The sequence below is a fragment of the Balaenoptera borealis genome (genome assembly GCF_965194805.1).
Source record: "Balaenoptera borealis genome assembly, chromosome: X".
Taxonomy (NCBI): domain Eukaryota; kingdom Metazoa; phylum Chordata; class Mammalia; order Artiodactyla; family Balaenopteridae; genus Balaenoptera; species Balaenoptera borealis.
The window spans coordinates 86,932,401-87,425,511 of NC_138881.1; the positions used below are offsets into that span (position 1 = coordinate 86,932,401).

Below are 493,111 nucleotides of genomic sequence, written 5' to 3' on the forward strand. Positions count from 1 at the left end.
CTCTCCAACTGTTTGTGTCATCTTTGATTTCTCTTATCAGTGTCTTATAGTTTTCTGAGTACAGGTCTTTTGCCTCCTTAGGTAGGTTTATTCCTAGGTATTTTATTCTTTTTCTTGCAATGGTAAATGGGAGTGTTTCCTTAATTTCTCTTTCAGATCTTTCGTTGTTAGTGTATAGGAATGCAAGAGATTTCTGTGCATTAATTTTGTATCCTGCAACTTTACCAAATTCATTGATTAACTCTAGTAGTTTTCTGGTGGCATCTTTAGGAATCTCTATGTATAGTATCATGTCATCTGCAAACAGTGACACTTTTACTTCTTCTTTTCCAATTTGTATTCCTTTTATTTCTTTTTCTTCTCTGATTGCCGTGGCTAGGACTTCCAAAACTATGTTGAATAATAATGGTGAGAGTGGACATCCTTGTCTTGTTCCTGATCTTAGAGGAAATGCTTTCAGTTTTTCACCATTGAGAATAATGTTTGCTGTGGGTTTGTCATATATGACCTTTATTATGTTGAGGTAGGTTCCCTCTATGCCCACTTTCTGGAGAGTTTTTATCATACATGGATGTTGAATTTTGTCAAAAGCTTTTTGTGCATCTATTGAGATGATCATATGGTTTTTCTTCTTCAGTTTGTTAATATGGTGTATCACATTGATTGATTTGCATATGTTGAAGAATCCTTCCACCCCTGGGATAAATCCCACTTGATCATGGTGTATGATCCTTTTAATGTGTTGTTGGATTCTGTTTGCTAGTATTTTGTTGAGGATTTTTGCATCTATATTCATCAGTAATATTGATCTGTAATTTTCTTTTTTTGTAGTATCTTTGGTTTTGGTGTCAGGGTGATGGTGGCCTCATAGAATGAGCTTGGGAGTGTTCCTTCCACTGCAATTTTTTGGAAGAGTTTGAGAAGGATAGGTGTTAGCTCTTCTCTAAATGTTTGATAGAATTCACCTGTGAATCCATCTGGTCCTGGACTTTTGTTTCTTGGAAGATTTTTTTTTTTTAATTTTTTTTTATAGCTACTTTTATTTTTATTTATTTATTTATTTTTGGCTGTGCTGGGTCCTCGGTTCGTGCGAGGGCTTTCTCTAGTTGCGGCAAGTGGGGGCCACTCTTCATCGCGGTGCGTGGGCCTTTCACTATCGCGGCCCCTCCCGTTGTGGGGCACAGGCTCCAGACGCGCAGGCTCAGTAGTTGTGGCTCACGGGCCCAGCTGCTCCGTGGCATGTGGGATCTTCCCAGACCAGGGCTCGAACCCGCGTCCCCTGCATTAGCAGGCAGATTCTCAACCACTGCGCCACCAGGGAAGCCCTCTTGGAAGATTTTTAATTGCAGTTTCAATTTCAGTGCTTGTGATTGGTCTGTTTATATATATATTTAAAAATTTATTTATTTTATTTATTTATTTTTGGCTGCATTGGGGCTTCATTGCAGTGCATGGGCTTCTCATTGTGGTGGCTTGTCTTATTGTGGAGGACAGGCTCTAGGCGCGCAGGCTTCAGTAGTTGTGGCACGTGGGCTCAGTAGTTGTGGCTTGCGGGCTCTGGAGCACAGGCTCAGTAGTTGTAGCACACGGGCTTAGTTGCTCCATGTCATGTGGGATCTTCCCAGACCAGGGCTCGAACCTGTGTCCCCTGCATTGGCTGGCGGATTCTTAACCACTGTGCCACCAGGGAAGCCCCTGGTCTGTTTAAATTTTCCATTTCTTCCTGGTTCACTCTCGGAAGGTTGTGCTTTTCTAAGAATTTGTCCATTTCTTTCAGGTTGCCCATTCTATTGGCATATAGTTGCTTGTAGTAATCTCTCATGGTCTTTTTTATTTCTGTGGTGTCTGTTGTAACTTCTCCTTTTTCATTTCTAATTTTATTGATTTGGATCTTCTCCCTTTTTTTCTTGATAAGTCTGGCTAAAGGTTTTTCAATTTTGTTTATCTTGTCAAAGAACCAGCTTTTAGTTTTATTGATCTTTGCTGTTGTTGTCTTTGTTTCTATTTCATTTGTTTCTGATCTGATCTTTATGATTTCTTTCCTTCTACTAACTTTGGGTTTTTTTGTTCTTCTTTCTCTAGTTCCCTTAGGTGTAAGGTTAGTTTGTTTATTAGAGATTTTTCTTGTTTCTTGAGGTAGGCTTGTATTGCCATAAACTTCCCTCTTAGAACTGCTTTTCCTGCATCCCATAGGTTTTGAATCATCGTGTTTTCGTTGTCATTTGTCTCTAGGTACTTTTTGATTTCCTCTTTGATTTCTTCAGTGATCTCTTGGTTATTTAGCAACGTATTGTTTAGCTTCCATGTGTTTGTGTTTTTTACGTTTTTTTCCCTGTAATTCATTTCTAATCTCATAGCATTGTGGTCGGAAAAGATGCTTGATATGATTTCAATTTTCTTAAATTTACTGAGGCTTGATTTGTGACTCAAGATGTGATCTATCCTGGAGAATGTTCCGTATGTACTTGAGAAGAAAGTGTAATCTGTTGTTTTTGTATGGAATGTCCTGTAAATATCAATTAAATCTATCTGGTCTATTGTGTCATTTAAAGCTTGTGTTTCCTTATTAATTTCCTGTCTGGATGATCTGTCCATTGGTGTAAGTGAGGTGTTAAAGTCCCCCACTATTATTGTGTTACTGTCGATTTCCTCTTATAGCTGTTAGCAGTTGCCTTACGTATTGAGGTGCTCCTATGTTGGGTGCATATATATTTATAATTGTTATATCTTCTTCTTGGATTGATCCCTTGATCATTATGTAGTGTCCTTCCTTGTCTCTTGTAAATTTCTTCATTTTAAAGTCTATTTAATCTGATATGAATATTGCTACTCCAGCTTTCTTTTGACTTCCATTTGCATGGAATATCTTTTTCCATCCCTCACTTTCAGTCTGTATGTGTCCCTAGGTCTGAAGTGGGTCTCTTGTAGACAGCATATATATGGGTCTTCTTTTTGTAAACATTCAGCAAGCCTGTGTCTTTTGGCTGAAGCATTTAATCCATTCATGTTTAAGGTAATTATCAATATGTATGTTCCTATTACCATTTTCTTAATTGTTATGGTTTTGTTTTTGTAGGTCCTTTTCTTCTCTTATATTTCCCACTTAGAGAAGTTCCTTTAACATTTGTTGTACAGCTGGTTTGGTGGTGCTGAATTCTCTTAGCTTTTGCTTGTCTGTAAAGCTTTTGATTTCTCCATCAAATCTGAATGAGAGCCTTGCCGGGTAGAGTAATCTTGGTTGTAGGTTCTTCCCTTTCATCACTTTAAATATATCATGCCACTCCCTTCTGGCTTGTAGAGTTTCTGCTGAGAAATCAGCTGTTAACCTTTTGGGAGTTCCCTTGTATGTTATTTGTCATTTTTCCCTTGTTGCTTTCCATAATTTTTCTTTGTCTTTAATTTTTGTCAATTTGATTACTATGTGTCTTGGCATGTTTCTCCTTGGTTTTATCCTGCCTGGTACTCTCTGTGCTTCCTGGACTTGGGTGGCTATTTCCTTTCCCATCTTAGGGAAGTTTTTGACTATAATCTCTTCCAATATTTTCTCTGGTCCTTTCTCTCTCTCTTCTCCTTCTTGGACCCCTATAACGCGAATGCTGTTGCGTTTAATGTTTTCCCAGAAGTCTCTTAGGCTGTCTTCATTTCTTTTCATTCTTTTTTCTTTATTCTGTTCTGCGGCAATGAATTCCACCATTCTGTCTTCCAGGTCACTTATCCATTCTTCTGCCTCAGTTATTCTGCTATTGATTCCTTCTAGTGTATTTTTCATGTCAGTTATTGTATTGTTCATGTCTGTTCTTTAATTCTTCTAGGTGTTTGTTCTTTAATTCTTCTAGGTCTTTGTTAAACATTTCTTACATCTTCTCGATCTTTGCCTCCATTCTTTTTCCGAGGTCCTGGATCATCTTCACTATCATTATTCTGAATTCTTTTTCTGGAAGGTTGCCTATCTCCACTTCATTTAGTTGTTTTTCTGGGGTTTTAGCTTGTTTCTTCGTCTGGTACAAAGTCCTCTGCCTTTTTGTTTTGTTTATCTTTCTGTGAACGTGCTTTTCCTTCCACAAGCTGCAGAACTGTAGTTCTTCTTACTTCTGCTGTCTCAGGGGGGCGTTTTCTATGGTCCAATAATTTTTTGAAAATGCTTCATAACTGAATTCTCCTCTTGAAGAGTCATAATATATATAAACGTATTAAAGGCTCTGAGAAGTACTGCTGTAAAGAAATCTGTTTAATTCTGTTTAACCCAGTATATCCCAAACAGATTTGACCAGGGAACTCTTTTCTACATGGAAAAAATGTTTGTATCTTGCACACACAGTTTTAGAAATTGCTGCTCAAAAAAAAAAAATCCTGGAAGAAATTGACATATGGAAAAAACTTTAAAATAATCTAATCCAGCACCACATTTTTAAGTGTGAAAAAATGAGAGGTTAATGAAATTGTTCTTTCTGAGTATTTGAGAGAATGGAACCCTTATCTCCTAATTCTTAGTCCCCCTGTTCCCATTTGCTGCTCCTCTAGCAGGTTCCCTCCTGTTGAACTAGTCCCAGGAAAATGAAGCAGGTTGAAGGAATAATCCTGTCATTTTGAGTGAGATGTTTGTATCTTATACATTTCTTTAGTTATTTTGTTATATCCGAAAATTCTGAATTTCCCTTTCAGCCTGGGATTTGTTGCATTCTTTTAAACAATGTGCTATGAAAAGTTTTAGACATTCAAAGAGGTATAAAGAATAATATAATGAAAATCAGGATATCCACCACCCAGCTTAAGAAAAAACATCTCCAGTAGCCTTGAAACCCTCTATCCTTCTGTGATCAAAGCTTCCTCCTTTCCTCCCTCCAAAGTAACCACTCTCTGGATTTGGCATTTATTATTCTCATGCATCTATTTATACTTTTACTATATATGTATGGGTCTTTAAGCAGCATATGCCACTGCTTTATGTGTTTTTAAAATGTATATCAATGGTATGTATTCTTTTCCAATTTGTTTTTTTCTATTCAATGTTATATTTGTGAAATTCATCCACGTTGTGATATGTGACTCTAGTTCATTCATTTTTCACTATTGTATAGTATTCCATTTAATGAATATGCCATGATTTATTTATCCATTCTGTAGTTGATGGACATTTAGGCTGTTTCCAGTTTCTGGCTCACAGTTAGGGCTACTGTGATCATTCCTGTGTAGATATTCTTATGTGACTATTGCTATTGGGTATATATCTAAGAGGGAATTGTCCCGTTGCAGGGTATGAGAATTTTCACTTTTGGGAGATATTGTCAGATTGCTCTCCAAAATGGTTTACTAACTTATACCCCCACCAGCAGTGTATAAAGGTTTTAGATGTATTGCATTAATTGGTTCTTTCTTTTTCCCTTTCCAATTCCTATATCTTTTATTTCATTTGGTTTTCTTTTTTCTTTTTTTTTTATTGGAGTATAGTTGATTGACAATGTTGTGTTAGTTTCAGGTGTACAGCATAGTGATTCTGTTATAAACACACACACACACACACACACACACACACACACACACACACATATTCTTTTTCATATTCTTTTCCATTATGGTTTATTACAAGATGTTGACTATAGTTCCCTATGCTATACAGTAGGTCCTTGTTGTTTATCTATTTTATATATAGTAGTGTGTATATGTTAATCTCAAACTCCTAATTTATCCCTCCTCCCCCCCTTTCCCCTTTGGTAACCATAAGTTTGTTTATTAATTGGTTCTTATAATACAATTCTCATGAGGATACATCTCTGATCTTTCTTGCCACTGGAAAAGAAATTTTATTTCTCAAAATTACTTGACATCTACCTTCTCAGGAACACATTTCATTGTTTCCATTTGTAAATGAAGGGGTTGGCCTAAATAACCTCTAAGGTCCCTACCAGCTTGACAATCTGTGTTCCCATGAGTTATTCATTAGTGAGAGCATCTGAAGCAGAACCTTGGTTTTTGGTTACATTACAGGAATTATTTTAGGAACACATAACAAGGTTTGGTACAAATGAAATGTGTGTCTTGTCTCTTAGTGCCATACTGTCAGGTAGAAAGGCAGTGCTGTGAGAGGGAGGACCATCATGCAATGTCACCTTGGACTGGAGAGAGGAATCTGTAGCTCACAGGAAGGGGTCTTCTTTTCACTTCCCTGTTCTTTCCTGAGCCTCTCATGATTTAGAAGTCTTCCTTATTTATTTTCTTCCAAGAATAATAAATGATTGTTGTAAAAATTATATATATATATATATATATATAAAATATGTACACACACACGAAGTGTATAAAGTCAAAATGAGGGTCCCCTTCATACAACTCTCCAGAAGCAATGTCGCTAAACAGTTTTGTATATCCTTGTAGGCTTTCTTTCTGTGCACACACAGAAAAAAGGTTTTTTACAAAACTGGAGTTATACCAGACATGTTCATTCTGACACTTTTTTTTAACCTAAAATATATATCTTCAGCATCTGTTCAAATCAGTGAGCACATATCTACCTCTTTCTTTTTAACAGCTACATAATATTCCATAGCATGAGTGGCTGCAATAATAGAAAAGATTTGAGTACTTACTAGATGTCAGAAACTATGAATTAGCTCCTTACAACAAGGCTATGAAGTATGTATTTTCGTTATCCCCTTTTTTACAGATGCAGGGACTGAAGCATGAAGTCAGGGAGCTTGTCCAAACCTGTGCTGTTAGGTCTTGGAGTCAGGATGCAAAACCTAGTGTGCTGGCTCAGAGCCCACACTCTTCACTGTTATGCGGTGCCGCCTCTCCGACACAATCCACTTAACCAGTCCCTTGTTGATGGACGTTTGAGTCGATTGCAGTTTTGCTATTGCAAACAATACTGTAGCAGACACCCTCATCCACTTCTGCAAGTAGGATAGGTTCCTAAACTTCTCCAGTTTATAGGTGGAAAGAGCTTATTCATTTGTTCAAAAAACATTTACTGAGCTCTAAGGCACTGGGAAAGCTCTGAGGTCAGACTGGGAGAGTTGACTAGCATTTTACTTTCCAGATGTCCTTGGAAGGTCATTTAAATGCTCTGTAGGATTTGCCAGCTGGGTGATACCCCAGACCCACTGCATTCTGTCCATTCTTAATTGCTTGTGTCTTTGCCTGGGTAGTGGCATATCTGAGTCAGCCCTTGGGCTCCCACCTGGTGGCCCATAGCCAAGAGTCTTCCCTACTTACTAAGTGTCAGTGACCACAGTGCCTCAGAGCCTGGGTTCTAGAATTTACAGAGGCAGAATAGTGTAGCAGTGAAGAACTTGTATTCTGAGACACACCAGCCTGGATGTAAATCCCAGTTCCTCACCTCATAGTCACAATATCACTTTGAACAAGTTACTTACTGCCTATGTGCCTCCGTGTTCTTACCTGCACAATGCAGACAACAGTAGTAACTACTTCATAGGACTGTCCTGAGGAGTCAATGCTTGATGTATGTAGACTGATTAGTTAATATACGTAAAACATGGAACACAGTAAATTTTAACTGTTATTATTTATTTGACTGTGGAAAAGCTGCTACACCTTCCTTTCCATAAAACAGTTGAAGATGTCCATGGCACTTTGGTGAGGAGTGGGGAGGGAGGGAGAGAATAGCCGTTAAATAGCTAATATACTCACACAGCTCCAAATTCAAAAGGTACAAAATGATATTCAGTAAAAACTATATCTCCTATTGGTGACATGGGGCTTTTGTGGGTGTGAGTAATTATTCTATTTCTCAACCCAAGCCATGATTATATGGGGATTTACTTTGTAATAATTCAATATATTTTACACATATGTTTTATGCACTTTTTTGTAAGTTATATTTCTCAGTTTTAGAAAGAGAGAAAATAAGGGAAAATCCCAAAGGAATGGAAGGAATTCTCCCATCTCTGTCTAGTAGCCACTTGACGCCATTCTCCAAAGGCAATCAATGTTAACGGGTTCTTTTCTCTACTTCCAAAGATATTTTATTGCATATATAAGCGCATATTTTCCTTTTTTTAACACTAATGTAAACTAACCACTTTATTTTTTTTCTTCTTTCCTTTTTACTTAAAAATATATCTTAAGAGATCATTCTATATTGGCACATAAATAGTTCTTAATTCTGTTTTTAACAGCTGTATAGAATTCCATTGTATGGATACACCATTATTTATTTAACAAGTCCCTTAGTAATGGACAGTTGGGTTGTTTGCAGTTTTTTTGCCATTTCAAGCCTTGCTTCAAATGCTAATGTTCTGTACACATCATTTCACACAAATGCAAGAAACTTGTATATCCAAAGTCCTTCTCTTCATGCCCCTTGGAATTTGTACCTACAAAGTTGAGGACCTGTACACTCACCTGTTTGGAGTTCAATTCAATAGATCAAGTTAGTTTTTGTCTCTTAATCCCATACACCTATCTCACCTCTTCCTGATTCCCTCTCCCCACTGGTAGCCACTAGTTTGTTCTCTATAACTGTGAGTCTGTTTTCTTCTTGTTATATACACTTGTTTGTTTTATTTTTTAGATTCCACATATAAGTGATAACAGAGTATTTGTCTACACATAAAATAATTAAGCTACAAGGATATATATTGTACAGCACAGGGAATACAGCCATTAGTTTATAATAACTTTAAATGGAGTATAATCTATAAAAATACTAAATCACTATGTTGTACACCTGAAACTAATATAATGTTGTAAATCAACTATACTTTAATTAAGAAAATCAAGTCAGAAAACATTCACCGAGTGCCTGCTCTGTGCCTGGCTCTGTGTTAAAAATATGTGAGGTAGAAATAAATATTGGGCATGAATCTTGTCCTCTACCAGCCAACAAACTTGCTTTCATGCTGAAATCCTGGTATTCCACATATATTTAAAGCTTTTATCTCTGCCTAAGTTAAACAATGTCTCCTCCCTGAATCCTCCCAGAAAGGCCTGTATATGGCTTTGAGAACTAGGAAAAGAGTATTCCTATTGGGAAAAAGCCACAGCTTGGTATCTAGCAGGATCCCTAGGGGAGAGCACAGATGAGTTGGTTCCACGGCAAAAGCATCCTCCATACTACTTCATGCATCCAAAGCTTCTCTCTCACCTTAGCTCAAAAACATTCATAAATATATCCTACATCCCTCCAGCTTGAAGTGAACAATTCCTACTCTGTGACCTCTCAGAGTATGATTTCTGTGCCCCACATAAGGTATGAATCATTTCTCCCCTGTGATACTTGTCTATATGTCTTATTTCCCACACTCGACCGTTTGGGTACCAAGCCAGATTCATCTCCAATTCCTCACATACTCTGCAAGTTAAAAGGAGGAATAGGAAGAGAACAATCAGTATGTACAGGTAGTAATTGGGACAGGATGGAAATAAATAAAGAGTCAGCAAGAAGAATCTTTATGTAGACCAAAGAGCGCTGGCCAAGAGTCAGGAGGTCCAGGTTCACTTGTGTCTCAGCATCTTCATCTGTCAGATGGGATCATAATTCTGGCTGGGCCAACCTTACCAGGTCCATTGAGGATCAAGAAAGACAGTACAGCAGGCTACAAAGGCATGCCCTACAAATACAGCAAATGCTAGCATTTTGATGTGTGGCAACTGTTAAACATTAACATTTTAGCAAACCAAGGTCTAGAGAGGTGAAATGACTTGTCACAATCAGTGGCAAAGTCTGAACATAACAGAAGGTAGTCATGCTAGTACTAGAAACAGTTTATTCCTTTTTGGCCTGTGTTGGGATTAGAAGATCTGAATTCCCTGATTCCTGGATTTGTTTTATTTTTATTTTGTGAAGCATCAAACTAACATCAGGTCAGTAGAGGAGAATAGGAAGGAAGGAATTTAATCTGTAGAGAGGTGAACCTCAAAAGAGAAAAAGGGATAGTTTATGAAAGAAAAACTACAACTGGCCACTAAAAATGTAAGGAAAAAGTTAAGCATTTCTAGTAATTAAGGATACAAAGTAATCCTCAAGATGCCATCTTCACTTACAAAATTGGCAAAGATATTTTAAAAATAAGAATACTAACTGCCGGCAAGTGTGCTGGGAAACTGGCTCTCTCATACATTGGGGGTAGTACAAAGTGATCTAACTTTTTTCTAGGGCAATTTAGAAGTATGTATTACAAGTCTGGGACTTCCCTGGTGGCGCAGTGTTTAAGAATCTGCCTGCCAACGCAGGGGACACAGGTTCTATCCCTGGTCCGGGAAGATCCCACATGCCGCGGAGCAACTAAGCCCGTGCGCCACAACTGCAGAGCCTGTGCTCTAGAGCCCATGTGCCACAGCTACTGAAGCCCGCGTGCCTAGAGCCTGTGCCCCACAACAAGAGAAGCCACCACAATGAGAAGCTGGCGCACTGTAACAAAGAGTAGCCCCCGCTCGCCACAACTAGAGAAAGCCCTCATGCAGCAACGAAGACCCAACACAGCCAATAATAAACAAAGTAAATAAATTTAAAAAAAAGAAGTATGTATTACAAGTCTGAAAGTGGTTCATGCCCTTTGATCCAGGAATTTTCCCTTCTAGGAAATTATCCTACGGAAAGAATCACAAATATGCACAAGGCTGTTCATTGCAGTGTGACATGTTTAATTGTTAAAATAAATTTTGGTATATCCATTCAGTGGGATAGTATACAACAATGATTACAGCTAACATTTATTGAACAGTGTGCCATTGCCAGACACTGTGCTAAGTTATTTAAATACATTATTAATTTTAATCGTTAGAAGTAGTCTACGAGGGCAGTCATCCCCATCTTACAGATGAGGACACTGAAGCTCAGAGAGGTTAACTTGTCCCAGGCCACACTGATATTAGGTTGAAGAGTGTGGGTTTGACCCTAGGTCTGTCTGATGCCAAAACCCATGGCCTCAACCATAGCACTCTAACAGCTTTGCAGCCATTAGAAATCATCTTTTAGAGGAATAGTTAGTGAAATTCTAAACTGATCATGATATAAAAGGCAAATAAAAAAAGAATGATACAAAATTATAAATATATAATAAATATATAAATAATATGATGACAATTTTATTTCCAAAGTGTAAGTATATATTTTTCACAGAAAAACTACCATAAGGATTCACACCTGTTAGTAATGGTTATCTCTGGATACTAGTATTATAGGTTATTTTTAGTTTCAGTTATGGTTTTCTATATTTTCCAGTTTTTCTATAAAGAACATGCATTACTTGTATAAAAAATATTAATGTAAAAAGAGGTCTGAAAGCAAGACTTTTGTAGCCATCATACTTACAATATGTCCATAGCAGTACTTCATTTTTGATCTGAATGATTAATTCTTTTATGTTGGTGTTGGATCAGAGGGGAGCCACCTTTTCAACCATTCTTTAGGGCAATCTCTTTGGGGATGAGGAACGATGTAGCTGTGTGATCTCTAGGGACTTTGACTACAATAAAGTGTCCTTCAGACAATAAATTCTTGCACCTTCATGATCTGTAATAGTCCCAATCTTTGGACCATAGACCCATGAGGAGGAGGGAAGGGTACTTAATGTGAGGAGTCCACAGATCTTTAAATGTATAAGTGTTTTTCTCACTCTGCAAGTGCTAAAAGTACAGCTACTATGTAGGTGTGAGTGGGTGAAGTGAGATTTTTTTATTTTAAGAAGAGGCCCTTATACCTAAAATGTTGGGAACCACTGAAATAGAGACTAAAAATGGTGGCTATTTAATCATCAGGATCAGGAATCAAAGATGTTCACTTCCTGCCCATTGGATCAAAGTTGGCACATCTTTGCCCAGCACTAAAAGATATCACTTTTATCATCTGTAAGCATTGTTTTAGCCACCCATCCTCATCACACTTGTGTACATTCACTAAACTGTCAGTTGGTCTGTACATTTAACTTTTTCATTCATGTCTTTTCTAAGCTTAGCTCTTGACATCAAAAGCTGAACATGTCTAAAGAATAGCTTATTACGGAATACTGCTCTCACCCGCCCCCGCCACACCAAATTTGCTTCTTCTCTTGTCTTTCCTTTCCTGCTGTTGGCAACATTATCCACCCAGCTCCCAAAATTAAAAACCTTTGACTCCTTCACCTCTCTCACCCTTCACCTCCAAGTGATCACCAAGCCCAGTGTGTTTTACCTCTTCAATGTAACTCAAAGCCATGTTCTCTGCTCCCTCTTCACTGCAACTGCCTTCCTATTTTGACAGCTCCTCAATGGGTTTTTGCCCAAGAGAATCTCTCCACAAGGTAGCCAGAGGCCTCTTTCTAAAATGCAAATCTAGTCATGTCACTCCCCTGCTTAAAGTCTTCAGTGCTTCCCTATTGTCTACAAGATGAAGCCTTAGAATCCTCTGCTTATCATTCAAGGCATGACCCAATCTGGCCACAGCCTCACCTGCTACTCCCCACAAGGCACCTACCTTGTACTCTGGTCACACCATACATTCTATTTTTGTGCTGTTTGGAATGTTCTTTTTTGTTTTATCTTGACTAATGGCAATCTGATTTCTCTTTTATGACTCACTTCAAGTATATTTCCTCTAAGGAGACTTTTCCTGACATGACCAGGTAGAACTCACCTCATCCATCCCTTCACTCCAACCCATAAATACTTCTACAATGAATGCAAGTAACACTTTATGGCTTGATTTTCCCCATGTCTGTTCTCTCTGTATGTGAACTCCTCAGGGACAGGCACCATGTCTTTTTCATCTCTGTGCCTCCCAAACTCCAGCCATACTGAACTTACTGTTCTCTGAACATGCTGTGCTTTTTTTGTGACATCCGCCTTTGCACAGGTGCGTCCCTCTGCTGGGAATGCATTTCTCCCTTTCTTCTCTTCTCTGCACAGGCAAACATCTACTTGTCCTTCAAGACTCATCTCAAATGCAGTCTCTCTGAAATCTCAGATAGAGTTAGTTGTTCTCCACTCTGTGCTCCCCTAGCCTTCTGGTCAAACCCGATTATAGCATTTGCCACATAAGTGTTTTATTATCATTATCAGCTTATATGACTGCCTCCCTCCTTCTCCCACACCCCATCCCCAGGCAGTGAAATCTCAGCATATCATCTTTGTGTCTCTAGCACAAAGCACAATAGAGAAACAATAAATACTTCCTTGATCAATAATTAAATCAAATTTTTATGGTACATGATAACCTGGGAAAAACTATTGGATAGGTCAGTAAGCTTTGAATACTTATTTACATAACTGGTCAAGGCACCTCTAGGGAAGTGGTGGATTTGCAGTCCTTTTCTAGATCTTGACTCTAAATTTCTCCTTGTTACTCTTCCAGGTGCTTATGCTCAACAGTTGGTGCACTGCCTATCCTCACTCCCCCATGAGCCTCGGTTCTGATGCAACCTATGGTCATGCAGGGATGCCCTTACACCCTCCCACGATGTCATGAGTGGCGGGCAGCTGACCACTTCCATCACAGCAGCAGCCTCCGAAGCACCTGCGCCCAGCCTCAGGTAAGAGGTCGAGAGCAAAAGAAAGACCTGTAGAGACAGGGTGGACACAGGATCTGTGTGTGATCTTGTGGGTATCCATGCTTCCTAAGGCTCAGGGGTACTGTCCATATACATGAAACCTCTTGGACAGCACGGGGCCTCCTTTGGCCCATCCTTGTCACTCATGAGGCCTTTTATGGGGGGCATGGGGCAAAGGAAGTGTGTTGAGCTGGACAAGCCAAAGGGCCCACAATGGCTGAGGGGGCTGGTTTTATGTTAACAGCCCAAGGGAGGTCCTAGAAAAGCATGATCCTTCAGGATATAGCCAAGGACAAGACAGGACCTTCCTTTGTCTTGACTTCTCTGTGGCTTACCTCATATTCTGCACCTGCAGAATATTCCCTCTCATTCTATTGGCTCTTCTTCTCAAGTCCCTAGTCTTACTCGCAGTGGGTTAACCCCACTAAGGCTCCCCTGAGTTTCATACTGGCCTCTCCTGTCTCTCTCCTCCCCTAGAAGTGGAGTGGTGGTGCTGCGTGTGCCCACCTGCATACGTTCTAGGTGGTCAGAGTATGTGTGAGAGGCAGTAATCCCAAGAGGGCAGCCCCCTTTCCTGACAATGAGGGAGGTCCAAGGGAAAGCTGACTAGACAAGAGAGAAGTATCAGCATACTTTGGCTTGCCCTACAATGCATTGGGGTCCAGAGGCCATGGGAGTGTGTGAAAGTACTATGTTTCTTAGTATCTCACAGATGGGCTGTGGCGCTGAGTCACTATTCAGCTGCAAACAGCAGCTGAATATACAGGGAGGAGGAAGAGAGAGACACGGATGGAGAGCTGGCATGGATGGAGAATGTAGGTGCTGGGGAGCCCATTTGGGGGAGAATAATGGGAGAAAGTCAAGGTCCAGAGAGGCATAAGACCCAGGTCCTCCCAAGCTGTTTTCACATGTCTAGCCAGAGACAATTTGCTGCTTGTAACATATTCTCAAAGTCAGTGTCAACTTAGAGTCCCCCTGTGCACCTACCCCTTCCCCAGACTGGGACTTTCAGAGGATTGAGGGATTGAGAAGCATGGGTCCTCCCATAAGGCTTGCCCTGCTCATTGCCCACCCCCTCCAAACTTCTCCACCTGGCAACGGGACCTGAGGGCTTCATTTTGTGACAGAGAATGGTGAGACCAAGCCCTCTCCTCGGTCACTGTCTAGTTTCTTCTCTTCCTTCTCTATGGCTCTGACTTTGTCTTAAAGTTTCAAGAGGTAAGGAGAGAGCCCTATGGGGAGTGGGGAGTGATAAGCAAACATCTTGGCCACAAAAGCCAGAAGTAGAAGGCTATTGATAGGGAAAGAAAACTATGATTATTCATTATTTGCCTATTGTGTGCCTGGTTCTGCCCCAGGGGACTTGAGATTATTAGGGGGAACTCGGAGGGGAGAACAGGGTGATGGAGCATAGTAAAGGAGCCAAATGGGGGCATAGGAAACTGAGAGGAAGGCTGGAGGGAATGAAAGGCTAGCATGGGTGGAGCCCAGCTCATCGTGGGCGCTTCCATCAGAACCAGACAACTAGGTTGTGGCTGGATCACAAGAGGCCATTTCTAACTCTGGGGCATTCCCAGTCTGGGGGACTCTGTGAGACTGGCTTGGGACCAATTATCCCAGCATAAGCCAAGCTGCGACCCAGAGCTAGAGCCACTCCCTGCTCTTGGCCTGCTATCCCCTGCCATCCCCCATCCACCCCGCAAGGCTCTACCCCGTAGCCCCAGAAAGGGTCAGGCAGCTGCTCTAACTATTCCTGTAGGTGGGCCTCAGCATGGAAACAATGTGGAACTGTGGAAAGCCCAGAAGACTCTGTGGGAGATAAATGAGGATTGGAACAGAACCCTTTTTGGTCAAAATGAAGTGTTTTTCCTCAGTGCTTAGGGGTGGGGGCCCAGCTCGGGAATGTTAACCTTTCTCCAGCCAAGTCTGCTGGCAAAGGAGAAGAGTGGCCACCTCCAGAAGGGGCCCTGCCCCTCAGGCCAGGGACCTAGGACAGCACAGGCAGGGCACAGGAGCCTCCCTGGCACTGGATCCCTGCATGGAGTTTCTGGGTTCCCTCTTGCCCTCTCCCCACCCTGCAAAAGTCCAGGGGGGGGATGCCCATTGACCATCCATCTCCCCCTGGCCTTAGAGTGCAGGGGGAGGTCTGTGGGGACAAGTCTCTCCCTCTTCTCTCAGTTTCACTGCGGGCTTGGGTCAGTCTTCTGCTGCCCACCTGCCCAACCACAGCTCTGTCCCCAGGTGTGCCACACACATCTCTCACTGCCTCTGAGGACGCTTACTTAGTCAACGACAAGGTTTATCACCAAGCTCATCATCCTTCCAGACCTTGGGGAAATTGCTTACCAGAGGTTTGTCACCAAAGCAGTCTGATCCTTTCCTTCACCTCAGGGGGTGGGGGTGGAGGCAGAGTGAGTCTTTTGTGTCTTCCAGGGAAAGGGAACATAAATCAACAGAAGCTCCCCTCTTCGTGCCCCTCCTCAGCACCATGGAATGCTCAGTCCCACTCTCACCATCCTTGCCAGTCTGGGAGGGCCCTCCTGGCCCCGGTGTGGCGGGCCCAGTTGGGAGTGAGCCGGAATTCCCCAGGGACAAAGCCCTGATTCACCGTCTGGAGTCCTGACATAGCCGCCCCCTCTGGATTCCTGGGGGGTCAGTAAACAAACAGGGTGACAGATCCCGCCTCCTGGCCTGGCTCAGCTTTGCCCACCCTCCCTGAGGGAGCCTGCTCAGAGCCTGTCGGGACTCTGCCTTTAGCTCACCAGGCGCTGGGTCCTGATTTGTGTGGAGGGATCATCATGGAGCTGTCCAATCCTGCAACTGGGTCCCCAGGCGGCACAGGTAGGGTCCGCTCCCGGGGACGCGAGGCAACTGAACTCAGAGCTTTGCCCCAGAGCCTGGCTGCTCTCCCGCTTCTCCTTCCGTGTGTGGCTGCGAGCTGTGGGTTCTGTTTTAAATCTTGAATATTTTTTTATTCTATAGATTGGGCATCATTAATTTTATCAACAGATATTTATTAAGCACCTACTATGTGTTAAGCACTTCGAGCTGTGGTTTGAACGGGATGATTGGTTTCCCAACTTCCAGAGAGTCTTGTGTGGGGAGGAAGTATGGTTTGGGGGCAAGGGGAGACCAAAGGAGGTTCACCCACCAGGACCGTGTGCTTTCCACAGAAGGTGAGGAGGTAGACAGGCAGGAAGGCAGGTGGGTTTCCCGAGGCTGAGATTTCCTCTCCACACTCCCCTGCCCTCCACCCACTTCTGCCCCTGGCTGCGCAGGTCTGGCACTGCGTTGAAGGTAGCTAACTCCTGAAGGGCTACTTGGCACAACCCACACTCTCCCAAACCCCATAATACCCTACAGGGTGAGCAAGTGACGGGCTCTGAACTTGACGGCCCAAGGCGAGACTTTGGCAGGCTCCACAGCTGGTCCTCTTAGCTGTCGACTCTGGTCAGAGTCCTTTGGCGATCAGGACCCAGAATGCTGCTTTAGCCCTTTCGCAACCCATGGAAGATGAACAGTGCTCTTTAGGACTCTTTCCAGCCTTCCTGACTGTGGCGGGAAATGCGAGCGGGGAAGAGGAAGAGGGGGCACCAAGGCCTAGATTCACTTGGAAGTAGGACATCTACCACTGATGGCTCTCTCTGGCTGGTCTCTCTCTCTCTTTCTCTCTCTCTGGAACTTTGTGGGACAGCCCTTCAGCTTTCTTTTCCAGAAGGTTGGCTAAACTGTGGAACACTGAAGTAAGAGCTGCAGCTCACATTGATTGCCATGGTTGCCTGTGTTTGTTTGGGCAATTCGGAGCAGCTCTTACCTAACACAAATACTTCCAGGGTCCCATCTGGGCAGTAGTCCTGGCAAAATTTGCAATAATAAGAGTGATAATGATAGGAGTCAGCAGTTAAAAGTGACCGACCTGTACCAACAGAGGACCTTGCCATGAACAGAGCCACGGAGTCATCCTTTCTCTCACCCCCCTACCCCTGAACACACCCCAGAACCAGCCCTTCTCTCCCTCTGTTCACACTTGTCCCACGCTTGGCTTGGTGCAGACCAGGGTGTGGCATACTCCAGGGATCACAGAGGTGTCTGTGTTTCTGTCCAGGTTAGAGCTGCTGCCACCACCCCTGCGCCTCCTCACGATGGTGCTGGGGTGCCCTACCTAAGCCCAAAGCTATTCAACGGGTCTGTTGGTGCCGCTGGACCCCTGGAACCACCAGCCATGAACCTGTGTTGGAATGAAATCAAAAAGAAGTCGCACAGCCTCCGGTAAGGCCTGGCCCCTCGAAACAGGGGCTTTAGGGAGTTGTCTGGGACGGTGTTGTTGGGTTCCTCTTGCTGCTGTAGCTCACCATCCTCTTCTCAGCCTTCTCGTCAGCCTCACCCTCTGTTTCTCCTCCTTTTCCTTCTCTGGCACTGGGGGAAGAACACTGGGTCAGAAGTCAGGAGACTTGGATTTGAACCTCAGTCTTGAATAGCTGTTGTCACCTTGCATAATTGGTTTGAGTACTCTCTGAATTTTAGCTTCCACTTGTTTGGATTTTTTTAAAGGAAAAAAACTGAGTAGAAGAATAATAGTTGTCCTAACTATCTCCCAGTGTTGTTGTGAGGACTCAAATAAGATAGGAAAATGCTTTCTGAACTTAAGAGCGCTGATGTATAAATGGAGGATATGATTACTGCCTCCCCCTCTTCCTCTCATAACTGTCCTCCATCTTGGTAGATCTCATCTGCTCTCTTTCCCATCTTTTTATCCCTCTATTCCCATCTATTGCTTATCACCCACCCATGCCTCCCCAAACTAAGGGCGAATCAGTAAGAGCCTGAAGGCAACTTCTGTATCAGTTGTTCCTCTTTCCTCTACCCTTCTCTATAACCCCTGACGCCTCCACCCGCCACACACACTTTTCCTCTCTACTCCCTATCATCAAAGACCAAGCTCCTGGCTTCTGGTGGGTTCTGGTGGGGATGAAGAGTGTGGAGAAGTTGAAAGAATGCAGGCTCTGGAGTCAGACAAAGCTGAGTTCAAATCATCACTGTACCAGTGACTTAACTGTGTGACCTTGGACAAATTACTTAACCTCTCTGGGCAATAGCAGTGCCTACCTCACGAGGTTGCTCGGAGAATTAGTGGAAGCAAAAATGTAGGTAAAGGGCTTGGCCCAGGTGGTAGGGACACAATGACTAGTTAGCACTGTCGGCTGAGGGGAATGGGCTCGATGGCTGCACACAGCCTGGGCTGGCCTCTGGCTTCCTACCACTTGGACCTCAGCTCATGGCTCATTTGCGGGGGAAGGCAAGCAGAGGTGATTATGCGGTACCCATTTTCCTCCTTCCATATGTCAAACTTCTAGCTTATGCTGTCCTCATCCTTTGGGACCCCTGGGCTGCTTGTATTTGTATGCAGCCTCGCACACGTGCGTGCCCAAACTCAGCCACCTGACGCGCCCTTTCCACCTACTGCATCCGCTTCTGCTCAGAAGGCAGCCTCCAAGAAGCCTCTGAGGATGAGCAGTTTGGCATGACTTGAGGTCCTCTAGGACAAGAGGGCAACGAGACAGCTGTCACCTCTAATGGCCTTGCCCAGTTCGCTACCCTTCCCAGCGTGATGCTGGGCACTCAGCTGAATTAACTGACGTCTGCCAAGTGTTTTGGTACCGTACTCCCTCTGGAGGTGCCTTGAGAGCCTTTGTGGGTGGGTCAGAGGGAGGGCTCCGGGCCTCCTCCCACTTCGACCAGAGCAGCACCTCTTTCATCTGTTTATATATTAAGGTTCCACATATGTCTTTGTTGGGGGAAAATGTTTTGCAACTTAACAAGAGGATTGAAAATCACTGGTCTTACCATTGTGTGCAGCGCCCGCCTAGAGGCCTTCTCAGATCACAGTGGAAAGCTTCAGCTCCCTCTCCAAGAGATTATTGACTGGCTCAGCCAAAAGGATGAGGAATTGTCAGCTCAGCTGCCCCTACAAGGGGATGTGGCCCTGGTGCAACAGGAGAAGGAGACGCACGCGGTAGGTTAGAGTTACAGAGGCCGTGGTGTGTAGCCTCTCCATCGGGAAGGGATCTCTTCTGCAACACCCTGACTGATGGATGCCCAGTCTCTGCTTAGATGCTTAAAGTCACAGGAAGCTGTGTACAGTCCTACTGGTCTGTGGATAGTACTCCAGAGAATAAGTCAAATCTTTCCCCTCTATTCTTCCCATCAAATATGGACCTCCCTTAAAATTCTGCCCTGATTTGTAATGGGGACATGGGAAAATGAACATAATATAATATTAAGTGAAAAAACACAGGATACAAAACTATATACAGGTGGATCTCAACTGTATAAAAATCGATATAGATGTGTATGTATGTATACACGTGCATACAAACAGAAGAAGGAACTGTATCAAAATCTTCACAATGGTTAAATCCAAGTGATGAAATCAGAGTTCTTTTTAATTTTCTCCTTCATACTTTTCTGAGATTTCTAAGGTTTCTGTGACATATATTACCTCTATAATCAGAAAATAACAACATGCTTCTTAAAATGAATCCATAATGCACCAGAAGGAATGATAATTATGTGATGTGACAGAGGTGTTAGCTAATGGCAATCATATTACATAAATGTTTGAAATCAGTATATTGTGCACCTTAAACTTATGCAATGTTATATATCATTTATATCTCAATTTAAAAGATGAATACAGAATGGAATACCATACAACAAGAAAATAAACTATAAATGTGTGCCACAGCATGGATGCATCTTAAAGACAATAGGCTGAGTGAAAAAAGAGCCAAATACAAACAAGAGCACACACTGTATGATTCCATTTATATAAAGTTCAAAAATGGGCAAAATTAATCGGTGGTGTTACAAGTCAGGATAGTGGTTACCTTGGGGGAGGGGGGAATGAGAGAGTGACCAGAAGGGGTCATGAGGGAGCCTTCCAGGATGCTGGTGGAGTTCTGTTTCTTTATCTCAGTACTGGTTACAGAGATTGAATCACTTTATGGAAATTCACTGAGCTGTACACTTTTGATTTGTATACTCTTATTAGTGTATATTTCAACAAAAAAACTAATTAAAATTTTAATATAAATCTTGCCCATCCTGGCTTTGATTTCTCTAAGCCCCTCACAGAGGACTTTCTGAGTCTTCCAGAGAACCAAGATTCCCAGCACCAAATCCCCACATTTCACTCTACCTTGTGGCGTAGACAGACCCATTTCAGAGTAAATAGACCTTCCAGTGTCAGAGTTATTCTTCTGCCTAAGGAGAAGACTGCTCCTCTTTAGTCTGAGTAGCCCAAAGATACACGATAACGCCAAAGGATCAAGCTGCACTGAGGAGAAGATTGTCGATTGCAGGATGGATTTCAAAGCAATTGAAAGACTTTCCTTCCCTATTGACCACGTTGCTAACTTCACAGGCCTTTATGGAAGATGTCAAGTCTCGGGGCCCCTATATCTACTCTGTGTTGGAGTCAGCTCAGGCCTTCCTCTCCCAGCACCCATTTGATGAATTAGAGGAGCCTCGCTCTGAGAGCAAAGGTGGGTGATCTTCCTCTCTTTCATCTTCTTCTTTAGCTGTGAACCATTAAACACCTTCCTGCCCTCCCCAAACTCATTTTCTCAGCTGTTACCTAGGAGGATAATTTTCTCCTAGCAGTCCAAAGTTGGGAAGAAGCCAGATTCACACTATAAGAGAAAGCAAAGAGAACAGAGCCTGGAGCAGGGGAGATGAGCGTGTGGCCTAAAGCTGTATGTGGCTCTCTGGAGTATCATGTGTGGCCATTTAATAAGGCATGAAAAAGAAAAAAAAAAGACTCAAATGCATTAAACTAACTCAGTAAGTAAAAGTAGTAGTATGTCCTTTAAAAGCATACTGCTTTATTACAACATAGAGAGGCATGTGGCACTGCTGTAATCAACCAGAAAATAAAAAACCTTTCAAAAACATCTAAAAACTTTGGTGATTGCATTTGAAAAGAAAACTGATCGTGGCTCTTTAATTCTGACCCTGGTGAGTTCTTGCCCCCTTTCATCAATAGAGCGGGTCACTGTAGGTCTAGGTTTAAATAAGGCAGCAGGGTGGGATCCGTGGTGCTCAGGTCTGAGTGGTGGCCCAGCATGCCCTCTTCTCCAGAAAGAGGCTTCAACCCTCTGAGATTGGTTATGTACAGCCTGAAAGGACCCTTTGTTAATGCAGCCCTTTGTCAATGCTGTTGACCCTCTCAGTTTACCTCGAGCCCCTCCTACTGAGTACTAACTAGTACTCAATTTACTGTCCAATGGGCCTCAGATAGAACGAGCTAAAGAGAGCAGGACAGTTCCAATTAGTCTGGAGTTTGGGGGCTCTGAATCTACTTCTGAGGGGAGGTCTGAGGGAGGAATTTAGGAGCCTAGGTGGAAAGGCTGGGCAAATTATACTAACCTCTCCTTTGTTGGGTCTTCATAAAATACCTCCCTTTTTTGGAAGGAAGTGGGCAGCAGACACTAATGCAAAATCGCATTCCAAGGTCATGTGAATAGGACTCAATGATTTGCCTCACTACACGTCTTAAATATTTTACTCACTCTTTACCTTGCCCATTTTTTAAGAATATGAGGAAATCCTCATGATATAATAAGTGGAAAACACCAGTATGGTCTCTTGACTGTGGTGGTGGGTCCACGAACCTACACATGTGATAAAATCGCATAGAACAAAACACACACACACACACACAGAAATGAGTACAAGTAAAATTGGGGAACTCTGAACAAAATCGGTGGATTATGTCAATGTCAATATCCTGGTTGTGATATTATACTATAGTTTTGCAAGATGTTACTATTTGGGGAAACTTGCTAAAGGGTAAATGAGATCTCTGTATTATTTCTTTCTTTCTTTCTTTTTTTTTTTTAAAGAATTTAGGCAGGAGCTGGAAGTGATGTGAGACCACAGGAAAGCTTTATTTATTTATTTAGTTAAATTTATTTTTGGCTGCGTTGGGTCTTTGTTGCTGTGTGCAGGCTTTCTCTAGCTGCGGCGAGTGGGGGCTACTCTTCGTTGCGGTGCATGGGTTCTAGGCATGTGGGCTTCAGTAGTTGTGTAGCGAGGGCTCTAGAGCACAGGCTCAGTAGTTATGGTGCATGGGCTTAGTTGCTCCACGGCATGTGGGATCTTCCTGCACCAGGGATCAAACCCACGTCCCCTGCATTGGCAGGCGGATTCTTAACCACTGTGCAACCAAGGAAGTCCCTCTGTATTATTTCTTATAATTGCATGTGAATCTACAACAAACTCAAAATAAAAATTTTAATTTTTTAAAAAGCTGAAACTTCAAAAGGAGCTCAACTATGAAGAAAATGTATTTGTATGTGTATGAATATATATACACACGTACACGCACACACACACACACACACACACGTTTTACAAAGGGCTATCTGTCTCTGTCTTTCCATGGGCTATCCTTGCCTGGCTGGCCTGACCTGACTTCGTGCCTGCCCTTGCAGATACCTCTCCCAGACAGCGGATCCAGAATCTTAGCCGCTTTGTGTGGAAGCAGGCAACGGTGGCCAGTGAACTATGGGAGAAGCTGACAGCCCGCTGCGTGGACCAGCACCGCCACATTGAGCGCACTCTGGAGCAGCTGTTGGAGATCCAAGGGGCAATGGAGGAATTAAGCGCGACTCTGACTCAGGCCGAGGGAGTCCGAGCCACTTGGGAGCCCATTGGGGATCTCTTCATTGATTCACTTCCTGAGCACATCCAGGCTCTTAAGGTATGCAGGCCCCCTCCCCTGGCTACAGTCCACCCCGGGACCAGACGTTCCTCCCAGACCCTGACAGTGTTCCTGCTGCTGAGGCTCCATTGTTGCCTTGGACTTCAATAGGGTCTCTCCCAGTTTCCGTGCTAGATTTGGGGGCTGGTTTAGCTGAAGTCTCCTCTGTCCTTCTACTGTCTTCTCTTTCCCTGGTGTCTTCTGAGAGTAGAAAAGGAAGAGGATAAGGACAATCCCCCCCCCCACACACACACACCTTAGTCTGCTTGCCCTAAAAGGCAAGCACTGAGGTTGAGCTATTAAAACAAAATGACTAATGGTTCCTCTTTCCTATTTTCTACCTACTGTGGCACTTGGGTTTTGGTTCTATAGCTATTCAAAGAAGAATTCTTCCCCATGAAAGATGGAGTGAAGTTGGTGAATGATCTGGCCCATCAACTTGCCATTTCTGATGTGCACTTGTCAATGGAGAACTCCCGGGCCCTGGAGCACATCAACAGCCGGTGGAAACAGCTACAGGTAAAAGAGAAGCCTGGAGTGAGGCATGAGGAAAAGGCTTGGTATAACTAGGCTTGGGGGGAACTTACCCAGGCCCAAAGGAAGTGAAGGGGCATTGAAATGGGATCTATGTGGGAAAAGAGTTGTAGAGAATTTGGGGCCAGGAAACAGGCTTCTCAACCTCTAAACTGCAGGAAGTGATTAAAATGGTCTGAGAGGGGCCTGTCTGCCCCTCAGGGTAGACAGGGGCAGATGAACGGTGACTGTGGCCTGGAATTAGGGATGCTCTTCTCCGACTCCTGGGAGTGCCATGGGAAGGCTAGGATTTCGGCGAATGGTGGGAGGATCTGGAACTGGAGAAGAGGCAGCCTCTGAGGAAATTCACAAAGATTGCCAGAGGCACGTGGAAATCCTACCCTGTATATCTGGAATGAGTCCACTGACTTCTTGCGTCTTCTTTCCATAGGTGTCAGTTGGTGAGAGACTTAAGCAGCTCCAGGATGCCCACCGGGACTTTGGGCCTGGGTCACAGCACTTCCTCTCCTGTATGTGAGACAAACTGGGCTTCACTTGGTAGAAACTCAGCCACCTTCCAAGAGGGTCTACTCTTGTCCCTTGGGGGCCTGGTGGGAGCGCAGTGTACCTTGGCATCTAAGAAGCAGTAGGATAAAACAGTGTAGTGTAGTGGTTAAAAGGACAGGCTCTTGAGTCAGAGAGACCTGGATCTGAGTCACAGCTGCTCGACTTTATATCTGTGCAAGCTTGAAAAAAATGGCTTAACCTTTTTGAACCTCAATTTTCCCATATGTAAAAAGAGGGAAAATATTACATAGCTGATAGAGTTATGGGAATTAAATGACTTTATTGTTCCAACAATATTTCTTGATGGCCTACTGTGGGCCAGGTACTGTTCTAGGTACTGGGGCTACATCAGTGAACAAAACAGACAAAAATCCTTGGACGTGGAGAGCTTACATTCTACAGGAGGAAGCCAGACCATAAACAAATAAGTAAAATATATATAAAGTCAATCGGTGACAAGTGCTATGGAAAAAATGTAAAGCAGGGAAGACGTGAATTAGGGAGTGCTGGACTTAATGAGGGAGGCAACTGAGTGGAAACCTCAAGGAGGTGAAGGAATGAGCCATGTGGGTATCTTAGGGAAGAACAGAGGGAACAACAACTTCCAGGACCTTAAGGCAGGGGCATACCTGAGGGACAGCAAGGAGGCCAGTGTAGAAGTGAGTGACGAGGGAAGAGAGCAAGAAGTCAGAATGGGGGCAGGAGGCCAGAGCACGGAGGGCCTGGAGGGCTATGGTAAGAACTTGGGATTTTATTCTGAATGGAATGGAGAACGATTGCAGGGATTTGAGCAGAGGGATGACATGATCCGACTTATGTTTTAACAGAGTGTGGGGGCGGCAAGAGTGGGAGGAAGGAGACCTATTAGGATGCATATTGCAACAATCTAGATGAGGGATGACGGTGACTCAGATCAGGGTGGCAGCAGTGGAGATAGTGGGAATGTACAGATATGAAAATTAGATAGGCACACAGAGCATTCAGCAGAGTATCTGGCACATAGTAGGAACTCAATCAATGTTAATGGTGATTAGAACTATTGAATTATAATCACTGGCATGCAGATATACCTGCAGAGGGCTCTTGTACCCAGGGAAACTGCAATGAGGAGGTTGGCCAGGTGACTGAGCCTCTCCTGGAGCATCCGGATGTTAAAGACACAGAGCAGAGAGAGACATCCTTTTCCAGAGTTCCTCACTAGAGAGGAGTGAGCAGTCCCATTCCCCATTGTCCCACAGGACTGAGAAGCTTGACCTTCTGAGGGAAGGGCTTTGAGCCCCATGAGGAAAGTAGGGTCCACTTCATATCCACAGCAGCACACCAGCTGCCTTCTGCTGAATGGATAAAATGGCGGACAGCTCAGGGAGAAGATAGGGTGGCCAAGGCCACCTGTTCATGCCCTTGTCATGTCTCTGGCACATGAGGGTATCAGTGACAACCTCTTCTCCTTCCCTCACCCAAACGTCAGGGAGAGAAGTGTGTTCATTAAAAGTGTTTACCCCATGCTCAGGGGCTGTTAAGAGCTGGCAATGAGAGTCAGGCATCCCCTTTTGGGCTTAACTACTTCTTTGAGAGGATAGAGCAGGGGAGTAACCAGGGGCCTGAAGAGCATTAGTGGTCAGCTTCTTTCTCTTTCTCTTCTCCCTCACCAGCCTCTGTTCAGGTTCCTTGGGAAAGAGCAATTTCACCCAATAAAGTTCCCTACTATATCAAGTGAGTGACCGTCTGAATCGGAAATGGGTCAGTCACGTGCCCACCCCCTCCTTTTCCTGTCTTTTTTTCTATCTATCCCTCTCACCCCTTACCTGTTGGGATTCCTCCATCCACTCCAGTTTTTCCTCCTACTCATCTCAAGAGCTCAAGATTCTACCTGGTAAAGGTGAACCCTTGTGCTTTGGGATCCTCCGGGTTCACCCTCAGATCCTGCTGCTCCTTGCATCCAACCTATCGCTGAGGGGTGCGTGCATGTGTGTTTGAGGGGTTGGGGGGTGGTATAGACCCTGGCACTATTGATGCTTTTGTTTGTAGCCACCAGGCTCAGACCACATGCTGGGACCATCCCAAGATGACTGAGTTATACCAAACCCTAGGTAAGAATTCAAGGTTCCTGTATAGTGTGGAGATCTATACAGTTGCCTTTGTCCTATAAGAATATAAGGGAGTAGTATTCCATTGTGTGTGTGTGTGTGTGTGTGTGTATATATATATATATATATATATATATATATACATATATATATATACTATATCCTATTTATTCATTCATCTGTCTACAGGTACTTAGGTTGTTTTCATGTCTTGGCTATTGTAAATAGTGCTGTGATGAACATAGGAGTGCATATATCCTTTTGAATTAGTGTTTTTATATTCTTTGAATAAATACCCAGAAGTGGGATAGCTGGATCACACACACACACACACACACGCACTCAGCCATAAGAAAGATGAAATCTTGCCACATGTGACAATACGGATGGACCTTGAGGATATTATGCTGAGTGACATGAGTAGAAAGACAAATACCATATGATTCCATTTATATGTGGAATATAAAAAGAGACAATCAAAATAAATGAACAAAACAAAAACAAACACATAAATACTGAGAACAGAGTAGTGGTTACCAGAGAGGAAAGGGTAGGGGGAAGGTGAAATGGGTAAAGGGGTTCAACTGTATGGTGACAGATGGAAATTAAATTTTGGTGGTGAGCACTTTGTAGGGTATACAGCAGTAGAAATAAAATGTTGTTCACATGAAAGTTACAAAATGTTATAAACCAATGTTACCTCAATAAAAAATAAATTTAAAAAAAATAGAAGGGAATCCTATTCAACAAGCAGGTGAGGGTGGAAGTGAGTCCTTGTCCTTTTTCCAGTAGCCTTCTTTCCTTTCCCCTCTGCACCTCCCTCAACTGGAAGCTCTATACTCTCCCTGAACGATTTTATCATCACATTAGGTAATTATGCTTATAGATGTGTACTAGATCTTCTTTGAAAGATACTATCCAGGCTACGAATATGACTCTCATGTGCCTTATCTTTGACTGCCAAGAGAGACTCCTATTATGTTGTAAATTTCACCCATGTTGATGCATGTGACTATAGTTCATTCATTTTCCCTGCCGTGGAGTGTTCCATTGTATATACCACAGTTTCCTCAACCATTCTACTGTTGATGGACATTTCGGTCATTTCTAGTTTGGAGCTAACAAGAACTGTGCCGCTTGGTCAAACAAACAAACAAAACACGTGAAAATCACTGCTCTAGGATATATAGCTGGCTGGGTCGTAGAATATATGAATGTTCAATTTTACTAGGTAATACCAAGTTGTTTTCCAATGTGGTTGTATCAATTTACACTTCCACCAGCAATTCTCATTCATCCACATCTTTGCTGACACTTCCTATTGTCAGGCTTTTATTTTTTGCCAATCTGGCAGGTGTAACATGGTATCTTGTTGTGGTTTTAATTTGCATTTCCCTGATCTGAGTGGGTCTCTTTCCATTCTCTGCAGCTGATCTGAACAACATTAAGTTCTCAGCTTACCGCACTGCCATGAAGCTACGCAGAGTCCAGAAGGCACTGCGTCGTAAGTCTCCCATTACACTTCCCTCATAGCCTTCATCCCACTCCTACCCTTCCTCATCTGTTGACTGTTTCCCACTTTCATCCCACCTGTCCAGTGTTGTTGATTGGCTTTGTGGGGATTCTCCAAAGGCTGGGATATGCTGGCTGTGGACACCTGATTTTTCCAGGGCCCTTCTATTTTCCCCAACCCCCAGGCTTGTTTCCAAATTAACCCACAGCTATCCTCTTCCTTGTCCCTTCTTCCCTGCCCAAAACGGATAATCAAGCAAGTGTTTTATGGCGAGAATTATCCCAGCAAATGGTTTGGAACCACTGGAGGCTTGTGTTCTTTCACCATCTTGGGGTTATTGGATGTAGCAGCAGAACTGTTGAAGCGAATGCCAGTGGTTAGGGGACAACATGGCTGCAGATATAATGTGCCTTCTGTCTTTTCTCTGAGACACTGTCCATTCTGTCTTCCTGGACCAGGTTATCTGGCTAGGCTGATTCCAGCATTGGGTGTAGTTAAAAAATCCTCCTGAGTTATGTCACATTTACCCAGGCATACCTGAGCCTTCATAACCAGTGTCTAGGTTTTCAGAACGAGGTTCACAGACCAACTTACTTGCAGTTGAAATGCATGTAAAGACAAAGAAAGTTAAAAAAAATGGTATTCAACCCCTGGGAGTTTACCCAAATCCCACCATCTTCTTGAAACTGATGTCAAGAAACATTTGGGTATAGAAACATTTGGGGTTAATTTAGGGGGCCTTCTGCTGCCTTCTCCTCACTTGGGTTGAGGGTCTTGGTAAAGGGCAAGCTTGTTTCATACTTACCAATGGTTAGTCTGGAGATTGAGTCAGATTTGGTGATGCTGGTGGCCGTATCTTCCTGCCTAGTCCCTGGGGTTCTACTTTTGGCTATACTTTCTCCTTCTCTCCTTTCCTTCCCAGTGGACCTGGTAACTTTAACCACAGCCCTGGAGATCTTCAATGAGCATGATCTGCAGGCCAGTGAGCATGTAATGGATGTGGTGGAGGTCATTCACTGCCTGACTGCCTTATATGAACGGCTGGAGGAGGAAAGAGGCATCCTGGTCAACGTGCCACTCTGTGTGGACATGAGCCTCAACTGGCTCCTCAATGTTTTTGATAGGTAAGGGCTTGCAGCCCTGACAGCCTCCATGGTGAAATTCAGTGGGACATATGGAGTGGGCATGGTGGGAAGGAATTGCTCCCCTGGTGCACTTGGACTCAGCTCAGCTTGGGGCATGACTGGCACAGAGCCCTGCTGGGATCAACCCTGTGAGGGACATGACTGCCAAGATGTTAACCCTTTACAGATATTCATATTCTCAGTCTCTTCTTTTAAACCTAGTGGTCGCAGTGGAAAGATGCGGGCATTGTCCTTTAAGACTGGCATTGCATGCCTGTGTGGCACAGAAGTGAAGGAAAAACTGCAGTGTGAGTACAACTCCAAAGTTTGGAGTAGAGGTGTGTGGAGGGAGAGGTGTGGTGGGAGGAAGAAAAGTCTAAGATAAGCAGAAGATCAGTCTTATGACTCAGCAGAGGGCTACTCAGGCTACCTTGTAACGCTTCCCGGTCCAAGCTATTGCAAAGAATCCACAACAGCCAAAGGCCAAGATGGGTCTAAGGCCTGTTATTATCCCCACTGTTACTCCAAGGGCATTGGTTTCTTCTGATCTGGTGTAATTACTTGATGGGGATCTGAGTTGGGATCCTGGGATACCCAGGACCTGGACTTTCTAGTTCCATTTCCCTGTGGCCTATCAGGCTTAGCCCTCTCCCAATCTGAAGCTCAAACCACGTCACACAAATGTGGAAGAGGACAGTTTTATTGTTTACTAGGCAGGTGTGTGCTGGTTTTTATAAATGGAATGGTTTTTACTATATAATACATCACTGAGAATTGTTCAATTTACCCTGACTGTCAAAAACTTTGAAAGGCATTTATGGTTTTGGGGGTTTCCTGAGAACCTGCATCATCAACACAGGCATCTGAAATAAAATAAAAAGCTATACGTTAATAATAATAAAAAAAAACCACGTCACACATTCTGTTGGAGACTTCCCATGTGATAACATGGGTGGTGTGCAATAATCCCCATTATCTGGGAGGTGGACAACATGTAATTCTGTAGGTTTGAACCTCTCTGGTGTACAGTACCTTTGCTTTCCCCTCCATCCTCCATCATTTGTACAGCATTTTGCATTTTTCTGCAACAGCATCACTAGTGTCAAGTGTTTAATGTGCGTTGACCACTGTGCTACATGTGGTGAGTATCAGGTCCAGTTAGACATGGTCCCTGCCTCAAGTGGTTTACAGTCCAGAAGAGGAGACAGAAGTACACAGAAAGCATTTTTTAGAGTGCTAATTAGAATAATCTGAATGGCAAAGGATATGTGCTATATCAGATCACAGAAGAGTGAGGACAGCCGTCTAGGAAAGATTTACAGGGAAGAAGACTTTTCAAAGTATGTTTATAACTATGATATAATTTCTTTCTCCCAATGTTCCTTTGAGATGGGATGGACAGTGATGATTTAGTCTCCATTTATAAGTAAGGAAACTGCAGCATAGAGAGGTTCATGACTTACCCAAGGTTTTACAAGCTAGTCAGTAATGGATCCAGAAATAAACCCCAGGCCCTCTGCCTTTTGGTTTTGTTCCTTTTCTGGGCCTTAGGTGAGGTATGAAACGGACAGACAAGAACCTCTGGAGGAGGTTTTCGAAAGTTGGGGTGGGACGGGGGAGTTCCCACAAGGGCAGATATAGACCATGCTCAAATATATAAGTACCATAGTCTGTTCCACAATGACTGAGAGTGAATTCTTAGACGATCAAGTGTGTTGAATTATCCCCTTTTTTTGAATTATCCATGCCAGTGTGTCTTTTCATTTGTGTGGATAACTGAGAGATTACTGCAGTATCAGACTACATGGGCTACATGAACAGGAGGGGATAGGGCAGACTGACTGCAACTCATATTCAGGCACCCTTGAACCCCACACCCCTTCATCTTGCTTCTTGAGACTTTGTTTTCCCAGCAGTGTCATATCTGTGTCTGGCACCACTCTCACACACAGCTTGCTCTCTGTCTTCACCCCTCTCTCCCCTGCTCTTTCTGACGCTCTCCGTCTTTGTGTCTGACTCACTTTTTTCTCTCTGAACCCAGAGGAATGCTGCTTTTAGAACTCCTGGACTTCTAGAAGGTCAGGGATGGACCTTTAGGTATTCCAGTTTCAAAAGTCATTAGCTAAGTCAGTGTGCTCTTTCCCTGTCTTCTTTTTCCGTTCTTTCTCCTCATACCATTCTCTGGCCATTCCTGTATCGGGCTTGGCCATGACTTACGGTGGGGCCAGCAGACCTCTTCAGCCAAGTGGCCAACTCAGGCAGCCAGTGTGACCAACGCCACCTTGGTGTCCTGCTTCATGAGGCCATTCAGGTGCCCCGTCAGCTGGGGGAAGTGGCGGCCTTTGGGGGCAGCAACGTGGAGCCCAGCGTCCGTAGTTGCTTCCGTTTTGTGAGTATGGAACTGGGGAGGGAGGAAAGGAGGAGTGATGGGACAGAGGGTGGGAAGAAGGGAGGGAGGACTGAGAGCTGGGCTTTTGATCTGAAGTACTCAGATGCAAGGGAGTTTGTTGGGCTGGAGCAACAGGGCAGAGGGTTCTCTGGGCTTTTAGGGTCAGAGTCCTGAGGGGAGGGCACCAGGTCAACTAGGGCAGGGTAGAAGGTGGACACCTCTGGAGAACAGTCTAACCCAGAGTCCAACCAGGTCTTGCTGTTTCTCCTCCTCTCCTGAGGGCTGCCATTCTAGGCACAAGACACTGGGCCTCAGACATCACTACTGGGCTTCTTGTTTCCCTAGAGCACTGGGAAGCCAGTCATTGAAGCTTCACAGTTCCTGGAATGGGTCAACTTGGAGCCCCAGTCCATGGTGTGGCTGGCTGTTCTGCATCGGGTCACCATTGCTGAACAAGTGAAGCATCAGACCAAGTGCTCTATCTGTAGGCAGTGCCCCATCAAAGGCTTCAGGTAGGGAAAGCAATACCTGCTGGAGTGATACTAATAATAATAATAGGCCATGTTACATATAAATCATATATTGCAAAACAGGGCATTACATAATTATATAATTACAACTAATCTATTGTATGTTGTTATATACTGTTATAATCCTTTCTACTGCAGAATGTTTAACTTTTAAAAAACTCAAAAACGATGAAATTTTTTTCTGTTAGTTGTGTTGTGAAGTATTCAGACCTATAAAAATGTATAGAGAAGCAAAAGGGGGTGGGGTGGGAGAACAGCACAGAAAGGGAAGTAATTTGTTCATTGTTTCCCAGGGAGCATTAAGTAGAACCCAGAAACCCCAGCATCCTGACATATGAGAACACCTACGCACCAAAAGGTGTGCTGGCAAATGTGCTACTCTCTAGAAAGCAAAAGAGAAACGTGATATAGCATTGGCTAATTTCCATGATGTAAATACTCCCACTGTGGCCAGTGTCAGGCTACCCATAGGAGGTCAGGAAGAGACGCGCAGTTGCACCCCATTTATAGTATTTCCACCACCAGGTATAACAGATGTAGACAACCTCGAGAGCATAGATAATGGTGAAATAGTTAGGAAGTGATGAGTTTAATTATTTATTACCTTTGTTTTTAATACCATTTGCTTAATTGTGTGTTTATACAATTTAATTTTTAAATAATGGCTATATTTAACAACTGGCTTGGAAAATTCCTGAAATTTTAACAACCAGCTCTCGTGAGCTTACATGAGCAGGCTCCAGCGCCCCACGGTGGGCACCCACCACCAAGCTGAAGAAACAAACAATAGTTTACAATATATTTATATATGTTATATAATATATTTATATATCTACAAATTTATATATGCTATACATATTTTATATAATATATAAAACAATATATTTGAAGTTTCCTTGATTACATTTCCCTCCTGTCCCCACAAAGGTAGCCGCTATCCTGAATTTGGCTTTCATCATAAAATGCTTGTTTTTACCACTTTAAAGCACTAGCGCATACTCTCTTTACAACCACCCTGCTTTTTATAAGCAAATGAGGCACAGAGGTGGAGTTCACACTGCTGGCTAGTGTAGCTCCAGGACAAGATGTCGGATCCTCTGACTGTTCTAAGTCTAGACATTTCACCATGCTATGCTATTAGGTCTGGGCAGTCCAATCAGGCTTTGGAATTGGATCTGAAGGGCTAGTCTATATTCAGTCATAATAGAGTTACTATTATAAATAACTTTGGGGAATAATTTTTAGCCAACTTGCTCACGGCTGATAGAATCAGTTGTCTTCGTATTGAAAGTGTGCCTTCTCCAAGGAAGGTGGTCATACCTGTGAAACTGGACCCTTTCAGGCCACCTTTGTTTAGAAGGCTATTTGATATAATGAGCTCTTTACCCCGTCCCACCCTCCCTTTTATTTTTTATTTTTTTCATTGAAGTATAGTTGATTTACAATGTTGTGTTAATTTCTGCTGTACAGAAAATTGATTCAGTTATACATATATATAGATTTTTTATATTCTTTTCCATTATGGTTTATCATAGGATATCGAATATAGTTCTCTCTGCTATACAGTAGGACCTTGTTGTTTATCTCACCCTTCCTTTTAAAAAAAGATGGTGAGACAGGGCTACTTCCTGAACTTCCTGGGATTCTGAGCATGTGATTTCATGGAGATTTGTGGTCTCTGGAGTAACCCTTTTAATGTATGTGCATATTTGGATGTTTGGGGGAGGGGGAGGTCACTATAGTATATTGCATCCTCTTTCCTACCACCTCTCCTTTCCCCAAGGTACCGGAGTCTGAAACAATTTAACGTGGACATCTGCCAGACCTGCTTCCTGACAGGCAGGGCCAGCAAGGGCAACAAGCTTCATTATCCCATCATGGAGTATTACACCCCGGTATGGAGCCTCTGGGCCGGGCGGGAGGGGCAGGCAGCTCTCAGCTTCTGGGTGCTTGATCCATTTTGTCCAGCATTAGCTCACTGTATTCTGCGCTCCGTTGGGGAGCATCCTCCAAACAGGCCTGGTGATTGACCAATTTGGGGGATCCAGGGCTGTCCTTCTAGCAGAGCTTCTCCCTCACCCTCACCAGGGCGGTAGCTGGCTGGAGCAGCCCAGGACATTCTTGGCCATCTAAAAGGCACTCACTATTCTCCTGCAGAGAGAAGTCTCAGGAAAAAATAGAGACAGCAAGGCAGTTACAGGTGACTAGCCTTTGATCGCTCAATTTAGTTTTTCCTGCTTAGCTTCCTGGATTGTTTCTGTCCCCTGGTCTTCACCTGCTACCTTGTCATTGCTTCCATCCCTTCTAGTCAATACCAAAGTTTGTGCTCAAATTCATTACTCAATCTCTTGCGTGAAAAGGGGGTATGCTCTTTACCTGGGTCCCCAAAATCCACTGGGCTTTCATTGGAAACTGTGCCCTTCATAGTCTCCTGAGCCCAGCATCCCTGAACTCCAGCCACAGAATTTCTCCTCTGCTATGTTCAGGACTCAGACCTCCAGGCTTAGCTTCCTGAGCTGACTCTGCTCCCTAAACTCCTTTATTCCTCTCTCCCCACACGTACTCCCAAAGTCCCAAGCATATCCCCAGCTCCCCCCACTGCTCTCTCCCATCTTACCTCCCCATCTCCACAATCCATCTCCCTGAGCTGTCATCTCTTCTCCAAATTCTGTTGACACAGAAACATGTGTGACCCAATGGAAGCAGTGACCTTGACCTTTATTTTTCTTTTATTATCATTTTAAAATAAACATTATTAAAGTCATACATGGGAAACTGGCTAGAGATGGTAGACTGATAATTGTGTAGCTCCTGCTCATCTTCTACACCCCGAGAATTTATGTAAAAGATATTTAAAAGTTAACAAATATACGATCATTGTAAAAGATTCAAATTATATAGAGGTGTTTAAAGTATAAAACCAAGTCCCCTTTTCCTCCTCAGTGCGTTCCCCACCCCTCAAGTCTAACTTCCCTGAGGCAAGCCGTGTTCACAGTTTGGCATGTATCCTTCTAGATCTTTTTCTAGGAGCGAGGTGTGGTAAATATGAACAAGAGTAGACTACCAGTCATGGTCCCTGCTCCGGGGGAGTGGCCACACCTCCCTAGAATAGCCCATTAGGGTGAGTCCCTCTGTCTTGTCTCCTCCCAGACCACATCCAGTGAGAACATGAGGGACTTTGCCACTACCTTAAAGAACAAATTCCGCTCAAAGCATTATTTCAGCAAACACCCTCAGCGAGGTTATCTGCCTGTGCAGTCAGTGCTGGAGGCCGACTACAGTGAGACGTGAGTACCGGTAGCTGAACGGGGGCTGCAGGCATCCTCATTGAGCCTAGGGATGTGCTGTGAAGGGGCTGAGTCCCACATGGGCTAGGACAGTCTTCCAGGGCAAACCCAACTAGTGACAGGGCAGTTCAGCTGGGGCCTGACCAGGAATCTGACCTGAGAAACAGACTAGAATCCAGTCTCTGTATCTTGTTCCCATCAGCTCTTGGGAGCTCCCTAATTTGGTGGTGGTGTTGCGGGGTGTGGAAGGGTGGTGGTGAGGAGACAGGCTGCCCAGCTACCCAGTCTTTGGTCTTCTGAGTCTTTGCTGCTTTCTTCTAGGCCTGCTTCTTCCCCGATGTTGCCACACGCTGACACACACTCCCGCATTGAGCATTTTGCCAGCAGGTACCACCAGATTTGGGGGAGGGGAGTTGTAAGGAGTCCAAGGGGGAAGGGGTTTTCAGTTGGGGCAAAGAGAATGAAGTCAGGGCCAGGGGGACATGCACAGCGGGGTTTGCAGCAGCCAGCGAGGCCTAACGTTTGGGGCGGGGGAGGGGGAATTGGGACAGCCTCCCAAACCTGATTATCCTATTGTGGGATTACAGTCCTTGAGATGAAAGCCGTCTTCACATACTGTTTTCCCTTCTGTTCCTGCTCTTTCTTCCTAGGCTTGCTGAGATGGAAAGTCAAAATTGCTCCTTCTTTAATGACAGCCTGTCCCCAGACGACAGCATGTGAGTTTTCACAGCTGCATATTTGCCAGGAATAGCTCTCCTTTGGGATCCTTCTACCACCACTTGGGGAGGGTATATCCTCAGTGGGAGGTGGGGGGTGTGTGGATAGGGTCCCTGACACCCTAAGGAAGGAAGTCGGCTTTCTGGGCACAGTATTTAATGAGAGAAGCAGTCTGCCCTCTATCAACTGAGCAGGGTAATGAAGGATGAACTACCTCCCTGCCATCTGCCAAGGTCCCTTTCTGTTGCAAGATCCCATCCTTCTATTCCTAACTCTGAAGGAAGAAGAATATGCCCTCAACTAAAGTTGCAGAAATGAGCCATTATCTTATGCTCAAAATGCCAATGCCCCATCTAGTGCCACATCAACCCTGGGGAGATACCACGGACTTGACTGAAGTGTGGCCAGAGAGATTCCTTGGTGCTATAGCCCAGAGAAGGGGCCCTTCATCTCTAGGGAGGTCCCCAGCCTCCTCAGAGGACCTAGGAACTGTTGGCTACACGGATAAATCCAGCCCTGGGACTGGGACTCAGGCAGGCCACAATTCCCCTGGGGATGGGAAAGCGAAGGGGGGTGGGGTGGGGGAACATCACAGAAAGGGAAGTGATTTGCTCATTGTTTCCCAGGTCACTATAAGTAGAACCCAGGAGCCTCGGCATCCTGAAAACACTCTCTCCTACTACCCCCAACAATGACCCCTACCACCTTTGAACACTTCCATCCCTCTTAAACCTGAATACATGGCCTTTTCCCTCTCTATGTATCTTACAGAGGGAATCCTCCAGCATGTGTCTCCTGGGGCTTGAGGTGGGAGCTGAGAACTCACACCCTGAGCTGTTTCTCAGTTCAATGCCTGGGCCCCTCTTTCCTCTCCCCACCCCCACACAGAGATGAGGACCAGTACTTGCTGCGGCACTCCAGCCCCATTACAGACCGGGAGCCAGCCTTTGGACAGCAGGCTACGTGCAGCATGGCCACTGAAAGCAAAGGGGAGCTCGAAAAGATCCTGGCCCACTTAGAGGATGAGAACCGGTAGGTGTGGCAATGGCACAGATCTTGCATGGGTTCTAGAGTCAGACGGCTTAATTCAAGTCCTGAATTTCCACATCCTAGCTATGTGGCCTTGAACAAGTTACTTATATTCTGTGATCTTCCATTTCCTCATCTGTAAAATGGGGATGATGATAAGAGTACCTACCTCTTAAGGTCACTTGTGAAGATCAAATGATCAGGCATATAATGTGTTAGCCAGTGTCTGTCTTATTGGAAGTGTTCAATAAAAGCTAGCTATCCTAATAATTATTTGAATCCTTTTAACTCAACCCAAATATCTCCAAGTACCCAATAGATACAGGCAGAGAGAATGCAAACACAGAGAATACAGAAGAGATGATGCCTCTGCCCTCAAGGAACTTCCAGTTGTTGGAAACGGAAAGAGGTCCTTATCACTTAGTGAAAGTAATAAGAGGAGGATGATATGCATAGAGCAGTTGAGGACTGGAAGAGGGAAGGTGAAGAAGATTATGGGGATGGCATTGATCTCTGTAAAGCATGGAGGGCAGCACGAGTCTGAGGAACATCCAAGACACTTTGGGGGTGTGTAGTGGAATCAATAACAACCCCCAGAAAAGTAATTCTCAAACATCAGTGTGCATACAAGTCACTTGGGAAGCTTGGTGAAATGCAGATTCTGATTTGAAGGTCTGGGGTGGGGCCTTAGTTCCTGTACTTCTAACCAGCTGCTAAAGGATGCCCATGCCTCAGGCCTACAGACTGTATTTGGATTAGCAAGTCCTTAGAACAGGGCCTATCTGCAAAGTATTTGTTACTGGTTCAAGACAAGATAAATACATAAATAGAGAGTAAACTTTTAGAAATTTTCATAGCAATTTGACATTGCCACAATATCCACGCACGTAATTAGTGGACTTGTCTTCATTGAATTGGGTATAGGCCAGGTTGAGTGCTGTTGAATTTGGGCAGCAAGTCATGTGTGGTGTGAGCTGTGTACTAGCTATGCACATTCAGACCATGTATTGATCCATGATGGATTGAAAAATCCCCCTGTTTTTTTGCTATGGATAGTTTGAGAAGCACTGCACTAGAGCAGTGGTGGTGGGGGGGGGGTGCCCTGGGAAACACTAGGGAGAGAGTGATTCTGTTGCAAAAAAGAAAAAAAAGTAATGTCCTCCAAAGGAGACCATCTCTTTGGAATCTGTTTCCTTGATGACTCAACATGGGTGTTTAAAGTGGGTCAAAGAGGAGTGTAGTAGAGAGAAGAGGAAAGATGGGTGATCCTTTGTTTATGTTATGTCTTCCCCTGGAATCTAAAAATCTAAAAATGGAGTAGGTGAGTCAGTGGCCCTAATGCCTCATTTATTTGCAGACTGTGTTTCTGCCCGATTTTAAGGTCAGAATTAATCCCCGAAGCAGCACATCAAAGTCCTGAGACATTTGTTATATGAAATGTCAGCTCTCTCTGCTCTGTGGCCTAAGGATGGCAAAGTAAATGACATATGTGTTGGAGAGGAAGTGGATATGGCCATTCAAGCAAGAGCATGGCTGGGATGGACTTCCCTGGCCGTCCAGTGGTTGGGACTCCACGATTCCACTGCAGCACTACAGGGGGCGCGGGTTCGATCCCTGGTTGGGGAACTAGGATCCCACATGCTGAGACCAAAAAAAAAAAAGCACGGCTTGGGGGCTGGGGTGGGAGTGGGGATGGGAGAGCAAAGGGATTGCTCACACCTAGGTATGAGGGGACACTGAGCCCTGGACAGTCAGTACCCTGTGAAGGTCATTGGCCTTGGCTTCTCCATCCTTGGCAGGATTCTCCAGGGGGAGCTGAGGCGCCTGAAGTGGCAGCATGAGGAGGCTGCTGAGGCACCCACCCTGGCTGAGGGCTCTGCCGAGGTGGCACAGGACCACCGCAATGAGGAGCTGCTGGCTGAGGCCCGGATCCTTCGACAGCACAAGAGCCGCCTGGAGACACGCATGCAGATTCTTGAAGACCACAACAAGCAACTCGAGTCCCAGCTGCAGCGCTTAAGGGAGCTGCTCCTGCAAGTGAGTCTGGGGCCAGGGGAAGAATCAGAGCAGCCTCCGAGCACAGGCGGGCCGGGGAGAGGTGCTCCTTGCTCCTGGGAGGTGTCTGTTAGAAGACTTTCTGAAGAGAACTGGGCTGGCAATCAGGAAAGTTGGGGGGAGGAATGGGCTGCTATATCACATCGCTTGGCCAATTCTCTTGTACCTAGTTTCCACTCCATCCTTGTGTGTTTACTCTCAAGCCACCGTGGGGCCTAGGGCAGAGGGAGGACTTTTGAGGGCTCACTTCCCCACAACCCATTTGAATCTGGTATTGAAAGAACAAAGTTCAAAGAATCATCCAAAACGTTGACTTTGCTACTTTGATGTTTGCTGGAAAGAAGCGAGTTTGGACATGCTTGGCAAGAGGAAGATTTTCGCTGTGAAGGGATCACTTATTACTTTTTGTCCCTTTCCTCTTTGAGAGGCAGTGTATAGGATGTAGTGTGGTTCTGGAGTTAGACAGCCCTGAGTTTGAGTGTAGTGCTGCCGATTAGTGGCCGTGGGACGTTAGGAAAGTTACTTAGCCTCACTAAGCCCCAGTTCCCTCATCTGTAAAACAGGGATAAAAATATACCAACTTCATGGAATTGTGGTGAACGTCAAATGAGATAATGCATTTAAACAATTTGGCATGATGCGAGGACTATAATAAACATTTCATAAATAAATAATTTATGAATAATTATTGTCATTATCCATACCAGGTAATACCACACTGTGCCTCTTCCCCAGATCCTCCAAAGGATGGCCTCTAGATGAATTCCTGGAGGTCTTAACATATGATATTATGTCATGAACCAAGGATCAGGTGTGCAACTCTACATTTCCAGAGGAAATTGAGTTCTAGATAGCTTAATTATAGCTGAAATGACAGCAAGAGATATTTAGGGGCAATGGCATCCTTAGAAGAACTGGGAGCCTTTGATACATGTTGTTGAAGGAAGAGGGTATCCAGTAATTAAATATTCTAAGAAGTTTCCTGAAAGGGGAAACCACTGTTTGGGGCATCACCAAAAGCTTCTTAAAGTCCAAGGGCAAAGGGATGGGCATGATGTCTCTAAGGACCTTTCTAAGCTCAGGAGGCTGTCAAAGTAAGGTCAGGAAGGCAAAGCCACTTAAGTCATGCCTTACCTCTTGCTAGCCACATACTGAATCGGATGGCAATGGCTCTGCAGGCTCGTCCCTGGCTTCCTCTCCGCAGCAGTCAGAAGGCAGTCACCCCCAGGAGAAGGGACAGACTACTCCAGACACTCAAGCTGCAGGTGAGTTCCCCCAGCCCCTCCCAACCCCTTCCTCCATGGCTTTGTCTTGCCCCAGGTCTCCTGCCTAGGGTTCTGCTAGGGCTGGGACTGGTTTCTCCTCATGGCTTTGAGCTTAGGGTCAGGGATGATTGGCTTATTGACTGATTCATTCATTTCTTTATTCCACAAATGTATGTTGAGTACCTCATATGTACCTAGGCATCGTGCCGGGAAGATACAAATGCTATAGGTTCACCCTTCAGCCGGCAGCATCCTACCTCGGCCCCTTGGCCTCATAAGGGAATTTCGAGTTCTCTTCCCACATCTTTCTTCTCCAACTCAGATGATGTGGGGTCAAAGAGCCAAGATGTCAGCCTGTGCTTGGAAGACATTATGGAGAAGCTCCGCCATGCCTTCCCCAGTGTGCGAAGTTCTGATGTGACTACCAACACTCTGCTGGCCTCCTGATGGAACCAGATCCCCATCCTATAGTCCACGGTCCTCTCCCAGTTCTGGTCAAAGCCTTCCCTCAGCCTTCACCCAACCTTTCCAGTCCCCACTGGCCCCACATTCCTCAGCCGGAGTTATCTGGGCTCCAGGCAGCAGCAGGGATTCGATGGTATGCGAGGTGGGTGTGTGAGGGTCGGGGGAGGGAGAGGCATGATTCCTCTGACTCTAGAAATGTGCCCTTTAATCTTCAAGTTTGAGATCAGTCCCTTAAGTACAATTCTGTTGCAGCCCAGGCTAAGGGCACTTGGAGGCCATTCAGATGGGGAGCAGAGAAGCTGCCTTGCAGAGTGAAGCAGTGCCCATTGGCCCCTTTCCATTCTCCATGGAATGATGGATTTGGGGGAGCCTAATGACCCGAGGGCTCCAGCACTGTGAACACACGGGACTTAGCCCTACTCTCTGGCCCAACACAGGGAAGTGACACTGAAGACACTCCCGCCACCCCACCCAAAGTGCCCCTGAAAAAGTCTGGGCAACGTGTCATATAACTTCAGCTCAAAGGCATAGATCTAGTCATCCCGATGCTACCTAGATGCTGTTTCCTCCTTGAATATCTTCAGTTCCTTCTGCCTCAGTCCCTGGCAGACCTTTCTCAAGGCGGGAAACAGTTCATTCAGGTTCCTATTTTCACCTTATATTGGGAAACATTAAAGAAATACTTATGGGCTTAGATATTTTCCCCAGATCCTCCTCTTTCCTGAAAACCTCGGCATCCCGAGAGACCAGCTGAGTTGCTCTGGGAACCCAGCTGAAGCCACCCTTGGCTCTTCTGAGTTGGCCTTCACAGCCCTGGGGGAGGGCTGGCAGCTGCTCAGCAAGGGGGTCTTCTCCTTGGGTGAGGAAGGGGAAGCCACCCTCTAGACTGGAGGAGCATGACCACCCAACACCCTTTCAGGCTGTGACCCTTCTTTCTCTTAGGCTGAATCAGATGAGGTGGCTGATATCCCCCAGCTAGTCAGAAGGCAGATGCAACAGGCCATCCTGAATAGTGGCCCTTTTCTAGTATCCAGGGGCTACAGATCAGGAAGTTGGCCACTCTCCACAGAGACAACAGCAAGGCCTTCCTTTGCATAAAACCATTCTTTCTAACTCTGGAAGGTGAACCCAGTCCTCAAACTGAGCTAACTCTTCCTAGGCAACATATACCATGATCCCTTTATCCAGAAACTGTTCAGAGTAGATAGTGGGGGTGGGGGTGGTGGGGGGTGGGCTTGGGGACTTTGAACAGAGTCAGAACCCACTTAGGCAGCTTTCTACCAAAAGGAGCTTTATAACTTAGAACCCTGCAATTGACTTAATTTGCCTAAGTTTATATACATACATACCTATCCTACATATCTACTGTACATCAGTACTCCCCTGGCCTCACTCACACATTAAATTCTAATACCTCTTGAAGTATTAATGTTCTGCCTTGCTCTTTGTTAGTCCCAGCCTCTGGTTGGACAGACAGATGCCTCCTGGCTGCTCCCCTAGGATGTCTCTCCATTCATGTTTGAGGTGAGCTGCCCTCAAGACCAAAGCAACAGAAGCCTGTGGCCACAGAGGAATCTAACAGGAAGAGTCACTCTGCTCTCTTCATTCATTCCACACCTTGTTCCCTGGAGACGTGGGCCTTGGGTGAATCTTCCTGGGCTCCTCTAAACAATGGTTCAGAGGCCAAAATAGAACAAATCCAAGCTCTACTCACCCCATGCAGAAAGGGAGGAACAAATAGCCAGGCTAAGACACAGAGTACATCCTCTTGCCCCTTCCAGTTTCTAAGTCTGGCTCAGGGCCTTAAAGAAAGTAGCAGTTGCTACCAAGGTCAGGAGGGTGTGAGATGGTTGGGGTGCTCTCTTATAATCAAGCAGTAGGCCAGTGGGTAGAACTGCTGGGGATTTATCTACTGCTGGGCAGGGAAGGCAGTGGCTTGGGTCCAGAAGCCAAGGATTGCCTCCTTCTAGAATCACCAGGGGGCACTAAGCCACAGGTTCAGGGTGTCAGATTTCATCATGACATCTGCCTTAGAGCTCATGAGGTCTCTGGGCAGGAGCACTGGTGATGCATGGCGAGCAGGTGGCAGGTGGGTATCAAACACAGAGCCTGGACATCAGTTACTGGGGTTGGGCGCGGGGGAGCTATATTTGTAGGAGCCTAGATTGTAGGTAGGAATAGTATAGAAAAAATTTGCTCTAGGACACAGAGTTCAGGGTCTTTGAGGCATACGCCTGCCTAAGAGAAAGTGGGGGCCCTGCCCTAGGGCTGTGGAGACTTACCTGCTCAGCTGGTAAAGAGGGCAGAAGTTATGAAACAATCTTACCAGGAAAGTCTTGGAAAATCCTTTTCGTAACTAACTGCTACTCCACCCGAGAGATCTTGGGCTGTTGAGGACCTGTGGCAACCGCAGTGGGCCATGGTAGAGAAGACGTAGATCTCGTTATGTAGGATTTGTGCTATAGGTAGACTGAAGCAGCAAGTCAAGAGTTGAATTCTCAGTAATGGGGTCAATGACACTTAGTGGTCCTGGGTTTACCTTGATGCCCGAGGTGAGTATATCGCTTGAGGGTCCAGTGATAGTCACTGCAGCATGTGTGGGCAGTTTTCCCGCAGTGAGGTAAACGGGTCTTTGGGCACTGTGAATTCAAATTAAGGTGGGATTTACTGAGATGTGTTGCATGTTGTTAAGCATCTGTCGTGTATCTTGTCTCCTAGAGGTATTGTGTGTGATGCTGCGTAGTTTTTGGCCCCGTACTGGAAGGGTGGTGAAGGGAGTTGCTGGGTAGGCAACCTAATGAAAACCCCTGGCTTGTGGGATTAGCATCAGTGATAAGGAATGTGTTTGCTGCGGTTGTTGTCAAATAGTATCGGGGAACAGTTAGGATTGATAGGTAATGTATTCTCGACAGAATCTGGTAGAGGCCAAAAAACCATTATGAAGGTGCCTCTGCTTCTAGTGAGAGCAGAGTGGAGTCAGGTTGCGACGGTCCAGCCACCGCAGGGGGTCTTCCAGGTCCCGACAGAGAGGGGTAAGGGACTGAAAAGCACCATGAGTATGGGGTCAGAAGGACCAAGACAACTGATGGTTGCAAGGCACTTTATTTAGAATTTACTGAATCATAGATAGACAGAAGAGGAACTCATTATTAGACAATGAACCCATAGAATTGCTTATCGTCTCAGTTCAGTCACCACCATGGACGTCAACAAGTTTACAACAACTATCCTTGAACATTATCTTCCCTTAACAGGACACACACACAGCCCCCAGCCATAAGGAACAACCAGGACTCTCAGTTCCCTGAGGTCTCCTGGCTTGAGATAGCTTTGCTAATCTCTTTTACATTCCTCAGGCCTGGGAAAAAGAGTGCATTCCAAGTCAAGGGTAAGGGCTTTGCTTTTTGTGAGAGACATACTGTCTCCTCCAGGAGTTACCTCCGGCTAAGACTGCATGCTTCCCACACAGGTTGATTGGGAAATTATTAAGGAAGGCTGACTGGCTGGAGGACATCAGGCTGTTTGTTGTATGGTTCCCTAGAGAGGGTCCTACCCAGGAGGATACGCACCCTTCCCTCCAGAATGGAAAGCCCTTCAAATGCCCATTTCCTTCCAGGCCCAAAGTTTGGAGATATTTCCTTGTAGAGAAACCTGTTTGAGTTTGTTGTACTTTAGGAGCTGGGCTGGCAGGCCATGGTAATGCGAAACCCTGAGGCCAAGCAGAGGCAAATCCTGGGAGATGGTTTCCTTCCCGATGAATTTTAATGAATACCCATGATGCTTGAGGTGTGTGTTTGGGATCTGGGCTCCATAGTCAGCTTTGGGCTAGAGCATTCCTTGAAGAGGCATTCTCAATGGCAGACTCACGGCCTCTGAGACCATTTCAGGCCAAGACTCTCATCAAAGTTCCCTTGACATGGGTGACAGATAGCTAAGAAAGTAGCTACCTTAAGATGAACAGTCCTGGAGGAGAAAGTGGGGGCCCTGCCCTAGGGCTGTGGAGACTCACCTGCTCAGCTGGGCAACTCTGTCTCTGGGCCTTCCTGCCAAAATCTGGCCCTGAGAACAAAGGAATACTTCAGCTCCTTCTTGTTCTTTAAACACCAATGACTGTGGGAGAGGGAAAGGCTCAAGGCCAGGGCTCAGCTCCCAGCCTCCATCTCCTCCCACAGCTGCCGCATTTCGGGGGGCACCTGCCCAATGCCCTTGCTGTCCCCAGCGCAGCCTTGAGGCCAGACCGAAGCCTGCGATGCTGCTCGCTGGCTGCAAGGACTGGTCACAAGGATGGGATTTGGGGAAGTGGCAAGGGTGGCGCACAAGTCTAGAAAAGTTTGGGATGAAGGGGCGGGGCTGGGGACAAATTAGTTAACTTTGCCACTCACTGTGGTGCTTTTCCCCTTTCCCTTAAATTCTGCTTTGAAAAGAATAAATTCGTATTTGTTTACTTTGGTTCCTCTGGTTACACTCTTTGACTCTGACACTCCACATCTTTACCTTATTTGGGTGTGAGAGAAGAGGGTGGGGCCAAGAAGCCACAGGAACACTGCAAAACATAGGCCACCAGAAGAGTCCAACACCTACAGGACAAGAAGACACCCCCACTAGCCCCATCCACCACTGTTACCTGGACTGGTCGCCTCTCAAAGCCCCACACAAATTAGCTAGTTATCAGCTCATGGGATGAGCTCTTTATAGCAATGGTTCTTCAACACCATCCTCATCAATCTGAGGAATTTTTCACCAGCCTAAAGCATTAAGAGAAAAATCTGGACAATGCAGTGAGTTTCCATAAAGTTACATATATTCAATTTAAAAATCTATCCTTTATTCTGAGATTATGGTTATATATTTGGGGGGGTGTGTTAAAATGTCCCTGTGAATTGGTGGCGATAGTTTTTTTTTTTTTAATGCCATTTTCTGGCAAAATAAAACCCTGTCAGTCCCTCCTCCCCACCACCATTTTTTCTTTCTTCACTGATCTATAACATCCCTGTCCAACAGAAATATAATGTGAGTCACATATGCAATTTAAAATTTTCTAGCGGCCATATTAAAAAGGTAAAAATAAACAGGTGAGATTAATTTTACTAATATTTCGTTTTACCCAATATATGCAAAGTATTATCATTTCAACATGTAATCAGTATAAAACCATTATTGAGATATTTTATATTCTTTCTTTTTTTACTGAGTCTTAGAAATTGTCAAGTAAGCTGACAGATTCAACTGGTAAAAAAGAACAGGAAACCCACATACACCCAGGCACTTTATTACTTAGAGACAGCAAAAGCAAGACCAGCAATGGGATCCGTTCCGTGTCGCTGTTGCACAGGATGACACTGAAACAAAAGGGGCCAGATGACATGCAACATGAATGGCAGGACACCATGTTGCTGAGTACCAACTCCACACCGCTGCTAAGCAGCTCTATGGCCTGCAGCTGGACCCTTTGGGGCAAGGGCAGTGGAGTGGAGAGGCAGGCAGAAAGTCTCATGCTCACCAGAATGAGGGAGGCAGATGAGAAACTGCCCCATGACAGCCTCCCTCAAAACAGGGAGGTGAGTGAGAAATGGTCTTGTCTCAAATCCTCGTGAGATTGCCCATCTTCCCAGGTTCCAGGAGGATCACAGGGCATTCTGCCAAGGCCTGGGGCCACCTGCAGTTGAGCCTTGCCTATGTGGAAAGACACACCTCAATTTGGCCTAGCCATATGTCAAGTGCTCAAAAGCCACACATGGCTAGTGGATACCATATTGGACAGTGCAGTTCTGTAACATGCCTAAGTCTCAATCACTGTGCTATAGAAAAGGAAACCTTCATGATATATTACGTGTGTGTGTTGGGGGGAGGGAGGGAGTCAGGGCGGCAATAAGCCTTGGGTGACTGGAGGGCAGTGGTGAAGCAGTTACCCAGGGTTACAAGATGTGGTAGTAGAGGGAACAGAAGGGCACCACAGATACACAGATTTGCTCCTTCCCGTTGTCTTCCCTTCCCCACTGCCTCTCAGCAGAGCTCTGGCTGCTCTTGGGCTACAGTATTGGACAGAGGCTGGACTAGGGCTCTTCTACTTCTCTCACCCCTGGAGGCCACCTGTGGTCTATGTGCCACTCTCTCCGGCCTCAGTCTCTCCAGCCACGTCCCCAGGGTACTTTTTATGTTTTTGCCACAGTCCTATGCCATCCTTCATCTGGAAAGGTCTATCTTCTTTTCAAACCCTGCCTCTTCCCCCACCTTCTGCCTCTGACAATTCCTTTTCCCTATTCTTTCTTCTCATCTTTTAAATTCTGGGTTTCTGAAAAAAAAAACTTAAAAAAATCATCTTGGTTTTCAAGCTATCCTCTAACTTTTCTCCTAATCTTGGCTTCATTTTGTTTGTCCATGTCTCTCTCCCTCAGACCCACTTCTTCCCTGCATTTGTCCCCAGCATTCCTTCTATCTTCATCCCTTCTCCATAGGCCCTGCCCATGCATACTGACTTCCCCTTCTCTGCCCTTGGCTGATTACCTTCAACTTGGAATGAGAGCACTAAAAGTGGCAGAGAAATCTTGCGGGTTCACTTCCTAGAGTGGCACCGACTTCATCAATTGGGACCAGACCTGGATCTAGCTGGGCTACTTCCAGAAAACCTTCAGATGTCTCTTGGTGATAAGCATTATCACCCTTGATTTCCAAATAAGGACATAGAGGCTCTAAGAGGTGTAGGGACTTGCCCAAGGTAGGTAGCAGAGCCAGGATTCCAATCTTGTGTTCCTTCCACTACAACATAATTCAGTGCAAATATTGGAGCTGCCATTTTTGTTACTTCTCTGTACCTTCTCTCAAAATCCCAATGATGTATGGTGAATATGAGATGATCTGCTTAGTTCATTAGGAGTTATCCTAAGAGCTCTTTAGAAGGATGTCCCAGTGCTGACAGCAACTTCTTTCGTTTCCTAACTGCAGAATTTATTGCTTGTCTCACCAGTTTCCTTTTGGATATGAATGTACTTATCATGGGAGCTGTTTAATAAAGTGACAGTAATCCACTTAAGGAATTTATTTATTGCTTAAAGAATACAGACTAGAAAATCTTAACATAGCTAAAAATCACCAAACTGGCCCAGGGTTTTTAAGGAAGTTTTCACAGGCAATACAAGTATCTGTTTTTTGTTCTTTTTTTTTTTTTTTTTTTTTGGCCACAAGGCTTATGGGAGTTCCCAGATGAGGGATTGAACCCAGGCCATGGCAGTGAAAGCCTGGAATCCTAACCACTAGGCAACCAGGGAGCTCCCACAGGTATCTGTTTTTTTCCTAACCTTTTCCGATGGGGGTTAGGAAGAAGAGGCTCAGAATAAGGATAACAACTCAGAATTTCATCTCTGCTCTAACTAGTCCCATAGCTGCCAAATAACAACCAGACACAATCCTAAAACCATTAAGAACAGAACAAAGATAGCAGCAGCAAGAAATCATCCCTGAGCCGGAAAGCAGCCTTTAATGCCTGAACAGAGACAGGATACAACCTAGTATCAACTGCTGCCAGATAGGCACTTAATCACTGTGGCAGGTCCTAGCCCTTGGTAGAAATGGTTTGACTCTATGTTTTAGGAAATATTTGAAACAAACAGAAGAAGAAAAAGCTAAAAATCTATGCAAACCAGCTGTATAGCCTTCAGGTTAGACTGTCTGCCTTTGGCAAGCATGGCTGAATCATCTGAGACACCATAAAAGGAACAACTTAATTCTCAAACTGATAAAGAGAAGCAAAGTCCCATAGTTGAGTTGGGTCTTCAGGTCTACTACTTTTTTATACTTTGTCCCTTTCTACATGGCTACAAACTTTGAATATAACTAGCAAAAAAAAAAAATCGTTCAGAGAAACAAATACAAATGATGCAACATAAGGCAATGAAAGGAGAAGAAACAGGCACAATTTTATCTAGTCTTCAATATGGATGGTGAAGCCAAGGTTTGTATGCCAGGCTGAAGGCTCTCCTCAATCCTTCAGAAAACAGTTCCGTTTTTCCCGTAGAGGAATGAGCTGTAGGGAGAGGCAGAAAAACATGAAAAATTAATCTGAAATCTTAAGTTCCATTACTTGATCTAGAATTTACTTATATAAACCAAAAAGAAAGACTGTAATTTGGCATTTATAAGGTTATCTTAGTCTTACAATGTTCCAAAAAACAGTGCCACAGTCAAGAACGCAAACACAATGATGCTGTCCTTTATCATGCCAAACTTATAAAAGGAAGCTTCAAAACTGAATATACTAAAGAAATTAAATATGCTTGCTGTTAAGAATTTGTACTTCTGGGAAGAGTGTACAGAGGTCACAGCTCACTGTAGGGACAAAGCAGGTGGGACCACTGTAGCCATAGTCTAAAACTCAGAAGATAAGGCAGTTGTGATAGCCTCTTGCCCCACTGAACGTACCGTGTCTTTTTTTTTTAAAGTTTTTTTTTCCTTCTTTCTTTTTTTTTTTTTAAGTATTTGTTTATTTATTTATTTATGGCTGTGTTGGGTCTTCGTTTCTGCGCGAGGGCTTTCTCTAGTTGTGGCAAGCGGGGGCCACTCTTCATCGCCGTGCACGGGCCTCTCACTGTCGCAGCCTCTCTTGTTGTGGAGCACAGGCTCCAGGCGCGCAGGCTCAGCAGTTGTAGCACACGGGCTTAGTTGCTCCGCGGCACGTGGGATCTTCCCGGACCAGGGCTCGAACCCGTGTCCCCTGCATTGGCAGGCGGACTCTCAACCACTGCGCCACCAGGGAAGCCCCGCACTGTGTCTTAAACCGAGTCTTAGCTGCTGCTTCCTGCCATGTTATGAGACCCTTGAAAACTGGCTCAGAGTCCTAACCAATGACGAGTCTGATGATGTTCTACTTACCCTGATGCTTTCTAAGTCAGAAGCTCTGAACATTTTGTGATGTAAGAGTTAATTTTTTTAATTTACTTGAAATGGCAAAGTGACCAATAACACTCAAGTATACTGTCTTTGAGACAAAGATTGTTTCTGGGTATTATTCAATTTAGCTCGCCCCATATCAGTGTGGATTTTCATTTTGTGGAATGACAGGAATGGAGCATTACAAAATGATCCTGTGCTGGACATGAGCTACCAAACTGCTATAATTGCTAGCTGTAGTAATCGCGAGAATCTTTTCACTAAGATGCTGACCACGATTACGACCACTGACTTCTCCAGTTCTTTCTCCTTTACGGGTGCTTTCTCCTCCCACCACCTCCTAAAGGGAGGTTTATCCTTAGGTTCAGACTTCTTGCTGAACAGTCAACCTGGCTAACTCATCTATCCCCACAGCTTCAATGATCATTTCTATGCATGAGGCACTCTCCGATCTCCCATTTTAAAAAGTGCTTCCAACTCAACTCATCATCTTCTCCATCCCCCACCCCCCAAGAATCCTCTTCAAGTTGTCTTCATTCCTGTTAGTGGCTCACCATTTTCCAGTCACCCAGGCTCTGCACTACTCTTTGTTCCCTTTTTGTCCTGGAAATCCAATCAATTTTTAAGTTCTGATTCCTTCTATCACTTGCATCTTCCTCTAGTATTTCCCCCCTCCAATTTCTCCTATATACTGCTGGCAGAGAAAATTTCCTGAGTTACTCCCCAGGTGAAAAAGCTTTTAGGGCTTATTATGACCTACACCAAAAATCTAAACTCTTAAGCCTGGCATCACCACCTCTGAGCCATTGTGAATGCTACTTTCTATACAGAATGCCTTCATTTCTCTATCTCTTTATTAGAACCTTACCCACCTCTTAAGGCCCCAAACACCATCTCTCTATGAAGCTTCCCCTAATCTCCATGGACAAAAGTGAGCTCTCATTCCTTTAAATTCCTATCCCTCTCATGTATTTCTCCCCAACTGGAGGCAGAGACTGTGTCATAAGCATTTTGTAGTTCCCTGTGGAACCTAGCTTTAAGTAGGTGCCCAATAAATCTATGTTGAATAAATGAGCTAACATAAAGGGTTCTGAGTGAATAAAGTTTACAGCTATAGTTCTATGTTGAAAATAGCACTCCCCCAATACTAACTACTTACATGGAGGAAAACAAAGATGTTTAGTGGGTGCTAAGGCAATCCTGGCATTAACTGTTCACGTGTCTGTTTATAAGCAGTACTTGGATGAGTGATGTGCTGAGGGGAAGGGAATATACAGAACATAAGAATTCTCCTGGCCTTGTTTGTATGGGGATGAGCATGGGGGATGGCATCACTACCTTAAGAGCTCTATGCTCGGGAGTTCCCTGGCGGTCCAGTGGTTAGGACTCCGCACTTTCACTGCTGAAGGTGCGGGTTCCCGCAAGATGCGCGGCGCGGGCCCCCCGAAAAAAAGCCCCATGCTAAGTCCATCCTCATAATACGACCTCCAGTCTCCTTAAAACTGTTACCCTACCCTCAACAGTATAGGGCTGGAACCAGCATACATTTCTATACAGCTACTTGACCCTCATTTATTCCACACTACCCTCTTTTCTTTTCACTCTGCTCACTCTCTTGTGGCCTTAAATAATAGTCTTTCAAGTTAGAAATCTGGCATACATCCTTAACGCTCCTTTCTCCTTCAACACCCAGTAATTGGCCCAATTCCCATCAATTCTACCTTTAAAATACATTCTCTCATATATAAATGTTCAAAACAGCATTATTCATGATAACCAAAAAGTGGAAACAACCCAAATGTCGACTGATGGATGAATGGATAAACAAAAATGTTGTATATCTGTACAATGGAATATTATTCAGCCATAAAGTGGAATAAAGTACTGATACATTCCACAACATGGGTTAACCTTGAAAACATTATGCCAAGTGAAAGAAGCCAGACACAACAGACCTTGTAGTATATGTTTCCTTTTTATATGAAATAACCGGAATAGGCAAAGTAGGCTAATTGAAAGTAGATTAGTGGTTGCCTAGAACTGGGTGGGGGGGTGGTGAGTGGGAGGGTCAGAAGAAACGGGAAATGACTGCTAATGGGTACAGGTTTCTTTTTTGGGTGATAAAAATGTAAAATTGATTGTGGTGATGGTTGCACAATTCTGTGAATATACTAAAAGTCATTGAATTGTACAATTTAAATGGGTGAATTGTATGGTATATGAATTATATCCCAATAAAGCCGTTATAAAACATTTTTATTGCAGTTAAATATATATATATTCTTTCCAAATGAAATAATGCCATTTGCAGCAACATGGATGGACCTAGAGATTATCATATTAAGTGCAGTAAGTCAGAGAAAAACAAATATCATGATATCACTTACATATGGAATCTAAAAAAATGATACAAATGAACTTATTTACAAAACAGAAATAGACTCACAGACATAGAAAACAAACTTATGGTTACCAAAGGGGATAGCAGGAGGGTGGAGGGGAGATAAATTAGGAGTTTGGGATTAATATATATACACTACTATATATAAAATAGATAAAAAATAAACAACATGGACCAACTGTATAGCACAGGGAAGTATACTCAATATCTTGTAGTAACCTATAATGGAAAAGAATCTGAAAAAGAATACACACACACACACACACACACACACACACACACATACATATATATATAACTGAATCACTTTGCTGTACACTTGAAACTAACACAACATTGTAAATTAACGATATTTCAATAAAAAAAGAAAAAATATTTATTCTTTCCATCTCCATTGCCACCTCCTTATTTCAAGTTACCATCACCTTTTATTAGACGACCCCACAGCCTCCTAACTGGCCTCCCTGCTACTAGTCTTGCCCTCTCACAATCCATTCTCCAGATAATAATCAAAGTGATCTTTAAAACTTCTAAATTAGGGGCTTCCCTGGTGGCGCAGTGGTTAAGAATCCGCCTGCCAATGCAGGGGACACGGGTTCGAGCCCTGGTCCGGGAAGATCCCACATGCTGAGGAGCAACTAAGCCCGCGCGCCACAACTACTGAGCCTGTGCTCTAGAGCCCGCAAGCCACAACTACTGAGCCCACGTGCCACAATTACTGAAGCCCGCGCACCTAGAGCCCGTGCTCTGCAACAAGAGAAGCCACTGCAATGAGAAGCCCGTGCACCGCAACGAAGAGTAGCCCCTGCTCGCCACAACTAGAGAAAGCCCGCATGCAGCAACGAAGACCCAATGCAATTAAAAATAAATAAATTAAATAAATATATATAAAAAAAACCTTCTAAATTAAATGTGACTCTCCTGCTTAAAGCTCTCCAAGGGCTCCCCATTGCACTTAAGACTAAAACCCATCCTCCTTATCATGGACTGCAAGGGACCATACAATATGGCCTCCGCCTACTTCTCCAACCTTACGTTAAGTCACTCTCTTCCTCGCTTTAAATACTGCAGAGGTTCTCAAAGAGGCCAAGCTCTTTTCCGATGTGGGACCTGGCATACGCTCCACCCAAGAAGCTCTCCATACACTTTTTGCCTGGACTTTTCCTTCAGGTCTCTTAAGTATCATTTCCTCAGAAAGGCTGATTATGATCTCCCCAATTTAATTCAGGACTCTATTCAGATAGCACCACTGACTCTTTCTCCTTCACAGCACTTCTTTATGATTTGCACCTTTATATTTGTATGATAATTTGTTTGCTGTTGATCTTCCCTGCTAGACTGTTAGCTCCATGAGGACAAGTATTGTATGTGTCGTCTTATTCAACACTGTGTGTACATCCAGTGCTTTCCACTTAATAGACATTCAATATCTGCTGAATGAACGAATTTTCACAAAGACTTTGTTCCAACCTGCTACCCTCATTTACAAGATTTGGCCACTACTGTTCCTGTGAAAAGAACAGCCAGAAATGAGATTGGGGGGGGTGGGGTTCTTTGCATCAAATGTTTTCTGGTTGATGTGAAAACACACTTCTCACCTGCTCATTTTTTTGTTTTTCCTGTCGCTTAAGCTGCTCCAGCGCAGACTGGAAATGATTCTGGAAAACAAATTATATAAAAGATGAATGCTGAGTCTCAAAGGAAAAGAGAACCAAGAGAGACAAAGAGTTTGGCAAATAATTTGATAAGTAAGAAAACTGTCAGTCGTAACAAAAGAGTACTTTTAAAAAAGGATTTAGAAAAAGAATGTCTCTATGTGTATAACTGAGTCACTTTGCACAGCAGAGATTGGCACAACATTGTATATCAACTCTACTTCAATAAAAACACATTTTAAAAAGGATTTAGAGTATAAAAACTACACTCTCCAACTGCAGGGCCATTTGATTTTATACACCCTACACGGCATTTTTTTTTCTTGCCCTAAAACAAAGAATTAGAATGCCTTCATGTTACCTTTTTCTAGTTTAGCACAAATCCTTTGACTGTGGTGACCTACTTAAAGAGCTGGCTTGGAATCTGGTGCTGACTCCTTCATTTCCCTGCACTAGGTCAGAATATTACCATTCTTAACTAGTACTGCACACGACAACAGTCATAATACCATATATCTGTATCTTTCAAAGTATGTCCACATCTATTATCTAACTTGGTTATTCTGAAGGACAACACTCTAAGTATAGTTCTGTGTCAAGTTGCTCCCCTTCGATGACAACAGCTCTACAGAAAAAGAAATCTGGCAAGGAATTCTCCAGATGCTTCAGAATTTCCCTCACTATAAAAAGGGAAGCAAACATGGCCTAAACATACATTTTCCTTTTGCTGATATGTGTAGTAATAAAATATGTATTAGTGTGTATTAATAAAAATAAAGCATGATATTAATTTTTGTTCAAGCAGGCATCATAAAATTTTTAAATTAATTTAGTTTCTCTTTCATTGTAATGAATACATTTTGGTACAGAGCAACAGGGTTCAATCTATGCCCTACCACTTACTGTGGTCCTTGGCAAGTTACTTAATCTCTTTGAATTTCAATTTCTTATCTATAAAACGGGAATAGTGACAGCACCTATATTTCAGGGATGTCAGGATGAAATGAGATAATACACGTAAAATGCTTAGCTCTGTACATGCCTTTCACATAGTTAAATGTTCAATATTGGCAATTATTATCTCAAGTCTCCTGGACCCCTCCCAAAAATGCTTATATAAGATGATCAAAATTACTCAGGTAAAAGGAAATAGGGCTATCTTTTATTAGGGGTACCTAAGAGGTTGTTCAGGTTCATGAATGAACCAGAATGCTGCACAGAGATGACATGAGTGGAAACACAAAGATGGGATTTTGAAAGTAAGATATCCGGATATATTTATACCAGCCAACAAGAATTTACCTTGAGCGTTAGGTTTTCCGCTTTCATAATGAGCTCCTTCTGTCTTTGTGCTTTGCGCTGATTCTCTTGGAGCTTTTTCCCCACGTAATGAGTCTGCTTCTGAATGCCCATGACTAACAGAGATAGACAAAAACTTCATGTATCTAAACATGGCCTAAACTAGTGGACCAAGACCCAAATCAACTAAAACTCCACTACGCATCTGAGCAATAATTTCTCAAACTTAACTTTGCAACTAACACGTGTTTAGAGTCAGTCTTTAGTACTGCCACCCACTCTGTCCCACCCCTTTGTTTTTCCCTAACTTACCCATTGGGATGGTTCCCTCCTTTGCCTCATACTGGCCAGATTCAATGAACTTGGCCTGTGGCTCACTTTCCATATACACTTGATAACGATCTTCCTCCTCTTTCTTGTCTTCATCCTCATCATCATAGTCATCCTCTCCCTCTTCATCTTCCTCCTTATCATCCTCAACTTCATCACTGTTACTGCTAGAGTCATTGACCATCTCCCGAAATGCACCATATTCTATGGGTTTTAAGCAAAAGGAAGGTGAAACCATCTGAAGCGTTTCAAATGACTCCCACTCCAGCTGCAATTATACTCCCCCTCAAGTTAACTGGGCAACCAATGAATTTTAAAAATAATTTTTCTCACAGGAAGATTATTCCCTTTATAAAACAAGGACAGGAAAGGCAAAACACTGTAACATTCATTCATGTATTCAATGATCAAAATATTCAGAGAATCCAAGGGCCCACAGGAATTTAGAATAGCAGGGATGGATGGGATATTAGAACCCCAATCTAAAACCCCTAAACTTGTGGGACCAATACGAGAAGAGAAGGGCAAAGGCATCCTTTTTCTGTGATTGGCCTGTGAGTTTACGGAGAATGGTCCTACACACAGTCAACACCTGCCCTCTCTGAAGCTCCTGCTTTGCCTTTATTAATGCACCTGGTGAGGTATGACGCTGCTTATAGCCACTCATTTCTGAGGCTATCTCAAAGCCTGGAATGAAGCCTTGACTTTCTATTTCCTCGGTTTCACCTTCAGCAACGACCTCCCATCCTGAAAGGAGAGGCAGTCAAGGAAAAAGCAGAAAGAAAGCAGAAGGCAAACTTGAAAGAGAAGAGGCTCTCTGGCTGAAAGTGCTATTTAATTTAGTCCAACTTCAGGCCATTTGTATCTGGATTCCTAGTATAGAAAAGTGCCTTATACTGAATTACGCAAGTAAATAATTTCTATTACATGAATGTACTGTTCCTAGCTAGAAAGTAACATTTCCGAAAATCATAAGTTCTGTACATTAACATCAGCACACAAATATCAGAAATGAGAGCTTGTCACCAAGTGCATTTGGGGTGTAACAGACTACACAGAAAATATTTAGTATAAAAGGATACGGACACTGACAGCTTCAGTGTCTAAGCACAGCAGTCTTTTCACTTGCTTCTCCACATCAGGAGAGTCAACGTGCTGAACCAAAGTTGGAGAAGGAATACCAGTAACATCACTTAACACCCTGTGTCTTGCAGAAATGTCCTCTTCCTACATACAAATGAATTCAAATAATTAGGCCTCTTTAAGATACATCCAATCAAATTTCTACTTTAAACAATGCTATTTATGAAGGAAACTTTGATCAGGGTCTATATTTTTATACAGTAAGCTTATTTTTTCCCAATCGAATTACTTGAGACATTTAATCTTTTCAATCTGCAACTCTATATTAAAGACCTCCTCAGAGGCACGACCCTTAAGCCTCAGTTGTTAATTATTTGCGCTGACCCACACTGGCAAAGAACTATAATTTTTTTGTTACTTGGAAGTAATTTGGTTTAAAGATCCAAATTCCCAGATTCCACTTCTCCACATCTTTATTATTAGACAGTTTCCTATAAAAACTAGGTCTTAGCCACATATTCTCCCTTAAATCCAGTTTTAGACAATTATCTCCACAGCAACCAATTCATCATGCCACAAATAGAAATTAGAACTTTGAGGGGGAATAAGTAATTGCAAACAACTGCTGGTAAGAGTGAACCCTGGCTTCCAAGAAATGGTTTTTAAAAATAAATATCACAGAAAAGAAGCAGATTAAAATACACAGGGTCACTGATCAAATTGTATCTTTTGCTCTAGGAGTCGTCAGACATTAAACAATGAATTCATTTTTCAGTGAATCAAATTCAGTGTATGTGTATGGGAGCGGGGGTTACAGGTGGGAAGGAAGGCTTGAAAGTAATCTTTATGATTTTTTTGATTTGTTTGAAATTAAAGAGCTGTGAAGTAAAACACAGCATAGGTTAACAATAAAGTTATATTACGATTCGTCTACCTCAGGAGAGCTGACTTCTTCAATTTGTTTGAAATCAGGGACCTATGAAATAAAACACAACAAACAATGAAGTTATATTATAATTGTTCTACTTTACTAAAGCTTAAAGAGTTCTAGAATCATTCTTAATGTAGTTTTATATTTAGTAGGCACTCAATGAATGCTGTTGACTGACAGTATAAAGCCAAAGCAACCATGTTCATAGATTAAACATAGTAAAGCTATGGATCTATAGGTTTAATGCAATTCCTATCAAAATTCCAACAAGGTTTTCTACAGACATAGACAAACTTACTCTAAAATGTATATGGAAAGTTACAGACTCTAGAATGGCTACAACAATCTTGAATAAAAAATAAAGTGAGATCAGTCTTCCTGATTTCAAGGCTTATTACAAAGCTACACTGTGGAATCGGTGATCAACACAGATTAATGGAACCCAGAAAAAAAACTCACACAAATACGCCCAACTTATTTTTTACAAAGGTGCAGAAGCAATACAATGGACAAAGGGTTGCCTTTTTAACAAATGGTGCTGGAACAATTGGACATGCAAAGGGGAAAAAAAAAAAAGAACAACCTTGAACTAACCCTCAAACCTTTTACAAAAATTAACTCAAAAATGGATTGCAGACTTAAATTAAATGTAAAACTTTAAAAAGATAGTTAGGAGAAGTCTTCAGAATCTGGGCTAGGCAAACAGTTCTTATACTTGACATGAAAAACAAGATCCTTAAAAGGAGAAATCAATAAATTGGACTTCATCAAACAAAAAAACTTTTGCTCTTTGACAGACCCCGTGAAGAACATAAAAAGACAAGTTACAGACTGGGAGAAAATATTTGCAAACCACATATCTGAAAACTAGTATTTGGAATATAAAAAAGAACTCTCAAAACTCAACAATAAAAACAATCCATTTAGAAAATGGGCAAAAGGTATGAACAGACACTTCACAGAACTGGACATATAGATGGCAAACAAGCACATGAGAAGATGCTCAACATCTTTAGCCATCAGGGAAATGCAAATTAATACCACAATGAGATCACTACACATCTACCAGAATGGCTAAAATAAAAAATAGTGACAACACCTAATGCTGGTGAAAATGTAGAGAAATTGGATCACACGTACATTTCTGGGGCAAATGTAAAATGGTGCAGCCACTTGGAAAACACTATGGGTAGTTTCTTATAAAACTAAACATGCAACATACCTAGTAATTGCACTCCTGGGCATTTATGTCAAGGAAATGAATACTTACGTTCACACAAAAACCTGCTGGCAGCTTTATTTATAATAGTAAAAAAATGGAAACAGCCAAGATGTCCTTCTATGAGTGAACAATTAAGCAAACTGTGGTACATTCAGAACAGGGCATACCACTCAGCAATACAAAGGAAGGAACTATTGATACATGCAACGATCCACATGGACCTTAAAGGAATTAATCTGAGTGAAAAAAAAAAAGCCAGTCTCAAGTGTTATACTTTGTATCATTCCATTTATACCACATTCTCAAAATAACAAAATTATAGAGATGGAGAACAAATTAGTGATTAGCAGGGGTTAGAGCCTGGTGGTTTGGGGTGAGGAGGAGATGGGTGTGGCTTGAAAAGGGCAAGATGAGGGATCCTGGTGGTGACAATACTGTTCAGTATCTTGACTGCGTGGGTGGATACACCAACGTACACATGGGATAAAATTGCATAGAACTAAACACACGCACACACATACACAGGAGTAAGTAAAACTGGAGCAATTTGAATAAGATTAGTGAATAGTAACAATGTCAATTTCCTATTTGTGATATTGTACTATAGTTTTGCAAATGTTACAGTGGGAAGAACTGGGTAAAGGGTATACAGTATCTCTTTTCTATTGCTTACAGCTGCATGTAAATCTACAATTATTTCAAAATAAAAAATTTAATTAAAAAAGAAGCCAAGGCATAGTACTCCTGTAGTTTGCCCAGGGTTCTACAACTCTGAGGTAAGGTTAGAAATACAACCACAATTCCCAATTCTCAGGTTCTGGATGGGTTCACTTTAAAACAAGATTTTGCAGTTGGAAACTTTTAAAAGCGTTAGCAGAAGTTTCAAGTTCATGACACATCTAGATCCCTAAGTGACTACCTTATAACTTCAAGGGTCAAGTCTGTTTTTGTTCGTTACATATTTCCAATTGTTAGCACACAGTGCCTGGCATACTGCTCATACTCAACAAATGTTTATTGGACATATAAATGACTGAACAAATGAATACCCAACGGACTGTCTCCCTTCCCCCCCATTCATAGTCCTCTTCCAATCCAACCAGTAGACACAGAAATAGCATGCCACTAACCTTTTTTGTTGCTTTGCAGAACCTTCTCTTCCTGACATTCCTAAGTGGTGGAGTAACTAAAATAAATTCAACATGGTGAAATATATATATGACTGATGGTAGTCACGTATCTATCTGAATTTGATAAGGTCATGCTCTAAGCCACTGGCTCATGACACGACTCGTTCCTTTAAGAGTGTCTGGATGCCTACTGAACCAAATACCTAAGTGTGGTAACAGATCCCTGGCTCACAAGTAATTAGGATCCAGCAGATAAATGTAGTTAGACAGAATGAGCAAGGGACTGATGACTTACTGCCATGCTTCCGGACATATTTTTTCTGTCTCTCCTTTTCACTTTTCCTGATTGCTTTATGATCAGTAGAGGTAACCAGTTCTTCAGGATGAGACTGGACACCACCATCAGCAGTGCACACAAGCATCTGCATTTAACAAAGACAAAGAAGTTGACTGTGGCCACAAATCTTGGGTTAGTAATGGATGATGATCATTCTTACCACCAGAAATCCTGGAGCACAAAAGTAAGGAGAATGCTACTTGGCATTTCCAGAAAACCAAGTATTACATACACTCATATGCATTCTCTCTCTATCTCGGCAGCACAGCATATGGACTCTGAGGTTGTTGTTGTTTTTTTAGCTCCAGTGCTTACCACTGCAGAAGGAATGTGTTGAAAACAAGATATATCTTAGCATTTTGATTTATAAAGGAAACAAAAAATCAACAGTAGAGATGATGAGTAAGAACCAATGTAAACCTCCAGAGTTAACAGCACACTGCTTTAACAGGAATTTCAGACAAAGATCCCAGATGATCATATTTTTCAAATAATGAAAGGCACTATAAATGGCAAACAGAAGGCTCTGAAAGCTATTTGGATAAAATAAAGTAGTGAAAAGTGATGGATCAAACACCAAACCAGAACATGACATTGTATTCCTGTGCAATTGAGCTGGAAATTAGAAATGACAAGCAGGTGAAAGGAGAATTGAAAGAAAGAAAAGGAGGGAGAAAGGAAATCCTTGAAGGATGTGTGGGCGAGTAGATTAAGAAAACTTGTCCATACCTGGGAAATATCTGCCGTTTTAAAAAAGGTTTTTTTATCCAGAGTTTTCAGGCTTTCAATAACACAAGGCAAATCAACCAGCTTAGCAGGTAGTGAGACACCTTCAACCCCAACAACTGCATGACGTCCACCAGCTGAACAGAAGTAGAAAAGATTAAAGCTGACATCTTCCCAATGTACTCTCAAGACTCCTGGGGTTTGAATAATGAAGACTTATGGGGGACAGATGAGTCTTTCATTGAAACTTACTATTTCTCACAATGCCAGAATTGTGTACACAATTAGTAACTTCCCACAGCAAAGAAGGCAGAGTATATGAAGCTCTTTTTTTTCTAGTTTATGTCATTCCATCAAAAGTAGCTAAGTTTCTTGGTCATGGTTGTGAACTAAAGTGAATGAAGTGGTAACTGTTTCATTCTCATCTTGAAAGGCCAACTCCATTCATTCAAACCCATTCGTTTGGACACCATTAGGAGCATTCGATCATGTCATTGTACATGGGTGTTTTCACAGGGTTGGGTAAGGGGAGGGTTGATTCTAGAATAGTACTAATAAGTCTCAAGTTATAATCTCTAGTTTCACAAAGATAAAATTCTACACAATAGCCAGAGAGAGAGAGAGAGAGAGAGAGAGAGAGAGAGAGAGAGAGAGAGAGAGGGAGAGAGTCAGCCATATACTGACAACTCTGAATCCTGCCCAGATGTCTCAAACATGAATGTCTCTTGATACAAAAGGATTCAAGTGTAATCTTCTAATATTAAGTGAAAAAATAAAGATGCAGAACTAAGTTTGACATGATCCTTTTTGTGTAAATTATCTTTAAAAATATAGAGAGGGCTTCCCTGGTGGCGCAGTGGTTAAGAATCCGCCTGCCAATGCAGGGGACACCGGTTCGAGCCCTGGTCTGGGAAGATCCCACATGCCACGGAGCGGCTGGGCCCGTGAGCCACAATCGCTGAGCCTGCGCGTCTGGAGCCCGTGCTCCGCGACGGGAGAGGCCGCGATAGTGAGAGGCCTGCGCACTGCGATGAAGAGTGGCCCCCACTTGCCACAAATGGAGAAAGCCCTCGCACAGAAACGAAGACCCAAGACAGCCATAAATAAATAAATAAATAAAAATTAAAAAAAAATATAGAGAGATTATTTATATGTTGGTATTATGCATAAAAGTTTTGTCTATAAGGAAACACAAGGAGAAAAGGCCAATATTAGTTATCTTTGGCATTGAGGTTGAGGCACTGTGAAGGAGAGTTTCACTTCTCCTTTTGAACCTTTCTGTTTTATTTGAATTTTCTAGCCATGCATTTGTATTCCTTTTTTTTAAAGTGTCAATAAGGGCTACCGGAGTGCTGGGATTATGGGCCATTTAAAATTTTATTCTTCATATACTTCTCTGTATTTAAAAATCTAATAAGTATTATTTAAAAGAGATAAAGATATGTCACTTTTGTAAACAAAGAATAGTACATCCACCTGTCATTCCCCTGGACAATCAGAAATCACAAAAGTTTCATATAGGAGACAATCAGCAGTATGCAAATCCCACAGTTGACCTCCAAGTTCTTCCTTATACACACCATGATAATTACCTCAAGTTGTATAAGTTCTACTTCCTTTCCTCTTAAAAGGAAGAGATGGAAGTGACTGAAGCCTCTCTTTGAGTCCATCAAGACGGAGACCACATTCTATTCTTTGTCACATCCTTGGTATCTAGTATTGTGCCTGGCACATAGCAATCCCTTAATAAATTACTGTTCGATGTACGGTGAATGGATATTAACTACTTACAAAGTAAGTCAATTTTCAGTTTATCCTTCATGGCAGCACTTCCAGAACGTACTATCTTCCTGACAGTAGAAACATGTTCCTAAAAAGGAGGTAGATTGAAAAATCAGAAGGATGAATTGTCTACTTAGCAGCTAATAGAACAGATATGTCAGAGACAGTCCTCCCTTAAATAGAACCTTAAACTTCCCAAACGTTAGGAACAATGCCGTGTACCATGAGATACTGTGCACTGGGTAAGTCAAATTAGGATGAGGTTGACTCTAATCTCATTGTTGTCTTTCAGTAGCTACAGATAATGCCTTCTCCTAGCTGTACATTCCTGTTTCTCACTGTTACCCTTCAAGTTGTAGTTGCTAACGGAAGGCTTAGCTGCAGTTTACTGGCTATATTAATTAACCTTAATTGGGGAAATACCTTTCTGAAGCCCATCCTTAATATACCTTTCTTAGACTAAATAATACTTAAATATAGGTATCAATAGGGGAAGAGACCCTAACACAATGCTGAAATGAGCTTCAACAGCCTTGCATGATGATGAATTTGAGGAGACAGTGCTAACCCCTCCATTGCCCCTTTTGAGGTGACAGAAAGGAACTCTCTTTTAGAAGAGTCTTTTCTTGGCTGTCCAGTGAGCAAGGCTGTTGGCATCTGTGGTAAGTGACTGAATCCGTCATTGTCCCACCTGTTTGCCAGGAAATCAACCCACACAGTAGGTGGCATGTGCAGGACAAAAGAAATGCTGCTTAAAAGAGTACACGCTAGGATAGGATTGCTAAATAGAACACAACTCCTGGGAAACAAATGTTCTTGGTTTTTATAGCCTACCTTAAATAAACAGAAATGCTACAGAATACAAGCAGAGCTAATACTTATGCACTGAAGATATTTGGCCTCAGATACAAGGGTTTCTTACCAGAGGCAGACGCAGTATAAACTGGTCCTCAAGTTCGCAAGGAGGTTCATCCTGGCTTCTACTCATCTCTTGTTTTTGAATTCACGAAAGCAAAAACAAAACCAACAGAAAGTTACCAAAAACTGTTCTTGGTCCCTCTACTGACCACTTCTGGTAGTACTGGTTAAATTATACAATATCTTGCTGATAACCCTCACTGGAATGATGTGTGTACAGCTTCAAAACACTTTTTTTTGACATAACTTGATTATTTATAAAGTCACCTTATCTCCCCTCCCATATGTGCAGATTTTCCAACGTTAATACTAATTACATGATAACAAATGAAGTAAGAGCTGTTACACATGATTTAGTCTTCTTGATATTCTTAGACTCTCCGGTAAAGGATTAACTCATCAATACAGTGGTGACTACCAAAGAAAGCAAGCTACATACCTCTGCAGAGAAGACTGCCAACCAAAGGCCAAAATCAACCCAAAAAACCACTGGCAGAAATGCTCTATGATGATTTGAAGGAAACAGAGCTTAATTTTCAGTATTTCACCTTAATGATCAATAAAATGGTAGGAATTAAACAGTCTGTGTGAGAGCAGGCAGCTTTTTATGACTCTAAAGCCAACATCAACAGCTCCAAGCTACCTCGGGGAAAAGTTAGGAGTCCCAGTCTTATGGCTGGGCTATCTATATAAGTACATCTAACTTCATGGAATAGACTCATTTCTGAAGGGATGATAATGAAAAAACGTAAAATCTAATTTGATTTATTCATCACTAACATTTACTACATGCACTCCATGTGCCAGGCTCTACATTGAGGTCTATTATTTCATTTAATCCTCACAACCACCACTTATGTGAAATACCTCTAAAAGCCATTTGAAGGAATCCTACGATGAATCCATATATATACATATATATATATATATATATATATATATGTATGTATATGCACACACACATACATATACACACATATATATATAAAATGCACCTTCTGTAAAGTGAATAATCTCCAAGTTGATCTTCATTTTTTCACCTTATTTTCCATCTATTAGGGATATATCTGTAGTGGCTTGCATTTTGAGTTTTAGGGCCCACACTACTTCTGAGGAAAGTTTTTCTCAAAAATGGAAAAAAGGGCACTTCGCTGGTGGTGCAGTGGTTAAGAATCTGCCTGCCAATGTGGAGGATGTGGGTTTAAGCCCTGGTCCAGGAAGATCCCACATGCCGTGGAGCAACTAAGCCCATGTGCCACAACTACTGAGCCTGAGCTCTAGAGCCCGCGAGCCACAACTACTGAGGCCCACGCACCTGGAGCCCGTGCTCCTCAACAGGAGAGGCCACCATAATGAGAGGACTTCACGCTGCAGCGAGGAGTGGTCCCCACTCGCCATAACTAAAAAGAAGGCCCGCGCGCAGCAGTGAAGACCCAGAGCAGCTATAGATAAATAAATAAATAAACAAATAAAGAAATAAATGGAAAAAAGCAGTGTACATATATGAAAACTGACAAAGTTTTCTTATGTTCTAAGGACACTATGCTATACACCAAGTTATAAAATCTTATAATTTAAGTTAGATGAAAAGCTCCAGATAATGTATAGCTCCTAATACTCTGTAAACCATTAATTGAGTTCTGAGTTTTGAACTCGAATCTCACTTAAAAGCACTGGAGCCTTTTTTAAAAACACATACAAGTGAATATAACAAAAAAGAAGCAGACTCACAGATATACAGAACAAACTAGTGGTTACCAGTGGAGAGAGGGAAGGGAGAGGGGAAATGTAGGGGTAGAGGATTAAGAGGTACAAACTATTAGGTATAAAATAAGCTACAAGGATATACAACATGGGGAATATAGCCAATATTTTATAATAACAATAAACAGAGCATAACCTTTAAAATTGTGAATCACTGTATTGTACACCTGTAACTTATATAATATTGTACATCAACTATACTTCAATAAAAAAATTGGAAAAAGTGGGGGGAGGACAAAGAATATTTAGCACTACCAGTTAAAATAGAGAAAAGGAAAAACAAACAAACAAAACCTCATACAAGTGAGTCTGAGACCCTATTACAGGTAAATCATTCATCAGTTATGATTTCAGTCCTTTAGGCTGACTTCAGAAACTACCAGAAAGGCATAGAAAGCACAAGAGAAATCAGGAGTGAAAAATCAGACACCCAGGATGGGAGGGCGGGGCGGGGGGGGGGGGTGGTGAAGGAGAGAGAGAGAGAAAAAGAGAAAGGGAGAAAAAGAGACAGACTGATTATTTGTGATAGCCATTTCTCTCCTTTTCCTGCTTCATACAGTTACACACACACACACACACACACACACACACACACACAAATACAAAAACTAAATGTAAAGGTAAGGGGGAAAGTTAATTAAAATAAAGTAAATTGAATAAAAAATCTTGGGACTGGGTACACTGCCTAACATAAGAGTAACAAACATTTAAGGTTGGGAGCAGAAATACAGATTTGAAGAACTAGCTGCTAAGCAAGATTTTATCAGATCAATAGTAACTTTTAGATTTCTCAGCAGAATTAAGACTAAGGCATTTTGTTCATTTCAGTGCCTTTCTGGCAACTCCTCTCTTATGAAAGAAAGAATGTAAGAACTGGAACCATTTCAGAGAAGGTAGACACCCCTGGTAGAAATGAGTTTTAATGATTTTTTAGATTTGCTATCTGCATTTATACAATGAACTGGTTGCATCATATTTCTTTTAAGAAAAGCCATCCACATTTTTCCAGCAAGCACTCTTTGATACCTAATTAAATTAACAGGACCGCTCTCCACCATTCACCGCCCCCACCCAGCCAGCTCCATCTCACTTCATCGGAATTAGAATTGGAATCAGAATTACAACTAAATGGAGGGCGCCTGACCGCAAGCTCCCAGCAGCACAAGTCAGCACAAAACTAAACTGGTAGTTTCTCAATTTCATAGCCGCTAGCTGCAGTTTGGAGGCAATGACCACTCCCTCCTTATCCCAGGTGCACTAAGCTCCCAAGGGAAGACCGCAGCCCTAGGCTTTGATCCCATTTCCCTAGAAAACCTCCTACCAGGCCAAGGGGCCCTAAGCCTTTGCGCCACCCCAGGTGGGCTGGGAAGGGAAGAGCAGCGCGCAGCCCTTGGCGCCAACGAGGCGCCAAGAGCCCTCTGACCGCCGGACTCACACGCTCCTCAGCCGACTGGCGCCGGGACGGCCCCTCTGTACAGGGTGGTTCCAGAGGGAGCGAGTGCGCTCCGGGCGGCGGGCGGACTGTGTGGCGACAAGTAGGAGCCTCCCGCGCTACCCCTCCCCACGCTTCCGCCACCGCGGATAGGCGGATGGCCTCGGGGCGGCGGCCAGCTCGCCACGTGCCCGGGCGGTAGACTCGAAGGGTGCTGATTGTGGCCGCTCAAGGACCTCGCGGAGCAAGGCTTCAGAACAAATACCCTTTACACAGGAACGACCCTTGGGACGGCCACGGGAGTTTTACCAGCACACAGTGATAACTGTAAAAGGAGTGGCAGAATCGGTTGCTCCGCAAATCCTTTAGGTTGGACCGATTTGTTCCTTGGTGTAGTTGTCACCTCACCTGATGACAACTACACCACCGCGCAAACCCATTAAATAACTAGAATCCGCGCCCAAACTAATTAGCTGATCCCTTCGAAACAAAGTCACTATTTTACATCTTTTGGACAGAGATACAGCATACTCCACTTATTTCTCTTAAATGGGCATCACGGTTCAAATAAACTTCTAGCAGTTCGCTTCTCCCACAGATCCTTAACTTACGGGAAAAATCTTAAAACCACTTACCTTCCCCTTCTCGTAAGTTTTCCAGAGGGGTTCTGGCAGCAGCCTGGTTGCCGATGGCGGCATGAGCTTGGTCGCCACAGTTGGCAGGAGTTCGGGCGCCAAGACAAATGGCAGTTTGGACGCCGAGACCGCCGGCAGCTTGAGCTCTACGGTCAACGGCAGTTTGGGAATATCGGAGGCTCGTTACTTCTGATGTTGAAGTTGGTGTTAAATCGTTTCCCGAGGAACCGCGGCGCCGTCCCTTAGGGCGCTCCATGGTCTCTCGCTGAGGTAATAAAATGGCTTCCTATTTAGTCATGTGACCTAAAAGTTTCCAGAACGTTCCTAAAATGGTCTTCTTAAAGACACAGGGGTAATATTAGAGACATTAAGTGGTACCTCTTAGAGATTATAGACTTGAAGTCTCTGTTGCCTTCACTTATCTAAACTTCATGGTAAGGAATAAATATTTTTATAAGACTAATTGTTGTACAGTCATTTCTTCTGGATACGTGATATTTTTTTTTTCCCTTCAGTGGAGCTAAATTGCCAGAGCTTCAGACCGAGACAAAACCGTTTTTCGTCCCTTTGAGAATTCATCCACTGATCTTTACTTTAGCATAATGTGGTGAGGTATGTTGAAGATTATAATACAAAATGGACCAATGAAACTCGTTTTTCATGTACTGTAGAAAATTCTTGATGGCATTTATATCAAAAATAATAATAACTCAAAGGAAAATTTCTATTCTCAGTAACTGAAATACCCGAGTAATTGTGTGTTTTGAATCATTGGACAATGTGAATTATGTAATTAACTTTCCTTTTGATGGCTGCTAGGAAGCTCAGAACCAATTTTGCAACCCACCTCTAACAACTGTGAAACTCACTGGCATATGTTGATCTCTTGTTTTGAATCATCACATTGTCTCCCAATCCCTAATTATTTTTATCTGGTGTGGTAAATAACACTGAAAACTGCTTCAAAAGTTTTTGTGAAGAGAATCAGATATAAATAATAGATAAATAAAAATAGTGCTCTGACAGAAGTGTCACAGGGAGTATCCCTATGGGTGAAGGAGGGGAGCATAGTAAGTAACTGCTTACTTATAAATTAAATCATCCAACAAATGTTAATTGATAATCTAATATGCCAGACTTGATTTGAAATATTTATTAAATGCTTAAAATATGGTAAGACTTTCATGAAAGGAGGCAAAAATTAAGGCACAAACATACATATATGTAATTTTTTCCTTTACTGCCAGATTTCCAGCCCCTTCTTGAGGAAGAATGGAATGAAAAGTGAAAAAAAGGAAAAGGTACGAATTATGGTTTCTCTTGGTAGGGGAGAGCAGATCCAAGAAGTAGCTCTGATGTACAGGTAAAAACCTGTCATATACATACTGTCATATTGTCAGAATATTTTTCTGGGTTTTGTCCTGTCATGTTGCCGTCTTTCTGATATGTTCTTCTGAACCCCCATCCCCTCCAAAGCCTTCCTCCCTCTCCCTTAACTATGGCTTCAGTCAATTTCATCATTATAGCAAATATGCAGTTGCATGTATTCCTTCAAAAGAAGTTTGAGTTATGTGCCAGGAACTGTTCTAAGGTTAATAATCATTAAGCACTTATTAGGTGCTAAGCTCTTTACTAAGTGTTTTTCATGCATTATCTCATTTAATGCTCACAACTGCTTTGTGAGTTTGATGTTACTATGATCCTGTTCTTGTTTTTGTTTTTGCTTTTTTCAGATGAGTAAACTGAGATTTTAAAAGGTTATCTTGACTCATGTCACACATCTAGTAAATGGCAGAGCCAATATTTAATTTAAGCTCAGTTCTATTTGACTCTGTGTCTATGTCTACATATTCAGACTTCCCCTAAACAGTTGTACAGTTATTCTCCATTCGCCCACGCCCCCCAGCTCCTGGTAACTTCTACTTTCTGTGTCTATGAATTTGCCTATTCCAGGTACCTCATATAAGTGAAATTGTGCAATATTTGTCTTTCTGTATCTGGCTTCTTTCACTTAGCATAATATTCTCAAGGTGCATCCCTGTTGTAGCATGCATCAGAGCTCATTCCTTTTAAAGGCTGAATAATATTTCATTGTACGGATATACCACATTTTCTTTATCCATTTATCTGCCAATGGACATTTCGGATGTTACTACCTTTGGCTACTGTGAATAATGCTGCTATGAACATTGGTGTACAAGTATCTGAGCCCCTGCTTGCAATTGTTCAGGTTGTATACCTAGAAGTTGAATTGCTGGATCATATGGTAAATCTATGTTTAAAATTTTGAGGAACCACCAAGCTGTTTTCCATAGTGGCTGCACCATTTCACAACCCACTAACAATGCACAAGGTTCCAATTTCTCCACATCCTCACCTACTCACCAACACTTATTATTTTCCATATTTTAAAAACAACAGCTATCCTAATGGGTATGTAGTGGTATCTCACTGTGGGTTTTTTTTTTAGCACTCGTATTCATCTTTATTAGATGTACTGTTGAACAAATCCCTAGAACATTACAAAAGAGCAATCACATCCATTCCTTGAAGAAACACTCTTGTCAAAGTAGCTTGCACAGAACACATATAGCCATCATTTTCATTGTGTTTTTTTTTAATTTTTGAATTTTATTTTAATTACTTTTTTATACAGCAGGTTCTTATTAGTTATCAATTTTATACACATCAGTTTATACATGTCAATCCCAATCGCCCAATTCATCACACCACCACCACCACCACCCCCCCCCACGGCTTTCCCCCCTTGGTGTCCATACATTTGTTCTCTACATCTGTGTCTCAATTTCTTCCCTGCAAACCGGTTCATCTGTACCATTTTTCTAGGTTCCACATATATGCATTAACATACGATATTTGTTTTTCTTTTTCTGACTTACTTCACTCTGTATGACAGTCTCTAGATCCATCCACGTCTCAACAAATGACCCAATTTCGTTCCTTTTTATGACTGAGTAATATTCCATTGTATATATGTACCACTTCTTCTTTATCCATTCGTCTGTCGATGGGCATTTAGGTTGCTTCCATGAGCTGGCTATTGTAAATAGTGCTGCAATGAACATTGGGGTGCATGTGTCTTTTTGAATTATGGTTTTCTCAGGGTATATGCCCAGTAGTGAGATTGCTGGGTCATATGGTAATTCTAGTTTTAGTTTTTTAAGGAACCTCCATACTGTTCTCCATAGTGGCTGTATCAATTTACATTCCCACCAACAGGGCAAGAGGGTTCCGTTTTCTCCACACCCTCTCCAGCATTTGTTGTTTGTAGATTTTCTAATGATGCCCATTCTAACTGGTGTGAGGTGATACCTCATTGTAGTTTTGATTTGCATTTCTCTAATAATTAGTGATGGTGAGCAGCTTTTCATGTGCTTCTTGGCCATCTGTATGTCTTCTTTGGAGAAATGTCTATTTAGGCCTTCTGCCCAGTTTTGGATTGGGTTGTTTGTTTTTTTAATATTGAGCTGCATGAGCTGTTTATATATTTTAGAGATTAATCCTTTGTCCGTTGATTCGTTTGCAAATATTTTCTCCCATTCTGAGGGGTGTCTTTTCGTCTTGTTTATGGTTTCCTTTGCTGTGCAAAAGCTTTGAAGTTTCATTAGGTCCCATTTCTTTATTTTTGTTTTTATTTCCATTACTCTAGGAGGTGGATCAAAAAAGATCTTGCTGTGATTTATGTCAAAGAGTGTTCTTCCTATGTTTTCCTCTAAGAGTTTTATAGTGTCCGGTCTTACATTTAGGTCTCGAATCCATTTGGAGTTTATTTTTGTGTGGGATGTTAGGGAGTGTTCTAATTTCATTCTTTTACATGTAGCTGTCCAGTTTTCCCAGCACCACTTATTAAAGAGACTGTCTTTTCTCCATTGTATATCCTTGCCTCCTTTGTCATAGATTAGTTGACCATAGGTGCGTGGGTTTAACTCTGGGCTTTCTATCCTGTTCCATTGATCTATGTTTCTGTTTCTGTGCCAGTAGCATATTGTCTTGATTACTGTAGCTTTGTAGTATAGTCTGAAGTCAGGGAGTCGGATTCCTCCAGCTCCATTTTTTCCCTCAAGACTGCTTTGTCTATTCGGGGTCTTTTGTGTCTCCACACAAATTTTAAGATTTTTTGTTCTAGTTCCGCAAAAAATGCCATTGGTAATTTGATAGGGATTGCATTGAATCTGTAGATTGCCTTGGGTAGTATAGTCATTCTCACAATATTGATTCTTCCAATCCAAGAACATGGTATATCTCTCCATCTGTTGATATCATCTTTAATTTCTTTCATCAGTGTCTTATAGTATTCTGCATACAGGTCTTTTGTCTCCCTAGGTAGGTTTATTCTTAGGTATTTTGTTCTTTTTGTTGCAGTGGTAAATGGGAGTGTTTCCTTAATTTCTCCTTCAGATTTTTCATCATTAGTGTATAAGAATGCAAGGCATTTCTGTGCATTAATTTCGTATCCTGCAATTTTACCAAATTCATTGATTAGCTCTAGTAGTTTTCTGGTGGCATCTTTAGGATTCTCTATGTATAGTATCATGTCATCTGCAAACAGTGACAGCTTTGCTTCTTCTTTTCCAGTTTGGATTCCTTTTATTTCTTTCTCTTCTTTGATTGCCGTGGCTAAAACTTCCAAAACTATGTTGAATAATAGTGGTGAGAGTGGGCAACCTTGTCTTCTTCCTGATCTTAGAGGAAATGCTTTCAGTTTTTCACCATTGAGAATGATGTTTGCTGTGGGTTTGTCGTATATGGCCTTTATTATGTTGAGGTAGGTTCCCTCTATGCCCACTTTCTGGAGAATTTTTATCATAAATGGGTGTTGAATTTTGTCAAAAGCTTTTTCTGCATCTATTGAGATGATCATATGGTTTTTCTTCTTCAGTTTGTTAATATGGTGTATCACATTGATTGATTTGTGTATATTGAAGAATCCTTGCATCTCTGGGATAAATCCCACTTGATCATGGTGTATGATCCTTTCAATGTGTTGTTGGATTCTGTTTGCTAGTACTTTGTTGAGGATTTTTGCATCTATATTCATCAGTGATATTGGTCTGTAATTTTCTTCTTTTGTGGTATCTTTGTTGGGTTTTGGTATCAGGGTGATGGTGGCCTCATAGAATGAGTTTGGGAGTGTTCCTTCCTCTGCAATTTTTTGGAAGAGTTTGAGAAGGGTGGGTGTTAGCTCTTCTCTAAATGCTTGATAGGATTCACCTGTGAAGCCATCTGGTCCTGGACTTTCGTTTGTTGGAAGATTTTTAATCACAGTTTCAATTTCATTCCTTGTGATTGGTCTGTTCATATTTTCTGTTTCTTCCTGGTTCAGTCTTGGAAGGTTATACCTTTCTAAGAATTTGTCCATTTCTTCCAGGTTGTCCATTTTATTGGCATAGAGTTGCTTGTAGGAGTCTCTTAGGATGCTTTGTATTTTTGCAGTGTCTGTTGTAACTTCTCCTTTTTCGTTTCTAATTTTATTGATTTGAGTCCTCTCCCTCTTTTTCTTGATGAGTCTGGCTAATGGTTTATCAATTTTGCTTATCTTCTCAGAGAACCAGCTTTTAGTTTTATTGATCTTTGTTATTGTTTTCTTTGTTTCTATTTCATTTATTTCTGCTCTGATCTTTATAATTTCTTTCTTTCTGCAAACTTTGGGTTTTGTTTGTTCTTCTTTCTCAAGTTCCTTTAGGTGTAAGGTTAGATTGTTTATTTGAGATTTTTCTTGTTTCTTGAGGTAGGCTTGTATAGCTATAAACTTCCCTCTTAGAACCGCTTTTGCTGCATCCCATAGGTTTTGGATCATCGTGTTTTCATTGTCTTTTGTCTCTAGGTATTTTTTGATTTCCTCTTTGATTTCTTCAGTGATCTCTTGGTTATTTAGTAATGTATTGTTTAGCCTCCATGTGTTTGTAGTTTTTACGTTTTTTTCCCCTGTAGTTCATTTCTAATCTCATAACGTTGTGGTCAGAAAAGATGCTTGGTATGATTTCAATTTTCTTAAATTTACTGAGGCTTGATTTGTGACCCAAGATGTGATCTATCCTGGAGAATGTTCTGTGCGCACTTGAGAGGAAAGTGTAATCTGCTGTTTTTGGATGGAATGTCCTATAAATATCAATTAAATCTATCTGGTCTATTGTGTCATTTAAATCTTCTGTTTCCTTATTTATTTTCATTTCGGATGATCTGTCCATTGGTGTAAGTGAGGTGTTAAAGTCCCCCACTATTATTGTGTTACTGTCGATTTCCTCTTTTATAGCTGTTAGCAGTTGCCTTATGTATTGAGGTGCTCCTATGTTGGGTGCATATATATTTATAATTGTTATATCTTCTTCTTGGATTGATCCCTTGATCATTATGTAGTGTCCTTCCTTGTCTCTTGTAACATTCTTTATTTTAAAGTCTATTTTATCTGATATGAGTATTGCTACTCCAGCTTTCTTTTGATTTCCATTTGCATGGAATATCTTTTTCCATCCCTCACTTTCAGTCTGTATGTGTCCCTAGGTCTGAAGTGGGTCTCTTGTAGACAGCATATATATGGGTCTTGTTTTTGTATCCATTCAGCGAGCCTGTGTCTTTTGGCTGGAGCATTTAATCCATTCACGTTTAAGGTAATTATCAATATGTATGTTCCTGTGACCATTTTCTTAATTGTTTTGGGTTTGTTTTTGTAGGTCCTTTTCTTCTCTTGTGTTTCCCACTTAGAGAAGTTCCTTTAGCATTTGTTGTAGAGCTGGTTTGGTGGTGCTGAATTCTCTTAGCTTTTGCTTGTCTGTAAAGCTTTTGATTTCTCCATCAAATCTGAATGAGAGCCTTGCCGGGTAGAGTAATCTTGGTTGTAGTTTCTTCTCTTTCATCACTTTAAGTATATCATGCCACTCCCTTCTGGCTTGTAGAGTTTCTGCTGAGAAATTAGCTGTTAACCTTATGGGAGTTCCCTTGTATGTTATTTGTCGTTTTTCCCTTGCTGCTTTCAATAATTTTTCTTTGTCTTTAATTTTTGTCAATTTGAATACTATGTGTCTCGGCATGTTTCTCCTTGGGTTTATCCTGTATGGGACTTGCTGCGCTTCCTGGACTTAGGTGACTATTTCTTTTCCCATGTTAGGGAAGTTTTTGACTATAATCTCTTCCAATATTTTCTCTGGTCCTTTCTCTCTCTCTTCTCCTTCTGGGACCCCTATAATGCGAATGTTGTTGCATTTAATGTTGTCCCAGAGGTCTCTTAGGCTGTCTTCATTTCTTTTCATTCTTTTTTCTTTATTCTGTTCTGCGGCAGTGAATTCCACCATTCTGTCTTCCAGGTCACTTATCCATTCTTCTGCCTCAGTTCTTCTGCTATTCATTCCTTCTAGTGTAGTTTTCATTTCAATTATTGTATTGTTCATCTCTGTTTTGTTGTTCTTTAATTCTTCTAGGTCTTTGTTAAACATTTATTGCATCTTCTCGATCTTTGCCTCCATTCTTTTTCCGAGGTCCTGGATCATCTTCACTATCATTATTCTGAATTCTTTTTCTGGAAGGTTGCCTATCTCCACTTCATTTAGTTGTTTTTCTGGGGTTTTATCTTGTTCCTTCATCTGGTCCATAGCCCTCTGCCTTTTCATATTGTCTATATTTCTGTGAATGTGGTTTTTGTTCCCCAGGCTGCAGGATTGTAGTTCTTGCTTCTGCTGTCTGCCCTCTGGTGGATGAGGGTATCTAAGAGGCTTGTGCAAGTTTCCTGATGGGAGGGACTGGCGGTGGGCAGAGCTGACTGTTGCTCTGGTGGACAGAGCTCAGTAAAACCTTAATCCGCTTGACTGCTGATGGGTGGGGCTGGGTTTCCTGACTCTTGGTTGTTTGGCCTGAGGCAACCCAACACTGGAGCCTACCTGGGCTCTTTGGTGGGGCTAATGGCAGACTCTGGGAGGGCTCACACCAAAGAGTACTTCCCAGAATTTCTGGTGCCAGTGTCCTTGTCCCCACGGTGAGCCACAGCCACCCCCCGCCTCTGCAGGACACCCTCCAACACTAGCAGGTAGATCTGGTACCTGTTCTGATGGTACCTATTATGATGATAGATAGAAAATCTATCATCATAATCCATTATACCACCAAGTTAAAGGAAAAAGCCCTATGATCACATAAATAAATAGTAAAAGTAATTTGATAAAATTCAGCAGGAATTCCTAATAAAAACTCTAAGTAAAATAGGAATAGAAAAAAGCCCTAAATATAACAGCCTGTTTACCAAAAACCAAGACAAAGAGTATCCTAAGTAGCAAAAGTTAAAACCATTTTGATTAAAAGCAGGGACTATAAAGACATTCCTACTATTGTTATTATTTAACATTATTTTAGATAATATAGACCTGTGCTGTTCGATATGGTAGCTACTAGTCACATGTAGCTATTTACATTTAAGTTAATTAAGATTAAATAAAAACTAAAAATTAAATAAATGTAGTTAATCTTAAGTGTTCTCACACACACACAAAAATAATAACTATGTGAAATGAGGGATATGTTAATTAGTTTAATTGTGGTAATAATTTAACGATATATAGGTATATCAAAACATCACGTTGTACACCTTAAATATATACAATTTTTATTTGTCAAGTATATATACCTCAATAAAGCTGGAAAAAAACTTTTTCAAGAACCTGTAAAATACTTTGGAATATATTTAGCCAGAAAGTCACAGGATCTATATGAAGAAACCTATAAAATTTCATTATAAATATTTTATAAATATAAGACAATCTAGTGAGCTAATGAAAAGGCACATGCAGTGTTCTTGAATGGGGAGACCTAATGGAAAAATGTCAGTTATCCCAGAATTAATATATAAATGTAATGCAATTCCAAATAGAATCCCAACAAGATTTTTTAGGGAGAATTGGATAAAATGAGTAGTCAAGAAAAGTCTGAAAAATAAGAACACTGAAGGAGGATTTGTCTTGCCAGGTATTAGGAAATGCTATTAAGCCATTGTGATCAAATCAACATAATATTAATATAAGATTAGACAAAAAGATCAGTGTAACAGAATAGTAAATCCAAAATGAGACACCAGGATATGTGAAAAGTTAATGTATGACCAAGACAATATAGTTCAGTTCAGTGGGAAAAGTATAGATTATTTGATAATTGATACTGGCACAATTGGCTATCCATTTGCAAGAAAATTAAAATGTATTCTTATCTTACACATTTTTTTAAAGGAATTCCTTTATTTTTATTATTTATTTATTTAGTTTTGGCTGTGTTGGGTCTTCGTTTCTGTGCAAGGGCTTTCTCTAGTTGCGGCAAGCGGGGGCCACTCTTCATCGCGGTGCGTGGGCCTCTCACTATCTCGGCCTCTCTTGTTGCGGAGCACAGGCTCCAGACGCGCAGGCTCAGTAATTGTGGCTCACGGGCCTAGTTGCTCCGCGGCATGTGGGATCTTCCCAGACCAGGGCTCGAACCCGTGTCCCCTGCATTGGCAGGCAGATTCTCAACCACTGCGCCACCAGGGAAGCCCTCTTACACATTTTTGAAAAATAAATTCCAGATAGTTTAATACTTAATATAAAAGTAAAATGGTAAACATGGAAAGTCTGGTAGACTGTGGGTACAGTGCAGGGGCAGAAGAAATCTTTCTAATAAAGGCTGTATATCTGGAAGTTATGTAAGAGATAGATGTATTCAACTATAAAAACATTAAAAGTATATTTTTAGAAAGAGAAAAATAAATCAGTTCATTCTGATATTTTCAGCTCAAAATTGAAATTATAGAATTTGTTCTCAACTGCTTTGATTTTATATTTGTGTCCCTTTTCTCATGCTGAAATCTCAGTTGCTAATGACATTGACATAATTATTTATTTACTCTATTCTACAATACATATCTTATAGTTTTTTTTTTATCTTATAGTTTTAAAATAACAATTCCAGTATTATTGCTAACAAATACGGTTATTGAAAGTAATTTGATTTCTTTGTGATTTTTTTTCTCTTTGGGGTCTATCCCACCAGTTGAGTCAAATTACTGTGCCTTAAAGAAACATGGAATAATTCTGTGTTCCTCTGCCAACAACTGATATATATGTAATTTGTTGTATTTATTTTGTTTTAAAATTTTAGCGAGTTTTTTGTTTAATTTTTGTTATAATTGTGAAAAACATTTACATGATTCCAAAGTCAAAACTAGAGGCACATTCAGAGAAGTCTAGCTTTCATTCCTGACCCCCAATAGACTGTTCCTTCTTCTTCTTAGAGGTAACAATTTTTATTAGCTCTTAGTTTATACTTCCATTGTTTATTTTTGAAAACATAAACAAACTTGTATATGTTATTTTCCCACTTTCTTTCATAATACTGTTGTGCGCCTTGCTTTTTCACTTAACGGAGATCACTCCATAGCAGTATATAGAAACTTTATAATTTCTTTTTACAGCTGCATGGTATTCCATTGTTCCAGTGTGCCATCTTTTACCCAGCAAATCTCCTATGATGGACATTTGGGTGGTTTAGGAGCGGCAAAAATTTATTGCTGGTGGATATCTGGGAAAAAGAATACTGTGAAATAATAGAAAAATATATATATTGGTCTCTGCCCCCAGTTCCTGGCACAGAGCTCCTGAAACCCTTGTAAATTTCCTAAGTGATAAGAGCACCAGTAGCATCTTTTGTTCTAATATTTGGTCTTTGCCCCTGGTTCCTGGCACAGAGCTCCTAAATCCCCTGTAATTTCCTGGGCAATAGGAATGTCTTTTGTTCTAATGAGGCAACTCTTAGTGGGCTCCTGAATAACTTCAGGATGGGAATTCGTCACCAGAAAGACCAAACCATGATTAGAAGTTTGGGAGGGTGCCGCATCCCAAATCCATGAGGACAGAAGCCCCTGTGCTCAGTGCCCTTCTAGACCTCGCCCTATGTATCTCTTCATCTGGCTGTACATTCATATCCTTTATTATATCCTTTATCATAAACTGGTAAACATAAAATTATCGATATTAAACCCAAGGAGGGGTCATCAGAATCCCGATTTTTAGCTGGTCAGTGAGAAGTACAGGTGACAAGCTGGGACTTTCAACTGGTGTCTGAAGTAGGGGGAGTCTTGTGGGACTGAACCCTTAATTTGTGAGATCTGACACTAAGTAGATAGCGTTAGGACTAAATTGAATTGTAGGACACCCATCTGGTGTCAGAGAATTGCTTGATGTGTGGAAAAACCACACATCTGGTGTCAGAGATATTGTGTGGTAGTAGTGTGAGAGTAAAGGAGAAACACAGGAGAAAGAGTGCTTTTTCCCATACAAGTGTTCTTACACATTGATGGTAGAAATATTTAGTATTATAGCCATGGTAAACAATCTGGAAATATCTACTGATGCATATAATATGATTCCATTTTAAAAAATCAATGACTGCTGCATAGCACAGGGAGATCAGCTCGATGCCTTGTGACCACCTAGAGGGGTGGGATAGGGAGGGTGGGAGAGAGGCTCAAGAGGAAGGGGATATGGGGATATATGTATACATATAGCTGATTCACTTTGTTATACAGCAGCAACTAACACAACATTGTAAAGCAATTATACTCCAATAAAGATGTTAAAAATAAATAAAAGTACACAAAAAATCAATGACCAAAAAACATATTTACCTATCATCTATCTACCTATCTATCTATCTATCTATCTATCATCTATCTATCTTCTATCATCTATCTATATCTATCTGTATAGATTTCTCTAAGTATGGGGAAAACAGAAAGATACATATTAGGTTATTAACATGTGTGGCAGGGGTAGAAGTGGAGAAGAGTTGGGGTAGCCAAGCAAAAAACAAAAGAAAAAAAAGGCTGTGGTTATTAAATAAAGCATGTGTATAATTCACATTTATGCATTTAGGTAAAATTCTGTGGATATACATAAAAATATTTTTAAAATTATTTAGAAACTATAATGGAGGAAAAAAGATCCCATTTAATATAGCAGTGTAAGATTTTAGATTGCCTAGGAATTAAATGTATGTAAGGGCCTATAGGAAAAGAACTTTGAATCTTTGACGAGAAACATGAAAGAAGACTTGAAAGAGGCATTCCATATTGCATGAGAAGACTCAATATTGCAAAAATGTCTGTCCTCAAATTATTTGTAACTGTAACGCAATCCCACTAGAATTTTTATTTTGGGATTTGGTAAAATATTCTGAATTTCATCTAGAAGGAGAAACAATCAATTTTTGGAGACAACAGTGACAGGTACTTGCTCTATTAGATATTAAGATGTATTATAAAGCAACAGTAAATAAGACAGCATAGCAATGGCACAAGAAAAGACAGTGGATACGTTGACCAACCACGCTATCCAATGGGGGGTTTGCCCAGGACTGAGGGGTTGCCCAGGACATGGGACTTTTGGTGCTAAAACTGAGACGGTCCTGAGCAAACTGGGATGATTGGTCATCCTAACAGTGGAAAAGAATAGACAGCCCAGAAACAAACCTTAATAGGTAATAGAGAATCACAAATCAGTGGGAAAAGGAAGGAATTCATAAGATGGTGCTCAGAGAAATGGTAACTATTTGGGAAAAAGTAAATTAGACTGCCTCCTTCATACCATATACCAAAATAAATTCCATGTGGACTAGTGAGTTAGATATAAACATAAAAGTGAAAATATGAAACAATAAGAAATTATATAGGTAAACATTTTCCTCAATCTGATATGGGGAAGAACTTCCTAAGTATAAATACAGGAGAAGATATCACAGAAGAAAATACAATTTACTTTTTATATGCATCAGAAAAAAAACACATACATGAGAAAGGCAAATTATAAATTGGAAGTAAAAGATTTGCAAAAAAAAGTATAACAGGCAAAAACAGCCACAGCAAAAGGAGCCTAAGGAGACATGATGACTAAATGTACTGTGGTATCCTGGATGATAAAGGACATTAGGCTAAAAAAAAAATAAGGAAACCTGAATAAAGTATGAACTTTAGTTAATAATGTATTGGTTCATTAGTTGTGACAACTGTACCATACTAATGTAAGATGTAACAATAGAGGAAACTGGGTGTGGAGTATATGAAAACTCTGTACTGTCTTCACAACTTTTCTGAAAGTCTAAAGCTATTCTAAAATAAAAAGTTTATTAAAAACTTATATGATAAAACTGGCTAATATCCATACTATATAACTATAAAACATATAACTTAATATATATTATATATAACATGTAAATATATACATATAACATATAATGTATATACCATAACATAATATATAACTATTTAGCATACAAACAAATTAGAAAAATGAACGTCTTTGAAGAAACATGGTCAAAGCATATAAATAGGTGGTCAATATATGAAAAAATATTTAACCTTATTCTCATAAACTACCAAAGTTCTGGAAAGCAGTTTGCCAGCTTATATTAAGAGCCTTAAAATGTTCATACTTAGTCTAAGTCCACTTCAGAATAACTACCCTAAGGGGTTTACCTGAAGTGCACACAACATTTTATGGGCAAAGATGTTCTTCACTGGGTTATTTGTAATAGGAAATAAGTGGAAAAGATCTAAATGTGCAACATTTGGGGAATATTGTGATGAGCTTTATGATCTCTACATACTATGAAGCCATTCAAACATATTGAAGAAGAGTGTAGCATGACAATCAAGAGTATAGGTTTTGGAGACATCTGAATTCAAGTTGAAGCACCATCACTGGCTATGTGATTTTGGGCAAATCACTTAGTCTTTCTAAGCCCCACTTTTCTCATCTGTAAGATAGGGGCAATAACAGTTTTAACCCACAGGGATTTTGTGAGGATTAAATGAGATTATTCATGCGTCTAGCTCAGTGCCTGGCAGATAGCTTAGTTAATAGTAACTCGCAATAACTCTAGGATGTAGGTTCTTACAGATGAGAAAATGGGACCAGAGAGAGGACGAGTCACTTACCCAAGGTCACACAGCTAGTAAGTGGTGAGCTGGGATTAAAACACAGAAAGTTTGGCCTCAAAACCCATGTTCATAACCACGACACTGAAATGTTAGCTGTTATTTGTGCCTTTGTTGCTGCTGCTGCTGCTTAATGACATAGGAAAATGATTATGGAAAGATGTTGAGTAAAAAAATAGAATACAAAATTATATGTGTAGTATTATTCTTATTTGTCTTCGAAATTTTTGTATATGTACATAAACATGCATGGATAAAAGACTGGAAGAAAAATATGCCAATATATTAAAATGATTGTCTTTTGAGTAAAGTGTTGAGAACAATCCTGGCACACAGGAAATGTTAAGTATTATCATTATGATCATTTGTTTTGGTGTTCTGAAGATACACCAAAATGGTCTAAATGTGAATTTAGTTTGTATTTTTCCTGCTCAGGACTCATACTTCCTGAATCTGAGAATTCACATCTTTAATTCTTCAGTTCTGGAACACTCTCAGCCATTACTTCTTTGAATATTACTTGTTTTTCCATTTGTCCTCTATGTCTCTTTACCTCTCTTTCATATTTTTAATTATTTATCTATCTCTCTGTGTTATATTTTGTAGATGTGTTCCAGTTTACCACTTTTTAGCTGTGCCCAATCTATGGTTTAATCTGTCCATTGAGTTTTTAATATTAAAACTTTCTTTTTTAATTTCTAGAATTCTCTTTCAAAACTACTTGGTCTTTTTTAAAAAAAAATAGCGTCTTGTTTTTTCTCATGTTTCACTTATGTCTTTAATCTTAAGCATAGTTATTTTACAGTGTGCATTAGATGATTCTATTATCTGAAGATTTGGGGTCTAATCCTGCTGTTGTATCTTGAGACATTGGCTTATGGCGGGGTGTTTCTTCATGTGTTTTATAGTTTTTTATTGTAAGTCATGTTCAGTGTAGCTTTACCTGTGGGGATCTTGTGGAGGATTTGTCCCTTTAGAGCTGTTTTATGTTGCTTCTGCCAAGTAGTTTGAGGGATATCAACAGCTAGGACCCACTTTGTGCTACTTTTTGGATCTGGAGGATTCTTGGACTGTGCAAGAAGTATACATTTTGAATCTGAAACCCATGCGAAAGAAGGCTTGAGGATACAAATCCTCGTGGGAAGACCTTTTTTCCACCTTCCCAGATCCCAGGTTGTTTCTCGATACTAGTGAATGGATTTTTTTGTCTAGTTCACCCTTACTGAAGATGTAGTCCTTTGAAAGTTCCAACTTTCTACAGGTGTCCCAGCTCCAACTCTCTGCCTTACTTAGGCCCAAGACTCTGTCTCCTGCCTCTACATGGGCATCAGAATCTAAGCACCCTACTTTGTGAGATAACCAAGCCACTTGCACCACACCATCAGAGCGGCTAAAACTTCAACATTCACTAAATGTTCTTGTGTTCGGTTTTCCACTATGTGTTTCGACCCCTAGTGATTTCCTTTACTTACCTGTAAACTCAGCTATACATTTAAAAGGATGTTATATTTTATTCTGTATTTCCAAGTGTTTTGTAACGTGGTTGGACTTTCAGGTTATTTTGGCCACCGCATTACTGAAAATGGATATCAAAGATTATTTTTAAAGGTAAGTAATCCTAGGATGGCAGGCAGCATTGTCTTAGATGTTAGATACAAACTACTATGCATAAAATAGATAAGCAGCAAGGATATATTGTACCACACAGGGAATTACAGCCATTATCTTGTACTAACTTTTAATGGAGTATAATCTGTAAAAATACTGAATCACTGTGCTGTACACCTGAAACTAGTATAATATTGTAAATCAACTATACTTCAATTTTAAAAATTCTTATTTAGAAGGTCATCCTCCTTTCTTTCATGGAAGAATGTAAATGGATTTTTCTGCCCTATTTCATCATCTTTAAATATTTCTGCTTGCCTAAAAAAGAAAACAAAACTGTCAACCTACCAGTTATCTGAGGCCTGCTGCCTTTTTTCTTTTATCCTAATCTTGGCATATTTGGTAGAATACCAGATTTTGTGCCAGTTTCTTGAAAAGAACTTTGTTGAAAAGGACTATAGTGAGGGTGAGAAGGATACATTTCACATATGTCATATATATATATATTATGGATGGGTCTTATTTATTTATTTATTTATTTATTTATTTATTTATTTTATGGATGGGTCTCATTTATTTATTATTTATTTTATGGATGGGTCTTATTTATTTATTTATTTATTTATTTATTTATTTATGGCTGTGTTGGGTCTTCGTTTCTGTGCGAGGGCTTTCTCTAGTTGCGGCAAGCGGGGGCCACTCTTCATCGCGGTGCGCGGGCCTCTCACTATCGCGGCCTCTCTTGTTGCGGAGCACAGGCTCCAGACGCGCAGGCTCAGTAATTGTGGCTCACGGGCCCAGTCGCTCCGCGGCATGTGGGATCCTCCCAGACCAGGGCTCGAACCCGTGTCCCCTGCATTGGCAGGCAGATTCTCAACCACTGCGCCACCAGGGAAGCCCAGGTCATTTTTAATATGAGAAAATTGACCAGATTAATGATCCTCAACTTTTTTACTGAGTTCAGCTACAAAAATAAAAGGTGCTTGGCATGCTTCTTAGAAAGGAGAGAGTAATATATTTCCTTTCACACATTTCAAGAACAAATGTGTAATACGGATACACAACAGGTGGTAAATGGGCGAATCTTGAATGGTGGGTCATCCTCATTTTTTCCCTTTTTTTTTTTTTTTTTTTGACCGCACTGCGCGGCTTGCAGGATCTTAGTTCCCCGACCAGGGATCAAACCCGCGCCCCCTGCAGTGGAAGCGCGGAGTCTTAACCACTGGACCACCAGGGAAGTCCCTTGCTCCTCTTATTTAGTCATCAAAACTTACCCTATCTACCTTGGAATTACATTTCTGACTTAAAAATCTATCAGGTCCCTACTTCCAGTATTGTCCTTTTTCAGCCCTTGGCACTGGTGTGATTGTAATCTTCCTAAAACATGTGCTTGAAATACTTTAGAGGTTCACCATCACCTTCAAAATAAAATCTAAACTCCTTAACATGGCATAACTAAATAGTACATGTCTACCTTGTGATCCTTATTTCCAGAGATTCTCCAATATCCACCTTGCATTATTTATTTATTTATTTATTATAAATTTATTTTGTTTATTTTAAAAAATTTTTTGGCTGCGTTGGGTCTTCGTTGCTGCGCGCGGGTTTTCTCTAGTTGCGGCAAGCGGAGGCTACCCTTTGTTGCTGTGCGTGGGCTTCTCATTGAGGTGGCTTCTCTTGTTGCAGAGCATGGGCTCTAGGCACGCGGGCTTCAGTAGCTGTGGCACACGGGCTCAGCAGTTGTGGCTCGCGGGCTCCAGAGCGCAGGCTCAGCAGCCGTGGCGCACGGGCCCAGTTGCTCCACGGCACGTGGGATCTTCCCCGACCAGGGCTCGAACCCGTGTCCCCTGAACTGGCAGGCGGATTCCCAACCACTGTGCCAGGGAAGCCCCTACATTGCATTTAAATCCCACTAGATTACTAGCACTTCCCCCAAATTCTATATATTCTTATTAGGCCTAAGAAAATATTTAATGAGACTATTATTGGTTTTAATGAAAATATTATTGATGAATTTGCTTCCATTAAAGGCAGCAAAGTAAAATTTAACTCTGCTTTTAGTGTTGATAAAATATTTATACTTAATGCTGTGACTTGTAATGTATCTACTTTTCAATTTTTCCAACATTTTTTCAACTGCTTTAATGTTCTGGAAAAAATTAACCATTCAAGAATACACAAAAACACGTATATGGGGCCCACATTTTTCCTTTTTCCTCACACTCCAGTATGGCTCAGTATGGCATTGTCTTTATTTAAAATTTTGACGTTTTGTTCATCATGAATTTTTGCACTAATTTTGATTTTTAAAATATTGCATTAAAGTATTTATCTTGATCACTGAGTTTTTTGGCATCCCCTTAAATTTTGCACACAAGGTGAATGCCTTACTCACCCCCCCCCCTTATCCCATCCCTACTTGAGGTCCTTAGATATATAAACAATCTATTTGCAACTAGTGGGCATCTGAAATTACTGTAGCTGAGATATAGGATTTTTATCCCTGGAAGTGGTTTCCATCACCTCTCCGCTTCTTAGTACAGAGCTCAGAGTTCTGAAGTGGGGAGAAATTTTATTTTTAACATAATATTAATTTTTTAGAAGAGCAAATAGAAGAGTCAGGAAGATGACAAGGATGCTGACCAGCACTGCTTCTACTCACTATTGTACTGGAAGCCCGTGAATAAAGCAAAACAAACCAAAAAGTGTAAGGCTTAGAAAGAAACAAAAGCAATGTTGTTACAGATGATATGTTTTTTTAATTTTCTACTAGAAAAATCCAAGAGGATCTACAAACTACTGGGTACAAGGATATATAAAAATGAGAGTTTGATTTTTCTTCCAAAAAAATAATATTAATTTTTGAATAAGTAATATAGTCACATGATTCAAAATTCAAAAGGCATAGAGAAAAGATATATAGTAAAAAGTCTCCCTCTCACTCCTACTCTCTAACCACCCAGTTCCTCTCCCTGCAAGCAATCAATGTTAACAATATCCTTCAAGAGATAATTTATGCTTATTCAAGCAAATGTGTACATGTATTTTAATCCCCCCCTTTTGTACAAATGGTAGCACATTGTGTCTTAAATACTGCTGTTTTAATTTAACAATATGTATTGGAGCTCATTCCATATCGGTATATAAAGAGGTTCCTCATTTTGTACATGTGAGTATATCTGCAGGATGAGTTCCTAGAAGTCAGATTTCTGGAATAGGTTTATACATCTATCAATTTGGTAGATATTGCTAAACTGCTGTCCATGGAGGTGGTACCAATTTACATTCTGACCAGTAAAGAGTACCTGCTTCCTTGCACCCACAAAGATGATATCTCAGTGCAGGCTTTAAAAATTTCTCTTAAATATAAACATCTTTTCACATGTTCAAGAGCCATTTGCATTTCTATTTCTTTGTGCTGTCTCTTTATATCCTTTGCCCATCTATCGAGTGATTGTTCTTTTATTATTAACTTGTAGGAGCCCTTTATATAAGAAGTAAATTAGGTCCTTTGTAGAAAAGTTTCAAATATTTGTTCCCCATTTGTTTTTCTTTTAACTTTGCTTATGGAAGTTTTTGCTGTTCATAATTTTTTATGTAGACAAAATTAATAACCCTTTCTTTTTTCGCTTCTGAGTTTTGTGTGAAGTGGGGAAGCTGAAAGCCCACTAAAGAATAAAGACCGAAGGAGATCTTGGTAATCACTATATCAGTAAGGAAGGGAATATGAATCAGAGTTGACTGTTAGAAATTTGTAAAATTCTGTAACCTTTGTAACTTCCCTGTATTTATTCTGCATGTTGTCCCATGTCTATTCTCCCATGGTGATTCAAAGCAAAACCCTTACTATGCTAAGAGCCTATATGCTTGTCTTGTGGAGAATGGAGTGATTAGGAATTATAGTTAATCTGATGGGAAGAACCTCAAAGTGTTGGCAGCTTCAAGAAAAAAAGAAGAAAATGAAGCATCCCTGGGACCTGCCTAAGGGCAACAAAAAAAAAGAAAGTGCTTGAAAAATGGGGATCAGCTCTTTCAACCTGGTGGTGTATGCTGCCACATAATGATGGAGAGCTGTTGAGAAAAATAACTAAGCCGTGTTGATAATGTTTCCTTTGTAGTGACAAGGTACATCTAGCAATATCATGACCACCTGAGATTTTTAATTTGAACAATACTGGTTTAGTACACAGGTCAGTCATGTTATGTAGCAAATGGTTTAAGCTTTAAGGAAATAACTATAGGTCTGAAGGACAGTTTAACAAATACAGTAGGCCCTCTGTATCCACAGGTTCCACATCTGTGGATTTAACCAACCGCAGATTGAAAATATTCGGAAAAAAATCCAGAAAGTGCCAAAGAGCAAAACTTTTAATTTCCTGAACTTTGGCAACTATTTACATGGCACTTACATTGTATTTTATTGGGCATTATACGTAATCTAGAGGTGATTTAAAATATACATACAGCAGGATGTGTGTAAGTTATATGCAAATACTACATTTTATATAAGGGACTCGAGCACCTGCATATTTTGGTATCTGCAGAGGTGGGGGGGTGTCCTGGAACCAATCCCCCTGTAGGGATGACTGTACTGCTGACTCCCTGCCTCCCCACTTTTCCTTTTTCCTTTTTGTCTTTCTACTCATTCCTCCTTACCTTATCAGAATACAGTTTAAAACTCAAATGATATTTTATCTTTTTTTTTCCTCTTGGCTTGTTTCTAACTTTTCCCGTGAAAAGTTTATAGAACATTGTGTGTAATCTTGTGACTTTGGCGATATGCTTATGTTCCTCAAATTGGAGGGCAGCAATAAATTCCAGGGGTTACCCATGGGGATGGCCATTTGTGTAACTTCCTCTCTGAAGCCTGTTCAACGTGATCAGTTGTGTTATCTCCCTCTCTTCCCGGTCACTTTTGCTGCCCTTTGAATCCCAAGGCATGGTCTCACTGGCACATTATTCTATCCCCTACCTCTTTCCCTATAATCTGTTTTACTCCCTCTCCACTTTACTCCAGATTTCTCTCACAGCTCCCTCATATTCCTAACATGTCCCCTCCTGTCCATCCCCACTTCCACTATCATCTGAATTCAATCCTCCACAGTCTCTTGCCTGAACTAACGAAATACCCTTACTATTCTCCTAGTCTTAATCCAACTACCATATAGCTGTGAAAATGATCTTTCTAAATGCATATATGAGGGTAAGGGGAGGACTTTCATTTATCGTAAGCAATTCTATATTGTTTGAAAGTTTTAAAACATGCAGGTAGTACTTTTGTCATGAAACAAGTACAAATATTATATTATTCCACTTTAAAATTCTCCAACAGCTATCCATTGATTGCAACATAAAACTCAAACTTCTTAACATTACATGCTCCTTTAGCTCTGCCACTTTATCAACTAGTTAGCTTCATGAAGTGACTTCTTGCTTTTTTTCTTGTTCTCCCAGACAACAACTCTGCCAGGATGATCAAAGTTGCTCAGTTCTGAATAATAATAATAAATAATAGCTACATTAAAGTACTTACAGTGTGCCAAGCACTTTACATGCAATCTCATTTTTCAACCCTGTGAGGTAGGCATTACCATCTATGCTTTTTATAAAGAAACTGAGGATCAGAGGTTAAGTGACTTCCCTAATGTCACGCAGGTACTGGCCGAGTCAAGATTTGAACCCAGTTCTGCCTAACTCTAAAACTTCGGCTCTTTCCACTCTATGATGGCATCTCTAGAATGAAATGTTCCCGTCATTCTGGCCCCACCTTCTGGAGAAACATTACTTCCTATCTTTAAACACTTTAGGAGGAAGTTTAGTACAGTATTTCGGTCCATGAGCTCTGGAGTCAAACTGCCTGGGCTCAAATCCTATTCCTAACCTTGAATAATTTCTCCGAGCTTCAGCTTCTCCATCTGTAAAATGAATATGATAATAGCTCCTCTCACACAGAATTGTTAATTTTTAAAAAGATGATCCAATGTAAAATACTTAGTACACTGTGTGGCAAGCAGTATGCATACCCTCAATAAAGCATAGCTATTATTATTATATTGCAGATACATCTCAAAATTCTGTTGGCCCTTTTGCTCATCTGGAGTTCCTGGTCAGTACCTCTGAATCCTGGTTTGCCATATCCTAATTATCCCTTCTATGTATTTCTGTGTAGCATAATTATATTGTATAGGCTTTGCCTTTTTGAGGGATTTTTCCAAGACAGCTTTAGATATACAACTTTTAATTCATAAACAGCTAATTGCTCAATTGCTGCTCACTTGTTAAGGTGTTAAGAATGTAATGATTTAATTGTCAAATAGCTTTAGCATTTCTTATATAAGTGCTAAAAATAGTAATTCAATTCTTTTATTGCAGGATTCATCTTTTTTGCCCTGTGTATTGTGATCAGTTCCACTTACTTGTCTTCATAGTGGGACCTCGGGATGACCAGAGTAACCTAGGGTGTATAGTCTCATCTGCTCTTCTGTTGGCTCACTTTCTGTGTCAGGTATCAAGTTTGGACGTTGCCTTGAGCAGCTGTTTTAGGGAAGCCAATCACAAAACCAGCCCTGGGCTGGATACTCTTGATTTGCCTTGTGATCTGTGTAAGCATTCAGATAAACTATCTGAACAGGGCCTTGGATATTTTCAGTACTTATGCAGTCATTCCCATGTAGTATTTCCTTTTCCCTACTGCTGTCATGACCTGCTCTGCCATTCTTTTCAAGAAATGGCAGCATATGGCCCTCAACAATTTTAGTGGCACCTCCTGTGGTTTCCTTTCCATAGCTCTTGGCCATTTTTCCTCTATAGCTTTTGAGATATCCCTTTTGGTCCATACCTACTGTCATTTAACTTAAGATCAATAAATGTAAACAATACCCTTACTCCTCCATGGAGTGAAAATGAAGGTTACCAGACTTTTCTCTATCAACCTCTTTTGAGTCCAGAAGATGCCAACAACAAAAAAATGAGGCTGAGAGGGAGCATGAGGAGTCTTACAAGAAGCCCTATTGGGAGGACTCTGGGCTAAAATCTCCCTAGGCCAAAATTTTGCACTAAGGTACTGATACAAGGAAAAATTGGTTTAAAAAGGACCATCAATTGTTTTCCATGTAAAGGCTATTTTACATGGGGTTTATTGACTTATGTTTTTTAATTCACACTCCTCTTGGAGATTTGTTAGCATAAATAAATATCAAGTTCTTGCTTGATTTCCTTGTATCCGTTATCCCTAATGTTCATTCATGGGCGGGGGCCTTAGGGATAGTCTGGTTCCAGTTTTCACAGTATGCTTGCATAAACCCTAGAGGTCCTGAGACAGTGCCTTAGGAACCAGGGGGAGGTGGTGCATAGGGATGGGGAGGCGGTGCATAGGGATGGGCAGGAGAGAAGAGCAAGCAGGCCTCCAGACACCTCCACCACCAGAGCAGCTTTGTATTTATATTTTATATCTTAGGCTTCTTTTCATTCCAGGAAGAGTCTGCTAATCCAATCCTTTTGTTTTATATTGAGTCTTGAATTTTCTACCCTGAATATTTGAAATGAGGACTTTGAATGTCATTAGGGCTGACAGTACCCTTTCTATCAAGGTTCTGAAAATAAATTTCTTAGGCTGACAAGACAAACAAGAGCTCAAATTGTTGCTCTGGTACGTAACCTCCAAGAGGATGCAGGCAAATGGTCTACCTTTTCGTTCCCCTTGTCCTGTGTCTAGTAGCATCGAAAATATACTTGGTGCTCAAGCGTATTGCATGAATCTGACAGACCCTCTTTCTCATTATGTATGTTAGCTAAGCAAGCAATAATACTTTGTAAAACAGACATATCAGTTTGTGTCTAAAGGTAATGAGAATACTTTAGCAGGTAATGAAGAATAAGAAATAATGATACAGTAAAAAAATATAATAAGTAATATATAATAAAAAGGAAGAAGTAAGAATATGGAAAAGACTAAAGGATCCTTCCTTTATGACTTGAGGTGTTACATGAACACTTAAATTTTATAGGGGGGGAAAATCAACACGGGCATATAGATACAAGGTATACACCAGATACCCATCCTAAAAGCCTGATTTCTCCTGGACTTCAAATGCCATTATTCCTACTACTCTGCTGCTGCTACTACTACTTCTTTACCATGTACATGTTATCCAAACAGCAGCCAGGCACTGTTAAAACTTAAGTTATATCACGTCATATCACATCACTGTCTGCTAAAAACCCTCAAATGGCTCCCCATCTTGCTTGGTAAAAGCCAAGTCCTCACAATGGCCTATAACGCCCTACATGATCAGCACATCCCCACCCGCCGTCCCCCCATCTGTCTCTGACCATATTTCTTACTATTCTCCTACTCATTTCACTCCAGCCACACTGACCTTCGACTTCTCTTCTACACTGGTGTCACAGCATGCAGTTCCACCTTAGGGCCTTTGGACTTGGCGTCACCCCTACCTGAAACGTTCTTCTTTCAGATACCTACATGGCTTGGTCACTTAGTTCTTTCAGGTCTCTGCTGAAATGCCACCTCCCCAAAGAGACCTTCTCCAATCATCTTTAGCTAAAATAACAATGCCCCACAAACATACCCTGACACCCTTACTCTCCTGCTTCTCCTCGGCACTCATTATATTGACATATGGATGTGTTTGTTGCCTGTCTCCCCGTACTAAAACAGAAGCTCCACACAGGCAGGGACTGTTTCTGTGTACTGCTGAAATCCTGGCATCAAAAACAGTGTCCAGGGGCTTCCCTGGTGGTGCAGTGGTTGAGAATCTGCCTGCCAATGCAGGGGACGCGGGTTCGAGCCCTGGTCTGGGAAGATCCCACATGCCGCGGAGCAACTAGGCCCGTGAGCCACAATTACTGAGCCTGCGCGTCTGGAGCCTGTGCTCCGCAACAAGAGAGGCCGCGATAGTGAGAGGCCCGCGCACCGCGATGAAGAGTGGCCCCCGCTTGCCGCAACTAGAGAAAGCCCTCGCACAGAAACGAAGACCCAACACAGCCAAAAATAAATAAATAAACAAATACTTAAAAAAAAAAAAAAAAACAGTGTCCGGCATAGTAGGTACTTAAATGCTTGGTGAATTGTGTTTTCATCAGGAGTTTAAAAAATTTCCTTGTAGTGCCTATATGGTGGGAAGTTAAACAGGGACTTGAGGCTTCTAGAAATGTGTATTTCTCAACTTTCATGGATTTGCACTAGAGGCTCCCAACAAGTAGTTCCACTTTAGGTCTATACTCCAGTCCACTAGGATTTGAAGTAAGAGGAGGGGAATCCAGTCACTATAATCTCTTCTACTACACTCAGGGAACTAACCATCAGCACTGAATTCCTTCCCTCTCCATCTCATCTCTAGGTTCTTTTTTCTAACAAAAAGGTCAGGGGTCCCTGGAGTACTGTGCCATAATTTGCACAGAACAGGTACCCAGGCTGACTACATTTCAGCCTTGGAACCAGCCCACACCAAATCTCTCCTGGGTGTAGGTGATAACCAGAATAGAAAGCCTTCTCAATCAGACTTGAATCTTGTAGAAGCTTTTATTTCAGTGATTAAAAGAACGCAGTAAATGGAAACTATGCTGGTTTACATTAGGCATGCACCTCTACCTGAAACTGCTGTTAGTTTTTGACTGGCCTAAATCTTTATAACTTATTTTTTCATTTAGGCACATCTTTAAATTTTTTTGGACCCTGAAATACAGGGTAAGTTAACTTCTTCCTTGTGGCAGTTTAGTATGGGAATTATGTTCACTGGCTAGATTCCTTTAACTAAAGGCCTCTAGACTCTCAGGCTACCTGTACTAGCTCAAGACTGTACTTTATATATAGATATTTAAGTGAATCACAGTATGAGGGAGGGAGATAATCTAGAAAGGTGAAATGTACTGTATGAATACTCCATACATTTTTTTTCCAGCACTGATAATCAAACACTAGATAAGGAGGCCTACAGTCAAGTACCAAATTACTCTTTCCCCCACTGCTGCCCTTTCTGAGAGACACAAAGATGTATATCGATCTCTCCAGAAATCTGAAAGGAATCCACACAAATAACAGATTATTACCTATGTGGTCCCACTGTCAAATTATAGAGCAGCTCCACTATTAAAATTATAGGAAGCAGTTAATGGGACTATGAGGAAAGCATTGTCCCACATACAGTAACATACATCTAGCAGAGTTTTCCATTCATCTGTCAATTGTTTCCCCAAGATTAGCATTAAAAAACACAACCCCAAACACATTTGACCCTCAAACCACCCACACACACAAAAATTGGTCTTTGTTCATTCTCAGATGACAGGATGTCCCAAGAGTGACAAAGGTGGGAGCCGATCCCCCCACAGCCTTTTCTTCAACCATCCCATCAACTGCTCTTCATTTCTTGAACTACCTTCCTTTTCCAGAGAGGTAATACTCAGGTCAGTCAGAAAGGCTTTCTGAGAAGACTGGCTTGGATTTCTGGGTCTGTTCCAGTCGATTCAAGATGAATTGGCTTGTATCAATGAAGCGCTCAACGCAGTTCACAAAACAGGCCTCAGCCCGACTGTCCAACTTTGGCCCAGGCTTGTCCATGCACTTTTCCTGCTCAGGACAAGATACAGAATCACAAAGGGAACTTGGAAAAAAAGGAAGGGGAGCTTCTTGTTGCTTAGAGGAAAAAACTTCACCTAAAAACAGTATCTGATATGTTAATAATAGTTCACATTTGGCAGCTTACTTTGTGGCAATTTTCTACAGGCTTACATTAAATTCTCACAACAACCCTATGGAATAGATACTATTATTAATCTTCATTTTACAAAGACGGAAGTTGTGGCACAGAGATACTTTGTCCTAAGTCATGGGGCCAGAAAATGGTGGAGCTGAGATATTACAAAGCAAGATAGGTAGCAAAATACAAGGGAAGTTAACCCTTCGCTGAATTTGGTTCGAACTCTACAATGCTGCTTGCATTAAATGCCTTTAAGACACACTAAAACCTACCAAAGGAAAAAAAGAATATCTATGACTGGAGATTCTGTAACGTCTACGTAAGCCAGAGGCTCTTGAATCCTCTCTCAAGACGAATGGAAAATTGTATGAATTTTCCTAAAGGGCCCACAGCTTTCAGATTCTTAAAGGAGTCCTTAACCACACCACCTGCTGGTCCAAATGTAATGAATCAGATTTTTAAAAAGAATCAAAGCACTCTGGTTCAAGGAAGACAGGAGTTGAGTAAGCATTTTTTTAAGGGTCAGAGTCCAGCAATACCATAAGTTTATGGTTCAAATGAATTTCGTTCATTATCCTCTGTTGTGTACACAAGCATCAGACTCTCCACTTCCAAGGAAAATTATCCTTGGCCTCTGAATTCTGTGAATTTTGTATGTCAAGGCAGGGCAGTTATGCTGTCTTTGGCTGCCAGAGAACACTTTGATCCCAAGCTGCAAATAAATGCCTCCTACCCTTTTGCCAAAGTCCCCTCACAGGGCATACTCAATTCCTCAACCTTCAGACCTGAAACGGCTTAGTATTACACAACAATCCAACAAGAAGGCAAAAAAGTGTGTATGTTGGTAGAGATTACCCCACTTTTATAGTTAGTGGGCTAGAGCCACTCACTTCTCACGAGGGACGCTTAGAGCAACTGAGTAATCAAGGCAAACTCTGAAGAGTGCAGGGACAGGAGAGTCACTGATTCTCTGGGACTCAGGGTGCCAAAAATGAAATCCCAGTACTGGGGGCTCTCCTCAGTCTTGGTGACCAGCACTGGCAGCTTCAACCTTAGGTGCCTAAAGTGCTGGTTGGGACAATGGCATAAGTCTTCTACGATCTCCAATCCTCTGCACTAACAAAGCCGAGGTCCGGCGTGACAGCCCTCTGAGAAGCGGAGTCACTCTTTTTCCCTTCCGGCTCGACCTGAGGAACCTAAGGAAACCAAGGGGTGCTGCTGGGTCCTCTCCCTTCCCCGAATCCCAGGCGTCGTGGCGAGTTGCGCGAGGCAAGGGCAGGAAAGTAGGTACAGTGGCCAGGTCCCAGCCCCAGGCTCCTCACCCAACAAAGTTCCGTCATCTGGTGCACCAGCTGCTGGAAGCGCTGCTTCTGAGTCTCTACCTCGATGAAATGCTGCAGCTGCGGGTCGACCGAGCCCAAACCCGCTGCGGAGGAAGACGAGGAGGACTCCATCCCAGCGCGGCCACGCGTGCCGAGACAAACTCCGCACCAACTCGCCGACCTTCACGTGTCTCCGCGGCGGAACCGGAACCACAAACCACTGCCTCCGGGACTGCCCGGGGAGCGCACTGCGCCGGCGCACGGCCCTACGCGCGGGCCCGCCCCCCGCTCTGGGCGTTCCTCCCAGCCGCCCGCGCGCCTCGCACTTGCCCGCGCGCGGCCCCGCGGCGGCGCCGCACCTGCGCCCTGAGGTTTCAGGACTCGTCGACCAGCGCCGTGGCGCTGTTGAGACCTTACTTCAAAAAGACAAGAAAGAAAGAAGGTAAAAAAAGGAAGTTACTTCAGACCATGTGGCCCATTCCTGGCCGGCCCAATAGCCCCGCCCCTGCCGGCTTCCAAATTGACCCGCGCTTTCCCCACTGCCAAGCTAGTGCTCGGTCCGGACTGCTGGGCCCGTCACTTAGCTGTTCTGGGCCCCTAGCTCTAGTTCTTTAATGGAGTTTACCCCGCCTGAGGTAGGGAAAAGAGGATCTGGCAGTATTTGTCTCCAACTGTCAGATTCATTCCAATAGCATCTAATGCCTACTGCGTGTCAGGCAGTGTGCTTTGGTTTGTGATCACTGTCTCTGATTAGAAGCAGAATTTTCCAAGAGCCAGAGGGGTTAAATGCGGAGAATCCTGTGGAGTTCTCCAAGTAGGAATATGACAAACCAGTGCCACACAGCAGTTTTATAGGGCGCTTCAGAGAGGCTGCATGATTAATCGAAATAGCAAGAAACTTTCATGCTTTCCAGTAATTTTATTTTATCAAAACACCCTCCCCTCCCATTTTTATGACACCATTTTATTCCTGCCAAATTCTGCCTCCCTCCCCGCAAGCTCTATTGCCTACCCAAAGAGCAGTTGGACCCATTGTGAGGCTATTTACATTCCCTCCCTCCCCAAAAAAGTTTCCATCCCAATTTCAGTCTGTTTTAATACTCTTGGGAAATTTCCTCTCTGGGGGAAAATACCAGGTACAATAATTCCTTGGCCTTTGCTCAGAAGGTACTATCCAAGGGAAGAGATAGAAAGGCATTCCTAGATGTGGAGAGGGGCCTTTGTGTATTCAGCAAGAGCACAAAGGCTCCAGGGCCAGTAAGCCTGGGATTTCCTCAAAGAAAGTGAAATTGGGGCTTGTGGAGTAGAGGAGTAGAACCAAGAAGCTTATTGGTGAGCTCAGGATTCTTCATCCATGACATCTAGAATGTTGCTCAGAAGAATTTTGAAGGTGGGACGTTCATCTGCTTTCTAAAACCAAAGAAAAAATAGTGTTATAGTGGACTAGAGTCCAAAATTCAAGGGAAACACAGTGAGTAAACAGCAAATGTTTATGAAGTTTATGCTATGTGCCCAGTAGCATACCCTGTGGATTACCAAAAGAAAAAAAGGGGTGGGGGGAGAAATAGAAGTGCTCCATAAAGTCCTTGTGCGCTTTAAATCTTTAGTAACTCGGCTTATTAATGTGGTGAGGACACTGTGAAAATTCCACTGACAAACACTGATTAAAACTAAGGGCAAAATTCATTACATAATTGTGCACCAATGCATTCTTATTTTGGAACCTCAAGTGGCTACCAAAGAAGTTTAAGTGGTTGACAGAGCTGAAATCCTATAAGCTGTGATAATTTTTAGTTTGGTTTCAAACACTTGTTTCTACCATCCTGTAGCCAAAGTTAACAAAGGAATTAACATTTCAAGACCATGGGCTGCATCACTGGGTAGGGATCCTAAGCATCTGGGACCTCTTATTACCACCGTCTGGCCTCCAGACTAAGGCCCTTTGTGATAGCCATTGGTCCATAAGCCCCTGCGGTATTTAGTGATTCAGGGCATATTCATGCAAGAAAGGTCTCAATCCATCAGAACTAAAAAGTCATCAATTTCTTGTTCCTTTGAATCAGTGATTCTCAAACCTAGCTGAGTATCAGAATTTCCTGGGAAGTTTAAAAAGACGTACCCGAGTCCCACTCTAGACATACCTAATCAGATAAGGCCCAGTCATTTGCAGTTTTAAGAGTTTCCCAGGGATTCTGATGTGAATCCAGTTTCATGACTACTGCTTTAAACAGGCTGTGGAGAAAGTGCCTGTCTGAAATACTTAACTAGCAGAGTGAGCATGTCCTAGTTGGGAGGGAGCATAGTCAATCACCCTTAATCCTGCTTGGCATGGGAGAGAGAAGGGAAATGGCTCCTAGGGCTTCTCCCTTTCTCCACACTTTCTTTGTGACCTCAGTGATTTGTTGAAGGGAAAGGAGCCGTGTTCTGATCCAAATGCCCACTTTTCACCCCACAGAGATGGCTCCAGGTTCACATATATGCTTGTTGGACACTGTCTCTTTCCCTGTTTCTAGTGGGGCAGAACTAAGAGCTGAGCACTCATTTCCTACTAGACATTTAGGTTGCCAAATTAAGGTTGCCAGGGATCTACTGAAAGTGGAGAAGGCACCCCTGGAAGAACCCAAGGTGAGAGCAGCAAAGCATTTTAATAGTGGGACAGGCTCTTTATTTTCAAAATACCATATCTACCCACATATCCCGTAATGCACTGCATTTAAAAAAAAAAAAACCATGGGCACTACCTATTTTAGTTTCCTTTCAGGCCTTAGGGTTTTAAAAGAAATCTCATTTAGGACCACAGCCAGAAAAGGTGTGCAGTTAGTAAAGTAGAAGAAAGGGCCAATGACTCCCAAAGGAATGAACACAGATTTTAATGACTTTTCTTTTTTAATGTCCATACGCTTGTCTGAGTGCCTTTGGCTGCCTGCTTATGCTAGGTGACATGACCCCACAACACCTCTCTCCCTAAAGCCGAGTTGGTATTGGGGTCTGCTAATGATACTCTAGTGAGAATTGGAACGGGCCTGGAAAAACTTCTGGCCGTGAAAGGATTGGGACGTAGGCCAGGATCCAAGAATGTGCACAGCTATCTGTCTGTGCCCAGCTGCTATGTGGCCCGGGAGAGTGGGGCCGGGGTGCTTGGCCAGCTAAACGGGAAAGCAGGTTCAAGGAAATAATTTGAGGTCCCAATAAAATACTTACCTCATGCCAGCAGCTATACATGATGGTATATACCCTCTCTGAAGCGAGATGAGGCCGGTAGAGACGTAGGCCTTGGGCAATGTGTTCAGCTGTTTCACTGTTAGTAAATCTTTCATATGGCATCTTCCCCAGAGAGTAAATTTCCCACATCAGCACCCCTAGAAAATGAAAAAAAATGTGTTGTTTCTGGGTAGTAGGGATCCTAGTCTCCCTAAATCAACCTCAAACATTACATTCATCTGGTTCTCCCCTCTGTGCTTTTTTTCATTTTGTTCAGACTTCTGCTATAGTACTGAGTACACTGGAGCATAATCAGGGTTGCCCTTGACTATTAGTCCTTTAGGAGAGAGACAGCATCTTATTTGTCTTTATAGTTATAGGGTCTGGCAGAGTCCCTGGTACATAATCAGTATTCAGAAGCTGTGGCATACTGAATGAATTGTGTGTTTCCCTCAATATATTCTAAGTTCTAAGAAGGCAGGGATCGTGTCTAGTTTACTGTTTTTAATCCCCAGAAACCTCTGTGGTGCCTGACTCCCTAAGAATTAGATGAATGAAAGCAAGAACAAATAACAGTGTCTCTGTGCAGGTTGCAGAGTGTGAATTTCCCCCACTGCGTTCCTTTTCCTTTGAGCTGTATAATCCATGTGATCTTATTCACTCACCAAAAGCCCAAATGTCAGATTTGCTGCTGAACTTGCTATACATAAGAACTTCTGGTGGAGACCACCGGACTGGAAATTTGGAGCCTACTGAGCTTGTGTATTCATCATCCAGAACATACCTGCAAAGGATTCAGGACTTGTTACTGTTAGAATTTGGAGAGCTTGATATTTGCTTAAATTTTCTTGGCACAGCCACAAGAGTTGCACAAATATACGCCTACAGGCCAACCAGTGTCTTTTACAAATGTTATTTCTAACAGATTCCTGTTTTCATATCCGATTTAGCTTTCCTGGTTGACAATATGGTTACAGCAAGGATGAAGTGAAATAAGATCTAATAGGTACTCCCTTCCTCTTCTCTAGCCTTCTTTCCTTTCTCTTTTCGCGTCCTTCCCTTCCTTCTATTCTGCAGTTGTCAGTGGGAATTAGACTGCTTAGGAAAGAATGAGACATGGAGTAAAGTCAACAGGATTAACAGATCAACATAAAGTATTGGAGAAATTAGCTTTTAAAAAAAGAGCAAAGGAGAAAGGAGAAGAGAGGGATATAACAATAAAACAAGAGGTGAAAAGTGACTTAAACCATTCAGAGAAAGAAAAGGTATAGAAAGATGGTGGAAAAGACTAGAATTAGGGGGAAAAGGGAGAGGATTAAAAATTACAGTGTCACCTCATGTTTGTACCGTGCCATTTTTACTTTGAGAGGGAAAGATGAAAAAGGCACACTCACCTGGACAGGCCGAAGTCAGATACTTTAACAACTCCTTGATTGTTTACCAAACAGTTTCGAGCCGCCTGTAGTGCAACACATACCAGTGAGACTCTGTCCCTGGCACACAGGTTAAAGGCACAAAACTTCTGCCCACCAGGGGAGTGAGGCCAGGGAAGCCTCATCTTCACATAGAGACACCTTCCCACCTAACAGGAGTCAGTTGATGCCACTGAGAAATTTTGATGCACTTCCACCACATATAGAGCAACCCCCGTAGTCGTAAGTAAAGCACTGAGGACTTGCAGAATGATTCACTCATATTGGCAATTCCACGACAACCCTTCCTGCATTGAAATGCCGAGAGAATTAAGGGAGAGCAGAAGGCAAGTGTGTTTTGTTTTCTGCTTTTCTACCAGTGGGACTAGGGCGATTTGAGCCTTGGCCTGGCTGAAATAAACAGGGGCCCAAACTCGGATGCCTCCAGAGGCCAGGCAGGTGAAGTGACAGAGTGAAGTGGGTGGGTGGAGGTGTCAGGAAAGTGTCTGGTCTAAAGAAGGCCAGCCACTTTCCTGTAATCAGCTAGACCATATTGTAACACCAGGCCCACATTTTCCTAGGTGTCAGCTCCAGCCAACTGTTAGCATGGCCTATGAGAATGTGGGCCTGGTGTTACAAGATGGTCTAGATTTTCAAGAGAAGCTGGAAATTCAGTTCTTTAATGTGAAATGTTTTTAAGTGTTTGCTAACTAATATATAACATTTAAAAAAAAGAACCCAAATGCTCCAACAGACCCCCAGTTTGTGACTCTGATATAACCAAAATGATGGTTCTGTGCTAAGAGCAGTCCCATCAGGAAGCAGGGCTTCCCTTCTGCCACTGAAGGACCCCACCATTTCTTTGTCATGGTAGGGGGCTGGGAGTGAGTGCTCTAGCTCCCACCATGGCAGAACTTGTGGTGTTGAGGCTGGAGATCTTTGACTGGCTGACCACTGGGGCAGAGGCTCACCAAACTTATAGTGTTTTCTAGATAAAACTGAAATGATGGCTCCTGCCACCCTCCTCAGCCATGTATTATAGGTCTTCCTTTGCTACTTCCACCCCCTCAGCCCTCGGACCCAGGCCAATCCTTCTGAGGTCCTACCAGGTCTCGGTGGAGGAACTGCTTTGACTCCAGGTATTCCATGGCTTCACAGACATCCTTGCACATCTCCAGCAGCTGCTGAGTCTGGAAGCGGTGGCGCATCTCCCTCAGGTAGTTCAGGAGGCAGCCATTGGCCATGTACTCAGTGATGATGAAGATGGGGCGCTGTTTAGTGCAGACGCCGTACAACTGCACCAGTTTCTCATGGGACAGATTCCTACAGGAAAGGCAGTGAACCAGTCCTCCCTTTCTGGCTCTGAATACTATTCAGAAAGGAGCTGAGGAGGAAAGGAGTTGGCCTGGGAGTAGAGTGTCAGATGAGGGACCAAAATAACAAGTTGACGCTCCTCCTTCCTACCCTAAACTCCAAAGTGCCTAATATATGAGGGTGAGCCAGGATTTGGAGTCCATCAGTAGAACAGGAAACAAGCCCAGGGCTGAATGAACACTAAGGCTACATCAGAATGTCTTCCTTTTGAAAGTCTCATTTTCTACATTTACCCCCAAATGCTGCTGAGATGGTACACGCCCATGATCAATATTACTCTCCACCAATATCTAAGAGAAATGACTACCTTAGCAGTTACTCCCACTAATCAAAGTTTGAGCTCAGGCCGTGGTCCCAAATCTCTCTTACTATAAATCACCTTAAACCCCAGTGGGAACCATCCTGGTAATTCCTAGACTGGATGGAGAGTTGAGTTTGGACTGTAACTCACATCATGACTTTGGCTTCTTCAATGAACTCATCCTCAGACATGGAGCCTTCTTTGATCATCTTGACGGCCACGTCATACTGGCCCCTCCATTTCCCATACTTCACTACTCCAAATTGTCCAGTCCCCAGCTCCTTCAAGAAGGTCAGGTCCTTTGGATCGATTTCCCATGATCCTATAACAACAAAGCCTTGATGTGATTATTTGGGAGTCATGTATGTATAATTTCTACAATAGATAAGAATCCCTACTGGGGGTAGAAATAGACAAGCAGTAAAAGGGAAATTCTCAGGGGTACTAATCCATCTTTGCTCAGGTAAATCTCAGGGACAGGGGATTACTGATTGGAGGAGTCTGGGAATTTAGGTACAAGTCAGGCATAAAGCAAGAAGATAAACTAGACATCCTCTTGAAATCCCTTTATGATTTTTTTCCCCACAATTAAAAAAAAAAATCCCTTTATGAATCTATGTTTTTGCAGTCCCAGTAGGAGCCACCAGAGGGAGAAAAATCATTAGATAACTTTGGTTTGGCTCCTTCTTAACCTTCCTTGGCAGCAGCTGGGATAAAACAGTGTGCTGCAAGGATGACTGAGAGGCAAGGTCTGGTTGGGTCTGCCAGACGTAGTCCTTCCAACTGGCCGGTCCACCCTACCCTAGAGAAATAATCAGTTACCATAGCCCAGGCCTGCAGTGGAAGGCGCATTCTTGTTTTGTTGAGACACTGGATATTTGAGCCTAGATATGAGTCCTGAAACATACAAAGAGAGTCATGCTGCTGGTGCGGAGCAGGGGTGAGATGCCTCACACACCCTCACTTAAAGCCTCACGCTTCCAGTGGTCATCTTTCTAGTACATTTTGAATCCCAGAAGATCTCCATGAACCCGAATTTTTCTGGAAGTTTCTCCTCTTACAGATGTTTTTCAGGGACAAGAAAGAGAGAATGCTAACTGAAATATACACCCCAGCTAAATATATCCCCACCTCCCAGCCTAGCCTTAACTCACATCCTACTTCTGCTTTTGATACTGAAAAGTGTAATTGGGACCACATAAAATGACAGCCTTGATACTGCCTTGCCTGGACATGGTGGATAGCAGCAAGCCTTCTTGATGAAGTTTTTCCCATGTATTCGTGCTCTCACCCATCTCCCAGTTTTTAGAATGTCTACACTGCTTAGAAACTCTCTTCTGATGTTTTTGAGCCTGTATGTCCTTTGGGGGCAAGGACTTCAACTAATAGTTTTCGTGTGTTCTCTAGTAACAAGAAAATTGCTGAGTATACACCAGGAACACAATGAATATTGCTGATTGATTAATTACCAGTCTCCTTTATGTCTTTCCTTAGCACTGAGCATCAATCACCAAATAAGAAGTCAGTCCCTACTGGGCATAAGGTCTGCCTTTGACCACCTCTTCACTTGACCTCGACCCAGCATCACAGGGGTTTATTTTCACAGCTAATTCCCACTACCCTGTGAGGCTTATTCTTCCCCTAACCACCTTGTCCCAAATTGCTTCTCCTGGTACTTGTCACACGCTTCTTCTCTGGTTCCCCTGGTACTTACCTGCAGAGTTATGCTGATGGTAGTTAATGAGCTCAGGGATGGTGCTGAAAAGGTGCTTCTCAGCCAGGTAATACTGGCTCTGAGGTGTGGAACACACAACATAATGGCGTATCACCCCTTGAGGTTCCCTGAAGAAGTGGACGCTGAGTCAGCAACTTGGGAACAAGGGTCCAAAGGACCCAAGAAGTGAAGTGAGATGAGTTTTGAGTTTAAGTGACAGAGGATGTGAGAGGAGCACTTCATTAAGGAACTGTTGGTTGGGCACCCCTGTCCTTTGTCCCCAGGGCCTTGAAACAGTAACACTTACCCTGTAGATTTGGCAAACACAGACACAGTATATTTTCCAGCTTTGCTGGAGTCTCTAACAATGAAGCCTCCTTCTTTCCCCTGAAACGATGAAAAAGCAGCTGACCGTCAGGTGGAAGTGGTGCTCACACCTGGATCCCACCTGCCCAAACCCGAGAGAAAATATTATAGGAGCCTTGATTTCACTGCCAAGTTCCATGTTTGAGCTGCAGCCTCATTGCTTTTGACAGTGAAAAGTATAATTGGGACCCCATAAAATGACAGCGTTGACACTGCTTTGCCTGGAGATGGCGGACAGCAGCAAGCCCGCAATTCAGGATCCTTGCTTGCTGTGCAAGGAGAATGCCATTTGCTTGTGGTCACATACTTACCTCTTGCTTTAGCAGTTGCTCAGCTTGACTCCGAGTCATGTGTTTGGAATACCACCTGTAAAGGGAGAGTGCTTGTGTGGCTCCCAGGCCATGGTGTAAGTAGCTCAGAGATTAGAGTGCTATCTGTGGCTCCTCCATGCCAGTGAGTCAGTCAATTCACTCAACCTCTATTTACTGAGTGTCTTATCACGTGCATAGCATACTACATCCCTTTCCCAAAGCTTGCTTGGCACTGAAGAATCATGGAAATGGAGAGTAGAGGGCAAAGGCAGGTGGCAGAAGGTTGCAGGGAAGGGATCAGGGACAGGGCCTTCAAGGACAACCCACTTCCATGATTAGGGAGAAAGCACATCCACAGAAGTTTGCCATTTTCACCTTTTCAAATGTTTCCTATCAGGTTGTCGTAGTGTGGTTCTTCTGGATTTGAGGGGAGGAGGGGGTGTGGTGACCTCTCCAGCTTTCATCAACAGGGTGTTTGGGATGAGGGTAAGACAGAGGCACTAACTTGAGTGGCATCATTTGACCCAGTTGACACTGATTTTAATAGGTATCTTGAAATCAAAATTTTGTTGAAAGTATAAAAAAAGTTTATACTATAGTTAGTTCCTCTGGGAAGATTGTGCGCTAGGAACATAAGCATACTCACTCATACATTTCTATGGAGTCCTCTGCTTCGGTTACATAGTTACTAGGGATGTAGCCTTCCTGCCTGTAGAGGAGACAACGTGATCGATCATCCAGCACTTCCCATCCTGGGTGATAGACAGATTTGGATGCCCTGTATCCTTGGGCTCATAACCAATCTCGAATGGAGGTATATAAAATGCCCCTCCTTCAAAGAGAATCATGTTGCCAATGCATGGCTAGGCCAGTGAAGTGTGTAGCTTCTGCACATGCGGCATTGATTACATGTGCTCGACAACATGTGGGCCAGACTGTACAGGCTCAGAGAGGTGGCCACGTGTAGAGCTGCCCTCTGAGAAGTACTTGGAGGGAGAGCATATTCCTTTTGGTGTGGGAAGAACAATTTCTGATCAGGATACTGAGTAGGGGAATTATGCTGCAGGACTTTGCGTGTGTATAGAGTAGGTGGGCACAAGGCTCAGGAAGGGCAGGCGGGGACTCACCCATTTTTATCCTGGGCTCGCCACCAGGGTAAGTTGCTCTCCTCCAGGATAAAATACTCGTTGCCCTTCCGCAGCTGTAGATCATTTGCATTCATTGGCATGTAGTCATAAAGGGCTACAACTTTTTTCAGCTCACTTGTCGAGACAGGTGCTGCTGTTGGCTCAGGGGGCAGTGGCTTTTTTAAGATCTGTGTTGTTAAGAGGAAAAAGTAGGGGTGGGGTTGGCTAGATGTTGGCTAGATATGAAGCACTCTCCTGTTCTTCCCCAGCTCTCTGGCTTACTGGAGACACTGTTCTAACCCAAATCAGGCAAAATAAAAGGTTTATTCAGCATTCATTCAACAACCAGTTTTAAGCACCCCTGCAGGGGCTCTCAGCCTGGAATGCACATCAGAACCATCTAGCAGGCGGTTAACAATCCTGACACCTAAGCAGTTTCAAAGACCAATTATGTCAAAATCTCTGAGGGCTGGACCCAGGTATCAGTATTTTTAAACTTCCTGGACAAAAACCATGTACAGCCGTAATCGGGAAAGCTTCTTGGCACTACTAAGAAGCCAAGAAGTACATGGACTTCTACTAAGTACATGGACCTACTAAGTGGCTCTGAATCTTCTTTTCTTAGTTTGTAAAATGAGTATAATAATTCCTGCCTTGCTTACTTACAATATATGAGAAAGGGCTTTCTAGACCTCAAAAAGTAACCCCCAAAATCAAGTTTTAAAGTAATATAATAGTGATAAAATCAAGATATTGGGTATATGGATATTCACTGTTAAAAATTTTCAACTTTATGTTTGAAAATATTTTTCATTTAAAAAAATCAGGCTTTGTTTTGTTTTAAACAGGTGATTGGATTAAATGGTTGCCAAGAGCTTCCTACTAGCCCTCTATCTCTCCACTGAAGAGGAAGTCCTAATTAGAAGGACAAAGCCCCTGTCTCAGCAAGAATACCAATTTACACTGCCAAATCCCAGGGAGAATTCTAAGACTTTGGTCTGTTTTCAGGGTGTGATTGTAAGTTTCAATTTAAACAGTAGCAGCACCCAATTTCCCTGTATACCTGGTCCTCCTCAGGCGTGGGAGGAAGAGGCTTTTTCGTCTTTCGGTGCGAACTCCCAGGTTTTAAGCCTGCAAAGTGAGAAACCAGTGACGATAGATACAGAGTGCATCTTCAGAAAGGGCCCAGGGACAGGTTTGGTCTGGAAATTTACTCTTGTACTCATTGACTTTACATAAGTTAGGAAAAGTCTGGAATGATACAGCCCAATGCTAGGTCGCCCAGCTGGAAGAGCAGAGCACCAGCTGAATTTTGGCCCCCACTGATCCCCTCTCCCACCCTCCTTTGTGCACTGGCCAAAATGTACAAACCTGGGTTTGATAGAGCCCTGAGAAAGTGATGGATAGTCAAAGGAGGGAGAAATTATATTGATCACATCTCTTACTTCCATTCCTGTTCTCCAAAATTTGGCAGCCCATAGCATTTTTGGCTGTCTGAGAGCAGCAGAGATACTGCCCATCGATCCAGAAGCAAGGGTGGTATTTCTGTACCAGATCACTGTTGTACCGGATTACTGTAACAGGAGAGAAGAGAGAGAGAGAGAAAGAGGTCACATCTGACATGTGGGAGAAGCCACCATAGGCATGTTTTCCTCCTTGAGTTTAGTAGTGAGCTTCAAACAACTGCCCCTTCCTCAGCCACCCTGAAGGGAAGCAGACACAGGACCAGTTGGCTCACATGCTTGGCCCCAGAGAGTTCCTGTGCAGTTCTCTTCAGTGGTCTGTTATGATGACTATCTCCCAACCGGTGACCAAAGTGATAAGAATATCTGATTCTCCAGAGCCCCAGAACAAAAATATGTTATCTATGTTTTTCCGGTAGCCATTACAATCTTCCTGTAAGGCAGGTGTTGACTATGGTGGTCTTTTCCAGATAAGGGAAACAACGTGACAAGCCAGACTCTCACTCCGTCTCTCAATATACCAATGTCCCAGCTCCTGGAGTGATCTTTTAGAGATATTTGTCTTTGTGAGAACTTCTGCTTCACGCTTTCTGTGTTCATAAAACTGTCAACAGAGCAGAGCTCAGGATCAAATGAAGGTGATTCTGCCTCTAGAATAAACATAGTTCAGTCTTCCTAGGGCCACTGAGGTAGATTGAGCTCATTTTGGGAGACAAACACAGCAGTTCCATTTCCCTCACAGGGTTGTGAGGCCCCAAAGATCTCTCAGGATGAGAGATTTGCAGATAAGAGGAATTAGTTTTACAGTTTTTAATACTGTGGCACTGCAAGAATCTTAACCGGAAGTCAATTAGACAAGTCATCCTGGGATCATGTTGCCAGATAACAGAAAAGCAAAGACAAATGAAATAATTGACAATAGCTAGCACTGGGGCAAAGACCTAGGCTGGTCTAAGAATATGCATATTTGAGGACATACACATTTCAGCATTGATGCTAAAAAGAAGCTCTGCATAACTTTTTTTTAAAGATTAAAAACAAGAACAAAATAAAACCTTCCTCTGTAGAGACCAACTTAAGTCCTTAAGAGCTTGCTAGTCACACTCCACTCACTTAAGACCTTGGGGGAGGTCTAGAAGCTACTGGTGGCCAGATGCATTTTATAGGCAAATGAACAAAAAGTGCCATCTTTTTTTTAAAGTGCTATCTTGATGCTTTTCTAAACATGGATTTGAAGGCTTCTAACCAGTCTACCCTGCCCACCCTCACCCCTCGCTTTTTCAGCATACCCCTTCACCATTGCACCAAATGCAGGGTGGTGGGAGCTGTTCAGATGGGGTGCAGGCTATAGGGGGCTACGTCATCTGTAGAGAACGTTAAAATAATAAAACCAAGCAAAAGTCTGTCTGACTTTTATTATTACCAGGCACTGGCAGTTCTGAACAATGTTCCAGGTACTCCTCCCGGCCAGGACTGATTGCTCCCACCCTCTGCCCTTCCCCCGCATGCCACTACCATCACCCAGGGATTTGAAGATTCTTGGGTGCAGGCTTGGGCACCAGTAGACATTTCAAAAATTCTTAATCAACAACTAGCTGCTCTGATAAATTAAGCTATGCTAATATGCTAATGAGAGGCTATAGGGCTTCCTGCCCTCCTACCTCCAGCACACTCATTATGAACCCACCCTACATTCCCAAATAATTAAGAGGTCCCTCGAAGATAGCACTCCTTCTTTTGTTGGTTAACGCAGCGCTGGTATTTCCAGCTACTTAGGAGAGAATTGCAAAAGCAGAGTGTTACAAACTGAATGTTTGTGTCCCCCCAAATTCATATAATGAAGCCCCCCCAGTGCAATGATATTAGGAGGTGGGGCCTTAGGGAGGTAATTAGGTCATGAGAGTGGAGCCCTCATGATGGGATTAGTGCCCTTAGAAGAAGAGACTGGAGAGAAATTCTTTCTCTGCCATGTGAGAACACAGTGAGAAAGTGACCGGTCTGCAAGCCAGGTAGAGAGTTCTCACCAGGAACTAAATTGGCCAACACCTTGATCTTGGACTCCCCAGCTTCCAGAACTGTGAGAAATAAATGTTTGTTGTTTAAGTCACCTGGTCTATGATGTTTTGTTATGGTAGCCCAAGCTGACTATGACAGCGTCCTAGTGGGAGGACTAGGAGAAAACTGCTTACTTCACCAATGCATGGGGCCAGCCCCATCTGGGAAGCACTAATGGTTAATGCACATTCCAAGTACTTGATGGGTTGATCTCTCATATTCATTTTTTTTCAGGATAATGGCTAAAATTCTGTTTGGGGAATGAATGAATGATTACTCCCCATATATGTCATTGGAGTTTCACTAATGCCACTCTTTCATTCATTTTGGTGAGGTCAGGTCATTTGCTTATTTTTGAAGCTGCAGTTAGGATAGGCTCTATTGAGCTTGACCAAATGAAGAGTCTAGGGTGAATGTAGACAAATATCTGTGGTGCTGTAACATTAAAGTGCCCACTGCCATGTTCAACGAAGTGGAAGGAGAGAGCCCAGGGCTAAGTCCTCAGGAATATAAACTTTGCATGGAAAGTACCACTGAAAAAAGATGGCAGCTCAATATGAGGTACCTGAGGCCCTACTTTTTAAATTGAAGTATAACTTACATATAATAAAATGTACAATCTAAGATATCCAGCTAACCACATTTGTGTACAACCATTTAACCACCTCAGATCCAGCACCTCAAAGGCTCCCTCATGCCTCTTCACAGCCAATACCACTACAGAGGTAGCCAGTATACCATGAGGTCCCCTTTTCATGTTAGTGATTACCAGTTGGTTCATTTTACCTCAGAGTGGGATAACTTATCACTAGAGTGGGCACTCAATAAATATTTGTTGGGCTAACCTACAACTGGTTTCTCCCTCAGCTAGTATGTCCCACCTTCCCCTATTTCCAAACTAAATCCTAGCTGTCCATCAATGTGGATCCCAAGTTGGTGGTAGTTGTTTACTCTTGGAGAAAAATCAATTAACACACCTATTTGTTGGTCCCTTTCTCTGTGCAAGGCAATTTATGAGGCACTGTGGAGAGAACCAAAGAAGTACAAATATATATGCCCTCTGGAGCTCTGTGTGTACTTCTCTGCCTTGGAGGTAGCATCTTGGTTTAGAGCACAGACTCTAGAGCCTGAGTTCAAAGCCTGACCCTGCCACTTACTAACTGAGTGCCTTTGGGCCAGTTATTTAACCTCTCTATACCTCTGTTTTCTCATCTCTAAAATGGGGATGGTGAAAATAACTGCCTCATATGGTTGATATGAAGAAGAAATGAGTTAATATATGTAAAGAATTTAGAGAAGATCCTGGATCATAATAAGCATTACTGAAGTGCTCATTTTGTACCCCCAGGGCTAAAGCCGACCTCTTACTTCAAAACATGTCAAGAACTGAACTGTGTGGTGCAAGATAGGACCTATTTGTAATCTTCACATGGCCTTACTCTAAAATATCTTGCAGCCAACTACAGGTGCAATTTCTGGGCTTGAGAACCAAGCAGCACAAAAATATGCAATGAGCTTAGGCTTTGGAGTCAAACAGACCTAGGGGTGTAGTAAGAACCCAGGCTCCACCACTCACTAGCTATGTGCCCTTGAGCAACTTACTTAACCTCTTTGAGCTTCAGTTCCCTCATCTGTAAATAGGGGAGTAATACATACTTAATAAGCTTATTGTAAGGATTAAATGTGCTAGTCCTGTTTGAAGCACTTGGCACAGAGCCTGGTACAGAGTTAGTGCTCATTAAGTGTTATTTGATGTTTTTAGCCCAAGGTTGCTGTGAGAATTAAATGAGATAATAAATACAAGGTGTCTAGCTTGGTGTCTGGCACATAGAAAGAACTAAGTAAATGACACTTCTCTTTCTTTCTCCTCTCCTCTTTCAGGTTGAAAGATTTGATGATTTTTATGTTAGCCAGACTTACATTCAAGGGAGTGAACAAAGCTGGTGTAGTCAGCCACTGCATATCAGAGTCTAAGTGTTTATTAAGACAAAGGGCTGTCACGCAATAACCCAACCATGCCGTTATCAGTCTGCCATCCTTCCTGTTTCTCTAGGCAGCCTTTCCTGATGTCAACTCAACCAGTTAATCTCTCAGTCACTTGACATGTGGCTATATATACACACAAATATGTGTGCATGCATCCTGTGCTGTAAGCATTTACAGTCAAGTTTATCTGAGCACACTGTATGGTCTATGTGAAATACTGAACTATATTCAAGTTGAGGTCCTCACAAAGCAAGGAACATGAAATAGTTCCTTGGAAAATATTTATCCACAATGAAAAGATGTACAGTGCTTTCTTGTACAGTGCTTTACAGTTTTCCATGTGCTTTCACATACATTACCTCATTTGATCCTTAGGACAACCCTGGAGGTAGGTACTGTAGGCATCATTATTATTCCTCTTTCAGAAGAAAAACCTGAGCCTCAAAGAAGCTTGTTGGCCTACTTGCCAGAGGTCACCCAGCTTATTAGTGGTAGAAGAGGACTTGGAACCAGGTTCTTTACTCTGACCCCAAGCACTCTCATAATCATGTATTTAATTTTTTTGGAACTAGATATTTCATACCTAGGATTCAAAATATTGAAATAACCATTGAATGCCACACCATACCACCCTTGTAATTGGTGTAAAGAACAAGACCTCTTTTATAAATAGGGAAATGGAAGGGCCTACAATTACAAAATTGCATTAGAGAGACAGTGGTAGAACAGAGTTGAAACTCTTAGTCTATCATGTGATCTTTTATTCATATGATGGAATATTAAACTCAATTGTATCACTAATATGGAAGAAAATGCAATATTTCTCCCCGCATTCTCTCTCTCTCCTCCCTTCTCTCTCTCCCTCCTTCCCTTCTCCCTCTCTTTCTTCTTTCTTTCACCTCCCTTCTTCCATCCATTCTTTTTTCCTCTCTCCCTTTCTTCTTCTCTCCTTCCCTCCCTGTTCCCTTTTTCTTTCCTTCTTTCTTTCCTTTTTCTTTCTTTCTTTCTTTCTTTCTTTCTTTCTTTCTTTCTTTCTTTCTTTCTTTCTTTCTCTTTTCTTTCTCTCTCCTTTCTCTTTTTCTCCCTCTCTCCCAACTTTTCTCTTTCCTTCCTCCCTTCCTTCCTTTCCTTCTTTCTTTGGAAACTAGTTTATTTTCCAAATAATTCTCACCATTTTTGAGCTGGTGAATCCATCGCTTCCTCAGTTCTTCAGTTGGGGAGAAGACATAGAGAGGCCCTTCATCATATACAACCTGGGGCAATGGACACACAGACTTCAGCAGTTAGGAGTCAGAAAAAAAAAAAAGACCTTGAAGGAACTAATCTTAAGCTACAACTTTGTATAATGATACTGGAAAACAAAAAAAAGGCAGGGTCTTCAGTGAGCCATGGAGCTGGGGTCATATGAACCATCTGAAGAATTCCTGAACAATTCATATCCAGGGATGTAGGACTTAGAAACTCTTTGCTTTGTGAATACTCCTGGGTCCTCTTGACTTGTATTTCAATTTGTGTGTAAACTTAGTTCATAATTTTCAGCCCTTGGTGGAGTCAAGATTTTTGTTTATCCAATGAAGGATATTTTATGATCTTATTAAACCTTGAGTTTGTATAGAAGATAATTGAAGTAATGATTTATGTAACAAATCTTGATTAGTACAAGTGGATTATACACTTCATCAATATGGAGCAAATTTTTAACTCTTGGCTGATTTTCCCCCCACTGCCTAGTGGCCTCCCCTTGCCAATATTAGCCAAAATAAACCACGTTTGGAACTACATACCTACTTCAAAAAGAGTGAAGTATATATTAAGCATTGTCATCAAATCAGTCAGTAGTTTTTGAACACCACACATGTACAGGGCATTGTGCTAGGTGTTATGGAGATGTACAAAACATGTAAGATGTGGTTCCAACCCTCACAGACTTGATAGACATCACAGTGGATTCTAAAGTCAAATGTAAATTAATTTTGAATTATCTGCTATTTACCAGTATCCACTAGCCCAGTCAAACATCAACTTATTGAAAGACAATGGTAGTAAAAACTGTGTCTAAAACACCCCTCCTTCACAGGTTTTGTAAACTTTGTTACAGTCAGGGACATGAACAAGATCCTTTTACATTTTTCTTTTTGCTTGTTAGTCTTGCTGTGCTCATAAATCCATGACAGAAAGCCCCCTCCCCTGAGACTTTCCACTTCCTTTTCTGGCTTTCACTGTTGCAGAGGCTGCTATATTCATGACATGTGGCCTCAGGGTTCTCAGGACATCATAAGCAAACCAAATCAGAGATTGAATCTGAAGCTCTTGAATCTGAAGCTCTTGCTCTCTTTTATGGCTTACATTGCATCTACCAAACAGATGTCTATGTGGCTCTTCAGTTATTCCAGACTAGAATTAAGTTTATACGTAAGTCTAATAAGCCTTCCCTACACCGAACTTCCTAATACTACTCCTTCCCTCCCCTCTTCTGTCTTTTCAACCCACATGACCACCATTAGACAGATAGGCAGAACCAGAAGGAAGTGAAATGCTCACTTAACAAACAGAGCATCTTTCTCAATGCCATTACCATAGACAAGACACACCATAATAGAGTTAGTGCCATTATGGATCCTCTTTGAGGTGTAGAGACTAAAAGAAACTATGTTTGATTGGAAAAATAGAAAAGCAAACACTCACAGCCCATGCCATCCCTAACGATTATATTACAGGTCCCTTTGTGAGCTAGTGAGAGAAAATACCTTACCTGGAAGGGGTAAGGGAACCTTTCAATAATTGAAATCTGCTCCATTTCACTGCACTCTTCTCCCCTTCTCTGCAGTGACAGAAGAAATCATAGTTATTGGTTGATGCATTGCTCTTTTCTGGATTTCCCTAGGTACTAGGAGTCTTTTGCAGTGGTTCCAGAAGGCTCTCCTGCATGGACAATGCTAATCCTTAGTGATTGCTTCCTATATCCCAGTAGGGAAACATATCCATAGGATCCAGCACATACTCATTCAAAAAAAAATCTGAGGTATCTCAAACTATTGAGGAAAGGGAGGTTAATCAATAAATGATGCTGGGACAAACACTTAACCACTAATATTGTCAGAGGTGGGGGGCGGGTGGTTAAGGTAGCTATTTCACACCATACACCAACGTAAATTCTGGATGGATTCAAGAGCTTTATATAAAAAAAATGAAACTATGACTAACAGAAAAAAACATACTGACTATTTACATAATTTTGTGAGAGGCAAGGCCTTTCTAATATAATGCTAAAAGTTAGAACCATTAAGAGAAAGATGAGCTAATTTGATGACATAGACTTTAAAACCCACTATGGTTAAAAAAAACAAGTATAAACAAGATTCAAAGATAAATGAAAAACTGGAAAATATTTTCAACATATAGTTAAAGTTAACATATCTAGATCTCTTAAAAAGTACTAGGAATAAGGTAAACATTTCAATAGAAAAACTGGCCAAAAAAATTAACAGGAATTCACAAATGGAAAAATATAAATGAGCTGTAGACGTATAATTGTCCAACCTTATGAGTAACAAAAAAATTGCAAAATAAGTCAGCAATGAAGTATCATTTTTCTTGGCTTTCAAATTAACAAATATTTAAAATATATGGCGTTGGAAAGAATGTAGAGGAATAGATACTGCCACACAGAGCTTGTAGGTGTATATGATATTCAAATTCTACTTCTACAAAATTAAATAGAATAAAACTATAAAAATAACCAAAGCATACAGATTTCATAAAGAACAAAATATTACTCCTAGGAAGTTATTATAAAGAAAAGAATAACAAAAGTACATAAAGATGTATGCAAGAATGTTCCTTTCAACATGATTTATGATATCAAATAAATTGGAAACAACTTAAATGTCTAGTAATAGGAGATTGGTTAAACAAATTACAATATATCCATGATAGGGTATACTATACAGTCATTAAAATCATTTTATTAAAGAGTATCTATTGTTATGGGGAAAAGTTTATATTGTTAAATTGAAAATGTAGGTGGCAAAGTAAGATGTGTAGTATAATATGATTCTATGTTTTAAATGTATAACATATATATTAGTGTGAGTGTATGTGTTGTTAATGGAGAAAAACATCTGTAAGTCCATACACGAACATGTTAATAGTTGTTTTAGCTGAATAATGAGACTATGCATGATTTTATCTTCTTTTTTGTGCTTTTTTTGTATCTTGCAAAGTTTCTATAATAAATACGCATTACTCTTGACGTCAGGAAAAAAATGATATTTAAAACAATCAACTAGGAAATCAGTAGACGTTATGTCCTCGAGAGGCTCTGGGAAATGAGAGAAGAAACAGTGAGCTACTAAAGAATCTCATGACTCAGAGCCCTAGAGTTCTGGCTCTCAGACTAACTCAAGCTTGTAAATCTGATCCTGGTGACCGAGGGAGTAAAACCAATCATCTCTGATCAGTTTGAAAACTTGATGTGATATCATCTTAAGATTGGCGTTACAAGTTTTCCAGATTAAGTGAGTTGTTCTGCATCTGGGGAAAAGACGCTGAGACTCAGCATAACCAATATGTGGCAGAGTGAAGAACATATAAGGGAGCTTTATGTGTCCCACACTGCACAGCATCACAGGTTTATTTACAGAGAATTGAAGTGTTCCAAGTTTCTTAACTGCAACCCTCCTGCCCACCCCCCCACCCCATGCCCAGTTCTAACCATGGCCTCTTCTCACCGGAATCTGTCTTTCAGGGGGAGGATTTTTCTCAGGAACCACTGTTTCAACACAGGTGATCTTCTCAACATCTATTGAACCCTTCTTACTGCCTCTTCTCTGAGAAAGAGAATGAGGAAGAAAATGGAGAAAGATTAAGAGCAATTAAGCAACCAGATGATTAGATTTTGCTATCTCATCATTCAACACAGTGAGGTGACACCCACACTCTATATCAGGACCTGTCATTTTGAAAAAACGAACAAACAAACAAAACCCAAACAACTTCCAGATCTATTAACCTAACCTTTTTTGACTACCAGATGGAGGGCAAACACTATAGAAGAGTGGATGACTTTGTGTGCCTTTAACATAAAAAATAAGGAAGCAATTTCCAAGTCTTGGATTTCATTCTCAACAATCATTTAATGAGTGCTCACCAACTGCAAGAATCCATGGTGAGATTTTCCCCATAGCTTCTTAGCACCTTTGAATTTTTGCTCCAGTATGTCTGTAGCTAGTTCTGGGCTAGGAAACATTTTGCTGAGTTTGAAATGTACTTGGGTCCCTTCCACCTACCCCCTCCAACCAAAAAGGATCTACCTCCCCACAAGGCAGATCTAAGGCCAAGTCCTTAAAACTCAGGTTTCACAGCAGAGAAACTCACCCCACGTTCAAAGTCATACTCATAGTAGGAAAGCTTTTGCACGGTCAAGAGAAAGAGGCGCTTCTTGAAGTTTAAAGGTGATGTTTTCTTTTTCTGCTGGGATCGCTTCAGAAAGATGCTCTCCAATATCACTGCAGCCATAGCTTCTTCTTTCTGGAGCTCACTGGGTGCTGTTGATAATGAAAGTTCTTGAGGACCCAACACATTGAACCTCATCCCTCCTGGTTCCCCCTCAGCCTAGCCACCTAGTTTCAAATGGAACAGAAACGTTCGAAGCTAACAAAGAACCTTCTTACTTTGACGTCCTCCTTCCATAGCCCCCATTTCTGCCACTATTCAGGTATAATGGATGCACATCGAAGTGGGGTGATTGATTCTACATCACGAGTTCATATAAACTGGGTTCTTGTATAAGGCAATGGAATGCTCTGGATATCAAGTGACATGTACCCATGTGCTTGGTAATGTCTAGAGGCAGATCTACACTAACCACCCTTTTATGATACGTGCAGAATCTGTGAACAGTAAAAGTCTCTGTGCAGCTGTTGACCCTTATATCCACAGAAGGGATAATGCAGGTGCCAGAACTCCACTGAGGCAGATATTGGACTTTCAGTTCCCAGTTTCCTAGACAGTGAGTGTAATTTTTCATACATTGTCCCACTGGGGTCTGTAACCAAGGGGTCTAATAAGGATACGGAGGCTGCACCTGCAGTTATGGACATATACTAACTGCCACCCAACTGATTTTGCCCATCACCCTCTGGCTGAGCTACAAAGGATAGAAGCTTTGTTCTAAAATTGAAAAACAATTTTTGAGAGGTAGTTGTTTTGTTTTGTTTTTGATTTTCCCTTCCTTTTTGCTTAGATTAGTTCTTTCAGACAGCTGATGCAACTGTCTTAATCTTATAGATGCTCTCTCTGATCATTTATGAAAAGTAACTTGTTTAGCCTCTCCAAACTTAGAGTACTTCAGAAAGATTCAGTTTAGGTAACTGAAATACAGAAAGGCAAAGAAAGTTACAAAAAGTCACCGTTGGTTTTTTTATTCACACAAAACACGCAGTTATTCACTTAAATGCACTATCTTTTATTACCAACCCAAACCTTCGTTAGAAAGATAAAGTGAAAATATAAATACTGCCACAAAAATAGAGCACTAAAAAAAATACTGAAAAATATCACCAAATCACCAGCCCCTTCTCCCTCAAGTTTTGTTGGAGGTAAGTTTTTTCCTGAAGGGTGTAGGTTGTTTTTTTTTTTAAACTAAACTCCTTATGATTTTGGTGGCACCATGGAAGCAGAATAAAGTCAGTAGTTTTTTGTACTTGTCAAGCATAGGTTACTTCTCACACCAGGAAAGCAAGGGAATGGTTTCTTATCGAAGCCTGAGGCTATCCACACCATTATTTTGCTCTTTCCTGTGGTGTAAAATGTTCTATTATTGTACTGAGGAGACAAAAATAGGTTACAGGAACACCAGGGATATTCAGAATGATCACTTTGTTATTTATTCATCATGTGGATGCCACTGTTTTCTGGTGGTAGACTTGTTCAATTTTTTATAAATGATCTTTTGAGAAAATTGGGCAAAGGAGCAAACCTTTCCCTACATCCTCCACACAGCTCTCTTCCCTGACTCCTCGGTTTAAATCGTCTCTCCCAGGAGTGACAAACTGATAAGAGTTTGCAACCAACTAGAGTTCTATCTAGCATTCAGATTCAGCTCAAACCCCAAAAAGATTTCTTTTAACATTAAGGTTTTTCATTTACTCAGAAGTAGTGGTAACCAAGTAATAATAGTCTATTCTCAGGAACTGCCAACTCATCGAGATCCCTGTACTAATATCACATTTGTTCCCATGGTGAATTCCAATTAAGTACCTATTCACAACCAAAGACTCAACTTAGAGAAGACAAAATAATACCCTAAAGAAATCGAGTAGCATGACCAGTAAATTGGATCAGAAGCATCCGAACAAACCACGTCCAGCTGTTCCTCTTTTAGCTGAGTAAAGCACACCCATCATTTTACCTTTAGTTTTGTTGCAAGCTCTTGGTGGATACACTCCCTGTTCAGACCCAGCATCTGCTTCAGTCTTGGCCTCTGCTCTTGTTTCCTATAAGACAGGTCCTTCTGGAAGCTGCCTCTGTTCTTTTTCTTTTTTAGAACAAATCCAGTTTGTACAGGAGGAAGCCTTCCTCTCTTTTAAGTGTCTGTGTTGGGGTAGGGTTTAGTGCTGGTCTAAGTATGAGGAAGTAAGTAAGCCTCTCACTAGCCATCGCCCCTCTGAGCATGGGGTGAAATGGCCTCTACTTCTAGATCATTGAGCTGGAGGACTGCTGGGATTTCCATGGCCTGGTTGCTCCCTCTTTGATTGCTTTCCCCCACTCCTTGTGATCCACTCCAGGCACACACAGCCTGAAAATGTGGTAGTTCTTCCTGAGTCACCATTAGTCCATCCACCACTAATGTGAAAGGAGAGGCATCTGCTTTTATGTCTTCCTGAAGGTTGGTGTGTAATGGACACTCTGCTTTAGAGGATAGTTGCAGCTTCTTTGGGTACTTATTGTGAAAGGTCCTAATTTTTTTCTAACAATTTCAGCAGCCCACAGAGTCAATTTGACCACAAAAGATGCACAGTGAGGGCTGACCCTGCACCTCACTCAAGTGGTGGGGTTGGGGGTGGAAACGGAAGTGACATGAATATTACACACACACACACACACACACACTTCACATAGAGAAAGAAAGAGGAGGAGAAAAAAGAATAGAAAGACACACACAGAGCTCTTCATTTAAAATATAAAGTTCCAGTGTTATAATGTTCTCTTTATTAAACTACAAATGCAAAGATTTTCACACGGCCACCTTTTGCCTCGCAGCTCTTTATGGAGCAGTAGAATTCCAAAAGAGAATGTTTAGTAGTAAGAGTTCAGCCACTTTACAAACTGTGCTATGCCAAGGAATTAATGTAAATAGCACTTGTAGAATCGGTAAACTAAACCACCTTTGGCTCCTATCTTTGCTCATGCTAAGATAAAACACTATTAGGGGGACTTCCCTGGTGGTGCAGTGGTTAAGAATCCTCCTGCCAATGCAGGGGACACAGGTTCGAGCCCTGGTCCGGGAAGATCCCACATGCCGTGGAGCAACTAAGCCCGTGCGCCACAACTACAGAGCCTGCGAGCCACAACTACTGAGCCCGCATGCCACAACTACTGAAGCCTGTGCGCCTAGAGCCTGTGCTTTACAACAAGGGAAGCCACCACAATGAGAAGCCCATGTACCGCAACAAAGAGTAGCCCCCGCTCACCGCAACTAAAGAAAGCCCGCGTGCAGCAACAAAGACCCAACACAGCCATAAATAAATAAATTTATTTTTTTTAAATTGGCTATTATTAAAAAAAACAAAACTAAACTAAACACTATTAGGGACAACACCAGAGAAAAAGACACAGCCTGTCTATGACTGGGAAGGGTCCAGGAGAAGCTAGTTAGAAATAGTCAGTCATGGTTCAAACAACTATTAAGCCAAAATATCCAATAAGCTGCGTTTTGTGTTTATTTCTCCTTTAAAGCATTACTTAATTGTCCAGCAAGATTCTAGCCATTCCCTTTTCTCCCCAGGGGAATTGAAGGGAACTCATGCTTCTCCCAGTGCAGTCCATCCATCAGACATTTTACACACATTCTTTCATTTATTCCTCAAGGCAAACAGATGAGGAAAATGAGACTCATGGAGGTTATGTGACTGGCCCAACCTTATCCATTTGTGACTCCACACCCTTGTTGTTTCTGTTGTACCTCATTGCCTCCCAGAGGGATTTTTTTTTTTTTTGCCTTCAAGGAAGTGTGATGCCATCCACCTCAGCACCCTGTTATTCCCCATGGCTATCAGCAAAGAGCACTGGGGACAGACCCCTCTCCATCTTCTAAGAACATTTGGCAAAGGAGGAAATGGTGGTTAAGTACAGGGGATAAGTAAGAGAGAATTCAGGATCCAGGGGCACTTTCCTCTGCAATATTCCTCTAGGCTAGAAAGGATGATATGTCCCTCTTAACTGACAACAGTACTTTTTCCCACATGAGGATTCTTCTTAGTTCCGCCAAGGTTTTCTTACATTTTCCTTTAAATCCTCTATAAGGAGATCTTGTTTAACTGGTCAATTTCTAGAGTTGCCAGCTGTTTTTTCCTTCAGGATTTTTCGTTGTTAATGGGATGAAAGCACAGGGTTTAGGCAGAACACCAACTCTTTATTCTAGGGTTGTTATTGCTTACTGTGAATATAAAAGTTTGCTTGAATGTACTGTCTTTTATATTGTGAAATATTGCAAATAGGCAGAAAGTATGATATGTCCCTCTTAACTGACAACAGTACTTTTTCCCACATGAGGATTCTTCTTAGTTCCGCCAAGGTTTTCTTACATTTTCCTTTAAATCCTCTATAAGGAGATCTTGTTTAACTGGTCGATTTCTAGAGTTGCCAGCTGTTTTTTCCTTCAGGATTTTTCGTTGTTAATGGGATGAAAGCACAGGGTTTAGGCAGAACACCAACTCTTTATTCTAGGGTTGTTATTGCTTACTGTGAATATAAAAGTTTGCTTGAATGTACTGTCTTTTATATTGTGAAATATTGCAAATAGGCAGAAAGTAAAGAGAATAACATTACACTCATGTGCTCACCACTTAGCTCTATAGAATCCTAACATTGTGCCATTTTGTTTCTGGTGTTTTGTTAGAAATGAAATACTATCCATACAGCCAAAACACCCTTGTGTACTCTTCCACAATCTTAGTTCCCTCCCTCCATAGAGGTTACCAATATCTGGAATTTGGCATTTATCATTCCTAGGCATGTTTTTATATAATTACTACATATGTAAGTATCCAAAAAAGACATTTAGTATTGGTTTACATGTTTCACATTTTAATATAAGTGTTACATAGTCTTCAGCAACTTACTTTTTTTCTCAATGTAATGTTTTATGATTTATATATCTTGGCACCTCTAGTTCATACATTTTAATTCATTTTGATATGTATCAGTATTCTATATGATGAATACATCACAATTTATTTATCCATTCTCCTACTGATGGTTATTTAGGTTGTTTGTTTTCAATTATAAATAATGCTACCATGAACGATCTTGTACATGTGGTCATAGTTTTCCAATCTCAGAATGAATTCTCAGTTACTTAGACAACGTGGCAAACCCAGGTCCTGCTTATGTGTTGGACTATGCACTTCATGTAATCCCTTGTTCCTTTTTTAGTCCCATCTTCCTGAGGCTTTACTATGAAATCTGGTAGACTTATCAATGGTCTCTCATTAGAGTAGAGTATAACTGATAGGCCTACTAAAAATCTCTTCTCAAGCCCAAGAAGCATCTCTCAGGTTTTGATTGAGATTTTGATTGAGAATTCCCCAGTCTTGGAACCAGAAGAGAAGTCGTCATTAAAATATCGTACCCATAGCAACAAAGAGCCATAATTACTCTTGCTAAGTTCCCAAGAAGCTCTGTTCAAGCCCTAGTGAAAGCTAATTATTTCATGATAAGTTTCAGGGTCAGTGCTACAGGTGACCAAATTTGTGGTGAAGACTTCCAGCAAAATCAGTTTTCTGGCTGCTGGCTAACCAGGGAAATTCTCATCTACTGTAATCATTTCTAAGAGGTCTCGGTGCTCTGGTCTTCTTCAGCATTTCATGTTGTTAACATTTTACAGTTTTCTTCTGTGGTTTTGGAAACTTCTGGGTCTGTCATCTCTTCTGCCCTGCACTAGAGACAATAGATTCTGGCCAAGTAATGATGAAAGGAGAGCCAGATAGCGAATCTGCAAGTTTACACTGAGCATCAGGTCGGTGGTAATACTTTCAGCATTGCTCCTCTGCTCTGAGGGTGACTGCTGGGTTGTCCGTCTTTCACTCTGGACTTGTGTGACCCTTTGACCTTCTTTTTCAATATAGTTTTTGTTTTCCCTGGTTTAAACATTTTATTTTTTCCGTCAATATCACAATAACACATGTTCATTATAGAAAATGTTTTAAGTACAGGGATATTAAAAAGAAAACATCAATTATAAGCTCATTATCCAGAGACATTAATATTTAGGCATATTTCCTTCCATTCTTTTTCTCTGCATTTTTCTGACTATATTTGAGATCATATTGCACATACTATTTGTAGTTTGCTTATTTTTCTTAACATTATCTGTCTAAGTATCCATCTATCTATCCATCCATCCATCCACCCAACACATATTGTCCTCAAAATATCTAAAGTTCTTGTTTAACGTTACTCCAGATTATTTTCCCATGATATTAGGATCTCTATATAAGCATCATTTACCAAGTCAAAAGTTTGTACATTTTGCATTTTGAAATATATTGACAAAATAGTTTCCAGAAACACTGTAACCAATTTCCATTCCAAATAGCAGTTTTGGAGAGCCTGCTTTTCCCACACTTTTGTCTCTTTTCTGCTCCACTTCTAATCAGTTTTTTGTTTTTTTTTTTTTACTGTTTCTGTTACAGACAGATATGTAAGGATGAGTTAATAGACTATAGTTCATTTTCATGTCTGGGAGTCAAGGCAGTGAAGTAGAGCTTCTCCTTGAAGTTCAGCTAACTGATGCTAACCCTAAGGCATGTGGCGATGGCTCTCCGAGAGGGAGGTGGAAAGCCTGGGATCAAGGCTTTTGTGTTTCGGATGCTCTCCCGACACCCTCAGTCAGTGCACATGAACCTCCAGAGAAACTGAAAGTCACACGTGGCCCATTTGTTTCAGGGTCCTCAGAGGAGTTCTCTCTCCCCCTCCCCTGATGGCTTCGTTTGCATAACCCAGCAGCTTTGGAGTGAATTAGGTCAAGGTCTGTCTCTAGCTTCTTGCTGAGCACTGCCTCACTGAAAATTCTAGCTCTCCCTTATTCCCAGGAGCTAGAAATCGGATATCGGCATGGCATCCATGGGCAAAAAGCAGCAGGCATCTGATGACTCTTTGGAGAACACCCAAACTGGTTTTCAAAAGCCATATCTTCCCCTTATACCTAAGTCACTTCCTGGTATGGGTCTAGTCCACTGAAAGGAAACTCTCTATAGGAAATTTGCTCGAATGGAAATAGTAAATCATACTGATGATAATTTTAAATTGCACCAAGACCTAGAAGTGGATGGAAAGTTGCACTAGTTCTCAACATGAGGAGTTTACAAAAGATTCTAAACAAACACATCACTAGCCATAAGCCACAGGAATTTGGACTTTAATGAAAGCAGATAGTTTAAATATTCTGAATATAAAAGGGGTCAGAATAGACCAGATAGGGCTAACACTAAGGGATCCTGTTTCAGTAGAATGCATTAGATTATTTAGGGTATTTGCATTTTGTGGCTTATTTGGTAGGTGACATTGTTTTATCAAATAACTGAGGCTCCAAGCGGCTGTAGCACCCTTGGTCAGGGGCTTGGCATGCAAAATGAGGGAAGGAGCAGAACCAGCACACAGCTAACAGCACACAAGATAACCCCTGAGCTGTATAGACCCCTGCCTCTGGGCTTTGCTGCTGCCCTGCCTCTGGAAACAAACAGCATGAGATAGAGACTTTGAGCTTGGAGAGCTGGGTGGCCAGGAAACTGGACAAGGATTCCATTTGGAGGTCCAGCAGCTCACCCAAGGATGTCTTGGTCAGGCCCAGCAATCCCTTTTATTTTAAATGCCACACTATTTGTTCTAGGCAGGTCCTCTGGGGACCTTGGCAGGTCTCAGGCAGAATAAAAATAATAGCAAACAGTGAGATAGGCGCACTGACTATTGCTGGACCCTATTTTAACTACTTTACAGAGATTAACACACTTACTGCTCACAACAATACTATGGGGAAGGCACTAGGCAAACAGGGGGAAAGGGAAAAGGGAAAACAGGAGGGGAAGAGAGGGGCAAGAATAATTCAACGCAATTCCACAATTATTTATTAAGCACTGACTCTGTTTCAGGGATGGTAATGAACAAAATAAAGGAGGGGATAAAGAAGAGGGGATACAGGTAGAGGAAGGAGAAGGAGGAAGAGGAGGAGAAGGAGGAGGACGATGGAGAGGAGGAGAGGAGAGCAAAGGAGAGAAGAAAATGATGAAGCCTAGAGAAAAGAGAGCCGTGCACATGGCAGGCAATGGTAATAGGAAAAAGCTTCCCCGCGACCTCAGGGGTTGGCCACACTGTCTGGGCTGAGGCTGAGGCTGCTTTTTTCTGGCCCAGCCTCTTACCCACTGTTACCACGAGGTTGGCGTACACAGTCCTTCCAACAAGCCAGCTCTGATCCCAGCAATGTTGGCTCGATGCAGCCTGAGGCTTTACACCCTGGTTTCGCCTTTCCTTAGCTTACAGAGCTCAAAAGCCTATTGTGGCATGTGAGCTTTGACCATTTTCTCAGACAATCTGCCTCTTAAAAATTCCTTCTTCTAAGGGTCTCATTGACACACATATCCATTTTGGGTCTTCCGGCAATATTTGACCAAAGGGCTTATTTTTATCCTGGCTTATTTTGCCACCGGCAATAAATCTTACTTTTCTGCCAAATTGTGCAGAGGTGCCTCTTTCCAACATCTGCTACCTGTTCAGATGGTCACCTCATATCGCTTTTTTCTCTTCTTGTTCCCCCCACAACCTCCTCAGAAAGGACCCTTCCAGCCCCTTCTGATCATCTGAAGAGACTGTCAGGGCCTTGTGCTGATGACACTCCCACCCTCTGTCAGCCTCCTCCGCCAGCAGACTACATGGCACCAGCCACGCTTTCTATCTGGCCTTCAAGGGACCCGAGGTCCCACGAAAGGTACTTGCTGCTGCTGCCCAGCCCTTGCCATGCCCCAGACCCACCTCAGTCCTGACTTTAATGCAGGTAGCTTCCCGGATGCATTGAGATGCCAGGACTTTGAAGGTGGGACTCGATCTCAGAAGACACTGGCCCTGGAGACATATTCTTACAGTCCAGAGAGGAAGGACAGTCTGAGCAAACCCCACCCTTTCACAGCCACTCAGTTCCCTTTTTTTGTTTCCTGACTTAAACCAATGTCTTTTTTTTTTCTTCTTCTCAGCAGCATGGTATCTGGTTCCCTGCTGCTGTCCCTATTCCACTCCCCGCCCCAGCTGTCTCCGCCCTTCATTTGCTTGGGACCTCTTGAGTCTGCTCTGAAAGAGCCCTTCTCAACATTACTGGGGCCACTGAGACTCTAGACTGGGCTGGGTTGAGCAGACACGTCCTCAGGCCAACCTCCCCGAGGTAAAGGACCATGGGGGTGGTCAGCACAGGGAGTGGAGACTTACAGAAAAGAGGAGAAATGCAGACATGTGGAGACAAAACAAAGGGACTGGCGAGGAAGGGCGTCTTTAGCTTCTCATATCCTCTAAGGCAGAGACTCAAGGCCACATGGTTAAACTTGCTAGTGAAGGATGGAGAGTGTTCACGAAGGGACCCCAAAGTACAGATCCTGACAGAGGTAGAGACAAGACTTCCCCCTGCTGAGTCATTTTCTAAGAAAGCATTTTTTTTCTACAGATAAAAATGTCCAAATGTAAGCCCACATACTGACTTGTGTCCTTCCCATTTTCTGTGGATGTTGATTTTCTCCATTTTAGATTCGGCCTCAAGGATTAACTCTTAATTTACAACTTTCTCTTTAATCTTGTAAAACAATAAACCAGACTAGATGTGTTACCTGAAACCTGAATGTTTCATTAGCCACCTCCTAGCCTATGTTCTAGCAGCGATCTTCTCCTGGAGGACTCTCCTAGGAAATGCAGACAGTACTGGCTGTAGACCAGGATGGCCACAGAGCCCCTGGTGACTGATCTGCTTGCCCATCTTGACACATCAGCCATATTTACTTGCTCCAGGCACTGTATGTAGGAACAGATCATAAATCCCACTAGAAGAAGTCCGTCAGAATTTTTAAGGGAACAGGATATATTTTTTTAAAGTATTTGTAGGATAGTAGACTAGTTAATCCTCACGTCCACACAAGATAAAGGGGCGGCAAGTGTTGTATGATCTCTCTATTTTATTGACGATTTATATCCTTTCACTAGTCACCTCTGAATAGCTGCTCCAGTGGCCTGCCTGAGAGTCGGTCACAGACATTCACCTTCCCTCCCCTTTTCTTCAGTCAGATGCTACTTGTTGTCACATGCCCTGTCCCTTCTCAAGGTCCTCCTGGGGGTGGAGACTGGGCGTTGATGGGGGATCTAGACAAGGGAGAGCAGGACAAGGGAGAGGGGAAAGTAAAACTAGGCGAGTCTTCACCCTCTGCCCATGTGCACTCTCCTCACAGACTTGTCTACGTGATGGAAGGACTGCACCCAAATAGTGCCAATATCTAGACATAGGAAAGTGAACAACCACCTACTCTGTGAGGCCAGGCCACATCTAGAGTCCTGTGTTCAATTCTGAGTTCCTCACCTTAGGGGAAATCAATAAGCAGGAGCATGTCCAAACCAGAGACCAGGATTGGTGAAGGAATCTAAACCAAAGCCATGCCACATAAAGGTGTGATAGAAAGAACTAAGGTTGATTAGACTAAGAGGGGCCATGTTCACTGTCTTCATATTTCCATGTTACTAACATCAAAAACCTCTAGAAACTCCTCAAAGCCCAGTAAGATGGCGTAACAGCCTGGAGAGAAGGAAATGCTCTGAGCCTACAGGCTGGCTGCTTGGCAAAGAAACTTTTAGGAAATGTAGCAGGCAGTGGTAATGTTTTTATTATCTCATTCCCAGAGAACGTCCAACAAAATAGAGCTGATCAGAGAGCCAGTTCTGAACCTATGGGTGTTTCTGGAGGGTTATGCAAGCAGGAGAACCCAAGCTCTCATGGTTCCTTAGCCCTAATCCACTGACACCTCCTCCTGCGTCCCTGCCCAATTCTGACTCCTTATCATCCTCTACCCTGCAGATGCTCCTGCTTCCCCTGTGTGATTTGTGGTTAAGTGCAAGGCTGTGGTGTTAAACTACCTGGGATCAAATTCCAGCTCCATAAAATAACCACTGGTGTGACTTTGGGTAAGCGAATTTAAGGCCTCTCGTGCCTCAGTTTTCTTGCCTGTTAAACACTAATAAATGTACATACCACCTGGGTTGTTAGGATTAAAAGAGGTAGCATGTAAGGTAGTTAGGAAAATGCCTGACATATAATAACTGTTCAATAATTGTTAGCTATTATAATTACCAGGCCACACAATCATATCATATAATGGTAAAGGAACCCAAGCTCTGGAGTCAGGTCACCCGTGTTTGTATCCTGACTCCACTAAATACTATCAGCATTGGGCAAATCGTTTAACACCCTATGGCCTCAATTTCCTCATCTGTAAAATGGGAATAATAGTATCACCTACCTCTTAGAATTACTGTGAGAATTTTATGGGACAATTCATTTTAAATGCTCAATACCCTGCAGTCTTTCTCTGCTGGACTCTCTTGAAACCTAGCACATGCCTTCTGCCAGGTATGCTGGGAAGTGAAGAAATGCTGGATACTTTCTATCTTTTGGCCTGGTTATTGCTATTGTTGGAGCTGAACAATTTCATCCTCACTTTTCAGAACCTAGGTCAGCCAACTTGCTCCCTCAACAAAAGGGGGCTGTTTAATGCCGAGCATTGTTCCTTTCTTACAAAGTATTTAGTCTGTAATTATACATTTATGACATTGATTATTCGATTACTGTGTCCCTCCCCTAGAACAGTGCCCAGCACAGAATAGGCATTCAATAAACATCTGATGAACTAGAGCACTGGTTCCCTCCAAGCCTTCAGTGAACCAGCAGTTCACTGTGAAAGATGTTGTTCCCAGTATCCTTGAAGTGGAACGGGAATAGGACATGGAGGTGGAGGGCTCCTCCACTTGACCGGCCCTAGTCCTGGCTTCCCTCGGGGATAGGCACACGGAGGCCAGATGGTCTGGGAAGAGCATTGCTTCCTTCACTTAACGGTGCTACGCAGCAGTATCCACCAAAAGTGATGAAGTGAGGAAAAGTTGCAAAGCTGGAGGGAGGCGGGTGGAAGTTGAAGAGAGTGGATCAGCCTCAGCCGGAGCCCTTCCTTAAGCTCGCGCCCGCGACTCTGAATCGAGTTCTCTTAGCCGCCAGAGGGCGCGACGCACAGAGCCTTAAACTCTATGGTCTTTCCCACCGACTCCCATGAGGAAGCGCGACCAGAAACCTCCTATATACTTCCGTTTCCGGCCAGGCCTCTCTCTTTCCGTGCCGATAGCGCTCTCGCAAACATGGTAGGACCTTTGGGTGGGGGCCAGGCAACATCCAGTTTAATCTTTCCTTCCCGGTTGATGGTGCTTTCCCGGGATGCGTCCAGGCTCCTACGTGGACTCGTTGTACCAAAGAAACCCAATGTTGCCGCGATCGAGCCCAAAGGGACCGGGCTTCGGGGCCAGGAACTGAAGTGATGGGGTCAAAGCGGTAGACTTAGACAGCGGTAGAGTGAATATGTTCTCGTTTTAGTTTGGGCTCGGCGGAGGCCGCTGTATTTGAAGCACATGGGGCCGGACCGCCTTCAACTCAGCGTTGTGTGTTAGCGAGTTTGAGAGTTTAGTCCTCGTGGGATGCCTTAGCTTTAGCTGGGTCGGGTCGGGCGTTTTGTGCGGCTGGTCTGATAACACTGCGCGTTCTGAACGGTTTATTTACTAGGTGAACGTGCCTAAAACCCGCCGGACTTTCTGTAAGAAGTGTGGCAAGCACCAACCCCACAAAGTGACACAGTACAAGAAGGGCAAGGATTCGCTGTATGCCCAGGGTAAGACGGGCATACGTGATTTGGTTTTAATGCGGCATTTGTTTTGTTATAGAATGCACGAGCCCAGTCCCCCCTCCCTTCCCCACTTGGGCATTGATATTTCTGCTGGAAAGCCCAAGATAAAACCGCTGAGAGGACTTTTCCACTTGTCTGTTGTGATTTGTTATGTTTGATAAACCCTGACAAATAACTTTCATTCTCCCAGGAAAGCGGCGGTATGACAGGAAGCAGAGTGGCTATGGTGGGCAGACTAAGCCGATTTTCCGGAAGAAGGTTTGTAGTGGTCACTGTGTGATATGCTTCCCACTTACTGTGGCAGAGACTTTCCCTTTGTTTTTAGCCCACACATGTCTACAATATAGGTATGTGTTTTCATAGTTTCAGTGAAGTTATCTCAGTTACCTGCAGAGACATACATCTAGTAGGCAGTGGAGCTGGAAGTGCAATCCAGGTCTCACTCCAGTCTACAAATACTGCACTGCCTCCGTGTTTTATATGTTTTGTCCTCTTTTTGAAGAGGCAAACATCAAGGAATGTGCCCTGCCTTCCTCAGGACTGAAGTTTGAGGACACCCGTAAATCCTTTTCTTCGCCCTCTTCCTTAACCGTTGCCATGTCCTAATGAATCCTTAGCTCATGCTTGCAGTAAGAATTGTTCTCTTATTTTGCTTCTCAGTTCAGAAGCCTGCAGTCAGTCTGCTACCTAACTCATGAAGTCTTAAAGCTCTTTAAAATAACTATTTAGGGGGGCTTCCCTGGTGGCGCAGTGGTTGAGAATCCACCTGCCAATGCAGGGGACACGGGTTCGAGCCCTGGTCCGGGAAGATCCCACATGCCGCGGAGCAACTGGGCCCGTGAGCCACGGCTACTGAGCCCGTGTGCTGCAACTACTGAAGCCCACGTGCCTAGAGCCCGTGCTCCACAACAAGAGGAGCCACCACAGTGAGAAGCCCGCTTATCAGAACAAAGAGTAGCCCCCGCTTGCCGCAATTAGAGAAAGCCCGTGCGCAGCAACAACGAAGACCCGACACAGCCAAAATTAAAATTTAAAAAAATAGCTATTTAGGTCTTCCACTGGCTTCCTGAATTCCCTGTTGGTCTCAGGCTGAATTTCGGAGTGTCTGTTCTACCTCAGGTGATTTGTCTACCCCCTAAAGTATACAGTGCTTGGAGCATAGCCTTCCCAGGAACATAGCATTTCTTTTGGCACTTAGGTCCTCATTCAGCCTGGTTCCAGAAAGTATTCAGGAATGATTTTAGTGTTCATTTAGGTGCAATAAATGGTTTGATCTCTAGGTGGTGATACGCCTTTTCACGTTTGGGTAACTTGTTTAGGAGATAGGGACATTGTACTCAGGTTTCTGCTCTTTTGAGAACTTTTAAGAATAGAATTCTAACTACAGGAGCAGGCTTTAGAAGTTGAGTATTTGTGGGGAGTTAAATAATACAGTTGAATGCACATAAAACCTAGATGTAATTGTTGGTAGTCTCCAGAGAATAGATATTAAGTGGTACTTACTCTTACTTAAATGGGTTGCGAAAGTTGTGTTTATTTCATGGTTGCATGGACTCAGTTGACCCATTTTTGGGTGTGTGGATACTTAACTACCTAGAGCTGAAAGGCCAGGGTGGTGTGATGAATGCCTATTTAAGAAGCCCTCTAGGATGTTTGGTATGAGTGGAGAACTTGATGGCAACTAGATAATCTGCCACCATTTTCTCTTAAATACACTGGTTTTCACATCTCTGTTTTCTCCCTATAGCTGAAAACAAATTGTCACAACTCTTAAACTTTGCAAAGCTTTGCGTTAAGTAGTACTTGACCCAACAGAGTCATACTTTTGAAGAAAGATTTTCTGTAGTGATTTATGAAGGCTTTGACTTAATTTTATTTTCCAGGCTAAAACTACAAAGAAGATTGTGCTGAGGCTTGAATGTGTTGAGCCGAACTGCAGATCTAAGAGAATGCTGGCTATTAAGAGATGCAAGCATTTTGAGCTGGGAGGAGATAAGAAGAGAAAGGTAGATAATTACGGGGTAGAAGGTGCAGTCTTTTCTCTACGGCTTTATTATATTGAGAGAGGTGAACATTTCTGCCTACTCATTTTTGTGGCATCAAGATCAGGGGCAATCCTCTCAAAATAACTAAACTAGATCCATAGCTCAAAGTATTTTGGTGTTGGTTTTGACATGAGTAGGAAGGGGAGAATGAGAAGACTGGCCTTAATAAAGGATGGTGATCCCTTTAGGAATAGACACTGTTCTTGATGGAGTAAAGGTTCTTTGCAAAATACAAAAACTCACCTTTTTTCTTCCTGTTCTTTTACAGGGCCAAGTGATCCAGTTCTGAGCTTCATATTTTGTTTTGTTATGAAGACAATAAACATTTGAGATTGTTTACTTCGTTTAGTTTCAATTGTTTATTTATTTTTTTGGAAGGGAAATAAACTAGTGCCATCAATAAAATTCTTCTTGGGAAATTTATGCTTGATGGTTCTGGATACTTATTAGGGGTTGAATCTGACTGGTTGAACTCACATCAGATGCTATGATGGGACTTCATGGGATTCCTTTTGTTATAACCAAAAAAGCAAAGGCTGTTATTGGTTATAATGGGACATAAGTAGAGACCTGAACTCAGGGCAAATAGAATGAGATCAGTAACAATTACATCCATAGTGAATATGAGGTTCACCAGGAGTGAAATAATTTGTCTCAAATAATGTTTACTTACTACTAAAGTCACTGAATGAGGAATTTCAACCCGGTTCTCTAGGCACAGCATACTATATTATATATGTCGTTAAGACTTATTTTCATGCCCCCTAAACATTGTTATATACTTCCTCACATTTTAAAGTAGATATAAATTATTTTCATCATGTTGAAATAATTGCAAAGGATAGAATTTCTAGTGAAACTCCCCAATGGAACCTATGGGGGATAACTGTCCATTTTGTGAAATGCCTAATAGTTGGAATCCTCTTTGTATGCTAATGTATGCTTCATTCTTGTGCTGCAAAACTCTGGATGTGAAGCAAATAAGCTACACATTTTGGTGACTGGAAGCACATCTCAAAATGAGAGCAGTTTTCTTCCAAGTTAGTTTCTGTGATTGAATTGTCTGGATTTACCAATTCTATTCCAATTTTTATTAACTGACAATGCTTAGTCCTCCAATTTTATTGAAAATAATTGGTAATCACCTGACAGGCAAAGGGATTGTTACAACAACATGCACTTTGTATTTTGAGTGGGCCTTTTGTGCCCTGTTAGCTTTTGTACTGTCCTGCATTCTGGATGGGTGAGATGAATACACCTTTGTTTGCTTATGTGGGAGAAGGGTGATAGTAAAAGGGGAGGTGGGGAAGGAGCAGGCCTGAAGCATTGACTGCAGGTTGGTCCTCAGGTAAACCAATTGGAGGAAAAGCAAGGAATTAGAGTATCTGGAAATTGCCTCAATGACTCATTCCTCCATATGCCAGTCTGAAGTTCATTGCCTCATCACGGAACCTCAAGAGATAAGGCAATTCATCTTAAAGTGGAAGGGGTCTCCTGGCCAGAGGTTTAGTATTTTAGGTCATAATGTATCAACTATTGTTGGTGAAAGTAAGCCAATTGCATTTGTTGGATCTAGACTGCAAACAACTTGGACTTGGAAACCTAGGTGGTGCCTTTCTTGGCAAGATTCTTCCATAAAAATTCAGTAATGTCGTCTGTTGGGTTGCCTCTAAATTGTCCATTTATGAAGGTTATTCCTGTTGGGGTATTTTTTTGCCCTTCAGCTGAGGAAGTAGTTTTTATCTTCCCTTTAGGCCAAGGTTATAATCAGTGCCATCCAAGTATTAGTACCTCAGTAGGTGGCAGTGTAAGGGTTAAAAGCCTGGGTTTAAATCCTGGCTGTAATTTACAGTGATTAAGTACCTACATCAAGGTTGTTGGGAGGATAAAAATGAGTCACTACACCTTATGCATCTAGAATAGTGCCTGGCACATAGTTCCAATACAGGCAACAGATATTGCGGGTCTGGTTCCAATAAAGGTAGTCACCAATTTTTTGGTTTTCCAGTACATATAAAACTTATGTTCAAACTATACTGTAATCTATTAAAGTTTGCAATAGCATTACGTCTTAAAAAAACAATGTATACACCTTAATTTAAAAATACTTTATTGCTAGCCATCATCTAAGCCTTCAGAGAAACAATTTTTTTTGCAGTAGTAACATCGCGATCACCATGATAAATATAATAATAATGAAAACGTTTGAAATATTGCAGGAATTACCAAAATGTGACACAGAGACGAAATGAACAAATGCTGTTGGAAAAATAGGGCCAATAGACTTGTGATACACGCAGGGTTGCCACAAACCTTCAATTTGTAAAAAACCCCCAAAACCAAAAAAAACCCCACAGTATTTGTGAAGTGCAATGACATGAGGTATGTCTGTAAATTATTATTTTACTTATTATATTATTAAGCTATTACTTCTCAGCAGTTTACATTAGGTTCAGAGGCTTTTCCCCAAAATGTTCTCCAGATAGCTTTAGAAGTAGTAATCAAAAAGCTCAAGTGTAGAAACTTACTCAAGGAAATAAGAACAGCTGAAGGTGGATAAAAGTGGCTAGTCACTTTGGCAACAAAATAATACATTTTAAAGGAAGCTTTTTAATGCAGTCTAGCTTGCTCTTTCTAGCCTAAGCAAAACAGTGCCTGTGGGATTTATTTGAGTTTTTAAACTTGAAGTCCATTCATAAAACCCAAGCTTCCTCTTCACAGGGAGGAGCTGCGTGATCAGGCAGTCAGGATTACAGGCCAGTCCTTGACCCAGGGAAGTAAGAGAGATGGTGTAAGAACGAGGTCCACCAATCTCCTGCAGGTTTACCATAGCCACAGCCCAGGCTAAGTTAGAGAGAGGGCGTTCCCACACCTCAAAGTTGTCCTCCTGAAAAGTAAGCCAAGAAAATAGGTGTGATAGCTTGATAAACTAGCAATAAGCTGCCTTGTTAGTTGTGGCATTAAGTCTTATAATCAGAACTATCGAGCACTTCTAGGAAAAATTAGCACAAGGGAGCCTCATTACTGATTATGATATCAAGATTAAAAAATGCATTCTCAAAATATCAGTGCAGATCCTCCAATGTAACAGATTTAGGTGCAAGACAAACTTGGTACTTGGATGTTAAACCATCTTAAAATACACACCCCAAACAAACATTTGGATGAACTGTAAACTAGAAGGCAGGAGAAGATGTTCCTGGCCAATTCCTAGTTTTTCCCATAGAACATTATTTATTGTACCTTTCTAAGCCGGTACCCCTGCTTGCCCAAGGGGTCCTGGTTGATGGCAATTACATCCTTATCCTGAAGAAGGGCTTTGGCTTCAAGGCTGATGTGTCGGAGATCATTGGACATGAGTAATGGAGCTGCCATGATAGCCCAGAGGGCCATCTGAGTTATTTGCTGATCCCGGCTGAGGCCAAAGTTGCCAATCACCAACTGGGACAAAGAATGAAGAATTCAAGTGAGGGACTTCCCTGGTGGCGCAGTGGTTAAGACTCCACACTCCCAACGCAGGGGGCCTGGGTTCGATCCCTGGTCAGGGAACTAGATCCCACATGCATGCCGCAACTAAGGAGCCCGGCTGCCACAACTAAGGAGCCTGCAAGCCGCAACTAAGGAGCCCACCTGCTGCAACTAAGACCTGGCGCAACCAAATAAATAATAAATAAATAAATAAATAGATTTTTAAAAAAAGAATTCAAGTGAGATAAGACAAAACATTCTTAAAGTTGCCTAGACATACAGACAAGTCACCTTCCAGGGCACCCTGCTCTGAGTACTCTCACATAAAGCCTGCTCCCAGGAACTTCTCCCTTCTGATTTATCTTGAGTGTCAAGTAGGAAACAGGTCCACTGCAGGGGCTTGAACAGGAGGGCTCAGGTTCTTACCATATCTGGATCATTCCAACCTCCTGGTCCTGCGACAGGAACAATCCTCTCCTGGTTAGAAGTTGTCCAGTCCAAGATACTCCTTATACTTTGCCAAGAATCATAAACATCAGCAAAGTTTCTCCAGTGATTGCAGTACTCTCGGATTTCTGTGTAATTGGGCTGTGAAAACAGAGATAACTCTTCTGTTTACTTTCTACTAATATTCTTGTGATATGAAAACAATCATGTTTAAAAAAGGCTCTCGTAGCCTCTTTAGTTTACAGATTAAAGGTCTCCATGAGGAGAGCTAAATCCTTATTATAATGGAATTTCGTTGTAAGAAGTTTGCTTCAGAAGTAGGCTATATAACTTAAAATCTTACTTAAAATGGCTTTAACACTGTTCTTGCTGGAAATTTACCAAACGGTAACTAGGTACAGTAGTCCCCCCTTATCTGCGGGAGATACATTCCAAGACTCCCAGTGGATGCCTGAAACCACAGATAGTACCAAACTGTATATATACTACGTTTTTTCCTGTACAGGTACTAACGGGTGGGTAGCGTACACAGCATGCATACGCTGGACAAAAGGATGATTCATGTCCCAGGCGGGACGGAGTGGGATGGTGCGAGATTTTATCACGCTACTCAGAATGGTGTGCAATTTAAAACTTATGAATTGTTTATTTATGGAATTTTCCATTTAATGTTTTCATATTGCACTTGACAGTGGGTAACTGAAACTGCAGAAAGCAAAACCATGGATGGGGGGACCACTGTACTGGGATTATGGAAGATTTTAATTTTTTTCACACTTCACTGTATTTTCAAACTTTTCCAAAATGAACATGTATTACTTTTATAATCAGAAATAAATACAACGATCTCCTAATATAATATTGTAAATCAACTATACTTCAATAAAAAATAACTAAAATGATTTTAATAAGTAAAAGCTGCAAATTACACAGGACTCGGCAAGCATATGATAAGGCAATTTGAATCCTAGGCATATAATTTGTTGAAGGAATGAATAAAAGTTTGTAGATAGGCAGGTGGGTTATCTGAGGTTTAAGATGTTGAGAAAGAGGTGAGAGAATTTTGCAGAGATTAGAAGGAGACAACAGGGATTCATTCCATAAATAATTATTCAACACTTACCATATGGTAGGGATACAGTGATAAAGTCAGACAAGGTCCCTGCCCTCCTGGAGCTTACATTCTAATGGAGGAGACAGACAATAGGCAAATCAACAAATAATTCCATATAGTGCTAAGCCCTTAGAAGGAAATTGAATAGGTTAACATGATAAAGAATGAAGTGGGCTGATTCAGGATATAGTTTGTAGATAGTACTAAGAGGATTGCTGGTGGATAGGTTGGGAACCATGAGACAAAAGGAAGAATCAAAGATGACTGGCTTCCCAACTGATGGTAGCTTAGTCTCCAATTATAGCAGTGGGGATGGTGAGAAGTGGGTGGATCCTGGGAGAGATGGTAGGATGAGAGTGTTAAGTAAGGTTGGACTTCGACAGGGACCTTCGTCTCCTTTGTTCTTGAGTTCTGAATATCTATCAGCAAGGCCCTGTTGGACTCTGCGCTCACTAGCTCACCTTAAAAATGGGCCACATATAAAGGGGCCACTCACAGGAGTACACAATGCTTCTGCCAGTCCTGTTCAGGGCCAAGGACATGTGCTTATAACCTGTATGAGAAAACAATGTGTAAAATAAGGGAAAGAAGGGAATTTCCAGCTGGGGCTGTATATCTTTAAAAGAGGCTGCCTGGAAGGGCCATGTTTATATTTTAAACCAGCAGCAGAGACAGGTGACTGCTCTGTGCTTACACTGTGTGTAGTACTGCACAGACTGCTGGGATTGTTCCAAGGAGACAGTGTGGGATGGTGCATATATTGAGGAGAGGCAGGAATGAAGATGCTCCTCTCTCTGTGACTGTTTGACATTCTGGATGCTTTTCCAAGTGATGGATGGAGAGTTACAATTACTATTTGTAATGAACTCAGAGCCCTCTTGAATTAAAAGTGCACGGTATTAGCTGTGGTTAGGCACACATGGATTTTACATGCGTGAATGAACAAATGCATGGACAAACTGCAAGAAGAGAAGAGGCAGGAGCTCTGGCACATTGAGAATAATTATTTCCAGTATTGTGACTGGGTATTTCCAACGTGAGGATTAGTTCTTTGGATGCTCAGCTACCTTGGCCTCAAAGTTCTGCCCTTTGCTCATGGCTAAATCTTTTGAATGAAACATACCATCTGCCAAATGTTTTATACTGTCACAGTAACAACCGTCAAATTTTAGCAGATCTACTCCCCAGTCAGCAAAGGTCTCGGCATCAATGTCATAGTATCCAAAACTCCCAGGGAAGCCTGCGCAGGTTTTATTTCCAACATCTGCATAAATCCCTAGCTTCAGTCCTTTGCTATGGACCTGAAATGAGAGAAAAGAGTCACCTCAGTAGGAGGGCAATCATGAAGTAGAGAGAACCACTCCAGGCTGGAGGCAGAGACCAGTACACTTCACCAGGTACTGGCGGGCTTTGCCCCCATCCCAAAACCCCCAAAATTATCCAGATGAGTTTGTTGGAAGATAAAGAGCAAAGTCTCCAATTCTGCTGAGTTCAAACTATACATGTAACTATAGCATAGAACTGAAGGGAAAGTTGTCAGTTGCTCTAATCTTCCTCTGATGGGATCTTTTTTTTTTATAAATTTATTTATTTATTTTTGGCTGTGTTGGGTCTTTGTTGCTGCGCATGGGCTTTCCCTAGTTGTGGCGAGCAGGGGCTACTCTTTGTTGCGCTGCGTGGGCTCTGATGGGATCTTAAAAGTTACCTTTTCAGGTCAATGATAGATTTATCTGGACAAAGACTCTCTCCTTGACCAAACCTTAGGCCCCTCTGAAACCTCTTCTCACGTAGGCCTCTACCTTGGTCTTCCGTGTCCAGTTTTAGCAAGAATCCTGCGAAGGGGCTTCCCTGGTGGCGCAGTGGTTGAGAGTCTGCCTGCCAATGCAGGGGACACGGGTTCGAGCCCTGGTCTGGGAAGATCCCACATGCCGCGGAGCAACTGGGCCCGTGAGCCACAACTGCTGAGCCTGCGCGTCTGGAGCCTGTGCTCCGCAACGAGAGGCCGCGATAGTGAGAGGCCCGCGCACCGCGATGAAGAGTGGCCCCCGCTTGCCGCAACTGGAGAAAGCCCTCGCACAGAAACGAAGACCCAACACAGCCAAAAATAAATAAATTAAAAAAAAAAAAAAAAGAATCCTGCGAAGTCATCTCCCCACCTTTTGATATCTGATCAAATTCCTTATGCCCCACCCTTGATGTCTAAGTCCTCAGCCTGCCTTTAGCAAGAATTCCCCTCCTCCTGATGTCTCATCTTAGTAATTTTCCATCCACTGACCCCCACAATCTGCTCGTTGGCTATAAAACCCCACTCCTCTTTGGTGGATTTGGGACTGAGCTTGGCTCTTCCCCCCATTGCAGTAGTACTGAATTGTACTCAGTATCTCTCTTCACTGCCTTTAACTAGTGTCCAGCTCTATTACTCTTTAACAATCTCCAGAATATATCCCTTCTATCTTCTAAAACTCTAGTTTATAGTACAACTGTGATAGCTGCTCAAAGCTTATATGGAAATACATGCACACATGTCAAGAACCAAGTTCCTTTTTCCTCCTAGAGAATTCACCGGTTTCTGCAAAAGGAGAACTTCTTCAAGATGGGCCTCAAGAACTATTGCAAAACACAGATCTGCTGATGGGATGAAAGTTCCACCTGATAAGCCTTAGAATTCATTGTTGGGATAACAGCAGCTATTTTGCTTTCTAAGTGTTTCTGAGCAAGCTTAGGTACAGAAGTGCTTATAGTCTCCTGAATGAAAAAGAGAAATATCTATAAACTCACATAATTAGCGAGGCGGCGGATCCCACCAGGAAAGCGTTTAGAGTCTGCCTGAAGTCTGCCTTCTGAATCTCTTTCGGGAGCCATCCAACAGTCATCAATGCAGAGGTACTCATAGCCTACGTCCTTCCAGCCATCTGAGGCCATGATCTCAGCTATCTGCAGAAAGAGCTTCTCACTGAAAGAGAAATTCCAAGAATCATTACAATTCATTAAACAAATGCTTGGGTACTCCTATTTGTTAAGCATCTTGGGGTTTTGCAATTTATTTTTCAACCCAGTAATAATTTGGTAGTAATCACAACCAATGCAAGGTAAAATAGACTAGGCCCTTTTTCTTCTCACTCCTTTCCCCTCTACCCTAAGAACGCCAAACAATTAAAAGAGGAATGAGAAATACGTGAAATTGAAAAGGCTATTAGAATTAAGAAGACAGTTCACTAAAGTAAAACTACAAAGTTAACATAATCAACAGCTTCTTTAGATATCAGCAATGACCTATTCGGAGAAAAAGACACCATTCACAAGAGAAACCAAAAAAGCAACAGATAAAACCTAAAATACCTAGAGGTAATTTTAAAATTATGTGCAGGGCTCATCTGAATAAAACTGTGATGTTCCCAAATTATTTGAATAAATGGAGAGACATTATTTTGCTCTTGAATAGGAAAACTCAATACTAAAAAAAAGGTAATTCTCCCTATACACTTCTAGACATTTAATAAAACCCTGGACAAATCCCCAAAGGACTTTTTAAGGAACTTCGCAACATGACTCAAAAAGTTCACCTCAAAGATTAAACAGGTGAACAGTCTACAAAAGATAAATGAAGCTAGTGTAGTACCATTAGCATTAGAATACACAGATCAATGTAATCAAAGAGAAAGTTCAGAAAGAGATCCTTCCAGCCATTTGATACCATGAAATTTAGTATATATTAAATGTAGTATTGCTTACAGGAGAATAAAGTCCAGATGGATTAAAGATTTAAATACTTTAAAAACACATAAAAATACTAGTACAAAATATACATGACTATGTTATCTTCAGGTAGGAAAGAACTTTCTCTGCATGATGCTGGAGCCAGAAATAATAAAGGAAAAACCTGATGTTTGATACATAAATATCAAAACCAAAATACAGCAAGAACCACTGTATTGGGAATTCCCTGGTGGTCCAGTGGTTAGGGCTCCGCGCTTTCACTGCTGAGGGCCCAGGTTCGATCCCTGGTCAGGGAACTAAGATCCCACAAGCCATGCAGCGTGGCTTTAAAAAAAAAAAAAAAAAAAAAAAGAACCACTGTATTCACAACATATGATAGACCAAAAACAAAGAAAAACCAAAACGTACACAAACAAAAAGAACCCCAAACATACCAGATGGAAAATAGGGAACTAACAAAGTGCAGGAAAGAAACCACGCAAAGAGCCAATTTAACTTTTAAAGCTCTTATTCTGTGCCAGGCACTCACTCTTTAATTTAGAAAGGGTAATTAGTTTGCCCAAGATCACCTGGCTAAGTAATAATAAGCTAGAATTTGAACCCAGGCAGGCAGACTTCAGAGTCTTGCGGTTAACTGCTCACAACATAAACGTGATCTCATTTTTATTGAAAATCACTTTAAAAAGAAATCTGTTTTTATTTACATAGAAAAAAATTGAAAGGTCGTATATCAACATTTTAACCATGATTATTTCTGGGTGGTGGAATGAGGGGAATCTTTATTTTTATTATACTCTTCTTTACCATCTACAATTTTTGCCATGATCATGCATTAATTTTACAACCAGATACAAAAATAAGACAACCACCACTTAGGAAACAAGGAAGAGACAAAGAAAGAAATATGTGATGGCCATAATTTACCCCAGGGTCACGATGGATGGATTTAGTCTGAAACTTAGCAAGCCAATTAATTCTGTCATGTTTGACCAACATCCTGACTTCATCTGTAAAGACATTCATAGGAATAACTTATGGCCACTGGGATGTTACCATGACCGCTGCTTACAGAGGGGTCTTTGCACCAAAGGTGTCTTTATTATGTTTTAAACAATATCTATCAGTGATTCTTAACCGTTTCTAGGTCACGGATCCCTTTGAGAATGTGAACAAAGCTCAAGATCCTCTCTTCAGAAAAACATACATACTCATATTTGCAGATTTGCATTAATTTTCCCATGGATTCCAGGTTAAGAACATTTCTTCTATATGCCTAATTGAGGAGTCTGGTACTGCATTGTACTTTCTCCTTTAAATGGGTTATCTAATTGAAAGTCAACCTGTGTGAGATAAGAACTATTTTACCTATCCTCAGAGTCGTTCCCTGAGATGAGCTGTTTTCCCAATTTACAGACGAGGGATGTGTGAGTCAGAAAGGATCAATACCTGTCTTATCCACCTTCCACAGATAAAGATCCTCCACTTCAACCTTCCAAGCACACGCCATACCCAAGGGCTACGGGGTGGGGAGATCTCAGAGACTCCATGGTCACTCTAAATTCCCTCCAGTTACAGCCAAGGAACCCGTGACCCCAAAAGGAGAAGCAACGGCACGCGTCTTAGTCCTCTGTCTCTCCTATTCACCACAGCTGTCCTCACTGCTAGTACCCAGCAGAGACAGAGCAGCAGATCTCAATAAGGCTCTGAACGGAACTGGATGGTAAATGGAGAAAGTCCTTAGTTGGATGATCAATCAGAGAGAGGCGGAGAAGCAGAGGTCGCTGGCCGGACTCCCACGCCAAGAGGGGTCACATGGAGAGAATTTAGGACTAGTCCCCATCCAGGGCAGTCTGCTGGGGATAAAAAAGCAGCAGCAACAGGGGAGCTCTCCCTCGGGCTCAAATTTTCTCGCTGAGACCCCCCACCCCTCCAAACACAGCCAGACAAATACACGTTAAGGCGAAGGGAAGCGGGTACCCAATATCGCTGATACCTGACACAGGAATCCGGCTCTTCTTGGCAGTTCACGTTGCACATGAAGCGCTCCCAGTGCAGCCAGCCCATGGTAGGGGTCATCGCCAAGCCATTGTCGAGGGCCCGGGCCACAGGGAGCCCCCAGAGAAACAGGGCCAGGAAGCAAAAGGCCAGCACGCAGCCCAGCCGCCGGACTCTGCTCACCAGCTTCATCGTCGCTGTCATCACGCAGCACAGATTTCCACGAGTCACCTGGGCTTTTAAATTTAACCTTAAGAGCTAAAAAGGCAGAGGCGGCCCGGGGAACCCGCTTTCGTCCTCATCACCAATCACCGGTGAGTTATTAAGCCCTGACCCGATTGTTTCTCCGGCAACTGGGACGGTTATTCCCAGAGGCGGACCAATGACCAGTCATAGAAGACGCGCCGCCACCAACCACTCTCTCTCTTCCTGGATATCGACCCGCCCTATTTTCGTACCAGAAGGAAGTGCGGCACTTTAATAATCCCGAGTTAGAGCAGCGCGGTGCTCACGTGACCCAGATCTCACATGACGTAGATCCTCACGTGACCAAACGCTTACGTGAGCAGAAGTAGTTCTGGTCGTCGTCTACCGTCTCGCTATAAGCCGTTTGAGGGAAGAAAGAGGAAAATTATCCGGTATCGTTAGAGGTTGGTGTGTGGGTGGGAAACGGGGACCCGGGGGTGGTGATGATGCAGACCAAAGCGGGGTCCGCGGGCCGCCTCCGCCTTTTTCGTTCTCTGCTTTCCCCTCCCCCGCACCCCCCTCCCCCCATCTCAGTGCCGGGAAGCCGCCTTTGCTGCGCCTGGTGGGGAAATGGTGGACGCTCGTGACTGTGTCTGTGTTTTTTGTATATCTATCTGTCTGGGCGGGTCTCAAAGGACCCTTAAGAGAAACCGTAAGCTGGAAAGCATTTGAAAACCACGTCCCTGGATTAGGAAAAACAGATTTTGAGTCCAGTGGCCTGAATGCTGGTCCGTCCCTTCAGGCACCCAGTCTCCAGTGCCTGATTGTCTGTCTGTCTGTCTGTCTGTAGGGGGAGGCACATCTAGGCAAATGCTGCGTGCCTGACCGAGGCGCCCAATGAATTTTTTTACTGAATTAAATATTTAAATAACGTTTATTTTTCGGCTTATAACAATCTACGTGCTCAGTTTTGGACTTTGGAAAAATAATAGTATGCTATAAATTTTAAAAAATACACGTAATTCATCACTCGGAGATAACTACTCAGCATTTTGGTCTGTAAAACGTCTGTATATAACACACACATAAATGCACAAATTCTTAACTCACAAGTGGAATCCTGGTTCCTACTTCAGGCAACAGAGTCCTCGTGGCCTTCCCAGGAGACACAGTGATGAAGCAGAACCTCCCTGCCACCACAGAGGGGATGTTAAGGCCTAGAGGGCTGCAGGGACATTAAATGGGATGGGTCGTCCAAGAGATAAGGCAAGCAAAAACCAGGGCGTTAATCTGTCACTCAGACTTAGAGATGGTCTACAGGAAGACTGTTATCACTGCACGTGCAGTGTTCCAGGCACATAATAGGCAATTAGTGAATGTTGACTTGAATCCTCAGTGTAGTTTTAGGGCAGTTAGTACACTTTGTACTTACTTTCCAAGAGGCCCAGTGTTCCCAGACCATGTCAGATAAGCCATGCACATACAAAATTAGAAAATTTTATCAAATTTGCTATACTAAATCCCAGAAAAGTAAACATTTAAACTTGTTTTCTGTTATTTTTTTGCTGAAATAAAAGTGATTGCTCTCTATAGAAAATTAAGAATGCACAAAAAATTGAAAAAAAGTTGAGAAAGCTATAAACCTACCACCTAGAGTAGCCACTATTAACATGTGACATATTCCCCATGCATGTACTTTTGTAACATTGTTTTTTAAATTCCAATTACAGTGATTTTTAAAAATTAGAACTATTTAGAAGTATATAGGGTAAAAAGTGAAATTCCACTACACTCTTCCTACCCACCAGTGCTCATTTTCTCAGAAAACAACTTAAATGCTTTCAAAACTTCTGTGAATTTGCATACATATATATGTGCCTGCTTATATTTTAAAATAAGCAGGATCATACTCTACATGTTCCTTCATTTAATATATTTTGGAAATCTTCCTAGGTCAGGGCAGATTTTTTTTTAAACAGCTGCACAGCATTCTGTTTTAAGGATAAAATATAATTCACTCAGCCACCCCCCTATTAATGGATAATTAGGTTTCTAATTTTCTGCCATTACTAACAGTGTGGCAGTGAACATTTGTGAGTATTTCTGTTGACCAGGTTCCTGGAAGGAATTCTAGCATGATCGAAGGATATGTGAACATATATCTTTTTCATAGTTGAGATTATAAAACAGTTATGATCTTGGGTCACTTAAGATTATAGCATAAGTAATTTCTCATGTTATTAGATATTTTTTATAATTTTTAAAGTGTGTAATATCTTATCTTTCTTAGTAAAATACCTTTCAAAGAATATATAGCTCCATAAATCTTTGTCTGAATTTCAGATCCTCTCCTTGGGGCACATAACTGGAAGTGGGTTTACTGTATCAAAAGGCGTGATACATATTTCCAAATTGCTTTCCAGAGATACTGTATGAACTTTCACTCCTCTGGGAGTATATTAGTTTGTGAACCCTGAATATCAGTATTGACTTATCCTCCCTGCTTAACTTCACTATGTTGATGGGTGAAAAATGGCAGTTAATTCTGGTTTTAACTTGTATTTCTGATGACTGATGAGGTTTGAACATTTCCCAGACTCTTTTCCTGTATCTTCACATCTGTATTGCCGGTATATTTAATCTGTTACCAAGTCCCACAGAGTCCACTGCTTTGAATGTGTAGATCATATCTTTCCTCCCCCCTTTTTTTAAACTGCTGTTGCCTTAGGTGGATCCCTTAACATATCTCTAAGAGACAGAGTTCTAACTGCTCTTGCTAGTGTCACCCCAATCCCCTCTGTGACTGCCTCACTGTTGCCATGGTGACCTTTCTGAAAGGTTCTGATTACTTCACTCTCCTCCCCTCACTTTCCTTCTTCTCTTTCCTCCCCTCTCTCCCCTCCCCTCAGTCCCCTGTTTAAAACCCTTAAAACGTCCTTAGCCTTTGTCTGTCTCAAAAGACCTCCTGGATCGATCTCTACCTAGCCAGCCTTATCTCTTGCCTTGCCTCCTTCTATTTTATGCTCCATCATAATTTTAAGAATTTGTGGATCCCTGAGCCGGTTAGTCCTTTCATTTAACCATTCTACACTGATAGAATTGACCAACCAGTCCCTGCTTTATAACACCCTTTCACCCTGCACAGAATTATGTCATAGCAGGGATAATGTTTATTTGCCCTTTTTGTCTTTAGTAAAGATGTACAGTGCCTCTGTAGGACCATAAGCCCTTTCTGGGCTTATTGAGCCTTGTATGCCAGAGCCAAGTACTGGACCTGGCAAACTGAAAAATGTAAAGTGAAGGTGTGAATGCTCTATAATGTCTTTTTTCCATTTATCTCTTTGGCCTTAATATTTCCGTGATTTTATTAATTTGTATGAGTTTTTTTATATAATAAGGATAGTATTTGTTGTAGGTATCTTCTGAAGTGTATTGTTTGTCTTTTATGTTTAATCTTACTTTTGATGTAACGAAGTTTTTCATTTTTATGTAATCAGATATAACCATATTTTATTTGTTGACCTCTTCCACTGTTTTTGTTGCCATTCACTTTGTATATCTTTTCATCTTTTGTATATCTTTTCTGACTATGTGTTTATATATGATCAATGTGGAAAACTTAGAACATACAGAAATGGCCAAAGAAAACATTCTCTGAAACAGAAAGCTCCCATAATCTTACCACCCAGAAATAGCCACCATTAATGGTATCCAGCACATAATTGGTGTCAAATAAATAGTTGTTGAATGAATGACTTAGAAATTTGGTGAAGTCTTTTTGTTTATACAAATGCCTTTACAAAAAAGCTATCAGCGTAATTGAGTTTTCTATTAATAGTTTGCTTTTTTCCCTTACTGTATTGTGAACATTTTTCCATGACAATTAGTCTTAATTTTTTTCAGCTACACCGAAATTACACTGAACCGAGCCTGCCAGCAAGAGCCCAACAGTCACCATGATGCTGAGCACAGAAGGCAGGGAGGGGTTCGTGGTGAAGGTCAGGGGCCTGCCCTGGTCCTGCTCAGCTGATGAAGTGATGCGCTTCTTCTCCGATTGCAAAATCCAAAATGGCACATCAGGTATTCGTTTCATCTACACCAGAGAAGGCAGACCAAGTGGTGAAGCATTTGTCGAACTTGAGTCCGAAGATGAAGTGAAATTGGCTCTGAAGAAGGACAGAGAAACCATGGGACACAGATACGTTGAAGTGTTCAAGTCCAACAGTGTTGAAATGGATTGGGTGTTGAAGCATACAGGTCCAAATAGTCCTGATACTGCCAATGATGGCTTCGTCCGGCTTAGAGGACTCCCATTTGGCTGTAGCAAGGAAGAGATTGTTCAGTTCTTTTCTGGGTTGGAAATTGTGCCAAATGGGATGACACTGCCGGTGGACTTTCAGGGGCGGAGCACAGGGGAGGCCTTTGTGCAATTTGCTTCACAGGAGATAGCTGAAAAGGCCTTAAAGAAACACAAGGAAAGAATAGGGCACAGGTACATTGAAATCTTCAAGAGTAGCCGAGCTGAAGTGCGAACCCACTACGATCCCCCTCGAAAGCTCATGGCTATGCAGCGGCCGGGTCCCTATGATAGGCCAGGGGCTGGCAGGGGGTATAATAGCATTGGCAGAGGGGCTGGGTTTGAAAGGATGAGGCGGGGTGCCTATGGTGGAGGGTATGGAGGCTATGATGACTATGGTGGCTATAATGATGGGTATGGCTTTGGGTCTGATAGATTTGGAAGAGACCTCAATTACTGTTTTTCAGGAATGTCTGATCATAGATATGGAGATGGTGGGTCCAGTTTTCAGAGCACCACAGGGCACTGTGTACACATGAGGGGATTACCTTACAGAGCCACTGAGAATGATATTTACAATTTTTTCTCACCTCTTAACCCCATGAGAGTACACATTGAAATTGGACCCGATGGCAGAGTTACTGGTGAGGCAGATGTTGAATTTGCTACTCATGAAGATGCTGTGGCAGCTATGGCAAAAGACAAAGCTAACATGCAACACAGATACGTGGAGCTCTTCTTGAATTCTACTGCAGGCACAAGTGGGGGTGCTTATGATCACAGCTACGTAGAGCTCTTTTTGAATTCTACAGCAGGGGCAAGTGGTGGTGCTTATGGTAGCCAAATGATGGGAGGGATGGGCATATCCAACCAGTCTAGTTACGGAGGTCCTGCTAGCCAGCAGCTGAGTGGTGGTTACGGAGGTGGTTATGGTGGTCAGAGCAGTATGAGTGGATATGACCAAGTTCTGCAGGAAAACTCCAGTGACTATCAATCAAACCTCGCTTAGAGAAGGAGTACTAAACAACAGCAACAAATAACAGCCGTGCATTTATGGGAGTTGACTAGAATGGGAATGATGTTAGGCATATCCAGTATGATTGGTAAATGGGAAATATTGATTCTGATCACTCTTGGTCAGCTAGCTTCCTTTTCTTTTTCCTCCCTCCCTCCCTCTCTCCCTCTCTCTCCCTCCCTCCCTTTCTTTTTCTTTTTCTTTTTCTTTCTTTCTTTTTCTTTCTTCCTTTTGCTTTCTCCTTTTTTTTTTAAGAAAACAAACAAAAATTAAGTTTAACGGTTTCGCATTACAGGCTTGTGATTCATGCTTACTGTAAAGTGGAAGTCAAGATTGTTTTAAAACTTCAAGCTCAGTAATTTTGAACACTGAAACATTCACCTAGGATGTAATAACAAAGTTCAGTATTGACCATAACTGTTAAAACAACTTTCAGCTTTCCTCAAGTTAGTTATGTTGTAGGAGTGTACCTAAGCAGTAAGCGTATTTAGGTTAAAGCAATTTCACTTATGTTAAATGTTGCTCTTATACCACAATACATTGAAAACTTTGGATGCATGTTGAGAAACATGCTTTTCTGTAAAACTCAAATATAGGAGCTGTGTCTACGATTTAAAGTGAAAACATTTGGCATGTTTGTTAATTCTAGCTTTTCGGTTTAATATCCTATAAGGCACGTGAGTGTACACTTTTACTTTTTTTTTAAAAAAACGCTCTGGGACAATTTTGAGATGTAATACCAATACTTTAGGAGTTTGGTCATGTCGTTTGTATGAAGTTCTGAGGCTTTGGTTTAAATCTTTCCTTGTATTGTGATTTCCATTAGATGTATTGTACTAAGTGAAACTTGTTAAATAAATCTTCCTTTTGAAAACTGGAAAAATCTTGTATAGCTTGATTTTTATTATGTTCTATCATATGAGCCACTTCTTTTATACAGTCCTGTGCTAATGAAATTTAAATTGTTTTTAATTTTTTAATTATTATAAATGTACCTTAGCATCTTTATAATACATTATTGCACATATCATTAATTATTTCTAAGATATATTCCTAGAGGTGGAATTGCTTAGTCAAAGGTCCACACATTTTTAAGGCTTCTGATTTGTATTGCCAGAAAGATTATGGTACTTTGTGTTTCCACTAGGAGTGTATTTTAAAAAAAATTTTCCCCCATAGCCTGCTCAATGAAACACATTATTCTGCTTGATCTTGGCCAGTTTGTTAGTTGAAAAGTGGTATCCCGTTATTATTTTAATTTGTGTTCCTTAGCTTAATATTAAGATGGAGCATTTTTCTGTTTTTTTCTACGTTTATCCTCACCACATCCACAGGACTATTGAGCTACTCTGGAGACATTGTACTTTATCAAGACAGCACGCTCCAAAATCCAAAGAACTAAAGGCAAATAAATAATCCTCTTCCTTTCATTTAACCATAAATTAGAAGATCTAAGACACCTTTATATGTTTAAAAGAAGTAGGCCTATGTTATCATAGAAATAATTCAGTTTCCTTCATGAATTCATTAATAGTCTCAACACTATTCAAGGTTTTTCAGGGGGCATTTAAAGCTTGTTTTAAACCAATGGTTCTCAGACTTTAGTGTGCACCAGAATCATCTATGGGGCTTGTTAAAACATTGATTACTGGGGCCCACTCCTAGAGTTTCTGAAATTCAGTAGTGGGGTGGTGCTTGAGAATCTGATGATCCTGCAGGTCTCAAGACCATGTTTTGTGATCCATCATAGTTCTCTAATGGCTACAGGCCTATAAACCCTGAAATGGCAACTCTAAGAAACCGCTTCCTTCATGATTCCTGATTGCCTCTTACTTTCCTGTAACAAGTAGTTTAAGCTTTCTATGAAAGTATAAATTGCATTTGACTATTTATAATACCTTGCACCTCCCATGAGAACTTTGAAAACATGTGACATCTGGGATTATCTTACACTTCCGCCCATATCATAGTGGCCATTAACAACACCTCTCAATGACCTTCAGGTCTGGACGCCCTCAGGTCAGTACCAGATGCACCTGAACTTCAATAGATCTTTTTGTAGATCTCGTGACTAGCCTGGAAATCCTTGGTCTGTTCAGAGCTTGAGGCCCAGAGAAACGCTCTGAGAAGGGAAGCAAATACCAAATTGGTAGTACCTGACTCCATTTTATTCAAGGACACTTTTTATTGAAAACCATTCATGCTGAGGATACAGTGGGTGGTGATTTGAGATTCTTTGATGACTTCTAATTTCTGTCACAGCTGCCAATAGAGCAAGATGCCCATTTCAACTCATGTCATACTGAGCCAGTCATTTACCTTGCCCTCCTAAGGCCTTCAGGAGGGCTTTTGCAGAGGGTTCACAAGTAGGTGATTTTGCTTTCCAGGCTGCTCAGTTAATTTTCCAGAACATTCTCTTACTGTAAGCAAAGATTCTCCAGTTAGCCACTAGATGTCACCAAACCCCAGGAAAGGATTGGCTGAGCCTGGCCATCAATGGTGTTTGCTTCCTCTGTGCTGGAGAACAAAACTCAGAAAGGCTCAGGGAAGCAGTTAAAAGAGAGAGACCCTGGGGAAGGCCAGCGGGCAGCACTAGAGGTGTGAAAAGGGATAGCAGTACCTGTGGGGACAGCAGCACAGATGCTCGTGTACACACACACACATACACACACACACATGCACAAAACACCTCTAACTCTCTTAAATCTAACACTAACACTACCCGGGAGAGTTTGCTGGGAGGTAAAGTGGGCAACCCACCCATACCCTGCAACCAAGTCAGGATTCATTTTAGACTGCCCCCTTGGGCTACTTGGCAGAATCAGGCCGAAAGTTTGCAGTGACAACAATCATGGCCTAAGGGAGTCTCCACTGATAGCTTATACCAGTGGTTCTCCGAGTGCCGCTCCTGGACCAGCAATCAGCAGACCTGGGAACTTGTTAGAAATGCAAGTTCTCTGGCCCCATCCCAGACGGAATCAGAAACTCCGGGAGTGGGTCCCAAAATCTGTGTTTTAACAAGCCCTACGGGTGATTCTGATGCTCAGAACCACTGGTTTATGTATGGATTTCCTTATTCACCCATTCATTTATTTCTACATTTATTCATCCAACCATAAAGGAGGTCAGTAAGCCAGAGACAATCCTATCTGTAAACACGGCACATCTTTTGTACCTTGACAGCCCTGTACCCTCCACCCCGCGAATTGATATGAAAATGCATTGCAAGTTCACTTACAAATCAAGGTCCTTTTCCTTCAGTGAAAATGCCTAATCTGTCAGCAAAAATGAAGATTTCTCCAAGCTGGGCCTTGAGCACTGTTGCAAAACAGCTGCTGATGGAATGAAATTCCACTTGCTGTGCCTGATACAGGCTGGGACTGTCACAAGGGCCATTTCACAACCTGCTCCCACACTGACCAAAATTCAGTCTTGTGAATACAAAACACGCACGTCTATGGGGTCACCAGCTTAGCGTGGTGCAAGACCCCATTTGGGAGGTGAGGGGGTTAGGTTGTGCCTGGAGCCTGTCTGTGGAAGGACTTTTTCCAAGAGTCCTTTTTCTCCCTCCCTCTCTGCCTCCCTCCCTCCTTCGCACAGGGCTCGTTTCTCATGCACGCATGTCATTACTTCAGAGATGAGGAAACTGAGTCTCAGGAAGGGTAGGAATCAACCTTGCCTTTGGGAAAGAAGCAGGATGCTGGAGAGTGGAGGAAATGACGTCTGGCCAGGGAAAGAGAAGGAAATGTCTCAGATCCTCAGGGGATAGTGGAAGGGTACCCGTGCCCTGATACATGAGGGAGGAGGGTGGCGCAGACCAGCGCTGGGTCGAGCTCTTCTATCGCTCCCCAGACCGAAGTTCCCTTTCCCCACTGCTAGCCCGCGAGTGGCGGGGAGAGGGTCAGGTAGGGGCGCCTCAGGAGGACGGAGAAAGAATTTGATAAGAATTCATTATTCCCTCTCCCCTCCCGCTTTCCAGCGACCCTCGATCCCCCCAATCTCCGCCCCCAGTATATTTCCTTTCCCAGGCAGGATGGGGAAGAAGCCTGGCAATGGCCAACCTGGGACAGGCCGCGGCTGAGGGGGCGTGGTTAGCGTGGTGACTGATGCCCGTGGCTTCCGGGAGGAAGGGGCTTCCGGAGTCCCTGCCCAGCTCGGAGAGGGGAGATACCTACTTTGGTAACCACCCAGGCCGTGCTAAGTCTGGCCCCTGTAGGTGAAAAAAAATTAATCAATAGTCAGTAAGAAAGAAATGGAAATTTTTATTCAAGCCAACCTGAGGATTATAACCTGGGCGACCCGCCTCTCAGAGTTTTTTTTTTTTTTTTTTTTAAACATCTTTATTGAAGTATAATTGCCTTACAATAGTGTGTTAGCTTCTGCTTTATAACAAAGTGAATCAGTTATACATATACAATATGTTCCCATTTCTCTTCCCTCTTGCCTCTCCCTCCCTCCCACCCTCCCCATCCCACCCCTCTAGGTGGTCACAAAGCACCGAGCTGATCTCCCTGTGCTATGCGGCTGCTTCCCACTAGCTATCTATTTTACATTTGGTAGTGTATATATGTCCACGACACTCTCTTACCCTGTCACATCTCACCCCACCCCCTCCCCATATCCTCAAGTCCATTCTCTAGTAGGTCTGTGTCTTTATTCCCGTCTTGCCACTAGGTTCTTCATGGCCTTTTTTTTTTTTTCCTTAGATTCCGTATATATGTGTTAGCATACTGTATTTGTTTTTCTCTTTCTGACTTACTTCACTCTGTATGACAGACTCTAACTCCATCCACCTCATTACAAATACCTCCATTTCATTTCTTTTTATGGCTGAGTAATATTCCATTGTATATATGTGCCACATCTTCTTTATCCATTCGTCTGTCGATGGACATTTAGGTTGCTTCCAGGTCCTGGCTATTGTAAATAGAGCTGCAATGAACATTGTGGTACATGACACTTTTTGACCTATGGTTTTCTCAGGGTATATGCCCAGTAGTGGGATTGCTGGGTCGTATGGTAGTTCTATTTGTAGTTTTTTAAGGAACCTCCATACTGTTCTCCATAGTGGCTGTATCAATTTACATTCCCACCAACAGTGCAAGAGTGTTCCCTTTCCTCCACACCCTCTCCAGCATTTATTGTTTCTAGATTTTTTGAAAAAAAAAAAAAAAAAAAAGACATTTCTCCAAAGAAGATATACAGATGGCCTACAGACACATGAAAGAATGCTCAGCATCATTAATCATTAGAGAAATGCAAATCAAAACTACAATGAGATATCATCTCACACCGGTCAGAATGGCCATCATCAAAAAATCTCTCAGAGTTTTGAGCACTGTTCCAAAGAGGTGAAGGGGGAGATTTTAGAGAAATGAAAAGTGAGAGCTGTGAGTTTCAGGTTTATTTGGTGACTAACTGAGGACTATAGCTCTGGAAACAGCTTCTCAGAGAGCTCTGAAGAACTGCTCCCAAGATGTAAGGGGAGAGGTCAGCACGTACGATTTTGGCAGAGGGGGTACCTGCAACCAAGCACACATCTTGGTAGAAGGTTGCAGCTAGTCCCAAGGAATGGACATCTTGGTTAATGGTTACAGCGCTTTTCTAAGTAGGGCAAGATGAAAGAATTCAGGTTCATAAAACATTTCTCCTGAAAATATCTAACTATGTGAAGCTCTGTTCTGCTAGTTTTCCCAGAGCACAGAGTTCCTCATTCCTGATCTCTACCCTGACCTCCTTTTAGAGTGTGTTAAAGGTCGGTGACTTCAGTGGCTAATGACTCAATCCTTGTAGAAGTGGATGGTGAGCGACCTTCTTCAGTTGGCAGTGCCCCCTTTTTGTCATAAATGTGACCAAAGTTTGGGAGGCGTTTTATGACCATTTTGTCCCACAGTGTTAGGAATGCTAATTCCCAGGTCAGGCCAGGATTTCATTGATAGGCCATTCAATGTGCTATTGCTAGACTAGGCCCTTTTAACAGTAGCCAAAAGTCTCTGGACCACCTGTATTACTAGTCTGTTATGGTCCAGGAAATGATTCCCTCTCGTTGCTTCTTCCCATATCTAGAGTTACACTATTATAATCATTGATTTTATAGAACTATATTTGGTCAGATGTTTCAAGTCGCCTAGTCGTCATCATTTTATCAGAGGCTCAGTCATACTTTGGTAATGCAAAAAACAATTATCTTGTAAAATAGGCAGAATACAAGTAATATAGCTAATAACTTTTTTTTTTTTTTTTGGCCATGCCGTGCAGCTTGTGGGATCTTAGTTCCCTGACCAGGGATTGAACCTGCAACCTCGGCAGTGAAAGCATGGAGTCCTAACCACTGGACCACCAGGGAATTACCAGCTAGTAACATTAATAGGGTTATAAGTAAATACTTATGCTAAGAACTTCCATTAGGTTCGGCCCAGTATATCCCCAGGGCATCTGACCTGGTCTGTTCCATACCAATCTCTATCTTTAAGGTAATGATATATTGTCATTATTCATAAGGCACCCAGATCAATTACCTACTGTTTTTAGGCTGATTATCCTTAGTATGTTATTAGGCTGATTATCCTTAGTTATTAGGCTGATTATTAGGCTGATTATCCTTAGTATGATTCAATTGTTCCCAACATTAGGGGGCTTTAAACTTAGATGACTGTAGCCTGATGTTAGTCATATTAATCTATCCCATAACTGAGGAAGGTTATATTCTTTGACTGAAATTTAGCTCATTGCTCTGACTGAGCTTGCGTAACTTTAAAAGAAAAGTCATATTTATGGTCATGGTCAGAGCAAGTATGACTGATTGGCCAAGTGAGGGGGTCCCAGCTAGTACTATCAATAGTGGCCCAAACAGAGCTATAACTTCTTTCTTCTAGAATAAATTTCCTAAGGGCCATCCAATTAGAGCCTTGGAGAGGAGAAATCCACCAAGGTAACCCAGAAGTACTGGATGTAGGTAATTGACCATAAACCCAAAAATTGGATTAATTTTTAAACTCTGCATAGGATTTGTGCCCATGATAGGAAAACATTGATTTATGCAAAAGTCCAAGAAATTAAGAAAGCACTGTAAATAATAATACGGCTCAGGTCCAGTACCTTGGGATAGCTTTCTGCTTCTGATGTCATCTTCTTCTCATCCTGGTATGGGTGTAGTTTCTCCTCGGTTTGAGCATTGTTCTAAGGTGATTTTGAGGTCAGCAGTCCTCTCTATAGACCAGTCCAATGCAGGAGCACTTTCTAAGTGAGAAATATGAATCCAAGAGTCAATTCCCTTCAGTTTTTCTGTGTATGAGCTAGTTAAGAGAACCTGATAAGTGTTCTTCCATCTAGGTTGGAGATAGCCCTTTAAATGATGTCTTTTCCAGTATGCATAATCTCCTAGTTGCAGGTCATGGGACATCTGATCTTCATCCACAGATAGATAGATTACTGTGATAAGCTTCAGAAACAAACTTAGAATGTCCTTTTAATAATTTGTAGTGAGGTGGATGGGCCTAGAGACTGTCATACAGAGTGAAGTAAGTCAGAAAGAGAAACACAAATACCGTATGCTAACACATATATATGGAATCTAAAAAAAAAAATGGTCAGAAGAACCTAGGGGCAAGACGGGAATTAAGATGCAGACCTACTAGAGAATGGACTTGAGGATACGGGGAGGGGGAAGGGTAAGCTGGGACAAAGTGAGAGAGTGGCATGTACATATATACACTACCAAATGTAAAATAATTTTGGCCAAGGTTTGGGAAGCATTTCATGACCATTTTGTCCAACAGTGCTAGGAATGCTCATTCCTAGGTCAGCAAGATTTCATTGATAGGCCACTCAATGTGCTACTATTGAACTAGGCCCTGTTAACAGTAGCCAAAAGTCTCTGGACCACCTGTCTTACTAGACAGCTATGGTCCAGGAAAAGATTCCTTCTTGTTGCTTCTTCACATATCTAGAGTTACATATTACAATCATTGATCTTACAGGACTATATTTGGTCAATTGTTTCAAGTAGCCTAGTCATCATTATTTTTTATCGGAGGCTCAGTCATACATTTGGTAACGCAAGAAACATTAGTTTTGTAAAATAGGCAGAATACAAGTAATATAGCTAGTAACATTAATAAGGTAATAAGTAAGTATTTAAGTTAATTTCCACTGGGTGTGGCCCAGTAGCGCTCCAGCTCATATGACCAGTCTGTTCTGTACTATCTTTAAGGGAAATGATATACTGGCATATATGTTGTACATAAAGTTCAGCAAAGATGTCTACACATACAAGGTGAGTGGTGGATCATTGTGACCCCTTACAGGATTGATAAAGGAATGTTACCTTCTAAGGAGCTACGTGGCTGGCGCCAGAAGTAGAAAAATTGATCTTTATGATTGAGCAGGTATTTCTGCCATTGGGGAGGTCTGGTTAATGCATAAAGCAGATACACACTAGAGGGGAGGAAGGAGGCCAAAGGGCAGAGAAAAGGTTTTATGTGTAAATTTTTCTTGTCTTAACTTAAAATGTGAATTTTTATTTTGTTACCTGGGAATCTCGCTTGCCCTCCCAAGCCCCTCTGGCTCCCTTCAGTCCAGCTGGGCACTAGGAGTAGGAGGCCCAAGGCCAAACCAGGCTACAGGCCAGGGAAGGAATGGCCCTATAACCTCCCTGGGTGCCCCCTCTGTGGGTCATCTTGGGCTGGCCCCCCAGGGAGTTGTGCTTCTCGTGCCCAGCACTCCCCCACCCCAGGGAAGCCCAGAGAGCAGGTGGGATGGGGCCTCTTGTGAGCTGTGGTGATCGGTTTTTCTCTATGCAAAGCCCCTTGCCTGGGACACAGTGAGTGCTCAATATATGTTTATTTTCAGTTGAGTGTTGATTCAACTTTTATGGCTTGTGATTAATCCTTTTTCTTCTGTTATAGAAGCTCCCATTGTTGACTAGCCAACTGTCACAACACCATATTGGAACTTAAAAAGTTCTGAAAACATCTTGGATCTTTTGTTTGCTTGAGTATTTATAAACTCATATTATTATCCTTTTTTTTGCATTTTTTTCCTTGTAGCAAAGCCTTAAAATATTCTACATCTTCCTTGAAACTTTCTCTCGTTCCTCAGTTCACACTGATTTGTCCTCTCCTAAATCTTTTTAAGCAAATAATCAGACTGTACAGTTCTTACTTGGTGGTTCTCAAATTATTCACATGTGGTAGTTTTGATTTTTGTTTGATGGTTAGGCTGTATCTTTTATCCTTAAGCAAATATGAGGGTCTTCAAAAGTGCCTATGGGGTGGGGATGGGGGAGTGACTGCAAATGGGAATGAAAGATCTTTTAGAGGTAAATGTCCTAAACTTAGATTATGGTGATGGTTTGTACAACTCTGTAAATTTACTAAAAACCATTGAATTGTAGACTTAAAATGGGTGAACTTTATGAATATAAATTATACCTCAAAGAAATACTTTAAATGCCTATGGAGTAATAAGTAAAGAATAGTGGAGATATGATATATTTTGTGGGAAGACTAAAAGGAAAGATAGGTCATAATGATAAAAATACAACAGCCTGAGGAATTGACAAAGACTCTCTCCTTGACCAAACTTTAGACAGGCTCTTCTAAGCCCCCTTTACAATTAGGCCTTGTTCTGGGACCCTGTCCTGTGATCGTGTCCTCGGCATGCCTAGCCAAGTTTTAGCAAGACTCCTGCGAAGTCATCCCCCACCCTTGATAGCTGATCACCTTGGCCTGCCTCTAGCAAAAATTCTGTTGTCAATTTAGCAAGAATCTCCCTCCCCGTGATGTCTCCTCTTAGTAATTTTTCCATCTGCTGACTCTCTCACTCTGTTCCTTGGCTATAAATCCCCACTTGTCCTTGTTGTATTCATAATTGAGCCCAGTTCTGTACTGAAGTCTCTCTTCCCGTATTGCAAAAAATCTGTCTTTACTGCTTTTATCTGGTGTCTGGCTCTGTTTCTCTTTGACAGAAGGCAGACAGTGCTTCTAGTAGTATATATGAGTCTGGCCTGCTGGGGGGAGGGCAATTTTTTTAAAGACCACTTAAAAATGCCTACTCATTCATTCACGAAATACATATTGAGGGCCTACTTTTTGCCAGGCACTGTGCTAGATGCTGAGGAAACAGATGTGAGCAAAAATCATCTACAAGGTCTCTGTCTTCATGGAGCTCACAATCTAGTAGGGGAGCCAAATAGCATGCAGATATCTATACAAGAGTGCACTTGCCAGTGAGGACAAGTACCAGGAAGAAGGGGTCCATTATGCCATGAGGGCCTATAAAATAGGGAGATTTGACTAGTCAAGGTGGTCAGGAATGTTGCTCTGAGAACGGATTATTGAGCTGAGAGGTAACAGAAGAAGAGACTAATTAGGTTGGAGCTGGGGGTTGGGGAGAAGGCTTAAGGCTATGTGTTCAGAGAGAGCATGGTGAGTAAAAGGGACTGAAAGAATGCCAGTATGGCTGGAGGTAAGAGGCAGCGGGAGAGCAGTGTGGCCAAATTTCCATTTACCTATCCATCCATTGTTCATTCATTCAAAAAATATCTATTGAGCACTGATCATGTGCTAAGTCTCATGTGAGGTGTGACTGTTAACCCCAAAATGGAACCATTTATTTTCCACAAATAAAGCATGACCCCCCATAGGGGCCTGTGTCGGGAGTGAACAGCTTTAGGGTTAGGGTAACGAGTGGGGATAGAGTCTCAGAAGGAAAGAAAGTCATATTTACTGAGCACAGGTGGTGTCAGTTCCGTGGGATCCTGGGAAGCTCATTAAACCCCAAGAGGATTCCTGAAGCTGGTTGTGATCTCATTACCCAGACACTCTCAGAGGCATCCCACTGCCTATCAATAGAAGGACATACTGCTTACCCTGGCTGTCACTTCCCTCCATCTCCCAAGGTCTTGGAATAACATTGTTGTCAGAAAGTTGTGAGTAAAATACAAATGTTATATATGTATACAGCTTCATTTTTTTTTTTTAATATTTTAATTTGTCAAGATCACTTTTATGCTATTTTTAAGTGATATTTATACCATTGCTTTTTTTTTTTTTTTTTTTTTTTTTGAAATTCACGTTCTTTTATTTATTTATTTATGACTGTGTTGAGTCTTCATTTCTGTGCGAGGGCTTTCTCTAGTTGCGGCAAGTGGGGACCACTCTTCATCGCGGTGCGCGGGCCTCTCACTATCGTGGCCTCTCTTGTTGCGGAGCACAAGCTCCAGACGCGCAGGCTCAGTAATTGTGGCTCACGGGCCCAGTTGCTCCGTGGCATGTGGGATCTTCCCAGGCCAGGGCTCGAACCCATGTCCCCTGCATTGGCAGGCAGATTCTTAACCACTGCGCCACCAGGGAAGCCCTACAGCTTCATTTGAGATGAAATTTAGGAGTTAAGATTCTAGAAAATAAGACATGTTGCATATTAACCACAATAAATAAGATCTTGAAATACGTGGCAAGAGATAAAAGATAACATTCGTATGCCATTATCACTTGAAATAATATTATTATTCTTATGCCAAAGTATTCTCACCCCTGCCCCAACCAACACATTATCCAGGCTGGATTTTCTGACATTATTTGTAGAGTCCTGAGCTGGCGTTCAATGCTCCCCACTCCATGGATCCAAACTACATTTCTAGTCCTCTCTTCCAACCCATCTGTGCTCTTGGCAAACTACACCATTGTTTGCTCCCTCAAGAGACTCCTGCATTCTCCACACCCCTTTAACATGCTAGAGTTCAATTTTCACAGGGTTTGGCTCTCACACACACATGATGTCATTACATCCTCAGATCAACCCCATGAGGCAGCATAGTTACTCTCATTTCAGAGAAGAATAAACCAAGTCTCAAGGAGCGGGGAGGACCAGCCTTATTTTGGTAAAAAAGCAGATTGCTGGAAATTAGAGAGGAGTGGAGAAAATGCAGTAGTTTTTAGATTAAATGGCAAAATGAATATAATCTTTAGTTTATACTCATGTTACATGTTTATTATGAAGTCTCATTAGTGGCAGTGACAGGAATTTGCCCCTCCCCTTCTAGCTCTTTCTAGATTCCTTGCCCCTACTCTTATCTATTTTGTGGAGGAAGAGTATCAAGGAGGGCGAAAAGGAGGGGTGCCAATCCTGGGGAGAAGAGTCTGTACTTGGGCTGCAGCTACCAAGTAGGGGTGGTTAAGGCAAGCCACCTTTCCCCATGCAGAGTCCCTTGCCTGGCACACAGTAGGTGCTCAATATATGTTTATTTCCAGTTGACAGTTGGCTTTATTGTTTATGGACTGTGATGACGCACTTTCCTTCTGTTCTAGAAGGTCTCACTTCTGACTAGATCAAGGACAAATAGTTCCCAAACTGTTACAGCATTATCTTCAAATTTACAGAAGTGTATGTGAGCTGGATAGGAAAATTTGCTATACATAATGTTGGTTCTTCGACTTGTTCCCAATTCACTATTTCTCAATTGATATTAGTTTACTTTTTTGGTTAGAAAAACAATTTTATTCTCTGCAGAATATACTGAAAATGTTTTACCTCTTCTTTGAAACCACTTTTTACTTCTCCAGCCACCCCGATTTCTTATCTCTTGGTTCTTTTTGAGCAGATTTTAAATCCCCCTTGGTTGGTCTCTTATAGTTTCAGGTGTACTCACCTTGTTCATTCAGTGTTACCCCTAAACAAATACTATGGCTTCCACAAAAGCTGATTGAGTAATACAAGAAGAAGAGCAGACATGTGATGTCTCTTATGGGGAGAATTGTTAAACAAAACCAGGGGACAGAGAATGGCAACTTTATACATTGTTTCCAGTAGTATATATAAGTCTGCCTTTTGAGGGGAGCAAATTATTTGAAGTCTCTTATTAGCTATCTATGGCTGCATAACTACTTACCCCCAAATGTAGCAGCTTAAAACAACAAACATTTATTATCTCACATATTTCTGAGGGTCAGGAATCCGGGAGTGGCTAAGTTGGCTCCGGTCTCTCATGAGGTTGCAGTCAAGATGTCAGCCAGGGGGGGCTTCCCTGGTGGTGCAGTGGTTAAGAATCCGCCTGCCAATGCAGGGGACACGGGTTCGAGCCCTGGTCTGGGAAGATCCCACATGCCGCGGAGCAACTAAGCCCATACTCCACAACTACTGAGCCTGCACTCTAGAGCCCACGAGCCACAACCACTGAGCACGCGTGCCACAACTGCTGAAGCCCGTGCACCTGGAGCCCATGCTCCGCAACAAGAGAAACCACCGTAACGAGAAGCCCATGCACCGCAAGGAAGAGTAGCCCCCACTCGCTGCAACTAGAGAAAGCCCACACACAGCAATGAAGACCCAACGCAGCCAAAAATAAATAAATAAAATAAATAAATTTATATTAAAAAAAGAATATACCTATTACAAAAAAGATGTCAGCCAGGACTGCAGCCATTTGAAGGTTTGACTGGAGTTGAAGTAGCCACTTCCAAGATGGGCTCATGGGGCTCACAAGATGTCTCAGTTCCTCACCATGTAGATCTCTTCATAGGGTTGGTTGAGAGTCCTTATGACACAATTACTGACCTCCTCCAGAGTGAATGACCTGAGAGAGATCGAGCAGAAAGCTGTGAGACCTGTGACCTAGACACACACCCTTGCTTATGCCATATTCTTTCGGTTGGAAGTGAGTCCAGCCCACACTTAAGGGGAGGGGAAGCTGCTGCTGTCACCATCGTGTTGTTTCCTTACAGCAGAAGCAACAACAAAACCCTGAAAAACTTGCTTCTGGTATTCATAGAGCATGATGGGAGGGGGGAACAGGGATATCAGAGAACAATCAGATGATGAAACAGATGTAAAGAGAAGAAGCTTTAATGGTGGTGGCCCTGGATTGGGAAAGACTGTGTGGGACCTGGGCTGCCCACCCAGTACTCAGTATTTACTCTCTCCTGTCTGTCTAGGCTTGTGTCTCTGTTTTGATAGGTAAAGACACCAGGCCAAAATATGCTTCCCAGAGAGCATGGAAGAATACAACATGCATCTCTGATAGTAACCTAGGAAATCCAAAAACTAAAAGGAAATCCCACCAATTGATTTGAAAAGAATGTAACGGTCTTTCTTTCAACCCAGGTTCTATCAAACCAATTCATTGCACCACACAGAAATGGTATTGAATTTACCACATCATGTACAAAATAGAACTTATTTTCCTTTTGGCTGTTAAATTTCCAAAGGCTCTCCATGGCATGATTGGGCTGTTTGTTTTATTCTAAATTTAATTTCTTTTCAGAAAGGAGGTTGCAGGAAGGGAGGGAACTTACATTTAATGAGTAACTACCACATGCCAGACATTTTATATATATTTTTGCATTTAATTCTCACCACCACTCTGAAAATAAAATACTATTACTATCTCCATTTTACAGATGAAGAAATGGATATTTAGAAAAGTTAAGTAGTTCTTTCAAGATCATTCTACAAGTGAATGAAATAAGCAGGACTCAAATCCAGGCTTTGTTTAACTCCCAAGCCTGTGGTGTTTATTAGGGTGCTTCTTTTTCAGATGGTGAGCTTTCAAGCTTCAGCGTCATGTTGATTTTAATTGACTAAGTAGTAGAGTTATTTTTTCATTCAATGACAGACGAATGTAAATACCTTCATGGTACATAAATAGTATTTATTATTATGAAGCGTCATTAGCATTAACACCCTAAACTCCATGGCTCTAACTGCTTGGTTACAGAAAATTCGATGTTCTATAGATCAGTGCCTTTCAAACTTAAATATGCATTCAGATCACCTGGAGGAATCTGCTGAAAATGCAGACTCTAATCCAATAGGTCCAGAGTGGAGCCTAAGATTCTACTTTTCTTTCTTTTATAAATTTATTTATTTAACTTATTGGCTGTGTTGGGTCTTTGTTGCTGCGTGCGGGCTTTCTCTAGTTGCGGCGAGCGGGAGCTACTCCTCCTTGCGGTGCACGGGCTTCTCATTGCAGTGGCTTCTCTTGCTGCAGAGCACGGGCTCTAGGCACACGGGCTTCAGTAGTTGTAGCACGTGCACTCAGTAGCTGTGGGCCACGGGCTTAGCGGCACGTGATATCTTCCCGGACCAGGGATCGAACCTGTGTCCGCTGCATTGGCAGGCGGATTCTTAACCACTGCGCCACCAAGGAAGTCCCAGATTCTGCTTTTCTAACAATCTCTCAGGTGGTGCTGATGCTGTTTGATCTCAGATCATACTTTGAGTAGCAGGACTATGGAGTATTCCGCCATAACTATTTTTGGAATCCCCAGGGATGCTTCTAGCTATCCAGGAGTTTGTAGTCACAGATCAAGGATGTCTAGCTGAGTTACAACTCTCAAGCTTCTGGCCGTAGCTCTCTTAGAGAGGTTCTCCTCTACACCAGAGCTCTGCTTATGGTACCATTTCTATCTCCTTATATGAGTGGATTTGGAAATCTGCTATGCCAGATATTACTGGATCTGCATGCTATTGTAGTCCCTTGATGTTAACCGTAAATGCCGGCTGATGAACAATAGCAGCCAAGAAGAGGGTGAATCAGACAGGCAAACACTAGTCTTTTCTGCTGCTTGAGAGGGAAGAGAGAGAGGGAGCCCTGGACCATGGTTAGCATGGTTCATTCTGTAGGACAAACATATACCTGTGGTGTAGATGAAATATCTGCATCAAATCACAGCTTGATGGCACAGGCCATGGAAAGTATCCAGCTCAGTCCCCTTGCTCTGATTCCATGCTTTTCAGGCAAATAAGTGATCACTGAAGATGGTAGTCAAGAACCATCATCTCTGCTAATGGTTCTCCCAGGGTTGGCAAGTGTTTAACAAGCATGCATTCTAGTCATTCATTCAGATAAACAATCTGTCAAAGACTACTAACACTAATTAGTAACTTACGTGAACCAAGTACCAGCTAAGATTCTAGAAATATAGTATCTCTACTCTCAAGAAAATTTCAGTATGGAGGGAGACACAGACAAGTAACCTACAGTACATAGTGATGGGTGTTAGGGTTATTATCAGAGCCCATAGCAGAGCCATCTAACCCAAATTTGGGATGGGTGGGGAGGAGGCAGGGCAGTGGTGTGCTGGTTAATGTTTAACAATCAGTTCTCTGAGAAAAATAAAAACCCTGATTTGTTAGCGTTTGCTGATTTTCATGGTGGAAATGCTCCCATCATGGCCAGTTTCAAGCCACCAAATTGATGTCACTGAACATGGAGTTGTGCATAATAGGCTCTTGAAAGTCAGGATAAGTTAATTCTAGCACACCACTGGGGTAGAGAAGACTTCCCAAAGTGAATTATGTCTAAGAAGAGATTTGAAGTAAAGCTAAAGTTAGTCCGTCAAATGTGGAGGACAGACAAAGGGATTCCAGTTAGAAGAAACAGCAAATACAAATAACTCAGCATGGTCATAGGAAACATGTTGCTTTGGCAGTAAGTGTTGACAGTCTGAATTAAATTGTAGGAGGGAATAGTGTTAAATTTCCCAGTAGGCAGACTAAGCATATATTGATATTTAGGGCACCAGAAGGGTGGAGGAACCAAGGAAAAGAAAAAATTAGTTCTGATGAAATTATTAAGTGTATAATCAATAAATTTGGAAGAAATGTCAAAGAAAAATTATTATAACACTTGTTAAAATGGTAAGGAAGACTCCATTCAAGATTATTGCAACAGGGGAGAGACTATTGCAGCAAGGGAGAGAGACTGAACTCAACTCCAAATACCACAATGACGGCTGGGGATTTATAGTCTATGAGAAGAGTGAGGGGGTCAGTGTATAGAAAATTACTAAGAGGAGACATCAAGGGTAGAGATATTCTTGCTAAACTGTCTTAACAGGATTCTTTGCTAAAGGTAGGCCAAGGTTGAGTCTTAGTCAAGAAGAGGGCTCAGAGAAGCCTAATTAAAGTTTGGTCAAGGAGGGAGTCTTTGTCAGAAGCTATTTTAATTTTAACATACATGTGAGTTTAGTACTATTGAATTAGAGCAGAAATGAGAGTACCACAATATTTTTAATTCATAGGGCTTCTGGTTCTGGGGATGGGGAAAAGATACTTGGAAAGAGTCAAAATATATTAATGCTGTAGAAATAGTAGAATTTCATGGCTGATTAGGGATAGAGGGGAAGAATAAATCAAGAATTACTCTGGTTTTCTAGCTTCTGCAAGTGATTGGATGGTAGTGCCCATGAGATAGGTAACATTGGAAGAGGAGCACATTTAAAATGAAGATGATGACTCTGCTGTCAGACATGTTCAAATTTGAAGTACTCAAGGAACATCAAGTGGAGATGTCCAGTAGGCAGTCAGGTATATAAATTTGAAGCTCAGCAGAGAGGATTGGGCTGGAGTTATAGTTTTGGGAGTCACCAGTACATAGGCTGTAATTGTAATCATGAGAATGCCTCTTAAGGAAAGGGTATAGAGTGGGAAATGAGAAGAGGGTCAAGAAAAGATCCCTGAGGAACCCCAGCATATGGAAAAATCCAGCAAAGGAAACTGAGAAGGAGTGATTAGTGGAGTAAGAAGAAAATTAGTAGACAGTGGTACCCCAGGATTCAAGAGAGGAAACTGTTTCAAAAAAGGAATTCAACTGTTAAGGCATCAAACAAGAAGACAAGAGAGATGTGTCCACTGAATTTGGCACATGGAGGTCTTCAGTGCCCTTGACAAGAGTAGTTTCAGTGGTGTGATAGAGATTTCATTTCAGATAGAGAAGCCATTTCAGAGTACACTGAAGAGTGAATGGGAGATTAAGAAGAGGAGTCAATGAGAATAGATAATTCTTTAGAAAAATTTTACTCTCAAGAGCTGTTGAGAACTTGAGTGGTAGGTGGAGAGGAATATGGATCAAGTGAGGGCTTTTCAAAGATGAGTGATACTAGAGCAGGCTTAGATGTTACTATGATCTATTAGAATGATCTATAAAGAGAGATAAGGATGTAAGCAAAGTATCTGAAGATACTGGACAGGAATGGATGCAGAGTACAGGTGGAGGATTGACCTTAAACAGCAGGCACTCATAATGTATAAACTCATTCTTAGGCACAGGCCTTATTGATAGAATGTCTCACCGTCTGTGGATAGGCGGAACATCAGGACATGAAAATATTGTAACATTTAGACTCTTCTGATGTTTTTTAAACCAGTATTCATTAATAAACATTAATAAAACAGTTGTGTCACCTTCAGAACAGGGAAATCCTCAAAACAACAAGGGACTTATTTGTCTTTGATTTAACAACTATTTTTTGAGTAAATTGTGCCATGCAATGATCTAAATGCTGGAAATAAAATAGTGAACAAGTCATACCTGATTATTTCTCTTATAGAGCTTAGAGTCTACTGGGAGAGAAGTATATTAAACAAATAATTGTAATACAGTGTGATAAGGGCTATGATGGGAGAAGTACTCTGTCAACACTTTACCTTATCTGGGAGTGGAGGAGTTAGGGTCAGAGGACTTCTAGAAAGAGATATTAAGTTGGTATCTGAAAGATAAATAGGAGTTATCCAGAAGAATGGGGTCAAGAAAAGTAGGGTGTGAGGAAGAGTTCCAGGCAGAGGTAACCATATACATGAAGACCTTGACACCGAGGGAGTGTGATGCAGTTGAAGAACATAAGGTCAGTGTGACTGGACTGCAGAGAGTAGGAGGCAAAATGGTGGAAGATGAAGCTGGAGAGGTAACAGGGACCAGATTATGCAGGGCCTTATATACTATGTTTAGGATTCTGATATTTATCTCAAGACCCAGGGGAAGACACAGCAGGGATTTAGGCAGGGAAATGAGCCTGACAGGATTTACATTTTGAAAACATTCTAGCTGCACTTCTGAGAATTGATTGGAGGGGGCAAGAGTGGAGGGATGACTGAAAGAGTTGAGAGGCTATTGCAGTTGTTTGGGTGAGAAATTATGGTGACATTTGCTAGGATGGTAGAGGTAGAGATGGAGAGAAATAGAAGTATTTTAGAATTATTTGCAAATTAACAGCTCTTGGTAAAGAATTGGATGTGGAGAATGAGGGAGAGGAACGTGTCAATGATTCCTAGGTTTTTGGCTTGAACAACTGGTTGGATGAGGAGATGGCAGCTTTTACTGAGACAGAGAAGAAAGGCAGAAGAGGAGGCTGCAGATGATCAAAGTTTGGTTTTTTAGAAGAACTAACTCACTATCATCATTCTCTTACCAGATGCATCTGGTAAGACTCCAATCAAATACAATTCCAAGAATATCTGAAAAGCTCTAGTATTACTTTTATCTTCTTAATATCTTGAGTACCTATGGATGACTAAAGGGTTTAGCTTATGTTTTTTTGACTTACTGTGTTTGACCTTCATAATTCATTTAATTATACTTCTTTTTCTGACCTCATTATTGCTTTTTCTGAACCATTTCTACCAAACTAGACCAATGGTGCATTTATGTTCATGATGAGTTCAACTCTTAGTAGGGACATGAATTTATAGTAGAGACACTGTAGATGTATGCTTCTTATATTTTTAATATGGATTTTTTCAAACATATATACCTAAAAGTGGATAGTAATAGATTAACATATTCTCACCAACTAACTTCAATAATTATCAATTTATAGTCAATTGTATTTAATCCATCCAAACAGGATGGACTTTAAAGAAATCACTATTATTCATAAAACAATTAACAATATTTCTTAACATTATATTTCCATTTAGTGTTCTAATTTTCCTGAATACCTAATTTTCCTTTTACAGTTTCTTTGAAACGGGATTCAAATAAGTCCATACATTGTATTTTGTGGATGTCTCTTAAGTCTCTCAATTCATTGGTTCCCTGTCTCTGTTTTTATTTTAAAATTATTATTTCAATTTATTTGTTGAAGAAAACAGGTTGTTTATCCTGTAAAGTTTCTCACATTTTGGATTTTGCTGATCACATCTCTGAAGTGTTGATTAACATATTCTTTTGTTCCTTATACTTCCTGTAAACTGGTAGATCTAGAGCCTTGATCTGATTCAAGATTGATTTTTTTGGGTGGGAATATTTCATAAAAGTTGTGTGTATTTCCATCAAGAGGTACAGAATATCTGGCTGAATCTCTTCTTTGTGATATTAGTGGTCATTGATAATCATTACCTAGATTCATTATTTCATTGGGGGTTTATAAGATGGTGATATTCCAATTCTATAATTCTTCCTTCATTTACTAGTTGCAATATGTCTATAAAGGAAAAAGTCCTCTCAAAAGCTATTTCATCACTCTGAGGGGCAGCTTGGATTCCCTTAGCACTATCCTCCAAAGGTGACCAATATATTGGTCTGAATATAATAATGAATATATTTTTCAGAATCATTATTACTCATGGGTTTTTAACATTTTTGATGTGTTTCAATTCATGAGTTCATTGCAGTTATTATTCTTAATCATATTCAAATTGGCATTGTAGCTCTTTTCAAGTTGGTTCCTGAGTGCTTTTGACACTACCCCAATCGTCTTTGCAAGAAAGATAGCTTTCTTGCTTTCTGATATGATAATTAATAAAACAATATGAATAAATAATTTTAAATATTTATGATATGTTAAGTGCATGATTGTGGCTCTAAATTACCATTTAGTTATGCTTTGTATAACAGGATATAAACACTACCCTCGTCTGCAGTCTACGGAATGCTAAGTTGACACACAAGGCAGTCAAAGCTTCCTTTCATTCAATATCTGACTGATTTATGGCTTTACAGAAAAATAAACAGCCAGCACATGATTTCACCTCCTAAAGAAAGCATTTACACTTATCTAAATATGTTTTTTAAATGAGGTGGAATTTCTTCCTTCTTAAAAATATGTTTCTGGAACTACTAAAAAATTTGCATTTTCTAAATAGCTGATAAAAAACATTCCTCCATATTGTTGGAAGAAGGGAGGCACTGGGACCACCAGTAAGACTTGGTTTAAGTATGCCAGTCAGACTTGACTTCTTTCCGTCCTGCTGCATCAGAGGCCATGCTCTCCTTTTTTGTTTCTTCTTTTTTGCAGCCTTTAGTGTCTTGGTTAGTCACCCCAGTCCCAGTGGATTTCCCTTTTGCTCCTCCTTTCCCTCTTGTTTGCACATTTTTCCTGAAGGTTTATTCTTTCTTGTTGCCTTTTATTTTTGGCTTAGTCTCAACTTTGGAAGGAACAGGTTTGGCTACAACCTGTGAATCTCCTCTTGGGGTCTTTCTTTACTGCCTCTTTAGCTGAATTGACCTTCTTCTTAGAAATCTTGGTGGTGGCTTCAGTGAGGAAGATGCGTGCCTGGGTGCCTAGGAGTCTTCACAAAGCTGGGCTACTTTGCTGCTGCCAATCCCATAGCCTGAACTCCTGGGGCCCAAGATGGGAGTGGATCAGATGTCTGCCCATTATTTTGATTTAATATCAGGAATCTATCTCTCTATCTATCTGTCTATCATCATCCTCTATCACTATCATCTATGTACTCATCCCTCTCTCTCCCTTTTTAGGTAAATGGTAGCATACTATACATGCTTTTCTCCATCTTGTCTTTTTCACCTTAACAATATACCAGGAGATCATTCCAAAGTAGTATACAGAGTATATATTCCTCATTCTTTTTACAGCTACATAATACTCCTTCATGTGGATGTATTGCAATTGATTCAAACAGTCTTTTATTGATGGACATTTGTTTTTTTTAACCTTCTGCTATTACATATAAAACTGCAGTGAATAATCTACTGCATATGCTTTACTGTATTTTTGCCAGTGTATCCTTGGGATACATTCCTAGAAGTGGGATTACAGGGTCAAAGGGAAAAAGCTTTATGTAATTTTGCAAGATTCGACAACTTCCCCTCCATTGGGGTGGTACTATTTTACATTCCCACCATCAAAGCATGAGAATGTCTGTTCAGAGACTCACCAAAGACTATGTGGTCAAACCTTTTACTTTTTGCCAATCTGATAAGTGAGAAATTATATCTTATTTTAGTTTTAATTTATACTTCTCTTATGAGTAAGGTTGAATATTATTTCATATATTTCAGAGTCATTTATGTATCTTTTTCTGAGAACTGTCTTGACAGTTTAAAAAACATGTTCAATGTGTTTCAATCTGTTATAGTCTTTTTTTTTTGTTATAGCCTTTTTTTATGCTCAAGTTCTATCTTAGGCCAGTGGAAGACTCTTCAGGTTATCTCCTGTGTCCTTTGGACATGACCTCAGCATTCCTTTATTTTTTTACCCTAGTAATCTTTGACCGCTTCTTTGCTAAATGATATGACAAGATATTCTAGACTTATCTTGTACATTATATGCCTCAGAATTGGCATCAGCCATTTCTCTAAGCTGCTGGCAGAATAATAATTCTATTGCTAAGCCTCACATTCACATGCACATTCATAGCATTTATCATTACTTGACATTACAGTGTATATTGTCTGATTCTTCCTCTATATTCTAAGAATTTAGAATGTAAGCTGCATGGAGGGCGAACACTTTGTTTTGTTCACTAATGTATCTCGAACACCTAGAACAAAACCTGATACACAGAGGTTCTCAAAACCTGCTTCTTTCCATTTATCAGAGGTCATGATTGCAGCCCTCTACATGAGGAGATGGGTGATCATCCGGAGACTGAGCCCAGGAGTCACTATCATTCATTCGTTCATTCCTATGTACTGAGTGGCTGGTATGTTACAGACAGTGTTCTAGGCAAGTTGGTAATGTTTGCATTAGGCCTGAAGCTCAGGCAAAACCTCTAGCCACACTGATCAGGCAGAAATGATTCCTCTCCAATGTCAAACTTAAGCTAAACTAATAGGGTCCAGTAACCACCTGGAATAAAAGGAAATGGTGGATGGGACTTCCCTGATGGTGCAGTGGTTAAGAATCTGCCTGCTAATGCAGGGGACATGGGTTCGATCCCTGGTCCGGGAAGATCCCACATGCCGTGGAGCAACTAAGCCCATGTGCCACAATTACTGAGCCTGTGCTCTAGAGCCCATGAGCCACAACTACTGAGCCCACATGCCACAACTACAGAAGCCTGCAACAAGAGAAGCCACCGCAATGAAGAGTAGCCCCTGCTCACCGCTACTAAAGAAAGCCCACGTACAGCAACGGAGACCCAACGCAGCCAAAAATTAAATAAATAAATAAATAAATCTTTAAAAAAGGACATGGTGGGAGTATTTTCTTCCGTCAGGACTCCTCCTTCATGCAATGAAGACATGGCACCAAAGCTTCATACATTACGCAAATATATGTGTATTTTACTTATTGCTTACATTTCCAGATGCTGTCTATGATAGCTGTATTCTATGTAGTTTACATCAAACTCATCTCTTTTATGTGAGAGGGAAATCAGGGTAGGCCAGGACTAACATTTGTTGAAGTCTTATTGTGTGCCAGACATTTAAAAATAGATTTTCTCACTATATTTTGTATTATAGTCTCCTGGAAGGTAAAGTAAGGAGGAAAAGAAAGCACATTTTTTTTAAATTTTTATTTATTATTTATTTATTATGTTTATTTTTGGCTGTGTTGGGTCTTCGTTTCTGTGTGAGGGCTTTCTCCAGTTGCGGCGAGTGGGGGCCACTCTTCATCGCGGTGCGCGGGCCTCTCACTATCGCGGCCTCTCTTGTTGCGGAGCAGAGGCTCCAGACGCTCAGGCTCAGTAGTTGTGGCTCACGGGCCCAGTTGCTCCGCGGCATGTGGGATCTTCCCAGACCAGGGCTCGAACTCGTGTCCCCTGCATTGGCAGGCAGATTCTCAACCACTGCGCCACCAGGGAAGCCCCAGAAAGCACATTTTTAAAGACTTTATTTTTTTTTTAGATCAGTTATAGCACTTTTTTTAAAAAAAAGGAAATAGTATAGGGATTTTCCATTCTTTTCCTAGCTCCAGAAGGTAATTCGTCTGACAACACAGAAGTGTCAACAGATACCATTTGCAAAGGATTTCCCATTTATTCCTCACACCACTGTGGTAAAGTGAGGGATTTTGTCACATCCACTGAGAAGACTGAGGCTCGGAGAAGTGATAACATATAAAACTCTATCAGTCATTTCTAGATTAGAGCAGTGGTTCTCAAACTACCTTGTGTCATCTGTATGACGTGTAAACACTAATTGCTGGGCCCCATCTGGGTGAGGCCCAAGAATGTGCACTTCTAACAGGTTCCCAGGTGATGCTGATGCTGCTGGTTCAGGGACCACAGCTGGAGAACTACTGATGTGAATAACAAACAAAAATGACATTTACCTTTTACGAGCACCTAGAGAATCACTGTGAGCTGAGAGGGCTGGTGGAGGTACATGGCCTGGGGTCAAAGCAAAGGGGATACAGAGTGCAGTGTGCCATTGACTCAGACAGTGGCTGACACTATGTCACTCTCCTAAAGTGTGAGGGCACCAGTCACTGGTCCACAGAACTGTTCATGTGACATTGTGATTTCATCGTGTCTCCCGCCCTGGGGAGCCCTGTGGGTGAGGGATTAAGCACCAGGCTCCCCAAATCTCCCTTGATCTTAAGAGCTATTCAGGTTACTTCTTATTAAATCCCTAATTCAGACCAGGCTATGGGAAGTTAGGAGAGGTGAAGTAAATCAGGGACACTGTCTTGTAAATGCCTGCTCAGTAGTGAAACCTGGAATTACCATAAAGCTTTCTCACTGTGTCCCGAAACTACCAGAGCTCTGAACGCTCTAATCTCCCTGTGCAGTCAATGGTGGCCAGGATATTACTTTTCGATCATTTTTTATAGTGAGCTGTATTACTTGTAAATGATTCTATTACTGAAAAATTTAAAACGCCCTATGGCAAATAACAAAAACAATAACATCCCAGCAAAGCTTGTCTGAAATGGTTACAGTAAATATTTGCAAATTAGGGCTAATTCTCATGATATATGAAAGCATTCTCAGCAACCAGTATAGAGAGATGGACAAATGATGCTGTGGTAAGCAGCCTCTAAGGCGGCTCCAATGAGCCGGAGCCTCCCTTCCTGAGCGGCGCCGGGAAGCCGGGGACCCCTTCCTGGAGCCCGGAGCCTGCGGCCCGAGCGCCCCCGGGGGCCTTATTTGTACGCAGCGCGCCTTTGTACGGAGAGACTCTGGCGGAGGTGCTGAGCGGTTCAGCGAAGCCAGACCCTGTTCCACTCCCAGGAAGAGGAAATTTCCACCCCTGCAGCTGTCTTGTGACTCACGCTGCCACCCCAACCAGTCGGAAAGAGTGGGAGTATTGAGTGTGTACTGTACACTGAATGTACAGCAGTGGGTTAATCACACAAGCACATCATACACGAAAACGAACTTGTATTTGAACAGTGAAAAGACCCTTAAACAAAGGTTTGATCTTGCTCTTTTACCCAGGCTTTTATGGGTTCCTGGCTGCACTCTTCTCATTCACAATGTGGGCTATGTTTCAGAATCTGAACAATGAGGTTCCAAAATATCGTGACCAGATAGTCCAGGACTTATGGTTTTTCCAAAATCAGTGACTGCGGTGGAATATTCATTCAATCTGTCTGATCCAGAATCCTATAAAGGGTACATTGAAGACCTAAAGCCATATGACTTAGAAGAACAGAAGAATCTCACAGTCTGTCCTGATGAAGTGCCTTTTGAACAGAGAAGTCCAATTTATGTTGCATGTCAGTTTTTTACTGTCTTACTTCAAGCATGTGGTGGTGTGGATGATCCTGAGTTTGGTTATACCAGAGGAAAGCCTTGTATTCATGTGAAAACAAACAGAGTAATTGAATTAAAGCCTTAAGAAGAACCAACTATAGAATGTATTTCGAAGGATGAAAACACAGCTACTCTATCAACTTATCCTCCCAATGGAATTATAGGAATAAAACATTTTCCATATTCTGAGAAAAAACTGCATGTGAGGTATCTACAGCCATTAGTTGCCATCTAGGTCACCTTTGACCCTGCAGTACCATAAAAGAAGTAACAGTCAAGTGAAAGGTAGATGGATTACCCAACCGAAAACACCAGGATGTTCTTGACAAGTTTTTAGGACGAGTTGTGTTCAAAATCACAGTGTGTGCATAGTGATGAGTTAGGATATCTCCACAGACTAAATGTTATGTAGTCTGTCTTTATTTTGTATCAGCTGGACCTGCCATTCTAGAATTATGAGACCACCCTGGACAAAGGTAGGGTGGTACATGACACTGGGGTAACATCATAATGTGCTTCTAGATCATAGTGTTCAATGTCCTTTGAAGTAACTGCCTGTTGCCTCCGCTGCCTTTTGGATCAGTGGACAGTCACCAGATAGGGACTGTGAACACTTGATTCGAAACATGTGGAATGGGGGTCTTGTCCTATTTTTATGTGGTTTAATTGCCAAGTGTATAAACCTTAGTGTGCTGCCCTATATAAATATTTTATAGATTTAACACTGGTTAAGTGTCATATTTTCATGCCAGCAAAGTTTAGGCATAAAATGGTACCTGACCAACATCAAGTGACTTTATAGCTGCAAGACATGTGATGTATGGAGAAGTTCTGTGAGGAAGAAAAAGGAAAATAAAAGTGAGTTTGAAAGGTTTTCTTGCTGTTTTTGTAAAATTATTTTTTACATGCTGAATTAGTCTGTGGATCTTTTTGATTAAGAGCACAAACATTTTGTTGTAAAACATGTAAAAAATCTAGTGACGGGATTGTTTTTAGTGGTGGAACTAAATCTCTTATACATTATTTTAGACCATAGATGAAACATAGCATTTTTAAGGTAGCCAGTATGAATATGCACGTAATTTTTTTATGAAATTAAGTTCATAAGATTTAAATTGTATGATACTTTATGAAATATCTTATTACTGCTTTTATTTAGCAGACTGTGGACTCTAATAAAAAATATAAATTGTTAAGAACCTATTCAAAAATGAGCCCTGAGATGAGAGCAACTATAAAAAGATCATCATTTTGATTCTGTGTTTCATCTCTTTCTACGGACTTGATATGATTGTTTCTTTCAGTCTAGGTTATTTTTCAAAAAGCAAACCTGTGGTTTTTTTTTAATTGAGTTATAATTAACATATAATGTTATATTAGTTTCAGGTGTACAACATAGTGATTCAATAGTTTATACATTATGAAGTGATCACCATAATAAGTCCAGTTACCATCAGTCACCATACAAACTTATAACAATATTATTGACTATATTCCCTATGTGTACATTACATCCAGGTGGCTTATTTATTTTATAGCTACAAGTTTGTACCTCTTAATCCCCTTCACCTATTTCGTCCAGTCCCCCACCCTCTTCTCCTCTGGCTTATGATGTCTGTAGAGGTGAAGCAATATATATCCACTAGTCCAGCACACAGAACCTAGGAAGAAGACATATTAAAGGGCCATGAATGTGAGAAAGAACCACTTACTTAGGTCATCCATTTTCAAAATAAAGCGAGATTTGACAGTGACTCTTGATAGAGACCCATTCCTTAAGTCTGTAATTGAGATAACTAAGTTAGAACATATGGGTAGATTAAGTATCCAAGTGAATGAAAAGAAGTAAAGGGAAAATATGTATATAAATTGTGGAAAAAAAGATGGCTCCAATGAGCCACGCTTCCTAGTATTCATGCACGTGCATGCGTAATCCTTATACTTGAGTGTGGGCTGGGTTAACAGAGATAAATAGTGAAGCCTTGAATTACTCTAAAGCTTTGTCCTTTGTGTCCTGAAGCCGCCTGGGCTCTGAGTGCTCTAATCTCTCTAGGGGCTGGCACTTGATGCCCCCCAGGGTATTGCTCAATTTCTATTACAATGGGCTGTATTTTTTATTTATTTATAAAATATACATAATATTTACCATTATAATCTTTTTAAAGTGCACAGTTCAGTGGTATCCAGTGCATTCAAATTGTTGTACAACCATCACCACCGTCCATCTCCAGAACTCTTTTCATCTTGTTCCATGCTCATTAAACATTAATTTCCTGTTTCCATCAGCCCCTGGTAACCACTATTCTACTTTCTGTCTCTATGAATTTGACTACTCCAGGTGCCTCATGTAAGTGGAATCATACAGTATTTGGGGTGTGTGTGTGTGTGTGTGTCTTCTTTCATTTGGCATGTATCAGAATTTCATTTCTTTTTAAGGCTGAATGATATTCCACTGTATGGTAGTCATCCATTGGTGGACATTTGGGTTGTTTCCATCTTTTGGCTTCTGCTGTTAAAGAAAACCAGAGCTGTATAGTAGTTAAAGTGTTAAGAACAGATTTTATTCAGGAACTATTGTAATAAGAGTAAAGAAACCTCAGATTATAACTGAGCTCAGTTCTGAGTACATCATGGGCAAATACAGGTTCATAGCCCAGGAGCAGAGTGGGGAGTCAGTGGATGGAAAATTGAAGCAGAGGGGGGGATTCTGGTTAAACCAACCTGACCAGGGTTCTTGCTGAAGGCAGGCCATGGTGATCAGATATTGAGAGTGGGGATTCTTGCTAAGTTGACTTAGCAGGATTTTTGTTAAAATTGGGCTATGCAAGGATGAACACAAGAGTCCAAAGGTTGAGACCTAGTTGAGAAAAAGGTTCAGAGGAACCTGACTAAAATTTGGTGAAGGAGAAAGTCTTATCAGTGTGAATAATACTGCTATGAATATTGGTGCACAAATATTTGTTCGAATCCCTGCTTTCACTTCTTTTGGGTATATACCTATAAGTGGGATTGCTAGATCATATTGTAATTCTATTTTTAATTTTTTGAGGAACCTCCATACTGTTTGTCACAGCAGCTGTACCATTTTACACTCCCACCAGCAATGCACAAAATTCTAATTTCTCCACATTCTCACCAACACTTGTTATTTTCTGCTTTAAAAAATATAATAGCCATCCTAATGGGTATGACTTCTATTTATTTTAAAAATAATCTTTATTTTGAATAATTTTATATATAACTGTATAATTTTAGTCAATAATATTGAAAAATGTAAAACTTTGTATGGCAGGAAAAAAGTAAAAGTTATGTGAAAAGTAGAGAGAAAATATTTGCAAACTCCATGGGGTTTATGTTTCTGCTATGTTAGGCAGATTTACTAACCAACAGGTCAATGATGTCAACAGAAAATTCACTAGAGGACCAATATTTGTGGCTAATAAACATTAGCAAATAATAGAAATCATATTAGTGAAATAAGCAAGTTGCAGAAGAATATGTATAACATGATTATAATTTTGAAGAATATGTGCATTTTAGTATATTTTATGTAAATATCTGATTATATGTAATTATACGTTAATAAATTACATACAGAGAAACACACCTGAAGAATAGACATCTGTCTATTTTCAGTGAATATCTTCGGGTCAAGGACTGAAGGTCAGGACTTCCCTGGTGGTCCAGTGGCTAAGAATCCACGCTCCCAATGCAGGGGGACTGGGTTCGATCTCTGGTCAGGGAACTAGATCCCACATGCCACCACAACTAAGACCCGACACAGCCAAATAAATAAATAAATATTTAAAAAAAAGGACTGAGGGTCAGGCAGATGGGATTACAGGATAATTTCAATTTACACATATACATATTTGTCTTGTTTGAAATTTATACTCAGGAAAATTTATTAAGATAAAAATTACTAAAGAGCAAAAATATGTGACCCAACTGACAAAAATTATGTACTCATATGTTATGTTTCGGAAATGTGTTCACAATATACTTGTTTGTTGAGAAAAGAGTAGGTTAAAGCAACTGATTTGATAGTGTATCTGTGTATGTGTTTGTTTCTATGTCTCAAACGTCTTCACGCATGCAGCTTTCTCTTCAACTCAGGCAGGAGGTTGATGTCTAGTTTTAGGGCTTAGAGACCACTGAATGTCTTATATTCAGAGAGATTGCTGCCAGCGGGTGGCAAATTCTGCAAAGACCTGGCTGTGAGGCCAAGGCCAAGTCCCTTCTCCATTCTCTCCTCCACTTGCAAAGCCTCTGGTACTGAGACCTTCAGAATTGCAACTCTGATTCTGATCACTAGGCAGAATCTGTCTTCATATTTTTCTCTTTTCTAATGAAAAGCCTTTTTTTTAGAGTAAACAAAATGTTATTTTTAAAGTTGCTTGTTAAGCAGTACATATACTTATTGTATATGTGCTTGAAATTGTGCCTGAAAGAGTTTTTTTATATAAAAAGACTAAAAGGATATCTATCTAGTTTCATATATGCGTTATTCATAGATCTATCAACCTCTCTCTTGCCCCGCCCCTCCCCCCACCCCCAGTTTTCATCAAGGTCTGCTGACCTGTCCGCACTGTAGAGAAGGTCCCCTGGAGAAAGCAGGTGGTTTAAGCCCCCAAGTATCATACCACTGTAATGGCTTCCCAAACCTTCCACCTGCCTCTCTCCAGGCCACTTTACACACAGCTGCCCATAGTAGTTTCCCTGAAGTGGACCCTGATATAATTACACAAACACTCTCAGAAGCAATCCACTACCTACCAAGAGAACTTCAAACTCCTTTCCCCAGCTTGCATTCTCTACCCCATGGATCCAGACTACGTTTCCAGTTTTGTCTCCCAAGTGCTCTGTGTTCTGGACAACCTGCACTGTGGGCTACTCCCTACAGTACTCCTGTGTTTGCTGCGTATCTCTTGAACTGGGTGGGGATCGATTTGCACAGACCTTGGCTCTCACACCTACATGGTGGCATTACATACTTTGATCAACACTTTGGGGGAGAATTGTTATCCTCATTTTAGAGTTGTGGAAACTGAGTCTTGGGGAGAGTGAGAACCAGCCTTGTCTTTGGGAAAGATACTGGATTTACAGAAGTAAGATACCCACTGATAGCTTGTGATAAGGAACTGTATTATTTTGCTCTATAACAAAGAGGAATGGATATGGTGCTAGTAAGTGCCTGATATGGGTAATATTAATTATATTTTTTCCTAGAATTTAAGTGATACCTTTTTTTTTTTTTGTAGAACATTTGGAAAATACATTAAAACAGAAAGAGAATAGGAATAAACACCCCGAATCCTACACCCTGAACAACCCATCCCTTTCTAGGATTTGCTGACATCTAGTGGTAGAGCCAAGAATATCAAGTGACCTATAAATGAAAATAGGTCAAGATGGGGTAAAAACGTTTCCAGGTTTCCTGAATCCAGTCTGGGTTCTTACCCTGACTTGACATGCACAACTTCCCAATTTTACCACATTTACCCTTTTAGATGATGGAATTCCAGGGATCAAGATCTGACTATGTTATAGCTGCTTGGAAGTGACACATGCATATGGGTGCCAGTTCATCAACTTCTTTTGATGAGATGAGGAAAGGGAGATAAAAACCCCTACCTTGTGTTAAAGGGCTGAAGTGTAGGACTGACATCATTAGGTTTCCAAGGCAGTGATATATAGACAGAAAAGCACAGGCTTCAAAATCACAGATGGAAGTGGGGAATGCAGGCAAGGGATCAAATATTTTAGGAGCACTTTATGTCAGACAGTGTGGTAAAATTATTTGTATTAGAACTTAATAATGTCTAGGACACATTTCGTAATCTCTAGGGTGACCACTGCAATAATCGTAAAAAATGTATAATTAACAAGGTAATAGAGAGGGAAAATAGAATTTAAAAATATTAAGCAATCCAAAAAAGGGCAAGAGAAAAGAGAAAGAACAATATAGAACAGGCAGAACAAATACAGTAGAAATCAAATAGTAAGATGGTAGATTTAAGCCCAAATATTCCACAAATTTACAGGTAAACAGCCTAAACGTTCCAATCAAAAGACAAAACTTGTCAGACTGGATTAAAAAAATAACTATTTGCTGCTTAGAAAAGGTTCATCTTCAATACGAAGCCACAGAAGGTTGAAAGTAAAAGGATGGAAAAAGATATACCATGCAAATATTAACAAAAGAAATCTGATGTAGCCATGGCAACATCAGATAAAGTAGATTTTAAAGCAAGGAGTATCAGTAAAGACAAAAAGGGACATTTCACGGTTGTTAACATTTTATTTTATATGATATATATCCATCTAGAGTTTTCCCTGTATATTTGTATATATGTGTATATACATACGTATTTGAATAAAAAACCCATAATATACATATCATCTTGTTACCTATTTTTACTTAAAAATAATGTATACCATAAATATATTTCCATTGAAAAATTTTAGTTCTGTTATAGTTTTTAAAGACTACACTGTACTCTATTATACGAAAGTATCATGATTTCTTTAATCTATCCCCTACTGGACATTCAAGTTGTTTAGCATTATAGAATTATAAATAACACTGCAATGCGCATCTTTATGAATACATGTTTGTGCATTTGTTTTCCCATTTCTTTGGGATGCTTTCCCAGAAATTAAATTCTTGGGTTCAAAGGTATACACATTTTAAAAACTTTCTAATACACATATTCATTGAAAAAATTGTACTAGTTTATACTCCTGACAATTATGCAAAGGAGTATTCATTTGTCTACCTCTATACAAATACAGAGAATTATAATTCTGGTGAGAAAACATAATATTTCACTGTTGTTTGAATTTGCAGAATTTGATCACTGGTGAGGTTGACTATTTTTTTTTAAAGTAAGCTTTAGGAGATATAACAGACAGAAAAGTGCACAAACCATAAATGTACACCTTGATAAATTTTCACAAAATAAACATATTTGTGTGGCCAGAACCCAGATCAGGAAAGAGAACATTACCAGCACCCCAGAAGCCCCAATGTTATCCCCCTCTAGTCACTAAACCCTCTCTCCCTACCAAGAGTAACCATTATTCAGACTTCTACAAACATAGATTAGTTTTGCCTGTTTTTGAATTTTATCTAAATAGAATCATCCACTCCATGCTATGCTGTGTCTGCCTTCTTTCACTCAACTTTATATTTGTGAGATTCATCCATGTGGTTGCATGCAGTTTCAATTTGTTCATTATCATTATTGTATAGTTCCATGGCAGAAATGTCATGGGAGATTTTGAACAGACCTATCTCAGTATAAAATCAGACAAAAATCAATAAGAATACAAAATATTTGAATAGCACAATTAATAATCTTAACATAATCAACAAATATAGAACCCCATACTCTAAAACAGCAGAATACACTTTCTTTCTAGGTACAGATGGAACATCTACAAAATTTGACTATGTGAAGGACATAAAAAAAGTCCTGACAAACTCTAAAGATTGAAATAACACAAAGTATGTTCTCTGACCATTGTGAAATTAAGCTAGAAGTTAATTAAAAATAAATTAGGAATTGTTACATGTTTTGAAATTAAGTAATACATTTCTAAATAACCTATGTGTGTGTCAAAGAAGAAATAAAAATGGAAACTAGAAAGTATTTTGAACTGAGCATTAATGAAATTGTGACATATTAGAATTTGTGGGGTGCAAAATCTCAGGAGGCCTTTTCTTGGATTAGAAATTGACAAGCTGATTTAAAAATTTATACAGAAAAAACAAAGGACCGAGGATAACCAAAACAACTTAGAAAAAGAACAAAATTGGAGGTCTCACACTACCTGATTTTGAGACTTAAGTATAGTCATCAGAAGAATGTGGTTTTGGTGAAAGGATAGGTTTATAGATCAACAAAACCGAATAAAGAGTCCAGAAACAGACCCACACATGTGATCAGTTGATTTTTAGCAAAGGTGCCAAGGTAATTTAGTGGAAAAAGAGTAGTCTTTTTAACAAATGATGCTGGAACAATTGGCCACCCATATGGAAAAAAAAATAAACCTCACACTTTACACAAAAATTAACTCAAAATGTATCATCTACCTAAATGTAAGTACTAAAACTATAACATGTCTAGAAGAAAACATAATAGAAAACCTTTGTAATCTTGGGTCAGGTAAAAATTTTCTCTAGGACACAAAGAGTACAAACCATAATGAAAAAATAAATTGGATTTATCAAAATTTAAAACTACTGCTGTTTGTAAGATGCTGTTAAGAAAATGAAAAGCCAAATCATAGACTGGGATAAAATATTTGCAAGTCAGCATAGCTGATATAATTCTGGCTTGTATCCAGAATATATAAAGAACTCTTACATGTCAATAATAAGAAAAAAACAACCCAATTTAAAATTATGGGCAAAAGATTAGAATAGCCATACCTATTACAATGACTTTAAAAAATTGTAATGGAGCAGGACCCTATGGGGCCTCCCCAGGACAGGCCCCAAACCTCCATATCTTGTCTGTAGAAAAACATTAGCCTCCTAGGCCTTCCCCAAGTTCCAAAGAATAAATGTAATCAGAAAAGTGAGAAAATTCAGAAACAAAGTAAAACAGTCAAACAAGACAAAATAATAATAGTTTAGCCATTACACAAAGTCAAGGACCTTTAGTTCCTCCTCAAGGAATGTAGATAATATTCTGAGCCACATCCTTTGAGCTGTTTTGCAGATATCAAAACCCCTACCAGGTGGAAGAAAACTGCATGCTGCCCACAAGCATGTAGACCCCAGACTGGTGGGAACCAGAAGGCTGATGATGTTGACTCCTGATTACCTCACCACCAACCAATAAGAAGAATGTCCACGAGCTGATCATGCATCCTGCAACCCTCTTCCTCACCCTGTCTTTAAAAATCTTTCCCTGAAATACATCGGGGAGTTCGGGTCTTTTGAGCATTAGCTACCTGGATTCCTTGCTTCGCACCCTGCAATAAACGCTGCACTTTCCTTCACCACAATTGGGAGTGAGTAGATTGACTTTACTGCATGCAGGTGAGCGGACCCAAATTTTGTTCGGTTACAAAATGACAAAACCAAGTACAGGTGAGGATTTGAGCAACTGGAACTGTCACATAATTCTGGTGGGAATGTAAAATAGCACAGCCACTTTGGTAAAACAGTTTTTTAATAGAAAATCAGCGATCCCACTCCTAAGTATGTACCCAGGGAGGAGTAAACAAAGATTTGTATGAAAACATTTATAGCAGCTTCATTGGTAATGGGCTCAACTTGGAAGCAACTCAAATGTTCATCAACTGGTGAATGGAAAACAGATTGTGCTACATATATACAGTGCAATGCTAAGCCATAGAAAAGACTGAACTATTAATACAAGTAACAACGTATATAAAGCTCAAAAGCACTATCTTAGAAACTCAGACACAAAAGGCTTATTTCATTTATATGGCATTCTGAAGAAAGCAAAACTGCAAGAACAGAAATCAGATCAGTGGTTTCCAGAGGCTGAGGTTGGGGACAGAGGATTGGCTATAAAGGGCACAAAGGAACTTTTTAGGGTGATGAAAATATTCTATATCTTGATTGTGATGGTAGTTACATGACTGCATACATTTGTCAAAACTCATAAAACTTTACATCTAAAAAAACAGAATTTTACTGTGTGTAAATTTTACTTTGATAAACCTGAGCAAACAAACCTGTGAAATTAATAAAGGCTGGAAATAAACCATCAAAACATCTGTCTCAAGCAGCTAGGGGAAAAAACTCAATTAAATTAAACTGGGTTAAGCTGGTGATGATATAATTCCTCTTTTCTAAAGTTATGTTTTTCCCCTTATGACTGGCATCTGATGATATAGGCATGTATTGATAATCCTTGCCTAAATCAATTATTTCATTGGGGATCACAAAATGATAATTTTTGAATCCTATCATTCTTATATGCTTATTAGTTAATGTTCTTCTAATCTGAAAGACAGTGTTTTCCTTCATTAACAGGGCTATTTGGTTACTTGAAATATAGATCTTACTGGAAAGATAGGCAAATGCTTAATTCCCTTCCTCTAGTGCAACTGATTTCTCCCAAGAATGCTCTGCCTTGGTTTTGCTCAGTCTTAGTTTTGCTCAGTCCAGCAGTTTTAGAAAATTTAAGAAATTCTGTTTCAGTTCAAACTGTTGCTTCAGGTGTTATTTAAAAAAGAACTGGTTTGACTGGATAGTGCTTAATTTATAAATTAATTTGAGGAAAAACATAGTACAGAATAGTATGTACAATAAGATTCTTGTATTTAACCAATATATTCTCCTAGAGGTCCAAGTACATATGGGCATTAAATATATGGTAAAGGTTCTACTTCAATACAGTGGGAGGAAGGATAGATTCTTCAATAGATGCTTTTGGGAAGTTGGATATCCATTTGGAAAAAAAATAATATCAGAGAATTATCTCATGCCAATTATTAAGTTCCAAATGGATTTTTAAAACTTATAATAGTATTATACTATTTTTCATAAACTTTAGTTGGGGAGGAAAAAAATCCATAAATGACTCTCTCACACCACACACAAAAATAAATTCAAAATGGATTAAAAGACTTAAATATAAGATCTGAAACCATAAAACTTCTAGAAGAAAACATAGGCAGTAAGCTCTTTGACATCCATATTAGTAATATTTTTATGGATATGTCTCCTCAGGCAAGGGAAACAAAAGCAAAAATAAACAAATGGGACCAAATCAAATGAAAAAGCTTTGGCAGAGCAAAGGAAACAATCAACAATACGAAAAGGCCACCTACTGAATGGGAGAAGGTATTTGCAAATGGTATGTATGATAAGGTGTTCATATCTAAATATACAAAGAACTCCTACAACTCAACATCAAACATACAACCCGATTAAAAAATGGGCAGAGGATCTGAATATGCATTTTTTTCCCAAAGAAGACATACAGATGACCAACGGGCACATTAAATTACGCTCACCATCACTAATCATCAGGGAAATGCAATCAAAACCACAATGAGATATCACCTTACACCCATTAGGATGGTTATTATCAAAAAGACAGGAAATAACAAGTGTTGATGAGGATGTGGAGAAAAGGTAACCCTCATGCACTGTTGGTGGGATTGTAAATTGGTGCAGCCACTATGGAAAATACTATGGAGGTTCCTCAAAAAATTAAAAGTAGAACTATCATATGATCCAGCAATTCCATTCCTGGGTATTTATCCAAAGAAAACAAAAACAGTAATTCAAAAAAGATATATGCACCCCTATGTTCATTGCAGCATTATTTACAGTAGCCAAGATATGGAAGCAACCTAAGTGCCCATCAATAGATGAATGGAAAAAAGATGTGGCATATATATATATATATATATATATATATATATATATATATATATATATATATATATATGATGGAATATTACTCAGTCATTAAAAAGAATAAAATCTTGCCATTTGTGACAACATGGATGGACTTAGAGGGTATTATGCTAAGTGAAATAAGTCAGAGAAAAACAAGTACTGTATGATTTCATTTACATGTAGAATCTGAAAAACAAAACAAATGAACAAACATAACAAAACAGAAACAGAGTTATAGATACAGAGGTTGTTACCAGAAGAAAGGAGGGTGGGTGGAGGAAAGTAGGTCAGGGAGATTAAGAGGTAAAAACTTCCAGTTGCAAAATAAATGAGTCACAGTTATGAAATGTACAGTGTGGGGAATATAGTCAATAACTATGTAATTTTTCATTTTTAAAATTAAAAATTCCATAAATGAAAAAAACAATTCATTTGATCACATCAAAATTGAAAAACTTCAGTACGTGGAAAGACAACATAAACAATATCAAAACAAGCTACAAAGTGGGAGAAAATATTTGTAACATAATAAACAGAGAAACAAGTTCTATCCACACTAAATACAGCTCTTCTGCAAAGACAATAAGATAAAGATAATACAACAGAAAAATAGAAAAAGGATGTGAGCAGGCAATTCATAGAGCTACATATGTCCAACACACATGTGAACAAATGCACAACCTCACTACTTAAAAGCAAAACGTAATCTACAACATTGCTATACCACTTCTCAGTTTTCCAATTGGCAAAATTTTCAAAGATAATTTTTGTAGTATTGTTTGATATTATTCAAAATTAAAGAAAACATAAATGTCCATCAGTAGAGGAATAGGTAAATAAACCATGCTATAGCCACACTATGGAATACAATACAACAGTTAAAAAGATCCACATTTACTGGCATGAAAAGAGCTCCAAGATATGTTGATGAGTAAAAACCATCAAGTTGTGAAACATACGTACAATATGATGCCCCCCAACAGTATTTCTGTAGGTACACATATGTGTACTTAATTCAAAGAAAAAGGTCTGTTGTGCTATACCCAAACTAATAAGGCAACTCTCTCTGGGGAAGAAATTGGTGTGTACTGAGGTATAATTTATATGCAATATATCACACGTATCTTAAATGTTCAGTTTTTAGAGTTTTAACAATTGTGTATAACCATGTAACTACCACACAAACCAAGATACAGAATATTTCCATCACGCCAGAAAGATCCCTTGTACTTCTTTCCAGTTAATTCCCCTCTATCTCCCAGACAATCACTTTCTCATTTTTATCATCACAGATTAGTTTTATTTGTTCTCTGTTTCATATAAATGGAATCCTACAGTACTCCTTTGTGTTTGGCTCCTTTCATTCAGCATACTGCTTTACAGATTTATCCATGTTGTTGCATGTATCGGTATTTCATTACTTTTTATTACTGAGTGGTATTATATTGTATATACATACAACAGTTTGTTTATCCTTTCTCCTGTTGTTTTCTGTTTTAGCCTATTATGAATTAAGCTGATCTAAACATTCATGTGCAAGTCTTTGCGTGGACATATGTTTTCATTTTTCTTGACTAAATACTCAGAAGTGAAACTGCTGGTTCATAGGGTAAGTGAACATTAAACTTTGTAAGAAACTGCAGAAAAGTTCTCCAAAGTGCTTGTACCATTTTACACCCCTAATGGCAATATATTAGAGTTCTGGTTTCTCCATTCTCACCAACATTTGGTGTTGTTAGTCTTTGGCTTTAGCTGTTCTAGTGGGTGTGTGGTGATATCTCATTGTGGTTTCAATTTGCATTTCCCTGATTACTAAAGATGTTGAGGATTGGGTATCTTCTTTTGTGAAGTGTCCATTTAAGTTTGTGCCCAATTTTACATTGGGTTCTTCTTTTGATTGTTCATTTGTATGTCTTTACATATGCTGCATAAAAGTCCTTTGTCAGATACATGAACTGCATATATAATTTTTTCCAAGTCTGTGGCTTGCCTATTCATTTTGTTAATAATGTGTACAGATGAACAGAAAATTTATATTTTGATAGTCTACCTTTCTCTTTTATTATTAATGCTTCTTGTATCCTGTCCAAGACATCTTTGCCTACTCCAAGGTAATGAATATGTTCCTCTATGTTTTCTGCTAGAAATCTTACAACTTTGGCTTTTATTTTTAGTGGAAAAGTTTAAAAAGTAAAGCTTTTACTTTTAGCTAGGAACGTGGAAAGAGGCAGTGGTCCCTCTGAAGGAGGCGATGTGGAACAGGCTATCACCTTCATTGGTTATTGGTCTATTCAGGTTTTCTACTTCTTCTTGAGCCAATTTTGATAACTTATATGATCCATTTTGTCTGAAATTCAAATTTAGTGGTAAAAAATTATGACTTGCATTTTAGAGGGGATGAATAGTGGAAATCAAGACTTACTTTAGGAGACGGATCCAAAAAAATATTGCTGTGATTTATGTCAAAGAGTGTTCTGCTTATGTTTTCCTCTAGGAGTTTTATAGTATCCAGTCTTACATTTAGGTCTTTAATCCATTTTGAGTTTATTTTTGTATATGGTGTTAGAGAATGTTCTAATTTCATTCTTTTACATGTAGCTGTCCAGTTTTTCCAGCACCACTTAAAAAAAATTAATTAGTTAATTAATTTATTTATTTTTGGCTGCGTTGGGTCTTCGTTGTTGCACGTGGGCTTTCTCTAGTTGCGGCGAGCGGGGGCTACTCTTCCTTGCGGTGTGTGGGCTTCTCATTGCAGTGGCTTCTCTTGTTGAGGAGCACAGGCTCTACGTGCACAGGCTTCAGTAGTTGTGGCTCGAGAGCTCTAGAGCGCAGGCTCAGTAGTTGTGGCACACAGGCTTAGTTGCTCCGCGTAGTTGTGGCACATGGGCTTAGTTGCTCCGCAGCATGTGGGATCTTCCCGGACCAGGGCTCGAACCCGTGTCCCCTGCATTAGCAGGCGGATTCTTAACCACTGTGCCACCAGGCAAGCTCCAGCACCACTTATTGAAGAGACCCATTTATATATTTTAATAAGACACGTATGTGTAATGTATAGAAAAGCATTTAACACAGAAAATTTATAAAAAGGGGAGGTAACTGTGCTTTGATAAGGACAGTGGTGTTAAAGCTGTACTAGTGCTTTTTCTGGGTTTGAATCTTATACTAGAATGTATTCTTGCGGAATTTGCATGCAATTACAAATAAACAAAGTGTTTAATAGAAAATAAGCAAACAGTAAAATACCTTAAGTATCTTTCCATCAGGATACGTAGATCTAAATATTTTTATCAGCCATATTGCATAAATTTAACCTAATTTATTTAATGTTTTCCCTATTGATGGACTTTTTATGTTGCTTCTGTTGTTTTAACCTTTGCAAGCACTGCAATAGATATCCTAGTATATGAATCTTTGTGAAACTGTGTAGGTATCAGGCTGGCTAAACTCCTAGGAATAGAATTGCTCAGTCAAAGAGTTTGTGGGATATTATATTTATCAAATAATAGATTTTGCCAAATAGCTCTCTGTAAAACTGTTGCATCACAGAGTGGGGGAGTGCCCATTTCCCCGTAAACCAGTCAACAACATTATCAAATTTCTAAATTTTGGCACTCCTAGATGAAACATGGCAACACATAGTTGTTTCAATTTGCATTTCTTTGAAGTTGAGCTTTTCTTCATATGTTTATCCGTCATTGGTATTTCTTTTCTGCAAACAAATCCATTTGCATCTTTGGCATGCTTTCTATTGGCTTACCATTTTATTAATGATTTGTAAGAGTTTTTAGATTATTACAAATAAGCTGTTTGACATCCTATGCTCATGAGTTTTTTATTTTTTTTTTAAGTTTACTAAAATTTTAAATGTCTTCACAATCAATTTCTAAATGCTTCCCTCTGATGGGGAACATAAATTGGTCACAGTCGATTGAGTTCTGAAAAGCCATTAGTAAGGGTCTAAGGCACTCTGGGCTTCCTGTTTCACCTCCTAGAGGGGCCTCCCACACACAGGGGCCCCTCAGGCAGGGAGCTTCCTGCTGGGGTGTCAGATTTCAGCGTTCTAAGAAAGAGGCTGCCTGAAGGGACTATATTTAGAGTATGACTCCCCAGCGGGGACAGCTGAATGTCTGGGGACTAAGTTCTGCATACTTTGTCCCTGAGTTCTGGGATTATTCTGAGGGGCTTGTATGGGTGGTGCAGTGAAATTGTAACAGAAGGCAGGGACTTCCCCCTGGCGACTGCTTGGGATCCTGTAAACTGTGCCTTCTGTGAGAGAAAGATGACATGGATTTCAGGAGTATTGCCCACAGACCCATAGTCAGCCACAGACCTTACCCCCTATCTCTACTGAAAGATGCTGAACACTGTATGCCCCCGCTGCTAGGGTTAGGGTTGGGTCCCAGCTGCTATGGGGACACACAGTGCCTGAATGGCAGATAGTGGAGATATCTCACCAGTGTCATGATCTAATGAAAATCCACCTGTTAAGCTTCATTTCCATTAGTGGGATAGCACAGTTGGTCCTTTCCTGGGTGTGATGAGACTGATTTGATCACACGCTTATGTAAAATCCCAATAAAACTCCTTGAGTGGAAAACAGGTTAATCTGGGAAGTCACTAGTTTTCAGGCGCTGGGTTCATCAGGAGTGGGGTCTCCATTCCATCACCCAGGAGTCATCTATGAAGAAGTTCTCAGACACCTGACACAAGATCATCAATAAATTCAGCCAGAACTTCGAAAGGTTGTAAATCGCTTGTGTAAAATTGCCAAGATTGGTCTTTCCAAAGATGAATTTATAGGTCACATTGAAAACCTATTGGTTTTGTTCAGGAAAATTTAGATTTAAAATGTTAATAATTACCAGTCTGTTTTGAAAGCTGTGAAATAATTTATAGCAATTCGAAAACATTCTTAATGTGGCACAAAATAACGTCAACAAATGGATGAGGCTTTTGTTATTTTTACAACCTAATTTGTAAATGTCAAACGAAAATGGCTTGACGCCATTTCCCCATTACAAAAACAATGAATGTGACGTTAAAAGGGAAAAAAAAGGAACATAAAAAAGAAAGTTAAACCTCTCCTTGCACTCTCTGCTCCCCTTCCTGACACCTCTTCCCTAGCCCATTTTGGTGCAGCAACGTACCCAATGGGGATGCTAGTCTTATAGCGTAAGAGAGAAAAGAGTCCTCAAAGAAGCAGCTGAAAAGGCCGGAGCCAAGGCCTGAGGGTGGATGGGGGACGCAGACCCTCCCTGGTAACAAGAGAAGGGCAAACTCCAACCGCAGGGAGATGATGCCACTTGTGGGCTCTCAGATTGGAGGGAAAGGAGCTGAGTGACCGGGCCTCGCGCACAGCTGGGTGGAGGGGGAGATCTTGCGCGCGGAGGTGGAGGGGAGGGTACTGTTGAACTCCCCGCCGGCCCTGGTTTGGGGGGGGGGATCCGAGGGCGAGCTAGGCGGTGACGCGGGGTCCTCACGTGACCGGGAGATGCAGAGCGACGCAGCCTTCGGTGCAGTCGTCACTCGTGTCTGGGTACCAGCTCCCCGCTGCCCTGCGAACGGCGGGCTGGCATCGGGCCCTGGGGAAGCGGAGCAGGTAAGGGCCCCGTGCGCCGAAGCCAGGGCGGCAGCGGACTGCGGATCCCCGGAGCTGGTCCGGGGGTGGCGGACAAAGCGGGCTCAAGTTCCCAGAGCCTTCGCTCAGATTCTCCCGAGCCCTCCTCCTCCTCCCTACGTCTGTGCTGGGGAACCGTGAGCTTTGACAGGACGAATGGTGGAGGGAGTGTCTCAAGAGGGAAATGCAGAGATTGAGATGCCCCATTCTCTCTGAATCTAATCACAGACCACACACGCCCGCTCCGCTTCCTGCTCATTTCAGTGGAAGGGACACGCCACGGTGGCGTTTGCAGAGAAAATGGTGGGCCTTAGTGACTGGACGGCGGGGTTGGTGAGGGTGGTGTCTCGCAACGTGGGGAGGGACGTTTGATAACTGGGTTCCTGAATCCAGCGTTGGGATCTGTGTCCTGGGAACTGGTCCAAGCACTCAGTGCCTTTACTATTTCCTGTCTGAAGACAGTAATTCGGGGTGGCACTGTTCGCGGCAAGGCGAGGGAAGGAGAGGAGACAACTGCACAGGATCTGCGGAGGTTAGTGTGGGCACGGGCACCCGCTGTGAACAGTTGAAGCGCTCTATGAATATTCTCTGTGACAGGAACTTAGGCGCCTCTATCTGGTTGGGATATAGGGTGGGGCTATAGTGGACTTTCCCTAAATTGCGTTTACTTACCAAGCTTGGGCTTTTTAACGTAAAGTGTATGTTGAAGACCAATAAAGACAGCAACTTTTCTAGGGATGCTTTTATTTGCGCCTCAGAAAATACAAATTGTTGTCACAAAGAATTACTTTTTTTTTGTTTTGTTTTGGAGATAGCCTTTGCGGGGCAGGGATGGTGATTCTGCAGAAGCAAAAGCCTCCCTCCACCACACACACACCGTGTCTCATATGCTGGAGATTCCTAGAGATGGGTTTAAAGAGAAGTAGATGGCAGTAGGCTGTGATTCTAGAATATGGGATATGGGGGCCTCTCTGTGTCTCCTGGTTTTCCAGTTTTTCAGACTCTCCCACCTGTCTGCACAGGTGAAGGAAAAGATGGACTTTTGGGAGAAGCCCTAGAATCCTACAGGTGGTTTTAGAATAATTCGCCTCTGTCTCTCCCCCCTTTTTCCTGCCTCCCCTTTCCACCCTGCCCATTTCAGTGCTGGAGAAGCCCTAGGTTTTGCTTGCCAGAGAACAGATCTCTAAATCCAGTAAGGCAGGTACTGGGACCCATGTTTCAGATGCTGGGATGTCACAAGCACTCAACTTTCACCTTCCCTTTTTTCTCTGTTTTTTCCTAGGTCTACCCATAGGGCGACAGTAGGGCTGTTTACCACTGAAAGCAAGGGAAATTGGGAGACTGGCCTGGGACCGTGGAGGTTGGTGTGAAGATGGGCAGTGCCTGGGGGTAACAAGAGAGGGCGGGCATATAAGGTGGCTGAGACTTGAGAAGGTCTCAGTGGAGGGTTCTTCTGCCCCTCCTACACTCTGCCAGATTTCCACAGTGTTGCTATGCCTCCTACTGATTTCAGTGCAGGAAATAGTAGGAATATTGGGGTAAGGGTGGGCTGGAGTGTGACGGAGAGAAGACTTGAAAGGATGGATCATATTAGCAAACTGGACATGGGCTCTCACAAGGCAGGGACTGGAGTCAGGGATCAAGGTGCTTGTTTGTTCTGTGAAGGACCCGGTCTCTACTATCTGTTTACTTGTCCACAGGTTGGTCTACAGGTCTGAAAGGCTTGAGATCACCAGAAGCAAAGAAACAAGGAGGAAATTATCCCTGATAGGTATAGACTGGTAAGAGGATGGGGACTGGCTGGGTAGACATCTAAGATGGGTTGCTGGAGACCAGTGTCCATCCAGTAGGGCCAGTGTCCAGTCTGGAGGATCCTCAGTCTCTCCTTTTTCCAGTCACTTTTCCCACCATCTCTTCACTTACCCCACACCTTCACCTTTATTTTGGCACAGGGAGTGGGGCGAATTGAAGGGGATAGAGAGGTAGTTTGCTAATAATATATCTGTCACAACAAGAGCAAAATCTTCACTTCCGCCTGTCCATCTGTCTGTCTCTAGGTCCACAGATCTCATGAGTTTATAGATCTACTTTACGGTATATCTCCAATCAAGAGAAGGAAAGAGGAGGGAACTGCCTTGATCATTACAGGTTGGTATGAGGGTGGGGACCTGTGGGAGTGGTGACCAGAGTAGGTCCAGTAAAAATCGAAGTCTGAGGGCTTCCCAGTGTCTACCATTCATAGTCAGCCTTACCACCATCCTTTCCACTGTTCATTTGGTATAAGGAAATGTGTACAGAAGTACCTTGGGGGAAATTGTTGGGCACTTGGGAAGATGGAGAGGAGATAAAATAAAAGGGATGGAGAGAGAATTTGCTAATCGTCCTCTTCTTCCACCAAGCACATCATTTTTACACTTTCCTGTCCTTCTGTATCTATCTGTGCGATGCACAGAATTAGAAGAGAAATTTTAGTGCATTTCCTTCCTCCACTTCTAGGTCCACCTCCAGTGGCAACTGTAGTGGCCTTTGAGTGGCTGAAGACCAACACCCTCACAGGCCTACGTGCAGACCTACTACCCACTTTTCCCAGCCTGATTGAGCCCCTCTGTACCTTGTTCGTGTCTTCAGCAGGGGTGATTACATGGGTCGTGTTCAGGAAGTGGGCTGGGTGACCGCAGGACTGATGATCTGGGCTGGTGCTTGCTACTGCATTTACAGATTAACCAAGGGAAGAGCCCAGAGTGTGAGGAGACTTGCCAGAAATGGGTCCAGAGTCAAGATGGAGACTGTGGTTGGGATACAGAACCAGACCTTGGCGATGTGTGAAGCCATGGTTGGGACAGAGATTGAGACTAGACCCAAGCCCAAGACTGGAGCAGAAACTGGAGCAGGAGGTGGGGCTGGGGCTGAAGTAGAGACTAAGACCACTTCTACAGCCAGAATCAAAACCAACTCTCAAGCCAAGGCAATGGCTGAGGCAGAGACAGAGACCCAATCTGAGGCCAAAACAGTGGCTGGAACAGTGGTCATAACAGAGGCTGTGATCCTGACTGAGGCCAAAGCCAGTGAAGTGGCCATGAAAGAAGCAGTGACCCAAACTGACTCTGAGTCTGGGAGACTAGTCAAGAAAGAGGCAGTGACCCAGACCAAGGCTAAAGCTTGGGCACTTGGTGCTAGGGCAGAGACCAAGAAAGAAGCAATGACCCAGACCAAAGCAGAAACTCATATATTGGCTGAAAAAGAGACAGAAATGAACAGAGTGATGGTGACACAGAATGAGGCCTTGGCAGTAATCAGGGAAGTGGCCAAGATGGGTGCCATAAACAAGATTGGAAATGTGGCTGAGACCAAGTTGAGAGCCCTGGAAGAGACTGTGAGTGTGGCCAAGACTCAGTCTGAGGCCAGGTCTGGTACCTCAGTTGAGGCTAAGGGAAATCATAACACCAAGTCCAAGGCAGAAGCTGGAGCAGACATGAAGTCCTGTGCACTGTCTCAGGCTGTGGCCAAGATCCAGGTTGACGACATGCTTGGTACTGGGGTTGAGGCCAAGGGGAATTGCAAAACCGCGTCTCAGGCTGGGTCTGTGGCAAATATGAGGGCTTCTGCTCAGCCTCAGATTGTAGCCAAGGCCCAGACTGAGGCCGTGCCTGGGGCAATGGTTGATGCTGGGGTTAATACCAATGCCATGTGTGAGGCAGGGGTGGGGGCAGGTACAAGTGCTTCTACACAATCTCAGACTGTGACCAAGAAACAGGCTGAGACAATGTCTGGTGCCAGGGTTGATGATAGGGGAAATAACAATGTCACATCTAGGGCAATGACTGGAGCTGACATGAGGGCTGCCGCTCAGCCTCAAGCTGTAGCCGGTGCTCAGACTGAGGCTATGCCTGATGCCAGGGGTAAGGGTAGAGGCAATTCCAATGCCGTATCTAAGGTGGGGGTTGGGACAGACACTGAGTCCTATACACAGCCTCAGCCTAAGGCCAATGTCCAGGCTGATGCCTTGCCTGATGACAGGATTAAGGCTCAGGGCAATGCCAACACCAAGCCTAAAGAAGAGGCTGGGACAGACACAAAGGCACAGTCTCAGACTTCCACTAAGAGCCAGGTTGAGGCTCTACCTAGTACCAGAGGTAAAGCTAGGGGCAAAGCCAAAGGCAAGTGTAAGGCAGGGGTCGGAGCAGACATGAAAACCTGTGCACAGCCTCAAGCTGGGGTCAAGGCCCAAGCTGATGTTTTCCCTGATTCCAGGATTGATGGCAGGGGTGATCCTGATACCATTTCTGGGGCAGGGGCTAAGGCAGAACTGAGGGCCTGTGCTCAGCCTCAGGAAATGGCCAGTTCCCAGGGCGAGGCCTTGCCTGGTGCCAAGAAGAAGGTCCAGGACAATCCCAATGCTGTGTCTAAGTCAGGGGCTGGGCCACATGCAAAGAGCTCTGCACAGCCCCAGGCTATGGCCAATACCCAGGGGGAAGCCTTGCCTGGTGTCAAGAATAAAGTCCGGGGCAATCCCAATGCTGTGTCTAAGGCAGGTACTGGGCCAGATACAAAGGGCTCTGCCCAGCCTGAAACAGATACAACAAGCCCTGCTCAGCCCCAGGCTGTGGCCAATTCTCAGGGTGAGGCCTTGTGTGGTACTAAGAATAAGGTCCGGGGCAATCCCAATGCTGTGTGTAAAGCAGGGACTGGACCAGATACAAAGAACTCTGCCCAGCCCCAAGCTGTGGCCAATTCCCAAGGTGAGACTTTGCCTGGTGTCAAGATTAAAGTCAGGGGCAATCCCAATGCTGTGTCTAAGGCGGGGGCTGGGCCAGATACAAAGGGCTCTGCCCAGCCTCAAACAGATACAACAGGCTCTGCTCAGCCCCAGGCTGCGGTCAGTTCTCAGGGTGAAGACTCACCTGGTACTAAGAATAAGGTCTGGGGCAATCCCAATGCTGTGTCTAAAGCAGGGTCTGGGCCAGATACAACGTGTTCTGCCCAGCCTCAAACAGATACAACAAACACTGTCCAGCCCCAAGCAGTGGCCAATTCTCAGGGTGAGGTCTTGCCTGCTGCCAAGAATAAGGTCAGGGGTAATCCCAATGATGTGTCTAAGGCAGAGGCTGGAGCAGATACAGTGGGCTCTGTTCAGCCTCAAGCTGAGTCTAATTCCCAAGGTGAAGTCTTACCTGGTGCCAGAAATAAGGTCCGGGGCAATCCCAATGCTGTGTCTAAGGTAGGGTCTGGGCCAGATACAAAGGGCTCTGCCCAGCCCCAGGCTGCAGCCAATTCCCAAGGTGAGACCTTATATGGTACTAAGAATAAGGTCCGGGGCAATCCTAATGCTGTGTCTAAGGTAGGGTCTAAGACAGATACGAAGGGCTCTGCTCAGCCCCAGGCTGCAGCCACTTCCCTGGGTGAGGCCTTGTGTGGTACTAAGAATAAGGTCCGGGGCAATCCCAGTGCTGTGTCTAAGGCAGGGGCTGGGCCAGATACAGCAGACTCTGCCCAGCCTCAGACAGATACAACAGGCTCTACTCAGCCCCAGGCTGTGGCCAGTTCCCAGGGTGACGCCTTGCTTGGTGCCAGGAGTAAGGTCAAGGGCAATCCCAATGCTGTGTCTAAAGCAGGAACTGGACCAGGTACAACAGGCTCTGCCCCACCCCAGGCTGTGGCCAATTCCCAGGGTGAGGGCTTGCTTGGTGCCAGGAGTAAGGTTAGGGGCAATCGTGTTGCTGAGTCTAAGGTAGAGGCTGGAGCAGGTACGATGGGCTCTGGCCAGCGTCAGTCTGTAGCCCATTCCCAGAGTAAGACCTCGTCTGGGGCAAAGGACAAGGCTATGCGTAAGTCTGAGGCAGAAGCCACAGGAGATGTCTCTGTAAAGCCCAAGGCTAAGGCCACGCCCACTTCTGAGAGTGAGGGTGGGGCAGGCACTCAGGCCTGCAAAAAGTCTCAGCCTAAGGTCCATGACTACTACTGGAATGGGATTGGTGTTGAGGACTGGATTGCTTCTGAGCGATGGATCAAATTTAGGTTTCAGGCTAGGGATGGATACTGGGAGAATAGCATGTCCTGGGCTGATGATGAGAATGAAGCCAATGTTGAATCCTGGAGTGCGACTAGGGGTGAGAATGAGGTTGGTATTCAGTCCTGGGCTGGAGCTGGGGACCAGGCCAGTGGAGGGCTCTGGGCTGGGAGTCACGCCAGTGAACAGTCCTGGGCTGCAGGCCAGGCCAGTGGGGGTTACTGGGTAGAGGCTGGGGACAAGGCTGTTGGAGGGTCCTGGACTGTGGCTGAGAACCAGGCCAGTGGGGCTTCTTGGGCTGGCACTGGGAACCAGGCTGTTGTGGTGCCCTGGACTGGAGCTCAGGCCAGTGAGAGTTCCTGGGCTGGGGGCCAGGCCAGTGGGGTATCCTGGACTGGGGGAGAGGCCATTGGAGTGTCCTGGACTGTGGTTGAGAACCAGGCCAATGGAGCATCCTGGGGTGGGGCTGAGGCACAGGCCAGTGGAAGGTCCCAGGATGGGGCTGGGATTCAGGCTAATGGAGGATCCTGGGCTCAGGCTACGGCTGGGAATGTGGTTAACATTGGGTACTGGGCTGTGGCTGTGGACCAAGCTACTGGAGGGTCCTGGATTCTGACTAGTGATCTGTCTGGCGGTGCGTCCTGGGTTGGGACTAGTGATTTGTCTGCTGGTGGATCCAAGCCTAGACTTGAGGATCAGACCAATGAAAATGTGTCCTGGGCTGGAGCTGGGCTGGGGCCTGAAAACCAGTCTAGGGGAAGGGCCTGGGCTGACACTGCGGACCAAGCCAGTGGAGGGTCTGGGCTAGGGCTTGTGGATCAGTCCAGTGGTGGGTCCTGGGTTACGGCTGGAGAACAGCCCAATAGAGGGTCTAGGCCAGGGTTTGCAGACCAGTCCAGTGTTGGGTCCTGGGCTGGCACTGGGAACCAGGCCAGTGAAGGATTCTTGGTGGGGGTCGTGGATCAGGCCAGTGGGGGTTCTTGGACTGGGACTGGTGATCAGTCTGGTGGTGGGTCCAAGCCTGGATTTAAGGATCAGGTCAGTGAAGAAGGGTCTTTGGCTGGGGCTGGTAGCCAGACTGGTGGAGGGACTAGGTCGGGGCCTGAGGACCAGTCCAGTGGAGGGTCTTGGGCTGACTCTGGGGACCAAGCCAGTGGAGGTTTCTTGGTTGGGGCTGTGGACCAGGCCAATGAAGGGTCCTGGGTTGGACCTGGGCATCAGGCTGGTGGTGAGGCAAAGCCTAGATATGAGGATCAGGCCAAATCTGGAAGGGTGTCTTGGGCTGACAGTGGGGGCCAGGCCAGTGGAGGGTCTACACTGGGGCCCAGGGACCAGTCCGTTGGAGATTCCTGGGCTGGCATTGGGGACCAGGCCAGTGGAGGATCCAGGCCGGTGCTCAAGGATCAGTCCACTGGATGGTTCTATGCTTGCAGTGGGAGTCAGGCCAATACAGGAGGGTCCTGGGGTGGGGCTAGTGGCCAGGCCATTGGAGGGCCCATGAACCAGTCCAGTGGTGGGTCCTGGGCTGATACTGGGAGTCAGGTCAGTGGAGGGTCTTGGGCTGGGGCTGGGGATCAGGCTGGTAGCTGTTCCAAACCTGGATTTGAGGATCAGGGCAGTGGAGGAGCGTTCTGGTCTGGTGCTCAGGACCAGGCCATTGGAGGGTCTAGTCCAGGGCTTGCAGACCAGCCCAGTGGTGGGTCCTGGGTTGGCACTGGGAGTCAGGCCAGGGGAAGGTCCTGGATTGTGGCTGGGGATCAAGCTGGTAGCTGTTCCAAAGCTGGGTTTGAGGATCAAGCCAGTGGAGGAGGCTCCTGGGCTGGCACTGGGGATCAGGCTTGTGGAAAATCCTGGGCTGGGTCTAAGCCTGGGAATGAGGCCAGTAGAGGGTCTAGCCTGGGGCCTGAAGATCAGGCAAGTGGAGGGTCCTGGGCTAGGCCTGGAGACCAGACCAGTAGAAGGTCTCAGGTGAGTGCTGGGTCAGAGGCCAGTGAAGGATCCTGGTTTGGGGCTGGGAGTGAGGCTAGTACAGGGTCTTGGTTCTGGAGAGGGGAAGAAGCTGGTATTGTGTCTAGTCCTGGAGATAAAAATGAGGCCAGTATTGAATCCAGCTCAGTGGTTAGGGAAGAGGCTGTCATTAGTTCTAGATTTGGGGCTGAGAACAAAAACAGTATTGGGTCCTGGATCAGATCTGATGAGGCTGCCTGTATGGATTCCTGTGTGGGGGCTGAGGCTGGGGCTGGGGTTGGGGCTGAGGTCAGGCAGGAGTCTTGGCTCTGGGATGGAGATGCAGCCACTACAGGGTCTAGGCTTGGGGTTGGGGAAGAGGCTGGCATGGGGTCCTGGACTTTGGCTGGGGATATAGATGAGGATGAGCTAAGTAGGGCATCCAGCCCTGATATTGAGGAGATAAGTTTAAGGTCCTTGTTTTGGGCTGAGAGTGAGAACAATAATGCATTCAGATCTAAGCGTGAGAAGGATGTCAATTTTGAGCGTAGGGCTGGAGATAAGGCCAGCACCAAAGACAAGCTTGAAGCTGCTGGTGGAGTCGATGTAAAGTCTTGTTTCTGGGATGGTAATGAAAACAGAAGTGAGGATAAATCTGCACCTAAGACTAAAGCCAAAAAGTCAGCTGAATCAAGAGTCACATATCCATCCATGGTCCCTGGGGCAGGAATGGGGTCATGGGCCGGAGCCATGATCTGGACAGAAATGAAATTTCCATACCAAAATGAGTCCTGCTTCCCACCTGAAGATGAGCTCAGAAAGCAGATCAGGTCTGGGGAGAAAACTCAGCCTTGGGCCTGCCGCTGTAGACGTGAAACTAATATGGATCCACGAGAGCTTGAAAAACTCATTTGCATGATTGAGATGACTGAAGATCCTTCTATTCATGAAATAGCCAATAATGCTCTGTATAACAGTCGTGATTACCCATTTTCCCATGAAGTCATTCGTAATGCAGGTAGAATCTCAATTATTGAAGGCTTGCTCAATAATCCCTACCCCAGTGTTAGGCAGAAGGCTTTAAATGCACTGAATAACATCTCGGTGGCTGCTGAAAATCATAGGAAGGTTAAAACATACTTAAACCAAGTATGTGAAGACACCATCACCTATCCCTTGAATTCAAATGTGCAGCTGGCTGGATTGAGATTGATAAAGCACCTGACTATTATTAGTGAATATCAGCATATGGTTACAAATTACATTTCAGAATTTCTTCGTTTGTTAACTGTGGGAAGTGGAGAAACTAAAGACCATATTTTGGGAATGCTTTTAAATTTCTCTAAAAATCCATCTATGACAAAAGACTTGCTCATTGCCAATGCACCGGCGTCACTGATTAATATCTTTAGCAAGAAAGAGACAAAGGAAAATATTCTTAATGCTCTTTCACTATTTGAAAATATAAATTACCATTTTAAAAGAAGAGCAAAAGTATTTACCCAGGACAAGTTCAGTAAAAATTCCCTTTATTTCATATTCCAACGACCTAAAGCATGTGCCAAGAAACTTCGAGTCTTAGCAGCAGAATACAATGACCCTGAGGTGAAAGAAAGAGTTGAGCTATTATTAAGTAAACTCTGATTAGTTGTAATTTTCCAAACAAATTTGAGTAATATTTTGGTTTTGCAGCCTGGAAGTAATGCACATTGTAAATTGCATTATAATTTCTAAAGTGATGTTGCTTATGATGGTCGTTAGCTGGACCATTTTATGAACACCAAATGAATTCAATCTTGTACTGAAAATACATGTGTTGATTTTTACCTTGTCTGGATTGAGATATTTTTGGTATGCTTCATGAGCAGAAACTGAACTGATTCTTCATAAGTAAGGTAATCTTTGGTCCTTTGTGTGGACTTATGTTTATACATTTGAGACTTTATTTTTATGTCATCAATAAAGTTGTGTGTTTTAAGCAGAAAAAAAGACACGTCTTTGTCCTTGAATCTGTGATCTATTTGGAAAGGCAAGATGTATGGAAACAAAAAGATACTAACAAAACCGGAGAACCTCTGATCATAGCCAGCTGTTTCCTATTAGTGCTTAAAGGCAGAAGAAACTTCTGCATGCAACAGTGTTCAGGGAAAGTTTTGCAGAGGAGGGGGCACTTAAGTAAGCTGGGCATGAAAGACAGGATAAAAACAGGGCAGAAGGGCATTGGAGGAAGGAGGAGTGATGGGAAGAAAGGCATGGAGGTGGGAATTTTGCTCCACAGAGGAGGCTGGCCTGCCTGGAGTACAAAGTGTGGGGAGGGGAGTGATGGGAAATACAGTCCAGCAGTTGGGTGAGTCCCATTCATGGAGGATCCCTGATTTCTAAACTGAGGTGTCTGTATATTCTACCCACCTCTGGGAGACACGAAAGCCTTTTGTGACCAGAGGAGTGACAAGATGAAAGGAACATTATGTGGCTGACTTGTGTGCAGAATGGGTCAGAGTTGGGGTGGGGACAGGAGTGGTCACTGGAGATTGGAACACCACTTAGGAAGTTACCACCATAGTTCAGGCATAGTTGCTAAAGGCGTGAAATTTCACTGGTGGCAATGGGAGTGGCAAGGGGAGGAAGTAAATGAGAGACGCTTTGAATGAAGAAGTGCTGGAACCTATCCTGGGGACATACAGAGAGGGACAATTTTATTGTAGGGTCCTGAGGGCATTTGATAGGAAAACATCCTCTTTCTTGTCCAACTCTGGTGTCTATGGGAGTGAATATGTTAGTGATTATTTTGGAATTATGAAAAAATATAATAGAAAATATAAAAGAATAATTTTTAGAGCTTCTATCAGATTTCTTTTACAAGATTGGTTGGAGCAGGGTCTTTATGGAACCATCGAGAGGGCTGTTGGCAGCCATACTGGACAAGATCCACCTCTCTTCCAACCCAGAGTATGGTGAGGGTGTGGGTGGAGGGACACCTTCAAACTGTGCTGGTGGGAGCATACTTGGTACAAGATCCATTTGGATACATGTTTTAGAAGCTTTCAAGATGTGCACGCTCTTTGACCCAGAAATTCCACTTGTAGAAATTTATCATTAGGAGATAATCAAATAATTGGCTTGTACAAGGCTGTGCATCTGCACCTTTTTGAAGAGTGAAAAATTGTGAATGACCCAAGTGTCTTGAAATAGGCACTTGGCTAAGAAATTAAGGTATGTCTACACATTGAGACATTATGCAGCTCTTGAAACTGTTGATGGGCAACTATACTTATTTACATGGGAAAAACTCAGCATATAATCTTAAATGGGGAAAATAGGCTGCAAAAGCACATGCTCTACTTTTTATGAAGAAAGAACATATATTTAAATTATGTCTATGTATAAACTTTGGTGTGTATACTCTTGAGAATGTGGATAGTTCCCTGTGAGTGTAAGATTAATGGGTAATTTTACCTGTTTTTTACTCATCTGTATTTTCTGATATTTATATAATAAACCAGGACTTTTTGCATAATTTACTAAAAGGAAACGGATGAATTCAGGCTAAGCAGGCCTGTTAATAGCATTTCAGGGCACTAGAGCAAAAGTATAAATGGAGGTTCACGTATTTATGTCTGAATATTTGGAAGGTATAAATAAAATTTTAAAATAAATATTACTTAAATAAAGCCAGAAATATAAGTATAAATGTTTGAAATTTTAAATTTCATTAATCGTTTTGAAAGTAAAGCTGTTCTCAATTCTACCATTTGATGGTCACCAACTTTCCAGTGGAAAAAATGATGTCATACTTGTGGTGAATTCTGCAATCTGCTGCCCTAATCCTCCTTCAGGAATAAAGAGTTTATTATTTCAGTTGCTAGGAGTGCTGCCAGCAGACAGCCCTCAGCTGTCAGCCCTCTTCAGGAATTGCCTCAGCTAGAAAGCCACCTCCCCCAAGGTCATACCTCCTTTCTGGGGTACTTCACATTCAATGACTGATCTACATGGCCTTCTTGCCCCAAATGGGACAGCTTAACTTCTCCCTCTGTCCAATCCTGCTTCCTTCTTTTCCTTTCCACAGGTTTTAATCCTAAGAGCATTCCCTAATAAAAGCCCTTCATGCTGAACCCTGTCTCTGAGTCTGCCCTCCAGGAAGCCAACCTACAAAAGTTGGTACAAGAAGAGGTTCAGAAAAGCATACACTGTGATGAAATTTAGGAGATGGATCATCTGCTGCCCAGCTGGCAATGAGGACCCCATCATTTGTGGTAGGTGGAGTAGATAGACACGTGGAACAGGTAGCAGAGGAGTTAGAGCTTTCACTGGAGGTGAACTAGAATGGCATTCATGGAAGGGAATGCATTAACTGGTGCCATGTGGTAGACATTTGAGAAATATGTGAGGTATATTAAATATAAGGAAGTCCAGAAAATTGGGTGGCTATTGCTCAGCTTGATGGACCTCTAGGAAAAGATAATGAAAAGCTGAATTAAATTAGTCAACAATTTAAGCTATGTGTGAAAGCCAGAGGGTTTCATTCACAGCATATAAAGAGGCCCTCATCTTTTTCAGGTAGAGAGTAGAGAAATCTGAGGACCAAGCCCAGGACTTACTGAAACAAGTTTCAAAGAAAGTTAAAATCTAAACCAAGATAAGTCTGCTATGCCAAGACCAGGGCCCTGGTTAGGAAGGAATGTGACCCTGACACATGGAATGGGGACATCTGGATTGATGTCCCTAAATGCCTTATATCCTCAGATTTCCCTGAGCTCCTCGAGCGTTCAGAAGTGTCCCACTCCTTCCTATTAAGGGTTAGTGCTTCACCTTGCTTGAACATGCAGAGCCCTTTCCCTTGTAAGATAATGTGTGTTTCCCACAGAATCTGCCCCCACCTCCCATCCTGGCCACTGGGCCTATGTCTAGGGTTAAGTTACATAACTTCGTTGGTGTTGTGCTGGGCCTAATAAGGAAGGAAAGGGAATATCTCAAGAAGGAGCTGCAGGACCTAGCCAGCATGTTCTAGCAGGTGCTGAGGGAGTAAGCATGGGACTGAATTCTGAGGGCCTTGATCAGGGGAGCTAGAATATAAAATTGAGTAAGGGAGAATTAATTGATTAGAGAGTCCTCTACCAAGATACAGGATTTAACATCCTGGAAAAGATCCCAGGAGATCAATGTGAACTCACTATTAGGATGGCTCCTCAAAGAATGGCAAAAAGCCAATGGCCCACATTGAGGTATAAAGGCCAGGGTTGCCATTGCAGATGGTGGGAGAAGGGATTAAAGGTTCAGGGAAGTGGGAATAGAATAAATATATTATAAAGCCAGAAAGCCCTCCAGAGGACTATGTTCTGGAGGAGGACCCAAAGGACACACCATTTGCTAAAGCTATAAGGAATGCACTGGTTAAAGGGTTACCAGCATCACTGAGAAGTTCAGTGGTGGCTTGCCTCTGCAGAGCAGGGCTCAGAGTAGGGGAGGGTATTATAAGATGAAGATCACTGATAGAAATGGTGATGCCACTGAAACAATCGAGACAGGATAACTGTACTCAATTGTCAGAAGTCAGGTAGATGCAAATACCATAATGCACCACAGGGTCAGAGTCATAGGCCGGGAGGCCTGATCTGCAGAGAGCTTTGGAGAGGGTTAATAGAACACAGTGCTCCTCCTGGTAGATAGATGGTTAAGAGGTAGTTAATAGAATGTGGGTGGTCGATATAACACATTGCCCTAGGGAAAACAGGCGTCCAACAATTTGTATTCAATCTGTACAATCAAAAAAAAAAAATCAAAGATACTCAGAAGTCTGAGGGAAGGTGCCTCAATAAGAAGTCACACTCTCCTGCTCAGCTTTCGCCTTAAGTCAGTTTTTGATCCAGAGAGCACTGTTTGAAGGAGTGGGGTACCCAGGACTGATTCCTCCAGTCCTTCCATTTACGAAGGTAACTGTGTGCTGGGGAAAGAGGAATACCCAAACATTTTGAGGGCTGATGGACCCTGGTTGTGAGTTGCTATTGATACCCAGAGACCTAACGTGTCATCATGCCTCACCCTTGTTAGAATAGGGGCAGATGGAAGCCAGAAGTTATATAGGCTCCTAGTCTATGTTGGGTTTATAGTGGCTCCACTGGGTCCACAGACTCACTCAATGGTTATTTTTCTGGTTTTTGAATATATAATTGGAATAGACATTATGATAGTTGGTACAAGCCCCATATTGGTTCCTTGGCATGTGGAGTCAGAGCTATTTGTAGATGAGGCCAAGTGGAAGCTTTGAAATTGCTGTCCTCTTCCTTGGCAAAGATAGTAAATGAAAACATATAGATAACATCTTGGAGAGGATGGCTGAAGTTAGTGCCACCTAAAGACCTAAAGAATGCTGGGATGTGGTCCCCATCATATCTCCATTTAATGCATCAGTTTGGGCCCCTGAAAAATGTGGACAGAGTCTGGTAGATGACAGTAGACTACTGTAAACTCAACCAACTAGTGGCACAAGGGCAGTTGCCATGTCAGATACGATATCTTTGCTAGAACAGGATGACATGGCCTTAGGTACCTAGTACAGTAATCAGCTACTGATTTGGAAAATATTTTTTTCCTATCCCTATCAGAATGGAACATCATAAAAGTTCACATTCACATAGAATGACAACAGTATACATTTATAGTTTTTCCTCAAGACTCTACTCACTCTCCTGTCCTCTGTCATGGTATAGTCTGAAGAGATCTGGACCATCTGAATATGATACTAGTCCACTGTGTTGATGACATCATGCTAGTTGGACCAAATGGCTAAGAAGTGGGTAGCACGTTGGAGGCCTTGGTAAGACATGTGTACTCCTGAGGATGGGAGATAAACCCTACAAAGATCCAGGGGCTGGCTACATTAAGTACAGTTTTTAGGGGTTGAATGGTCTGGGGCATGCCAGGAGATTCCCTCTAAAAGTACAGTACAAATTACTGCATTTTCCACCTTCCTCATGAAGAAGGAAGCTCAGTGTCTTGTAGTAGGCTTTATTGGGTTCTGGAAGCAGCACATTTAACATCTGGAATTACTGTTTTGACCCACATACTGGGTAACATGAAAAGCTGCCAACTTTGAGTGGGGCCTAGAACAAAAGAAGGCCTTATAGCAGGTCCAGGCTGTGGTTTCAAGCAGTCCTGCCATTTGGACCATGCAGTCAATAGACTCTAAGGTATTAGAGATATCTGTGTTGGTGGAAGATGCCATGTGGAGTTTTTGGTAAGCCCCAATGGGAAGGTCACAACTTAGACCAGAACTTAGATTCTGGAACAAAGTCGTGCCACATGCAGTGGAGAATTATATATATTTTAAAAACAGCTCCTGATATGCTACTGTGTCCTGGTAGAGATGGAATACATGGTCATAGGACATCAAATGACCATGCAAGTGACCATACAACCAGAACTGCCCATTATGAACTGAGTTCTGTCAGATCCTCCAAGGTATAAGGGAGGGCAGGCCCAGCAACAAGATGGAAGTTTTATACACAGGATCAAGCACAAGCAGGACTGGAGGGTATAAGCACCTGCACAATCAGCTAGAGCAGATCCTCCATGATATCCACCACTGTTGCGCTAGCACCTTTCACACTCCTTACACCTGTGGCCTCATGGGAGATCTTTTTTGACAAGCTGACTGAGAAGGAAAAACCCCAGCCTTATTTATAGATTGGTGGGCTTGGTATGTGGGTATCAACCAGGACAGCAACTCCAGCCTGAGAAACCCATGATGATCAGGAATGAGGGTCTGGATCATACCACCAGGCAAACCACCAAGACCCTAAGAGTGATTGGGATCTGTAATTGATAGTGGAAGAGAGGGATGGTCATTTTCAGCTTTGAGACCAGCTGCAGTGTTGGGGGCTATAGTTTAAGTTTCCCCTAGGAAGAGAGGCCTACCAGACCCCTGGAAGAGCTGATCCTGGAACTTACATAAAGCGGATCGGGGAGGCACAAGGGGTGGACTGTGGTGGATACTGCAATGCCCTGCCCAGAGTTCCCTTTAGCAATAAAGGCCTTATTACTTCAGTTGTTAAGAATGTTGCCATCAGAGAGCCCTTGGCTGCCAGCCCCATTCAGGCATCTCCTCATCTGAGAATTGTCTTGTTCAAGATCACACCCTATTCTCAGAGTGTCCCACATCCAATGGCTCACTGATGCTGTGTATAAAGGCCTGGTCCTCTTGCCCCTACTTGAGATAGCTTTGAAGTTTCATCCTAACTTCAGAATTCCCTACAGTGTACGCTGAGGCATTCTACTGATAGTGCACTGACATTTGATTTTTTCCTCTTTTCATTCCTGCTTATTTTCTCCCTTTTCTTCCATAAATATTTATCCCAGGAGCTCTCCCCAATAAACCTCCTATACTAATCTTTGTCTCATAATCTGTTTCCTGGGGATCCAATCTGTGACAACGATTCATGTGTGTTTCTCTCTCTCCATACATCCCCGAATCAAGAGTCATATCTGTTGTTTAATGTTGTGAAATATTCTTTAGCTTCTATATGCAACTGTTGCAAATATTGCATTAATTTTTTATTACTTTGGAACCACAAACCAGAAAATAAATACAGACAAGAAAATGGACACTACTGGGAAATTAAAGTTTGTTAAGCAAAAATCTATGGCATTCATGTATCTGAGAAGAAGGCTCTGACAAGGTAGCTTGTTTTTTTCTCTTCCCTAAGTGGTTCACTGCTAGAATCTTCCCTGTAGTCTGAAATAATGTCTATTTCTTATGTCAGCAGTGGCACAAGCCACAAATCTTCATGGCATTTGGACACAGTTGCCTTTTGTTTAAAGGAGACAGGGAAACAGATGTGGAGAAGCATTTTCCTGGAGCCTGAACAGTGTTAGTCAAAGTACAGATGTTTAAGCCTATAAGTTGCATTGTACCAACAATGAGCACCAGATCCCATGTAACACAGGCACCCATGTGTTCTTTAATAAGTGTGTGTGTGTGTGTGTGTGTGTGTGTGTGTGTGTGATATGCAGGACCCTTCAAAGCATGGGGTTTAGGGTGGCCCTCGTCCCCAGTTCTAGGGGCAGCAATGAGGCTAAGATAGCAGTGGATAACATTCCTAGATGTTTTGGAAAATTAAGTGGTCTTATAGCCAGTTCTGGGTCTGACTGTGGCCCTGGGTCCCCAGATTCTTACTCTAGTGTTGTTGTTACAGCATACTCAGGGATCAAGGGTTGGTTTAAGGTTTTGGGTACAGTGGCCTTGCTGGGTCATGCACATATGAAGTATAATTTAACATCACTTTTTGAAGATGAAAATTCAGTCCTTCTTCTAGGGGAAAAAGGCCTATTTCTGGGAAACACATGAACTAATTGGCCCTGAAGGCAGTGTGGTGTAGGAGAAAGAGTACAGTCTGGAGTATGGAATGAAGGAGGAAGGGTATTAACATTTCTTTTCTCTTTCTATTTTTCAAACATGAAGGAGTAGAATTGGGAGAGGAAGGGAATGAATCTTGTTTGAATTCTTTGAATTTGAGGTCCTTTTGGGACTTTCAAGTGGAGATGCTCAGTGTTCATTTGAAAAATATGGATATAGAGCACAGAAGAAAGGTCTGACTAAAGATATGTATTGTAGATGATAACTGAAGCCAGGGAGTTAGTCAGGTAGCCCCAGCAAGGGGTACAGACTGAAAAACTGAGAGCAGAATACTGAGGAAGCTCTATATGTGTGAGACTTTGGCAAGCAGGAATGCAGAACTGAAACCAAGCGTACAGCCTCCCATCTATATTGCAATGCATACCTCTATACATTCTTTTCTCCGTTTTAAGAAAATTGTGGTAAAATACAGAAAACGTTTACCATCTTCACCATTTTTAAGTGTACAGTTCATTGACATTTAGTACATTCACATTGTTGCATAACCATCACCACCATCCATCTCTAAAACTCTTTCCATCTTCCCAAACTGAAATTCTATACCCGTTAAACAATAACTCCCCATTAAGGTGGATGGACCTAGAGTCTGTCATATGGAGTGAAGTAAGTCAGAAGGAGAAGAACAAATACCGTATGCTAACACATATATATGGAATCTAAAAAACAAAAAACAAAAAAACAAATGGTTCTGAAGAACCTAGGGGCAGGACAGGAATAAAGACGCAGACGTAGAGAATGGACTTGAGGACACAGGGAGGGGGAAGGGTAAGGTGGGACGGAGTGAGAGAGTAGCACTGACATATATACACTACCAAATGTAAAATAGATAGCTACTGGGAAGCAGCTGCATCGCAAGGGGAGATCAGCTCGGTGCTTTGTGACCACCTAGGAGGTGGGATGGGGGGGTGGGATAGGGAGGGTGGCAGGGAGACGCAAGAGGGAGGGGATATGGGGATATATGTATACATATAGTTGATTCACTTTGTTATACAGAAGAAACTAACACAACATTGTAAAGCAATTATACTCCAATAAAGATGTTAAAAAAAAATAACTCCCCATTATCCCATCCCCATGGCAACCACCATTCTACTGTCTGTCTATGAATTTGACTACTTGAGGTACCTCATTTAAGTGGAGTCGTTCAGTATTTGTCCTTTTATGACTGGCTTCTTTCTTTCTTTCTTCTTTTTTTTTTTTTTTTTTGGCTGCGCCAGGCAGCATGTGGGATCTTAGTTCCCTAACCAGGGATCAAACCCATGCCCCTTGTAGTGGAAGCGCAGAGTCTTAACCACTCGTCTGCCAGGAATGTCCCTATGACTGGCTTATTTCATTGAGGATAATGTCCCTGTATTAATCTGCTTGGGCTGCTGAAACAAAATACCACAGACTGGGTGGCTTGAAAAACAGAAATTTATTTTCTCACAGTTCTGGAGCCTGGGAAGTCCAAGATTAGGTGCTGGTAAACTTAGTTTCCGTGAGAGCTTTCCTCTTGGCTTGTAGACAGCCGCCTTCTCACTATGACCTCACATGGCCTTTTCTTGGTGCATGTGTGTGGAGAGAGAGCGAGTGAGCTTTCTGATATCTCTTCTTATAAGGACACTAATCCTATAGGATCAGGGATCCACCCTTATGGACTCATTTAACCTTAATTACATCCTTAGAGGACCTATCTCCAAATACAGCCATACTGGGGGTAAGGCCTTCAACGTATGAATTTGCGGGGGACACACATTCAGCCCATAACAGTCCTTAAGTTTTCTGTACACGTTTGGAGTCCTGGTTTTTTAAAATGTAATTTTTATAGTTATAGAATACCATAAGGCTTATAACAGCAACAATAAAAATCTACCAGAACTTTGCTTCATCCTTCCCCATCCCACATTTCTCCTCCTCAGAGAGAATCACTTTCAAATCTTTTAACTATTTCTTCTGGTATCACTCCATATTTCTAAATAATCTGTTTATACTTTTATTTCTTGACTTTTAATTTTTACACATCAGCTATGATTTTCTGCAATGAAAAGATTCAGTTATCTTTTTTTTTAAATCCCTTGCAGCTCTGACAATCTTATTCCTTTTTTTTAAATTAATTAATCAATTAATTTATGGCTGAGTTGGGTCTTCGTTGCTGCACGTGGGCTTTCTCTAGTTGCGGCGCTCGGGCTCTAGGCACACGGGTTTCAGTAGTTGCAGCACGCGGGTACAATAGTTGTGGCACACGGGCTTAGTTGCTCTGCGGCATGTGGGATCTTCCCGGATCAGGGCTCGAACCTGTGTCCCCTGCATTGGCAAGCGGATTCTTAACCACTGCGCCACCAGGGAAGCCCAGTTATATTTTTTAACGTATAAATTCTGCTGGAAAAATAAATGAAGACAAATAACTAGAGAAACTGGGTTCTTGGGTAGAAAAATATTCTTTTTTTCCCCAGCTTTACTGAGATATAATTGACATATAATATTGCGTAAGTTTAAGGTGTACAGTGTGCTGATTTGATACATGTATATATAGCAAAATGATTATCACAATAAGGTTAGTTAACACATCTACCATAATTACCATTTTTTTGTAATTGTTATGGTGAGAACATTTAAGATCTACTCTCTTAGCAACTTTCAAGTGTACACTACAGTACTGTTAACTATAGTCACCATGCTCTTCATTAGATCCCCAGAACTATTCATCTTATAACTGGAAGTTTGTACCCTTTGACCAACAGTTTCCCATTTCCCCTTCCCTGCAGCCCTTGGCAACCACCATCCTACTCTATATTTTCATGGCTTTTTTAGATTCCACATATAGTTCCATCCATGTTGTTGCAAATGGCAGAATTCCCTTCTTTTCTATGGCTGAATAATATTCCACTATACATATAAAAAGTAAGCTTAAGAATTAACAAAAAATTTGCAAGATATACTCATTCATTCAACAACTATTTATTGATAACCTACAGGGTACCATATGTACATGATGCTTGTTTTTAATCCATTCGTTCATTGATGGACACATTGGTTGTTCACATGTCTTGGCTTTTGTGATCAATGCTGCAATGAACATTGGGGTTCAGATATCTCTTCAAGAGTGATTTCATTTTCTTTGGATATGTACACAGAGTGAGATTGCTGGATCATACAGTAGTTATATTTTTATTTTTTTGTGGAAACTCCATACTGTTTTCTGTAGTGGCTGCGCCAATTTACATTCCCACCAACAGCGTTTCCTTTTCTCCACATCTGCACCAGCACTTGTTATCTCTTATCTTTTTGATAATAACCATTCTAACTGGTGTGAAGTGGTAACATATTCTTATAAAAATGCCAATTATCCCTCAGTTAACCTTAGAATTAACTTCATCCAAATTGAAATTAAAAACAGGATTTTAAAGGGAATTTAACAAAATAATTCATTTTATCTGTAAATAAACAAATGTGAGTGGACAGGCAAATTATGAAAAAGAAGAATAATTAGAGAGGCCTTACCCTTCCAGATATTAAAACATATTATAAAGATACTATAATTAAAACAGTTAGGGACATAAAAAGAAAAAAATAACAGATTAAAGGAACATAGAGAATCAAAATATAGATCCAAATATATGTGGATATTTAGCTCATGATAAAGGTGGCATTTAAAATCAGGAGCTAGAGAGGTATTATTTGATAATGGGTATTAGGAAAATTTGCTAACTATTTGGAAAATATTAATTCCATATGTTTAATAAAGCTGGAAAAATATATTCATAATAACACTGAGATGTCATTTGCTTCTTTCACTGTGTTGACATTTATACAAATGGAACAAAAGCAAGGGTGGATAAAATTTCTGGCTTACTGATAATAGAAGCAACGCAACAAAAAAAATTCTATATGGATCAAAATTTAAATATTAAAAAACACACATAAAATTAGAAAAACATACGGGCCATCCTAAGCAGGACACAAACCCCCAAAAATGTAAAGAAAGAATTGATACAGTTTGTATCATAAAGATTTTTAAAATTCTATATAGCAGAAGTCCAAAGAAAATTATAAACTGGGAAAATATTTATAATACTTATGACAATCGAAGAGCTCATTTCCTTAATTTACAGAAAGTTCTCATGTATTAATAAGAAAAAGATGAAAAACCTAGTGGAAAAACTGGGAAAGGCAGTTCATAGAAAGAGGAATACAAATGGTTAAACCTATGGGAAGATGCTTAATCTCACTTATAATTTAAAAAATCAAAAAATTTTGGAGCACAACATGGAAAATATATATCAAAATTTAAGAGGTGAGAGTTGGCAGCATGGATAAAATTTAAAATGAACTTCCACTTTGACCCAGTGATTTCACTTCTAGGAATTTATCCTAAGGAAATAATGCCACAATTGTCAAATATATATGTAAACAAAGGTCTCCACTGTAATATTTTGGTAATAGACAAAGTTTGGGAAGAGGCTAAATATCAACCAGTAATAGATTGGTTGAATTTTGATACGTCCACACTAGAGAATATTATTGTAGCTGATAAAATGATGTACATGTTATATTAGGTGAAAAAGTAGTTTGCAGAATAGTTTGCATAGTACGATCCCAAGTTATTTTTAAAAGATATGCATGTACACACATTCACATATATCTACATAATTTTTTTGTTGATATATAGGAAACAACAAAAAAACCTGAAAGAGTCCATCGAAAAGTTAGCAGTGGTTTTCACAGGATTTATCCTAGGATTGAGGTAGATGGTTTATCATGGTGGTTATAAGAAAGGTGGAGAATTTGAGACATTTTTATTTTCTTCTTCTCTTTTCCTAGTTAACACCTGCTTCCCTTAATCTCAGTTCAAAGTTTCACTCCTCTCCCCATCAAGGAAGCCTTCCCTGATCCCCAGACTCTGCCACTTCTTTTACTGTATTAACAGTTTTCCTTTCCTTCAAAGTATTTTTCTCTCTTTGTATGTATATGTGATTATTTCATTAAGGTCTTGTTTTCACTATGAGAGCAGAATTAGTGTCTGTTTTTGCTCATCAACATATTCACAATAAGCACAGCACTTGTGGCAATGCTCCCTCTTTCTCTCCCCCTCCCAATATTTTGATGTAGACAGTTACATTTTCTCAGTCTTACATAAAGGGTTATGAGAGTGCAGGTCTTAAACATCTCCCCCCATCACAGAAACACAGATGAAGAAAAGCACAGCAGAAACAAATAGCTAACATTACACTAAATGGTGAAATATTAGGGGCATTCTCATTTACTTCAAGAACAAGATAAGGAGGCTCTCAAGTCACCATTATTATTCAACATAGTTCTGGAGGTTCTGGTTGATGAAGTACATCCAGAAAATGAAAGAATAAGAGACAATAATGATTGGAAAAGACAAAATTAAAAAAATCATCATTTTCAAATGATTATGTATGCATACCTAGGAAAACCAGTTATCAACTGAAAAACTACAGGCATACCTCAGAGATATTGTGGGTTCAATTCCAGACTACCACAATAAAGCCAGTATCGCAATAAAGTGAGTCACACATCTTTTTGGCTTCCCAGTGCATATGAAAGTTTTGTTTACACTATACAGTGGTCTATTAAGTGCGCAAAACATTATGTCTTTAAAAATGTGTATATGTTAATTTAAAAATATGTTACTGCTAAAAAATGCTAACCATCATTTGAGCCTTCAACGAGTTGTAATGTTTTTGCAATAGTAACATCAAAGATCACTGATCACAGATCACTGTAACAAATATAATAATAATGAAAAGGTTTGAAATATTGCGAGAATTACCAAACTTGACATAGAGACATGAAGTGAGCACATGCTGTTGGAAAAATGGCACTGATAGACTTGCTTGACACAAGGTTGCCACAAACCTTCAATTAGTAAAAAACTCAATGTCTGTGAATCACAATAAAGCAAAGCGCAATAAAATGAGTTATGCCTCTATTAGAAATATTAAGAAAGGTCACTAAAAGTAAATATGTCAGAATTATTTCCTTCGGCAATAACCTGGTAGAAAATATAATCATAAAAGGAATGTCATCCCCCAAAGCAACAAAACCATAAAACACCTAGGAATAAACTTAACAAATAATGAGTATGACCTATCTGAAGAAACATAAAATTTATTGAAGATCATAAAAGTTGACATGGATAGAAAGACACAATTTTTAAAGATACCAGTTCTCAAATTAAAGTGCAGATTCTTTGCACTTTATGTCACTCAGTGTGAGTCTTTTTGTTCTGTATATAGTTGTTCTGTACATTGTTGTTCAACACATATGCATACATAGACTCTTTGTATTTGCATGAAGAAAGGTGGAAATTGTTATAAGTGGTTGGTGGTGGAACAGGCATTGCAGGGAACTTTCACATTCTACTTTATACATTTCTGTGTTGTTTGCACATTTTTTAAAAAATAAAGAGTGTGTATAATGTGTGTGAGAGAGAGACAGAGATTGATTTCTACTAAGGGGATGTATAGTTTTTTTTTTAATTCTTAGTTGCCTGTGAGAATCTGATGAGAGCTATGACCCCTCTTCCCACTAAGATGGACATATGCGTGCACATGACTTTGATACAATTTTAGGTAGAACACAGAGGTGGCCAGTTGAGAATACCTACTCTAGGTTAATCAGTATGGTCAGTGGGGAGAGTCCTTCAGGCCCAGGCATACATTTGGCTGAGGGAGCACCAAGGTGGGTGTGGGCTGTGGGCAGTGACCCTGCAGCAAGGCTGGGTTCTCCCTGGGTGCCCTGAGGTAAGGAGGCCAGGGGTGGGAGGCCAGCAGGCTGCCCCTCTCAGGGCAGGGGGTAGCAGCAGACGGCATCAGGAACAAGGTTAACTGGGCCACCATTAATCAGGGCAGAGCAGGACAGGCAGGCCTGGGTGCTTCCCCCAGCAATTGCTTCTCTAGGCTTCATGGAAACCTGCAGCTGCAGGAGTAGGTGGGAACAGCAGTCCCTTCTCTGCATCCCTGAGTTACCTCTGTGGGAATTTGAGGGAGGGAGGGAGGAAAGAAGTCAAAGGTGTTTACTCAGTTTTGTCACCTGAGTAAAGGTGGCATTTACCACTTTGGTCGCCTGTCCATGTATATTTTTAGAGTGTGCAAAAAGAGTCAGGTTCTATAATGCAGGGGATGAGAAGCTCTGGAATATAGGAGAGATGGGAGGGCATCACCTTCCACCCTTCCTTCTTGACAAGGCCGGGAAGATCGGATGATTTCTGCATCCCTCACACCCTCAGCTTCCTCAGCTATAGTAGACTAAAAGCTAATCTGGGGCAGGTGTTCAGAACAGCCATCAAATCACAAGAGGTTCACACAGCAGTCAGCCAAGACCTTGGGACATTGAATGCATGTCTTTCTTTAATCAAGCAATATAAGATTTTATTGTTTTTATTTTGTCAAATTGTAAGTTGATCCAAAATTAGAAAAAGTAATAGATCATTTATGTAAAATGGCAAAGATTAGACAACTAGTCATGTTTGTGGACTAATTCATAGACCGTGTGAAAAATAACAGTTTTCCATTTTAAAACAGGTTACTACGTTTTGAAAGCTTCTTCTTGACTGTAACCAGTGGAAACATTTTCCTTGTGTTATAAATAAATATAGTAAAATTAGCGAGGCCTTTTGGGTTTTCCCCTCCGACTTAAATTCTTCTCCAGTCAAATGAAGATAGCATCGTTTTATTTTCTCAATATAAGAGTAATGCATTACTGATTTTTAAAAAATGAACAGAAAAGTTTAAGAAAGTAAGACATTCCCACTACCCATATCCTTTTCTGAGATCTTGAATCCCATTTCGTATAGGGGTGCAGGGGAAACGCTGAGCAGTGAGGCTGCGTTGTGGGGGGGGGGTGGGGGGTGAAGGGAGAGGTGGGTGGACAGGGAGCAGAGGAGACAAAAATTATTCCTCAAAGAGGAAGACAAGACCAATGGACATGGGAGCAGATACAGTGTCTCTCTGCTAACCAAAGAAAGGCAAATGCCAACCACAAGATAAGCTACTTCTGGTTTCTGGGATTGGCAGTGGAAAATGAGTGGCAGGACCTGCTGTGAAGGGAAAGGAAAGGGGTGGGCCGGCTCCTGCCGCACTGCTGGTGGGAGTGGTAATTGGGGTTCTGAGCTCACGAGTGACGTGGCTCTCACGTGAGCGGGAGCCGACGTGTGCAGACGTCCTTCTAATCCCGGTCTTTCGTTTGGTCCGGTTGCCATCTCCCTATTACCTCGAGGGCTGGCGGGCCTGTGGCCAGGAGAGGAGGAGGAGGAGGTAACCGCCCTGATCCCAGCCAGTCTATGTGCGGATGGGTGCTTGCCCGAGGGATTCCCGCGGTGCGGGTAGCGGAGGGTGGAGACTAAAGAAGGACGAGGCTCGCTTTCTCCACACCCTTGCACTATCCCTGGCCCTTTCGAGAACAAGAATGGTGGACCTTGGGGGCCAAATTCCAGGGGAGACCCCAGACCAGGAGGGGGGAAACCTGAAAACCTTTGGCATCCAGGGCCTTGAATCGGGAAGGGCCGATGTTAAGATTCTTGTCCTGTGTGTCGGTCCATCTAGCAAGCCAGTATCTTGGGGCTGGGCGTCTGTCTTGTCATTCCCCGTGTCTTTCAGTAGGGCGCTGTACCACTCGGAGCAAAGGAATAAAGAATCTGCCCCGAACCCCTGCAGGTCAGTGTAAAGGTGGGATTGCCCCGCGGCCCCCAGAAGGGCGGGGATGGCTGGGGTTCTCCTCCTAACTCGGGCGCATTACTGACTCCCCAGTTACCTCCCTGCTCTTTTATATAGGAAATAGGAGATGACAGCGCGTACAGGAAACATAGTTGTCGTTGGGGCTGAGACTGCGTCGGGCAGGGGAATCAAAGAGATCTTTGGGTTTTCTTTTGCTCCTCCGGTTTTTCTCACTCCTTCGCCCCGCCTCCCCTCTTTCCAGTTGTTCGAAAGGGGTGTGGTTTTTCCTGGGAAAATGGCCGACCGCTGGGGCTGGGGCTGGGGCTGGGACTGGGGGCTGGGGGAGGGGGTGGATGGACGCCCTTGCTGGAAGAGGGCTGCTGTTAGCGGAGTCCTGAGAAGTGGGGGTAGGGTGAGAGACCAAAAGGTGAAATCCGTTTGACAACCAGGACCTTGGATTCGGAAAGGCTGGTATTGGGACTGTCTGAAGTGCTGTTCTGTCTGCCTAGCAATCTGTCTCTGCCCTGTCGCCTGTCTGTGTCTTTGGATCTTGCGGCTGAAGGCCAGTCCAACTCTAGGAGCAGGAAGAAGAGGAAAATTGTCCAGAAACAAGTATGTCAGAGTGAGAGTGGTGGCACTATTTAGGGATCCCTGGGCTGGAGAATGGTGAAGACTGCAAACTCCAGTGGGCCCGTGGACCTCCCCCACATACCCCTCCTCCTCTCCTCTCTGGACCATTGCGGAGCTTGCAAAAGAAAGTGCCCTGCACGGAAGGAAGTGGCTGGGAGGACGAAGGTGTCACGAGAGTCCTGGGGTGGGGGTGGGGAGGACCTTTCTCCAAATTACTCTTTGGTCCCAGAGTTGTCAGTCTTTAGGTTAGGTGGAGGCGGAAACCGAGATGAGGGAGGAAGGAAATTGCTCTGGAGCAGTGGATATAATGGGTGGGGGTAGGAGTATCCTGGTACCTCTGAGTTGGTGGGGGTGGCGGAGGCAAGGGCGGAGTTCGAGACTTCTGTGCATTTTACGCCTGTCTGGCTTCTAGACACTCTCCCTCCACCACCATCCATTTTGTTACAGGGAAGGAGTTGTGGCAGTCACCTTCGAAGGCAGTGACTTTCGGGGGTGGGGGCTGGGTGGAGGATTGGAGGAGATCGAAAGAACGGGGCGGGGGGGGCGGGTCATAATGAACTTCAAAGCCGCAGCTCAGTGAGGAGAGGAGGGGAACCGAACGTGGGAAATATTGGGCTCCGCGGGACTAGGGCCAGTGATTCCGCAGAGGAACGTGTGTCCCGTCCCGGGTGAGGTTCATCTGTCTGTCCCATGAGCTCTCAGCGCCACTCCCCCCACCGCTTTGTATGCAGGTTTGCAGGACTCAGTGTACTTCCAGGCAAGAAATAGAAGGAAGAAACTGCCTGGACCCCTGCGGGTGTATGTGGGGCTGCCACTGCCCCCAGGACATCTGGAGGGGCAGGGGAGGTAGGGAACTGATTAGCTGTCTTAAATTTAACATACTGGGGTGGGGTGGTTGAACATGAGGTTGGAGAATCTGGAGGTGGGGAAAATTTTCAAAATTACCTTCCTGATTAAAAAAAGGAATCAGTGATCTACCCTTGAGTCCCTGCCATGTCCCCATTTGTTTTGTCTGTTTGTAGGTCTGTAGTTCAGTCTGTCTGCATGCGAAGGCACAGAAGGAGGAGACTGAAGCCTCAAATCTTCCTTTCATTCTTAGGTCCCCCAGTATCTGTAGCTGCAGCAGAGCGTGCTGGCTGTAGCTGAAGACTGCACAGCCCCCTCCCCCTGCCCCCTGACTTGGGAGCGCTCTTCTGGCCAGAGCAAACCCTCCAGACACTCGCGGCAGCATGGGCCGAACTCGGGAAGCTGGCTGCTTGGCTGCTGGTGTAGTGATCGGCGCTGGCGCCTGCTACTGCGTATACAGACTGACCTGGGGAAGAGATGAGAGCGAGAAAATCTGGGACGACCACGATGACGATGATGAGGAGGAATCTAGCGATATTGCAGAGACTGGGAAAGGAGCTAAGGCTAATGCTGGGGCAAGGGCTGGAGCCAGACTTCAGGGTGACTCAAAGGCCAAGGCTGAGGTGTCCGTGGAACTCAAGAGTGGACCTGATGTAAAGGCAGAGGCCCACTTGAAGGCCCAGAGCGGAGGTGGCCTAGAGGCCAAGGCCAAGGCCCTTTTCAGCACCCTGAAGGAACAGGCAAGTGCAAAGGCGGGCAAAGGGGCCAGGTTGGGTACCATCTCCGGGACCAGGACCCTTACACCTGGTTTACCCTGCCCAGGAGTCAGGGGTGGAGGCTGCCACCCTGTGAGGAATGGAGCTAGGGCTGGGGGCAGGACTAGTGGCAAGTCCAAGGGAAGGACCAGAGGTAAGAGCACCAGGACTCCAGCCACATCATGGCCTGTTCGAAGGGGCAAGTTCAACTTTCCCTATAAAATTGATGATATTCTGGGTGCTACTGACCTTCAAAAGGTCCTTAACATCCTAGAAAGAACTAATGATCCTTTTATTCAGGAAGTAGCCTTGGTCACTCTGGGTAACAATGCAGCATATTCATTTAACCAAAATGCCATTCGTGAATTGGGTGGTCTCCCAATTATTGCAAAACTGATAAAAACGAAAGATCCCATTATTAGGGAAAAGGCATACAATGCCCTTAATAACTTGAGTGTGAATGCGGAAAATCAGGGCAAGATTAAGACATATATCAGTCAAGTGTGTGATGACACCATGATCTGTCGTTTGGACTCAGCTGTGCAGATGGCTGGTCTAAGACTGTTAACCAACATGACTGTGACAAATCACTACCAACATTTGCTTTCCTATTCTTTTCCAGACTTTTTTGCTTTGTTATTCCTGGGAAATTACTTCACCAAGATTCAGATTATGAAACTAATCATAAACTTTACTGAAAATCCAGCCATGACAAGAGAGCTGGTCAGTTGTAAAGTACCATCAGAATTGATTTCCCTCTTTAATAAAGAATGGGACAGAGAGATTCTTCTTAATATCCTTACCCTATTTGAGAATATAAATGACAACATAAAAAATGAAGGGCTTGCCTCATCCAGGAAAGAATTCAGCAGAAGTTCACTTTTTTTCTTATTCAAAGAATCTGGAGTGTGTGTTAAGAAAATCAAAGCATTAGCAAATCACAGTGATCTGGTCGTGAAAGTAAAAGTCCTAAAAGTATTGACCAAACTTTAACTGGGGGTCTGTCCCAAACAATACTGAGGTAATTTTTTTAGTTTGCACTTGGGAACAATGCATTTTGTAAATTCTTTGCTTTTCACTGTGCTTATACGGCAAAGAGATCCTTTCAGCTGCTATTTTGGAATAATGAATATCACATATCAACAGTGATGCTGGTTGTGATGGTTGGTTTTAGGCTAGACCATTTTAAGGATGTCAGATGAATACTAGAGCTTGTACAAAGAAAGCATTTATTGATTCCATCTTGCTACCTAGATTGAGATATTTTTACTCTTTCCTCTACTTAAACTGACAGCGAACTAATCACGAATAAGCTATACTTTTGTATTGGTTTACATTTGTTAATCTTGTGTTTCATCAATAAAGTTGTGTGTTTTAACCAGCAAAAAAAATTTATCATGTTCTTGAGTTTATGATATATTTGGAGAGGCAAGATGTATGGAAACAAAAAGATACTAACAAAACTGAGAACCTCTAATCACGGCCATCTGTTTCCTATTTCTGCAGGCAACAGTGCTCTCCTCCGGATGCTTCAGTAGAACTGGGCATGAAGGATGGGATAAAAACAGGGCGGAAGGGCATTGGAGGAAGGAGGAGTGATGGGAAGAAAGGCATGGAGGTGGGAATTTTTCTCCACAGAAGAAGAAGGCTGTGCCTCTCCTCTGTGAACAAAGTGTGGGGAGGGGAGTGATGGAAAATACAGTCCAGCAGTTGGGTGAGTTCCGTTCATGGAGGATCCCTGATTTCTAAACTGAGGTGTCTGTATATTATTCCACCAACCCCTGGGAGACACCAAACCCTTTTGTGACCAGAGGAGTGACAGGATGAAAGGAACATTATGTGGCTGACTTGTGTGCAGAATGGGTCAGAGTTGGGGTGGGGACAGGAGTGGCCACTGGAGATTGGAACACCACTTAGGAAGTTACCACCATAGTTCAGGCACAGATGCTAAAGGCGTGAAATTTCACTGGTGGTAATGGGAGTGGCAAGGGGAGGAAGGAAGTGAGAGACACTTTGAATGAAGAAGTGCTGGAACCTATCCTGGGGACATACAGAGAGGGACAATTTTATTGTAGGGTCCTGAGGGCATTTGATAGGAAAACATCCTCTTTCTTGTCCAACTCTGGTGTCTATGGGAGTGAATATGTTAGTGATTATTTTGAAATTATGAGAAAATATAATAGAAAATATAAAAGAATAATTTTTAGAGCTTCTATCAGATTTCTTTTACAAGATTGGTTGGGGCAGGGTCTTTATGGAACCATCGAGAGGGCTGTTGACATCCATACTGGAGAAGATCCACCTCTCTTCCAACCCAGAGTATGGTGAAGGTGTGGGTGGAGGGACACTTTCAAACTGTGCTGGTGGGAGCATACTTGGTACAAGATCCGTTTGGATACATGTTTCAGAAGCTTTCAAGATGTGCATGCACTTTGACCCAGTAATTCCACTTATACAAATTTGTCCTTAGGAGATATAATTGGCTTAGGAGAAATAACTGGCTTGTACAAGTTTGTGCATCTTTGCACTGTTTTGAAGAGTGAAAAACTGTGAATGACCCAAGTGTCTTGAAATAGGCACTTGGCTAAGAAATTAAGGTATTGAAACATTATTCGGCTCTTGAAAATGTTGATGGGCAACTACACTTATTTACATGGAAAAAATTCAGCATATATTTTAAGTGGAAAAGCCAGTTACATGACCATATACATACTGTATTCCATTTTTGAGAAATATAAAATATTTACATGCATTAAAACTTCTGAAAGGCTATATACCAAAATAAGAAAAATGGCTATGAGTAATAAGACAGTGCATGAATTTAATATTTGAATCTTTTCCCTCATCAGTATTTTCTTATCTGTAATGTATATTGATTTTTTGTGTAATTGTTGGAAAATAAAAATGTTGGATACAGGCTAGGTTGGAAGTGAAGGAGATGATAGAATGGGAGAATGGGTGGGGTTTATGTGGATATGTTTCCCACATATTGAGTGGGAAAATATTTAGACCAAAAAGGAAGATGTGTTGAAATGATAGATGAGCTGTCAAGATGTGGATAATAAGAGTCCTTATATCATATGATTAAATGAGGTAATGTGGGTAAACTGCTAAAGTAGTGCTGGAACATAGGAGTTAATTGATAAAAGTGAACACCCTTAATTAGCTAAAAGACAGGGTGGATAATTTTTAATTTACCTTTTTTTCTAAGGTGTCCTTCTGCCATACACTAGTGTTATTTTTCCCCAGCTTTATTGAGATATAATTGACATAACATTGTGTAAGTTTAAGGTGTATGACCTGTTGATTGATACATATATATGTATATATATTGCAAAATGACCACCACCATAGCATTAGCTACCACCTCCATCCTGTCACATAATCACTATTTCTTTTTTTGGGTGAGAATATTTAAAATCTACTCTCTTAGCAACATTCAAATATATAATACAGTATTACTAGCTATAATCACCATGTTGTACATTAGATCCTCAGAACTTGTTAATCTTACAACTGGAAATTTGTACCATTTGACCAATATCTCCCCATTTCCTCCACCCCCAGTCCCCAGTAACTACCACTCTACTCTCTGAGTTCGTCTTTTTTAGATTCCACATATAAGTGATGTCATACAGTATTTATCATTCTCTGTCTGACTTATTTCACTTAGCATAATTGCCTACAAGTTTTCCCAAAGTTATTGAAAACAGCAAGATTTCCTTCGTTCTCATGGCTGTGGTATATATACTACATCTTCTGTTCATCTATTGATAGACACTTAGACTGTTTCCATATCTTAGCCATTGTGAAGAATGCTGCAATGCTTATGGGTGTGCAGATATCTTTTCGAGATCTTGTTTTTATTTCCTTTGGGCATATATCCAAAAGTGAGATTGCTGGATCATATGATAGTTCTATTTTTCAATATTTTTAAGGAACCTCCATACTGTTTTCCATAGTGGCTGTACCAATTTGCATTTCAACCAACAGTGCACAAGGGTTCCCTTTCTCCATGCCCTCACCAACACTTGTTATCTCTTGTCATTTTGATGATACCCATTATAACAGGTGTGAGGTGATATTTCATTGTGGTTTTGATTTCTATTTCCCTGATGATTAGTGGATGCTGAGCACCTTTTCATGTACCTGTTGGCCCAGTGGGTTTTAATAAATAAACTGATAAAAATAATTCCTCTGAGGAATAGGGTCTTTGTTCCCTTCTAAGAACTGAATATGTTTCCTCAATTCCATCTCATCAATTTTTACAACATTCCTAATGCCTGGGTTTAGACATGAAGACATGAAGCCTAAGTATTTCTCAAAGTAGGGTTGGTGGAATTCTGGGAGTACACGTACACGTTTCTGGGTTTAAGGCGTTTCCTATAAATGTTTTTTAAGCGTTCTGTTTTCATTAAAGAAATTCATTATAAGTATATTCTGTATTTTCAAGTGTCACCTGGTGACTTGGGAGCCAAATTTTGTGTTTATGTTAAATACTGTCACGGCACTAAGTGTGAGCACCACTGTATTCATTGATCATAAGATAGATGTTTCCCTGCCACCCCCTGCCCCCCAGTTTTAGTATTTCTGAAGTTATGATAGATCTTATAGTTGGTGGCACCTTAGCATTGTGTCATAGTTTAAATAGAAGTATATATTTTTTTCATTCTTAGTGGTATATAAAATAATGATGTATCTAAAAATCAAAGGCATCTTAGATCAATGAAATTGTTTCTCATCAATGAGACTACGTAAAGACATAATACATAGAAGATGCATTTGCTCCATAGTAAGTTAAGTATCACTTTGTACTGATAGAGGTTTTGCAGTAGTTTGAGTTACAAAACTGGCAGAGGGTTGAGGGGGAGTCATTAGACTCACCCTACTGAAGGAATGTTTAAATCAAGAGAATCTGTGTTCTTGCCATTGGTATCATATTTATGTTGCAGACTGATTTAGAGCCACCAAAACAACATTATCAATCTCATGGAATTAATGTTAATTTAAATTTGTTTAGTTATGTAGCTTGATTTATTTTTAATTTGTGAGTTTTTTGCTTTGTACTTTGTATGAGAGTGAAGAGTGGCAGAATATGCTACTCCAAAATATGCCACTTTGGCATAAGGATTATTTTGAGCTAAAAGCACTTGAAAAATAGCAGGTACAAGAAGGGCACTCTGAACTTCCCTTTTCTTCCTGAAGACAAGAGATAAAAATCCAATGTGAACGATGCCCTTCCTATACCAGGAGGAAAGACATATTCTTATCACCAGAGATGGGGAGTTGAGGCTGAGAGAATTCTGTAAAACAGTTCTTGTCAAAATAACTTTTATCTTCCTTTAGTCTCCACATATTTTAGTTTCTTTTGCACAATTGCTTTTCTTCCTTCAATCCAATATATAAGCATTTAGGTTTTGCCACTTCTTTGGATCTCATTTCCTTATGAAGCCTCCTATATCACGTAAACCTTGTGTTAAATAAATGTGTATGCTTTTCTCTTGTTAATCTGTCTTTTGTCGCAGAGTCCCAGCCCAGAACCCAAGATGGGTAGAGGAAAGATGATTTTCTCTCCAAGAGCTATAAGTAAAGGCATTGATGCTTAATTTTAGGTTGTAAATAATTAAATAAGATTATAATAATAATAATTTCAGACAATATTAGAAGCCCCTGAGTTTTCTCCTTTTTAGAATAATATTACTCAAATTTGGTAAGCAAGATATGTATGTCAAAGACATGTATATTATAGAAGAAAAGAGGTGGGCGGTACCTAGCATTTGTCAGACATTGGCATTTTATGTATTTCCCTCCCACCCCCACCTTAGTCGCAATAATCATGTCAAGTAAATATTATTATATTTTTGCTGAAGAAGAAATGGGATTTGGATAAGTTAGGTAAGATTCCCAAGATCACTCCATTAGCAAGAGGCAGAGCCAGTGGCCTCCCAAACATGAGCAACTGATTGCTTTAAAATTGCTTAGTATGGAGCCAAACATCTGTATAATGCCTCCATAGATACCCAACACAAAACTCCCCTTGATGAAGACAGAGACGGAGATGAGATTCTGTATGTTGACTACGTAACTTTGTAGATACCCACACAGCAAGGTGTAGAAGAAAGAGTAAAGTCTTAGGGGTTGCCTATAGGCGAGGCTCGGGTGAGAAACAGAGATACTCATATTTATCTTGCTGCTCCTATGTGTCAGGTAGGGTGAGCAGTTGGAGAATGGAGCAAATAATAAAAACTTCTGTATTGATATCTTGAACTTGGGGTGCTGAGTGACTTTTCTACATGGGGTGAAAAATGAGGTCAACTTGCGTAATAAAAAGCCACCGTGCAGCAGGGGCACAGGTCTGACCAGTGTCCATCTGCTCCTGCAGGTCTCTTTTCTCATCCCTTCCCATTCTTCTTCCCTCTCCCTCCCTCGCACTTGTCTTTTTATTTCCTCCTTCTGAGAGACCATTGGCAGTAGTCTCTTTGTGCTTCTGTGTCTTTTGTGGGTGACCGCTTAATTCCCGTGACACCAGGTCATGCACCGGTGGGCATTTGATACAGAATAATAATTGTCATTGCTGTGGTAATACGGTGACCTGGGTGTGGCTGGATGCCAAGATTTTTTGGACCTTTGTTGAACAGAGACTGAGAAGGCACCAGTCTTAACGTGGCACAGCCCTATGTGCACTGCATGTAATTTTGATGTCCCACACCTGGTATTGTTTGGCACGGAATCACCCAGACTTTGGTAAGTGCTGTGTGAGACAGATATGTGACTGCCTGGTCCAGGGAGGCCACAGGGCCGGTCCAGCCACACGCAGATGTCCTCATGCTTTCACATCGGAGGCTGCCACTCTCAAACATTTTGGGAAGGGCACAGTTCTGTGATTGTGGCAGCTCATCGGGGCAAGGAGGGGGCAGTGTCCTCTCTTTAGAGAGGATGGCAACTTCTGGGTAACCGAGGAAATTAGAAACTCAGAGGATATTCTGCTATTTTGGTTTTTCTCTCATCTAATGGTTTTAGGAATTTAAGTGGGTCTATCCCAGTCAAATGTGTTCAAAGGGAATTTTACAAAGATGGAGTAGAGTTCTCTTATAAATTGCCACCCAAAGCATAATATTTCAAGGCTCAGGAAGCTGGTTTTCTATTTTTAAATTCATATTTTACTTGCCTTGTTTCAAAAGAGATTCTAAGTGTAGGTTTAGCAAATTGATGTGGTTCAGGCAAATTTTGTGTTTATGCCTCTGTTTGGTTAATTTCTCTGCTAAATTCCCTTGAGAATGGTTTTTTTGAAGAGTGATTATGACTATTTTCAATGCTATCTTTTTACATTCATTTTACATCACATCCCAGGTTGAACGTTTTTTTCTGATTTCTCTGTTTAAACTGTGGCTCTTCCTTGCCTTTAAACCAGAACTATCGTGCTGCCATCTCGGGGTGCAGAAGACTAGGGTAATAACCCCTGGTTTGCTCTGCCCTGAGGTGTGGTGTCAAGCAGGATAACACATATTTACTTTCAGAGATGTGTATCTCCATGCTTTCCCCTCTCCATTGGGTCCCTCTCAGGCCTGTGTTAAGGGCTCGGGCAATGTTGGGTTTGGGGGTAAGCCTGAGTGGAGGGAGAAGGTAGGGGGTGGGAAAGAAGCCTTATTGGATGGGTAACTTTATCCTAACAGGTTCATGTCAATGGAATTCAATCCAGCACTGGCAGTGGGCTAAGTGTAACTCTTTGGCCCTGTTGACCATTTACATTTTAAAAAGTGAAAGAGTAAGTGTAATACAAGCATCTTTGTTTGGGCATTAGAGCCTTCTGTTTATTGAGCATTTTTCTAAGTTTACATATGGACATAACATGTTATTAAATGGGGTGGAATTTCTTTTTGAAAATAAAAAAACCAGAATGACAGTCTATGTTACTATAAGAAATGTAATTACCAAGTAGATCAGATTCTTAGTGTTGGCTGCTCAGAACATACTGTCCCTAAGATCAATGTGCATCAGAAACCAAATTATCATCAGAAGGTTGTTTATTTAGTGCTCAGGGAATCAGGGCAAGCTGACTTAGGTAGAAATTAGTGCTCTCAAAGTAGATGGATATCTAATTCATTTAGCATCATTCATGTTTTTTTTCCCTTTATAGGTGATCACCTATAGGTGATCAAATTTTTCATATTTTCCCTTTATGGCTTCTGGGATTTTGTTCATCCTGAGGAAAGTTTTTCTTACCTCTAAGTTATAAAAATAAACTCTATGATACATCTTAATATTTGGTAGTATAAATCCTCTTTATTGTTTTTTTCGGAATTGTCTTCGATATTCTTGGCACTTTGTGTTTCCATATAGATTTAAGTAATAAGCTTGCCAATTTATGCACACACAGACACAGACACAGACAGACACATCACCTGTTTGGATTTTAATTGTGATTGCAATGAATCTATAGATCAATTTGGAAGGAATTAACATATTTACAATATTGAGTTCTCCAGTACATTAACATGGTATATTTCATCCTTTAATTATGTCTTCTTTAATCTCTTTCAATGTCTGAATTTTCATCTTCAGACTTGTACATATTTTGTTAGAATTATTTCTAGGACTTGGTGGTTTTTGTGACTTTGTTCTTAAAATTTCATTTTCTAATTTCTTGCTGCTGTTATAGGAATAGAGCTGATTTTTAATAATATATTGACATTGTATTGTGTGATCTTGTTAAATCATTTATTAATTTTAATAGTTTATTTATAGATTCTTTTGGAGTTTCTACATATGCAATAATTTTGTATGCAAATTGTCTTTCTTCTTTTTCAATTCTTGTACTTTTTCTTTTTCTTCCCTTTTTGCACAGTCTAGCATTCCCATCATGGTGATGAATAAAAGTGGTGACAGTGGCCATCTGTTTCTTATTACGTATCTCAGGTGGAACCTCCTGATATTTCAACATTAACTGTGATGTTTGTTCCTTTGTTTTCACAGATAGTTTTTAATCAAATTATGGAAGTTTCTTTTTATTTCTGGATGGATAAAAGTTTAAAAAAATTTTTTTTATTGGGGACTGGCACAGTGGATATGACTCCGTGCTCCCAATGCAGGGGGCCCAGATTTGATCCCTGGCCAGGGAACTAGATCCCACATGCATGCCGCAACTAAGAGTTTGCGTGCCACAACTAAGGAGTCTTCCTGCCGCAACTAAGGAGCCAACCTACCATAACTAAGGAGCCCGCCTGCCACAACTAAGGAGCCCACGTGCTGCAACTAAGGAGCCCACCTTCTGCAACTAAGACCAGGTTCAACCAAATAAATAAATAAATAAATAAATAAATAAATAAATAAATATTTAAAAAAATAAGATAAATTTTTTAATTGAAGTACAGTTAATTTACAATATTGTGTTAGTTTCAGGTGTACAGCAAAGTGATTTGGATATTATATATATATTTTTTCGAGTCTTTTCCATTATAGGTTATTACAAGATATTGAATATTGTTCCCTGTGCAACAGTAAATCCTTGTTGTTTACCTATTTTGTATATGGTAGTGTATATCTGTTAATCCTATATTCCTAATTTATCCCTCCCCCCTTCAACTTTGGTAACCATAAACTTGTTTTCTATATCTGTGAGTCTGTTTCTGTTTTGTAAATAAGTTCATTTGTACTTTTTCTCAGATTCCACATATAAGTGATGTCATATAATATTTGTCTTTCTCTGTCTGACTTACTTCACTTAGCATAATACCCTCAAGGTCCATCCATGCTGTCACAATGGCAAGATTTTATTCTTTCTTATGGCTGAGTAGTATTTCATTGTGTGTATCCGAATCACTTTGCTGTATTCCTGAAACTAACACAATGGTATATATGTATACCCCTATTTCTTTATCCAGTCATCCATAAATGGACACTTAGGTTGCTTCCATACCTTGGCATATTATCCATATTATCTTGTAAATAATACCTGCAGTGAACATAGGGGTGCATATATCTTTTTGAATTAGTGTTTTTGTTTTCTTTGGAAAAATATCCAAAAGTGGAATTGCTGGGTCATGGTAGTCCTACTTTTAATTTTGTGAGGAGTCTCCATACTGTTTTCCACAGTAGCTACACCAACCTACATTCCCACCAACAGTAAATGAAGGTTCCCTTTTCTCTACATCCTTACCAACACTTGTTATTTTTTTTTCTTTTTTTGTTTTGTTTTGGTAATGGCTATTCTAACAGGTGTAAGGTGGTATCTCATTGTGATTTTAATTTGCATTTCCCTGATGATTAGTGATGTTGAGCATCATTTCATGTGTCTGTCGGCTGTCTGTATGTCTTCTTTGGAAAAATGTCTTTTCAGGTTCTCTGCCCATCTTTTAATTGAGTTGTTTGTTTTATTGTTATTGATTCGTATGAATTATCTGCATATTTGGATATTAATCCCTTATCAAATATATCATTTGCAAATATCTTCTCCCATTCAGTAGGCTGCCTTTTTCTTTTGTTGATATTTTCCTTCACTGTGCAAAGCTTTTTACTTTGATGTAGTCCCGTTTGTCTATTTTTGTTTTTATCGCCTTTGCCTGAGGAGACATATCAAAAAAAAATATTGCTAAGACTGATTCAAAGAGCATACTGTCTATGTTTTCTTCTAGGAGTTTTATGGTTTCAGGTCTTATATTTAAATCTTTAATCCATTTTGAGTTTACTTTTGTATATGGTATGAGAAAGTAGTACAGTTTGATTCTTTTGCATGTAGTTGTCCAGTTTTCCCAACACAATTTATTGAAGAGACTGTCTTTTCCCCATTGTATATTTTTGCCCCTTTTGTCCTAGATTAATTGACCTTGTAAGTGTAGATTTATTTCTGTGCTCTCTATTCTGTTCCATTGATATATGTTTCTGTTTTTGTGCCAGTACTATACTGTTTTGAGTATTGTAGCTTTGTAGTATAATTTGAAATCAGAGAGTGTGATATGTCCAGTTTTGTTCTTTTTTTCTCAAAGTTGTTTTGGCTATTTCAGGTCTTTTGTATTTCCATATAAATTTTAGAATTATTTGTTCTAGTTTTTTTTTGAAAAATGCCATTGGTGTTTTGATAGGATTCCATTTGAATTTGTAGATTGGTCATTTTAACAATATTAATTCTTCTAGTCCATGAGCATGGTATATCTTTCCCTTTGTGTTGTCTTCAATTTCTTTTATCAATGTTTTATAGTTTTCTTAGTACCAGTCTTTTACTTCCTTGCTTAGATTTATTCCTAGGTTTTTTATTCTTTTCTTATGCAGTTGTAAATGTTTTCATAATTTTTATTTCTGATAGTTTGTTGATAGTGTATAGAAATGCTACAGATTTCTGTATATTAATTTTGTATCCTGAAACCTTACTGAATTTATTAGTTCTAATAGTTTTTTGGTGGCATCTTTAAGATTTTCTATAAATAGTGTCATGTCATCTGCAAACAGTGACAGTTTTACTTCTTCCTTTCCAATTCGAATGCCTTTTATTTCTTTTTGTTGTCTGATTGCTGTGGCTAGGACTTCCAATAGTATGTTGAATAAAAGTGGTGAGAGTGAGCATCCTTGTCTTGTTCCTGATATTAGAGGAAACGTCTGTGTCCTTCCCTGGGTTAGGGAAGTTTCTAGCTATTATTTCTTCAAATAAGTTCACTGCCCCTTTCTCTCTCTCTTCTCCTGGGATCTCTATAATGTAAATGTTAGCTTAATGTCATTCCAGAGGTCTCCTAAACTATCCTCATTTTTTAAAATTCTTTTTTGTTTTTTCTGTTCAGCTTGTGTGATTTCCACTACACTGCCTTCCAGTTCACTGATCCATTCCTCTGTATCATCTAATCTACCGTTGATTCCTTCTAGTGTACTTTTTAAAAATTCTGGCCGTGTTGGGTCTTCAATGCTATGCACAGGCCTTCTCTAGTTGCGGTGAGTGGGGGCTACTCTTTGTTGCAGTGCGTGGGCTTCTCATTTGCGGTGGCTTCTCTTGTTGTGGAGCATAAGCTCTAGGGTGTGCAGGCTTCAGTAGTTGTGGTGCGTGGGCTCAGTAGTTGTGGCTTGTGGGCTCTAGAGCACAGGTTCAAGTAGTTGTGGCACACGGGCTTAGCTGCTCCGTGGCATGTGGGAGTTCTTTCTACTACAAGGACACTGATGCTAACGAGGAAACTCCCAAAACAGCTGCACGAGCTTTAAGAGCAGAATCTTTGTTTCCTATACCCCTCAGGCTCTTCTGTTTGCAAGCTCCACTGGCCTTCAAAGTCAGACATTCTGGAGGTTTGTCTCCCTGATGCAGGACCCCCAGGCTGGGGAGCCCAATATAGGGCTCAGATCCTTTGCTCTTTGGGGAGAACCTCTGTGATTGTGTTTATCCTCCCACTTGTGGGTCACCTTCCCAAGGATGTGAGTCTTGGATATATTGTGTGTCTGCCCCTCCTACCCATCTCATTGTGGTTCCTTCTTTATATCTTCAGTTGTGGAAGATGTTTTCTGCTAGTCTTCAGGTCATTCCCATAGATAGTTGCTCTGTAAATAGTTGTAATTTTGATGTTCCCATGAAAGGAGGTGAGTTCAGGGGCTTACTCCTCCACTATCTTGGCCACACCTCCCCTCTTTCTTATTTTCTAATACAGGTTTCCACTGCTGTCCAAAAGTAGAGTGTTCACAAGCCAAAATGGCTTAAAGTGAAGAAGCAATTACTTTAGGATAAATATTGTTAATGGATGCACAAAATAAACTGAGATAAGGCACAGATGCTCACAGACACAGTTCAAAGCTATGGCAGCTTGATGCTGAGATGATGAGTGTAGTTCACAGGGAAGGAGCTTGGCAGTGAATGCTACTCTCACTCCTTGGGGTACACGCTGCTTCCATAATAGCTTGGCTTGCTGCAAAACAAATGCTGAATGCTATTTTCTCTTCTCATCTTTTTCCATAAAAGCAAAAATTGCCTTTGGATTTCTTTCAGTTTGTGAAAACAGGTACTAATGTAGGTCTTTTGTAAAAAAACAAGTAGCATGAAGCAAACTTTCAAAAAACAGGGGAAATTTGTGTATGCATTAAATTCCATAAATTTAGCACTGTTTTCACTGGATACCATAATTTTTGATAAGTTGTATCAATATTTTGATTTTCATTTATTTCAAAGTATTTAAAAATTTCTTTTGTGACTTCTTCTTTGACCCATGTTTTAGGAGTGTGTTGTTTAATCTTCAAATATTTAGAGATTTTGCAGCTATCTTTCTGTTATTGATTTCTAGTTTAATTCCATGTGGTCTGAGAGAATACTTTGTATGCTTTCTACTCTTTTAAACTTGTTAAGTGTGTTTTATGGCCTAAAATGTGGTCTGTCTTGGTTAATATTTTATGTGAGCCTAAGAAGTATGTGTGTTTTTTGCTGTTGTTGGATTAAATATTCTACCAATGTTAATTAGATCCAGTTGATTAATGGTGTTTTTTTTCTCCCTTTACATGAGACAGGAAGTCTAGATGGAGCTGGAGCCAGCCAGTTGCCCTTCCCCCAGGTCAGATAAGGCCCTGGTAAAGTAGTTTCCCTTTCAGGATAGGCTTTGTTATGGAGAACATTTTGGATGTATTTCAAAATGGTCATTTTTCCCCTGGGCATAATTCAAAATGGTTATTTTCCCCTCCCCCTGACAGAAACATGAGGGAAATTTTCTCTGATCTTCATTGTGAGAACCTGTTGGGTTCCATCAGGGAAGAAAATAGTGAAAATGTGATGATCCCCCCAAAAGTGCCCCGCCCATAGATTTTTAACTCTTAAGCTAATCCATATCCAGCCTCTAGCAATTCAAAATGACCATTGAGGGTATTCTGACCAGTTACTGCTTCAAGTAGTCTCATCTTAGCTGTGATTCTTCCTATATCTCCAGAGTTTGGGGGTGTTGTTTTGCCCTGTGACCTCAATTCTCTGATCAATCTTAGAGAAGTTGTTGATTTTCTATTTGTTCAACATTTTTATTATTGTAAGGAGGGCAATGAGGACTTTCAACTCTTCATATGTTGGAGCTGAAGCTGAAGGTCACTATTACATTTTTACTTTGAGAATTTCCATTTGATTCTTTTCCCCCCACATTTCAGTTATTGGGTGAAAACATCTATCTTGTTTTCTGTTTTCTTGAACATATTAGTCACAATTCTTTTAAAGTCTATGCCTGATACCTCTAATAGCTTAATCTTCTATAGGTCCATTTCTATTGTTTATTTCTTTTTCTCCTTTAAAAAATTTCTGTTTGTCATATCTCTTGGTATGCTTTTGTTTGAGTGCTAAACATTATGAATGAAAAATTCTAGACAATGTAGATGACTTTGTCTTGATTTGTAGAAGATTTGCTTTGGCTTTGGCAAGGCAGTATAAGAGTAAATTACCTTAAGCTAATCCAGAATTGAACTAATTTGAGGTAGGATTTCAATCTTTGTCAGACCTATTCTATTTCTAGTTCACCCTTATTCCTAGGGTGTAATCCTTCAGGGGTTCTAACTGACAGCCTAGGGAATTTATTAGGTCCCCCACCCTTGGAAATCTACAAACTCCAATTTTTATCTTCCCTGCACTATGAAGCTGCCAAAAGCTCAGTTTATCTTCCTAGCCTCTTAATTGCCTTTTTCTACTTGGTTTCTTTGCTTCTAGCTCTACACCCATTAAGAATTGGTGAATGCCTCAAAGAGAAAATCAGTTTCATTCCTTTGTAATTTCCTTTCTCCAGGATCTTAGCCCATCAAATCCTGGATGTGTAGGTAACTCTAAGTTGTAGATTTTGAATCCTTAACTCTGTGTAACTGCTGAAAGTTCTACTAAGGTTTTTTTTGACTCTTAGCAGCTTATTTTTCAGTCTCTCCACCCATGTTGATAATGAATTGACAAATGCTTCAGGAGGAAAATTGGTGTCAAATGTGTTTCACCTCTTTAAATTTCCCTTCTCTCCACGATTTTGGTACTTCAAATCCTGGCTGCTTTCATAGCTCTCCAATGTCTTTTTTTTTTGGTTGCGTTAGGTCTTCATTACTGTGCACAGGCTTTCTCTAGTTGTGGTGAGCAGGGGCTATTCTTCGTTGTGGTGTGCGGGCTCTAGGCGCGTGGGCTTCAGTACTTCCAGCACGTTGTCTCAGTAGTCGTGGCACGCGGGCCCTGGAGCGGGTGGGCTTCAGTAGTTGTGGCTCACAGGCTCTAGAGTGCGGGCTCAGTAGTTGTGGTGCACAGGCTTAGCTGCCCCGCGGCATGTGGGATCTTCCCGGACTAGGGATCAAACCCATGTCCCCTGCATTTGCAGGCGGATTCTTAACCACTGCACCACCAGGGAAGTCCCTCTCCAATGTCTTTAAACAATTTAACTTGTTTAAATGTAATAACAATTTATTTTTCAGCTTTTCTTGTCCTTCTAAGTGAGAGGATTGGTCTTCTATTAGTAGGCTGTCATAGCCAGAAGCAAACTATCCTCTATAACTTTGAATGTAATATTTTTATTACCATTCCATGCAAAATGTTTTCAAATTTTAATTATGATTTCTTCTTTGACCCATGGGTTATTTAAAAATGTATTTCCTCATTCCAAAAAATATGCAGATTATTGGTTATATTTTTATGATTGATTTTTAGTTTATTGCACCATGGTTAGGGAACACACACTGTATGATTTTAATCTTTTGAAATTTGTTAAAACTTGCTTTATGTCCCAGTATATGATCAATCTTGATACAGACATACCTCAGATATATTGTGGGTTCAGTTCCAGATCACCACAACAAAGTGAATATCACAATAAAGTGAATCACATGAATATCTTAGTTTCCCAGTGCCTATAAAAGTTATGCTTACAGTATACCGTAGTCTATTAAGTGTGCAATAGAATTATGTCTAAAAAATAATGTACATACCTTAATTTAAAATACTTTATTGCTAAAAAATGCTAACCGTCATCTGAGCTTTCAGCGAGTTGTACTCTTTTTGCAATAATAACATCAAAGATCACTGATCACAGATCACCATAACAAATATAATGATAATGAAAAACTTTGAAATATTGTGAGAATTACCAAAATGTGACACAGAGACATGTAGTGAGCAAATGCTGTTGGAAAAATTGTACCGATAGACTTGACGCAGGGTTGCTACAAACCTTCAATTTGTAAAAAATGTAGTATCTGCGAAGTGCAATAAAGGGAAGCACAATAAAATGAGGTATGCCTTGTATATGTTCCATATGTTTTTTTGAATGAAACTTTTGTGATTGTTGAGTGTAGTTTTATACCAATTAGGGATTGAACTAATTGAGTCATATTTGCTAATCATGTTCAAATCTTCTATATTTCTGCTATTTTTATCTGCTTATTCTGTCAGCTACAAAAAAAGATATTTTAAAATCTCCCACTATGATTGGGCACCTCTATTATTTCTTATAGTTCTGTCCATTTTTTGCTTTATATACCACATCTTCTTTTTTTTTTTCAGAGATGAAAGACAATTTATTACTCACATCAATAACAGTAGCCAAAGTATCAGCATTTTTACACCAGTTCCTGGATCCCAATTCCCAGCTGGTGATATTAAGAGAGCCAAATGACACCAACACATGCAATGAGATGTGTCACAGAAGAACTCTGAGCTTAAAGAATCTGAGTCTTTTATCCTTACTAGCAAATCTTACCTTTGCTCATGAGGGAGACACTATCTCTATCTTCCAAGGCTGTTTGCTATACAACCTTGAAAAGATAGTTCAGAACAATGGGCAGTGAGTGCCTTACTCAGAATATGTGCAGGCACATGACAAAGCCATAGAGAATTGTCTCCCAACAGAGTGCAGCTTGAGAAGGATTTATTGCACCTAGCCTCGATCAGATGACCAATTAATGATTTCTGACACTGACCCTGGAGAAAGTACTTGCAACATTTATGCCACATATTGCATATCACATAATTAGTTACCGAAAAAGATATAAAACTATAAGAACTATAAGAGAGTTCAGTGGTAATATACAAAATAAGTATATATGAAATCATGATATATACCACATCTTCTAATCCTGAATTTTATGCTACTTGAGATTTGAATGGCTTCTTGAATATGTAGCTTGACATTTTGGAAAGTTTCAGAAAATTGTCAACCGTTATTTCCTCAGATATTACTTCTGCCTCATTCATTCTCTCCTCTCTTCATTCTCTTCTCTTCCTGGATTTCAAGTATACATACGTTACTTGAAATCTTTCTGTATTCTCTGTCTCTTAGCCACTCAATTTTTTCATCCTTTTGTGACTCTGGCATTTTTTCTGGATAGTTTCTTCCAAACTACCTTCCTGTTCAATAATTTTCTCTTCATCTATATGTACTCTGCTGTTAAATCCTTCCATTCAGTTCTTAATTGAGATTATTCTATTTTTCAGGTCTAGAATTTCTGCTTTATACTTTTTAATAGTTTCCATTTATCTGCAGAAATTCTCTATATTGTCTTTTATCTCCTTAAGCATAGTAGGCATATTTATTTTAAATCTATGTCTGATAACTCTAATATCTGAAGCCCTGATGTGTCTTTTTCTATTGTGTGTCATTTCTGATGACTTTTGTTAATTTTGTCTTGTCTTCTTGTGTACTTGGTTGTTTTCTATTGTGTGCTAGATATAGTATTTTACGAAACTTCAGAAATAATTTGAGGCCAATATTGTTTCTCTCTGAAGAGAATTTGTATTTGTCTCTGCAAGGCACCTAGAGGCATTAGCACTCTGGAATTACCTTAATCCAATTTCCAATGGTTGAGATTACTTAAAGTTAAACTGAAGTCCTTGTAAAAGCCTGTCTACATGACCTTTTTTTTTTTTAGATTCCATATATATGTGTTAGCATACGGTATTTGTTTTTCTCTTTCTGACTTACTTCACTCTGTATGACAGACCCTATGGTCATGAAGAACCTAGAGGCAAGACGGGAATAAAGATGCAGACCTACTAGAGAATGGACTTGAGGACACGGGGAGGGGGAAGGGTAAGCTGGGACAAAGTGAGAGAGTGGCATGGACATATATACACTACCAAACTTAAAATAGATAGCTAGTGGGAAGCAGCTGCATAGCACAGGGAGATCAGCTCGGTGCTTTGTGACCACCTAGAGGGGTGGGATAGGGAGGCTGGGAGGGAGACACAAGAGGGGGGGGATATGGGGATATATGTATATGTATAACTGATTCACTTTGTTATAAAGCAGAAACTAACACACCATTGTAAAGCAATTATACTCCAATAAAGATGTTAAAAAAAAAAAAAGCCTGTCTACGTCTCCTTCACTCTGACTTTGAGGTGCAGCTCTTTCAGCATCACAATCCAAAGATTTTAGGGTTTACCAGGTATACCTCTTGGCAAGATTTGGATTCCAGTATCTGTCTCCCTAGCCCCCCAAGGCTACCCAAAATTCTACATAGCTTCTCAGTAGTTCCCTCAATAATTGCATATGCGCCATTGGGAAAAGTGGCCGTAACATTAAGCTCAACTTCTCCCACTCCTATTCTGAACCAGGTATTCTTCGCCATCTTGTTAGCCCTCTAGTGCCTTCAGGGAAATGAAAATCTATGTTTTGTCCAGCTTCTCCAGATCAGCAGGAGGATTGGTTTCACTTACTCATCTCCCATTTCCCTAACTCATTATTGAGGACTTTTGGTAAATTTTTGTAGAAGTATACCATATACACAGAATAGTGAACAAATCCTAAGTGTTCAGCTCAATACATTTTCACAAAGTGAGTAAGGAACAAAACATGAACAGCACATTGGAAGCTTCCCCCATGTGCCCATCTAGTCAATAGTGCATCCCAAGGGTAACCACTATTCTGACTTCTAAAACCATGGATTAGTTTTGCGTGTTTTTTTTTAACTTTCTGTAAAGGAAGTCACACAGTATGTATTCTTTTGTATCTTTTTTATTTTAGCTAACATTGTGAGATTAATCCATACTGTTGCATATATAATATTCATGGCCATTTATGAATATACACCACATTTATGAATATACTGTATTTTATTTATCCATTCTACTGTTAATGGATATTTGAGTTGTTTCCGGTTGGGGATAATATGAACAGTGCTACTATGCATGTTCTTATTCTTGTCTTTTGGTGAACATATGTATGCATTTGTGTTGTGCATAAGGTCATCAGTTGTGCATACTTTTAGTCTGAAGACAAAATTAAGATCTAGATCCTGGAGTGTGTGAACTCAGCAAGGTAAATGCTGCCTTGTGGGGGCCTGTCTGAGAAACCAGGTGGTCTTTACCAAGAGACAAATCTGTTCATCTCCATGTCCCATTGACCTTAGCAGTTGGCACTATACCTAGAATGTATTATGCCTTAAATATATGTCTCAGAAATAACCAGTGGTGACATTTTGGAAAACATCACTCCTGAAAACTCCTTATGCATATAAAAGCATGTACAAATCTTTATAAAAAGCCAGTATTTCCAAGAAAATGAGCAGAGGCAACAAATATCTAAATTATCTCTTGCTCTATGTCTTATTTCATGCAATGTGCTTTCTCATGGGTCCAAGAAAGATGATGGATATTAGCGGCTGAGTGGAGGGGAAGTGACGAGATGGGCTGTTGCCCTATATTCTAAGAGAAGACAAAGAAGTATAAACTGAAATAGTTGCTCCAGGAGAAGATAGGTTCCTTCCTTGGAAATTAGAGAAAGGCAAATTTCAGCAAAATGGAAATGCCTTATCTTTTGGTCTCTAGGATTGGCAAAGAAAAAATGAGTGACAGGTCTGGTGTGCTGGGGGGGAAAGGAGAGAGGCGGGCATACTCTTGCATCACTACTGGTAGGAGAGAAGCTTGGGGACCATGGCTCATTGGTGACGTATCTCAGGTGACCAAGAATTGTGGAGAGGTGGTGTTTTTGGCCCAGCCATCAGCTTCCTGTTGATATCAGGGAGATGTGTTTGTAGTCAAGTGAAGAAGGAAGAAACTGCTCTGATTGTGTGCAGGTTGGTGTGAGAGTGAGCATTGCCTGGGGAGTCTTGGGGTCGCGGTGGAGTTAGGTAGCAGAGACCTGAAGGGGCAGAGTCAGCTTTCCCCACAGCCTCAGGCTATCCACCAGCTCATTTTAGTTCTCTAAATGGTGCATGAGGTCAGGGGGAGAGCTGATGTTGGGATCTGGGAGTGAGAGGTGGGGACCGTTTGACAGTCTTGAATCAGTAAAAGGTAGGAACTGTGGCCTAACACCCTGCACTAAATGTTCACAGACCTTTATCTGTTGGTTAGCTTGTCTGCCTGTAGGGGGCAGCACAACCCAAAGGAAAGGAAGAGGAAACCCATTACATACAGGATGTTTAGTAGAAACTGAAGTGAGCAGTTCTTTCAAGGAAACGTGGGGCCTGGACCGGTCACAAGGTGGCGGTAGAGGCAAGCCCAAAACCAGAACCTGTTCTTTCACTATCCTGCCTTCAGAAAAGCATTACTTAACCCCAATCCTTTTTGGCTCTGGGGAAGCAGTGTCTATACAGCAGAAATGACGGGTAGAACAGAAAAGTGGCCATTTGATGGGAGAAAGCGAGGTCAAGAGAGTGACTGGGGCGCAGAGGAATGGAAAAGGTGGGCATTTGTGGGGGAAGGATGGGGTGATGAAAGGGTCTGGAGGGCAGGGTAGGGGCTGTGCCTAGGACCTAAATGGGAGACATTTGAAAGCCAGATTTCTCACTCTGGAGAGAGGACACTTATGTGCCTGGACATCTACCAGTCTCCATTCTTTCTTCTGTGTCTACAAGTAGACATAAATCTAGGCAAAGGAAGAAGGAAATTGCTCCACACATTGTTATCTCTTGGAGATAGGGATGGGGAGGGAGGTTGGAGTCAGAATGCAGGGTCTAGAGGCAACTCAGCTACCTCTCCCAACCTTTGTTCTCCTCTCCTCCTACTTGGGTGCTGGAAAAGTTAAATGCTGTACCTCTGAGGAAACAGTGGGAACGAGTTTAAGGGAGATAAATGGCAGAGGAGAAACGTTTGAAAATTAAGACCCTAACTCAGGAAAGAGAGATACTGATACCCTTGTATCCTGAGTATTGACGTGTATATCTATGGAAACTCATATGAAAGCTCTATGTATTTGCATTTCCCCTAGTTTCCTGTCAGATGGCAGTTAGTGCAATTTGTGTCCAGGAAAAGAACGTCCAACAGTCTCCTACCTAGAACACTACAAATTAGATGGCTTTTAAAAGAGTGAGAACCTCCTGTGACTTGTCACAGATATAGAGTGTGCTTGAAATGCTGATTTAGTGAAAGCAGTTCTGGAGGTCAGGGCTAGAAGTTGCTACAGTGTTCATCCACTAATCAGAAGAGGATATAAACACAGTGAGAAACAACCAGAATTGTAGGGAACTTCATATGGATAAGGATGGGTAAGGGGTCTGGTCTTTACTCAAAGAACCAGGAAAAGCCAAGTCCTGGGGATGAGGCTGACATGAGACATGGGCAGTAAGAACCTAGGGCCTCTCAAAGAGGAAATAGTCTGAATGAAGAAAAATCACTCTGTCACTAATGAAAATGAGGACTTTTTTTTAGTGATGCTTAAGATATTGAAAATTTCAGTTGTGTTCTTGGCCTCTCCAAGTGCCCTTTCATTCAGGGAAAAGTGTTGTTAGCTCAGCCCAGGGACACTGGTTTTTCATTTAGCCACGATATCAATAGTCATTTGGCCAGCCTCTCCATTGCTGGAAACACGATCCCTATTCCCGACCCTGCTGTTGAGGCTTTCTGTGCCCCGGATGACTTGAATGCCAGTGTTGCAAATCAGGGCCAGATTAAGATGTACATCAACGAAGTGTGTCGGGAGACTGTGTCACTTTGCTGCAACTCATTTCTGCAGCAGGCCGGATTAAATTTGTTAATAATCATGACAGTTATTAATAACATGCTTGCCAAGTCCGTTTCAGGCTTGAAGTTTCCTTTGATACCAGAGGGAAGTGAATGTGCTGAGGGGCACGTTGTGAAACCCTTGATGGGTTTGTCTGAAAAGCCAGTCTTGGCGGGGGAGTTGCTGGGAGCCCAAATGCTGCTCTCCTTCCTGTCCCTCTTTATCAGGAACGCAAACAGACAGCTTCTCCCAGAAATCCCGGCCTCTTAAATGGCCCCCTCCAACAGGATGGGACTGATCCACCCCGAACCAAAACCCGATCAGTGAACACGCACTTGTGTTCTCAATCAAGGACTCTGCAGCGGGTGCTATTGAAGATCCAGCCTTAGCCAATAGCCCTATCTCTGGGTGAAAGTTACACTTGCTAAATCCAGGACCACTCTCTTGCTGGCCAGGCAGGGGTTCCCACAGAGCTCTGAGTAACCTCTTGGTTTTGCAGTCTGCAGGCAGTGCGCATTGTAAATTGCTCCCTTGCAGCCTTCTTCCTGTGGTAAAGGGATCATTTCAGCTGTGTGGTGAAAGAACAACATTTTCTAGCCTGACAAGGGATGCCTTGCCTGTGGTGGTCTCCCTGTCTAAGCTGGACCACCTTGTGGAGGCCAGACCCATGTGGGAGCTTGTGCCGAAAATGCATTGGTTGCTGCGTAGGTTGAATTCTTTTTCATTTACTCTCTTTTCTTCACGAGCCTATGGATGGTAAACCTATTCAGCAAAACATGTACACTCCCCTTCTGTGAGCTGTACTGACTCAGCCTCGTCCACCAAGTCTGCATTTTTATGTATCACCAATAAAGCTGTGTGCTTTAACTGGCAAAAACGAGACATGGTACTTGTCTTTGAGTTTATAGTCTGCGTGAAGAGGAAGCCCAAAATACACGATCAGTGCTAACTAACTGGGGCATTTGCTCCTGAAAAATGTCCCCCTAGCGGTGCCCACAGGAGGCAGGGGAAGAGATGGGCTGCAGGGTTCAGGATAAGCTCCCAGAAGGGGCTGGGGGCGGGGACGGGGCAGGGGAATGGGGTGGAGGGTGGAATTAAGAAGGACTGTTGGGAGGACTAAAGGAGACAGCACCTGTGAAGCAGGCAGCACAGTGCCTGATGCAGAGGAATCCTTCCCTCGATGAAGGTGTCTTTCCTCGCCTGCTGGCCTAGAGAGGAAGGTCAGTATCCTTGAGGTTTTGCCTACACATCCTTGGGGGCCACAGGGCAACCCAGCCCTGCACAATTTAGTGCACAGTTATAGCAGTAACAGTTGCTACTTGCTGAGTGCCTGCTTTGTGTTCTCTCTCCTGAGAAGCAGCTGTGAAACCTACTTCCAGGCCCCCTCCCTTCCTTGGGATGCCAAGCTCAAATTCCTGGCTGAGTGAAAAGGCTTGGCCGTTGCTTCCTCTGGGGAACCTCCTTTCTGCCCTATCCCTGGTACTTCTGTGGGATCCAGGAAGGGGACAGTGGAGGCCTCCGTGAATCCCCGAAGGGGTGGGAGGGCAGATGCTGAGGGGCGTGGCATGGCCATGGCTGGTCCATCCATCAGGAGACATATTCATGCCCTCCATCCAAGCCCCTGGCACCCCTTGGAGGAAAGGAAGAACGCAGCCCTGCGCACTGAACCACTCCATGAATCTGGGCAACTCATTCCACCACCCCGTCCCAACATTTCCAGACCCCTCCCAGCAAGCCTCAGCCCCTGCATCACCAAAGCCAGGTTCCCTGCGTGGTTTTTTTTTTTTAATTAATTAATTAATTTATTTATTTATTTTTGGCTGTGTTGGGTCTTCGTTTCTATGCGAGGGCTTTCTCCAGTTGCGGCGAGCGGGAGCCACTCTTCATCGCGGTGCGCGGGCCTCTCGCTGCTGTCGCGGCCTCTCCCATTGCGGAGCACAGGCTCCAGACGCGCAGGCTCAGTAGCCGTGGCTCACGGGCTTCGTTGCTCCGCGGCATGTGGGATCTTCCCAGACCAGGGCTCGAACCCGTGTCCCCTGCATTGGCAGGCAGATTCTTAACCACTGCGCCACCAGGGAAGCCCTCCCTGCGTGTTTTTGATGTGTCGTGAAATGGTTCTCTTCCTCAAAGCCCTGGCTAACAGAGGGGACAAGAAGCTTCCTTTGGGCAGTGCTGCTTCTGAGCCCGGTGCCCTCTCCTGGTCTCCCTGGGATGAGACTCTGGGCCACTGCTCCCTGGGCATCAGCTGTGTACAAGTGCTCTGCCTTCTGACTGCCCTCCTCCATACAGAGCATAGTTTTATTTCAAATTTTTAGTTTTTTTCCAATGTTTTCCTCCCTTCCCCTGGAGTTCGGGGGGCAGGTGGGTTGCCACTCTCCTGCTGGTACTCATCCACCCCACAGTTTGGGCTGACTAGTAGCCATGGGTGCCTGCCAGGGACTCTGCCCCTCCCCAGGCCCTGGGGCCTTGACTGGCCAGCATGTGACTGTGGTTGCTGCGACATCACACCCCCAGCAATGCTCACCCCGCCGGGGCTTTGTTTGCTGGCTCTGGGGCCCTGTCTTGTTTTCAAAGAGCTGCTAACGTGGTCCCCCCTTTCTCCCAAGCCAGCCTCAGGTGGGCTGGGCAGTCTGTTTCCCACGCAGGATTGCCCTGCGGGCAGCCCCGCATCCGCTCGTCCCAGTGGAGCCTGCTGGCCGATGGTGTCTTCAGCGACACCTTATTGCTCAGCCTCTGTGATCTCAGCCCAAAGGCAGAGCACTTCTCCTTCCTCCTGGCTCGGGGTCCCAGATTAACACGTGCTTCCCTCCCGCTCTGCACTCTGCCGAGTCCCCGTTTTGAGTCCTGCCACAGGCAGTAGGTCCACCATCTCCCAGGCAGGCATTTGGCGCTTTCAAGCCACAGCTGACTCCTATCGCAGGGAGGGCCTCGGAGACCTTCTGCCCGTCTCCTGAGCAGTTCTGTCACAGGGCAGCCTGCCAGCATTGACGGGTCTCCACGGTGTGGTCTTGGCCCAAGTCAAGAGCCCCCTCTCCATTTGCTGGCACTGCCCTCCCGAAAACACTCCCTGCGTGTGGAAGCGCAGGGCTCTGGTCTGCCCTTCGTTCCTTTGTTGGTTGCTGTGCCAGGGCACGAGCCCAGTTCCCAGTTCTGCCTACTACAGGGGTGCGGAGGGGCACTTCAGCGGGGGGCGTGGAGGGGGGGGCGCGGGGGGCGGGGCGCACGCCTGCCAGTCAGGGCCTGATTAAGACATTCAGAGGCTTTCAGCACTGGAAAGACTAAGGTGCCGCCTCCCATGCTTAATTCAAAAATGAAACAGCAGGGGACCACCAAGCACAAAGTAACCCACCTGTCTTCTGCAACCAGATGAGTTTCTTGCCAGGTTTCCCCATGGCAAACATTAGACAAGGTCATCAAAGCTTGGGCTTGTCACACTCTGTGGGGAGGTGCCTGCCTTGATGGGGCCGCCCTAGCCGAAGCTGTCTCTTCGGTAAATCTGGAACTGCCTCCACAGACTGCCCTCCAGCTCCAGAAAGGGCCCTGGATTCCCTTCTTCTTCATCTCATTATCTTGTCTACACTTTGTGCCTGTAGGTACTGATTTCTGCACTAACTCCCAGGGCCCTCCCAGCCTGCTACCTCTCCTGGGAATTTTGTTATTTGACCCCCCACTGCACCCCTCCCTGCCATAAGTGCAGGCAAGGTTGCAGACATCCAGCTTCCCAGCTGGTACACCCAGTCTCACACACTGCATCCCCACGGGGGCCCTTAGTGCCACTCTCAGAGCAGTTTCAACCACAATCCCCTCACTTTGAAATGTCACCAGGGACAGGCACAGCCCTCACCAAGTCAGTCCCTACGCTGGGCCACCACAGCACCTTTTGGCTAAGAGTTTGACAGCTGTGTGGAGCACTGGCCCCCACCTCCTCCTAGAGGCCACCGGTTGGTCTAAGATGCGATGGGCACTGCAGCACAGTCCCGTGGGGCATCAGCCAGTCCCTTGTCTGTCCTCATGCTGCATGGATCACCTTACACTCTGTCACTTCCCCCTTCACTTTACTCACGACCTCCTCTTCCCCTGAAAGCTCATTTTCCCTTATTGCCTCTTGCTTTTGCGTGTGGCTTAGGACGGCCTTCCCCACTTCCCAATTACAAAAGGAGTCTCCTATATGGTTTCCTAATTCTTTCATACCTTTCCACTTAAAGGGTTGTCTCAGGGATATACTTGGAATTTCCTGACTCCTTTTCCAAATGGATAACCTGCTAACCCAGCGCCACTTATCACTCCATTCTCACGGTATAATTGGGGCATTCTGGGACCTTCATGCACCCAGCTGAGCATCCCCTCTGTGGCTTCCTGCTGTGGAGTTCCTCTTGGGGCACACCCCTTTCTCCCAGGAACCCCTCACTGACTCGGGGACCCTCTGCTCACTGGGTGGCCTGTGGCAGGTGGGGTGCGTGTGTTGGCAGGGAGGGTGTGTTGGTGCCCGTGAGCAGGCGTCTGCCCCAGGTACCTTCTCAGGACGTGCTCTGGCCCACAGGAAACTTAGGAACCCCCCCGCCCTGCCTGCTTTAGCACCAAGGGAAATGGGACTGTTTTCTTCCCTCACCAAAATTGCCTCATTTTTGTGAGAGAAAGCAAGTTTTTTTTTTTCTATATATAGAGTTGCTCAAAAATTTACGTGGTAGTCATTACCCACACTGGAAATATGGCTATTGTTACATGTTGAACTCACCATGGTTTCTCTCAACCCTTCCCTTTATTTTTCTTTTGTGTGATATATTTGGTCAATCAGGAATTTACATTTTCTGTGTCTTTCAATATTTTCCTGTTAAACTTCTATTTTTTTATTTTACTTTGGATAGTCTTTGAAGGCCCAAGGTTATTAGAAAACATTTGGCTATATTTCTTTCTAATACAGATAGTTTCCTTTTCAAAGTAAGTTCCTTTGTTAACCTGTTAGTGGTGTGTGTTTTTTGCGTGTGTGTGTGTACATTTGGTTTGAGGTAGACCTCGTACCTTAATTTTCTCTGAATGTGTAATAAATTACACTAATGTCATTTTTTGCAGAATCTGTTTTTAATGTTTTGATTGAAATGTGCTAAGTTGATGGATTAATTGACAACTTTACAATTTTCCCATCTAGGCACATTTATTTTGATCCTTTTTGTCACTTAGTGAAGTTTTCTTCGTAATGATCTTTCACATTTCTTTTCGGGTCTATTTTTGTTGCTTTGTGAAGGGTCATGGTCTTTACCTCTCCTACAATGCTATGCTACTTCAACTCTGCTGTCCTTATCCCATCTGCCAGCACACTGGACATATCTGTGGTTTCTGCTGCTTTGGAACAACAGTGAAAAGGGATGGTCAAGTGCCTCAGCATCATTACTCATAAAGAGGAGGGAAGGGGAAAAGACAAGGCATTAAGCCCTATTTTTCCACAAATGCTCTTTTCTTAGAACTCTCCCTGTAGACCTTTCATTTCTTTCATTTTACTTTTATATTTTCTTTCTCCCTCTCCCCTGGCAGTGGAGGAGTAGTTCAAACAGGTTCTTCTGGTTTATCCAATCATGTTTCTTTAACCCTGGCAAGGTCTCCATTAAGTCTAGCCACCAGTATTCTATTGTTCTTTGTTCTTGGATATCTGGATATGGGATGATTTTGAAGGAAGGAAAGGTAGTTTGATGGCTCAAGTTATTTCCACAAATAAGCACTCCAAATAACCATGTCACACAACCCCCCTCAGAATAAATATTTGCATCTCACAAAGAGCAATTGTCAATGCATAACTATATATCCAGAATTCTGTATTTTTCATTATCCAGGCCTTTAAATTAAGTAGTAGGTGGATTTGGTGACTTTCTCAACTAGGGAGGGCCTGTGGAGGTAAGGGGAGTGATGGGGGATGTTCCCACCAGCTGTCTCTCTCAGCCTTTTCTACTCTGCCACTTGTGCTGCCCCATGTCAGACCCCACACTTTTCCAAACTTGTGCCTGGGGAAATGAGAAAGTAATCCCAGTGCTCTGAGATCTTCCAATAACTCATCTGGTCATTACCAACACCCACCCCCCTGTACGGTTTCAATCTAGGAATTGATTTGAGCCAGGAGACATGTGGTTGGCTGTTTTCCCTTCTTCTCCCCTCTCTCACTCCACAAAGTTCCTCTCTGATGGACACTTCCTTTAGGTTCCAAGTTCTCACTACCTATAGCTTGTGGTAGAGATCTGTGGTCAGAGTCCTCCAAGCCTGATTTTTATATGTAATGAGAGTTTGGGGGATTTAGGAAAACTCTAAATCGATGGTTACGAGTTTTAAAAATTAGCTTTGAGGGCTTCCCTGGTGGTGCAGTGGTTGAGAATCTGCCTGCCGGTGCAGGGGACACGGGTTCGAGCCCTGGTCTGGGAAGATCCCACATGCCGCGGAGCAACTAGGCCCGTGAGCCACAACTACTGAGCTTGCGCGTCTGGAGCCTGTGCTCCGCAACAGGAGAGGCCGCGATAGTGAGAGGCCCGTGCACCGCGATGAAGAGTGGCCCCCGCTTGCCGCAACTGGAGAAAGCCCTCGCACAGAAACGAAGACCCAACACAGCCATACATAAATAAATAAACAAATACTTTAAAAAGAAAAATTAGCCTTGAGAACCCTAAGTTTCTTGATCCAGGTATAAGCAGTAGTTTGTTTCTCTTTGTGTGAGGTTATAATCCTAATTATTTAATCTTAATGATCAATGGGCTATACAACAACATTATTTACAGGGGGAGTTAGATATAGTTTGGTTAAATATTTTTTATAATATCATTCCTGTTACATGCTAATGAGACTGCGCCAGATCAGGATTAAGAATGGGCAGGGACACAGTTGGGCAGGTGGGCAACCAGGGCACTGCCCTGTATGTTTGCCTCACTCCTCAGGGAGCTAGAACAGAGAGAGATGTATGTGGAGTCAGGAAGCTCTACAAAGTGTATATCAGGCATCTCACATAGCATTATATCCACAAGGCTGGGCAAAGACAGGTCAACCAATTCTTTATATTCCATCTTAAATTTAAATTTAATTTATTAAAAAAAATAAGTAGGAGCCTAATGGTTCAAAATTCAAAAAATAACAAAGGGTATACATTGTAAATCTTTCTCTCACCTCTGTGTCGCCACTACCCAGTTTTCCCCCACCAGAGGCAATATTAGCAATTTCTTGTGCATCTATATATATAGAGAGGGAGGGAATATATGGCAATATATGTAATATATGTTTGTATATATATATTCACAGACATATAATAATCTTGTCAATCCTTTGATATCATTACATAAAAAATTGCTTTTTAGTTTATAGTTGAATAGTATTTTATTGTATAAATATGCCATAATTATTTAGTCAGTCCCTTATGTGTGGATGTTTAGGGTTTTTCACCATTTTTCTTGATATTAGAAATAATGATTCAATGGTTATACATATTTACATATTATACATATTTCTTTTTCTTCCCCTCTCTTTCCTTTTTTCATCTACCCAATTTTAGTTGATTAAATTATATTTCTTAGTGTTTGTCTTTTTACTACTCAATATACTTGGACCCCTATTGCCAGATTTGTCTGCTTTAGATGTCATCTTTTGACCCCCAGGTACTAAGGATAAGAAAACCAACATATTTACATTACCTCTCACTTTCTTTTTCTTTCTTTCTCTCCCAATTGTTGCTAATTATATCATTTCTACTCCATCTGGGTTTATCACCATTACATTTGTTCTGTAACCATAATCACCACATTTGTTTTGGTCTTCGTCTTAAATTTGCATAGATTTGACACTAATTGCTAGACTTTTGCTAAGGTTTCTTCGTTTCCTGTCACTTTTGCCTTCATCTCTGTGATTGTTAAATTTCTTCTACATTTTCCCTGAGGCCTGACAGCTCACATTTCAGCTCATTCTTGTCTTACCATCCTTTTCTTGAGCTCTTGCTTAATTGCTTCATTAAAACTTTCTAATTCATGGTGAAATATCTGGTGACAATTTTCACCTACTATTTTTCAGATGAGTTTTCTTTATCTGCCATGCATTTTTCAGGTCCCTTTTCTTCTTTTTTCCCTTGCATTACCTCTGTTTACCTCTTGTGTCAGTTCCATTTTGATTCCCCATCTTTGAGGGATATCAGGTTTTATTGAACCAGTTTTTTGCAGAATGTTCATCTAGGACAAGGGCCAGGATTGTCTGATACCAAGAATTTTTTTATGGCTCAAGTCATTAGAGAGAGGTAGCTGTGGGGCTGCTAAAAGTGCAGTCTCTCTTCTCTCCTGCTGCTCGAGGCCACACTCATCTCTAATGCTTTCTGGGGACAGATTATTTCCTGCAAATATGACCTTTGTGACTCCTTATTTGGCCCAATCTCTGTTTCCTTCTTATTATGGATCTTCTGCTCCATGGTGGATCCAGCTGTAAAGTTGTGCATGCTTCTTATCTTTAAGAAATACACAAATTTGTTAAGAGGGTAGATCTCATGTTAAGTGTTCTTACCATAATAAGAAAGAAAGAAAGGAATAAAGAAGGAAGGAAGGAAGGGAGGAAGAAACAGTCTTTTTCTTTTCTGGAATTCATTGTTGTCTTGTGGCTTACTTGAGAAAGTAGAATCACAGCTAGAGAGTTTCTGGAAAATTAACTAAACAGACTGTAAAGCATAAAACTAATTTACAATTCATGGAGATGTTCTCTGTGAAGGAGTTAGAGCCCAGCATACTGCGAGCCTTAGTTTGGACAGAGCCTCTAGTCAGGCCCAGAAAGACAAATAACGCCATGTTCTCTGCCAGCCTTCCTGAGCGTTCTTACTACATGACACAGGGGGAAAAGTAACACACAACAAAGTTTCTTCCTGTCCCAGTAACTGAGCTTGTGCCAATTAAGAGAAAATTGGGTGACACAAAAGATGCTTAAATCACATCTCATTGCATCTTTAGCTGAAGTGGCTTTTCATGATTAATTTTCTTAGCATTCATCACACTCCATTGTATTTTCCATTTTCTTTGCCTGTATTCCCCACTAGATGATAAGTTCTATGAACCCAAGAATGGTACCTGTTTTGTTTACTATTGAATCTCCATCTGTCCTGCACATAATTAGTGCTCAGTGTCTACTCAATTTGATTGTCTAGCATTCAAGCTGCAATTTTGGGTCTGGACAGGAATTTGTGCTTATCTAGATATTTTTGAGAAATATCTTCAATAAATGTGCATTATGTTTGCAAAGAGAAATTTGTTTTAAAAGTATGTTAAACAATATTTACAATATGGCCCTAATTAATTTTAAAGAGGCAGGTACTTGAAAAAGACAAGAACGTTACACACTCTGTATCTTGAGGTCCTGTTCTCAAGTCTCTTCTCTTTCCAGGAATCTCATCCATTGCCATGGCTTCAGTTATCACCTGTATGTTAATGACTCACAAGTCTATATATCCACAGTCCAAGATTAATTTATTTGATGCCTACAGATTTCATATCCCACAGATATTTCAACTTCAACAAATTTGAAATTGGAGTCATCATTCCCCAGTCCCACACCAAAACTGTTTCCCTTCCTGTCTTCCCTGTCTTGGTGAGCACAATCACCATCCACTCAGTTGCACCTGCCAGAAACCTAGTCATTACTGACTCCTTCCTTCTCTCTCATCCCATATTGCTAGCCTATCTCAAAATCCCTTTTATTCCACTTATTTAATATTTTTTACAAATGTTAACATTATCAGAACAATACATACATAATAGCAGAGCAATTAGTACAGAGTTTATGATGAAAATGAGTCATTTCCCCTCCTGCTCTTCCCTAGACTCAGGACCACTCTCTAGAGTCCAGAGGCAACTTTTCTTCACTTATCTGATGTTAGCTTCTTCTGATTCAGTGTTTCTCAACCAGGGGTGATTTTGCTTCCAGAGTACACTTGTCGGTGTCGGGAGACATATTTGGTTGTCACAACAGAGGACAGGTGTGCTACTGGCATCTTGTGGGTAGATGCCAGGGATCCTCCAGTGCACAAGGCAGCCCCCAGCCCAAAACATTGGTAGTGCCAAGACTGAGAACTGTTCTTGTGGTCATCTTCAAAATGCCAAAAATATACTTGTACTCTAATGAACTTCTGATATGTAAATAGGACACTTAGCTCATTAATCTTACAGCCCTTCCTTCCTTTCTCTTATTCCTGATGTTTGTAGCGTTATTATTATTTTAGTTTAATCATACAGTCAACAATTATTTATTGAACACCACTGTGTGCCAAGCACTATTCAAAACATTTAGAATTCGGTAGTGAGCAAGACAGACATAGCTTTTATTAAGCTTGCTTTCTTATGGAGGAAGTAGGCCATAAAATCAATTAAACTAAATAAAGTAGCTAAATTTAACTTTAAATTATATACATAAACCTTTATTTTGTTTCATAAACTTCCAGCAGGACTTGTTCACTTCTCACTTTATAAAATGAGGATATCAGCTCTGCTGTCTTTTCTTCTGTCTTTTATCATCTTCTTCTACATCCCACATTCTGTCAGCTATATTTTATTGTCTCATGCCTACTTAAAATTTCCTCCCCACAGGTGATATGTGAATCATTTTCTAAAACTATACAAAATAGATTCACATGTTAGGAGACTACTTCAGCTCAGCAATGAACAGCATTTATATAGTCATAATCATCTAAATACTGTTCACGAAACATTAAGGAAAGAAATTGAAGATGATACAAAGAAATGGAAAAATATTCTGTGTTCTTAGATTGGAAGAATTAATATTGTTAAAATGGCCATACTACCTAAAGCAATCTACAGATTTAATGCAATCCCTATCAAAATACCTAGGACATTTTTCACAGAACTAGAACAAATAACCCTAAAATTCATATGGAACCACAAAAGACCCTAAATTGCCAAAGCAAGCTTGAGAAAAAAAGAACAAAACTGGAGGTAGCACCCTTCCAGACTTCAGAGTATTCAACAAAGCCACAGTATCAAAACAGCATGATACTGGCACAAAACAGACACATAGAGTAATGGAAGAGAATAAAGAGCCCAGAAATAAACCCACACACCTGTGGTCAATTAATCTATGACAAAGGAGGCAAGAATATACAATGGAGAAAAGACAACCTCTTCAATAAGTGGTGCTGGGAATATTGGACAGCTACATGTAAAACAATGAGATTAGAACATTCCCTCATACCACATACAAAAACAAATTCAAAATGGATTAAAGACCTAAATGTAAGACCTGAAACCTTAAAACTCCTAGAAGAAAACATAGGCAGAACATTCTTTGACATAAATCACAGCAATATATTTTTGGATCTGTTTTTTTAAGGCAAAAGAAATAAAACAAAAATAAACAAATGGGACCTCACTAAACTTAAAAGTTTTTGCACAGCAAAGGAAACCATTGACAAAATGAAAAGACAGTTACAGAATGGGAGAAAATATTTGCAAATGATAACAGACAAGGTGTTAATATCCAAAGCATATAAATAGCTTATACAACTCAATATCAAAAAACCAAACAACGCAATCAAAAAATGGGCAGAAGACCTGAATAGACATTTTTCCAAAGAAGACATACAGATGGCTAACAGGCACATAAAAAGATTCTCAACATGGCTAGTTATTAGAGGAATGCAAATCAAAACGAGTTACCACCTCACACCTGTCAGAATGGCTATCATCAAAAAGTCTACAAATAACGGATGTTGGAGAGGATGTGAAGAAAAGGAAACCCTTGTACACTGTTGGTAGGAATGTAAATTGGTACAGCCACTATGGGAAACAGTATGGAGGTTCCTAAAAAAATTAAAAATAGAACTACTACATGATCCAGCAATTCCACTCCTAGGTATATACCTGGGAAAAATGAAAAAACTAATTCGAAAAGATACATGCACCCCAATGTTCATAGCAGCACTATTTACAATAGCCAAGACAAAGAAGCAACCCAAGTGTTCTTCAACAGACAAATGGATAAAGAAGATGTGAGATATATATATGAATATTACCCATTAAAAAAGAATGAAATTCTGCCATTTGCAGCAATGTGGATAGACTTAGAGAATATTATGCTCAGTGAAATGTCAGACAGAGAAAGACAAATACTGTATGATATCACTTATATGTGGAATCTAAAAAATAATCCAATATAGCAAAACAGAAACAGACTCACAGATACAGAAAACAAACTAGTGGTTACCAGAGGGGAGAGAGAAGGGGGGAGGGGCAAGTTAGGGGTATGGGATTAAGAGATACAAACTACTATGTATAAAATAGATAAGCAACAAGCATATATTGTATAGCACAGGGAATTATAACCATTATCTTGTAATAACTTTTAATCTGTAAAAGTACTGAATCAGTATGCTGTACACCTGAAACTAATATAATATTGTTAATCAACTATACTTCAATAAAAGTATATACTGTTTATTGATTTTCAATGCATAGAGTTGAAGGCAGAAAGCTTTAATGGAAGACTTGGTTGTTATAGAACATAATGTAAAAGTTAACTGGAACTCACAATAGAGATAGATAGATAGATAGATAGATATAGAGAAATAGACATAAGGCTATGTAAAGCAAAAAAACTAGGAACATTTTCTCCATTAGAAGGGTAAGTTCCCCTTGCTTTCAAGACCCCATGAAGACACCCTTTTGATGATGATACCACCTGACTCCCTCAGGTGCCTTCACATGTTCAACGTAGGTCTTTCTTGGGATGCAGAAGGGTTGCCTTTATATCTATTTGGTCACTTCAGACTGTTCTGGGAGCCATGTAGCCATGGTCCACTCATGCACTGTCGTCTGGTATGGTAGAACTACGTGTAAGTTATAAATCAATTTTATCAGTGTATGGATGCAACTTATCCTGAGAATATTTACTTAGTAACTTAGGAGCTCATTCAAGCCTGCACCGTCCTAGGTGACATGGCCGGATCCCACAGACACCTAAGATTAGCTTTTGCTTCAATCTGGTCCACTATAGTCACTTAGAAATGTTCTGGAATCCGAGGTCAAGGCTCTTGACTTGAGTCACTTAAAGGATACTGTTGTTAGATTCAAGACTAAATAGATTCTTTTTCCTTATAATCCTTCAAATGCTGAACTCACTCTTTATCTTAATTTGCTGCATATTTGAAGCAAGTACACACTTTGCACTTTGTTTTCTTTTAAGTCTGTTGTTGATTGCTGCCTAACAAAGCACTCCAAAATTCAGTAGCTTAAAAAAGACATTTTATTTGTTCATTATTTTGCGTATCAGGAGTTTGCACTGGTTGGTTCTTCTGCTAGTCTTGCCTGAGGTCATTTATGTGACTGGAGTCAGCTGGCAAATCAGTTGGGGGCTGATTTTCCTCTGACTAAGGTTGGCAGATGTAACAAATAAAAATACAGGATGCCCAGTTAAATTTGAATTCCAGTTAAATAATTAATAATTGTTTTAGTATAAGCATGCCCCATGCAATATTTGGGACATACTTATACTGAAAAATGTTTTATGTTCATCTGAAATTCAAATTTAACTGGGAGTCCTGTATTTTATCTGGCAGCTCTTCCTAGGGGTCCTCAGAACAGTTCATGTCTGTTCTACATGGTCTCATCCTCTAGCAGGCTAGTCTTCTTAGCACATGGTGGTTTCAGAGCAGGAAGAGTGTAATGCCCACTGAAAATGCACTGTTCAAGCCTCTTCATGGGTCATGTTTTCTAATGTTCAAACTGGCCAAAGCAAATCACATGCCAGGCCCAGATTCAGTGTGGGAGGGGATTATACAATGGTATGGTAACAAGGAGGCATGGTCCATTGGGGGCTATTACTGTAATATTTTCTTAGAGGTCCTTCTAATTGTTTTTCTTCCCTTATTTGCCTGTATCATACCCTCTAGTTCTTCTAACCTCTCAATTGATTTTAACAAGTCCCCTTTTGTTCACTTACTACCCCAAATCTTCTGTCTTCTTGCTCCACTTTGGTCTGATAAACCAGGGACTGTTATTTAGCTGTCATCTTAAAACTAACCTTTATTGCTTTCCCAAATTGTGATCACCATTTCCTTGATTCCATATTTACCTTTGACTTGATTACTACCTTCTTTTCTTGAAGTCCATGTTCAAATAATTTCCTAAGAGAAGGTCCACAAGAGGAAAAATTTGTGTACTTCCAGTCCTGAAAACATCTGTATGGTCATCACATACCTATTTGATATGTGGGTATGTCTGTTTAGAAATAGAATACTAGAGAAAAGCATATTTTCTAAGAATTTGAAGGCATTTATACATTGTCATATCATATCCAGTATTATGAATAACATGTCTGATGCCAGGTCTGCTTTGTAGATGACTTTATTCCTACCGTCGAGAAATTTTAGGGTCTCCTTTTAATCCTTATTATTCTAAAATTTCTTGGCGATATGTCTAGATGAGGGTTTTTTAATTCATTGTATTGGACAAAAAATGCAGGTTTCTTTTTAATTAAAAAAAAGAAAAATACAGAGAAGAATAAAGAAGATCTACATATAAATCATTCATAATTAACAACAAACATTAACACTTTGTTGTATTTGTTTAAAATTTCTTTATTAATAGACAAAATTAAACTACAAAATTGTTAGGGTCACATTTTCCTCAATCTCTTCCCAGAAGCAAGTGATATAGTAAAATTGATGTGCATCTTTCAGTACCCATTTTTAATTTTGTATCCAAAATAATATATAGTATTGTTTTATAATCTTAAAATTATATAAATGGCATTATATTGTATCTTTCTACAAATTGCTTATTTCACTCAACATTAGGTTTCTGAGAATTGTCTAGAATGATCCGTAGAGATCTAGTTCACCTATTTTTACTGCTTTATAAATTCTATTATATAGATAGATGACATATTATATTATTCAAAAACCTACAGCAAATATCAACCTCACTGCTGAAACATCAGCCATTAAAATCAGAAACATGACAAGTATGCACTGTATCATCAATACTGTTGCTCTGGAGGTCCTTGACAGTGCAATGAGATAAGAAAAAGAAACAAGCTATAAAATATTGAATAAGAGGAGATAAAACTGTCATAATTTGTAAACTATGTTTCTCTAGTTAAAAAGTCAGAAAGAAAAAAGAGGCAAAATAATAAATATAATAAGAGAGTTCACCAAAGGACCCTGACTGTAGAAACAATGTTACATCAAGAGCTTTTATACAAACAAGCAAAAATCATTTCCCATAATACTTACTTTTGATGGAAAAAATATATATATAAGTACAAAATTCAAAAGGCACAAAAGACAGAAAAATAAAAATGAGTCTTTTACTGACTTTTTCCCATACAAACCCAATATATCCACAAGGAGGCAAAAAGTGTTATGCCTTTAATTGTGTATCACTACACAATTTTATATGATGATTTAAAAAAAGATAATTTTTACTAAAATAGAAAATTTTAAATCATACATGACAGAATATATTATATAAAATGTTTATAATAATATACACAACACAGTGTGCTCCAACTTGCTTTCTCTCACAAAAATGAGGCAATTTTGGTGAGGGAAGAAAACAGTCCCATTTCCCTTGGTGCTAAAGCAGGCAGGGCGGGGGGGTTCCTAAGTTTCCTGTGGGCCAGAGCACGTCCTGAGAAGGTACCTGGGGCAGACGCCTGCTCACGGGCACCAACACACCCTCCCTGCCAACACACGCACCCCACCTGCCACAGGCCACCCAGTGAGCAGAGGGTCCCCGAGTCAGTGAGGGGTTCCTGGGAGAAAGGGGTGTGCCCCAAGAGGAACTCCACAGCAGGAAGCCACAGAGGGGATGCTCAGCTGGGTGCATGAAGGTCCCAGAATGCCCCAATTATACCGTGAGAATGGAGTGATAAGTGGCGCTGGGTTAGCAGGTTATCCATTTGGAAAAGGAGTCAGGAAATTCCAAGTATATCCCTGAGACAACCCTTTAAGTGGAAAGGTATGAAAGAATTAGGAAACCATATAGGAGACTCCTTTTGTAATTGGGAAGTGGGGAAGGCCGTCCTAAGCCACACGCAAAAGCAAGAGGCAATAAGGGAAAATGAGCTTTCAGGGGAAGAGGAGGTCGTGAGTAAAGTGAAGGGGGAAGTGACAGAGTGTAAGGTGATCCATGCAGCATGAGGACAGACAAGGGACTGGCTGATGCCCCACGGGACTGTGCTGCAGTGCCCATCGCATCTTAGACCAACCGGTGGCCTCTAGGAGGAGGTGGGGGCCAGTGCTCCACACAGCTGTCAAACTCTTAGCCAAAAGGTGCTGTGGTGGCCCAGCGTAGGGACTGACTTGGTGAGGGCTGTGCCTGTCCCTGGTGACATTTCAAAGTGAGGGGATTGTGGTTGAAACTGCTCTGAGAGTGGCACTAAGGGCCCCCGTGGGGATGCAGTGTGTGAGACTGGGTGTACCAGCTGGGAAGCTGGATGTCTGCAACCTTGCCTGCACTTATGGCAGGGAGGGGTGCAGTGGGGGGTCAAATAACAAAATTCCCAGGAGAGGTAGCAGGCTGGGAGGGCCCTGGGAGTTAGTGCAGAAATCAGTACCTACAGGCACAAAGTGTAGACAAGATAATGAGATGAAGAAGAAGGGAATCCAGGGCCCTTTCTGGAGCTGGAGGGCAGTCTGTGGAGGCAGTTCCAGATTTACCGAAGAGACAGCTTCGGCTAGGGCGGCCCCATCAAGGCAGGCACCTCCCCACAGAGTGTGACAAGCCCAAGCTTTGATGACCTTGTCTAATGTTTGCCATGGGGAAACCTGGCAAGAAACTCATCTGGTTGCAGAAGACAGGTGGGTTACTTTGTGCTTGGTGGTCCCCTGCTGTTTCATTTTTGAATTAAGCATGGGAGGCGGCACCTTAGTCTTTCCAGTGCTGAAAGCCTCTGAATGTCTTAATCAGGCCCTGACTGGCAGGCGTGCGCCCCGCCCCCCGCGCCCCCCCCTCCACGCCCCCCGCTGAAGTGCCCCTCCGCACCCCTGTAGTAGGCAGAACTGGGAACTGGGCTCGTGCCCTGGCACAGCAACCAACAAAGGAACGAAGGGCAGACCAGAGCCCTGCGCTTCCACACGCAGGGAGTGTTTTCGGGAGGGCAGTGCCAGCAAATGGAGAGGGGGCTCTTGACTTGGGCCAAGACCACACCGTGGAGACCCGTCAATGCTGGCAGGCTGCCCTGTGACAGAACTGCTCAGGAGACGGGCAGAAGGTCTCCGAGGCCCTCCCTGCGATAGGAGTCAGCTGTGGCTTGAAAGCGCCAAATGCCTGCCTGGGAGATGGTGGACCTACTGCCTGTGGCAGGACTCAAAACGGGGACTCGGCAGAGTGCAGAGCGGGAGGGAAGCACGTGTTAATCTGGGACCCCGAGCCAGGAGGAAGGAGAAGTGCTCTGCCTTTGGGCTGAGATCACAGAGGCTGAGCAATAAGGTGTCGCTGAAGACACCATCGGCCAGCAGGCTCCACTGGGACGAGCGGATGCGGGGCTGCCCGCAGGGCAATCCTGCGTGGGAAACAGACTGCCCAGCCCACCTGAGGCTGGCTTGGGAGAAAGGGGGGACCACGTTAGCAGCTCTTTGAAAACAAGACAGGGCCCCAGAGCCAGCAAACAAAGCCCCGGCGGGGTGAGCATTGCTGGGGGTGTGATGTCGCAGCAACCACAGTCACATGCTGGCCAGTCAAGGCCCCAGGGCCTGGGGAGGGGCAGAGTCCCTGGCAGGCACCCATGGCTACTAGTCAGCCCAAACTGTGGGGTGGATGAGTACCAGCAGGAGAGTGGCAACCCACCTGCCCCCCGAACTCCAGGGGAAGGGAGGAAAACATTGGAAAAAAACTAAAAATTTGAAATAAAACTATGCTCTGTATGGAGGAGGGCAGTCAGAAGGCAGAGCACTTGTACACAGCTGATGCCCAGGGAGCAGTGGCCCAGAGTCTCATCCCAGGGAGACCAGGAGAGGGCACCGGGCTCAGAAGCAGCACTGCCCAAAGGAAGCTTCTTGTCCCCTCTGTTAGCCAGGGCTTTGAGGAAGAGAACCATTTCACGACACATCAAAAACACGCAGGGAGGGCTTCCCTGGTGGCGCAGTGGTTAAGAATCTGCCTGCCAATGCAGGGGACACGGGTTCGAGCCCTGGTCTGGGAAGATCCCACATGCCGCGGAGCAACGAAGCCCGTGAGCCACGGCTACTGAGCCTGCGCGTCTGGAGCCTGTGCTCCGCAATGGGAGAGGCCGCGACAGCAGCGAGAGGCCCGCGCACCGCGATGAAGAGTGGCTCCCGCTCGCCGCAACTGGAGAAAGCCCTCGCATAGAAACGAAGACCCAACACAGCCAAAAATAAATAAATAAATTAATTAATTAATTAAAAAAAAAAAACCACGCAGGGAACCTGGCTTTGGTGATGCAGGGGCTGAGGCTTGCTGGGAGGGGTCTGGAAATGTTGGGACGGGGTGGTGGAATGAGTTGCCCAGATTCATGGAGTGGTTCAGTGCGCAGGGCTGCGTTCTTCCTTTCCTCCAAGGGGTGCCAGGGGCTTGGATGGAGGGCATGAATATGTCTCCTGATGGATGGACCAGCCATGGCCATGCCACGCCCCTCAGCATCTGCCCTCCCACCCCTTCGGGGATTCACGGAGGCCTCCACTGTCCCCTTCCTGGATCCCACAGAAGTACCAGGGATAGGGCAGAAAGGAGGTTCCCCAGAGGAAGCAACGGCCAAGCCTTTTCACTCAGCCAGGAATTTGAGCTTGGCATCCCAAGGAAGGGAGGGGGCCTGGAAGTAGGTTTCACAGCTGCTTCTCAGGAGAGAGAACACAAAGCAGGCACTCAGCAAGTAGCAACTGTTACTGCTATAACTGTGCACTAAATTGTGCAGGGCTGGGTTGCCCTGTGGCCCCCAAGGATGTGTAGGCAAAACCTCAAGGATACTGACCTTCCTCTCTAGGCCAGCAGGCGAGGAAAGACACCTTCATCGAGGGAAGGATTCCTCTGCATCAGGCACTGTGCTGCCTGCTTCACAGGTGCTGTCTCCTTTAGTCCTCCCAACAGTCCTTCTTAATTCCACCCTCCACCCCATTCCCCTGCCCCGTCCCCGCCCCCAGCCCCTTCTGGGAGCTTATCCTGAACCCTGCAGCCCATCTCTTCCCCTGCCTCCTGTGGGCACCGCTAGGGGGACATTTTTCAGGAGCAAATGCCCCAGTTAGTTAGCACTGATCGTGTATTTTGGGCTTCCTCTTCACGCAGACTATAAACTCAAAGACAAGTACCATGTCTCGTTTTTGCCAGTTAAAGCACACAGCTTTATTGGTGATACATAAAAATGCAGACTTGGTGGACGAGGCTGAGTCAGTACAGCTCACAGAAGGGGAGTGTACATGTTTTGCTGAATAGGTTTACCATCCATAGGCTCGTGAAGAAAAGAGAGTAAATGAAAAAGAATTCAACCTACGCAGCAACCAATGCATTTTCGGCACAAGCTCCCACATGGGTCTGGCCTCCACAAGGTGGTCCAGCTTAGACAGGGAGACCACCACAGGCAAGGCATCCCTTGTCAGGCTAGAAAATGTTGTTCTTTCACCACACAGCTGAAATGATCCCTTTACCACAGGAAGAAGGCTGCAAGGGAGCAATTTACAATGCGCACTGCCTGCAGACTGCAAAACCAAGAGGTTACTCAGAGCTCTGTGGGAACCCCTGCCTGGCCAGCAAGAGAGTGGTCCTGGATTTAGCAAGTGTAACTTTCACCCAGAGATAGGGCTATTGGCTAAGGCTGGATCTTCAATAGCACCCGCTGCAGAGTCCTTGATTGAGAACACAAGTGCGTGTTCACTGATCGGGTTTTGGTTCGGGGTGGATCAGTCCCATCCTGTTGGAGGGGGCCATTTAAGAGGCCGGGATTTCTGGGAGAAGCTGTCTGTTTGCGTTCCTGATAAAGAGGGACAGGAAGGAGAGCAGCATTTGGGCTCCCAGCAACTCCCCCGCCAAGACTGGCTTTTCAGACAAACCCATCAAGGGTTTCACAACGTGCCCCTCAGCACATTCACTTCCCTCTGGTATCAAAGGAAACTTCAAGCCTGAAACGGACTTGGCAAGCATGTTATTAATAACTGTCATGATTATTAACAAATTTAATCCGGCCTGCTGCAGAAATGAGTTGCAGCAAAGTGACACAGTCTCCCGACACACTTCGTTGATGTACATCTTAATCTGGCCCTGATTTGCAACACTGGCATTCAAGTCATCCGGGGCACAGAAAGCCTCAACAGCAGGGTCGGGAATAGGGATCGTGTTTCCAGCAATGGAGAGGCTGGCCAAATGACTATTGATATCGTGGCTAAATGAAAAACCAGTGTCCCTGGGCTGAGCTAACAACACTTTTCCCTGAATGAAAGGGCACTTGGAGAGGCCAAGAACACAACTGAAATTTTTAAAGCTTTGAGCACTCCAAGTATTTTTACGTTCATAAGGGAACGGGCGCTGTTTTACCGGATGTGTTCGGTTGGCCTTGCCCCCACCTGAAGGCCTGTCCTCGGTGCCACCAGGGGCCCCAGGTTCAGTCCAATCCCCATCCTCACTCCAGGGCCGAGCCATAGTTGTGAAATCAAACCAAATCTCGGGCTCTTCCTCATCCAGCTCCTGTTCATCATCCCATTCCTCTTCCTCCTCCTCCAACTTCTCACTGTCATCTCTTCCTATGGTTAGTTTGTAAACGCAGTAGCAGGCACCTGCCCCAATCATCAGTCCTGCCGCCATCCAACCCACTTCCCGAGCCCGGCCCATGCTCAGGTCCGTGCCAGCCTGGGGGCAGGACAGGAGAGGGCCTTGCTCCACCCGAATGAAGAGTGTTCTTAAGGCTCCACCTGAATGATGGTGGAGGGGAGACGTCTTCAGCCTATCCCAGGCTCCTGAGGCTCTCTTGTGATGAATCTATGGGTGAAAAATAATATTAGGGCTTTGGGCTGTGCCTGGATTTGTGCCTCACCAGGCAGACAGAGTGGAGTTTGAGTTCTGGTTGAGAGAGGTGGATTATTTGGCAACTATTTCTTTGTTCTTTTCTGTCATCCTCTGTCTACCCTCAGGACCCACCATTTCTCTTCTAGGGCCTACAGAGAAGGGCAGGAGGTGGGACTGGGCTGTGACAGCCAGGAGGGTGACAGGAGAGGCTAACCCTCAGGTAGTCTCCTCCTCCACCACACCCCCACCCCCAAAGACTCAGAGGCAGTCTCTCCCACCAACCTCTACCAAAGTCAGGTAAATTCCTTCTCCTTCTCTTGTCTTCTGTGGTCAGTGCGCCTTCCACAGTGATTGACGGACAGTCTGGCAGAAGGACAGATGGAAAGACAGCCGCCTTTGGGGAACTGAAAGTGTAGTGGATGGATCAGCACTGAGAACACAGGTCCCAGTACCCGCTTTTCTGAATTTCCAGCCTTTGAGTTTAAAATATTTCTCACACCCTCCTGACTTTCCTAACGCGGGCTTCCCCGCCCCACCCCCCTTGGCGTCCGCCATTTCCCCAGCAAAGGCCGCCACACCCCTTTCCCTGCACTGAAATGGGAGGGGGTGTGGAGAAAGAAGGGGCCGGGAGGGGGCGACTCGGACCCGGCCCGCACCGATCCCAGCACCCCCTCTGCGCCATCCCCACCGCCACCCCCACCCAGGGGCCAGGGCTCATCCCACCTTCACACCGACCTGCACGGTCCCCAGGCACTTTGGTCCTTCGCTCGCCGCGACTTTTCCCGGCGACCTACTGGCCAACAGATCTACAAACCTGCAGACAGACGGGGGACCGAGGGGACGGAGTGCTTGGTGGACGGAGCGGCACTCGGGACACGAGTGCCCTGATTGTGGAACCTTTCTTTCCTCGGAGTCTCTGTACCAGCCATTCACTCCCCTCACCCGCCGCCCGAAGTCCGCCAGGTCTCTCTCTACTAAAATGGGCATGGGGCGGGTGGGGGCGGCGGCAGTATTTAGAAAGTAGGCGAGAAGGGGACACAGCCCCCATCGGCCCGAACGTGGATCCGTGGCGCTCTTGGCCTTCTCCCATCCCATCTCCCTCCAAGCAGAGCCCACGCTCATACCGATCTGCACGGTCCGGGGCTACTTTCCTTCTTCCCTCACACGCCTGCAGTGTGATAGGGGGCTGGTACCCAGACGGAGGCGACTAGCAGTACTTCTGCTCTAGGCAGCTCTTGGTCACGTGACGACCACGTCACCAGTGAGCTCTGGCCCCCAACTTCCACTCCCACAAGCAGTGCGGCAGGCGCCAGCCTGCCCCGTACCTCCCCCCATCACACTGGGCCCTGTCACTCTTTTCCTCTGTAACAATACCAGAAACCAGAAGTGACCATGGCTCTCTGGTGTTTGCATTTGCCTTTCTCTAATTACAGGAAGGGGCAGCATCTTTTCCTGGGTCTATCATTACTTATACTTCTTTTGGGGGAAATGTCTTATCCTTTCCTTGGCTCTGAAGCTCCTGTCCTCTCTTTCTTAATTTCTACCCTTTCCCACAACCAGTCTCTGCACCAAAATTAAGCGGAGGGGCGGGGAAGAAAAGCCCAAGTAGCAGTGAGATTTTTGTTAGTATTTTTAATATATTTATGTTTGCTTTCGTCGGTCCTTCCTTTTTTTATTGACTCAAGCTACACTATTTTGTAATCAGAAAATACAAATATATATATATATACATATATATAACAAGATTTCCTAGTTAATAAGGAGGCCTCATCGATTTAAGCTAATTTATACCACACTGAAAATATTTTCTTCTGACTGCACAGGAAATAGCAGCTTTCAAGCAGCATATTAAAATTTAAAAACATATCCTTACAAACAAAGCCAGTGTGCTTTCAATATGATTTATAAATTGACGGATAAAATGAATCTATAGTGAAGTGGTCAGTGCTTTAATTGTGACCAGTTTAGTTAAGTGAACCACTATCCCTTCTTCCTGGATGAACTCCTAGTGTTAGGCGTCACACGATTGAGATCGTCAGAGGGGACTGCTAGATGGCTTTCATTCTGGCTTCAAAGGACAGACTTTCTGCAGACCCCAAATTCAGATGAATCTTACAAATTAGTAACTTCACGGATGAGCTTGCTTTTCATTCAAAGGTCTTTATTTAAATCTATTCTGAAGTTTCATGGTGTAACCCATAAATCATCCAGAAATTAGAGGATTCCCTGCTATCCCATTGATGAAAATGAGACTTGGTAGATGGAATTTTCATTTCATCATTACACTGGTGAAATATCTCCGGTATCTGTCATTCGTGCACTGTATGTCCCCCTAGCAGCGGCTAGTGTCCAGCATTTTCCAGTGGAAATAGTAGTTAAGAGTCTGTGGGTGACTGTAAATCACTGCAACAACCCTTGAGATCCGTCATTTTTCTCTCACAAAAGGCACAGTTTACAGGATCCCAAGCAGTCGCCAGGGGAAAGAGTCCTTTTCATTCCCTGCCTTCTGTTACAATTTCACTGCACCACCCATACAAGCCCCTCAGAATAATCCCAGAACTCAGGGACAAAGTATGCAGAATTTAGTCCCCAGACATTCAGCTGTCCCCGCTGGGGAGTCATACTCTAAATATAGTCCCTTCAGGCAGCCTCTTTCTTAGAACGCTGAAATCTGACACCCCAGCAGGAAGCTCCCTGTGTGAGGGGCCCCAGTGTGGGGGAGGCCCTTTCAGGAGGTGAGCCAGGAAGCCCAGAGTGCCTTGCTGGTGAAAATTCAGAAGTCAAGAACATGTCACAGCTTTCTGGTCTTCCTCAAACTTTTATAGACCAAACAAATCAGTATTACGGCTCATCTCTCTAAACCCCTACCTCATTTATTTTGCCATCATCTCCTTACACCGTTCTTTTCATTGCCCTTTATTTGCTTCTCCGAGGCAAGTGAATTCTATTTATGAAACCTTACTAACAGAACTCGCAGATTCAACTGTTATCATTCAATCTTTGGCTGCTAAGAACTTATATAAGTGGCTTTTATTTATTTTGAATATATACATTAGAAAGAACTAAGGAGTATGTAAAGCTTAAAAGAGGCAGGTGCTTCAGTGTCATTGACGTGGCTTTCCAATAAGAACTCATTCTCACAACTCAGCCAGCCTTCAAGGACAAAAGCTCCACTCTTACCGCTTCTCATTAGTAAAAAATATCTCTCCCCTTTGGTATATTTTTCAATTATTCCAATGCATAACCCCTGACCACCATTCTCCCAGGCTGTCAGACCTTTTCTGTTTGGATCCACTCCCTCTCTTAAACTTCCTAAACCCCATGGGAATGATAACACTTTCAGTTCTCTTACTTTGTAATTTTGATCCACAATTCCTACCAAGGAACCTGGAGACTAGCATTTTTAAAAAAATTATTTTATTTATTTATTTTTGGCTGTGTTGGGTCTTCATTGCTGCACGCGGGCTTTCTCTAGTTGCGGCGAGCGGGGGCTACTCTTCCTTGCGGTGCGCGGGCTTCTCACTGCGGTGGCTTCTCTTATTGCAGAACACGGGCTCTAGGCGCAGGGGCTTCAGTAGTTGTGGCTCGTGGGCTCTAGAGCGCAGGCTCAGTAGTTGTGGCGCCCAGGCTTAGTTGCTCCACGGCATGTGGGATCTTCCCGGACCACGGCTCGAACCCTTATCCCCTGCACTGGCAGGCGGATTCTTAACCACTGTGCCACCAGGGAAGCCCGAGACTAGCATTTAAAATCTACTTTCCTCTCCGTTATAAATCCACCAACAAATATTTATTTAAGGGCATGCTATTTGCCCGACATACCATTTCAACAGCAAAAATGGAAAATCCTTAAGCAATTCTTCAGACAAGCCTTCAAAAGACTATGTGAAGCCACTGCCAAAAAGAACCTTTTGGCTTACATCAGTATATGGTCACATATGATGTGTGATTTATAAAGTATCCAAAAACAGAAAAGGATCAGCAGATGGTAACACTAATGGAATTTTGGAGGGTGAGAAAAATAAATTATAGAAGATTGTTATCTTAAAAAGCTATATTACTTTTTGTATTGTGTTATTTGTTTCTTGTGTTGTGTATTAGTTAATTTTGTTTAATTGCAAGCAACAGAAAGCAAATCTGTTTAACTTAAATGAATGTTGAAGACCAGCATCAGCTCTGAGGTGTCTAGGTAGAAGGAATTGATATATGGTCTTTTCAGGATGCCATACTTCCACTGATTTTTGGTTGTCTATCTCTGCTTAAGGTTTAAATTTCAGTAAGAGAGTATTGAGTTGGTCTGTTTTGGGCACAATGCCCACCCTTTTGCTGGGGAAAATGACAGGGGATGTAAAATGTAAAATGCACTTCCTTTCTTTTCCCAGAGAGAAATGTAAACTGTTTCAGATGTTATTGTTGATTTGCAGGAGCCCTTTAACTACTTTGGATATGAATCCTTTGTTCAGCTGTGACTGAGGTGCTGGGGGCCTATTTGCCACAGCATGCTTTAGTTTTCACTTTCACATTAAGTGAACGTTATAGAGGTACAATTCTGAAATGGTGGTGCACAAGGCTGTCTTCTAAGCTAAAGCTACCTGGCTTCCCTGACAAGACTGTAGACAAGGTTGCATCTACAGTTCAGTCTTGTCCTCATCCCTTCATGATCAATACCTGATTTTGTCTGTACGATGAGAGCAGATGCCTCTGTCAAGGAAAGACTCCCATTCATAGAGACATATATAAATCTATATCTGAAGGCCCAAACCCATGGATCTTTGCATTCTCTCCCTGTAAGAAGGCCACAAGGGAAGCTAACTCTCACAAAGGAATGGCAACTGAAAAATTTATCCTGAGAAATACAACCTTCAGGGGTACTAGAGGTTTCTGTCAGTTTTACCAGCCCATTCTCTCCCTGTTGGCCAGCTACTCCTTGGGAAGCCACAACCTCAGAAGGTTGTGTGGTGAGCCTGAAGTCAGAGCAAGGGCATTGGTGCACATTAAGAAGTGTCTCTCAGCTAAGAAACTTGAAGTACACTTACGCATCACGGGGATGGCTCTGCCAAAGAAAGCTATTTTTTCCATTCATCTTCGCCAAGACTCCCTCTCCTCCAGACAGTGCTTGGGTGGGAACTATCAACACTTTCCTCTGACTCTCCTTTTCATATATTCCTGTGCTTAAAGAAGCCCCCTCGCTGCACATGATCCTTCTCCAAACACAGAATCATATAGTTGATTTGGTTTCTGCTTACTAAATTTCAGTCATATCCTGTTCACCTTAAACGTACACAGTGTTGTATATCAATTATATCTCATAAAACTGGAAGAAAAAAAAATTTTAGTCATATCCTAGTACTGTCTTCCAGAAGTTACATCGATATGAATTTCCCTGGAGTTTTGCCTGTTCCCAAACTTCCCAGACTCTTGATTTACTCCCATATGGTCTGTGGATCTTAAAATTTATACTCAGATAATAAACTTATATCTTAAATATTAGGGCATATCCCACTGTAGACCCCGTGTTCTGACATTATTTTATTATTTTTCCCACTCTTAAATAGTTTGCTCATTGCTGACAGGTGAGTCATTGAGTTCATCAAAGCAGTCAGTGAAAAGGTTTCACACTAATTGCTAGATTCCGAGTTCAGCAAATTTTGTCTTGGTCTCAGTGTTCCTCTAACACCTATTTCATTTAAAGATGATACTATTTGTATATTTTGTAATGTTCTTTGTCTGCCACTCACTTTGTCAGTGTGCGTGCCTCTCTATCTGATGGACATCCACGACATAGTTGTGATTTCTACTCAACCTTTTCTGTGTCACTGTCTTCTGAGGTCTCCATGCCTCTTCCTTGCTAACTGATGGGAGTGAAAGTCTCCTGTTTAGAAGACTGGCCTAGTCAGAAGATTTATGTATCCTCAGACACAGTGATGAGCTCATTCAGGATTGTGTTATGTGCTAGGCCCCAGAAGACATTAAGATTGCTTTGAGTGAAGTGTGTAACACTCCCTGCAAGTGAGAAAATGTGGGACTTTTGGAGGCCATCACCCAACATCACTCTCCAACTCCCACTCTTTTTTTTTTTTTCTCAAATGAAAATAGCTTTACAGCAATTCTTTTCTCACAAAAAGAATGTAGGCTGGGGGTGGGAGAGGGCAGAACTGAAAGAACAAAAAAGCATTAAGAAAGAAAAAACCACACTCACTCCAGGTCTCCTTTTCTGATGGCTTTTTCTTTTCAGATCTGGGACTAGATTTCAGAGGAAACGGTAGACATTTGTAGCTGGGAGGTGGGGAGGTGGAAGGAGAGGTTGCTGCCCCAGGAGCCTAGGGAAGGAAGAGGCAATTTTTCAAAAAGTACAAGTGGCCAGTAACCCCAGGGGAAGATGCTGTCCCTTTCTGGTAATCAGAGGAAGGCAAACACAACTACAGGGAGATGGGATTAGCAAAGAAGAAAGAGTAACAAGGCCTGATATGGGGGAGGGAATGGAGGGGGGCGGGCCCTCTTCTGCCGCACTGCTGGTGGGAGGGGAAATTGGGGACCCGAGTTGGTGGATGACGTAGCTCTCACGTGACCAAGAGCTGACGTGTGCAGAAGTCCTTCTTGTTCTGGTCGTTGTTCCCGTCTGAGTACCAGCTCCCCATTGCCCTGAGGGCGAGCGGGCCTGCAGCAGAGGCAAGAAGGAGGAGGAGGAGAAGGAAATTGTCCCGGATCCCTGCAGGTCAGTGCCTGGGAGATTCCAGAAGGTGGGGGTGGCCGAGGGCGCAGGGCGGAGACCGTCGCGGGTCCTGGGGCGCCTCCGTCGTCTCTCCCACTCGCCGCCGGCTTTCCAAGACATCTGTCCCGCCCGCAGCCCATTTCGTTGCTGCGAAATGGTGAGCAGCGGGGTGTTTGGGGAGGAGCTCAGAGATTAGGAGGTGGGAATCTGGTGGAACCGAGGCCATAATCTGGAAAGGGAGCTGCGGCCTGGGTGTTTGCCCCCAGTACTCCAGGACAGTGCCGGCGGGGAAAGGCTGGACATGGGGAGGGGGGTGTGCAACGTGATGTGTCAGCAGAGCCCCGAGAGGGGTCATAGGGGTGGGAAACCTTTGACAACCAGGCCTCCGAATTAGGAAAGAGTTTTCTGTTCTGGGGACCGGTCCGTCCACCAAGCACTCGGTAGCGGCTGTTTCCCGTCTTTCTGACTGTGACTGTGTCTTCCTGACCATGGCTCTGTGTCTTGTGGGTCCGAGCCTCTCCCGGGTTGCCAGTCTTTCCGTAGGTTGCGGCACTACGCCAGGCTAGAGAAGAGGAAGGAAATTAACCCCGATCGGTGAAGGTCGATTTGAGGGTAAGACCAAATGGGGACCCTAACAGGGGCGGTGGTGGGGGTGGGGAGAAACCAGAGATGGCAATAATCTAGGTTGGGTCTGAGTCTGAGTGTGTTTCTTGCACTCCTGGGACTGTGGCGAAATGGCGTGCGGTGTGTGTGTGTGTGTGTGTGTGTGCGCGCGCGCGTGTGTCGCGGGGGGTGGGGTGGGGGAGAATGACAGAAGGGAAACCTATCAGATAGTTTGTTCATAATCCTCTTCTCTCAACAGCATTTAGTCCCCATGTTTTCGATCTGTCATCCTGCAGGTCTGCTGTAGCAGGTGGCACCACTTGAAGCGAGGGAGGAAGTTTCCTCAGATCAGTAGAGGTCGGTGTGGGCGTGGGGGCTGCTTGGAATGGGGGAGGGGTTGGAAATCGCCCGCGGTTGGACAGGCTCACCCTATCCTACCTTATTTCCCTAACATCCCTCCCATTTCAGGCTAGGGAAGGGGCAGGCACGTGCATGTTTTGGATGGCATAGAGAGGTTTTTTTAAAAAAAATCTGACAACCTATATAGGTGAATCAGGAAAGCAACGAATGTACAGTCAATCCATCAAGGCTTCAGTTCTCACTGCCTCTGGTCTCTCTGCAGATTGCAAGGGTTGTTAGGCGTGGCACACCTCCAGGGGAGGGAAGAAGGGGCAAACTGCCTGTCTGAAGGAGGTTAGTGCAAGGTGCCACTCCCTGGGAACACCCGAGGTTGGGGTGGCTGAGGGCCCAGCAGAGACTATGGGCTCCGTTGCCTTTATCTAGGCTTGGGGAGGGGGTGGACTGCGGAGGGTAGGGGGAGAGTGAAATGAGGAGGAAAGAGTTTGTTAACAATCTACACTTCCTGCCAAGAACTCATTTACTTATCCCTCTGTGCAACTGTCTGCATGGGACAACACAAGGAGAAGAGAAACTCAAACCCCTTTTCCTTCCTCCACCCGCTAGGTCCACCTCCAGAATCAGCTGTTGTGGCCTTGAAGTGGCTGAAGACAATCATCCTCCAAAGGCCGGCACCCAGGCCAGGCCCATAGCCCTCCTCCCCCAGCCTGTGACTGCTCTGTTCCTTGGTCCCTGATATCGTCAGGGACGATTGCATGGGCTACGCCAGGAAAGTAGGCTGGGTGACTGCAGGACTGGTGATTGGGGCTGGCGCCTGCTATTGCATTTATAGACTGACCAGGGGAAGAAAACAGAACAAGGAGAAAATGGCTGAGGGCGGATCTGGGGACGTGGATGATGTTGGGGACTGTCCTGGGGCCAGGTACAATGACTGGTCTGATGATGATGATGACAACAGTGAGAACAAAGGTATAGTATGGTACCCACCTTGGGCCCGGATTGGGACTGAGGCTGGGACCAGAGCTAGGGCCAGGGCAAGGGCCAGGGCTACCCGGGCTCGTCGGGCCGTGCAGAAAAGGGCTTCCCCCAATTCAGATGATACTATTTTGTCCCCTCAAGAGTTGCAAAAAGTTCTTTGCTTGGTTGAGATGTCTGAAAAGCCTTATATTCTCGAAGCAGCTTTAATTGCCCTGGGTAACAATGCTGCTTACGCATTTAACAGAGATATTATTCGTGATCTGGGTGGTCTCCCAATTGTTGCAAAGATTCTCAATACTCGGGATCCCATAGTTAAGGAAAAGGCTTTAATTGTCCTAAATAACTTGAGTGTGAATGCTGAAAATCAGCGCAGGCTTAAGATATACATGAATCAAGTGTGTGATGACACAATCACTTCTCGCTTGAACTCATCTGTGCAGCTGGCGGGACTAAGATTGCTTACGAACATGACTGTTACTAATGAGTATCAGCACATGCTTGCTAATTCCATTTCAGACTTTTTTCGTTTATTTTCAGCAGGAAATGAAGAAACCAAATTTCAGGTTTTGAAACTCCTTTTGAATTTGGCTGAAAATCCAGCCATGACTAGAGAACTGCTCAGGGCCCAAGTACCATCTTCACTGGGTTCCCTGTTTAATAAGAAGGAGAACAAAGAGGTGATTCTTAAACTTCTGGTCATATTTGAGAACATAAATGACAATTTTAAATGGGAGGAAAATGAACCTACTCAGAATCAATTCAGCGAAGGTTCACTTTTTTTCTTTTTAAAAGAATTTCAAGTGTGTGCTGATAAGATTCTGGGGATAGAAAGCCATCATGATTTTTTGGTGAAAGTAAAAGTTGGAAAATTCATGGCCAAACTGGCTGAGCATATGTTCCCAAAGAGCCAGGAATAACTTCTTGATTTTGTAGTTTAGAAGCAACACACACTGTAAACTATTCCTTTTCTCCACCTTGTTTATATGGTAAAGGAATCCTTTCAGCTGCCAATTTTGAGTAATGAATATCATATTGTATCATCAACGCTGATATTTATCTGAGTTGGTCTTCAGGTCTAAGCTGGATGAATGAATATCACTACCTGTTCTGAAAACAAGTTTGTTGCTTTTTATCTCACTGCCTAGATTGAAATATTTTTACTATTTCTTCTGCATAAGTGACAGTGAACCAATTCATCATAAATAAGCTCCCTCCTGTCATGGGCATTGACTTAATTTGTGTATCATCAATAAAGTTGTGTGTTAATGCTGGAAAAAAAAAGAAAGAAGAAAAAGAAACCATCCTTGTCTTTTGGTTTATAATCTAGTTGGAGAGATAAGAAACATACAAACAAAAAGATAACAGAATATCTCAAGCATATATTCATTGTCAAATATGTGCGTTCAGAGCACAGAGGAAGCAAAGGTTTCTGTGGGATACAATAGTCAGCTACAGATTTATGGAGGAAGTGGCCATTTAAAATGAGTCCTCTATGGGATAGGTAGTTAAGGCATTCCGTATGATGGGAGTGACGGGGGACTGGTGTGAGAAAGGCATGGAGGCAGGAACTCTTCTTGTGACAGTAAGCGGGAGACTAGTCTGCTTAGAGTGGAGAGTGTAAGGATGGGAACTAAATAAATTTGGAAAGCTGGCTGAAGCCAGTTTGTGGAGAACTGTTTGAATATTATCCCACTGAACGCTGAGAGCCAGTAAATAATTTTGACTAGAAAGAATAATTGGAATTCATATAAAAGTTCCTCTCTCACCCACTGTGCAGTGTGCTTGAGGGTGTGGCAAAATGGATCCTTTCAAACCCTGGTGGCAGGAATGAGCTTACACTGGCACAAGGTTTGTGGAGGGCCATTTTGTAATACATATCATAAGCCTTAAAATAGGTAAACCCTTTGTCCTAAGGAAATAATTGATTCATTGGCCAAAAACTGTATGTACAAGGCTGTTCATCCCAGCAATGTGTGAAATAGTAAAAACTGGAAACAACTTAAACAATTTAGCACACTGGATTGGTTAAATAAATTAAGGACTATTCACACGGTATAAGATAAATATGTCACTTGCAATCCATATTGCCAGGGAACGATATTCATCATGCATTGTTAAGTGAGAAAGGTAGATTAGATAGCAGTATTCATAGTATGATTCCATTTTTTTGAGAATATAAGACGTTTAAGTAGACACTAAAAACTCTGGAATTACAGACACCCAAATAGTAACAGTGGTTATCTTTGGGTGGAAGGATAGAGTAATCTTTAACTTTTTACTTTTTATTCATCTATGTGTTCTTATTTATCTAAAACAAATACTGATTTTTTCAAAAATTTTTGAAAAAGAAAAGTGTTGGGAATGGAGCAGGTGATTGATTGGAGCATGTACTGAGTGGAAAAAATGTTTAGATTAAACATGAGGTGGGTTGAAGTTTTCTCTCTGAAATAATAGATGAGTGCTGAAGATGGGGCTCGTTGTGAGGATTAAATGAAGTAATACATGGGAAATACTTAGAATGTTCTGGCACATAGCAGTTAATTAAGAAAAGTGAGCACGCTTAATTCCCTGGAATTCAAGGTTGATAGCTTTTTTGGTTGACCTTTGTTTCGCTGGGGGCATTCTGCCACGTGTCAGCATCATTTAATAAATAATAACAACAATAAAGTTTAGCACTTATTAAGTGACCACTGTGTAGAGTGATGTCATTCCTGCAAGGCAACTGTTACAATAATTTCTCAAAGAAATAGGGTTTTCTTATTTCTAAGGACACAAAGTGTTTCATCAGACATGATCTCACCCGCCCTCACAACATATTCCCAGTCAGTTTGGAGATGTTATCCTGCTTTATACATGAAGCCAGGAAAGGGTAAAATCTCTGTTCAGTTATGATCTGGTTTTAGCCCCAGGCTTCCATATACTTACTCTAATGTTGCCTATAGTAGACAAAAGGACCAAGGACTGGTTAGCTTAAAGTTGTTGGGTATGGTGACCCTATTGAATCATGAACACGTGGGGGCTAATTTGACATCAGTTTTAAGGATGGGATGAGGGTAAAGGGAACTAACATTTTTCTTGCTCTATTATTAGGAAGGAGAAAAAGATTTGGGAGGGGAAGCCTAATCCATTTAAAATAAGTTGAGTTTGAGGTAACTGTGTGACATCCAGATGGATACACCCTATTGTCACTTGAATGTATTGATCTGGCGCTCAGAGAAGACTAGGCTATAGATACAGATTTGGGGGCCACCGGAGGATGAATGGTAATTGAGGACATTGGAGTGGATGTGATCCCCAGAGAGAAGGTGCAGAGAGTAAGAGTGGAGGGCTGCAGAAAGAACTGGGTAAGGGACTGTGGCAGCTGGGGAGAGAAGCATAGAATTGCACCTGTGGATACCCTTCCAGACACTTGTACTATCCATATACCTATATATTCTATACATCAAATTGGATGATACTGTAGATGAATTTTCAGAGCCTGATTTAAAATTTTTCTATTTTTCTACTAAAAATTATTCATTGGAGATACTTAAGAAAATAGAGACAACAAGAACAAACTTGTCCCCTGACCCGGATCTGTATCTTGAACATCTAAAAAATATTCAGATCAAGCCATGTTGAACTTGGGGTGCTGAGTGACTTTTCTACATGGGGTGAAAAATGAGGTCAACTTGCGTAATAAAAAGCCACCGTGCAGCAGGGGCACAGGTCTGACCAGTGTCCATCTGCTCCTGCAGGTCTCTTTTCTCATCCCTTCCCATTCTTCTTCCCTCTCCCTCCCTCGCACTTGTCTTTTTATTTCCTCCTTCTGAGAGACCATTGGCAGTAGTCTCTTTGTGCTTCTGTGTCTTTTGTGGGTGACCGCTTAATTCCCGTGACACCAGGTCATGCACCGGTGGGCATTTGATACAGAATAATAATTGTCATTGCTGTGGTAATACGGTGACCTGGGTGTGGCTGGATGCCAAGATTTTTTGGACCTTTGTTGAACAGAGACTGAGAAGGCACCAGTCTTAACGTGGCACAGCCCTATGTGCACTGCATGTAATTTTGATGTCCCACACCTGGTATTGTTTGGCACGGAATCACCCAGACTTTGGTAAGTGCTGTGTGAGACAGATATGTGACTGCCTGGTCCAGGGAGGCCACAGGGCCGGCCCAGCCACACGCAGATGTCCTCATGCTTTCACATCGGAGGCTGCCACTCTCAAACATTTTGGGAAGGGCACAGTTCTGTGATTGTGGCAGCTCATCGGGGCAAGGAGGGGGCAGTGTCCTCTCTTTAGAGAGGATGGCAACTTCTGGGTAACCGAGGAAATTAGAAACTCAGAGGATATTCTGCTATTTTGGTTTTTCTCTCATCTAATGGTTTTAGGAATTTAAGTGGGTCTATCCCAGTCAAATGTGTTCAAAGGGAATTTTACAAAGATGGAGTAGAGTTCTCTTATAAATTGCCACCCAAAGCATAATATTTCAAGGCTCAGGAAGCTGGTTTTCTATTTTTAAATTCATATTTTACTTGCCTTGTTTCAAAAGAGATTCTAAGTGTAGGTTTAGCAAATTGATGTGGTTCAGGCAAATTTTGTGTTTATGCCTCTGTTTGGTTAATTTCTCTGCTAAATTCCCTTGAGAATGGTTTTTTTGAAGAGTGATTATGACTATTTTCAATGCTATCTTTTTACATTCATTTTACATCACATCCCAGGTTGAACGTTTTTTTCTGATTTCTCTGTTTAAACTGTGGCTCTTCCTTGCCTTTAAACCAGAACTATCGTGCTGCCATCTCGGGGTGCAGAAGACTAGGGTAATGACCCCTGGTTTGCTCTGCCCTGAGGTGTGGTGTCAAGCAGGATAACACATATTTACTTTCAGAGATGTGTATCTCCATGCTTTCCCCTCTCCATTGGGTCCCTCTCAGGCCTGTGTTAAGGGCTCGGGCAATGTTGGGTTTGGGGGTAAGCCTGAGTGGAGGGAGAAGGTAGGGGGTGGGAAAGAAACCTTATTGGATGGGTAACTTTATCCTAACAGGTTCATGTCAATGGAATTCAATCCAGCACTGGCAGTGGGCTAAGTGTAACTCTTTGGCCCTGTTGACCATTTACATTTTAAAAAGTGAAAGAGTAAGTGTAATACAAGCATCTTTGTTTGGGCATTAGAGCCTTCTGTTTATTGAGCATTTTTCTAAGTTTGCACATGGGCATAACATGTTATTAAATGGGGTGGAATTTCTTTTTGAAAATAAAATAACAGAATGACAGTCTATGTTACTATAAGAAATGTAATTACCAAGTAGATCAGATTCTTAGTGTTGGCTGCTCAGAACATTCTGTCCCTAAGGTCAATGTGCATCAGAAACCAAATTATCATCAGAAGGTTGTTTATTTAGTGCTCAAGGAATCAGGGCAAGCTCTCTTAGGTAGAAATTAGTGCTGTCAAAGTAGAAGAACCAGGTGCATCCACGTCTGCTATGGAGATTGACTTGTGGCTGAAATCAAATATTTGTATTCAGGAGCTAGAGCATCTATCTCCCTGGACACAATTAAAAATTTTGTCTGCCTAGATACCCCTTTGCCAGAGGTGGATCATCAGTTGATGGTAGTTTTATGACTTTTAAGATATATTATCAATTAGCTTTCATACAGAGTTTGAGAGATGTATACTTTTACAACAGGAGAGAACTGTAGTATTTGCAATGCATTCTCTCCTACATGTTGATTAGTATCTTTCTTTTCTGGAATTGTTTTGATGAGTAATGATAACTTGTTATTGATTTTTTTTTGAATCTCAAGCAAAATGAATTGTCATCTCTTTAGTTTTTTTTCCATTTCTATTTCAGTCTTCGCTAAAATGTGGTTTAACTATAATCTTGCTAATTTTTGTGGCTTTCTTTCAATAAGCTGTAATGAAAACCCTGACATAATGAAATGGATCAATAAAAGAAAACTTTTTATTTTTACCTTCTTCCATCATTTAAAATGAATTAAATTGGATTCTCTTTTTGATATTAGAAAGGATGGAATCTAGGCAAGACCAAATAAAACAAACAATATTTAAAATATTTTCTAAATTTTAAATCCATTTAAGCTGATTTGGGGAATGATTCTTTGTAATCACTTATTATTTAACATCATCAATCATCAGCTCTTGTTATGCTGGTCTGTGTAATCTATAGCCAGAATTGGAAGTGTTAAATTGCACCATGTCGCTTATAATTCCATTAAATTGTGGTTGATTTTCTTCCGATATAAAAGTTAAATCTTTATGTTATGAATGTCATAACTTGTGAATGTCTATAAATATATGTCATACATATATCATCACACGTGTTTAGGTGGAAATGACTATAATTGGGGAAATATTAAGATGTTAGTAACACTCTGGAATTGTTTTTCAGCTATTTTAAAACTATCAATAGAAGTCCCAGATATATTTGTTTTAACTTAGAAAGGGGAAAAATTAGTTTCTGGGGAAGAAGGCCATATTATAGCTTCTGCATTGGTGGACAGGATTATGCATCCACCTGGGCATTTGACTACCACTCTGAGACAGATTTGGGAATTAACACCACTCTGAGAGATTATTTTTCATAATGAACTCTATTTTAATCTTCTTTATTGTATTTTCTTAAACCATAGCAGTTCTATTAAAAACTAAAACAGATAAAATATAAATTAAAACATAAAACTGCCCTTTTCTCACCCATTTTTACAGTTACCTACTATGAATGCGTTTTATGTGTATTTAAACATAAATGATACACATATTCATATTTTTATCGGAAAATGAAATCACAGTCCATATATTGTTCTGTTCTGCAACTTTTATTTCACTTAAAATACATCATGTGTATATTTCCATGCATATCCTACCTCATTTAACTTTGTTCATGGTGTCTTTTTCTGTAGAAGAGCTACATATTTAGGTAGTCATATAATTCAGCCTTTCCCTTTATGGCTTCTAGGATTCTGGACATGCTGAGGCAAGCTTTTCCTACCCCAAGAGTTTACAGTAATTTTTAATATTTTCTTCAAGCTTTTAAAAATAGCTATTTGTATGTGGGTGTGTTTAATCCTTCTGGTATATAATTTTGTATGTGGTATGAAGTAGAGATGTAATTTTATTTCTTTTTCCCATACCCAGACATTGAATATGCCGTCCTTTTCACCACTTTTTGACAGAACTTTTTAGAGATTATTAGTTATAGGTTATTTACCACATGTTATTCTTCTCTATAAATGGAAACATTATTGCTCTTTTTGCTATCTTTGAGGCATGATGCACTGAAGACTGTTGGTGAAGTCCTATATCACAGAACCTGTTTTATTAAAGTTGGAATGAATAGTATTGGGTTGTGACACTAGTAATTAATTGTTTATGGGTCTATTATGAAGAAATTTGAAACACCAAAGGGTATATACAGTGCACTATGGGCTATGAAAATGCCACAATTTGTAAAAAGTAGTCTAGCAAGTGACTTACACGAGTGTGACAACACTTCACTCAAAGCATTGACAATGAACAAGCTAATCGGTGTATTTGAGAGTTTGAAAATCCGCTAGCTAACTCAGTCTTCCAAGCAGGAGAGTTGTTACATATTGTCACATGTGCCTTGGAACCGAAGATAAGAAACCGATCTTTTTGAAACATGGAATGAACTGTTAGATCTAGAAGGCTTGAGCACTATGAATTAAGACATTTTGGTGGACACTTACAAGATAAAGTAATATTCTTATCAAAAAACTGGAAGAGATACAGATTTAAATTTATAAAAGACACTTGTGTACAAATAGAGAAAATAATATAATGAAAAAACTGAAATAAACATCAGTGACACATTGACACTGAAACAATTGGTTGAAGTAGCAATTGATTAAAACATTCTGTGGATGAGTTTGATAGAGGATACTCCTTTCATTAGTAATATATATCCTTTTAAGCAAAAGAAATAAGAAAATAATGTTAGCACATGGTCTCTAGAGTGCAATACTTCCTAAAAACTTGCTAGAATAGAGGAAAGCTATTGATTTTTTTGTGTTTATCTTTGCCTCACCACCTCTTCTATTTTGCTTATTGACTTTGTGATTTTTAAATAGTCCTCTGTGTTTTAGACAAATACAGTCATATCAATTGTAAATAGAAATTGCTTTTAACTTTTCCCAGTTTTACACTAATTATTTATTTTCTTATCTTGTTGCAATAACTAGAATCACCCAAAATACTACTGAATAAAAATGGAGATTGTGGATGACCTTGACTTGTTCCTGGTTTTAGTGGAAATGACTTTGGCATTTCATGGTTAGAATGAGGATTGCTGTTGACTGTTGGTAAAAAGCACTTTCAATATTTAAGTTATTCCCTTCTATTCTTGTTGGTACCCATTAGAAGTAGCTGCTGATTTTTTTCTAATCCTACTAGGTCATAGTAGAGCTTTTTATTGCCAAACTTCTGAGTTCTGTTTGTTTATAAGTTTTATAGTTTGTTAATGTTTTATTTTGATTTTTATATTTATTATTAATATTTGTTTATAGTTACCTTTTATGTACTACCTTTAGCAGGTTTTGGTCTTAAGTTTGCTAGCTTTATAAAATTCATTAGTGAACTTTCAATTTTTTTCCTCTTTTCTGGTAGAATGTAAATAATATTGGTATTATCTCCTCTTTAAATGTTAGATAGAACTGAACTGCAAAACCATTTGATCCTGATTCCTTTTTTAGTGGTAGGTCTACAGTCACATTTCCAATCTTATCTCTTGTAATTTGTCTACTCAAATTTTCTATTTCTTGGGTTAATGTTGGTAACTTCTATTCTACTGGGAAATCATCCATTACCTTTAGACCTTTAAATTTGATGTCAAAGATGTATATGTAAAATTATAACTTTTAATCACATCTATTTTTGTAGTGAAATCCTTTATTATTCATAATTTGTATACTTTTGCTTTTCTTCCATTATTACTTAGTTTTACTTATGAAGAGTGTGTTTATTTTATTGGTCTTTTCAAAGAACCAGGCTTTTATTTATCATTTCTACAATGTTTTTTCTGGTCATTATTTTTAACTTTAACTTTACTAATTTCTTCTATCTTTGGATTTGTTCTATTGTGCCTTTCTAATGCTTCAAGAATAGGGCTTATTTTATTTATGGCCTTCTTGAATAATAATGGTAATTAAGATTATTTATTTTTCTCTGAATACAGCTTTAGCCATGCCCCATAAGCTTTGATATGATGTATTCTCTTTTTCTTTGCTTTCCTTATAGCTTGCAATTTTACTTTTAATTTCCTCTTTGACCCAGGGGTTATTATGGAGAACAGTGCTATATTGTCAGGCAGTTACGTTTAATGGTGATATTTTATTATTTATTTCTAATTTTATTTTGTTAAGGTAAGAGGATGTGCCTATAAATTCTCTCCTTTTTAGAATGTATTTTCTATTATATTTAATCTGAGTTTTTAAATTTGAAAATCATGTTTTTCAATCCCAGAAATTATTTTTTTCTGCTTTAGTTGTATTCCTTTCAGTGCTCTTATTACTTATTTTGCTAAATATTATACCTGACTCCTTAAGTAGTTCTATTTCAGTGGGAGATAATATAAGTTTTGAAGTGCACAGACGTGAATATGAATAGTCATCTGTGGAAGTAATACAAGGGACTGGAGAAATTTGGAGAATAGAAACTCCAAGGAAGGTCTTCTGGGAGATATCCCTTGGAGGCAGGACTGGGATTTGATTGAAATAATTTTATGATTCTGCATTTATTCTTCACTATATGTGCATTTTCTTCAAACATTGTTTCTTAGACATACCTAGTGATGCCTACCTAAGTGGTAGATTAAAGATTTTTTAGAAAGTATCTTTAGACTCTTACCCATAATTCATTTGTTTTCTCATTCTGTCTCTCTTACCTCTTCCAGATTTGCAATGTATCTCATTAACACAGTGCTCCAGCTATCATTATTGTATTGTATTGTACGTTGATTACCTTAGTTGTAGCTTTAAAAAGCTATGCTCAGAATTTAGTGTCCAAGAGAAAACAGGGTGCAGGCAAATAAGCTGTGTAGAGACTGTGGCTTGACCAACAGCTGATACCATTTCCCAATGGGCTCATCCTACTTATGTCTCTGAGGGAAACCTCTGAATAGTCAGAAAGAAAAAAATATACAGTAATTTACTAAGGGATGGGGTGACAGACACCAAAAACTACATGAACATTTCCATGTACTCTCTCAAATATTTATGTGTATGCGTATATGATATTATGTTTTAGATATAAACTTATATTCTTGTTTTTCTCTCCCACAGTATTTCTTACTTTTCCATTTTCCCCATTCCTTTCTTCAGGAAAGGTTTATGGAAGGGCTTTGTCATTTCCCAAAGCCCAAACACATGAAAGTATGCTAGGTATAGTTGATGCTCTACACTAAGATGTGTCTAGTTATGGTTTTATTTGTATTCAACCTGCTCAAGAGTCAGTGTGTTCCATATAAGGATTCATGTCTTGCTTCAGTTGTTGAAAATTCTGTGCCACAATCTCTTCAAATATTACCTTTTGCTTATTCTCTCTAGTCTTTTTTTATGGAACTTCTTCCAAGCGTATTTTGATATTTTTCATTCTTTCTGCCATGTCTTCTAGCTTCTCATGCATATTTTGCACCACTTTATCTTTTTATGCTGCATTCTGGGTGATTATTTTTTGAGATATATCTTTAAATGTCTTAATTATCTCCTTGGGTTTGAGTTTACCTCTGCTAGAGTCATACAACTTTAACCAGTTCCAGATTAATTTTTATGTAGTTTGTGTTCACTAACATGTAGGAACTGTGAACTCAACCCTACACCTATGGGTGGAGCTGGCCTGGGTTCTGATTGCTCTCAGGGATCTCTTTATCCACCCATAACCTCACATAAAAGACAAGCTTTCTTGTTATATATCTTTGCTGTGAGAAAAGGTTTTCTAGTCATCATTTTAGGTACTGGTTGTGCTTCTGTGAGATCTGGATTTAGACAGGAGCTCAGTACCAGCCTCCCATCTTCCACTGACTAGAGGCATTGCCTCCTGTGGCCATGTGGGATTAAAACCCTGTTCCCCAGCCCTTAAAGCCAATATCCATCTGTTCGTCTTTATCTCTTGCTCACTGCTGTAAGTTCCTTCTTTGTTCCTTGGGGATTTCCATTTCATGATTATGAGCTTGACTATATTACTACTTTTAGAGGGGGTTCATATTCTATAATTTCTGTGAGTTTTAAGTGGAAGGGGTCAGTTCCGAGTCAGTTCAGCATGCTATTGACTGGAAGTTCCTCATATAGGTTTGTTGGATTGGATTGTGTAGGTGACTTATGTGATGCCTCTTAAGAGATATCTTGGGGGAATGCTGTTTTATATTTCTTCCAGCCAAACAGTATAGGGTCTTACCAAGCTTTCTGTATCCCAGAATGGCAATGGCAGGGAAGCAGCAGAGAAAGTCTTGATCATTCAAGGAAGACACAGAAGCAAATAGAGAGCCATCTTGTCTGAAGGGGCCACAAGGAGGGAATGGAAGTGGTGAATTATGTAGAATAATACTAGAACCACATGGACTCCTTCCTTCTAAGAACTCTAAGGCACTCCATAAGCATCCTTGAACTTAGACACAGCATGGAGAAAACAGTAGATCTTGAACTGATACTATTTCAGTCACCCCCATGGAATGAGAAGACAAAATGAAAATTGTGAGTATTGCTATGGAAAATAAAAGTTGGATGTCTTACACACTTGAATTTGTGGACTGAGATTTATTCCAGTTACATATACATACATACATATATACACACATGCATATTTGTATATGGATAGTAAACAAGCTGGAAGGATATACCACAGTGTATTAGAATGGCATTCTGTAGCAGTAAGATTACAAGACATTTAATTTACATTTTCTTCTTTGCCTAGTTAACTACACTTTTCCTTATTTTAGCTCAAATTTTACTCCTTGGGGAAATTTTTCTGTCCCTTTTCTACCCCCTTCAGAGAGCTTTGATGTATATTCTTATATACCGGTGTCCCATTGTTTCTTTGTACTTATATGGAATTATAATTATACATGCACTTGTGTGATTATTTGATTAATGTATATCCCCCACTAGTCTGTGAGCTTCATGAATGCAAAGACTTAGTTTGTTTTTCTCACCATTGTATTCTCAGTACCTTGCATAGGCACTCAATAAAGACTTACTAAATGGATAAATGAATACATTTCTACATTGTTTGAATATTTTACAATGATTGTATTAATTTCATTATTAAAAGAAAATAAAGATTATCCTATTTAGAACAAATATAAACATAGATCTTCTGGGCCGGTGATTATTTGAGGGTCACACTTCCTAATAAGAATCTGTTGGTAATTATAGCTTCTCTCTCCTGAAAAATCCACATACACCCTCCTTTCATTCCTAACACACAACTTTACATATATTTTAGGTATTTCTAGACTTGGCCAGAGGACACCTGGTCTAGGTTTAGCAGTATGGTCAGTGGGTAAGAGTTCCTTGGACACTGGCCTAAGCCTGGCTGAGGGGCCACCAGGGAGGATGTGGAATGGCAGGCAGCAACCCTGCTACAAGTCTAGGCTCCTCCTGGGTTCCCTGGAGTTTGGGAATGAGAGGCCTACCAGACTGCACTCCTCAGGCTAGGTGGGAGGTAGTAGACACGGTTCAGGGAGGCTTCTACTCAGGGAGAGAACAAGTGTGTCTGGGGGGCTCTCCCCACAGCAATCACTTCTCTAGGCTACATGGAAACCCTCAGGTGCAGGGGTCTAGGAGAGAGCGATCCCATTCTGTTTTCCATTGGTGGGAACAGTGCTCCCATCTATGTTGAGGCTGAGTTATCTTTATGGGAATTTGGGAGAGGGATGGAAGGGGCCAAAGGCATTTACCCAGGTTACCACCTTGGTCACCTGTTAGTGTATATTTTTGAAGTGAGCAACAGAGTCAGGTGCAAAGAATGAGAGGCTGTGGAATATGGGAAAGGGGTTGGGAGACAGCACCTTATGCCCATCTTGACAGGACAGGGAGAATCAGACCATCTTTGCAACCCTTACACTCTCAGCTGCCTCGGCCTCACAGCTCTTCCCTTCGTTCAGTTGAATCTCACTGTTCAGAAGGATTCAGTCTAAAAACTTATCAAATACTTTAAGCATGTGGGGGACTTCCCTGGTGGTCCAGTGGTTAAAGACTTCGCCTTCCAATGCAGGGGGTGCGGGTTCAATCCCTGGTTGGGGAGCTAAGATCCCACATGCCTTGTGGCCAAAAAACCAAAACGTAGAATGAAAGCAATATTGTAACAAATTCAATAAAGACCTTAAAAATGGTCAACATTAAAAAAATCTTAGAAAAACATACGTTAAGCATGTTTATAACACTTCATATGTAGAAAAACAGTACAATCGTAAAACTTAATTGGACTAAGGCACTTGCATGAAGCAAAGCTTCCTTCTTAAGTTGGAAATATTTTTTACGATATATTTTTCCTCGAATTGATTCCTTGTTACTTTTTCAGTGAAAGTAATTTCATTGCCTTTTTTTCTGATGGTAAAAAATGATTGCATGCTGATGCTTATTTTTAAGGGCTGCAATAGTACTAGAAAATACGAGGAAGTAAGTACAAATCTCATGTTTACTCTCTGTCTCTACTACTGACTTCCTGCCCGCTCTCTAACCCCAATCCCCTGCTCCATTTTGGTATATGGATATGGTTGCAGGGGAGATGGAAGATGTTACTGCCCCAGGGGATTGAAGGTGGAGGGAGGGGGCCTGAGGATCAGGCTAGTCTTGTGAAAGATATCGATGGGGCTGAAAACATTTGAAAACTGTTACCCAGAGTCAGAAAAAGCAGCTACTGAGACCAGCATCCTGGATGATTAATGTCTTTTAATAACATTTTATAATTCCTTCCACAAAGCTCTTGCCTATTGTGGCAGAGGCTGTTAATGCTCCCCAATATTCATGTTGTCCGCTTCCTCCTGGGTATCCAGCTAGATGACAATGGTAAGTGTCCCTTTTGATTGAGTGCAGCCATAAGTCTGATTCTGGGCCAAAGAATTGTGGCAGAAGTGATGTAAGTCACCTCCGGATTTTTCCACGTAAAACCTATCCATGCTTGACCTGTGCTCTCTCTTTTCCCATCCACCAGCTGAATGGATGGACAGCAGAACCTCCCTGCTGAACTGAAACATTAACTTGAGACTCTTTTGTGGGAAAAAAATTATTTTTGCTTTTAAAATCATACTTTTTTAAGTCTTTTGTTGTAACAGTTTTACCCTTTTATGCTACTATGACATTGATGGCTTTCTTTCCTTCCTTTTTTTTTTTTTTTGGACCTCAGATGATGATTACACTAATCAGATTCCTTCCTTCATATCATACCATTTGCATAGGTCTAATCAAAACCTTTTCCTCTTTGAAAGGCTTTTTGCAACAAGATCTATTCTGCTTATTTTAATAAATATATAAATAAGTTTTTAAAAACCCTTTTCTTTATTCATTCATTTACTGCTTTGTTTCTTTCATCTCTATTCCTCACTTCCATCTTCCTCCCAACAGGCAACCGTTCTAATATATTTGATGTGTATATTCTTGTTTGTCTGAGTTCTTTTAGAACTTACGTTATTTAGTATGCATGAATTTTTAATTTAGATAGTGGTATGTTGCTGTGGTTCTTATTTTGTTTTTCTTTTCCCACTCAGCAGTATTTTTTTTTATGTTACATGTTACTCTGGGTACATCTAATCTGTAGTTTCCAGCTTTTGCATGATGTACCAAAGTGTTCATCCACTCTAATTTACTTCTTCATTTTCCTAGGAATAGAATCTAGACTGCTTCCAACTCCTTACTACCCCAAACACTGAGATGAATGTCCTCATATATGTCCCCTTATGGACCTGTGTGAGAAGTGTTCTGGAATATAAAAATGGAATTGTTAGGTCATAGGGTACATATATAATTAATGTGATTAAATACTGTCAGATTGCTTTTTGGAATAGCAGCGACAGTCTAAAATCTAATTAGCTGCCTGTATGTGTAAGAGTTCCTATATCCTTGCACCCTTACTAACACTTGGCATTTCCCATCTTTTGAATTGCTGGCCAAATAGGTTGTAAGTGTACAGGTATCCTCCGCTTTTTGAAAGTTCACTTTTACGAAAGAGTTAACCTTAGTAGCTCTTTCTGCTAACAGAAAGAAATCTGAAGAGGATTTTGCTCTTATGAAAAATGGAGAAAAGTGAAAATAGCAGTTCAGGGTTTGTTTTGCAACAAGCCATTATAGAGGCAGCGTGCACCCAGAGCAGCAGGAGTAGCACCATCAAGCTCCTTCTCCCGGAACTACACTCAGTATCAAGCTACCATAGCTTTGAACTGTGTCTGTGAGCATCTGTGTTTTATCTTGATTTATTTTGTGCATCCGTTAGCAAGATGTGTCCTAAGGTAATTGTTTCTTCACTTTAGACCATTTCTGCTTATGAAACACTCTACTTTTGGCCAGTGGGGGAAACCTGTATTTATAATTATATTTTAATTAGCAATTATCTGATTAATAATGAGTTTGAACATCTCCATGTATTTTTTTTTAATTTATATATTTTTTATTTCTGGCTGTGTTGGGTCTTCGTTTCTGTGCAAGGGCTTTCTCTAGTTGCGGCAAGCGGGGGCCACTCTTCATCGCGGTGCGCGGGCCTCTCACTGTCGCGGCCTCTCTTGTTGCGGAGCACAAGCTCCAGACGCGCAGGCTCAGCAGTTGTGGCTCACGGGTCTAGTTGCTCTGCGGCATGTGGGATCTTCCCAGACCAGGACTCGAACCCGTGTCCCCTGCATTGGCAGGCAGATTCTCAACCGCTGCACCACCAGGGAAGCCCTCTCCATGTATTTTTAAGCATTTTGGTTTTCCTCTTCTCTAGGTGTACTTTTCATATATTTTGCCAATTTAGGGTGGTGTGTCTCTGTCTTTTTCTCTTGGATTTGAAGAGTACTGTGCATATGCTAGATATTAATCCTTTGTTAGTTTAAAATATTGCAAATATCTTTTTTTCTGTCTGTCATCTATTAACTTTGTTCATGGCGTCCTTTATTGAATAGAAATTCTGATTTTTATATAACAAAATCTATTAATCTTTTTTGCCATATGGTATGTATTTCTGAGGTTTTGTTTAAGAAATTTTTGTCCAATTCTAGGCCACAAAGATATTCTCCTATATTATCTTCTATTAACTTCATAATTTTAACTTTCATATTTAGGTCTTTCATCCTCCAGAGTCCAGATTTATATTTGGTGTTAGGCAGGGGTCCAGTTTTATTTTTCTCCAAATCGAGAGCCAGTCTTCCCAATACCATATACTAAACAGTCCATCCTTTTCCATTGATTTGTAGTGCCAATTTTATAGTATATTAAGTTTTTATATTTACTTAAGTCTGTCTCTAAGCTTTTACATTTATCTGTTTATCTCTTACATATTTCTTTTATTACTATGATATGGCAGGGACAGCTAGTACTCACCAAATGATCTTTGTTTTTTCCTACTCTCCTGCCTGCCTTGCATTTATAATAATTGAGGCCATATGACTAGATCTGGACAAGGTACTATAAGCAAAAGTAATGTGAATTACTTCTGGCCCAAGGTAGTTTAAAATCCTGTATAAGAGGCCACATTTGAGATGGAGGAGCCACGAGATAGAAGAAACCACAAGATGGAAGAGTAACAGCGTGGAAGACTGAGAGCTGCCCAACCGGCATTAAATTTTATGTAAACAAGAAATAAACCTTTGTGTATTCACTGAGATTTGGGGGTTCATTTGTTACTGCAGCATAGCCTATTGTTATCTTGACTAATGATATAATTTTGTAGTATATCTTACTATTTGGTAGAATCAGTCTCCCCTCTTTATCCGTATTTTTCAAAATTGGCATAGCTCTTTTAGAGTCTTAATACTTCATATATATATATGTTAGAATGTGTCAATCAAGCTTTGATAGCTATTTTTCATGTTAAGCCAATTTTGCATTCCAAGTTGATCATGAAAAAATTTTTTATACATAACTGGATTCCACTTGCTGGTATTTTGTTTAAAAATTTTACATTTATGTTTATAGGTAAGACATGTATAGTTTTCCTTTTTCATACTAACTTTGGTTTTGATATACAGGTTAGTACTAGTCTCATAAAATGCATTGGATAGTATTACTTATTTCTGTTCTCTGGAAGAGTTTGTACGAGATTGGAATTATCAATTCCATCTGGGCCTATTTTGGGGAGCAGAGGGACTTTTAAACTACTGATTTAATTTCCTCAGTGATTATAGGACCCTTTAGAGTTTCTGTATCTTTTTGAGTCAGTTTTGGTAAGTTCTATTCTTCAAGGGATTCAAACATTTCATCCACATTTTCAAATTCATTGCATAAAGTTAATCATAATATTCTTTTATCTTTAAAAATATTTGCTTACTTATTATTATGTCCTCTTGTTCATTGCTAATATTCTTTCTTAACACCTTTTTTTCCTTGATTAGTCTCACCAAAGGTTTGCTTTTTTTTATTATACCATTCACAGGACCAGGTTTTGGCTTTGTTGATATTGTCTAATGTATTTTTACTTTCTATTTCATCTATTGCTGCTCTTGTCTTTTTCAGTCTTCTGTCTTTATTCTGTTGGTCTTTTTCTAACTTCTTAATTTGGATGCTTAGCTTATCAATGTTTAGCCTTTTTTTCTAGTCTAACATAAGATTTAAAAAAATAACTTTATTGAGAGATAATTCACATACTAAATTCACCTATTTAAAGTGTACAATTCAATGTGTTTTAAGTATATTCACAGAGTTGTACAACCATCACCACAGTCAATTTTAAAACATTTTTATCACTCCAAAATGAAACCCTGTACCCTTTAGCTGTCACTCTTCATCTCTCCTCCACTGCCCCTCCAGCACTTGTCCACCATGATTCTACTTTTTGTCTCTATAGATTCACCTATTCTGGACGTATCGTATAACATAAAGATTTAAGGCCATAAAGTTCCCTTGAAATACCGTTTTTACTGAATCTCACAAATTTTGATCTTTAGCATTCTTATTATTATTCAGTTCTCAGTATTTTAAAATTTCCACTATGCTTCCTTTTTAACCCATTGATTATTTAGAAATATGTTTTAAAATTTCCAAGCACATGGATTTTTAAAATGTTGTCTTTTTATTATTGATTTCTATTCGAATTGCATTTTGGTCAGATAAGGTGAACTTTATGAAACTGATTCTCAGAAATTTGTTGAGACTTGATTTATGGCCAACTATGTGATCAATTATTGTAAAAGTCCTGTGTATGCTTGAGAAGAAAATGTATTCTCCTATTATTGGGTGCAGGATTCTGTTTATTTTCATTAAATCAGCTTGTTGATTGTATTGTTCTCTATCCTATAACTTTACCATTTTTAGCAAATACTTGTCCTTTAAATATTTTAGAAAAGTGTGTTGAATTATCCCATGTGATCGTTGATGTTTTCATTTCTTTTTTTCTTTACATATTTTGAGGTTACTTTATTAAATGCCTACACACTTAGAATTGTTATTTATTTTGGTGAATTGAACCATTTATCATCAGTTAAAAAATCTTACTTTGAAATAATTATAGATTTACAGGAAGTTGCAAGGATAATGCAGAGAATTTTTCTGTACCTTTCACACAGTTTTCCCCAATGGTTACATCTTACATAACTATAGAGTGATATTAAAATTAGGAAACTGACATTGGTACAATATGTGTGTCTAGCTCTATGCCATTTTCTTTCACCATGGCAACCAAGATTCTAAACTCTTCCAACAACGCAAAGATCTCCTTTGTGTTATCTCTTTCTAGTCACACACACTCTCCCCCTCACCATCCCTAACTCCCTATTCTTCATTTCTATACTTTTTTTCATTTTAAGAATGTTATATAAATTGAATCATAGAGTATGTGTTTTTTTTTTTTGAGATTGGCTTTTTTCCCCCCACTCAGTACAATGCCCTTGAGATCCACTCAAGTTGTTTTGTGTATCAATAATAGTTCATTCCTTTTTATAGCCAAGTAATATTCCATGGTATGGATATACCATGGTTTGTTTAACCATTCACATATTTTTTATCTTTAATAATGCCTTCTGTCTTAAAACCTATTTTTGTCTCATTAATTTGGCTCTTCCAACTTCCTTTTGGTTAGTGTTTACATGGTATATTTTTCTGACTTTTACTTTCAAAGTTTCTGCATGCTTATTCTTTATCATGTAGCTTGATTTTTTAAATCTGACAAAATCTTTTAACTAGTAAGTTTAGCCCATTTTTTCTTATTATGATTACTAATACATGTGAGTTCTGTGCTTTCTCTCTTTCTTGCTCTTTTAAGGTTTCACTTTTCTCATTTCTCACCTTCTTTTGGATTAAATTATTCTTCTTAGTGCATTTTTCCCTTTAATGCATTGGACATTTTACACTATTATTTTAGTGGTCACTCTTGCAATTTTATCATTCATATCTAACTTAACTCTAGAGTTAATCAATTATATTAAGAATAGATGAGAGTCCCAATTGTGATTAATTTGGACTGATATAAACTTATGTTCTTAGGCACACTCAAAATCTATAATTCTTTTCTTTTTTGTTCTGATAATGCAATATCACCCTCAGACCTAAGGTGTTTTCACATTTGAAAGTATGACTCTCAGTTAAGGCAGGAGGCAAATTGCTATTTATTTTCCTTATAAGCAGGGCACAGTGGTAACTATTTTAAAAAGGCCTAGAAAGGCTCAGAATTTCCCAGATCACCTTCTTGAGTTACCAGTGTTCCCATTTTACTAAAGAAATCTGATAAAATGGTGCATTCAACTGATATAACAATTAAGTAATGGAAAAGGCCAGTTTCTAAACTCATTCTTCAAGTTGTCTCTGACAGCTTTAAGTGGAGAAAGATTCATGCAGTAGGATTTCGTAATTGCTTTATTTTATCTTTTACATTGAATCAGGTATTTCATAATTTAGTCTACTCATTGTTTTCACTGGAATTTGCTCAATGATTTTAGAAACAAACATCTGATCTCACCCAAATCCTCTTCTCCATGAAATCATTCTATGGGAGGAACAACCTTGTCACCTAGAACCCATTGTCAGTGGGAAAGGACACTCAGTTAATTGTAGGCTATTAGTTTCCAAACCCAGACTGTGGAAAAAATTCTTATTTGCATTTTGCCCACCTCAACCCAAATACCTCACGTTTTCTTGAGACTCTATTGCTTACTACCCACTTCTGGTCTTACTCTTAGTCTGTAGACTTTTGTTTAAGCACAACAAGGAAATTTAAGGAAAGATGTTGTGATAGATCTTACAAGTAATGGAAAAGTTGAATATCTGGCCTGATAAAGGATGGAAACAAGTGCAGCTCAGGGACTCCAAGAGCAGGAGTTTGTATCACTTCATCCTTGTGCTCTACCACTAAAATGACAGCCCTGTATTCTCAATTCTTGCATTTATCAGTTGATATTCTTTAAAAATAATTTTAAAAACCATGATAACTTTCGATCCAGTTGTTTACCCAGACCAATAAATTAAAGCAAGGAAGGCAGGACTATTCAGTGCAAACATGGTTGTGAGAATTGCCCCCACTTCAACCATGCCCTGAACACACAATGTAGAAGGTAAAAACTATAGTACTACAGAATGTCTAAGGAATGTTTCAACAATCATGCTTAAGTAATAATAGAACACTATATAGCTGGTGCTCAATTCCTGGTGCCTATTGTCATAATTTTACTAGGTCAAATCTTTCCAAAGAACTACCTTTTTAAATCTCAGCACCACCTGGACTATGCTGTTGATCGTTCTCATGCGATGTGATTTAAGACGCAAAAACCTAGACTTTAGGAAATGAAATATTTGCCTATTGTGTGATTCTTAGCTCATTCATAAGACCAGACTACATGTCTCTGCATGGGAATAGGTTCCATCTGAAGGCGATGGAAATTTCCACTGCTAATCAGAGCAAAGGAAGCTGGTTGGATTACCTTCATATCTGGGATCAAGCCAAGAGACATTAATGCATCCATCTTCAGTATATGAGCTCAGATACCATCTCTACTTCATCCAGAAGAAGACATTGCTGTTCCAGGATTGACATCTTTTCAGATTCTCCTTATTAAGGGTTCAAACAGTCTTGGGTCTAGCCTCACCCAGGGTCACCTCGTTACCAGAGCAATGATATTCTTTATTAAATGACCATGGGTTTGATGTCATATGGGTTACAATGGTCACAGTAAAACTGAGTAAGATCAACATTAGGCCCCAGAGTCCTCCATCATTTCTCTCCTAAAAGGAGAAACAGAAAAAAGGATTTCACCTTCATTATTATCACCACTGATCTCTTCAGAAAATCCTTAAATATTACGAGCTGTCAAGCCTATGGCTGTGGATACAAGCTTTCCAAAATTCTAATTTTGCTTGAAAGCTCAAATTTTATTGTTGGTGGCAAATACAGTCAGTTGTTTTTCTTGAAGGTTCACCTCATTAATTTTCAAGAAAATGTCTGCCCAATACTCAAGTCTGAAAAACCACAGTCTTTCTGCCAGTCATTCTTTCAAGTAAAAATTGTGTTCCATGTCAAAAGCAGCTAATGCAGTGCACAACGCAAATGATTGTGCAAACATTTTCCTTCGAGACAACCACTGTATTAAGCTATGCAGGAGAAGTGCTTTGTGCACACTTCGTGTTACACAGAATTTTAAAAAGATATGCACTCAAACATCAAGATTTAATAAAAATATAATTTTATTATAAATAAGGACTCCATTAAAGACATTTAGAAATGAAACTGGATTACAAAAATTTGTTGAGTGTGTGGCTGTAAAGAATTCAATCACTACTAGTACAGTTTGGGGATACTGCCTTGATCTATGCTGAAGCACCAGCAGTTTTACCAACCATTGCTTTATTTTGAAAATAATTTTGACCTTACAGTTTCAGGGACCTGTAGTGGTCTGTGAACTACACATTGAGAACCATTGATGTACAATATGATTCCAATTCTGTGTAAAAATACACTGAGATGACATAATAAACATCTGAAAGAATTTTCACTGACTTTCAATTGCAGGAGCCTTTTTTTGACTGATGCCACAGACTCTTACATATGGTGAATGTCTTTTCATGCCAATAATATAAAAGTACATCACAGTTTTTAACAGTTGCATACTATTTTACTGTGTGGACATACCACCTATTATTTAGCCAATTCCATAGTGTTAGATATTTAAGTTGCTTCTTTTTCTCTCTTAGAAACACTGCTCAATTGAATACCTTTGATATTCCTCTGTATACAATTATTTGATTATTTCCGTAGGGAAAAATATCCTACAAGTGCAATGCTTGGCTGAAAGGCAGGTGCACCTTTAAAGCTTCTTATATAGATTGCCAAATTGCCTTCCAGATAAGTTGTGCCAGTATATTAGGCCAAAGTGTCCGTTTTCTATGTGCCCCCCTCCCAGGAGTCCCTGTCTCTATTTCTGCCACAGCCTACCATACACTTGCACCAAAATGAAGATTTCATGAGAGGTGTCAGGAGAGCAGGCTGGGTTTGGAAAATCTCTGCAACTTCTCCCATTTTCTTCTTTCATGGCTTCACTGGGCCAGGGAGCAGAGGAAGGAAGATTTTCCTGCTCTTAAGTGAACTCAGAGGTGGGGGTGGGGTTCCCATAAAGGCCTCACCACTGCCCCTCTTCTAAACAAAGGAGGACCTAGACCTCTAGCCTGAGGGGGGGAAAAATCACTTTGCACCAAGAGTCATTCTTTTTGTAGCACTGCTCTTTCTTGTCATTATAAATGGTGACTCAAAAAAAAGAAAAAAAAATGGAAAGAAAAAAATGGTAACTCACTTTGGCATTGCTTGGTTGCCAGAACTGCCCAAGAAAGAGGGCTTTCTCTGTCAGAACCTGCAGAAGATCGTACAATCCTTCCTCTCTGTTGACCTATAGCCAAGATAGCAGATTTTGGTACTTTTTTTGGTAAGCATCTCTTATCATCATTCCCTAACATTTCCTATAGCCATCGCCCTACTTCACTCTTCATCATCTCATGCTTGGTTTATAATTTCCTAACAAATGTCTCTACACCTAACCCCATCCCAGCTCCAATCCATTTTGCACATTGCCACCAGATTACTTTTCCTTTTGCCAAAAATGCCCAGTAACTCCCAGAAAATGACAGGATCATATTTCAATCTTCAGCTTGGGGTTCAGGGTCTTCCCAAACTTTTTTCGCCCTACATTTCCACCCTTATCTCCCATCACTTCTCTTCCCATACTTTCCATTCCAGGCAAACTGGTTACCTTCCTGTCACTGGAACAGATTTCCTACCTCCGCGTCTTTCTTCAAGCCATTTCCTCTCCTGGAATGCCCTTCTGTGTTTTCTCATGCTGTCCTTCAGGGCCCACCTTAAGTGTGCCCTTCCTCCTTGAAGCATTCTAGCCACTTCTGCTTCATTTAAACAGATAGCATATATTTGACAATAGGCATATGCTCAGGTACTGTAATCTTTTTCTATTTATGTACCTTATCTCTCCAGCTAGATTTTAAGTTCAAGCAAGAGAACAATTTTTTTTGTCAGTTGAAACATACAACTTTATTAATGATACACAAATGAAGTCTTTGGTGAATAAATTCAAGTCAAAACAGATGATAGAAGTGTAGGCTATTCATGACGGACAGGTTCACTGTCAATTCACATAGAGGAACCAGTAAAAATATTTCCATTCAAGCAGCACGATTAAAGTCACAAATGTGTTTTCAGTACAAGAGGACTATTTATTTGGTATTCATAAAATTGTTCAGCTTAAAGCTGGAGACTGTCACAGATAACATCACTCTGGATGATACATTATTCAAAACTGGCAGCTGAAAGGATCCCTTTACTATATAAGCAAGTGGAAAAGCAGTAACTTTCAATTTTCATTGCTTCCAGACTGCAAAACTAGACATTTCTTCAAGTCTCTGAGACACATAGCCAATCAGAATTTGTCCACTAGTTTTATAACTTTCACTTTCACCAAGAGGTCATGGTGATCTGCTAAGGCTCGAATTTTCTTAACGCACACTCCAGATGTAGTGCATAAGTAAAAAAGGGAGCCTTTATTGAACTCTCTGTAGTTGAATACTTCTGCTCTGAGATTGTCATAGATGATCTCAAATAGAGTCAGGGCATTAATAAGAATTTCTGATTCCACATAAGAATTGTAGAGGGAACTAAATGATGATGGCACTTGGGTACTGAGCAGTTTTTTTAACATATCTGGATTTTCAGCAAAATTCGAAAGTATTTTCAAAATCTCAACCTTGATTTTTCCACCTCCCTGAGATAACAAACGGAAAAAGTTTGCAATGGAATTGACAAGCAGGTGCTGGTAGTCATTTGTAATAGTCATGTTTGTTAAAAATTTTAGTCCAACTACCTGTACTGCTGAGTTCAGGTTAGAGGCCATGATGTCATCCATCACTTTATTCATGTATACCTGAAGCCGGCCCTGATTTTCATAATTCTCACTCAGGTTGTTCATGGCCATTAAGGCTTTTTCCTTAATGTGGGGATCAGTTTTGTTGATCATGTTTGCAATAATTGGGAGGCCTCCCAATTTGCGAATTGTGTCTTGGTTGCATGAATAATTGGCATTGTTGCTCAGAGTGAGCAAAGCTACCTGTTGGATGAAAGGATCATCCGATTTCTGAAGCAAAGCAAGGACTTTCCTGAGATCTCGGACACCCAGAATCTCATCAATTTCATAAGGAAAGGGGCGCTTCTGCATGGGAACGGGTCTCCTCCCTCTCCCTCTCTGCTGGGTCTCAGGCTCAGAGTCTGACTCCGATTCTGTGTCTGTCCACCCAGACTCCCCTTCTTCAGAATCAGGAACCTCTGCCAGGAAAGCCTGTCCTCCATTAGCGGAGGCTGCGGCAGCTGCCGCAGCCCCATCTCCAGGGCGGAAGCCCAGCCCCAATTCGTCTACTTCAACCTTATTTTTCTTGCCTTTGCCCTTGCCTCCAGTCCGGGACTTGGTTCCACCCTTAGCTCCACCTTTGGGTACAGCTCCAGTAGCTGACCCGGCCTTAGGTATAGCCCCAGTATGAGCCCCAGGGGTTGTTTTCTTGGCGGCTGCTGCTGTTCTAGAGGATCCTGAAGTCCCAGGAGCCTCTGCAGCCCCAGTAGGGGCTGCTGCCCCAGAAGATGCTGTTGCCCCAGAAAGTGCTGCTACCTCAGTAGGCGTTGCTGGTATGGGAGCCTCCACCGCCTCGGTAGGTGGTGCTGCCTCAGTAGGAGCTGGTGCCCCAGGAGACTCTGCTGTGCCAGGGGCTTCTGCTAATTTAGGAGCCCCTGTCATTGTGGAGGTCTCTGCAGCCACGGGAGCCTCTGCCTCCCAGGGAGGCGGTGCCACTGCAGAAGCCACTGTGGCTTCTGATTCAGCTTTAGGCCCAACCCTGGCCCCTTCTGCCTCCTGGGCCTGACTTCCTGCCCCACTCTGAGCCTCGGCACTAGATGCAGCTGGGGCCACTGCTTCAGCTCCAGCCATGTCCAGAGCAGAGGTTTCATCCTGGACCCTGACCTCTGCCCCAGTGCGGACTGGGGTTGGAGGACCAAATCCTGGCCCAAGGTCAATTGTGAATCCAGCCCTTAGTCCAGCTCTAGCCCGGGCTCCAGTCCCGGCCACAGCCCTGGTCTTGGGCTTGGCCAGTCTCTTCTTCATCTGGTTTCTTCCCCTGGCATATTTGTAGACACAGTACCAGGCACTGGCCCCGATCACTATCCCAGCGGCTACACAGCCAGCATCCCGAACACGGCTCATGATGCAGCTGGAGTGATTCCCTGATCCAGGGTGTGGAGCTGGTGTGCCCAAGTGGGGTGCGTGCACGACAAGGTAAGGTGCTTCAGTTCAGGCTCGAAAGTTCTGCTGAGGTTGCAAGCCAAGCAGGACCTGGGGTAAAGGATACAAATGAGGCTTAGGGCTCTGGCTCACTTCATGCTTAACCAGGCCTAATTAAAGGAGAGTTTGGGGACATAATGCTTGGTGGGTGGACTAGTACACAGATACAAGTGTCCAGGCCTCTGTGTGCTGATTCAGGACCCTGGTTGTCTGATGTTTTCTACATCTTTATCCCTAGCCCTCACTGCCCAATGTAAACACATCTAATTTCCCAGCACCTAAATGGGGGATGAGAGGCCATACAGACTTCAGGAAAGCTGCTGGAGAGCCAGAAAGAACCCCAGATTCTTCTCTGATTCCCTCACCCCCACCCCAAAGGCCCCCAGATGATTCTCATACACGTACCAACTTGCTGGGAGCAGAAGCAATTTGCTCTTTTCCACCAGGCTTGCAGTTGTGCAGGGCCCAAAAGGCAGACAGACCTGTGGAGAGATCCCAGAAAGGGGGTTTCAGGGGCCTTTGGTAGATGGATTCTCTTCTTTTCTTGATTTGAACCCTTGTGGGCAAGTTTCCCCCTCTCAGGGCTCCTCACTCCCTCCATATCCCTTCCTCCTCAAACCCTTATTTAAGAAGGCAAATGCCACACCCCTTTCGCTGCACCAAAAAGGACAGGCCCGGGGCAAGGGTTTCTTGTAAAGAGGAAGAAGATGGGGGAAGAGGAGCCCCTGCCTCCAATTTCTGCTCTGGTTTCTGCCACACCATACCAGGGGTTCCCAGACAGTTCCCAGCCCCCACACTGACCTCCAGTGATTCAGGGCTGTTTCTCCTTTCTTCAGTTCAGTTAGAGCTCCATCCTAAGGACAGACTGAAGGGCAGAAATACAGATAGCAAGACGTTGGAGACTGAGAGCCTGGCGGATGGAACGGACTGAAGACCAAAGCCCCCAATTGCCTTTCAGCATTCACATACCAGAATGACAAACGGTTCCACCTCTCAATTCCTTCAACTCTTCTCACCCCTCCCCTCGCACCCCAACCCCCGCCCCTGCGCAGACTCCCCAGGCAGTCAACCTCTCCTTCCCTTTGCCCCGCCCCCCCATCCGCCATTTCTCCCGGACAGACGGCCACACCCCTTCCCCTGCACCGAAGCGGGAGGGGGCGGAGCGAGGGTGCACAGAAGGCTGGACGGGACGCGGGACTGGGGATTACGGCCAGACAATCTAGCGTCTCCTTCCTATGACCACCAGTCCTTCAGTCCCCAGCCCCCAGGCCTAGCATCAGCCTGCACAACGGGTCCCCAGGGTCTGCCCTTTCGGTTTGAGGGTCATGATTTTCCACTGTTTCTCCGCTCTGGATTCCACCTCCCACACCCCATCGCAGTCTCCTGTTAACCGCCATTTCTCCCGCCAGGGTACCCAAACTCCTTTTTCAGGACTGAAGAAACGGGGGTGAAGGGCTGTATGCGCCGGAGGTGTCTGGAAAGCAGCCTAGGACTTAGCACGGCGGTTTAATACCAGATTCTCTCAGGGCCTCCCCTCTTGTAAAGCCCAGAGCCAGACCGCCACCTCCCCTACAAAGGCTGTCACACCCATTTTCCAGCACCCCCAGAAGACGTGGGGTCGGCCGGGGGAGAGGGGAGGGTGCGGGGGCGGTGGTCGGGAGAGGTATCTGCAAAGTGAGAGTGGGAGTGAATAAGCCGGATTGTTTACTAATTGCGTGCCCCTCCGATCACCCTTTCCCCAACCTCCCCACTGGCCTTATATGCGCTGCCACGTTTATTTATCTTCCCTCCTCCTTTCAAAACAGGACGGGATGTGGGGTGCGGGGCCTGAGTGTCAAAAACAAAACCAAAAAAAACACTGGCTGGGAGGGGAAGTAAGCGGATTCTCCGCAAGTATATCAGCGTCTTTACGTTCCCCCCTCCCCCTCTTCCCGCCGCCCACCAAAATGAGCTGCGACTAAGCGCGGGGGTCTGGAGAGCCGGTCAGGGGCGGGCGAGGCGGAGACACCCGCGGCCTCAGACTCCCTCATCTCTGGGCTACCCCTATTCGGGGGTGCCAGGCCATGCCCACTCTCACACCCACCTGCCCGATCTGGGGGAATTTTCTCCTCCTCCTCCTCGCCTGGGTTAAACGCACGGCAGTGCGCAGCGCAATAGAGTTGGTACCCAGAGGAGGACGGAGGACGGCGGTCAGGGCTTTAAGTACCTTTGCCAACGTCAGCTCCTGGTCACGTGAGGGCTGCATCGCCAGTAAGCTTGGGTCCCCAATTTCCACTCCCACCAAGAGCAGGAGCCCCCTCCTTTACCCCCACTAGCACCTCACCCCACCACATCAGGTCCTGTCACTCATTTTTTGGTCTTTGTAGTCCCAGAGGCCACAAGTAGCCCCTTCTCCTTCTGTTAGAACTTGCCTTTCTCTGGTTACCGGGGAGGCGATGCACCTTCTTGGAGGGCTATTGACAAGTTTTGCTTTTCTTGTTGGGGAATCGTCTCATCCTTTCTTGGGCAACTGGATACTCTCCCCTCGCTCCACCCCCAGTCCCCCATCCACTAGTGCCCACCATTTACCTTGCAGTTGGGCCCCTGCTCCAGTATAGGTAAGGGGTAAGAATGGTAGTGGGGTCTTTACTTCTGTAATACGTCTCTGTTTTGTTTTTAAAGCTATCACCACTCTTTATTATTATAGTAAGAAAATACAACAAAACAAGAGTTCAGTGTGGGAAGCAGCAACAAAAGAAAAAGAGTAGGCATGTTTTAGAAAAAAGATTTCCCACTAATATTGGAAGACACCATTAATTTTAGTTAATTTTTACCACATAGAAAATTCTATTGGCCACATAGGAAATAGTTTTCAAAACATGCTAAGGTATTTGAATATCTAAAAATGGACTTTTTCTCAACAAGATAAGCATGTTTCCATACGATCTGTAAATTGATCCATGGAGAGATGTTCAGTTGTCTGATCTTATTTATTTTGGACAAATAATATCCTACTTTTTCTCCTTCTGGGACAGCTTTTAAGTTGGGTAAATAAACGATCCTGTCTTGTTCTGTTAGAGAAAAGCATTTATTTAATGTTCCCAAACCATTGCTGACTGCTGTGTGAACCTTTTGTAATTTGATGGCTGTAACCATGACAGTTTTGAACACCTGTCCCTGGATTAGGTTCCAGTTTTGTGATTCAGCTCTGGGCAAAAGGAAGAACTATTAGACGAAGGAAATGATGGATATGAGGGATGCAGAGATGGTCAAATCCTTCCAGTCCTGTCAAGAGGGGAGGGAGGAAGGTGCTTGCCCTCCCACCTCTCCTATATTCCAGAGCCTCTCATCCCCTGCGTTCTGGCACCTGACTCTGTTGTTCATCCTAAAAGTATACATGGACAGGTGACCAGGGTGGTAAATGCCATCTTTACTCAGATGACCAATTTGAGTAAATGCCTTTGGCTTCTTCCCTCACTCCCTCCCTCAAATTCCCACAGTGGTAACTTAGGGATGCAGAGAAGGGATTGCAGTTCCCACCTACCCCTGCAGCTGCAGGTTTCCACAAAGATTGCTGGGAGAAGCACCCAGGCCTGCCTGCCCTGCTCTGCCCTTATTCATGGTGTGGCCGAGTTAACCTTGTTCCTGATGCTGTCTGCTGCTACCACCTGGCCTGCAGCCTGTTGACCTCTCACCTCTGGCCTCCTCATCTCAGGGCACCCAGGGAGAACCCAGCCTTGCTGCAGGGTCACTGCCCGAAGCCCACACCCACTTTGATACTTCCTCAGCCAAATGTATACCTGGGCCCCAGGGTCTCTCCCCACTGACCATAATGATTAACCTAGAGTAGGCGTTCTCAACTGGCTACCTCTGTGCTCTACGTGAAATTGTATGCAAGGTTTTGTTTTTGAGTGTATGTGTGATTAAGTGCATTTTTGGGGGGAAAGGGGAATAAAGGTCATTGACCTCATCAGTTTCTCAAGGGGTCTAGGATCCCTGCCCTAGATATTAAGCACCAATACAATGGCCTAGAGAGTCTGTGTTATATAAAATAGTCCAGATTAGAAATATCTTGTTTTTTTTTTTTTTTCTGGTAATGAAAGTAATATATATATTAGTGGTTAAAAATATTCAAAACAATAAGGAAATGTATAAAGTATGCAGGGAAAGAGCTCCATGATATCTTTTCCATTGCTAGTCACTGCTAAAGATTTCCAACTTTCTTTTTATGCACATATTAGTAAGTGCATTTGTGGTTATTAATCAAGTTCTGAATTGAACAACAATAAACAAATAATAAGCATTTAGAATTTGTATTGTAATTGCGGTAAATCTGCAGATTAATTTGAGGAACATTAGCATCTTAAAATTGAGGCTTCCCCTCCAGGAATATGATATATTTCCATTTTGCTCAGATCTATTTTTATGTTTGTTAATCAAATTTTGTAAGTTTCTTCAGCTAAGTAATTCCTATTACTTGTTAGGTTTTCCCTAGGTATTAGTAGTTTATGTTGCTGAAATGCTATTCCTTTCTCCAATTGTAATTTCTTATAGGTGATTTTCTGCTTAAGGAAAGTGTTCTACTATTATATATTTATTTTGTATCTGCCAATTTCTGTGATCTGTCTGATTAATTTCAATTGTTTTCAAGTGATACTTTTGGTTTTTCCAGGTATGTATACATAACCATCTTCAAATGATGATTTTTTACATTTCTTCCTTTCCAATATTTATAACTTTTTTCCCTTTTTTTTCTGCATGTGTTATATTGACCAGAACTATGTTGAGCAATGGTGGTGCCTGAGAACCTCTTGATCTTGTTTTTGAAGAAAATGGGAATACCTCTTATGAAGTTTCATCATTTAGTGTAACTTTTGCTGTTTCTGATATATTTTATCTGTTTTTCAAGGTTACGTTTATTTATGTTTACCAGTACTGCACAAAAAGTAGTAGAAGGAAATAATATCAGCGAGTAGAGGTAAGTCACAAGTTCTGTGGTCTTGGTAGCCCACAAGGAGTGAGGAATCTGTTAGGTCAAAAGAGCCTCTGATATAGCCTTCATCAGACTAAGGCTATTTTCTTTTATACTTAATTTAATTTAACCAAGAATAATTCATTAAATTATAAATATATAATTCTTTACTGCACAGGCAAAGTTTCGACTATTCCTATTTTACTAATAGTTTTTTTAAAATTTAGGACTGGCTGACTCAGTTTATCAAATGCTTTAATTGTAAGATTTATTTTCTCCTTCAGTTTGCTGTTGCAATGAATGATGTAGATAAACCAGTCTCCCTTTCACTCTAGTCTCCTTATAGTTTATTCTCAATACCTCCCCCAAGTTCAAACTCCCCACCCACTTCCCCTTGTTTAGAGTAAATGCAAATGTCCTCACTACAACTGACAAGGCCCTACTCTCTTCAACCTTATTACCTTTCTGCCTCATCCTCTACTGCTCTCTCTCTAGCTCAGTGATCCTGGCTTCCTTGATGTTCCTGGAACATACTGGGCTTGTTACCTTCACAGAGCCTGTGCATTTGCTTGTCCTCCTGCCTGGGATATTCTTCCCCCAGATATCACCACACTTAGATCCTTCACTGACTTCAGATCTTTACTGAAAGGTCACCTTTCTAGTGATGCCTTCTCTGGCCACCCTATCTGAAAGTTTAACCCGTCTCGACTTTTCATATCTCCTTTTCTTGCTTTAAAATTTTTTAGTATGTATCACTAACAGTATAGTATATATATAGTTTATTTACTTGTTTATTGCTTGTCTCTCTCACTACAATGTAAGGGCCACATGATTTAGAGATTTAGGTCTGTTTTATTCACCCTTGTAACCACAGCATGGAGAACAATGCATGGTATGTAGTAGGTGCTCGGTAAATATGTTGAACAAATGAATAAATAAAGGAATGGCTTTCCAACATTGCACTTACAACGACTCTCTTGCAGTCCAGAAATAAAGCCAGTTGGTTATGCTGCATTAGCAGATTTATTAACTCTCAAATAAATGATTAGCTAAATCAGGGTCTTGTCATGTGACAAGATGTGGAAGACATTAAGATTGCTTTGAGTGGCATGTATAAAACTCATTATGCAGTGAGAATGATTGTTTATGAAACATGCCTTTTAAAAAAATAATCTTTTTTTCTTAAATGAAAATAGTTCTATCATTATTTTGCCATAATAAAATTTGGGCAAAAAAAAGAAACAGATTAGTGCTAACAAGAAAATAACAAATCCATTCCTACTCTCTGTTTCTTTTCCTGACACCCCTTCTACCATCCCCATTTACAGGTATTTTCAGGACTGCAGAGGTGAACATTAAGGATTCCAAAGAAAAAAGGTGGAGGGAGCACGGAAAAGGACGAGGCCATTCCCCAGAGAAGCAGTAGAATTGGCCAGTAGCCCAGGAGAAAACATTGCCCCTTCCAATAATCAAAGACAACACGTTTGTTGGTTGGGCAAAGACTAGAAAGAGCGACAGTGTCCTGTGTGGTGCTGGTGGGGGGGGGGGGGTTGGGAGGGGGCGGGTCACCCTCTGCTTTGCCAATAATAGGAGGGGAAATTTGGGACCCCGAACTCACCAGTGACGTAACTTCACGTGACCAGGAGCCTGTGTGCTGGTCTGTCCAGATAGCGGTTCTTGCTCAGGTAACCGGCTCCCAATTTCTTTTGAGGTGGCGTGGCTGTGGGCAAGGAAGGAGGAGGACAAGAGGAAACCCGTCCTGATTCCTGCCGGTCACGGTGAGGGTGGGTATTGATTGGAGACTCCTGGAGTGAGGGTGGAGGGTAGCAGCACGATTTTCGAGTTTGGAGGCGCTTCCCTATTTCCCCGCGGAGACACCCGAACCCAGACTCTTTTTCCTGTTGTGCCTTGTAAAAGGCAGCTGAAATGGTTGGCGTGGGTGACTCGAGCGGGCGGAAGGGAGGGGAGGAGGCAGTTATCGGGGAGTGGAGCGATGGGGGACTGTGAGGTGAGAGACAGGCCTGACCACCTGGACGGAGAGGGAAAGGTCCGGGATTGAACCCACGTTCGGGTGTTGGTGCGTTCACCGCATTCACCAGAGCACTGAGTCCTCATTGTCTCCTGTTTGTTCCTGTCTGGTTCTGGCTTTGGTCTGTCCCTGTCTGCCGGTCCATCTATCAGTGGGTTGATGATGCAAAAGAAAAAGAAGCTCAACGCCTCATTTCCTTCTTCCTTCCTCCGCCCCGAACACCCCCGCCCCCTTGAGTGCAGTTTCAGACTCCTGCGTCCCAGCGGCTCTCACTAGCCTGAGACAGAGTCCCCTGAGATCCTCGCTCCAGCTGCAGCATGGGCCGCGCTCAGAATTTGGGCTTGATGGCAACAGGCCTGGTGGTCGGGGCTGGCTCCTGGTACTACATATACCGACTGACGTTGGGAGAGCAGAATAAGAAGAGGCCAGCTGATGCGAAAGACATTAACCCTGCCTACAAAAAGTTTAGAAAATACAGAAAAGTGTAAGGAAGAAAATAAAAATAAGCCACCAATTACTATTCCTTGTCTTTCTATCTGTGTAAGAATGTGGATGTGTTTAACATTATTGCAATTACACTGTGTATGATATCCTGGAATTATTTTTTTCAGGTTACATTGCAGGGTATGCCTTTTATTAGTTAATGAAAATGCTTCATAAAGTCTTTTAACAGATTGTTTCATAATAACAGCATAATCATAATCTTCTCCTTTTGCCAGCCTTTCAGATGGGAAAGAAATTAGATATCTTAATTTACTAAAAAATAACCGTATATAGAGAAAACCTACATAGACTTACGAGAGGATGTCTTTCCACACTAGTTATAGCTGTGATATCCATCATCCCAGATTCCAGAATGACCAGTTAGGCAGCTTCTGTGCCATGCTTGGCATAGAGGGCATAGGAATTTGGTGAGCCTGGGAGCCCTGGGTAGGATCCAGACTTCCAGGGGCATCATATGGCCGGCAGCTTTGAGTTCCTCCTCTTTTCTTTGGGCTGTCAGGGAGCAGGCCAGTGGTCTCATCTATTCAAGGGACTCAGAGACCTCTCCCTTTTTCCATTGAGTGAGGGAAGGGATTTCTTTTTAGTGTGAGGGAAATTCTTCACTCCCTGAACTTCATTTTTCACAATGGATTTGGGGTTTGGAGGAAATAAAATCTGGGAAGTCCTGCCACAAACTTTCTCTGAGGCAAGGAAGTACAGAACTGGCTGGACTGAGAAAGGGAAAGCAGAGAACACAGACAGCCATAGAGATGAAACATAAATTAATAGCCTTGTGTCTTAAGTGGGGTTCCCTAGAAGCAGAGTCTGACATGGGGATTCTTCTGAAAGTAGTTTATTGAGGGATGTTCTCAGATGAAACGTGTATGGAGATGAGGGGAGCAGGATAGGAGCAGGATAGGATAGGGGAAGAAACTAGGTATAGCTGTAGTTCAGCTGAAGTGTAACTTCAGCTTGAGCCCAGGGCAGATCTGGGATGTGAAGGGCGCCACAGAACTGATCCATTGTGAGACAAAGGAGCCAGGCTTTTGTATCCACTGACTGAAAGCCTTGGTGTATGGGTGAGTTGGAGTGAGAGAAAAGGGGTTTTAGCTCCGAGGTATCCTCTGACAAGGGTGTGACTGTGAGTCTTTAGCAACCAATGTTCATAGCAGCTTAGGGGGATGGATGTACTAGCCCAGTAAATGGAATCTGGACAGGGCATCAATAGTGTCTACTACTTCTACTATAACTAGCCAATCTGCATTCTTTTTTTTTATATAAACCTATCATTGTTATTGTATAATATTCTTTTTTTCCCTTAATTTTTAAAAAAAGTTTTGAATTTTATTTTATTTATTTTTTTATACAGCAGGTTCTTATTAGTCATCAATTTTATACACATCAGTGTATACATGTCAATCTCAATCGCCCAATTCAACCAATCTGCATTCTTGTGATGAAAATGTGCTTCCTATCCATGTGATCTTCCCATCAGGAAGCCTTAACTTCAGCATTACTAGCTGTGGAGTTATTTCATGGGTGCGGTCTATCAGGAAATGCCCAGCTTCTCCATAAACAAAACAAAAAGAGGAGAGTGCTCGTACTTCTCTAGTCTTCTAGTGGTTGTCTCAGAAACACTCTCCCTCAGAGGCTAATTTTCTCTCTACAACCTGAGTAAGAATCAAATCTCCTCCTTCAGTGTACAGATTTTGGAGGGGCGCCGTGTAGCACGTAGTTTAGCACCTTGCAAAAATGTGTTCTGCCTATGAGATTGTAGGCTAGTACAAAGGTTGAGGGATGTTCAGATATAGGATGTATGGCTCTGGCCCATTTAGAACAGGCTTTGGCAGGTGTTAAATTGACTGCCATACAACTCTCTTCCAAACTCTTGAAACCAGCAGAGAAGTTACTAGAGGAAGGGCAGGTGCTATTCACCTAGACCAGATGACCCAAGCAGAGGTGGGAGGGTGTCAAGGCAAAGGGACCTTGTTAGCCTGACAAATGGGTTGCCCATTAATTTAACATCCATGTGATGGCCGTGGGTTCCTGGGGATAGAAGGTACCTTGGAGGAATTTAAACTTTGAGCCCTCATCTTGCTGATATGCAAAAAAGAGCAGCCTCATTTATTTTTGTGGTTCCCTTACTCCTCGAGTGTTGTCAAAATTTGGGAGCCAGAGTATCAGAAAGGCAGGCCTATTCACATAGTCTGCTGAGACACACATTGTTCCAGATTGCAAATCCATTTGAGGTTTCAAGGCTCTGGTGCTTCTGCTCTACACTAGAGGACCAGAAATCTTTGTCAAAGCTGGAGTTGCTGAGCATCTCATCATGGCTGTCCTATCTGAGACTTGCCACATCACTGAGGCACTCTTGGGGCAGGGCACAGGTATCTCCTTGTTTAGGAGTCCCTCATTTCTTCATTTGCACTAACCTTTTCCCAGAACAGAGGATTTTTTTTGTGTGTGTGTGACTAGGGAGAAATTCCTGTCTCTTTAAACCATAAGTTATCTTGCTCAACTTGACAGATGAGGTCAAGAGGGGGTAAGTAAATTAAGCAAGACCTTATAGATACTGATGGGTCATTGGATAAGTCCTTTCTCACTTTAAAAACATGTATCTCGTTAAAATAATTAAATATTGAGAAATTGCACTATAATTCAATTTACTTCCCTCTCCTATCCCTAACCAGTTTCACTTATAATTAAAAGTCATAGCTTTTAATGTTGTGAGATAATTAAATATTACAGCACACTGTAGGATATTATGTAAGAGTCTGTTTACAATGTCTACATGACAAGGATTCCCAAGTCCCAGCTAATGGCCTATTTTTATTCAGTGTGCGCCTTTCTCTCACAACCATGTTTTCATAATTCAAATCGGATATAAGGTCTTTGATTAATTAGGAAACCTAACTTACATTATGTAAAGAGTGGTTGGTATTAATGCCATCAAAATCAGGAGCCACTATCACTTGTATTTTTTTTAAAGAATATACCAACTTGATTGAGATGCCTTTAAATTTTGTTTATCCTAACAGTGGGTGATAAAAGTGATAAAAATTGATAAGAATGTGTAAAAAGGTTTGTGCTAATGATAGAGCTTTTGGTGATGAGGAAAAGAAAAGCCATTACTCCTGAACAAATGCTCCATGTAATCAAAACCTGAATTTGTCATCGGAAGTCTGTGTTTTATAGCTATACACGTATAGCTTTAATAAAACCTTTATTATTGAAATTCCTGCAGCAAATATAAATTTGCTATTGCAAGTATCAAGTTTTCTAGACTTAATTCCATTTTCCCCACTGAAACAAATGTTTTTTAGAGGGGAATTTTGAAACTGTTGGTTCCTTTGAAATGCAAATACCGCTTCATAGGAGAGCAGGGTGTACTTGTGAGTCTTGTGAACAATTTGGTAACCATGACAATCCTGACTACTAAGTGGAGAAGAGCCTTTCTGTTATCTCCATCTAGGGCCCCCCAGGGATCAGAAATCCAGAAAAACATGTTTCACCTATTTTAGTTTTATTTTGAAGAGTGAGTGTAGAACTGGTTTACTGGTTGACCATCCAATCAAAATCTCATTAAGAAAGATGCTGGGACTCCAACACAATCTGCTGGAATATGAGAACTTCCCATATCATATATTGTAGTAGATGAGATGGTATTTTGGGAAAGGGAACCCTTACCTTTGGCTTTCAGAATCAACACCCAGAACTGCTCATCAGGCTCTAACTAGCCCTGTGGCTTTCTCTTCATCTAGAAAGTACAAAGTTTATTATAGTTCATGAATACAATATGCTTCTCAGGCACTCTTTCTTCCTGATGCCTGGCATAAAAGCCCTAGGATGGCAGGCTCCAGATTGTCCTGGAGCAAGAATAATAAAAGTAGAAATAGTAATAATAATAATAATAATAATAATAATAAAGATAAATGTAATGAAAGCTTTCTATGTGTTATCTATTTCAATTTTTATAAAATCTCATTGTGGCTAGGTATTAGTTTACAGATGAGGAAATAAAGACTCAGAGAAGTTAATCAACTTTGATAATGTACCCAAAGCTAGAAATTAGTGGAGTTAGAGTCTGAACTGTCTCCGAAACCCACGCCCTTCACTACTAGTTTATGCTGCATCTTAATGTACATGTCCAGGAAGTCCCTGCCAGCAGGCTCTGACAGACAGAACTACACAAACAGCCTGGAAGAGGAGGGGAAAAAAGAAAAAAGAAACTGCCTTCCTCAAAAGAGGAGGAACACCAAGAGCCCTCAAATACAGCCCAAAGAATTCAAAGAGAGGAAAAGGATGACACACCCTTCCGCAGGCCACCCCACCTCCAGATACACAGATACACAGTAAATAGGAAAACAAAGTAGTGAGGAAAGAAATGATACTGACTTTGGGATAGTACAAAAGTCCTTCTTTTCCACACCATGTGATGTCCATTTGGCTTGTGCTGTCTGAGCCTCCAGTTTTCTCCTGGTTCCCATTTCCCTTCTCCTTCCTCTAGCCAGCTGATCCACTCACAGAGTCTGAGGCTGATGATACCCACATCTTTATCTCCAGGGCAGACGTCACAGCCCAACTCCAGACCCATATCATCAACTGGTCACTGAAGAGCTCCATTTAGACAACTCACCAACTCCTAAAACTCAACTTTTCTCAACCTGAGCTCCTCCACTTCCTCCTCAAACTGTTCTTCCTCCTCCCCGCCGCCCTGCCCTTCTCCCTCCCCCTCCTCCTCCTCTGAAAGGTCTCACTCTCAGTGAAGGGCGCCGACAACACATTCTGCTGCCCAAACCAGACCCTCTCCTCTGCCTCACCCCCACACCCCATCTATCCACTTCTGAAATATTTCCCCTCCTCCCAGTCACCACTTCTGCCAACCTTGCCTGGCCATCTCTCTCCTGGATGACTGCAGCAGCTCCTAACTGGTCTACCCGCCTCTGCTATGGGGTGGGGTGGGGAGAGCTCCAATATACTCTGCAGCCAGAGATCTCCCTCCAATCTGTGTTCCTCCATGTCTCACTTCAAACACCTCAATGGCTGGCTTCCCACTGCACTGGGGATAAGTTCCAAACAGCTAAGCTTTCCACAGCCCTGCCCCTGCCTACTCTTCCTTCTTCACTGCTTTGGCCATACTGAACCTTTTCATGTTCTCTGAATGCACCATGCTGTCTCTCATCTCCTAGCTTTGGCACATGTTGTCCCTTTTGCCTGGAACACGCTCTTTCTTCACTTTCATCTGGATGGTCCCCACTTAACCTTGACTGGCATGTTGGGTGTGTGCATGTTCTGCTGTTGTACCTGGGCAGGCAGTCCTTTGATTGTGTCTTACAGTCTACTCTTCAAATCCACTGTGGCTGGGTTTACTTGTTTAGCTTTCAGATGGAAACCTCATTTCTAAGCTCTTCAATGTGTGTATGTATGTGTGTGCGTCTATATTTCCCTCCTTAAAAAAAAAAAAACCTTGGTTATAGGATGATTTAATAATTTATTGCTAGAGACTGAGTTTAGCCCTTTGTCTCTAGTCATGCATTCCTTTAATCCTCTAGCATACTTTCTCATTATTCATCTTTACTGATGCCCAATAATATCTGTGGTTTTATATTTTTTATCAGAATTGCATAATAGTTATGAATTTGGACTCTCCAGTCAGACTGCCTAGGTACAAATCTTTTTTTTATTGCTATATGTATGACTTTGAACAAATCATTTAACTTCTTTGTGTTTTTTCCTTATGTGAAAAATTAGGGTAACAAACATCCTTTCTCACAGGGTATAATTGAGTGTAGAATGTTTAGAGCAGAGCCTGGTACATAGTAAGTGCTCAGTAAATTTAACTAAAATTGTCATCCTCAATGCTGTTTTCTCTTGCATATGCCTTTTCTTCTCAGAGAACAGAACAGTTACTCTCTCTGCATTTTAGAGTCTGTAGCCATTAGGTCTATTCCAATTGTATTTTTTCAAACATACCTTACTCTCTTGGCTTCTCTCCCATTTATAAATTGAGAGTTAAATATATCCAAAGATTATTACAGCTTCAAAGACCAAAAAGGAATTAAAAAGAACTGGTCAGTGCTTAATGGAGAAAACACTAATTTGGGAATTAATTGTTCCTATGATTTGGGACATTATGAATCCAATGTCTGTCTGGGGTGAGAGCAATAGAAATTCACCCTTCAAATAAAATTGGATATGTAATATGTTTTTGGTTTATTTTATTGAAGTATAATATTAATAATCACAGTGAGGTCTGTTAATAAGGTCTAAGTACTCAAGCAAAATCTCTCCCTCCTACCATGTCCTAATTAGCTGACATTTTAAGTTAGGATGCTTTTGAATGACCAGCCAGCTGCAAAATAGGTTTCCTTTGTTCCTTTCATTCCCTGCTAATTGAGTTAGAATAATCACATCATTAAAAAGCTTCTCTGGGCAGCCAGCTCACAGGAGGGGGTGAATGAAGGTGGGCCACAGGATGAGGTGTTGGAAGCACGGACATTTAAACTACTTCCCTTATCGTGTGCTTCAGTGTATCACAATGTCAGGATTCTCTGGCAACCAGGAAACCCTGTCTTCAGGATGTACCTTAGTTCATCAATCATACTGCCTCTTTCAGATTTATGGATGGCTCAAGGCCATATTTATCAAGAAAAAACTCAATATTAAGAGAGGAAAAGGAAAAGAGTGGAAGAGAGAATGAGAATGAGAGAGAGAGAGAGAGAGAGAGAGAAACTATAGTTAAGTTCATGCTGTATACTTTACTTTATCCTAAAACTTGGGCCTGTGCCTTGTCAATACCTAGTTAAAATACCGTGATTACCTTTAAAATTATGAATTTAAATATTTAAAGACTTTCTAGGGAAGTGGCTGGTAACAGAGGAGCCTGGAGTGGGATTTGGGGACACAGTGGATAGATCTTGAAGTGGGATGTTTCAATCAGCAAAGATTGATATTAAGACTCGTGTCCTGGGGCTGCCTGAGTACTTGGATACTCATTGAGTACTCAATTCTCCACTTTTGTTTGTCTTCGGAGTGGGAATGACTGAGGCCAGCTGGGATCCTGGGGCAGCCATGACCTCTTGCACTCTGTGCTGCCTATTTATCTCTTCTGAATACCTCTGCGATCTCTGCTGCCCTACTTTCTGTTTGTTTGTCTGCCCAGGGAGTAAGGACCAGCTCAAAGTCTGGATTCCCAATTTTGTCTCCCACTCTTTGATTACTTTCCTATTTTCAATCAGTCTCCCTCCACACACCCCTGATTGTACTGCGCTGGGGGGGGGGTGTGCTTCTGGTCAGTGAGATGTATGAAGGGAGAGAGTGGTAGGGGAGCCACAAAAGGAATAGACTTCCAAGTGGGAACAGTTTGACAAGCATGGCCATGAATAAAGAACTGCAAGTAGTTGTCCTTCCCTCAAACATTTAATGCTCAATATTTGTCTAGTTTTCTTTCAGGGGAGGGGCTGCTTCAGCCTCTCTCAATCCTCCTTTTTCTATCTCCTTGTATGATTACACTTTCTGTCCACATGTTGATCTGTGGAGAGAGGGAAAATGTAGCTAGAAAGAGGTGTCATGGAATTGCCTAAGAGCAAGCCCACAAAGTAGGAAATAGTAGAAAACCAGGGCCCTGCATCAGAAATAACAGGTATTGGCACTGATGGCCAATGATGGTCAGTCCACAAAGCAGTCTCCAATGTCTCCTGCTCTCTATGCAACTGTAGATGAAGAATAGTCTGGACATCTCTGCATAGCTTCAACGAGTGTTTGGAACATCACCTTGCACATAAAAAAATAGAACCATGACTCTAGCTGACTGCAAGTCTCAACCAGAGCACTAAATTAAGATTGAATCCTAATCCAGGGCATAGGATTTGGAGGCAAGGGATGAGGACAGAGATTCAAGGGAAAGGGAGTACAGGCAAATTGGGTTTTGTCTGGGTGCCAGGTCTACTGCTAAGTCCTGTCCTATTAGGACACTGAAAATCTTTATAACCTTCAAGAAGACTCCTGGTTCACACCCCAGATAACAATCCAGCTGTGTCCTCCACAGCTTTCTCTCCATTCAGGAATACTAGGTTTGCTTCTCTATCTGAGGCTCCCATACTCTGCCATCCTGCCTCAAGGAAAATCTTACTGATATTCTCCTGGACTTGCTTTTGTTTTTCTTTTTACCTACAGCTTTGAACTTGAATATTTAGATCTATTCTGGTTCCCATTTGCTTAGAGACCAACCTCAATGACTCAACCCAGTGAAAAGGCAATAGGATACTAAGGCAGTTTAGGAAGTATAACTGAGTATAAAGAAGAAGAAATTAATTCCATGTTACTCTGCTACAATCTAGAGACTTTTTAATGTAGTTGAAAACATTCTGTATAGACAATCTTAGTTTCTCTTTAACTGGAAACTTCCTGGGCTTCTGGTTGGGTAGAGCAGAGACCAGACATTACACTTGTAGTCATTTATAACTTTATCAGTGTGTGTGTGTGTGTGTGTGTGTGTGTGTGTGTGTGTGTGTGTGTGTGTAGGAAGGCAAGTTATAAGAGGGGTAATGGTGAGGTGATAAATGTTTGAAGACCACTACCCAGAACCAGGAACTATGAGTTTTGAGATCAGTGTTCTGGGCTGATCTTTTCCCTGCTTCTGATCTGGGCATGGAGACAGCTACTCTACTTTTAAGCACTGCTGTCGGTGAGTTGCTAAGGAGGTGCAGATATAAAGAGTCCCCACCCCAGCCATGTCCTTAACAGTTCATTCATCCACAGGCACCAGGGAAAACACCCATTCCATAAGAGATCTACTGCAGATCTTACTGGGGCTTTAGTTCAGGGTTAAGTTCCAATTTGGATGTGTGGAGGTTGAAGTCAGAGCTTCTAGAAGGAAGGAAATAGCCTTTATTGAGCCTCAGCTGGATGCCAGTTCATCACATCAGGTTACATTATTCCTTCTTAATCCCCAAGAAAATTACTGATTTTCACATATTCCAGCAACAGAGACTTAGTGGGTTTCTTAGGAACTGCAGTAATAAAAACTTCCTTTTCCTTTTTTTCTAGCTGGTTTTTATTTAGTCACAGGAAAGCTATTAATTTTTATGTATTAATCTTGTAAATGATCACTTACTGAACTGGCTCATTGCTTCTAATGGCTTTCCAGTTTTTTTCTTGGATTTTTCCAGGTATTAAATCATATCATCTATAAATAAAGATAAAATTTGCTCCCTCCTTTCCAGTATTTATATATCCTTTTTTTTTTTTCTGATTGCACTGGGCTGGTACTTCCAGAACCATGTTAAAATATAATGATGAAAGCACTGTTACCTTGTTTTTGATTTTGCTGAAAATGCTACTGTGGTGTTCCCTCATTAATGGCTGTGGCTTTGACTGAAAATATATTTATCAATTTTATAAAGTCTTTTTAAAAGCCAGGATTAGGTGATAAATATTGGCACATTCCTTTTCTGCATCTTTAAGAATGATCATATGGTTTTCCTCCTATAACTATTATTTTAATTAATGATAGCAATAAATTTTTAAAAAATTCTTATTTATTTATTATTTTTGGCTGTGTTGGGTCTTCGTTTCTGTGCGAGAGCTTTTTTCTAGTTGCGGCAAGTGGGGGCCACTCTTCATCGCGGTGCACGGGCCTCTCACTGTCGCGGCCTCTCCTGTTGCCGAGCACAGGCTCCAGACGCACAGGCTCAGTAGTTGTGGCTCACGGGTCCGGTTGCTCCGCAGCGTGTGGGATCTTCCCAGACCAGGGCTCGAACCGGTGTCCCCTGCATTGGCAGGCAGATTCTCAACCACTGCGCCACGAAGGAAGCCCCTAGGTTTCTTAATATTGTCACAAGTTTACCCTACTGAGATGAAACTTAACAAAGAGTATTATTTTTAATGTAATGTCGGATACTATTTGCTAATATTTTATTTGAGATTTTTGCATTTTTAATTTTTTTATTGAAGTATAGTTAATTTACAATTCTGTGTTAGTTTCAAGTGTACAGCAAAGTGATTCAGTTATAAATATGTATATATTCTCTTTCAGATTCTTTTCCTTTATAGGTTATTATAAGATATTGAATGTAGTTCCCTGTGCTATACAGTAAGTCCTTGTTGTTTCTCTATTTTATATACAGGATTTTTGCATTGTTATTCCTAAAGAGTCCAAGTGTTCGATTTTGGAAGATGTATTGGGAAAATATATTTATAACTTCTATAATTATTGCTAGCATTATAAAAAAGAAAATGAAAGTTTTAAAATTTTCTTCATGCTTCGAATAGTTTAAATAACATGGGAATTATCTGCTTCTTAAAGAACCGTTGAAATTCTAATCTGGGAAGTGGCTTAGTGAAAAACTATCCTGGCAGCGATGTGCAGAGGAGAGAGACTGGAGACAGGAAAACAGTCTGGAAGTCATTGTAATGGTACAGTATGAGAAGTATGAGATGAAGAAGGCCTGTTACAAGAGGAAGAGGTGAGAATGCTGGAATTGGAGGCACTGTTATGGAAGTAAAAGACACTTCAATAAAAGGAGAGAGAGAATTTGGTAACCGTTAGTGTTGCCAAATAAAATACAGGATGCCAAATATTGAGTGACAGAGTGGGAAGATTGTGTGATCTAATGCACATTTTGAAAGGTAAATTCCCTTTCTCTTGAGCAATTCCAGTAATTGTGTAACTGAAAAAAAATTACCATTTTGAATAATGAGAAAAGAGCAGCGGTGGAAAGAACAACCTTTAGAGTTCACACATGATTTGTTTTATGAGGTTAGAAGTTTAAGTCTGTTTTCTTTTAGAACAGGGACAATGGTAAGACTTTTTATGACACCACTGAGTTTATTTAAGAAAAAATTCACCTTCCTTTTTTCCTTTCCTGCTCCACTGAAGTAATGAAAGGATGGTTAGAAAGTAGAACAAATGAACATGATTTTAAAAAGTTGAAATATTTTTTCTGAGTAATTTGGGTTACACAAAGGAAGGGTTTCTTTATAGGAGATTTTGATACTAAAATGCTTAAGTCATTTGTTCTAATTTTGTGACTTTTTGAAGAATGATGAAAATCTTGAGTGTATAATTCTTGATTAGAGCCATAGGATTTTTTTCAAATATTAAAGGTGAGTTTTGAGCCACAAATTATTTTCACAATATTGATTAACTTTAAAATAATTTATTTTAAGTTTAAAGGAAAAAATGCAAAATACTCTGCAAGTATAACTGTAATTTTCTGAAATAAAAATTATGGGTCTTTGTAAAAGAAATAGTTTAATACTTATTAGTAGCTGCATCTCATTGCAGAGTTGGAGGTATTTACTCACAACTTCTAATTTATCTTTTGTTTTTTTTCTGACTTCTTTTTTTTTAAACATCTTTATTGAAGTATAATTGCTCTACAATGGTGTGTTAGTTTCTGCTTTATAACAAAGTGAATCAGTTATACATACACATATGTTCCCATATCTCTTTTTCTGACTTCTTAACGTTATTTTATTCAAAGATTACAAGGAAAAGAAATTCAAACATTCAAAAATTTTAAGCTAAATACACTGAACAGTTTCGTTCAGTAAAACTATCTTCTCAATTTAAAATTTTATTATTCATTTATGAGAGATTTATCACTTAAATCCAGTGTGACACAATTAACTTTTTAATGCTAAGTGATCTTTTGTTTATTTGTAACTTCTTTGCTATTCCTGTCCAAGATAGAAATGTAGGTTTACAGAGACTGCAGTAAGTTTCTAATATTCAGGCTAAGGATGTTGAATATTTAGTCCTTTTGAGATTTTATACTTCATTGACTCACTGAAACCAGTGAGCTCAAACCATTTCCATGTACCTTTTATTATCGTCTCAGGTTTCATTCAGAGAAGACTAAGAGGAATGCTTCTCTGCATTCAATTTGTAAATCAATTAAATTCAAAACCATTTGGGAAATAAAATCCCACATGATAAATAGATGTTTAGAGACCTGACTTGCTGAGAAAGGAGAGAGAGAAACAGAGACCAGAGATGGCACTACTCTTCGTTAAAACACATGCATCTTGCCCTACCTAAGAGTGACTAACCGCCCTCGTATATTATCCCTAGTGTCCTATGATCAGTTCTGATTTGTTCTATCCACTAAGTGTCAGCAGGGCATTCTGAATGGAATGCCCCCTCCTCTTTCCTAGAGGCTTTCTGCTTCTACTCTTTACCAGCCTAGTCAGTACCAAGGGTTTTATGAAGTAAAATAAGACTTTTGAATCTTCCAACCTGCAGCAGCTACCTGTTGTGTGAGCTGAACTCCTTAACAGCAAACCAAAACCAGATGCTCTCAGATTGTGGTGTCCAAGAGAAAGCTGAGTACAGACCAATGATCTAGACAGAGATTGTTTCTTCTCCGGCAGTTATTCCTCTGCTGGAGGGCTCCTGCTACAGCCCAGAGCCCAAGGAGTTTCCCTCCGAAAAGTTCTGCATAGTCTTCGGAAGGAAGAAATACCCAGTATGTTAGCATTGGATTAAGGGAGTAAGAGGTGATGGAGAAAAATATTACTCATTTCCAAGTATTCTTCCTTGAAACTTGGAAAGAGAAAACCATTTCCTATATTGTTACAGGATGGTCATTTGATTGTGAAATGGGAAAGATTATTGCAGTGGAACTAATAAACTCAACTGCCAAAGAATATTCCATCCAGTAGCTCCTACTAAAACATAACTTATTCATAGCTCTGCCCTTGCATTTTAAGGAACAGAAATATTAATCCTGTTTTACCAGAACTGTACTGACAGTGAAAAGGTGGCATATGACGCTGGCCAAGAGACCGACTTTCTTCTTTAACAAACATGAGAACTTAAAATGCAAACAAGTACTGACCTTCAAAATAGTTACCTTTGAAAGAAGCCATACGCCTCTGTTGTCTTTGCTTAAAATACATTGGGAATTGCTTTCAGAACTGGTTCCAAAGTTATACAGGCAAAACAAAACAAGTCGAAACGAAAACAAAAACCATTGTTATGCCTGTATAGATATATTTCATAGTATAACTATGAGTTATTTTATACTTTCCATAAGTGACTTTCCAACTTTCTGAGCTGCTGAATCTTCTATTTAAAGGGAATGTTATAATAAGCTTCATACTAAATAGATAATAGGGAAAGTAATCTGGAAAATGCTGTGCTGGGGGATGACCAGACTCCTGCCAACTTGCTATCCCCTCAGTCTCTACCCAGGTCCATAAGAAACTTGCCTGAAACCCAGAGCTCTGTAGAACACAGTTGGAAAGCCACTATTTTACATGGCTGCCAGTATTATATTAAAAATATTAGCAGCGGAGAGAAAGCTCTATGAAAAAGCAGTGTTCACAAACTTGGGTGTGCAAGCCTTTCGCACACTCAGGTCTGCAAACATTATTTTTTAAGAATCTAATTTAATTAGCAAGAAACAAAACTTTTAAAAACTGATTCAACCTAATTTCTATTTTGAGCCTATCACTCCCCTGGGATGGCAGAAATTTAATTTCCCATGTAGTTTGAATTCTTCCCTTTTTGCAGGGTTGTGTTTAAATTCCAGTGCAAAAAGGAGATGGGAGCAAAGATATTGGTTGGAGGTGGACATCTGGTCTTGAGTCATACGTCACACAGGTCTGGGTCATCGATCCTTGGAGATTGCTGCTGAAAGTCCCTCATTCCTGTCTGATGGCCCCTTCAACTCTAAAACCTCTGTCAGATGCTTCCTCTCCATACCAAGGCACAGGAACTCTGTAAGTTTGCCCAGGGCCTCATGCACCTCTACACAACTTGCATTCATTTCCTTCCTGGAATCTCTGCTCTTATCACTTCCTTTCCTTCTCTCTCCTCTCCACTGGGTTGGGGGAGGGCCCTTTCTCTAATCTGGGAAAAATCCTCCTCCCTATTATTCTTGTTTTTTGCTTCAGAGGCTCCTAGAATAATGGGCTCAGGTTTTTATAGAAACACAAAAACCAGGAAACCCTGCTACAAACTTTCACGGATATCTGCATGAATGACAGGAAGGCAAAAGAGTGATATGCCCAGAGGAGCCACAAGAATATAGGTTAATGTCTCAAAAATATTATTTCCCACACAGCTAAGGTAGAGGAATGCATGCAAAATAATGCATGTTGTTAACATCAGTGAGGGGGCATCTGATTCAGTAGCACAGCACTTGGATCAACTTATGCAAATCATCACGATGCAGTCATAAGAGGGAGAGGTTTTTCATTTGTAAAACCCCAAGTGCTCTGTTCTTCCATAGACCACAGCATGGAGAAATGACTAGGACTAATTAAAATGGCTGTAGGATGGGACAGAGAGCCCAGCTGAACGCTGGGCTCATGAATGTGTAACTGAAGTCCCTGAGCACCTTGTCGTCAGGATTTTCTCCAGTGGCAGCAACTGCAGCAGTAGTGGAGTCTGGGAGCCCCTTGGAGCAGCAGCAGAGAAAACTGATTCAGGGCTAGTGAGTGGCAGAGGAATGTGGATTAAAATGGTTATGAGCTCAGAGAATTGACGGTACTATTGGGAGGAAAATTACCTGTGAATTCTCACTGAATCAAGATTAAAGCAAGATAGGAAGTACCTGCAGGCATGTTGAATTAATGGGAAAACATACTGAAGAGAAAGCGTTGGAGATGGGTTGTAAGATTCTTCCTTAAAGGGTATCTGTGGCTTCTAGGGCCTTTGGGTAATATAAATTAAGAAAGAGAGACACTGTTGGCAAGCAAATCCTATTTACTCTCAATATAGCATCCTTCCAGGCTATAGAAGTGAAGTCTACTCCCAACCCAAGTGGCTTCAGAGAGAAGTTACCATAAATATTCTGTTAGGCCTGTTTTTATCACTTCCACTGCCAGGAATTCTGTCTTCACTATAGCCATGCAAACGATCAAGTGGAATAAGGGTGGGAAGAGTTAATGAAATATTATCAGGAGACACCAAAGAAATTAGTAATTGCTACAACCTTTACCCTTTTTCCTGAGTGTATGGGGATGATGGTCTCTGATTTTTTTCTTGCTCAGTGAATGACTGTCTCACACTTTTATATTCCATATAAGCCATGACCACACAGATTCTTTGGTCCTTCTGCCAAATATAAGTTACGAGGTATTTTCTATGTAATCACTCTAAGAGCTAATACTTGTATGGGACTTACTGTGTGCCAGGCCCTGTTCTAAGTCCTTTCCATATATTAACTCATGTAATCCTTACAACACCCCTGCGGAAGTATATACTGCCATAATCGTCACCATTTCACTGATGAGCAAGTTGATGCACACTGAGGTTAGCTACCTTATCCAACACCACACAGGTAGTAAATGGTAGTTCTGGGATTTAAAAGCTAGGCAGGCAGGAAGTATGGCTCCAGAATCCACAAGTGGAACCACTTCACCTTTGCTACTTAGTGTACTTGACTAACAGGAGGGCTGTAACCAACTCCAAAGCCTGAGGCATGTTTGCTTAACAGAAATATTCCAACTCCTTTAACCAGGAAGTAAAAGAACAAAGGAATGCCTTCCTCAGATGATTGACCATTCAGAGCTATCCTGCTTTAAGTACCAGCTAATGGGGAGGGAGTAAAGTCAGAAAAGTTTTCTTCCTCAGAGTTCACTGCCAAAACCATATTATTAGCAGTCTTCCACACAGTAATAGTCCATCTCAGATCATAACTCAACAAGTGCTAAGAGTATATATTTTTTAATCAAGATATTAGAGATTTCACCAGAAATAGTTCTATGTGGTTAGGTTAACGTGAAAATGGTGTGGCTCAGCCAGATCCTGGAAGTAGGTGCCTGTACAGCTGTTGCTGGCAGGGACATTTGCACGGGAAGAGGGTGGGTAATACATCAAGGCAGTGTGTGTAATAAAAGGTTGCTAGTCAGTGCTTTATGCAAACACAAGTAGCCTTGGCTTTTTGAAAACCTTGGCTTACTTTGAAAATTGTTTAGAACTCTTATGCAAAGGGATGGGGAAGAAGAGCAAGGAAATGGGAATGTGGGCGAGCTCAGCACGAAGTTGAAATCTGAGAAGGGTTGGAAAAATAGAAGAGAAAGGGCAGCAAAAAGGAGAGGGGAGAAATTCACCTTTTACATTAAGCACCATTACATTCAGTGCTTTTACACTGTTGAATTTTTACCACAATGATTACTTTTGGGATTTGAAACAATAACAAAGGAAAAAATTGATAATCAATGTTCTTTTTTAAAGGGAGAATTTTTTAAAAAACAATAAAGATTGCCAGTATAAATTAAGTTTCTCTTGGATTTTTCCCCTGACTTTTTCCAACTATAATACCAATACCCAACCAAACACTATGTTTTATATTCTGAATACAGCTTAGTAAGGGTAGGAGGAAGTTGTCCCATGGCAATTTTACATTCCTGAGTTTGGTTCCCTGCACCACCTCTTCTCCCAAGTCTCACGTTTCTAAGTTTCAGACTGATTGCCTTTTCTGTAGTGTCTGTTTCGCTGTGTGGACTAGCCTGCGACAGGGAGTACAAAGCCCAGCGCCCTCCAGGCAGGCATGAGAGAGGGGCCAAGACAAGACTTGAGCCCTTACAGCATCTCAGAGAGACTCCCAGCTCTTTCTCTTGCTGTGGGTCCTCTAGGATGGCATGGGGTTATGGATGTAGCTCCCAGTAGTTCTGAAGAGGAAAGTACCAGATGTACAGTCCCACTAATTGAAACACCTTAAGCTTTGGAGTGAATGGAAAATTACAATAAAACACCCATTTGAAGGATGAAAAAAATGGAAGAAGGGACCTCAGCGATGGATACTGAAACAAAAATCATTAAAAACAAAACTGGGCTGAATCACACTAATTTCCCAGATGGCTTCATAAAAGAATTCTGCCAAGTGTTTAAAGAAGAATTAACACTGATTCCGGAAAATAGAAGAGGAAGGAGTACTTCCATTTCATGAAGCTAGTATTATCCCGATACCAGAACCAGTACAAAGACAGTACAAAGAGAAAAAAACCAAGAGACCAATATCCTTCATGAATATAAGGACAAAAACCTTTACCAAAATATTAACAAATAGAATCCAGCAATATATAAAAATAAATATACACCATGATCAAGTGTGGTTTATTTCAGGGATGCAAGTCTGGTTCAACATTCAAAAACCAACAAATATAATCCACCATATGGAGAGTCTAAAGGAGAAAAATAATAGATCAGTAGACAGAGATCAAGAATTTGACAAAGTTCAACACCTATTCATAACAAAAACTCTCAACAAGTTAGGAATAGAGAGGGAAATTCCTTGGTTTGATACAGAATATCTACAAAGGATTACAGCTAACACTGTATTTAATCGTGAATGAATGAATGCTTTTTCCCCTAAGATCAGGAGCAAGGAAAGATTTCTGCTCTTGCCACTCTTATACAACACAGTGCTGGAAGGTCTAATAATTGTGATAAGGCAAGAAAAGGAAATAAAGGCATACTGATCAGAAAGAAAGAAAACTTGCTATTTGCAGAAGACATGATTGCCTACATAGTAAATTCCAAGGAAACCACATTTTGTTATCTTTCACCCTTACATGAAATTGCTAAGAAGTGTATTTCAAAGAAAAATATCCTAAACAAAATAAAAGAAGACCATTATTTTCTGATGTGTAAAGGATTCCTCTACTCTATGCAAGTATGTCATCAGGCTACTAATGAAATGTTAAGAGGCTTGGTTGTCTTGGCTCTCCACCAGGCTATAAAGGGTTCATGTTAAGCTAGGGGAAATTTGGAGTAACCAGGAGAAATCATCCCATCTCACAAAGTTGTACACCCAGGACCACAGAAGACTGTCACACACTCTGCCCACCAGGGAACATAACAGTGGTTGAGAGTGAGTGTCTGGGGATCATATGGTGTGGGTTTGAGTCCCAGCCTTGCCACTTATAATTAGCTGGTTCCGCAGACAAACCCCTTCAGCCTCTACTTTCTCTTCGGTAAAACAGGTATAAAAGTGGCACCTATCTCAGAGACTTGTGCTGAGGATTAGATGACGCAAGTAGAGCACTTAACACAATCCCTGTCACATAGTGTAGGGTATTTACAGTAAAGGTTACTTACAAAACCTGTACAAAATGAGAAACTTCAGGAGATAATGACAAAAATATGCAGAGGCAGAGACAAGGAAATTTGCTGATCTTTATGTTTTCTGCTCTTATGTCACATGGCGTGGAGATCCATGGTTCTTTGAGCAAAGCCAGAGCCAGCTATTCAATACCAAAAGGTGATGGTAATGGGCTACATGATCTTCTCTTTCAGCCTGTTCTTTGTTCTTTTTTTCTGAGAGCTGCAGACACCAACAGACTTTGTCTTTCATCTTAGAGAGGCTGCATCTGCTGGAGTTAAGTTGTCCAAAGTTGTTTCCAGATTTGAAAGGCCGTGCAGGACGCTAACGTGATGAGCAGAAGAGAGAGAATCAGCTGCAACACGAAAAAGTCATAGGGAATCATGTCTGACCAACCACCCATTGTGATGGACAGATTTTCACTCAGAGAAGGCCCTCTCTTCACTCTGCCAACAGCAAGGAGTCCATAATTTTAAAGTGTTGGAAGAGGAGCTGTCCCACAGTCACAAACTCTCTGGGTTGTCGTCTCCTCTTTCACTCAGTCCAAGTTCACAGCGATGGGTGATTTGGGCAAGAGGCTTAAAGGGAGGCTGACCAGAGAACTTCAGTGTCTATTGACCTGGCAACGGGGTGGCTCCATTATTACCTACCTCTTTTTTTTCTCCTCTAAAACTTCCATTATTACCCTAGCATGCAGAGCTGCTTATCAGAGTCTTGGTTGCCAGTTCAGCCTTGGGTGGAGGAGCTACTGCTAGTTTTCCTAGAAACTTTATTCACTGACTAATTTATTTGGTGTTTCCCATTTTGTACTGAAAAAATGACTCGTGATTCTTTTCTGCCAGTATATGGGGTGGGAAAAGAAATGTTGTAGCACTCATCAAAAGTGTCCAGCCACTGCTTTGTCACATGTAGTTGTCTCCTTCTGGGCTTCACTATAAATCCTTCCTCTTGTTTTGGGTGGATTATGCTAGACATGGGGTTCTTTGTCCCCCAGGGCCCTCAAGGAAAGACCTCATCCACCCTCCTCCCCAGTTAGTCTCAGGGAGAGGAGGTCATTTCTCAGAAGCTCTTTGCCTGGCTCTCATCAGAGGCAGCTCCCTTCACCTTGCCAGGAGGCCTAAATTAATTCCTTTAAAAGAATCTACCACAACCTTACTCTGTGACTCTCTGCATGTCTAAAACTGCTGGAACTGAATACAACCTCTGAGTTCTAATTCTTGCCTAGAAACAGCCTTCTTCCAAGGGAGGATCCCGCCACCTCCCTGCTCTACTGGAGTGATCCACCGGGATCAGAAAGATGCTCATCAGGACACATCCAGCACCCTGGGAATGTGAGGACGGTACAGTCACTGTCTGACTTAGGGCCTTGGTCCCATTCCCTTCCAGCCTCAATGGGCCTGTGAAGACAGAAGCCGAGCCATACATTCAAAGGAAAAAGGAAGAGGGACTCACAATTTTTGAGGACAGATCTGCTGAGAGTCAGAAATCTGGTGGAGCTTTACCCTACTAGTAGTGGAGGGGGCAAGAGAGTGTGAACTACAGATGTGAATATATTTGAGGGGCAGCATGATCTGGAGAGCATGTGGAGAGAAGAAGGAAAATACACACACGTTTCTATTTGACTGTGAGTCAACGCCGTTTCATGTGTATCTGTGTATCTGGAGGTGGGGTGGCCTGGGGAAGGGTGTGTCATCCTTTTCCTCTGCTTGTATTCTTTGGGCTGTATTTGAGGGCTCTTGCTGTTCCTCCTCTTTTGAGGAGGCAGTTTCTTTTTTCCCCTCCTCTTCCAGGCTGTTTGTGCAGTTCTGTCTGCCAGAGCCTGCTGGTGGGGACTTCCTAGACAAGTACATTAAGATGCAGCATAAACTAACGGTGAAGAGTGTGGGTTTGGTGTCAGAGTCCTGATGGTTGTCATGGTTACCTAGTCATTAACATGGCTAACAAATAATGCTTGAGAAGCAGGCTATTGCCTGGGTGTTGGGAATCCTTGTCAAGTCGGCTGCTTTGTAGACTCAATTGATTTTCTGTAATGTGGTGTAAGTCACTTTATTCTTTCAAGCACCAGAAGTATGCCTTTTAATTGCAAAAAGATGCTGTGTAAAGAGAGGGTAGTAGAATGAATTATAGGAAAAAATTTCAACATGAAATAATTTTAGTAGTAAGGTAGTAGTGACGTTCCCAGGGACTCACACACCTAGCTATATCCTCTGAGTCTCATGCCAATATCCTGTGCATCAGATCGTGATTGTGCTTTGCGGCCCTATAGTGTCTTAATATTCTAGGGTTCAATGACAACACTGACATCCAGTTCATGTGTATTTCCTAAAGGGAACAAAAAGTCACCCTGACTCAATAGGAAAGAGGTAAGGACTTTCGCCCAGACTACTCCATTAGACAACACCCTAAATTATAGAAATAACACTGACATTTTTACATAATCTAGATGATAGTGGGTCTTTTCCTTTTTGCTGTACCTTTTTTTTTTTTTTTTTTTGCTGTTACCTTTTGAAGGCTTACCATGACATAGTAAGCTTTGTTGATTAACAGATTGGCTGCTTTGGATGGGAAGAACTCAGAACAAAAGTGAAGGGTATTACCCTTAGCCAAGTGCCGAATATCTGCTAGACACTGTATCATTGGTTTTTTTTTTCTTTTCAACTCCTATCAATCAACTGAGCAATGTTTATCTTTCCAGTTTTTTCTAACTATATCTATTTACAGAAAAATGGATAATTTCTGTACATATTGGCTCATAGTCTGCTTAGAAAATGACTTTCATTGCTTTTTTTCCCTTGTACTAATGATACATGTGAATTGGGAAATATTTAGAAAATACAATTGAGTGCCACTTGGAGTTCAAAGTCAGAACTGCAGCTTGAACATCACAGAGCAGGAATGCTGGGAGGCAAGGTAGGAAGGAGGGAGTAAAGGGAGGAGGGACTACTGCTCTAACGTCCAGACAGAGCTTTCCAGAAGTTTGCGTGGCATAGGAAACACATCAGGAACAGGCAGTCTCTGCTGAGATTTTCTCCAAGCAAGTCAGCAAGGCCCCTACTGTGCTTTGCGCTTCTCCTCCTCCCCTCCTTCCCTTCCTCCTCTTTTCCCTCCTCCTCTCTCTCCCCCTCCTCTCCTTCCTTCCCCTCCTTCTCCTCCCCCTCCTCTTCCTTCTCCCCTCTCTTCCTCATCAGCCTCCTCCTCCTACAACATACACAAATCAGGGGGGGAACAAAAGCCAAGGCCTGTTCAGAGCAGGCAGGAAGCCATCTCAGTCCTATGGAATCTTCCACTCTCAGCTGAAGAGAAGCTGTGTGTGTGTGTGTGTGCACGCACACACACACACATGCATGGATTTAAAATAAAAATAGGATCTCGTTTGCAGCTTTTTTCTGATTATGAAAGTTATACTTGCCCGTAAAGAAAAATCTGTAGAATTCAGAAAAGCGTAAAGAAGAAAATATATATTACCTAGACTCCTAAATTCAGGTGTTCACTTGTGGTTTTGTACGTTTGTAGAGTTTAGAATTTTTCTATGCACAAATATATATGTACATACAATTTGTAACCACCATTTTAAATTTAACCATGTGTTGTGAATATCTTTCAGTGTCAATAAATAGATTTGTACTTTATTTTATAAATCACTTTAAAATAAAACTTTTCAAGTTTTAAACTTTAATCTCTATTCTTCCAATTTCAAAAGTAAAATATCCTTATAAAGATCAAATAAAATACAAATGTATAACAGAGATAATGAAATTGTCTCACATCTCCTTCACCCGTCAAATCTGTGGAAATATTCTCTATTTATAGCTTTGAGAACATTCCTTCAGAGAATTTTCTTTGTGGATACACAAATATATTTCATTGCAAAAGTGAGACAATACTAAAAACATAATTATTATTCTGCATGTATTTTTCTAAATCTATCACATGCTTACAATGTTTGCAGGCTGCACTTTTCACTTAGCAATAAACTCAATATATTTCAGGTCAATAAATATATTTCTACATAATTTTTTTAAATGAATGAATTAATTTATTTTTGGCTGCATTGCGTCTTCATTGTTGTGCGCGGGCTTTCTCTAGTTGTGGCAAGCGGGGGCTACTTTTTGTTGCGGCGCGTGGGCTTCTCATTGCAGTGGCTTCTCTTGTTGCGGAGCATGGGCTCTAGGTGTGCAGGCTTTAGTAGTTGTGGCTTGTGTGCTCTAGAGCGCAGGCTCAGTAGTTGTGGCGCAGGGGCTTAGTTGCTCCGTGGCATGTGGGATCTTCCCGGACCAGGGATAGAACCTGTGTCCCCTGCATTGGCGGGCAGATTCTTAACCACTGTGACACCAGGGAAGTGCCTATTTCTACATCATTTTATGAATCACTCATTATTCAATAAGATAGCTTCTAATTTTAGGATTTTTTTTCTCATTACAAATTATATATGCTTGCAGCAAAAATTCAAAGGATAGGGGCTTCCCTTGTGGCACAGTGGTTGAGAATCTGCCTGCCAATGCAGGGGACACGGGTTCGAGCCCTGGTCTGGGAGGATCCCACATGCCGCGGAGCAACTGGGCCCGTGAGCCACAACTACTGAGCCTGAGCGTCTGGAGCCTGTGCTCCGCAACAAGAGAGGCGGCGATAGTGAGAGGCCCGCGCACCGCGATGAAGAGTGGCCCCCACTCGCCGCAACTGGAGAAAGCCCTCACACAGAAACGAAGACCCAACACAGCCAAAAAAAAAAAAAAAAATTCAAAGGATACAAATTGCATAAATTAGGAAATGAAATTTCCCTGTATATCTCCTTTCCTCTGTCAAGGTAGCTATTGGTATCTATTCTTCCAGTTATTTCTTTGCAAAATGCCAGTCTCTCTCTCTCTCCCTCCCTCCCTGTCTTTCTCTCTGTCACACACACACACACACACACACACACATTCTTTTGCACAAAATGAGATCATATTGAGTATATTGTGTAACAACCTGTTGGGTTCTTTTTACTTAAATATATATATATTTGACATCTTTCCATTACATTTGATATAGCTCCACCTAATTTCCTTTAACCCAGTCAGAGGACTCCATTGTAAGAATGTACAATTTTTAATTTAACCCATAAGCTATAAATGCCCTTTAGGTTCACTATTACAAATCACGCTGAAGTGGACTTTTCTCATATATATGTATATATATATATAAAGAACAGATTTATGGTTGTCACTTAAGTGCACCCATTTTTTTTTTTTTGGCTGTACCTCGAGGCTTGTGGGATCCTAGTTCCCAGACCAGGGATCGAACCCGGGCCCCCAGCAGTGGAAGCACAGTGTCCCAACCACTGGACGGCCAGGGAATTCCAAGTGCACCCATTATCTTTGTGTTATAAATTCTTAAGAGTGAAATTACTGTCTCAAAGAACAAGCACATTTGAAATTTGCCTTCAAAAGTCTGAAGCAATTTATAGTCACACCAAGGGTGTATGAGAATGACAATTTTTACACACCCTCTGGAACACCATGTATCATAATGATATTCTAAAATATGTTTGCCCCTCCAGCAAAATCACACATGTAAATCCTAGGATTTGGAGAAGAGAATCTGACCATTGCTGTTGTCGGTGGTATTGATGGTGTTGCTGATAGTAATGATGTGTTTGTGTTTCTGCTAATGTTTGCAACTGCCTAAAACTCTTTTTCCTTTTGAACCTTCTTTGACACTCCTGTGTGGCAATTACTCCTTCTCTAAACTCTTGTCCTTGCCCAAATACTGAAACTAGGGATTTACAGAGATGAACATTCCTGAGCTTTATCCTTATGCATATCCTGAACTATTTTCTTAGGTTGAACTCCTGGAAGTGGGATTGCTGGATGAAAGGATACATATATTATAAAGCCAAAGGCTTTATTTATATGCTTATAATTCCCAAGTTTATCTCTTGTCCAAAATCTCCTCTGAGTTTCAGACCTGTATTAAGCAACCTGCTTCTCACCTTAACATCTCAAACTCACGATGTCCAAGATTAATCTAATCATTTCTGCTCTCTCTCATCCTCCAACACGGTCCTCCCTTACCTTTCTTTATCTCAGTGAATGGTAGGTAACATCACCCGTTTTTACAAACCAGAAACTGTGACTCCTATCTCTTTGTCACATTCACCCCCAGTTTCTCCCAAGTCCTGTTGATTCTATCTCCTAAATGTATTTTCAAGATCTCTGTCTCCCTCCAACTCCACTGCTAGCGCACTAGTCCAAACTAACATCTCTTCTTAGCTAAACTACTATAAGGCCTCCTAAATTACTTTCTTTATTCATATATTTCAGAGTAAATGCCATTTATTACATGAACTTCCAGGAATATGAAACACAGCCAAATTATGTTACCATCCACATAGAAACACTGAATTTATCTATTTCATACAATTCTTAACATTTAGCCTTTACTTTCTGCATATTAAATAAGCAAAAGACACTGACTTTCATTTTTTGAAAACTGATGCCATTAATAAGGAAAGTCTCAGAGTAAACGGAGAAAAAAAGAGCAAATGTTGTAATAAAATTTTTGAAAAAAAATATGTTTTTTTCCAAAATAATTGATAAAACAATTTAGAAATTCTTTTTAGGTTTTGGAAATACTAGTAGACACGTGGTCACATGCAAATCTTAACTATTTTGATAACACAATGGACATAGAGAAGAGTTTAGAATTCAGAATGCAAATTTAATGTTTCTTTTTCTGGTTTTAGAAACAAACAAGCAGTAATTTCCCGTTCTAAGATGTCTAAAATGAATGGGGAAAATGTACATAGCTGGAATTTTTCAATTAGCTGAGAAATCGCAGAGAACAAATGCTCACTTTTCTCTATCCTTAGTTCTAACCAAATTCACTTCTTTTTTCTTTCCTCCCTCACTCCCACCCTCCCTCCTTCCCTTCCCTCCTTTTTACTGATATATAATTCACACATCATAAAATAAATTTTAAATTGCACAATCGAGTTTTTTTTTAACATCTTTATTGGAGTATAATTGCTTTACAATGGTGTGTTAGTTTCTGCTTTATAACAAAGTAAATCAGCTATACATATACATATATCCCCATATCTCTTCCCTCTTGCGTCTCCCTCCCTCTCACCCTCTCTATCCCACCCCTCTAGGTGGTCACACAGCACCGAGCTGATCTCCCTGTGCTATGCGGCTGCTTCCCACTAGCTATCGGTTTTACATTTGGTAGTGTATATATGTCCATGCCACTCTCTCACTTTGTCTCAGCTTACCCTTCCCCCCTCCGTGTCCTCAAGTCCATTCTCTAGTAGGTCTGCGTCTTTATTCCTGTCCTGCCCCTAGGTTCTTCATGACCATTTTTTTTTAAGATTCCATATATATGTGTTAGCATACGGTATTTGTTTTTCTCTTTCTGACTTACTTCACTCTGTATGACAGACTCTAGGTCCATCCACCTCACTACAAATAACTCAATTTCATTTTTTAAAATGGCTGAGTAATATTCCATTGTATACATGTGCCACATCTTCTTTATCCATTCATCTGTCGATGGACACTTAGGTTGCTTCCATGTCCTGGCTATTGTAAATAGAGCTGCAATGAACATTGTGGTACATGACTCTTTCTGAATTATGGTTTCTCAGGGTATATGCCCAATAGTGGGATTGCTTGATTATAGCTAGTCTAGTGGGTGCTGAGTAGTATCTCATTGTGGTTTTGATACGCATTTTCCTAATGACTAATGATTTTGAGTATCTTTTCATATGCTTATTGGCTATTAGTATATCTTCTTTGAGGAAATATCTATTCAAATCCTTTTCTCATCTTTTAAAAATTGAAATTCTGTCAGGTTTTATTAGTATTACAAATCATAGTATTATATCAGTAGTATTGGGTGTTTTAGTTTACTATTAATAAATAATCAAGATTATTATTGAAATTTTGTCTCTTCTCTTTTTTGAGTCTGTTGAGATGACCATATCTTTTGCCTTTAATCTATTGCTGTATCTCATTATTCCGCAGATTTCCTGATATTTAACTCACTGAATTTCAGCAATAAATAATACCTTGTGTGTTCAATTGAATTTACTTATATAAAGTACTTTTCTGTACATATTGAGTACAGCATCTATTCAAGGTGAAATAACATAGGCCTAATAGAGGCTATTAACACAAATACAATAGTTCTTTTAGGAGACAGCTCATGTTCAGAGGAATTTCAGAGTAGCAGGTGGGGTCAAGCCATTCATAGCTTCTCCCTTAGGAATGCCTTCTAATTGGAGAGATGAACCATTTGAGCAGGGCATTATTATGGTCAGTGAGCATGTCAGCCTTCACCTATTTTAAATTGAGTTTTTTCTTGTTCAGTTGTAAGAATTCTTTTTTTTAAATAATTAATTAATTAATTTATGGCTGTGTTGGGTCTTCATTTCTGTGCGAGGGCTTTCTCTAGTTGTGGCAAGCGGGGGCCACTCTTCATCGCGATGCGCGGGCCTCTCACTATCGCGGTGTCTCTTGTTGCAGAGCACAGGCTCCAGACGCGCAGGCTCAGTAATTGTGGCTCACGGGCCCAGTTGCTCCGCGGCATGTGGTATCTTCCCAGACCAGGGCTCGAACTCATGTCCCCTGCACTGGCAGGCAGATTCTCAACCACTGCGCCACCAGGGAAGCCCCCAGTTGTAAGAATTCTTTATACATTCTGGATATTAAACTCTTTTCAGCTATGTGACTTGCAAATATTTTCTCCCATTCTATAGACTGTCTTTTCATTTTCTTGATGGTAATCCCTTGAAGCACTAAAAGTTTTAAACTTGATAAAGTCAAATTTATCTATTTTCTCTTTTTTTGCTTGTGGTTTTGGTGTTATATCTAAGAAACCATTGCCTAATTCAAGTTCACAAAGATTTCTCCCTATGTTTTCTTCTAAGAGTTTTGTAGTTTTAGTTCTTACATTTAGGTGTTTGACCCATTTGGAGTTAACTTTCGTATATGGTGTGAAGCAGGGGTTCAAATTAATTCTTTGGCGTGAGTTTATGTACTTGTCCTAGAACCGTTTGTTGAAAAGACTATTCTCTTCCCATTGAATGGTCTTGGTATCCTTGTTGACAGTCAATTGATGTCAATATATGAGTTTATTTATGACTGTCCTTATATATCAGTATTACACAGTCTTAGTTACAGTAGCTTTGTAGTAAGTTTTGAAATTTGGTTGTGTGAGTCCTCCAACTTTGTTCTTTTTCAAGGTTGTTTTAGCTATTCTCTGTCTCTTATATTTTGATATTAATTTTAGTTTCAGCTTGTGTATTTCTGCAAAAAAAAAGCCAGCTTGGATATTGATAGGGATTGTGTTGAATGTGTTCACCAGTTTGAGAAGTACTGCTATCTTAACAATATTAAATCTTCCAATCTATTAACATAACTGCCTTTCCATTTAGGTAGATCTAGGTCTTTAAAAAACTTCCTGCAAAAATGTTTTGTAGTTTTCAGTGTATAATTCTTGCCTTTCCTTGATTAAATTTATTCCTAAGAATTGTATTCTTTTTGATGCTATTTTAAATAAAATTGTTTTCTTGATTTCATTTTTGGATTGTTCATTGCTGGTGTATTAAAATACAAATGATTTTTGCATATTGATCTTTTAGCCTGGAAACCTTTCTGAACTTGTTTACTAATTCTAATAGTTTATTTGTGGATTCCTGAGGATTTTCTATGTACAAGATCATGTCATCTGGAAATAGAGATCGTTTTACTTCTTTTCTTATTTGGACAACTTTTTTTTTCTTCCTAATTTCCCTGGCAAGAACATCCAGTACACTGTTTAATAGAAGTGGCAAAATGAGGATCCTTGCTTTGTTCTTGATTTTAGTGTCTCCATCTAATCTTGCTCCTGATTCATTCTGCATATAGAGCAATCATTTAAAAACTCCAGTGTATTCTTGTCATACTTAGACTACCCAAATTATTTTTCTTGGCCCTTCATGCTCTCCTTCTCCAATCTTATCTCATATTACACTTTTTACTCTCTGCACACTAGCCACATAAACCATTAAAGGATCTAAAAGGCACCATGTTCTATCCTGCCACAAGTCCTATACACATGCTACCCCTTTCTTTGGACAAATAAATTTCTTTAACTCCCTTGCCTCTTTGTGCTAAGTTGAAACCACCTGGAAAACCCCCATCCATGGATGAACAATCCAGTTTCCATCCTTTTGTTCTTAATATTGTTTCTGAATGCTGCTGGGAAAAATTATGTAACATCAAGATTTGGTCTCAAAGTCCGGGTATGCCCAGGGTTTCTTCAGTGTTTCATTGTTTTTGTCTCTCATTCATTTTCACAGTGTCAATACTTTTTCCACTCTTCTTAAACCTCTAAACCTTCCCCACTATCTCATCCTTTTCTTGTTTAGCTAAGCCCTTCACTTTTGTTTTGGATCTGCTTCCTCTGTGGACTTACTCCATCAATTATTCTCAATTTCTTCTGTAGTTTCAACCTTTCACCCAGCTCCTTTCCCAATAAATTTTAAATATACTCAAATTGTTCCCAGAAAAAAGACAAACAAATCAACCAAACAAAGCCCTGTTTTGCCCCTACACCCCACTCTAGCTATTGCCCTCTCTCTCTTTCCTGCCCTTCCCAGAAAAAGTACTACAAAGAATTGTATACGTTCTCCATTTCCATTTTCTCCCCTCCCACTTTTTCTAGTCTGGTTTGTAGCACTATCTTTCCTATGAAATTGCTCTTCATAAATGACTTCATTGTTGCAGAATCAAATGGGTAACTCTCAGTCTTTACATACAACTGATCCCTTGCTAGCTTTTGGTCACCAGCTCTTTTTCTAAATTACTTTTCTTTTTCTATATACAAGACAACTTTATAATGCCTTTTAAAAAATCTAGACATTTTAGAAATATACAATAAAAAAAATATAAAGAGCCCTGTAATCCCATCCTGCAACAATCAGGACTGTTAGATCAGTGTTTATTCTTCCAGACATTTTTTTCTGTACCAAAATTAATATACTGTATATAATAATTATCTTTGGTAAAAAAGAGCTTATATTACTCACAGTTGTTTTGCAATCTCATTTTTTAACTTGTATCTTGGACCATTTTCAATATTAGTCCATATTATAGTTCTACCTCGCTCCTTTTAATTGATTCATCATGTTTCCATGGCAAGCATTTACTTAATTTATGGAACTCACTATATTGATGGATGTTTGTTTATAAAAGTTTGCAATTACACACAATGCTGTAATAAACATTCTTGTAAATTATGTGTTTCTGTGGGACAAAAGTGTAGAGCTAAAATGAAACTGTGTTAATGATGCAAGAGGATAATTTTTATCTTATTACAAATATGAGGTTATTTTAAAAGTTTAGGCAGTCTATCAAGTTTTAAAGAAAATAAAAAGTATTACTATCTCCTATTCATGGACGATCAATTTTATCTACCATTTAGTGTGTGTCTACACTGGTATTATGCTGTCATTTTGTATACATTAGCTCATTTAACCCCTATGACAGTCCTGAAGGGTCAACATTATTATATCTAATTTTATAGATGAAGAAACTAAGTCTTGGAGGGGATGAGAAAACTTATTGATGGTCACACAACTAGTGAGTAATAACATTCTGGTCAAAGCACTGTGCTAGTGTCCCTACATGTGCAATACATGGAACTATTATCTCCATTCTCTAGATTGGAAAACTGAGGCTTAGAGAAAGTTTAGGCATCTTGCCCTGGGTCAACAATAAGTAACTGACATGGTTGAGTTTCCAACCCAGGTCTCCCTTCAAAGCCTTTGTATTTTCTTCTAGATTACTTTTTCCATGTCTTCTTACTATTAATATTTTTATGGATTTTAATGATTATGAAGCTTATGAAAGTAATTTACTCTCATCTGTGAAACTATAGAAACCATTCTCAAGTTTAGACCAAAAAATATACATAAAAAATCATCCTATCGCCCACTAAAAACTACTATTTTGGTATATTTCCTTCCTTTATTTTCTATAAACACAGGCCTTTCCTTTCCTGTCTTGTGACTTTTGCATATTCGTTCCTTTTGTTTTCTCTCTTCTTCCAGATCTTTACGTGGCTGATTCCTTGTCATTCAGGGCTTAGTTTAAATGTCACCCTCTCAGAGAATGCTTTCCTGACCATCTAATCTAAATGAATCTAAAGTTACTTTCTACTCCTTGCCTTGTTCTGTATTCTTCTTTTAATTTTTTAAATTTTAAGTATAGTTGATTTACAGTGTTTCAGGTGTACAGCAAAGTGATTCAGATATATATATATATATATATATATATATATATATATATATATTATTTTTCAGATTCTTTTCCATTATAGGTTATCACAAGATATTGAATATAGTTCCCTGTGCTATACAGTTGTTGTTTATTTTATATATAGTAATGTGTATCTATTAATCCCAAATCCCTAATTTATCCCTCCCCCACTTTCCCCTTTGGCAACCATAAGTTTGTTTGCTCTGTCTGTGGGTCTATTTCTGTTTTGTAAATAAGTTCCTTCGTATCTTTTTTTTTTAGAATCCACATATAAGTGATATCATATTATATTTGTTTTTCTCTGTTTGACCTACTTCACGTAGTATGATAATCTCTAGGTCTATCCATGTTGCTGCAAATGGCATTATTTTATTCTTTGTATCTCTCTTTTTTATCTCTGAGTAATATTCCATTATATACATATATACACGCACATATCACATCTTCTTTATCCATTCATCTGTCCATGGACATTTAGGTTGCTTCCATGTCTTGGCTATTGTAAGTAGTGCTTCTATGAACATTGGGGTGTATGTGTCTTTTTGAATTAGAGATTTTTTCTTTTCCGGATATATGTCCAGGAGTGGGATTGCTGGATCATATGCTAACTCTATTTTTAGTTTTTAAGGAACCTCCATACTGTTTTCCATAGTGGCTGCACCAATTTACATTCCCACCAACACTGTAGGAGGGTTCCCTTTTCTCCACACCCTCTCCAGCATTTATTATTTGTAGACTTTTTGATGATGGCCATTCTGACCAGTGTGAGCTGAAACCTTATTGTAGATTTGATTTGCATTTCTCTAATAATTAGCGATGTTGAGCATCTTTTCATGTGCCTCTTGGCCATCTGTATGTCTTATTTGGAGAAATGTCTATTTAGGTCTTCAGCCAATTATTTATTGGGTGGGTTGTTTGTTTGTTTGATATTGAGCTGTATGGGCTGTTTGTATATTTTGGAAATTAATCCCTTGTCGGTTTCATAGTTTGCAAATATTTTCTCCCATTCTGTAGGTTGTTTTTTTGTTTATGGTTTCCTTTGCTGTGCAAAAGCTTTTAAGTTAAATTAGGTCTCTTCTGTTTAGTTTTGCTTTTGTTTCCATTACATTAGGAGATGGATCCAAAAAATATTGCTGTGATTTATGTTAAAAATTGTTCTGCCTATTTTTTTTTCTAGGAGTTTTATAGTATTCCTGTTTCATATTCTTCATAGAACTTACTGCTTTCTATCTATTTAAACTTGTTTTCCTTTATGTCCCTAACCCAAAAGCTAGACAATAACATACAGAAGGGTAAGGGCTATGTATATCTTGATCCCTTCTGTATATCTTCTGTGCTTAAAACAGTGCCTACTACATGGTATGCACTAAATAGATATTTTTGAATGCATGAATGGATGAATACTCATAGAAAGTGTAAAAATAAGAGAAGTATATAGATATTCTTTAATAGTTTCAGCTGTCCAGACACTTCCCAAACAACTCTGTTTGCTTATTGAGTCATGTTTTTTTGGGCTATGCTTAACCCTCTGAAAAATTTAAACCCACAAACCATAATTTGCTCTCTTAACTACTACATTAAAGTGCTTTACTTTCTAACATATTATTAAATAGGTATTTGTTTATTGTATGTTTTTCCCAGTTAGAATATAGCTCTGAGAGGGCAGATGCTTTGCCATTTTATTCACTGCTGTGACTCCTGCACTTAGAATGATGTTGGCACATAGTAGGTGCTCAATAAATATTTGTCAAATGAATGAATCTCTTGATATCAAAGGTGGATTTGCAACTCTGCCCCTTGGACTAAGAAACCTGATCCTGTGAGCCACACAGATTGGATGGTCTCTAGTCAGCATGGTCATCAGACAGGTAAATGGCCTTAGGAAGGAGAGAAGATGGCACAGAGGAAAGGAAACTAACATGTATGACGCATCTAAATTTTACTTCTTCTCACAGCGATTTTTGAGGTATGTGTTATTATCTCCATTATGAAGGTGAAGACATTAAGGCCTTAAAAAGTTAAGTACCTTGATTTAGACCACGCAGCTTGAAAGTGACTGAACAGGGAATTAATATCAAATATGGTTCTGAAGCTCAATGGGCTGATATTCACCCACAGACTGTCAGAAGTTTAGTGCAGTCCTCATCCTGGTCACCTCCAGTTTTGGATCTAGTCTCACTTTTATATGGGGATTGTCAAGGCACTACAAAATCTATAGATTGGTAACACTTCTTTTGAATGTATGTCAATATATTGTTAAATATTTTACAATGAGATGTGTTTTATAGTCAATAAATAAATGCTTTTTGTATTGCCTAAACCACTATTGAAATGTATATGAAAAACAGCAATAAACCATTTGCATTCCATATTGCAGGCAGAGGGCTAATATATTTAATATATAAGTATCTCTTACATCTTCCAACAGAGAGCTATTCAAAGGAAATGAACAAGAGATTTCAAGAAAAAAATCAATTTAAAGAGATGCTCAATAACATTAATAACTCAAAAATTGTAAAGGAAAATAAAATTACCATTTGTGCCTATCACGCTGGCAAAGATGAAAAATGTAAATAACAGCCAGCACTATGTAAGATGTGGCAAAAGAGGCATTTTTATACTGTGTGGAAGGTGTGCAAATTACTGCATTTTTTTCATAAGATAATTTGGCACTATCTACTACAATATTCAGAAATTCCACTTTTAGGAATTTAGCTTACAAAAGTCCTCTTTTAAATATACAAACATGTATGTACAAAAATTAATTGCAGCAATATTTATAATATTGAAAAATTAGAATAGTAAAACACGAGGAAAACACAGTGAAAAACCGGAAATGACTAAATTTCTACAAATGGGAGAAAGGATAATTATATTTGAGTTTATTATCTTCAAACAATAAAATATTCCAGATATAAAGAAAATAAAGAAGCTTTATTTTTATTGACAATAACATATCCAAGATAAAGTGGGAAATATCTCGCAACAAAATTGTAATTCTTTTGTAAAAAAAAATGTGTAAATGCATACATACACCCTCAAATTAATGAAACATATACATAAAATGTTAATAATGTTTTAAATCAGGAAGTGGCAAAAAGTGATTTTTCCCTTTTTGCTTTTATGTATTTCTAAATTTTCTATAATGAAAATGTATACTTTGTGTAATAAAAAATTAAAGAATGAAAATATACTTTCATCAGAAATTATTAGGGTTTATTAATGGAAGCCTAGGTTATATAATGTCCATTAAATTTAACTTGCTCTAAATTCTTTTTTTGGCTCTGTGCAATATATCAATAGATGAGGGTATAATTTCAGAGAAATTATATGTGAAATTTTAAAAGAGTGAGGCCACACCTTGGTGACAATGTAAAGTGTATTCAAAGCCATTTTCAGGAATTGACACTACTTCAGAAAATAAAAGACAAAAGGTAAGTAAGAAAGTGTAAATTCCCAAACAGCCAAAAACATCTGGAGAAAGAAGAACAAAGCTGGAGGCATCATGCTCCCTGATTTCAAGCTATATTACAAAGCTGTAGTAATTACACAGTATAAGTTTGGCATAAAAACAGACACACATATCAATGGAACAGAACAGAGAGCCCAGAAATAAACCCACACATATATGCCAACTAATTTATGACAAAGGAGCCAAGAGTATACAATGAGGAAAGTGCAGTCTCTTCAATAAATGGTGCTGGGAAAATTGGACAGCCACATGCAAAAGAATAAAACTGGACCTCTATCTTACACCATATAAAAAATCAACTCAAAATAGATTAAAGACTTGAACGTAAGACCCAAAATCATAAAGCTCTTAAAAGAAAACATCAATGGTAAGATTCTTGACGTAGGTTTTGTCAATGATATTTGGAATCTCTCATCAAAAGCAAAAGCAACAGAAGCATAAAACAAGTGGAACTACACCAAACTAAAATGTTTCTGCACAGCAAAGGAAACCATCAACAAAATGAAAAGGCAACTTACTAAATGGGAGAAAATATTTGCAAATCATATAACAGATAAGAGGCTAATAACCAAAATATACAAAGAACTAACACAACTCAATAGCAAAAAGACAAGCAATCCAATTAAATAATGGACAGAAGATCTGAATAAACACTTTTTCAAAGAAGACATAGATGGTCAACAGACACATAAAAAGATACTCCACATCAATAATAATTAGGAAAATACAAATCAAAACCACAATGAATTATCACCTCATACCTGTTAGAATGGCTACCATCAAAAAGACAAGAGTTAGTAAATGCTAGTGAGGATGTGGAGAAAAGGGAGCCCTTGTACAGTGTTGGTGGGAATGTAAATTGGTTCAGCCGCTATGGAAAACAGTATGGTGATTCCTCAAAAATTAAAAACAGAACTACCGTATTATCCAGCAATTCCACTTCTGCATATTTTTCCAAAGAAAACAAAAACACTAATTTGAAAAGTTATATATGCATCCCCATGCTCACTGCAGCATTATTTACAATAGCCAAGACATGGAAACAACATAAGTGTCCATCAATGGATGAATGGATAAGGAAATTACAGTATATATGTACATATATACAATGAAATATTATTCAGCCATGAAAAAATGAAATTTTGCCATTTTTGACAACATGGATGGACCTCGATGGCATTATGCTAAATGAAATAGGTCAGACAGAGAAAGACAAATACCATATAATCTCTCTTATATGTGGACTATTTTATATATATATGTCTCCATGCTCACAGATACAGAGAACAGATTGGTGATTTCCAGAGGCAAGGGGTGGGGGTAGGAGAAATGGGTGAACTGTTTCTGTTTTTGTTTTGTTTTTTTTTAGTTTAAATACATTTAATTTTTAAAATGGAGAAAGGATAGTCTTTCCAATCAATGGTGCTAGAACAACTAGAAGTCTATATAAAAATATGAAACTAAACAGAATAAAACAAAATGCCATACACAATTATGGTAATATGCCAAAGGGCACATAAGCCAACTGAAAGAGCTCCCAACGGCCAAGGCTAAAACAATTTGAGGAATAAAATAAATAACATAGTGTTGCATTATAACAAAGTATAAAAATTATATCATAAGCCCATACTTATATAAATAACTTCTTCAATAAATAAATAAATAGAGAAGAATAACCATGTTTCCTCTGCAGAAGAATTGCAAATAATTTATATAGTTACTTACTTTTCAAGGTAAGGGGAGTGGGCATAACTCTCCATCCCTTAAGTGTGACTTCCTTCCAAGAGTACTTTATGGAAAGAAGGAAAAAGAGTAAGTTTAGATTAGAGAAATCTGAGAAACACTACCTCAGACAGGTGATCATGGTTTATAGCCACATTGACGTCATGTTGGTAGCATGAATTCTTGCTTTCTGATGAGAATGGCCCCTTACCTTTGTGACCTTTTTCTCAAAAACCCATAACTGCAGTTTAATCATAAGGAAAAAAGAAATCCCAATTCATAAATATTCTACAAAACGTCTCTCTAGAAGTCCTCAAAACTCTTAAAGTCATCAAAAACAGGGAAAGTTTGAGACATTGTTGCAGTGTAGAGAAGCCTAAGAAATTATGTCATCTGAATGTAATGTGGTATCATGGATGGAATCCTGGAACAGAGAAACATTAGGTAAAATCTAAGGAATAATAATAATGTGTCCAAAAAAAGAGAAAAGTGTGAATCTCCTAGACTATGTAAATCAGATGCAGGAGAAATGCCAGTGGTCTCATCAAGATGCAAATGATGGGGGAAATATCATGTAAGACTTTCCACTGAGAAGCTGACTGGATAAAGAGTGTTTGAAAAATAGCCCCAGATCCCACAGAGACTTACTGACCATAGATGTTGAAAGTGGAAAATGTTAAGAGAAAAGCCAGTCTGTTCTCTGGAAGAAAAGGTCACGGATAGGGTGAGGGTCAGGGATGGCTGTTATGTACATAGCTTGTTAATCAAAAACAGTCTTTGATATTCAGCACTGACATTTTGAAGCAACTCTGGCAAAACAGCTGCATTAAATAAGCCTTGTCAAAATGTCCTGCTTTTGTCTGAGAGAAAGGGTCTCTGAAAGGGAAACTGGCATGAACAATGGCAATGAGCATGCTCTGAGATACTTGGGATTGAACAGAGACCTGTAATAAGAAAACCTACCAGGTTGTTAGAATAATACTTGCCCAAACTCTGCCTCTAGTGACTGGAAAAATGTGACCATTTCTTCAACCAGTTTGATGAAACTGGTCATATACTTGTCATCGATTATCTCTTTTTTAAATTTTATTTATTTATTTATTTATTTGGCTGTGTTGGGTCTTCGTTTCTGTGTGAGGGCTTTCTCTAGTTGCGGCGAGTGGGGGCCACTCTTCATCGCGGTGCGCGGGCCTCTCACTATCGCGGCCTCTCTTGTTGCGGAGCACAGGCTCCAGACGCGCAGGCTCAGTAGTTGTGGCTCACGGGCCTAGTTGCTCCGCGGCATGTGGGATCCTCCCAGACCAGGGTTCGAACCCGTGTCCCCTGCACCGGCAGGCAGACTCCCAACCACTGCGCCACCAAGGAAGCCTAATTATCTCTTTTTTAAAAGAAGACCCAAAATAAAGAGATTAATATAAATACATGAGAGCTACATTGAGGTACTTACCCAAACCCCAAGATAACTTGGAAAAAAAGCATACAACCTGAGAGTTTAAGAATAATAATCTACTGGCAGTGTTGGTTGTTATCCAACTCTGAGACTAAAGATGGAGATAAACACTACATGTATTACTGAAGAATTTGTGTACTACTCCTCCAACCAAGGAGAAATGGCAGTAATCCTATGGTGGCAGAGCTGAAATGAACTTACATTTATTGAGCAAAATTTAAGCTGTGTCCAGGAGACACATTAGGAGGCTTGGGATAAAAAACAGACATCAGCAGTCCTAGGGAAAATGTAGAAAGATATTTTTTAAAGAAAACCAAGGAATGGATGGCATAAGTATAACTCATGATGTGGCAGAACATAAGAAGGATTCAAGAAGAGGAAAAGGAGATGTAAAATGACTCAAACATATCTAAGATATGCTGGATCTCTGGCCTTTAAGGAAAGGGTGTCTGCAAGGGAAGATGGCCATAGTGAACCGCCAGCCTATATAACATCTTTGTGGATAAATGCAGGACTATAGTGAGAAAGACCACAAGGTAATCAGAGGAAGCCTGGTACAGAGACAGTAGGCTGAACTTTGTTGCAAAGAACTATGTATTATATTTCAGATGATTGATTCTAATATCTATGGGGTCACTGGTATAAACAGATAACCAAGCAACAGATAGGATAGAGACATCTCAGCAGATACCTTCTTGGACAAGAGCTTCAGAGACCAGAAGGTTCCCCCTAACAATATTCTCATACTATATAAGACTCCACACTACAGAATTTAGGCCCAGCTCCGGAAAATTAAGACAAAGTGATGTAAGAGAATTTTGTATCCATCTGGCCCAATATGGGGAACACGATCAAACTGAAAGTTAATCAATGGATACTGAAGACCGAAATAAGATCTGCTTAAGAAAATAAAGGGGGATAACATCTCTCTGAGTGAATGTTAAAGCATATCCCTTCCCTCTAACTTAGAAGTAAAATCAATCTCTGAAAGGCAAGCAAAAACCACACAGTATATATATATAAAGTGGCCAGTGGGTTTAAATGTCAAAGGTAGGATTCCCTAACTCAAGAGCAAAAATTATAGCAGCATGATTAGGTAAATCTTGGAATAAATGGAAGGAACAAAAAAGAAAAAAATTATCATTATTATCTCCTTTTTTAGATTTTTAAAAAAAATTTTTTTCCAGATGTAATTGACATACAGCACTGTATAAGCTTAAGGTGTGCAACATAACGATTTGATTTACATACATCATGAAATGATTACCACAATAGGTTTAGTAAACATCTGTCATTTCATATAGATACTACATTAAAGAAATAGAAAAATTATTTTATCTTTGTGTTGAGAACTCTTAGGATTTACTCTCTCAACAACTTCCAGTTATAACATACAGCAGTGTTAATTATCTTTATCATGTTCTATATTACACTCCTCATTATTATCTCTTAATTTTATTTTAGTCTTCATTCGACATTCAAAATTTGAGGTTCTATTCTAACATTACCATAATATTACTCATACTTATAGTTTAAAAGGAGACAAGAGTACTGCCAACTAGAAAATGAATCTAAAGGTTATTTATGTTTACATTTTGCAGTAGCAGCAGAAACAGGTGGCTGGTCTGGAATATTACTTCTGAGTGTTGTTACTACACTGAAGATTTATTTATAAGACTGGTGTCAAGTGTTAGGAAATAAAAACTCTTTTTTCCCTGCTACCTTTTAGTATCCTGAACCCTTTCTCTCCACATGTGAAGAGGTAATGATTCCAGCTTCCATGGGATATTGTAGCGATTTACAAGTACCCATGGAACTCAGCATCAACTCCAATAGAAATGTTTACCAATGGTAAGCATCCATTTATAACATGAATCAGTGAGCTGATAGGCACTGAATTGAAGAATAGAAGCACTACCTCTTAACCAACACTTATGATTTGCATATTGATTTCTTGGATATTCAGGTACAAGCAGGTACGGACTATACCATCTGCTAGATAAGGGGTTTGTAAACTGTGGCCTGTGGGCCAAATCAAATAAAGTTTTACTGGAACACACCCACAATGCATTAGCACTGCAACAGCAGGATTGAATAGTTGAGACAGAGACTACATGGCCCCCAAAGGACAAAATATTTACTATCTGGTCCTTTACTGAAAAAAAAAAAGCTTGCCAATCCCTGGGCTAGATGGTCAACACAGATACAGAATAACAAATATAATTCTTTCAGCAGGTCCATCTCATGGTCAGCCTGCCAAATTCTGTATTGGGTCTTCTGTTCTTGTTGCCCATTCTCTATATTTCTAGAATTCACAAACCTGGGGACTCATCTTGTTACCAAACCAGGTTCCTTTGCCTGTTGTGCAGCAAGCCAAAGGCTGAGACACTGAGGTCTGCAGCAAAAAAGTTTATTGATGAGGCAGCCAAGAGAGGAGACAGGAGAACAAATCTCAAATCCACTCCCCAAAGGTGAGGGGCTTGGGATATTTATGGGGTAAAGCTGGGGGAGTATGGGGAAATGTGACTGAAGATAAGAAAAAGGTGAGGTAATCGTCCTTCTGCACAGGCACAACTAAGCTACAGGCTTCTTCATGGGACACATTTTCAGAAAATTGTGGCATTAGCATGTTCTGAGGGTGGAGTTTTTGGCCTTCTGATGTCAAGAGGTCACTGAATGGACATTCGCGCATGGCCAGTTGGAGGGTTGGTAGTCCCAACCAGTCTTAACTGGCCCGAGTTCGAACTGGACACAGCTGACTTCAAGTTCCTGAAAAACAACTTGGGCAAATATTTTATTGTTTAGGCTATGTGACGCTTGGCGGACATGCAAGTTTTTGTAAAAACAATTAAAGGCAGCTTGATCAGTGAAGAAGGCAGGTTGCAGTTCATTATTTATTAAGCAAGTCATAGTTTAATGGATGTAACTGATGACTACCCTAGGTTACAGTATCTTCATTCTCAATGAGCTAGTCTTCCTAGGGACAATATGATTAAGAAATTTATATAACTTTTATTTCTGTCTAAAGACTATTTTAAAAGTAAACAAAAATACACACTATCAAACCTGGATGAGAGGCAATTGAATTTGACCATTCTGTCATTGTGTCAAGTGGCATCAAATTCACAGATATGGATGACTGAGGCCTGAGGACTCCTCAACAGAATACACAAGTCTAAGAGAAAAGAAAGCATGACTTCTTCTGGATGTAGGTGAGGAGAAGGGGTGGGATCTTTGTGGCAGAAGCTTGAAATGGATGATGGGGATGTCCTATAGGACATTGTAGGGATCTGGGAGCGATGGTGCTTCAGATTGTACTAATGCACTTGGAGAAAAGCATAAATTTGTGAAGTCTCTTAAGATTGGAAATTCATGCAAGACTTTGCTGGACCGTGAACTCTCTGGCCCACTCCATGAAAGGGCCTCTCATACACAGGGGCCTCTCATAAGGGGAGACACCAGCTGTGAGTTATATGTTAAAGTTCTAGGAAACACGCTATACAGAGGGTCTATGTTTATATTATGAGTCACAGCAGGGACAGGTGGTGGGTCTGGAGCTTAATGTCTGCAAACGATGTCTCTGACTGCCAGGATCGTTCTGAGACATTGTTTGTTTGTAGGAATGAGTTCGGAAAAGAAATGAGGAAATGAAAAGGTCTCTTTCTCTCACTGACCATTTTATATTTTGGACTCTTTCCTTGCATTTATTAAAGAAAAATGATACCAATATAGAAGGGCTGTTGTAGCAACTTAAACACATCAGCAAAATGTCAGCAGAACCTCCAGTGAAAAGTACTGAACACTAGATACTCTGAGATGGGAATAATATAAGAATGAATAAAGAAATAAATGAATGAATAATGGAGGATACTCTGCATTAGGAAAAACAAACAAACAATGCTCCATTTTTCTTAAATAAAGAGTCAGAATTCAAATATTGGCTGTCTGGAAACTCCACTCTCTTGACCATAAAGCTCGCTTTTATTCTTGGACTTATATCTCTAGAATGTTACGTGTCATCTGGCAGATGCCCTAGCTTGTCACTATAAGGTCTATCAACATTTTGTGGGTCCACTCCTCAGTCAGCAAAGATTGACATCAAGGACATATTACACAGAACTGCCAAGGAAGCCAGGCCAAGTATGATATCTCTACTCACTTAAATTTTGAATTAACATCTTTGGCAAAGACCTGAATTAGAGAACAAAAGAGAAACTTTGAGAAACTGGCAACAACAAAGAAAAAGACACAGTACTGCTCTAGGCAGAAGCACACAAACGTAGACACATTCACACACACACAGAGAAATAACAGCAGGACTTACTTTGGACAGCTGCAGAAACAAGCACACTCCGCACCCTACCACGGATGAGGCTTTCATCTCCCAGTCCATTATTAACCCAGGGGAGGTTGATGAGGAGCAAGGAGGACATGGTCCACAATTCTGATGACAAAATTCAACCTGCAATTTGAGCTAGAGGTAACAACAAAGAGAATGCTATTTCCTCCAAATTTTGCCCATCTGCTCTAGGCAGATATAAGGACCTCAATACTTCGTTCCAGTTCTGTTAAAATTTGGTTTTAAAATTTGAACTAATTTATGAATGTGAAACTGATAGTGAAGAACATTAAGTCTCACATAATTTTTATAACTCATTTGGCTTCCAGTTGTGCTATACTGTTGCCTGAAATATACAGTTGGGTTTCTGACTGATGAGACCATTCCAGTCTGAAGAACTCCTTTCTGCAGTGTCCAGTCCAGTTCCAATTCTCAAACCAAACAGTCCCTTGAATTCCATGTTTTTGCTCACGTTGTTCCATCTGCGTGCTGTGTCATATACCACAAGCACGCACTCAGTCATATTCTTGATTGCTTGGTGGTGTTGGTAACAGACATGCCATGCTTGTCATTGGGATAAAAGGCCTAGGACTGGACATACCAGGAACTTGATTCGCCCCATACCAATGTACTGGAGAGGAAAGAGCACAGACTGGGGAAATAGAAAGGCCAGATGTGAATTGTGGGCTCTGCTATTTACATAGTTAAGATTGAATTAATGAAATGTAAAAATACTCATCTGAAAAATTGAAATACTAAATGCTGCCTCATAGGCTTACTTTAAGTATTAAAGGAGGCAGTGCATGGAAAGCTCATAGCACACTAGCAGGCACAATTTACATTGAGTTTCGCTAGTTTTGTAGAGGGCAGTATCCATATCCATCCAGGTGTCATTTGTGTTTTACAAGTGTTTGTTGACATTTCATAAACAATTGCCATTTGAGCAACTAATGTGTTCTGTTCTGTTATTACTGCAAATTATTTTCTGTTAAAATAATTCCTTGGCCTTAACAGATTTTCCCAGCTGAGAACCCAGAGTGCTTGCCCAGCTTAGGACTCATAGGTTTCCACAACACTCCAGAATGTCTGGGTAGGTTCCTCAATTTTATTCTGGTGATCAGTATCTACTGGTATCTTGTCTAATCACCAGTATCTAGTAATCAGTCTAGGCTGGCAAAGGGGAAGTGACTCAGCCAAGGTCCTCTCATCAGGGATGCTTCCAGTCCTGGGACCCAGGCAGCTCTCCTGACCCTCTCTCCAGCATCCTGCCTGGCAGAGCTATCACTGTAGCTTTGTGCTCCCATAGTCTTTCTGGGGCTAAAAGGACAGCAGAGACACCCGTTTTATGTGCTTTCTTTCCTTTTTTTTTTTTAACATCTTTATTGGAGTATAATTGCTTTACAATGGTGTGTTAGTTTCTGCTTTATAACAAAGTGAATCAGCTATACATATACAAACATCCCCATTTCTCCTCCCTCTTGCGTCTCCCTCCCACCCTCCCATCTCACCCCTCTAGGTGGTCACAAAGCACTGAGCTGATCTCCCTGTGTTATAAGGCTGCTTCCAACTAGCTATCTATTTTACATTTGGTAGTATATATAACTCCATGCCACTCTCTCACTTCGTGCCAGCTTACCCGTACCCCTCCCCGTGTCCTCAAGTCCATTCTCTATGTCTGCATCTTTATTCCTGTCCTGCCTCTAGGTGCTTCATAAATTTTTTTGTTTTTTACATTCCATATGTATGTGTTAGCATACAGTATTTGTTTTTCTCTTTCTGACTTACTTCACTCTGTATGACAGACTCTAGGTCCATCCACCTCACTACAAATAACTCAATTTCGTTTCTTTTCATGGCTGAGTAATATTCCATTGTATATATGTGCCACATCTTCTTTATCCATTCATCTGTTGATGAACACTTAGGTTGCTTCCATGTCCTGGCTATTGTAAATAGAGCTGCAATGAACACTGTGGTACATGACTCTTTTGGAATTATGGTTTTCTCAGGGTATATGCCCAGTAGTGGGATTGCTGGGTTGTATGGTAGTTCTATTTTTAGTTTTTTCAGGAACCTCCATACTGTTCTCCATAGTGGCTGTATCAATTTACATTCCCACCAACAGTGCAAGAGGGTTCCCTTTTCTCCACACCCCTTCCAGCATTTACTGTTTGTAAATTTTTTAATGATGGCCATTCTGGCTGGTGTGAGGTGATACTTCATTGTAGCTTTGATTTGCATTTCTCTAATGATTAGTGATGTTGAGCATCGTTTCATGTGTTTGTTAGCAATCTGTATAACTTCTTTGGAGAAATGTCTATTTAGGTCTCCTGCCCATTTATGGATTGGGCTGTTTGTTTTTTGATATTGAACTACATGAGCTGTTTCTAAATTGTGGAGATTAATCCTTTGTCAGTTGCTTTTTTAGCAAATAATTTCTCCCATTCTGAGGGTTGTCTTCTCTTATGTTTTCCTTTGCTGTGCAAAAGTTTTTAGGTTTCATTAGGTTCCATTTGTTTATTTTTGGTTTTATTTCGATTTCTCTAGGATGTGGGTCGAAAAGGATCTTGCTGTGATTTATGTCATACAGTGTTCGGCCTATGTTTTCCTCTAAGAGTTTTATAGTGTCTGGCCTTATATTTAGGTCTTTAATCCATTTTGAGTTTATTTTTGTGTATGGTGTTAGGGAGTGTTCTAATTTCATTCTTTTACATGTACCTGTCCAGTTTTCCCAGCACCTCTTATTGAAGAGACTGCCTTTTCTCCATTGTATATTCTTGCTTCCTTTATCAAAGATAAGGTGACCATATGTGCATGGGTTTACCTCTTGGCTTTCTATCCTGTTCCACTGGTCTATATTTCTGTTTTTGTGCCAGTACCATACTGTCTTGATTATGGTAGCTTTGTAGTATAGTCCGAAGTCAGGGAGCCTTATTCCTCCAGCTCCGGTTTTCTTTCTCAAGATTGCTTTGGCTATTCGGGGTCTTTTGTGTTTCCATAAAAATTGTGAAATTTTTTGTTCTAGTTCTGTGAAAAATGCCATTGTTAATTTGATAGGGATTGCATTAAATCTGTAGATTGCTTTGTGTAGTATAGTCATTTTCACAATGTTGATTCTTCCAATCCAAGAACATGGTATAGCTCTCCATCTGTTTGTATCAATTTTGATTGCTTTCATCAGTGTCTTATAGATTTCTGCATACAGGTCTTTTGTCTCCGTAGGTAGGTCAATTCCTAGGTATTTTATTCTTTTTGCTGCAATGGTAAATGGGAGTGTTTCCTTAATTTCTCTTTCAGATTTTTCATCATTAGTATATAGGAATGCAAGAGATTTCTGTGCCTTAATTTTGTATCCTGCTACTTTACCACATTCATTGATTAACTGTAGTACTTTTCTGGTAATATCTTTAGGATTCTCTATGTATAGTATCATGTCATCTGCAAACAGTGACAGCTTTACTTCTTCTTTTCTGATATGGATTCCTTTCTTTCTTTTGCTTCTCTGATTGCTGTAGCTAAAACTTCCAAAACTATGTGAATAATAGTGGTGAGAGTGGATAGCCTTGTCTTGTTCCTGATCTTAGATGAAATGGTTTCAGTTTTTCACCATTGAGAATGATGTTGGCTGTGGGTTTCTCATATATGGCCTTTATTATGTTCAGGTAAGTTCCCTCTATGCCTACATTCTGGAGGGTTTTTATCATAAATGAGTGTTGAATTTTTTTGAAAGCTTTTTCTGCATCTATTGAGATGATCATATGGTTTTTAACCTTCAGTTTGTTAATATGGTCTAACACATTGATTGATTTGTGTATATTGAAGAATCCTTGCATTCCTGGGATAAACCGCACTTGATCATGGTGTATGATCATATTAATGTGCTGTTGGATTCTGTTTGCTAGTATTTTGTTGAGGATTTTTGCATCTATGTTCATCAATGATGTTGGCCTGTAGATTTCTTTTTTTGTAACATCTTTGTCTGGTTTAGGTATCAGGGTGAGGGTTGCCTCGTAGAATGAGTTTGGGAGTGTTCCTCCCACTCCTATATTTTGGAAGAGTTTGAGAAGGATAGGTGTTAGCTCTTCTCTAAATATTTGATAGAATTCACCTGTGAAGCCATCTAGTCCTGGACTTTTGTTTGTTGGAAGATTTTTAATCACAGTTTCAATTTCAGTGCTTGTGATTGGTCTGTTTATATTTTCTATTTCTTCCTGGTTCAGTCTTGGAAGGTTGTGCTTTTCTAAGAATTTGTCCATTTCTTCCACGTTGTCCATTTTATTCGCATACAGCTGCTTGTAGTAATCTCTCATGATGCTTTGTGTTTCTGCAGTGTCAGTTGTTACCTCTCCATTTTCATTTCGAATTCTGTTGATTTGAGTCTTCTCCCTTTTTTTCTGATGAGTCTGGCTGAAGGTTTATCAAATTTGTTTATCTTCTAAAAGAACCAGCTTTTAGTCTTATTGATCCTTGCTATCGTTTCCTTCATTTCTTTTTCATTTATTTCTGATCTGATCTTTATGATTTCTTTCCTTCTGCTAACTTTGGGGTTTTTTTGTTCTTCTTTCTCTAATTGCTTTAGGTATAAGGTTAGGTTGTTTATTTGAGAAGTTTCTTGTTTTCTGAGGTTGGATTGTATTACAATAAACCTCCCTCTTAGAACTGCTTTTGCTGCATCCCATAGGTTTTGGGTCGTGGTGTTTTCATTGTCACTTGTTTCTAGGTATTTTTTATTTCCTCTTTGATTTATTCAGTGATCTCTTGGTTATTTAGTAGTGTATTGTTTAGCCTCCATGTGTTTGTATTTTTTACACATTTTTTTCCTTTAATTGATATCTAGTCTCATAGCGTTGTGGTTGGAAAAGATACTTGATACGATTTGAATTTTCTTATATTTACCCAGGCTTGATTTGTGACCCAAGATATGATCTATTCTGGAGAATGTTCCATGAGCACTTGAGAAGAAAGTGTATCCTGTTGTTTTTGGATGGAATGTCCTATAAATATCAATTAAGTCCATCTTGTTTAATGTATCATTTAAAGCTTGTGTTTCCTTATTTATTTTCATTTTGCATGATCTGTCGATTGGTGAAAGTGGGGTGTTAAAGTCCCCTACTATGATTGTGTTACTGTCGAATTCCCCTTTTATGGCTTTTAGTATTTGCCTTATGTATTGAAGTGATCCTATATTGGGTGCATAAATATTTACAATTGTTATATCTTCTTTTTGGATTGATCCCTTGATCATTATGTAGTGTCCTACTTTGTCTCTTGTCATAGTCTTTGTTTTAAAGTCTCTTTTGTCTGATATGAGAGTTGTTAATCCAGCTTTCTTTTGATTTCGATTTGCATGGATTATCTTTTTCCATTCTCTCACTTTCAGTCTGTATGTGTCCCTAGGTCTGAAGTGGGTCTGTTGTAGACAGCATATATACGGATCTTGTTTTTGTACCCATTCAGCCAGTCTATGTCTCTTGGCTGGAGCATTTAATCCATTTACATTTAAGGTAATTATCAATATGTATGTTCCTATTACCATTTTCTTAATTGCTTCAGGTTTGTTATTGTAGATCTTTTCCTTCTCTTGTGTTTCCTGCCTCAAGAAGTTCCTTTAGCATGTTTTAAAGCTGGTTTGGTGGTGCTGAATTCTCTTAGCTTTTGCTTGTCTGTAAAGGTTTTAATTTCTCTGTCGAATCTGAATGAGATCCTCGCTGAGTAGAGTAATGTTGGTTGTAGGTTCTTCCTTTTCATCACTTTAAATATGTCCCACCACTGCCTTCTGGCTTGCAGAGTTTCTGCTGAAAGATCAGCTGTTAACCTTATGGCGATTTTCTTGTATGTTATGTGTTGCTTTTCCCTTGCTGCTTTTAATATTTTTTCTTTATATTTAATTTTTGATAGTTTGATTAATATGTGTCTTGGTGTGTTTCTCCTTGGATTTTCCTGTATAGGACTCACTGCACTTCCTGGACTTTACTATTTCCTTTCCCATATTAGGGACGTTTTCAAATATAATCTCTTCAAATATTTTCTCAGTCCCGTTTTTTTTCCTCTTCTTCTTCTGAGACCCTTATGATTTGAATGTTGGTGCGTTTAATGTTGACCCAGAGGTCTCTGAGACTGTCCTCAATTCTTTTTTTTGTGTGTGTCTTATTTTTATTATTAGTTTTTAAAATACCATGTATTTTCTTTCTTTCTTTCTTTCTTTCTTCTTTCTTTCTTTCTTTCTTTCTTCCTTTCTTTCTTTCTTTCTTTTTAACATCTTTATTGGAGTATAAGTGCTTTACAATGGTGTGTTAGTTTCTGCTTTATAACAAAATGAATCAGCTATACATATACATATATCCCCATATCTCCTCCTTCTTGCGTCTCCCTCCCACCCTCCCTAGCCGAACCCTCTAGGGGGTCACAAAGCACTGAGTTGATCTCCCTGTGCTATGTGGCTGCTTCCCACTAGCTATTGACCCAGCAATCCCACTACTGGGCATATACCCTGAGAAAACCATAATTCGAAAAGAGTCATGTATGACAATGTTCGTTGCAGTCTATTTTCTATAGCCAGGACATGGAAGAAACCTAAGTGCCCATCAACAGATGAATGAATAAAGAAGATGTGGCACATATATACAGTGGAATATTACTCAGCCCTAAAAAGAAACGAAATTGAGTTATTTGCAGTGAGGTGGATGGAAGTAGAGTCTGTCATACAGCGTGAAGTAAGTCAGAAAGAGAAAAATAATTACCGTATGCGAACACATATATATGGAATCTAAAAAAAAAAAGTCATGAAGAACCTAGGGGCAGGATGGGAATAAAGATGCAGACCTACTAGAGAATGGACTTGAAGACACAAGGAGGGGAAAGGGTAAGCTGGGACAAAGTGAGAGAGTGGCATGGTCATATATACACTACCAAATGTCCTCAATTCTTTTCATACTTTTTTCTTTATTCTGCTCTGTGGTAGTTATTTCCACTATATTATCTTCCAGGTCACTTATTTGTTCTTCTGCCTCAGTTATTCTGCTATTGATTCCTTCTAGAGAATTTTAAATTTTATTTATTGTGCTGTTTATCATTGTTTGTTTGCTCTTAATTCTTCTAGGTCCTTTTTAAACGTTACTTGTATTTTCTCCATTCTATATCCAAGATTTGGATAATCTTTACTATCATTACTCTGAATTCTTTTTTCCGGTAGACTGCCTATTTCCTCTTCAGTTGTTTGGTCTTGTGGGTTTTTACCTTGCTCCTTCATCTGCTGTGCATTTCTCTGTCTTCTTATTGTGCTTAACTTACTGTGTTTGGGGTCTCCTTTTTGAAGGCTGCAGGTTCATAATTCCCATTGTTTTTGGTGTCTGCCTCCAGTGGGTAAGGTTGGTTCAGTGGGTTGTGTGGGCTTCCTGATGGAGGGGACCGGTTCCTGTGTTTTGGTTAATGAGGCTGGATCTTGTCTTTCTGGCAGGCAGAATCACTTCCAGTGGTGTGTTTTGGGGTGTCTGTGATCTTATTATGATTTTAGGTAGCCTCTCTCCTAATGGGTGGGCTTGTGTTCCTGTCTTACTAGTTGTTTGGCATAGGGTGTCCAGCACTGTAGTTTGCTGGTCATTGAGTGGAGCTGGGTCTTAGCATTGAGATGGAAATATCTGGGAGAGCTTTCACCGTTTGATATTATGTGGAGCCAGGAGGTCTCTGGTGGACCAATGTCCTGAACTCGGTTCTCCCACCTCAGAGGCTCAGGCCTGACACCTGGCTGGAGCACCAAGACCCTTTCAGCCACACGGCTCAGAAGAAAAGGGACAAAAAAAAGAGAAACAATAGAAAAAGATAATAAAATAAAATAAAGTTATTAAAGTAAAATTTTTTTTAAATTACTAAAATAAAAATATTAATACAAAAAGAAGAAGAGAGCAAACAAATCCACCCATGATAACAATCACTAAAAACTAAACTAAGATATACATATAAATCAGAAACTAGTCACTTGCATACAGCAAACCCCAAGTCTACAGTTGCTCCCAAAGTCCACTGCATCAGTTTTGGGATGATTCGTTGTCTATTCAGGTATTCCACAGATGCAGGGTACATCAAGTTGATTGTGGAGATTTAATCCACTGCTCCTGAGGCTGCACAGAGAAATTTCCCTTTCTCCTCCTTTTTCCCACAGCTCCTGGGGTTCAGCTTTGGATTTGGCCCCCCCTCTGCATGTAGGTTGCCCTCTGGCATCTGTTCTTCACCCAGACAGGAGGGAGTTAAAAGATTGGCTGATTAGGTGGCTCTCTCTTACTCAGGCCGTGTGGAGGGAAGTGTACGGAATGCAGGGCGAGCCTGCGGCGGCAGAGGACAGTGTCACGTTGCGACAGCCTGAGGTACGCCATGTGTTCTCCTCCTCTTCTGAGAAGCCTTCAGTGACTTTCTTCTCCTATCTCTGGTTGGGTCAGGTATTTTTTTTGGAGACCCCACAGAAATTAATAATGGTCTCTATATAAGCCTCACCTTGCTGTGAAGGTGTGTTTACTTTTTAATTTTCTTTGTTTAACTATGAAAGTAGTACATTCCTCAACCACATGGGTCTACCTTATTCACTTCTTTATCCACAACACAACGACCCAGCTCAGGGATGGCTGGATGGATGAAGTCTAGGATGGGTAGAAGGGTGGACTCATCCTGAGAGAATGATTCTGGCAGGTAGAAAAATGGACCTTTCTAATGCAGGACACTAAGAGACAGATTTCTGGAGTCTTCCTCTCTGAAGCGTTCAGAAGTGCTAATGAGATTATATGTTTTTGAAGGCTCAAGATCTGATGAACCATGACTCTCTGGCCCACCCCATGAAAGGGCCTTTCCTATACAGGGGCCTCTCAGAAAAGAGAGACACAAGCTTCAGACTATAATTCAAAAAATTTTAAAACAGGGGGTTGCATAGAGATGCTACTACATAGTTAATGACTTTTAGAGTCTAACGTATGCACACAATGCCTTCTGATTGCTTTTTGTTTGTGTTTGTATTTTTATGAAGAGTGGTAAGAATTGTCCCATGATTTTGAAACAGAAAGGAATAAAATGGCCTCTTTCTCTCTGATTATTTCATATCCTGGATTGATTTCTTTCATTTTGGAAGGGAGAATTTGATCAATGTCTAAGGGGTTCTGCAGTATTCCATAATCACCAACAGATCCTCACTACAAAATCCAGTGAAAAAGGCTGTACATGAGCTACTGCTATAATTCAATTTGTTACAGGAAAGAAGGGAGGCAGGAGAAAAGGAAATAAATCTTAAAATAAAAAAATATACCTACCATATCATTTTAATAGACAGAAAGGATTCTGAATATTGGCTGTTTGGACACCTTATTGTCATGATTACATATCTAGAATGGAACGTACAGTTGTTCCAGACAGTCGCAATAACATCCATTAACATTCAGCAGATCCACTCCTCTGTTAGCAAAGGTCTGGCATCAGGGTCAGCGTAGCCAGAACTGTCAGAGAACCCAGTTCACATTCATCTAAAAGCGAGCTTAAACCATTTGATAAAGGCCCACATTTAGAGATAAAAAGAGAATCCCCAAAAAGAGGGCAGCAATGAAACTTCAGAAAGGCATGTAGAAAATAGCTACAGACAGGAGAAGAGATACAAACAACACATGTATGTTTGTATATGTGTACTTATAGAACACTACTGTCTCCAAACAATCCTTCTTCCAGAACAATTTATCTGAGAGGCTTGCTGACATAATTAAATGAGTTGGCAATGTCAAGAATTTATCATAATGATAGTTCCTTTAGCTTGTTCCCTAATGGGCAGGTTTCATGTGTTTTGAGTGGTCTCTGAATTCTACCAGACTCCTTGCCAAACACAAGAGGCATTTAAAATATAAAATTAATAGAAGACATTTATTGGGTGACAACTCTTTAGAGCTTCAATTTTCTTACAGACAATTCTTCTCAAATTGGTTCCTTGCACATAAGAGAACTTCTTCCTTCCATTATGAGAACTCAGACTGCTTGCAAAAATGGGAATCTCATTGATCTCCACAACATTTATGAATGTTTAAGAGTATTTTGTCTGAGGGACCTTCAAACGGTGGAGGAGTAAAACGTGGAGATCACCTTCCTCCCCACAAATACATCAGAAATACATCTACATGTGGAACAGCTCCTACAGAACACCTACTGAACGCTGGCAGAAGACCTCAGACTTCCCAAAAGGCAAGAAAATCCCCAAGTGCCTGGGTAGGGCAAAAGAAAAAAGAAAAAACAGAGACAAAAGAATAGGGATGGGACCTACACCTCTGGGAGGGAGTTGTGAAGGAGGAAAAGTTTCCACACACTAGGAAGCACCTTCACTGGTGGGATGGGGGGTGGGTGAGGGGGAAGCTTCAGAGCCATGGAGGAGAGTGCAGCAACAGGGGTGCAGAGGGCCAAGCGGAGAGATTCCTTCACAGAGAATTGGTGCTGACCATAACGCACCAGCCTGAGAGGTTTGTCTGCTCACTCCCTGGGGCAGGTGGGGGCTGGGAGCTGAGGCTCGGGCTTCGGAGATCAGATCCCAGGGAGAGGACTGGGGTTGGCTGCATGAACACAGCCTGAAGGGGCTAGTGCACCACAGCTACCTGAGATGGAGTCCAGGAAAAAGCCTGGAACTGCCTAAGAGGCAAGAGACCATTGTTTCGGGGTGCGTGAGGAGAGGGGATTTAGAGCTCCAGAGACAGGCATGAACCACGGCTATCAGCGTGGACAGCAGAGACGGGCATGAGACTCTAAGGCTGCTGCAGGCAATAAGAAGCCTGTGTGCAAGCAGAGGTCACTATCCACACCTCCCCTCCCAGGAGCCTGTGCAGCCCACCACTGCCAGGGTCCTGTGATCCAGGGACAACTTCTCTGGGAGAACACATGGCATGCCTCAGGCTGGGTGCAATGTCACAACAGCCACTGCCGCCGCAGGCTTGCCCCCCATTACGTACCCCTCCGTACCCTGGCCTGAGTGAGCCAGAGCCTCCTAATCAGCTGCTACTTTAACACCGTCCTGTCGGGGTGGGAAAAGATTCCATAAGGCGACCTACATGGAGAGGAGGGGCCATATCCAAAGCTGAACCCCAGGAGCTGTGCGAACAAAGAAGAAAAAGGGAAATTTCTCCCAGCAGCCTCAGAAACAGTGGATTAAATCTCCACAATCAACCTGATGTACCCTGCATCTGTGGAATACCTGAATAGACAACGAATCATCCCAAAATTGAGGCGGTGGATTTTGGGAGCAACTGTAGACTTGGATTTTCCTTTCTGCCTCTAATTTGTTTCTGGTTTTATGTTTATCTTAGTTTAGGATTTAGAGCTTATTATCATTGGTAGATTTGTTTACTGATTTGGTTGCACTCTTCCCTTCATATATATATATATATATTTTTTCTTTCCTTTTGCTCTTTTTGTGAGTGTGTATGTGTATGCTTCTTTGTGTGATTTGTCTGTATAGCTTTGCTTTTACCATTCATCCTAGGGTTCTTTTTTTTTTTTTTTTTTACTATAGTTTTTAGTGCTTGTTATCATTAGTGGTTTGTTTTTTCAGTTTGTTGCTCTCTTCTTTTTTTATTAATATTTAAAATTTTCATTTTAATATTTTTAAAATTTTTTATTTTAACAACTTTTTTATTTTATTATTTTTTCGAATATTTCTTTTTTCCTCCCTTTTCTTCTGAGCCGTGTGGCTGAAAGGGTCTTGGTGCTCCAGCCAGGTGTCAGGCCTGAGCCTCTGAGGTGGGAGAGCCGAGTTCAGGACATTGGTCCACCAGAGACCTCCTGGCTCCACATAATATCAAACAGTGAAACCTCTCCCAGAGATCTCCATCTCAATGTTAAGACCCAGCTCCACTCAATAACCAGCAAGCTACAGTGCTGGGCACCCTATGCCAAACAACTAGCAAGAGAGGAACACAACCCCACGCACTAGGAGAGAGGCTACTTAAAATCATAATAAGGTCACAGACACCCCCAAACCCACCACCGGATGTGATCCTGTGCACCAGAAAGACAAGACCCAGCCTCATTCACCAGAACACAGGAACTGGTCCCCTCCACCAGGAAGCCTACACAACCCACTGAACCAACCTTACCCACTGGAGGCAGACACCAAAAACAATGGGAATTATGAACCAGCAGGCTGTGAAAAGGAGATCCCAAACACAGTAAGTCAAGCAAAATAAGAAGACAGAGAAATACACAGCAGATGAAGGAGCAAGGTAAAAACTCACAAGACTAAACAAATGAAGAGGAAATGGGCATTCTACCGGAAAAGGAATTCAGAGTAATGATAGTAAAGATGATACAAAATCTTGGATATGGAATGGAGAAAATACAAGTAACGTTTAAAAAGGACCTAGAAGAATTAAGAGCAAACAAACAATGATGAACAACACACTAAAAAAATTTAAAATTCTCTAGAAGGAATCAGTAGCAGAATAACTGAGGCAGAAGAACGAATAAGTGACCTGGAAGATAAAATAGTGGAAATAACTACCACAGAGCAGAATAAAGAAAAAAGAATGAAAAGAATTGAGGACAGTCTCAGAGACCTCTGGTACAACAATAAATGCACAAACATTCGAATCATAGGGGTCCCAGAAGAAGAAGAGGAAAAGAAAGGGACTGAGAAAATATTTGAAGAGATTATAGTTGAAAACTTCCTTAATATGCGAAAGGAAATAGTAAAGTCCAGTAAGTGCAGAGAGTCCCATACAGGATAAATCCAAGGAGAAACATGCCAAGACACATATTAATCAAATTATCAAAAATTAAATACAAAGAAAAAATATTAAAAGCAGCAAGGGAAATGCAACAAATAACATACAAGGGAATCCCAATAAGGTTAACAGCTGATCTTTCAGCAGAAACTCTGCAAGCCAGAAGGGAGTGGCAGGACATATTTAGAGTGATGAAAGGGAAAAACCTACAGCCAAGATTACTCTACCCAGCAAGGATCTCAATCAGATTTGATGGAGAAATTAAAACCTTTACAGACAAGCAAAAGCTAAGAGAATTCAGCACCACCAAACCAGCTTTAGAACATACGCTAAAGGAACTTCTCTAGGTAGGAAACACAAGAGAAGGAAAAGATCTACAATACAAACCTAAAACAATTAAGAAAAAGGTAATAGGAACATACATATTAATAATTACCTTAAATGTAAATGGATTAAATGCTCCTACCAAGATACATAGACTGTCTGAATGGATACAAAAACAAGACCTGTATATATGCTGTCTACAAGAGACCCACTTCAGACCTAGGGACACATACAGACTGAAAGTGAGGGGATGGAGAAATATATTCCATGTAAATGGAAATCAAAAGAAAGCTGGAGTAGCAATTCTCATAACAGACAAAATAGACTTTAAAATAAAGACTATTACAAGAGACAAAGAAGGACACTACATAATGATCAAGGGATCAATCCAAGAAGAAGATATAAAAATTGAAAATATTTATGCACCCAACATTGGAGCATCTCAATACATAAGGCAAATGCTAACAGCCATAAAGGGGAAATCAACAGTAACAAAATAGTAATAGGGGACTTTAACAACCCACTATCACCAATGGACGGATCATCCAAAATGAAAATAAATTAGGAAACACAAGCTTTAAATGATACATTAAACAAGATGGACTTAATTGATATTTATAGGACATTCCACTCAAAAACAACAGAATACACTTTCTTCTCAAGTGCTCATGGAACATTCTCCAGGATAGATCATATCTTGGGTCACAAATCAAGCCTTGGTAAATGTAAGAAAATTGAAATCGTATCAAGTATCTTTTCTGATGACAACGCTTTGAGACTAGATATCAATTACAGGGAAAAAAACTATAAAAATACAAACACATGGACGCTAAACAATACATTACTTAATAACCAAGAGATCACTAAAGAAATCAAATACGGAATCAAAAAACACCTAGAAACAAATGACAATGAAAACACGATGGCCCAAAACCTATGGGATGCAGCAAACAAAGTTCTAAGAGGGAAGTTTATAGCAATACAATCCTACCTCAAGAAACAAGAAACATCTCAAATAAACAACCTAACCTTACATCTAAAGCAATTAGAGAAAGAAGAACAAAAAATCCCCAAAGTTAGCAGAAGGAAAGAAATCATAAAGATCAGATCAGAAATGAATGAAAAAGAAATGAAGGAAACGATAGCAAAGATTAATAAGACTAAAACCTGGTTCTTTTAGAAGATAAATTTGATAAACCTTTAGCCAGACTCATCAGGAAAAAAAGGGAGAAGACTCAAATCAACAGAATTAGCAATGAAAATGGAGAAGTAACAACTGACACTGCAGAAATACAAAGCATCATGAGAGATTACTACAAGCAGCTATATGCAAATAAAATGAACAAGGTGGAAGAAATGGACAAATTCTTAGAAAAGCACAACCTTCCGAGACTGAACCAGGAAGAAATAGAAAATATAAACAGACCAATCACAAGCACTGAAATTGAAACTGTGATTAAAAATCTTCCAACAAACAAAAGTCCAGGACTAGATGGCTTCACAGGTGAATTCTATCAAATATTTAGAGAAGAGCTAACACCTATCCTTCTCAAACTCTTCCAAAATATAGGAGTGGGAGGAACACTCCCAAACTCATTCTACGAGGCAACCCTCACCCTGATACCTAAACCAGACAAAGATGTTACAAAAAAAGAAATCTACAGGCCAACATCATTGATGAACATAGATGCAAAAATCCTCAACAAAATACTAGCAAACAGAATCCAACAGCACATTAATATGATCATACACCATGATCAAGTGCAGTTTATCCCAGGAATGCAAGGATTCTTCAATATATACAAATCAATCAATGTGATAGACCATATTAACAAACTGAAGGTTAAAAACCATATGATCATCTCAATAGATGCAGAAAAAGCTTTCAACAAAATTCAACACCCATTTATGATAAAAACCCTCCAGAAAGTAGGCATAGAGGGAACTTACTTCAACATAATAAAGGCCATGTATGAGAAACCCACAGCCAGCATCGTTCTCAATGGTGAAAAACTGAAACCATTTCATCTAAGATCAAGAACAAGACAAGCTTATCCACTCTCACCACTATTATTCCCATAGTTTTAGAAGTTTTAGCCACAGCAATCAGAGAAGAAAAAGAAAGAAAAGGAATCCAAATCGGAAAAGAAGTAAAGCTGTCACAGTTTGCTGATGACATGATACTATACATAGAGAATCTTAAAGATGTTACCAGAAAACTACTAGAGCTAATCAATGAATTTGGTAAAGTAGCAGGATACAAAATTAATGCACAGAAATCTGTTGCATTCCTATACACTAATGATGAAAAATCTGAGAGAGAAATTAAGGAAACACCCCCATTTACCACTGCAACAAAAAGAATAAAATACTTAGGAATAAACCTACCTAAGGAGACAAAAGAGCTGTATGCAGAAAACTATAAGACAATGATGAAAGAAATTAAAGACGATACAAACAGATGGAGAGATATACCATGTTCTTGGATTGGAAGAATCAACATTGTGAAAATGACTATACTACACTAAGCAATCTACAGATTTAATGCAATCCCTATCAAACTACCAATGGCATTTTTCACAGAACTAGAACAAAATATTTCACAATTTTTATGGAAACACAAAAGACCCCGAATAGCCAAAGCAATCTTGAGAAAGAAAAAGGGAGCTGGAGGAATCAGGCTCCCTGTCTTTGGACTATACTACAAAGCTACCATAATCAAGACAGTATGGTACTGGCACAAAAACAGAAATATAGATCAAAGGAACAGGATAGAAAGCCCAGAGATAAACCCACGCACATATGGTCACCTTATCTTTCATAAAGGAGGCAAGAATATACAATTGAGAAAACACAGCCTCTTTAATAAATGCTGCTGGGAAAACTGGACAGGTACATGTAAAAGAATGAAATTAGAACACTCCCTAACACCATACACAAAAATAAACTCAAAATGGATTAAAGACCTAAATATAAGGCCAGACACTATAAAACTCTTAGAGGAAAACTTAGGCAGAACACTCTATGACATAAATCACAACAAGATCGTTTTTGACCCACATCCTAGAGAAATGGAAATAAAAACAAAACTAAACAAATGGAACCTAATGAAACTTAAAAGCTTTTGCACAGCAAAGGAAAACCTAAACAAGACGAAAAGACAACTCTCAGAATGGAAGAAAATATTTGCTAAAGAAGCAACTGACAAAGCATTAATCTCCACAATTTACAAACAGCTCATGCAGCTCAATATCAAAGAAACAAACAGCCCAATCCAAAAGTGGGCAGAAGAACTAAATAGACATTTCTCCAAAGAAGATATACAGATTGCCAACAAACACATGAAAGTATGCTTAACATCACTAATCATTAGAGTAATGCAAATCAAAAATACAATGAGGTAGCACCTCACACCAGTCAGAATGGCCATCATCAAAAAATCTACAAGCAATAAATGCTGGAGAGGGTGTGGAGAAAAGGGAACCCCCTGCACTGTTGGGAATGTAAATTGATACAGCCACTATGGAGAACAATATGGAGGTTCCTTAAAAAACTGAAAATAGAACTACCATACGACCCAGCGATCCCACTACTGGGCATATACCCTGAGAAAACCATAATTCAAAAAGAGTCATGGGGCTTCTCTGGTGGCACAGTGGTTGAGAGTCTGCCTGCCAATGCAGGGGACACGGGTTTGAGACCTGGTCTGGGAAGATCCCACATGCCATGGAGCAAATAGGCCCATGGGCCACAACTGCTAAGCCTGCGCGTCTCGAGAGTGTGCTCCGCAACAAGAGAGGCCACGATAGTGAGAGGCCCGTGCACCGTGATGAAGAGTGACCCCCGCTTGCCTCAACTAGAGAAAGCCTTCGCACAGAAACAGAGACCCAACACAGTCAAAAATTAAATAAATAAATAATAAAATTAAAAAAAAAAAGAGTTATGTACCACAATTTTCATTGCAGAATGGCCATCTTTAAAATGTCTACAAATAACAAATGCTGGAGAGGATGTGGGTAAAAGGAACCCTCCTACACTGTTGGTAGGCAGGAATGTAAACTGGTACAGCCACTATGGAGAACAGTATGGAAGTTCCTCAGAAAACTGAAAATAGAATTACCACATGGTCCACAATCACACTCCTGGGCCTATACCTGGACAAAACTATTATTCAAAAAGATATATGCATCCCTATGTTCATAGCAGCCCTATTCACAATAGCCAAAACATGGAAGCAACGTAAATGTCCATCAGCAGATGAACGGATAAAGAAGATATGGTACATATATACAATGGAATATTTCTCAGCCATAAAAAGAATGAAATAATGGCATTTGCAGCAACATGCATGGACCTAGAGATTATTATACTAAGTGAAGTATGTTAGAAAAATACAAATACCATATATCATTTATATGTGGAATTTAAAATATGATATAAATAAACTTATTTACAAAACAGAAACAGACTCATAGACATAGAAACAAACTTATGGTTACCAAAGGGGAAAGGGGGTGGGGGAAGGATAAATTAAGAGTTTGGGGGCATTCCCTGGTGGCACAGTGGTTGAGAATCTGCCTGCTAATGCAGGGGACACAGGTTCGAGCCCTGGTCTGGGAAGATCCCACATGCCACGGAGCAACTAGGCCCGTGAGCCACAACTCCTGAGCCTGTGCGTCTGGAGCCTGTGCTCTGCAACAAGAGAGGCCACGATAGTGAGAGGCCCGCGCACCGCGATGAAGAGTGGCCCCCGCTTGCTGCAACTAGAGAAAGCCCTAGCACAGAAACGAAGACCCAACATAGCAATCAATCAATCAATCAATAAATAAATCTTAATAAAAAAAGAGTTTGGGATTTGCAAATCGTATATTACAATATATATAATAAAATGTATATAAAATAGATAAACAACAAGGTCCTACTGTACATCACAGGGAACTATATTCAATATCCTATAATAAACCATAATGGAAAAGAATATGATAAAGAATATATATATGTATAACTGAATCACTTTTGCTCTGCACCAGAAACTAACACAACACTGTAAATCAACTATACTTCAATAAAAATTAAAAATTAAAAAAAGAGTATTTTGTCACGTCATCAGGTATTGCTTAGGAACTGAGACCCAGACAGAGCTTCTGACTCTTGCTCTTGTGTCCCTTATGCAGAGTCAACGTTATGCATTATGTTTCTGTTATAGCTTAACATTCTGAGACTCAAAGAACACTAGAACATCCCAAGCCATACATATGCATCATGTTAATCTACAAGGTCCAAATGTGTTAGGAAATGCACAATGATTGAACTCTATCAGCAACTTGTTGTATTACATAGAAATTGTATTGGATCACATTCATAATGTAAACACGTTTAATTTTCTTTTTGCTGTGACATTTCTGGATGTTTTCTATGGTATAGTTATACAATTGAAATTATGGCAGAGTCATTTCTGCTAAGAAAAGGAAGAGATGGAGTAAAAAAAAATTAACATGTTGAATTTCCAGACACAATTGTTGGGCGCAGCGCATTCACAGGCTTTCTTCTTCTTCTTCGTCTTTTTTTTTCTTTATAGGCTTTCTTCTGAAACACAGATAACAATCCCCTTGTATAGATCAGGAAGTTAAATCTTGTGGATGCTAAGTGAAATTTTCAAGTTTCCACACCTTAAATAAGTGACAGAACAGGAATTTTAACCCATGTTTGCCCATTTCCAAACCCTAAGCTTTTCCACTGCTACTACTACTTAGATGGTAAGCTTTCAGAACTCAAGGACTGTATCATTTGAATTGGCTTGATAAAGTATCCATGCCTGGTCTTACATTTGAGTAGGTATCATGTTACCGTAGGTAACAGGGTCTGGAAAGCTGAAGAAAAGGCCTGTAGTGAAGATATGATTTGGTCTAGCAGTGCCTTAAACTTACTAGGTGTAAAGTAAATATTTGTTGAATGAATAAAAGAAAGAGAGAGAAAGAAATGTATATTTGTTAGTCATCATCAAATTAACAAATAAAAATGAATAACTATCTCATTTTTAAATATGCGATTGAAAGCAGAATTGGGATAATTCTGTACAAGCTGTTTCCAAAAATGCTTTTTGTAAATAAAATAAAGTCTATTTATTTTATGTTGTGAAATGATATTTTTAATAAACATAATACACTGTACACTCACAGAGCTAATGCAAGGTGAAAACTGCAACACCTTTTGTATTGTCTAGAACATAGTAGACTTTGAAGAAGTATTACTCCTGCCTCCTTACCTTTTCTCTCCCATTAAAGATATGATGTTAACATAAATTAAATAGCGAAATTATTATAGAGAATATTTGAAAGTGTAACAACAACAAGTGAAATGTCAATGCATTTTTAATAATCTGTGAGCTTCAGTGTCATTTCTGAGTTGTAGGATGGATTACCTGATGAAATTGGCAAAGGGAAAAATAGCCATTATGCCATTTCCTTTTCTTTCTCTTACATTACCTTCTAGTGGGTCATCAGAGAAATAGTTTCCTCTTGAGTTCAAGAAATAAATGACAGTATTGACTCTCCTGGTTAGAATACTGGAGCAGAAGACCAGGGATCCAGAGAGCTGACCCGTTACCAATTACTGGACCATGGGCACATTTCTTCCTCTCAGATGGCCTCATTTTTAAAATACAAAATACCGTATATTAGGTTGATCAATAAGAAATTGACATTTTTCTTGGTTAGAAATGCTCAAATTTTGACAATTTCATACAGTTCATTTTAATATAACAGTGGTTAGGAGTATGAATTTGCTGTAGTAAAGCCTGGGTTTGAGACTAGTTCCACATCAAACCAGTTGAGTCTCCTATACCTCAAGTTTTTCATCTTTCAAATGGGGATAAGAATAGTATCTACACCCTTATTTGTAATTGAGGATTAAGTGTTATAGTGTAAGTAAAGTGTCAGATACATTGCAAATGCTCAATAAATGTTAGCTACATTTATTGTTGTTGTTGTTGTTGCTATTCCTGACTTTCCAGAGAGCAAATAATGGGGGAAATGTTACTTTTTAGCTACTAAAATGTTTTGTGAAGCAACAATATTAAAACAGGATAAGACTGATGGAAAAATCTAAATAAAATTTAATGGAACAGAATAAAAGTTCAGTCTTAAGAAAGTTTTAAATGTGATAAACTTGGCATTTCTTATCAGTGAGCAACATGGATTATTCTGATAGTGGTATTGGGTCAGTTGGTAAATCTTTCATTAAAAAAACATAACTTTTGATCCTTTTCTCATGCTATAAAATATGAAATTAAAAAACCCACCATGGTACTGATGCAAAAACTATATACAGCTTAGTGGTAAATAATAATAGCAATAATAATAGTAAAAAAAACCCCAGAAACATAGCCAAATTATACAGTATGTATTTTAAGTATTTAGCAATCAAATTCATTAGTAGTTTACAATTAAACAGCAAAGAAATATCATTTACCTCATAGACAGGCAAAAATTAGAATGGTGGATAATGCCAAGTGGTGCTGGGGGTTTATGGGGACCCTCACAAACAGCTGGTAGAAGTACATACTGGTGCACTCATTCTGGAGATCAATATATTGAATAGAAGTGCTTAGTCATAGCAAGGGTACACATGGTCAATGACCCAGCAATTCTGCTCATGGATGTATATCTCAGAGTCAGTTTTTACATAGTTAAGTAAGGGAATATGTATAAGGATATATTTGTGGTGGTGGGAAATTGAAGGTAACTTGTTTGTCTACCACAGGGACAGTGGAAAATACATGTCCATTGTTCAGAATCATTTGTAGTGCTGTTTTCCATTTCTGATACTTAGTCCTTTCTCATCCACAAATCAGCTCTATCATCAAGTCACTGAGCCTCTCTTAGCTTCTGTTTCCTCAACAATAAAAATAAGGGAACTGGATTGATCAAGGGGCCTTATCCTTTTCACATCCACTGGTGTATTATTTCAGTGGACCTTCCATATAAGCTTATGGTTTTGTGCCTCTTTTTGATATTAGGATAATGGACAATAACTGAACAGCTGTTTAAATTAGGGGTTTGTCTCTCTTTAAAAGGAATCTCTTTAAGTTATAATAATAACCAGTTCCTAATTCACTTATTCAGAATTCCATAAATGGAGAGAGCTTAATACAAAGCGTATCTCTGGAAAAACAAAGAAAATGAAAGAGTATAAAATAGTATTTTGCTGGACACTGAAATTTTGCTTGAAATAAAGGTTAGAGAAGACTGCTGTAAAACCCAGTTTATCAGGGTAATGCTTTTTTCTCCTTATTTCCCCTCTTATTTTATATTTTGATCATTTAAAACTTTATTTTTAATTACAAATTACAAATTTATGGTAGTTAAATTGTGAAAAAATATTGATGGTAGTCATTAAAAATTTCAATTCTAGTAGTGTCTGAAGTAAAATATGAAAGTCTAGCCCTTATGACCGATTGTATTATGTAATAATGCCTGTCTACCCTTTGAAAATTCTCATTTAATTCAATGGAACAAACCTGCTTTTTCAGGCCTCTTTCTGCAGCATCTGGCTGAGTCATACTGCTTCAGAGGGTCTCTGCCATGCCAAACTATATCTGCTGAAAAAGAGAAAGAAGAGCTTACATTCAAGTAGAAAAATGAATGGCTCTCTCTTTTCAGGGTCTAAGGCAGAGTGTCTAGAATTGTTTTCTACCTCAGTCATCTGACACTTATATAAACCTTTTACTATTCAGAGGTTTCTCTTGGGGACAAGGCCAATCCATCACCAAAATCAGCAATTTCTGTCCAAGTCATTTGTTTAAGCCCTTCTATGTGTTGGACTCCAAAACATGAAAGTACGAACTTTTCAGTTTCAAGAGAGGTGCTATGCAGGCATCTGCAACATCTTGCAAAGTTCAAGCATCTTTCTCTTTATAAAGAATCTTTGGCAATGAGTGTTCAGGTAATAAGGAGAGCAGGATCCTCTCAGAAAACTCTTGTGACCAGCGGACAGAGCAGTCTCCTTCTGCTGAGGAACTGGGGTGGGAGGGATGAATACATTGGTTCAGTGAGAACTTGGATTAACTCTGGCTAAATGTGGTACTGGCCTGGGGGGTAAAATTTGTTTCATAATAATGATAATACAAGGATTTTAAACCAGTTTTTAATATTTTTCATCAAACTACAACTGTAATTCAGGGCTACTGACTCCAAGTTCTGTGCTCTTGCCATTACCTACCCCCATGCTGTATCACGATGTGCTATGTTTACTATTACTGCTCACTACTGACCGCTCTGAGGAGTATTTACTGTTATTGTGGCCTTAAAGCAGCTGCTCAGTGGAATCTAAGGTCGGCACTTTCTAACAGGACATCAGTACAGCCATGCTCCTTACTTCCCTGAGGCTTTTTTTCCACTTAATTCCAGTTTATGGACTTTAAATTGGTACAACTTTTCTGGGTGGCGGGTGGGGAATTAAATTAAGCATGTGTATACCATTTGAGGCAGCTATTCCATGTCTTGAAATGTACCCTAAGGAAATTGTTAACGATGTTCACAACTGTTTGGAAACAATAACATTCATCAACCTAAATACCTAATTTTGTGTTTTACCACAAACGTAAATTTATTGAAGGATAAAAAGAACACAAAGGATATCTATCAATAAAGGGGTATATGGAAACATACATAAGTGTTCTAGGAACACACAAACACACACTCACAACATCCAGGTTTATTCACAAAAGCCTAAAAAGTACCCATATGGGTTTCAGAGGCACAAAGAGGACAAACTTATAAATGAGCTAGATCTATTCTAAATGCAAAGGTGAAATACCTTATTTAGCAACAGAAAGTTACTGGCTGGCTTTCATCTCACCATTGTTTATTATAAGAAAAATGTATTAGCTGTGTGGTAGGATTATGAAAGATTTATGTTATTTTTATCTTTTTGTATTAATTTTTTCTTTCATGGATAGGTGTTATGAGATAAAACATAAAATTAAAGAATGAAGGCCTATCAACAAAAAATTGCAATGCTTTCATTAGTATAAGTACACAAACTTCTGTAATTTTAACAGCATGCAGAAACTTGTTTGGTATGACCTAAATCAAATTAAATTATAATGAAACTGCAAAAGGGTGAGGACACTCTTTGGTATAGCAAAAATCATCACTAAGAATCCACATTACTTTTGAACTTAAGTAAAAATATAGACATGAAGCCTTAGAGGTGTAACACATTACAATGGTGAAAACAAACAAAACAAAACACAGACATCGTCCTTACACTATTTGAACTTACAGTCTAAAGCCAGCTAAAATGATGACGTGTTGAAGCTGCTCTGATAGGGGAAGTCAGAGTGCTGTGGGAACAGAGCAGAGAGCACAAGTACCTGACTGGTCTTGGGTGTGTTGGGGAGGCTTCCTACAGGAAGTGATGTTTAAGTTGGAACCTGAGGGATAAGAAGGCATTAGCTGGGTAAAGAAAGGGCAAGGCTAATCTGAGACCTTAGCCAGATATAATAGTCAGGAAATACTCTCTGACCTGGTTCATCCCTGGGGAAATCCTGTGTGGAAATCCACTACCCAGCAGTTGGGCATGTCCGGAAAACTGTGTGAAACTTAACAACGCAATTGTAGAAAGTGCCTGAACTCTGCAGTTCATGTCCATGAAAGAAACCAAGAATGAGACTTCCCAAGAATTGTCTCATCTTTAACTCTTTCTATACTATATTAGCAGTGAGCTCCAATCAGGAGAAAGTTACAAATCATTAGTATGTAAAAAAGTGAATGGATGAGTAGCTGAAATGCTCAAAGCATCAGGATATCTCTACTCTACTCCCTTCCTCTTCCAGAGTTCCTAGATTCTTTGGTTTATGCTGGTGGGCTACAATGTCTGAGCCTGGTCACATGTGTAGAGGTAAACACTAACACTAGACAGGTATAGTGGAGTATAGACTATTACAGTTCTGGAGCTCAGGAAAAAGGAAATCAGGAGGCAGAGATTAGGCTGGCAGTAGCTGGCACACTGGAGACATTCAAACACTATGTGATAAATAGAAAGATGAATGAATGAATGAATGAACAAATGACAGATTTTTGGAGACAGCAGAAAATGAAGCTGTTTATCTCTTCATGGTGTTTCCATCCGTATTTGTCTTTTGAAATGGATTGGGATTGTATTATATATCTCCACTCTAATCTGATTTTTAAAATATTATTGATTTTAATTAACAGAAAGTCATTTTTTTCCTTTCATTAAAATTCAGAAAAATACCTTTTGACATTAATGACAGTTGCAGTTTGGATATCATAAAGCAGGAAGTTGAGGAATGAGGGAGCTGCCTATGCTCCATCAACCCGACAGAGCTTTCTGGAAGTCTCCTGGAGCAAGAATATTGCTAAGGAACTCAGTAACTGCCTCAGACTTGAGAAAGGAGGAACCAGAGCCCCAGCCCCAACTTAGGAGGAAATTGTGTGTGTGTGTGTGTGTGTGTGTGTGTGTGTGCATGTGTGTGTAAATATTTGCGGTTATATATTTTAACATATTATACTTTACACATACATTGATTTATTTTGAAATAATAGGATCTTACCACATAGTTTGTAATTAGATTTTTCCCCATTGAAGAGTATATTGTAAACACCTTTCAGTATCAATGCATATATTTTACATTATCGGTTTTGTGATTCAGTTTAAAACCAGCTGTTTTCTGTGTGTTGAATGTACATAAACAATATCATGTGATATTTGTCTTTGTCTGACTTACTTCACTTAGTATGATAATCTCTAGCTCCATTCTTGTTGCTGCAAATGGCATCATTTCATTCTTTTTCATGGCTGAGTAATATTCCATTGTGTATATATACCAATAGACCCTAGTGTTCTTTTGAGGATCATAAACTAGTTGTGAAGCCAGTTGCCAGAGTCTTGGTCAATGATAATGTCATTGTGCAGGTGTATGATTCATGGGACTGGAGGTCTATTTTGAAGAGCAATCCTGTTCTGCATTTTAAATTCTGATGTTGATGAGAAAGGACAGAGGTACACCTCATTACTCCATTATCACTTGAGTATGGAAAAGGGCCCTCCAGTTTAGAAGAAGAGGACACCATAGATAATGTGAGAGAGCAACTAGATGGTGTATCTAAAAGCAAAGGACATACTGCAGTTTCATGGGGACTTAAGTGAACTCTGAATACAGTGCTTAACCGGGTTCTATTCTGCAGTAAAACAATAACCTAAAACTAATTCAGGAGCCTTTAAAGTACCTTCATATCTTTCTCCTAAAGCGGGAATGATACCTGGGGCAATGAGTCCAAGGCCTGTGCCATTAGCAGTAATTAGCTCCAAGCTACTATACATTGATTCCCTATCGTCTCAGACACTTGATTATAATATACATCTCATTTTTCTCCTGAAAAATCTTGTATGGTTGAGAGGCAGGGTAGGTGAAATTCAGATAGGCGAGGTTATAAAGAGGTGAAGGGATTTACCCAAAGTTGTTAGAGAGTTACTGGGTTAAGTCTGGGTTAAGGATCCAGAGAGGTTTCCTGACCTAAGTGGACTCTCTAGAAGCCAAAGTACTGGCTTTGTTCCTATGAGAGGCTTGCTTTTTAAAGGACAAAAAATGATTTTCTGATGTTAACATCCAGTAAGTAAAATAAGAAGACAAGAAAGCACATGGAACATAAGAAGCGTATGTATAATGTTATTTGTTTTTACCTCCCTCCACTCCCACCCCCTAGAATTTCCTGTGCCCTTGAGAAGGGAACTCTGACTTGAAGCAGAAAAATGCTCCCCTTTTCAGGGAGGACATTGGGGATAAAGTACAACAGGGAGTCTAAATTGAATGGGTCACCCTCCCAGGAGTGAGATAAGCCCAAAACTCTCCCAGAAGTCAACCACTCTGTTCTGTCAGAAAGGACTACATAGAAACTCTTCCTTTTATGAGAATTCACTATGCCCAGATCATGGTTAGATCTCAATAAATATTTGTCCAATTTAGTTACATCAGACTGACTCTTCAGTAAGGTTTTTTGGGTCTTAGTCAGCTGTATCCAATGGCAACCCTTCTAATAAAGGTGACCACAAAGTTCCACAAAATCGTGGATCAAAAACCCAGCTTGGCAATATAAGTAGATAGACAAAAAGCAAAAGGAGAAGTAAAACATACAGCTTAACCAGATAATCCACCAAGCTACGACTCTATCCACGAGGAAATCTTGCACAGAAATTTAACCCAACTCAGACGAAAGTGTCTGTTCCTTTGAAGAAATATTTCCAGAATGAATGAATTAATGAGAGAAGTACAGATTCAGGAGTCATCATCAAGAAATAAAAAAGAATTACACAAAAAAGAATTACACTCTTTTGATCTTTTCCTATCCATGATCATTTTTTAAACATATTTTGGATCATAGTGTACATACAGATTCGTAACCTGTTATTAATGTCACAGCAATTACTAGTGTTTCTCCTTATAGAAATTGATGCTTTTCTACGGCAGCGGAGGTAGCCTATTGAGATGATCGCCACCTGCTGGTCAGAACCAGAACGACATCTCTCAATATCTCTAGGAGGCGGCTAAGTAAGGATTTGGGGAGGGAGGGGCCTCTGGTCTGACCCACTAAACAGGGATTGTTCGAGGTTTGAATGGCACAGACAGGCCTTCCTGCAGAATCAGATGCTGCCTGATTCTCTGAGCTCCCCACAGGAAGTTCCACCCCTATCCCATGTAGAGAAAGTAGCCAGAGTGACGGTCCATGAGGGAATGTATATCTGTGTGTGTGTGTGCGTGCATATTTTGTATTTGGGGTCATAGCTTTTAGACACATTTGCTTTATAACATGTACTTACTCATAAACATAGGAGTATTATCAATAATAAATGGAATCATATTGTACACACAGTGTATAATCTGCTTTTATGCTTAATAGTCAATACTGTTCCAAGTGAATATTTCTATAACATTAGTTGCGTGAATCAGATCATTAGATTTGTGTATTAAGGACATCAAATCATAGAGAAATGTATAAATAGAAATGAAACTGCGGTTTACCTTCCTAAGATAAACATTCTTAATAGAGTGCTAATACATTCTGCAAAGGTTTTTATCCCTATACAGTGTACTAGAATATATAAGTACTTTTGTGCAAATATATACACAAAATACATATATATGCACTATATAAATATACAGCTATGCATATCTATTCTTCAGGAAAAAAAGGGGGGACAACACGCTAATCTGCAGCTCTCTTTTTTTTCACTTATGAAATCTTAAGGTTTTAACTTGTATGTCTTTCATTATTGTGTTTGGGTTATTTTTTCATAGGTTTGTTGGGCACTTATATTGCTTTTTATGAAAACTGCAACTAAAAAGGATTATTTATAATGAGGATGACCATGTAATTTATTGTTTGAACTGGGCACTTTTGAGAGTGAAAGGTGCACTATTAAACAATAGACATAAATTGGGAGCATATCAAGTTGTATGGTCACCTTCTGATAAAACATGAATATTAACTCAATGTCTGTAATATATGTGAACAACGTTCCTTCCCATTTTATATTTCATTTTATTTTTTATAACGCAAATGTTTTAAAATCATATTGATTTTTATTATTAAAAACAATATGGTTAATTATAAATGTTTGAAGAATACACTGGGGTGGAGTAATTGGCAATCTTCTGGGAGATTAGATGGAGGGAGCATTCAAAGCCCATGAGGCCACAGGACGCAGAGGGAAAAGCTTGGGTTTTAGTACAATTCCAGGCTTAGAGTGCCTGGTCTGTAATTTACAATATTACTGACCTGAAAATTCTGGCTTGAGCTGTAGGTTAGGAAGAGGATAGTAATCTCTAACTTGAATGTTTATTTTCAGGATTAAAGGAGATGAGATATGAAATCACTATGATATAGAATGTTTGATGAATGTTCATTTCCATTTCCCAGGTCACCCTCCCAGTGTTTAAAAACCTGAGCCTCTGGCAGACTCCGACTCACTGCTTCAGGGATGAGCCAATGGATGTGGCCCAACACCCAAGTCTCTTGGCACAAAGGGTGGAACTTCATCTCCTCTGTCATCTTCCTCACACGGTGGGGTGGTGAGTGAGTACCCGCGGGACTATTGCAGGGAGTGTGATCCAACCATTTCTCCAGCCCTGGAAGCCCATCTTCTAAAAGGGCAGCTGCTGCTCTCTGTACATTGTGGAGAGGGCAAGAGCTGGAACCTCATTCCTGCCTCTTACCAGATGTGTGACTCTGGAAAATTTTTTAGTCCCTCTGAACCTGAATTCATCTGCTCTAAAATGGGAAAAAATTAATACCTTTTCCACAGAGATGTTGTGTGGGGAAAATGAGAAAACTTAAAAGAAATATTTGCGCATTGTATGAGACTTCAACAAATGTTTGTCTTGCCCACCGTGACTCCTCTCCACCATGAAAGAGACTGACATAAAACAAAGAGCAGAATTGTCAGAGAGAACATTTGGAAATGTAGCAACAAGAAATGAAATGTTTAAATATTTACATAATGTATGAAGTTGAGTGCCATTTCTGTGCTGTGGGATCTGAGGAAGTTAGGGAAAGGAAAGACAGTCATTGCACTGTTTCCTTTTATTCCATGTGATTTCCTGTCCCTGTTACTTCACTTTCTGTTTGAACATCCAAAGAAACAGTTTTCCACTAAGCCCTGGAAAGAGGAGACGGTACAGAGGAATCAAGCATAATAACGGAGCTCAGGACCTTACATGAGTCATTTTCCCTGTGTCGTCCTCATCTCTAATATGGGGTCACACAAAATATAACTATGGATAGGGGTTTGGGCCCTGGGTACTATTATTTTCAGGTTACATGATATTTGGCAAATTGCTTAACTTTTCTCAGCCCCATTAAAACAATCTTGCAAATGGCTATTACAATGGCAACAGCTCATTAGGTTGTACTGAAAATTAAATGAGAAAGTGCATGTAAAGCATTTAGTAAAATGTCTGGCACTAAGTGCGCCATAAATTTTATCTTCATATTCTTTTATTATTAGCCTTCTCAAGCCAATCAGAAGAAGGATAAAGGGCTTGTGGCTGGGGAGGGATGTAGAGTATCACCTTAGATGACGAGATTCCATGGAGACGCAGAATTTTTTTAACATCTTTATTAGAGTATAATTAATTTACCATGGTGTGTTAGTTTCTGCTGTATAACATATACATATATCACCATATCTCCTCCCTCTTGTGTCTGCCTCCCATCCTCCCTATCCCACCCCTCTAGGTGGTCAGAAAGCACTGAGCTGATCTCCCTGTGCTATGCAGCTGCTTCCCAGTAGCTATCTATTTTACATTTGGTAGTGTGTATATGTCCATACCACTCTCTCACTTCATCCCAGCTTACCCTTCCCCCTCCCCGTGTCCTCAAGTCCATTCTCTATGTCTGCGTCTTTATTCCTGTCCTGCCCGTAGGTTCTTCATAACCATTTTTTTTTAGATTCCAAATATATGTGTTAGCATATGGTATTTGTTTTTCTCTTTCTGACTTACTTCACTCTGTATGACAGACTCTGGGTCCATCCACCTCACTACAAATAACTCAATTTCGTTTCTTTATATGGCTGAGTAATATTCCATTGTATATATGTGCCACATCTTCTTTATCCATTCATCTGTCGATGGACACTTAGGTTGCTTCCATGTCATGGCTACTGTAAATAGAGGTGCAATGAACATTGTGGTACAAGACTCTTTTTGAATTATGGTTTTCTCAGGGTATATGCACAGTAGTGGGATAGCTGGGTCATATGGTAGTTCTATTTAGTTTTTTAAGGGACCTCCATAATGTTCTCCATAGTGGCTGTATCAATTTACATTCCCACCAACAGTGCAAGAGGGTTCCCTTTTCTCCATACCCGCTCCAGCATTTCTTATTTGTAGATTTTCTGATGATGCCCATTCTAACAGGAGTGAGGTGATACCTCTTGTAGTTTTGATTTGCATTTCTCTAGTAATTAGTGATGTTGAGCAGCTTTCCATGTGCTTCTTGGCCATCTGTATGTCTTCTTTGGAGAAATGTCTATTTAGGTCTTCTGCCCATTTTTGGATTTAGTTGTTTATTTTTTTAATATTGACCTACATGAGCTGTTTATATATTTTGGAGATTAATCCTTTGTCCATTGATTCATTTGCAAATATTTTCTCCCATTCTGAGGGTTGTCTTTTTGTCTCGTTTGTAGTTTCCTTTGCTGTGCAAAAGCTTTGAAGTTTCATTAGGTCCCATTTGTTTATTTGTGTTTTTATTTCCATTACTCTAGGAGGTGGATCAAAAAAGATCTTGCTGTGATTTATGTCAAAGAGTGTTCTTCCTATGTTTTCCTCTAAGAGTTTGATAGCGTCCAGTCATACATTTCGGTCTCTAATCTATTTTGAGTTTACTTTTGTGTATGGTGTTAGGGAGTGTTCTAATTACATTCTTTTACATGTAGCTGTCCAGTTTTCCCAGCACCACTTATTGAAGAGACTGTCTTTTCTCCATTGTACATCCTTGCCTCCTTTGTCATAGATTAGTTAACCATAGGTGCGTGGGTTTACCTCTGGGCTTTCTATCCTGTTCCATTGATCTGTGTTTCTGTTTTTGTGCCAGTACCATATTGTCTTGATTACTGTAGCTTTGTAGTATAGTCTGAAGTCAGGGAGTCTGGTTCCTCCAGCTCCATTTTTTTTCCCTCAAGACTGCTTTGGCTATTCGGGGTCTTTTGTGTCTCCATACAAATTTTAAAATGATTTGTTCTAGTTCTGTAAAAAATGCCATTGGTAATTTGATAGGGATTGCATTGAATCTGTAGATTGCTTTGGGTAGTATAGTCATTTTCACAATGTTGATTCTTCCAATCCAAGAACATGGTATATCTCTCCATCTGTTGGTATCATCTTTAATTTCTTTCATCAGTGTCTTATAGTTTTCTGCATACAGGTCTTTTGTCTCCCTAGGTAGGTTTATTCCTAGGTATTTTATTCTTTTTGTTGCAGTGGTAAATGGGAGTGTTTCCTTAATTTCTCTTTCAGATTTTTCATCATTAGTGTATAGGAATGCAAGAGATTTCTGTGCATTAATTTTGTATCCTGCAACTTTACCAAATTCATTGATTAGCTCTAGTAGTTTTCTGGTGGCATCTTTAGGATTCTCTATGTATAGTACCATGTCATCTGCAAACAGTGAAAGTTTTACTTATTTTTGTCCAATTTGTATTCCTTTTATTTCTTTTTCTTCTCTGATTGCCATGGTTAGGACTTCCAAAACTATATTGAATAATAGTGGTGAGAGTGGATATCCTTGTATTCTTCCTGATCTTAGAGGAAATGCTTTCAGTTTCTCACCATTGAGAATGATGTTTGCTATGGGTTTGTCATATATGGCCTTTATTATGTTGAGGTAGTTTCCCTCTATCACCACTTTCTGGAGAGTTTTTATCATAAATGGGTGTTGAATTTTGTCAAAAGCTTTTTCTGCATTTATTGAGATGATCATATGGTTTTTATTCTTCAATTTGTTAATATGGTGTATCACATTGATTGATTTATTTATATTGAAGAATCCTTGCACCCCTGGGATAAATGCCACTTGATCATGGTGTATGATCCTTTTAATGTGCTGTTGGATTCTGTTTGCTAGGCTATTGTTGAGGATTTTTGCATCTATGTTCATCAGTGCTATTGGTCTGTAGTTTTCTTTTTGTGTGTGTGACATCCTGCCTGGTTTTGGTATCAGGGTGATGGTGGCCTCGTAGAATGAGTTTGGAAGTGTTCCTCCCGCTGCTATATTTTGGAAGAGTTTGAGAAGGATAGGTGTTAGTTCTTCTCTAAATGTTTGATAGAATTCGCCTGTGAAGCCACCTAGTCCTGGACTTTTGTTTGTTGGAAGGTTTTTAATCACAGTTTCAATTTCAGTGCTTGTGATTGGCCTGTTTATTTTCTATTTCTTCCTGGTTCAGTCTCCGAAGGTTGTGCTTTTCTAAGAATTTGTCCATTTCTTCCAGGTTGTCCATTTTATTGGCATACGGTTGCTTGTAGTAATCTCTCATGATCCTTTGTATATCTGCAGTGTCAGTTGTTACTTCCCCGTTTTCATCTGTAATTCTGTTGATTTCAGTCTTCTCCCTTTTTTTTCTTGATGAGTCTGGCTAATGGTTTATCAATTTTGTTTATCTTCTCAAAGAACCAGCTTTTATTTTTATTGATCTTTGCTATTGTTTTCTTCATTTCTTTTTCATTAATTTCGGATCTGATCTTTATGATTTCTTTCCTTCTGCTAACTTTGGGGTTTTTTTTGTTCTTTCTCTAACTGCTTAAGGTGTAAGGTTAGGTTGTTTATTTGAGATGTTTCTTGTTTCCTGAGGTAGGATTGTGTTGCTATAAACTTCCCTCTTAGAACTGCTTTTGCTGAATCCCATAGATTTTGGGTGGTCGTGTTTTCATTGTCATTTGTTTCTAGGTATTTTTTGAATTCCTCTTTGATTCCTTCAGTGATCTCTTGGTTATTAAGTAGTGTATTGTTTAGCCTACATGTGTTTGTATTTTTTGCAGAATTTTTCCTGTAATTGATATCTAGTCTCATAGCATTGTGGTTGGAAAAGATACTTGATATGATTTCAGTTTTCTTAAATTTACCAAGGCTTGATTTGTGACCCAAGATATGATCTATCCTGGAGAGTGTTCCATGAGCACTTGAGAAGAAAGTGTATTCTGTTGTTTTTGAGTGGAATGTCCTATAAATATCAATTAAGTCCATCTTGTTTAATGTATCATTTAAAGCTTGTGTTTCCTAATTTATTTTCATTTTGGATGATCCGTCCATTGGTGATAGTGGGTTGTTAAAGTCCCCTATTACTATTTTGTTACTGTTGATTTCCCCTTTATGGCTGTTAGCATTTGCCTTATGTATTGAGGTGCTCTTATGTTGGGTGCATAAATATTTACAATTGTTATATCTTCTTCTTGGATTGATCCCTTAATCATTATGTAGTGTCCTTCTTTGTCTCTTGTAATAGTCTTTATTTTAAAGTCTATTTTGTCTGTTACGAGAATTGTTAATCCAGCTTTCTTTTGATTTCCATTTGCATGGAATATCTTTTTCCATCCTCTCACTTTCAGTCTGTATGGGTCTCTAGGTCTGAAGTGGGTCTCTGGTAGACAACATATATATGGGTCTTGTTTTTGTATGTATTCAGCCAATCTGTGTCTTTTTGTTGGAGCATTTAATCCATTTACTTTTAAGGTAATTATCAGTATGTATGTTCTTATTACCATTTTTAAAATTGTTTTGGGTGTGTTATTGTAGTTCTTTTCCTTCTCTTGTGTTTCCTGCCTAGAGAAGTTTCTTTAGCATTTATTGTAAAGCTGGTTTAGTGGTGCTGAATTCTCTTAGCTTTTGCTTGTCTGTAAAGGTTTTAATTTCTCCATCAAATCTGAATGAGATCCTTGCTGGGTAGAGTAATCTTGGTTGTAGGTTCTTCCCTTTCATCACTTTAAATATGTCCTGTCACTCCCTTCTGGCTTGCAGTGTTTCTGCTGAAAGATCAGCTGTTAACCTTATGGGGATTCCCTTGAATGTTATTTGTTGCATTTCCCTTGCTGCTTTTAATATTTTTTGTTTATATTTAATTTTTCATAGTTTGATTAATATGTGTTTTGGCATGTTTCTCCTTGGATTTATCCTGTATGACACTCTCTGCGCTTCCTGGAGTTGATTATTTCATTTCCCATATTAGCGAAATTTTCAACTATAATCTCTTCGAATATTTTCTCAGTCTCTTTTGTTTCCCTCTTCTTCTTCTGGGACCCTTATAATTTGAATGTTGTTGCATTTAATGTTGTCCCAGAGGTCTCTGAGACTTTTCTCAATTCTTTTCATTCTTTTCTTTTTATTCTGCTCTGTGGTAGTTACTTCCACTATTTTATCTTCTAGGTCACTTATCCATTCTTCTTCTTCAGTTATTCTGCTCTTGATTCCTTCTAGAGAATTTTTAATTTCATTTATTGTGTTGTTCATCATTCTTTGTTTGCTCTTCAGTTCTTCTATGTCCTTGTTAAACGTTTCTTCTGTGTTCTCCATTCTATTTCCAAGGTTTCCAAGATTATGGATCATCTTTACTATCCTTATTCTGAATTCTTTTTCAGGTAGACTGCCTGTTTCCTCTTCATTTGTTTGGTCTGGTGAATTTTTACCTTGCTCCTTCATCTGCTGTGTATTTCTCTGTCTTCTCATTTTGCTTAACTTACTGTGTTTGGGGTCTCCTTTTTGCAGGCTGCAGGTTCGTAGTTCCCATTGTTTTTGGTGTCTGCCCCCAGTGGGTAGGATTAGTTCAGTGGGTTATGTAGCCTTCCTGGTGGAGGGGACTGGTGCCTGTGTTCTGGTGTATGAGGCTGGATCTTGTCTTTCTGGTGGGCAGGACCATGTCTGGTGGTGTGTTTTGGGGTGTCTGTTACCTTATTATGATTTTAGGCAGCCTCTGTGCTAAGGGGTGGGGTTGTGTTCCTGTCTTGCTAGTTGTTTGGCATAGGTTGTCCAGCACTGTAGCTTGCTGGCTATCGAGTGGAGCTGGGTCTTAGTGTTGAGACGGAGATCTCAGGGAGAGCTTTCATCGTTTGATATTACGTGGAGCCAGGAAGTCTCTGGTGGGCCAATGTCCTGAACTTGGCTCTCCCACCTCAGAGGCTCAGGCCTGACACCTGGCCGGAGCACCAAGACCCTTTTAGCGACATGGCTCAGAAGAAAAGAGAGAAAAAAAAAAGGAAAAATAAGTAAATAAAATAAAATTTTTTAAATAAAAGATAAAAAATATTATTAAAAATTAAAAAATAATTAAGAATAAAGAAAAAGAAAGAAAGAAGAGAGTAACCAAACAAAAAAACAAATCCACTAATGATAACAAGCACTAAAAACTATAGTAAAAAAAAAAAAAAGAACCCTAGGACGAATGGTAAAAGCAAAGCTATACAGACAAATCACACAAAGAAGCATACACATACACACTCACAAAAAGAGCAAAAGGAAAGAAAATAAATAAATATATATATATAAAAGGAAGAGAGCAACCAAATCAATAAACAAATCTACCAATGATAATAAGCTCTAAATACTAAACTAAGATAAACCTAAAGCCAGAAACAAATTAGATGCAGAAAGCCAAACCCAAGTCTACAGTTGCTCCCAAAGCCCACCGCCTCAATTCTGGTATGATTCGTTGTCTATTCAGGTATTCCACAGATGCAGGGTACATCAGGTTGATTGTGGAGATTTAATCTGCTGCTCCTGAGGCTGCTGGGAGAAATTTCCCTTTCTCTTCTTTTTTCACACAGCTCCTGGTGTTCAGGTTTGGATATGGCCCTGCCTCTGTGTGTAGGTCGCCTGAGTGCGTCTGTTCTTCACTCAGACAGGACAGGGTTAAAGTAGCGGGTGATTAGGGAGCTGTGGCTCACTCAGGCCGGGGGGAGGGAGGGGTACGGAATGCGGGCCGAGCCTGCATTGGCAGAGGCTGGTGTGACATTGCAACAGTCTGAGGCGCGCCATGTGTTCTCCTGGGGACGCTGTCCCTGGATCACGTCACCCTGGCAGTGGCGTGCTGCACAGGCTCCCAGGAGGGGAGGTGTGGATAGTGACCAGTGCTTACACACAGGCTTCTTGGTGGCTGCAGCAGCAGCCTTAGTGTTTCATGCCCATCTCTGGTGTCCGTGCTGATAGCTGCAGCTCGCGCCTGTCTCTGGAGCTCGTTTAGGTGGTGCTCTGAATCCCCTCTCCTTGCGAACCCCAATACAATGGTCTCTTGCCTCTTAGGCAAGTCCAGAGTTTTTCCTGGACTCCCTCCCAGCTAGCTGTGGTGCACTAGCCCTCTTCAGGCTGTGTTCACACAGCCAACCCCAGTCAATTCCCTGGGGTCTGACCTCTGAAGCCCAAGCCTCAGCTCCCAGCCGCTACCCGCCCCGGCAGGTGAGCAGACAAGTCTCTGAGGCTGGTGAGTGCTGGTCAGCACAGATCCTCTGTGCGGGAATCTCTCCACTTTGCCCTCCACACCCCTGTTGCTGTGTTCTCCTCCGTGGCTCTGAAGCTTGCCCCCTGCCACCCCCCGTCTCCACCAGTGAAGGGGTTTCCTAGTGCATGGAAACTTTTCCTCCTTCACAGCTCCCTCACAGAGGTACAGGTCCCGTCCCTATTCTTTGTCTCTGTTTTTTCTTTTTTCTTTTGCCCTACCGAGGTACGTGGGGGGGGGGGGTTCTTGCCTTTCGGGAAGTCTGAGGTCTTCTGCCAGTGTTCAGTAGGTGTTCTGTAGGAGTTGTTCAACGTGTAGATGTATCTTTGATGTATTTGTGGGGAGGAAGGTGATCTCCACCTCTTACTCCTCAGCCATCTTGAAGGTCCCCCAAAGATGGAGTATTAAAACACTTCAATCTTGGTGAAAGAACTGACATATATTTTAATAGGACAGAATAGAAAAATAAGAAGCAGAACCAAGTGCGCAGAAATATTAAGTATCCGATAAATTTTGCTTTTTCAATTTCTTGAGAATTCATAGACTAAGAATTGGTTCTAGATCATTGGTAAACTGTTCACTGCAAAGGAAAGGGAGATCTTATCCACATGTCATATGATATGATGTGAAGGCCAAAATATTCATGCACAGTACCACATATACATCTAATGTGATTCTAGTTACATAAAAGTATGTGCAGCTGTACATGTTTGTGCATATATGTGGATGTTTCTGGTTGCAAAGGGATGCAAGAAACCATGAACGCTCTTTATCAGTGAGAGTGAGATTGGAGGTTATTTGTATCTTTTTATACTTGTCTATACTTTTGATAATATCCTGAGTGAACATGAATTACTTTTATAGTCAGAAAGAAAGCCTAAAAGCTTTTATAGTTAAGGAACACAAGGCAGTATGAGGGGTTGGAAAGAGAAAAAAGCTTTGGGGTCATACACAGTTTGTGTTCTCATCTGGGCTCTGCTCATTACTGGGGAGTGACCCGAAGGTAAGGTATTGGTTGGCCAAAAAGTTTGTTCGGGTTTTTCTGTACGATGGCTTGGAAAAACCCTAATGAATTTTTTGGCCAACCCACTACTTAACCCCTCTGAGCTTCAGTTTTTCCATTCTGAAAAGAAGGAAAGTAATCCTTTCTTTATAGGGTTATCTAAGTAATTTGATAGAATTATCGGACTATAGATTATTGTGTTGTGCTTTATTCTCAAGTATACCTGGGATCCCATTCCAACTCTGCTACTTATTCCTACAAGTTTCTTCACCCTTCAGAACCTCAGTTTCCTCATCTTTAAATGTAGTGATAATATTGATCTTGAGATATTATATATGATGTTAGCTGTCAAACACAGTGTCGTGGTAGACACTCCCCCAGGTACCTATTTCCATGAATATTACACCTACCAGTAATAGAAAATAAAGAGGTGGTTTTTTCTGACTGGTGGCAGAAGAATTAATGGTAATTTTTATTTTCTTTAAATAATTCTTACTTTCTTCTATTTAAGTATTTTCTATCCTGCAAAGCCTTGATCCTGCCATTCTGCCCTGAGGAATTTATCTTACAACAAAACTTGCTTCAGGAATTTCCTATTTGAAACAATGGTACAGTTATGGTGATTATGCATATCTTTTTGCAACTTGTGTAAGATTTTCCATGGGATAAATTCCTGAGAGCGAAAATTTTCAGCCAAAGCATATGGCATTGCCAAATGCAGATTTTAAATGTTCAACACCAATTCCCACTGCCACCAAAGATGGGTGAGAATTCCTCTTTTTCCACAGAGACCCAATCATTTAAAAAGGAGCTTATGCACTACAACCCAGAAATTCCTCTTGCAGGAACTTGTCCTGCAGGGCAATCTGCACAGAACTCTATTACAGAGATTTACCCCATGATTGAGGCAGAAGGATCAAGGAACAGGAGAGTTGAAGATCACTGAAGTGAAACTGTTCAAGTGATGGGCCATGCACTGTAAGCTGGATGGGGAAAGAGTGACAGATTTAAGGGGGCTGATGCACGAGGAGAATGTAGAAGGGTAAGATGATGGATTCCTGGTCCATGCCTCCCACCCCCAGGGAACCAAGGGAATTCTGGGTGCCTGCTCTGTGCCTGGCACTGGGATTGCTGCCATATATAGTTTTACCTCCCTTAATCCTCATAACAGTTATGTGAAGGGGATGTTTTCAGCTCTACTCTCTAGAGGAGGAAACTGAGGCTCTAACAGGTAAAGAACTATGTTTCATTGAATTTAAGATGTCATCGCTTTTAAGACACATGCTATTTTAGGCACTACTAAGAAAGACAGAATGCTTGCTGTTATAAAATACCAGTGGTTGAGATGAAAAAAAAAAGTGTCTTAGAATGGGTGAAATGCAACAATTTGTGTAGGGCCATGCATCTATTCTGTTGAAAATTGAGATTGAAGCCTATGTTTTTCTGATATCAGAAAATATAATTGGTATAATTTTAAAAATTAAGTGGTAAATCAGACTTGTATAAATCAGGCAATGTTTTCTTCTCCTATTGTCTTTATTGTGTGATATGGTAGAAATATTTATATTCATTTCTGATAGCTAGGTGCTAGTCTGTTCCCTCCTGTGCAGTGGTTCTGTGCACCTTGGGCAAGTCAATGCATATCTGTGTGCCACATTTTCCTCAGCTGTAAATAAATATTAAGAAGATGGATTCTATCATCAGGATCACTTTAACCCATTCACATTTTGTTATCTAAAATTCTCACTGCCTGGCACTCAGCCTTATGTGGCTCTGCCTCCCTTCCATGTGTTACTTACAGAATAATTTTTAAAGATTTAGTTAATACCTTCTGGTCAGGGGCCAGGGTTGATTGGGAGTGGGGTGAGATGTTGGAGGGTGTTCTTTTTGAAAGATGCGTGCAGTTGCATTGCTAAGTAATGGGATTTACTCCTTCATGCTTCCTACTTAATAGAATCCGCATTACTATATATGGAGTTTTCTTACTGCAGGACATGTACATACAGAAACAAATGGAAAGTGCCAGGATGTTGGAAATAAGCAAAACCTGGTAAAGGGCTTGCCTATAAAAGACATGGAAAGATTACTAAAGGTAGCAAATAAATGTGTTTTTAAAAAATTTTCTTTTATTGAGGGAACGTTGACATAACATTGATATGGGTTTGGCTGGGCATTAAAATTCTAGTTGAATAAAAGAAAACTGAGGGAGGATGTGAGAAAGGCAAGTTCAAGAGGCTAAAACTTTAGTTCCAGAATTTTCACTTTCATTTCCTTTTCACAGCATTATTTTAATAATAAAATATTACTTGTTCTGTTAAATGCCAACAATATAGACATGTGTAAAGTAAAATATAAAAGTCTCCCTGACTCTGTATTTCCTTATTACTCTGTACTGCTAAACGCCACCGTACAGAATTGACCCTCATATGAGATTGTTATTGCTTGTTTTTAAATGAAATATAAATTTCCCAATGTGCATGGACATAGAGCACCATGTTTTTCTCTTCCTAAAATGTAGAGACCAAGCAGCTAAATGTGCTAAAGTGAGACGCATCACAAAATGCACCTTCAAAAATGAGGGAGCAGAGTGTTCCAGAGGAAAGACAAATGGGAGAGCTTTGAAACACAAAGCCATTTTTGTTTATATTGTGTGGATTATAAGAAGATAATATTGTTTACTATATGTGCCTTTAACAATTTAAAAAGTAAGTGAACATATAAAGTAAAATCTGAAAGTGTCCATCACTTGCCAAGACCCTGTTGGGTGATACTTCACATCTGCTTCTGCAGGCCTGAAGGTAAAAGCATTTGACTGGTTCTGTTTTTACAAGACTTTAAAATTCTAAACAAAACTGTTTCTTGCTTAAAAGAAAAAAGTGGGGTATCATGTTGCCTCTGACCCGTATGAAGGAATTTCTACCACTCATAGCAGCCATTCAGAGAAAGTAGCTTCACACTGCTTCACATTCCATCCCTCTTCAGTCTAAGAAGTTTAAGGGCCTTCTAGAAGTCCATTCATGACCAGACCTACAGGATGAAGAGTAGAAGCCACCCAAAATTCAGAACGGTCAAGATATTTGAATTTTCTAGAACCTTACATAGACTGTGTGGTGTCTTTTTCTTATTGATTCATACAATGCATTACATATTATACATGAATTTGTTGCAAATATGTTTTTCTAGTTTGAGGTTTGCCTTTTCCTGGGCTTTAAAATGCATGTTTTGATACACAGAAGTTTTATCTTTTATTATACTTTAATTATCAGTCATTTGCTTTATGGTTTGTACTCTTTGGGTCTTGTTTTAGAAAGTTTTCCTACTCCAATGTCAAAAAGTTAATTTCTATATTTAATTCTAAATGTTTCAAGTTTGTTTTTCACGTTTAATCTTTAATCCACTTGGGATTGGGTTTTGGTTAGTGTGAGATACAGATGCAATTTTATTTTATTTTATTTTTACATGTAAATAAACGACTGTCCCAATACCACTTATTGAATATCCCATCTCTTCCGACTGACCTGATCTGCTACCTCTGTCATAGATTGAGGTTCTATACCTGGATGGTTCTGTGTCCAGGCTCTTTCTTAGGTTCCAATGATTTATTTATTTATAGGATTGCCAGATTTAGCACATAACACATATACCCATTGTTTATCTGAATTTCCAGTTTAACTGGGCTTCCTGTATTTTATCTGACAAGCCTATTTGTTTGTCCCTGTGCATACATCATACTGTCTTAATTACTATAGATTTCTAATAGGTCATGGTGTCCAGTAGAGCATGTCTCCCTACCTTGTTTTTGACTTCAGAATTTTCTTTGCTATTCCTGGCACTTTTGCTCTTCCCTATACAGTTAAGAATCAGCTTGCAAATTTTTGAGACTTATTTTATGGACAAGTATAATGTCCATTTTTATAATAGTTTCATTTACAAAATGCTTGAAAAGAACTTGATTTCGCTAATTATTGTTGGTGTAGAATCCTAAGTCCATTAGATCAAGCTTGTTAATTTTATTTTTCAAGTCTTTTATATCTTTACTGTCTTTTTTTTTTTTTTTTTTTTTTTTTTTTTGCCGGCTTGATCTATCAGTTACTGAGAGAGGTATGTTAAGAACTCTCACTGTAATGGTAGATTTGTCAATTTCTCTTTGTAATTTTTGCTTTGCGGGCTTTGAAGCTGTGTTATTAGGAGGCATAAAAGCATATAACTGTGATGCCTTCCAGGAGAATTATACCTTTCATCATTTTGTACTGATCCTGATTATCCTTAATAATGCTTTTTGCCTTAAAGACTATTTTTTTTTCCTCACAATAATATAGCTACATCAGGTTTCTTTTGTTCAGTATTAGCCTGGCATATCTTTTTCTGTCCACTTACTTTCAACAGTTCTATGCTGTTATATTTCAGTTGTAAATCTTGTTAACTCCGTATATCTGGAATTATTTTTTCCCTTCTGTACCATTACATTTTAGGCGTGTCTCTTATAAATCGTGTACACCTAGACTTTAAAAAAATCAATCAGATATGTTTTTAAAAAACTGGTTGGGTTAGTTTATTTATATTTAGAATGATTTCTTATACATTTGGATTTATTTATACAATTTTATTTTGTTCTTTCTATTTTCCTGCCTTTTCTATGCTCCTATTTTTTTTCTACTTTCCTGAAATCTTTTGGATTCTTTCAGGCTTTTTTTCCCCTTTTAAATCCTTGGTTTAATTCTACTTCTCTGGAAATTATACTTTAACTTATTATTATTTAGTCATTACCATTAAGTTTTGTTGTTTTTCTTTTTACAGTTTGCTCACTTTATCTTAAAAACAGAAAGTTTGCACAGAGGGGAAGAAAAATAACCAAATGTTAACAATTGCTGTCTTAATTGTTTTTAAATGTTTCCTGTAGTTTCTGACAAGTATTCTTCTCTAAGTGTTGTACCAGCCTCTTCAACTCAGAACTGATCTAAAATGTGGTCTGTTTTTTTCAACTCAGGTTACTGAGGTATAGTCACTCTGACTCTTTTTAGGTGTTCAGTTTTGTAAGTTTGACAATGCATACAGTTGGCATCCTCCACCATAATAGACTTACAAATAAACATTTCTATCATCAGGTAAAGTTCAGTTGTGCCCTTTTGTAGTCAATCTCCTCCTCTCTCCCACCAGTTCCTGACAACCTCTGATCTGATTTTTGCTTCTATTGTTTAATATTTTCCAGAATTTAATATAAATGGAATCATATAATAAATATTCTTTTCAGGGGCAGGAGGGGTCTGGCTTCTTTCACTAAACGTAATTATTTTGAGATTCACCCATATTAGTTCATTCTTTCTTTTTTGCCAAATAATATCCCATGGAATGAATATACCACATTTTGTTTATCCATTTATCAGTTGATGGACGTTTGGGTTTTTTCCACTTATTGTCTATTATGAATAATGCTGCTGTGAACATTCATGTACACATTTTTGTGTGGATTTTTGTTTTATAACTCTTGGGATTGTGTTGAATCTGTAAGCTGCTTTGAGTAGTATTTCTATCTTAACAATATTAAGTTTTCTAAGTATGAACAAGGAAGGACTGTCTTTCCATTCATTTAGGTCTTCTTTAATTTTTTCAGCAAAGTTTTGTAGTTTTCATTGTACATGTCTTTCACCTCCTTGGTTAAATTTATTTCTAGGTATGTTATTACTCTGGATGTTATTGTAAATAAAATTGTTTTCTTAATTTCCTTTTCAATTGTCCATTTTTACTGTACAGAAACACAACTGATTTTTGTGTGTTGATCTTGTACTCTGAAACTTGCCAGAATAGTCTTTGGTGGATTCTTTGGGATTTTCTGCATATAGGGCCACATCACCTGTTAGTAGAAATAGTTTTACCTCTTCCTTTCCAGTTTGCATGTCTTTTATTTTTTTTCTTGCCTGATTGCTCTGACTAGAACTTTCAGTACTATGTTGAATAGCAGTGGTGAAAGCGGGCATCCTTGTCTTCTTACTGATCTTAGAAATGCCCTTTATCATGTTTGGAAAGTGTCCTTCTATTCCTAGTTTTCTGAGTGCTTTTATCTTGAAAGAGTGTCCCATTTTGTCAGATGCTTTTTCTGCATCAATTGAGATGATCATGTATTTTTCCCCTTTTTTTCTATATATGTAATACAGTACATTTATTGATTTTCTTATGTTAAATCACCCTTGCATTCATGGGATAGATCCCACTTGGTCATGGTGTAAAATCTTTTTACCATGCTCTTGGATTCAGTTTACTAGTGTTTCATTCAGGATATTTGCATCTATATTCAAAAGGGAGACTAGTTTATATTTTTCTTGTGGTATAAGAGGAATATTGGCTTCAGAGAATGAGTTAGGGAGTACTCTCTCCTCTTCTATTTTTTGGAAGAGTTTTAGAAGGATTGGTGTTGATTCCTTTTTAAATGTTTGGTAAAAATCATTAATGAAGCCATCTGGTCCTGGGCTTTTCTTTGTTCGGAGATTTTAGATTACTGATTCAATTTCTTTACTTGTTATAGCTTTGTTGAGATTTTCTTTTCTTTTTAAGTTGTGATCATTTGTGTTTTTCTAGGAATTTGTCCATTTCACTTAGATTATACAATTTGTTGGCATATCATTGTTCATATTATTCTCTTATACTTTTCTATTTCTGTAAGGTCAGTAGGAATGCCCTGACTATCATTAGTGACTTCAGTTATTTGAAGCTTCTCTCTTTTGTCATTATAATTAAGGATTTATCAATTTTGTTGATCTTTTCAAAGAACCAACTTTTGGTTTTGTCAATTCTCTATATTGTTTTTCTATTCTCTATTCACTTATTTCTGCTCTAATATTTACTATGTCTTTCCTCTGCTAGATTTGGGTTTAGTTTGTCCTTCTTTTTCTATTTCCTTAAGGTATAAATGTAAGTTACTGATTTGAAATCTTTTTCTTTTTTAATGTAAGCATTTATAGCTATAAATTTCCCTCTGGGCACTGTTCTAACTTCATCCATAAGTTGTGGTATGCTGTTTTTATTTTTATTTCAAAGTATTTTCTAATTTCTCTTGTGATTTCTTCTTTGACCATTAGTGGTTAAAGTGTACATTGTTTAATTTCATATTTGTGATTTTTTGAATTTTCACTATGTTATTGATTTTTTTGTTTCATGCCATTGTGTCAGATAAGATGCTTTCTTAGCTTTTGCTCTTTTTAAAGCTATTGAGGCTTGTACTGTGGCCTCAAATATGGTCTATTCTGGAGAGTATTCCATGTGCACTCTGAGATGAATGACAACAAAACCACAACATACCAAAAAGTATGCAATGCAGCTGAAGTACTTTAAGAGGGAAATTTATAGCTGTAATTACTTTGGAAGCCCGCTGTATACTTTTCTCTTATTGTACTTTCCCATTTCCCAGAGGTTGAAATTGGTTTCTATGATTCCCATGCTTTACTTTATACTTTCATTAGCAGTGACTACATCCCTAAGCAGAATGGATCTGATAATGTAGGTGTCCTTATCTCTCCTGCTATTGTCACCTCACCTTATGTTTTTGAGATGCTCTGTGTGCTCATACCTGTATAGCCCATTCATGCTTCACCACTGTGCATGATTCCATCCTCACTCCCTTGTTCAGGCTCTTAACCACTGACATTTGGCGCTAACCTCTTTTACAGATAAGGCCAGCACAGGGGAAGGGACACAACTCATCCAGGGGTGAGGAGTATGTTTTTTGTGTAAGGAAGTGAGACATGAGGAGGATCCTAGATTGCTATAACCAGTTAAGGCCGAGGATGGGTGTGGAGGAAGTGAGGTGTGGCTATTTATTCTCACACAGTGCCCTATCACACACACCTGGGGTTTCTACAGGTGTAGATGGTCATGAATCAAGTTTTCAGCTTTTTTCTTCTCATGCTCAGGATAGTACTCAGTATAGTAAAGAATGAGTACATCATACATTTGCCAGTAGAAAGTCAATTTCCTCTCCATTGTGCACATTCACCTCTGTACTTTTCCTATCTCCTGAAAATGGATTGTCTTGATGGGAGGACAGGGATTACTCTGTATCCAGCCACATTTGTTTTGAGAAAGTAATGAATGTTATTTAAACTGGGTCTTGGCAAATGTAAAATGGATGGCTAGTGGGAAGCTGTTGCATAGCACAAGGAGATCAGCTTGATGCTTTGTGACGATCTAGAGGGGTGAGATAGGGAATGTGGAAGGGAGGCTCAAGAGGGAGGGAATATGGGGATATATGTATACATATAGCTGATTCACTTTGTTGCACAGCAGAAACTAACACAACATTGTAAAGCAATTATACTCCAATAAAGATATAAAAATAAATAAATAAATAAACTGGGTCTTGGTAGCTCAACAATTTAGGCCCATCTAAGTACTTCTCTCAAGAGTCCTATGAACATGTATGAAGGTGACTTAATTTTGGCTTCAATTTATATACTCAGGAATTTGCATTGCCTATAAGCAAACATGCTGTTATACAGAATTTAATTGTAATTTGCTTTAAAATGAAGCTCTTTAAGAAACAAGGAACTATGTTCCTTGAATGTGTCTGCCAGGTTTTGCCAGTGATATTCTTGCAATAGTTAGTTCATTTTCAAAGATGAATGATATATTGCTTTCCTTATGTATTAAAATCAATATCCATGTAATATGATTTAGTACTATAGCAATGAAAACATAGAGTTGCCACAAATCATCACAATAAATTGAAATTATATTTTAAATAGTGTTTAAGTGCCAGGAAGGGAACACCAAAAGCTAACTGTCAGTGGGTTGTAGGGTTTGCTGATTATTTATATTTTCCCCTCCATCCTTGGACGTATTTTCCACATTGTCTAAACTGAGTGTGAACTCTTGTTATGGTCAGAAACAAAACACATAACAGTATTCTCAATGGGAAGAGTAAGGGCTTTGGAATCAGAAAGCCATCAGCTCCAGTGTGGGCTCTGTTGATGGCATATAGCAGGAGAGGGCACCGAGGTCCCTGAGCCTCAGGTTCTCCAGCCAGTGGTTGAAGAGAGGACCCTCCCTCAGAGGGTTCTTGTTGGCATTTGATGAAATCACAAGGCAATGAAAGTCATACAGGTGCTTTGGCCTCAGTCAGGCCTGGGATGTGAGGCTCAGCTTCCTCATCTTTAAAGAGGAAAACACCATGTGGACCTTGTAGATTAAAAGATAAGTCACTGTCATATTAGGCACACAATTAGTGAGAATATAAAGAATGATCATATCTAACAAGAGCTTAATAGAGAATTTGGCTTGCTTCTTTAGTTTTTCCTCTTTTCCAAATTTATTTAAATAAAAAAATATTCCACAACGTCAATAGTTTTAAAACTTTCAAACCTGTAATTCTACCTCATATGTACTTTGTCAGGTAAAAATGTATATCTGCTAAAAATCACAGTCACTCCAGAACTCTCATGGGATCTTTCAGAGGAGGAAGCATCAATCAACAACTTCCACAGCTTCTCTGAAGTGCATGCCACAGTTGTCTGTAGAACAACTCTGGGCTTCCACTGCTGATCTGATATGTGTCCGCAGCATCCCTCTCAAAAGTGGAAGAGCCGAATCCTGGGACAAAGCTTCAGATAAGACATTTGAAAGTTCTAGAGTCTTCAGTCCATTGTGTGAAGCCACAACCCATGAGGAATTTTGAACTCACTCTCATTGAACCCCTTTCAAATGAAAAAAAATGTGTCTGAAAATGGTGAGCTGGTGGAGTTCCTAGATGACTAACAATAATCAAACTATGATGGTGTGTCTGAGAAGGCTTCCCACAGCAAGTGATGCTTAAACTGAGACCTGAGGGGTAAGGAGACATTAGCCAGGGGATGAGGGGAGTGCAGAGCTTATCTGAGACCATAACCAGCTATAAGGGTCAGGAAATACTCTATGACTTGGTTCACTCTTGTGAAAATCCTGTGTGGAAAGACACAACCCGCAGTTGGACATATCCAAAAAACTATGTGAAACTTAATGGCACAATTGTAGAATTATCTGAACCCCTTCTGCCCTCTTTACTCTTACCCCAGGCCTGTAATATCCACCAGTCCTTACAGCAGAGTGTGATAATATTACTATGTTTTACATCGTGGAACCATAGAGAAGAAAACTGTTGAATAAAGGAATTTGATCATGATTTTGTTTTACATACACTGACACCACTCACAATACAAAGTAGATGTTTGTTAATAGGTGTTTGTTTCATTTTTTCAAATAATATATCCTATTGGAGAAAATCAGAAATTGGAGATTAGTATCATCTAGTGATAAGATCCAGAATGGTGGATTGGACATAATTTAGTAGGGAAGGAGTAGCCCTGTCAGAAGGAACTTTCTGGAAGTTTATTAAGCAGATAAAGTAATTCAGACAGAGCCCAAGGACATTAAATGATATGACAGGAAGTCTTCTTCATCATCCTCCAGGATATAAAAAGCTGCCTTTGTGTGTGTGTGTGTGTTTGTGATACAGAGAAAAAGAGAGAGAGGAGTAATGTTAAAAAAATGTAGATATATATAGAAGACACATACATAAATGCCTGCATACAGGTATATATTTTGTAAAACTTTCTGTAACCTCTGTTTTTAAATTATATATATATATATGTGTGTGTGTATCTATGCATGCATATTAAATGTATGTATATATATATCTTTTCATGTCAATTAATCTATGACAAAGGAGACAAGAATATACAATGGAGAAAAGACAGTCTTTTCAATGAGTGGTGCTGGGAAAACTGGACAGCTACATGTAAAAGAGTGTGATTAGAACATTTTCTGATACCATATACCAACATAAAATCAAAATGGATTAAAGACCTAAATGCAAGACCGGGTACTATAAAACTCCTAGAGGAAAACATATGCAGAATACTCCTTGATATAAATTGCAGCAATATTTTTTTGGATTCATTTCCTAAAGCCAAGGAAATAAAAGCACAAATAAACAAATGGGACCTAGTTAAACATAAAAGCTTTTGCACAGCAAAGGAAACCATCGACAAAACGAAAAGACAACCTACTGAATGGGAGAAAATATTTGCAAATGGTATGACTGATAAGGGGTTACTATCTAACATATATAAACAGCTCATACAACTCAATATCAAAAAAACAAAGAACCCAATTAAAAATGGGCAGAAGAACTGAATAGACTTTTCCAAAGAGGAAATGCTGATGGCAAACAGGCACAAGAAAAGATGCTCAACATTGCTAATCATTAGGGAAATGCAAATGAAACCACAATGAGATATCACCTCACACCTGTCAGAATGGCTATCATCAAAAAGAACACAAGTAACAAATGTTGGTGTGGATGTGGAGAAAAGGGAACCCTCCTACACTGTTGATGGGAATGTAAATTGGTGCAGCCACTGTAGATAACAGTATGGAAGTTTCTCAAAAAAACTAAAAAATAAAACTACCAAATGACCCAGCAATTCCACTCCTGGGTATATATCTGAAAAAAACAAAAACCACTAATTTGAAAAGATACATGCACCTCAATATTCATACCAGAATTATTTATAATTGTCAAGATAGGGAAGCAACCTAAGTGTTCATCAACAGATGAATGGATAAAGAAGATGTGGTATATATATACAATGTAATACCACTCAGCCATAAAAAAAAAAGGAAATGTTGCCATTTGCAACAACATGGATGGATTTGGAGGGCGTTATGCTAAATGAAATAAGTCAGACAGAGAAAAACACTGTACGGTATCACTTATATATGGAATCTAAAAAATACAAGCTAGTGAATATAACAAAAAAGAAACAGACTCACAGATATAGAAAACAAACTGGTGGTTACCAGTGAGAAGAGGGAAGGAGAGAGGGGCAATATAGTGGTAAGAGATTAAGAAGTACAAACTATTAGGTATAAAATAATTAAGCTACAAGGATATATTGTACAACACAGGGAATATAGCCAATATTATATAATAACTATAAATGCAGTATAACCTTTAAAATTGTGAATCACTATACTGTACACGTGTAACATATAATATTGTAGAGCAACTATACTTTAATTAAAAAATAAATAAATAGAGATTAGGAACCAAGATGGTGGAGTAAAAGGACGTGCTGTCACTCCCTATTGTGAGAACACCAGAATCACAACTAGCTGCTGGACAATCATTGACAGGAAGACACTGGAACACACCAAAAAAGATACCCCACATCCAAAGACAAAGGGGAAGCCACAATATGATGGTAGGAGGGGCACAACCACAGTAAAATCAAATCCCATAACTGCTAGGTGGGTGACTCACAGACTGGAGAACACTTATACCACAGTATAAGAAGTCCACCCACTGGAGTGAAGGTTCTGAGCCCCACATCAGGTTCCCAACCTGGGGGTCCAGCAACGGGAGGAGGAATTCCTAGAGAATCAGACTTTGAAGGCTAGTGGGATTTGAGTGCAGGATGTCGACAGGACTGGGGGAAACAGAGACTCCACTCCTGGAGGGCACACACAAAGTAGTGTGCACATTGGGGCACAGGGGAAGGAGCAGTGACCCCAGGGGAGACTTAACCAGACCTACCTGTTAGTGTTGGAAGGTCTCCTGCAGAGGCGGGCAGTGGCTGTGGCTCACCGTAGGACAAGGACACTGGCAGCAGAAGTTCTGGGAAGTACTCCTTGGTGTGAGCCCTCCCAGACTCCACCATTAGCCCCACCAAAGAGCCCAGGTAGGCGCCACTGTTGGGTTGCCTCAGGTCAAACAACCAACAGGGAGGGAAGCCAGCTCCACCCATCAGCAGTCAAGTGGATTAAAGTTTTACAGATCTCTGCCAAGCAGAGCAACAGTCAGCTCTATCCAACACCAGTCCCTCCCATCAGGAAACTTGCACAAGCCTCTTAGATAGAATCATCCACCAGAGGACAGACAGCAGAAGCAAGAAGAACACAATACTGCAGCCTGTGGAACAAAAACCACATTCACAGAAAGATAGACAAGATGAAAAGGCGGAGGGCTAAGTACCAGATGAAGGAACAATATAAAACCCCAGAAAAACAACTACATGAAGTGGAGATAGGCAACTTTCCAGAAAAAGAATTGAGAATTATGATAGTGAAAATGATCCAGGACCTCAGAAAAAGAATGGAGGCAAAGATTGAGAAGATGCAAGAAATGTTTAACAAAGACCTAGAAGAATTAAAGAACAAACAAACAGAGATGAACAATACAATAACTCAAATGAAAACTACACTAGAAGGAATCAATAGCAGAATAACTGAGGCAGAAGAATGGATAAGTGACCTGGAAGACAGAATGGTGGAATTCACTGCTGCAAAACAGAATAAAGAAAAAAGAATGAAAGGAAAAGAAGACAGCCTAAGAGACCCCTGGAACAACATTAAACACAACAACATTCTCATTATAGGGGTGCCAGAAGGAAAAGAGAGAGAGAAAGGACCCGAGAAAATATTTGAAGAGATTATAGTCAAAAACTTCCCTAACGTGGGAAAGGAAATAGCCACCCAAGTCCAGGAAGCGCAGAGAGTCCCATAAAGGATAAACCCAAGGAGAAACACGCTGAGACACATAGTGATCAAATTGGCAAAAATTAAAGACAAAGAAAAATTATTGAAAGCAGCAAGGGAAAAACGACAAATAACATACAAGGGAACTCCCATAAGGTTAACAGCTGATTTCTCAGCAGAAACTCTACAAGCCAGAAGGGAAGGGCATGATATACTTAAAGTCATGAAAGGGAAGAATCTACAACTAAGATTACTCTACCCGGCAAAGACCTCATTCAGATTCGATGGAGAACTCAAAAGCTTTAGAGACAAGCAAAATCTAAGAGAATTCAGCACCACCAAACCATCTCTACAACAAATGCTAAAGGAACTTTTCTAAGTGGGAAACACAAGAGAAGAAAAGGACCTACAAAGCAAACCCAAAACACTTAAGAAAATGGTCATAGGAACATACATATCGATAATTACTTTAAACGTGAATGGATTAAATGCTCCAATCAAACGACACAGGCTTGCTGAATGGATACAAAACAAGACCCATCTATATGCTGTCTACAAGAGACCCACTTCAGACCTAGGGACACATACCAACTGAAAGTGAGGGGATGGAAAAAGATTTTCCATGCAAATGGAAATCAAAAGAAAGCTGGAGTAGCTATACTCATATCAGATAAAATAGACTTTAAAATAAAGAATGTTACAAGAGACAAGGAAGGACACTACATAATGATCAAGGGATCAATCCAAGAAGAAGATATAACAATTATGATTACATATGCACCCAACATAGGAGCACCTCAATACATAAGGCAACTGCTAACAGCCATAAAAGAGGAAATCGACAGTAACACAATAATAGTGGGGGATTTTAACACCTCACTTACACCAATGGACAGATCATCCAAAATGAAAATAAATAAGGAAACAGAAGCTTTAAATGACACAATAGACCAGATAGATTTAATTGATATTTATAGGACATGCCATCCAAAAACAGCAGATTACACTTCTCAAGTGCACACGGAACATTCTCCAGGATAGATCATATCTTGGGTCACAAATCAAGCCACAGTAAATTTAAGAAAATTGAAATCATATCAAGCATCTTTTCTGACCACAACGCTATGAGATTAGAAATGAATTACAGGGAAAAAACACACAAAACACAAACACATGGAGGCTAAACAATACGTTACTAGATAACCAAGAGATCACTGAAGAAATCAAAGAGGAAAACAAAAAATACCTAGAGACAAATGACAATGAAAACACGATGATCCAAAAACCTATGGGATGCAGCAAAAGCAGTTCTAAGAGGGAAGTTTATAGCTATACAAGCCTACCTAAAGAAACAAGAACAATCTCAAGTAAACAATCTAACCTTACACCTAAAGGAAGTAGAGAAAGAAGAACAAACAAAACCCAAAGTTAGCAGAAGGAAAGAAATCATAAAGATCAGAGCAGGAATAAATGAAATAGAAACAAAGAAAACAATAGCAAAGATCAATAAAACTTAAAGCTGGTTCTTTGAGAAGATAAACAAAATTGATAAGCCATTAGCCAGACTCATCAAGAAAAAGAGGGAGAGGACTCAAATCAATAAAATTAGAAATGAAAAAGGAGAAGTTAAAACAGACACCACAGAAATACAAAGCATCCTAAGAGACTACTACAAGCAACTCTATGCCAATAAAATGGACAACCTGGAAGAAATGGACAAATTCTTAGAAAGGTATAACCTGCCAAGACTGAACCAGAAAGAAATAGAAAATATGAACAGACCAAGCACAAGTAATGAAATTGAACCTGTGATTAAAAACCTTCCAACAAACAAAAGTCCAGGACCAGATGGCTTCACAGGTGAATTCTATCAAACATTTAGAGAAGAGCTACTACCCATCCTTCTCAAACTCTTCCAAAAAATTGCGGAGGAAGGAACACTCCCAAACTCAGTCTATGAGGCCACCATCACCCTGATACCAAAACCAGACAAAGACACTACAAAAAAAGAAAATTACAGACCAATATCACTGATGAATAAAGATGGAAAAATCCTCAACAAAATACTAGCAAACAGAATCCAACAGCACATTAAAAGGATCAAACACCATAATCAAGTGGGATTTATCCCAGGGATACAAGGATTCTTCAATGTATGTAAATCAATCAATATGAAAAACCATGTTAACAAATTGAAGAATAAAAACCATATGATCATCTCAATAGATGCAGAAAAAGCTTTTGACAAAATTCAACACCCACTTATGATAAAAACTCTCCAGAAAGTGGGCATAGAGGGAATCTACCTCAACATAATAAAGGCCATATGTGACAAACCCACAGCAAACATCATTCTCAATGGTGAAACACTGAAAGCATTTCCTCTAAGATCAGGAAGAAGACAAGGATGTCCACTCTCACCACTAGTATTCAACATAATTTTGGAAGTCCTAGCCACAGCAATCAGAGAAGAAAAAGAAATAAATTAATACAAATTGGAAAAGAAGAAGTAAAACTGTCACTGTTTGCAGATGTCATGATACTATACATAGAGAATCCTAAAGATGCTACCAGAAAACTACTAGAGCTAATCAATGAATTTGGCAAAATTGCAGGATACAAAATTAATGCACAGAAATCTCTTGCATTCCTGTACACCAATGATGAAAAATCTGTAAGAGAAATTAAGGAAACACTCCCATTTACCACTGCAACAAAAAGAATAAAATACCTAAGAATAAACCTACCTAGGGAGACAAAAGACCTGTATGCAGAAAACTATAAGACACTGATGAAAGAAGTTAAAGATGATACCAACAGATGGAGAGATATACCAGGTTCTTGGATTGGAAGAATCAATATTGTGAGAATGACTATACTACCCAAAGCAATCTACAGATTCAATGCAATCCCTATCAAATTACCAACAGCATTTTTTACGGAACTAGAACAAAAAACCTTAAAATTTGTATGGACACACAAAAGACCCCAAATGGACAAAGCATTCTTGAGGGAAAAAACCAGAGCTGGAGGAATCAGACTCCCTGACTTCAGACTATACTACATAGCTACAGTAATCAAGACAATATGGTACTGGCACAAAAACAGAAATACAGATCAATGGAACAGGATAGAAAGCCCAGAGATAAACCCACACACCTATGGTCAACTAATCTATGACAAAGGAAGCAAGAATATACAATAGAGAAAAGACAGTCTCTTCAGTAAGTGGTGCTGGGAAAACTGGACAGCTACATGTAAAAGAATGAAATTAGAACACTCCCTAACACCATACACAAAAATAAACTCGAAATGGATTAAAGACCTAAATGTAAGACAGGACACTATAAAACTCTTAGAGGAAAACATAGGAAGAACACTCTTTGACATAAATCACAGCAAGACCTTTTTTGATCTACCTCCCAGACTAATGGGAATAAAAACAAAAATAAACAAGTGGGACCTAATGAAACTTAAAAGCTTTTGCACAGCAAAGGAAACCATAAACAAGACTAAAAGACAACCCTCAGAATGGGAGAAAATATTTGCAAATGAATCAACAGACAAAGGATTAATCTCCAAAATATATAAACAGCTTATGCAGCTCAATATTAAAAAAACAAAACAACCCAATCCAAAAATGGACAAAAGACCTAAATAGACATTTCTCCAAAAAAGACATACAGATGGCCAAGAAGCACATGAAAAGCTGCTCAACATCACTTATTATTAGAGAAATGCAAATCAAAACTACAATGAGGTATCACCTCACACCAGTTAGAATGGGCATCATCAGAAAATCTACAAACAACAAATGCCGGAGAGGGTGTGAAGAAAAGGGAACCCTCTTGCACTGTTGGTGGCAATGTAAATTGATACAGCCACTATGGAGAACACTATGGAGGTTCCTTAAAAAGCTAAAAATAAAATTACCATTTGATCCAGCAATCCCACTTCTGGGCATATACCCAGAGAAAACCATAATTCAAAAAGACACATGCACCCCAATGTTCATTGCAGCACAATTTACAATAGCCAGATCATGGAAGCAACCTAAATGCCCATCGACAGACGAATGGATAAAGAAGATGTGGTACATATATACAATGGAATATTACTCAACGATAAAAAGGAACGAAATTGGGTCATTTGTAGAGACGTGGATGGATCTAGAGACTGTCATACACAGTGAAGTAAGTCAGAAAGAGAAAAACAAATATCATATATTAACGCATATATGTGGAACCTAGAAAAATGGTACTGATGAACTGGTTTGCAGGGCAGAAATTGAGACACAGATGTAGAGAACAAACATATGGACACCAAGGGGGGAAAGCGGCAGGGGGGTAGTTGTGTGATGAATTGGGCGATTGGGATTGACATGTATACACTGATGTGTATAAAATTGATGACTAATAAGGACCTGCTGTATAAATAAATAAATAAATAAATAAATAAATAAATTTGGACTTAAATACCACTGAAATTCCCTAGACATAAGTACATCTTAGACCTGATTCTGTTATGACCTTGGGTCCATATTTTCTACATTTGTATGCTGTTTTCCCTGGGCCTAATTTTATGTATCCATAAGCCTGGAAGGTTTTTAAAAGTGTATGTTTGTTGTTTGTCTGTTGGCTAAGGAGCTCTTTATTTAAACAAAATATCATGAAATCCCATTTTATAAAATAGCTAAAAGAGAAATTAATAAATTGAAAAAGAGGGACACAGAGCATAGTTATTAGTTCACCCGTTCTCCCTCCTTTTGATTTCAAACAAATAGGCAGGGGGAAAAAAAGAAAATGGAAAAAGAACTCTTCTTGGGAAAAAAATGACCCCTTGCATTACTTCTTTGATAAAGTTAGAATTACTAAAATCTAACTACTTTCCTATTTGTACAACACCTTTGCGTTTTAGCAGCCAGACAAATTAGATTAGTAGCATAGGACAAATAAAAATTTGTACAGTTGAAACTGGTATAATTTCTTCTAATATATTAACAGATAGCGTTTATTGAAACCATAGTGTTTCAAGAAAAGTGTTACATGATTAAAATAAATTATTGGCAATTATCACAAAAACACTGCAAGGTAGTTATTACTACCTGCATTTTGTAGAAGAGGAAATAAGGTCATACATACATCTTGTAAGAGGCAGATCCTGTTTCTTAACCAGTGTTCACCTTGGTTGAAAGACCATATTTCACCCATTGCTCGACACTACCACTGATTAGTGAACACAAAACGTTTCAGACACATATTTCAGGGTCATTTTGTTTGATGTTCCTAGTTAGTGAAGGAATTTGGAGTGTGTTTTACTGCTGTTGGGAATACAGTATATTGAAGTAATAAGAAAGACCACCCATTGAAGTCAGACAGTTTTAGTTTTACCAAATACTCTGAACTTTTATTTTCTCACTTACAAAATAGGGTTACAATCCTTACCTTGCAGAATCGTTGGAAGAAGGAAATACAGTATTTGCAGGCAAAAAGAATGCCTGGCATATAAATGGTATTTAAAAAGGTTAGTTTCATTCCTCTCCATTTATTTAAGTTTGCATGTCTTGCATTGGATTGGCACCATGAGAATAAGTAAGAGTTAAACATTTCAATGAAATTTTGACATTATTAAATGTGGAGAGGTTTAATACAAATATTATATGCCTAATAGAATTATAGGAACCTTATTAGCCTTACAAAATTATTTGCAGAACTGGCACAGATAAAACCTAAAATAAGGGGAGTGGTTTTTTTTTTCAGTTTTTTTTTTGGGTGGTCCATATGTCTTAGGTGAGAAATAAGTTATAAAAAATGATGAAGTACTTTTTAAATATAAAAGATTAATTAATACTAATGTTTGGAAAAGCTAAATCTCTACAAATAAATTTCCCTTAAAGTGGAAAAAATATTAATAAATAAATAAAAGACTTTAAGTGAATCACTTGCCCTATGCTGGTTTCTACTCTAACACACAATAATCCTCCATATAGAAATATGTATTTGCTCAAGTGTTGCTTTCTTCAGTGAGAACTTTTATGACTACACTACTTAAAAAATTCATCTCCCCCTCTCCCAGGCACTCCCTATCCCCTCTCCCTTCATTAGTTTTTCCAAACTAAAAATGATAGCAAAAACTTAGGTAATGCTCACTCTTAGACATACACTGTTTTAAGTGCTTTGTATGTACTAACACATTTATTTCTCACATCAAGGGAGTACTATTATTATAACCAATATTATTGTTGTTGTTATTATTACCTACATCTATGTGATGAGGAAAGGAAGGCCCTGAGAGTTTTCAGTACCTTCCCTAAGGTCACAAAGCAGAACTGTGGGGGCAGAACTGTCACTGAAATTCATCATCTTGGCTCCTAATTCCCTGATCTTAATCGTTATCCTGTTGCTCCTCTCCAAAGCGCCTATGCCATCTTACATACTCTATATTTTACTTCTTGTTTACTGTCTATTACCCACTCCATTATATCATAAGCTCCATAAAGGCAAGGACTCTGTTAATGATTATATTCTGAGGCAGAGACACAGAGAATCCTGTAGCTACCAAGTCAAAAATCTGATATTAGTATAGCCACTACAGTTTTCATATGCTTACTGTTTGAATGGTACATCTTTTTCTCTCCTTTTACTTTCAGCCTATTTGACCTTTATATTTAAATTGCATTTCCTGTAGACAATGTTTATTTACTTACTTATTTTTTAAAATATTATTTATATTTGCTATTACTAGGCAGGCACTGGGTTTTGTGTTATGTCTCCTACCTCATGAAGCCGCCAACATGTGGCTTGATTATGCCTGTGTAAGCAAAAGCCCTCAGCGCAAAAGTAAGTTAGGCTTACTTTTTTTTTCTTATTAGTTATCTATTTTACACATATTAGTGTATACATGTCAATCCCAAACTCCAATTCATCCCACCTCCACCCCCCCACTTTCCTCCCTTGGTGTTCGTACATATGTGCTCTACATCTGTGTCTCTATTTCTGCCTTGCAAACCAGTTCATCTGTACCATTTTTCTAGATTCCACATATATGCGTTAATATATGATATTTTTTTTTCTCTTTCTGACTTACTTCACTCTGTATGACAGTCTCTAGGTCCATCTACGTCTCTACAAATGACCCAATTTTATTCCTTTTTATGGCTGAGTAATTTTACATTGTATATATGTACCACATCTTCTTTATCCATTTGTCTGTCGATGGGCATTTAGGTTGTTTCCATGACCTGGCTATTGTAAATTGTGCTGCAATGAACATTGGGGTGCATGTGTCTTTTTGAATTATGGTTGTCTCTGGGTATACGCCCAGTAGTGGGATTGCTGGGTCATACGGTAGTTCTATTTTTAGTTCCCTTTTCTCCACACCCTCTCCAGCATTTGTTTGTAGATTTTCTGAAGATGCCCATTCTAACCAGTGTGAAGTGATACCACATTGTAGTTTTGATTTGCATTTCTCTAATAATTAGTGATGTTGAGCAGCTTTTCATGTGCCTCTTGGCCATCTGTATATCTTTTTTGGAGAAATGTGTATTTAGATCTTCTGCCAGTTTTTTATTGGGTGGGTAGTTTGTTTGATATTGAGCTGTATGGGCTGTTTGTATATTTTGAAAATTAATCCCTTGTCGGTTTCATAGTTTGCAAATATTTTCTCCCATTCTGTAGGTTGTTGAAGCAATGGCATTGAGGCTGCCTAGTGGAGGGGGAGGGTCTGATATTCAGTGGGGTCATAGGGGTTGAACAAAGGGAGGCACCTGATCTGGAGGTTAATGTTAAGGTCAGCAAGAGCATTGGCAATAGAATGAGGAACCAAATTCACACTGGCATTATGTTCCTTTGGGAGTTTCCCTCTTGGAGGAACATCACTGCCCTTTCTGTGTTTAGTCACTGTGCTGGGGAAGGCCGTTAGGACCACAGAAGGCTGAGGTGTAGGGAAGAAGAAGAGGAGTCGAGAAATAGGGCACATGGTTTCTGCCTGCTTGGGAGCTGAGGGAACTCCAAGTGCTTATTGTGTGCCAGGCACTGCGACTGCTGCCTTATCAGTGCTGTCAGATTTTTCCTCTACGTTCTTGTGATGTGGAGAATTAACACCTCTATTTCCCAGGTAAAAAGACTGGGACACAAATCAATGAATCATCTTGTCTGGGATCACACAGCCACTGAATGTTAAACATTTGAGACTAAAACCCTTCTGCCTGACAGTCCTACATTCCTTTCTGAATGCCATGGAGCCTCAACAGTAAATCCCACAGTTATAAATCAGGTGATATAAACTTGACTTACCGTGCAGGGTAATGGATACGATTTATTTCTGAGAATTAAGTCCCAGACTTCTCTCTCTGATTAATTAACTGCGTCATCTTAGTTCATTGGACCTCTCATTCCCCAGTTGAATTATATGTAAAAGCCCTGGATTTGGGATGGATCTTCAAGTTTTCTTTGACTTTTTTACATCAGTTTTATGTTTCACTGTCTCCTCCCTTGGGCATTGAAGGTAATCATGTGCAGGCACTCTCTTGAAAACCTCAGGTGTGAACCTTTCTTACACTAAATCTTACCTGATGAACAGATGTAAGATGAGAGGTTCTGGTTGAAGGGGGTTTCCAAGACCTGGATCTGATTCACTCCACAGCAGACATATAAATACACACACACACACACACACACAAAGTGTAAGGAAGAGAGGAGAGGATGCGGATGTATGACATGTTTGACAACCAAGTCCCCTATTAGGAGAGTCAGCTCTCTGGACCACTCTTAATGCACCTCCATCTTCACCAAGCGTGAAGTCCTTTGTCTCTCCAGCTGTGCTTGCGTGTGTCTGTAGGGGAGACATGAACTGAATATTTTAGTGCAGTGCTGACCTGAGCTTTACTTTCAGCAAGTGCTCAGAGCAGTCAGCCTGCACTTTGCATTCCTTTAATTCCTTCGGTTGTTAGGAGGTGTGAAAAATTTTTACACATTTGATTACCATTTCTTCTTAGAATGATCTGTTTTTATTCATTGCCAATTCCTTTTCTTTCATTTACTGTCCTCTCCCACCATTTTACTACCTGGCTGGATGTTAGATATAGTTTTCCATTGAGCAGCGGACAGAAAAAGCAGTACATTCATTTTACAAATATTTGTTGAGTGCCATCTTTGTACCAGGCATTCTTCAAGGTGGGGAGAATCAGCAGTGAAGAAAAGAGACATAAATCCTTGCCATCCTGAAGCTTATATTTTAGCAGGTAATGATTTTAAATGTTGGAGAATTACCCACAGTGTTCAAAAGGGAATTCATTGGCACTGTGCTAGACATAGAAGATACAGTGTTAAACAAAATAAACAAAAATCTCTGCCCTGCTGGATTTGTACTGGGAGTCAATCTGAAAACTTGAATATGGTGGACCCAAGTACTACTTGAATTGAAAGTTCAGTGATCAAAACCAGTGGGCTCACGTGTTCATTTTTAAAATTTACATTTTTGCGACAGTTTATTGAGATATCATTCACATACCATAAAATTTACCCATTTAAAGTGTACAATTCAATGGTTTTTAGTATATTTACAGATATATGCAGCCATCATCAGAGTCAATCTTAGAACATTTTCATCACCATAGAGAGAAACCCTGTACATTTAGCTATCACTCTCCTAGCCCCTTGTTCTCCCCCCAGTCCTAAGCAGCCACTAATCTATTTCTGTCTCAATGACTCTTCTTATTAGGGACATGTCATATAAATGGAATCATACAATATGTGACCTTTTGCCCCTGGTTTCTTTAATTTAGCATAATGTTTTCAAGTTTCTTCCATGTTGGGGCATGTAGCAGTACTTCTTACGGCTGACTAATATTCTATTATATGGATATACCACATTTCATTTGTCCATTCATCCACTGATGGACATTTGAGTTATTTCCACCTTTTGGCTATTATAAATAATGTTGCTTTAAACATTCATGTATACATTTTTATTTGAACACCTGTTTTAAATTCTCTTGTGTATACACCCTGAAGTGGAATTGCATATCATGTGCTCATTTTTAAACCAAGTCAGATAATAACTGTGCATAATTGATTAAACAAATAGGCAAAGAAATAAACGTGGTATTACCAAACAGCTGGATATGAGCAAGGACCATCAGGGAATATGAACAAATAAAATACCTGAAATTTTAAGGGAGGGCATTTAGCAGTTAAGTTAATGCTTTCTCATGGTTCACAAATAAAAGTTACAAAAGTAGAAGGCAGCAGGAATTACTTCTGTTACCTACAATCCAAGTCCATTAAATTCATTTCCATAAGCTTTTAGGTGCTTATAGTTATGTTGAATATTTGCAATGCAATTCTCGTAAGGGCATAAAGCAAACCATTCTGAAAACAGACAAAGTTTGTCTTACAGGTTTCTAATGCAGACCAGTATCTACCTCTAAAACTGAGTTGGCACAATTGAGATGTTATTCCCACATAACTTAACTCATTGGGTCAGAGGAAAATATCATGGCCAGAGGTAACTTGGCACAGAACTGAATTTATCTAATAAATTCAGATGATGTATTATCCTCAAAAATCCCTTTGTGACCTGCCAGCAGGAAGAATATAATCCTTTTTCTGATAAGAAAATATGACAGCACTAAATATGGCAAATGATGGTTCATTATATCCTATCAAGCATTCCTCTAGTCTGTCATTTAAAAAGTTGCTTCAAACAGGCTTATCCTTTACTTATTTAAAGATTTTACAATGTGCATATGCATCATACTCTCCTCAGAAAGGCTGTGTGGCACATTAGTGGTGTGACATGGAAAACTTTTAATTCCAGGAAGGCTAGACTCAAAGGCCTATGGGGGCCACATTGGTAATGTAAATAATAGAGACAGATATATATATATAAATCTTGGGACGAGCCTTTGATTCCACAGGTAAATGATCTCTCTCCAGTTTCCTTAAAATGAACAATGCTCTTGGTCTTTTGGTCCCCCATTTTTGATTGACTAAATGGATGCAAGAAATGTTACAATTTTTTTTTTCAGAAAAGCAATAGCAATAACAGTAAAATAGAAACTAATATTCTGTGTCAGTGGAGGGGGGAGGTTATACAATAGAGAGCGGTAAGAACTGTGGTGAACGGGATGAGGAAACTGCTATCAGGTCCAGCCACTTGTTTCCTTGAGGGAGTGTAAAAATGTAGGCCCCAGAGGACCAAACTTCATTTTTCAAGATAAGCCCAGGAACTGCATTTATATATGAAATCTTCCAATTTTTAGATGTTGGAAACTATTTAAAAAATTAAACATTATATGGAAAAAATTGTGTTCCACGAACCACCAATTTTTATTCTTTGTTGTAAACTAATATTAATTGAAGGAATATGATATTTAAAACCAGATAAGCTAAAATCAAGACTAAAGATGTATTTGATTAGTATTTCACAATTATCTTTAGATTAAAAAGTCAATTAAGGAATCAGAAGTAGAAAAAGAAGGAATGAAATTAAGAAAAGAAAGACAAAGAAGCTGACATTACATACTTCTTCCAGACAATAGGAGATGAGAAGAGTTTATTGCTTGAGTTATTATGGAGGTTAATGAAAACATTTACCAAAAATTCAGAACTATCAAGGGTAAATATATTATTCAATGAGAAAAATGGGGACACTATGGTTGACCTCCAAGAGCCTTCCTAAAATAAGAATGGCTCTCATTTTTTACATGCCATGAGTGGTGTAAATATTACTTTCTTTTGTTGTACAATGATTCCTTTTATAAGCTCTTGTATAATGACCACAGCCCCCTTTTTGTCAAGGAGTGATGATCCACATTTCATAGATCAGGAAATCAAGAACATAAACGATGTTACAGAAAAAGGACTAGAAATAAGTAAACTTTTATTCATGCAAATCTCAGTTACAAGTTCACATAGTGAAGGCAGAAATGTCAACCAGATGTCTAGATTACAGAAAGTCAGCACTAGTCTTTGCTGAGCTTTGAATACTATTTTTTAAAATCCTATTAATACAAAAGACTCAGGGTACCTTTTACCTTAAGTTATAAAGTTTTATCTGCTAATACATGAACAGTGTTTACAAGAGAAAAGAAACCTATTTTTCATTCGACTCTGAAAAAAAATTCACCAGTTCAAAAATCTCATTGTCCCAAAACTACGCAGGAAGCATAGAAAAGCATAATTTCCTACTGCAGGATTTTTCTTGAAATTAAATATTTTAATTTTAATGCAATCACCAATACGAGATTGAATGACAATATATTTGCTTGTGGGTAATATAAATTCAGAGCACACCAATTGAGAACAAAATTAGATTGCCTTCATTCCTATTTAAGGGCTGTCTGACAAAAACATAGTCTCACTCTGAATACTCTCTATTAAATTCTCAAAATAAATATGACTGAATACAAAGCATCCTTGTTCTCCCATTGAGACAGTACATTTTCATGCACTGGGAAAAGAAATGATTTGGCAGAAGGCATGAGTGCAGGGTGTTACCTTATTTTTTTTTCACTATTAACATCTTTATTGGAGTATAATTGCTTTACAATGGTGTGTTAGTTTCTGCTTTATAACAAAGTGAATCAGCTATATGTATACATATATCCCCATATCCCTTCCTGCTTGAGCCTCCCTCCCGCCCTCCCTATCCCAACCCTCTAGGTCTTCAAAAGCCATCGAGCTGATTTCCCTGTGCTATGCAGCTGCTTCCCACTAGCTATCCATTTTACATTTGGTAGTGTATATATGTCCATGCCACTCTCTCACTTCGTCCCAGATTACCCTTCCCCCTCCCCGTGTCCTCAAGTCCATTTGCTATGTCTGCGTCTCCATTCCTGTCCTGCCCCTAGGTTCCTCAGACCCATTTATTTTAGATTCCATATACACGTGTTAGCATACAGTATTTGTTTCTGACTTTACTTCACTCTATATGACAGAATCTAGGTCCATCCACCTCACTAGGAATAACTCTATTTATTTATTTTTTTAGTTTTTTAAGGAACCTCCATACTGTTCTCCATAGTGGCTGAATCATTTCCCACCAACAGTGCAGGAGGGTTCCCTTTTCTCCACACCATCTCCAGCATTTGTTGTTTCTAGAGTTTTTGATAATGGCCATTATGGCCAGTGTGAGGTGATACCTCATTGTGGTTTTGATGTGCATTTCTCTAATGATTAGTGATGTTGAGCATCCTTTCATGTGTTTGTTGGCAATCTGCATATCTTCTTTGGAGAAACGTCTATTTAGGTCTTCTGCTCATTTTTGGATTGGGTTGTTTGCTTTTCTGATATTGAGCTGCATGAGCTGCTTGAAAATTTTGGAGATTAATCCTTTGCCAGTTGCTTCATTTGCAAATATTTTCTCCCATTCTGAGAGTTGTCTTTTCATCTTGTTTATGATTTCCTTTGCTGTGCAAAAGCTTCTAAGTTTCATTAGGTCCCATTTGTTTATTTTTGGTTTTATTTCCATTTCTCTAGGAGGTGGGTCAAAAAGTATCTTGTTGTGAGGTATGTCATAGAGTGTTCTGCCTATGTTTTCCTCTAAGAGTTTGATAGTGTTTGGCCTTACATTTAGGTCTTTAATCCATTTTGAGTTTATTTGTGTGTATGGTGTTAGGGAGTGTTCTAATTTCATTCTTTTACATGTAGCTGTCCAGTTTTCCCAGCACCACTTATTGAAGAGACTGCCTTTTCTCCATTGTATACTCTTGCCTCCTTTATCAAAGATAAGGTGACCATATGTGCATGGGTTTATCTCTGGGCTTTCTATTCTATTCCATTAATCTATATTTCTGTTTTTGTGCCAGTACCATACTGTCTTGATTACAGTAGCTTTGTAGTATAGTCTGAAGTCAGGGAACTTGATTCCTCCAGCTCCATTTTGCTTTCTCAAGAATGCTTTGGCTCTTTGGGATCTTTTGTGTTTCCATACAAATTGTGAAATTTTTTCTTCTAGTTCTGTAAAAATGCCATTGGTAGTTTGATAGGGATTGCATTAAATCTGTAGATTGTTTTGTGTAGTATGGTCATTTTCACAATGTTGATTCTTCCAATCCAAGAACATGGTATATCTCTCCATCTGTTTGTATCGTCTTTAATTTCTTTCATCATTGTCTTATAGTTTTCTACATATAGGTGTTTTGCCTCCCTAAGTAGGCTTATTCCTAGGTATTTTATTCTTTTTGTTGCAATGGTAAATGGGAGTGTTTCCTTAACTTCTCTTTCTGATTTTTCGTCATTAATGTATAGAAATGCAAGAGATTTCTGTGCATTAATTTTGTATCCTGCTACTTTACCAAATTCATTGATTAGCTCTAGGAGTTTTCTGGTAGCATCTTTAGGATTCTCTATGTATAGTATCATGTCATCTGCAAACAGTGACAGCTTTACTTCTTCTTTTCTGATTTGGATTCCTTTTATTTCTTTTTCTTCTCTAATTGCTCTGGCTAAAACTTCCAAAACTATGTTAAATAATAGTGGTGAGAGTGGGCAACCTGGTCTTGTTCTTGATCTTAGAGGAAATGGTTTCAGTTTTTCACCATTGAGAACGATGTTGGCTGTGGGTTTGTCATATATGGCCTTTATTATGTTGAGGTAAGTTCCCTCTATGCCAACTTTCTGGAGAGTTTTTATCATAAAAGGGTATTGAATTTTGTCAAAAACTTTTTCTGCATCTATTGAGATAATCATATGGTTTTTATCCTTCAATTTGTTAATATAGTGTGTTATGTTGATTGATTTGTGTATATTGAAGAATCCTTGCATTCCTGGCATAAACCCCACTTGATCATGGTGTATGATCCTTTCCATGTTCTGTTGGATTCTGTTTGCTAGTATTTTGTTGAGGATTTTTGCATCTATGTTCATCAGTGATATTGGCCTGTAGTTTTCTTTTTGGGGGACATCTTTGGTTTTGGTATCAGGGAGATGGTGGCCTCATAGAATGTGTTTGGGAATGTTCCTCCCTCTGTTGTATTTTGGAAGAGTTTGAGAATGATAGCTGTTAGCTCTTCTCGAAATGTTTGATAGAATTCACCTGTGAAGCCATGTGGTCCTGGGCTTTTGTTTGTTGGAAGATTTTTAATCACAGTTTTCATTTCAGGGCTTGTGATTGGTCTGTTCATATTTTCTATTTCTTCCTGGTTCAGTCTTGGAAGGTTGTACTGTTCTAAGAATTTGTCCATTTCTTCCAGGTTGTCCGTTTTATTGGCATATAGTTGCTTGTAGTAATCTCTCATGATCCTTTGTATTTCTGCAGTGTCAGTTGTTACTTCTCCTTTTCGTTTTTAATTCTGTTCGTTTGAGACATCTCCCTTTTTTTCTTGATGAGTCTGCTAATGGTTTATCAATTTTGTTTATCTTCTCAAAGAACCAGCTTGTAGTTTTATTGATCTTTGCTATTGTTTCCTTCATTTTTTTTCATTTATTTCTGATCTGATCTTTACGATTTCTTTCCTTCTGCTAACTTTGGCTTTTTTTTGTTCTTTTGTCTCTAATTGCTTTAGGTGTAATGTTAAGTTGTTTATTTAAGATGTTTCTTGTTTCTTGAGGTAAGATTGTATTGCTATAATCTTCCCTCTTAGAACTGCTTTTGCTGCATCCCATAGGTTGTGGGTCATAGTGTTTTCATTGTCATTTGTCTCTAGGTATTTTTTGATTTCCTCTTTGATTTCTTCAGTGATGTCTTGGTTATTTAGTAACGTATTGTTTAGCCTTCAAGTGTTTGTATTTTTACAGTGTTTTTACTGTAATTGATATCTAGTCTCATAACGTGGTGTTCAGAAAAGATACGTGATATGATTTCAATTTTCTTAAATTTACTGAGGCTTGATTTGTGACCCAAGATATGATCTATCCTGGAGAATGTTCCATGTGCACTTGAGAAGAAAGTGTGTTCTGTTATTTTTGGATGGAATGTCCTATAAATATCAATTAAGTACATCTGGTCTAATATGTCATTTAAAGCTTGTGTTTCCTTATTTATTTTCATTTTGGATGATCTGTCCATTAGTGAAAGTGAGGTCTTAAAGTCCCCTACTATGATTGTGTTACTGTTGATTTCCCCTTTTATGGCTGTTAGCATTTGCCTTATGTATTGAGGTGCTCCTATGTTGGGTGCATAAATATTTACAATTGTTATATCTTCTTCTTGGATGACCTGTTGATCATTATGTAGTGTTCTGCTTTGTCTCTTGTCTTTATTTTAAAGTCTATTTTGTCTGATATGAGAACTGCTACTCCGTCTTCCTTTTGATTTCCATTTGCCTGGAATATCTTTTTCCATCCCCTCACTTTCTGTCTGTATGTGTCCCTATGTCGTAAGTGGGTCTCTTGTAGACAGCATATATATGGTCTTGTTTTTGTATCCATTCAGTGAGCCTGTGTCTTTTGGTTGGAGCATTTAATCCATTTACATTTAAGGTAGTTATCAATATGTATGTTCCTATTACCATTTTCTTAATTGTTTTGGGTTTGTTTTTGTAGGTCTTTTCCTTCTCTTGTGTTTCTTGCCTAGAGAAGTTCCTTTAGCATTTGTTGTAAAGCTGGTTTGGTGGTGCTGAACTCTCTCAGCTTTTGCTTGTCTGTAAAGGTTTTAATTTCTCCATCAAATCTGAATGAGATCCTTGCTGGGTAGAGTAATCTTGGTTGTAGGTTTTTCTCCTTCATCACTTTAAATAAGTCCGGCCACTCCCTTCTGGCTTGCAGAGTTTCTGCTGAAAGATCAGCTCTTAACCTTATGGGGATTCCCTTGTGTGTTATTTGTTGTTTTTCCCTTGCTGCTTTGAATATGTTTTCTTTGTATTTAATTTTTGATAGTTTGATTAATATGTGTCTTGGTGTGTTTCTCCTTGGATTTATCCTGTATCAGGCTCTCTGTGCTTCCTGGACTTGATTGACTATTTCCTTTCCCATATTAAGGAAGTTTTCAACTATAATCTCTTCAAATATTTTCTCAGTCCCTTTCTTTTCCTCTTCTTCTGGGACCCCTATGATTCGAATGTTGGTGCGTTTAATGTTGTCCCAGAAGTCTCTGACACTGTCCTCGATTCTTTTCATTCTTTTTTCTTTATTCTGCTCTGCTGCAGTTATTTCCACTATTCTCTCTTCCAGGTCACTTATCCGTTCTTCTGCCTCAGTTATTCTGCTATTGATTCCTTCTAGGATATTTTTAAATTCAGTTATTGTGTTGTTCATCGTTGTTTGTTTGCTCTTTAGTTCTTCTAGGTCCTTGTTAAACGTTTCTTGTGTTTTCTCCATTCTATTTCCGAGATTTTGGATCATCTTTACTATCATTACTCTGAATTCTTTTTCAGGTAGACTGCCTATTTCCTCTTCATTTGTTTGGTCTGGTGGGTTTTTACCTTGCTCCTTCATCTGCTGTGTATTTCTCTGTCTTCTCATTTTGTTTAACTTACTGTGTTTGGGGTCTCCTTTTCACAGGCTGCATGGTCATAGTTCCCGTTATTCTTGGTGTATGCCCCCAGTGGGTGAGGTTGGTTCAGTGGCTTGTGTTGGCTTCCTGGTGGAGGGGACTGGTGCCTATGTTCTGGTGGTTGAGGATTGTTCTTGTCCTTCTGGTGGGCAGGGCCATGTCCAGGGGTGTTTTTTGGGGTGTCTGTGAACTTAGTATGACTTTAGGCAGCCTCTCTGCTAATGGGTGGGGTTGTGCTCCTGTCTTGCTAGTTGCTTGGCATGGGCATCCAGCACTGGAGCTTACTGGCCATTGGGTGGTGCTGGGTCTTAGTGTTGAGACAGAGATATATGGGAGAGCTCTCACTGATTGATATTACGTGGGGACGGCTGTTTTCTTGTGGCCCAATGTCCTGGACTTGGCTCTCCCACCTCGGAGGCTCAGGCCCAACACCCAGCCAGAGCACCAAGACCCTGCCCGCTGCATGCCTTGGAAGAAAAGGAAGAAAAGAAAAAAAAAAACTGAACAGATAGAACCCCAAACCAAATGGTAAGAGCAAAACTAAACAGACAAAATCACACAAAAAAATATACACACACGCACACTCACAAAAAGAGAAAAAGGTAAAGAAATTAAAAATTTGAAAAATTAAAAAATAAAACAAAATTTTAAAAGTTAAAAAAATATTAATAAAAGAAGAGGAAGATAGCAATGAAACCAATAAACAAATCAACCAGTGATAGCAAGCACTAAAAACTAAACTAAGATAAACATAAAACCAAAAACAGTTCAGACACAGAAAGCAAACCCCAAGTCTACATTTGCTCCCAAAGTCCACTGCCTCAATTTTGGGAACATTCTTTGTCTATTCAGGTATTCCACAGATGCAGGGTTTATCAAGTTGACTGTGGGTATTTAATCTGCTGCTCTTGAGGTTGCGTGGAGAAATTTCCCTTTCTTTTCTTTGTTCGCAGATCTCCTGGGGTTCAGCTTGGGTTTTTGTTCCACCTCTCAGTGTAGGCCACCCTCAGGCGTCTGTTCCCTGCCCAGACAGGAGGGGGTTAAAGCAGTGGCTGATTAGGTCTTTCTTGCTCACTCAGGCCGGGGAGAGGGAGGGGTATGGTAGTCATAATTGGAATACAGGGCGAGCCTGCGGCAGCAGAAGCCAACACGACATTGCAACAGCCTGAGGTGTGCTGTGTGTTCTCCCAGGGAAGTTGTCCCTGGATCACAGGACCCTGGCAGTGGCATGCTGTACAGGCTCCCAGGGGGGTGTAGGTAGTGACTTGCGCTTGCACACAGGATTCTTGCTGGCAACGGTGGCTGCGTTAGCGGTCCATGCCCATCTGGGATCCAAGCTGATAGCTGTGGCTCAGGCCCATCTCTGGACCTCACTTAGTCAGTGCTCTGCCATCTGTGGAATCACCTCTCCTTGCGCACCCGGAAACAATGGTCTCTTGCCTCTCTGGCAGGTCCAGACGTTTTCCTGGGCTCCCTCTGGGCTAGGTGTGGTGCACTAGCCCCTTTCAGGCTGTCTTCACGCAGCCAGCCCTAGTCCTCTCCCTGGGGTCTGACCTCCGAAGCCCGAGCCTCAGCTCCCAGCCCTCACTCGCCCCACCGGGTGAGCAGATCAGCATCTCGGGTTCATGCGTGTTGGTCGGCACTGATCCTCTGTGCAGGAATCTCTCTACTTTGCCCTCTGCACCCCTGTTGCTGTGCTCTCCCCCATGGTTCTGAAGCTTCACACCCCCACTCCCCATCCCCACCAGTGAAGGGGCTTCCTAGTGTGTGGAAACTTTTCCTCCTTCACAGCTCCCTCCCAGAGGTGCAGGTCCCATCCCTATTCTTTTGTCTCTGTTTTTTCTTTTGCCCTACCCAGGTATGTGGGGATTTTCTTGCCTTTTGGGACGTCTGAGGTCTTCTGCCAGCGTTCAGTAGGTATTCTGTAGGAGTTCTTCCACATGTAGATGTATTTCTGATGTATTTGTGGGAAGGAAGGTGATCTCCACATCTTACTCCTCTTCTATCTTGAAGGTCTCCCCCCAGGGTGTTACTACATAGTGAAGAGGTAAATGTCCACAATGAAAAGGCAATAGACTTTTTACTTGAAATATGGACTTATACATTGAGCACTAAACAGAGAATTCCAATTTGATTACCTTCTAGCACAGTAGTGCCCAAATTTGCTCACTCTGCCCTCAGAGGAGCAAAACTACGTAGGGCTTTTATCTCTGTATAACTCGTGTGGTTGTCCTCATTGGCTCCCACTGCACCTGGCTTTGCTTAGTCCAGCACCCTCCATCTGTCCCCTTGAGACTATACAGTATCTCAGGGTGGCATTTCCCTCAACCCAACTATTCTCTTTCATGAGGTTTTGGTTATATGGGTGTTTGTAGGGTGGTGTTTGTAGGCCAGGGGCAGTGGTGGCTTACTTGACCCTGTGGCACCAGGTTGCTCTCTGCACTGGTGACTGCTGAAGTGTGATAGATGTTGGCTGTGACCTTTTTCTTTGTCTCCATCCTTTGCATCAATGCAGTGTTTTCATAGATAGTTAAATACATCTTTATTACCACATGCACATATGTAATATTTTATCATATGTACATATGAATGGAAAATAATAACAAAAGAAATAGATATTACTTAGCAGCAAAAATCCTGCTAACAGAATTTTTATGAAGAACAGATGAACTATAGAAAGTATCTGGCACATACTAGACCTTTAAGAAACGTTAGTCCCAGAGTCCTCCCTTCCATAAATGAGGAGATTTTGATGTAAAATAAATAGCATAACTATAATAAAGGGCATATGTATATTTATCCACAAGACATGAAGTATACACACATTTATGGGCTGTGGTGCTATTTTGTTGTTTTTGTTGTTGTATATGTTTCCTGATGGAGTTTGGAAGAGGATAGGATATTTGTGCCATTCTTTTTATTATTTAATGAGTTATCCTATCTGATTCTTTACTCTTCAGTTTAACACCAGAAACACACACACACACACACTGACTCCACTCATGTAGAAAGGAATTGTAGTCGTCTTTCTCCAAGTGAACCTGTCCTGTAGGTAGTTGGAAATGAGAATCCGGGGATCAGAGAGAAGAGTGGGATGGACAAAAGGACTCAAGCTAGCAGTGCCCTACGTAGATGTGCTGAATAAATAAATTGTTGTGAAAGACTCAGTTTTGTGAATCATTACCAACAACTGAAACTGTACATACACTTTCAGTTTCATATATATATGAAAAATTCATATATGTATGAAATTTTCAAGTATATTTAGGACTATTCATTTCACATTGTCTTTGTTTCTCTTTGCAAAAATTGATACATTTTCTTTGCAGTAAAGGTAGCCTATTGAGATGATCGTCACCTGCTGGTCAGAGCCAGAACGACATCTCTCAATATCTCTGGGAGGCGGCTAGGTAAGGATTCTGGAAGGGAGGGGGTCTCTGGTCTGACCCACCAACCAGGGCTTGCTGGAAGCTTGAATGGCACAGACAGGCCTTCTTACAGTATCATATGCTGCCTGGTTCTCTTGAGCTCTCTACAGGAAGTTCCACCCCTACCTCATGTAGAGAAAGCAGCCAGAATGAGGGTCTCTGAGGGAATGTATATCTGTGTGTGCATGGCTGTTTTTGGTTATATCCTTTTAGACACAATGCTTTATATATGTACTTACACATACACATAGGTGTATTATCAACAACAATTGGGATTATATTGTTCATACATCATGTAATCCTTTTTTTTTAAATTCAACAATTAACTGTGAATTCCTTTTCAGGCCAGTAGATTTATATGAAACGTTTCTGAGACTGGATTATAACAAGTCTTTATCATGTTTTCAAAAGTGTATCTCATTCATTTTACTCAATTATAAAACTAATGTATGTTTGTAATTGGTAGAAATCAAAAGGTAAAGATATGTATATGTAGAAAATGAAATGATCCTGTATTTACCTCATTTCCCTCTGCTGAGATACCCTTTGTCAGTAGTGTGGAACACATTCTGCAGAGGCTTTTTTCAAATACATATGTACACAATACATGCAGATATACAAGATGTATGAGCAGATGTACACATATTTTTTGTGTGTGAGAATGGGATTACAGCAAACATTATCATGCAATTTACCTTTTTTTTAGCTAAGGATAAAATTATCAAAACTTTAATTTGTATATTTATAGTTAGTATCTTTTCATAAGTTTAATCACAATCCTATAGTTTTCATTTATTTATCTGTATCCTAGCTCAAGAGAGTTCCTGGCATATAAAGTGTTTTCTGAGGTGTATGTGGATAATTTCCTTTCCAATTTTTCATACATCTTTTAATCTTTCAATCTCATTGATTTTTATAATGAAGAAATCAGTACAGTTCATTGTCAATGTTTTGAAGGAGTGTTTTGAAATGTTTTTATTGCTGAATTAAGGAATTAATCATGATTTTATTTTACATAGTTTCATAGCCTCCATTCAAAGTAGAATTTGCTCATTTTGCCAAATGATTATTTTTTCCATTGGAAGATAAAATTAAAATTGGAGGTCAGTGCCATCTGGTGACCAAATCCAAAATTGCAGCTTGGCATCACTTTTTAGCAAGAGGCCTACAAGGGAGACAGGGAAAGAGGACTTTTTTTTTTCTTTCTTCTTTTTTAAAATTATTTATTTATTTATTTATTTATTTATTTATTTATTTATTTATTTATTTTTGGCTGTGTTGGGTCTTCGTTGCTGCGCGTGGGCTTTCTCTAGTTGCAGTAAGCAGGGGCTACTTTCAGTTGCGGTGCACGGGCTTCTCATTGCAGTGGCTTCTCTTCTTGTGGAGCACAGACTCTAGGCACGTGGGCTTCAGTAGTTTTGGCACACAGGCTCAGTAGTTGTGGCACACGGGCTTAGTTGCTCCACGGCATGTAGGATCTTCCAGGACCAGGGCTCGAACCCGTGTCCCCTGCATTGGCAGGCGGATTCCTAACCACTGCACCACCAGGCAAGTCCCAGGACTTCCTCTGTCAGAGCCCCCTGGAGGAAACTTTCTGGGATTTAAATGGCAAAGGAAATGTTAAATGGTGATGCAGACAGAACCCATGGATATTAACTCCTTTGACAGGAAGTTTTCTTTGGCCCTTCTCTCAAATTAAAAAAGTACATGTATGTGTGTAGTTATAAATCTGTGTAACTTTTTAACTTTACAACATATTTAACATCTTTTAATGTCCTAAATATATATTTTTCAGCATCACTTTTTACAATTTTTATTGGAGTATAGTTGATTTACAATGTTGTGTTCATTTCAGGTGTACAACAAAGTGAATCAGTTATACATATACATATATCCACTCTTTTTAAGATTCTTTTCCCATATAGGTCATTACAGAGTACTGAGTTCTCTGTGCTATACAGTAGGTCCTTATTAGTTATCTATTTTATATATAATAGTGTGTATATGCCAATCGCAATCTCCCAATTTATCCCTCCACCACCCCCTTCCGCCTGGTAACCATAAGTTTGTTTTCTACATCTGTGACTCTATTTCTGTTTTGTAAATAATTTCATTTGTACCATTTTTTTTTAGATTCCACATATAAGAAACATCACATGATATTTGTCTTTCTCTGTCTAACTTCACTCAGTATGACAATCTCTAGGTCCATCCATGTTGCTGCAAATGGCATTATTTCGTTCTTTTTTATGGCTGAGTAATATTCCACTGCATATATGCACATCTTTATCCACTCCTCTGAGCATTACTTTTTTTTTTTTTAAACATCTTTATTGAAGTATAATTGCCTTACAATGGTGTGTTAGCTTCTGCTTTATAACAAAGTGAATCAGTTATACATATACAATATGTTCCCATTTCTCTTCCCTCTTGCATCTCCCTCCCTCCCACCCTCCCCATCCCACCCCTCTAGGTGGTCACAAAGCACCGAGCTGATCTCCCTGTGCTATGTGGCTGCTTCCCACTAGCTATCTATTTTACATTTGGTAGTGGATATATGTCCATGACACTCTCTTACCCTGTCACATCTCACCCCACCCCCTCCCCATATCCTCAAGTCCATTCTTTAGTAGGTCTGTGTCTTTATTCCCGTCTTGCCACTAGGTTCTTCATGGCCTTTTTTTTTTTTCCTTAGATTCCGTATATATGTGTTAGCATACTGTATTTGTTTTTCTCTTTCTGACTTACTTCACTCTGTATGACAGACTCTAGGTCCATCTACCTCACTACAAATAACTCAGTTTCGTTCCTTTTTATGGCTGAGTAATATTCCATTGTACATATGTGCCACATCTTCTTTATCCATTCATTTGTTGATGGACATTTAGGTTGCTTCCATGCCCTGGCTATTGTAATTACTGCTGCAATGAACACTGTGGTACATGACCCTTTTTGAATTATGGTTTTCTCAGGGTATATGACCAGTAGTGGGATTCGTGGGTCATATGGTAGTTCTATATTTCATTTTTTAAGGAACCTCCATACTGTTCTCCATAGTGGCTGTATCATTTTATCTTCCCACCTACAGTGCAGGAAGGTTCCCTTTTCTCCACAACTTCTCCAGCATTTATTGTTTCTAGATTTTTTGATGATGGTCATTCTGACTGGTGTGAGGTGATACCTCATTGTTGTTTTGATTTGCATTAGAAATGCTAATGATTTTTGTATGTTAATTTTGTACCCTGCCACTTTACTAAATTCATTGATTAGATCTAACAGGTTTTTTGGCAGTCTTTAGGATTTTCTCTGTATACTGTCATCTGCAAATAGAGACAATTTTACTTTTTCCATTCTAATTCTGATGTATTTTATTTCTTTTTAACACCTAATTGCTCTGGCTAGGACTTCCAGTACTCTGTTGAATAGAAGTGGTGAGAGTGGGCACCCTTGTATTATTCCTGATTTTTGAGAAAAAGCTCTCAGCCTTTCATCATTGAGTATGATGTTACCTGTGGGCTTGTCATATATGGCCTTTATTATGTTGAGGTACATTCCTTCTATACCTAATTTGTTAAGAGTTTTTAATAATGAATGGATGTTGAATTTTGTCAAATGTTTTTTCTGTGTCCATTGAGATTATCATATGATTTTTTCTTTCATTCTGTTAATGTGATGAATCACATTTATTGATTTGTATATATTGAATCATGCTTGTGTCTCAGGGATAAATCACACTTGATCATGGTGACTGATCCTTTATTTTTTTATTTTATTTATTTTTTTAATAAATTTATTTATTTTTGGCTGCATTGGGTCTTCATTGTGGTGCGTGGACTTCTCATTGTTGTGGCTTCTCTTGTTGCGGAGCACGAGCTCTAGGCACGCGGGCTTCAGTAGTTGTGGCTCGCGGGCTCTAGAGCACAGGCTCAGTAGTTGTGGCTCATGGGCTTAGTTGCTCCACGGCATGTGGGATCTTCCCAGACCAGGGCTCGAACCGTGTCCCCTGCATTGGCAGGCGGATTCTCAACCACTGCGCCACCAGAAAAGCCCCTGATCCTTTATTTTTATTTGAATGTTTCATTGAAGTATAGTTGACTTACAATATTATATTACTTTCAGGTGTAAAACATATTCAATATTTTTATAGATTACACACCATACAAAATTATTATAAAATATTGACTATATTCTCTGTGCTGTACATTACATCCCTGTAACTTATTTATTTTATAATTGGTAGTTTGTACCTTTTAAACCCCTTCACCTACTTTGCCCCTCCCCCCACCCCTCTCCACTCTGGCAACCACCTGTTTGTTCTTCATATCTGTGAGTCTGCTTCTGTTTTATATGTATTCATTTGTTCTATTTTTTAGATTCCACATATAAGTGAAAACGTACAGTATTTGTCTTTCTCCTTCTGACTTATTTCACTAGGCATAATACCCTCCACATTCATCCATGTTGTCACAGATGGCAAGATTTCATTCTTTTTTATTATTGAGTAATATTCTATAGTATATACACACACACACACACACACACACACACACCACGTTGTTTTTATTCATTTGTCTGTCGATGGGCACTTAGGTTGCTCCCATATCTTGGCTATTGTAAAATAATGCTGCTATGAACATTGAGGTGCATATATCTTTTTGAATTAGTGTTTTCATTTTCTTTGGATAAATGCCCAGTAGTGGAATTGCTGAATCATACGGAAGTTCTATTTTTAATATTTTTAGGTACCTCCATACTTTTCCCATAGTGGCTGCACTAATTTGCATCCCCACTAACAGTGAATGAGGGCTCTCTTTTCTCCACAGCTTCACCAACAGGCACGTGAAAAGATGCTCAACATCACTAGTCATCAGGGAAATGCAAATCCAAACCACAATGAGATACGTCACAGAATAGTCAGAATGACTATTGTCAAAAAGACAAGAATGATCCTTTAAATATGTTGCTGAATTCAGTTTGTTAGTGTTTTGTTGAGAGTTTTTGCATCTATATTCATCAGGGATACTGGCCTGTAGTTTTCTTTTCTTGTAGTGTCCTTTTCTGGTTTGGGTATCAGGGTAATAATGCTGGCTTCATAAAATGGTTTCGGAATGTTCCCTCCTCTTCAATTGTTTGGAAGAGTTTGAGAAGGATTGGCATTAATTCTTTAAATGTTTGGTGAAATTTACCAGTGAAGACATCTAGTCCTGGGCTTTTCTTCATTGGGAGATTTTTTATTACTAATTCAATCCCTTTACTAGTAATTAGTCTGTTCAGATTTTCTATTTCTTCTTGATTCAATCTTGGTAGGTTGTTTCTAAGAATTTTCCCATTTCTTGTAGGTTGTCCAATTTGTTGGCATCTAGTTGTTCATTTTTTTAAAAAGGAATTGGCTCATGCAACTGTGGAACCTGGCCAGTCCAAAATCTGCAGGGTAGGCTGGCAGGCTGGAGACATAGGGAAGAGCTGCAGTTAGAGTCTGAAGGCAGTCTGCTGGCAGAATTCCCTCTCTCTCTGGGGAGGTCAGTCATTTTTCTATTCAAGCCTTCAACCAATTGGATGAGACCCACCTATATTATAGAGAGTCATTTACTTTACTCAGAGTCTACTGATTCAAATATTAATCTCATCCCCAAAATGCCTTCACAGAAATATCCATAATAGTGTTTGACCAAATATCTGGGTACCACAGTCTAGACAATTTGACACATAAAATTAACCATCACACCTGGGATCCTGTTACAGCTGCAGAATTTCAGGCCCTGCCACAGACACTCGCCATCCTCAACCCCTAGGAATTGCGCCCTCCTACCAGTACTTCACCACCTTTCTTTGATGCATGTTAGGGTGCTAAGAACAGCTGAACACCAATTCTTCCTTCTTTATATTATTTTGGTGTGGGCGAGGTACAATGTCTAATCTTGCATGATATGGGTCTGAGGTTTCTTCCCTTCGATATGGCCACTGAGGGAATGAAGTGTTCACATCCAAACACTGGCTTTCTCCAGCACAGGGGTTACAGGGTGGTAGGATCATAAAGAGTAGTGCCTGGAGGGAAATCCTGTGATCATTCAGGGAATGATACCATTAAAACCTTATGAGCAGGTAAATAGGATAAATGGAATACATATTTTGGAAGATAAGCAGTAGTATGGCTGGGGGTGGGAGGGTACAAGCAGGGATCCCAGGGGTAAGGGCATCAGTTCAGACAAAAGTTCTGGGAAAAAGTGTTGGGAGTGGAGAGTACCACACAGGAGCCAGAGCAATTCTGAGGGAAGGCACACAAGTTAGTTGGAGATTAAAAAGAGAGACAGAGACAGAGAGAGAGGCAGGCTGCAGGGTTAGCATTTGCCTAGGATCATGAGAGCAAGGGAATTGAAAGCAAGGAATTGGCAGGAGAACAAGTGAATGGAAGACCAAGGCAGCATCTGAGCTGGCTAGGGAAGGAGGCGAAGGATGTGGAAGCCTGATGATGTAGAGAGAGGAAGTAGAGGGGCCATGTGATGAGTTCCATTTTCCCTGTCCACGAGGGAACTCAAACAGCTCAGAGAGCCTGAGTTGAGCCAGACAATGCAACTGTTGGTTTACATCTGAGTCTACCTCTATTCTTCACAGTGCAGCAGAGAAGTATACACTGTGATCTCTGTTCAGTTCTTTAGGTGAGAATGCCAAGATTGTCTCTGATCATTGAGGCACTACATGGAATAACATGGAATTATTCCTTATGTAATGGCAATCATCTCCTTAGTTCATATTTTTAAAGACATTCACAAGCCAATATATGGATCCTTCATGTAAATGACATAAAGAACTGAAAAGTGGCAAGTGGGAGGAAATAACTTATGCAAGACCCAAAAATGGAGGCATAATTTGTAAACTGGTGGTACCTCACCTATGTCTTCAATTATACGATTGTAACTTGAAATTTGGTACTGCTATTATTTTAATTTCAAAAATTATGCCTGCTTGTTGTCTAAAGTGCAAAAATTACAGAAGTACAGAAAATAAGTTGTGCAAGTGTCCCTTTCAACTCTTGCCTGCAATTCTGTACTGCTAATTGCATCGATGAGAAAGGTCACACAGACCTGACCATAATGTGAGATTCCATGTTATTGTTGTTTGTTTGGAAGTGAAATGAAATGCCTCAACCCCCTCAAGCACATGAGAAATGCATGGGCAGACAGGCTGACTCTCCCCTACTCTAAGGTACTGAGGTGAGATCCCTCCCACAGTGCACCTTCAGAAAGGGAGAGGGGGCAGTACAGTGGATGGATGAGAATCCCTATGGAAGCATGGTGAGAGGTGTGAAAAGGCCTGTTTCTCATTCACCTGTATGCAAATCTTGAAATTGTTCACGGTATGGTCTTTGGAAATCATTATGGACAAGAAGTAAAACATGTACATCCTCATCTTCCTTCCTTCCTTCCAAAGCCCTCCACTAGCCAGTCGGCATCCCTTGCAAAGCCTCTGTTGTTCCGGGTCATATGCCTGTTTCTGAGAGTCTCCAGGTAGAGCATCTGACTGAGTCACACTGCCTCCAAAAACCAATTCCTGGAAGCATATCATGTCCCCTCTCATCAGAATTTACTGACAAACTACCTATGGAGTCAAGCCTGATATATCTGCTAGGGATTGCCAGGGTCAATGGGGGTCAGGCAGGAAGGCAACCAAGGCCTTTCGGGCCTGGACCCACTGGCTCATGATTGGGGCAGGGAACAGCAATGCAGAACACACAACATACAACATGCAACATCACTCTTTATTATGAAAACAAACAGCAGTCGTGAGTGGGGAAAATACAGAAACAACTGACCCTTCAGGTGGCTATGTTACCTGGCCTACAAGGTAACTTTGGCTTCTTTGTCGGCCAGGTCTCAACCCTGTTCATGGGCATGGCCTGAGGCTGGAGAAAAGAGAAACAATGATGATATGATGAAGACAAAGACGGCATCCAAGCGCTCCTTTTAGGGGATTTCTTTGAAGGCCTCCTCTGGGATCTTGCCTTCGGTCTGGAGAGAAGGAGTCGGGATGTCAGAAGAGCCAGCTCCCCACATTCCATTCTTAGGCCACCGGCCTCCACCTTCTTGGCCTCCCTGAAGGCCCAGAAACATTCATCTTTACCCCCACTTGATTCCCAGACCTCACCTTGAGCATACTGAAGACCTGACCAGCTCTGGTGTAGTTTTATTTGTTGTCCTGAAGGCACCTGCAATGGGAGAACAACAGGTGATCTCCATTAGTACCACAGTACAGTCACGCAGATCATGCAATGCCACCGCTAAATCTATGCCACTTTCTTGCTGGGACACATGTACCAGTATGAACACTATGTGTAATGATGAAGAAAGACCCAGTGAAAACCAAACCATCTATCACTAGCATTCATGCCCACTAGAATTCAAAACAGAAAAGTAGAGCTGTGCAAAAGAACAAGGGAACGTAATATACACTGATCAAGGAAGATGTTCAAGAAAATAACAAGTGAAAAATATTTTTGCTTTTGTTTTTGTTTTTGTTTAGTTTTCCCTTCCCCCTCCCTGTGTCCTCAAGTCCATTCTATGTCTGCGTCTTTATTCCTGTCCTACCCGTAGGTTCATCAGAACCATTTTTTTTCTTTTAGATTCCATACTGGTCTTTTTTTTTTTTAACATCTTTATTGGAGTATAATTGCTTTACAATGGTGTGTTAGTTTCTGCTTTCTAACAAAGTGAATCAGTTATACATATACATACATCTCCATATCTCTTCCCTCTTGCATCTCCCTCCCTCCCACCCTCCCTATCTCACCCCTCTAGGCGGTCACAAAGCACCAAGCTGATCTCCCTGTGCTATGCGGCTGCTTCCCAATAGCTATCGATTTTACATTTAGTAGTGTATATATGTCCATGCCACTCTCTCACTTTGTCCCAGCTTACCCTTTCCCCTCCCCGTGTCCTCAAGTCCATTCTCTAGTAGGTCTTCATCTTTATTCCCGTCTTGCCCCTAGGTTCTTCGTGACCTTTTTTTTTTTAGATTCCATATATATGTGTTAGCATACGGTATTTGTTTTTCTCTTTCTGACTTACTTCACATCTGTATGACAGACTCTAGGTCCATCCACCTCACTACAAATAACTCAGTTTCATTCATTTTTATGGCTGAGTAATATTCCATTGTATATATGTGCCACATCTTCTTTATCCATTCATCTGTCGATGGACACTTAGGTTGCTTCCATGTCCTGGCTATTGTAAATAGAGCTGCAATGAACATTTTGGTACATGACTCTTTTAGAATTATGGTTTTCTCAGGGTATATGCCCAGTAGTGGGATTGCTGGGTTGTATGGTAGTTCTATTTTTAGTTTTTTAAGGAACCTCCATACTGTTCTCCATAGTGGCTGTATCAATTTACATTCCCACCAACAGTGCAGGAGGGTTCCCTTTTCTCCACACCCTCTCCAGCATTTATTGTCTGTAGATTTTTTGATGATGGCCATTAAGTGAAAAAATTTTAAGTACAAGTTTCCAGCCATCTTTTTTTGAGATATAATGCACACACTATTTTAAAGAATACAAGTCAGTGCTTTTTAGGATATCCACAAGATTGTACAACTATCTAATTCCAAAATAATTTTATCACCTCGAACAAAAACTCCTTAACCATTAGTGATCACTCCCTATTTCTCCCCTTCCCCCAGAACCTGGCAACCACTAATCTGCTTTTGGCCCCTGTGGATTTGCCGATTCTGGACATTTCATACTATATTCAACTTTTGTGACTGGCTTTTCACTTAGCATAATGTTTTCAAGGTTGATCATGTCATGACATATATCAGAACTGTACTTTTTTTTTTTTGAGGATAAACAGCTAGTTTATTTTTTTAAATTAATTAATTAATTTATTTATTTATGGCTGTGTTGGGTCTTCGTTTCTGTGCAAGGGCTTTCTCTAGTTGTGGCAAGCGGGGGCCACTCTTCATCGCGGTGCGCGGGCCTCTCTTGTTGCGGAGCACAGGCTCCAGATGCGCAGGCTCAGTAATTGTGGCTCACGGGCCCAGCTGTTCCGTGGCATGTGGGATCTTCCCAGACCAGGGCTCGAACCCGTGTCCCCTGCATTAGCAGGCAGATTCTCAACCACTGTGCCACCAGGGAAGCCCCAGAACTGTACTTTTTTATGAGTGAATAATATTCTACTATATGGACATACCGGATTTATTCATCCATGCATCAGCTAAAGGATATTTGGGTTGTTTCCACTTTTCGGCTATTATCAATAATGCTGCTATGAACGTTCCTGAACAAGTTTTAGAGTGAACATATGTTTTCATTTCTCCTGGTAGATACTTGGGAGTGGGATTACTGGGTCATTTGGTAACTCCGTGTTTAACATTTTGAGGAACTGCCAAATTTTTTCCCAAAGCGAGTGCTCCACTGAACCTTGATACCTGTAATATATGAGAGTTCTAATTTCTCCACATCCTCACCTATGCTTATCTTTTGTTTAATTGATTAAAGCCATCTTAGCGTATGTGAAGTGGTTGTTTTGATTTGTATTTTCCTAATGATTAATGATGTTGAGCACGTTTTCATGTGCTTGTTGGTCACTTGTATACAATCTTTAGAGAAATATCTATTCAAATCCTTTCCCCATTTTTAAATTGGATATTTATCTTTTGGTTGTTGAGTTGTAAAATCCTTCAATATTCTAGATAGTAGATCTTATCAGATACGAGATTTGCAAATATTTTCTCCCATTTCGTGGGTTTTATTTTCACCTTCTTGATAGTGTCCTTTGATGTACAGAAGTTTTTACTTTTGATGAAGTGCAATTTATTTGTTTCTTTGGTTGCTTGTGCTTTTGGTGTCATATACAAGAAACCGTTGCCTAATTCAAGGTCATGAAGATATACACCTCTGTTTTCGTCTAAGTGTTTTTTTAAAATTTTATTGGAGTTTAGTTTACTTACAATGTTGTGTTAGTTTCAGGTAAACAACAAAGTGAATCAGTTATATATGACTCCATCCTTTTTCAAATTCTTTTCCCATATAGGTTATTACAGAATATTGAGTAGAGTTCCTTGTGCTATACAGTAGGTCCTTATTAGTTATCTATTTTATATATAGTAGTGTGTATATGTTAATCCCAATCTCCTAATTTATCACTTCCCCCCCAGATTTCCCCTTTGGTAACCATAAAGTTTCATTTTGAGAACTGTGAGTCTGTTTCTGTTTTGTAAATAATTTCATTGGTATCGTTTTTATTATATTCCACATATAAGTGATATCATATGATATTTGTCTTTCTCTGTCTTACTTCACTTACCCAATCAAAAAATGGGCAGAAGATCTAAATAGACATTTCTCCAAAGAAGACATACAGATGGCCAAAAAGCACATGAAAAGATGCTCAACGTAACTAATTATTAGAGAAATGCAAATCAAAACTACAATGAGGTATCACCTCACACAGGTCAGAATGGCCATCATCAAAAAATCTACAAACAATAAATGCTGGAGAGGGTGTGTAGAAAAGGGAACCCTCCTACACTGTTGGTGGGAATGTAAATTGATACAGCCACTATGGAGAACAGTATGGAGGTTCCTTAAAAAACTAAAAATAGAGCTACCATATGATCCAGCAATCCCACTCCTGAGCATATATCCAGAGAAAACCATAATTCGAAAAGATACATGCACCCCAATGTTCATTGTAGCTCTATTTACAATAGCCAAGACATGGAAGCAACCTAAATGTCCATCGACAGAGGAATGGATAAAGAAGATGTGGTACATATACACAGTGGAATATTACTCAGCCATTAAAAAGAATGAAATAATGCCATCTGCAGCAACATGGATGGACCTAGAGGTTATCATACTAAGTGAAATAAGTCAGTAAGAGTTTTTACAGTTGTAGATTCTACATTAGGTCTTTGATCCATTTTGAGTCAATATTTGTATATGGTGTGTGATAGGGGTCAAAATTCTTTTTTTTTGCATGTTAATACCCATGTGTCCCAGCACCACCTGTTTAAAAGACTATTTTTTTCTCCATTAATTATTTTGGCACCTATTGAAAATTAATTGGCTACAAATGTCAGTGTTTCATTCTGGACTCTCAGTTCTATCGCATTGACCTATCAAATGTCAGTGCCATGCAGTCTTGATTATAGTACCTTTGTAGTAAGTTTTGAAATTGTGAAGATCAGGACTTGTGAGTCCTCAGCTTTATTCTCTTTCAATATTGCTTTGACTATTCTGAGTCTATTGCATTTCCATGTGAATTGTAGGATCACCTTATCAATTTCTGGAAAGGAGCCAACTGGGATTTTGATAGATATGGTGTAGACTCTGTAGACCACTTTGAATAGTATTACCATCTTAACAATACTAAGTCTTCCAGTCTACAAACACAGAATGTCCTTCCATTTTTTTAGGTTTTAAGTTATTCCAACAATGTTTTGAAGATTTTAAAGTATAAGTTTCTCACTTCTTTAGTTACATTTCTTTCTAAGTATTTATTCTTTTGATTCTACGATAAATCAAATTGTTTTCTTAATTTCAATTTAGGATTTTTCATTGTTAAGTGCATAGAAATACAATTGATTTTTGTGTATTGATCTTATATCCTGAGATTCTGCTGAACTTGTTTATGTATTCTTACATTTTCTTAGCAAATTTCTTAGGATTTTCCATATAAAAGATCATGTCATCTGAGCATAATACTATTTTTAAAATGCTTCACATATATCATCATAAAATTAGGATACGTTTTTCATGAGCTTCCTTTTTTTCTGGAAGCAAAATATCCAAATACTTATTTTTCCAAATTGTCTGTGTGTTCCCTTTTTAATTCCCTTATTCTCCCAGCTCCTGCTTATCCTCATGCACACACAATACTCACTTTTGAGACCACTGGAGGTTCATCCCAGACTGAGTGGAGAAAGCTTGTACCATTTGCTGCTGCTCCCAGTAGAAACTGGGCATGGAGCTGGTGGAGGGTGTGGGTACTGGGATGGAGACTGCACTCTGGGTCTTTTTAGGGTTTACATCCCATACAAACAGCTCGTCATTCACGATGAAAAGACTGGAGGAAAAACGGTCACTCACTCAGATAATTGGACAGATGAACACCACCACACCCCTAACAAGAAACCTGCTCCCACTGGCACTCAGCAACCAGATTCCTTCCATTACCCTTCCTGTGTCTGTCCCCCAGGTTCATTGACTGGTCCCTCTGCCCCTCCCCACAGAGCCCACCTTTGGAGAGACTGTCTACCACCTTCACTCGATTCATAGGTTTATCTCCAACCCACAAACAATTTCGCATTTCCCCTTTACCATAGCCCAAGGGGTGGACGCTCTGATCCCCATTCTCGGAAGAAGAAACTGAGTCACAGAGAGGTCATGTGACTTGACCAAGGTCACACAGCGAGTGAGTGTTGGGTCAAGGAGAGAACGCATAGGCCGATTCCAGAGCCCATGCTCTTCTTAACCACTAGGCTAGACTGCTCCTGGGATCTCCCTGCTGGCTTTCCACAATACCGAGTAAACCTAAGGTCTGCGCCACCACATTCCCAAGCCCCTGAGCCCAGGCGGGGATGGGCATTCCCGCCCACAACAGGGCTCTCACCTGGAGTAGCTGGCAGGGGTAGCGATGAAGGTCCGAGTGAAGGCACGCACACAGTCCTGAGAACTTCCTTCCACTTCAACAGCAAACAAACAACAGTACCCCTTAGAGCCGCACGTGCTGTACACGCTCAACCGGCGGTTCCCAGTCAGGCTGTGACTGGACACTCATGCTGAGAGGGCAGTTGTTCATGGAGGCCAGGGTGTCGGCAATGGGGATGGCAACTATAGGAGCAGTCTGCGCCCAGTGACAGGGCCCCTGACAACCACTACACAGGTTCACGGGATGCGTTTTTCACAGCCGCCCAAGAGGTGGATACTACCATCCCATTTTGCAAATGAGGAAACTGAGAGGTTAAGTAACGGCCCAAGTTCTCAGAGTGAGTATCTGGGATGAGAGCCACCAAACTCCGCAGCCTGTGTCCCCAACGCCCAGGGTGTGCAGGGCAGACAGGCATGGACACAGCTCAGACCTGGATTGTCTGTGGGAAGCCTGAGGGCTGGAGAACACAGTGGGGAAGGGGAGGGAGGGGAGGGGAGGGGAGGGGGAGGGGAGGGAAATGAAGGGATGGGAAGGGAAGGGCAGAGGAGGGAAGGGAGGGGAAGGGAAGGGAGGGGAAAGGAAGGGAGGGGAAGGGAAGGGAAGGGAAGGGAAAGGCAGGGAAGGGAAGGGAAGGGCAAGGAAGGGAAGGGAAGTGACGAGAGGGGTAAGGGAGGGGAGTGGAAGGGAAGGGAAGGGAAGGGGAAAGGAGGTGAAAGGCAGGGAAGGGAAGGGAAGGGAAGAGAAGAGAAGAGAAGGGGAAGGGAAGGGAAGGGAAGAAAAGGGAAGAAAAGGGGAAGGGAAGGGGACGGAAGGGGTCAGGGAAGCTGGGTGGTTCTGGGAATGAGCCTGGCCAGGGGGAGGCAGCAGTGGGGAATCTGGGAAGGGGGTATACACACATTCACCTTCCTTGAACACACCGTTGACAGAGAAGCAGAGCATCCTTTCCTGAAAGGGAAGAGCCGAGGTGCCCAGTCACCACCTCCACCTCCTACCCACCTGTGGCTTCCTGGGCCCGCCCGAGGGAGGAAGCAGGCACTCACCATCTGGGACGACGTGTCCACCATGAAGGAGCTGAAGTCATGCTGAGTCTTGGGCAACACACAGAGGGTGTGCACAATGTCACGTTTTGTGTGCTTCAGCAGCTGGACCCGCAGGTCTATGAGGGGAGGGGAAGCGAGCGAAGGTCAGGGGCTGCCATGCCCTGGGCCCTATGATTGACTCCTTCACCGCCCTTTCCCACCCAGTCTTCCCATCACACACTCACGGGGGTCCGTGAGCTTCTTCATATTCCTGCTGTCCTTGAAGTACTCGCACAAGCTGCTTCTAGGAGACAAAGAGCAACAGTGGGTGGTGGGTGTTTGCAGGAGCTGGCCTGTGTCTCCTGGGGACCCACACGGCCCAGGAGCAGAGCCTGTGCTGTGATACTCATGGGGCTGGGTCCTCGGGGTGGAAGGGAATGGTCAGGGAGAAGCAGGCCTCCTCGTGATAAGCACCCACGAGACTCTGTCGGTCTCCACAGTCATGGATCAAGTAGTACCTGAGGGAGAGCATTGAGGACAGTCTATCTCTGTGGTCTGGACCTCACATGAGACTTGGAAACTCCCCTGAGCAGACCTGTGCTTAGGTGGCCTCACCTGTCCTCGCCCTCTCCCCCTTGCTCAGCTTCCCAGAGGTACTTACTGCTGCAGGAATTGCAGGACTTGTCTCTTCAGCTTATCAGATCCAAAGTAGCTGCCCTGGAATCAAATGGCATTTGAGACTATGCAGTGGATAAAGCCTCCCTGCAACACCCCAAATGTTGTTTGATCCTCTTCCTCACCTTGCAGGGCTTTAATACGCAGGGAGTGTCAACATCAACGGTAACTGGTGACGGTAACTCCTGGCCATCCTGGAGAAGGGAAGAGGAAGTCAGGAGTGGAGACCAGGGGAGTTGCCCTGGATGATCGGGGAAAAGGATGGGCCCAGGAGGGTGAGGGTCAGAGGTCAGGTGTGAAAGGGCCCTGGAAATTCCATGGGAAAGCTTACACTGGATGTCTTCATCATGAGGTCCTGGAAGTCTCTAGTGTTATATTCAACTTGTGTGTGTGCGTGTGTGTATTTATGGGTATTTTTCCAGCAAGTCTATCCATGTCATTTTCAGGAGTCCATGCCCCCCAAAATGGTTAAGGTTCTGATGCTAATATGTCATCTAGGCAAGACCCAAAGGGCTTGAGGGCAGGTGCAGAGATCACCGACATTCATAAGAGACAATGATTTATGTAGGCACTTACTAGGCGTAATAACTTCGGGAAACGATCTCTGATGGCCCTGTCCAAAACCAAAAATAGAGAAGAGATGGTTGATAGTTCAAGGTTGCAATGCTTCCTTTGAGTTAAAACAGTAATACCCTAAACAGAGATCAGTGTGTTCTGGCCCATCCAGCAGCGCCCTTTGCCCACCTCTGCTTCTGATTTTAAGGGTTTTCGGTCCACTTCCCTGTTGAACACTGAGCATCTGTCATCTTACTGTCTGAAAGGCACTGTCTCCTCATCTCTCTCAATACCTTCACTTTAACATTCCTTCCCTCCCTCCCTTCCTCTCCTTCGCCTGGGTAGCTCCCACCCAGACTACTCGCACTCCCTTCTCCAGTGCCACAGGGAGCAGCATTTCAAACCCATACTGCAGGGCTTCCTTCTCCTCCCTTCCTTCCTCCAGGGCCCCACTGAAGGCTGTGGGGAGAAGAGGGAATGGGGTGGGAGCCCGGGGCTCTGCTACCTCACTGGGGGTCCAGCACTCTGGCAAGACCCGGACACCCCCCAGGGATGGCCCAGGATGCTGGGCCAGGGAGGTGAGTGAGGTGGGGCTCAGGGAGGGAGATGGAGGGGATGAAGGCAGAAAGGGAGTGAAGGTAGGAGGGGAGAGATGAGAGAGACATAGGGGCACAGAGACAAGGGAGAGAGAGAAAACAAAGGGAAGGGAAAGAAGCTCTCCCGTGGTCGGGGTCAGGGAAGAAGAGAGAAGAAAGGGGAAACGGCGCCCCTGTTGCGGCTCTTCACCTGCCCCAGAATCGCCCAGACACACCAGGTAGGAATGGAAAATATGCCCATGTTGGGCTGGGGCCCCACTGGATGCTGGTTGAAACTTTGTCACCTGTGTGAGTTCAGCCAGACTTGGGCATGGGAAACAGGGCCGCCATGGGGGCACATCTCCCCCAGAATGAGGAAAGGGTCAGGTCCCAGCTCAGTATGGGGCTGAGGATCCGTGGCCCAGTCTTATGATCACCGTCTTCTCTCCTGATGACCCCTGCACCTGTCTGAGTTCGTTCTTTATCTGAGGAATCGTACCTGTCTCAGGTTGCCCAGGGCTCCTGTGAAGGACCAGATGGGATGATGTGACGTGTGCAGGGAGGGATGGGAAGTGCCCCTGAGAGCCCTGTCCTTCTGTCTCCTCTACCACCTCTGCCCTCTGCCTTCCACTCCTGCCTCAGGAAGCCCTCTGATCACGGGCGGGGGCCCACGTCTGGCCCCTTGACTCAAGGAGCCCTGCTTTTTCCCAAGGAGGCTCCAGCTCCTGGCATTGGGCCAGCAGAATGGATGTCATGACAGCAGCCACCCACGGCCTCAGCCCTCAGCATGGCACAGGAAAGCCCCCATGTCAACCTGGGAGATGAGGGGGGACCCCTTTGGAGGAAGGGGAAGAGGGCCCCTCTCAGAACGGGGGAGGCAAACGCCATCTCAGCACGAAGAAGGAAGGCTTCTCTCAGCAAGAGGCCCTGGACTGGAGGACCCTTCTCAGTGCAGGGCGCCAGCATCTGGATCAAGGCTGGTCGCTCCTGGTCCTGGTGAGGAGGAGAAGCCCTGCTTCCTGCGGCACACTCTTGGGAGGCCTTGGCGGAATATAGCTGGGCGCAGAGAGCTGGAAACAGACCCCAGAGCCCCTGCAGAGGTGAGCAGGTCAGGGGAAGGAAACTCCTCACCGGTGATAGGCACAGAGAGAGCAGAAGGTGGGGCCTCTGATCCTCCCAGAAGACCAGGGCTGCCACCTTTGGCAAAGGGGCACTGTCACAGATAGTCTAGGCTCCCATGGGTGAAGGTCACCAGGAAGGGTGACAGGGTGTTCACACTGACCTTACATAGGTGGACCAGTCTGGGAAGGTGCCACACAATGGGTTCCCTTGCAGCCACAGCTCTTCAAGCTTCAGCCCTTGCATCTTGCTCAACTCCCACGCAGACTTCAGCTGAGAAATATGGGGCGGAAGTGGGAAAAGGAATCCCAGGGAAAGAGGGACATCCGGATCTCTGCATCCCCAGCCCCCTCCCTCCCCCACAGGTACCTTCACCTGCCTCCTGTCATCACTCTGATGGCCACTAACACGCCCCCCCCCACTCTCAACCCAACTTTGATCTGGCTCCCTCTTCTCACCTCATTTTTGGAGAGGTTCAGGATCTTGACCGTGGGGGCCATCTGTATAATGTCAGACAGGCCATCCAGCTGGTACAGTTTGTTGCTGCTCAAGTTCAAGGACAACAGCTTTGGGGCAAGAAGAGGTAGAGTGAAGGTTACTATCTAGGACCTTGGAGACAAATCTGCCCTCCACCCCATCTCTTCCACCCCCTACACTAATACCAGCACTGGGCCTACAGCCTCACCTCAGGGAAATTCTTTTCGATGGTTTGCAGGGTGGCGGACATGCAGCTTCTTTGATTCAGAATTATATCAATATCATGGCCCACCAAGTCTTCAGGAAGGAGAGGGGAGGGAATCAGATGGCTGAGTGGGGTCTGGGGCCAGCACCAGCCCCTCCCCACGTTACCATCCCTAAGTCTCCCTCCAGGAAGACCCCTCTGCCCTCCTCCGCCCTAGAATTACTGCTGTCAGCCGTACCTGGGTCAACGCAGAGCCTCTGGAGGTCAAGAGCTTGCTTGTAGATATTAAATCGTTTGATCAAGGTCAGCTGCGGAGTGAGAGATGGAGAGAGCCGCTCTGAGGCTGTGGTGGTGGCAGGGAAATCGGGGGCGAGGGGGACGGGGGGCTGGAGGAAGGAGAGGTTGGTCTGAGGGTTGGCACACAACATGTCTTGAGTCTGCATTACCTTTAGCTGCTCCATTTCTTCTGGCTTCAACTTGTACCGCACAGAGTAGGGAGCAGCGGAGGGGCTGACAAACACAGGTATCTGCAGGAAGAAGAGGTGGGGTAAGCACCAGGAACTCTAGTTCCAAAGAAGACAAGCAGCCCCTGGCCTGTACTCCTTCCTCAGGATGAGGTACAAGTAATGCCCGCGACACACACCTTTCGGCTCTCCTCGTCACAAATCTTGTAGCTGACATCCATCAATGCAGAGGCAGTGCTAGCTTCCTGGACAAAGAACCGAGCCCCATTTTTCACATAGTGGAACTACAGGGATTGAATGCAACAGCAATAGTATCAGAAGCCAACAGACCCTGCTGAACCAGGTCTCTCTCTCCCCCTTCCCTGTGCCCACGCGTATGGCTTCGGCATCCTCTCTTACGTCCACTGGAGTGAAGGGGACACTGCAGTGGCGCTGGATTGAGTTCATTAGCCATGTCCTGTCATACTGTACCCCATAAGGAATCTAGGATGAAAAGAAGGGATGGGAGAGAGGACAGACAACAGGGAATTTAGGCTGGAGGATGAACCTTTTCCTGATCTTTTCCAGCCTTCTACTGAGCTTGAAAGGGCTTCTAAAGAAGGGACCACTGGCATGATTTCTTATGGGTGTGCGTAATATGGATTTCCTAAATACTCTTTCTCTCCAGTCAAACTCTCTTCCAAATAATCAAGGTGTCAGAGATGATCTTCCTTTTATAAATTTCCAGGAGATCCTACCCAGTGCAGACACTGCTTGCCCCTCAGACAAGGTCTCCAGAGGCTCGACCCTCCATCTCCCACACTCAGCTTGCCAAACTGAGACCTCCAATGTGGAGTTGCTCCATATCCTTGGCAGTAGTTTCCATCTTTGCTCTGAGACAGGCTCCTCCGTTCTCCTCACAGTCAGCCTGTTCCCTTTACACTGCTTCTCTGAATCTGCCCTTAGATGAACAAGATTGTTAACTCCTGGTCATAAAAAGGACAGATTACAAGCTGTCCCCAGTGCAATAAACCAGCATCTCAACATGAGACCAACACAACTCTCCCTGACATTTCTCTCCTGCACATTCCATACATTTTTCAGGATACTCACGGTGACCCTGAACCAGCTCCCTGGGGTTCCATCTTGTGTGTTCTCCCGCATTTCTCTCTCCAGAGGTTTTCTGTTTCCCCACACAGTCATATGCATGTGGCTTTCACTGTCCAATCTCACTGTCCTCTCATTGCCTCGGATGGTACAGGGAGAGCTGCAGGGAGGATGTGGAGAGAAGGAGGGTGAGTGGCCATACGTGCTAAGAAAGTCTTCTGTACACCCTCGTCTCTTTGACACCAGCACTACAATTAGGATTGCTCAACCATTATTTCACTTCTAGCATGCTGCAGTTTTGCAGTGACAGAAGAAAAACAAGTCCACGGAGAGTGAGAGAGGTGCATAGTCCCAGGGGCTGCTGTGTACAAACCCTGCTGCCTGGTCACTTACTGTCTTACTTCGGGGTCCTCCTGGACATCCCTCTTCACCACGTTTCCATCATCCTTCTGGAAGTGTGAGGGCTGATGCTCACCCCCACTGTGTTCATAATGAGGGCTCCTCTTGCCAGAATTACCTGGGAAAGAACTACAACCTTTCTTTCTTCCTTGAGGTGGTCTACCACCATCACTGTATTCTGAAAAGAGGAACAAAAATACAAGTTCGAAGACACATCTGTGGTGCACTTACCATGTACCATGTCTTAGGTAACAGGATGGTAGGGCAGGCAAAGTGCCAACTTGGCCTAAGGGACCAATCCCACAAACCTCAGAAAGGACAATCTTCTGCCTGTGCAGAGAGGACAGCCTTATCCGACAGATGGCACTATCAGGGGAAGAATCGAGGAGGCGCAGGATGAGGAAGAGGAGGACAAGGAGGAGAAAGAGGGAGGAGAAGGAGGAGGGAGGAGAGGACAACTGCCTTGAAACTTTTAACACAGTGGAGCAGGACTGATAAGGAACCGAGGTGTATGCGTCCATGGGTTAGACTGGACACCAGTCATATATGTACCAGGAAGGCACCCGAATCTTGCCTTCTCTCAGGACTTTCCAACAACCACACCAATACCTCTCTCGTGCTTCCCAAATCCAATCAGCCACCACACCGATTCCACTAACAACCAGCAAGCTAGCTGGATTTCCTTTGCCAGTGCACTAGGAGCTTTAATGTCAGGTGGCACTGATGTCACAGCCTCCTGAACTGTCTCCCTCCCTCCAGCCTTGCCCTGAACAATACTCTGTTTGAAAGAGCCAGGGTGAGCTCTCTTTGGGGCCAGCCTGAAATGCCTTTCAGCTCAGCAGGCAACTCTTCCTCACTTCAGCTCTTCTATAACAAGGGTGTGAATGATAACCTGGAATGATGTGTCAGCCACCATTTCCAAGTGTTTAGGGATTCTTCTTTTTGCTTTCTATTACTGGTTTCTAATTTGATTCCATCGTGGCCAGGGAACACACTCTGGGACATTTCAATTCTTCTTTTTTTTTTTAATAATTTAATTTCTTTATTTATGTCTGCGTTGCGTCTTCGTTGCTGCACACGGGCTTTCTCTACTTGCGGCTAGTGGGGGCTACACTTCGCTGTGGTGCACAGGCTTCTCGTCGCGGCGGCTTCTCTTGTTGTGGAGTTTGGGCTCTAGGCACGCGGGCTTCAGTAGTTGTGGCACGCGGGCTCAGTAGTTGTGGCTCGAGGGCTCTAGAGCGCAGGCTCAGTAGTTGAGGCGCACGGGCTTAGCTGCTCCGCGGCATGTGGGATCTTCCTGACCAGGGCTCGAACCTGTGTCCCCTGCACTGACAGGCGGATTCTTAACCACTGCACCACCAGGGAAGTCCCTCAGTTCTTTTTGAATTTACTGAGGCTTGTCTGATGGTCGAGGAGATGGTCTAACTTGGTGAATGTTACAGAGACCCTCGGGGAAAAACCTGTACTCTGCTGTTGGTGGGCGGACTGTTCTATTTATGTCATGAAGATCTCGTTAGTTTCCTGTGTTATTCAGGTCTCCTATATCCTTGCTGATTTTCTCTCTGGTAATTCTGTCACTTGCTAAGAGGGAGGTGGGTGTGGAAGGCCCCCACTGTAATTATAGATCTAGCTCTTTCTCCTTTCAGCTCCACCAGTTTTTGATTCATGTACTTTGAGGCTCTGTTGTTTGGTGCATACACATTTAGGATCTTTATGTCTCCCTGGTGTCCTGATCCTTTCATCATTCTGTAAGGCCTCTCTTTGGCTCTTGTTCATTTTCTTTGCTCTGACATCTACTGTATTGGATACTGAAGCCACAGGCACGCTTAGAAAGTGTCCTGGTTATACCTCACCTTTTATTCACTCCTAGGAGTTGTGTTGTTGTTCACCCCTCCGCCTACAAATTCTCCCCTCCAACATATCTAATTCACCATGGGAAAAGATTTGGAAGTTTTTCGGCACCTGCAGAAGTAAGATCGTGTCAATTCTCTTCCCCATAGGTGGATTCACTAAGGGTATTTTATTTTTAACACATTCCACTGAAACAGGGAACCAGCAGATAATCATACCAGTGGCTTGTGGGGAGGGAGGATTATGGTAATTACACTGTTAGAAACCAGCTTCCTTTGGGTTGTAATACTTAAGGCTCTCCAGGTTTGTGGGCTGTGCCTTTTGCACATTAACTATTCCATGTTGTCTCAGGGCACGCTTATGAGTAAAGATCCGTCCAGGGCTGATCACTCCACGATGGAGTGATTACGACCAGGCCTCAGATGAACTCCTCTGAGGAGCCGTTGCTTTCCCTGTGTGGCCCGCTGTCAGGGCAGTCCTGCTACTCACAACCTTGCGACTTTCCCTGTGTGGCACTGGAAGTGAAAGTAAACACAGATAGGGCATTGGACCCACAAATGCCACTTGCTCGGTCCCCAAACCTCGGAGGGGGCCTGGCGTGCTCTCTTTCTCCCACACTCCACATCCAACTGGTCAGGAAATTCTCTCGGCCCCTCTCTCAAAGTATGTCCAGAAGCCAGCCACTTCTCACCACCTCCATTACCACCACCCTGGCCAAGATACCAACATCTATCTCCTGGACTGTACTGCTGTCCAGCTGGCCCCTCTGCTTTCATCCTGGCTCCCTTACCTGTCTGCTTTCAACCCAGCAGCAGAGCGCAAGTCAAATCATTTCACTCCTCTGCTCAACACCACATAACAATGGTTTGAAGCCCACCAACATGTTCAAAAGCCAGGAGTTCATAATGATACTCATCAACAATAGCAACAACAAAGAGGAACCTTATTGGTGACCTTTGGAGAATGCCAGGCAACCAACTCGTTTTCAGGAAAATCCAGCAATGAAAGGGAAAAATTGACATTTTAAAGGGAGCAGTAAGGGCATGTGGTCTATGTATGGTGTATAGGAAGAGTCAGAGTCATTTGCAAGAACCCACATTCCTTCAGAAATAACATTGCCAAGGGGAAAGCGTAGAAGGGGGCCAGCTAACAGCTACCGCAGTCCCCCGGCTGACCAACTATGTCGGGTGCCTAAACAGGGCTAGAGACCTCCCTCATCAAGGTGATTCAGACACAAGCAATCTCAGACATCGCCTTGTCAAGTATTTGATAGAATAATCCAGTGAAGCCATGTGGTCCTGGGATTTACTTTGCTGGGAGATATTTGAGAACTGATTACATCTCCTTCCTCATTAATCGATCTGTTCATATTATGTATTTCTTTACGATTCAGTCTTGCTAGATTGTCTGTTTGGGGGACTTTATCCATTTCTTCTAGGTTTTCCAATTTGTTGGCATACAATTATTCACAGTATTCGCTAATAATCCTTTTAATTTCTGTAGTATCAGTTGTAATGTCCCTCTTTCATTTCTGATTTTAATTATTTGAGTGTCTTCTATTTTTTTTTTCTTAGTGAGTCTAACTAAGGGTTTGTCAATTTTCTGTAGCTTTAACAAAAAGCCAACTCTTAGTTTCATTTACTTTTCTTCTATTGTTGTTGTATTTCTTCTGTATTTCATTTATCTCTGCTCTTATATATCTCCTTCCTTCTGCTAGTTTTGGCTTTAGTTTATTCTTCTGTTTCTAATTTCTTGAGGTGTAAAGTTACGTTGTTGATTTGAGATCTTTTGTCTTTTCAATGTACACATTTAAAGCTATAAACTTCCTTCTTAGCACACCTTTGCTGCATCCCATAAGTTTTGGTACGATGGACTTTCATTTTAATTTGTCTCAAAGCAGTTTCTAATTTCCTTTGTGACTTCTTCTTTGACCCATTCATTCTTTATGAGTGTGTATGGAGATTCCAAAAAAAATGAAAAATACAACTCCCATATGACCCAACAATCCCACTTCTGGGTATATATCCAAAAGAACTGAAAGTAGAATCTTGAGGAGGTACTTGCACATCTATGTTCATAGCAGCACTATTCACAACAGCCAAGAAGTAGAAACAATTAAAATGCCCATCAATGGATAAATGGATGAACAAATTGTGGTATGTATATATATATATATATATACAATGGAGTATCATTCAGCCTTTTAAAGGAAGGAAATTCTGTCATATGCTACAGCATGGATGAACCTTGAGAACATTACGCTAAATGAAATAAGCCAGTCACGAGAAGACAAATACTGTATGATTCCACTTGCATAAGCTTTCTAGGGACTTCCCTGGTGTTCCCGTGGGTAAGACTCCATGCTCCCATTGCAGGGGGCCCATGTTCAATCCCTGGTCGGGGAACTAGATCCTGCAAGCATGCTGCAACTGAGAGTCCGCATGCCACAGCTAAGAAGCCTGCATGCCACAACTGAGTCCACATGCTGCAACTAAGAAGTCTGCATGCCAAAACTAGAGATCCCGCATGCTGCAACAAACAGCCGGCACAGCCAAAATAATAAATAAGTAAATACTTTTTAAAAAAAAGTTGGGAAAACTATAGTAAACAGAGTCCATGGGTTTAAAAAGAAAAGGTATCTAAAGTAGTCAGATTCATAGACGCAGACAGTAGAATGGGGTTACCAGGGACTGGGGGGAAGGGACAAAGGGGAATTGCTGTTTAATGTGTAGAGTTTCAGAATTGAAAGACGAAAAAGTTCTGAAGATTGGTTTCACAACAATGTGAATCAACTTAACAGTACTGAACTGTACACTTAAAAATGGTTATGATGGTAAATTTTATGTTACGCATTTTTACCATAATTTTTAAACCTGTACATTAGAGTGTGATTACTCAAAAGGAAATATTAAGAAAAGTTTTTGTTTGGATATGTAAATACAAACGTAAAGAAGTCAACATAAAGAACACGTGAGAATGTCAACTGTGCTTATGAGTAGGTGTTTGGAATGCACAAGAGGTGTACTTTCATGTCCCTGCTCTACTTGTATAAAAGGCTGGGTCAGGGTTTTGCCACGGGCTTGGGGGGAAGCACTATTGCTACTGACTCATTACCTAGCGTAATAGAAACAATTACTGATAATCAGATCCACCTGTCTTCTCTCTGATTATTAAGCTACATCACTTTGGACAATTCACCCGACTTCTCCTGATCTCAAATTACTTACATGTAAAAATCAGGGATTAGAGCTAACCACCACCTCAATCAAGATATAAAGCATATACCACACTCCAAATGGTTCCCAGTTAATCTTTCCATCTCCCAGCTCCATATAAACCTTGATCTGCTCACAGTCCCTATATATTCGTTTTGCCTGCTGCAGAATTTCTTGTAAACGGAATCATACATACTGCACACCTTTGTGTCTGGCTTTTTAAAGTCAGCATCATGTTTTTGAAATCGTTTATGTTCCTGCCATTTTTATTGCTGAGCAATATCCCACAGTATGGGTTGTAGTTCTCCACCTCGTTTACACAGTAGAGCCCCTTGGGGAGTTTGAGAATGCCACCAGCTCCAAGCTATACCCACAAAAATTAAAGCAGAATTGGGTTGAGACCCAGGCACCCACATTTTCTAAATTCTCCACGTGACTGCAGTGTGCTACCACAGTTGAAAGCTACTGTATTAAAGTATCAGCTTTTGGTTTATGCTTGCCAGAGACCCTAGGAATGGATGCCACCTCATTTTGCTGGCTTTCCACTCTGTTGTTTTAGGGACCTAGTGATTCCAGTAGCTTAAATTAGAGATTGGCAGACTACAGCCCATGGGCCAAACCTGGCCTGTGGCCTGTTTTTCTAGGGCCTGCAAGCTAAGAATGGTTGTTACATATTTAAATGGTTACAAAAATAATATTTCTTGACACGTGAAAATTATTTGAAATCCACACGCCAATGTCCACATGCAAAGTTTTATTGGAACACAGCCATACTTGTCTCTGGAGCCTTCCGCTCTACAACAGCAGAGCTGAGTAGTTACGAAAGAGACAAACTGGCCCACAAAGCCTCAAATATTTGTCACCTGGCCCTTTCCAGGGAGTTTGCTGAGCTCTGGCTTAGAGCAAGTGTCCTTAAAGCAAATGCACAGCAACTGTGGTAAATGGCTGACGGTCCCTTTGGCTAAGCCTGGGAAGAAGATTTACTGCAGTAACTTGCGACTTCACCATAGGGTCCTTCCTCAGTAGTCCACTCATTCATGGTGTTCTGGCTCAAGTGTGGGAATTGAGTAAGGGGCTACCATTTGCCATCAAGATAGGTCAAGTCACCAGACCTAGAGCTTGACTTCTTTATTTTTATGTTCTTATATGTTATTACAAATATTTATTTATATTTTATTTATTTTTACACTGATCAAATGCAACTTTGGAGTATGTCAGATATTTCAAGATCCAAGGGATCTGTTGATCAATTAGCCACCTTCAGAGGTTGCTACAGGTCAAACCAATGTGACTACCCTTCCATCCTTGCTGTTTATTAGGTAAACGGCACTCACCTTGAGGCAGGAGATTAAGTGCTCCTACTGGGCCTGCAACACCAGAACCCCAACATCTCCACTCAAATGAGGGTGACCATGTCAATGGCAGAATCTCCCATCTCATCTGTGGCCTACACAAGTCAGCCACTTCAGAACACTTCACAGATGAAGATGCCCTCCACACTAATGTGTTTCTCAATGCTGTGGGGGAAAGGAGTGTCCTCTGGGTCCCAAACAGCAGCTGCCTGGTCCACCAACACATTGACTTCAAAGGCATTTCAATTCAAGTGACCACAGGTGGTAACTCTTGAAACCGAGTCCCCGTAAAACCGAGTTCCCTTGCCAGGTTGATGATTAACTTCTCTATCCAAAACTTTATTCCCTCTCTTGTCCCACTCATGATCCCCTCAGGATTGAGGAGTATCAAAGAAAAGGGGGGACTGACACTGAACAGAACCCTTCAGGGCCCTCCTGGGTACAAAAGCCCCGCTGTGTTCCCTGTTTCTTGTCGGTAGGAAAAGGCTTTGGCCTCCTAGGCCTTCCCTGAGTTCCAAAGAACAGACTCAAGCAGTTACTAATTAGGGAAGTGAGGAAATGCAGAAACAAAGGAAAAGCAGTCAAAGAAACGAAATTGAGTTATTTGTAGACAGGTGGATGGACATAGAGTCTGTCATACAGAGTGAAGTTAAGTCAGAAAGAGAAAAACAAATACCGTATGCTAACACATATATAGGGAATCTAAAAAGAAATGGTCATGAAGAACCTAGGGACAAGACGGGAATAAAGACACAGACCTACTAGAGAATGGACTTGAGGATACGGGGAGGGGGAAGGGTAAGCTGGGACGAAGTGAGAGAGTGGCACGGACATATATACACTACCAAAGATAAAACAGAGAGCTAGTGGGAAGCAGCCGAATAGCACAGGGAGATCAGCTCGGTGCCTGGTGACCACTGAGAGGGGTGGGATAGGGAGGGTGGGAGGGAGGGAAGGGGTGGGATAGGGAGGGTGGGAGGGAGGGAGACGCAAGAGGGAAGAGATATGGGGACGTATGTATATGTATAACAGATTCACTTTGTTAGAAAGCAGAAACTAACACACCATTGTAAAGCAATTATACTCCAATAAAGATGTTAAAAAAAAAAAGAAAGAAAGGCAGTCAAGAAACAATAGTGCAGTGATAAAGCAGAGTCCTAGTTTCTCCGCAAGAGATAACAACTTGATACATATCTTTGAGCTGCTATGCAGAAACTAAGATCCCCTGCCCAGGTGGAGGACGGTGACTCCATGCTGACCACAAGCACACAGACCCCAGACTGGTTAGAACCAGAATGCTGATGATTAAGATCCCTGAAACAGCACCCTGTTTCTTCACCACCAACCAATCAGAGGAAAGTCATGCACCCTGCAGCCCTCACCCCAGATGTTGCCTTTAAAACCCTTCCTTGAAAGTCAGCAGGGAGTTAGAGTCTTCTGAACACAAGCAGCCAGTTCTCCTTGCTTGGCACCCAGAAAATAAACACTGTACTTTCCTTCACCAACAACCCAGTGTCAGTAGATTGGTTTTGCTGTGCAGCAGGTGAGTGGACCCAAGTTCTGTCCAGTAACACAACTGCAACTCTTTCACCATTGTGTGCCATGGAACACTAATGATTCATCCTCTATTACCAACTGGGTCCTTACTATCTTCAGATCCACCTAGACTGGATGACCTATCCCCGACCCCCACTTCCTTCAGGGCCCTTTGCTTGCAACCAATTTTGGTGTCAAGTACTCTATTAATCAAAGTTCCCACTTCCTTATGCCAGATATTCATTCTAGCTATTTTGTAAAAATAAGACATCTTTAATAAAACATATCACACAGCTTACAAAAATTCTGTGAGGGCCAGAAAAGTGGGCTTGGATGCCGCACAGCCAGGGGAAGCCCCCTCACACCATGAGACTGGTATAGCTGAAACACCCCTGCTGCCTATGAGCTAACCAACATGTATGACAGAGACTGAATTCTAGGCACTCTGCTGTGGCTGCCCGTAAAAGCCAGAGACCTCTCCCATCATACAAAGCTGATCCTGCCTGTGGCTCCCACATTACTCAGTTCCACCTCCAAGTTTCACTATGGTGCATAGGCTTGATACATAGAGATCTTCTTTGGGACCCTAGACAAAAGGGGGTCTAGGAAACATACACACACACACACACACACACACACAGACACACACACACACACACACACACACACACAGATACGAACGTAGGTCTCCATTCTTGTTTTTAGCTTTCCAGGTCTCTACAGTACAGGAAAACATGTAAGAGTGTTTATGAGTGTTGGAATAGTTGCCAGCTGAGCCAACTTGAGGTATATTCCACAGGACCAATTTGTTTGCTCTCGTAAATGGTATACTCACAATGAAAATATTATTTTCTATTTCGTGCAATTATCTTGTGTATATTAGTCTTGCATCCAGTAAACTGGTTAATCACTATTATTATAATTTTCCATAGATCCTCTTGAGTTTTATATGAAGACAATTATACTCACAGTTTTGTTCCCTTTCACTTTTACACATGTATTAAGTAATGTCTGTATGTATTTTGGCTTACTGCAATGTCTAGGAGACTCAGTAAGATGTTGAACAGAAGTGATTATATGAATCATCTTTGCCTCTTCTGAGTTTGAATGGAATGCTTTTAATGTCTCACTATTACGTACGGTGTTTGTTGTAGTTTTTGTAAAGTACACATTATCATTTTAAAGAAATAGCTTTCTATTCCCAGTTAGCTAAGAGTTATTTTTGTGGTTGTTTAATCTTGATTGGTTGTTGAATTTTATTGCATGCATTTTTTTTCTGGAATCTTTGTGATAATCATCCTTTTCTTGCTCCTTTACCTATTAATGTGTTGAACTACATTATGAATCTCCTAATGTTAAACCAACATTGCAAGTTTGGTATAAGCACAACTTTGCCCTGCTGTATTATCTGTTTTAGCCATTGCTGGATTAAGTTTGCCATTATCTTATTTCTATTTTTGGCATTTTTATAACTAATTAAGATTCACCAGTAATTTTGCCTTCTCATGCATGCTTTGTCAAGAATAAGCTTAATATTAATATTTTCTGTTTCCCCAATATAAATTTCTTTTTTCTAGAATTTACCCATTTAGTATTAATTTTCAAATTATCAGCATATCTTTTTCATAATATTATCTTTTAAATCTTTACTGTCAGTACAAGCAAGACACCTTCTTCGAAAGCGGCTTATCTGTGCCTTCTAATTTTCTTGACCCATACTGCCAAAGCTTTCCTTATATTTTTATATTTTGAAAGCCCTAACATCTAGCATTTTTTACTCAACTCTTCCATATCTGTTATCGATTTCATTAACTTTGGCTCTTACTTTTATTATTTTTTTCTTGCCAATATGGAAATGCATGAGATGATTTGTATCAAGTATGTGACAAATCCACAGTCTTTTCATCTACCGTCATGTTTTCTTTTATAATTGCTATCCTCGAATAGCACGGATATCCAAATATCCAGTACATTTAATTACTTGGAAAAGACCTGTGGCTTACCAATGTGGGGGGTTTAATTAAATCCATTGTTGGAATATCAGATGATTAAGGGAGATGGAACTGCAGCATTGAAGCAAAGGAACTGCTATGATAAGTACATATGAACTTCATTGAAGAGGACAGCATACAATATAGAAAGGAGTAGGAACAGAAAGAGCACGGACTTTGAAATCATATATCCAGAATGTGCTCTGTCACTTACTGCGTATGTGATTTTAGGCGAGTATTTTACCTCTCTGAGCCTCAATTTCATCATGCGGTAGTGCTGTTTGCCATGGGTTTCCATTTGTCCCTGTTCCCGGGACCTGGAAGAGCTGTACTTCTTGACCTCCTTTGTTTGGGCAGGGCTGTGTATGTGACTGGTTCTGGCTAATGGGTTGTGAGTGACATGTGCTATTTCTGGGCCAGAACATATGGTTGTTGGTTTGAGACCTTGCAGGGTCCTCTTCTCCTCAGGCACAGGGACTGACAACTCTCTAGATGATGGCTGCTCTGTCAGTTTGGGTCTCCAAGTCATTCCAGCAAGAATGGCTCAGACCCCCATAGTCCACCATCCCGTGAGGGGCATGCACCTGCCATGGACATGTAGTCGAAGTGAGGAATAAGCCCCTGAGATATGGGGACTGTCTATTACCACAGCATAATCTAGCCTATCTTGATTCTTGTATCTTATCTGTAAATTAAAATAACATCCTCTCAGGATTTTTCTGAGGATTAAATGACAAAGCTGGTATGACAAGGTTGCCACAGTGCTTGACATATAACAGGAACTCAAAAAATGGCAGCTATAATTATTAAATAATAATAACAAACTAGTTTTGAAAAAGTGTGGAAAATTGGTATAAAATGAGAGCTATTTCATCCACTCATCCTTACGGGTAAGTTGTATCGTCTTTTCAAGAGTGGGGCATTTTATTTTATTTTGAAGGCTTCCTAATGACTAGCACTTATGCATTTACTTCTTGCCATCATGATATCAGAAACATAAATTGAGGTTATATGTAAAGAATGAAAAAGTGGAAAGATTAAGCAAAAGAGAGAATGACTAATGACATAAGATAAAATGAGTTAGCAATAAGTAGTTTCTTAATGAGAAGAACAGATTATAATTATTAGTAAGCATACATTGTTCTTAGTAAACAAAGGTACAAGGTATTAATGCGGTAGAAGAGATTTAGTTTGAACAGGCTTTCCCAAAATGTTTTCTGAGGAACACTAGTACTTCCAGTGGTCTGTGGAAAAATGTTCCATTCCCATATAGCTTGACGAAACTACCTGCTACAGACTGAATGTTTATGTACCAACCTAGTCTCCAAGGTGACAGTATTTGCAGGTAGGGTCTTTGGTAGGTGATTAGGTCATGAAGGAGGTGCCGTCATGAATGGGATTAGTGCCTTTATAAAAGAGCACCTAGAGAGCTCCCTTGCCCTTTCTGCCATGCGAGGACACAGCGTGAAGACAGCCCTTTATGAACCAGGAGGCAGGCTCTCACCAGACACTGAACCTGCTGGTGCCTTGATTTTGGACTTCACAGACTCCAGAACCGTGAAAAATAAATTTTTGTAATTTATAAGCCACCCGGTCCATGGTGTTCTACTACAGCAGCCTGAACAAGCTAAGACACTACCCTTCTCTTTGAGATTCAAGTGGCATATTATCTTAAAAATATGACAATATAGAAATCCTTTTTACCTTCATTTTTGTATGTCCCGTATTTCTTCAATGGATAAAACCATTTTTGTTGTTGCTGTCTCTCAGACATAGTGTCCTGTAGAACAAACCTGAAAGTGCTGAAATGAGAGGAAAGAAATGGCTATTATATAATAAAAAAATATATATACCACCCCTTTAACCATCTCTCAAACAATATTTAAATCCCTCACAAATGTAAACACCATCTTTTTCTTGCTGCATTTTACTCATTAAGTACCATCTACGTGATTTTTATGAAATGTATCATCTATAATTTTACTTAACATGGTTTTCTTAAATAAATTCACTGGTTTTTTCCCACATGAAGGAAAGGGGAGAGCTTTCAAGGAATGTAACAAGGAATGGTTAGAAAATCAGGAGGAAAGTCAGAAGCCAGTGGTGTCTGGCTGGACTAATTTAAGCCGTTTAGAGAGTCCAAGGAGAAAAAGATTATGGCATCCCACCCCACACACACTTTGAAAAACTACTGATCAGCAAAGCAAATACACAAAACAAATTCTGAACCTTAACGTGCTGGCTGCTTTCACACTTTTACTGAAAAAATATCAAATTAAAAAAAGTCTCTCTCCTTGCCTCTCTCCACAGAACAAATTAAGAGACAGAAATTCCGATCAGATTTGAAATCATCGATACGAACTGGCATCTAGGAGTTCTCTGGTGTTCTTAATAACAAACGTGGTCAGAGGAGGGCAGAGGATGCCATCACATGGCAGGCAGTGAATAGGAATACGGAGGAGAGATTAGCAAGAGTAGGGCTCTAATGTGGGGGTTGGGAAGGAAGGGGGAAGGGAGGGGTCCACCCAGTTTCCCGAGCCTAGCTGCCGAGAGCAGCCCATGACCGCCTGCCGCCCGCTGTCCCGCCAATTCTGAGTAAACCTCCAGGACAGGCGGGCGCCCCTCCTACCCGACTACCGCCTACCGCCTACCGCCTACCGCCTACCGCCTACCGCCTACCGTGGCAGAATATGAAAGTCGGGGGAAAGGTTGGGATCGGAGCCAGAGCCTCATCAAAGTTCCCCCTCAGCCAGGACAAGTACCTTAATTCTAAAGGTCTTCACCTCTCGGTCTGACTCCTCAGAAGGCCAAGCCGAGCTACCCACCGTTGGGCAGGCTCTCCACACGCGGAAAGGGCGCCCCCCTCGGTCGCGACCTTATGGCGTCACATGACTGCGGGACGTACGTAACGTAACGTAACGCGCGCCGCCGTGGGGCCCCACCTGACTTGCAGGGGCTTGGCTGGGGGAGGCCACAGAGTAGAAGGATGCAGGTGACCTCGGGGTTCAGGAGCCCTCAATCCTGAACTGTGACCGAGAGAACTGAGCCTCAAGACACCACAGCATGTCCCGTGACCGTAGAATATACACGACCAACAGCCGAAAGCTAGGTGCGGTGCGGTGTTCACATGACTGCAGGCGCTTTGCCTGCCATGTGATGGAAGCGGCCACATCCCTGTTGACTCAGGGATCTGAAGATTCTGGTAGCCAGCAATCTTCACGAGATAGAGATGGCTGAGCCTGATATGTGACCAAGGGGGATATGTGACCGACCATAGCATCCAGACGACTCTCAGAAGCGGGTCACCTTTGTGACTTGGAGGGCTGAGGCTTCCACATGCCACTAGCTAGTGAGGGCCACATGACAGGATGAATCCACATGATGGGCAGGGTTTAGGAGTCTGCCATGCTCTAGCGACTTGAAAAGCTGGATCTACCACATGATCATAGTGGCAATAGGTCCAGAGAGACTACATGAGCTCAGGGTTTAAGGGCTCATGGTGCTGGCATGACCAGTCGGTCTGGGCCTGCCACATAACCGTCTGGGCCTGCCACTTGATGGCCGCATCCACGTGACCATAGCCTTAGGAGCCCACGGTGCTCAAAAGCTGGGTCAGCCTCCTGAGTGTAGGATAGTGACAGTAGGGTTCTCCCGGCTGCGTGTTTCAGGAGGCCGTTCTCTTCACGAGACCTGGAGAGCTGAGATTGCCCACATTCCTGGGCTTCCCGTTGATGGTGGTGCCTCCGGATGATCTTCCGCAAAACACAAGCTGGCTTCACCTGCCCCAACCTCTTTTTAATGTGCTAATGTGCTTCTTTCATGTGCTGATTTGTTCCCTAATAACACGTGAAATTTAACACATAAATTAACACATAGCAATGGACTAGGTCCTCCCTAAATCCATAAGCATTGCCATATTTTAAGGACCACTTCAAAAACCTAAGCAGTGGGTACAGGTAAGCTTTGTTGCCGTAATTCCATGCAAGTCTAAGAGAAATTAAAGCAAACTCAATAAGTGAATTTTAGCTCTTAATTTGGAAAAAAAATGTATATAATGATTACTATGTGTCAGGCACTTTAAAACGTCGACTCCTTTAATAGTGGCAATTCTATAAACTAGGTACTATAATTATTATTCCAGTTTTCACAGATGAGAAAGTGGAGGCACAGATGTGTTAAGTCACTTGCCTAAGAGGTAACTGAACCTGTAGGTGCCAAACCAGGGTTTACTCCCAGGCACCCTGGCTCCAGACTTTGTGTTTTGATCACCCACAAGATTCTCCAAAGAAAATTAAGAATAATTCAGTCTTCCTTATTCAGACTAACTGGAAAGCCATCTGCAGTTACTGAAAAGTGGAGATCATAGAGGACCTCTTTAAAGTGCCATTTAAATAATTTCCAGTACTACCAGTAATTAGAACTAATCCAAGCTGAAGCCAGTTAAGGCCCTCGGATTCATTTTAAGGTATAAATATAAACTTATCCTTAATAAGTGAAGTATTTGTGTATATAAAAGGTGGTATAAAATGCTAGACGTTAGTTGAAAACGTTTCCTTGTTTTATTTTTAAACACTCTAAAGAGAAATATTGCAGACTTTATGGCTCTTTTTCTCTAAAGAGAAATATTGCAGACTTTATGGCTCTTAACGGAATTCCAGAAGTTAAAAATGAGCAGAATCTGAATTAGATATTACTGCACTTATATTTTGTTTGCATCTTTCTAGAAAGGACAGAGAAAGGGAAAGGAGAATATACAATATAGTTTTGGTTTGTGTTTTTTTTAATTGCAGTTTTACAAACGCCTCTCTTGCTGATTTGTGTGGAAAACTGAAGATCTGTCTGTATATCCAACATAGATCTGATGTGATCTTGCTCGTTTGCTGGCTTAGGCAAACTTAATGCTCTACAAGCAGTGGGATTATTTTGCTGGCACCCTGCAACGTGGCATGGCTACATAAATGACCTGAAGAAAATACAACAGACCAAATTTTGCACCATGGTTAAATTTGAATATACTAGTAAGGATAACAGACTGTGTTTGTAGTTCTAAGCCTACTGAAGGAAGTAGTGATTTTTTGGAGTGACTCTCTTTGGGTACATTGGTGTTACTTAGATAATTTTGGAAAATTATTTATGGGACACATGTAAATGCAGGGTATGAAAATGGAGCCACATGTTTACAATAGAGCCTATTATGAAACCTCAAGATGGATTTAGGAAGCATCTGTGTACAATCACTGGATGGACTCTGACATCAAGACCTGATGTCTGTCCCAACTGTAGTTTCTGTAATGGACAAATCCACTAACGGTGATTGTGAGTTCACCTTCTTTCACCAAAAGACAAACCCTGGAGTTCTAATTATAACCTTTCTTTGGAAGGGTCAGATATTCTCCTGTCAGAACTAATGGTCGTATCATTTGTTCTTTCCCTGCGATGATTTCCAGGAGTTATTTTAGGATTAAAAAAATATACTTAGTTACACCAGTGGGTGCCCGTCAGCTCCTTCTAACATACATTGGGGAAGGGACGCTAAGGCTATGGATAAACACCTGTATGAACACAACTTATATGAGCTAGGCAGTTTAGGCACTGCATGTGTCAGGTGCTGTGTCTATTTAGGTGAGGCAGGCTGATAAGCTATTCTTCTTGAATGTTGTTTGGCAAGGTTTACTGGGAACAACTTTTACTTCTTTTATATTTCTGTTTTGGAGGTCAGTGCTAGAGGCATTGTTTAACACAGAGAAATGGGAAAGGGGAACAACAGACATTTGTGATGCTGCTAAATTAAACACAAATACTCAAATGCTTTTGGTTCAAACACAGATATGTACAACTCAAGTAGAGATCCTATGTGAATTTACTTTCAGAAAGTAAAATTGACTTAATCTGGTAACGTTATCCAAGAGAACTTACCAGATATTGCTGTACCTTTATAGAAATGGTAATCGAAACATGTTTTTCTTTGTTCCTTTAAGAAACTCGTTAATTAACTAGAAGTGACTTTACTGTCAGTGTCAAGCAGTGGGAAAGAAGAGAAACAATTGTAGATGGTGCTCCCTGTCAGAGTACTCAGTGTGCTCCCTTCCCCCAGCACAGTGTAAATTTTAACAGCTCTAGGGGTTGAGCTCATTCTTGGGGACTACCACAGCCTGGAAACAGAAAACTACATCCACAGTGAAAACTTCTTTTGAGGCCAAAGGATGGAAAGGGGCGAGAAGGCAGGGATTCCTTACAGGGATTTTGCTCATAAACTGTGTCATTTGTGATGGTATGATTCTCTGGTACAGTTTGAAAGTCCCATCCGCGTGAAGACCATTTACAAATTACATAAGTGTGGTTCAAGGCTTTAAAAATTATTAGACAGGGAGAATTGAAGTGGTCCTAGCTTGGCTCTTGTTATCCACTCATTGTAACTATTTTTTTGCCACACCCCCCAAATAATTCTAAATATAGTCTTTGAGAGTAGTGTGAGACGGGTTTTTACGTAAACAGCCACATTGTTTTCTTGTTATGATATCACACTGCCATCTACTGCTGGTGGATATGTTCCCATATGATGTAAATGAGTGACCTTTGCCAGTTTTCTTTAGAATAAAAGCAGGCTTTGAGGACTAAGTTCTATCAATGAACTTTACATTTCCGTAACATCACCAGATGATTTTTGAATTATCTACTTCATGTAGCCTGTTTGGGTCCAATGATAATCTAAAATGTACATGATGCTCTACCTTTTTTTTCCCCACGAAATCTGGACAAACACGGCATATCCTGTGCTCTCTAAAAACTGACAGGCACTTGCAATAGTTGACTATCACTGGATTCTGAAATTCTAATTTAGTCTAGTGTATCTGTTTTTATATGGGACACTTTGATGCAATTCAAAGTCTCTCAAATAGGGAGGGGGATCAAGATGGTGGAGGAGGAGTATGTGGAGCTCACCTCTCCCCACAAACACATTAAAAATACCCCTACATGTGAGGCAATTCTCGCAGACAACCAACTGGAAACTGGCAGAAGATCTCCTACACAACCAAAGCTGCAAGGAATATCTCTACATATCCAGGAAGGACAGAAAAAATTTTCAAAGGCATGAGGACGGTCCTGGCACCCCTGGGAGAGATCTGTAAAGGAGGAAAGGTACACATAGGCAGACCCTTACCCCAGGGAGCCCCCGTGCCTGCTGGAAAAGCCGCCGGGATAGATGGAGGGGCTGGAAAAGCCTAAATTCTACCCACAAGGAGTGCATGCATGCTGGCTTGCGAACAATCAGGGCAGAGAGAGACTGGCACTGGCGGCTGCTGCCTTGCTGCACTTCCCAATCCAAAGCACACACAAGGTGGTGGGGCCACAGATGCACACAGCAGCTGAGCATTGACTCTTAGGTAGGCAGGTCCAGGGAGAGGACTCGATCTAGATGTGTGGAGACAGCCCGGAGGGCCTGGGGTATGGTCTGGGCCAAACCAAGGAGCCCATTGTCAGCCCGCACATAGTGGGGGCAGGTCCTGCCACAGTGCCCATTGTCAGTGTGCACACAGTGGGGGCAGGTCTGGCCATGGTGGACTTTGCCAGCACGTGCACCAGATGGCGCCACGGAAAGGCACAGCAGCTGGGCACTGCATCTCGGTTGGACGGGCTCTGGGCAGGAGTATGCAGCCGTTCATTTCACGGTGGGAGCACACTGGCCCCGCTCACTCTACACCATAGCTTGGAGCCAGATCTGGAGCTGACAGGTCCTGGGAGAGGTCTGCCACAGAGGCAGCCCAGGTTGCAGGCAGCGGCACAACCACCTCAATTCCTGCAGCCACAGGGCCCCGGCCCCCAGCACCAGCCTACTCCACACCACAGCCCAGCACTAAGTCTGGAATGAACACAACAGAGAAAGGGATGCAACCTTGGGCTGCTTCTGAGCACAACCATGGATGCCTGCACGGGAGGCACATAGGTTTGCAGTGACCACACGGACCTCATTTGCTTCCGTGGTCACCTCCTTTGCATCAGGGCATGTGCTCAGGGGCAGTGGAACCTGACTGAACCTGACCCTCAGGGCTTCTACTCCAACAGCTGGGAAGCAGACCCCAGCCCCAACAGGGCTGTGACAGCCATAGAGCAAAGAGGAGGCCCCAGCCAACAGCCAGTGCAGGCTCTGGTCAACACAACTTCAAACACACCCCCTATCAAGGGAACAAGGGCCAGCACACTTTAAGGAAATACGTGGCAAGCACCCACACCAAAACCAGCCCTTGCACCAAAGATATTGGACTCATACCGTCTACACAGGGATCCTCTTCAAGAACACAGTAGATTCATGCTTCCCCTAAATTCAGAGACAAAGAAAGTTAAGTAGAATGAAAAAGAGAGGAACTATCCCCAATGGAAAGAACAAGAGAAATCCCCTGAAGGAACAAATAATGAAAGAGACCTCACCAGTCTACTAGACCCCAGATTCAGAAAGGAGGTAAGAAAAAGGCTAAAGACATTAAGAAAGATTATTGATAGAAATGCAGATCACTGCAACAAGGAACTAGAAACTATAAAGAGAAATCAATCAAAACTAGACAACTCAATTGCCCAGATGAAAAACAAACTAAAAGCAATAAATAGCAGACTAAACAAAGCAGAAGAATAAATAAGTGATCTGGAAGATAGAATAATGGAAATCACCAAATCAGAACAGCAGACAGAAAGACAAATTTTTCAAAATGAAGAAAACAAATGAGATCTATAGGATAATATAAAGCATGCATAATATGCATAATCATATGCATAATGTGCACAGTCATATGCATAATAGGGGTACCAGAAGAAGAGGAGAGAGAAAAGGGGATAGAAAATGTATTTGAAGAAATTATGGCTGAAACCTTCCCAAACCTAAAGAAGAAAACCGATATCCAGGTACAGGAAGCACACAGGGTCCCACACAAGAAGAACCCAATTAGAGTGACACCAAGACGTAGCATAATTAAAATGGCAAAAGTGAAAGATATAGAGAACTACAAAGTCAACTGGAAAACAAGGTTTAAAATGGCAGTAAGTACATACTTATCAATAATTACTTTAAATATCAGTGGACTAAATGCTCCCATCAAAAGACAGAGTGGCCGAATGGATAAAAAAAACAAAAACAAAAACAAGAACCTACAATATGCTGCCTATAAGAGACTCACTTCAGGGCACAAGACACAGACAGATTGAAAGTGAGGAGATGGAAAGCTATTTCATGCAAATGGAAACAACAAGAAAGCGGGGTTAGCAATACACATATCAGATAAAACAGACTCAAAACAAAGTCCATAAAGACAAACAAGGACATTATATAATGATAAAGGGATCAATAACGAAGAGGATATTACACTTGTTAGCATATATACACCCAATATAGGAGCACCTAAATATATAAGACAAATAGTTACAGACATAAAGGGAGAAATTAACAGGAATACTATAATACTAGGAGACTTTAACACCTCACTGACATCAATGGACACATCTTCCAGACAGAAAATCAATACGGCAACAGAGGCCCTAAATGACACAATAGACCACTTGGACTTAATTTCTATCTACAGGACACTACATCCCCCAAATAAACAGAATACACATTCTTTTCAAGCGTGCAAGGAACGTTCTCCAGGAGAGGCCATGTACTAGGTCAAAAAACAAACCTCAACACATTTAAGAGGATAGAAATGACTTCAAGCATCTTTTATTACCACAGTGTTATGAAACTAGAAATCAACCACAGAAAGAAAAATGGGTAAAGAACGAATACATGGAGACTGAACAACATGCTCCCAATAAACCAGTGGGTCAATGATGAAATCAAAGAAGAAATCAGGAAATACCTCAAGACAAATGACAATGAAAACACAACCTTCCAAAATCTATGTGATGCAGCCAAAGCAGTTCTCAGAGGGAAGTACACAGCGATTCAGGCCTTCCTCAAGGAACAAGAAAAATCTCAAAAAAACAAAAAGAGAGAAAGAATTAGAAAAAGAAGAACCAAAAAAATCCCAAAGTCAGTTCTTTGGGAAAGATCAGAGGGAAACAAATAAAATAGAGATAAAAATAGAAAAGATCAATAAAACCAAGGGCTAGATTTTTGAAAAGACAAACAAAATCGACACACTTCTAGCCAGGCTCACCAAGAAAAAAAGAGAAAGGGCCCAAATAAACAAAAAAAGAAATGAAACAGAAGCAACAACCAATACCACAAAAATACAAAAAAAACCCCCACAAAAACCAAAAAACATAAGAGAATACTATGAACAGTTATATGCCAACAGATTAGACAACCAAGAAGAAATGGACAAGTTTCTAGAAATATACAGCCTGCCAAATTTGAGTCAAGAAGAAACAGATAATTTGAACAGACCAATCACTAGAAGTGAAATAGAATCTGTAATTAAAACAAAACAAAAAAACCTCCCTGCAAACAAAAGTCCAGTACCAGACAGCTTCACCAGTGAATTCTACCAAACATACGTAGAACTTATACCTATACTTCTCAAACTCTTCCAAAAGATTGAAGAGGAGGGAACAGTCCCAAATTCATTCTATGAAGCCACCATCACCCTGATACCAACACCAGACAAAGACACTACCAAAAAAGATAATTACAGGCCAATATCTGTGAAGAATATAGATGCAAAAATCCTCAACCACATATTAGCAAACCGAGTCCAACGATACACTAAAAAGGATCATACACCGTGATCCAGTTGGATTCATTCCAGTTGCTCTGATAGCCTTATGGGAGTTCCCTTGTATGTTATTTGTTGCTTTTCCCTTGCTGCTTTTAATATTCTCTCTTTATCTTTAATTTTTGCCATTTTAACTGCAGTGTGTCTTGGTGTGGTCTCCTTTGGCTTGACCCTGTTTGGGACTCTCTGTGCTTACTAAACCTGGATATCTCTTTCCTTTGCCAGGTTAGGGATGTTTTCAGCTATCATGTCTTCAAATATGTTCTCTGCCCCTTTCTCTTTCTCTTTCTCTTCTCCTTCTAAGAACCCTATAATGCAAATGTTAGTACACTTGCTGTTGTCCCAGAGGTCTCCTAAACTGTCCTATTTCTTTTTCTCTTTTTTCTTTTTTCTATTCTGCTTCAGTTATTTCTATTACTCAGTCTTCCAGCTTGCTCGTCCATTCCTCTGCATCATTTCATTTACTGTTGATTCCTTGTAGTGTATTTTTCATTTCAGTTACTGTATTCTTCTCTGTGTGATTCTTCTTCATATTTTCTAAATCTTTGTTAAAAACTTCTCACTCTGTTCATCCAATCTTCTCCTGAGTTCTTTGAACATCTTTATGATCATTACCCTGAACTCTTTGTCAGGTAGATCGCCTATCTCCACTTCACTTTGTTCTTCTTCTGGGGTTTTATCGTGTTCCTTGGTTTGGATTAGATTCCTTTGTTGCCTCATTTTGTCCAATTTGCTATTTTATTTCTCTGTATCTGGTGGGTTGGCTCCATTTCCCAACCGCAGAGAAGTGGCTGTTTGTAGGAGATGTCTTGTGTGTCCCAGCCGAACTCTCCCCTCTAGTCACCAGAGCTATATGCTCTAAGGGTGCCCCCTGTTAGGGCTGCGTGTGTCCTTCTGTTGTGACCGGCACACTACTGTGGGTGGTGGGGTAGGTGTGGCTGTCCCCTGGTCCAGTGGGTTGCCAGGCCCTGCTTTGTGCAGAGGCTGGTGGCCACTGGTGAGTGAGGCTGGGTCAGGAGGCTGCTGGCTGCAGTGCCCCAGGAAGCCCCGGGATTAGTGCTGGCCCACTGGTGGGTGGTGCTAGGCTCTGCAGTGGGTGGTGGGGGGGGCTAGAGGTCCTGTATCTAGTGTCAGCCTGCTGGTGGGCAGGGCCAGTTCCACATGGCTGGCTCCAGGGTTTGGGGGTGTCTAAAAGCTGGTGATGGCCCACTGTTGAGTGGGGCTGGACCCCAGGGCAGCTGGCCGAGGGGTCCAAGGTGTCTTGGAACTGGTGTTGGCCTGCTGGTGGGTGGGGCTGTGGCCCAGGGAGTCGTGGAGCTAGTGCTGGCTCGCTGGTGGGCAGAGCCAGGTTCCTGGGTCTCTGGCTGCAGGGCCTTGGAGTCCTGAAGCTAGTGTCGGTTTGCTGGTGTGTGGGGCCAGTTCCTGACATAGCTGGGTATGCGGTCTGGGGTGTCCCAAAGCTGGCGTCATCCCACTGGTGAGTGGGGCCAGATCCAGGAGCAGCTGGTTGAGGGGCCCAGTGTGTCCCAGAGCTGGTGCCAGCCTGTTGGTGTATGTGCTGGGTCCTGGTATGCCAGGCGGCAGGGCTGCGGTGGTTCTTGGGCTAGTGTTCCAAGAGGAATATTCCTTTTTACATATTTACAAATATGCACATTAACAGAAGATGTTCTTTAATTTTATTACGTTTTTATGAGACTGAATTTCTTCTAAAAGCTTGAAGTTTTTAAAGATATTCCATATTGAAATTTAATGGTGCTCTTTAAAGAAAATTGTTGCTGATCATAAATATTGACAATTTTCTTGCTTCTCATCTTTCATATCTTTATGAACTCTGTGTTGTATGTTTACAGAATGGTAATACTTGATAAAATTGTAGCTATAAAGAATCCATTCCGTTCTAGTGAAACTATCCTGACACAATAATATCAAAGTACGATAGTAAAGAAAAAGCTTTGCCAAAAATTTGAGAAAGAAAATGAGATTTAAGTACGCTACCATGGATGCCTTTGTGGTTCTTCCTAAACTTACTGCAGGGGTGAGAGCTCTAGTGCTTTGTAACTACCCATTCACTAATTCAATGTAGGTATTTCCTGAATAGAAGTATCTGTTACCTGGAAAGACATAGTAGTTGAAAACCATTTGCGCTTGAGTATTGTGGGTATTATGCTCATATTGATAATTGTGCTTTCAAATGGTGCCTGAAGGTGACATTTTTGTTTACCTACGCAATATACATTCTTCTTCCTAACTGGTCTCAAATTTTCATGAGTGCATTTCCTCCCTCATACAGTCACGTTTGGGGGGAATTTGACTGCTAGTTCCAAGGGTGAGACCAGAGTTACTCTAGATCTCAATCAATAATCCTATGTCCCTAGCCACAGTCATTGGTTCCAGATTGGGCCTGAGTCTTTATATCTTTGAGTCACTGGATCAACTAACCTAAAGTCTCCTCTACCTCTGGGCTCTCAGTTATATAAGCAAATGTATTTCCTTATCGTATACACAAAAGTGGATTTTACTTTCTGTTACTTGTAACTTCGTTACTTACTGCTATATATGTTTTTGAAGATATGTTATCAGGTGAGTGTAAGTTCAGAATTTTTAAACTTCTTAATATATTTTCCTTTATGATTTGATAGTGGCCTTCTTTGTTGCAATTGCTTGATGCCTATTTTGCCTGATAGTAATACAAATTAACCACGTTTCTTTCAGTTTTACTGATCATTGGTATTTTTTACCATCACTTTATTTTCATCCTTTCTGACAGTCTACTCTACCTGCTTCATGACCTACTGAAACACGTTCATAATGCCTGTATTAGACTGTACAGACTGCCACAACAAAAATACCACAGACTAAGTGGCTTAACAACAGAAATTTGTTTCTCACAGTTCTGGAGGCTGGAAGTACAAGATCAAGGTGTGAGCAGGGATGATGTCTTCTAAGGCCTCTCTCCTTGGCTTGAAGATGGCCATCTTCTTGCTGCTTTTTCACGTGGTTGTCCCTCTGTGTGTACACACTTCTGCTGTCTCTCTGTGTGTCCTAAACTCCTCTTCTTATAAGCACACCAGTCGGATGGGATTAACGTATCCCCTAAGAGCCTTAAATTAACTTAATCACCTTTTAAAGGCCCTATCTCCAAATCCAGTCACATTCTGAGGCACTGCTAATTAGGGCTTCAGTATATGAATTTTGGGAGAACACAGTTCAGTCAATAACAAAACCTAATGTTAAGATGACGTTATCATAGAAAACAAGAGAGCAGAGGCAGGAACAATGATGCGGAGCAGGCAGGAGGATGGTATGTTAGGCCTTCATTTTCCTATAGCTTCTCCAGTTCCTAAAATTCTCTAATGACCAATGAATCCCAGGCATTTGACTGAGAAATTTGCATTGCTACTACCTCAGCCTGGACCTAAAGGATGGGAACGAGTATTCCACACTAGTTAATAGCTCACAGCTTAAAATCTAACACTTTCCTATCATCAATAGATCTGCTGTTTTCTTCCAAGATACTTGACCCTTCTTAACCTCAGCTTCTTAATTAGATACAGAGATAAAATAATTAGTCATACAACTCCAACTGTGAGAATTCAATGAAATTGAGATATACTTCTGCACATAATCAGGGCTGTTTGCTGGGTGGAAGGTTTGGAAAGCTGTTTCCTCAGCCATTTATGCAGAGAATGTTCAGGTTCATTCTATTCTCACAGCTCTATATTCTAGGTCATGCCACAGCATTGTCTATGAGACATGCAGAAGGGGAAAAGTTGCTTCTGTGCACTGGGGTTAGACCTTTTGGGGGCCCAATTATCTCACCAAATACCTCCCTTACTATTTAGCACCCAGAGCCACCTGCAGTTCTCTATTTCGACTCCTAATCTTCAGGAAGACAGAGACATTGCCTGAAATTTTTCATGGTTCTATCTTCCCTTTTTAGCACTAATCTTGACATGCACTAGGTGCATGAATGAATGAATAAGTGGATGAATGATAGTTATATTCCAGACATATATCTTTCTTCTCTGACAGTTAGTAGCCCCTGGCAGGCCAGCGCCTTAGCCTTATAGCTAAGTCCAGTGGTTAGGACGCGGCACTCTCACTGCAAGGGGCCCAGGTTCGATCCCCGGTTGGGGAACTAAGATCCTGCAAGCTGCGCAGCACAGCCAAAAAAAAAAAAAAAAGATGGATGCATTATGTTGAACAAAAATTATAGCTCAGTGAAGTTGGTTTTTAATATGTCTTTGTATCCCTTCCAGAATCTAGAGCTCTGTCATGCTCATATGTGGAATCAACCTGTATTTTCAGATTGAACTGTACAGTTGGGTTTTTCATTTCTTTGCTTGCATGCTTGTTTTTTTGTTTTGTTTTGGGTTTTTTTTTTTGCCACAGCCAAGAATATTCTCAGGATCTCCTGACTTATACATCCAACCACATGCTCCCCACCCAGATTTTTCATAGGCTCCACAAACGACATGGTCAAAACAGAACTGTCAGTTTCCTGGCATTGCACCGAAACTGGTCCTCCATTCACTTCCCCATCGAAGAAAACCGCCCTAACCCAGCTGCAAAAATCCACATTCCAAGGGACACACTTAATCCCTCTCTATCCCTTACCACAAACGTGAACTTCATCAACAAGTTCAGTACTTCCGAGATACATCTCATTTCAAACCCCATCTCACCCCTTCCATTGCTACGGCTGTGGTCTACGAGACTGTCACCTCTCACTGTCATGTGGGTAGTAGCCTGCTAAACTTGTCTCTTGATCTTACAGTTGCTCTATTTCAGTCTGTCCTCCAAAGAACATTTAGAATGAGCTTTAATAAAGTAGATGATAATAATAACTTCCCTTCCTTTCAGAAAGCACCCAATGGCTCCATCATAATAAGAACAAAACCCAGAGTCCTTACCATGGCCCACAGGACCTTCTGTTATTGGGCCCCTCCTACCATTCTCACCTCATTTTCTAACACTGTCCTCCCAATACACACTGGCATACAAGCTGTTCCCTAAAACTGCCAAGCTTGCCCATATCTTAGGGCCTTTCGTCTTGCTCTTCCCTCTGCCTCGAGGGCTCAGCTCCTATATCTTCCCACTGCTGACTGTGTACTTGTTGTTATTTGAATATTAAATCTAAGTTACGTCTTCAGAACATCCTTCCTTGCCTTCCCCACCCTAGTCATTCTCTATCACATTTTCCCATATTATTTTCTTAATGGCTCTTAAACCTTGAGTGTATCAACCCCTGTAGAATGTGAGCTCCATGAGAACCATGACCCTGTCTGTCAGGTTCTCTGATTTATCTCCCGTGCCTATCACAGTGCCTCACATATCATTGGTAACCAATAAATATTTGTTGAATGAATGAATGAGTGAGTGAATGACGTAGATTAAACATGCTAAGTTGTGAGGACTCAGGCATAGTCTGGGACATGGGATTTGGGAGGATGGGAGAGTGAGCTCAGGTGTCCCTGAAGCAGCAGTTTTGTTTGAACCCATGAAAACTGTGGTTGGAAAACTGGGTAGAAAGGACATGGTAATTGAGGTAGTGCTTCTAGCTGCCTTGGGTATGAAAGTGTAGCATATGTTCTATACCAATTCTCCTTCTTTCTTAATGAAAGAATCCCAAATTTATTTGGTACAGTAATGTTTCCAGTAAAAGACCACATTTATAGCCTGCTTTGCAGCCAACAATGGTCACATGACCAACTTCTACCTAATGAGGTGATGGCAGAAGTGTTGTATAGTAGTTCCAGGAAGGTAGCTAAAAGGGAGATGAATTTCTCAGACCAAGGTATTTCTCATACCATCTGTTGTGGACTGAACTGTGGCCTACCCAAATTCATATGTTGAAGCTTTAACCCCCAGTACCTCAGAATGTGACTGTGTTTGAAGATAGGGCCTTTAAAGAGGTGATTAAATTAAAATGAGGCCGTTAGGGTAGACACTAATCCAATATGATTGGTTTCCTTATAAGAGGAGCTTAGGACACATAAAGAGATACCAGGGTGTGTATGCACAGAGGGACAGCCATGTGAAGAAGGAGTAAGAAGGAGGCCATTTGCAAGCCAAGGAGAGAGGCCTCAGAAGAAACCAAACCTGTGGACACCTGGATCTTGGACTTCCAACCTTTAAAACTGTGAGAAATAAATTTCTGTTGTTTAAGCTACGCAGCCTGTGGTATCTTGTTATGGCAGCCATAGCAAACTAATACACCGTCAGATTAGGTTTTCAATTTTGACAGCTCATTAGAATCAACTGAGGTGAACCTTAAAGATACTGATGACTGGGCTTACCCCTAGAGGCTCTGATTCAGTTGGTTGAATCTGAGCATTAGAGGGGATCCTAATGGATATGCAGAGTTGAAAACCACATGTCTAGGAGAGTAGTTTTTTGCACTCCATTGAGCAGGCTGAGAGTGATGAATCTAGCATCATTTAGAAGGCATCCCCCTGTATCTCCCTCCTTCCACTGTTTTTCCTCTGCCCCACATCCCCCTTCTTTTTCTGCCGTATCCAGATCTCCACAGATGGACCCAGAGATGCCCCCACCTCTTAATCCTGTTCCATATCCAAGTTCCGTCCTAATTTGAGGAACATTTAATAGCTTCAGCCCCACTTCTGCCCTCCCTGTCAAGAAAAGTGAGTCTCGAGGGGCCTCATATTCTCTTACTCTGCCTGTTAGCCAGAGCCAGGGCAGCTCTCTATAGAGATAACTTCTTGCCTCTTAATCCAATTATGAAATGGATGAAAGACATGAACAGAGGGCAAATAGGCTTAGGAAAAGCTATTCAACATCTTTAGCCATCATGGAAATGCAAATTAAAAGCACAATGAAATATTAAACCCCCCTATCAGAATGGCTGAAAAAAACAGTGACAAAACCAAATGCAGACAACACTGGATAAACTGAGTCACTCATACATTGCCAATGGGAATGCAAAATGGTACAGGTCGTCTGCAAAACAATGTGGCAGGGTTTTCGGAACGAAATATGCAATTACCATATGATACAGCAGTTGCACTCTGGGCCGTTTACCCAGAGAAATGAAAATTTATGTTTACACAAAAACCTTTACATGAAGTTCATCACAGTTTTACTCACAATAGTTAAAAAGTGGAAATAGCCCAGATGTCTTTCAACGGGGGAATGGCTAAACAAACTGTGGTACATTCACACCATGGAATCCTATTCAGCAATACAAAGGAACAGACTATAGACCCACTTTACAACTTGGATGGATCTCAGGAGAGTTATGCTGAGTGAAAGAAATCCATTCCTAAAGATAATATACTATATGATTCTATTTCTATGACATTTAGGAAATTATAATAGTGTCTGACAGAGTTTAGGGATGTGGGATCAGGAAGAAGGTGGGTGTGGCTATAAAGGCTAACATGAGGGAAACGTGTGGTGATGAAACAGTTTTTGATCTTGTTTGTGGTGATAGTTAGAACACCTACATAGCTGGTAAAAGTGCATGGAATTATATATATAAGTATTATTCACAGGTGTTCTAACACACAAATGAGTGCATGTAAAATGGCGAAATTGTAGTAAGCTCAGTGGACTGTACCAATGTCCATTTCTTAGTTTCGATACTGTACTAAAGTAATACAAGGTGTTATTATTAGGAGAAGGTGAGTGATGGGTATACATGACCTCTCTACACAGTTTTTTGCAACTTTTGGTAAATCAATAATTATTTCAAAGTAAATAAGTTAAAAAAACAAACAACATAGGAGTTGTGGGGAAAATAGTGTTAGTTACACAACCTAAGAACCTAATAAAAATGTTAGCACAGTTTTAGACCTGTTAAATGATTAAGAATACCATAATTATTAGAGTAAATATGGTACTTTACTTGCTAAATACGTTATATTTGTTTATAGAAGTGAACATCAGAACGGTCACAACTTGTGAGTACTGAAGTGGTGGAGAGAAGGTTATCAGGAGGCAAAGCTTGGATTTTAGCGTAGTCCAGGAATGGAGTCCTTACTCTATAATTTTCAAGCACTGTATAGGTCGGCTATAAATGCTAGAGACTGCCAGGGATGATGTGGGAGATGGGACCTTTTGGTCCTGGCCCCACTAACTCATGGTTGGGTCAGGGGAAGAGCAATCCAAGACACACAACATACAATGTGCAATGTTACTCTTTAATATAAAGATAAACAAGGATCATGCGTGGGAAAAATACAGGACAACTGGCAGGCCTACATGGTAAACTTTGGTTTCCTGATTAGCTGGACTGCAAGCTTAGTCATGGATATGGCTTCAGTTAAGAGAAGAGAGGTAACAAATATGAGGAGGATGAAAATGACATCTAAAGGCTCATTTGCAGAGTTTTGTTCTCAAGATCCCAGGTCAGTGGATGAGGGTCTCATCTCAAAATTCATCTGGAATCTTGCCCTTGGGCTGAAGAAAGTAAAGAGAAAGAATTGGGATGTCAGCAGAGCCAGCAGCCGTTGAGTTTCAACCCCAGGGCACCTGACTTCTGTCCGCCTTCACCTTCCTGAAACCCTAGAGGTCTATTTCTTCTTATCTCTGAATTCTCAGAATTGACTTTTTAATGAGTAAAGAATTTTTTAGTTCTGGTATAGTCTAGTCATCGTACTGAAAGCACCTGTAGTGGGGGAGGATAGATGACCTCCCTTAGGACCAAACTGGAGACACTTGACCACACAACGTCACAGCTAAATCTATGCTACAAGAGCACGCCTTCAAGTTTACCAACATGTATGTACCAGAATGAGCAGATGCCACAGCATGTAATGCTGAAAAAGAAGCGAAAAGGTAAATGCCTATCAATAATAGCTTATGGCTTCCTGGAATTCAATTGTTTAATATATTGATCTTAGAAAGAATAATGTAGCTTCACATATACTGAGAGGAAATGCTGGTACTAATAATAAACAAAAGAAGTTTCAAAACAGTATATAAGATAGGAAACCTGTATTTTATAATACATGGAAAGGTATTAGTATGAAATTAGGGAATGTCTCACAACTAAACCTTTGTAAGAAAAAAATAGATGTAAAATAATTACCTTCAAGTTCCCATTAATCACTCCTCTACTCCTCCCAGCTCCCTCCTATGCCCACGCAAACCCAGCACTCACTTCTGAGATCACTAGAGGTTCACCTCAGGTGGGGTGGAGGACGCCTGCATGATGTCCTGCTGCTCCTGGGAGAGGGTGTGCATGGAGCTGGAGGTGGGCGTAGGCACTGGGATGGAGAACACACTCTGGGTCTCACTGGGGCTGGCGTCCCTCACAAACAGCTCGTCATTCACGATGCACAGATTGAAGGAAAAGTGGGCCCTCATAGAATGCCTGGATGGACACCCACACCCCCAATATTGACTCTGCTCCCACTGGCACTCAGCAACCAGATTCCTTCCACGCCCCTCCTGTGTCTGTCTCCCGGGTTCCTTGACTGGTACCTCTGGCCCTCCCCACAGAGCCCACCTTTGGAGAGACTGTCTACCATCTTCACTCGATTTATAGGTTTATCCCCAACCCACGGGCAATTTCGCATTTACCCTTTACCACAGCCCAAGGTGTGGACGCTCTGATCCCCATTCTCGGAAGAAGACACTGAGTCACAGAGAGGTCATGTGACTTGACCAAGGTCACACAGCGAGTGAGTGTTGGGTCAAGGAGAGAACGCATAGGCCGATTCCAGAGCCCATGCTCTTCTTAACCACTAGGCTAGACTGCTCCTGAGATCTCCCTGCTGGCTTTCCACAATACCGAGTAAACCTAAGGTCTGCGCCACCACATTCCCAAGCCCCTGAGCCCAGGCGGGGATGGGCATTCCCGCCCACAACAGGGCTCTCACCTGGAGTAGCTGGCAGGGTTAGCGATGAAGGTCCGGGTGAAGGCACGCACACAGCCCTGAGAACTTCCTTCCACTTCAACAGCAAACAAACAACAGTACCCCTTAGAGCCGCACGTGCTGTACACGCTCAACCGGCGGTCCCCAGTCAGGCTGTGACTGGACACTCATGCTGAGAGGGCAGTTGTTCACGGGGGCAGGGTGTCGGGAATCGGGAGGGCAACTATAGGAGCAGTCTGCGCCCAGTGACAGGGCCCCTGACAACCACTACACAGGTTCACGGGATGCGTTTTTCACAGCCGCCCAAGAGGTGGATACTACTACCCCATTTTGCAAATGAGGAAACTGAGAGGTTAAGTAACGGCCCAAGTTCTCAGAGTGAGTATCTGGGATGAGAGCCACCAAACTCCGCAGCCTGTGTCCCCAACGCCCAGGGTGTGCAGGGCAGACAGGCATGGACACAGCTCAGACCTGGATTGTCTGTGGGAAGCCTGAGCGCTGGAGAACACAGTGGGGAAGGGGAGGGGAGGGGAGGGGAAGGGAAGGGAAGGGGTCAGGGAAGCTGGGTGGTTCTGGGAGTGAGCCTGGCCAGGGGGAGGCAGCAGTGGGGCATCTGGGGTGGGGATCTACACACACTCACCTTCCTTGAACACCCCGCTGACGGAGAAGCAGAGCATAGTTTCCTGAAAGGGAAGAGCCCAGGCACCCAGTCACCACCTGCACCTCCTACCCACCTGCGGCTTCCTGGGCCCGCCCGAGGGAGGAAGCAGGCGCTCACCGTCTGGGACCACGTGTCCACCACGAAGGAGCTGAAGTCATGCTGAGTCTTGGGCAACACACAGAGGGTGTGCACAATGACACGATTTGTGTGCTTCAGCAGCTGGACCCGCAGGTCTGTGAGGGGAGGGGAAGCGAGCGACGGTCAGGGGCTGCCACGGCCTGGGCCCTATGATTGACCCCTTCACCGCCCTTTCCCACCCAGTCTTCCCATCACACACTCACGGGGGTCCTTGAGCTTCTTCATATTCCGGCTGTCCTTGAAGTACTCGCACAAGCTGCTTCTAGGAGACAAAGAGCAACAGTGGGTGGTGGGTGTTTGCAGGAGCTGGCCTGTGTCTCCTGGGGACCCACACGGCCCAGGAGCAGAGCCTGTGCTGTGATACTCACGGGGCTGGGTCCTCGGGGTGGAAGGGAATGGTCAGGGAGAAGCAGGCCTCCTCGTGATAAAAAGCCACGAGACACCGTCGGTCTCCATAGTCATGGATCAAGTAGAACCTGAGCGGGAGCAATGAGGACAGTCTATCTCTGTGGTCTGGACCTCAAATGAGACTTGGAAACTCCCCTGAGCAGACCTGTGCTTAGGTGGCCTCACCTGTCCTCGCCTTCCCACCCTTGCTCAGCTTCCCAGAGGTACTTACTGCTGCAGGAATTGCAGGACTTGTCTCTTCAGCTTATCAGATCCAAAGTAGCTGCCCTGGAATCAAATGGCATTTGAGACTATGCAGTGGATAAAGCCTCCCTGCAACACCCCAAATGTTGTTTGATCCTCTTCCTCACCTTGCAGGGCTTTAATACACAGGGAGTGTCAACATCAACGGTAACTGGTGACGGTAACTCCTGGCCATCCTGGAGAAGGGAAGAGGAAGTCAGGAGTGGAGACCAGGGGAGTTGCCCTGGATGATCGGGGAAAAGGATGGGCCCAGGAGGGTGAGGGTCAGAGGTCAGGTGTGAAAGGGCCCTGGAAATTCCATGGGAAAGCTTACACTGGATGTCTTCATCATGAGGTCCTGGAAGTCTCTAGTGTTATATTCAACTTGTGTGTGTGCGTGTGTGTATTTATGGGTATTTTTCCAGCAAGTCTATCCATGTCATTTTCAGGAGTCCATGCCCCCCAAAATGGTTAAGGTTCTGATGCTAATATGTGATCTAGGCAAGACCCAAAGGGCTTGAGGGCAGGTGCAGAGATCACCGACATTCATAAGAGACAATGATTTATGTAGGCACTTACTAGGCGTAATAACTTCGGGAAACGATCTCTGATGGCCCTGTCCAAAACCAAAAATAGAGAAGAGATGGTTGATAGTTCAAGGTTGCAATGCTTCCTTTGAGTTAAAACAGTAATACCATAAACAGAGATCAGTGTGTTCTGGCCCATCCAGCAGCGCCCTTTGCCCACCTCTGCTTCTGATTTTAAGGGTTTTCGGTCCACTTCCCTGTTGAACACTGAGCATCTGTCATCTTACTGTCTGAAAGGCACTGTCTCCTCATCTCTCTCAATACCTTCACTTTAACATTCCTTCCCTCCCTCCCTTCCTCTCCTTCGCCTGGGTAGCTCCCACCCAGACTACTCGCACTCCCTTCTCCAGTGCCACAGGGAGCAGCATTTCAAACCCATACTGCAGGGCTTCCTTCTCCTCCCTTCCTTCCTCCAGGGCCCCACTGAAGGCTGTGGGGAGAAGAGGGAATGGGGTGGGAGCCCAGGGCTCTGCTACCTCACTGGGGGTCCAGCACTCTGGCAAGACCCGGACACCCCCCAGGGATGGCCCAGGATGCTGGGCCAGGGAGGTGAGTGAGGTGGGGCTCTGGGAGGGAGATGGAGGGGATGAAGGCAGAAAGGGAGTGAAGGTAGGAGGGGAGAGATGAGAGAGACATAGGGGCACAGAGACAAGGGAGAGAGAGAAAACAAAGGGAAGGGAAAGAAGCTCTCCCGTGGTCGGGGTCAGGGAAGAAGAGAGAAGAAAGGGGAAACGGCGCCCCTGTTGCGGCTCTTCACCTGCCCCAGAATCGCCCAGACACACCAGGTAGGAATGGAAAATATGCCCATGTTGGGCTGGGGCCCCACTGGATGCTGGTTGAAACTTTGTCACCTGTGTGAGTTCAGCCAGACTTGGGCATGGGAAACAGGGCCGCCATGGGGGCACATCTCCCCCAGAATGAGGAAAGGGTCAGGTCCCAGCTCAGTATGGGGCTGAGGATCCGTGGCCCAGTCTTATGATCACCGTCTTCTCTCCTGATGACCCCTGCACCTGTCTGAGTTCGTTCTTTATCTGAGGAATCGCACCTGTCTCAGGTTGCCCAGGGCTCCTGTGAAGGACCAGATGGGATGATGTGACGTGTGCAGGGAGGGATGGGAAGTGCCCCTGAGAGCCCTGTCCTTCTGTCTCCTCTACCACCTCTGCCCTCTGCCTTCCACTCCTGCCTCAGGAAGCCCTCTGATCACGGGCGGGGGCCCACGTCTGGCCCCTTGACTCAAGGAGCCCTGCTTTTTCCCAAGGAGGCTCCAGCTCCTGGCATTGGGCCAGCAGAATGGATGTCATGACAGCAGCCACCCACGGCCTCAGCCCTCAGCATGGCACAGGAAAGCCCCCATGTCAACCTGGGAGATGAGGGGGGACCCCTTTGGAGGAAGGGGAAGAGGGCCCCTCTCAGAACGGGGGAGGCAAACGCCATCTCAGCACGAAGAAGGAAGGCTTCTCTCAGCAAGAGGCCCTGGACTGGAGGACCCTTCTCAGTGCAGGGCGCCAGCATCTGGATCAAGGCTGGTCGCTCCTGGTCCTGGTGAGGAGGAGAAGCCCTGCTTCCTGCGGCACACTCTTGGGAGGCCTTGGCGGAATATAGCTGGGCGCAGAGAGCTGGAAACAGACCCCAGAGCCCCTGCAGAGGTGAGCAGGTCAGGGGAAGGAAACTCCTCACCGGTGATAGGCACAGAGAGAGCAGAAGGTGGGGCCTCTGATCCTCCCAGAAGACCAGGGCTGCCACCTTTGGCAAAGGGGCACTGTCACAGATAGTCTAGGCTCCCATGGGTGAAGGTCACCAGGAAGGGTGACAGGGTGTTCACACTGACCTTACATAGGTGGACTGGTCTGGGAAGGTGCCACACAATGGGTTCCCTTGCAGCCACAGCTCTTCAAGCTTCAGCCCTTGCATCTTTCTCAACTCCCACGCAGAATTCAGCTGAGAAATATGGGGCGGAAGTGGGAAAAGGAATCCCAGGGAAAGAGGGACATCCGGATCTCTGCACCCCCAGCCCCCTCCCTCCCCCACAGGTACCTTCACCTGCCTCCTGTCATCACTCTGATGGCCACTAACACGCACCCCCCTACTCTCAACCCAACTTTGATCTGGCTCCCTCTTCTCACCTCATTTTTGGAGAGGTTCAGGATCTTGACCGTGGGGGCCATCTGTATAATGTCAGACAGGCCATCCAGCTGGTACAGTTTGTTGCTGCTCAAGTTCAAGGACAACAGCTTTGGGGCAAGAAGAGGTAGAGTGAAGGTTACTATCTAGGACCTTGGAGACAAATCTGCCCTCCACCCCATCTCTTCCACCCCCTACTCTAATACCAGCACTGGGCCTACAACCTCACCTCAGGGAAATTCTTTTTGATGATCTGCAGGGTGGCAGCCATGCAGTTTCTTCGATTCAGAATTATATCAATATCATGGCCCAACAAGTCTTCAGGAAGGAGAGGGGAGGGAATCAGATGGCTGAGTGGGGTCTGGGGCCAGCACCAGCCCCTCCCCACGTTACCATCCCTACGTCTCCCTCCAGGAAGACCCCTCTGCCCTCGCCCACCCTAGAATTACTGCTGTCAGCCGTACCTGGGTCAACGTGGAGCCTCCGGAGGTCAAGAGCTTGCTGGGAGACATTAAATCGTTTGATCAAGGTCAGCTGCGGAGAGAGAGATGGAGAGAGCCGCTCTGAGGCTGTGGTGGTGGCAGGGAAATCAGGGGCGAGGGTGACGGGGGGCTGGAGGAAGGAGAGGTGGGTCTGAGCGCTGGCACACAAAATGCCTTGAGTCTGCATTACTTTTAGCTGCTCCATTTCTTCTCGCTTCAACTTATCCCGCACAGAGTAGGGAGCAGCGGAGGGGCTGACAAACACAGGTATCTGCAGGAAGAAGAGGTGGGGTAAGCACCAGGAACTCTAGTTCCAAAGAAGACAAGCAGCCCCTGGCCTGTACTCCTTCCTCAGGATGAGGTACAAGTAATGCCCGCGACACACACCTTTCGGCTCTCCTCGTCACAAATCTTGTTGCTGACATCCATTAATGCAGAGGCAGTGCTAGCTTCTTGGACAAAGAACTGAGCCCCATTGTGCATAAAGTGGAACTACAGGGATTGAATGCAACAGCAATAGTATCAGAAGCCAACAGACCCTGCTGAACCAGGTCTCTCTCTGCCCCTTCCCTGTGCCCACGCGTCTGGCTTCGGCATCCTCTCTTACGTCCACTGGAGTGAAGGGGACACTGCAATGGCTCTGGATTGAGTTCATTAGCCATGTCCTTTCATACTTCATCCTGGAAATAATCTAAGGATGAAAAGAAGGGATGGGAGAGAGGACAGACAACAGGGAATTTAGGCTGGAGGACGAACCTTTTCCTGTTCTTTTCCGGCCTTCTACTGAGCTTGACAGGGTTTCTAAAGAAGGGACCACTGGCATGATTTCTTATGGGTGTGTGTAATATGGATTTCCTAAATACTCTTTCTCTCCAGTCAAACTCTCTTCCAAATAATCGAGGTGTCAGAGATGATCTTCCTTTTATAAATTTCCAGGAGATCCTACCCAGTGCAGACACTGCTTGCCCCTCAGACAAGGTCTCCAGAGGCTCGACCCTCCATCTCCCACACTCAGCTTGCCAAACTGAGACCTCCAATGTGGAGTTGCTCCATATCCTTGGCAGTAGTTTCCATCTTTGCTCTGAGACAGGCTCCTCCGTTCTCCTCACAGTCAGCCTGTTCCCTTTACACTGCTTCTCTGAATCTGCCCTTAGATGAACAAGATTGTTAACTCCTGGTCATAAAAAGGACAGCTTACAAGCTGTCCCCAGTGAAATAAACCAGCATCTCTACATGATACCAACACAACTCCCCCTGACTCTTCTCTCTTGCACATTCCATACATTTTTCAGGATACTCACGGTGACCCTGAACCAGCTCCCTGGGGTTCCATCTTGTGTGTTCTCCTGCATTTCTCTCTCCAGAGGTTTTCTGTTTCCCCACACAGTCATATGCATGTGGCCTTCACTGTGCCATCTCACTGTCCTCTCGTTGCCTCGGATGGTACAGGGAGAGCTGCAGGGGGGATGTGGAGAGAGGAGGGTGAGTGGCCATACGTGCTAAGAAAGTCTTCTGTACACCCTCGTCTCTTTGACACCAGCACTACAATTAGGATTGCTCAACCATTATTTCACTTCTAGCATGCTGCAGTTTTGCAGTGACAGAAGAAAAACAAGTCCACGGAGAGTGAGAGAGGTGCATAGTCCCAGGGGCTGCTGTGTACAAACCCTGTTGCCTGGTCACTTACTGTCTTACTTCGGGGTCCTCCTGGACATCCCTCTTCACCACGTTTCCATCATCCCCCTGCAGGTGTGAGGGCTGAGGCTCACCCCCACCATGTTCATAATGAGGGCTCCTCTTGCCAGAATTACCTGGGAAAGAACTACAACCTTTCTTTCTTCCTTGAGGTGGTCTACCACCATCACTGTATTCTGAAAAGAGGAACAAAAATACAAGTTCGAAGACACATCTGTGGTGCACTTACCACATACCATGTCTTAGGCTAACAGGATGGTAGGGCAGGCACAGTGCCAACCTGGCCTAAGGGACCAATCCCACAAACCTCAGAAAGGACAATCTTCTGCCTGTGCAGAGAGGATAGCCTTATCCGACAGATGGCACTATCAGGGGAAGAATCGAGGAGGAGCAGGATGAGGAAGAGGAGGACAAGGAGGAGAAAGAGGGAGGAGAAGGAGGAGGGAGGAGAGGACAACTGCGTTGAAACTTTTAACACAGTGGAGCAGGACTGATAAGGAACCGAGGTGTATGCGTCCATGGGTTAGACTGGACACCAGTCATATATGTACCAGGAAGGCACCCGAATCTTGCCTTCTCTCAGGACCTTCCAACAACCACACCAATACCTCTCTCGTGCTTCCCAAATCCAATCAGCCACCACACCGATTCCACTAACAACCAGCAAGCTAGCTGGACTTCCTTTGCCAGTGCACTAGGAGCTTTAATGTCAGGTGGCACTGATGTCACAGCCTCCTGAACTGTCTCCCTCCCTCCAGCCTTGCCCTGAACAATACTCTGTTTGAAAGAGCCAGGGTGAGCTCTCTTTGGGGCCAGCCTGAAATGCCTTTCAGCTCAGCAGGCAACTCTTCCTCACTTCAGCTCTTCTATAACAAGGGTGTGAATGATAACCTGGAATGATGTGTCAGCCACCATTTCCAAGTGTTTAGGGATTCTTCTTTTAGCTTTCTATTACTGGTTTCTAATTTGATTCCATCGTGGCCAGGGAACACACTCTGGGACATTTCAATTCTTCTTTTTTTTTTTAATAATTTAATTTCTTTATTTATGTCTGCGTTGCGTCTTCGTTGCTGCACACGGGCTTTCTCTACTTGCGGCTAGTGGGGGCTACTCTTCGCTGTGGTGCACGGGCTTCTCGTCGCGGTGGCTTCTCTTGTTGTGGAGTTTGGGCTCTAGGCACGCGGGCTTCAGTAGTTGTGGCACACGGGCTCAGTAGTTGTGGCTCGAGGGCTCTAGAGCGCAGGCTCAGTAGTTGAGGCGCACGGGCTTAGCTGCTCCGCGGCATGTGGGATCTTCCTGACCAGGGCTCGAACCTGTGTCCCCTGCACTGACAGGCGGATTCTTAACCACTGCACCACCAGGGAAGTCCCTCAGTTCTTTTTGAATTTACTGAGGCTTGTCTGATGGTCGAGGAGATGGTCTAACTTGGTGAATGTTACAGAGACCCTCGGGGAAAAACCTGTACTCTGCTGTTGGTGGGCGGACTGTTCTATTTATGTCATGAAGATCTCGTTAGTTTCCTGTGTTATTCAGGTCTCCTATATCCTTGCTGATTTTCTCTCTGGAAATTCTGTCACTTGCTAAGAGGGAGGTGGGTGTGGATGGCCCCCACTATAATTATAGATCTGGCTCTTTCTCCTTTCAGCTCCACCAGTTTTTGATTCATGTACTTTGAGGCTCTGTTGTTTGTGTTCATACACATTTAGGATCTTTATGTCTCCCTGGTGTCCTGATCCTTTCATCATTCTGTAAGGCCTCTCTTTGGCTCTTGTTCATTTTCTTTGCTCTGACATCTACTGTATTGGATACTGAAGCCACAGGCACGCTTAGAAAGTGTCCTGGTTATACCTCACCTTTTATTCACTCCTAGGAGTTGTGTTGTTGTTCACCCCTCCGCCTACAAATTCTCCCCTCCAACATATCTAATTCACCATGGGAAAAGATTTGGAAGTTTTTCGGCACCTGCAGAAATAAGATCGTGTCAATTTTCTTCCCCATAGGTGGATTCACTAAGGGTATTTTATTTGTAACACATTCCACTGAAACAGGGAACCAGCAGATAATCATACCAGTGGCTTGTGGGGAGGGAGGATTATGGTAATTACACTGTTAGAAACCAGCTTCCTTTGGGTTGTAATACTTAAGGCTCTCCAGGTTTGTGGGCTGTGCCTTTTGCACATTAACTATTCCATGTTGTCTCAGGGCACGCTTATGAGTAAAGATCCGTCCAGGGCTGATCACTCCACGATGGAGTGATTACGACCAGGCCTCAGATGAACTCCTCTGAGGAGCCGTTGCTTTCCCTGTGTGGCCCGCTGTCAGGGCAGTCCTGCTACTCACAACCTTGCGACTTTCCCTGTGTGGCACTGGAAGTGAAAGTAAACACAGATAGGGCACTGGACCCACAAATGCCACTTGCTCGGTCCCCAAACCTCGGAGGGGGCCTGGCGTGCTCTCTTTCTCCCACACTCCACATCCAACTGGTCAGGAAATTCTCTCGGCCCCTCTCTCAAAGTATGTCCAGAAGCCAGCCACTTCTCACCACCTCCATTACCACCACCCTGGCCAAGATACCAACATCTATCTCCTGGACTGTACTGCTGTCCAGCTGGCCCCTCTGCTTTCATCCTGGCTCCCTTACCTGTCTGCTTTCAACCCAGCAGCAGAGCGCAAGTCAAATCATTTCACTCCTCTGCTCAACACCACATAACAATGGTTTGAAGCCCACCAACATGTTCAAAAGCCAGGAGTTCATAATGATACTCATCAACAATAGCAACAACAAAGAGGAACCTTATTGGTGACCTTTGGAGAATGCCAGGCAACCAACTCGTTTTCAGGAAAATCCAGCAATGAAAGGGAAAAATTGACATTTTAAAGGGAGCAGTAAGGGCATGTGGTCTATGTATGGTGTATAGGAAGAGTCAGAGTCATTTGCAAGAACCCACATTCCTTCAGAAATAACATTGCCAAGGGGAAAGCGTAGAAGGGGGCCAGCTAACAGCTACCGCAGTCCCCCGGCTGACCAACTATGTCGGGTGCCTAAACAGGGCTAGAGACCTCCCTCATCAAGGTGATTCAGACACAAGCAATCTCAGACATCGCCTTGTCAAGTATTTGATAGAATAATCCAGTGAAGCCATGTGGTCCTGGGATTTACTTTGCTGGGAGATATTTGAGAACTGATTACATCTCCTTCCTCATTAATCGATCTGTTCATATTATGTATTTCTTTACGATTCAGTCTTGCTAGATTGTCTGTTTGGGGGACTTTATCCATTTCTTCTAGGTTTTCCAATTTGTTGGCATACAATTATTCACAGTATTCGCTAATAATCCTTTTAATTTCTGTAGTATCAGTTGTAATGTCCCTCTTTCATTTCTGATTTTAATTATTTGAGTGTCTTCTATTTTTTTTTTCTTAGTGAGTCTAACTAAGGGTTTGTCAATTTTCTGTAGCTTTAACAAAAAGCCAACTCTTAGTTTCATTTACTTTTCTTCTATTGTTGTTGTATTTCTTCTGTATTTCATTTATCTCTGCTCTTATATATCTCCTTCCTTCTGCTAGTTTTGGCTTTAGTTTATTCTTCTGTTTCTAATTTCTTGAGGTGTAAAGTTACGTTGTTGATTTGAGATCTTTTGTCTTTTCAATGTACACATTTAAAGCTATAAACTTCCTTCTTAGCACACCTTTGCTGCATCCCATAAGTTTTGGTACGATGGACTTTCATTTTAATTTGTCTCAAAGCAGTTTCTAATTTCCTTTGTGACTTCTTCTTTGACCCATTCATTCTTTATGAGTGTGTATGGAGATTCCAAAAAAAATGAAAAATACAACTCCCATATGACCCAACAATCCCACTTCTGGGTATATATCCAAAAGAACTGAAAGTAGAATCTTGAGGAGGTACTTGCACATCTATGTTCATAGCAGCACTATTCACAACAGCCAAGAAGTAGAAACAATTAAAATGCCCATCAATGGATAAATGGATGAACAAATTGTGGTATGTATATATATATATATATATACAATGGAGTATCATTCAGCCTTTTAAAGGAAGGAAATTCTGTCATATGCTACAGCATGGATGAACCTTGAGAACATTACGCTAAATGAAATAAGCCAGTCACGAGAAGACAAATACTGTATGATTCCACTTGCATAAGCTTTCTAGGGACTTCCCTGGTGTTCCCGTGGGTAAGACTCCATGCTCCCATTGCAGGGGGCCCATGTTCAATCCCTGGTCGGGGAACTAGATCCTGCAAGCATGCTGCAACTGAGAGTCCGCATGCCACAGCTAAGAAGCCTGCATGCCACAACTGAGTCCACATGCTGCAACTAAGAAGTCTGCATGCCAAAACTAGAGATCCCGCATGCTGCAACAAACAGCCGGCACAGCCAAAATAATAAATAAGTAAATACTTTTTAAAAAAAAGTTGGGAAAACTATAGTAAACAGAGTCCATGGGTTTAAAAAGAAAAGGTATCTAAAGTAGTCAGATTCATAGACGCAGACAGTAGAATGGGGTTACCAGGGACTGGGGGGAAGGGACAAAGGGGAATTGCTGTTTAATGTGTAGAGTTTCAGAATTGAAAGACGAAAAAGTTCTGAAGATTGGTTTCACAACAATGTGAATCAACTTAACAGTACTGAACTGTACACTTAAAAATGGTTATGATGGTAAATTTTATGTTACGCATTTTTACCATAATTTTTAAACCTGTACATTAGAGTGTGATTACTCAAAAGGAAATATTAAGAAAAGTTTTTGTTTGGATATGTAAATACAAACGTAAAGAAGTCAACATAAAGAACACGTGAGAATGTCAACTGTGCTTATGAGTAGGTGTTTGGAATGCACAAGAGGTGTACTTTCATGTCCCTGCTCTACTTGTATAAAAGGCTGGGTCAGGGTTTTGCCACGGGCTTGGGGGGAAGCACTATTGCTACTGACTCATTACCTAGCGTAATAGAAACAATTACTGATAATCAGATCCACCTGTCTTCTCTCTGATTATTAAGCTACATCACTTTGGACAATTCACCCGACTTCTCCTGATCTCAAATTACTTACATGTAAAAATCAGGGATTAGAGCTAACCACCACCTCAATCAAGATATAAAGCATATACCACACTCCAAATGGTTCCCAGTTAATCTTTCCATCTCCCAGCTCCATATAAACCTTGATCTGCTCACAGTCCCTATATATTCGTTTTGCCTGCTGCAGAATTTCTTGTAAACGGAATCATACATACTGCACACCTTTGTGTCTGGCTTTTTAAAGTCAGCATCATGTTTTTGAAATCGTTTATGTTCCTGCCATTTTTATTGCTGAGCAATATCCCACAGTATGGGTTGTAGTTCTCCACCTCGTTTACACAGTAGAGCCCCTTGGGGAGTTTGAGAATGCCACCAGCTCCAAGCTATACCCACAAAAATTAAAGCAGAATTGGGTTGAGACCCAGGCACCCACATTTTCTAAATTCTCCACGTGACTGCAGTGTGCTACCACAGTTGAAAGCTACTGTATTAAAGTATCAGCTTTTGGTTTATGCTTGCCAGAGACCCTAGGAATGGATGCCACCTCATTTTGCTGGCTTTCCACTCTGTTGTTTTAGGGACCTAGTGATTCCAGTAGCTTAAATTAGAGATTGGCAGACTACAGCCCATGGGCCAAACCTGGCCTGTGGCCTGTTTTTCTAGGGCCTGCAAGCTAAGAATGGTTGTTACATATTTAAATGGTTACAAAAATAATATTTCTTGACACGTGAAAATTATTTGAAATCCACATGCCAATGTCCACATGCAAAGTTTTATTGGAACACAGCCATACTTGTCTCTGGAGCCTTCCGCTCTACAACAGCAGAGCTGAGTAGTTACGAAAGAGACAAACTGGCCCACAAAGCCTCAAATATTTGTCACCTGGCCCTTTCCAGGGAGTTTGCTGAGCTCTGGCTTAGAGCAAGTGTCCTTAAAGCAAATGCACAGTAACTGTGGTAAATGGCTGACGGTCCCTTTGGCTAAGCCTGGGAAGAAGATTTACTGCAGTAACTTGCGACTTCACCATAGGGTCCTTCCTCAGTAGTCCACTCATTCATGGTGTTCTGGCTCAAGTGTGGGAATTGAGTAAGGGGCTACCATTTGCCATCAAGATAGGTCAAGTCACCAGACCTAGAGCTTGACTTCTTTATTTTTATGTTCTTATATGTTATTACAAATATTTATTTATATTTTATTTATTTTTACACTGATCAAATGCAACTTTGGAGTATGTCAGATATTTCAAGATCCAAGGGATCTGTTGATCAATTAGCCACCTTCAGAGGTTGCTACAGGTCAAACCAATGTGACTACCCTTCCATCCTTGCTGTTTATTAGGTAAACGGCACTCACCTTGAGGCAGGAGATTAAGTGCTCCTACTGGGCCTGCAACACCAGAACCCCAACATCTCCACTCAAATGAGGGTGACCATGTCAATGGCAGAATCTCCCATCTCATCTGTGGCCTACACAAGTCAGCCACTTCAGAACACTTCACAGATGAAGATGCCCTCCACACTAATGTGTTTCTCAATGCTGTGGGGGAAAGGAGTGTCCTCTGGGTCCCAAACAGCAGCTGCCTGGTCCACCAACACATTGACTTCAAAGGCATTTCAATTCAAGTGACCACAGGTGGTAACTCTTGAAACCGAGTCCCCGTAAAACCGAGTTCCCTTGCCAGGTTGATGATTAACTTCTCTATCCAAAACTTTATTCCCTCTCTTGTCCCACTCATGATCCCCTCAGGATTGAGGAGTATCAAAGAAAAGGGGGGACTGACACTGAACAGAACCCTTCAGGGCCCTCCTGGGTACAAAAGCCCCGCTGTGTTCCCTGTTTCTTGTCGGTAGGAAAAGGCTTTGGCCTCCTAGGCCTTCCCTGAGTTCCAAAGAACAGACTCAAGCAGTTACTAATTAGGGAAGTGAGGAAATGCAGAAACAAAGGAAAAGCAGTCAAAGAAACGAAATTGAGTTATTTGTAGACAGGTGGATGGACATAGAGTCTGTCATACAGAGTGAAGTTAAGTCAGAAAGAGAAAAACAAATACCGTATGCTAACACATATATAGGGAATCTAAAAAGAAATGGTCATGAAGAACCTAGGGACAAGACGGGAATAAAGACACAGACCTACTAGAGAATGGACTTGAGGATACGGGGAGGGGGAAGGGTAAGCTGGGACGAAGTGAGAGAGTGGCACGGACATATATACACTACCAAAGATAAAACAGAGAGCTAGTGGGAAGCAGCCGAATAGCACAGGGAGATCAGCTCGGTGCCTGGTGACCACTGAGAGGGGTGGGATAGGGAGGGTGGGAGGGAGGGAAGGGGTGGGATAGGGAGGGTGGGAGGGAGGGAGACGCAAGAGGGAAGAGATATGGGGACGTATGTATATGTATAACAGATTCACTTTGTTAGAAAGCAGAAACTAACACACCATTGTAAAGCAATTATACTCCAATAAAGATGTTAAAAAAAAAAAGAAAGAAAGGCAGTCAAGAAACAATAGTGCAGTGATAAAGCAGAGTCCTAGTTTCTCCGCAAGAGATAACAACTTGATACATATCTTTGAGCTGCTATGCAGAAACTAAGATCCCCTGCCCAGGTGGAGGACGGTGACTCCATGCTGACCACAAGCACACAGACCCCAGACTGGTTAGAACCAGAATGCTGATGATTAAGATCCCTGAAACAGCACCCTGTTTCTTCACCACCAACCAATCAGAGGAAAGTCATGCACCCTGCAGCCCTCACCCCAGATGTTGCCTTTAAAACCCTTCCTTGAAAGTCAGCAGGGAGTTAGAGTCTTCTGAACACAAGCAGCCAGTTCTCCTTGCTTGGCACCCAGAAAATAAACACTGTACTTTCCTTCACCAACAACCCAGTGTCAGTAGATTGGTTTTGCTGTGCAGCAGGTGAGTGGACCCAAGTTCTGTCCAGTAACACAACTGCAACTCTTTCACCATTGTGTGCCATGGAACACTAATGATTCATCCTCTATTACCAACTGGGTCCTTACTATCTTCAGATCCACCTAGACTGGATGACCTATCCCCGACCCCCACTTCCTTCAGGGCCCTTTGCTTGCAACCAATTTTGGTGTCAAGTACTCTATTAATCAAAGTTCCCACTTCCTTATGCCAGATATTCATTCTAGCTATTTTGTAAAAATAAGACATCTTTAATAAAACATATCACACAGCTTACAAAAATTCTGTGAGGGCCAGAAAAGTGGGCTTGGATGCCGCACAGCCAGGGGAAGCCCCCTCACACCATGAGACTGGTATAGCTGAAACACCCCTGCTGCCTATGAGCTAACCAACATGTATGACAGAGACTGAATTCTAGGCACTCTGCTGTGGCTGCCCGTAAAAGCCAGAGACCTCTCCCATCATACAAAGCTGATCCTGCCTGTGGCTCCCACATTACTCAGTTCCACCTCCAAGTTTCACTATGGTGCATAGGCTTGATACATAGAGATCTTCTTTGGGACCCTAGACAAAAGGGGGTCTAGGAAACATACACACACACACACACACACACACACAGACACACACACACACACACACACACACACACACACAGATACGAACGTAGGTCTCCATTCTTGTTTTTAGCTTTCCAGGTCTCTACAGTACAGGAAAACATGTAAGAGTGTTTATGAGTGTTGGAATAGTTGCCAGCTGAGCCAACTTGAGGTATATTCCACAGGACCAATTTGTTTGCTCTCGTAAATGGTATACTCACAATGAAAATATTATTTTCTATTTCGTGCAATTATCTTGTGTATATTAGTCTTGCATCCAGTAAACTGGTTAATCACTATTATTATAATTTTCCATAGATCCTCTTGAGTTTTATATGAAGACAATTATACTCACAGTTTTGTTCCCTTTCACTTTTACACATGTATTAAGTAATGTCTGTATGTATTTTGGCTTACTGCAATGTCTAGGAGACTCAGTAAGATGTTGAACAGAAGTGATTATATGAATCATCTTTGCCTCTTCTGAGTTTGAATGGAATGCTTTTAATGTCTCACTATTACGTACGGTGTTTGTTGTAGTTTTTGTAAAGTACACATTATCATTTTAAAGAAATAGCTTTCTATTCCCAGTTAGCTAAGAGTTATTTTTGTGGTTGTTTAATCTTGATTGGTTGTTGAATTTTATTGCATGCATTTTTTTTCTGGAATCTTTGTGATAATCATCCTTTTCTTGCTCCTTTACCTATTAATGTGTTGAACTACATTATGAATCTCCTAATGTTAAACCAACATTGCAAGTTTGGTATAAGCACAACTTTGCCCTGCTGTATTATCTGTTTTAGCCATTGCTGGATTAAGTTTGCCATTATCTTATTTCTATTTTTGGCATTTTTATAACTAATTAAGATTCACCAGTAATTTTGCCTTCTCATGCATGCTTTGTCAAGAATAAGCTTAATATTAATATTTTCTGTTTCCCCAATATAAATTTCTTTTTTCTAGAATTTACCCATTTAGTATTAATTTTCAAATTATCAGCATATCTTTTTCATAATATTATCTTTTAAATCTTTACTGTCAGTACAAGCAAGACACCTTCTTCGAAAGCGGCTTATCTGTGCCTTCTAATTTTCTTGACCCATACTGCCAAAGCTTTCCTTATATTTTTATATTTTGAAAGCACTAACATCTAGCATTTTTTACTCAACTCTTCCATATCTGTTATCGATTTCATTAACTTTGGCTCTTACTTTTATTATTTTTTTCTTGCCAATATGGAAATGCATGAGATGATTTGTATCAAGTATGTGACAAATCCGCAGTCTTTTCATCTACCGTCATGTTTTCTTTTATAATTGCTATCCTCGAATAGCACGGATATCCAAATATCCAGTACATTTAATTACTTGGAAAAGACCTGTGGCTTACCAATGTGGGGGGTTTAATTAAATCCATTGTTGGAATATCAGATGATTAAGGGAGATGGAACTGCAGCATTGAAGCAAAGGAACTGCTATGATAAGTACATATGAACTTCATTGAAGAGGACAGCATACAATATAGAAAGGAGTAGGAACAGAAAGAGCACGGACTTTGAAATCATATATCCAGAATGTGCTCTGTCACTTACTGCGTATGTGATTTTAGGCGAGTATTTTACCTCTCTGAGCCTCAATTTCATCATGCGGTAGTGCTGTTTGCCATGGGTTTCCATTTGTCCCTGTTCCCGGGACCTGGAAGAGCTGTACTTCTTGACCTCCTTTGTTTGGGCAGGGCTGTGTATGTGACTGGTTCTGGCTAATGGGTTGTGAGTGACATGTGCTATTTCTGGGCCAGAACATATGGTTGTTGGTTTGAGACCTTGCAGGGTCCTCTTCTCCTCAGGCACAGGGACTGACAACTCTCTAGATGATGGCTGCTCTGTCAGTTTGGGTCTCCAAGTCATTCCAGCAAGAATGGCTCAGACCCCCATAGTCCACCATCCCGTGAGGGGCATGCACCTGCCATGGACATGTAGTCGAAGTGAGGAATAAGCCCCTGAGATACGGGGACTGTCTATTACCACAGCATAATCTAGCCTATCTTGATTCTTGTATCTTATCTGTAAATTAAAATAACATCCTCTCAGGATTTTTCTGAGGATTAAATGACAAAGCTGGTATGACAAGGTTGCCACAGTGCTTGACATATAACAGGAACTCAAAAAATGGCAGCTATAATTATTAAATAATAATAACAAACTAGTTTTGAAAAAGTGTGGAAAATTGGTATAAAATGAGAGCTATTTCATCCACTCATCCTTACGGGTAAGTTGTATCGTCTTTTCAAGAGTGGGGCATTTTATTTTATTTTGAAGGCTTCCTAATGACTAGCACTTATGCATTTACTTCTTGCCATCATGATATCAGAAACATAAATTGAGGTTATATGTAAAGAATGAAAAAGTGGAAAGATTAAGCAAAAGAGAGAATGACTAATGACATAAGATAAAATGAGTTAGCAATAAGTAGTTTCTTAATGAGAAGAACAGATTATAATTATTAGTAAGCATACATTGTTCTTAGTAAACAAAGGTACAAGGTATTAATGCGGTAGAAGAGATTTAGTTTGAACAGGCTTTCCCAAAATGTTTTCTGAGGAACACTAGTACTTCCAGTGGTCTGTGGAAAAATGTTCCATTCCCATATAGCTTGACGAAACTACCTGCTACAGACTGAATGTTTATGTACCAACCTAGTCTCCAAGGTGACAGTATTTGCAGGTAGGGTCTTTGGTAGGTGATTAGGTCATGAAGGAGGTGCCGTCATGAATGGGATTAGTGCCTTTATAAAAGAGCACCTAGAGAGCTCCCTTGCCCTTTCTGCCATGCGAGGACACAGCGTGAAGACAGCCCTTTATGAACCAGGAGGCAGGCTCTCACCAGACACTGAACCTGCTGGTGCCTTGATTTTGGACTTCACAGACTCCAGAACCGTGAAAAATAAATTTTTGTAATTTATAAGCCACCCGGTCCATGGTGTTCTACTACAGCAGCCTGAACAAGCTAAGACACTACCCTTCTCTTTGAGATTCAAGTGGCATATTATCTTAAAAATATGACAATATAGAAATCCTTTTTACCTTCATTTTTGTATGTCCCGTATTTCTTCAATGGATAAAACCATTTTTGTTGTTGCTGTCTCTCAGACATAGTGTCCTGTAGAACAAACCTGAAAGTGCTGAAATGAGAGGAAAGAAATGGCTATTATATAATAAAAAAATATATATACCACCCCTTTAACCATCTCTCAAACAATATTTAAATCCCTCACAAATGTAAACACCATCTTTTTCTTGCTGCATTTTACTCATTAAGTACCATCTACGTGATTTTTATGAAATGTATCATCTATAATTTTACTTAACATGGTTTTCTTAAATAAATTCACTGGTTTTTTCCCACATGAAGGAAAGGGGAGAGCTTTCAAGGAATGTAACAAGGAATGGTTAGAAAATCAGGAGGAAAGTCAGAAGCCAGTGGTGTCTGGCTGGACTAATTTAAGCCGTTTAGAGAGTCCAAGGAGAAAAAGATTATGGCATCCCACCCCACACACACTTTGAAAAACTACTGATCAGCAAAGCAAATACACAAAACAAATTCTGAACCTTAACGTGCTGGCTGCTTTCACACTTTTACTGAAAAAATATCAAATTAAAAAAAGTCTCTCTCCTTGCCTCTCTCCACAGAACAAATTAAGAGACAGAAATTCCGATCAGATTTGAAATCATCGATACGAACTGGCATCTAGGAGTTCTCTGGTGTTCTTAATAACAAACGTGGTCAGAGGAGGGCAGAGGATGCCATCACATGGCAGGCAGTGAATAGGAATACGGAGGAGAGATTAGCAAGAGTAGGGCTCTAATGTGGGGGTTGGGAAGGAAGGGGGAAGGGAGGGGTCCACCCAGTTTCCCGAGCCTAGCTGCCGAGAGCAGCCCATGACCGCCTGCCGCCCGCTGTCCCGCCAATTCTGAGTAAACCTCCAGGACAGGCGGGCGCCCCTCCTACCCGACTACCGCCTACCGCCTACCGCCTACCGCCTACCGCCTACCGCCTACCGTGGCAGAATATGAAAGTCGGGGGAAAGGTTGGGATCGGAGCCAGAGCCTCATCAAAGTTCCCCCTCAGCCAGGACAAGTACCTTAATTCTAAAGGTCTTCACCTCTCGGTCTGACTCCTCAGAAGGCCAAGCCGAGCTACCCACCTCTGGGCAGGCTCTCCACACGCGGAAAGGGCGCCCCCCTCGGTCGCGACCTTATGGCGTCACATGACTGCGGGACGTACGTAACGTAATGTAACGCGCGCCGCCTTGGGGCCCCACCTGACTTGCAGGGGCTTGGCTGGGGGAGGCCACAGAGTAGAAGGATGCAGGTGACCTCGGGGTTCAGGAGCCCTCAATCCTGAACTGTGACCGAGAGAACTGAGCCTCAAGACACCACAGCATGTCCCGTGACCGTAGAATATACACGACCAACAGCCGAAAGCTAGGTGCGGTGCGGTGTTCACATGACTGCAGGCGCTTTGCCTGCCATGTGATGGAAGCGGCCACATCCCTGTTGACTCAGGGATCTGAAGATTCTGGTAGCCAGCAATCTTCACGAGATAGAGATGGCTGAGCCTGATATGTGACCAAGGGGGATATGTGACCGACCATAGCATCCAGACGACTCTCAGAAGCGGGTCACCTTTGTGACTTGGAGGGCTGAGGCTTCCACATGCCACTAGCTAGTGAGGGCCACATGACAGGATGAATCCACATGATGGGCAGGGTTTAGGAGTCTGCCATGCTCTAGCGACTTGAAAAGCTGGATCTACCACATGATCATAGTGGCAATAGGTCCAGAGAGACTACATGAGCTCAGGGTTTAAGGGCTCATGGTGCTGGCATGACCAGTCGGTCTGGGCCCTGCCACATAACCGTCTGGGCCTGCCACTTGATGGCCGCATCCACGTGACCATAGCCTTAGGAGCCCACGGTGCTCAAAAGCTGGGTCAGCCTCCTGAGTGTAGGATAGTGACAGTAGGGTTCTCCCGGCTGCGTGTTTCAGGAGGCCGTTCTCTTCACGAGACCTGGAGAGCTGAGATTGCCCACATTCCTGGGCTTCCCGTTGATGGTGGTGCCTCCGGATGATCTTCCGCAGAACACAAGCTGGCTTCACCTGCCCCAACCTCTTTTTAATGTGCTAATGTGCTTCTTTCATGTGCTGATTTGTTCCCTAATAACACGTGAAATTTAACACATAAATTAACACATAGCAATGGACTAGGTCCTCCCTAAATCCATAAGCATTGCCATATTTTAAGGACCACTTCAAAAACCTAAGCAGTGGGTACAGGTAAGCTTTGTTGCCGTAATTCCATGCAAGTCTAAGAGAAATTAAAGCAAACTCAATAAGTGAATTTTAGCTCTTAATTTGGAAAAAAAATGTATATAATGATTACTATGTGTCAGGCACTTTAAAACGTCGACTCCTTTAATAGTGGCAATTCTATAAACTAGGTACTATGATTATTATTCCAGTTTTCACAGATGAGAAAGTGGAGGCACAGATGTGTTAAGTCACTTGCCTAAGAGGTAACTGAACCTGTAGGTGCCAAACCAGGGTTTACTCCCAGGCACCCTGGCTCCAGACTTTGTGTTTTGATCACCCACAAGATTCTCCAAAGAAAATTAAGAATAATTCAGTCTTCCTTATTCAGACTAACTGGAAAGCCATCTGCAGTTACTGAAAAGTGGAGATCATAGAGGACCTCTTTAAAGTGCCATTTAAATAATTTCCAGTACTACCAGTAATTAGAACTAATCCAAGCTGAAGCCAGTTAAGGCCCTCGGATTCATTTTAAGGTATAAATATAAACTTATCCTTAATAAGTGAAGTATTTGTGTATATAAAAGGTGGTATAAAATGCTAGACGTTAGTTGAAAACGTTTCCTTGTTTTATTTTTAAACACTCTAAAGAGAAATATTGCAGACTTTATGGCTCTTTTTCTCTAAAGAGAAATATTGCAGACTTTATGGCTCTTAACGGAATTCCAGAAGTTAAAAATGAGCAGAATCTGAATTAGATATTACTGCACTTATATTTTGTTTGCATCTTTCTAGAAAGGACAGAGAAAGGGAAAGGAGAATATACAATATAGTTTTGGTTTGTGTTTTTTTTAATTGCAGTTTTACAAACGCCTCTCTTGCTGATTTGTGTGGAAAACTGAAGATCTGTCTGTATATCCAACATAGATCTGATGTGATCTTGCTCGTTTGCTGGCTTAGGCAAACTTAATGCTCTACAAGCAGTGGGATTATTTTGCTGGCACCCTGCAACGTGGCATGGCTACATAAATGACCTGAAGAAAATACAACAGACCAAATTTTGCACCATGGTTAAATTTGAATATACTAGTAAGGATAACAGACTGTGTTTGTAGTTCTAAGCCTACTGAAGGAAGTAGTGATTTTTTGGAGTGACTCTCTTTGGGTACATTGGTGTTACTTAGATAATTTTGGAAAATTATTTATGGGACACATGTAAATGCAGGGTATGAAAATGGAGCCACATGTTTACAATAGAGCCTATTATGAAACCTCAAGATGGATTTAGGAAGCATCTGTGTACAATCACTGGATGGACTCTGACATCAAGACCTGATGTCTGTCCCAACTGTAGTTTCTGTAATGGACAAATCCACTAACGGTGATTGTGAGTTCACCTTCTTTCACCAAAAGACAAACCCTGGAGTTCTAATTATAACCTTTCTTTGGAAGGGTCAGATATTCTCCTGTCAGAACTAATGGTCGTATCATTTGTTCTTTCCCTGCGATGATTTCCAGGAGTTATTTTAGGATTAAAAAAATATACTTAGTTACACCAGTGGGTGCCCGTCAGCTCCTTCTAACATACATTGGGGAAGGGACGCTAAGGCTATGGATAAACACCTGTATGAACACAACTTATATGAGCTAGGCAGTTTAGGCACTGCATGTGTCAGGTGCTGTGTCTATTTAGGTGAGGCAGGCTGATAAGCTATTCTTCTTGAATGTTGTTTGGCAAGGTTTACTGGGAACAACTTTTACTTCTTTTATATTTCTGTTTTGGAGGTCAGTGCTAGAGGCATTGTTTAACACAGAGAAATGGGAAAGGGGAACAACAGACATTTGTGATGCTGCTAAATTAAACACAAATACTCAAATGCTTTTGGTTCAAACACAGATATGTACAACTCAAGTAGAGATCCTATGTGAATTTACTTTCAGAAAGTAAAATTGACTTAATCTGGTAACGTTATCCAAGAGAACTTACCAGATATTGCTGTACCTTTATAGAAATGGTAATCGAAACATGTTTTTCTTTGTTCCTTTAAGAAACTCGTTAATTAACTAGAAGTGACTTTACTGTCAGTGTCAAGCAGTGGGAAAGAAGAGAAACAATTGTAGATGGTGCTCCCTGTCAGAGTACTCAGTGTGCTCCCTTCCCCCAGCACAGTGTAAATTTTAACAGCTCTAGGGGTTGAGCTCATTCTTGGGGACTACCACAGCCTGGAAACAGAAAACTACATCCACAGTGAAAACTTCTTTTGAGGCCAAAGGATGGAAAGGGGCGAGAAGGCAGGGATTCCTTACAGGGATTTTGCTCATAAACTGTGTCATTTGTGATGGTATGATTCTCTGGTACAGTTTGAAAGTCCCATCCGCGTGAAGACCATTTACAAATTACATAAGTGTGGTTCAAGGCTTTAAAAATTATTAGACAGGGAGAATTGAAGTGGTCCTAGCTTGGCTCTTGTTATCCACTCATTGTAACTATTTTTTTGCCACACCCCCCAAATAATTCTAAATATAGTCTTTGAGAGTAGTGTGAGACGGGTTTTTACGTAAACAGCCACATTGTTTTCTTGTTATGATATCACACTGCCATCTACTGCTGGTGGATATGTTCCCATATGATGTAAATGAGTGACCTTTGCCAGTTTTCTTTAGAATAAAAGCAGGCTTTGAGGACTAAGTTCTATCAATGAACTTTACATTTCCGTAACATCACCAGATGATTTTTGAATTATCTACTTCATGTAGCCTGTTTGGGTCCAATGATAATCTAAAATGTACATGATGCTCTACCTTTTTTTTCCCCACGAAATCTGGACAAACACGGCATATCCTGTGCTCTCTAAAAACTGACAGGCACTTGCAATAGTTGACTATCACTGGATTCTGAAATTCTAATTTAGTCTAGTGTATCTGTTTTTATATGGGACACTTTGATGCAATTCAAAGTCTCTCAAATAGGGAGGGGGATCAAGATGGTGGAGGAGGAGTATGTGGAGCTCACCTCTCCCCACAAACACATTAAAAATACCCCTACATGTGAGGCAATTCTCGCAGACAGCCAACTGGAAACTGGCAGAAGATCTCCTACACAACCAAAGCTGCAAGGTATATCTCTACATATCCAGGAAGGACAGAAAAAATTTTCAAAGGCATGAGGACGGTCCTGGCACCCCTGAGAGAGATCTGTAAAGGAGGAAAGGTACACATAGGCAGACCCTTACCCCAGGGAGCCCCCGTGCCTGCTGGAAAAGCCGCCGGGATAGATGGAGGGGCTGGAAAAGCCTAAATTCTACCCACAAGGAGTGCATGCATGCTGGCTTGCGAACAATCAGGGCAGAGAGAGACTGGCACTGGCGGCTGCTGCCTTGCTGCACTTCCCAATCCAAAGCACACACAAGGTGGTGGGGCCACAGATGCACACAGCAGCTGAGCATTGACTCTTAGGTAGACAGGTCCAGGGAGAGGACTCGATCTAGATGTGTGGAGACAGCCCGGAGGGCCTGGGGTATGGTCTGGGCCAAACCAAGGAGCCCATTGTCAGCCCGCACATAGTGGGGGCAGGTCCTGCCACAGTGCCCATTGTCAGTGTGCACACAGTGGGGGCAGGTCTGGCCATGGTGGACTTTGCCAGCACGTGCACCAGATGGCGCCACGGAAAGGCACAGCAGCTGGGCACTGCATCTCGGTTGGACGGGCTCTGGGCAGGAGTATGCAGCCGTTCATTTCACGGTGGGAGCACACTGGCCCCGCTCACTCTACACCATAGCTTGGAGCCAGATCTGGAGCTGACAGGTCCTGGGAGAGGTCTGCCACAGAGGCAGCCCAGGTTGCAGGCAGCGGCACAACCACCTCAATTCCTGCAGCCACAGGGCCCCGGCCCCCAGCACCAGCCTACTCCACACCACAGCCCAGCACTAAGTCTGGAATGAACACAACAGAGAAAGGGATGCAACCTTGGGCTGCTTCTGAGCACAACCATGGATGCCTGCACGGGAGGCACATAGGTTTGCAGTGACCACACGGACCTCATTTGCTTCCGTGGTCACCTCCTTTGCATCAGGGCATGTGCTCAGGGGCAGTGGAACCTGACTGAACCTGACCCTCAGGGCTTCTACTCCAACAGCTGGGAAGCAGACCCCAGCCCCAACAGGGCTGTGACAGCCATAGAGCAAAGAGGAGGCCCCAGCCAACAGCCAGTGCAGGCTCTGGTCAACACAACTTCAAACACACCCCCTATCAAGGGAACAAGGGCCAGCACACTTTAAGGAAATACGTGGCAAGCACCCACACCAAAACCAGCCCTTGCACCAAAGATATTGGACTCATACCGTCTACACAGGGATCCTCTTCAAGAACACAGTAGATTCATGCTTCCCCTAAATTCAGAGACAAAGAAAGTTAAGTAGAATGAAAAAGAGAGGAACTATCCCCAATGGAAAGAACAAGAGAAATCCCCTGAAGGAACAAATAATGAAAGAGACCTCACCAGTCTACTAGACCCCAGATTCAGAAAGGAGGTAAGAAAAAGGCTAAAGACATTAAGAAAGATTATTGATAGAAATGCAGATCACTGCAACAAGGAACTAGAAACTATAAAGAGAAATCAATCAAAACTAGACAACTCAATTGCCCAGATGAAAAACAAACTAAAAGCAATAAATAGCAGACTAAACAAAGCAGAAGAATAAATAAGTGATCTGGAAGATAGAATAATGGAAATCACCAAATCAGAACAGCAGACAGAAAGACAAATTTTTCAAAATGAAGAAAACAAATGAGATCTATAGGATAATATAAAGCATGCATAATATGCATAATCATATGCATAATGTGCACAGTCATATGCATAATAGGGGTACCAGAAGAAGAGGAGAGAGAAAAGGGGATAGAAAATGTATTTGAAGAAATTATGGCTGAAACCTTCCCAAACCTAAAGAAGAAAACCGATATCCAGGTACAGGAAGCACACAGGGTCCCACACAAGAAGAACCCAATTAGAGTGACACCAAGACGTAGCATAATTAAAATGGCAAAAGTGAAAGATATAGAGAACTACAAAGTCAACTGGAAAACAAGGTTTAAAATGGCAGTAAGTACATACTTATCAATAATTACTTTAAATATCAGTGGACTAAATGCTCCCATCAAAAGACAGAGTGGCCGAATGGATAAAAAAAACAAAAACAAAAACAAAAACAAGAACCTACAATATGCTGCCTATAAGAGACTCACTTCAGGGCACAAGACACAGACAGATTGAAAGTGAGGAGATGGAAAGCTATTTCATGCAAATGGAAACAACAAGAAAGCGGGGTTAGCAATACACATATCAGATAAAACAGACTCAAAACAAAGTCCATAAAGACAAACAAGGACATTATATAATGATAAAGGGATCAATAACGAAGAGGATATTACACTTGTTAGCATATATACACCCAATATAGGAGCACCTAAATATATAAGACAAATAGTTACAGACATAAAGGGAGAAATTAACAGGAATACTATAATACTAGGAGACTTTAACACCTCACTGACATCAATGGACACATCTTCCAGACAGAAAATCAATACGGCAACAGAGGCCCTAAATGACACAATAGACCACTTGGACTTAATTTCTATCTACAGGACACTACATCCCCCAAATAAACAGAATACACATTCTTTTCAAGCGTGCAAGGAACGTTCTCCAGGAGAGGCCATGTACTAGGTCAAAAAACAAACCTCAACACATTTAAGAGGATAGAAATGACTTCAAGCATCTTTTATTACCACAGTGTTATGAAACTAGAAATCAACCACAGAAAGAAAAATGGGTAAAGAACGAATACATGGAGACTGAACAACATGCTCCCAATAAACCAGTGGGTCAATGATGAAATCAAAGAAGAAATCAGGAAATACCTCAAGACAAATGACAATGAAAACACAACCTTCCAAAATCTATGTGATGCAGCCAAAGCAGTTCTCAGAGGGAAGTACACAGCGATTCAGGCCTTCCTCAAGGAACAAGAAAAATCTCAAAAAAACAAAAAGAGAGAAAGAATTAGAAAAAGAAGAACCAAAAAAATCCCAAAGTCAGTTCTTTGGGAAAGATCAGAGGGAAACAAATAAAATAGAGATAAAAATAGAAAAGATCAATAAAACCAAGGGCTAGATTTTTGAAAAGACAAACAAAATCGACACACTTCTAGCCAGGCTCACCAAGAAAAAAAGAGAAAGGGCCCAAATAAACAAAAAAAGAAATGAAACAGAAGCAACAACCAATACCACAAAAATACAAAAAAAAACCCCACAAAAACCAAAAAACATAAGAGAATACTATGAACAGTTATATGCCAACAGATTAGACAACCAAGAAGAAATGGACAAGTTTCTAGAAATATACAGCCTGCCAAATTTGAGTCAAGAAGAAACAGATAATTTGAACAGACCAATCACTAGAAGTGAAATAGAATCTGTAATTAAAACAAAACAAAAAAACCTCCCTGCAAACAAAAGTCCAGTACCAGACAGCTTCACCAGTGAATTCTACCAAACATACGTAGAACTTATACCTATACTTCTCAAACTCTTCCAAAAGATTGAAGAGGAGGGAACAGTCCCAAATTCATTCTATGAAGCCACCATCACCCTGATACCAACACCAGACAAAGACACTACCAAAAAAGATAATTACAGGCCAATATCTGTGAAGAATATAGATGCAAAAATCCTCAACCACATATTAGCAAACCGAGTCCAACGATACACTAAAAAGGATCATACACCGTGATCCAGTTGGATTCATTCCAGTTGCTCTGATAGCCTTATGGGAGTTCCCTTGTATGTTATTTGTTGCTTTTCCCTTGCTGCTTTTAATATTCTCTCTTTATCTTTAATTTTTGCCATTTTAACTGCAGTGTGTCTTGGTGTGGTCTCCTTTGGCTTGACCCTGTTTGGGACTCTCTGTGCTT

The 493,111-nt window shown here is 41.3% G+C and overlaps 14 protein-coding genes, 3 long non-coding RNA genes and 2 pseudogenes across 44 annotated transcripts; 9 read left to right on the forward strand and 10 right to left on the reverse strand.

Moving 5' to 3' along the window:
• The first annotated feature begins 3,697 nt into the window (after window positions 1–3,697).
• DRP2 (dystrophin related protein 2) lies at window positions 3,698–41,994 on the forward strand. 2 transcript variants are annotated; one of them, XM_082377093.1, is made up of 22 exons: window positions 3,698–13,469; window positions 17,593–17,756; window positions 19,344–19,500; window positions 20,911–21,031; window positions 22,982–23,250; window positions 23,623–23,769; window positions 24,215–24,293; window positions 25,983–26,043; window positions 26,359–26,420; window positions 27,847–27,921; window positions 28,853–29,054; window positions 29,277–29,362; window positions 31,286–31,443; window positions 31,789–31,955; window positions 33,757–33,868; window positions 35,124–35,260; window positions 35,582–35,647; window positions 35,911–35,976; window positions 36,866–37,009; window positions 38,806–39,043; window positions 40,206–40,326; window positions 40,649–41,994. In XM_082377093.1, the coding sequence occupies exons 1-22, from the start codon at window positions 13,353–13,355 to the stop codon at window positions 40,771–40,773; spliced, it is 2,874 nt and encodes a 957-aa protein (XP_082233219.1). In that variant the 5' UTR covers window positions 3,698–13,352; the 3' UTR covers window positions 40,774–41,994. The 2 variants fall into 2 exon arrangements, with proteins under 2 accessions (XP_082233219.1, XP_082233220.1); XM_082377094.1 differs by lacking the exon at window positions 3,698–13,469 and adding an exon at window positions 16,266–16,328.
• A 53-nt stretch (window positions 41,995–42,047) lies between these two features.
• Window positions 42,048–67,390, reverse strand: TAF7L (TATA-box binding protein associated factor 7 like). The gene is made up of 13 exons (XM_082377771.1): window positions 66,688–67,390; window positions 63,493–63,560; window positions 62,580–62,658; window positions 60,792–60,925; window positions 60,021–60,147; window positions 59,726–59,781; window positions 57,377–57,418; window positions 56,442–56,586; window positions 55,993–56,106; window positions 55,342–55,563; window positions 55,033–55,145; window positions 53,674–53,733; window positions 42,048–48,811 (listed from the first exon to the last, which is right to left on the reverse strand). The coding sequence occupies exons 2-13, from the start codon at window positions 63,556–63,558 to the stop codon at window positions 48,767–48,769; spliced, it is 1,203 nt and encodes a 400-aa protein (XP_082233897.1). The 5' UTR covers window positions 63,559–63,560; window positions 66,688–67,390; the 3' UTR covers window positions 42,048–48,766.
• Window positions 67,391–92,409: 25,019 nt separating this feature from the next.
• TIMM8A (translocase of inner mitochondrial membrane 8A) lies at window positions 92,410–95,160 on the reverse strand. Its single transcript, XM_082377648.1, has 2 exons — window positions 94,928–95,160; window positions 92,410–93,475 (listed from the first exon to the last, which is right to left on the reverse strand). The coding sequence occupies exons 1-2, from the start codon at window positions 95,057–95,059 to the stop codon at window positions 93,314–93,316; spliced, it is 294 nt and encodes a 97-aa protein (XP_082233774.1). The 5' UTR covers window positions 95,060–95,160; the 3' UTR covers window positions 92,410–93,313.
• A 38-nt stretch (window positions 95,161–95,198) lies between these two features.
• On the reverse strand, window positions 95,199–127,756 carry BTK (Bruton tyrosine kinase). Of its 3 annotated transcripts, none has more exons than XM_082377194.1 (19): window positions 117,649–117,712; window positions 115,614–115,783; window positions 114,968–115,066; window positions 112,990–113,058; window positions 111,409–111,490; window positions 106,179–106,307; window positions 105,797–105,864; window positions 104,734–104,921; window positions 104,253–104,315; window positions 103,607–103,661; window positions 103,237–103,316; window positions 102,930–103,057; window positions 102,038–102,112; window positions 101,366–101,537; window positions 100,647–100,863; window positions 99,523–99,587; window positions 98,794–98,912; window positions 98,129–98,286; window positions 95,199–96,337 (listed from the first exon to the last, which is right to left on the reverse strand). In XM_082377194.1, exons 2-19 carry the CDS (start codon window positions 115,752–115,754, stop codon window positions 96,266–96,268), a joined length of 1,980 nt encoding a protein of 659 aa, XP_082233320.1. In that variant the 5' UTR covers window positions 115,755–115,783; window positions 117,649–117,712; the 3' UTR covers window positions 95,199–96,265. The 3 variants fall into 3 exon arrangements, with proteins under 3 accessions (XP_082233320.1, XP_082233319.1, XP_082233318.1); XM_082377193.1 differs by lacking the exon at window positions 117,649–117,712 and adding an exon at window positions 124,485–127,756 and having other exon boundaries at window positions 95,200–96,337; XM_082377192.1 differs by having other exon boundaries at window positions 95,200–96,337; window positions 115,614–127,756.
• Window positions 127,757–127,760: 4 nt separating this feature from the next.
• On the forward strand, window positions 127,761–130,806 carry LOC309620738 (large ribosomal subunit protein eL42-like). Its single transcript, XM_082377608.1, has 5 exons — window positions 127,761–127,886; window positions 128,302–128,407; window positions 128,613–128,680; window positions 130,306–130,428; window positions 130,736–130,806. The coding sequence occupies exons 1-5, from the start codon at window positions 127,776–127,778 to the stop codon at window positions 130,754–130,756; spliced, it is 429 nt and encodes a 142-aa protein (XP_082233734.1). The 5' UTR covers window positions 127,761–127,775; the 3' UTR covers window positions 130,757–130,806.
• A 1,754-nt stretch (window positions 130,807–132,560) lies between these two features.
• GLA (galactosidase alpha) lies at window positions 132,561–141,589 on the reverse strand. Its single transcript, XM_082377343.1, has 7 exons — window positions 141,207–141,589; window positions 138,275–138,449; window positions 136,620–136,797; window positions 135,958–136,049; window positions 134,362–134,523; window positions 133,711–133,908; window positions 132,561–133,354 (listed from the first exon to the last, which is right to left on the reverse strand). Exons 1-7 carry the CDS (start codon window positions 141,410–141,412, stop codon window positions 133,088–133,090), a joined length of 1,278 nt encoding a protein of 425 aa, XP_082233469.1. The 5' UTR covers window positions 141,413–141,589; the 3' UTR covers window positions 132,561–133,087.
• Window positions 141,590–141,713: 124 nt separating this feature from the next.
• On the forward strand, window positions 141,714–147,589 carry HNRNPH2 (heterogeneous nuclear ribonucleoprotein H2). 2 transcript variants are annotated; one of them, XM_082377325.1, is made up of 2 exons: window positions 141,714–141,858; window positions 145,298–147,589. In XM_082377325.1, exon 2 carries the CDS (start codon window positions 145,351–145,353, stop codon window positions 146,698–146,700), a length of 1,350 nt encoding a protein of 449 aa, XP_082233451.1. In that variant the 5' UTR covers window positions 141,714–141,858; window positions 145,298–145,350; the 3' UTR covers window positions 146,701–147,589. The 2 variants fall into 2 exon arrangements, with proteins under 2 accessions (XP_082233451.1, XP_082233452.1); XM_082377326.1 differs by having other exon boundaries at window positions 141,727–141,846.
• Window positions 147,590–151,016: 3,427 nt separating this feature from the next.
• LOC309620825 lies at window positions 151,017–417,842 on the reverse strand. The gene is made up of 2 exons (XR_014239673.1): window positions 417,541–417,842; window positions 151,017–151,456 (listed from the first exon to the last, which is right to left on the reverse strand). It is a non-coding gene; the product is annotated as an uncharacterized lncRNA (long non-coding RNA).
• Window positions 163,938–176,185, forward strand: LOC309620953 (sodium/potassium-transporting ATPase subunit beta-3 pseudogene; annotated as a pseudogene). The gene is made up of 2 exons: window positions 163,938–164,013; window positions 172,009–176,185. The product of its transcript is annotated as a sodium/potassium-transporting ATPase subunit beta-3 pseudogene (transcript).
• Window positions 189,233–209,898, forward strand: ARMCX4 (armadillo repeat containing X-linked 4). 4 transcript variants are annotated; one of them, XM_082376922.1, is made up of 6 exons: window positions 189,247–189,365; window positions 189,842–189,915; window positions 190,666–190,743; window positions 191,084–191,164; window positions 191,441–191,531; window positions 191,880–209,898. In XM_082376922.1, exon 6 carries the CDS (start codon window positions 192,025–192,027, stop codon window positions 198,979–198,981), a length of 6,957 nt encoding a protein of 2,318 aa, XP_082233048.1. In that variant the 5' UTR covers window positions 189,247–189,365; window positions 189,842–189,915; window positions 190,666–190,743; window positions 191,084–191,164; window positions 191,441–191,531; window positions 191,880–192,024; the 3' UTR covers window positions 198,982–209,898. The 4 variants fall into 4 exon arrangements, with proteins under 4 accessions (XP_082233046.1, XP_082233049.1, XP_082233048.1 ...); XM_082376920.1 differs by lacking the exon at window positions 189,842–189,915 and having other exon boundaries at window positions 189,233–189,365; XM_082376921.1 differs by lacking the exon at window positions 189,247–189,365 and having other exon boundaries at window positions 189,383–189,915.
• ARMCX1 (armadillo repeat containing X-linked 1) lies at window positions 214,863–219,031 on the forward strand. 14 transcript variants are annotated; one of them, XM_082377315.1, is made up of 5 exons: window positions 214,863–215,010; window positions 215,356–215,409; window positions 215,527–216,021; window positions 216,771–216,885; window positions 217,139–219,031. In XM_082377315.1, exon 5 carries the CDS (start codon window positions 217,269–217,271, stop codon window positions 218,631–218,633), a length of 1,365 nt encoding a protein of 454 aa, XP_082233441.1. In that variant the 5' UTR covers window positions 214,863–215,010; window positions 215,356–215,409; window positions 215,527–216,021; window positions 216,771–216,885; window positions 217,139–217,268; the 3' UTR covers window positions 218,634–219,031. The 14 variants fall into 14 exon arrangements, with proteins under 14 accessions (XP_082233441.1, XP_082233446.1, XP_082233444.1 ...); XM_082377320.1 differs by having other exon boundaries at window positions 215,859–216,021; XM_082377318.1 differs by having other exon boundaries at window positions 215,919–216,021.
• LOC309620954 (protein ARMCX6 pseudogene) lies at window positions 239,012–240,352 on the forward strand (annotated as a pseudogene). Its single transcript has 2 exons — window positions 239,012–239,015; window positions 239,190–240,352. The product of its transcript is annotated as a protein ARMCX6 pseudogene (transcript).
• ARMCX6 (armadillo repeat containing X-linked 6) lies at window positions 258,745–261,700 on the reverse strand. 4 transcript variants are annotated; one of them, XM_082377471.1, is made up of 4 exons: window positions 261,552–261,700; window positions 261,163–261,241; window positions 260,716–260,831; window positions 258,745–260,400 (listed from the first exon to the last, which is right to left on the reverse strand). In XM_082377471.1, exon 4 carries the CDS (start codon window positions 260,251–260,253, stop codon window positions 259,357–259,359), a length of 897 nt encoding a protein of 298 aa, XP_082233597.1. In that variant the 5' UTR covers window positions 260,254–260,400; window positions 260,716–260,831; window positions 261,163–261,241; window positions 261,552–261,700; the 3' UTR covers window positions 258,745–259,356. The 4 variants fall into 4 exon arrangements, with proteins under 4 accessions (XP_082233597.1, XP_082233595.1, XP_082233596.1 ...); XM_082377469.1 differs by having other exon boundaries at window positions 260,710–260,831; XM_082377470.1 differs by having other exon boundaries at window positions 260,710–260,831; window positions 261,151–261,241.
• Window positions 266,979–271,761, forward strand: ARMCX3 (armadillo repeat containing X-linked 3). 2 transcript variants are annotated; one of them, XM_082377399.1, is made up of 5 exons: window positions 266,979–267,139; window positions 267,669–267,748; window positions 268,036–268,096; window positions 268,362–268,432; window positions 268,703–271,761. In XM_082377399.1, exon 5 carries the CDS (start codon window positions 268,852–268,854, stop codon window positions 269,989–269,991), a length of 1,140 nt encoding a protein of 379 aa, XP_082233525.1. In that variant the 5' UTR covers window positions 266,979–267,139; window positions 267,669–267,748; window positions 268,036–268,096; window positions 268,362–268,432; window positions 268,703–268,851; the 3' UTR covers window positions 269,992–271,761. The 2 variants fall into 2 exon arrangements, with proteins under 2 accessions (XP_082233525.1, XP_082233526.1); XM_082377400.1 differs by lacking the exon at window positions 268,362–268,432.
• ARMCX2 (armadillo repeat containing X-linked 2) lies at window positions 292,708–297,217 on the reverse strand. 2 transcript variants are annotated; one of them, XM_082377235.1, is made up of 4 exons: window positions 297,106–297,217; window positions 295,824–295,887; window positions 295,428–295,504; window positions 292,708–295,073 (listed from the first exon to the last, which is right to left on the reverse strand). In XM_082377235.1, the coding sequence occupies exon 4, from the start codon at window positions 294,942–294,944 to the stop codon at window positions 293,121–293,123; it is 1,824 nt and encodes a 607-aa protein (XP_082233361.1). In that variant the 5' UTR covers window positions 294,945–295,073; window positions 295,428–295,504; window positions 295,824–295,887; window positions 297,106–297,217; the 3' UTR covers window positions 292,708–293,120. The 2 variants fall into 2 exon arrangements, with proteins under 2 accessions (XP_082233361.1, XP_082233362.1); XM_082377236.1 differs by lacking the exon at window positions 297,106–297,217 and adding an exon at window positions 296,778–296,950.
• LOC309620792 lies at window positions 301,671–302,519 on the forward strand. The gene is made up of 2 exons (XR_014239624.1): window positions 301,671–301,757; window positions 302,245–302,519. It is a non-coding gene; the product is annotated as an uncharacterized lncRNA (long non-coding RNA).
• On the reverse strand, window positions 361,919–373,042 carry LOC309620828. Its single transcript, XR_014239676.1, has 2 exons — window positions 367,142–373,042; window positions 361,919–365,453 (listed from the first exon to the last, which is right to left on the reverse strand). It is a non-coding gene; the product is annotated as an uncharacterized lncRNA (long non-coding RNA).
• A 1,926-nt stretch (window positions 417,843–419,768) lies between the features above and the next one.
• Window positions 419,769–472,024, reverse strand: LOC309620154 (nuclear RNA export factor 2-like). Its single transcript, XM_082376219.1, has 17 exons — window positions 471,865–472,024; window positions 434,369–434,452; window positions 434,149–434,253; window positions 433,952–434,032; window positions 433,744–433,813; window positions 433,509–433,597; window positions 433,282–433,389; window positions 432,987–433,117; window positions 431,151–431,187; window positions 430,700–430,939; window positions 430,561–430,616; window positions 430,310–430,417; window positions 430,145–430,203; window positions 429,921–430,036; window positions 429,783–429,825; window positions 428,842–428,914; window positions 419,769–428,295 (listed from the first exon to the last, which is right to left on the reverse strand). The coding sequence occupies exons 1-17, from the start codon at window positions 471,958–471,960 to the stop codon at window positions 428,109–428,111; spliced, it is 1,683 nt and encodes a 560-aa protein (XP_082232345.1). The 5' UTR covers window positions 471,961–472,024; the 3' UTR covers window positions 419,769–428,108.
• On the reverse strand, window positions 469,978–471,046 carry LOC309620955 (nuclear RNA export factor 5-like; the record flags this gene model as incomplete). The annotated part of the gene is made up of 4 exons (XM_082377794.1): window positions 469,978–470,191; window positions 470,311–470,520; window positions 470,754–470,834; window positions 470,951–471,046. The coding sequence occupies 4 exons, from the start codon at window positions 471,044–471,046 to the stop codon at window positions 469,997–469,999; spliced, it is 582 nt and encodes a 193-aa protein (XP_082233920.1). The 3' UTR covers window positions 469,978–469,996.
• Window positions 472,025–493,111: the final 21,087 nt, after the last annotated feature.

Coding starts and splice junctions, on each gene's coding strand:
- DRP2 (XM_082377093.1), top strand. CDS start 13,353: ATGCAACCTATGGTCATGCAGGGATGCCCTTACACCCTCCCACGATGT. Junction 17,757..19,343: donor AAGAAGTCGCACAGCCTCCG/GTAAGGCCTGGC, acceptor CATTGTGTGCAG/CGCCCGCCTAGAGGCCTTCT. Junction 29,363..31,285: donor AGTGAAGGAAAAACTGCAGT/GTGAGTACAACT, acceptor TGGGGCCAGCAG/ACCTCTTCAGCCAAGTGGCC.
- TAF7L (XM_082377771.1), bottom strand. CDS start 63,558: ATGAGTAGAAGCCAGGATGAACCTCCTTGCGAACTTGAGGACCAGTTT. Junction 62,659..63,492: donor TTATACTGCGTCTGCCTCTG/GTAAGAAACCCT, acceptor CCTCCTTTTTAG/GAACATGTTTCTACTGTCAG. Junction 55,564..55,992: donor GCAGCGTCATACCTCACCAG/GTGCATTAATAA, acceptor TAAAACCCATAG/AATATGGTGCATTTCGGGAG.
- TIMM8A (XM_082377648.1), bottom strand. CDS start 95,059: ATGGAGTCCTCCTCGTCTTCCTCCGCAGCGGGTTTGGGCTCGGTCGAC. Junction 93,476..94,927: donor AGATGACGGAACTTTGTTGG/GTGAGGAGCCTG, acceptor TGTCCTGAGCAG/GAAAAGTGCATGGACAAGCC.
- BTK (XM_082377192.1), bottom strand. CDS start 115,829: ATGAGGTTCAATGTGTTGGGTCCTCAAGAACTTTCATTATCAACAGCA. Junction 103,662..104,252: donor GACTCCATAGAAATGTATGA/GTGAGTATGCTT, acceptor CTCCCTTTACAG/GTGGTATTCCAAACACATGA. Junction 103,058..103,236: donor GTGTTTGCCAAATCTACAGG/GTAAGTGTTACT, acceptor CCACTTCTTCAG/GGAACCTCAAGGGGTGATAC.
- LOC309620738 (XM_082377608.1), top strand. CDS start 127,776: ATGGTCTTTCCCACCGACTCCCATGAGGAAGCGCGACCAGAAACCTCC. Junction 128,408..128,612: donor GGATTCGCTGTATGCCCAGG/GTAAGACGGGCA, acceptor TCATTCTCCCAG/GAAAGCGGCGGTATGACAGG. Junction 128,681..130,305: donor AGCCGATTTTCCGGAAGAAG/GTTTGTAGTGGT, acceptor TTTATTTTCCAG/GCTAAAACTACAAAGAAGAT.
- GLA (XM_082377343.1), bottom strand. CDS start 141,412: ATGACAGCGACGATGAAGCTGGTGAGCAGAGTCCGGCGGCTGGGCTGC. Junction 136,050..136,619: donor TATAAAACATTTGGCAGATG/GTATGTTTCATT, acceptor TTTCTCATACAG/GTTATAAGCACATGTCCTTG. Junction 134,524..135,957: donor ATATGTGGCCCATTTTTAAG/GTGAGCTAGTGA, acceptor CTGTTTTCACAG/CCCAATTACACAGAAATCCG.
- HNRNPH2 (XM_082377325.1), top strand. CDS start 145,351: ATGATGCTGAGCACAGAAGGCAGGGAGGGGTTCGTGGTGAAGGTCAGG.
- ARMCX4 (XM_082376920.1), top strand. CDS start 192,025: ATGGGTCGTGTTCAGGAAGTGGGCTGGGTGACCGCAGGACTGATGATC.
- ARMCX1 (XM_082377315.1), top strand. CDS start 217,269: ATGGGCCGAACTCGGGAAGCTGGCTGCTTGGCTGCTGGTGTAGTGATC.
- ARMCX6 (XM_082377472.1), bottom strand. CDS start 260,253: ATGGGCCGGGCTCGGGAAGTGGGTTGGATGGCGGCAGGACTGATGATT.
- ARMCX3 (XM_082377399.1), top strand. CDS start 268,852: ATGGGCTACGCCAGGAAAGTAGGCTGGGTGACTGCAGGACTGGTGATT.
- ARMCX2 (XM_082377235.1), bottom strand. CDS start 294,944: ATGAGCCGTGTTCGGGATGCTGGCTGTGTAGCCGCTGGGATAGTGATC.
- LOC309620154 (XM_082376219.1), bottom strand. CDS start 471,960: ATGCATATGACTGTGTGGGGAAACAGAAAACCTCTGGAGAGAGAAATG. Junction 433,814..433,951: donor AAGAAATGGAGCAGCTAAAG/GTAATGCAGACT, acceptor CTCACTCCGCAG/CTGACCTTGATCAAACGATT. Junction 429,826..429,920: donor TGGACACGTCGTCCCAGATG/GTGAGTGCCTGC, acceptor CTTCCCTTTCAG/GAAAGGATGCTCTGCTTCTC.